Here is a 470,404-nt window from a genome sequence, read left to right as displayed (position 1 = left end):
TTACATTCTTCTGTAAATTTACACTTTTCCTGTAAATTTACACATTTTCTCTAAATTAACACTTTTTCTCTAAATTTAGGTTTTTCTGTAAATTTACACTTTTCCTGTAAACTTGCAGTTTTTCTGTAAATTTACACTTTTCCTGTAAATTTACACATTTTCTCTAAATTAACACTTTTTTCACTAAATTTAGATGTTTCTGTAAATTTACACTTTTCCTGTAAACTTGCAGTTTTTCTGTAAACTTACACTTTTTTGTAAACTTACAGTTTTTCTGTATAATTTACATTTTCTGTAAATTTAGGGCTTTTTGTAAACTTACACTTTTTTTGTAAACTTACAGTTTTTCTGTATAATTTACATTCTTCTGTAAATTTACACTTTTCCTGTAAATTTACACATTTTCCCTAAATTAACACTTTTTCTCTAAATTTAGGTTTTTCTGTAAATTTACACTTTTCCTGTAAACTTGCAGTTTTTCTGTAAATTTACACTTTTCCTGTAAATTTACACATTTTCTCTAAATTAACACTTTTTCACTAAATTTAGATTTTTCTGTAAATTTACACTTTTCCTGTAAATTTACACATTTTCTCCAAATTAACACTTTTTCTCTAAATTTAGGTTTTTCTGTAAATTTACACTTTTCTTGTAAACTCGCAGTTTTTCTGTAAATTTACACTTTTCTGGTTTTTTATGAAAAACCTAATGAAAACTTAATTAGAGTTTCCCGAACGTAAATCCCAAGAAAATAAAAAATCAGAATTTTTAAAAAACATGGTTCAAGAATAATAAATTTTCTAAGAATAATAATATTATTATATAAATAATAATATTATATGTATTTAATAAATTAATAATTTTGGATTCTATTTTATTAAGATTCTTTGATATTTTTTTGGTTCAATTAAGAATATGTATAATTCAAAAGTCGTTAATCGCTATTGTCTTTGTAATTGGCACAATTAAACATTTTTATTTTTATTTTTTTTGTTTTTTTATTTATCATATTATCAATAAGGGAACACTTATTTATATCCATTGTTGATGGCGATTTCTGTAATAATATTAATCTTTTTTTGAAAATTCTCTGGGCTCAGTGGAGATATTAATAATCTTTGAAAAAAGATGACATTTTAATTTGCCTGTCACCGCATAAAGCCTAATTTAAAAATATTTAAACGTCATTCAAACGTCACAAAACTATTAATTTTGGCCACAATATAAAAAAGTAATTTTAACGCCTAGGCACAAAAGTAAAGCACTTTTACGCCTAAGCACAAAAGTACGAAAATATATTATTAAATTGACGTAAAATGTCAAATATATACAGGTACATACAAGGCATGACTTAATTTTTTTTATATTATTTGGAACGTTTGAAACTGTTTAAAAATTATTTGTGGCGTTTGACAAAAAAATAGCATATATACGGGGTAAAAATGACTTTTTGTGCCTCGGCTGTATGTCAAACTTACACACAAAAAGTGTCATTTTTACTCGTAATAAAAGAATATACTATTGTATAATGTCAAATCATGTTACAATAATGAATGCTTTTGTGACGTTTGAAAAAAATATATTTATTTACCTTATTTCTAATTCATATCTCCACCTTAGAACAGTTACTTACAAAACCAACCGAAACAATATCAGAACTAAAACCAACCGTCCCGATATTCCAACTTAATCCAGATCCAACCGCGGTAAAACTGGAGAAATAAACTTATCAGACTGTCCAGAACGGCGTCCCGGTGTTCATCCAGAGCTCCGGGCGTCCGATAGTCTGGCGCCATTTCTGGAAACGATTCCTGGAAAACGCGCTTGCGATATCGATATGGCTATTATTCCGGACCGTTTGTTTAAATAATAAAAGAATGAATAGTGTTTTATGATGTTGTTTTGCATTTATAGTATGACAAAAGCACGCAAGGTTAAATGTCTCTGAATGCAAAGAAACTGTGCATTTTTATATATTTTTTTTCATAGCAACTGTTAAAATTGTCTTATATCTATTGGTAATGAATGAATATCTGTTGGTAATTTACTTGTTTCGTTTTGAGCCATTTCTGGCTCCGATTCAATCAGCAATCGACACGAAAGAAAATTAATAATATTGACTCAAAACTGACAACTAAGGAGACAGCTTTATTTCTTTGTCAAATTACATTGAAACCAACACCAACCCAGAACAATATTTTTTCTATTCGTAATAAATTGTTTGAAATAATAATTTCTGAATATTTTTTAAAACGTAACTCGCTATGGAAAAAAATATTGATTTATACACGACGATAAAATTGCATTATCGTCTTCCGAAATGAATGAAAAACACTCGTGATTTCATGCATTACATTTTTTTTAAATTTAATCATGTATCCATGTACAGACATGCGCTATGGTGCTACAAAAATTTTCTACTTATTCTGGAAACTTCTTGGCTTGTAATAATTGATTATTTAAATTTTGTAAAACTCAAATTTTATTATTAAAATATTTATTTATACTCATGCAACTGACCTTATCAGTTGTAGTATTCAATTTTATTTATAAAAAATGTAAATAGATATAATCTTCGAGAGGAATGTGCTAAGTGGTGTGATGTAGTATCCTATCAACATATTTTTGTAATGAATAATGAAGGTATTCAATGTTCAATAAGGATGTAGAAATATTTATAAACCATTTTAAGAAAAAAATGTCTGATAATCTATACTAATATATAAAATCCTTAAGTGACTGACATACTGATTAATCACGATCCTGCTCCAACCACTCAACGTAAGAACCTCAATTTTGGCATACAGATTGATTCTAGGGTGTAGAGGTTCGATAAGAAGGGATTTTTCGAAATTCCAGTTCCAAGAGGGTGAAACCGCCCCTAAAATATTACAATATTTTTATTTAAAAAACGGTGAAGTTTCCGAAAAAACGCTTAAACACGTATATTTTATTTTGTTTTTTTAGATATTTTAAGATTTATTAAAAATTTATACAGGGTGTTTCGAAAAATCTGGTCATTGATCAACGATCCTGCTTAAAGATCCTGATCAACGATCCTGCTTAAAGCGCTTGACGTAAAAAGCTGATTTTTGGAAAACAGATTGTCTTTAGGGTGTAGAGGTTCGATAAAAAAGGATTTTTCGAAACATCTAGAAATAATAAGAAAAAACAGCAAATTGGTCGAATTTATCCTTAATTATCATTTACTCTGATAAATGCTTAAATAAACTTTTCAAATTTCAATGAATATTGAAATTTATTTGTGCAGTGTTGCAAAAAATGCTGTTAAATGACGTGTAGATGTCGCTGTTGCGACCTAATACATATAGACATATTTTTTATATTTTCACAATTAGTTGGTATCTGATACACATATTTCTATTGTCCAGGTTCAGCGCTGGATTTTTTATATACTATAACTCTGGTTCTGGACATGGAAGTCACACCAAATTTTAAAGGGTTAACGTAAGATCTACCCGAAAACATTTTTATATCATTATTTTTTATACATGGTTATAAAAGCATAATTTAAATTATTTTCAAAATTTTCAGATGTCAAATAAAATGAAATATCAAAGTTGGTATTTTAAACGGAATACCCTGTATATTATTACATTTTTAGTTTCTAAGATTAAAATAAAGGCAAATTCACAAACCTGATTGCATTTTTAAAAAGAAAAGCTTCCGGATATCAGCCAAAGAAAACAAAAGTATTTACAAAACTGGAAATAGAACGCTTTATGAAAGAAGCCGATGACAATGAATTCCTGTTAGCTAAAGTTATCAATCGTTGGAGTATTTGGAGCATGTAGGAGGGAAGAAATCACGTTTTTGGCCGTAGATGCCATTAAAGATTGTCAGTCATTTATTAGTGTGAAGATTCCGAATACAAAAACTCATTTTCCAAGAGTGTTGACGATTACTGAGGGACCAATAGATTCTATCAATTTTTTACATGTATTTCGTAAGTACGCAAAACCTTGACCACTCAATGTGACGCATCAGCGATTTTTCTTGACGTATCGAAAAAATCAATGTTGCCAGTTGGAATCAATACAATTGGGGGTTTGCCAAAAAAGATAGCGGAATTTCTTGGACTCTCCAACGCCATTGAATACATTGGTAATTTTCTCCGGCGCAGTTCTGCAACTAATAATACTTATAATTAATTCAACATAATCTTTTAATCTAAATTCTTAGTAGTTAATCCACTAAAAAAACTTTAATTTTATATATTTATCCTAAAGGAGCTAATCCCTATTGAGTTTCTTTGACAAGCAGCTTTATTCATTCAATCTCCCCTTCTCTATAATACCTATCAGCCCAATCTATCTACTTATCCGTCAAGTTTTTAGGGAAAATCCCCCCAAAGAAAAACGACTTTTCTTTTCCCTGGGCTTTCCAGCGTTCCTTAATTAACCAGGAGTAGCTTGGAGGACCTTATTGAGGGGATGCTGTGGTCAGTCACCTTGGACGGATTGACCTATATACAGGGTGTTTTTCAAGAACCTCCATAATTCCTATAACTTTTTCATTTTTTCAGATAAAAAAAATGAGAGTTGGTATATGATGTAGGTATTCAGTTAATTTTGATCACTTTCTTTTTTACCTGAAATGACTACGATTTTTGATTTTTAAATGAATAGGTCCAAAGAATTAATTCTTTCACAAAGCCAAGGTCTCTAAGCTTTGAAATGTTTACATATTCTGAATCTATATAAAATTTCCTACAAATGCTGAAATTTTCATAATTTTATGACTATGTTTACTATGTTTCTAGGGCATTTGAAAATGTAAAAAAATAGTCAAAAATGGGTATTTTTTGAGTTTTCCCATATACAGGGTGGTCCGAACTGTATTCCGGAAACTTCGGCAGCATATTCGGCAGATAAAAATAAGTAAAAAAGTTCGTATAAATATATGTCCCCTCAGTTTCAGAAGTTTCATTTTTATTTCGATTTTTTTCCAAATAATTTCTGAAGTAACGTCAATATTTGGATGAAAATTGGTGTCTGGGAGTATTTTGATAGGAATAATTTGATTTTGATGTCAATATGGCTTCTATTTGTAGGGGGCGCCACGTACATTTGTTTTAACTGTTTTGAAGAATAATAACTTTTCGTCATAAATTTTTCTGCGAAAAAATTATGATTAAACAGTTTCTGCTCAAAAGCATTTCAAATTTATGATTTCAGTCCAATAACTATTTAGTCAACATGTTTAATTTATGTCAATGATGACAGGTATCGATAATTTCGATTTCAAATATCTCGAGAATCATTATTCGTAGCGATTTTCAACAAGAGACCTTTTTTACATAAAAGAAGTCGTAAATGTATATATTTTTACTCAGTAGTTTTTTACAGGTATGGACGAAAAGTATTTCCCTTCAAACCAGTTAAAAATATGTAGATGGCGCCCTCTACAAGTAGGAGTCAAACTTAGTACTTTCTCTCGAAAGTTAAAAGTTTATATTAAAAAGCAAGAAAATAATCCACGATTTAAATTTGGTGAGCATCATTGGCGAGCATCACGAACAACTTTATCAGTCTGTTATACCAAACAAAGATAGAGTACAAAAACACATCACAAACGTAAACGTAGGATTAGAAAATATGCCAGAAATATCAACCACAGAAATTAAATACGCACTTTAACAAATAAAAAATGGCAAAAGCCCAGGAGAAGATCGTAATACACCTGAAATGCTGAAGATTGGCGGAAAACCATTAGTGGATGCCGTGGAAGTATTGTTAAATAAATGTCTGATGGAGGGTAGAATCCCGGACGCATGGAAAAACGCAGAAGTTGTGCTATTATACAAAAAAGGAGATTTTACAAATATAGAGAATTATAGACCAATAAGCCTTCTCTCGCATCTATACAAGCTCTTCACTAGGATTATCAACAACCGACTGTCTACGAAACTAGATTCCTATCAGCCAATAGAACAGGCAGGCTTTCGAAAAGGTTTTAGTACCATCGATCATCTACAAACAATTAAAACAGTCATTGAAAAAACAACAGAATACAATATACCTCTACATTTGGCCTTTGTAGACTACCAAAAAGCCTTTGACAGCATCGAAACCTGGTCATTTCTAGCTGCAATGGAGGACGCGAGAATTGATTCCAGATATTATTCCATTATTAAAAATATCTATGATAGTGCAACCTTCCAAGTTAAATTAGATGATGACCTCAAAACAGAAAAAATACTACTCGGCAAGGGCGTGAGACAAGGAGATACCATCTCTCCCAAGTTATTTACACTGGCACTGGAAAATGTCTTCAAGAAATTAGAATGGGAAAATAGAGGTCTAAACATCGATGGGGTACACCTTAGCCATCTGAGGTTCGCAGACGATATTGTCTTGCTGAGCACCGACATTCAAGAACTAAACACCATGCTAAATGAGCTAAATGACCAATCCCAGAAAATTGGCCTTAAAATGAACTTGAAGAAGACCAAGATAATGAGCAACAATATCCATAACATTACCGTTGACAACGTTATTATTGAAAACGTAGACCATTATATATATTTAGGTCATAAAATCAAGCTGGGCAAGGAAAACCAAAATACGGAGATCAAACGCAGGATCCATTTGGCATGGGTAGCATTTGGAAATATGAGCAATATTTTCAAGGATAAAAAGGTGCCCATGAACCTAAAGAAAAAGGCTTACGACAGCTGCATTCTACCTGTGCTTACGTATGGCTTAGAGACTATGGCAATTACCCGAAAAACAGCAGAACAACTACGAGTAGCACAAAGAGCCATGGAAAGAATCATGTTGGGAGTCACCATTAGGGAAAAAATACGGAATACCCACCTACGTCAAAAACAAAATTAACAGATGTCGTTAAAAGAGTGGCAAGTCTGAAGTGGCAATGGATAGGACATGTGGCAAGACAGGATCCAGACCGATGGCCCCAAAAAATAATCCTATGGAGACCTAGGGGAACAACAAAAAGTGTGGGCCGACCAAAAAAGAGATGGGTCGATGACGTCAGGGCAGTGGCGGGAAGACAATGGATAAGATTGGCTAGAGATCGCGAAGCATGGAAAAACCTAGAAGAGGCCTATATCCAACACTGGATGGAACCAGGCTGAGAAAGAAGGAGAAGAGCATCATTGGAAAATTATCGGGAGACTTAAACACAACACACGTAAGAGTCAAACAAATTTCTCATGCCAATAAACTCGCAGACACCAATTTTCATCCAAATATTGACTCAGCTTTTTTTTTACTTTTCCATCGAAAATGGCATTTTGAATTAGAAATAATATCTCATATGTCAACTTTTTATACAAAAAAAATTCTAAATTTCAATCTAGATTGCCATGGCTATGTTCATAAGTGTCATTCGAAGTACCAAGTATGTGGTGCCAAATTAAAATATGCTTTTTCCAGAAAATGGGAGTGAGCCACACTTGTTTGAGAAAAATTTGTTTTGATCTTGATCTATTTCGAAAATTCTGCCAGTTTGCTTTGTATTATTGGAAATGATTATACGGCTGGAATGCCGTGCGTGTTCTTATTGTCACGTCAAAATAGAATCACCCATGGGGCGATGCCTGCTTGAATACACGGACCCAATCTGTGATGCGATAACACTTAGTTAAATATTCAAGCGACGCAGACCATATTACACTATACCGCCGTAGTCACGAAGTAGATATGGTTATGCGGGTTCGATTGTTGTTGTCGCTAGTTATCTAGTCCGAATTAAGGATGCTTCACATTATCAGTCATACAACGACTATTCAACGACCGACAAAAACACGACAAACCATTCTTTTTATAAAAAATAAAAGTAATTTCTAGGATGAAAACTAAGAAAAAATATGGAGCTTCTCGAGGCATTCTTTGGTCAATATCGAATTGATGGTTAAGGGATATCCTGTATATTATACTACAGGACACTCAGATAAGGTTGCACATTAGGTTGTTCGTTATTTTAAGTTGTTAGTTACATACGGATAAAGAAAATATATCAAACAGACCGATAAACAGACAGACAGACACGCAGACATGCCACAAGACAACAATATTCGAAATGGCTTGCAAGGCAAAAGTGTAAGTTTTGTCATCCGGGTATTTTTTTCTCACATTATATTGATGAGCTAATAATATGTTGAGTATATACGTGAACTATAATTTAATTAACTAAAATTTTGAAGACTGACTACCTAGAAATTCAATTAAGCAAAAACTGTTAAATTCTATATATTTTTGGTTAATTCATATATCTTTGAAGGTTTTGTGTGAAGGCGTTATATTTTTTAGACAATAAACTAAAAATTTAGAGGGTGTCGTGAGAGAAATGATCAATTTGGTAAATAACGGACACCCTATTGCACATCAACAAAGTCCACAAAAGCATAAAAAATGTAGTAATATAAAATAAAAATATTCTCAGCTCATATTTGTTTGGGTGAATTTTAAAATACCACAGAGTTGTAATCAAACGGTTACATAACTGGCACACCCCTCGAGAGGGTTGTTTAGGCTCGCCGAAGCAATTCACCCCCTCGTAACCTCATGTAAATATTCAAAATTTCCGCGCTTTTCCATATTTTCGGCTCGTCGTCAGTCAGATTGTTTTCACTTTTAGAAAACGATAGAAAATGTTATTCAAAAATATGCAAATTACTGTTGTTCTTCCTTTTCATGGGGCCATGAAAGTTACGAAGTGAAGAAAAGATAGAAATATGTATCTCTCTCAGGGGGGTGTATAAAAAATGGGGAAACAGGGAAAGTTATTTTTAAAAAACAAAATGTCACATGGTAGAATGTTATTTTTTCGAAGAACTCGCAGTTTTTTTTATGTTTTTTTATACAGGGTGATCCAAATTATATTCCGGAAACTTCGGCAGCTTATTCTGCAGATAAAAATAAATAAAAAAAGTATAAATGTATGTCCTAAAATGCTTAGTTTCGAGGTCTAAATTAAATCAAAATGCATTTCCTTGAGAGATTTCCTTTTCCGAAAACTTGAAGACATAGGTAAAAAATGGTATACTACAATTTGATAGACAATTAAATTGTGCATCTGATTCACGTAAAATATACACGGTATTTCATTTAAATTAATCAAGTTATTGACGTTTGAAGCTGGTAATTATTTAATATAAATTTTTGGACACTCTGTATAAGGTGGTATAATTTTTATTATTGCAACACAATATCTAATCAATAAATAACCTTCAGTAAATATTTTGTATTAAAAACTTTGACACCCTTGGAGAAATGAAGATTTAAATTTTTTACTGCAATTTCAAAAAACTGAAAATATTTCAAAAACGGTAAGGTTTAAGTGTGATAAACCTTAATCAAAATTACCTTTATTTCAATTGCATAATCTAAAAATAGAATAATATATAGGGTGTTCCATTTAAAAAAATACAATTATAATATTTTTTTACTTATTTGGAACAGTCTGTACGTGGTAAAAATATTTTTAAATTGTAGCTCTAATAGTCCTTCAACGAACCAAAAACTTACAATTTTTAAAATTCTAATCGTTTAGCTACAATACTCCGTGTCGTATGTGGTGAACAACCCTGTATAAAAATCTACGATCTACGTTATTATTCCCTTAAAATTATTTAATTAGTCAGTTTCAAGTCTACCTTCCCATAAAAAACAATATAATACACCTAATATACAGTACATACTCAACTTTTGTTCATTTAATACAGATCTCTTGTTCATTCAGTTACGCTGTTCGAGTCCAGGGGGAAATTTTGTACGAGCTATATGTATTTTAATATGTGCACTGGCACATATATACCGTACCAGCGCAAATAGAGAAACATAAAATATTCAGAGCAATAAAGAGCATAGCTTTTCAATAATAATGCATTAATATTAATGCGTATTCTAGCTTCACACGTTCAGAACAATCTCCAACGCATTAAACACGGCTATCAAGAATGATTGAAATTGTTTGCTGTTCTGATTTAGCTCGTTTTGTAGGCAATCAATTTCAAGAAATTCGAGTTATATTGATCGGCTATTATCACTATAGCGTCAAAATATACAGAAAATTAAATAACGTCAGATTATACAGGGTGGTCCGAACTGTATTCCGGAAACTTCGGCAACATATTCTGCAGATAAAAATCAGTAAAAAGTTGCTGCAAAAAGAGCAGAAGTCAGTTTACTTCCAGACAAAAGTAGGGGGCGATATAAAAAAGCATTGAAAGTATACGAAAAATGGTGAGCCGAAAGAAATGCTAAGAATATTGCTTCGGACACAATCTTGATGACATATTTTAGCGACATGACAAGGCAGGAAAAGCCATCTACTCTTTGGACTACGTACAGCATGACACGGACAATGCTAGAATTAAGGGAAAAGACTGACGTATCAAAATATCACAAACTCGTCGCTTTTTAAAACGCCAGAATGTAGGTTTTAAGCCAAAAGAAGTCTAGCATTTCTACCTTCAACAAATAAATATATTAATATCTTCAATTATTATTGTTAATCTTCTTGGTTATTTTTGTTGATGTTAGATAAGTATTTAATAAAGATATTACAAGAATATTTTGCTTAATTAAATGAGGCGAGAAATAAGAAAAACCGAGTGAGGGAAATGGAATAGGGAAGAAATGTAGAAAATTTGACACTTTCAAATTTTTTAAAAGTCGGTAATGTCAGTATTACATATGTGGTTGTAGGTAAAATTATTTTCAAATTCCTTCCAAAAACACACTAAATGCAAGTAACTTGATTTTGACTTGACTTGTGTAAACGCATCCTTAGGACCATCCAGGACTTTGAATAAGAAGACTAAGGAAGGAGCATATCAAAATCTTAGGTCCACCGCGATGGGACTCAAATATGGCCGACTTAAATTCCGGTTTATCAGTGCCGTTCTAATTTTATTTGAAAAATGTAAAACTATGATGTAGAGTAGACGTGGGGTAGACTCAATAATTTTTTTATTTTACGTTGTGAATAAATGTTGGTAGTTATTAAAATTGTTATAAAACATATTATTATAATAAAAATAGATAAGTTTTAATAATTATTTATTAACACAAACATCCGATACGCTACTGAAGGAAGTAAGTCAAATTGACGTATCTAAATTCTTTGACATCTAATCTTTGACAAGTAGTAAATAAAAGCAAAATGCAAGAAAAAATATATAATTAATTAATTTAAGTGAATTTCATAAATGATCGGTTTACTACACGTATGTCAGTAGTAGAATAAATAATAAATAACATAAAATAAGCTCGGTAAAGACTGACAAATCCACAAAATTTCAAATCAAATTCAAATGTGTCAAATAAATCATCAAACAGAACCACAAATTAACTATAACAGATGCGAAAGAACACCGAATTCCGTGTTCAGGTTTCTGTGACCTTCAGAAAAAGTTCATAGACAATCCGCATCAATGTATAGTTTGGGTTATTATTTGTTTGGGTGAAAATAATCTGCACCAATATGTTATCGAGGCATATAATCTCACAGTAATTTAATAGATTGCTCGTCATATTATATCAGTTCGTAGGATATTAGGAAAAAAGATATTTATAGTATAAAAAATTAATTTATTTAACAAAATTTAATTAAAGATGTGACAAAATAGTTACTTTTCTATTGGTTCTATCGGACTTTTTTCGACTATATAAATCTATACTTGTAAACTTTAATGCATAAAATATTTTCAATCTAATAAATAATTTAATGATGTAAAAAGAGGAAATTTCTCACATGGTTTGTCAAATTCTATAGTTTTCATTATATCAAACAGCCTCTGAATGTTTTCTTCAGTGCAAAACTCATCAAAATTTAATATAAATAATTTTTCCAGCCTGTAAATAAAATAAACAAATTTTTCCACTTTCATGATCAAAGGCTTTTAAATGGGTAACTAATTTCGAGTTGTCCAGAGATTCGGATTCTTTTGCAAATTTTTGAAGACCCTTTTTAATGATGTAGTCAAACATAATTAAAGGCATTTTGAGTTGAAAACATTTCTCAGAGGCTGTTTGATATAATGAAAACTATAGAATTTGACCACCCATGTGAGAAATTGCCTCTTATTTACATCATTAAATGATTTATTAGATTGAAAATATTTGATGTATTAAAGTTTACAAATAAAGATTTATATAGTCGAAAAAAATCCGATAGAACCAATAGAAAGGTAACTATTTTGTCACATTGTTAATTAAATTTTGTTAAATAAATTAATTTTTTATACTATAAATATCTTATTTTTCCTTATAAATAAACACATTTGCATCCCATTTTAAATAAGATATACAAATTACCAAAACTTAGAAATAACAGTTCAAAAGTTCAACAAAAATCCTACACGCGTTTTTAAAAAGAAACATATAACCACGCACTATGTCACTCCAGCAAGCGAATACGACACAGCATGGGTTTCCGGACTAAACGACTGGTGTATTTACACCACTCAATAGGCGTGTCGGGTTTGCCGAACGGTTTCCTATGCAGTCGCTTTCTTTCGCATCTGTTACAGGTAATTTGTGACAGAACTGTCAACGATCCCCACCCTAGAGTCCTTTTTCCGCCCACCATGCATGAATACATGGATAGCATTATGCTCCTTTCTTAGTCTTCTTATTCAAAGATCCAGGTTAATTTTGATTTATTACTTTTATATATAGATATTATTTATTTTATTACTTTGACTTGTTTTTGTCACTCTGCGCCAGAAGCAAATACACAAACAAAAAGCGCGGTTATATAGACAGCCGTATAGAAAAGTTCAACATTTAAACGGCTATGCTAGAGAGAAAACTAAATATTTGCGTTATATTTGTATAATACTCTCTAAACGAAACGCAAAGTTTCAAATTTTCACCCGTTCTCAGTTTTCAGAGCGCACATACGTGTTATACGTTTACACCATTTAAATCTCGGTAATTGATAGTTCAAACTTTTGTTATGTTTTGTTTGTATATCCGGGCAGATACAGATTTTGTTCAGGCATTATTATACTTTTAATTTAACCCGCTTTTAGGAATTTGAAGTTTAATGAGAGTGATTTTATCTCTACATAAGTTTTTAAAAAAGTTTTTAAAAAACTTATGTAGAGAAAAAAAAATTATTCTACCATATTATGGTATACCCGGTATACCCGGAACTATTTCGAAGCCCGTTATCAACTCGGTGTTGCATATACAGAAGAATCGGACGTGGCTCGGTGTCTACTTCACGGAACGTGTCCGGCTCACGACACGGTTCGGTGTACTGTGAATCATCCTTAAGTCGTTTTTTTTAAACTATAATGGGTGAGTCTTAAATAAGTGCAAATATTTTAACCTATTTCCTGTGTCTGTAGGTCATATCAAAACACTTCAATTTTCATCAGTTCAGTTATTCATAAAAGCCAAACTCTGACGTCACTCAATCTATATGACAAATTACAGCGCCGACAGTGCTCACTCAAAACAACACAGTATGCAGTTTAAAAATGACCAGAGCGCACATAAAGGCAACAAACATTCAGCAGTCAGCATTCATTATGGCCCAATTAATCAAAACTCGGCCTAATATGTAAAGTTAGTAATTTGCGATGGAATCAGCATCAGCAAATAGGCCTGGCAAAGCGACATGGCCGTGATTTAAACAGAAATTAACGAATAATTTTAATATTGTTATATACCATGCGTCCCGGAACTCAGGACCAAGAAAAATCAAAAAGATTTTCCTTGAAATTAAAAAAGAATTAATTTCGGGAAACGATAATGCAATTTTATCGTCCTGTATAAAACAATATTTTTTTCCATAGCGAGTTACGTTTTCAAAAATATTCAGAAATTATTATTTCAAGGAATTTATTACGAGTAGAAAAAATATTGTACTGGGTTGGCGTTGGTTTCTATGTAATGTGACAAATAAATAAAGCTGTCTCTTTAGTTGTCAGTTTTGAGTCAATATTTTTTAATTCTCTTTCGTGTCGATTGGTGATTGAGTTGGAGCCAAAAATGGCTCAAAACGAGATAAGTAAATTACCAACAGATATTCAGGCTGAGACGACAAAAGCCATATCCAAACTACTTCCATTTAAATCCCGAATAACTTATGAAAAAAAATACAAAAATTTTCAATAATGGAAGCAATTAAAAAACGTGCGAGAAAAAATAAAGTTTTTACCCTATCCTCGCTGTTAAAATATCATTTAATCTACCTTTGCGGTTAAAGTACTATTTTATCTATTATTTTTGATAGATATAAGGCAATTTTAACAGTCGCTATGGAAAAAAGATATTTTTGTGTTGTAGTTGTTCTGAAAATTAACCGTTTTATTTTATGTGGTTTTCGTCACATCAGTACCTACAATAAATTAAAATTACGATACTTAGTAAGAAAATCGCCTAATTGGTAGTGATGGGTTGTTATTTAACTATCTGTTATTTTATAACAACTATTTAGAAATAACATTTACTACTTAATAACGTTACTACTTTTAAAAAATAACAGATATAAAATAACGATACGCAGACATCGACCGTTCGTAAAACGAAGTCGGCGCTCTGAACCGCCACGAAATTCGATGCTGTTCGAAGCAATTCCAAAAAACAACTAGTATGGATTATGGATAGAAAACGTGTTATTTCGACAACCATCGATACAGGCGGCGAGATACAACGGACAACGGAGTGGGGAATGCGCTACGGCGCGGCGCGGCGAACGTAGTTGCATCGGTCGATGGTCGTGTGGGGCTTGCAACAGCTTAAAAATGATAGGATATAAAAGAAGCAGCTTTTTTGAAAGAGTTGCGGGTATAACGCCTGGCGGTCGAGATAACAGGAGTGGGAAAGGGACGCTGCTGCATCGGTCGATTGTCGATGGAGGCTCGCAACGGGTTGGAGAAGCAGTCATTTTAGATACGTTGTTTTTTAACCTGTTACGAGCATAACAGAGCGGCGGTCGAGATAATCGGAGTTGAAAAGTAACGCTGCTGCATCGGTCGATTGTCGATGGAGGTTCGAAACAGGTTGGAGAATAACGCATCAGTTGTTTTAGATACATTGTTTTTCAACCTGTTACGAGCATAACGGAGGAGTACTGTATGTTTACTCGAAAAATTTTCAGAATAATATTTTAAGATTTTTTAAAAATGTATACAAGGTATTTTGAAAAATCTGGTCATTGATTAATCACGATCCTGCTTAAAGCCCTTGACGTAAAAAGCTGATTTTTGGAAAACGGATTGACTTTACGGTGTAAAGGTTCGATAAGAAGGGATTTTTCGAAACTCGAATTCTAAGGGGGTGAAACTATCCCTCAAATATTAAAATATTTTTTATTTAAAAACCGGTGAGTTTTTCGGAAAAAACTCTTAAGCACGTATATTTTATTTTGTTGTTTTACATATTTTAAGATTTTTTTTTTAAGACCATTGAGTAATCACGATTCTGCTTAAAGTGCTTAACATTTAAAGCTGATTTTTGGTAAACGGATTGACTGTGGGGTGTAGAGGTTCGATAAGGAGGGGTTTCTCGAATCTCAAATTCCAAGAGAGTGAAAACGCCCCTCAAATATTACAATATTTGTTATTTAAAAAACGGTTAGTCTTTCGGGAAAACGCTTGGACAAGCATAAGTTATTTGGTTTTTTACATATTTTGGAATTTTTTAAAAAATCATACAGGGTGTTCCAAAAAGTTGGGTAATTTCTTAACCACGATTCTGCTTAAACTGCTTGACGTAAAAAGCTTATTTTTGGCAAACGAATTTTTCGAAAGTCAAATTCCAACGAGATGAAACTACCCCTCAAATATTACCAAGTTATATAATAATATCGCCATATTGTTTTTTCTCATGCTGACATAAATATGAGAAAATTTTATCCAGTTTGTATGTTAATGGAAATTCTTGTTTTGCTTTCATCACCAATACAAATGATTAATTCGACGCGACCGAAGTCGCCCAATAAACTTATAATTTCTTTCAGTGTAGAACAATTTCTTTTTTCTTATTCTTTAACTTGATCATATTAAATGGGTTAAGAGATGAATAAAAGAAAGAATAAAAGACTAAAAAAAAGAGTGAATAGCAGCTAAAACGTAGAAGATAGAATATTAAAAAAGTTTTTCCGTTTTAGAAAGAAATCAGCTCGATTTTTGCCAAATACGAGTGAGTGATATAACTATAGCAACGTTCTTCTTTGCTATTATTGCTTTTGGTAGAAATACCCGGAAACTTTCATCCAATATGCATTGGCGCGCGTCCACAAAGAAAATTTCAGCTTTGATACTGAAGATGAACGATAGAAATCGCTAGAGATCGTTAAAAAGAATCATTCGGATGTTTTATTTTGTGTTCAATGGTAAACAATATATTGTTTGAGATAGATAACAACATACAGGTTTTATATACAGTATGTCCCCGGATTGTCTTTACAGGAGGAATATTTTTTAATAACATTTTTAACATTTTTAGTAAAAATGCATTCTTCATAATTATTTTTGCTTGTTCTAAAATGGTTAATTCCATTTATACTTTTCCAAATTTCCATACCGTTTTAGAGAAAATTAAAGAGAAAACTTATCGACGCTTAAATTTATTTAAGAAGAGAAAATTTTTTGAACCTAACCAACAATTCGTATTTATAGTGGTTAACAGTAATTTTTGTTTAATTATACGAATATTCTCGTTGATTATTGGTTTGAAATAAATATGACAATATCCTCTAATGAAAATTCGAGTTGCTTGTCTCTAACAATTCTAATTCTGAGCTGGTAAATGAGCTAGATGCTTTACCTAGACCGTTTTTCAGAAATTACAAACCAATCGATGAAAATTTACTTGAAAATTTACTTCCTAGAATACAACTAGAGAATATTGGTACACGGGTACAGTATCAACTTTATAATACCGATTTTGTTAGCTTTAAATGGTAATATAATTTCGATTTCATTCTTTGATAGATGGTTATTATTAATTTTGATTAAAATCATATATTTTGCTGATGTTAAAGTATCACATTTGCGATATCTATTATCACCCTTTCCATAGCATTGAACTAAATAAAGTTTGTGCTTCTTTGATATTTTAAAACAGCACAAAATATGACGTTAATTAAAATTCTGTCAATAACAATCAATCAAACAATGAAAACATAATTATATTACCATAGAAACGCCTTGTGATTTTTAAGACTTTCAAATAGTAAAAAATTTAACCATATTTTCATGTTTTTTTTTTGATTTTCTCTAAAACGGTATGGATATTTAGAAAGGTCTAAACGAGATTAACCATTTTAAAACAAGCAAAAATTTTTTATAAAGAATAAATTTTTCTAAAAAAAAATTTAATAATAAAAACATTTTTTTTCTGGATGCTGGCTCACCATGAACCAGTGCCGGACTTAGACATCCAGGGCCCCTAGGCACTTGACATTTGGCCCCCCCCCCATGTCATAACCAATTTGGAGCTTATATATAAAAGTTGCGCGCCACTCATTGCATGGGGCCCCCAGGCTGGCAGGGCCCCTAGGCCCGGGCCTTGCAGGCCTAGGCGGAAATCCGGCCCTGCCATGAACATTACATGTTTGTTTTACATGTTACTCATAAAAAATACAAAATTGTACGTGTAATATAAATCTAAATTATAAAAACCCTCACAACACTACAACAAAGCATTCTAAAAAAATAAACACATAAAAGGCAATGACACGTATTTCAAATTTTTACCCCTATAATATCTGCCACATGTTACAGCATGTTATTACATACGGCGTATCTCTCTACGTGTTTTATTTTGTCACGTTTTGACAGATGAAATTGTCCATTTCGTCTTTAATTATTTCCTTTATTGTTTTACTTACTTTTTCGTTTTTTTTTCTGTTTTGTAAAAAATTAAATAAATATATGACTATTTCGTGAATAAAGCATTTTTAAATTAAATTGGAATAAATGTTGAAAAAAAATAGCAAAATAGAATACCAGAAGATTATAATAAATAATAAAATAGAAAATTTAAAAATTATTATTGGTATTAAATGTAAATTATTAAAAACGTTTTAATTCAATTATTTAAAAAAATAAGAATTAAATATAAAAATCGTTTAAGAAAAATTAAATATAATATATATTTTTTTAAATTCTATCAGAAAAAACAGTTATATATAATATACAGGGTTCGGCGATAGTAAAATATCTTAACTTCTACTAGGTGGCTCAAAAAAGTATGAGCGGATCGGGATGATTTTTTTTTGAATGGAACACCCTGTATATTATTGCTTTCCTGGCTTTCATTCTAATCATCCTACATACTCTTAAGATATTATTAAATATGCTGTGGTAGTTTCAGAAAGATTAATAAACAAATAAATAAAAAATCAGTCTTGTTTAAAAAATCATTAAAAAATACAAGAAATGTCCTGAAATCAAAACAATACTAGGTATTTACTGTAGTTGGTATGTACTTATTTTGATATTAATTTCGTAATCTTGCAGCGTACAGGGTGTTCAAAATTTTACGCCAAACATTTCCAAAATATAAAATAATTTTTCTTTGTTTTTTAAATGGAACACCCTGTATATTATTACTTTGCTGGATGGAGAAATTCACAAATATTCAACGGTAAAATACCAGATAAATATCATTAGGTGGCTTTAATAAAAAAATTACTGTTGAAGCTCCCATATGTAATAAAAATATTACGAATATCCGCAAAACCGTTAAAAATTTTAAAATACTCTAAATACAAAAAAGTTCATATTTTAATTCTTTATCTAAAAAAGAAAAAACATACAGGGTGTTCCACTTAAAAAATCGAAGAAAGGCTATTTTATATTTTAGAAAATTAGGCCTAGAATTTTGAACACCCTGTATGGTTTAAGATTACGATATTTATAACGATTTTTTAAGTACAGGCCAACGATAGTAAATACCTAGTTTATTTTCGATTTCAGGACATTTCTGGTATTTTTATATATTTTTTAAAAAGCTCGAAAAATATATATTTTTTATTTATTTATTAATATCTCTGAAACTATCAAAATATATTTAATAATATTTTGAACCACCCTGTAGCAATTAAAATATTTCCTGTAATACATCCTAATGCATACTTAGGTTTATTAAAGGAGCTACAGATGCCCGACACACTATTGCCGAACCCTGTATTTATTAAAATTGACCCCATAACGTAAAAAAAATATTCCGTATCATGCATTTTTTTCTGGACACACTGTATATTAAAAAAAAATTCTTTAGATATAATAAGGACAAGAGAATTCCATTTTTTTTTCATATTTTAAAACATAATAATGACAGCACTCTATCACCATCAAAACGGTTTACTTTTCCTTGATGAAGTCATTTTTTATTTGTCGCATTTTCGGCTGAGTAATGACAGTCTGTCAAGTCTTAAAATGACATGAGAATATAGGGCAATTTGTAACTGGTATATTTCTTAGATTAGGGAAAAAGTCAATTTTGGTTCTACTCGATTTGTCAAAAAGCAATTTAATGGTGTCGTTTCTTCAATTTTGAGGCTTGAATTATATGCAGTATCCTCCCAGAAATCATAATAACTCTTAGAAAATGACTTTTTATCATAAATAAGTACAGTACATTCCTAACAGACTAAAAACTGCAAATGCACTATCCTTAAAACGCATTTCCACATTTTTATTTTTAAATTTAATAAAAAAATAATACTCTTCAAAAGTTAAATAATACATCTTTTACCTTTTATTTGCAAAAATAAATAATTTTTATTTTTGGAAAGTTTATAACAAGGCAAATAAATTAAAAAAGTAATAATATAGAAGATGTCCCATTTAAAAAAATCATAAGTTGAGTTATTTTTTTTTGAAAATGGCAGTTCTCAGCGAAAAACTAGTTACGCCACTGTATTCTACGTAAATAACTCTACAGGACTCATACTCGTTCTTTTCGATAAGTTATAATATAAGCGAGATATAAAGGGGATCGAAAAATGCAGCATTTTAAAATTCGCCCTGTATTTCAGGAACTAAAATGGCCGGGATAAATCTATGTGTAGCATTTTTAGTTTCATAAAAAAAAGAAGAATCTTTGTATCCCTACTAATAAACAAAAAAAAAACATAAAACACACAAATATGGGACACCCTGTACTTTTTATACAGCAAATATATCAAAATATTTATTCAAAATTAAAAATTCCTACCTTTTCAGAAGAAAAAATGTGCCATAACCATCACCAATCTGCTTAAACCAACTCAAATCATTCTTCTTTTAACCATATCTTGCCTTAATAGTCACTAAAACAGTTGTCACAATATTAAAATTTTAAAAACCCTTTTTTAAAGTGCTTATTTATGTTCTGATAAACAATTTTTATATAAAAATCATTTTTTATTTAATATTTTGTAAGTTTCTTATCAGTAAATCACCCTGTATACAAAAATAACTTCAAACTTCCACACTCCAAGCAAAAATAAACAACGTATTCCTTTATTTATTTAAACCTGATCCAACTGATCTAAACCTGATCTTATTACTCTACTAACTCACTTGACAAAAACAGTTAAAAGTAAAAAATACACCCTGTGTATGTATTTGATTGAGTAATTACATTAATAAAAGCATTCTGTGAAGTGAGTACATAAAAATATATTATTTTAACACGAGTTTATTATACAAAAACTGATTTTAGGGAGTCTTAAATATGCGGCGTTATACTAACAGGCAAGCACAAAATAGCGAGAAAAAATTGTTAAAATGCATGAAAATTTAACTAAAAACAATCAATTCCGTTACCTTTTGTATTATTCCGCAACATTTCGCTGAGTTTTTCACTTAATTTCACTAAAAACACTATAAATATTCTCCGGAATTCACTAAACTGCTTAAAAATATTATTGACAATAAACAAATGCCTGCAAATGATCGGCGCGGTCGCCCTAGCAACCCGGCCACAGCACACCAAGATGCAACTTACGCAACGCCAAGACGCGAATTTTGGCGATGGAAATTGAACACTTGATACAGCGGGGCAGTTGATTTTTGTGATAACGACTCGATGTCTTGATGATTTTTATTGATTTGGTTGATTGTACGATGGTTTAAAGCATAGTGAGGTGGATTGTGTTTAACAAATTATTAGATATAAATAAAATATAGAGTCGTTTTATTGTAAAATATCTAAAAAACCTAAATAAAACATTAATTTTGTTAAAAATAAGTAATGATTTTGAAATAAAAAATGTTTTTGGTTGGTTTTAAGTGTTCTATAAGAATACAGGGGTGTTAAAAAGGTATAAATATGCAATTGGTAAAATAAATTCATAGATATAAAATGTTGTAGAGTGATTTAGCGATAATAATATTAAAAAAAAATTATAAAATGTTAATATTGTCAAAATATAGGCCATAGTTTTGAAGTAAAATGCATTTCTGGGAATTTTTGAGAGTTTTTATGTATACAGGGATGAATGTAAGTTACAAATATGCAGTTCTTGAGAACAAATTCATAGATATAGAATGTTATAGACTGATTTTAGGTGTGATATTGAAGAAAAATATAGTTTTAAATATTCTTAATGTTTTTAATGTATACAGGGATGCGTGAAAGTTACAAATATGCAGTTCTAGACAAAACATTCATAGATATAGAATGCCATAGACTGTTTTTAGGTGTGATATTGAAGAAAAATATAGTTTTAGATATGCTTAATGTTTTTAATGTATACAGGGATGCATGAAATGTACAAATATGTAGTTCTAGAAAAAAAATCATAGATATAGAATGTTATAGACTGTTTTTAGATGTAATATTGAAGAAAATTATAGTTTTAGATATTTTTAATGTTTTTAATGCATACAGAGATACAAAAAAACTTAAAAATGAGCAGTTATGGTGAATAAATTCAAGAATACAGGGGCATATAAAATGTTATAAAGTAATTTTGCTATAATAATATTCAAAAAAATTAATAAATCATTAATATTGTTCAATATAGGCCATAGTTTCGAAGTAAAATTCATTTCTGGGAGTTTTTATGTATACAGGGATGCATGGAACTTACAATTATGCAGTTCTAGACAATAAATTTATAGATATACACTGTTATAGACAGATTTTAGGTTAAATATATGAAGAAAAATATAATTTTAGTTATTTTTAATGTTTTTAATGTATACAGGGATACAAAAAACTTAGAAATGTGCATTTCTTTTAGACCCTGTATATCAAGCAACGTTTCCAATTTACTGACACTTAAATAAACCATCTCGGAATCGTTAATTAATCTTATTTATCGTAAGTTCAAGCAAGTTAAGCCGGGCTGTAAATGAAAACTTATTATGCTGATGCTGTGCCCCGAGGATGAGTGAAAGAGACAGCCGACTCGTGTGATATTATCAATTAAAAGGAACAGGGTTTTGGGGTTAAGTATGGAGAGGGTGCAGGGAAATGTAGGTCAGGAAGATTGTTAATCAATTTCAGCACCGTATAGTCTGAAATCTGTATAAGAAAAATGTTCAGGAAAAAGAAAGTTTGTGTCAAAGTTGAAAACTGAAAATGACTTTAAATAACGATTTTTTTATAGTAGAATTATCTAAAACAATAAAAATTATAATCAGAGATGTCCATAATGCTTTATTGTTCTGCTAACAACACTATTAAAATGTTTTTATTATATTAAGAATTCGAAAATTTAAACAGTCTTTTTTTTTAATTTTTTCCACAACCCAATATTTTACTTCTTTAGTTAAGGGTCCACTACTGGTAGACACAGGCCCATTCACTTCAAAGTACTCCACCAATTATACCGTATAATCGAAAAAAAACGGCGTTAAAGAAGGCTGGGGACTGAGAATCGTCGATAATTTTGACTAGGTCAGTCTCTAGACGCCGTTTATTAAAAATTGACATAAAACTTGTCAAGAATAACACTAATTAAGGAAATAAAGAAGAGTACGGGCCAGACAGGGTTTAGCAGTGGATATAGTACTGTGGCTTTAGGACTGCCTTCAGGCAGTCTGCACTCTCATAGGGAAAAGCACCGAATACAACTTCCCTATATATGTCGCCTTTGTGGATTATGAGAAGACTTTCGACTCTATAGAGCTACACGCCATCCTCGATGCCCTACAAAATGCCAGAATAGACTACAGATACTCGGGCATAATATCATCTATTTACAAATCAGCTACAATGACTATCAAACTGGATGACATAAATATCACAAATAAAATTAAAATGGAAAGAGGAGTCCGACGGGGAGATACTATTTCCCCAAACTTTTACACTGGCCCTGGAGGACGTATTTAAGAAGCTGAACTGGGACAAGAAGTGTATTAGGGTAGATGGTGGGATGCTTAACCACTTGCGCTTCGCTGATGATCGTTGTCCTGGCCTCATCGCTGGAAGAACTTCAAACAATGCTCGAACAACTTCACCACACATCTGCGCAAGTAGGTTTAAAAATGAATTTGTCTAAAACTAAAACCCTAAATGAAAATGAAGAGCAAGTTATTGTTAATGGACAAAGGATTGAGAACGTTAAAGAGTATATATATCTAGGTCATGCCATAAAACTCAGCAAGGAAAATCAAACAACCGAAATTTCTAGAAGGATCAAACTCGGATGGACAGCTTTTGGTAAACTTAACTTTATATTCAAAAGCAAAATCCCAAATAGCCTAAAAAGAGACGTTTACAACAAATGCGTCTTGCCTGTCATGACCTATGGTTTGGAGACTATGACGATGACGGCACGAAGTGTGAACAGGTTGCGAGTGAGCCATAGAGCTATGGAAAGAGCCATGATGGGTATCAGTCTTCGCGACCACGTTAGAAATGAAGACATTCGCCGACAGACGAGGATAACGGACATCGTAGAGAGGATAGCTAACTCTAAATAGTCTTGGGCAGGACACTTGGCCAGACAGTCCGAGGAAAGATGGGCAAAAAGACTTCTTTGCTGGAGGCCACGCCTAGCAAAACGCCCAGTCGGCCGACCTCCTAAAAGATTGACTGATGATATCCAAACCGTAGCCGGTAAGAACTGGATGAGGAGACCACAGAATCGAAACGAGTGGAAGAAACTGAGAGAGGCCTACAAGTATGGGGCTTGACCTCGCCAAAATTATTTCCGATCGTTATTCCTCAGCCGCCTTTGACGCCGTTTTTTTTTCGACTGTACTTTTTTGTAGGAAAAACTTTATAATTTCTCGTGGTATTATGTACACATTATCACGGGATTTAATTATCGCAGAGCACTTTACTGTTTAGAACTTTATTATCTATAAGATCTGCGCTTAGAACTTAACTAATACGAAGACAAAACAACCCTCAAAGTGCTGTTAACTGCAAAGTGGAACTTCATAGTAATGATCACCACTGTATAGTCACGTAGAAGTAGTAGTGTTATTACTGGGAGATGAATGTAGTTATTGAAATCAAGTTTTCAAGTAAATCAATAAACTTCTAATATATTAAGAATCCTTGATTATACAGAGTGTCACGTAAGCATGACCTACTATTTAAATGGTATATATTTTTAACATTTCTAAACATTTTCCGGGAAATTTTAGGGTAACTATTTAGTACCGGAGATTTATACTTGTGAAGTCCTTTGACAGTGTTAACAATATTAATATAATATAATATTTAATAACTTTCTTAAATTATACAGGGTGTCCCAGAAATAAGTGCAAATAGTTTAAGGGGTGGTAGATCTCGATAAAAGAAACATATTTTCTCTCTGTCGTTTTTCAAATAAGTCCAAGATAACGGAGTTATTTTACTTAGAAAATTTCCAAAAAAATGATTTTTTGCTAAAATTTTGAGTTTTAAATGGTTCTTTTCTGGATTTTCTGTCTTGTAATTTTAATCTTATACCTATGTTGCCAAATTATCAAGAAATTATGGTTTTTAACTAAAAACTAAAAAAAATCCAAAAAATTTCGAATTTTCAATTTTCAGGCGTGTTTTTGGGGTTGAACTATACTACTAGTTAAAATACTTGCACTTATTTCTGGGACACCCTGTATTTAAAAAATATTTAATATAAACTATGTCTCTTTAGTTGTCAGTTTTGAGTCAATATTTTTTAATTCTCTTTCGTGTCGATTGCTGATTGAATTGGAGCGTATATGATCGTATATTTTCATTTTATTGATTATATGGAAAGCACTGTTCATTAAAATGTTGTTTCCTATGTTATAGGGCTTGTTTCTCTCTACAATTTCCTGTCTCACAATGTACCGTTTGTGTCCAGGAAGGGTTCATAATTTCATAGATGTCGATTTTCGAAAGAAATCAGTACATGAATATTATTTCGTATATTTTTCATTTTATTGATTTTATGGAAAGCACTGTTCATTAAAATGTTGTATCCTATGTTATAGGGCTTGTTTCTCTCTACAATTTCCTGTCTCACAATGTACCGTTTGTGTCCAGGAAGGGTTCATAGTTTCATAGTTTTCGATTTTCGAAAGAAATCAGTACATGTATATTAATTCGTATATTTTTCATTTTATTGATTTTATGGAAAGCACTGTTCATTAAAATGTTGTATCCTATGTTATAGGGCTTGTTTCTCTCTACAATTTCCTGTCTCACAATGTACCGTTTATGTCCGGGAAGGGTTCATAGTTTCATAGTTGTCGATTTTCGAAAGAAATCAGTACATGTATATTATTTCGTATATTTTTCATTTTATTGATTTTATTGAAAGCATTGTTCATTTAAAATGTTGTATCCTATGTTATAGGGCTTGTTTCTCTCTATAATTTCGTGTCTCACAATGTACCGTTTGTGTCCGGGAAGGGTTCATAGTTTCATAGTTGTCGATTTTCGAAAGAAATCAGTACATGTATATTATTTCGTATATTTTTCATTTTATTGATTTTATGGAAAGCACTGTTCATTAAAATGTTGTATCCTATGTTATAGGGCTTGTTTCTCTCTACAATTTCCTGTCTCACAATGTACCGTTTATGTCCGGGAAGGGTTGATAGTTTCATAGTTGTCGATTTTCGAAAGAAATCATTACATGTATATTATTTCGTATATTTTTCATTTTATTGATTTTATTGAAAGCATTGTTCATTTAAAATGTTGTATCCTATGTTATAGGGCTTGTTTCTCTCTATAATTTCGTGTCTCACAATGTACCGTTTGTGTCCGGGAAGGGTTCATAGTTTCATAGTTGTCGATTTTCGAAAGAAATCAGTACATGTATATTATTTCATATATTTTTCATTTTATTGATTTTATGAAAAGCACTGTTCAATAAAATGTTGTATCCTATGTTATAGGGCTTGTTTCTCTCTACAATTTCCTGTCTCACAATGTACCGTTTATGTCCGGGAAGGGTTCATAGTTTCATAGTTGTCGATTTTCGAAAGAAATCAGTACATGTATATTATTTCGTATATTTTTCATTTTATTGATTTTATTGAAAGCATTGTTCATTTAAAATGTTGTATCCTATGTTATAGGGCTTGTTTCTCTCTACAATTTCCTGTCTCACAATGTACCGTTTGTGTCCAGGAAGGGTTCATAGTTTCATAGATGTCGATTTTCGAAAGAAATCAGTACATGTATATTATTTCGTATATTTTTCATTTTATTGATTTTATGGAAAGCACTGTTCATTGAAATGTTGTATCCTATGTTATAGGGCTTGTTTCTCTCTACAATTTCCTGTCTCACAATGTACCGTTTGTGTCCAGGAAGGGTTCATAGTTTCATAGTTTTCGATTTTCGAAAGAAATCAGTACATGTATATTAATTCGTATATTTTTCATTTTATTGATTTTATGGAAAGCACTGTTCATTAAAATGTTGTATCCTATGTTATAGGGCTTGTTTCTCTCTACAATTTCCTGTCTCACAATGTACCGTTTATGTCCGGGAAGGGTTCATAGTTTCATAGTTGTCGATTTTCGAAAGAAATCAGTACATGTATATTATTTCGTATATTTTTCATTTTATTGATTTTATTGAAAGCATTGTTCATTTAAAATGTTGTATCCTATGTTATAGGGCTTGTTTCTCTCTATAATTTCGTGTCTCACAATGTACCGTTTGTGTCCGGGAAGGGTTCATAGTTTCATAGTTGTCGATTTTCGAAAGAAATCAGTACATGTATATTATTTCGTATATTTTTCATTTTATTGATTTTATGGAAAGCACTGTTCATTAAAATGTTGTATCCTATGTTATAGGGCTTGTTTCTCTCTACAATTTCCTGTCTCACAATGTACCGTTTATGTCCGGGAAGGGTTCATAGTTTCATAGTTGTCGATTTTCGAAAGAAATCATTACATGTATATTATTTCGTATATTTTTCATTTTATTGATTTTATTGAAAGCATTGTTCATTTAAAATGTTGTATCCTATGTTATAGGGCTTGTTTCTCTCTATAATTTCGTGTCTCACAATGTACCGTTTGTGTCCGGGAAGGGTTCATAGTTTCATAGTTGTCGATTTTCGAAAGAAATCAGTACATGTATATTATTTCATATATTTTTCATTTTATTGATTTTATGAAAAGCACTGTTCAATAAAATGTTGTATCCTATGTTATAGGGCTTGTTTCTCTCTACAATTTCCTGTCTCACAATGTACCGTTTATGTCCGGGAAGGGTTCATAGTTTCATAGTTGTCGATTTTCGAAAGAAATCAGTACATGTATATTATTTCGTATATTTTTCATTTTATTGATTTTATTGAAAGCATTGTTCATTTAAAATGTTGTATCCTATGTTATAGGGCTTGTTTCTCTCTACAATTTCCTGTCTCACAATGTACCGTTTGTGTCCAGGAAGGGTTCATAGTTTCATAGATGTCGATTTTCGAAAGAAATCAGTACATGAATATTATTTCGTATATTTTTCATTTTATTGATTTCATGGAAAGCACTGTTCATTAAAATGTTGTATCCTATGTTATAGGGCTTGTTTCTCTCTACAATTTCCTGTCTCACAATGTACCGTTTGTGTCCAGGAAGGGTTCATAATTTCATAGATGTCGATTTTCGAAAGAAATCAGTACATGAATATTATTTCGTATATTTTTCATTTTATTGATTTCATGGAAAGCACTGTTCATTAAAATGTTGTATCCTATGTTATAGGGCTTGTTTCTCTCTACAATTTCCTGTCTCACAATGTACCGTTTGTGTCCAGGAAGGGTTCATAGTTTCATAGATGTCGATTTTCGAAAGAAATCAGTACATGTATATTATTTCGTATATTTTTCATTTTATTGATTTTATGGAAAGCACTGTTCATTAAAATGTTGTATCCTATGTTATAGGGCTTGTTTCTCTTTAGAATTTCCTGTCTCACAATGTACCGTTTGTGTCCAGGAAGGGTTCATAGTTTCATAGATGTCGATTTTCGAAAGAAATCAGTACATGTATATTATTTCGTATATTTTCGCTCGGTATAGTGATGGCTCAAAACGAAATAAGTAAATTACCAACAGATATTCAGGCTGAGTCGACAAATTCCATATCCAAACTACTTCCACTTAAATCCCGAATAACTTATGAAAAGGAATACAAAAAATTTCAAAAATGGAAGCAATTAAAAAGCGTGCGAGAAGTAATAATGTTTTTAACATATCCTCGCTGTTAAAGTATCATTTAATCTACCCTTGTGGTTAAAGTACAATTTTATCTACTATTTTTGATAGATATTAGGCAATTTTAACAGTTGCTATGGAAAAAAATAATTTTATATACATAAAAAAACATTTTTATAGCCAAATAAATTATATTTTGAGAAAATTTATCACATTTATACAACACAAAATTGAGGTAAGTCGATGCTTATTGAAAAATTACAATTTTTTGAAGACTCTGGTGGCTTGAGGAACGCCAGATTTCGAAGAAGAGTATGTCTAAAAATAAAAAAATATTATTAGAAAAACAAAAAAGTATCATGAGGTAACTTCAAATGTGTATTAGATAGTTTAATAAAAAAATGCCAAAAAATCACTTGGTATAAATTATAACATTATTTTTCATCATGTTTGAATTTATCTGAATTTTAGAAAAAAAACACCTTTATAGTAAAATATATTATATTTTGAGAATATCCAACATGTTTATAAAGCACAAAATTAAGAAAAAAAGCTGGATATAAAAAAAATTACAACTTTTTGAAAACTCTGATAAATTGGGGGACGCCAGGTTTGGAAGAAGAATAAGTCTAGAAAATGAAATACAAATTATTAATAATACAAAACTAGTTGTTACAATTTCGTGCCGAGTAATCCTCGAGGATCCCCAAAAATCCTCGACACATACCGAGGATTTGAATACTCGAGCGACCGAGTTTAATTTTTTCTACTCGACTGATTCCAGTACTAAATAAAATACTTACAACTGTCAGTTCTGAACCTGCCAGGGCATATACTCTTTTGAAAGTACCATTTTCGTCAGTCGATTCCACAGTGAGCTGGTCACCAGCTAGGGCTGCCTTGGTCTAAAAGAAAATAATAAATTAATTCAAATAAAAGATACTATATAAAAAAGTATACAATAAATTTTTATATAAATATTTTATTTTGTTTTTATTATATAAGCGAACGCAGGTAATAATCTAACAGGAGACATACCAACACCAGGAGGCATTGGCCTTAGTCCCTTCTTATTCAATCTTTTAATGGACATCATCATAGAAAAGGTGGAAAGGTGGAATATCGGTTATCAAATGGGACACAACAGAGTTAGCATTGTGTGTTACGCTGATGATGCAGCCATTATCTTTATCATTATACGGGGTTGTTCACCACATACGACACGGAGTATTGTAGCTAAATGATTAAATTTTTACAAATTGTAAGTTTTGGGTTCGTTGAAGGACTATTAGAGCTACAATTTAAAAATAATTTTAGAAGATACAGAGTGTCCCAAATAAATAAAAAATATCAAAGTTGTATTTTTTTAAACGGAACAACCTGTATATTATTACATTTTTAGTTTCTACGATTAAAATAAAGGTAAATTTGATAAAGGTTTATTACACTTAAACCTTACCGTTTTTGAAATATTTTTAATTTTGTGAAATTGCAGTCAAAATTTTAAGGCTTCATTTCTCCAAGGGTATCAAAGTTTTTAATACTAAATATTTACTGAAGTTTATTTATTGATCAGTTATTGCGTTGCAATAATAAAAATTATACTACCTTATACAGAGTGTCTAAAAATTTATTTTAAATAATTACTAGCTTTAAACGACAATAACTTGTTTAATTTAAATGGAATATCCTGTATATTTTATGAGAATCAGATGTACAATTTAATTGTCTATCAAAATGTATTATTCCACTTTTTACCTATCCCTTCAAGTTTTCGTAGAAAATGCATTTTCTTATAATTTAGACCTCATTTATCAATATACCCATGGAATATTGACATTTTAGATTGCTTTTAAAACAACAAATGTACAAAATGTACAGGCTAGTAATATTATCGTTTTTAGTAAAACGATGATATTACTAGTCCATTTGTATGCAAAAAGAGAACTATTTAAATCTTTATAAAAGAGTATACCATTAATTAAATATACCACCAGTATTTCCGCCCAAATACTAATTAATTACATACTTAATTGTGTTCGTTAATAAATTATTCTAAATAAATGTGGATTTGAATCAGATATCAATATAATAATAAGTTATGAAAATGAAAGTCTCTGTTGTTATAAATAAGCATTTGTCAAAAAATGAAACATCATTTTTAAGGCATTAGTTTTTTTACCATACTGTCTAATACACATAAATAATTCAGTTTTTAATAGACATACAATTTGATAGACAATTAAATTCTGCATCTGATTCTTATAAAATATACAGGGTGTTCCATTTAAATTAAACAAGTTATTGCCGTTTAAAGCTAATAATTATTTAAAATAAATATTTAGACACTCTGTATAAGGCAGTAAAATTTTTATTATTGCAACACAATAACTGATCAATAAATAAACTTCAGTAAATATTTAGCATTAAAAACTTTGATACCCTCGGAGAAATGAAGCCTTAAAATTTATACTGCAATTTCACAAAATTGAAAATATTTCAAAAACGGTAAGGTTTATGTGTAATAAACCTTAATCAAATTTACCTTTATTTTAATCGTAGAAACTAGAAATGTAATAATATACAGGGTGTTCCGTTTAAAAAAATACAACTTTGATATTTTTTATTTATTTGGGACACTCTGTAACTTGTAAAAATATTTTAAAATTGTAGCTCTAATAGTCCTTCAACGAACCCAAAATTTACAATTTGTAAAAATCTAATCGTTTAGCTACAATATTCCTTGTCGTATGTGGTGAACAACCCTGTATAATAAATATTTATATTTATTATATATTTATTATATATAATAAATATAAATATTAATTATTAACTAAATGCTTAACTTTCTCTAAAGAGCCGGTAAGATGCAAACTGGTAGTAGAAAACAAAATTATTGAGCAAGAATCACAATTCAGATACCTAGAAATAGATATGTCGCACTACCATGATCCAGAGAAAGATCTGAGAAGCCAGATAAACAGAGCAACGGCCATGTCAGGATGTCCGAGACAAATAGTGTGGACAAACCCCTTCATGTGAACAGACAGCAAAATTAAAATTTATAAAACCTGCATCAAACCAATAATGACATATGGCATAAAAATCTTAGAGGAAACAAACAAGACCAAAAGCATGTTAAGAGTCGCTGAAATGAAGAACCGAAAAACCATAATGGGGAAGACTAGAAGAGACAGAATTAGAAACAGAAATATCAGATAACGATGTGGAATACAGGACGTAGTGAGATGGGGTAGGCAAAGAAAAAGATAATGGTTCGCACACGTAAAACACATGGAAGAAAAGCCCTTGAAGGGAAACCCATGAGTAAGAGACAGCCGGGAAGACCTCCAAAAAGATGGAAAGACAGTTGGCAGTCCATCTCGCAAGAACTCCTACAGAAGCAACCTTAAAATTAACAGATAGAAAGATCTCAAATAAGTAAAAGAAAAAGAAGAAGGCTTTCCAAGTTCAGAAAAATAGAGAAAGAAAAAAACTTGAGTATTATACGTTATTTTATCGTTTTTTTTTGACCTGTACTGTCATCATATTGTCAGAATTACTTACTTTTACAGGTTTGCCTCCTAATCCCTGAACATCAACTTCTTTGTTCAAGGTGTAGGTAGGTTTGAATTCCTCACCTCTGTCAACTGTAACCTGGTCGCCATTTATAGAAATTGACAGACTTTTGTTTGGGGTTTTGGGTGGGCCGCGTGGTTGCTGACCTTCTGGCCTTCCAGCAGCTGCAAATTCATAAAAAAATAATGTATTTATTACTTTTAGAAAAAAAAATTTAGAATGATAAGTGAGTAAAATTACATACGAGACGTCAAGTGTTATTTTACAAAAAAAAACGTGTCTATTGAGTGGAATGATTGTTTTGTATGTCGTTTTTGTAGAAATAAAAATTAATATTTAATTTTTAATGTGGATAAACACAAAAATAATTCAAATAAGGCTGGTTTTGTTGCAGTATGATGCATATTGCGGGTTTTGCTACAGCAAGATATTTGCATCCTAACTTGATTGTTTAGATATTTTGCTATTTTATTAAAAATAGGTAAGGATATGAAATGGTTAAGAGGTCAGTAGAGTAATATTATACTTAAAAATGTAAATAAAATGCAAATATAAGTAGTGAATTTTATATATATATATTTTATATTGTTATCAAAGTCATCATAAAAATCTATTAATACACTTGTAGTTTTGTGTGAAAAACACTTGTACCTCAATTATAATCATCTCATTTTATTATCGACATACCTCAAATTCTTTTCAATCGCTTATCTGAATAATATGCAAAATTAAATAAAAACAATCTCGGATTTTATAGAATAGACTAGCGTGTACCCGCGACTTCGTTCGCGTCGAATTAATCATTTGTAATGGTAATGATAAAGCAAAGCAAGAATTTCCATTAACATACCAACTGGATACGTCAAGCAGTTTAAGCAGAATCGTGGTTAAGAAATTACCCAACTTTTTGGAACACCCTGTATGATTTTTTAAAAAATTTCAAAATATGTAAAAAAAACAAATAAATTATGCTTGTCCAAGCGTTTTCCCGAAAGACTGACCGTATTTTAAATAACAAATATTGTAATATTTGAGGGGCGTTTTCGCCCTCTTGGAATTTGAGATTCGAGAAACCCCTCCTTATCGAACTTCTATACCCCACAGTCAATCCGTTTACCAAAAATCAGCTTTAAACGTCAAGCAGTTTAAGCAGAATCGTGATTACTCAATGGTCATATTTTATGAAACACCCTGTATAAATTTATAAAAAATTTTAAAATATGTAAAACAACAAAATAAAATAAACATGTTTAAGAGTTTTTCCGAAAAACTCACCGGTTTTTAAATAAAAAATATTTTAATATTTGAGGGTCAGTTTCACCCCCTTAGAATTCGAGTTTCGAAAAATCCCTTCTTATCGAACCTCTACACCCTAAAGTCAATCTGTTTTCCAAAAATCAGCCTTTTACGTCAAGCGCTTTAAGCAGGATCGCGATTAATCAATGACCAGATTTTTCGAAACACCCTGTATACATTTTTAAAAATTCTTAAAATATGTAAAAAAACAAAATAAAATATACGTGTTTAAGCGTTTTTTTTTCGGAAACTTGAACGTTTATTAAATAAAAAATATTGTAATATTTGAGGGGTGGTTTCACCCTCTTGGAGCTGGAATTTCGAAAAATCCCTTCTTATCGAACCTCTACACCCTAGAATGTAATAATATTAGTATAGATTGAAAAAAAAATAAGATTTTAACTCCCTGTAGCTGCGAATCAAGGCAGAATTGGATTCTATGCTGATATAAAAAATATATTTTATTTTTACGTGAGGAATCTCCCCACGAGAGATGGCACATGCTTTCTGAAACACCCTGTATAGTAGTTCAAAAATGTATTACTGTCTTATTAACCGAAACTATGGAAAAGTAGAAAATACAATAACTTACAAAGTGCCTTGAAGAATGCTTCGAAGCCTTCTGATTTCACTTCTTCGTATTTGCCTTCCAGACCCATTTTAGCTGATACCGATCCCTGTGATTTCTCTCGTTTTTAAACTACTCACTCTCGAGCTCTTATCAGTATTACTCAGATTAAATACTTTTATTAACAAATACACAATGATGTGGCACTATAAACAATTGAAATCGTTTAATGTTTAAGTTTAATGCAAACAGTAATGTTAATTGTTAGACAATTACAGGTTGCTAACTGTGGAAATTGTGTAAAAATATCTCTTTTTTTCGTGAAGTACGATGTCTTATACAGGGTGGCTTTTTTGTATTTAAACGGAAATAATAAGCTATATTTTATTTAAAATTTATTTTTCACAAAACTCACATACAATCAAATTTTTAAAAAAAGTCTTGTTGAGGGAACTATAATCTATTTCACCTTTATATAGACTATCTGAGCTGTCGGGACTCCTTTCTTTGAGCTAGTGAGAGTCTGTAGAACAAAAAAATCAGCATCAAAAATATGGTAATAAAAAATAAAACAGAAACAATAGAGAATGACAACAAATATAATAAATTTTCAAATAAAATAGAAATAATGGAAAAATAAGACTTACAACAGTCAACTCGGATCCAGATAATTTATATGACCGTTGTATTAGTCCATGTTCGTTCTTGTCCAATACGATCAGGACATTTCCAGAAAGCTTGGCAATAGCCTAGTAAAATGAAATAATATTAAATATACTATATAAACGAAAAAAAAAACTACTTTGTTTCATTTGCTTAGATTAAAAAAAATAAGTGTGTATAATTATATACACACTTATTTTTTGGTGTCCGTTATTTACAAAGTTGTAGCATTAGCTGAAGAAGTACGTTTCTTGGATTGGAGGGTAAAAATTAACTATTACATAACATTATTATCATCAAGAGATTATATTATAACCGAATTATAACGAGAAAACGTTCCTGGCTGGGTCCTTTCGAATTGGATAGCATGTGTCCATCAGCAGTTTACCATTAGCTGAAGAAGTACGTTTTTTGGATTGGAGGGTAAAGATTAATTATTAAAAGACATTATTATCATCAAAAGAATATATTAAAACCGAATTACAACGAGAAAACTTGCCTGGACTGGGTCCTTTCGAACTGGATGGCATGTGTCCATCAGCAGTTTACCATTAGCTGAAGAAGTACGTTTCTTGGATTGGAGGGTAGAAATTAATTAACGAAATAACATTATTATCAACAAAAGAATATACTAAAACCGAATTATAACGAGAAAACTTGCTTGGACTTGGTCCTTTCGAACTGGATGGCATTTGTCCATCAGCAGTTCATCATTGGCTGAAGAAGTACGTTTCTTGGATTGGGGGGTGAAGATTAATTATTAAATGACATTATTGTCAACAAAAGAATATATTAAAACCGAATTATAACGAGAAAACTTGCCTGGACTGGGTCCTTTCGAACTGGATGGCATGTGTCCATCAGCAGTTTACCATTAGCTGAAGGAGTACGTTTTTTGGATTGGGGGGTAAAGATTAATTATTAAATGACATTATTATCATCAAAAGAATATATTAAAACCGAATTATAACGAGAAAACTTTCCTGGACTGGGTCCTTTCGAACTGGATGGCATGTGTCCATCAGCAGTTTACCATTAGCTGAAGAAGTACGTTTCTTAGATTGGAGGGTAAAAATTAATTATTAAATAACAGTGTTATCATCAAGAGAATATATTAAAACCGAATTATAACGAGAAAACTTTCCTTAACTGGGTCTTTTTGAACTGGATGGCATGTGTCCATCAGCAGTTTACCATTAGCTGAAGAAGTACGTTTCTTGGATTGGAGGGTAAAGATTAATTATTAAATGATATTATTATCATAAAAAGAATATATTAAAACCGAATTATAACGAGAAACCTTGCCTGGACTGGGTCCTTTCGAACTGGATGGCATGTGTCCATCAGCAGTTTACCATTAGCTGAAGAAGTACGTTTCTTGGATTGGAGGGTAAAAATTAATTATTAAATAACATTATTATCATCAAGAGAATATATTAAAACCGAATTATAACGGGAAAACTTGCCTGGACTGGGTCCTTTCGAACTGGATGGTATGTGTCCATCAGCAGTTTACCATTAGCTGAAGAAGTACGTTTTTTGGATTGGAGGGTCAAGATTAATTATTAAATGACATTATTATCATCAAAAGAATATACTAAAACCGAATTATAACGAGAAAACTTTCCTGGACTGTGTCCTTCCGAACTGGATGGCATGTGTCCATCAGCAGTTCACAATTAGCTGAAGAAGTACGCTTCTTGGATTGGGGGGTAAAGATTAATTATTAAATGACATTATTATCATCAAAAGAATATATTAAAACCGAATTATAACGAGAAAACCTTCCTGGACTGGGTCCTTTCGAACTGGATGGCATGTGTCCATCAGCAGTTTACCATTAGCTGAAGGAGTACGTTTTTTGGATTGGGGGGTAAAGATTAATTATTAAATGATATTATTATCATCAAAAGAATATATTAAAACCGAATTATAACGAGAAACCTTGCCTGGACTGGGTCCTTTCGAACTGGATGGCATGTGTCCATCAGCAGTTTACCATTAGCTGAAGGAGTACGTTTTTTGGATTGGGGGGTAAAGATTAATTATTAAATGACATTATTATCATCAAAAGAATATATTAAAACCGAATTATAACGAGAAAACTTTCCTGGACTGGGTCCTTTCGAACTGCATGGCATGTGTCCATCAGCAGTTTACCATTAGCTGAAGAAGTACGTTTCTTGGATTGGAGGGTAAAGATTAATTATTAACTGATATTATTATCATCAAAAGAATATATTAAAACCGAATTATAACGAGAAACCTTGCCTGGACTGGTTCCTTTCGAACTGGATGGCATGTGTCCATCAGCAGTTTACCATTAGCTGAAGGAGTACGTTTTTTGGATTGGGGGGTAAAGATTAATTATTAAATGACATTATTATCATCAAAAGAATATATTAAAACCGAATTATAACGAGAAACCTTGCCTGGACTGGGTCCTTTCGAACTGGATGGCATGTGTCCATCAGCAGTTTACCATTAGCTGAAGGAGTACGTTTTTTGGATTGGGGGGTAAAGATTAATTATTAAATGACATTATTATCATCAAAAGAATATATTAAAACCGAATTATAACGAGAAAACTTTCCTGGACTGGATCCTTTCGAACTTGATGGCATGTGTCCATTAGCAGTTTACCATTAGCTGAAGAAGTAGGTTTCTTGGATTGGTGGGTAAAAATTAATTATTAAATAACATTATTATCATCAAAAGAATATATTAAAACCGAATTATAACGGGAAAACTTGCCTGGACTGGGTCCTTTCGAACTGGATGGCATGTGTCCATCAGCAGTTTACCATTAGCTGAAGAAGTACGTTTCTTAGATTGGAGGGTGAAAATTAATTATTAAATAACAGTATTATCATCAAGAGAATATATTAAAACCGAATTATAACGAGAAAACTTTCCTGGACTGGGTCCTTTCGAAATGTATGGCACGTGTCCATCAGCAGTTTACCATTAGCTGAAGACGTACGTTTCTTGGATTGGAGGGTAAAAAATAATTATTAAATAACATTATTATAATCAAGAGAATATATTAAAACCGAATTATAACGAAAAAACTTTCCTTGACTGGGTCTTTTCGAACTGGATGGCATGTGTCCATCAGCAGTTTACCATTAGCTGAAGAAGTACGTTTTTTGGATTGGAGGGTCAAGATTAATTATTAAATGACATTATTATCATCAAAAGAATATACTAAAACCGAATTATAACGAGAAAACTTTCCTGGACTGTGTCCTTCCGAACTGGATGGCATGTGTCCATCAGCAGTTTACCAGAAGCTGAAGAAGTACGTTTCTTGGATTGAGGAGTAAAAATTCATTATTAAATAACATTATTATCATCAAAAGAATATATTAAAACCGAATTATAACGAGACAACTTGCCTGGACTGGGTCCTTTCGAACTGGATGGTATGTGTCCATCAGCAGTTTACCATTAGCTGAAGAAGTACGTTTTTTGGATTGGATGGTCAAGATTAATTATTAAATGACATTATTATCATCAAAATAATATACTAAAACCGAATTATAACGAGAAAACTTTCCTGGACTGTGTCCTTCCGAACTGGATGGCATGTGTCCATCAGCAGTTCACAATTAGCTGAAGAAGTACGCTTCTTGGATTGGGGGGTAAAGATTAATTATTAAATGACATTATTATCATCAAAAGAATATATTAAAACCGAATTATAACGAGAAAACTTGCCTTGACTGTGTCCTTCCGAACTGGATGGCATGTGTCCATCAGCTGTTTACCATTAGCTGAAGAAGTACGTTTCTTGGATTGGAGGGTAAAAATTAATTATTAAATAACACCGAGTTGTTAACTTTAACCGTGGATAACTTTTAAAGGAGTAGGTTTATCGAAAAATTGTAAGAGGCCTTTTTTGTAGAACGTTCAATTCTGTATAAGCACATGTAATTGTTATGGTTGCGAGAGAACAATATCGGGAGAAAAAAAATATATTTGCAAAAAGTGGCAAATTTCAATATAATTTAAATGGAAAATGAAGCGTCTTTGGGGCAAGGTTTATTGTGAATATTAAGGTTTTACAGTGGTCTGTTATATTTTTTTTAGACAATAAACTAAAAATTTAGAGGGCGTCGTGAGAGAAATGATCAACTTTGTAAATAACGGACACCCTGTATAATTATACTAACGTTTTTAGCACTTCCACTGCCACAACCTTCAGCGTTGTTCCCCAAAGTATAAGTGGCTTTGGTTTTGGCAGCGCCGCAATCCAGAGTAACCTGGTCCCCGTTGATAGCAATTTCTAGTTTCTTTGACTGTTGAACCTTTTTTTCCGGGGTTTTATTAGCTAAACACAATTAAAGAAAGATCAAAACTAAAAAATTATTTAATAGTATAACAGTTGTTAGACAATATAAAAAATATAAATATGTTAAAATATAAAATAAACCCTTTTTATCCTCTTGTTGCACAGACTATACAGGGTGTCAAAAAAATAGTGCATCTAACATCAGCAAAATTTTTCGGAATTTTTTTTTAGTTTTTAGTTAAAAAACATAATTTCTTGATAATATGGCAACATACATAGGTTGTATATTAAATGTACAAGAAAGAAAATCCAGAAAAGATCCAGTGGTTCTCAAAATTTGAGCAAAAAATCATTTTTTTTGGAAATTTTCAAAGTAAAATAACTCCGTTATTATGGACTTATTTGAAAAACGATAAAGAGAAAATATATTTTTCTTTTATCGAGATCTACCACCTTTTAAAATACTTGCACTTATTTCTGGCACACCCTGTATAGTAATGTAATGACTGATGCGATGAGATGAGCTGGAGAAGAATAATAACTTAGCGAATACAACATTAATTGTGTGTCATAATATATGTTTATATAAATCTAAGTATAATGTTGCAGTTTTTTATTTTTATGTGTTATTTTTTGAGTGCATAAAAGTTGTAACTACTTAATATATCTAAAACACTTACTCAAGGCTTTATAAAACTCATCTACTCCTTCACTTTTAACCAACTCGTATGTACCAGCAAGCGCCATATTATATAGCTTTCTATAAGTGTATTTAACTTTCTAATCTGAAAACTGATCACTTTGACTGTCTCCAAATCGTTTGGGTTTTCTTTTATGCCCTAGGTAGCCAAATATTTAAAAATAAATCACTAAACATTGAACTGTTTGGCCACAATCAATACCTCAGTCTGTTGATGATTCAATATCGATACAATGTAACGTCATTTTTAAAGCTAAAGCTCCGTCTATACGCATAACATTTTACCTGTCAGTCTTGCGTGTCAATATATACAAGGTGAGTCTTAATTAAGTGCAAATATTTTAGGGGTAGTATATTTCGACTCAAGAAACACGTCTAAATTCTTTTTTCCTCAAAATATGGAATTTTTTAAAAAAAAATTTTGGAAATTTTTTTAATTTTCAAAAAATTTAAGCGAAAAATCAGAACAGAGGTGAGAGGTTCTCACTCCCCCACCCTCCTCTTTTTCGAGGAGTGTTTTCGCTTTTTTTCGCTTGACTGACAGGTAAAACCTTATGTGTAGAGCAAGCTTTAATAATCCAAAAAAATTATATTTAGATTCTTAAAACCTTTTCTATTCATCTCGGCTTTTAATCTTAAGTCTTGCAAAATTATGCAACAATGGGAATACTAGGTAAACTTAAAAAGAATTTAGTATATTTTGTGAATGAAATTTAAGTTGATAAAAGTTTTAATTAAATAATTTAATGAATATTATCGTTTGTTTGTAAGTAACTTTGTAAGTAGGATGTACGTGTCTGATGTAAGCAAAACATCTGTTTTCGTATGCATATATGTTTTTTTAAGGCTTGAGTCAACTTGATCAACAACGAAATATTTTCGAGAATATACGAGTTGGTATAAGATGAATTCGTCATTGTTGTATCAGTTTAGTAATATAACAAAAAATACAAAATTCTTTAAGCAAAAATTTCCGTTAAATTTAATAACGGTTTTCTTGCAGTTCATTTTATTTTATATATTCATAAATATACGTAAAAATTAGGTTTTGATTAAATATATGATGAGCCTAATAATCTGGCAGCCGTATCCGTTGATTAGACTGTATTCCGTTGCAAAACCAGGCGAACCAGACCAGAAAATATCGGTTTGATACGGAACGGTTTGGTAAAATACTGGAAACGTCAAATGTTGACGTTTTCTAAATATCAATACCAAAGAATATACCTAGCTAGAAAAAGAATGGACTCTGCCATACTGAAAAATGGTCCTACAGAAGTGGCGCCATCTATTGAGTAGGGCTTGTTTTAAATGTCAAATTTGTCATAATACTACTACAATACTATTGCATTTAATTTTTTTGAAAAAACGCGCAATGTTTGTAAAATTGTAAGAGAACGCCCCCTAGCGTCTACGTTCAAAAGCTTGTTATTATTGTTTATATGATACAATATAGAGTAAGAAACGCTCTTTTAAACGAGCCCTCGCTCGTTGGATTCCGATCATCCAGTCCAGAGTTATTATATTTAAATAAAAACAGATCTAACCTTCCCTCACCACTTCATTTTGGTAGGGAAAAATGGCTCTAACAGAAAATATTCAAAATTTACTGAAGATTATGAAGCTATTACTTATAGTACACCTTATCTAGGCAAAATTGTGTAAAAACTCCATTTTCATATTTTTTTGTTGCAGTTACGCCCCTAGCGGTCATTCTACAAACATTCTACTTTCCGAGATACAGCTGAGAGCTATTCTTAGTGGGACACCCTGTACAAGGCAAATATACTCAAGGTGGTTTGCCATTGCCTTCCTTGAGGTGGCGGCTTCTTGGTCGCTCTATGTAGATAAATAAACATTTTTATTTAAATAAATAAAGCGACCGTACTGGCTGGGGATCGAACCCAGTACCTTCCGCCCCGCAGATCGACACACTACCGGTGGAGCTACGGACGGCCACATTAAAAAATTTAAAGTTAGGCACCAATAATTAAACCACACGCCGTCTCTGATTATCACTCTTCTTAATGCTAATGATGCTTGTTTAAACCCATTATCTGATAAACCCAACCAAATAAGACGATTTTTCTTCTAGTATTCGTCCGTTTTCGCTTGTTTGCTTCACAGTTCTAACAGAATTAACTCTCCCGGGCCCGTTGCGCCTTAATAACTTACCAAATAACTGTTTGTCTTTCCGTTTAAGGCCGTACGAATATCCAGTTTTGTTCCATTTGCCAGATTAAATTACTTCGGTTTGCCGAGTTCCGGAGTTTAGCGCACGTTCATTACAGTTTTCTGTAATTTCAGCCACCTGAAACCCGGTTAAATCACCTTCGGAACAATTTATCCACGCAAACCAAGAAAAACGCCTGTTGGAATTACGAAAATTTACGTATTTGCTCTTGTTTTAAGCCCTGTCTGCATACCTTTTCAGTTTTGCTTTAAAGGTAAAACGGAAGACAGTCTAAAGAAGTGAGAGCAGTTTTCTTTTAAATAGCATCCGTGATTGCAAATTTTAACTGCGTTAACTCCTCTTATAAAAAGCAGACGATATCGCGAAATTTGTCGATTGGTTAATCAGCATTCAAGATCGCAAAATTCGCAGGTTTAAAAGTTGAGTTAGTAGAGAAGACCTATAAATAAGGTAATGTTAGTAATGGGACCAAAGATCAAATAACACTTGAAATATATAATGTGTACAATAATTGAAAGTAGTTTTTATGAATTTGTTTGATATATTTCTTTTTTACTTTACAAGATACACAAAGAATAATAAAAAATACAGTTACTCACTAAAAGCACTTAAGGTTTGTAATAGATGTGGTTAGAATATCAAACACCAAACCAAACCAAAAATTATGTTTTATTTTACTGGTATTCCTCACATTTGAAAGGAAAGTAATTTCATAAATAAGCAGAAGGACATTGTATAGTACACTCTATATTAATAATTCTTTTTTATCCTATACTTATTAGTTGACACATTACTTACTAGGTATAAAATTTAGTACTGATTCCAAACCTATAGTTGTGGTTTTGACATATTCTGATGTGTTTCTGTCAATTTAAAATAAGTTAATATTTAAACAAACATTTCTGGCTTTCCTGACAGGAGTGTGAACACAAATTTTATAAAGGTATAATGTGGATAATGTTTTGATTATTACAGTTTGCATGGATGTTTTTGTATGTTGTTATTTTTAATAAAGTATATTTAATAAGTGTTTGAATATTTCTTTTTCCCTCAGAGGATTTTGTTCTAATCTTTATATATAAATTTTCATAAATTATATATACAAAATTTATTACCTTATAACTTTTTGCTAAAGACTTTGTAGTTGATACAGTTTAACAGTATATAAAAGAACTATTTAAATAAGATGTTTGAAAATATATAGCTGTTTTTGCAATTCAATTTGTCATTAACTGTACTAAAATCAAAACAAATTAAGAGAAATGAGGTGATCTATAAACTATAACATGAAACGCATCATCTCCTATTTCCAAGTCTTCTATTAATTTCATTTATTAAACAACTATAATTATTCAATAATCTTGATAATTCTAGGAACTCTCAGATATCGTCAAAACATGAAAACAAAATTCACTTCCTATAATTCTTACGTCCCTTTAACTGAAATATAAGAAACAGGGGAGTTAATATTCTCACTGAGAAAGTTTATAAAATACCTTTAAGTAAAATATTAACTTTATTCTTATTAAATAATTTCAATAATCTATCTTTTTATTTATGACAACCACCTAATAACCTAACTTTAACGTCAACTTGACAATCGTGAAAAATGTTATTGTTAACCACAGACTAAATCAATTTCTGAATTCCCTAACGCCAACTTATTTTTCATTAAAAAAATTTACCAATTTTCGTAATTAGGTCGGCCATATTGAGGAACTTTTAAAAGAATTGTACTATATCATTGCGATTAAAGTACTATTTCACCTACTATTTTTGATAGATATAAGGTAATTTTAACAGTTGCTAGTTGCTATGAGAAAAAATGAATTAATTCGATTTAACTAAATAATTTTGAATTCAAAAAAACTTTTAAAGGCGATTTATTTGGAATTTGTCCTCTGTTGAACGTTCCTCCCCTAAATATTTGCTTGTCGGCGATGATTGCTGTTTTATCGTCAAATATTTGGACTCTCCAAAGTGTTTGACGAACGCCTTCCAAGAGGTGTATGTGTCTTTGTGTGTGTATCTTTGCCCGCCTTAATCGCTACAAACATCTCGCCACACAGCTAAAATTACTTTAGATGGCGCTGGCGTAGGAGGAAGACTCTGTTGTACGCGCTTGCCGAATATTTTCCTTTAATTTGAATTTTCCTTAAACAAGCAATTTTCGAAGACGAGGGAAGAAAACAGAGAATGGATAGATCTTAACAAGGGAAATTTTTTCAATGTTTTTGAAACACCGGAAAAGCAGTAGTGGTGCCTCAAAACATCTGAATCGCAAAGCATTTTCCGATACACGTCATCATTTTGAAATTGACACTAAAGCCTATAAACCTGCACTGTTCGGTTTTTATATGATTCAAAATAAAAACCGTACCGTGACTTTGAATTTTGAGACCAAAAACTGAAACAATAATTTGTCAAAAAAATCATATTACAGCTATATGTTTTATTTTGCATAAAAATGTTAACTAATAAGTTAGAATAATTATAACTCTTCCCTAACTAAGTGGTTTTATCGCTAAATTTAACTAAAGCTAAGTACAACACAAATCTTAAATACGTGGACTATTATAACAATAAATACATCGTAAAAGACTATTTTGGTAGCATTCTGAACTAGAATTCAAGTTCAGAAAATCACATTTTAAAAAATAATTTATAGGAAAAATGTTAATTCAGTTAATATTAATTTTTGTATACTGCTTAGATTTATCTGGTCTTCTATCATATATTTTGGAAATTAGAGAATTACCTGAAGATTTTCATCTAAAAATTGGCATTGATAGTGGTGGTGGATCACTTAAAGTTTGTCTGAATGTGCTCCCTGAAAATGATCCCGAATATTTCAAGAAATATAAAAGTGCTGGAATTAATAAACAATTCATAATTGGCTTAGGACCAAAGTTGTCTGAATCTTATGCTAACATTAAAAGCCTCTTTGAGACGTTAGATCTGCAGTCCATATGTGGAATTTGTTTCTATACTTTTGCCGCTGACTTTAAGCTTATTATGATTCTCCTTGGTCTTCAGTCAAATTCATCCACTCACACTTACCCATGGTGTGATGTAAATGTAAAGGAAATGGAAATTAAAGGATCATTCAGAACTATTAAAAGTATTACAGAAAATACAAATTTATGGCAACAATCTAAAGGAAATATAACAAAAGCCAAAGATTTTAGTAAGCGTTTTTGTTTGAAATATTTTTTTTTGTATTTTTTAAACTGTTGTTAAGGGCAATTATTTTTTAGAAAACTGTATAAACATACCTTTAATCATTGGCGACGAAGAAACACCTGTCTTAAAGTATATTCCCCCTCCTGAGCTTCACCTTTTGTTAGGTGTGGTTCAAAAACTATTTGATTGTCTTGAATTGGAGAATACCAATGTTGCAACAGAATGGATAAAAAAAAGCGGGATTGAAACTAGATCATTATGGAAAATGTAACGGAAATAACGCCAGATAACTTTTAAAGAAAGTGGATATTTTGAAGACGATATCGCCCGGTAAAGAATCATATTCAAAGTTTTTAGAAGCAAAAACCTAAAAATCTTTTTTTTGGAATAAATATATTGCAGTGTTTTCTGCATTTAATCAAGTAGTTTCGAGTTGTTTTGGTCAAGCACTAAACAAACATTTTGAACATGACATCGAACAATTTAGATTGGAAATACTCAACTTAGGTATTAAGATAACTCCAAAGATTCATGCAATTCTGCATCATGTGCCAGAGTTTATAAAAGCAAATCATAGAGCTCTAGGATTTTACTCAGAACAAGCATCCATCGAGCAGGTTCATTTTTCCTTTAAATTATTTTCTAAAAAGTTTAACTTGAATCCTCGTTCAGAATGCTACAAAAATAGTCTTTTACGATGTATTTGTTGTTATAATAGTCCACGTATTTAAGATTTGTGTTGTACCTAGCTTCAGATAAATTTAGCGATAAAACCACTTAGTTAGGGAAGAAATATAATTATTCTAACTTATTAGTTAACATTTTTAGGCAAAATAAAACATAGCTGTAATATGATTTTTTTGACAAATTTTTTATTTGTCAGTTTTTGGTCTCAAAATTCAAAGTCACGGTACGTCACTGGATCACAGGGATTTATTTAATACTTACACCGTTTTCATACTATAAATTATTATTTCCTTAGATGGAACACAGCTCCAACATTTTTATTATTTATAAGATTTTTTTTATAAACGTGGGACTAAGAACATCATCATTTAGTACAATGAGAGTACTCATCATTTGTGTCAAATAAACCTAGTTTGTATAAATTACCTACAATAAAAGAGAAGTTTTGCATTTTTGTCCTCTAGAGCCATATGTCCGAAGCACTGTGCGATGGCTGTATAGTCTTTAAAAAATTCCGCTGAGCGCAAGACGAATTAAAATTCAGCTGTTTTTGTTTTAGTTAATAGAAAAACAACCACTTTTCTTTTTTAATAGCACTCAATCCCCTGCGCCTGCTGCCCTGCGTGGGTAATTAACAACTCAACCTCTCTGATTGATGGTACAATTTTCGTTAAAAGCATATTCTCGTAAGATCTCATCGGAATGGAAAAACAAATAAGATTAATTATGCACCCTGTATTGTTTTTGTTGCTGTGCGGAGGGTTGTGTGAATATATAGGTGAAAAAATAAAGAAAACATCGATGGTGAGCTTTATACAGGGTGGTCCGAACTATATTCCGGAAACTTCGGCAGCATATTCTACAGATAAAAATATGTAAAAAAGTTTGTATAAATGTATGTCCTGAAGTGCTTAGTTTCGGAGATACTGGGCGTAGAGATTTCATTTTTATTTTGATTTTTTCCGAATAAATTGGTTCCGATTAATTTTTTGGTGTCTGGGAGTTTTTTTACATGAGAAATTTGATTTTGATGTCAATGTAACTCCTACTTGTAGAGGACGTACCTACATTTTTTTAACTGGTTTAAAGAGTGGATAATAACTTTTCGTCCGTACCTATATAAAACTACTAAGAAAAATTTATCATTAGTTTAAAAAAATAGAAAGTTCCCAAATTTCTCATCTGTACTCAACATGTTTATTTTTAGTCAATGATGACAGGTATTGATAATTTCAATTCGAAACATCTTGAGAACCGTTGCTCCTAGCTATTTTTACCAAGAGACATTTTTTACGTAGAAAATTACGGAAATGTATATTTTATCACTCAGCAGTTTTATAGAGGTAGGGACGAAAATAATGGTAAAGAAAAAATATGTTTCTTTTATCGAGATCTACCAGCTCTGAAAATATTTGCACTTACTTAAGACTCACCCTGTATAAGTGACACAGAGAATAGAACACTCTCTAAAAGGCATTTTTTTATATTTTATCGTAAAATATACCTTTACTTGATTTCTACTATTAGCTGAACAAAAAAACACGAACATCTACTACCCTTAATGTTACGTAGGGATTTTTACCAAGGGACATTTTTTACGTAAAAAGTCACGGAAATGTATTTTTTTCACTCAGTACTTTTATACAGGTACGGACGAAAAGTTATTACTCTTCAAAACAGTTAAAACAAATATAGGTGGCGCCCCCTACAAATAGGAGTGATATTGATATCAAAATCAAATTTCTCATGTCAAAAAACTACCAGACATCAATTTTCATCTAAATATTGACGTTACTTCAGAAATTATTTGGAAAAATTTGAAATAAAAATAAAAATTCTACACCCTGTATCTCTACAACTAAGAATTTTAGGACATACATTCATACGAACTTTTTTACTTATTTTTATCAATAAAACATGCCGCCGAAGTTTCCGGAATACAGTTAGGACCACCCTGTATATTAAAAACACCAATAAGGGATGCTTTCGGTGTGCAAAACATATCGTAACGAATTTTTGTACAAATTCTAGTCTAATATTAACCTAGGGTTAAGGCTAACTAAAAAAAAGACATTTAGGAGAGAGAGAAAAAATATCGTGGCGACTGATTGATCGATTTTCTTAGGTTTTCTGCAGTTTCCACGAAAAAAGATGCTCGAGCATCTCTATTTATCTCAAGTGCCAATTTCGTCTGCTAGCAAACTCGAGAGTTCCTAATTGCTTTAGCCTGTTTTAAGGGATGAAAGACGTTTCCTTAACGTGCTCTTAAATTGTTTACAGAATTTAGAATAAAGTTTGATTGAAAGTTACTATACTCTGTTTTTTTTCTCAGGTAAGATTTCGACAGACGATGACAGAAAAAAAGCAGATGACGTCCCATACCAATCTATTTATTTTACTAAAAAAAGTTTCTAATAATTTTTAAGTTAACTATGGATGGGTTTAAATATAAATTCGTCATGCGTCGTCACTTGTTGTTTTTAACCAGTTTTATTGGTTTATTGGCCGTGCCTTCACCGTCGCACGGCCCCGGCCCGTCCCGGTGTACCATGAATCAGCCTTTAACCTTATTGAAAAAAAAATACTTTAAGGTACTAGTATGATATCTTACATACAGGGTGGCCCATCGAAAACGTTGCGCAAGGCATCACGGCCAGGGTATTTATTTTTTCAAAAAATCCAAAAACACGTCAATTTTGTTTGTGAGGGGGTCAACTTTTGCCCCAAAAATAATTGCAAAATATTCAACCCTCTAAGCGGGGTGTCATCCCCAACTTTTTCAAATGGAAAGGGGGTCAAGTGGCGCCGCAATGAAAAGAGCTTTCTATTCTCTATATTTCCCCGCTTCGTTTTTGAAAATCGGTCGAGTCATTGAGAAAATATGAAGGATTGAAATTTGAAAAGTTTATTTAAGCATTTATCAGAGTAAATGATAATTAAGGATAAATTCGACCAATTTGCTGTTTTTTCTTATTATTTCTAGATGTTTCGAAAAATCCTTTTTTATCGAACCTCTACACCCTAAAGACAATCTGTTTTCCAAAAATCAGATTTTTACGTCAAGCGCTTTAAGCAGGATCGTGATTAATCAATGACCAGATTTTTCGAAACACACTGTATAAATTTTTAAAAAATCTTAAAATATGTAAAAAAACAAAATAAAATATACGTGTTTAAGCGTTTTTTCGGAAACTTGACCGTTTTTTAAATAAAAAATATTGTAATATTTGAGGGTTTTACCAGTTTCACCCTTTTGGAACTGGAATTTCGAAAAATCCCTTCTTATCAAACCTCTACACCCTAGAATCAATCTGTATGCCAAAATTGAGCTTCTTACGTTGAGTGATTGGAGCAGGATCGTGATTAATCAGTATGTCAGTCACTTAAGGATTTTATATATTCATATATCAGACATTTTTTTTCTTAAAATGGTTTATAAATATTTCTACATCCTTATTGAACATTGAATACCTTTATTATTCATTACAAAAATATGTTGATAGGATACTACATCACACCACTTAGCACATTCCTCTCGAAGATTATATCTACTATTTACATTTTTTATAAATAAAATTGAATACTACAACTGATACGATCAATTGCATGAGTATAAATAAATATTTTAATAATAAAATTTGAGTTTTACAAAACCTAAATAATCAATTATTACAAGACAAGAAGTTTCCAGAATAAGTAGAAAATTTTTGTAGCACCGATTTAACCTGCTTTTGCCATACCATAAATGCAAAACAACATCATAAAATACTATATAACCCTTCAATCTTTTATTATTTAAACAAACGGTCTGGAATAATAGCCATATCGATATCGCAAGCGCGTTTTCCAGGAATCGTTTCCAGAAATGGCGCCAGACTATCGGACGCCCGGAGCTCTGGATGAACACCGGGACGCCGTTCTGGACAGTCTGATAAGTTTATTTCTCCAGTTTTACCGCGGTTGGATCTGGATTAAGTTGGAATATCGGGACGGTTGGTTTTAGTTCTGATATTGTTTCGGTTGGTTTTGTAAGTAACTGTTCTAAGGTGGAGATATGAATTAGAAATAAGGTAAAAAAATATATTTTTGCAAACGTCACAAAAGTATTCATTATTGTAACATGATTTGACATTATACAATAGTATATTGTTTTATTAGAAGTAAAAATGACACTTCTTGTTGCGAGGGTGTAAGTTTGTCATATAGTTGAGGCACAAAAAGCATTTTTACCTCGAATAGAACATGCAATTTATTTTTCTAAACGCCACAAATAATTATTACACAATTTCAAACGTTCCAAATAATATAAAAAGATTTAAAAGTTTTACCTTGTATATACCTGTATATATATTTGACATTTTATGTCAATTTAATAATATATTTTCGTACTTTTGTGCTTATTTTTATGCCTAGACGTTAAAATGACTTTTTTATATTGTCAATCACGTCGCAAGAATTAACACTTTTGTGACGTTTGAATGACGTTTAAATATTTTTACATTAGGCTTTATGCAGTAATAGGCAAATTAAAATGTCTCCTTTTTTCCATAGTTTAATTCAAAGATTATTAATATCTCCACTGAGCCCATAGAATTTTCAAAAAAAGATTAATATTATTACAGAAATCGCCATCAACAATGGATATAAGTGTTCCCTTATTTATTTAATGATTATGATTTGATTTTGTGATTATATGATAAATAAAAAACAAAAGAAAATTTTTAAATATGTCAATTACAAAGACAATAGCAGTTAACGACTTTTGAATTATACATATTTTTAATTGAACCAAAAAAATATGAAAAAATCTTAATAAAATAGAATCCAAAATTATATTAATTTATTAAGTACATATAATATTATTATTTAGATATCGTTGGATGTACAAAATTCTCAAAAAACATGTACGTAACTCAGAAAATCTGTAAATTTACAGAAAAACCTAAGTTTAGAGAAAAAGTGTTAATTTAGAGAAAATGTGTAAATTTACAGGAAAAGTGTAAATTTACAGAAAAACTGCAAGTTTACAGGAAAAGTGTAAATTTACAGAAAAACCTAAATTTAGAGAAAAAGTGTTAATTTAGAGAAAATGTGTAAATTTACAGGAAAAGTGTAAATTTACAGAAGAATGTAAGTAAATTTACAGGAAAAGTGTAAATTTACAGAAGAATGTAAATTATACAGAAAAACTGTAAGTTTCCAAAAAAAGTGTAATTTTACAAAAAGCCCTAAATTTACAAAAGGATTGTAAATTTATAGAAAAATGTAAATTATACAGAAAAACTGTAAGTTTACAAAAAAGTGTAAGTTTACAGAAAAACTGCAAGTTTACAGGAAAAGTGTAAATTTACAGAAAAATCTAAATTTAGTGAAAAAAGTGTTAATTTAGAGAAAATGTGTAAATTTACAGGAAAAGTGTAAATTTACAGAAAAACTGCAAGTTTACAGGAAAAGTGTAAATTTACAGAAAAACCTAAATTTAGAGAAAAAGTGTTAATTTAGAGAAAATGTGTAAATTTACAGGAAAAGTGTAAATTTACAGAAGAATGTAAATTATACAGAAAAACTGTAAGTTTACAAAAAAAGTGTAAGTTTACAGAAAAGCCGTAAATTTACAAAAGAATTGTAAATTTACAGAAAAATGTAAATTATACAGAAAAACTGTAAGTTTACAAAAAAGTGTAAGTTTACAGAAAAGCTGTATATTTACAGAAAGACTGTAAATTTACATACAAAGTGTAAATTTACAGAAAAAGTGTAAATTATACAGAAAAACTATAAGTTTACAGAAAATCCGTAAACTTACAAAAAAAAAGTGTAAATTTACAGAAAATGTGTAAATTTACAGAAAAAAATGTAAATTTACAGAAAAAATGTAAATTTACAAAAAAAAATTAAATTTACAAGAAAAGTGTAAATTTATGAAAATAATGTAAATTTTTCTTAAAAAATTCAACGTTGTTATAGCAGCTCTACCTTTTTTCATATTTTGAAACATCTAAAAGCGTATTTTATTATAATACTAATATTTAATGGTACTCTATGCAAATTTTTGATTGTTGTGCGATGCAAAATGTGATGCGAATGAACTGAAACGCCATTGTTTTCCCGAAAACAATTATTATTATGGTTAAACGTCTCCCTGCACGTCGTTTACGCACGAGTTCCATTCGGAACCGTTCAATTATACTGAAACAACAAAATCCCTATTTGTTATTGTTTGTCTCTCTGTCTATTCGTCCCTTTCTATCCTGTGGAAGCGTATAGGTATCCCGGATCCATACAAACATAGAGTCGACCGTTTTGTTTGTGCTGCCTTTAATGTTTGCCTGTGAGTTTTTACAATTGCTTCCCCTTCGAGGATGTGTTTTGTATATAAATTATTTTGAATAATTTTTCTATTTTTTTTTTTTGAAAGCTTCAATATGAAAGATTTCAACAAAAATGAGGTAGATACGGTTTTATATGAATTAGTTCTCCATCTAGATATATATATAAATTCTTGTTCCTCAATAAAACTGGAAACAAAATATCAAAAGGATTAAGACAAGTATATTGCCTGTCACCAACTTTATTCAAAATATACGCCAACCAAGTTTTAAAGCAGTGGAAAAGCAAATGGAGAGGCATCGACGTACCAAAAAGTGAAGATTCTTGCTTATACACTTGACAATTCGCTGACGACCACTTAAAGAGGAATACCAAGTTTGGGAACTGGAGATGAATATCACAAAAACTAAATATCTCTGCTTTGGATCGGATCAAGCAGCAATAAAACTGGATAACGAATACATACAAATATGTAACGAATACAAATACCTAGGCGTTACTTTCGATAAATCCGGTAAAGTGGACAACGAAATAAGCTCGAGAATAGTCAAGTTTTGGAAGTGTTCACTCCCTTTCTAAAGAGATTGTTTGCTTTTTCGTTTCTTGGTGAAGTCCTCCAGAGTAGAAGGATTTTATTTTCTTTGCCTAGTTTATTATTTTATTTATTGGTTCGAGCTATTACTTCTTGGTTAAATTAAACTATACTGCCCTGAGTTAAAGCTATTTTCTACCGCACTTTTTACTTGATTTTGCCATTTTTTTATTGGGCGTAATAGTACTCCTCCGCAAAATTAATACTAAACAATTTTTCGAAAATTGCAATTGCTTAAAAAGCCATAACTTGGTTTAATGGTGCAAACTGAACTGTAAATTGGGCAATAATGTTATCTAAGAACCTTAATTAACTTAAAGTTTTGGAGTACTCGCGCCGTCCCATAATCGTCTTTGCCGCTGTTTAAGTTTGTGTTAACGCCCAGCTCTAATTATTACTTGGCCTCTAATGACCATCATCAAACCCTAAGCGAGACCATTACATTTTTTCTTTTGTCCCTCTACTGTCTATACTATCTGCCAATTTTTGACTATACAGGGTGGTCCTTAGAATAAGTAGGAGGGGGGGTTAATCTCTGCGACCTTAGATATCTATTGTGTCCCCCTTTCTTGAGTTATAACTCATCATACAGTCCCAGGACTTCCTACGGAGACCCGTGTCCTTCACAGTCGAGGAGCTACGACCCAGGCCGGGTAGACGAAACGGTAGCTTGTGTCGCCTGTTGGGTTTAGAGGTAGGAGGTAGGCTCCCGACCCTTGGAGGAGGTGGTAACTTGTATGCCACTTGCGGAGGATGGTCTCACGCAAGTGTCAGCCACCTCTCCTGTAGTTCTCTTTGGGTTTGACCCCTTGGAACTTTCATTGTTACTGTTCCCAGTGTTGCTAGAGGGTTTCCCCACAGCTTCACCGGTGATGTTTTTATTACTATTATTACCAGATCTCATAGTGTTCCCATGAGTCGCTAGGGCCGGTCGGTCCACTTCTACAGAGCCCCGCATGTAGAAGTAAGGGGTAAAATACAATGGGGTGCCCCCCGATGCCCCAAGGTTGAGGCTGTCCGTAGCCCCGCCCGGTATCGTTATATGTCTTGGTGCAATTCCCTGGCTACGACACTACAGTAAGGGACAAGATGATGAGTGAGATACAGTCAGGGACAAGATGATGAGTGAGATGCTTCTTAGACCAAGCCAAGCCAACCAACGACAAGGTCTTGCATCTCCTAGGGGAAGCAGGGTGGTCCTAACTGTACTCTGGAAACTTCGGCATCATATTCTGCACCTAAAAATAAGTAAAAAAGTTTATGATTTCAGTCTAATAACTATTTAGTCAATATGTTTAATTTATGTCGATGATGACAGGTATTGATAATTTCGATTCCAAATATCTCGAGAACCATTACTCGTAGCGATTTTCACCAAGAGACCTTTTTTACGTAAAACACATCGTAAACGTATATTTTTTTACTCAACAGCTTTATACAAGTATGGACGAAAAGTTATTACTCTTCAAACCAGTTAAAAATATGTAGGTGGTGCCCTCTACAAGTAGGAGTCATATGGACATCAAAATCAAATTTCTCATGTCAAAAAGCTCCTAGACACCAATTTTCATCCAAATATTGACGTTACTTCAGAAATTATTTGGAAAAAATCAAAATAAAAATGAAACTTCTACACCCTGTATCTTTTTTTACTTATTTTTAGCTGCAGAATATGCTGCCGATATTTCCGGAATACAGTTCGGTTTACCCTGTATATGTATAGCCTAAACGTCAAATTTAGTAATTACCACAGTCATTGAGACATAAAAAGGAGACATGTGGTTATTTATTACAAAAATTAACTTGTTAAGATGTCATATAATATTATAACAATAATTTATTTGACATTTTGGGGTATTTTTTTCCACTTTACACAGTCTAGTCTCTTTCTCCGCAGGATTTGAGAGTTAAAATGGCACCGAAAGTTCCCAAGTCGCCCTCGGGGAAGCTTTAAAGCCCTTGTTCGACATCTAACAGGTGTTAGAGCAGTTCGGAGCTCTTCCACTGGAGCCGGCTTTTAAGAATTGAGTGTAGAAACCTGTAACAGCTCGCGGGTTCAAACTTTGAAGCTATCGTCTGAATTAAACTATACTTAAAAGTAATTAAATGAATCAATTTTAACTACTTCACAGAAACATTAATTCCTGTTGTATTTATAAACTATTAGTTTGATAAAAAAAATACATTTTGAGGAGTGTACTTGTTAACCCTAGATCATATATACTTACGTGGATAAGTAAATCACTATGGAAACTGTCGCAAACATATCAACGACTTCCATTTATCTTTTTTCTTTGTTGCAAACGTGGTGCTTCTATTCTATCTATCCTTGTGGAGGACCTATCGTTCGCGCGCCAAATTTGAACATTAATTTTAAAAATTTAATTTGTATAATACATATATTTGAACAATAAATTGAATGTTTAGTGTCACAAAAATTAAATTATATAAAAAATACATTTAGCCGCTCCGTACGAATATCAATATTCTTAGGAAATCTAACCAGAAAGTATGCATGTGGTTTAATATAAATAAAAGAACAACTGAATACTTTACTTGCCTATAAAAGAATAATTCGGAGACCTTTATATTAGAACTTCCACATATCAAACACTTTCTAGTCATTTTTACTAGTGTTTAGAATGTCCAACGAAAAAAAAATAACAATGTATAATTTGTACTTTTTTTTAAATAGACCCTACATCGTCTCTCCATGCTCCTGATCAGGTTGTCGAACTCTTCTTGAGGTACAGCCTGCCACGCTGCATTCGCGGCCCGAACCAGATCCCTACGAGTTTCACGAGGCATAGCCATTCTCAAAATTCTTCTTTGGACCGCGTCCCATACGTGTTCGATGGGGTTGAGGTCAGGAGATTGTGCCGGCCAGGGTAAGATGTTTAATTGATGAGCATTGATGAACTCACTTACCACTCTGGCTGTATGAGGCTGTGCATTGTCATGCATGAGCATGAAGTTTCTCCCAAAATAATTGGCATATGGTAACACGACAGGCTCAAGAATTAAATCACGATATGTGATTCCTGTTAGAAACCTTTCAAGAAAAACGAGATCGATTTTTCGGCCTAACTGGACTCCTCCCCAGACCATAACTGTTCCACCTTGATAAGGGTGCATTTCCTGAACATGATCCAACCGAATAAGATTTCCCGGTTCTCTCCATACCCTAAGCCTTCTCGAATCCGGATGAATTCCAAAGCGTGACTCATCCATGAAAAGAACATTGGCCCATTGTTCATTTGACCACTGAACATGATCTTGAGCCCACAAATATCGTACCTCTCGATTTCCTCTCGTTCAGGTTTGAGCTCTGCTTCTTAAGTGGGCGTCTGCTTCTTAAGTTGACCTCTCTTAATCTATTGCGAAGAGTGTCAGGACTAACGGTTACATTATGTGTTTCCTGGAGAATTAAACTAAGCTCTGGTGCTGTAAGAGTTGGTCGGCGTCGAGCATTTAATTGTAAAAAATGATCTTGCTGAGGGGTAGTAATGCGATGTCGCCCTGTGTGCCTTTCAGCAACATCTCCACTTTCACGGTAGCGTGCACTTAATCGCGATATTACACCTTGAGTTGTATTTAATGCTCTGGCTACGTTGATTTGGCGCATTCCAGCTTCGAGCATACCCATGGTCCTTAGCATTTCGTCTCTGTTAAGATGTCTACGCTCCATAATGTCGTTTAATACTAAACAGACCTTATTTATGAATTCCACATATCAAACACTATCTAGTCAAAAACATAGCCAGTACATGCTAAATTCGAACAATTGATGCTAGATGCTTTTTATACATTTGGCAAAAAATGCACAAACACTTCTGCAAATATTCCAAATTTAGAAATAACTAGTGTGACTACTTCGTTTCAATCGAAGTAGAAAGAATCGGCCTACAAATATGTGGTTGTTTATTCAAAACATTGATTTTTCCGGTGTGTTTATATTTAAAACTCTTAATTACTAGAGTTAATAACAGTTATATATTTCCTTCTTTTCAGAAATCTACATGAACTCTTAAAGCAAGACAACTTTTAAATGTTTCTTTCAACACAAGTTTAAAGGAAAAACCAGAAATAACTTCAGAGATACTCTAATCAAATCGTAGTCATGTCATCACTGGATCTAGTGTCAAGTTTCAATACGTCACCTTCAAGTCACACCTTGTTTCAACTAAATATTATTACCATGTCAGTAATAATGTTACCCTGTGGTATAGTTGCTCTCAACCGATATTTACCAGGTAAGAAAGCAATATGTTTTATACATACTAAGCAATTCTAGCGTCCCCACTGGACAATTTTACCCTTAAGAGTCCATATTTTATTAGTCCGAAAAAGTAGCAAAATAATAAGCGTTCGGCATTTAATGTTTTATGTAAAACTGGCCAGGTATTTTTTCACAAATGAAGGAAAAAATTAAAGATAAAGGATTATATTATATCCGTATTGTAGCACATTTTTAGATAACTTCTTTATTTTTAAGATTTTGATGGACAAACATCAACAAAATATTCCTTAAGTTTGGACTAAATTTTCTCGAAAATAAAAACATAATTTAAAATTTCGTTACAGTACGAAAATAGATTGAAGTTTTGTGATTACAGTGATGTATAATTTATATGGTTTTGTAACAAATTACTCGCTATTTTATGGCAAATGCTGAAGTTCTGCAAACCTTAATCAAGCCTTAATCAAAGCACGTGTGTTTGGAATTTTAAAATGGCCGGTTTTTTTGTCTACACCTTTGATACATTTTAACTGTACAGATAAAACGTTGAATTAGTATTAGTGTTTTAATAAATATTAAACAAAGAAAATTAATTTAAATAAAACTAACACTACTCAGCACTATAAAAGAAGATATAAATACTTAAAATCAAATAACAGGCTTTTACTGGGGGCCTTGGGAATAAAAAAGAAGATTAAACCTAAGAATTTCAAAGAAGAATTATTCAACTTCTGTTGTTTCAGGTTGCTAAGTTTCCCAGTTTTGTTGATTTTAATCTTAATCTATTCTTTATTCACTTCCTGCTTTGTTTTTATTGTATTTCGTGTCTTTTCCTTCTAACAATTCAGCAATAATACATTATAATCAAGAAGATTTTTTTTTATAATAAAACAAGCTTTTGTATAATGCCACTTTAGAAATTCTTATAGGAAAATACAATATATACCGTATGATCGAAAAAAAGAGGTTGCAGTTGGATTGGAAATAATTTTTACATACAAAAAGACTACGATCTTTATTTTAAAGCCATGTTTGACGCTGCTTTTTTATAGTTCGGTATTATAATCAATAGAAAGTCTGGAGATCGTACAGATCTCAAAAAACTAATGTACGTAATCGACTATCGATGAGCTACATTTAAAAAATTAATTATTGATAAAAAATTGTGTTTCTTCGTATATCGGAGAATGACTGGAAAGCCAATGAACAGATTTTGATGCTGTTTTCACTGCCTGAAAGCTTGTTTTATATGGCAGTTGACCAAATATACAGGGTGGTCCGAACTGTATTCGTGAAACTTCGTCAAAGTGTCAAAGTTTCATTATTATTTCGGTTTTTTCCAAATAATGTTTGAACTATTGTCGATATTTGGATGAAAATTTGTGTCTGGGTGTTTTTTGACATGGGAAATTTAATTTCTATGTCAATATGTGTCCTACTCATAGAGAGCGCCACCTACATGTTTTTTAATTATTTTGAAGAGTGATAACTTATCGGGTACGGACCCTTGACTGAAATGATAAATTTAGGAACATTTTATTTTTTAAAATTAATCATAAATTTTACTTTCTGTTGAACTTTAAGCACAAAAACGTTTCAAATTTATGATTTCAGTCTAATAACTATTTAGTCAACGTGTTTATTTTTCGTCAATAATGACGTGTATTGACTATTTCCATTCTAAATATCTCGAGAAACATTACTCGTAGCGATTTTTACCAAGAGACCTTTTTTACTTAAAAAACGTCGTAATTGTATATTTTTTTACTTAGTAGTTTTATACAGGTACGGACGAAAAGTTATTACTCTTCAAACCTGTTAAACAAATTGTAGATGGCGCCCTCTACAAGTAGGAGTCATATTGACATCAAAATCAAACTTGTCATGTCAAAAAACTTCCAGAAACTAATTTTCAGCGAAATATCGACGTAAGTTCATAAATTATTTAGAAACAATCGAAATAATATGCTGCCAAAGTTTCCAGAATACAATTTGGACCAACCTGTATAGCGAGTAAAAAATAGAGGCAAAATTTGTATAGGAATTCATTATTTTCTTGATCGAATTTACTTAAATCTTGGTATTACTTGATACGTTTTGACTGAGCGGGTAAGACTGACAGGTAAACCGTCACGTATAGACGCGGCTTTAATGACAGTTGCAGGGGATGACCTAGATTGAGATCACGAGTAGCATAAATAATAAATTCAAGTTCGCATAAAGCTGATTTATAGAACTGCTGTAATAAAAGGGGTTAAATGCCAGTTTTATGTCTTTCCCGGTTAAAAATCGAGTTAATGAATGAGCATGGAGTGTTTCTTGTAGTCTAACTGTGGCATTTTTGATATAATAGCTTCCGGGTTTGGTATTCAAGCGTCGTTTGCTTCTTTTGCAGTAATAAAAGTCAGTCACTTTGTTTTATTGACATATCATGCTGGTTAAAATTATTCTGGTGAATTATTACTCGTCGTACAGTCTCAGGGCTTTGATAAAAAGCCAGTATGTGAGACGGTTTTACAGAGGTTAGTTTTCCACCTCCGATACCAGTGTAGTGTACCAGGTGTTCTGATGTTTTCCCATTGGCCAAATTTGTTGACCTTCTCTAGGCATTCTTGAGTTGATCTTCTACTGAGTTGATCTGACTTCATAGAGGACACAAACAGTAATTATGTCTTTGTAGAGGTTTCATTTCTTGAAAAGAATAAAATGCCATTTTAACAGGACGTCAACGGTTTTTTATATCTATCTATCAATGCCTAAAATGCAAAAGCAACTTTAGTCAGCATAGGTAAACAAGTTCAAATTGTTAACTGGCACTAAAAAACATAAACGAGTTTTTTTAAACTAAATCGGTCCAAAATAAAACACAAAATATACGTAATAATAAATAAACATATACATATACATACGCCTAATTATAAATTCTTTTAAGTATCCATTGCTTCTTTGACTTGGTAGGTATTTTAAGTTTTTCTATTTCTGTGATTTTAAATTTAAGAGAAAATTCGATAACTTTCCACTTGATAAAACTTACGGAAAGTATCTTTTACCTGCAGTTTTCCATATCGAGGAAACTCAGTTAAAAAAGGAAATATACACTGAAAAAACACAATACTTAAATTACGTAAATACGTAATACGTAATAGTTATTTTTTATACAAGACGGTAAAATGGTATTTTATCGTATGAATTAATTTCGGGAGACGATAATGCAATTTTATCGTCGTGTATAAAACAATATTCTTTTCCATAGCGAGTTACGTTTTAAAAAATATTGAGAAATTATTATTTCAAGGAATTTATTACAAGTAGAAAAAATATTGTGCTGGGTTAGCGTTGGTTTCTATGTAATTTGACAAATAAATTAAGCTACAGGACACTGTCTTCTTTAGTTGTCAGTTTTGAGTCAATATTTTTTAATTCTCTTTCGTGTCGATTGCTGATTGAATTGGAACCAGAAATGGCTCAAAACGAAATAAGTAAATTAACAACAGATATTCAGGCTGAGGCGACAAACGCCATATCCAAACTACTTCTATTTAAATCCTGAATAACTTATGAAAAGAAATACAAAAATTTTCAAAAATGGAAGCAATTAAAAAACGTGCGAGAAGAAATAAAGCTTTTAACCTATCCTCGCTGTTAAAGTATCATTTAATCTACTAAAGTACTATTTTATCTACTATTTTTGATAGATATAAGGCAATTTTAACAGTTGCTATGGAAAAAAAATAATTTTTGTAACTTCAAAATTAAAGACTTTAATAAAAAAAGATTAAAACCTTTAACCGCTTGTATTGACCCTACGTTACGCCGCTGAACGATAGCTACCTCAAAAATCAAAGTAAATCTTTATTTTTCGAATTTTTTTTCAGTGTAGCATATAAATAAAAGAAAATGCAACCTATAAAAGATGAATATTAAGATCGGGCCATAGAAAATCGAGGAAATCGACTCAGAGCAAAGCCTTATCCGCTATTTTCTTCATGAATAAATTAAATTACGTTTTCCCGAAGCAATACAGAAAACTTTCTGTTAATCCGGAGTAAAATGAAAGCGCATGTTGGAGATCAAAGAGCCTGAAACACATACGAGGAATTAAATCTACTTGCAGAGTAAGGAACACTGTTCAAAATTTGTATTTTAGATAGAGGGAACGTTAAACTTTATTGCTGAAAATGTAATTTTTAAACATTTTTTTTTTTGAAAAAATTATGGATGGAAACATCCTAAAACAAGAAATTTCTCATTCTTGATTTAAGTAAGAACAGTATCATGGAAAAATCTGGGACCTCAGACCACAGATGGTGCACTGGTTGTACACTGGAGCAATGCTCAGCCTCAGCAACGTGGTATACAGACGGGTCAAAGACCGCTGAAGGAACAGGAGCTGGAGTATTTGAAGAAAAACCTCATTTCTGAGATGCTGATAAAGGAAATCAATATTATGAAGCAACTAGTTCAAGTTAAAGCTTCAAAGTAATGTTGGTTTATTAAAATCAAAATAAATCATCTAAAAATATCGATTGGAAAAACTTGTGCGGTATTTCCTCCAAACGATAAGAGTTTTCCAGGAACATTTCCAAAGTTATCGAATGCCTCTGATGGAGTGTACTTTATAAGAAAACTTTGAATTCCTTGTCGAAAGTTTATATTAGTTCTTTCTTTATTAATATATAGTACAACAGTAGCAATGTCATGATTGAGGTTGAAGAACAATTATTTATTAATAGAGAAAAAAAAGGTTTATTGAAGTGGAGTTTTAATTAAGTTTTTCAAGAAAGAGGAAATTAAAAAAGGTGCCAGGTTATGTCAACATGACTGGGACTTGATAGAATGATACTGAGAAACTTTTAATCAATTTACAAGGTTTTTTCAGACGTTCAGAATTTATTTTTGTGTTCTTGATAAATTTTTAATTCTGGTCTTTCACATTTTCAAGAAAATACACCCTCTAACTAAATTAAGATTTAATTTAACTCAGTATCTTAATAGAGGAGGTGTATTGTTAAAATAGGGGAATTATGCAATATGACTATCTAATAATAAAATTCTCGTGTCACGAAACGGCTTGACCGATTTTGATGAAATTTTATATGTATATTCAGTAGGTCTGAGAATAGGTTGTTATCTATTTTTTGTGGCATTAAAAATACATACAACCCTAAATTTTCACCCTCTACCATCAACACCTATTTTTTCATAGCGATATAAGTAATTTAATAATTTTCAACTCCGGTCGATTAATGATCAATTATCACAGCGCTCTATGTCTCTTCCACTCATATATCATCATTTATCATCTCACTTTTTCTAGTAAAATTATCCTAGGAATAATCCTAGGAATAATCCTAGGAATAATCCTAGAATAATCCTAGGAATAATCCTAGGAATAATTCTAGGAATAATCCTAGAAATAATCCTAGAAATAACCCTAGGAATAAATCTAGAAATAGTCCTAGGAATAATCCTAGAAGTAATGTATATGGCAAAACAACGTTTGCCAAGTCAGCTAGTTAATCTATAAAATCGATTAATATTTAAATTCGATTTTTGACGGTGTTATTTCGCTGTTCCACTGCAACTTTTTCAGATCTTATGTAGTCGTATTTTAATCTCTAGGTTACATTTTCTATTCTCCAGTCCTATTGTTTTCAAAAACTCTAGTAACTTGGATACTGAAGCCTCTATATAATTATTTATCAATATTCTATCATTACTTAGGACCAAACTAAAAAATATATCGCGATGTAAAAATCATAGTATACTATTTAAAAAGGCGTAGATATTGGTAGAAACAAGGAAAAGAACTTAAAAAAAATATTATGTACAAATAAATATAAAAAAAAACTGTAATAACTCAGAGATTCCCAATTTTGCTAAGAATGTGTATACAAATTAGCATGATCAACCAGAAGTTTAATTACCAATTAGCATTAGAGAAACAAAATCCGCATACTTTTGACCAAATCGCTTTTTTTTAATAATTTTTTGAAAAATAAGAAAAATTAACAAAACAAGAAAAAAAACAAACAATTGCATAATATTTACAAGACCTAAATACAAAACACATATCACATTCGAATTCTTTCCTTTTTGTAATAAAATCGGACCTTTGAGGTCTAGATTTTCCACGGAAATCGCATAATAAACCTAAAGAACGGTGTTCCACGAGGTGGAAATATAATAAAATTTCACACATGCGAGCGCGTGTGTGTGCAGGAGATTCGGGTTCAATGACAGATAGGAAAAATACCGAAGGAAAACGCGAATTAAACAGCATTTTTCTTGTTTTTTTTTAATTTCCCAATAAAGTGAGCTTATACAGTGTGTTAAAAAACTTACTACTTTAATCCTTATAGATACAGTAATTTCAACAAATGATATAAAAAGCTAGTTTTTTACGTAAAACAGGTGCTCTTCGTTTAGTTCGAAAAGATGAACGGTTTTCAGGATTACAATGCATCGATTTTAGTTTTAGTGAAAAGATTGTAAAAAACTGTAAAGAAATTATAAATAAATTAATCTCCTGATTTCGGCATTTAAAATTTACACATACATTTTTATTCTTCTCTATCTATCTAGCATTAATGAACGTATTAAAGAAAATCACCCATTTCATTCTGTAAAATGAAATGAGTGCCAATGTCATAGATCTTGTCATCACTGAAACACATAAAATTATTCGATATGAAAAACAAAAATTGGACACCTTAAACAACAATGTGAATACGTAAAAAAAGACAAAAAACCAATCTTATTATATGTTTTTAGAGTCATTACTACTCTGATTCCTCTATTGTAAGTAGTGAGAACATGGATTCTACTGGCAGCACCTCTGGTTAGAAACACTGCATTATTTAAGTAATAAACACATTATTTTCAGATGTACACGATTCTTCTTTTATAATTATTTTTAATGTAATAATCTAAATAACTTTGAAAACATAAAAAATGTTTTCTTAAAAAGTATTTTATTTTAATAAAAGTATTTAGGAAATACGTATTTTATATCTAGTATTTCAAATACCTTTTTCAAAAGTATGCTTAGAAGTATCTTGTAGCTTGTATTTCAGATACATTTTATGAGGTATCCTGTACAGGGTGGGTCAAATTCGACGCTTTTAAATGGAAACACCCTTTTCTATAGGAGATAGACGAAAACTAATATCGGTGTCTGGAGCTCAATTTTTGTCAAAAACATGATGGTGAAAAACCGCATGTCGATATCTGGTACCGTTTCGGAGTTACGGGGTGTTTTCAAAAATATGCATTTTTAACAAATCGTTGTAACTTTTTGCTATGGAAAATTTTGTATTTTTATGAAAACATTTCCAAAGCACCTTTTTACGTAGAATTTAATGGTTTAAGTATAATTTTTTTAAAATTAATAATTTAAGATTTATCAACAGAAAACTTGATTTTTTATATGGGACACCCTGTATATTTTTAATTTATTGAAAAGAATTTAAAATTACCTTTCCAAAAATATAACACACTTGATATTTTGCTCGTCGAGATATAGAGTATATAAAATTTCGCCCGCTTTAAATAAGTAAGCTTTGAACAGCACCGGCTGTAATGCAAAAAAATTTTAGCTGTGAGCATCAATTAAAACGAAAATAATATTCGCTATGAGAGATGCAGAATTTTATAACAATTTAAAATATATTTAACCAACATCAACACATTTAAACTATCTAATAACAATAAAAATAAATAGCAAACCAAGACATGAGATTTTTACAGGTGTTCAACATATCAACCGTCTTCTGTTATGGACAGACGGGGCAGTTTTTGAACATTTCTCGCGGAATTCATTAACTCAGTGGGGGTGAAAAATACCCTCTCATAACTGCAAAGTATTTCTAATTCTTGTCTAGATTATACGGAACAATAAGGAACCTTTATTCTTCCGCAAATATATACATAGGATTAGATCCATGGGCACTAAGTCAGGCGGCTTCGACGGCCAACGGCTGGAATCTTGGTTAGCTATTCAATTATTCTTGAAATTGGCTGCAAAAATTTGCTGATAACTTCAGCGTTCGGAGGCGGTGCGTCGTCTTGCTGGAAAATATGTTTTTCGGGTTCCATTAAGGGCATTTCATCAATAAGGGGTCCAAAGCCTACTAGTTAAAAGTGGCGAACTTTTAAAAATTCTGTATTTCGTATTAAGATTAAAGGTAATTTTAAATTAAGGTAATTTTAAATTCTTTTCAATAAATTAAAAATATAGAGGGTGTCCCAAATAAAAAATCTATTTTTCTGTTGATAACTCTTAAATTATTAATTTTAAAAAAATTATACTTAAACCATTAAATTCTACGTAAAAAGGTGCTTTGGAAATGTTTTCATAGAAATACAAAATTTTCCATAGCAAAAAAGTTACAGCGATTTGTTAAAAATGCACATTTTTGAAAAACACCCCGTAACTCCGAAACGGTAACAGATATCGATATCCGGTTTTCACCATCATGTTTTTGACAAAAATTGAGCTCAGACACCGATATTAGTTTTCGTCTATCTCCTATAGAAAAGGGTGTTTCCATTTAAAAGCCTCGAATTTGACCCACCTTGTACATCTCTGAAAATAAATGATTATATATGAATATACATTCGTATAAAAACAAATTTTCTTGCTTTAACTTAAAATAAATTTATTATAAAATAAAATAACGTTACCTCAGCTTTCTCGATACATCATAAATTTATTAAGAGAAGTAATATTTTCATTTTCTGTTTTGCGAAAGGGAAAAAACAACTTTTGCCTTTTAGACGGTTTTTAGTATTCATCCCCTGCTATTTCCCATCCCGGTTTCACGGTGTATACGTCACGCATAGATATATTCCCCCCGTCGGTATCCAGAAATGTCTCGATTATGACAGAACGGTTCCCACAGGAATACGGAATCTTATTATTTATTTCAAATGAAAAACAATTTTTTTACCAGGTATATAACGGGTGATAACTTTTTTATATTATTTTTATTAATTTTTATGATTTTGCGTCAGTAGATAGCCCCTTTAAAATTCTCTATATTTTTATAAAGTGCTCTGAATTAACCTACATATACTCACAAAATTTAATTTCAATACAAACAGTCGTTCTCCTTGGAGCCTCCGCGGCGTATGAGAGGCGCCACCCTGTACAGGGTGTCCCACTAACAATAGCTCTCGGCAGTTTGAACGTAGACGCTAGGGGGCGCTTTCTTACAATTTAACAAACAGCGCGATTTTTCCAAAAAATTAAATACGATAGTATATGTAATTTTAGCTGATAGTAAAGAGTATTAAATGCTTAAAAAGTCAGCGAAAACCGCATCTTGATATCTTCTTTCAAACCGAAGATATTAGCAAAATTTTAATAAATACCAAAAAATAAGCCGTTAATTACCTTATTTTTACAACACGGTATCAGTAGTCCTCTTGATTATGTCCATTCTAACAAAAAAATAACATAGAAACAGTTAGTTAATTTTAAAATCGACGAAAATACCATAATACCAGATGTATTAATATCTAATAATTAAGATATTAATAACTGTGAACAAGAATCGATAATTCAGTGAAGTCAAGTAGGGTTTGGAAAAAAGATGCTTTTGACGTAATTGTATAAACGTCAAATTGTTATTAGATCAACATTTTGATAGTCTTTTATCTTTTGATTGCTTTTTCAAAATGTTAACAACTTCAGCTACTTCAAATAATAAAGGCATTTTGAAAAAACAATTAAAAGATAAAAAAAACTTAAACCCTTTGACACAAAAACAACCTCCACTAATAATATAATAAAAACAATTCCCGCAATAATAAACTAGATAGCTATTTTATTAAGGCCATTAAATCGTGACGCTTAAGATATCCCATCGCTATAGTCATTTACTTTGCTGATATCAACATAAAGCAATTCTCCGTAATCGAGGTTAATCATCAGAGTTAATGACCGTAAAATCGCCCAATAGAAAACGAAATTACCGCTCAATGTACAGGCGAATTGTCAAACTATAGAGAAATAATAAATCTATGGCTCCATCTCTCTTAGACGTACCGACGTTGGCGCTTAACTCATCAGAGTTCGCCCTGATATTGCGGAGTTTCATGCTAATTTGACAAGACAATAAGGAGGAATCGATACCGGAGATTTTGAACGGAACCTTAAGATTTTCTGGTTAAAAGATGTCCAGAATTTAAATATACGTCGCCGTACCTGTAGACACACAACAAAAAAGATATTTATTGAAAATTCGATCAAAAGGTAGTAATTAATGCTGTTAACAGATGCTTTTCGTAGGCAACTCTTACTTTTGTGTGGAACTGAATCGCATAGGGATCTTATTAAGTCGGAGTGAGATAAATGCTGACGGTGTGTTGTTGCGTCGTTGCCACATTTCTCCGATACGCCTTTCCCTATCAATTAACGTAAAATCACGATTACATAATCGGATTATTTTTAAAGGACTCTATTTTTTTCGAAAAAATAACTAGATAAAATCATTAGATATGTTTCTGAGCATCTCAAACTGAATTGTAAGGATATCGTTAGGGTGTCCCTTTTTTATAACGAGATAAGGTCAGTAATCGCGATAATTTAAAAATTGAACTTTTTAACACATAACAGGCGATAACTCAAGAACCACTTTAGATATTGAAACTTTTTTTATTATGAATTTCAGATCATTTACAAGATGTTTAAATAAGACAAATTCGATAAGCTTGTTTTTTTTTCATTCGCGTAACTTTTTTATTAAAGATTTTCACATACTGTCTGCGAAGAAAATATAGCAGAAATATTAAGAAAGTTTTTGAAAAACGTTTGGCAACGTTTTTACTGTTCTCTCTTTGTTCAGTACATTACAAACGCATTATACTCTCCTTACATACGGAAATCTCTACCTAAAAACTAATCTTTTCGAGCCCTTAAGAGACCTAACAATCTAGCTAGAAAAGGAACGAACAGTCCACTAACTAAACCAGAAACGTTCTATTTAATACAATACAATTATAATCATAAATTAAAGAATTATACCTATAATGATCTATAAAAGCATATTATAAACTGACCATCATGTGCAGTAAAATTATGTTCATAATTTAATGTAAAATGTAATACCAAGCTTTTTCGACCCATATATTCTTTGAAATACAATATAATTATAATCAGAAATTAGAAAAATATACTCAGAAGTATAAATGAAGAAAATTGTTACAAACGGACAATCATATCTAGTAAAATTATGTACACAATTTAGTCTAAAATATTCCAAGCTTTTTGGACTCATACATTCTATGTCACAGAATATAACTATGATCACAAATTAGAGGATTATACTCAGAAGGGTATATGAAGAAAATTATAACAAACTGGCAATCATATCCAGTAAAGTTATGAACATAAATTAGTGTAAAATGTAACCTAACCTAACCATAAACATTGATACGACTAATATTGGATATGGAGAACTAACCTTTGTAATACCGTCTCAAATACTGGCTTTTGTCAAAGTCCTGAGTCTGTAAGATGAGTTATAACACAAAAGGTCGCGGTGATTAACTCCTCCCAAACAATCTTAAATCTGCAATAGAGCTTACTCTATCTCTCTGGCTCGATTCCGCTTAATTTTGAGGAGAATTAGCAACAGCTAACGTTGTATAAGCGCGATATTTTGCAGCTTATTCGGGTTGGTAAAGTGAGAAAGGGGTGGTTTATATAACTAAACGACCACTAAGGGATGCATTTGCGTCTAGCGCCTTAATTTGAAAGGATGGATTCAATGAAAGTTGAATTAAAAGCCTTGTGAAAAGGGTATTTTCTGTTTAGATGAGACTTTTTACTTAAAAAAATAATGTGTAACATGAATGTATAATTTTTTAACAGGTTAAAAAGCAAAGTATAAAACAGTCAATGTTAATGACAATGTATTCTCTATCTATTTTCAATCCTTTGTTGGTCGAGTCTAGTTAACAGAAGATTTCTTCTAGCGTTGCTGTAGTCTTCTTGTCATACTTCTTTCCCGTTCTTTTATATATAATTATACTTATTTTGACGTGTTTGTATATTATATTGGCGAGAGGTTTTCTATTATTGTCTTAGTATGTATCGAAGTCTATAAAATAAAGTATTCATCGTAGTTTATAAAGGCTACCGCTAGGAGACGTTCGTACGTTGTATAAGTAAAATAGTTATTTATGGTACTAGTGTGTTATCTTACATATAAGTCAGGCTGGGAAATTTTTAGGGTTAATTTTCTCAAGTGACTTATATGATATAATACGCGAGTGCCATACAAAATTGTATCCAACAGCAGAACTGTTTCATGTCCACTCTCTAAAGAATAATTGATTTAAAAGGATCTACCAGTTCTACTTTTATTGTTGCGAACTAATAAATTATTAGGGTGCCTTTAAAAAATAGTGAATTATCAACCAGCAAGTTAGATTTTAAAGAAAAATGATTCAGGAAGATCTTCCGCAAGAAATTATTAACCAGGCAGAGGCGGCTACAGCAAAATACTGTCAGAAAAGTCTCGTGGCGTATATGATAGGGAATTAATAACACACTAGTGTGTTATAACTTCAAAAAGTCACGCGCGTGTGTTATTATTTATGTTTTATCTACAACCGTTTAGTTATAACGTTTTTACATCACTATTTTTTTAGTATTTCCGTTAAGTTATGAGATTCATATCACAACTAGTGGTATTATGAATCTATAACACAATTAGTTTTTATAATAGTGAAAAACAACTACGAACATCTAAATATATTAATTTTTGATACAAATTCCTACTACTATATTATAAATATTAATAACACCTTTTTTACACTTCTTCAAAATAATTCCTGCTGTTGATGATGATGACGATGATATTAGTGAAGGTCTAACTGAATTAACTGAAATTGACACCCGCTTCGACGAAATAGGACCTCTGAACCCTACCGACATCTAGGAGGTAACTAAGAAAAGTCCTTCTTCCAGTGCTCTTTTTTACCTAGAAACAATAAAATAAAGGAGAAAGCTGGGATCCTTTGGTGGTGGTGGTCACATACTCGTTAATAAGATCGCTGACATTAGATCAGTATTTCTATTTATTTATTGTTAAAAAAGCCGTACAGGAAGTATTGTTGATTTTACCACTCATTTGAAAATTAAAATCTAATATTCTCTTCAATTTATGCTGAAACTGAACTTCAGTTGACTGCTCTTCTGGAGGGTCATTATTCTCATACCATTTCTCTGCTGTATGGGCTTAGTAGCACTTACTATTACTTTTCAAAATTGAAGAGGACGTTCCTTCGATACATGATTGCGAGGATATGGATGACGAACCTAAACTCGTATTTCCACTTCATTTTTCGGACACTGACTTGCTCGATGACTTTCTTCTAAATACTTTTTCTTTTTTCTATAAAAAGTTCTAGAGTATTTATATACTTTTTTCCTATACATCTTCTTTTCGCTTTACACAGTAAGTACAACAGAAAAAAAACAATTGCTCTGTGACAGTACAATACAGAATTTTTTGAGGTTAGATGTAGATAGTTCCGCTTCCACAAGAAAAATCGATATCGTCGCGCTCGTCGCCGTAATCCAACGTAGCGATTGGTTATAATTTTGAAGTTGCTTTGAGTCGTTTAATGAAACGTTGTATTACGTTGTAGTTAGCACGTACTTGCACTCGTAATTTAAAAGTACGTTGCACAACGTTGTACTACGTTTGTTATTCTGTAGTACAATAAACATGCCTTCTGGCGACGTAATGAAAACGGTATAAAACCCATCCTCTAACAACGTTGTGCCCTACAACGTTTACCAACGTTGTTAAGGGTCAAAATATACAGCTGTTTAAGTGCAACGTCGCGTCGTAGCGACGTTTTGGCTACGTAATTTGAGGTTTGGGTATGCATAGAGTAGTCAAAACTATTCGGAAGTTGGAATTTTGTTACTTGGCAACTATTATATGCATGTATACATGTGAGTAATGTATGTGTAAGTAGTGGGGCTGTTGGATAAATAAATAAAAACAACGGAAGTCCAAAATTCTTTTATTTTTGATTCAATGTAGTTAAAGAAATATCGCAAATTATCTTCTCTGACAACATCTCTGCTATTCTCCCCAGTTTACGTTAGTAAATCAAGCGTCTCGGTACTATCTTAGACCCCACACAGATTCCGGCATATGCCAGTTATTACTTAAACATCTCGACTGGAAATTGCGGCAGCAGTGCAGCGGCTGGATCTGCGGTCCAGAACCGTATTTACTTTATCAAGTGGATTGCAGTCCGCCCTAAACATATTCCGCCGCCGATCAGACAATGTAAATTTCGGGGCCTAAGTAATTCAGGGCTGCGCCCCCTTGTTTAGTTTGCATAAAGGGCAAACTGGCTAATAGCGAGATTCCTAATTCTTGGTTGGAGGTGCATTAAAGCGGAACGATGGCCTGATATACATTTGAATAAATTAATAATACCCCAAGCAGGGAAATAAATTCTCTAAGATTTGTGTAACTCCGGCAGCATATTCTTCTGATAAAAATAAGTAAAAAAGTTCGTATAAATGTATGTCCTAAAATGCTTACTTTCAGAGATACCGGGTGTAGAAGTTTCATTTTTATTTCGATTTTTTCTCAATAATTTCTGAAGTAACGTCAATATTTGGATGAAAATTGGTGTCTAGGAATTTTTTGACATAAGAAATTTGATTTTGTTGTCAATATGACTCCTACTAGTAGAGGGCGCCACCTACATGTGTTTTAGCTGATTTGAAGCGTAATAACTTTTTGTCCGTACCTGTATAAATATAAAATTTTTGAAAAATCGAGATTTTTTAGTTTTTAGTTAAAAAACATAATTTTTTTATATAATATGACAACATATGTATTAGTATTGTATTATTTGTTGTATAGTATACAACATAGTTATTATGTAATGTGTATTAGATTAAATTTACAAGAAAGAAAATCCAGAAAAGATCCAGTGGTTCTCAAAATTTTAGCAAAAAATCGTTTTTTTTTGGAAATTTTCAAAGTAAAATAACTCCGTTATTTTGGACTTATTTGAAAAACGATAAAGAGAGAATATGTTTCTTTTATCGAGATCTATCACCTCTTAAAATATTTACACTTATTTCTGGGACACCCTGTATATTAGTAGTTTTTTAAAATATCGCTTGTATAGAGTCACTGTAAAACATTGTAGCTACTCTTGCCATCTATTAGTCAGATTCTTAACTACAGCGCAATTTTGAACAGAATTTCAAGACTTATTGATCCATACAGAGAAATCTTAGAAAATAACCGAAAGCTCACACGTTGTATAAAAGAATTCTTCTACATATTCTGTGAAAGATGAAGTTTATATGTTTCGTGATAGATGGCACTTTTAACTAACTTTTTTGTGTTCAAATCAATAAATAAATTTACCAATTTTAAAGGGTGAGTCTAAGTGGAAATACTTTTAGGGGTTGTATATTTCGACGCCAGATTATGATTTTTTTTTCGGGAAAAATAAAAAACGGTAAAGATAAAATATGTCTATTTTATCGAGATCTACCAGCATCGAAAATAATTACACTTATCTAATACCAACCCTGTATATTCGAAAAAAAAAAACGAAAGAAAAAAATTTGGGGTAAAAATAATACACTCACCAGAATATATATAATGAAAAAATTTATTTTTATAAAATATTATATAGCATAAAATGTTGTAATAAATATCTACATTATAAAGTTGTCATAGAGGAAACTAAAAAATAAAACACTACAAACTAGTAAAAAATCATTCATATTAACAAAGCAAGTCAAATAATTTGATATTAACGCTTTTTTAGGTTCAACCAGTAATTTTATGAATAAACCTTTCTTACTATAATAACTGGAAGATCGAAAAAAAGCACCTCGGTGGTATTTGAAATGATATATCATTTGTTATTTATCAAAAGTTCACATAAAAAAATTGTAAAAAATATAATTCAATTTAAAAAAAAGTTAAAAAGTTCTTTTCCGGAACTTATTAAGTTTATACATTTAAATAGTAATGTTTATAGTCATTTCAAAGGCTACTATGACGTCGTTTTTTTTCGATCTTATAGTATTATTAAGTAATGATGATTCAGAAAGAAATACAGCAGTGTATAAAAAAATATAGATTAAATTAGATTTTGTGGAAGTTTTAAAGAGTATTTAGTCACAAGCTAAATAGAAATCCCCAAAAAAATCAAAAAAATCCAGAAAATAATCTAATTTATATTAAAAATCACTGAAATGAAGAGCTTGGTAATAAAATAATCAAAATACAACACTACTTGGTCCTAAAATACACTTAATACAACATTATTTTATACTCTTTAATTCTAATACCACAGGCAAATTTGATATAATATAATATATCTTACTTTTATCTCTCAGCAAATATCTTAAAATTAACTCACATTATTACCAAAACTTTGGTCTAGCGTATGTAATGTACAAATATTCCTTATTTCATTTTATTTCTTGCTTTAATATTATCGAAAAACATACAGACTAAAAATTATATTAAAACACAACAGAACAAAATCTTAATTATTATAATATGTCATGGATATGTTATTATTCTTGTTTAATATGACAGATAATATAATGTAAACGATAGCAACAATATTCCTGGGTTCAGATTGTCTATATTTCAGAAATCAGGAATAACATCCCTAATAATAAGTTTAAAAAAAATTAAACGAATTTAGAACAAAGTAATAAAACATTTTTATAGATATAAAATACAATTAAACAAAAAATGTAACGTATATATCATTTCTTTTATTAAAAATTTAATATTTCATAATGTCAACAATGTGATGTAGAGAATTTCAAAAATGTAAACTTTAAAAAAACATTAAACCATTCTAATCATGATATAGTAGGTAATGACCAACTCAAATTAGTGTTTTAATTGATCATGGGTTAACTAAATTATAAAAAAAAGATCACTAAAAATTATAACTTCTTTTAAACATAGAGGTAATCAAAATTTAACAAAGATATATAATATTTAATTAAATTTATAGTAATAATAGCACAACTCACAGTTTTTTTCCGTGAATTTTTCCAAAATGATTGATTACAAACATATAACAAGGTTGTTCACCTCAAAATTGATACAAAAAAACTGTCTGTCTCGATCTAAATCTCCTATATAATAAAATGTTTTATATATACAACAAAACGCTAAAAATAACTATATATACGTTCCTGTTATTTCTGTTAGTATGTGTATGTGTGTGAAAATTTAAAATTGACTTTTTGTTGCGCATCCCTGAGTAGCGGAAGATTTTTGTTTTTTTTTTGAGATAAAAAAATATGAACACTGATTTTGAATATTTATAAATAATACTTCCAAATTAATTTAATAGGACTGTATACAGAACTTTTGATAGTCCCTATATAATGTTTATACATTTTTTTATACAGGGTGAGTCATAAATAAGTGCAAATATTTTCAGGGCTGGTAGATCCCGATAAAAGAAACATATTTTCTCTTTACCGTTTTTTAAATAAGTCCAAAATAACCGAGATATTCAGAAATTGGAAAATTTCCAAAAAAAAGTTGATTTATTTTTTAAAAAATTTTGAGAGCCACCGTAATTTTCTGTATTTGCATCCCTTTTAGTGCTTTAACCAGGGTTCGGAAGTAGTTAATTAAGACGTAATATACCTGATTAACTACGTGTAGTTTCTCTTCAAAACTACGTCTTTTCCCGTTCATTAACTACATGAAAACTACGTTAATAAACTATGTATTGATATTATGAATAATTTTGCTTTCTATGAGGGGTCTAAATAATATGATATGGGAATATTATATTTAAAGCCATATTTCTTCTGTTTTCTTAAATACATTGCGTTTTCTAGAGTTTCAATTTATTATAACTTCACCTCAAACCTTTGATATTTGAAAGTTACATACATAGGTTACATAAACTACACCCTCTCCATAAACTACATTAACTACATGTAATGTAGTTTATGTAGTTTTTAAAAGTAACATGTAGTTTTCCGAACCCTGGCTTTAACCATAGTAATATCAGAGATCAAGATATAGATAATAATATAGAGGAAAATTAAAAAGAAAAAGCATAACTTCAAGATGTTTTTGCGAAAAAAACACACAGGCGTGTTCCTGGAATCGAAATATACCACCCTTAAAAATATTAGCATTTATTTAAGACTCGCCCTGTATATTTAAAGCAGTCCAGTTTATTTTCTGGTAAAACCCTAGTAAGGAACATAAATGAAAAACTATAATTTTTAAGAAAAAAATTTTTGTGTCTTTCAATTCAAAGAAGGTGGATATAAATATAAATCATTTAGAATTGAGAAGTATACCAAAATGGACCACACTATACAGGATGTCTGTTAAATAAGTGCAGGATCTGGACTAAAGAAACAAATTATCTATTTAGAATTTTAGAAAGTTAGTTAGGCTGTTTATAATTTATTTTAACTTAGGAAAATTTAAATAAATAATGATTACACACACATTTTGAGAACCGCCGGTAACGATCGGTAATCAGGCGACTCTAATTTATTTAACAACCTGTGTTGCCACATGTACAAGAAAGTATGCACTTGATTGAAAATACTTAGAAATATGGTGAACGTATCAGAAGCTTCAATAATCGTTAAGATTTGTTATTTTAGTTGTAAAATTGTTGTTGTAAATACTAAAAATCAAGTACTGTGCGTTTTTCTAGAATTATGAATAATGCACATTAATAGGGTTTGAAATTAATTTTCATATTTTTTGTCTAGAAAATTAAAATTACCCTGAACTTAAAAACATGTACACATATAGAGAATGTGGGCACCGTAAGATGTGGCAACATTGCAAGGGGGTAGAATCTGCGGTACTAAAAAGTTTTTGAATTTTTTTTTAAAAAAGTCACAAAAAAATTGTAAAATAATTGTACTTATTTAAAAGGCATCCGTTATATAAAGTATTATTTATAAAATTCACCCGAGTAGAACATCGAATAAACAAAATCAAGGTTCATGTTGTACCACAGAAGGAAATAAATATTCCTCGGTTAATAACATTAAACATAAACAATCATCCTCGGTCTATTTTGGTCCACAACTACCTTCTACGGGCATTTTGTGCAACACCTCGTCCAATAGTTGAAGCGCTCTGTGCAAATGCACTTCGATCCAACATGGGGTCTCTTTAATCTTTTTTCTTGGATAATCCCTACCCCAACCCTTGACGAAGCTCAAACGCAATATACACAGACGTCTCAAATCGTCAACCTGTCAGAAAAAAGGACCAAATTAAAATTAAATTAAAATACACAAAACATAGAAAAAATTAGAAAATTAATCGCAAAATATTTTCCGATGCACGTCTATAAACCTGACTAAATGAAAATTTGGCAAAAATGTTTAAATTTATTGTCTAAAATTTAAGATACCGAGCTGCTCTTCATTTTACTTTATAGAGCAAATGATTGTAACAGATATTTTATTTAGATTAAAGCTGCAAAAATTAGTTTAAACCGAATTTTATTATCGCTATGTTGGTCAAATTGCGCCGTGTTCAGCAACGTTGTCATTTATTATTTGACAATTATCCTAATATCAGTCATCATATAGTATAATATTGTGTTATTGCTGAATCTTTGTCAGTAATTCTCGTTTTTTTTGCCTATTTTCATAGTATTTTTTTAAAAATCGTACTTTTAAGCACAAACAGTTCTTTCAAGAACTAAATTTTCGAGTTTTTGTATGCATTTCTTCAAATTGTTTGTTGAAAATATGCCGAAGCTTTTAAACAGTCGAAGCAAAGTGCTTGTAGCATCCCTGATGAACTATTTTGAAGTAGAACGTGACAATAAAGGTTCTTGACTGCAGTCAGAGAAGTAAGTTTGATTGATAAGCGCATTACAACAATTTCAAAGTTATTTCTATGTTAGTTTTTATTAAATTCTGTGATTATTAGTATGTGTATTAATAGCATCCTCTTACTTGTTATTACCACTTATGGCATTGTACGTCAATAAATAAATAAATAACCCATAATAACTCTTAGAATAATCCTCATAATGCTCATAATCAATGCTCATAACTCATTCATAATCACGTTTTGGCCAATATAAAAGGTAAAATAAGCTATAAAACAAATAAATCAATTAATTACTAAAATATTAGTTGTTAAATTAAAAATAAAACGTAAAAATCTATAAAAAACGATATCATCATCATCATCATGTAGCCACCGTTGTCCACTGCTGAACGTAGGCCTCCTCCATATTTCTCCATGTCTCTCGATTTTGGGCCGTCATCATCCAATTTCCAGCAATCCCCTTTACATCATCGGTCCAGCGTGTCGGTGGTTTGCCTCTGCTACGTTTATCTGCTCGAGGTCGTCATTCTAACAATCTTCTAGTCCACCTGTCTTTAGATGTTCTGGCCACGACATGACCTGCCCATCTCCATTTCACTCGAGTTACGTGTTTCACTATGTCTTTAATTTTGGTTTTTGTCTGATAGTGTTATTAGGAATTTTGTCTCTTTTAGTTATTCCAAGCATGGCTCTCTCCATGGCTCTCTGGGCTACTCTTAAATTTTCTGCTGACTTTTTCGTTAATGTTAGAGTTTCCGCTCCATATGTAATTACCGGCAAGACGCATTGTTCATAAACTTTCCTCTTCAAGCATATGGGTATAATCACTTTTAAAGGTCTCCCGCAGTTTGCCAAAAGCAGCCCAACCCAAACCTATTCTGCGCTGTATCTCGTGTGTTTGGTTGTTCTTTCCGATTTTTGTATTTCGTGCCCGAGATATTTGTATATATGTGTTTCTTTTATGTCGGCGTCACCTATTCTGATGTTCTGTGTCAGCACTAAGTTTGTCATTATTTGCGTTTTACTCGTATTTATCCGGAGACCGACTTTTAATGAGGCCTGCTCTAATTCTTCGAGCATCTGCTTTGAATCTCCGATGATATCTGAGACAAGGACGATGTCATCTGCGAATCTGAGATGTGTCAATCTTTCACCATCGATATTTATGGCCCTATTCTCACAAGAGAGTGATTTCATTGCGTATTCAAGGACAGCTGTAAAAAGTTTAGGCGAAATGGTATCCCCTTGTCGAACTCCTCTGCCTACCTCAATTTTATCTGTTGTTTAGTGAAGTTTTACAGTTGTGGTGGCATTACTATATATGAATTCTATAAGCCTTGTATACCTATTATCTACTCTTCCCTGCTCCAATGCTGCTATTATTGATGTTAATTCTACTGTGTCAAATGCTTTCTGGAAATCAACGAACACCAATGCTAGGGGCTTGTTTAATTACTTGAAGATGATCGTTTGTTCCATAACCTTTCCTAAAGCCTGCCTGTTCTCTTGGCTGATAGAAATCTAGTTTACGTTCGAGACGTTTAGCAATGATTTTGGTAAACAGCGACACATAAAAAACGATATATCATTTATCAATTTTAAATTAAGAATCATTTTAAAAATTCATCACAATCTGGCAGCGCTGTCGCCATCGCTTGTCATTCAAAGTTGATCACGTGCATCGGAAATTGTTTTGTGACTACCGTATGTTATATTCTGCAGTTAAAAGTGACGTTTGGAAAAAAAAATTTCGAACTTTTTTAACATTTAATTTTAATAATACTTACTCCTATCCCCGCCGCTGCTGAGAGGCTCATAGCCGGCGCGATACCCCCCACCGAGTGGGGTCCGGGGATATGGCCAGCAACGGCGGCTGCCTGAGCTGCCGCGGCCGCCTGCGCTGTTGCCGCTTGTGCCGTCATTTGCTGGTGGCATTGGTGTAGGTCGAACACCTAAAAATGGCATCGTCGATGTATTAGACCGGTTTAGCAGCGTTGGAAGGAATAATAACGTAGAGCTAAGAAATTTGTGGTTTTGTAGGGAAGAGGAAGGGTATTATTATTCAGTAAATAATTTCTCTAAAGTAAATTGGTATATACAGGTTGGTCCGAGCTGTATGATGGAAACTTCGACAACGTATTCTACAGATAAAAATAAGTAAAAAAGTTCGTATAAATGTATGTCCTAAAATGTTGAGTTTCGGAGATACAGGGTGTAGAAGTTTTATTTTTATTTCGAATTTTTCCTAGTAATTTATGAAGCAACATGTTTAATTTATGTCAATGATGACAGGTATTGATAATTTCGATTCCAAATATTTCGAGAACCATTACTCGTACCAATTTTTATCAAGAGACCTTTTTTAAAAAACGTAAAAACCGTCGTAAATGTATATTTTTCTACTCAGTAGTTTTATACAGGTACGAACGAAAAAGTATTACTCTTCATACCAGTTAAAAATATGTAGATGGCGCCCTCTACAAGTAGGAGTCATATTAACATCAAAATCAAATTTCTCAAAATGACTATATATGCACAAAAAATATTCAAAAAAGTCAAAAATAATCTATATTTTCCAACTCTATTCAAATTTTTCAAAAAGTCTTATAAAAAAGCAACAAACAGTGAACAAACAGTAAAACCTATTTTCCCCAAAACTTACTTTTTCGAGTTACTGCGTTTTTCGTTAGGACGGCAGTATAGGAACTTTTTTATTTATTTTTAAACGCAGAATATGCTGCCGAATGTGGTATACAGGGTGTTCCGATATTTTTAAACGAAACTTTGCCCTCGGTAATTATCACCGTTAAAATCCCCTTTATACATAAACAACTAAACATTTTCTTTACTCTTTATCTTTACTATACCGTATAATCGAAAAAAAAACAGCGTCCTGTTGGCTTGGAAATAATAATTATAAAATCCAGCGATCTTTATTTCATAGCCATTTCTGACGCCGTTTTTATTTTCTCGATCATATTTGTACTTCGATGATTTCGAGCGCAACGAAAGGACTGCTGAACCTCCCTATTTCTATTGGGACATGGACAGCAGCAATCGGTCGGTAACCTTGGCAATGAAAAACATATTTCTGAGACCCGCGGAGGGGAAACGGGGAGGGAGGGGGTATATACGTCGAGGCCGTTGAATTTTGCCCGTTTTAAAATCGATGAGAATATTATATTACATGCAGAGAATTACTTAAGTGTGTGATAGGCTGATTGCAGCCAGTTTTAACGGTATTTTTGAACCATACAGCTCTATATCCGTTGGTTTGTTGATTATTTTGATCGTTTTCAGGGAATTGATACCACCATTTTATGATGTATATGATTGTAAATCTATTTATTGATTATATACATTGAATTTTAAACTTATATCATAGTTTGAACGGTACTTTATCACACCAGTTGTGTCTTAGTCTGTTTTGTTGCTTATTTTCAACGTTTCAGCTAATATATTTAATCAATTTTTGATATATATAAATAGAATTTTGTTTTATAAGAACATATACATTGAATTTAAACTTATATTGCAAATTTAATTAAATTTTTGAACCCCTTGTGGTGTACCAGTTTGTTTTATTTACAATTTTGTATGTTTGAACGAATGTATATCAACATTTTATGATGTATATGGATGAAATTTTATTTAATGATCATTATATACATTGAATTTAAACTTATTTTTTAGTTTAGATTGTATTTTAGAACATTTGTTGTGTCTTGGTTTATTTTGTTGAATATTTTGAATGTTTGAACAAATGTATATCGTTATTTTATGAAGTATATTAATAAAATTTCTTATAGTAAGATTATATACATTGAATTTAAACTTTATCATCAGTTTTAATTAAATTTCTGGACCATTGTTGGGCATCAGTATGTTATGATGAATATTTTGAATATTTGAACGAATGTATATCGCCATTTTATGATGTATATGAATGAAATTTCGCCTAACAAACCTATGTACATTCAATTTAAATTTATATTGCAGTTTTAGTTCAATTTTTGGACACTTGATGGGTCTCGCTGAGCTTTTTTTAATTTTAAAAGTTTGAACGAATATATAACGCAATTTTAGGACATATATGAACGAAATCCCTTTTAGTAAGATTATATATCTTGAATTAAAACTTAGATCCCAGTTTAAAGGGTGTTTTTGAACCCTAGCTGAGAGACTGGAGTTTGTTTTAATGATTATTTTGAAGGCTTGAGAGAATATACTTTGCAGTTTTATATTATCCATAAAAGATTTTTTTTGTAATAAGAATAAAAACTTACTTTGATGTTTGCTCCAGGGAATATCTTGTGAACAGCCTCGCCTGGTTGCCTACCGTTCTCCCTATCTAGGTAATAACTTTGCACAAACACTGAATGATCACTTAAACACCTCAACCAAACGTCGCCTTCACCTTTAAGTGTCAATTCCACACCCCGTCCAATGTGAAGCCTTGATTTCTCACTTTGTTCCGTCCTGTGAACATTACTGAGTGCTCCTAGAAACGTAAAATATATGTTAGAATTTTTAAAAAGTTTTGTTTTCGGTAAATTTACCCAAACAAAATCTGTTTCCTTTACTAGGATCGACATATCCATCAATTGAAACGGTAGGAATCTTCGAGAGTACTTTGAAAGTCTCCCCGACCTGAGTATCCAGCTCAAAATAAGCTATTGAGCACCAATACTCCGGAGCAGGTTGATTAGACAAAAGTCCAGTATTGGTATTTTCATTTTGAATTGACATGTTTTGTCTCTGCTCCCAATTATTGACTGGAAAAACATTATTTTTAATGGGTCCAGAGTTGTTCAGGTTCTGGACTTGAGAATTCTGCAGAGGTTGAAGTTGATTTGGAGGTGTGCGAGATATTTCCAGTAAGTTTTGAGACGGTTGATCCTGTTTTCCGTTGTAGTAATGCAGATTTTGTTGCTCGGAAGCCGTAATGTTGATAGGCTGTAAAGAAGAAGAGAATATAGACTTCAAGAGACAGTTCAGGGTAGCTGTATATCTCACCTGAGTCATTTGAGGTGGAATATTCACAGGCTGAGTTGTGGGCATGTGATGTAAGGCGACCCCTCCCCAATTTGTGATGTCATTTGCTTGCTCCTGAGGTAGATGAGGTTCTTCCTTTGGTATTTGCATGGTAGGCATGTGAATCCCGAACATGCTCTGCTGGGGAGGCGGTTGGTTGATGAGCTGATGCGGAGGATGCGGAGATGGATGGGAGTGATGGTGTTGAATCGTTTGACCAATACCTGTTTTTTGGAGATATGAATCCGCCACATAGGTATATAGACATTTTTTATCATTATATTAAAATAAAAATTACACTACTTATTATTATAGGCCTCCTCAGACACATGATAGTTGTCTGCTTGTTGGTCCCATTCAATCTTACCTATATCTCCTTCCACTTCCATGATTCCATTTGTCCTTGCTGGGCCTGAATGTAAGGTTAGAGACGAAAGGTCCAATCCTGGCGAGACCACCCTTTCGTAGTGGTAAGGGTTGACACAGACCAGGTCGCATTTCAAGTCGAAAGCGTAAGTGCACAGCTTGAGATGCTTCAGTTCGTTTTTGTGAAGGTCCGGCCATCTCCAAATGCGCGCGTAGATCACGTGGGGGAATCCCTTTCTAGCAGCCACCTGTTAGGAGATGATTCAAGTTTACACCAACAAAAAATGAGTGAAAGAGACGCATGTAAAGTCAGAACCGATGCCTGATGTCTATTAAGGTCTAGAAACGGTCTTGTTCCAGCCACTAGAAAAAGAAGAAAGTGTTCAAAGGATGGGGAGACAGTCCCTTTCACTACCGTAAAAGTAGCAAAATAACCGTTCGGCATTTAACGTTTTATGTAAAACTGGTATTTTTACAGAAATGAAGAAGGAAATTAAAGATAAAGGATTATACTATATCCGTATTGCAGCACATTTTTAGACAACTTCTTCAACACGGAAATAGATTGAAGTTTCGTGATTACAGTGATATATAAATTATATGGTTTTGTAACAAAATTGCTCGCTATTTTATGGCAAATGCTGAAGCTCTGCAAACCTTAATCAAGCCTTAATCAAAGCACGTGTGTTTGGAATTTTGGGTGTGGCTTAACACGACAGGATCGGGCTAAACCTTAGGCAAATTTCTGAAATATAATATATATTTCCTTCGGTCTTTTAAGCATATTCTGCCAGAACAATCTAAACTCACTCAGAGAACTCTAAGGCCAGGAAGCAACTGAAGTAAAGGTTCTAAGGGTCTACAAGGATAATTATTATCAACACTGTATTATTGAGGGGGGAAACCATTTTGAAAGGTGAGGATTATATTATATTATATTATATTATCAGTAACTATCTACTGGGAACAAAAAGTTTTTCTTTAGATTTACTACAGAGCAAGAAAAAGAATTAAAGATGTAAATTCTGATGTTGGTCAGGGTCTATAAGGATAATTATAATCAACACGGTATTATTGAGGAATGGCGTGAGGCATAGGAATAGTTATTAATTGGCGTGGCACTGGAATAGCGGTGAAGTGGTATGGAAGTGAAGTAATGCGCACTGGAGCGACGTTGGTGTCACTGCTTCATCTCACCAGTAATTTTATTAATATCGAAAATGTCATCAGCCTCAGAGGATGAACTAAGCACTTAAAACAAGGAGGAAAAGAAAAATTTGAAGAAAAAATATTGTTATTGCGTTCACATCATTGTTAACTACTTAGAACGTTTGAGAATTTTGGTCTAAGACTATATACATTGACTTTAAACTTATGCTTTAATTTTAATTGCATGTAGAACCCTTGTTAGGTCTGGCTTTGTTTTGTTGGCTATTTTAACCGTTTGAACGGATGTATATTTCATATCAATTAAACTCTTAGTTACGTAATCGAGGACGCGATTTTTAAATGCATTGCTGCCAACCAGACCCTACAAACGTCGATAAAGTATCCTCTGAATCGACACACACCAGAACAAAAGAAAAATACACGTAATGTCATGAAGATAAACGTCCCCGAATGCTTTACTCCAAGAAAGACACAGTATTTTACTTCCTGGACCGATTCAAACCAACACAACTTGTCGTACGACACATCCGGACGTCCGCGCTCCACTTTAAACACCAAAAAACCTCCTTGTACCTGCAAACGTCCATCCAGAGTCCTCTGAATCGTCACACACTTGCTGGGCTGGGCTCCTCCAGTGGTTATGGCCACTATCAACGAATCCAGTTCATCCCGTTTTTCCTTCAACTTCTTCACTAGGGATTCGATGGCTCTACGCGAGAAACCTTCGCTTTCGCCACCTTGCCGGTGACACATGAGCGTGTGGACGATGTTTTGACAGGCGTCAGCCGATGAGGGCACGTTCCCGCCACCCACGGTCACGTTGGCCATGGAAACAGTGAGGTTAGGTTCGAATGCGAGTGTTTTTCGCGCGCGGCTACATCGAAATGAATGATTTGAGCGAAAGAGAAACACGAAACGCGGGTATACCGGTCGCAGGAGATCTCGGAACTATTCCCAGTGAATTCTGGTGCGGCTAGGCATCGCTCGCAGTCCTTTTCGTGCGTCTAATTTAGATTTTGTCGACGTGAGCGGCGTTGCCACGTTTACCAACGCGTTTTCCCGCCAAAATTTCATTAGAGTTCATCATTTCTGGCTTCCTGGAAACCTTTTTACATATTTTATTCTCGCATTTGCTTGTGTTTGTTGACTATTGACTACGTATTCATATCGGGGAGGTTAAGATACACCGAGGGGTGTCTCACTATTGGAATTACATGTACATTTTCTTGGCAGTCGCTGGCAGTCTTATGACGGTCGCTGGCAGTCTTATGGCAGTCCCCTATAATAATTACATGGCAGTCATAGGCAGTCTTCTTCATAGTCATTGGCAGTCGCTTAGCAGTGAAAGGATATTTTGGCAGTACGTGTACATTTTTTATCTGAGTGAGACACCCCTCGAGATACACATTTTAAAATTATTATAAAGTATACAGGGTGCTTTAAAAACGTGTGGCGAGTATATACGTTTTTTTTTTAAATGCAACACCCTGTTTTTAATTTTATTTTTAGATTAGTTGTCCAACTTCAGAAACAATGGCATCAATGACAATTTTTTACCACACTGAAATCTAACATTTGTTGAAACAAATTGAAATATTACAAAAACTATTAATTTTAGGTATATAATATTATACACAAAAAAATTATAGAATTTAAAAAAAAACGTATGTTATATCAGCCACACTTTTTTGAAGCACACTGTATACTCTATAATAATTTTAAAATATGTATCTTAACCTTCTCTATAACTTTTATATTTAACATTTTTTTGTAAATCTCAAAACAAATGAGATAATGGACTTTACTCTGTCGTTGACTCACCCTGTACAGTCCATAGCTACTATTCCTATATGGCTACATTACTACCAATCTACAGGGTGGTCCGAACTGTATTCCGGAAACTTCGGCAGCATATTCTGCAGATAAAAATAAATAAAAAAGTTCGTATAAATGTATGTTAATGCTTAGTTTCGGAGATACAGGGTGTAGAAGTTTCATTTTTATTTCGATTTTTTCCAAATAATTTATGAAATAGCATCAATATTTGGATGAAAATCTGGAAGTTTTTTGACATGAGAAGTTTGATTTTGATGACAATATGACTCCTATTTGCAGAGGGCGCCAAGTATACATAGTTTTTAACAGATTTGAAGAGTAATAACTTTTCGAGCGTACCTGTATAAAACTACTGAGTAAAAAAATAAACATTTACGACGTTTTTTCTGTAAAAAGTATCTCTTCGTAAGAGATACTTTTTAGGTAAATTGTTACAGGCAAAACCGGCAAGTAAATCTTTCTGTGTAGAAGTGACTTTACCTATATTTCATCCTTTCTGAATGAAATCAGTAACTCTACTGAAATTTTATGAGATCCGGCAACGGTGGCGACAGATCGCAATTTAAATGCTAGAAAAGGACGGATCGAGTGAACGATAAGGACGAAGAAATATGTTGAAAGAGTGGGGGTTGAGGGGAAACGAAACAGGAGGAAGTTTTGGCGCCGTTGAGTGTTGTGTTGTGCTGAAACAGTGGCGGCGTAAGAAAAATATTTTTACAAATTGTATAATAATATTGTTTTATCCAACGGCCACTACTTATACAGACATTACTCACATGTATACAGGGTTGTTCACCACATACGACACGGAGTATTGTAGCAAAACGATGAGATTTTTACAAATTGTAAGCTTTGGGTTCGATGAAGGACTATTAGAGGTACAATTTAAAAATAATTTTACAAGATACAGAGTGTCCCAAATAAGTAAAAAATATCAAAGTTGTATTTTTTTAAATGGAACACCCTGTATATTATTACATTTTTAGTTTCTACGATTATAATAAAGGTAACTTTGATTAAGATTTATTATACTTAAACCTTACCGTTTTTGAAATATTTTCAATTTTGTGAAATTGCAGTAAAAATTTTAAGGCTTCATTTCTCCATGGGTATCAAAGTTTTTAATACTAAATATTTACTGAAGTTTATTTACTGATCAGTTATTGTGTTGCAATAATAAAAATAATACTATCTACGTTATACAGAGTGTCTAAAAATTTATTTTAAATAGTTATTAGTTCAAACGGCAATAACTTGTTTAATTTCAATGGAAATGACCCTGTATATTTTGAGAATCAGATGCACAATTTAATTGTCTATCAAATTATATTATACCATTTTTTACCTATCTGTTTAAGTTTCCGTAGAAAAAACATTTTCTTGTAATTTAGAACTTATTTATCAATATACCCATGCACTATTGACATATTAGATTATTTTTAAAGATGTACCAAATTTTTAAAGAGTACAGATACTGATATTGTCGATATAATTCGTTTATTTCATTAAAAAATAAAAAAAACTGTTTAAATATTTGTTAAAGAGGACCAATTAATATGATTCTAGTATTCAAAATACATTAACTGACTGTTTGCGTTGATTAATAATAATTGCTCCAAATACTAAAATACTGAATTTTGTATGGGCATTAGACAGTGTGATAAAAAGTAACACCTTAAAAATGATATTTCATTTTTTAATAAATGCTTATTTATAACAACAAAGACTTTAATTTGATAACTTATTATTATATTGATTTCTGACTCAAAAATCCACATTTATTTATAATAATTTATTAACGAACACAATTAAGTATGTCATTAATTAGTATCTGGGCGGAAATAATGGTGTTATATTTAATTAATGGTATACTCTTTTATAAAGATTTAAATAGTTTTTTTGCATACAAATGGGCTAGTAATATTATCGTTTTGCTAAAAACGATAATATTACTAGTCTGTACATTTTGTACATTTGCTGCTTTAAAAACAATCTAAAATGTCAATATTCCATGGATATATTTATAAATGAGGTCTAAATTATAAGAAACTGCATTTTCTACGAAAACTTGAAGGGATAGGTAAAAAATGGTATAATACAATGATAGACAATTTAATTGTGCATCTGATTCGCCTAAAATATACAGGGCATTCCATTTAAATTAAAGTTATTGCCGTTTGAAGCTAATAATTATTTAAAATAAATTTTTAGACACTCTGTATAAGGTAGTATTATTTTTATTATTGCAACACAATAACTGATCAGTAAATAAACTTCAGTAAATATTTAGTATTAAAAACTTTCATACCCTTGGAGAAATGAAGTCTTAAAATTTTTACTGCAATTTCACAAAATTGAAAATATTTCAAAAACGGAAAGGTTTAAGTATAATAAACCTTAATCAAATTTACCTTTATTTTAATCGTAGAAACTAAAAATGTAATAATATACAGGGCGTTCCATTTAAAAAAATACAACTTTGATATTTTTTATTTATTTGAGACACTCTGTATCTTGTAAAAATATTTTTAAATTGTAGCTCTAATAGTCCTTCAACGAACCCCAAACTTACAATTTGTAAAAATCTCATCGTTTAGCTACAATACTCCGTGTCGTATGTGGTGAACAACCCTGTATATGCATATAAAATAAACAATAACACACGCGTGAGTTTTTGAAGTTATAACAAACTAGTGTGTTATAACTTGAAATCTCTCTTCAAATCAAATTTTTCTTTAAAATCTGACTTGCTGGTTGATAATTCACTATTTATATTGTTATTATATTAACGGGATTTATCTAAATGACGAATAATCTTTCAAAAACATAAATAGAATATTATTGTATTATTTAGACCATTAAATTAGTATTTTTTACAGGCAACTCTAAACCAGTTTTAAGTTGAAGCTGTCAGAAAACATTATATTACTCTATTTAAATATATTTATTTCAGCAGAATTTCTGAAACTTAAAAATCTACGTTCCTACGCTACTGTACATTTATTGAAATCAGTCTATTGTTGTTATATTTCTTTAACATTGAGGAAGGTCAGTAATTGAATAGACAATAGCTCTTGGTTTGTACAAATTATATTTCAAATTTGAATTCTACATTATAATATGTATCTTTTTTCTTGTAATTAAAGCAAAATAGATAGAAGTATAATTATATGAGTTTTTATGTTTTGCAAAATACACAATAAGTATCTAGGTATTTCTTTAGAATATTTGTATATTTTTGGATAGTTGTAAATAAAGTTATAGGTACATATAAATCTAAAGTACCTATCTACAGAATAAAAGAATTAATATAGGTACTGTTAAATAAATTATAAAAATGTATAAATATTTAAGAAGGACCTTTCTTTGAACTAAAACTAATAAAATGGTATTATAAAGGGCTGTAAGGATTTATTTAATCCTATATTAATTCAACATTATAGGTATGCCATAAATTTTAATAGAATTCCTGATCCTTTATAAACTTTACAGAGAACGGTTTTTATGATTCTTTCAAACAATTCGTTTGTCTAAAATATATTATTTTACGACACCTTAGGTATAATTTGACACATTTTATGAAGGGTCAAACAAGTATTTTAAACCATAAGGGTCATTCAAGGGATATTATTATTATTAGGAAAGCCCGTTTAGCCCAGAATAAATAAACAAAATCATTGATAAATTTTATTTATTTTATTGCTATTTAACAATATATTTTAGTAAAATATAACGTTTGTTATATTTTACTAATTAATTTAAAATTAAATTTTTTAAATAATTCTTAAATATTTATTTAATTTTTCTGCGAAAGTAATCTTTAAACGAATTATTATAAACTATTATTCTTTTTTATAACTAAAATAATATAATAGATATTTTATTATAAACTAAATACCGTATGATCGAAAAAAAACGGCGTCCAGTTGGCTTGGAAATGACGATCGATGACATTTCCCATATAATTTTACATATAAAATGACAGCGATCTTCATTTCATAGCCATCGTTGACGCCGTTTTTATTCGATCATACGGTATATTGGCGATATATTTCGGTTAACTTGTTTACTATTTAATAAATTATTAATAGGTATAAAATTATGAAAAATAATCAAAAATTCTTTTTTTTGTAATTTAAAATTAAATATTTTTTTTACAATTAGTTTACTAAATTAAAAACTACCATTTTGTAATTTAAAAGCATTATTTAATAATAATATTATTGATTAATAAGTTTCTAGTGAGATTTCTATTTATTCTTATTAAATAAAATCATTAGAGGAAATAATATAATCATTACTGACCCTTGCGACATCTGTTGTTGAGGGACATTACTTCGACAAACTTATATGAGAAAGAAAACTACTTCATATACTTTATATAGATTTCTATTAAAGTATATATAGATTTTCCCTCTATCTAAACGGTTTTAGTTTAGCCCCGGGCTCATAGATGGCCTACTAACTTTAATTTTAAATTTGAATCAAAAACACAACAAAAAAATATTAAAATATGGTATTAAATAAATAAAACGATCAATATTCACATTCTGTGGTATTTTTTGGTAAGTTTTATTATTACAGGCATATATTAATATAAAAAAAAACAAAGTTACACCGATTTTATACTTATACGGGGTGTCTCTGTATTTCGTGGACATAGAACTATAGGTAGTATATATTTTTTAAATCAAAATAAGTTGAATGAACACAATTTACCTCTTTTCAAAGTGCTTTGTTTGTCTATTAGAAAACATCAAATTAAAAAAAAATAAACAAAAAAATAATAAAAACAAAAAAAAATAATAAGTTTAATTATTTGCTTTTTCCCTAGATGAGCCTGGACAGTTTGACTTGAACAAAAACCGACCATCCACCCATCTGAGAAGGGGTCAGAAAATTCCCAAAGTGAAAAAAGAAAACTTACCCAGAGAAAATAACACACATTTAGTCAGCATGGTCGGTGTCACAGCAATACTGAGATGCGATGTCCGACTCAGTGATGTCACGGTACTATGTTCTATATTTTGTTTTAGTTTTATGAGAAAAAATTTTCTTTTTTTTTAGGTAACCTGGATAAAACACACTACCTATGGTAATGAAAGTAACATGGAGGTGTTAAGTGTTAACACCAGCACAATAGTCGAGGACAAGAGGTTTTTGGTTACTAATGACATTGAAAGAAAGGTGAATTTAAAAAATTTGAAGGTATAATGTTAGATTCATCTAAAAAAGCGTGGTCGTGGATTTTAACGTGTAAAACAGTGATGTAGACAGCTTAATGAAAGATCAAATGAATTAAAAAGAGATAAAAGTTGGGTTGATACATTTCTTCTATGCGGTATTGCCGGATTTTGCATCAAAATTTCAAACTGCACAGGTAGGAGTTTACGAAAAATGTTGAAACCTTATTTTTCACATTTTACTACAGAGAGCTGTAGTAGATTATTATATTTAGTTTAAATATATTATCTTCATTTCAGTAGTACACATGAAAGTTTTTAAAACAGTTTACGAACCGGCAACACTGTATTCGCTTTTTATTTTGTCTCTCTGTCTGTTAACCGGTCGTTTATATTTATCTCACTCGCATGCATTAAAATACACACCACGGAGATGGAGTGCCCAGGACAGTATATCATATATATAGATTTTCTTGATATTTTTACAAAAAAATTAGATTTTTTTGATGTTTTTTTTAGATGTGGAAGCTTCATATTAGGTACAGCCAGCGTAAAGATGTAGGTAGGTATGAGTGCCAAGTAGGATATCAGCCAACATTCAGTATATACGTCGATTTAGATTTGTTTGGTAAGTTATGCTACTATTTAGCTACATTCTCTTCTGTCTTAACTAATTTTACTTGATACGTTTTGACTGAACAGCTAAAACTGACTTGAAAAACGTTATGTGTAGACGGTGCTTTATCTCTTCTGTTTTGTATAAGGTATGGGACAGTGTATATACCGTATGATCGAAAAAAAACGGCGTCAAAAACGCCTGGGGAAGGACAAAGGATGATAATTTTGGCGAGGACAATCTCTAGATGTCATTTACTAAAAATTGATTGGGATAGAACGTTTAGAGTTTCCAATTAGTCATCAAGGCGCCGAATATATTCATGTGTGGTTGGGGCCAAGTAGGTGAATGACGTGCAATGCTTGACCTCGCCAAAATTATCATCATTTATCATTCCGCAGCATTTATTGACGCCTTTTTTTTCGAACCTAAGGTATTATTTAAAATTGTAACTAAACAATAATGATTCATAAAGAAACTAAGTACAGATAAATTAAAAAAAAACAAAAAGAATTAAAAATAAAAACATAAATAGAGCCGCTAGACAGGACAATTTTTGAAATGGCCTTTTTCATTTCAAAATTTCTGATATGATTGATCCCCAATGCTATTAATAATTGTGAAGCAATACAGCGGTTTGTTACAGAAACAATCATTTTTAGCGTTCATATATAGCTGGATATCTATCTGTTTTCTCTCTATTTCGAAACAGACGTTTTGCTGCAGATATTGCGGTCCTTGTAATCATGATGTAATCGATTTATGTCAAACGGAGGAACGACACGAAATCCTTCGAACTATAATAGTTTGGACGGTTTTTTTTTCTTTTTTGTGGTTAATATTTTATATGAATTTATACAGGATGTTTCTCAAAATTGGCTCACCGCCCAATAACTTTTTTATTTTTTCAGATAAAGAAACTTGATTTGGTAGTGACACTATATGACATAAATTAGAATTGATTGACGTATTCAATTGTTTTCGGTCACTTCCTGTTTCACCGGAAATTACTACTACTTTTGATTTTTACATGACACCTTCAGTATTTTTTTACTTTATTCGATAGAAAATAACACTCTGAATAGAATTACATATTATAAGTCAACTTTTGACATTTTCGCATATGGTTTATTTGAAATTGTATTGAAATTGTCGTAGATTAACGGTATTAACCACTTTAGAACAAGCGAATTTTTTTATTAAGAATGCGTTTTTCACAAAATATTCGTAATAAAACAGTTTTTTTTCTATTTTAAATATGATACGGGGACATACTGTATATTACTTACCAAAAGTTATCTTTTTTTTAGAAGCCAGAGCTGTTATACTGGGCCCCAGCATCAGGGAAGTGGACAGGGGATTCCCCATACGACTGAGTTGCATTCTAAACATGACAGAGCATTACAAAATGTATCGCATTCCACCAACATACATGTTTTGGTAAGAAAAATAGTAGATATTACTTAGTTACACTTAGTTATTACACCATGGGGCCCGGGCCCCATGGGCCCCCCCTCTGTATCCGCCACTGGGGGTAATGCACACAACTTTTACAATTCATACAATTTAGTATATTGAAGGCAATCAAAAGAACTACAAGAAGTTAAAATAATGGTAAAAGATAAGTGTAAAATAAAATCTAACCCCTTCAATGGGTAATGTATGATTTAAATTATGATCTACCATTAAGTGATCTAGGATTTAAATAAACGCCTTTATTGTAAAAAAATTTTACAATTTGTAGACAAAGGTAAAGTAAACAAACAAAAGAGAATACAAAACAAGTATACAAATTTTATTGTCAGTCTTATTGTTTAAAATAAACATTAATAAATGTTTACAATGTCAAAGAATAAAAAAATTAAATTAATACTCAAAAATATTTAGAAAGTTTATAGAAAATATGGTAATGGCAAATATTAGACCAGTGTTTACAAGATCAAATTCGATTATCAAAATATAAGTCATTTAAAAGTAATTTAAAGTAAATAGGATTTCAATGCTTTGCGAAATGAAGAAAATGATGTTTTCGATTTGATTTCAAATGGCACGTGATTGTGCATTTTTTTCGAGTTGTATAATATTGAGCTTTTAACTAACTCTGAGCGTGGGGTAGGTAGATAAAGATCTTGCTCCGCGTTCCTGAGTGGATAAGTGTGAGATAGATGGCCTTTCTTGAGAAGCTGATACATGCTTACGTATTAGGCAAACGGATTCAAATATAAATAAGGAAGGTAGAGTTATTATTTTTAATTTTTTTAATAAGTCCTGGCAATGAGTTCTGCTGTTTAGTCTCAGTGAATATCGAGCAGCTCTCTTCTGGAGCTTGAAAATACGGTCAAATTGAGTCGCACAACACGTACCCCAGAATGGAAGGGCATACCTGAGGTGCGATTCAAAAAATGCATAATAAACAGTTCTAGCCACTGACAAAAACAGATCTTAATGCAAAACAGGCAGAGCTCAATTTTTTCGACAAAGCCTCGATATGCATGTCCCATTTTAGAGAATTGTCTACAACAAGCCCTAAGAATTTTACAGACTGATTTTACAGATAATTATTTCAGAATCTCACGCTTACATTTACAATTTTTTCAAAAGGAACATTAAAAAAAGCTACTTGAGCTATCTGTATAACTAACACTTTATTTTTTTGAATAAAATAAATATGAAAAAAAATTATGGAGGATTAAAAAAAATAAAAATTAAAAAAAAATCACTTTTTTAGGTACCACGGTAGCAGAATGATTAACTACGACCCCAAAGATGGCGCTGTTGTCAGAGAGGGCCGTTTAGGGACAGAGTTAATCTTCCAAAGGGCCTTACCAGCTCATGCTGGTAATTATTCATGTGTGCCCTCCAATGCCAGGCAGGCCAGTGTACAGGTTATTGTGCATTACCCAGGTAAATAGGGCAACTAAAACTAAGTGCCTTTTTTAAATCAATTGAGCAGGATGAATAAAAAATTAGCTTTATTTTGATGTCTCTCTAATCTAGGCCAAGAATAGAATTTTTTAATTTGTTGGTGTATTTGGGATATAGATTTTAATAATGTATCTCAAAGAATAAATAAGTCTCTAAATAATATGTTCCTTCTCTTTCTGCTACTCTATGAGAGTATGGATATTATGAAAAAAATGCATTAACTCTGTGTCTCTCCGCGATGATTATGACCTATTTTTGTCTTCATTTGGACCATTTAACGGTTTAGAGATCTCTCTCTAAGAAGTTTTTTTTTTTTGGATATGTGGCCAGAGTATCTTAAATAAGATTGGTTTATAGATGTTGAGACGGTCTAGATTCGATAGTAAGTTATTCTGTAAGAACTGTGATTTCGTAATCTTCAACATCCAGGTCTCTGAGGTATAAGTAGCAAAAAAAAATTAGGGCCCTTAGTAGTCTTTAGTTCATTGCTAAGTAAAACAGCTGAATCATTCGTTGATTTATTGATTTTAGTTATGAAATTGCGTGCTATACACACGTTTTTTTATATCTGCTTCAAATTAATGATTTCAAGATCAAATGGAGATATACAGGGTGGTCCGAACTGTATTCCGGAAACTTCGTTTCGTATAAATGCATGTCCTAAAATGCTTAGTTTCGGAGATACAGGGTGTAGTAAGTTTCATTTTTATTACGATTTTTTCTAAATAATTTATGAAGTAACGTCAATATTCGGATGAAAATTTGTGTCAGGGACTTTTTTGACAAAAGAAATTTGATTTTGATGTCAATATGACTCCTACTTGTAGAGGACGCCACCTACATATTTTTTTACTGGTTTGAAGAGTAATAACTTTTCGTCCGCACCTGTATAAAACTGCTGAGTAAAAAAATATACCTTTACTACGTTTTTTACGTAAAAAAGGTCTCTTGGTAAAAATCGCTACGAGTAAAGGTTCTCGAGATATTTGGAATCGAAATTATCAATACCTATTTTCATTGACATAAATTAAAGGTAGGTTGACATCAAAATCAAATTTCAAAGTTTTTTTACGTATTTTTCGTATATAAAATATTCTGCCGAAGTTTGCGGAATACAGTTCGGACCACCCTGTATATTTCAGTCATCGCTAATAGCATTTTTCTTTTACAGACATTTTCCATCGAAAATTTTGATATTTTTACTCTGTATGACCATAAATTCAATACGAAATTAATAAAATACCAATTTTAACCTACAAAACTATCGAAATAATGAGATTTTCTCAAATTTTCTCTGTTCTTATTTTTAGGAGAACAATTACCTTCGGCCTCTCCACTCAATCAATCGTCTCCCAGTCGCTTCAGGCCCTTTTTAGGGCTGTTGTTGCTCTCCCTGATGACGGTGGCTGTAGAAACAAGCTCTGTTTACCGATAAGAGCAAACGTGAGGAGTGTAACCAATGAGGAGGGCGGGGAATGAAGAGAATGAATGGAATTGTGGGGCAACTCAGAGAAGTGGAAAGGTTAAAATACATGACTTTTGGTGAAATCGAAGATATATTAATGGTTTAAAAGTGTTTTTGTGAAATTTTCGAGCTTTTTAGTACTTAAAAATCTAAAATTTGTTATACCGGGTGGTTGCAAATTTCGAACAGTGAAAAATTATCATGATTTTTTTATCAAGCTCTATACAGGGTTTTTCACCACATACGACACGGAGTATTGTAGCTAGACGATTAGATTTTTGCAAATTGTAAGTTTTGGGTTCGTTGAAGGACTATTAGAGCTCCAATTTAAAAATATTTTTACAAGATACAGAGTGTCCCAAATAAATAAAAAATATCAAAGTTGTATTTTTTTAAATGGAACACCCTGTATATTATTACATTTTTAGTTTCTACGATTAAAATAAAGGTAAATTTGATTAAGGTTTATCACACTTAAACTTTACCGTTTTTGAAATATTTTCAATTGTGTGAAATTGCAGTAAAAATTTTAAGACTTCGTTTCTCCAAGGGTATCGAAGTTTTTAATACTAAATATTTACTGAAGTTTATTTATTGATCAGTTATTGTGTTGCAATGATAAAAATAATACTACCTCATACAGAGTGTCTAAAAATTTATTTTAAATAATTACTAGCTTTAAACGGCAATAACTTGTTTAATTTAAATGGAACACCCTGTATATTTTAGGAGTATCGGATGCAGAATTTAATTGTCTATCAAATGGTATTATAGCATTTTTTACTTATATCTTCAATTTTTTGTAGAAAATGCATTTTCTTATAATTTAGACCTCATTTATCAATATACCCATGGAATATTGATATTTTAGATTATTTTTAAAGATGTAACAAATTTTTAAAGAGTACAGATACTAATATTGTGGATAAAGTTGGTTTATTTCATTAAAAAATAAAAAAAAATGTTTAAATATTTTTTGTTAAAGAGGGCCAATTAATATGATCCCAGTATTCAAACTACATTAATTGGCTGTTTACGTTGATTAGTAATAATTGCTCCAAATACTAAAAAACTGAATTTTGTGTGTGTATTAGACAGTGTGGTATTTATAAGAACAGAGACGTTCATTTTCATAACTTATTATTATATTGATTTCTGAGCCAAATCCACATTTATTTAGAATACTTTATTAATTAGAACAATTTAAAAGTATGTAATTAACTAATTTTTGGTCAGAAATAATGGTGGTAAATTTAATTGGTATACTCTTTTACAAAGATTTAAATAGTTTTTTTGTATACCAATGATCTTGCAATATTTACCACCTGTACATTTGGTACATATATGTTGCTTTAAAAAAATCTGAAATGTCAATATATTCCATGGGTATAGTGATAAATGAGGTCTAAATTATAAGAAAGTGCATTTTCTACGAAAACTTGAAGAGATAGGTAAAAAATGGTATAATAAAATTTGATAGACAATTAAATTGTGCATATAATTCACGTAAAACATACAGGGTGTTCCATTTAAATTAAACAAGTTATTGCCGTTTAAAGCTAGTAATTATTTAATATAAATTTTTGGACACTCTGTATAAGATAGTGAAATTTTTATTATTGCAACACAATATCTGATCAATAAATAATCTCCAGTAAATATTTAGTACTAAAAACTTTGATAACCTTGGAGAAATGAGGCCTTAAAGTTTTTACTTCAATTTCATAAAATTGAAAATATTTCAAAAACGGTAAGGTTTAAGTGTGATAAACCCTAATCAAATTTATCTTTATTTTAATCGTAGAATCTAAAAATAGAATAATATACAGGGAGTTCCATTTAAAAAAATGCAACTATAATATTTTTTACTTATTTGGGACACTCTGTATCTTGTAAAAGTATTTTTAAATTGTAGCTCTAATAGTCCTTCAACGAACCCAAAACTTACGATTTGTAGAAATCTAATCGTTTAGCTACAATACTGTAGCGAACAACGCTGTATACAGCTTGCAAAAAAAATCATGAAAATAGGGCTAAAAATAACAAAAATATAACACTTGACCAAAAATTTCTGCGTTTTTTTTTGCATCTAAGTCTATATATATTTCTTGAAGAAAATTCTTTAGTTATAAAATATTACAGAATATTCAAATTACATTCAGAAATATAATGTATATATCTTAAAATTATCAATAATAGTCATAAATCTCTTTAAATTTTGTGTAACTGTGCATTTATTCGTCTATATTTCCCGGAATTGGTACCTAAATATTAATTCCCGGAATTTCAAAGGTAGATTATTAAGAAAATGTTGAGTTAAGCTGCTTATTCAAAGTATTTCGCGGAAAATCTGCCTCTCGTCTTCAGGTAACTGCAAATTATTAACCTATACCTACTAAATTCATCGTGTTATAATATTTATAATGAATTTCAACTATGCATTAGTGTACTAAAAGGATATAACCAAAAAGAAGCTATAAATTCCTGGGTACCTAGTTTGATAAAATTTCTGAAAATACTTTGAACGTGTTTTAGTTGTTCTGAAATATACCTCAAATATTTCATAGAAAATGTTGTTAATCTTTAAGTCTTTTCATTTCATTTAATATCGTATTACTTATTATACAGAGTGAGTCTTAAATAAGTGCAAATATTTTAGGGGTAGTATAATTTGACACTGGAAACAGGATTATGACGATTAAAACAGCGATTAGCGATTAAGACATTATCATAAATCATTTTTTTTAATGGAAACCCACTTTTTTTTATTTCACTAGTGAAAAGGCTTTTCAATTCGTTACTTTTTGACTATAATACATGTTCCTATACCTAAAATAATTTTTTTTTAAGTTATTTAAGATTTGGTTACCCATTTAAAATAAGAAAGTTGCTGTCAACTTCCGGTAGTTCCGGAAGTGCCGCCATATTGAAAATATTTTTAATCGGTAGATCTCGTTGCATAAACAATGATGTGCAGAAAATCTCCTATCTAGATATTGTGGTGCTCTAGAAACTTCTAATGCACGCTTAGCCTGGCGGACACCCTGTAAGCCACCCTTAAAATATTTGCACTTATTTTAAGACTCACTCTGTATAGTAGGGGATTAATATAAATAAAACTACGACTAATATCAATATGTACATTTAATTTTAATTAATTAATTTATTTATACACGAATATAATTATTTATAATAAAATAACAGATTCTTTTGTAACATTCAAGAAACCAACTTCAGCTCATTTGAACAAAAAACCTTTCAATATCCATCTTTTATACTAAATAAAAACAATTTTTAAATTAGTACAAATTCATTTGAATATTGAAAAGTTCTTGCATTTTTTATAATAATAATTTAATATGGATAATCTATACCATTCTCACTTTCTTTGATGATGATACTATGACAGAGGTGATCTATGACGTATTTTAATGACATATAGTATATGAATATTAGTTTGAAACAAATATTTTTATATTTTTTTTGTTTTAATTAGTAGGTAGGGTCTATAACTATGATAAAACTTTTAATTTTTGCTTTGATTTTGTGAAAATTTTATTAAAAAGATATGAAAACCAAGTAAATGATGCAAAATATCCATTTATTAAAAATAAAACACTTAAAATTAAAACATCTAAAATAGTGTTTTATTAAAGTATGTAAAGTTCTATTTTTCCAAAAAATATCTATGCTAAGAATAATATTTTCTGTTTAATTTGTATAAACAAATATTACAATTATTATTACAAAGTTTCTTAGTTGGATACACTGATAATAAAAGCAGTTATACTAGATTCCAATTCAAAATTTCTCCAAGTTTCTGGAAGTTTATAATAAGAAAATGTACCTACGTTAAAACTATAGAATTTACAAACTTTACTAGCTATGATAATTAATTACATTTTCAGTTAACTATTTGTCTGATTGTGAGCAAAAATTAAAAGTTTTTTAATATTATTTTAAGGCTAACTCTGTAGTTTTTACATTGTCATACAAAAGTTTATTAAGAATTAATTTCAATAGTATTAATTATATATCTTACAGGTTATAATCTATTTTGATTTGTATCGATATAAAGAAAAATACAAATAAAAATGTGTAAATACTTTTATAAAGGAATTTAAATACATCATAATATATTGACATTATTTGTGTAAATTTGAAGAAAACTTAATATTAACTGTTTTCAAGTTTATTTATTTTATATACAAATTTATGTCTATACTACACAACATTTGTATTTTACAAAATATATAATTTCATAAATTAACTATGTGTTTTATTTTAGTTCTTCGTATTAATACAAAAAGAGGAGTATGTAATTGTGTTATTAAGAAAAAGAGAATACTAAAAAAATTGAGGACAGTGATGTGTATTATTGCAAATTTATATTTTTTAATTTTGATATATTAAAATTAACTTAAAATTAATTTTGGTTTCTCGTACACTCTTTTTATATTTGTAAACTTTTTTGGCATTTTCAATAACACTATCTCTCTATTAACTGTTTATATTTTGATTTGTTTATTAAGATATAACACAGACAGAGTATGGAGCTATAATATATTACATGTCTTGTGTCTCTCCAACAAAAAGTGTTGCATAACTCACCGTTATCTGAAATACTCCTAAATCCTCAAAAGAAAACATGTAAAAGAAACAAAACTAAATTTTTCAGTTTTTTAAGTATATTCAAAGATGCTAAATGGATTTATTATAAACAAAAATTGAGTTTTAATCAAGAGAGAGCATATTCTTATAGATTTATTTAATTTAAATTGAAAAAACTATAGGAAATTGTATTTTACCTCTTAAAACTCGCATATTTTATACAATTCTTCAATTAGCACATCGTTAACTAAATAATCGTCACCCACTTCTTCCAGTAAGGTAGTGTATAACTCACCGTTTTCTAAAATACTCCTAAATCCTCAAAGAAAAAAACAAAAAGAACAAAACTAAATTTTTCAACCTTTTTAGGAGAGTCTAAAGAGACACTAAATTCATTTAATATAAACAGAAATTAAAAGAGCGTTTTTTGATGGTTTCATTTAACATAAATCGGTAAAAATTCAAGAAAATTTTCTTCAATTCCTACATTTTGTACAAATCTTCACAAAACTCATCGCCACTGGAGTCTACATCGTCCACCTCCTCCAGTAAGGTGTTGCATAACTCACCGTTTTCTAAAATACTCCTAGATCCTCAAAGAAAAAACAAAAAAAGACAAAACTAAATTTTTCAACCTTTTTAGGAGACTCTAAAGAGACACTAAATTCATTTAATATAAACAGAAATTAAAAGAGCGTTTTTTGATGGTTTTATTTAACATAAATCGGTAAAAATTCAAGAAAATTTTCTTCAATTCCAACATTTTGTACAAATCTTCACAAAACTCATCGCCACTGGAGTCTACATTGTCCACCTCCTCCAGTAAGGTGTTGCATAACTCACAGTTTTCTAAAATACTCCTAAATCCTCAAAGAAAAAAACAAAAAGAACAAAACTAAATTTTTCAACCTTTTAAGGACTCTAAAGAGACACTAAATTCATTTAATATAAACAGAAATTAAAAGAGCGTTTTTTGATGGTTTCATTTAACATAAATGGGTAAAAATTCAAGAAAATTTTCTTCAATTCCTACGTTTTGTACAAATCTTCACAAAACTCATCACCACTGGAGTCTACATCGTCCACCTCCTCCAGTAAGGTGTTGCATAACTCACCGTTTTCTAAAATACTCCTAGATCCTCAAAGAAAAAACAAAAAAAGACAAAACTAAATTTTTCAACCTTTTTAGGAGACTCTAAAGGGACACTAAATTCATTTAATATAAACAGAAATTAAAAGAGCATTTTTTGATGGTTTCATTTAACATAAATGGGTAAAAATTCAAGAAAATTTTCTTCAATTCCTACATTTTGTACAAATCTTCACAAAACTTATTGCCACTGGAGTCTACATCGTCCACCTCCTTCAGTAAGGTGTTGCATAACTCACCGTTTTCTAAAACACTCCTAAATCCTCAAAGAAAAAACAAAAAAAAAGAACAAATTTAAATTTTCCAACCTTTTCAGGAGACTTTAAAAAGACACTAAATTCATTTACTTAACATAACTTAAAAGAGCATTTCTTGTTAGTTTTATTTAAATTAAATCGGTAAAAATTCAAGAAAATTTACTTCAACTCCCACATTTTGTACAAATCTTCACAAAACTCATCGCCACTGGCATCTACATCGTCCACGTCCTCCAGAAAGGTGTTGCATAACTCACCGTTATCTAAAACAGTGCTAAATCCTCCCGGCCCCCTGTTCTGCTAAAACTAGCACACCACCACGGCCAGGGAGAAAACGACGAGCAGCCAGGAGGACGGGCTGCATCGGAGCCACGATAATCCCCTGCCGCCGTGTTGCATAGCTGCGGGATTTTCACCTGCAAAATAACGAACAAGATGAGCAAAACGAGATTTGGGGCCAGCTAGCGTGTGCTGGTAAGTGAAATAAATGGAAAAAGGGTACGGGAGGAAAAACTAGTGCTAAGGATTTAAAGGTATTATTTAGTTTGGGATTTGGTGGCTTTCCCGCGATTATTTTAAATCTAACTTTGTTTTGGCACGTATTTGGGATTACGAGTATGGAACACAATAATAGAAATAATAATAATCCCATCAAAAATATAGAATGTAAAATTCCAAGTCTCGCAACACAATTCTTTTACTTTTAAAAGTTCTAAGATCTTTTTTTATGAATTTTTTAGTAAGGAGTATATAATTAATATCAACTTTAATTCGTAAATTCAGTTTTTTATCAACTTTAGTATTTGGCATATTATACAGGGTTAATCGAGGGGTTGTTTTTTATCCTAACTTTAAAACCAAGAATCAAGAAGTAATGATAATTTAAAAAGTTGCAAATTGATCGTTATCAGTTCATTTCGCTCTTAAAAAATAACCAAAGCATGTATTGACATGAATCATAAAACAAAATACCCAGGAGAAATGGTTCTGACCGTAAATTTATATTTTAGGAAAAGTTAAAGACGAAATTATTGCACCCCCCAGGTTGTGACATAGGTTTTTCCAAACTTGTACACTTTACATAAAACCCAGTAGTTAAATAATCAAACAAAATTGTTAGAATGACATAGTTTGAATTTATAAAATATAAATATAAAATTAGCGCTAAAAATCGTTTCTTTTTAACAACATCAACTTCAATATAGCTTAGAATAATTAAGGATTCCTCTAATAAGTAAAAACTATCAAAATCATCAATAGTCAGATATTTCGCGCTGTCATACAAATTCACATTTATCTTTCACACTCTCAAGAACAAAGCCGAAGATTCTCCATCAACCTCTTCCCCGGTCTGTTCCACTACTAATTTCATGCTTGATGGTCCCTTCCCGATTTTATAGATGGCGTCTCCAGCGTCTTATGAAGAGAAATCGCCTCCACACGCGTGCTTGTCTAATATAGAGCAAGTAAACTGAACGGCATCGTTGCCACGTCGTTAATTTTATGAAATTATCTGGTGTTATTTCCGTAAAATATGCTAGAGAACGTCTCTGAATATATGTTAGCTCTGCGTATGCGATAGCTCTGCTGTAAAAAGTTGCCACATTTCTTTATTTACTTCCTGACATTGTCATTCGTTTTGAAATTTTAGTTTTGTATTACGAGTTTTTGGTTTAAATAGATAGTGTTATACACTTTATTAAAATATTTTGAACGGGAAAGCGGTAGTAACGGCCCTTTATGTCCCTTAAGTGCTGTCAATGAGGGGAGTTTTGTTAATTTAAATAATAACTGATTATATATTTTTATAATTAATCTATTCTTGTTTCCTGAAATATTTTGAATAAAAGAAAATATGTGAAATTGAGCAACGCTGTGCCGGTCAAGCTTAATCACGTGACTAAAAGTTTGTTCGGTATGAACTGTATAGTATACAGTAAATATATAGATTAACGCCGCTCGTTGTAGGAACTTTGTTTGCTATAGTCTGTGAAACGAATAACTTTGAATTTGACAGTTCCCACGGGCTTTTCTAGTGTTAATTTTATTAGGTTAGCAACTTGCGGCCATGCTGACGCGATGCCGTCTCTAATAGAACAGCCTCGGAGCGAGATTTATGACGTCACGCTAGTTAGATACTACGGATTAATAAATATGTTGTAGAATACATGGAAAACATCATTATTCCTCGTATTTTTGGTTTGTATTTTAAAAATGATATAGTTTACATGAAATATACATAATATGCAGTTAATAAATACAATATATACCTATTTATAGTAATAAATACATTGTCAAATAAACTATGAACCATACAAATGCAACAAATGTTTTACGATATACAAATAATGAATAGATAATGGGTAAAATGTAAAATATATTTTAAATTTCGGGGTTTGAAAATCGATTTAATTTAACAAAAAAACATTCAATATCTACTAATAGTGATGTATTGTTATTTGCATTCACAAAATTTATCCCAAGAAAATAAAAAATCTTAGAATAATTTTATATATATTTTAATCATATAAAATGACAGCGATCTTTATTTCATGGCTATCGCTGACGCCTTTTTTTCTATGATATTGTATTATTTGCAAATATAATGTTTTGAACATTGATACTTGCAAAATATACATATAAATTTTGTGAATGCAAATAATAATAGATCACTATTAGTAGATATTGAATGTTTTTTTGTTAGATTAGATCGACAACTCCAAAATTTAAAATATATTTTACATTTTACACATTATCTTATGTACCTATTCATTATTTGTATATTATAAAACATTTGCTGCATTTGTATGGTTTATAGTTTATTTGCCAAAGTTTTTATTACTATAAATAGGTATTTAATATATATACAATTTATAAATATATTGTATTTATTAACTGTATATTATGTATATTTCATGTAAACTATATCATTTTTAAAATGCAAACCAAAAATACGAGGAATAATTATGTTTTCCATGTATTCTACAACATATTTATTAATCCGTAGTATCTAACTAGCGTGACGTCATAAATCTCGCTCCGAGGCTGTTCTATTAGAGACGGCATTGGTTTGATATTTAGAAATGTCAAAAGCTGATGACATTTTACTTTTGGCAATTATGACATTTTGTGTTGATTTTTGCAAGAAGAGGAAGAACTGTCACTTGTTTTATTATTTTCCTTTTCTATTTCACGAAAGTAAAAAGAGTTACCTATCTGATTCGTTCAGGCACTCGATTTAAAAAATATCAGTAACTTTTTTGACAGAGGGATTTTATATTTGTCATGTTGGTAAAAAATTCAAGTTAAGTTATTCATTTTATAGACTATACCAGGTTACTATTGCATTACATGACCTGTTCATAAATTGACGGTTGTTGTCAATCAAGTTCAGTTTTTTGTCAAAAAAACGCCTTAATTCCCGTCAATAATGTTATTCTTGTAAATGGAGTTAAGTTATGTTAAAAGCTTATGTTAATTCAGTAAGGAATAAATAGAATTAATAAAAGTATACTTAAAAAAAATGTTTTTTCTTCTCGTTAAAAACAAACAGAGGCAGATAATTTTTCCCTGTACCCATCCATTACCCACTGTGACCAGCGATCACTCCAAAACTAGTCCAGTCTAATTAAACTAAATCGGTCCCATTTATTCCCGTCGCATTCCAGAATCCGGTCTGGAACGTTCGTACGGGGCGGTTTTTGCGGGACATTGATTAACTATCCCCTGGGATAGGCATTCGCTACACTTTTCCCAAGAAGAAAAGGCATTTTAAAATAAATACCTTTCCTAAGAATTTTTGTCTTAAAAATGTTTAAAATCCAACTATAATGACTCTTAATTTCAACAACAGAAAAATTTTATCCTGCACAGAAAAAACAATTTACAAAGTATTTTCAACAATAGTCTTATTATTGAGAGTATACCCATTTCATACAAACATCGTACAGTTAACAGAAATATTATAATCATTTTAGTTTTCGATTTAGAACATAACATGTTCAGCAAATAAAAGCATTCATTAATGGTAAACTGATCCCTCCAAATAAATATAATGTAACTAATCGTTAAAGCTAATATTAGATATTTTGCAGGGCCATTTTAATAATATTATTGTTGCAAGTAGAGTTGCTTTTTTTCTATCAAAGCGTTGCTTACATTACAACGATTAAACATATTATGGTTTAGCACATTTTACCTTACAACAAATTATTTAACTGTCATGTAAAATATAACGCAGGTTTGCACCGAACGCAGTAAATTTTGTTTTGGTTTGGTTTGAACCAACGCTTGTTTTGTTTTATTGTTTATACGACTATACTACTTCTGGTGCTTCTTGGATGGAGTGGGAGAATACACTTGTTTGCTGGTATTGTGTAGTGGCAGGACGCCTTCTAAAAATATATTTTACTTATTATTTCGAGACAACGTAGAATACTGTGAAATATGTTAAAAGTTGTAACAGATTCTCATCACGTACAGATTACTAAACAGTCCCAACGACACTAATAACTTCTGCGACACGATTCGAGCAGAATTACAGACGCGATATGATCGAAACTCGTACAGCGGAATTACGCTTAAAGCACAAGTGAAAAGGTCTACCGCTTTACCCAAAACCAAGCGGTAATTTACAGAAATGTTTTCCAGAGACTTACTCCTCACTCCTAGCCTCTCTTTTCTTATGCTCCTCACGAAACCTCACTTTGCATGCATCCTGCAACTCTCCGTTCTCGGTAAATACGACCAGGCTTCGCTATCTTAGAGTTGCACATTTGCCAACAACGTTGTGGCATATTTATGTCGCCAGGTGCTTTATGTTTTTTAAGCGCGCCACAGCCAGAGGGGTTGTTGGGGAGGAGGGAGGTGATATGGGAGGGGAGAAGATGGGGTTTAAATGGCGGATTCTCGTCTAGTCTAGTTTTCGTAAGGAGGCAAAAAGTTAGTAAGCGATCTTCATGCTTGCATGGAATATTAATTTTCTGACACAGCATCGGAGTTGAGCGTTGTATCATATTTTTTAGTGTATGTTATCGGTGACAGGTTTTTAATAAGGGTTTTTTACTAAACGGTATGTCTGATCTAAATAAGCCTTTAAATAAAAAGAATTAAGGAAGGAGTATCATACCGTTTAATTTTTTATTGTAAAAAAAGCCTTTTGATTCTGTGACACATTATAAAATAGTTCGGAGTACCCAAGAAATTTATTACAATGTGTAAAAGCCTCCATATCAACAACAATAAGTCAAAAGTAACACATCACGGATCACTTCGATTCCTTCCTAACAAATACAACAGGAGTTTGGTTTGGTTTTCGCAGGGATGTGTCTTAGCGCCTCTCCTATTCAACTGTTGAAAATTTAGACTTTACAAAATCCAGCAGAAAAGCTTGGGCATTATTACAAAAACTGGGTGGAGATAAGCAAAGAACAAGAGTGGACACTCCTGTGACTCCAAACGAAATCGCCTCTAATATTGTTAATACCTCAAGAGCACGAAGGGACCGTGCACACACAGCCTTTTACCTTCGAAGAAGTATTAACTGCATTACAACATATTAAGGCTGGCAAAGCTCCGGGATGTGACGGCATCCATTCGGAATTCCTTCTGAATTGTGGTGAATTTACAAAGGGATGGTGGATGCACTTTTTCACCGACATAATTAAAACAGGCACTATTCCACAGTCACTAAAAAGCGCTAAAATCATTGCCATCTTAAAGCCTGGTAAGCCTAACGACAAGCCACAAAGTTATCGCCCAATCGCACTGCTGAGCACAATCTACAAGCTTCTGGAGAGACTAATCTGCAACAGAGTAAGCCCAAAGATAATAGAGAGTATACCGATTGAACAGGCTGGCTTTCGTCCTGGACGTAGCTGCGTGGATCAGATTCTGTCCCTAACAACTTACATCGAAGCAGGATTTCAACGCCAAGAAAAAACGTAAGTTGCTTTTATTGACTTGACCGCGGCGTACGATACAGTTTGGAGACAGGGACTGATCTGTAAGCTAGCTAAAGAAATCCCCTGCCGAAGGACCGTCAGCCTGGTCGACGATATGCTCCGAAATAGACTCTTTCAGGTAAAACTGGGAGAGAAAGAAAGTAAAAAGATGAAACTTAATAACTGATTGCCACAAGGTTCTGTCTTAGCTCCATTGCTGTTTAATTTATATATCGCTGATATGCCTGCTACTTCAGCTAGAAAATTTGGGTATGCGGACGATTGGGCGATAGCTACAAGACATAAAAACCTCGAGAAGATAGAGGCTATTCTTGCGGAAGACCTGTATTCCCTGGGAAACTACTTCCGCCAGTGGAGGTTGCAACCGAGCGCGGTAAAGACGGAAGTTAGTTGTTTCCATCTTAATAATAAATTAGCAAACCAAGAACTTAAAATAAGGTTTGAAGGTAACTGGCTGTCCCACAACAACACCCCAAAATATTTGGGCATTACACTAGATAGGACCTTGTCCTTTAAGAAGCACCTCACACAAACTGCAACTAAGCTCAACACTCGGAATAATATCCTCCATAAATTATGCGGCACCACGTGGGGGTCATCCGCGAGTACCTTGCGCTCCTCTGCGCTGGGTTTGGTTTACTCTACTGCTGAGTACTGTGCCCCGGTGTGGCTCAATAGTTCTCACACAGGAAAGGTGGACGTCCAATTGAACAACACAATGCGTATTATATCAGGAACAATAAAATCAACTCCCACCCAATGGCTTCCTATTCTAAGTAATATTCCTCCACCACATATACGCAGGCAGTATGTACTTTTTAGAGAATACACTAAAATTACTAACATGCCGCAACTGTCGATACATTTGGATGTCCATGACCTGGATAGGAACAGACTTCGTTCAAGACGTCCAACATTAACAACCGCAAGCAGCTTACACAGGGACGGTTTTAAATTAACGGAGTCATGGATTAGGGAATGGGAATCAGAGTTACCAGACCACGCCGGGAATATGCCGGCTATAACTCAGAACCCACCAGGCTTTGACATGCCAGGTAAAACATGGTCTGCGTTAAACCGGATAAGGACAAATCATGGGAAATGTGCCGATTCTATGTTTAAATGGGGAAAGTCAGCTTCCCCAGAATGCGACTGCAACACCGGCAGACAAACTATCCGGCACATAGTAGAAGCATGCCCGTTAAGATCCTATTCCGGTTCCTTTGATGATTTCCTGGAAGCTACAGACAGTGCAGTCGAATACATCCGTAATTTAGATGTTTGTTTATAATAATTGTTATATGTATATTCGTTTGTACATTTTAGACTCTTGTCAGACTATTATTATTGTTTGCACACATACTTGTTTCCTGCTCTTTACTTCTAGAGTGATTGTAATTCCATGTTTTGTTGTGATGCTTAGCCATACGATAGATAGATCCTATTCAACATATTCGTGGCAGCGCTCTCTATTATAGTGGACAACGAACTGCAGGAAAGAGGATTAGGCATTGGTTCTGTTCAACATAAAAAGACATACAAAATTCATCACAGAACTTCAATGCGCTGATGACTGCGCTCTAGTTGCAAAAACGTTACAGTATTTACAAGAAATGCTGAACATATAATATACCTGGGCATATGAGGCTGAACATTTGATAAAACTAAAATCATGTGCAGTCCCCCGGAGGATCACAACAATGCTGTAAAAATCGGAGAAGAACTATTGGAATATGTAACGGAATTCAATTACCTCGGCAGTTTGATCTCGGAAAAGGCCAATATCGAAATTTAGCACAGGATTCTCGAATTTTTAAATGTCGTGAAAGATTATTGGAAATCCTGGGAAATTAATAATATCAAAAATCTAAATATCTTCTTTCTAAAAGCGCAATAAATCCCCTCTTTCGCCAGCAGATACAAATGATGACAGATAAACAGGACATCGGTCGGTAATCCGCTCAAAGCGACGAAAAAATATTAGCAAAGACGAAACTAAAACCACAGATCTCGACAGTGAAACAGTGAAATCGATTGAGAAAGACCAAGAAATAAGAGAAGAACGTAGAGATGGGTATTTTTCTTGATATTTTATATGTTTTATTTTATTTTATTGCCATAGGAACAGGTATAGATATAGGAAATTTACAAGAATATAGCTGATTATTAGCAACCTAGAAATTTTCTGATTATACCGGCTGCGTCTCAAAAGTGGCTCACGCCTATAACTTTTTTTTATTTTTTAAGATAAAAACGAGATTTGGTGTATTAGTACATGACATAAATTAGGATTGATTGACATATTCAGTTGTCTTTGGTCACTGTTTCACCGGAAATGATTACAACTTTTGATTTTTAAATGGCACCCTCGGTATATTTTTATCTTATTCGATAGGAAATGACACTCTGGATAGAATGACGTATCATATGTCAACATTTGACATTTTCTAGAATGCCATGGCTGTGTTAAAAACACTAATTTTTAATCAAGGACCCCTGGAAAAGATTTCTATCATATTTTTAGACGTATTGAATAAAATTGGAATTTAAGTCGCCCAGTTTTGGTGTCCCCATCGCGCTTGACCTAAGTTTTTTGATATGCTCCTTCCTTAGTTTATTCAAAAATAAAATACGACCTTTACTGGTCCAATGTGCGTAATTGTTAGCATTTCCTAATTATTGTCAAAGTTTACAGAATAAAATATTCTGTAAACTTTGTTATTGTTTACATTCTGGATTTCAGACTTTCACTGTAACATATTATACATCTCTAATCTAAATTGTAAATTAATTTTTTCTTAACGGATACCACGTCAGAAAGTTTTATTCCGAATTTATTTTGATCATATACAGTGCACAACAATAAGATGAATTTTTTTGCACGATCTTTTTAACACCCTGTAGGGTGCAGCAGCTGTAGTAGCTATTGCTAAATTAAATCACATTGTAGCCTCATCTTTTGTGAGCATTTTGTTTTTTTAATCACGACATTATCTCTGTTTGTATTGGAGATACGTTGCTTCAAAAAGGAACGTCTCGAAAAAATGCTTCGCAGGCAAAACCGCGATTCGTCGAATTCGAAATTGAAATTGGGACTAGTATTTAGTGGCCTTTTTTTTTGCCTGTGAGTATATATTATTTGTCGAAATCTTGACCCATCTCTATACCAAAAGGAATAAGAAATAGGTGGAAATAAGTAGAGAAACAGAGCTCCAACTCTACAGCTATTTATATCTGACGCCTCAGCCGTAGAACGATTAGTCTTTTATGACGCCGTGGGTCGCATTTCATCCCCCCATCCCCCCAAATCCACCCCGTTAAAGAATCTTCTAGCGTTTCAGTTTGAAATATTGGACCGGTGTAAAAATACGAAACACTTAGGGGTGGTTTCGCTTTTTTTATTGGGCGGTAGTTTATTTTTGTAATTTCCCAGTGGTTTATCTAGCCAGGAGAATAAAAAAGAGTTAAATGAAGGGTTTGTTGTAAACGAAATATGTAACTCATCTAGTCTGGAACTCTTTGAGAATACAGAAATTAAAATATACAGGCTGTCATCATAGTATAGCGCTCTAGTTGCAAAAGCGTTACAGCAATTACAAGAAACGTTGAACACGTACAGGGTGTCCCACGCTGAGCGTGCATTGGAAATTTCAAGAGAACTACAATATCTAGATCGGAGATTTTTTGCACATCATTGTTTTAGAACGAGATCTATCGATTAAAAATATTTTCAGTATGGCGGCACTTCCGGAAATACCGGAAGTTAACAGCAACTTTCTTATTTTAAATGGGGCCCCCATTTTTTATTACATATTTAAATTGTCTGTAAAATTCTATGAATATTGATGTTAAACACTCTATACCTAACCTAAATTTTTGGACAAAAAAAACTACCTGTCAAAAAAAATTGTATAGCTTAAAACATATAGTATAGCCTAGTTAAAATCAAGAAAAATATACGCTTTAAAACTAAATCATATTTACCTTAAAAACGATTTATTTTAGGTATAGGAACATGTACAGGGTGAGTCAACGATAGAGTAAAGTCCATTATCTCATTTGTTTCGAGGTTTACAAAAAAATTTAAATATAAAAATTATAGGGAAGGTTAAGATACACATTTTAAAATTATTATAGAGTATACAAGGTGCTTCAAAAAAGTATGGCCGATATAACATATGTTTTTTTTAAATGCAACACCCTATTTTTTATTTTATTTTTAGATACTGCGTAAAATTCTATAACTTTTTTGTATATAATGTTATATACCTAAAATTAATAGTTTTTGTAATATTTCAATTTGTTTAAACAAATGTTAAAATGTAGTGTGTTAAAAAAATTGTCAGTGGTGCCATTGTTTCTGAACTCGGAATACCAAAATTGGGTAGGAGAGTTTTATAGAGATGAAAAAAAAGATATATATATAAAGATATTTTAGTTAAATGATACAGGGTGTTCAAAATATATTGATGAATTTCAACTACTTAAAAAATATAATTAATATATAATAGCGAATAGCCACAGATTAAGGTAATACTACATTAATTAATTGTTGAAGACTACTGATATAGAAATTTTCTTCGACATACAGTAAAGTTTTTTTCTTGTAGTAATTCTGGTTTATAATTATGTTAGGTTTATATATATATATACTACTTAGCAAAGTACTCTATAATATATAGTACTAAACCATAAAATATATTTTTCTTGGCTTCTTCGTGTATATCAGTCACATTGACTAATTCATTTCAGGAAAATCTGTAACTATTATCTCTACAATTTATACTTATTACAACAAATTAATCTAAAATTCAAATTTTGTTCTTAATTTACTTAACAGACAAGAAATTTTGATAATTATTACTTTTTGTCATGGTAACTATGATGTTGTAGCGTAATTGTATTAAAAATATGGGTAAAAATCGAAAAAATTGGAATAAATCGCAAACTATAAAAAATAGGAATATGATATACTTAATAAAATTTGCAGAGTTTTGTAAAATCTATCAGAAAAAGTGATAATATATAGGGTGTACCATTTAAAAAATTTGGAATTTCTTCATTTTAAGCAGTTGAAATTTATAAATATATTTTGAACACCCTGTAGCATCTAACTAAAATATCTTCACATAGATCTTTTTTTTATATCTCTATAAGATTCTCCTATAAAATTTTAGATCTCCAACTTCAGAAACAATGCCATTACTGACAATTTTTTATCAGACTGCAATCAAAATTTGTTTAAACAAATTTAAATATTACAAAAACTATTAATTCTAGGTATATAACATTATATATAAAACAGATATGGAATTTTACGCAGAATCTAAAAATAAAATAAAAAATAGGCTGTTTCATTTAAAAAAACATATGTTATATTCGCCACACTTTTTTAAAGCACCCTGTATACTCTATAATAAGTTTAAAATGTGTATCTTAACCGTCCCTATAACTTTTATATTTAACATTTTTTTGTAAACCTCAAAACAAATGAGATAATGGACTTTACTCTATCGTTGACTCACTCTGTGCGATTAAAAAGTAACGAATTGAAAAGCCTTTTCACTAGTGAAATATAAAGTGGGTTTCCATTTGAAAAAAAAAATGATTTATGCAAAGAGCATTCTGGAAATTAAAAGACGTGGTTTTCTACAATAATGATTTGAGCACAAAAACGAAACTTGCAGTGTACCGAGCAATACACCATCATACCTGAGTACCTGATAATATTTTGATGAGCTTTTATTTGTATGCTCTTCTATTGTTTTCTCTTGCGCATTGTATAATGACTAAGGTTCTTGTCTAGAATACCAGACCACTCTGTAAGGACTAAAGGAAAACGATTCAGTGTAACCATTGAGGGTAAAAATTGCCGTACAAAAAGCAAGTTCAGCCTGGGACACCCTATACATTAAATGGATTGATAAAAGCAATATATTTAAGCATGCTTATTAATAAACCCTGTTCAATACAACGCTGCCAAGCTTCATTACCCACAATGCTTCCGATGTATCGTTTTATACCATTGATTAATGTTTTATTCTAACACGAATACACTACTTTGCCTGGTACAGCTTTTGTGTTCCGCTCCTGATAAAGCCATTGTTTATTTTCACTTGTATTCGTGTGTCTATATAACATTATTTTACGATGGGCTATAAGATTTTGATATACGGTTTGTTTAAAGTATATAAAGAAGAAATACTGATTTTGTAGAGGTTGTAAAATTTACTAGATTTAATATAAAGAAAATATTATGAACTGTCTAATTAGTTCTATTAAAATTTTTTAAAATTTACTAACCTGTACTTTGTCTCTCTCAATACAGTAATTATGGTTTTTAAATAAATGTGTATCATAGTTTTTGGGGTATTGAATATTTAAAAAAATTAAAACATCCATTCTTGTTGTCGCTGTACAAACTATAAATCTTATGTGTCTTTTAGTGTATGTTTCTATTAATTTAAATTTTGATGATCTGTGTCCATTTTTATTCCAATAATTGTTATTTACTCGAAATTTAATAAATCATTGACTCTAAGTTAGAAAAAATGCAATAATTTTTTGTTTCAATGTACCCAAACATGCTTAGGACTGACTAAAAAAACTAGAAAAAAAGTTTGAAACATTTCTTTGCTCGTAGAAACTCAAATTTGTACAAATTTTTCCGAAACTCATAAAATAAACTGGAATTATGCGAATTATTAATCAAAAACTGTAAAATTATTGTGCATTGAAGTTTGACGATGAATATCTTTTAAACGGTTAATTTAATCGATTTATTATAAGAAACCATTTTTGTAGAACAGTAAATTTCCTGCAAAATGGTGGGTTGCGCGTGTCATAATGATTTTTGTTAACGAGTTATAAAATTTATAAAAAAAATAAATCTGCCTTAAAATAGTCAAATTCAACCTTTAATAACTTTCGAACGGTGATGTTTAGAAAAAAATTGTAAGGGTCCTTTTTTGTAGAGAATTAAATTTCCTACGAAAAAGTGAGACGATATATTTTTTCCAAATAGTAGATACCAAGATATTAATTTTTCTTTCTAATAATAAGGAAAAGATAGAAAACTGAAAGGCCTAAGACCTTTCTATTAAAACTAAGAGCTCATGCTTGGAGATAATTTTTACTTACGCAATGATTACCCCCCCCCCCCTCACCTACGTCATAAGGAGAATGATACCAAAAAATTTGTCTTAAATTTTTCATTAATAAATTAACATTTCTACAATTAGTATACACATTATCTTTAAAGACAACCCATCCATTTTGATCACTTAACTCCTTTAAGAAAACTCTATTTTTACAATTAATTTGCACTCATTTTAAGTTTCTGCGCGAGTTTCATCTGGGCAATTTAAAGAAAACATAAAGCTTGACGCTCATAAACTTCAAACTGCTTTTAGGAAAATTAACTGTGACGTTCGCACGTTCTTAAAAAGCTTGTCCCGTCAACAAAGAGTACGGTCGAAATTTTATGTTTAATTTAAATTTAAATCTTACTGTTTATGTCTAGTTATTATTGTAGATAAAAAAACTAAATAAACCAAAAAAAAAGAAATAGTCCAAAACGCAGAGATGGACACAAAAATGAAAAACACTCTCTCCTCATTCGGCGTCCATTAGGAGCGAAAATGTAATTTAAACATGGCTGTATTCGGACGGGTTTCCTAAAAAATAGAACAAGTGCCGGCGTCGTTTTAGATCCAGAGCCGCTAGAGGGCGATAGCGTATCTCTGGCCGTGGAAATGGAGCGCTGGCAGAGCGCTCCAGCCCAAATGGAGCTCTGCTAAATGACAGAGATGATTAATTTTTCCAACAGGCTGAAATATACGCTTCGCACTTTTAACGAAATTAAGTTATCTTGTAAATGACACTTTCATTTAAAAATAACACACATAATTCATACTATTGTAATCGCAAAACATTTTCCGATGCTCTTGTTTAAATTTGTTGTCTAATTTAAGATACCAGGCAGCTCTTCATTTTACTTTATAGAGCTAATGATTGTAACAGATATTTTATTTAGATTAAAGCTGAAAAAATTAGTTTAAACTGAATTTTATTATCGCTATGTTGGTCACATTGCGCCGTTTTCAGCAAGGTTGTCGTTTATTATTTGACAATTATCCTAATATCAGTCATTATTTTGTATAATATCGTGTTGTTGAATCTTTGTGAGTAATTCTCGTTTTGTGCCTATTTTCATAATCATTTTTTTAAAAATTGTACTTTTAAGCACAAACAGATCTTTTAAGAACAATATTTTTGAATTTTTGTATTGAGTTTCTTGAAATTGTATGTTGAAAATACGCCGAAGCATATAAACAGTCGAAGCAAAGAGCTTGTAGCTTCGCTGATAAACTATTTTGAACGAGAATAATACAGGTTCTTTATAACCCATGACTGCAGTCAGAGAAATAAGTTTGATTGATAAGCACATTACACAACTTTCAAAGTTATTTGTACGTTAGTTTATATTAAATCCTGTAATTATTAGTCTGTGCATTAATAGCACCCTCTTACTTACGTATATTATTAGTATATTTTTATATTCTTTTAGTAAATGGATTCACTAAAAAATTCCATAAACGTCTAACTATAACTCTATAAGTATATCTTTTTAAACAAAATGTGTCTCATAGCTTTTCAAGTTATGTATATTTTACATCAAATAATTTAAGCATTAATTATTTTGTTCTCATATAATAATCCTAATCATAATACAACCCAAAAATCCTTCAACTTAAGTCGATATTACGCCCACTACATCCATCAAAACTTTCCAAAATTCATATTAATTAATGAGGTTGCTTTGAGTAAGATAATCAGTAAACCGATGTGTGTGCGAACTCTCTGATCGGAGCTACTAACAGCCGTATGAAGTGCATAATAAACTCCCCAAACTCCATTAAGGGATGATCTAAAATGCAAAACTCAGTTATAAAATTTATGCGTCTAATGGACAAGAAGGTTTTTGGTCGTTTTTTTGGTATTTAATCGTTGTTACTGACCATAACTTTTACAGACCCTATCAAAAACTTTTTTAGAATTAACATATTCTAAACAAAAAAAATTGTGGTCAAGTGCGAGTCCGTAACATTCATTATCTATACAACATTGGACACTGTATTATTATAAACTTTTTTTCCGATTTAGCTGAAATTTTGAATGCGCGTATAAATAATTAAAAAAATGAAGAAACACGTTACTAAAAATTGTATTAATCAATAATAAATATGTAAAAAGTAAAAATAAATATGTAAAAATTAAAAAGAAACGATTAAAAAAAAGTCGACTTGACTAGGATTCGAACCTGCCTTACTACGGATCCAACGTCATAGCAGCTTCGATAGTTGCAATTCATTCGAATAATTCGATAGTTAGTAAGAAAACATTCGTTGAAAACTATTCGAATAAAAATTATGGAATAGATCCGTCATCTGCCTTGAAATATTGTATTCTAGTAATTCGGCAGCAAAAACCATTCATTTATAAAATTCATTCATTTATGAAATTCATTCATTCGTCAGGATCGATTATAATAAAATATTAACTGAATTTTAGTTGTCGCCCGGCGACGTAGGTTTCTTTCCGAGAAACTCGACAGCGGTCGGTGGCAATGCTATGAAAGAAGCCGGCATCTTTGATTTTTTCAGATATAGATAAGGACACATTATTTTTTTTTATTGAGGTGCTAGTATTTACACAGAAAATACATTATGAAAGGCGCTGTTGCCATATTTTGGTATTAGTTGATATTAGCAAAGAATATTATTGTTTGGCTTTAGTTAATTAGGGATAGTATGTTTATATATTCTGCATTTTTTTATTAATATTCTGTTGTTACACTGCAATAATACTTGTTATTTTGGATGTAGGAAAATTATTTTTAATGTTTTTTAGCAAAGACTGGTTTAATAAATAATAATAACAGTAATAATTTGTTATACCTATTAACAACAAAATTTAAAATCATTTAATATATATATTTTCTTTTAAGTAGTAGCAAAATATAAACAACAAATTAGATGTCAAATTTATTTATATTAGATCCTATTTAAAAATAATATAGTCTCTAAATTTTTTGGCAACGTTGGTTTATTAAATAATAATAATTACAGAACTAATTTGTTATATTAACAACAAATTTTAAAATCATGAAATATAAACATTTATTAATTTTCTAAGCATGCAGTGTAATGGAAGGAAAATATAAATAATAAATTAGAAATCAAAATTATTTATATTAGGTGCTTTATATTACTATTTAAAAATTATATTTACTTTTACTGGCATTTACTTTAAAAAATAAATGAAATATTTTTTCTTCGCAAAAAACTACATGTAAGAGAATTAGCATAAACAAAATACAAACATCGTTAACTTTTTTTTTAAATTGGCACGTGTAAAACTTTCGTTTTAATTTTCTCACCCCATAGTTTGAGTTCGATAACCATTTACTTAAATATGATTATACAACCACATTACTTAAATATGATTATTAAGTTCAACTAATTCATATTATTAAAACATCTAAAATACAAATATGTATTTTTTAAATTAATTGTAAGTTCATCTCATCTCTCTTAAAAATTGCAACTTCTCAAAATTTCCCATTAAAAAATAGACCATATACCATATAAAATTAAATAATTGAAAGATCGGACTACGGAAAACCACAGAAATTTTCGGAAAAATTTTGACCACCTGCACATGCACACAATCGTCAATAAATAAAATTAAAAAATAACTACTATTTTAGTATTTTAACTATTTTAATAAACGCAAAAATAGCACAGTATTTATACGGCGAAGTTATAAAAATTTGGAAGAACTAATAATGCACTGACGCATACAAAAATCAAACGAATACTAAATTTCATTTATCAAAAGCATTCGATAGTCGTGACTCAACGATAACCATTTAGTCGCACGGCGAGGTTGTCACATATGCTTTAGTATACAAATGAATGAATGATTTTATTCGAATAAAACCATTCGATAGTTGAAATCATTCATTCATTAACCATTCGATAGTCTAATTCATTCGATAGTTCCCATCGCTACTAGCTATAACGGTTCGTAAGATAGACCCTTGTGACAGATGGACGGACGCCGGACGGACGGATAGCGAAGTCTTAGTAATAGCGTTCCCGTTTTTATCCTTTGGGTACGGAACCCTAAAAAGACTCAAAAATTGGTCTCTAAAAAAAAGTTTTTGTAACTAGCCAACTATTTTATTTTATTAAAAATAGTTGGCTGATAAAATGTTGGCTGTAGGACTCGAACCTGCAACCTTTAGATTGGTAGACGAGAGCTGTACCTCTACGCCACCGGGCACCATATTACTTATATTACAAAAAAATATATAAATAAAATAACCTATAAAAATATAGAAATTATTCAAAATTGTATTATTTTTTTTGTGACTCCACAAAAAGTCTCATCTTCGATTTTTATATTTTTTTCTTTATGTTTTACTAGCATTTTCCGAAGGCTTTAATAAAATATTATAGCTCTCCTGAATAATTATTACGCTCCGGGTGTTGCCTACCAGTTATCGGCACATTATAGATGCAAGAGTGCTCTTTTAATAACATTTCCCGGAGCCATTTTGTCAAGCGGAGCGCCTAGGAACTATTAAGCGAAAAATGAAAAGAAGAACGCTGAATTTTCCGCAAATTTCCGGCCATTAAAACCATAATTGAAAAGTCAGCTATAAAACGATAAGGTATTACATTGTATAAACAGGTCTTTTTACTGTAATCGCAAAAATGTCCGAGATATTTTTATAATCAGCGAGTAAGTCAGTCAATAATGGGTATTCCTAGTAATGACTCTGGAACAAGATAGACTATAAAAGACTATACGTCATCATTTACCACCCTTGAATTTTAATTAATTGCCTCTAAATAAAGGACTTTTAAGAAGCGTTCAAGGATAATGTAAACTATGTCTTTAAGCTCAAGAAATAATTAGCAATAATACGTTTAAGACAGCATATGTTTAAGAGTTATTTCAAGTCTTTTATATAGTTATGTGCTTCATCGTTAAGCTCAGTAGTTTATTTGTCATAAACAAATTTAAGATTAAATTAGAATTTTAAACAGACTTATGCTGTGTTTCTTAGTGCTCTTTTGAATTTGTGAAACTGTGAATCTGTGTTGGAAAATTAGTACAATTTATTTTAGAAAATGTTCATGATAAGAGAATTTTTTTCCATTTTGAAAATGTCTATTTTTTATGAAAATAGAGTGGTTGAATTATTTTTTCAATTTCTTTAAGGTCTGAGGTGCGATTCTGTAATCTCCTGATTTTATCTAGTCTGTTTTTTTATGGAGATATGTTAAAGACAGTGTTTACAAAACTCGATCAACTATTGTCGACAACATGAGAGAAATTATTGTAGCTGCTTTTCGAGGTAGAACTGCATATATGGATTTTAAAATAAAAACATCCTTTTGAAATGACAATCGTTTTATGCAGTTAACAGGAAAGAAAGCATTTTGAGCATTTGATTTAATATAACTAATTTTTGTCATATAATTATAGGTTTATATCTAGTTTTAATTCTGTAATAATTAAAATATGTTTTAATCTTTTTATTACCGTTGAGTATTTTACTCTACAATCTTTAATTTTTGTTAAATTAACAAAAGGCCACACACAGCCACCCTAGATTTTTTCAAATAATAAAGATCAACTGACGTAAAATCAAAAAAATTAAAATATCTAGGAAAATCTTTATCTGAGGGGTAGACAATCTTAATAATGTTTTGAAAACATATAAATTCCCCATTGAACACCGGAAAAATATACTGGATGTTCAATTTAAAATAAAGGAGTAACTTGCTTTGAAAAGTGACTAATGTTCCATATTAATTTTGTCTCACCCTGTATAACTTTTCCAGTCAAATTGTTGTAAATAAATATCAGGCTATACAAGGTCAACTAAAAGCTAGGTAGCTATTATTGAAATTTAGAATTTTCTCTTCATTTTCACAAAATGTGAAATATATCAAAATCCTTAGATTTTTGGTATATGCTTCTTTAACAAAACTCATCTTTATTTTTTTCCTAGAATCCGAAAATCAATTAATATATAGAGTATTCCATTAAAAAAAGACAACTTTGATGTGTAACTTTTTTTGGGGACGCCCTATATAATTCTATATATTTTTATAAAATGCTTTCAGATAACCTACATATGCTACCAAAATTTTATTTCGATATAAACTACCGTCCTCCTTGGAGCTTCCGCGGCAGTATAATTAACATAGTACTAGGCATTTAGTCATCCATCCTAATCAAAACAGGATCTTTAATTAAATCTATCCACGTCATTAATGTCGGTACTAAAGAGATCTTGAATGTGAATGCAACCCTACATACTTTTGTCTTCCTAATATCCCCGCGCTTATGGCAGCACTAAAAACGCTTTTACTACCTAACACAAACGAAATTCGCTCTTAAAGTTTATTGGCCCTTTTTGATAAGTAAAATCGTTAAGTTTTAGGACCCTAATTAGGAGAATATTATACATTTAGGGGCCTAATTATATATTTAGGACCTCACACAGCCCTTGCAAATTAGTTTTACTTTAAGCATCTGACAGTATAAAACGTATTTATTTATAATCTGTTATTTAGAAGGTCCGCACTTTCATCTACAGATTAGATTAGAGTAGTGTATACAGGGTGTCCCAGGCTGAGCGTGCATTAGAAGTTTCTAGGGAACCACGATATCTAGATCGGAGATTTTTTGCACATCATTGTTTCACAACGAGATCTATCGATTAAAAATATTTTCAATATGTCGGCGCTTCCGGAAATACCGGAAGTTGACAGCAACTTTCTTATTTTAAACGGGTGCCTCCAATTTTTATTATACGAAATAATATACATGTTCTGATTTCTTTCGAAAATCTACATCTATGAAACTATTAACTCTTCCGGGACACAAACGGTACATTGTGAGACAGGAAATTGTAGAGAGAAACAAGCCCTATAACATAGGATACAACATTTTAATGAACAGTGCTTTCCATAAAATCAATAAAATGAAAAATACACGAAATAATATACATGTTCTGATTTCTTTCGAAAATCGACAACTATGAATCTATGAACCCTTCCTGGACACAAACGGTACATTGTGAGACAGGAAATTGTAGAGAGAAACAAGCCCTACAACATAGGATACAACATTTTAATGAACAGTGCTTTCCATAAAATCAATAAAATGAAAAATACACGAAATAATATACATGTTCTGATTTCTTTCGAAAATCGACAACTATGAAAATATGAACCCTTCCTGGACACAAACGGTACATTTTGAGACAGGAAATTGTAGAGAGAAACAAGCCCTATAACATAGAATACAACATTTTAATGAACAGTGCTTTCTTAAACTAAATCTTAAATAACTTAAAAACGATTTATTTTAGGTATAAGAATAAACAGTACAAAAAATAATACAGTTACAAAAGTATAGTTAAAAATACATAATACATAAGTAGATGGAGAAGGGGATTTCTGCATCAGGAGGATCAGAGGATCAGGCGCACTGCGCATGCGCAAATCAGGTAAGAACAGTTAAAATAGGCTAACAAACAAGAATAAACAGGTTTGAACCGCTTTGAACCGCTTTTGAACAGCTTTGAACGGCTTTTTAGTGTAAAACAACAGACCTGTTCAGTTTTTGTTCAAACCCGTTCAAAGCTGTTCAAAAGCGGTTCAAAGCGGTTCAAACCTGTTTATTCTTGTTAGTTAGCCTATTTTAACTGTTCTTACCTGATTTGCGCATGCGCAGTGCGCCTGATCCTCTGATCCTCCTGATGCAGAAACCCCCTTCTACCTCTACTTACATAATACATAATAATACATAACACAGTTACAAAAGTACAGTTAAATAGTACAGTTAAAAAATAACGAATTGAAAATTCTTTTTACTAGTGAAATAAAAAAGTGGGTTTCCATTTGAAAAAAATGATTTATGATAATTTTTTTATCGCTCAATTCCATGACAGCTGCGACCATTATTATATGACATTCGAACAATTTAATTTTAGAAATAGATAGCCATATGTTTTCTCTTTATGGCACAGTGGATGTGGTGATCACTAAATTTGACGTTTAGGCTATACACATATTTTTGACAGGCAGTTTTTTTCGTTCAAAAATTTTAAATATTTTTTTTCTCAAAAACGGTTAATGTTAGATATTGAGTGTTAATATCAAAATTCGTAAAATTTTACAAAGAATTTAAGTACACAATAAAAAATGGGGGCACCCATTTAAAATAAGAAAGTTTTTGTCGACTTCCGGTATTTCCGGAAGTGCCGCTATATTAAAAATATTTTTAATCGATAGATCTCGTTGTGGAACTACGATGTGCAAAAAATTTCCTAGCCAGATGTTGTAGTTCTCTATAAATTTCTAATGCATGCTCAGCCTGGGACACCCTGTATACACAGTACCTGTTATAGTATATTTGCCGTTTTATTATGCCAAGTCCAGACCAAGGCGACAAAAAACAGGATTTTGAGACAAAAACAAGACAAATTTGCGACAAAAAGTGAGGAATTATGTCAAGACAAACAATAATTGTCCACACCAAAAAGACAAAAGTACAACAAAGTCAAAAGTTTAGTTGTTTAGGCAAAAGAGTTTTATTAAACATGTGTGATTTGTCGTAAAATATACGAACAAAACAAAGACACTTTGATCTTTACCGACTCGAGACGGGACATTGAAAAGTCTCCGAATTTTGAAACTGAAAAACAAAAACGAGAAAAAAATGTCGCAGAAATATATTGGATTTGTCGCAATTTTCTCGTAAATAATGAATGTTACTGTCTTGTCGTTGTTTTGTCTGCTTGGTCTAGGCATTAGAAATACAGAAAACAATACAGTTATGACCTTTTTTGAGTTTTTTTATTGCTATAGAGACAGACGATGCCCAGTTGATGATATTCGTAGTCTTTTATTAACTAGTTCGTACTCTACTGGCGTATATACATTGAGAGAAATATGAGTGAGTACCTGATGAGTTTAAGGTAGTACTCACCGTTTAATATGTGCACGTACGTGCTGGCAGATTGTGCGTTACTGGGTACGCAGGAGTAGTTCCCCGAGTGCCGCGTGGCGGCGTTGGTTATCGTCAAGGTACTGCTTTTGTCCAGGAGTTCTGTGGTCACATTGATCCCCCGATCGACATCGTAATTTATCATTCTATTGTTGTGGTACCTGAAAAAAGAAAGTTAAAAATTAAATAAAATCCAATAAATATTTTCTTGTTGATTTATTTAGAACGTACCAAAACACGTAGGCAGGTGGTTCGGTACTCTGTAGTACCGTACATTGCAGCCTGAGACCGCTGCCTGGTTTCAGGTACTTCTCTGGAGGACCTTGTATGTCAGCTCTGGCCTCTGAAATATAAACAAAATAGTTGAATTCGAATTTTTAGCGACAGTATTTGTTCTAGCTCTTTATCTAACAAAAAATACTTAAAAAAAAATCAAAGAAAAATTGTTTTATATTTTAGGAAGTTTGGCATGGAATTTTGAACATCCTGTATCGTTTAAGATTACAATATTTATAGCAAAGTAAGTATAGACCATCTAAGGTTATATAAAAATATTATATTTTTTATTTATTTATCTATATCTCATAAATAACTAAAACAAATTTAATAATATCTTCTCTCTGTAAAGTTATTAAGAAGCAAACACAATGGCATTGAGAAAATTGCACTTTTCTGAGCCACCCTGTAAAAGAAATATTTTCCTGATATGGTCCCAAGTACATATATTAGATATCAATAACTAAACTTTTAGTTACGCAATCGAGGGCGCGATTTTTAAATTCATTGTATATTTATTAATTTTGCTGGTTTCAGTCGCTCAAAAAAACATGACAAAATCCATATACCTACCCTTTTTTATGTATATTTTCCTTAAGAAAAAACTGAAAAAAATATGATAGGAAACGAAGAATTAAGTTGAGCCAACGGTAAATATAAAAATTGGAAATCCTCCAGACGCGCAACCTCGCAAATCCCTGAGGAGCAAACAACTGTGCCAAACGAAACGTCGGAGGAAAAAAAGGGCCGGGATAAGATAAATCGACAAGGTTTATATTTGAATCGGTATTTTGTTTCTTATTTTTTTTATTAGAGGTATGTTTATGGATAAATCTTTGTATATTTTTGAAAAATCTTTACTTTTTATTTCTTTGAGTGCTTGTAGGCTGTACTGATGTGGAAAAAGTATATATTCGATACTCTATTGTATCCCCATTGCTTGAGTTATAACTCATACATCATTAATCTCCCTGTTGTGGGGTGGTCAAGGTATTTTCCATCCTCCTCTGACAACAACTACTCATCTTCTGAGAATCTGATTCACTTTTACAACAGAGCTACCACCTGAAATATACAACATGCTTAAACAATCATCAAAATCGGCCCACTCGAACAAAACATATCAAACTTTAAAATGAAAATTTTAAGGCGCTCCTTTTCGTCTCAATTGTCAGTGCAATCTCAATTCAGAACAAAACTAAACACAATACTTATTCTATATAAATTAAAAACTTTTCTCAACTCAACTATACAAAAACGCTTCGTACACAAATATACACGCAATATCTCTCTCGAAAACTCCACTGAACTTTCCAAATTATTTTCGGTGTCCCATAATTTCGACAAAATGGAACGAATTTATTTTAATTAGGATCAAACTGGCAGCGTCACCCCCTCACCGCGACAACTTCAAACAACAACCCTTTTGCGACCTCTTCGGAGCAGACGACATTTCGACGGTTTTTCGCCGCTCGTCATGATCGTAACACGAGTGTGGAATATGAAAATGAGACGCTGGGTTGGTGACAGCCGGTGATTTTCCGGAATTCAGTTAGATTTTGCTGCTCGAGAGTTTTTCGCAGTCACGAGGGAGTATATTTACATATTTATTACGATATCAGATGTGTAGGGATAAAGAGGGAGTAGCTCTGAGACCAAAAGACATAACTAATTATAATTTTAGTCAGTTTAAAACGTTTTTCTACGTTGTCCGATACCCAATTTCCAGCCTGGTCTATTCGTACAATCCTCTGTCGACAGGTTTTTTTCACTCATCGCTTTGTGGACGCTTTTTTACCATTTCAGTTTCGGTCTTCCCTGTTTTCTTCTGTCCTTTGGTTGCCAATTGATTTTTTTCTTGGGCCATCTTGTATTCATCATTCAGCTGCTTTCTCTCTACATCCTGTGTTATCGTGCCATCTATACCCATTTGCACATTGTTATTGGTAGATATGCCAATGCGACAATGATTAGAATGGTCACTAATGGAATTAGTACTGGGAGAATTGTCAGATCATGGGCTTGGAACACCCTCAAAAAGGAAATACCACTCCTGCAACTCCCAGTGGACGATATGCCAAGAACGTACAACTTTGACAAACATGTCAATGTAGTATGGAGCAATAAGAAGGATTGGAAGAGCGAAACGCTTGCCCAGCAGTTAAAAGACCATACCATAACTTGGTATACTGATGCTTCCAAAACCAATACGGGAACAGGGATCGGAGTGTTTGGGCCGAGAGCTAATTACTCCGAACCAATGGGTACTTACCCTAGTATCCTACAGGCAGAAATCTACGCTATCGAGAGATGCGTACAACTTATCTTAGATAGGAACTATCGGAAACAAGAAATAGCCATCTTATCTGATAGTCAAGCAGCGTTAAAGGCGATCAACTCAGTCTCAATCAATTCGAAATTGGTCAAAGAATACATAGAGAAGCTGAATAAATTAGGCAAAGAAAACAAAGTCCTCCTACACTGGGTGCCTGCTCACCAAGGGATAAAAGGCAATGAAAAAGCAAATAATCTAGGTAGAAAAGGAGCGAACACTCCACTAACTGGACCAGAACCGTTCTGCTTTCCAAGTGGTAACCAACTCAAGGAGGAACTCAAGAACTTGGAAGATTCCATCCGCAACCTGGAATGGAAATCTTGCAATGGTCTAGGACACTCGAAGAAGTTTCTGAGGGCTTATGATCAATAAAAATCACAGATCTTCCTAGGTCTGAGTAAGAACAATCTTCGGATTGTCACGGGGTTTTAACAGGACACTGTCTTCTCAATGAACACCTCAGTAGATTGAAACTAAGAAGAAACGGCGAATGCAGATTCTGTGGGGAAGATGGGGAAACACCAGTACACCTCATCACTGAGTGCGCCGAGACGACAACCATTTGTGCCATGAATTTTGGTACGACTGATACTGGAGATGGAGAACTACCCTCTATAAAACCGTCCCAGATACTGGCTTTTATCAAAGCCCTGGGACTGTATGATGAGTTATGATTCAAGAAAGGGGGACACAATGGATCTGTAAGGTCGAAGTGATTAACCCCCCTCCCACTCATTCTAAATTCTAAAAAAAATACCCATTTGTTGTTTTATGGTATTATTTCTTATTCGTTGTTGTCTGGAAATTCCCATTGATCTTCGAATAGCCTCTATCCTCTTCATGTATTTCTAAGTTATTCTCCATTTGTTATTGATTTGCTCCATAAGATTCCATTTAGACATCCGATTATTTTTTTCGCGTTGATAATCCTTTTCTCTATTTCTCTGCCATAAGTTCCAGTGTTATCAAATGTATTTCCCAGGTATTCATACTCTTGACGCATAATTTCTTGACCGTTGTCCAAGTTCAAATTTCCTCCTTGTGCGCCTATACATAGATATTTTGTTTTGTCTATGTTAACTGTCAAGCCCCACAACATAACTATAAACAAATAAATTTTACGAAAATATGAATATTTATTGTTAAATGTTATAGACTGGACCAATAAGGAATTAAAAATAGATGGAGAATATCTTAAAAAATATTTTAAATATTTACTACAAACAGAAATTAACGAACTACGCCAGCAATAAAGTAGATCTCAAAATGAATTTAACAAAAACTAAAGTAATGTACAACAAACTAGTAGACAGAAAAGACAACTGGAAATAGTAGAAGAATACATATATTTGAGACCAGAAAATCAACCGAAGAATTAAGCTAGTATGGAGTACTTATGGAAGAAACTCAATCATATTTAAATCTAGAATACTTTTGGATACAGGAACAAAAAAAAATTAAAAACAAAGTCTATCTAAAAAATACGAGCCATTAATTATAGTAAAACATGAGGAAACATCCCAGGCAATAGCTAGTTACTAAATAAAGAGAAAAGAACTTTTTAACATTATTAGATTTTTCTATAAAACCGACAGTATAAAATCAAATTTACCAAAAAAAATTGTTAAAAAACTTTGCATTAAATAAACCTTCTAAATAAGTTTATCTTTTATTGTGTTCTGTTTAAATTCCTAAACCAGCTAATGAAACATTGTTCTTGGTGTTGAATAAGCTAGAGAAAAAGTTAAAAATCACAGAGCTTTTATTCACCAAAAGTTTTTCTTTAAGTAGGTCAATTAAATAGTTAGAATAAAAGGAGCTTTTCAGATTTTATAAATCGTAGAATGGCGGATAGAATTAGCGAAAATAAAAACTTCTTTATTACGAAGTTGAGGTTTCGAATAGCTTTAATTAATACCGAAATCAGGAAATAATTGATCTTCGATAAGTATGCCTTTTTGTTCGGAGAGATTTTTTAAAGTAAGTCAATAAACATCGTTAAAAATCTATAGGAATTATTTTTTTATTGCGACACAAAACATCCAGCGGCTCACTGGTACATAGATGGAGCGCGCTTTTTCGAAAGCCGTTAGATGGCGTTAACGTCTAGTTCTCGCTATAGACAAGTAGGTCGAGGTAGACTACCAAAGTCGTCATAATGATGGAGGATAAAGAATGATTCACGGTAAACCGTGACGGGCCGGGGTCGTGCGACAGTGAAGGCACGGCCAAACATTGTCAAATGTTATTTCTACTTATATGCTAAGCCGAGCACGGTCCGAGCTTCGCATGAACAATTGAATACATCAGTCAATTTTTTTCATTCGCAAAAACAATTGAATACATCAGTCAATTCGGATTTATGTCATATACATAACAAACAATTTTTTTTTATCTGAAAAAATTAAAAAAATATATGAATGAGCACTTTTAAAAACACCCGGTAAGCGAAGGACCGCTTTTCTAAATTTTCTATTAGATTCTACTCACCAACGACATTCAGCTGAATGAAAATACTGGTCGGAGGATGAGATGACACTTGACATTCGTACACGCCACCGTCCCTTTGTTGCACGAATTTTATTTGGAGCGTCCAGTCCTGGAACAAAAAAAAACAAGGGATAGAATCAAATAAAATTGGAAAACTCAAAGTTACCAGACATAGATTCTGTTACCAGACGAAGAATTCTATATATTTTTTTGGTGTCTAGAGTTAGAAGTTCACATTTTATATTATTATATTTAAAAAAAAATGTAATATGTATCTGTTTATATACGATATTTCCAAAACTATAAGCTTATAGAAATAGTCCTAATTTTGGCCCCGCTAGCAAAGCCGGTGATTAAAAAACTATGCTCGCTACCGTAGTTGAACTCACCTAAAAAGTTTTTCTAGCTGGAATAATAAATTATAATGCAAGTTAGACCTTCTAAAATTAAGGATTAAAGAAAAATAAGAAGAATAATATATATATATATATATATATATATATATATATATATATATATATATATATATATATATATATATATATATATATATATATATATATATATATATATATATAAAGCCAAGGTCCTACAGCTTCTGCCGCATCCCGCATTTCGACCTCCATATTGCTCGATTTTGCCATTCTTCCTGGTTAATAGCTCTGTCTCTCATATACTGGTCTACTCCATCTAACCACGTAGTTGTAGGTCTTCCTCTTTTCCTTCTGCTTTGGGGACGATACTCCATTGCCCTTTTTGGCCATCTTTCCCCTCCCATTCTTTTTACGTGCCCATACCATAGTAGCTGTCTCGATTCGATGTTGTCGGTGCTGGTATATATTCGCCTTGTTCTTTGCCTGATCTCCTCATTTCTAATGTGTGCCATCCTTGATATGCGACATACTCTTCTGAGAAAGTCCATCTCCACTGACTCGACCATCCTTCTTTCTTTTGCTGTAAATTGACAGCATTCGGCACCGTATGTTAAAATTGGCTCTACGATTGCTTTGTAAATCCTTATCTTTGTTTGGATGGATGTTTTATTTGACCACAGGAGATGGTTTAAAAGACGGATTACTTTCTTACCTTGTTGAACTCTACTATGTATATCTTTCTTGGAGTTCCCTTCTTCAGATATAATACTTCCTAAATATTTATATTCGCTACACCTTTTAATTTCATGTATGTGTTGTTCAGGATCTTCAGTTTGTTCTTCTCCTACTTTCAGGTATTCGGTTTTTGTGAGGTTGATATTGAGTCCCCATCTGTCGTATTCTTCCTCAAGTTTCCTGAACATATAGTCGGCATCCTCCTCACAACCTGCAACAATAACTTGGTCGTCTGCAAAGAACAAGGTCGATAGACAGTGGTTGTCAATCTCTATTCCCATAGCTCTACTCTTCCTTCTCCAGTTTTTCAATGCCTCCTGGATATATATTTTAAATAAGGTAGGTGATAAACTGCACCCCTGTCTAAGTCCTTTAGATGTCAGGAAGGATTCCGATAGGAACTTCCCCTGTCTAATCATACTTTTTGGATTTTTGTACATATTCCAGATTGCATTGATATATGTTTTACTCACATTTGCTTCAACCAAGATATCAAATAATTTCTTCAAAGGCACCGTGTCATAGGCTTTCTCTAAATCTATAAATACCAGATGCGTGTCCAAATTTCGAGCTCTCCTTGTTTCAATTATTTGTTGTAACACAAATATGTTGTCTATACAAGAACGCCCAGCGCGGAAACCACCTTGTTCTTCTATTTCTTCAAAGCTCTCTTCTACTCTCTTTTTTAATATCCTGCCATACAACCTTCCCATTGAGCTTGTGAAACTAATGCCTCTGTAGTTGCTACATCTTTTTTTGTCTCCTTTCTAAAAGATAGAGCTGATGTACGCCAGGTTCCAGTCTTCAGGAATGTTTTCGTTTATTTATGTTTCAATGAAAATGTTTCCCGGCCCCGCAGAAGAATAATAAAAACACATAAGAGTTGAAGAAAAGTGACTTAAAAATGATATTTTTTTAACCGACACGCTTTAGGTCTATCTATCGAAACCCAGTTATACTCCAGTTCGAACTCTCCATCCCCCACTCCACTTTACCCTTTATTATCTCTCCAAGACCGAAGTCTCCTCTCCATCTTTCTCAGATTTCCATAATTAAACAGTTATGGAGGGGTATAAATCAGGAATTGCGGTCATTGTAACCCTCCCACTCTTATCTCTCCGGCTCTCCTTGTGGAAGAACACGACTAGTAAGGGGGAGAAACTTCACACTGCCCGTGAGCCACTGTCCTGCGAAGAGCGTAGAGGAGGATCATCCTGACTTATGACGTCGGTGCGGACAGCTACGGCCCTTCAAGGTCTAATTAATGACCAGGGGTGGAGGCAGAGTAGGAGTAAAAGAATTTTGAATAATTCATTAAATGTCGCTAGATTTCTGATTTTACATTTTTTTAGTACTACTAGCTGATACAGTATATGTACAGGGTGTGCCACTAAGAATAGCTCTCGGCTGTATCTCGGAAAGTATTAGTCGTAGGGCTTGCGGAAAAAAATATTTATAACTAAAGAGAGTATGAGAAATTGCTGGAAATTATTTTCAAGTTTGTATAGCGGCCGCTAGAGGGCGCAACTGCTGTTAAAAATAAGAAAAAGGAGTTTTTATACAATTTTGCCTAGATAACAGATACTATAAATAATAGATTCATAATCTTCAGTAAATTTTGCATATTTTTTGTTAGAACCATTTTCCCCTACCTGCCAAAATAAAGTGGTGGGGGAAGGTTAGATCTGTTTCTATTTAAACGTTAATAACTCCGGACTGGATGAACGGAATCTAACAAACGGGGGCTCGTTTAAAAGAGCGTTTCTTACTCTATATTATAGCGTATAAACAAAAATAATAAGCTTTTGCATGTAGACGCTAGGGGGCGTTGTCTTAAAATTTAACAAACAGTGCGCGTTTTTTCAAAAAAATTAAACGCGATAGTATATATAATTTTAGCTGATATTAAAGAGTAATAAAAGCTTAAAAAGTCAGCGAAAACCGCATCTTGATATCCTCTTTCAAACCGAAGATATTAGCAAAATTAAAATAAATACGAAAAAATAGGCCCTTAATTACCTTATTTTTTTAACACGGTTACAGTAGCCCTCTTGATTATGACCATTCTAATAAAAAATAAGATAGAAACGATTGCTTTATTCTAAAATCGAGAATATACCAGAATACGATAATACCAGATGTAACAATATCTAATAGTTAAGATATCAATGACAGTGAATAAGAAACGACGCCTCAGTGAAGTCATGGTAGGCTTTGGAAAAAGATGCTTTTGACGTAATAGTATAAACGTCAAAGAGTTATTAAATCAACATTTTGATAGTCTTAGGAGTGTTTTTTTTTCTTTTGAAGAAAGACATTTTTAGAAAAGCAATCAAAAGATAAAAAAAGCTGCTGAGACTATAACTAAATCGTTGATATAATAATATTTTGAGTTTAAACTATCTCTTTTTTTTTCGTTTCTTAGTCACTTTCATTGATATCTTCATTATTAGATATTAATACACCTAGTATTATGGTATTCCGGTACATTGTCGATTTTTTGAATGAAATAATCTTTTCTATCTTATTTTTTATTAGAATGGTTATAATAAAGAGGGCTAGGGATACCGTGTTAGAAAGATAAGGTAATTAAGGGCTTATTTTTTCGTATTTATTGTAATTTTGCTAATAACTTTGGTTTTCGCTGGATTTCTAAACTTTTATTACTCTTTAGTATAAGCTAAAATTACATATACTATCGCATTTAACTTTTTCGAACAAACGCGTAATGTTTGTTAAATTGTAAGACAGCGCCCCCTAGCGTCTACGGTCAAAAGCTTATTTTTCTTGTTTATACGGTATAATATAGAGTAAGAAACGGTCTTTTAAACGAGCCCTGACTTGTTGAATTCCGATCAACCAGTCCGGAGTTATTAACATTTAAAAAACAGATTTAACCTTCCCCCACTACTTTAATTTAGCAGATAGGGGAAAATGGCTCTAACAAAAAATATGCAAAAATTACTGAAGATTATGAATCTATTATTTTTTAGGCAAAATTGTGTAAAAAATCCTTTCTCTTATTTTTAATAGCAGTTGCGCCTTCTAGCGGCCGCTCTACAAACTTGAAAATAATTTCCAGCAATTTCTCATGCTCTCTTCAGTTATAAATATTTTTTTCCGCAAGCTCTACGAATAATACTTTCCGAGATACAGCCGAGAGCTATTTTTAGTGGGACACCCTGCACTTATTTTGGAACCGCTGTTTTCTCAACAACATTATTAAATAAAACAAGAAATTAATGCAAAAGTAACAATGGCCATCGTGGAACCTCTATCAACAAATCGTCAATTTATCCAATGCAAGTCTATCGATTTTCGCGAAGTCTTTATGCAGAATTGCGCTTTGCTCGTTCATTCCCGGTTAAAAATGGAACAAATAGACGAGATATAGGGAGCGAAGCAATGAAATCCTATCAGCGCAAACGAAAATGAGATCCATTGTAACCAATATGGCTATTTATTCCGGCGCAACGAATCGTTTACAGATTTCTGCCAGGATTGACGATAGCATTCCATCTTTTTTATCTCTATCTTCGGCCTTTTTACTATCAAATAACGCGTTTATTTAAAGAGATAGGTAAACACAAAGAGATTCCCCGTCTAAAATAACGTATACATTAAAAAGAATTAAATAGAATAACATTGTAACCGAACCACATAACACTATGTCGCAGAGATTAGATTTTATGAGGTGATTCTTTCTATTTTATGTATTTGGTTTTCTTCTGAGACGGGAAACACAGAATGACGTGTGGAGTTCCTCTAGGTTCGATCCTCGGACCCACCCTCTGGAATATATTTTACGATCAGATACTTAGAACCGATACAGGCCTTGGCAACACGATCTTAGCTGACGCGGACGATCTAGCCCTCTTAATAACTGCATCCACCTACACGATCCTCGAAGAAAAGATTCAGACGGCTGAGCTAGCGATTAGTTCATTCGACCATACTCTACGCATCGCCGATCTGGGACAGATCCATGCACTTCAAGCATTACGAAAACATTCTAGAAAGGATAAATAGGAAGTTGGCACTCAGGGTTGCATCGGCATACTGCACATGTCCAACAGTGGCGGTTCTGTCTCTTGCTAAGATACCTCCAGTCAGTCTACTGATCCAGGAAAGAAATCAAATATATAAAAATGGAACTTCCTTCCGGAAAGAGGCCAGGAACATGGTACTAGAGCAATGGCAGACAGATGGGAAGCATATAGCGGATGGACAAAGACTTTCATACCCAATATTAAAGATTGGATAAAATGCGACCAAGCAAACACGGACTACTACATCACGCAAGGCTGACTCTCCTAAATGCTGGTATTGCGAGGTGTCAGACTCGGCTAACCACACACTATTTGAGTGTCACGCGCACGAAGATTTACGGGAAAACGCAGAAACAGTGTGTGGTACGAAGATTACTAGAGTAAACGTCGGAAACCTTCTAACATCATCGAATGAAAATATCGAAGCGATTTGCGGCATGTTAAGGAACATTATGAAGAAAAAGGCGAAGGACGAAAAAAACAAGGTCTGGGTACAGACAAGACCAACATAGAAGTATGATAAGTCTCTAATCTTGATGAAATACCTTGGGCGGTACCGAGATTGGCGAGCTTAGAGCACAGATGGGTTTTTAGTGGGTAGTCCCTCTCGCATGAGGGAGATCCCCACACTCCGGCCCTAAAGGCGTTTCCCATCTATAAAAAAAGCTCATGCCTTCCTTGATTCTTCATAACGTGGCCTAGATATTGCAGCTTACGGCATTTGACGAGGTTGACGAACCCTAGTGTCGTTTTCATTCGTCTCAGAACCTCGATGTTTAAAAAGTTCGCACCAGGGTTTAAATGCTTTGAGTTTTGATATATTGTTGTTTGAGATCCGTTTGTGAAACAGTACGTAGTGTCCAGATATTTCTAGATGGAAAAATAAATAATCCAAAAAATCCAAAGAAAAAAAAATTGAATAAAACCAACAGATAAAAAGTATAAGCTCAGTCTGTCTGGCCTTTGACTACAACCAAGCTGACAACAAGCAGCTTTAGGAAAACTAATATCTCGACAATGGGACATTGATGAAAGACCGACGAACTACAATAAACAACAGATGGTTGCAAAGAAAAGCTGAGCTAAATCCGGTTGTTGTGGAAGAAGAAATAAATCAAAAAGTAAAATCCCGAGTTGATACGAGGCGATATGTTGGGAGAAAAATTTTAATTTTGTGGAAAAAGAACGAAAAGTTTCCAGAAAAAGATATTTTTAAATTCGTCTAATCTTTGAGACTATACAGGGTGGTCAAAATTGTAATTGCGAGACATTTGCAATATATTTTGCAAATTTATTTATTTACTCGTGTCCAACTCAGTATATATAAAAAAATGAAGAAACACAAAAATATATATAAAATATACAAAACGGCTAAATTAATAAAAAAGGCACGTCATACATTTAAAAAAAAACATAGTTAAACAATCAACATAAATAGAAACAATACTTGTACAGAATTAGACAAACTACTTGGCCTGTACTTGGCACACTCCAGAGCGTTGGTATTTCCCTCCGCGAGATCACTCTGATTACATATGTTTGGGAGATTTGGGCATACGAGAAGATACCTCATATTTTGTTCCTCTCCGCATTCACAGGATACAGATCCGTCAAGGTAGCCCCACTGGTTCATGTTTGTCTTGCATCTGCCAACCTGAGTACGCAAACGGTTCAGACTTCTCCACACCGGCCATGCCTGTTCCGCACCAGGTGGTAGGCTCTCTTTTGGCCTTAGCACAAATTCATTTGGAGTTGTTGAAGTTGCTGACCACAACTCCAGTCTCTTTGCGTATGTCGTGCAATCAAGTGGCTGGACGGCAGAAAGAAAGCTTTTTCGGGATTTCAACCTGGGTCCAGCGGCGTGTTATCCGAAGAGCGGGTGCCGGGTATCGGAAAGAGCTTGCTGTTTCTCTTTCATGCTGGAAACTTGTCTCCTTATGTGGGGTGGAGCTATCCCGCTGTGGAGGTGTAGCTGTTGGGCCTATGTGGGTTTTAGGCATCCGGTGATTAGACGGCACGATTGGTCCAGCAACGGATCTATCTTTTTGGCATGGCAGGAGCGTTCCCAAACTGGTGCGGCATATTCGGCAACAGAATAGCAGAGTGCAAGAGTAGTAGTTCTTAGTGTGTGTGGATTAGCCCCCCCAGGTGGAGCTTGCCAGCTTTCCCAACAGGTTGTTCCTTGTAGAGATCTTGGCCCTAGTCTTCTCGACATGATGTTTAAATGACAGGGTCCGGTCTAATGTGACACCTAAATAAGTTGGCCGTGGGCAAAATCTGAGTTGCTGGTCGTTCCAATTGGCATTTATAGCTCTGTTAGCTTCCCTGTTATTTAGATGGAACAAGCTAGTGACGGTCTTCGAGGCGTTTGTTTTAAGGCTATTATCTCTGTAATACTGGGTTAGCGCGGTCAGGTGTAATGTTAAATTATCTTCAATTTTACAGAAATCCTTATCTTGGCTAACTATTGCTAAATCATCTGCGTAAATGAAGCTTCTGATGTGTTGACTCAGCGGCTGGTCATTTGTATAGATATTGAAAAGAGTTGGAGCCAAAACACTCCCCTGTGGTAAGCCATTCTTTTGAATCCTCCAGCGGCTTCGATCACCACCCAATTCGACAAAAAAACGTCTGCTAGAAAGCGGGGTGCGGATGACTTGTACAAGTTGGTAGTCCTTTGTTATTTGATAAATCTTATATATCAGACGGTTGTGATTTACTGTGTCCTTTTACCACATTTTGCAAATAAAAGCAAGTAAAAAAGTTCATACAAATTGGCCTCGTACAATGCTTCGATTCGGAAAAATGCATCCATTACTTTTGAAATTTTCAAATTTAAATAACCTATTATTAATAAATTTTAAAAATGGTTAATTGAAAATGTGTATCTTGTGACGACTTTTCTGTCGTTACCCAAATAGAATGAAAAAAAAATCCGTTGCTCAGGGTTAGAGGAAAGCTGGGTTCGTAGGTAAGGCTTCTGACTCATAGTGACTTTCTAATGTTGTTAAAAAAATAAAAAAAATGATAACATATAGGCTGCAGAGATTTTAATATTGATGTTAAGAATTCAAATAGGTATGGTCAAAGACAGTGAAAAGGGCGCCACTTACTTTGTTTATGAGAGTGGTAAAGTAAGAAACCAAAAAGAAAAATACGATATCACAACATAGCTAAAATAAAGTAATCAACAGCATTAAGGGTCTATTATGTTTATCAGGAATAAAAGTCAGAAATAACTATCCTACATTAAACATTTATTGAAAACGAACACAAGTATCATCAATTAGTCACAGTGATCCCAATAAAACCGCAAGTTATTTTAAATATATTCGAATTTAGTTACTGTATTCTTTGAACTAAGTAAGCTACTTAATATAAAAACAGGTGAAATTTATGTATGTCTCAATACGATGATGTTTCGAAACATGTCGTGTACAAAAACCTTTAAAATGAATATGTATTAATAATTTTCATATAAAATATCATAGCTAAGTAAGAGTGTACTGTACGAATCAAATTATAACTTATAACGTTAAATAAGAAATAACTTTGACTACAATATGTGGGATAAATAGTGATAATTTACCAGGTTATTAAATCTGTTGTCTCAAAAATTATAAAATAAAAGTGTACCTTGTGTATCAAACTTAAGACTTATCTGTATATAGTTTCTTATGATGTAAACAGGTAGTTAGGTATTCTCCAGACTAACAGAAGTGGATGCCGATGACTATGGCAGGAGAAGTCTTCGATATCAGCCAAAGGAACGATTGTAATGTCAGGAACATTTTCTTAAGGTCTGTATAGGTCCATACAAAATGAAAGTGGGTGAAACATACAATAATTACTGCATTACAACTGCATACCATGTGGTAATTACTGAGTACCAGGTGGTAGTTACTGAGTACCATGTGGTAGTTACTGAGTACCATGTAGTAGTTACTCTATAAATAAAAAATAGTTCTCAGGACAGATACTCAATAAAAATAAACAACTTACGGTCTGAAAATCAGCTTTACATAAATATATTCAAACCATATGCCGATCCAAACCAGTAATTAAATACTCAAGTAAACGAAATAACAAACGGAAATAACTGAAATAGAATTTAGTTAGATAGGGCTATATAAAATGGCGGATAAACTTACGGTGATCATTCCAAGAAGAAACCAAACAAATACGATCTATACTCTGAATACTTTACAAGATTTTCAAATCTCCAAATCGGACACCCATGCAATGGAAATCGAAAAGTGGATTCAGAGTGCTTTTCACTGGAAAATTTGTCGGACGCCAAAACACGCGTCTTCCTCAGATCCAAATTCCCAGAAAAAAGACCTTCTTCTCAGTTTCAGAAACGAAAACAAAAAACCCTTTTCAGACAAGTGAAATGCAATTAAAGAAGTTTGGCATATAGCGAATAGATGGCGCTAATAAACAAGACAAATGAACTGTAATAAATGAAGTTTGACATCTAGCGAATAGATGCGCTAATAAAAATTAAATATCGAAACAAGTGAGCTGTAACAAATGGAGTTTGGCATCTTTGGCATCTAGCAAATAGATGGCGCCAATACTAAGAAATTTAAATAAAAATAGATTTTTAAATTCAATTTTATTAAAGAAAATAAAAAAATGCTACAATCTTCTGTCCAAACCTAGCACCTCATAAAATGACACCCTGTACGACATTAAATTTTATTACAAAAAGATATCTATCTTAAGTAAAGTATAGCGCCATCTATACCATAATCTCGTTATCTTAAACAGCGTCACTCTACGAATAGAGACATTGTCGTCTCTCACTGTGTCACCATATTTAATAACCTCGAAATTTATTCCACTCACACAATTCACCATCCAGCGAAAAGTTCGATAATGCTCCCGTCTCTCCTGGTTTATTGCCGTCCTCTGGCGACCCCGCCTTCCCCTAGAACGTCCCCCCGCCCCCTCCAGAAGCTATAAATCAAATTATCGTTGGGATATTGTCAAATTTTCTGTCTTAGGATAAGATCGCGCTGTGTTTGGAAGTAGTTCTTAGCGAGATTAGGAGGGCTATCATGGGATTTTTATGAAGGGAATCTGCATATTTTGAAGTTAGAGCGTTAGAAGTTTTTGTTAAGAAGTTTAGAGAAAAAGAAGAAATATACAGGGTCTGGCAAAAGTGCGTCGGGCATCTGTAGCTCCTAGAATAAAAAAACTTGAGAATTTTGTTTAAGTGTAAACCTAAAGTATGTACGAGGATGTATTTGAAGAAAATATTTTAACTTCTATAGGGTGGCTCAAAAATGTGTGAGCGGATCGGGATAATTTTTTTTTTAAATGGAACACATCTTGCATGAGAATGAAGTTTCTCCCATAATCATTGGCATATGGTAACACGACAGGCTCAAGAATTAAATGATTCCTGTTAGAAACCTTTCAAGAAAAACGAGATCGGTTTTTCGGCCTAACTGGACTCCTTCCCAGACCATAACTGTTCCACCTTGATAAGGGTGCACTTCCTGAACATGATCCAACCGAATAAGATTTCCTGGTTCTCTCCATACCCTAAGCCTTCTCGAATCCGGATGAATTCCAAAGCGTGACTCATCCGTGAAGAGAACATTGGCCCATTGTTCATTCGACCACTGAACATGATCTTGAGCCCACAAATAGCGTACCTCTCGATTTCCTCTCGTTAAGGGTTGAGCTCTCCAGGGGCGTCTGCTTCTTAAGTTGACCTCTCTTAATCTATTGCGAACAGTGTCAGGACTAACGGTTACATTATGTGTTTCCTGGAGAATTAAACTAAGCTCTGGTGCTGTAAGAGTCGGTCGGCGTCGAGCATTTAATTGTAAAAAATGACCTTGCTGAGGGGTAGTAATGCGATGTCGCCCTGTGTGCCTTTCAGTAACAACACCACTTTCACGGTAGCGTGCACTTAATCGCGATATTACACTTTGCGTTGTATTTAATGCTTTTTCTACGTCGATTTGGCGCATTCCAGCTTCGAGCATACCCATGGCCCTTAGCATTGTGTCTCTGTTAAGATGTTTACGCTCCATAATGTCGTTTAATACTAAACAGAGTTATTTGAATGAATTCTGGCCAGTTATCATAAAAACATAGCCAGTACATGTTAAATTCGAACAATTGATGCTAGGTGCTTTTTATACATTTGACAAAAAATGCACAAACACTTCTGCAAATATCCCAAATTTAGAAATAACTAGTGTGACTACTTCGTTTCAATCGAAGTAGAAAGAATCGGCCTACAAATATGTGGTTGTTTATTCAAAACATTTATTTTTAACTTTAATAAAATGATCTCCCTAGATTTTTCCGGTGTGTGTATTTACTCATATCTTAAGATTATGTAAAGTGATCTGAAAGGAAGCCAAAAATGCAATAATATACTGGGTAAACACACTTAGATCCATTTTATCACATACTAAACCAATGAATACAGACCAACAAACAAAAAATGTAATATACCAGATACCCTGTGAATGCGATAAATTTTAGATTGGTAAAACATCTAGACCCTTAAATGTCAGAATTAAAGAACATAAAGATTCTTTAAGAAAGGGAGATTTTCACAAATCTAAGATCAGAGAAGTGTTCTCGAATAGTTGAATTTAAAAATTTTAAATAGTTTTTTTCTTTATTCTGTGTATTTTTTTTGCTTCCGACGACGGAAAGAGATAACATTCCGAAACGTTAAGCATTTTTTTTCTTTATTAGGCAAATTTGTATTACTATAAACATAACTTTTGACAAGCAGCGTCCGTTTAGGTTTAACGCAGAAGTGTTTCCAAGGAATAATTATTTTATTTTGTAGATTTCCTTGCTGTGCAGTGGCGAAATACCCATAAAGGATTTTTTTGGACAGATGAATCCTATTCAAAAGATACAAATTTTTAAAATAAAACTTTCGTAATGATATAAATGGTACAATAAAAAGTACGGAACTGATACGGAACGGAAGATTACGTATAGCGTGAATACAATAAAAAACGGATACGAAATGGATACAACCTTAAAGCAGACGCCTCAGACAGAGTTTATTTTGCTGTTCCAACTGAGATCGCATGAACTATACATTCACTAGTTATATGTCAAAAAATAATGACATATTTTCGCATTGAGGGTATTTGAGCGGTTCCTAAACCTTAGATAAGAACCAGTGAAATATAGAGGGCGTTTTTGAACCGATGGGATGTTTGAATTTCGCGCTGAATATTTATAGGAAAGCGATATTTTTACGGCCCTTTTGGGTATCCGGTGACACTCTGACCGTGTAATCGCGATTTATTCGAAACGTCCGATGTGGCCAGCAGCGTAATTTATCGATTTCGGCCTTTTATTTGCCTGTACCAAAAGGCCAAAGGGCAATTAGTTTTATGATTTATTGTAATAGATATTTTTGAAAAAAAAGTGTGATTGGTGCGATTCGAGCCTCCTGAGTCTCAACATTTCTAAAACTAAAGCTTTGTCGTATAAAAACTCGCTGCAGCCTTTTGTACTTAACAACACCACCATTGACGTCGTAAAATCTGTAAAATTCTTAGGGCTTGTTGTAGACAATTCTCTGAAATGGGACATGCATATCGACGCTTTGTCAAAAAAATTGAGTTTTGCCTGTTTTGCATTAAAATCTGTATCTAAGGAGCTTAACTTGTCAGTGGCTAGAACCGTTTATTATGCACTTTTTGAGTCGCACCTCAGGTATGCCCTTCCATTCTGGGGTACGTGTTGTGCGACACAATTTGACCGCATTTTCCAGCTTCAGAAGAGACTAGTGTTTATTATTATTAATATTTTTAGTGCAGAATAGTAGATGGAGAATATATATAAGCATGTAAGATTTGTTGATGACATGGTCCTAATTGCCAATTATCCTGAAGAACTACAAGACCAAATCAAAGAACTAAATATAACCAGCAATAAAGTAGATCTGAAAATGAATTTAGAAAAAAAAGTACTGTACAACGATCTAGTAGACATTCAAAACAAAAAGAATCAACAGAAGAATTAAGTTGGCATGATGACACCATAATTGGAAATGGTTCAATAAGCTAGAAATGAAGATGACGGTAATGATTAATACACACACCGGGAAAATCTAGGGATATCATTTTATTAAAGTTAAAAATAAATATTTTGAATAAACAACCACATATTTGTAGGCCTATTCTTTCTACTTCGATTGAAACGAAGTAGTCACACTAGTTATTTCTAAATTTGGGATATTTGCAGAAGTGTTTGTGCATTTTTTGTCAAATGTATAAAAAGCACCTAGCATTACTTGTTCGAATTTAACATGTACTGGCTATGTTTTTATGATAATTGACCAGAATTCATTCAAATAACTCTGTTTAGTATTAAACGACATTAAGGAGCGTAGACATCTTAACAGAGACGAAATGCTAAGGGCCATAAGTATGCTCGAAGCTGGAATGCGCCAAATCGACGTAGCTAGAGCATTAGATACAACGCAAAGTGTAATATCGCGATTAAGTGCACGCTACCGTGAAAGTGGTGATGTTGCTGAAAGGCACACAGGGCGACATCGCATTACTACCCCTCAGCAAGATCATTTTTTACAATTAAATGCTCGACGTCGACCGACTCTTACAGCACCAGAGCTTAGTTTAATTCTCCAGAAAACACATAATCTAACCGTTAGTCCTGACACTGTTCGCAATAGATTAAGATAGGTTAACTTAAGAAGCAGACGCCCCTGGAGAGCTCAACCCTTAACGAGAGGAAATCGAGAGGTACGATATTTGTTGGCTCAAGATCATGTTCAGTGGTCTAATGAACAATGGACCAGTGTTCTCTTCACGGATGAGTCACGCTTTGGAATTCATCCGGATTCGAGAAGGCTTAGGGTATGGAGAGAACCAGGAAATCTTATTCGGTTGGATCATGTTCAGGAAGTGCGCCCTTATCAAGGTGGAACAGTTATGGTCTGGGGAGGAGTCCAGTTACGCCGAAAAACCGATCTGGTTTTTCTTGAAAGGTTTCTAACAGGAATCACATATCGTGATTTAATTCTTGAGCCTGTCGTGTTACCATATGCCAATGACTTTGGGAGAAACTTCATTCTCATGCATGACAATGCACGGCCTCACACAGCCAGAGTGGTAAGTGAGTTTATCAATGCTCATCAATTAAACATCTTACCCTGGCCGGCACAATCTCCTGACCTCAACCCCATCGAGCACGTATGGGACGCGGTCCAAAGAAGAATTTTGAGAATGGGTGTGCCTCGTGAAACTCGTAGGGATCTGGTTCCGGCCGTGAATGCAGCGTGGCAGGCTGCACCTCAAGAAGAGATCGACAACCTGATCAGGAGCATGGAGAGACGATGTAGGGCTGTAATGAACAGTAGAGGAGGCCATACCCTTCATTAAGTAAAAATGGTTTTATCTTTTTTTTTAATTCACAGTTTAGAATAAAAAAAATGTGTGTATTTTTTTGAGTTCAATAAAAATCAAGGTAAATTTGAAAAGTTCGATAAATTTCGCATTTTTATTTCCAATTATCATATCAGAAATGCAAATAATAAAATTACTGACGATGGCTGGATAAAATTGTAATATCCCTAGACTTTTCCGGTGTGTGTATTTTCAGCAATTTGGCTAATAAGAAAATAATCAATTTTTTCTAACAAAAAATTCATATGGTTTTAAATGAATAACATTAATTATTACGTAGTAAATTTATAACTACTTACATCTGAGCGTTGTAAATGAACGGCTTGAAATCTGTCATCGCTGCTGTACGTAGCCAGGCCCACTGTCAGCAAATGGGGACCGCCATTTTGCATTTTCCGAATCCAGGACACCTGAAAATAAGACTGATTTAAAAATATTACATAAATATTATATAACAACAGAAAAAATTAAATCATAAAAATAGTTTTTTATAATTTTCTAATTCACATGTTTCCTTTAAATATTTAACCCACAATAGACCCTGTATATTCACAGGTATAACACAAATTATAAACATTATTTTGGCTTAAGAAAGATTTTCCGCTTGAAAACAACCTCAAAAACTAAAATTGAAACAATTAAAAATCTAATTTATATTAGTAATTGTTTTTCATTTAAAAAAATATCAAAACTTCCTGCGTTTTTATTTTCTGTTAACAAACGTCTTTGTTTTTGTTATTTCTGTATAATTTTAATTTCTCTCAAAGGGTATTCTTTTTACTTCTTTTTATATTTCTTTTAATTAAAAATAACAATTCCCAGGGTATTTCTGAAAAATAATTTTATCAACACGGGCCATTCGTTGTCTTGTTCTATTTTTAACTACTGTTTGAACTGGTATTACACGCGTACTCCCTTTGTATTTTTTGCTATTAATAATTCATCACGAACTCTTGATAAATAACAAGCTTTGATAGAAGTTAAATATTTTTCTATTTCTTTCACTCATTTTTTACTCTAATAAAATTAATAAAAGTCAGAGAATATGTCTCTTTTTAAAGCCAGAAAGAGACAAAACAGTGTTTCTTAAGGTTTGTACCATTACAGGAGTTTGTACCCTTCTAGAAAATGTCAATATTCCATGGGTATATTGATAAATGAGGTCTAAATTACAAACAAATTCATTTTCTACGAAAACTTGAAGAGATATCTTCAAGTTTTTCTCAGTTCATCAAGCTTTTCTTGGTTTTAACTTTTTTGGTGTTTGCACGTTTCACTTCAAAAACATATAGTGATCGACCTCGACAAAACTATCATCAACTGCCATTTAAACGCCTACTATAACATCTTTTTTTTTAGTTTATCCGGTAGTTATTTATAAAATTCGAAATTTGTTTTCTAAACTATTTTTATTTAAGGACATAGCCGGTGCATTTCAGATAAAAAATTAATTAATATTTTTTCCTCGGGGGAAAGCTTAATTATTTTTTTTCTATTAAGAATTTCACGAGGCAAACTTGCAGAAGCGATTAAAACTTTACAACGTTTAGTTGCGGCGAGCGATAGTCTTGTTGCCTCGTTCCAGGCTTTAGAACGTTCCAGAATCTCTTTTTGGATCACGTCTTGGCCACGTGATAATGACCTGTTTACCGAGAGCCCTCTAGAGGAAAAGGGGGTTAGTTATTTGAGGGGATAAACTAATTACTTTAATGCACTCTCTATTACACAACCTCTTTTCGCATAAAAACATACGCTTTTTTTGTGTTCTGCAATTGTCCATGTTCTGTTTGACTAATAAATAATAATAATATAATGACTTAAATTTTTTTTGAATTGTATGATTTGTATTGTATATTTTTCAATAGTGTTATATAGGTAGGGACGGAAAGTTATTAGTCCTCAAAGTAATTAGAAATATGTAGGTGGCGCCCTCTACAAGTAGGAGTTATATTGACATTAAAATCAAATTTCTCATGTCAAAAAACTCACAGATACCAATTTTCATCCATATATTGACGTTACTTCAGAAATTATTTGGACAAACTCGAAATAAAAATGAAACATTTTAGGGCATACATTTATACGAACTTTTGTATCTATTTTTATCTGCAGAATACAGTGCCGAAGTTTCCGGAATACAATTCGGACCACCCTGTATAGCAGTTCATTTATATACTCACAAAGAATAACAAAATACATTCAAATGAATAATTCAACAAAACAATAACGCCAACAAAGTTAATTAACTAATTAGTGCCTTGATAAACATAGGAAGGAAGTATTAATAACATAGTTAATGAGAAATTTTCAACATTAACGATAATAAACTATATAAATTGCCAATTATTAAGCCTGTAGTTTAAGTATGCACTTCAAAATGTAATAAAAGTGACAAATAAAACTGGTCAATGGTGCGATTAATAGTGTCAAAAAGTGTTCGTGGAGTCAGTATCTATCAGATAATTATTTTTTTTTAATTGAGTATCACATCAGAATATAAAATAATATATATTTTATGTAATTACCAAGAGCATTATTACAGGAAAAATAAATGTTTCTCAAAATACAACTCGTGTAAGCTTAAACATATGTTTTCATATATCGTTGTTTTAATTTTGTGTTAAATTTTTTCTCTCTCTGAAAATTCTGTTATATTATGCCGGGTCCAGACAATGAGACAATGTTGCGAGTAATTTCTGAGTTTGTGACAATGATAAGAAAGAGATAACAAGTGAGCAACATAAAACAAACATTATTATAATTTTTAGAAACCACGTATATCTCTATAACCTATATCTCTTTAAATTTTTGTAATTTTGTTCTTGGTTGTGTGCCCTTTAGATAAGTACAAAAGACACAACGTAAATCCTATATTTTATTTAAACCAAAAATTTACCTGTTTATTCTGGTGAATAATCCAGGGTAATTGTATATTAATTAACACAGTTGATAAATAAACAAAACTAATCATTTTAAATTAAAAAAAGAAAAACAAATTATTACTGTTTAATACTTTACCAAGTAATTGCCTAATTACTTTATTTTTATTCTCTTGAAAAAACTCTTATTGACTTTTTTAATTATAAATATAATCGTCAAAGTTATTCCAATTAATTATAAATTCCGTACTTAAAACTTTCCTAAATAAACTTCACTCAATATCGTTAAAAACTTAAGTTAAAAAGGGTCGAAGAACATAAAAACCAAAAGTTTTTTTTGTAAATACTAATACACAACTTAAATTCAAACTGAAGGAAATTTTTCTAAAGAAAAATTCTTTATTTTTTCTTAATCGTTCCTGATTAACGACAGCTAATAAAGTTTAGGTTCCACTCTAGGAAAATCTGGTTTAGTATTACGAAATTCAATTTTCTTAAAGCGTTTTCTGCTAAGGTTATTATTGGGAAAGCTAATTTTCTAATAGGAAATCACGTGACAAGGCAGAACATTTTATTGGGAACAATGAAACAGGCGGAAATTTTAATATAATACTCATTGTATATATACACACACCGGAAAAATCTAGGGATATCATTTTATTAAAGTTAAAAATAAATGTTTTGAATAAACAACCACATATTTGTAGGCCGATTCTTTCTACTTCGATTGAAACGAAGTAGTCACACTAATTATTTCTAAATTTGGGATATTTGCAGAAGTGTTTGTGCATTTTTTGTCAAATGTATAAAAAGCACCTAGCATCAATTGTTCGAATTTAACCTGTACTGGGTATGTTTTTATGGTAACTGGCCAGAATTCATTCAAATAACTCTGTTTAGTATTAAACGACATTATGGAGCGTAGACATCTTAACAGAGACGAAATGCTAAGGGCCATGGATATGCTCGAAGCTGGAATGCGGCAAATCGACGTAGCTAGAGCATTAGATACAACGCAAAGTGTAATATCGCGATTAAGTGCACGCTACCGTGAAAGTGGTGATGTTGCTGAAAGGCACGCAGGGCGACATCGCATTACTACCCCTCAGCAAGATCATTTTTTACAATTAAATGCTCGACGCCGACCGACTCTTACAGCACCAGAGCTTAGTTTAATTCTCCAGGAAACACATAATGTAACCGTTAGTCCTGACACAGCTCGCAATAGATTAAGAGAGGTCAACTTAAGAAGCAGACGCCCCTGGAGAGCTCAACCCTTAACGAGAGGAAATCGAGAGGTACGATATTTGTGGGCTCATGATCATGTTCAGTGGTCGAATGAACAATGGGCCAATGTTCTTTTCACGGCTGAGTGACGCTTTGGAATTCATCCGGATTCGAGAAGGCTTAGGCTATGGAGAGAACCTGGAAATCTTATTCGGTTGGATCATGTTCGGGAAGTGCACCCTTATCAAGATGGAACAGTTATGGTCTGGGGAGGAGTCCAGTTAGGGCGAAAAACCGATCTCGTTTTTCTTGAAAGGTTTCTAACAGGAATCACATATCGTGATTTAATTCTTGAGCCTGTCGTGTTACCATATGCCAATGATTTTGGGAAAAACTTCTCATGCATGACAATACACGGCCTCATACAGCCAGAGTGGTGAGTTTATCAATGCTCATCGATTAAACATCTTACCCTGGCCGGCACAATCTCCTGACTTCAACCCCGTCGAGCACGTATGGGACGCGGTCCAAAGAAGAATTTTGAGAATGGGTATGCCTCGTAAAACTCGTAGGGATCTGGTTCGGGCCGTGAATACAGCGTGGCAGGCTGTACCTCAAGAAGAGATCGACAACCTGATCAGGAGCATGGAGAGACGATGTAGGGCTGTAATGAACAGTAGAGGAGGCCATACCCTTTATTAAGCAAAAATGGTTTTATCTTTTTTTTTAATTCACAGATCAGAATAAAAAAAATGTGTGTATTTTTTTTAGTTCAATAAAAATCCAGGTAAATTTGAAAAATTCGGTAAATTTCGTATTTTTATTTCCAATACGTCCTGTAAACTACCGTATGATCGAATAAGAACGGCGTCAACGATGGCTATGAAATGAAGATCGCTGTCATTTTATATGTAAAATTATATGGGAAATGTCATCGATCGTCATTTCCAAGCCAACTGGACGCCGTTTTTTTTCGATCATACGGTATTTGTTTATTTTAATTTTATTATATCAGAAATGCAAATAATAAAATTACTGACGATGGCTGGATAAAATTGTAATATCCCTAGACTTTTCCGGTGTGTGTATATTAATTTATATTAATTCTAATATTTACAACAATGAAAACACTAGAAGAACATATACAGGGTGGTCTGAACTGTATTCCGGACACTTCGGCAGCATATTCTGCACATAAAAATAAGTAAAAAAGTTTGTATAAATGTATGTCCTAAAGTGCTTAGTTTCGGAGATACAGGGTGTAGAAGTTTATGAAGTAACGTCAATATTTGGATGAAAATTGGTGTTTGGGAGTTTTTTGCCATGAGAAATTTGATTTTTTGGAAAAAATCGAAATAAAAATAAAACTTCTACACCCTGTATCTCCGAAACTAAGTATTTTAGGACATAGTATATTTATACAAACTTTTGTACTTATTTTTATCTGCAGAATACGCTGCCGAAGTTTTCGGAATACAGTTGGTTTATATTGAAGTTTTTTTTTCGGTTAAGCACCACAAAAAAATTTAATAACGCTACGCCACTGCTGTATACAAAGCTTGTATACTAGAGCTTTCTAAAGTAGCTTAACTAAACAGAACACTTTAAACCTTATAGAAAAAACAGGGAAATAAATAAATTTAAACCCGCGCCGTGATAAATTTATTTCACTCTTCGCGAAGAACTTCATCTTAAAATTTATTACGGCAACACTGTAAACACCTTCGGTTATATAAATATAAGTTTAAATCCTGCCGTATATCTCTTTCCTGCGCGCATAACAGGATAAAACATCGTTTTCCATATATCCTGCCGTCTTTTTATCGAGAAATATATGTATATAAAGCAGCAGTAGCCTGGCTATGGCGGAAAGCTGTAATTATTTCCATTTAAATTAATATGGTAATGCTGCCGAGAGCTTTAAGCTCACGGAAATGGAGAAATTGTTTATAATAAAGATTTGACGGGAAATAGTGCCTTGTCCTGGCAGGATTTTAGCGTAAACGAGTGATGTACTAGGTAGGTTTAATTCATGTTTTAAAGGTTTTCCTGCAGGAAGTCGCATTTGAATGAAATTGTCATCAGATTCCATTACAGTTAATACAAGAGAAGATTGGAAGTATACAGGCTGCAGATAAAAATAGGTAAAAAAGTTCGTATAAATGTATGTCCTAAAATGCTTAGTTTGTAACGTTTTTAGTTCGTTACATCATTTTTTTTATATATAATATATGATGTCTGGCCTATCATCACCGGATTCCCTCTCGTTCAGGCCGGATAGTTTATTTGACGCGTAATTTTTACGTTCTCTAGTCGCCAACCCTGTTATCGTTCGACACAACCCTGTTACTATTCTGTGGAGGCGCGCGCTGTCAACATCGCTTCTGTCAACTCTCCGTGCTTAACCTCACTTTGTTTTGACGCTCTGTTGTATCCCAGCTTTTAGAAATAGTGATTATTTAAATCTTGCTGTATAATTTGAATCAGCTGCTATTTCGAGGCTACAGGTAAAGATAGTTATTACCTTTTATCGATTCGATATTATTATTGAATATTTTTAGGGTAGAGTTACGGATGTCCCAACTTGTATTTGTATTTTGCTGGCACGTTGGCGTCCCTTTTCTTTTGTCCTCCAGAATGTCACATGGAAGAAAGGACATGTTGTTTATTATTTATTGAGCCCTCGGAAGTATTTCGAGGTAGGTTTATTTTGTTTATTAGACCTTGTTTGGTTTTAAACAAGAGTTTCATATTTTTAGGGTCCAAGGTATGGACTGCGTCCAAGGTACGGACTGTGTCCAAGGTACGGACTGTGTCCAGGGTACGGACTGTGTCCAAGGTACGGACTATTTCCAAGTTACGGACTGTGTCCAAGGTACGGACTGCGTCCAAGGTACGGACTGCGTCCAAGGTACGGGTAGTGCCTTATGTACAGACATTATCTTATGTACAGATGTCCTGTGGACGAGTGTCCCCAGTAAGAACGATTTTTTTACATCTAAGTGCCACAGCGTGGATGCAGCTTGAGTCCCATGCTGCTTCACTCCCATTTCTAAGCCTAGTCAGTAGCTACGGCTGTAAGGATTCATGGTGTCCTCAATCTGGCCCCTTTTGTTGTTTTGACCAACAGGATCGCCGACAGACAGTACAGAGATGCGAGACCACCTCACGCTGCTACTGTTTGAAGCAAGATTACATAAAGAACAGCTAAGTGTAGATTTACGTTCTAGTTTTTATGTTTTAGATTTTCTAGATTTTCAGTCTTAAACAGTAACGTACATTTTAAATAATATCGTACGGACTATATTTAGTGGTTAGATTATTAAGAACATTTATGTCGATTCAGTAGTTACAATGTGATTTAGATTTTAGGTTTCATTATATTACGCCTTGTAATAGTATTACTTTCTATAGATATTATTATTGCGCTATATTAACAGATGAATAACGAGACATAGATTCTAGAATCTACAGGTTGCAACATATCAGATTTAACACCGCATAAAATTTAACAATTTAAATAAAGTAATGCTACTTTTTTATATTTTCTATAACGTTACACGCATTGTATTTTTTCATAGTCTTTGGATAGAACATATTTAATACAAAAAATTTACATACATAGTTTACAGTCAACAAATACCCACTATAATAATTATTAAAATTGTATGCTATTTACCATCAGAATTCATAATGAATAAATATAGTCATTAGTTTTAAGTAATATACAACTGTGTTTTCTTTTCATCTGTATATGTTTTTTGTTTATTGTTCTTAATTAGTTTTCTTTCCAGTGAAATACCTTATCCACGACTGCTCTCCGATGAAAAGCTGCCGTTCGCAGTGGTAGTTGTTTAAAAAACGCTACAAGTTTCGGAGCTACAGGGTGTAGAAATTTCATTTTTATTTCGATTTTTTCCAAATAATTTCTGAAGTAACGTCAATATTTAGATGAAAATTGGTGTCTGGGAGTTTTTTGACGTGATAAATTTGATTTTGATGTCAATATGACTACTGGTAGAGGGCGCCATCTACATATGTTTAAACTGTTTTGAAGCGTAATAACTTTTTGTCGGTACCTGTATAAAACTACCGAGGGAAAAAATATACATATTGTCCAACGTTGTAACTACGTTGTCCGAATCACCTAAAGATCACTTAAGCAAAAAAGGTTACAAGACAACGTTTATTCGACGTCGCAGAAGCTTCTACTTTGCTGTAGTACTAGTCCAACGTCGGCACAACGTTATAAAAACGTTTAAATTTATTTTAATACCCAAGGTAGGGAGCTAACTATTTTTTGTAACTAATCCAACGTTGTGTTTAGTAAACATGTGGTCGCAAGTCGTGAAAATGCTACTTGGGGAACAAGTGACGTATATGATTTTTTTAATTCTGTTTGTTAATTATGTTATTAAGAATTATTGATACAGAAAAACAAATAATCACAGGCCAATAATAAGAATGTACGATTTTTTAAATAAAAGAAATTTTACAAAAAAAAACTTAGCAATTCAACGATAAAGTAATTATTAGAATACGTATGTATAAGTTTGGAATTCGACTATTCAAACTGAGACGATAATAGTTATCAGCAACTAGAACACTAGTTAAAAGACTTTAAAAAAAATAAAGAAAAAAATGTAAAAAAAATCTATGCTCACCGTTCCATCTCCTATGTTATTGATGATGCATGGAATCAATGCTGTCGATCCAGTTTGTGAGGTTATGACAGTATTATTTTCAGTTGCGAAATGCACTGGGGGGCTCTCCAATGGGGGAAACGATGCTCCCAACTCATTGAAGCTGTCTCCTGATTCTGATACGTCCAAAACTATAGCTGGTTCTGCAAAGAAAGAAAGAAATATAAAAAATGTTGCTTTAACCTTCCCAGATTCTCAGATTTTCAAGCTTTAATACATTTTTATTGCAATATATCTGAAGAAAATATTTAAATGACAATTTGCTTAAGATTAAGAGTCTATTACGCTGTACTTTCAGGTCGCTCTCACAGATCGGATAAAGCGGGTATGTGGCCGAAGGAAATACACATAGATTTAGTAAGAACACATATCACATTAAACATTTTATCCCGATCAAACAATGGGAGGTTGACTACGTACTGTAAAAACCAACTGAGATAGAGAAGGCGACATTGCCACATCTCAAATTTGCGCCTATCTACTCAGTTTGATTTGCAGAAAAGGTGACTTTAAAACCTTCACCGAATATCAATAAATCTCAATTTCTTAATAAAATTAATAGTTTGTTTTTAAAGAAGCAAGGGTAATAATATGTTATTAACCAGAGGATATATGCGTTACTATTAAAGGACATATTTACTGTTTAATGTGCTGAAACGTCTAGAACTATTGGCAACGTCGCTGCTAGTTTTCCAGAATGAAATGAGCCGTCCGTCCCACCGCCCCTCGCGACGACCATTGGTTTCGTTATAGCGTACTACGTTTAGCTTGCGGTGCGTTTGAAGTCGGAATCAAGACGAAAGTGAACTTTTCAGTGTTTTTCGGTGGTTTTTGTTTTTGTTTAACGTACTTTTGAATCTGCGAATTCAGTATGGTACGACAGAGATTTACCAACGTGTTTACCTTTTTTTTAGACTGGAACGAACTGTAAATAATTCTTAGGCTATTAGTTTTATACATACTTATATACAGAGTGACCCAGGCTTCCAAAAAAGCTTTTTACCTATTACTACTAGCCGCTCTCGCCATCTAGCACTCGCCATAGTAGTACCTTTTGTACTCAAATGCTATTTTCTGCTTTTCGTTTGTCGGATTGAGGGTTACAGCAAAGTCGGCGTGACGATGGAGATAAATCTCCGAAACCGGTCATCGAATGGCTGTTCCCCTTCAGTCTGATGAACTTAATGCAGAGAATAAGCATATATGTAGGGGTTAGGCCTTAATAAATTTTTGCTTCTTGTATTTTGTTTATTTATACAAACCGTACCAAGCCTTGAGCTCCATCTACGGTAACGTAGATGAAGCAAACGTAATATTCATTATTATGCGACAGAAATCCCATACTGTAGCACACAGATTTGATACTTTTAATGATAAATGCCTTCTATTGAGAGACTAAAAGGTAATTGCCTCGTATCAGACCCATCATAATACAAGAAGAAGACCGAAAGAGTCAAATCTTGTCTTATATTTTCAAAAAAACAATTTTCTCATTAAATATTGATTTTAGGTATAGGAAGTTATTAATAATACAATATTAAACAACTATTACACAGTACTTCACAGGAAGCTATTGATTGCGAACTAACTAAATCGTTACTAATTACTAATTTTGAAGTTCTTTTAAGATCAAAAAAAGGTAAAACTAAAACCTAAACTATCATTTCAGATTAAACGGGAAGTTCTAAATAATGTTGCCTATTCTAAACAAGAAAAATCTATTTATAAGTTTTATAACATTTCTAATTAAATTTGGACGAAAAGAATATTTCTGTTTGCTGTAGGTAATTTTCTCAGGGAAAATACGAAAATAAAATGACTTTTAAGTCAAAAAAGTCAAAAGGACAAGTTATTCCAAAAGGACTGTCCTTTTCAAAAGGACAGGTGGCAACTCTAGGTATTTCTGGAATGGAAATTTAATGGCAAATCTACAACTTTAGTTTGAAAATATGTTCCGGCCACCTATCTTTACCAAAATGTCTAAAATGTGCTTTACCATTGCCTCCATATTCTGAAAAAAAAATTGAAAGAAAAGTCACCAACCACAAACCTAATATAGAACTGTTTCGGAAGCCCGAGTCACCCTGTAAATCTTCAAAAGTAACTGAAAGTTTATATAGAAGTAACTGAAAGTTTAAATTGAAAATCGACGTTGGAGCGATTTTCGAAAACCACCTACTAACGTTTCAACATAGGTATATGTGGGATATTAATTATATTATTATATTAGACCTTATAACAAAACTCATCTGACGAAAAAGTGTTAATGTAGTATATTAATATGGAGTAAAAATTTTACTAATTAATTTACTTTTACTTTACTAATTAAATTTGTTCCAAAAAACGATACGTCACTGGCCATCAGAACAATCCAAATGCGCCTAGTTGCCGGGGTCGGAAATTTTAGACTTCTCTATCTCTTCTGTCCTTGATTGACACATTGGAATGTTTGATACACTACCAACGAGTATTTATGAATGAGATGTTCGATCTATTCCTATAATGTCTTTGGAAATACATATTATTTTCAGAAATCTGCCTAAGGTTGAGCCCGATCGTGTCGTGTAAAACCACACCCAAAATTCCAAACACACGTGCTTTGATCAAGGCTTGATTAAGGTTTGCAGAGCTTCAGCATTTGCCAATAAGCATCGAGCAATTTGTTACAAAAACATATAAATTATATATCACTGTGATCACAAAATTTCAATCTATTTCCGTATTGTAACGGAATTTTAAATTATGTCTTTATTTTCGAGAAAATTTAGTCCACAAAATAACCTTCGAAAAGGCGACGTAAATTTTCTGCCGTGTCGAGAACTAAAAATCAAATTTGCCAAGTAATCTGTTAAATTTTAGGATGGATTTATGGCAAAGCCTGAAAAATTCCGGCACCACGCCATCTATGAAATTTTTAAAGCAGCCACTTCGCCCTCAAGTTGTGTGTAAGCTTAAAAAGATAAAAAGCCCTTGCTTCTAATGTTATGAATGATTTATAAGGCAAAATTCACGGCTGGAGGTTTAAAACTTACGCCAAAACGTGTAATTTTTGTTTAAAACTGTTTTTTTCAAACAGTGTGATCAGTTTGATGTCGTGTAGCACTTTAGCCTCAAATATTTTTTTTTGTATTTTTAGTATAATCACTGTATTCGAGTTAAAAAGATGCAAAAACAGTTATATAGGGTCATAAAAGGGTCATTTAGGGTTTTCTCATCTATCATGGCGTTAGGAACATAAAAATACTGTTTTTTTGGAATTATACGATTAAGAAAACCTGCAAATCCTGTATACTCTGTATAGAAAGATTGTCTGTTTCAGGTTAACTCCAGTTTTAAGATTGAGAAAAGTATGTGATTTATTTAGCTAAACGTTGCTTTCTTTTTTTAGAATCTCTGTGACCTTTGAAGGAATCTAATAAAGACAGATCAATTCCAGTACATTACAAAAACCATTCACTAGACAAAATTCACCGGGATACCCTTGTATCTATCATTTTTTATTTTGGAGGACATTTAATAAGATTGTATTTACCTACATACTACCAAAAGATTAATTCCGGAATAAAGTTATTTTACTGATAAATTTGATATTTATTTCATTTAAATTGTTGGTACTGATCCTATTCGATTAAAATCGACTCAAGCTTTAAACAAAGTAACATAACAAATCATTAAGCATTGCACTTCAAAATATTAAGAGAAATGCTTGAAATAACAGGAATATATTTGAAAAACCAAAGGAAAACTCTAATAAACAAAGCATTTTTATTTTAAATCTGATATACCACTAACAATGACAATGATCATGTATGTTTTATATGTACGACTATACTAAGGGCTAGCAAAGGTTAGTCTTGGGTCGAGATTTCCGTATGTAAGAAGAGTACAATGGCGTTTATAATGTACTGAACAAAGAGAGGACAGTAAACACGTTGCCAAACGTATGAAATAAACCAAGAATCTGTGCATATTGCTAAGAGACGTGGAAGGGGATATAACAGATTTGTCGCAGTTGACCGGTCGACCCAATCAATACCTCTGTGTACTCTGTCAGTACCATAGACAAACAGAAAAATTAAAAGACTGCCAGAAGACATACGACGCGCAGGCAAATGTTCCTGTAGCGCATCGACGCAAGTGCCGAAATACGTCCATCTAGCTATCTGTGTTTCGACACTAGTCCGTTAGTCTTAGCATATTCAGAAAGAACACGCTAACCTCCAGCGTTGCCATTTTGTGAGGAATTCCCCAAACGTTGGAGAATCCGGAGCCGATTGGGAATTTTGTGGGGATTAGCAATATAGGCGGCGAAAATAAGGGGAGTTTCAACATTTTATTGCTGATTGAAAATGGCGTAAAATTTTTAGCTTTAAAAACGGAGCGGGACGATATATCTTTCCCAACTTAAAAATTGTAATCTGCTTTTTACTTGTGCTTCCCTTTGCAAATGCTTCAGTTGAAAGAAAATTTAGTGACCTCAAATTATTTAATGATTACTAAGGAAGGGATTAAAAAACAAGGAGGTAATTTACACTTTAATCCCTCTAACATATATAATAAATATTGTATTTTTATTAAAATTATTTTTTTTGTTAAAATAAACATATGGGGAATTTTTGGTGAATCGGGACATTTTTCTCCCCAAATTGGCGAATTTAATTTAGATTTTTGGGTAGTTTAGAAAATTGACGTCGCTAACCTCATTCTTTTGTTTGTTGTTTGTTGTTTGTTCAAAAACCGGCACACGGCGTAGTACAAGGCTTGATCATTTTTTAAGAAATTTTTGATTGTTAATTTTATTTTTGTGCAAACTAAACAGTTGTTTTTTTATTAAAAAATAGCAGACAAAGGTAAGAAAGGTAATGTCCATGCAGAAGTTTTTATTTCACAGGCTATTAAAATTAAGAGTGCCCTTAACCAAAAATAGTGAAATAAATGGAGATAGTCAAATTTTATATTAGCGTGTAAGACTTTGAATAAAAAGGTGTAAAAGTATTATAAATGCTGTATTTATATCCTTTAATATCATGATAATATAAAATTTGAGTAGGTATCTCCATTTATTTCACTGTTTTTGGTTAAGGGCACTCTTAGTTTTAATTGTCTTAAAAATAATAAGTATAATAATAATTTAAATCTCCCGCTCTTTCATAGTTCGTTCCTGTAGCCAACTAGAGGGCGCCAAAAGCGCAATCTCACAACATTTTACCACGCGATTAACCACTCTCTAAACTATTAACTTTCTCTATGGTCAGTACTTAAAATTCTAGGTAAAGGTGTACGTCATGCGTTCAGCTTCACGATTTAATTGCGTCTCGTGATACTTAATTTGTTTATTTATTAATGAAACGCTTGCATTTTTGGTAAAAATAAGTGGAATTGAGTGGGTGTTCGATAGTGGTCGCGCTATTAGAACTCTGAATTCAAAAATCGATATCTCGAAACCTATTAGAAATAATAGTTTGTAGTTTTTTCAAGAACTTTGTTAATATTTCTGCTGTATTTTCTTTGTAAACAGTATGTGAAAATCTTTATCAATAAAAAAATTACACGATTGCTGAAAATTGCTATGCTCTAAAAGTAAATGGATGGATTGTTTACAATTTTTGAATGGAAAAAAACAACCTTATCGAATTTTTCTTATGTAAACATATTGTAAAATATCCGATCTTGAAAATAAAAAAAAGTTTCAATATCTAAAGTGGTTCTTGAGTTATAGCCTGTTATGTATTAAAAAGTTGAGTTTTTATTAAAAACTTTTTAAATTATCGCGATTACTGACGTTTTCTCGTTATAAAAAAATGACACCCTAACGATATCCTTATAATTCCATTTCAGATGCTCAGAAACATGTCTAATGATTTTATCTAGTTATCTCTTGAAAAAAAAGTCTTTTAAAAATAAGCGGTTTGCGATCGTGATTTTACTGTACTTGATAGGGAAAGGCGTATCGGCAACGCCGCAACAGCACACCGTCGCGCGTCGCGTCGGTCGGTCGCATTTCTCTCACTCCGACTCAATAAGATCCCTATGCGATTTACTTCCACACATGTAAATGCCGACCCAAAAGTAACAGTTGCCAGCACGGTATGCATAAAATCAATAGATGTCTTATTAATTCAATTATGACCATTAATGAGGCCAAAATATGTTTGATTTTATTTGATCCATTAGCATTTTTTTATTTTACAACGTTTTTTCTCTTAGTGCAATCTCACTTATGAATCGACCTGAAAAATTCAGAATATATGTGTTTAGTATACCAAAACTCTCTCCAACTTTTATGATGTATATGATGTATAGCTGTGGAAAAAAAGCCTGGAGAAGTATTTCATCATACTTTTTACCTAATACGCAAGATTTTGCAGTTTATAGCGTCATTTCTCTAAGTAAGTACACTCCGCAGCAGATACACAGTCCTCGAGCTCCCGCCCCTCGAAAATAACATTTACGTAAATTTTTACGTCGAAAAAAGGATGTTTTTATGAATTACCCTTTCCGACTCATGTAAAATTTGTTTACGCAAGCAAAACGACGCGATTTTTTCCATTTTTACCCTTATTTTTGGAGGTTTTCTTCAAAATGCTCTATTTTTTTTGAATATACTAGACGTAAATACTATACAGGGTGTCCGAACTGTATTCCGGAAATTTCGGCAGGATATTCTGCAGATAAAAATAAATAAAAAAAGGATAAATGTACATATGTCCGAAAATACTTAGTTTCGGAGATAAAGGGTGTAAAAATTTCATTTTTATTTCGATTTTTTCCAAATAATTTATGAAGTAACGTCAATATTTGGATGAAAATTGGTGTCTAGTAGTTTTTAGATATGAAATATTTGATTTTGATGTCAATTTGACTCCTATTTTAGGGGGCGCCACCTACACGTGTTTTAACTGTTTTGAAGAGTAATAACTTTTCGTCCGTACCTGTATAAAACTACTCAGTAAAAAAATATACATTTTCGTGACTTTTTAAAGTCTCTTGGTAGAAATCGCTACGAGCAACCGTTCTCAAGATATTTAGAATGGAAAACGTCAATACATGACATTATTGACAAAAAAATAAACACGTTGATTAGATAGTTATTTGACTGAAATAATAAAGTTGGGAATTTTTTATTTTTTTTAAATTAATCATAATTTTTTCTGTGAAAAAATTAAACAAATAATCAAAAACAGTTTTTTTTATCAATATCTATGTTCAAATGTCATAAAATTCTTTAAATATTTATCCTCTGATATCGATCAATGAGAACGACTACAAAAAAATAGTTTTTTACTTCATATATATAGAACCTATTGTATACTAAATTTAGATACAACCCTGAGGGGCATGTTTTCGAGCCTAACTTCGGCTAAATTCGTCTCATTGTGGGAGGATTTAGATCTTAATACGGTAATAACGATACAAAGGATTTATTTTGTAACAGAGATAGCGGTACAAGAGAACAAATGAGGGAATTAGACTCCATTTCAAGTCAATCACAATAACTTTTACCCATTGTCTTTCAATTAATATATTCTAAACGATACACGTGTAGGAAATTTCAGAGAGAGATACCCGATAACTAAGTTCATTATAGTGATTTTTATTATCAAAATATTGTAATGATTTTCTATTTTAGCAAACCTTTGTGTGTGTGTGTCGAGTTCCAACATTAAGTCAAATAATATTACTTGAATTTTCATCAAAAACATGATAGTGAAAACCGCACATCAATATCTGTTACCATTTCGGAGTTTTTCAAAAATGGGCATTTTTAACAAATCTCAACAAAAATAATTTTTTATTTGGGACACCCTCTATATTTTTAATTAACCGAAAAGAATTTACAATTACCTTTCCAAAAATATAGCACACTTTTATTAGATATTTTGTTATAATCCCCTTCGAAATACAAGATTTTTAAAAGTTCGCCACTTTTAACTAGTAGGCTTTGGACCCCTTATTGATGATATGCCCTTAATGGAACTAGAAAACATATTTTTCCAGCAAGACGACGCACCGCCTCCGAACGCTGAAGTTATCAGCAAATTTTTGCAGCCAATTTCAAGAATAATTGGATAGCTAACCAAGATCCCAGCCGTTGGCCGTCGAGGCCGCCTAACTTAGTGCCTATGGATCTAATCCTATGGATATATTTGCGGAAGAATAAAGGTTCCTTATTCTACCGTATAATTTAGACAAGAATTAAAAATACTTAGCAGTTATGAGAGGGTATTTTTCACCCCCACTGAGTTAATGAATTCCGGGAGAAATATTCAAAAACTGCCCCGTCTCTCCATAACAGAAGACGGTGGATATATCGAACACCTGTAGCAAAATCTCATGCCTTGGTTTGCTATTTATTTTTATTGTTATTAGATATAGTTTAAATGTGTTGATGTTGGTTAAATATATTTTAAATTGTTATAAAATTCTGCATCTCTCATAGCAAATATTATTTTCGTTTTAATCGATGCTCACAGCTAGATTTTTTTTGCATTACAGCCGGTGCCGTTCAAAGCCTACTTATTTAAAGGGGGCAAATTTTTATAATAATAAATCAAAATATCAAGTGTGTTATATTTTTGGAAAGGTAAGTTTAAATTATTTTCAATAAATTAAAAATATAGAGGGTATCCCATATAAAAAATCAAATTTTCTGTTGATAATTCTTAAATTATTAATTTTAAAAAAAATATATTTAAACCATTAAATTCTACGTAAAAAGGTGCTTTGGAAATGTTTTCATAAAAATTTTCCATAGCAAAAAAGTTACAGCGATTTGTTAAAAACGCATATTTTTGAAAAACACCCCGTAACTCCGAAAAAAAATGAGCTCCAGACACCAATATTAGTTTTGGTCTATCTCCTATAGAAAAGGGTGTTTCCATTTAAAAGCGTCGAATTTGACCCACCCTGTACAGGGTGTCCCACTTTCCTGTGTTTTACTCGGTATCTCGCTTATGTGTAGATATACAAAGATGCGGTGAAAACCGCGCTAGTTTTCGTGTTGTTTTTTGATTGTAGGTACTAAACATGACAAAACAATAAAATTTTGATTATTTTGAAAAATATAACATGAATAAAAGTTTTATATTAGCCAGCGAAGATTCTGATGCAGCGGCAGAGCTCTATTTGGACAGGTAGGTTGTCAAGTACAGGTGTTCCTTGTAATTAAAACATTTGTAATTTATGGTACTCCAGATATCCCGCAGATAAGCGCATATTTCGGAAAATACAGAGCAACATAATTCAAGATGGATGTTTTATCAAACCCAGATCAAAAAGATGTAAAAATAGTTTTAAAAAATATTCAGAAATTATTATTTCAAAGAATTTATTACGAGTGGAAAACATATTGTGCTGGGTTGGCGTTGGTTTCTATGTAATTTGACAAATAAATAAAGCAGTCTCTTTAGTTGTCAGTTTTGAGTCAATATTTTTTAGTTCTCTTTCGTGTCGATTGCTGATTGAACTGGAGCCAGAAATGGCTCAAAACGAAATAAGTAAATTACCAACAGATATTCAGGCTGGCCTCAAACCAATCCAAACTACTTCCATTTAAATCCCGAATAACTTATGAAAAGAAATACAAAAATTTTCAAAAATGGAAGCAATTAGAAAACGTGCGAGAAGAAATACAGTTTTTAACCTATCCTCGCTCTTAAAGTATCATTTAATCTCCCTTTGCGGTTAAAGTACTATTTTATCTACTATTTTTCATAGATATAAGGCAATTTTAACAGTTGCTATGGAAAAAAGAAAATGGAGCATCTGCGGTAAATGTTTTAGCATCAGTTGAAGCCACACCAGAGGCATCTTGTGAATTGCGGAAGATGTGATTGTATCTAAAACCAAAGTTCGAAAATTTTTCAAAAAATTTAAATTCAAACCTTAGTTTCGGCGATAGAAAAGACTGAGATAGACTCGTTATATAGAGAGCTTCATTGGCCTCTTACTTGAAACATCCATTCGAGAAGCAAAGTAATCAATGGGGCCACAAAACGTGTATGTGGCCAGCCAAGTCGTTCGGTATTCAGAGATGCCATCAGTGCCGAATTTCAAATGATTTAGCCCGAGGGACTAGACAAGAAACAGCCCGTTACCCTCAAGTCGATTCCGGGTGAAACCACTTGCATAAAGGTCGAGAAAGAATTTAGAATTTCGAGAAATAAAATAGGAAATCTTTTGTGTAGATTTCTTTGGTTTCTATCGAGCTTTTTTAGAGGAATTTTTATTGATGGGACGCGTCGTCTAATTTTTTACGAAAAACATCGAGATAATATCGTTTCCCCTCTCACTGATACCCCGTAGCTACAGAACGGACAGACGTATCTCTTTTTAAATTAAGGGAGAGGCAACGGCCCAGCTACGTCAAAACACCGGTTCCCATTAGAACACCGAAGTTAAGCGACGTAAGCCGATACTAGTTGATAGACGGGTGACCGGGTCGAAACTCTCTGCATCGTGCTGTTGTCCAAGGTAAAAATGTAAAATCTATTGACACACACTGCTCATTCACGCCGGTTCGAGGCCGGATGAGATCGGATATCTCGTGAGTAAAAGTCGATATAGACACTTATTGCCAAGTCGGTAGGCCATTGACCATGATATGGCCGAGGACCGCGGTTCGGATTCCGCGTAAACAAAGTAGGCCCCGTCCAGATTAGCCCTGGCAGCAAAAAGGAGACGTTAACTTGAAATCTTTACTTTAAATTAGGGGAGCTGAACAAAATTAGTCACAGATAATAAAGTTCTCCTAGCTCGGTTTGCCAGGGATAGAAGGTTTTGAAAAAGCTAAAACGATCTAGCTAAAAAAGGATTTATAAAACACCCTGTATAAATTTATAAAAAATCTTAAAATATGTAAAACAACAAAATAAAATATACGTGTTTAAGAGTTTTTCCGAAAATCTCACCGGTTTTTAAATGAAAAATATTTTAATATTTGAGGGATAGTTTCACCCCCTTAGAATTCGAGTTTCGAAAAATCCCTCCTTATCGAACCTCTACACCCTAAAGTCAATCTGTTTTCCAAAAATCAGCTTTTTACGTCAAGCGCTTTAAGCAAGATCGTGATTAATCAATGACCAAAATTTTTCGAAACACCCTGTTACATTTTTAAAAAATCTTAAAATATGTAAAAAACAAAATAAAATATACGTGTTTAAGCGTTTTTTCGGAAACTTGACCGTTTGTTAAATAAAAAATATTGTAATATTTGAGGGGTGGTTTCACCCTCTTGGAACTGGAATTTCGAAAAATCCCTTCTTGTCGAACCTCTACACCCTAGAATCGACCTGTATGCCAAAATTGAGCTTCTTACGTTGAGTGGTTTGAGCAGGATCGTGATTAATCAGTATGTCAGTCACTTAAGGATTTTATATATTAGTATAGATAAAAAAAGAATATTTTTTGGGCATATTTGTATGATAATTCGTCTTTCCCAGATTATACATCCCTAAAATACTGAATTTTACGCCACCACTGGCATTGGTGAGCGTTATTTTCCAACAGCTGCCAATTACAAGGATAAATCTAGCTATAAAATGAGACAAAAAATAAGTGTAGACTAAAAGCATGGCAAAAAATTCGAATTTTCAATCCTAATTGCCTGTTAGTCAATAATAATAATATTTCCCAAATTAATTGCAATACTAAAATAGAACGACATTTCAAACACAAATGTCAAATAATACGTCGTTTTGCGAGAGTTTTCATTAAATCACTTTAATTTACACACTCACATCGATGCGATCGCGTGATTTATTTTTAATTTGATTCTGCCAACAACCGGATTTATTATATATGCCTACGGAAACATTATAATGTTTAGTGTAATTTAATTTTGGGGATTTTAATTTCTATATGGTAATAAACAGGTACAGGTTTCATTCAGAACTATTAGTTTCAGCTATCAATTGCTATCATTGATTCAACTGTCAGTTTTTGTTTAAATATGTATTAAATACTATTAAGGTTGCCTACCCCTCAAACAAAGATTTTCCTAGATATTTTCATTTACATGATTTGATCTGAGTAGATCTTTATTATTTGATAACATTTAGGTGGCTGTAATATGTCTGACGTTATTTCTACGTAGTTGTTTAATTAGTCCAACTTTAATAACTAGTTATCATTTTGTGTCAGTTAAAACACACAAAACAAAAAAAATATCAGAAATTTGCCGAAAATGCCAACGTATCCTACATCAGAAAGAATTGATATGATTCTATTAGTTGGTGAATGCACTGTGCATTCTCCAATTAATAGAATACTTAAATTCTCCTGATTTTATCTAGTCTGGATTTTTAAACGGCATATCGCCGGGTAGAGCCCATATAAACCTGCAAATGGCGATAAAAAAGGAAAATTGTTTAGATTTTGGGCTGTTTTTTCCATTTTTTTCCGTTTTATCTGATTTATAGCGGCACGGCGCACGGTAGAAAGACCCAATATAAAATGTTGGACATTGACTTAAAAATAAAATTTTAAATTAAATAATTTTGGTAGAAGATTTGAATTACTTAAAGTCCAGACCGTTATATTTTATCCAACTCAAAAAAATATTTTTAATTATATGTCTGTTTGAAAAGTTTCAAATGAAGATATTACACTGACTTAATTATGGTATTCATTTCTTGTGAAACAACCTAGTTTTATAAAAACTGGCAAAGACATTAATAATTTTTTTTAACTATACATATTAGTGCAAACGATTGTTTTCACTTTAAAATAAAAGATATATATAGTCACAAAAGTTTGGGAGAACAATTGTATATAAGAGACACATAAACATTTTTTTGCTGCTAAATACTATATTTAGTAGCAAAAAAATGTGTATGTAGAAAAATAAAAAAATGGCCAAAGTTGGCCAAGACTTTATATATATCACAAGGTAGATTAAGCCTTTCTAATAACGAAACTAATTTAACATCTTGCCCCAGCTTGCCCCCCTCTAAAAATTTCCATTTAATATATTACTAATACATGCTATACTAAAATCAAAAACCTTTTCAATTCCAATAAATTAATTTAAAATTTTTAGAGTCAAATTATCTTTATTTTTTTATAAATTTATTAATATTTAATTATTAATTGGATAAATACAAAATGACGCTAAAATCAAAAACAGATACAGGGTGCTACAAATATATGGAAAACTTATAAACTATTGGAAAAAGAAAGAGGGTTAAAGTGCGTGTTGAGGTTTTTGTTTGTAATAAAAATATTCTAGTGCGTTGATTTACTGTTATATTCTTTGCTTATAATAAAGTTATTGTACAGGGTATCCCACTAAGAATAGCTCTCGGCTATATCTCGGAAAGTATTAGCCGTGAGGCTTGCGGAAAAAATATTCATAACTAAAGAGACCATGAGAAAATGCTGGAAATTATTTTCAAATTTGTAGAATGGCCGCTAGAGGGCGCAACTGCTATAAAAAATAAGAAAATGGAGTTTTTACACAACTTTGCCTAGATAAGGGGTACTATAAATAATAGCTTCATAATCTTCAGTAAATTCTGAATATTTTTTGTTAGAACCATTTTCCCCTATCTGCCAAAATAAAGTGGTGGGGAAAGGTTAGATCTGTTTTTATTTAAATATTAATAATTCCGGACTGGATGGACGGAATCCAACTAACTGGAGCTCGTTTAAAATACCGTTTCTTACTCTATATTATACCATATAAACAATAACTGTAAGCTTTTGAACGTAGATGCTAGGGGGCGCTGTCTTACAAATTAACAAACATTGTGCGTTTTTTCAAAAAAAAATGCGATGGTATATGTCATTTTAGCTGATAATAAAGAGTAATGAAAGCTTAAAAAGTCAGTGAAAACCGCATCTTGATATCTTCTTTCAAATCGAAGATATTAGCAAAGTTATATTAAATAGGAAAATATATGTAAGCCCTTAATTACCATATTTTTATAACACGGTTTTTATAACACATCAGTAGTCTTAGATTTCAGTGGTAAAATCTAAAGCTATTTCTTTTTAAAAAGATCAAAACTAAAACATTCCACGACAGTTTGGCAAAGTTTATCAGCATTTAAAACTTGTAAGATTTTTCCAAAACATACTATATTTTTAGGTCACCCTGTAGATGGTTTGTAATGAGCCAACCACTTTCTTGCATTAAAATTTAAAATTGTTCTGTTTATACATTATTACGGTATATAAAAATCATTTTTTCGTCTTTTGGATTAAAAGTGTTGAGAAGAAAACCTCATGTCCAACAGCTCCCATAAGCTCGTTCCACTGTGCGGCGCTGCTGCTAATAGTTGTTTTTACGTGATTGTGTTGGAAATTGTGAGGGAAATTAACCCGCATAGTCGCAAATCGATCCGGTGTACGTGCGTAACAGGGAAATTGCATCTCTGCGGTTCGAAAATGTCCAGTTTTTTGACATTTTCCAGGAAATAACAAGGGACAGACCGGCAAAAACAAAGCATTCCATAAATTTTAGAAATATTTAAAGCCATACAGGGTGCAGGCATATTCTGCAGATAAAAATAAGTAAAAAAGTTCGTATAAATATATGTCCTAAATTGCTTAGTTTCGGAGATACAGGGTGTAGAAGTTTCATTTTTATTTCGATTTTTTCCAAATAATTTCTGAAGTAACGTCAATATTTGGATGAAAATTGTTGTCTGGGAGTTTTTTGACATTAGCAATTTGGTTTTGATGTCTATATGATTTCTGCTTGTAGAGGGCGCCACCTACATATTTTTTAATTGTTTTGAAGAGTAATAACTTTTCGTCCGTACCTGTATAAAACTAATAAATAAGAAAATATACATTTACTTTTGGTAAAAATCGCTACGAGTAAAAATTATCAATACCTGTCATCACTGACATAAATTAAACATGTTGACTAAATAGTTATTAAACTGAAATCATAAATTTGAAATGTTTTTGTGCCAAAAGTTCAACAGAAACTGTTTTATCATCATTTTTTTGCAGAAAAATTTATGATTAATTTAAAAAAAAAAAATCCCAAATTTATTAATTCAGTGAAATAACTATCTACACATCGTGTTTATTTTTCGTCAATAATGACATGTATTGACTATTTCCATTCTAAATATCTTGAGAACGGTTGCTCGTAGCAATTTTTACAAAGAGATATTCTTTACGTAAAAAGTCACAGAGATGTATATTTTTTCGCTCGGTAGTTTTATACAGGTACGGACAAAAAGTTATTACGTTTCAAAACAGTCAAAACACACGTAGGTGGCGCCCTCTACTAGTAGGAATCATATTGACATCAAAATCAAATTTCTCATGTCAAAAAATACCGAGACACCAATTTTCATGCAAATATTGACGTTACCTACTTCATAAATTATTTGGAAAAAATCGAAATAAAAATTAAACTTCTACACCCTGTATCTTCGAAACTAAGCATTTTAGGACATACAATTATACGAACGTTTTTACTTATTTTTAACTGCAGAATAAGTTTCCGGAATACAGTTCGGACCACGCTGTATATGAGGGGTTCAGAAGTGAACTGGACTTTACCATCTTTTGACGGGAGATGCACTAATATCTCACCGACACTTTACGACATCGTCTGTTGATATTGAAATAGTTTTGCTTGCCGTATCGGTGAGAACCAGCCCCTGGACAGTCCACCTGATGAAGGATAGGTCCAGAAACCGGTTGTGGGAGTGGAGCTTGGTTCCCCCCTTTACGACAAGCAAAACAATTTTCTTTTTACTTTTTATTTTTTTTTCTTTACTTTCGATTTTTCGAAATTAGAATAAATACACAGCTAAAGGCAAGCAAATAGTTCTATTTTCTTCTTAAATAAATTTAAGCGTTAACATTATTAGGCATTTGCAGAAAAGTGTGTATTTTTGACGGTGTTTCACAAAATTTACAGGCTATTGAAGAAACTGAAAATGTACAGATTACAGAAATAAATTGAAAATAATATTTATATTAAAAAAGCATTATCAGTCACTTTTTTTCAATTTAATAGCTGTTAGTATGAAGTTTTACTTCGAATATGCGCACATAGTGCACACATTATTTTTTTAAGATGTACTTTTAACTAGGATATTTACTTAAACAAAATATTCTGAAATGAACTCACCCAAAGTTTGTTTCGAAGAATAACCATCTGAATTGAATGAGAAGCCTGTACAAATATTTTTGTTTACATACTTCATTAATTTATTTACTTAGATTACATATATACACCACTTAGTTTGTATGGTACAGAAATGTTTTGCCTGTATGCTTAACGACTAAATGTATTAATGCTACAGTCTAAAACTGGGGAAATTATATTTATTTACGTACATTTTCGTTATTTACACACGAGCTGGCAACAATTACCGCATCAATTAAAAATTCTCGGGTCCGAAATTTTATATTAATGGCATTTTCGTCGTAGTCAGCATTCTATAAATCTATATTAATATTTACTTAGGGATTTCTGTAAAAATAAATGGGTGATTCCATTAGAACTGATGTTTTTTAGCTCTCTGTCACACTCTTTGTTCTCACCAGTTGTACATTAATAAATTATTAACAAAAATTTTATGTTAAAAGTATAGGTAGTTCATCAATGAAGTGTAATGAATTGCCATACATTACTAACATGTACAGATGCATGAGCAATACATTTATTTTTATTAGATTGCATTAAAAAGCCTCTTTTATTTTTCTTTTAGAGGCTATTGCTTCTTTCATTATAATTTTGGCGTTATTAAATTTTATTCTGTACCCTGTGTTCCATGAATGCCGACAAATCTTAGATTTGTGAAAATCTCACTTTCTTAAATAATCTTATGTTTTTTAGTTCGAACATTTAAGGGTCTAGTTGTTTCACCAATATAAAATTTATCACATTCACATGGTATTTTGTATATTACATTTTTTGTTTGTTGCCAAGTGTTCACTGGTTTAGTGTGTGTTAAAATGGATCTAAGTGTACGTATTTTGTGTTTTGAACGATGGTCGTATGTTATATTGTTTTCCTATCCTTATTTTTTTCGAATCCTCAGCCCGGCCCTGTTCAATTTAGTTATGGATGATATAATAAAAGATACAAGTGCAGCTGTTACAAGAGTATATGCCGGTCATAGAAATCTACAACCAATTTGGATAAAAGAATGTGCATTTTTTGCAGATGTCTTAGAAATTTTAGTTGACAGCGAAAAAGGACTGAAAAGAAATTTAGAAATCTGGCCGAAAGCTCTTGGAGAGAGAAATCTAAAAATCAATGAGATATATCATAACAAAAGTTATGATACAGAGATAAATGACAACAATTTGGAACAAGTCGATTCATGCAAATATTTGGGAGTGAACATCAGCAACACAACGACGGAAATCATCGAAAGAATTAGCAACACGCCCGCTTGTATCAAGCAATTAAGGACAGTTTCTTAAATAAAAAAGAAATCTCGAGAGCAGTGAAGATGAATGTACACAAAACAGTATTCATACCGACGTTGATTTTTGCCTGTAAAAGTTGGGTATTAACTAAAAGATTGAACGAAGTGTTGTTGGGGTAACAAGGAAAGATAGACTAAGGAACAGCTTTATAAGAGAGGAACTAAAAGTAGATTCGATCCTGAATAAAATTAAGCAATGTCAGCTTAGATGGTTTGGACATTTGATTAGAATGAACAACGAGATACCAGTAGAAGGCGCGTGGGAAGCTAAAATGCAGGGAAGACCAACTAAAACATGGTCAATGACACAATAGAGAAGATAGTGCAGGATAGAGGACTAACATTAACAGAAGCCAAAAGTTTAGAAAGAGACAAAAATAAATAGAAACAATTTGTGTATAATGTAGTAATTATTGAATTTATTTAATTTAGTATACCTTACACCTTCCGGTAGAAATGTTTTTGATTATATATATTTTTTCCGAAACGCCTAAATGACATGATCATAAAATCAAAATCTTTAAAAAATATTCCTAAAAAATCTATATAATTTAAAAAGATACTATATACCAGGTGTTGCATCGTCGAGCGGGATATAGGAAATCCCATTTAAATTTTAATGGGGTCAATTATTGGCTTCCCTAATTATTTTAGAGCACTAAAACCCACATTCAAAAGAATAACTTTAGATATTTTTGATTGGCCCGTTTACGAGTTATCGCCGATTTCTTTTTAAATATTTCTCCTTTCTTATGGCCCTGTATTTACTTATGAGCACCAGTCAAGGTAAAAGATAACTGTCAAACAAAGTTGTCATTTCAGAAATTTATCTATTTAGTGCTTTATTATTATTATTAAAAACTCATACCTACATCGAAAATATTAGCCATGAATTATACTACCGAAGAATAAGTATTGATGATTAAATGGTATTATCAAGGAAATAGTTATCCAAAGGTGTCGGATTCATGTTTGCTGCTCTGTATCCGAATAGACCGATACCTGGAAAATCTACAATCGCAAGGAATATCCAGAGATTTGAGACCAAAGGTACCCTTATAAATAACTGCAGATGTGAAGCAAGGCAGGAACAAAGAGAAGATGCAAGAAATGATACCGACTTGGAAGTTTTATTCTGCGTGGAAGAGAACGATGGAAAGATCAGCACAAGGAAACTTGAGGATGAAATGGGAATATATCACACTACAGCGTTTCGAATTTTTAAACGACATAAATACTATTCCTTTAAATATGAAAAGCACCAGGAGCAGTCGTTTTATTTTGATATGATGGAAAGAGCAAATAAATACATCTTTAAGATTTCCGATGTAGGAATAAGTTTTCAATAATAATAATAATAAAGCACTAAATAGGTAAATTTTTAAAATGACAACTTCATTTGACAGTTATTTCTTACCTTGACTGGTGCTCATAAGTAAATACAGGGCCATAAGAAAGGAGAAATATTTAAAAAGAAATCGGCGATAACTCGTAAACGAGCTAATCAAAAATATCTAAAGTTATTTTTTTGAATGTGGGTTTTAGTGCTCTTCAATAAACCCAAATAGAATTATTCTCTAAAATAATTAGGGAAGCCAATAATTGACCCCATTAAAATTTACATGGGATTTCCTATGTCCCGTCCGACGATGCAACACCCGGTATACAATTATATAATTATTAAAATAGAATATAAAGTTAAAAGTTCTGATGGAAAATTTGACAGTTCGAATAGAATTACCCACGTATGCATACTAAACCGTGCGTATCATATAGCGTCAAATTGCGAAATATTCATTATCCATCAGCACAGAAATGGCTTCCCGTTTATAAATAAATAATGGACTTTGCCATAGTTACATATTTGTGCCCATCCGAGCAGAAGCAGCTCCGATGTAACGCGAGCAATACTTTTATATAAAATAAATTTATATAAAATACGTACGTATCATTTTTTACAAATTCCCTTTCATGTTTGAAATCGTCTGTGATAAAGAAGCGTGCAGTATGAACATGTTTCCATTTTTAATTTTATTTTGGTTGAATAAAAATTGTATTTTTTTTTAATTTGAATAATTTATTTTAAGTTTTTATGATTTTTTTTAATGGAAAGAAGCCTTTATTAATTATTTAAAAAAACATATATAATATAAATCAACAAAATAACTCGTATATACAGGGTGGTCCGAACTGTATTCCGGAAACTTCGGCAGCATATTCTGCAGATAAAAATAAGTAAAAAAGTTCGTAAAGTGTATGTCCTAAAATGTTTAGTTTCGGAGAGACGGGGTATAGTTTCATTTTAATTTCGATTTTTTCCAAATAATTTATGAAGTAACGTCAATATTTGGATGAAAATTGGTATCTGGGAGTTTTTTGGCATGAGAAATTTCATTTTGATGTCAATATTACTTCTACTTGTAGAGGGCTCCACCTATATATTATTTTTTAACTAGTTTCAAGAGTAACAACTTTTCGTCCGTACCTGTATAAAACTACTGAGTAAAAAATATACATTTACGACATTTTTTATGTAAAAAGGGTCTCTTGGTAAAAATTGCTACGGGTTACGGTTCTCGAGATATTTGGAATCGAAATTATTAATACCTGTCATCATTGACATAAAATAAACATGATGAAACATGACTAGACTGAAATCATAAATTTTAAATGATTTTGTGCCAAAAGTTCAACAGAAACTGTTTTATCATCGTCATTTCGCAGAAAAACTTATGATTAATTTTAAAAAATAAAAATTCTACTCAACATCTTTACTCAATATTAGTAGGTACTACTAATAGACATCGGCTACATGTAGACATCTGCTATTGAAATGATAAATATGTTTTATACAGAACGGTCTGCTAGAAAATGCATACGTGCTCTATACTAAAGTGTGATGTCCAAAAACAATTAAAATAATATTTTTAATATGTGTTATTGTGTTTTTGTTCAGTTTTTATCAATTTTAAATTCTGTAGGAATCTACATTCAAGAGATTTGAAAAAGACATATACTGTCGAAACGTTGTCATAAAAATAAAATAATGAACAAAATCTAGTAATATCTTTGCAACACTAACGACCATCTTTATTTTTTGTCAATATTGACATGTATTGACTATTTCCATTCTAAATATCTTGAAAACGGTTACTCGTAGCCATTTTTACCAAGAGACATTTTTTACGGAAAAAGTTACGGAAATGTATATTTTTTCACACGGTAATTTTATACAGGTGCGGACGAAAAGTTATTACTCTTCAAAACAGTAAAAACACAAGTAGGTGGCGTCCCCTACAAATAGGAGGCATATTAACCTCAAAATCATATTTCTCATGTCAAAAAGCTCCCAGACACAAATTTTCATCCAAATATTGACGTTACTTCGAATTATTTGAAAAAAATGGAAATAAAAGAAAACTTCTACACCCTGTATCTCCGAAACTAAACATTTTAGGACATATATTTATACGAACTTTTTTTACTTAATTTTATCTGCAGAATATGCTGTCGAAGTTTCCGGAATACAGTTCGGATCACCCTGTATAATATTGTTCAATTTTTTAGTACTTAGAAAATACTTTTATTTATAATATATCCAAATTCATGCTCTTTTTGGTTACAAAAGTTACTGAATAAAAAAAAAAATAAAAGCGTTTGTCAACGTTATAGTTATTAACGTAATAAGGCCGATAAACAACAAATAACGGCCGGGCTGAAGTTTGTGATCCGAGGCGATAGCCGAGGATCATAAGCAGCCAAGGCCGTTATTTGTTATCGGCCGTGTTGCGTTCTAGATTTTTCGTCATACTGCAGATTTTTTAGAGCAATAAACACTACTATTTAATAACACATTTTATTGAACAATAACACAAGTAAGGATAAAAAATACATAATGTCTTATACTAAAATTCATTTTTCATGATAATGAACATGGAAATTAAAAGTGCACTTGTTGTTCTTAGAAATCTGTAATCCTTCCCAGGGATTTACAGATTTTATAGAAGAAGATGATGCTACTGAAGAATGGCAAATATTTGTATCCACTAAAGACACATTATTTTTGGAGCTATCATGAAAAAGTTGATTTGTTATTTTCATTCTTTTGGAAACTGATTTTTCTATGTAAGTTTCTGCCACTGTTGAAGACTCCCATCCTCCTAGCTCCTTTAGCGATAGTAAATCACCACCATTTTCGGCGAGCATGGTTGCTGATGATCTACGAAATGAATGCCCTGTATAACGTTCTGGATTCTCCAAGTTCAAAAATTTTGCAATTTTCTGCGGTACGCTCCCGATGGTATGTATACCGACGATTTGCTTAACACACTTGCCTTTCTTGTAACCAATGAAAAATTTTGGATTGTCAAAGTTACGAGGACGCAGGTTGATGTATTTTTTGTATAAACCATAGGCATCAAACGGAAGGCCCGTTTTTGGAATAAGAAATTTCCTATCTTTCTTATTTTTAGTATTTCTTAATGAGACAAGAATATTTTTTCTCCAAATCTTCGAAATCATCAACTGTGAGTGACCAAAGCTCGCTGCGCCTACAAGCTCCAAGAATACCAAGCACCAATACAATTTTTTCGAGTAACCAGGTGTAATCATCGGCATCCAGTAGAAAATTATTTATGTCATTCTCCGACAGAACTTTGGCTTTTTTGGTGAATAACCTTCGTTTTGCGCCTCAGAAACATGAACAGTTTACCAAATCTATGAACAAATATAATTTAGATGAGTATGATTAAATATCGAAGAATATAATGGCTTTTTACCTTGATATGTCGATGTTTTCATATACTCTCAACGCAAGCTTCAGCATGGATATCTTTGTCCACAGTGATGTAGGAGAATACATTTCAGACATTCTTTTAGCATAAGCCAGCAATACCGCTTCATTTACGCTGTTTATACTTCTATCCTGCCGCCACTTCAAAAAATTGTCATATTCCTGCTGATATCTCTCTCTGGTTATAGTCGGAAGTATAATTTTGAGTAGCCGCAGCCGCTTCCTCCTGTATTTCCAACGGAATTTCTCGCGACATCTCGCTATGGTCTATTTTCCCAATTTTTGAAAAGTCCAACTGACAATAAATAGTCATTGTTGCAGGTGACAGACGTTACGATTACCTTAGAAACTTAACGGCCGCCGGCCGTTATGATAACGTCCGGCGGACGTTATATGCATCTTTTCCATTCTGATTTTGCTTATGTTATAATAATATAACAATATAGTATGACGAAAAAACAATTATATTCTCGTGTTCCAGTTAAATTTACAAAAAAAAAATAGAGCAGCAATTTAACAAAAAGCATAGTGATATCAAAGCTTTTCAGTCCTACAAATAAAAAATTAACTGATCAAAAGGACCGAAATATAAAAATATCGGGGCTATTGTTACCGCAGCGATTCAAGTGCATCTATACCATATTTTTGTTTTAAATCAAGCGAAAATATAGTATATATTTGCATTTTTTTGAACAGGTAAACAGAAAATTGATTATAAACGTTTTTTATCGACGCATATAATAATTTTATCTCTCTAAAAAATTCATTGGGTTAATTAAAAAGATGGGTAAATATTAATTTGACGTTTATAATAGAGCTTTTAGGGAAATTAGGTTATTGTGTGCCAAAAAGCTTTATCGAATAAATCGGTTTTCATTTTTCATTTAACGCATTACAGGCATTAAATTAAACTGCTCTCAGCTATATAATATATTACGTATTTTTATTTTGTTTATTTAATATTAGAAGGGGTTTAAAATAATCCTTTATTTGTATAATTAATTATATATACAAACTAGCCTGTACCAGCGACTTCGTTCGCGTCGAATTAATCATTTGTAATGGTGATGATAAAGCAAAGCAAGAATTTCCATTAACATACAAACTAGATAAAATTTTCTCACATTTATGTCAGCATAAGAAAAAACAATATGCCGATATTATTATATAATTTGGTAATATTTGACGGGTAGTTTCATCTCGTTGGAATTTGACTTTCGAATAATCAGTTTGTCAAAAATAACCTTTTTACGTCAAGCAGTTTAAGCAGAATCGTGGTTATAAAATTACCCAAATTTTTGGAACACCCTGTATGATTTTTTTATTTTTATACAGTTTTTTTATTTTTTAATTAAATAAGCAAACTAGGTATATCGACAATATTAGTAACTGTACCCTTTGAAAATTTGTTATATCTTTAAAAATAAGCTAAAATGTCAATATTCCATGGGTATAGTGATAAATGAGGTCTAAATTATAAAAAAATGCATTTTCTACGAAAACTTGAAGAGATGGGTAAAAAATGGTATAATAAAATTTGATAGACAATTACATTGTGCATCTGATTCACGTAAAATATATAGGGTGTTCCATTTAAATTAAACAAGTTATTGCCGTTTAAAGCTAGTAATTATTTAATATAAATTTTTGGACACTCTGTATAAGGTAGTAAAATTTTTATTATTGCAACACAATATCTGATCAATAAATAATCTTCAGTAAATATTTGGTATTAAAAACTTTGATACCCTGGGAGAAATAAAGCCTTAAAATTTTTACTGCAATTTCATAAAATTGAAAATATTTCAAAAACGGTAAGGTTTAAGTGTGATAAACCTTAATCAAATTTACCTTTATTTCAATCGTAGAATCCAAAAATAGAATAATATACAGCGTGTTCCATTTAAAAAAAAATAACTATAATATTTTTTACTTATTTGGGACACTCTGTATCTTGTAAAAATATTTTTAAATTGTAGCTCTAATTGACCTTCAACGAACCCAAAACTTACAATTTGTGAAAATCTAATCGTTTAGCTACAATATTCCGTATCGTATGTGGTGAACTACCCTGTATATTCTTCTCCTATTTTTATTGTTATATTATTTACTAGAATAAATATTATTAAATGAATATCAGAATTCTATATTATAGTCAGCAAAATTATAAAAAAAATTAACTTAACATACTCTCTACCACATTCCGCTTTTCTATGAGCATTTTGAACGGAAAACTGGAAAATTACAGTGCTCTTTCACTCGCAGAATATAATTTTAAGCAGTGCAAGCTTTCGCAGCCATTATACTTGATAAATTGCAGAAAACTTTATCCATATTAAAGACAGATACAGTGCTACTACCAGTTTGGTTTTGATTGGTTTGATTCGTTTTAAAGTTATCTTTTTTTCTACGCTATTCTCGTTTAATATTGGCTAGAAAATGTGGGGCTTAGGTGAATTATTAATGACATTGAAAAAGATTAGAGATAGAAGTAGTATAAAATTAATATAGAGAAAGAAACGATAGCGACTCTAAAAGAAAAATAAAAGAGTTTTTTTAATACAATCTAATAAAAATAAATGAATTGCTCATGCATCTGTATATGTTAGTAATGTATGGCAATCGCTTCTTTGATTTTAAAAAACATAACATAAGTTAAATTAAAAACAAATTAAAAATAATAACACAAAAAGCTTGAAGCAATTATTAATTTTGAAATTTAACTTGATATAATGTCATTTTAACAGAACGTCAACGGTTTTTGTAGACGTAAATGTTTTAAAAAACTAAAGTGCTCTCTTCTTCTTCTTCTTCTTTTAGAAGGCGTATCGCCTGTTTAGTTCCGGTTTCCTCCTCGTCTAAGCAACTCTTGCGAGGTTGACTGCCAACTGTCTTGCCAACGTTTAGGTGGTCGTCCAGTAGGTCTTCTGCCATGGGGTACGTTGTTACGAATTATTATGGCCATTCTGTCGGGGCCCATTCTATTGACATGCTGGTTCCATTCTCTTCTTCTCTGCCTTATCCATCTGACAACGTCGTTTGTTTGGCACTTTTCTCTTATGTCTACATTTCTCTGTCTGTCCCTCAATGTGTATCCAGTTATCATTCTTAAGGTCTTCATTTCAGTAGTTCGTAGGATTCTCTTTGTTACTGATGTTTCAGCTCTGGTTTCCGCACCATATGTCATCACTGGTCGTATGCAGGTTTTGTATATTCTTGACTTACATTCTGTACTCAAATGTTTGTTTTTCCATATGGGATATTTAAGATGTCCTGATATTGCGGCAGCTTTATTGGCTTGTTTCCTTACTTCTTCTTCCAGGAATCCTGAGCTTGTAATTTTGCATCCGAGGTATTCGAATGACATTATCTGATCAATAGTTTTGTTTTTTATTACCAATTTGCACCGTAGAGGCTCCTTTGTAATGGTCATGCATTTGGTCTTATTTGTGGAAATTTGCATGTTAAGTTTTTCTGCCTGTCTGTTAAAAGCTTGTAGCATTCTTTGGAGGTCGTCCTCTGACTCTGCAATAAGTACTGCGTCATCGGCATAGCATAATATGTTTACTTTATGCATTCCCATTCGATATCCTAATCCAGTATTCTTGACGGTTTTTATTACTTGATCCATGATTGTGTTGAATAACAGAGAGCTGAGGCTGTCGCCTTGGCGAATACCAGTTGTAGTTCGAAGATGCTGCGTTAAGGTAAAATTTTTTCTTATTTGGGTTGTTGTGTTTGTGTTTAAGTCCTTGATAAGTTCTGTGAGTACTTTTGAGACATTACTGCTTTCCAAGATGGTGATGATGTCTTTTAGTTGGACTCTATCAAAGGCCTTTGTTAAATCTATAAAACATGGATAGGCTGGAGAGTTATATTCTAAGAATTTTTCAACTAGTTGCCTGAGTATGAATAGTGCATCGGTAGTTGATCGGTTTCTTCGGAATCCTTGTTGTTCCTCGCTTATTGGCACTATTGAGGAGATTTTGTCCGCAATAATCTTAGTCAGAAGTTTTAGCGAGGTGCTCAGTAATGTTATTCCTCTATAGTTTGCTGGGTCTGTTTTATCTCCCTTTTAAAAATGGATATTGTTATACTTTGTTTCCATTCTTCTGGTATTTTCTTATGTTGTAATATAATGTTAAACAGTTTTGTGTATTCCTCTATGATAGCCGTGCCTGCGTTTTTTATTAGCTCGTTTGGTATTTTATCTTGATTAGGAGATTTTCTATTTTTAGGTTTCCTTATTGTCTCTTCTACTTGCTTGTAAGTGATTTGCGCATGATCTTCTGTATTATCTCTTTGGCTTGTCTCTTGTGCTTCCATTGGTTCATCTGTTTCTGCGTATAAGTCTCTGAAATATTTTTCCCACGTATCTTCTGCAATTGTTCTTAGTTGTATTGTTTCATTTGTTTCTCGTTTCAAACCCCTCATCATCTTCCAAATACGTTTTTGTGCTCCGTACATATCCGCCTCCATTTCGCTACTAAATCGCTGCTAAAGTGCTCTCGAATAGTTTATTCCTTGTTCTTTGTATTTTTTGCTTCCGACGACGGAAAGAGATGAACTCTCCGAAACGTTAAGCATTTTTTTGTCCGTTAGGCAAATTTGTTTATCAGTAAGCCACTGCTGACAATTAGTCTCTGTTAGATTACCTCAGCAGTGTTTACAAAAAACAACTATTTTATTTTGTATACTTTCTTCCAGTGGCGAAATACCCACATTTTTGCAATTCCAAGCATTTCTACTTTTTTCATTTTTTCTTTAACCCAAAATGCTTATCTATGACTGACTCTATTATGAATTCAGTTGAACGTACTCTACTACCAGCAGGTATAATCATCTTTTTCTCTGTTATTTTGATAATTTTCTCTTGTACACTGATAAGAAGCAAATTGACAAAGCAAAACGACAGTTTCATTAAGCGAAACCTTAACGACGTTTCTATTCTCGGCGGTATCGCAGTCATCAGGCTGTACTAAATAGAGAGCATGGTTCGGGCATCTAGGTAAATAGGATCCGCTTCAATTCCCTTGAAGGTAGTTCAGTTACTGAACTAATCTACATTTTTATTTATGCTCTTAAAAAATAGTTATATAATATAAAAATATTTTTTTTTTGAGTTAGTTTATTTTCTTTTTCTCCTTATACAGGGTGTTTCAAAACAAATGCGAAAAACTTCAGGCGGCGATTCCTTGTTCAAAATAAAGGATAGTTTGCTTCATAAACGTTGGGTCAAAAGTCAACCATTAGGGAGATATCGCGGTACAAAGATGGCGGAAAAATAATGTTTTTATTTTTTATCTTGAACACGAAAAGATATAGACTAATGAAATTTTATGGGAGCATTGCTGTTATGAAAACACACTTTCTGGTAATTTTTTCACTTTTTTAAAATGAGTAGAAGGGGTTGAAATAAACTACCCCTATCATTCTTGTTAACGAAATTTAAAGAAAAATCTTATCAAACACATGCAAAAAAAATTAATTTGGATAGTTTGGTTTGTTTAGAAACTTTTTTATCTCTTGTGTTTCTTTGATAAAACTCGCCGATTTGAAATTAAAAAATAAAATGTAAAGCATTACATGTCAGGATAAAAAACATTTTTAGATAAGGAATCTAGTGATAATAACGATAATAATAAGAATCTAGATAATAACGTAAACCAAAACATCCCCTAAAAAGTGACAGCGACCGACTAGATTTTATCCTAAAAAAATTAGAGCAGCCCACTAGATTCTCTATCTAAAAATGTTTTTTGTCCTGACGTGTAATGCTTAACATTTTATTTTTTAATTTCAAATCGGTGAGTTTTATCAAAAAAACGTAAGAGATAAAAAAGTTTCTAAACAAACTAAACTATCCGAATTAATTTTTATTAATTTTTTTGCATGTGTTTGATAAGCTTTTTTTTAAATTTCGTTAACAAAAATGATAGGGGTAGTTTATTTCAACCCCTTGCACTCATTTTAAAAAAGTGAAAAAATTACCAGAAAGTGTGTTTTCATAACAGTAATGCTTCCATAAAATTTCATTAGTCTATCGTTTTTCGTTTTCAAGGTAAAAAATGAAAACATTATTTTTCCGCCATCTTTGTACCGCGATATCTCCCTAATGGTTGACTTTTGACCCAACGTTTATAAAGCAAACTACCCTTTATTTTGAACAAGGAATCACCCCCTGAAGTTTTTCGCATTTGTTTTGAAACACCCTGTATAAGAGGGCTGCCACATCAATTAAAACGTATTTTTAGTCAATTTAAAATTATAATATATAAAAAAATTTAGAAAAATAAATACAAGGTGAGTTTCCTACGATGTTCTCTATGGGTACCTCGGAAACTACTGAAGATAGACAGTCGGTTAAATGGGAAAAGAATTACAGTTTTGTAGGGTCATAAATATGCGCCTTTCAGATATTCAGAAACTCACCCTGTATATAAAAAAAAACTAAAAATAAAAATCATAAAAAATATAAACAAATGATTTATCGAATCAAGCGGTTCTTCATTGGAATCAAATCGATTTAAAAGTAATTCGGCCACGTATTAGCTAAAAACCGGAATAAACAAAGAATTACCAATTCAAATACTGCCGAATAATTCGCATCGAACAGCAGAAACGGCATTGTTTGTCCCGACAGCGAACTTTATGGCCGAAACCCTATTCAAAGGGCCTGGTTTTTGCACGAATACGTATATTACCAAACAAAATAATACCTCTCGTGTGTTTTATACCTTTCGCTCGTATCTATTTCTTTAGTACAGGTCTTTTACTCGCGTAAATTAGGTTTTAGGACTTTATAACCAGCTGCTTTAACAGAGAGTTAAACTAAGACAAGAGAATATGTTAAATAAATATACAGGATGTTCCAAATTTCGTGGTCTGATCGTTGTCAAGTCAAATGATGGCAAAACAATTTTATAAAAATATTTGGAAAACCTCTAAATATTGTATGTACATTATTTTTATATTTTAAGGCTTCTTTTAAAGAGATATTTGAAAGGTAATAACACTTCATCATTGTCCCTTTTTTTTTCCTTTTTATAATAAGGAGCTATTAAATACCAAACCTTACGTTTTGTCTGCGTGATGGCATGGTTTTTTAAATCAAAGGTTTTTTGATATTTGCGTGTTTGTGCTATCCTTACCATTTTTTTTTCTAGCTAGCTCGTCTATCAGTCATAAATCGCTCGTAAAGAGATAACAAAAAAAAAACAATTCGAAACATTTGAAAAGTCGAAAAATTTATCGTTCTATGCTATTTTTATTTTAATATAAAATTTGACAAATTTAATTGAGAAAATTTCTCTCTTAAAACCGAAATTTAAATTACTTTGTCAAAGTAAAATATCTTACAGGCGGCATTAACGTAAAGATACTCGTTTAAGCTTTGCCTTGCTTTGATAACTTATTAAGGTTTTGATTGGTTTATGTTTCATACGGTAATTACCGTAGACGGTTTAAAGCCAAAGATCAACATTTAATTGAAATAGAATTTTACCCTCTACAGGGTGTGTCTTAAATAAGTACAAATATTTTAATTGGCTGTATAATATTTAAATAAATCTTTTAAACATTTTTTATTTTTCCTGTAGATTTTTTGAAATTTATATCGGACATTGTTTAAATTCTAAAGAGAAATAAAAAAAACGTTTTAGAATAAAGTTAAACAACACAGTTTATATAAAACTAACAAACATGTTGTTTTCGTTTAACTTTTTTGCCTTGGGTAACGATTTACAGAGTTGGTTAAAGTGTTTCAATAATTATGATTTTCAAACATCCTCCACACTTAAATACTTTTGTTTTGTTTTTCTCTACTCCCATCTGGCATATGTCTCTAATTAAATCATAAAAATAATATTTTTACTATAATTATCCCCAATTTAGGTTAAAACGCGACTTGACGCCATATTATTATAGTTTTGTATTTCTTTGAATTAGAATTTTAAACAACGTTGCAGTTTACAACCAAACTAGTGTAGACTAGGGTTGGCACGAGGTTGTGCCGACGTTGCGCCCCGACGTTTGGTCGCGTAACACAACGTTGTCCCGACGTCCAAATGCTTCTTGGGCATCTTAACCGGGATTTTGTAACCATGACTTCAATACTGTCGCAGTTAGCGTTTTCAAGGACCGATACGTTTGAAACATGATGGAACCATCAGATTCTTAAGAGTTGTCTAAGGTGTCTCTGTTGCAACTTGTTTAATGCCTTCATTTGTCGGCGGTACGGCACCCAGGTTTCGCTTTCATGACATATCTAAATATGTGAGGGAGGCTACGCCATAATTGAAAATGGTTGAATAAGCTGAAAAAATGATGATGATGATGATAATAATAAACACAGTAACTTAAAAAACGTAAAAATATATCTAGCTCTTTGAATTCAAACATTTGAAACTAAACTAACATATCTTAAAATCACCCTGTATACGTCTGTTTAATCAAATCAAGCTCCAACTCCACTTTTGATATATTACACCTCTGTACAGTGTATACCCCGTCTGGCGTGGTTTTTGTATTTTAAATAGAATTACCACCAGCTATCGCGTTAGCAGACATGTTTTTTCTTGTCGTTCTCCATAATATCTTTGCGTGACACTGGATAATTAAACAAATTAAATTGGGTTTAATGTTGTTTTTGTGTTTAGACAACCTAAACTAGGGCGGTAGTTAAGAACACGAGAGTTTGATTAGAAATTAAAGAAGATTTTTTTTAGATACAGCGTTTTTTGTTAATGTTTAATTTAATACAATAAAAATATGTTAACTTTACACAAAACCCTTACTTAAGGTTGTTTCTCACTATACCTTCCGTTTCCGTTCCATATCCGTTCCGTATTTTTTATTGTATTGATGCTATACGTAAGCTTCCGTTCCGTATCAGTTCCAAGCTTTTTATTGTACAATTTATATCATTACAAAAGTTTTATTTTAAAAATTTGTATCTTTTGAAAAAGGTAATAGATTTAATTATGAGGTGAAAGAATATATAAATATCAGGAAAATGTTAACAGATCTGGTACAAATGTAAGAACTTGACAACGCTGTTACCGATACGCTTTAGCCCACGGCCACACAGAAAGTGTTTTTAGCGTTTTGCGTTTTTTGCGTCTCAAGCGCTTTTTGCGATTTTACCGTTTTAAGTGCTTTTTTCGGTTTGTGTCCAAAGACGCAAAAGACGCGGCAGGTCTGCAGTTTCTATCAATATGTCAATTAGTAACGTCGCAAGCTCGTGGATTCCCGGCCCGTCCAACAATCAATCCTGTGAGAAAGAGATAGGCGAGATCGGCGCCGTTAGCGTTAAAGAGACGAAGATAAAAGATGCTGGGATTGAATTGTGGACGGGCCGGGGCATATATTCGGAGACAAACACAATCTACTGCTAGTACCAGTGGTATGTGTAAAAATAATAATTATTAGTTGCCATTTATTTTACGAATTTTAGTTTATGTATGTTGTAGTGTTGTGGTTAGTACTTGTTATAATTATAATATTATATAATAAATAATTATAATAGAATAGTAAATAGCTCTAATTGCTAATGCAATTTTAGGACATGATTTATGAAACATTTTGGAGTGAAACGCCGTGGTCTTTACGCGCGCTGGGAGTAAAAATTCAAGGCCGTGACATACGAGCTGGTGAGACGCTCCTGACACACGACCTCGTTGTAACGAAACGTGTTAACGGCTAGAGATACGTAGTGACGCGACGTGTATTTGTGAGCAGTCCACGTGTTTATCAAAAATACTGATATTTTAATACAAATTTTGTAAAAATGAATCAAATTATTACGCGTAAAAAACTATTTGTTACACGTAAAAAACTAATTTTTACGCGTCGAAAACTTATTGTTTCTTTAAAAAAACTTTTTTACCCGAAAGAAAATATTTTTTACGTGTAAAAAACTATTTGTTACACGTAAAAAATTACTTTTTTACACATGATATAATATTATATGTAAACGGAAGGGAAACCGAAGGTAGCTGACACGGAAGATATAGTGAGAATCAACCTTTATTAATACAAATTAAGGTGTGATTTATATATGACTCGTTGACGAAGACACCCGAAAACTCACTCTTAAGTTATTTAATAAAGAACTATCTAACTAGCCCCTGTAAATCCGTTTTACTTTTTAATTTTATCCTAATAACCTTTTAGGTTTACTATTCTGCGAGAATCTCCACATGATAAAGCTGCACAAATAAAATAAACCCTGCCATTAAGATAAAGACAATGAAACTACACTGTTTATATATTTATTTCCATTTTCTTTAATAGAATTAGTTCCAAAGCGATCCATGGAGCTATAAAACGGAATAAAGTGTCTCTTTCTTTGTCGCGACGTGTTTTTATAACTCTTTCGTCCTCCAAAATTACAATTTTATCATAGTATTATCACCAAGGATCAAGAAATGTGTAAGTTTTTTGTTTTTGTAAGGCTGCCGTTAAGTATAATTTTTATAAATGAATTTTATTTTAGAAATGTGGATTATTTTTAAAAGTAACGGTGTTTTATACCGTACGATCGAAAAAAAAAGGAGTCCAGTTGCCTTGGAAATGAATATCGATGACATTCCCCATATAATTTTACTTAGAAAATGACAGCGATCTTCATAGCCATCGCTGACGCCGTTTTTTTGATCATACGGTATTAAAAAATGACAGATAAAAAAGTGATATACTGTGTAGTTTAACATGTAGGATATGCAATTTTTACAATAAATAATTAACTAGAAAAAAGACTGACAAAAATAATAAAAGAATTAATTTCTACGAGAACAAAAAGTTTGAGAAACATTCTTTGTGTTTTTCTTCCTTCTCCAAGAAAGAAAAAAACTGAAAGGTGAGTGTTTCCAGTTGTAATTAAGAGAAATAAACACCAAATATTTTATTTCATATAGATATGTGTTTAACCTGCGTGCTTAAAGAATAAACGCAGAAGAGATTTCATTAAATTGGTGTTTTTTTTGTTAGAAAAAAAAAGAAATTGAAAAAAATGTGATAAGTGTTTATTTTCTAACGACTTTTTGGTTAATGTGGGTTGTATGTTTATTAATCATATTTTTTTATCCTTCTCAAGTTCTCTTCAACATCCTTTTTCCATCTGGTCCTCGGCCTCCCCCTCCTTCTCTTTCCACCTATTTCACGTTTCATTATCATACTCTTCCTTCAATCAATCTTTCAATGTGTCCCAGCCATCTCAATCTTTCGGTTCTTGCTACTCCCTTTATATTCGGTGCCCGATATAGTTGTTCTAATTCTTCATTTGTTCTTCTGGTCCATATGTTGTCTATCTTCTTTCCTCAGTATTTCTCTTTCCCAAATCTCTAGCCTCGAACTTTCCGTTGCATTGAAAACGTCCACGTTTCACATGCATCCAGCACTATTGGTCGTATCATTGTTTGGTGCATTTTCTCCTTATGTTCTTACTCTTAATAATTTTTTGTAGTGTGCTAACACGTCTATTTCCTGCCCCTATTGTTGCTGAGTTACATTCGGTTTCCTTAGAAATACGGTTCCTAGATATGTGAATATATCTACTTTCTCAAACTTGTATCGTTTCCCTCTCTCAGAGTCTATTATTAGACATCTTCCCTTCTCAAAATCCCCACCTGACCACTCCATAAACTTAGTTTTCTTCTCATTAGCATCTCTAAGCCTACTTTTTGATTATCTAGTCTTTTGGTCACCGATATCAGCTATTTCCAATCTCCTGCTAAGATAACTAAATCATCTGCAGAGGCTAACCAGTGGTGTCTTTTTGTATACAGACTTCCCGTAGGAGATGCAAAACCTTGTCGTTGGTGGGGAAGCTCCTGGTCAGGTGCTGGGGGGAATCCCCCATAGCACTTGGCTTGGTCTAAGAAGCATCTCACTCATCGTCTTGTACCTGACTGTAGTGTCGTGGCCAGGGAATTGCACCAAGACATATAACGATACCGGGCGGGGCTACGGACAGCCTCAACCTTGGGGCACCGGGGGGGTTCACCGCATTGTATTTTACCCCTTACTTCTACATGCGGAGCTCTGTAGAAGTGGACCGACTGTCCCTAGCGACTCATAGGAACACTATGAGATCTGGTAATAATAGTAATAAAAACATCACCGGTGAAGCTGTGGGGAAACCCCCTAGCGACATTGAGAACAGTAACAATGAAAGTTCCAAGGGGCCAAACCCAAAGAGAACTACAGGAGACACTTGCGTGAGACCATCCTCCGCAAGTGGCATACAAGCTACCACCTCCTCCAAGGGTCGGGAGCCTACCTCCTACCTCTAAACCCAACAGGCGATACAAGCTACCGTTTCGTCTACCCGGCCTGGGTCGTAGCTCCTCGACTGTGAGGGACACGGGTCTCCGTAGGAAGTCCTGGGACTGTATGATGAGTTATAACTCAAGAAAGGGAGACACGATAGATCTCTAAGGTCGCAGAGATTAACCCCCCTCCCACTTATTCTAAATTCTTTTGTATAGAGAAGGCCCTCTCTGTTGATTCCCGCATCTTTTATTATTTTTTCTAGTACTACACTCAACAGTATTAATCTAATACTGTATCTTATTATCAAATCTACTCGTTTAAATTTGTATAGTGAATTCATGAATTTACGCTGTACGTATTCATAAATTTATTCATTTAATTACTTCGCCATGTTTCCACCCTTTTCCACAGAGCGAGAAAACTACGAAAGAATAATGCAATAAAAAGAGAGCACGAGAAAAAAAAACCGGCGAGAGACGGAATGTTAGAACATCAATCATATTTAAAATTGAGTTCCGCTTAACTTTTACCCTAGCAATAATTCAGAGTTAATTTAATGCTAAAGTTGGATCGTGTTATGAACGAGTAAGGGTGGTCTGGGGGTGAAAGGGGTAGGTTAGGAAGTAAGGGGGATGGAAAGGAAAAATCATGAACTTATTTGCTTCGGTAGTTTCAGTGATAAATTGCCTGCGAGCGGCGACGTTGCCGTCAGGGAGCTCTCATGACATTCTACGAGGTGTACGGGATAAATGAAACTTCACCTCGATGATATACTGCAAATAGTGCAGGGAGAAGACTAAAAAACATAAATTACATTTCAAATTTTGCAGCAGAAAGAACTAAAGAGGATTAAGAGATTTTTTTATGTAAATTATTCATAACCTGGCAAGGTATGAACCACGTTTTGTTAAAAAAATTATTTTATGATTTTTTGATGCACCAGGTCTTGTAAAATTGTTTCTATTAATTTTCTTCGGGGCATTTTGATTCTAGTTTATTTATCTGATGTTAATTCCCAAGAACCATCATCATCATCATCATCATGTAGCCATCGTTGTTCACTGCTGAACGTAGACCTCCTCCATATTTCTCCATGTCTCTCGATTTTGGGCCGTCATCATCCAATTTCCAGCAATCCTCTTTACATCATCGGTCCAGCGTGTTGGTGGTCTGCCTCTGCTACGTTTATCTGCTCGAGGTCGCCATTCTAACAATCTTCTAGTCCACCTTGTCTTTAGATGTTCTTTATTGACATGACCTGCCCATCTCCATTTCATTCGAGTTACGTGTTCCACTATGTCTTTAATTTTGGTTTTTTGTCTGATAGTGTTATTAGGAATTTTGTCTCTTTTAGTTATTCCAAGCATGGCTGTCTCCATGGCTCTCTGGGCTACTCTTAAATTTTCTGCTGACTTTTTCGTTAATGTTAAAGTTTCCGCTCCATATGTATTTACCGGCAAGACGCATTGTTCATAAACTTTCCTCTTCAAGCATATGGGTATATCACTTTTAAAGGTCTCCCGCAGTTTGCCAAAAGCAGCCCAACCCAAACCTATTCTGCGCTGTATCTCGTGTGTTTGGTTGTTCTTTCCGATTTGTATGTCGTGCCCGAGATATTTGTATATATGTGTTTCTTTTATGTCGACGTCACCTATTCTAATGTTCTGTGTCAGCACTAAGTTTGTCATTATTTGCGTTTTACTCGTATTTATCCGGAGACCGACTTTTAATGAGGCCTGCACTAATTCTTCGAGCATCTGCTTTGAATCTCCGATGTTATCTGAGACAAGGACGATGTCATCTGCGAATCTGAGATGTGTCAACCTTTCACCATCGATATCTATGCCCCTATTCTCCCAAGAGAGTGATATCATTGCGTATTCAAGGACAGCTATAAAAAGTTTAGGCGAAATAGTATCCCCTTGTCGAACTCCTTTGCCTACCTCAATTTTATCTGTTGTTTCGTGAAGTTTTACAGTTGTGGTGGCATTACTATATATGTATTCTATAAGCCTTGTATACCTATAATCTACTCTTCCCTGCTCCAATGCTGCTATTATTGATGTTAATTCTACTGTGTCAAATGCTTTCTGGAAATCAACGAACACCAATCCCAAGAAGCACTTGTCGTTTTTTGCTAAAAGTGGTTTTTATTGAGTTTTATCTCTAATTTTCTTTATAGTATAGGAAGCTGATGCGCCAGACCTTTTAAAATTGTATCTATTACTTTTCTTTAGGACATTGTTACTCTAATTTGTTTATCTGATGTTAATTCTCAAGAAACACGTGTCGTTTTTTCGTAAAAGTGGTTTTTATTGAGTTTTATCTCTAATTTTCTTTATAGTATACGAATCTGATACACCAGGTCTTGTAAAATTGTTTCTATTACTTTTTTTTGAGGCATTTTCTAATATTAATTATCAAGAAACACATATCGTTTTTTGCTAAAAGTGGTTTTTATTGAGTTTTATCTCTAATTTTCTTCCATATATACCAATCAATTTTCAAATAATCAAGAATATTACTTCAAAACACTGTACTTTCACCATATTCGCTACAATTATCTATCGGTTCTGGTATTTCAATCCAATTAAACTTTGCAAGTTCATCATCAACCGGCGCATCTTGCAACTCTCCCCAATTGCATCTCCTCCAACTGCTGCTAATAAAACTTGGGGAGCAGCTCCTCCCCAACTCCAGCCTCTAAATATGCCCCGCACCGTTCACAATTTATTCAGTTAATTAATTAGGAAGCAAGACGTTGCTTGTGTGCATGTGAGTAAGTGTTTAGATACAGAGAGAGAGAGAGATAGAGTTTAGGAAACTCGCCGTATTTATTGCGATTTTCTTTACGGATTTCTTTCTGAAGTAATGTGAAGTTAGTTTGGGCAAGTTTCTGTGGTAATGAGATGGTACAAAAAGGGTAAAAAGGAGAATTTAGAAAAGTTGGGAGAGTTTAAAGTGTTTGGATGGAGAACATGTTTTGAAATTTAATTAGAAGTAATGGGTGTAATGTATTTATCTTAATTAGGGTTTCTTTTCTTATACAGGGTGGTCCGAACTGTATTCCGGAAACTTCGGCATATTCTGCAGATAAAAATGAGTAAAAAAGTTCGTATAAATGTATGTCCTAAAATGCTTAGTTTCGGAGATACAGAGCGTAAAAGTTTCAATGTTATTTCGATTTTTTCCAAATAATTCCTGAAGTAACGTGAATAGTTGGATGAAAATTGGTGTCTGGGAGTTTTTTGACATGAGAAATTTGATTTTGTTATCAATATGACTCTTACTTGTAGAGGGCGCCACCTACATATTTTTTAACTGGTTTGAAGAGTAGTAACTTTTCGCCCGTACCTGTATAAAACTACTGAGTAAATATATATACATTTGCGACGTTTTTTGCGTAAAAAAGGTCTCTTGGTAAAAATCGCTACGAATAATCTCGAGATATTTAAACAAAAACTAACTTCACCGGTTTTCTTCTGAAATACAGTTTCCGGAATACAGTTTGGACCACCCTGTATAATTTTTTTCTGAAACATCTAGATCCTTAAATGATCGAATTAGAGATTTGTCAACATTCATGGGACACAGGACGCAGAATAGATTTTAACAATGCAAAAATTACAATGAAAGAACTGATAGCCTGTAAAAGAAATATAAAAAAGGCTTTTTTAATACAATCTAATAAAAATAAATGTATTGCTCATGCATCTGTAGATCTTAGTAATGTATGACAATCGCTACTTTGATTTTAAAGAACATAACATAAATAACATGTCATCGTGTAAATGCGGTATTAGCAATATAGTCTTATAATATATTTGGGCTAATAAATGGTATTATTCCTTAAAATAATGTAACTATATAAATTTTAATAAAAAACCTTTTTCTGTTTACCACTCTAAGGTTACATGTCTAACAAACATTATTCTTTCTCACTGCTTATCTCTTCTTATATATATAGGACTGTGTATATGTACGCGTACTTTTATGCATATACTGAACCCACAGCAGACACGACGAGACCAATTCAGTAAACGACATTTTCAGGGAGAAAAATTCGCAGACATTTTTTCCAGGCCCCAGCTTACATCCGTTTTGCCCTTGAGGCAAACTCTAATGCCATTTTCTTCTCCTCTTGATGTTTATTCACGACTTTGCCTCTAGTTCGAGGTCTAATATGTCAAACCAGGGGCGTGGAATCTTGAAAAGGAGGCATCCATTTTCATTATATTTTATTTATATTTATAGATTGTGTTATTTTATATACAGGGTGTTCCTTAATGACATGCTAGTATTTAAGGGCGTGATTCTTGGACCTATTCTAAAAGAAAAATTTGATATGTGTTCTAAACATCTTAATTTCTGAAATACAGGGTGGAAATTTTTTTTAAAAAAAACTTTTTTCATAATAACTTTTGATAAATTTTATTATATACATCTTTACAAAACTTAATACTGGTATTTCCCCATTTTCTTCACAGATTCTGCACTGTTATGGTATGATCTTTTAATTACTGAGTAACACACTTGGGCTAACGATCAGTCAACACCTGACTAAAGACAAGTCAGTCAAACTAACTATTGGAAAAGTTCTTTCATAGAATAACATAAAAAAATAGTTATAAACCTAAAATAAACCTCTAAAAAAATTTAATATCTAACAAACAAGCTCATATATTATTTCTACATTTTTCTCCCTAACAAAAGTCATAATTTTCCAGATAAAACACGCTATAAAAAAGGATTTAATACTTTTTGATCGTTAGATAAAAAGTTTTTCTCCTTCTTTAACGGTTTCATCAACAAATTTTCGACTCTCTTTCATTTTTTCCGTTCTGCTGTGCCCAAAAACCCTAAAAACAAATTTATTGGCTCGGACACAGCCGCCATTTAGCATCTATCATTTTTTTAGAGGTTTTTGACAGCGATGAGCTATCCAGAAAAAAAATGGAAGATTAATATCGGTGTTCTTTTTGTATTAATTTAATAGCTTTAAAAGCTGTATTAGATTACAGCCATTTTGGAATATTTTTTAGCGTATAAAGGTTTTCGCATAATTTTTTTAACAAAAAAAGGGTGAATCGTACCGTGATAAATTATGTATGTATATGACACTATAATTTATAAAATTATTCAGCGTAATATTATACTAATTTCATTTATAATATAATTTACATACCATAAATGTTGTTTAATAAATATATTTTTGTCGGTGATCAATAATAATTTTTAAGTTAATTCGATAATATACAGGGTGGCCCGAACTGTATTCCGGAAACTTCAGCAGCATATTTTGCTGATAAAAATAAGTAAAAAAGTTCGTATAAATGTATGTCTTAAAATGCTTAGTTTCGGAGATACAGGGTGTAGAAGATTTATTTTAATTTAAATTTTTTGCAAATAATTTCTAAAGTAACGTCAATATTTGGATGAAAATTTGATTTTGATGTCAATATGACTCCTGTTTGTAGGGGACGCCATCTACATAATTTTTAACTATTTTGAAGAGTAATAACTTTTTGTCCGTACCTGTATAAAACTACGGAGTGAATAAATTGACAACAAATGTAATTAAAGTTCATAGTTTATTTAAGTATTATTAAAACTATTTTTCTTTTTTATCAGTCTAAATATAAGACAATGAATTACTTTGCGTGCAGACTTTATATCAATGAACTCTGAAATGAAAACTGAGAAAAACAGAGACAGACGAATATAAATAGCGAGAAACAGAGAGAGATAGAGCTGAAACGAGAGAGAGAACGAATATAAAAACGGCATCCAACCGATGTGAAAATACGGCTGGAATTTACACAGGAATTTACAATAACTTGGTGGTCGAGAATTTATGGCGCTTCATTAGATGACGCTTCTAACAAAAAAATCCCTATATTATAAATTATAGTCGTGTTTATAAGTTTGAAAAATGTATATTAAAAGGACAAAAATAAAATGGTTTATACATAATATTTTATGTATATTTATTAAGATTATTTAGGTGTCTATACTCTTACAGTTGAGGGTTGGAACCTTTGGTGTTACATAGCAAAATAAAAACACTAAATCACCACAATACACCAAAACACTTTTACTTTTACACTGGACGCGCGTTTCGCTAACCCTGTTAGCATCATCAGCAGATGATTATAAACTAAAGTACGATCAACAAGTTGAGCGTTTATATACTCGCTCAGTGGGCACCGAGTGGGCGTGGCAAAATCTAGCCAACCGAATCAGAGCCCACTGAGCGTAACAGTTAGATTTCCGCCACTAGAGTAGTAGGAACAAAGAACTTGAAGGAATTGGACCGTTGTCTCTGTTCATACTATCTTTACATTTATTAATTCTGATGCTTTCATATGCATCTAATTGCCTGTAATTTAAGACTTGTTTAATTAATTTTAAATTACTAAGATCTATGCAATGTTCTTTATCAACAATATGTTCGGCAACGCAAGATTTATCCGGTCTACCATATCTTATCTCAGCTAAATGTTCTTTAAATCTAGTTAATATTGATCTTCTATAGTTTGCCGAACATATTTCTGATTACAATCTTTACAAGAAATTTCATAAATTTCTCTGTTAAAACAACGCAATCCTTGTATTTCACTGACGCTAATGGTTTTATTAAAACTTTATTTCTTTCGTAAATAAAAATAGCAACTTAAACCAGTGCAAATTAATAAGAAAGAAAATCTAAAATAAAGTTTTTAACTGCTTTGCCATAAAAGAAGGAAATTTATTATGATTTTTTCACTCTTTCTAACGAGTTACTTAAGTTTAAGCCGATTTACGTCAGGTAATAAAATGGCCGCAAGATGGTGCTTGTCCCATTTTAAAATTTTATGGTTAAAACGAACAATGAGAAGGCTCTACCGCAAATAGACGTTTTCGAAGTTTTGTATGTTCTTGAGATTTACCCCATGACGATGATAGGCGTAGAAAGGTATCAAACTAATCCGTTTACAAAAATTTTGTAATATATATTTTATTAAAAAACGGTATAAAGCTTATAAAAGTGATATAAAGCTTTGAAAAAAGAGATTTTCCAATATATTTTTAATTCGGATTTTTCAAGGTAGAGGGTTTACAGTATCTGTATAAAAATATCTTTAACAAAAAGGTCTCTGTAAGTATTCAATATCTGTATTAATACGTGAAGTAGACTTAAAGAATTTTTTATTTATATTATTTTCATAAACAAAATGAAAGAAGCAAAAAATTAAGGCCTTGAAAATCCTACATATGTGCTTATTCTCTGCATTAAGTTCATCAGACCAAAGGAAACAGCCATTCGACGACTGATTTCGGAGATTTATCTCCATTGTCAGGCCGAGTTTGCTGTAACCCTCGACCTGACAAACAAAAAGCAGAGAATAGCATTTGAGTACAAAACGTACTACTACGGCGAGTGCTAGACGCTCTACGCCATCTAGCGGCAACTGTGACAATCACAGATCGTACCGCCAAAAATAAAACCAGCGGCCTACTGGACAAACAAACTTACTTTATCTGCGTTGCCGCAGATGGAGCTGAGGCTTGGTAGGGTTTATAGAAATAAACAAGATGAAAGAAGCAAAAAATTAAGGCCTGGAAAACCCTACATATATGCTTATTCTTTTTTATATTATTTTCCTTTGTCGATTTTTTATCCAAAGGAGTAGAAAATATTTCTGTTTGTAACAATATGGATAAAGCTTTTAGTAAAAACAATATCGGGTGTGTCTTAAAAGTGGCTCACCTCTATAACTTTTTTATTTTTTTTTGATAAAAAACGAGATTTGGTATGACAGTATATGCCATAAATTAGGATTGATTGACGTATTCAATTGTTTTTGGTCACTTCCTGTTTCACCGGAAAAGACTACAACTTTTGATTTTTAAATGGCACCCTCGGTATATTTTTACTTTATTCGATAGAAAATAACACTCTGAATAGAATGACATATCATATGTCGACTGTCATTTTCGCATATGGTTTATTTGAACTTATAAAATGCGGTTCACAACAAAAATATGACTCGAAATATACTCGAAAATTGAGATATGATTAAAAATACGATTTGAGCATCTTTTAACCAGCCAGAACAAGACACTAAAAACATTAGACCATCAAATCTATTTTTCCAAGGTTCCTTGATTAAAAATTCGTGTTTTTAACACAGCCATGGCACTCTAGATGAAATTTAAAATACAATTTTTCATTAAGCGAGAATGTTATTGTTCAAATGTCAAATGTTCTATCGAAAAAAGTATAAAAATACCGAAAGTGCCCTTTAAAAATCAAAAGTTGTAGTCATTTCCGGTGAAACAAGAAGCGACCAAAAACAATTGAAGACGTCAATCAATCCTAATTTATGTAATGTACTAACATACCGAATCTCGTTTTTTTCTGAAAAATCTCGGTCTGAAAAAATAAAAAAGTTACAGGGGTGATCCACTTTTGAGACACACCCGGTATATCAAATATAACCATTCGGTTACACTAAGGGCACCGATGACTTCCGTTATGCTTTTCCCTGTATCATATTCAAGATCTTTGTGTAGCCTCCGATTTAAAAAAATGACAAAGAAACGTAATTACAAAAATATATCGAATACATAAACACCCTTTATAGTAAACTACCTTGTATATTCTCGATCGATTTGATTCTTGTTCTGTATTCCGTACGTGTTCTACGTCCCGCATCTCTGTGTGTATGTGTGCGTTATCGAAAATTCCCTCCTGATTTATTTTCTCCATTCCGTAGCATTTTATTAAATAAGAATCTACCTTTCACGGCGGGAGACTTTCCAAAAAAGAACGCTTGCTGTTTTGTCAAGACACAACGAGACATGAAACGAAAATGTAGGATATATAAATAAAAAACTCTAATAAAGATGTGTGACATAATTATATTGTGACAGTTTGATATAGACAGAAATACAAATATTTTTTTTAGGAAAAGTTGTTTTAGGGATATACAGACCGGGCCACCGTAGTAATAACATAGGTAGAACCGGACGAATTAGCGTATACCCGTCAGCCGGATAAAAAGCGGGCGAAAAAATGCGATAAAATAAAAATAGGTAGATATGTGATAAGAATGTTTTAGAATTTGTATTTATTCGTGTTTTAATAGCCAAAACGAATACATAGATTCTCGCGACAGTTCTCGTGGAAAATTTATTTTTTAAGTAAATTAATGGATGTTTACGATGGACGTTTAGGTAGGTTACGTTTAGGTAGGTTAAAATGGAATACTTTAACACCCATTTTAGTAATCAAATTAAATGTGTTTCACAAAGCACAAAACATTCGTAGCACAAAACCAAAATATCTGTTCAATACAATTTAACACACCACAATTACGAGACGATAATGCAATTTTATCGTCGTGTATAAAACAATATTTTTTTTCATAGCTAGTACGTTTTAAAAATTATTCAGAAATTATTATTTAAAGGAATTTATTACGAGTAGAAAAAATGTTGTGTTCCTATAGAAAAAAAAACAATACAGTTTAACGCTTTGTGGCATTCAATAAAAAACTAAATTTATATATTTTAAGTTTTGAATACAATTATTATCAAAAGATTTAAACTGATCTCAAAATTCTATGCCCCACCCTAAAAGAATATGAAGTTTTTTCATACCCAAAACTGGGATAAAACAAAGAAAACCGAGGAAGAATAAAGGAGGCAGCAAGTAATTTCAAACATGTGTGTTTTTATTGCAGTTTGTTTGCTTTTACTGTCGATAGAGAATAACATTTTTCATCAAAAACTTTTCCGTATATAATAAGACGTTTTATATTGTCGCGTTATCTTATTAAAAACTGGAAAAGTTGTTTTATTTCTTTTCCTTTCGAAATCTAGGGAAAACTTATCAAATAAAAGGATTTTTCTGGTTCTTCAATCAATCATTTTTCTTGCATCTGAACATTATTAAAATGAACTACGAATATTAATATTGTAGTACTAGCGTGTACCCGCGACTTCGTTCGCGTCGAATTAATCATTTGTAATGGTGATGATAAAGCAAAGCAAGAATTTCCATTAACGTACAAACTGGAAAGAAAATCACATTTATGTCAGCAGTAGATACCCCACAGTCAATCCGTTTGCCAAAAATCAGCTTTAAACGTCAAGTAAATTTTATGAAACACCATGTATAAATTTAAAAACAAATCTTAAAATATGTAAAACAACAAAATAAAATATACGTGTTTAAGAGTTTTTCCGTTTAAATAAAAAATATTCTAATATTTGAGGGGTGGTTTCACCCCCTTAGAACTCGAGTTTCGAAAAATCCCTTCTTATCGAACCTTTACACCCTAAAGTCAATCCGTTTGTCAAAAATCAGCTTTTTACGTCAAGTGCTTTAAGCAGGATCGTGATTAATCAATGACCAGATTTTTCGAAACACCCTGTATACATTTTTAAGAAATCTTAAAATGTGCAAAAAAAACAAAATAAAATATACGTGTTTAAGCGTCTTTTCGGAAACTTGACCGTTTTTTAAATAAAAAATATTGTAATATTTGAGAGGTTGTTTCACCCCCTTGGAACTGGAATTTCGAAAAATCCCATCTACACTCTAGAATCAACCTGTTTGCCAAAATTGAGCTTTTTGCATTGAGTAGTTTGAACAGGATCGTGATTAACCAGTGAGTCAGTAACTTAAGGATTTTATATATAATTTTAAATAATGACATTCATTCACAATTATAAAAGATATGAAGCACGTTTTCTTTTAAATTAAAAACTGTTACTTTAGTATTATACTTGGCAACAATCAAGTCGATTAAAAACAACCCTTAACCCCAAACTTAAAGGTTAGATAAATATTGTTACCATATTTTCTTCCTCCTTCTTGTAAACGTTCCTAACAAGCCCTAAATTTACAAGCCAAATTCAGCTGGAAAGGCTTAAAACAGTTAAACTTAGCCGAGATTAATGCAGAGACGACTAATTGTGGCTAGGCAGAGAGACTGTGCAGCATCAAAATTTGTGGTAATAATATGCAATTGTTCTCTCTATCTCCGTCTTTATTCTTGGCGCTTTTGTGTAATATTTACGTTTGGCAAACTGCCTTTTGCTGCGCTAAGGACCGTACGAGATAATTCCAGGGATATTCCAGCTAGAAAACAAAGAAGTTTTAGTTTAGGGTTGCATGAATATTTTATTCCATTATCCAATTAATGCCGGGATTCAATTTTAGGAGTTTTCGAATTAAGGCTGCTTTTATACAGGGTGAGTGTTAAATAAAGTGCAGATATTTTCAGGGCTGGTAGATCTGGATAAAAGAAACACATTTTCTCTTTACCGTTTTTCAAATAAGTCCAAAATAACAAAGATATTTTTAGTTATTTTGCTTAACCACTAGATCTTTTCTGGATTTTCTTTTTTGTAAATTTATCTACTATTCCTTTAATTTAATCTACTACCTATGTTGCCATATTATCAAGATATTATATTTTTTTCCATATCAACTATTAAAATTGCCTTATATCTGTCAAAAACGAAAGGCGATTGTTCTAATTTCTATTTAGAAATTACGTTTTATATGGCTGTTTCTTTCTCTCCTGTTATATTAGAATGAGATAGTGGGTCCAATAGACGCAATACGTAGATCAACATAAATAGAACGAAATTTTGCGTTCCGAGTTGCGCTACGGGAACGTTGTCCCTCTCTTTGCCATTTAATTTGCCAGTCTCTTTTTATTTGTTTGTCTATGACTGCTCCTAAAAATATTTGCATCTATTTAAGACACCCTGTATAACAAACACTTTCATTGGCATACTTGATTAGATTTAATAATTTATCAGTTAAAACTATGCCGAGATACTGTAGTTATTTTGTTATTGGAAGTTGTAAATTAACTGTACCCACAAAATCCAATCTGGAATTGTAAACACACAAACTATGCGTCTCATTTTGATTTATGTTCAGCAACATTACCAATCAAATCGCAGCCTCATTGTTCAATTAAAAATGCGACATGGACTAGTAATTTTATTTATTTTTGTCCACATTAATCTGTACTGTCCACATGAATATTGTATTTATCCCTTTAGAGAAAATATGAATATAATTATAAATATTTATGACGCTTGATTTTTTTTTCAAATGTCACAAAAGTAATTTTTGAGACGTAATTGACAATATAAAAAAATCATTTTAACGCCATAAACTGACATAATTCAACGAGCGTAACCATAGTTTCTCGATATACTATAATTAAATACAAGGTATGACTTAAATATTTTTATATTTGGAACGTTTGAAATTGTTTAAAAAGTTATTTGTGGCGTTTGAAAAAAATCGCATGTTCTATTCGGAGTAAAAATGACTTTTTGTGCCTCGGCTGTATATCAAACGTACATCCTCGCCAGGAAAAGTGTAATTTTTACTCCTAATAAAGCAATATACTATTAATCGGTATCATCAAATACCATTTAATACACTAAAACATAAAAAATACAGTGTCTAGATAAGAAAAAAGTTATTTGCTATTGTTTTAGCCAAAGAACAAACGAATTCTAAGTATCTTTCTATGATCATGTAATAGACCAGACAACGACTGTTTTAACAACTTCCAAAACTTGTTTCCAGCCATTTAGCATAATCTTAGAGTAGTCTGGAAATGCCAAAAAGCACGTTTCTAGTGTTATTGTTACGGTCCTACTCAGAGAACAACTTCGGATGACATTAGTTTACAGTAATATTCTTTAAGTAAATATCAAGCAATGTGCTTTAGTTTGTTCTTTGGAACTTATATGGATCTTAGAGCAACTAAAACAAAAGTTTTTCTAAAGTAAAAAATGCTTCGGAAAGAGCTATAAATTCATATATATATGATTATGATTTTTGAAGTGAGACTGAAGAATGTAAAAAACTATTTCATCATTATTCATTGTATATTTTAAAACAATGTTATGTTTTTATGTTAAAAGTAAAATCTGGACGACTGGAATGTATGAATTTTAAATACGCGTTTTAGGTGTTTTCACCAGGAGGATATAAAGATGCAGGTGCTGTTCTGCATTTTCTCCCAACTCCACGTTTTGAAAGTTTAATATTTTCGCTTTTTAGTTGATGGCACGAAATTGCTCCGTCTCCTGCATATTGCACTTTTGCTTTTACTACTTTGTGTATAATGCAGGCATTTGATGTATGAAAAAACTTTTATTTTAATTAAAGTTTATAATTTTAAAATACCGTTTAAATCTTCCATTTGTATTATGGGAATTTATACTAATATCATGGGGATAGATACACTAACTTAATAATTAAGCAACTAGAAAATTACACACTGAAATACTACAATAATGATGTTTATAAACCTTTTGTGAAGGATTGTACAAGCAATATGGGTAATATTGCACATCGCCTTGCTACCTTTAAACCCTTCCCGTACCATTTCTTGATTTTTGGGAAAGTCAAATGTTAAAACAATTAGCAGAACATATAGTCATACATAGTCCGAAAAAATGTGTTTATTCTTTTAAACTTTGATGCCCTCTAACGGACAAATGAAGCACTTTTGTACAGAGATAAATTGTGTCCAATGAACTTATTTTCATTGAAAAAATACGCAGTAGTTTCATGTCCACGGAATAATAGTATATACTCGGTATAGTAATAAAAGCACTAAAATATTTTTTCAAGTCTCTTGGAAACGGCCAAGAAAATTTTTAACAATTTATTAGCAAAATGTGGAATATTTATTTGACTTTTAATAAGTCAAATCAAATCTTAGTAATCAAAAAATATACAGGGTCCGGCAATAGTGTGTCGGGCATCTGTAGCTCCTAGAATAAAAAACTTGAGAATTTTGTTTAAGTGCGAACCTAAAGTATGTGCCAGGATGTATTTCAAGAAAATATTTTATCTTCTATAGGGTGGCTCAAAAAAGTGTGAGTGGACCTTGAAGATTTTTTTTAAATGGAATACCCTGTATATTATTGCATTTTTCGCTTCCTTTCAGATCACTTTACATAGCCCTAAGATATGAATAAATGTATTTTGATAGTTTCAGAGATATTAAAAAATAAATAAAAAATATGTATTTTTCAGCCCTTCTTAAAAAAATTATTAAAAATACAAGAACTGTCCTGAAATAAAAACTATATTAGGTATTTACTTTAGATGGTCTGTATTTACTTTGCTATAAATATGAAAATCGTAAATTATACAGAATGCTCAAAATTCTGCGCCAAACTTTCTAAAATATAAAATAATTTTTCCTCGTTTTTTTAAATGGAACACCCTGTATATTATTTTTTCAGTAGACGGAGAATTAAAAAATGAACATTTTTTGTATTTAGAGTATTTCAACATTTTTAACGGTTTCGCAGATATTTGCGGTTTTATATTTCATATGGCATTTTCCACAGTAAATTTTTATCAAAGCCACCCAATGATTTTTCTCTCGTATTTTACCATTGAAAGCGCCATATGAAATAATACTGCGCGTATCTGCGAAACCGTTCAAAATTTTAAAATACTCTAAATACAAAAAATGTTCATTTTTAACTCTCCATCTAATAAAAAAATAATATACAGGGTGTTCCATTTAAAATAACAAAGAAAAATTATTTTATATTTTAGAAAGTTTGGCGTAGAATATTGAACATCCTGTATGATATACGATTACCATATTTATAACAAACTAAGAACAGACTATCTAAAGTAAATACCTAATATAGTTTTGATTTCAGAACAGTTCTTGTATTTTTAATAATTTTTTTAAGAAGGGCTGAAAAATACATATTTTTTATTTATTTTTTAATATCTCTGAAACTATCGAAATATATTTATTCATATGTTAGGGTTTTGTAAAGTGATCTGAAAGGAAGCCAAAAATGCAATTATATACAGGGTGTTCCATTTAAAAAAATCATCCAGGTCCACTCACACTTTTTTGAGCCACCCTATAGAAGTTAAAATATTTTCCTGAAATACATCCTGGTACATACTTTAGGTTTGAACTTAAACAAAATTCTCAAGTGTTTTATTCTAGGAGCTACAGATGCCTGACGCACTATTGCCGGACCCTGTATATAAAAGCTCTTCAAAACATTTAAAATATTTATTATTATATTCCAATTTCGATTATAATTTGACATTTCCTTTTATTTTTATTAAACATTTGACAAAACTCTTCCGGACTAGATAAATCCATAGGCAAATACACAAAAATGATTATTTGCTTATTGAAATTAAACAACGAAAGCCGAGACATCTACAGTGTAATTGTAAAAAACACTGGATAAAATATTTTCACGTTTTCTGGAAAAACATCCTTAGTTTCAATTAATTCAGGAGTTTTTCCAATTTATTTAAAGAAAACACAGTTCTCACAACAATTTCTGTATTTTTATTTATCAGTCTAAATATTATTTTTTATTTCTCACAAACTCACCGCATGTTTTTTTATTATTCTTTGTACACACACAGACACGATGCTCGTACATTACAGAATCTAGGACATTTCCTAGCTTCCCCCGGCCTTGTTCCTATCGTAACTTTCGGCCAGAACGGTGCGGGATTCCCGAAAGTTGCCAAGTTGCCGTTTTGAGTTGCCGCCCCAGGGCAAATAAATGTTTTCAACTTTACCTCTCTGCCACCGAGCTCACTTAGCACGGAGGTGAAAAGTGAGGGAACGGAGGAAAGGAGGTGGCTGGAGGAGGAAAGAGGGAAATTTTTGTTTAAAAGGGACGTAGGAAGGTAGATAAGGGAAGTCTTAATTGGTAGATCAAATAGTTGTAAAACGTTTTATGAGTTTGTCCAACCTGTTTAAATATTTTGCCCTTTCAGCGTCAAATAATACACACGCTTCATGTTATCTTACTTAGTAATGTTAACACCATTGATATAAAAGAAAAGGTGAAAAATAACAATTGAGAATTTCCTTTAAGGATATCTCTCAGAAATACGTATTGAAAATTCGAGGATCAAATACAGTGTGTTTAAAAAAACATGATGCCATCTCTCGTAGGGAGATTCCTCACGTAAAAATAATATTTATTTTTCATATCAACATAGTCCGATTCTGCTTTGTTTCGTAGCCACAGGGTGTTAGAGTTTTAATAATCTTTCGATTTATTATAATTTAAGTACTTTTAGCGTTTCGAATGAAATTTTGAGGGTAAAAGTTACTATAAGTGCTATATATTTTAATATTAAAAAAGTATCGATGGATTCATCAAAAAATATTAAGATTTTAACACCCTGTAGCTACGAAACAAAGCAGAATCGGATCTATTGTGATATAAAAATAAATCATATTTTTACGTGAGGAATCTCCCCTTTAGAGATGTTTCTTGAAACACCCTGTACATTTATTAATATATAAATATTTTCACTGTAAAATATACCTATCTAAAAAGAAACTCGCGTCTGACTTTTGAGAAACTTCTTGTCCCGTTCCACTTCTCCATGATCCTCTGGGTTATTCATATCCCTCCTTCTCCTAATATGCCACGAATGTGCCGAAAGTTTCGAGGAAACTTTCCACTCTGGATAATTCCCGAATCGCGATAAAAGCTGAGGCATTCGTTCCAGAACGAGATTCGGGCTGGCAAAGGGGTTTCCAGGGATAATCCTGGATATCCCGCGGTCTGCGAGCTGTGTTAATAGGAAAAACACGGTAAAAGGGCGAGATTTTGGAGATTTTCCACTTTGGATGATGTCTTTGGGAGTCAAAGGCGTTTTGGGGATCTTAATTTGAATCGGAAAAGTTTTTGCGTATGTTTATGTTTAATTAAAGCTTCGTTTTTTTGAAGTATGGAAGCAGGATACAACATTAATTTGTTTAGGTAAGTAATTTTGTAATTTGTAATGGGGTAATTATATTCAAAGTCTTGTGAGATTTATTAGAACGTTGGGGAATTTCCCATTCCAAGTTACGGATGGAGTCTTCCACGTTACGGAGTATTTAGTTCTCGACCCAAGTAAATAAATAAAATAAATAAATAAATGCTTTTATTGTCAAAAATTTTTACAATTTGTAGACAAAGGTAAAGTAAACAAACAAACAAAAGAGAATATAAAAAAACAACTATACAAATTACATTGTCAGTCTTATTGTTTAAAATAAACATTTATAAATGTTTACAATGTCAAAGAATAAAAAAATAAAAATAAGATTCAAAAATATTTAGTAAGTTTATAGTAAATATAGTAACAGCAAACAATAGACCAGTGTTTACAAGATCAAAAATTCGATTATCAAAATATAACTCATTTACGGCGTAGAAAGCCTTGTCTGGTAAATAAGATTTCAATGCTTTGCGAAATGAAGAAAATGATGTTATAGATTTGATTTCAAATGGCAGGTGATTGTGCATTTTTTTTGAGCTGTATAATATTGAACATTTAACTAACTCTGAGCGTGGGGTAGGTAGAAAAAGATCATGCTCCGCGTTCCTGAGTGGATAAGTGTGAGATGGCCTTTCTTGAGAAGATGATGATACATGTTTACGTATTAGGCAAACGGATTCAGATATATATAAGGAAGGAAGAGTTAATATTTTTAATTTTTTAAAAAGTCCTGGCAATGAGTTCTGCTGTTTAGTCCCAGTGAATATCGAACAGCTCTCTTCTGGAGCTTGAAAATGCGGTCAAATTGAGTCGCACAACACGTACCCCAGAATGGAAGAGCATATCTGAGGTGCCACTCAAAAAGTGCATAACAAACAGTTCTAGCCACTGACAAGTTAAGCTCCTTAGAAACAGGTCTTAGTGCAAAACAGGTAGAGCTTAATGACAAAGCGTCGATATGCATGTCCCATTTTAGAGAATTGTCTACAACATGCCCTAAGAATTTTACAGATTTTACGACATCAATGGTTGTGTTGTTAAGTACAAGCAGTACTGCAGTACATGTACTCTTATCCTTGTAAAAAATGGTATTTTTAACCTGCTGAACAAATGTTTCTCTCTTCCATTTTTTTTGATGCTCAATACTACAGTGAGGTGTTTCGAAAAGTAATCTTACAGCTGACAATAGTAGTAAAAATACAGCTGACAATTGATTTGATTTTTGAAGTAATTTTTGGTCGTGACACCCTTGTGACAACACACTGGGTAACGATCTGTGCCATACGCGGCTAAGAAAACCACTATAATAAACTTGTACCAACCTTGATTTCATGCATATTTTTAACGGTAGGTTCGTAGCTTCTGAATAACAGTTTAGGTAAAGCATCTAGCTCATTTACCAGCTCAGAATTAGAATTTAGAGTTAGTATTTCAAACCAACAATTAACGAGAATATTCGTATAATTTAATAAAATTACTCTAAATCACTGTAAATAATGAATTGTTTGTAACTGAGCTGTAATTTCTGTATTAGTAATCCGGTAAATGATGGAGATAAACTATTGTGATTGATTAAAATTTTATTTTATGATGAAACTTTCGTTAACAACATTCTCACAATTCGAATAATGAATTGAATAGTGACAAGACAAGTGACATCTGTCTAAAAAAGACAGCAATTTAGAGTGACAATTTTGATTATGCAAAAGAAATACATGTTCCATGAGTTTACTGGTTGCCTAAAGATTAACATTAATTTAAAAATAAATCCCCAACATGAACAATGATTAAGCATTCATAAAAAATAGATATCCTTCAAATTTTTCAATTTAATGGAAGTTTCACTTCAAATATATATAGTATATATATATAATATACAGGGTGAGTCAACGATAGAGTAAAGTCCATTATCTCATTTGTTTCGAGGTTTACAAAAAAATTGTAAATACAAAAGTTGTAGGGAAGGTTAAGATACACATTTTGAAATTATTATAGGGTATACAAGGTGCTTCAAAAAAGTGTGGCGGATATAATATATCTTTTTTTAATTGCAGCACCCTATTTTTTATTTTATTTTTAGATTCTGCGTAAAATTCCATAACTTTTGTATATATAATATTATATACCTAAAATTAATAGTTTTTGTAATATTTCAATTTGTTTAAACAAATATATGTTAAATTGCAGTGTGGTAAAAAATTGTCAGTTGTGCTATTGTTTCTGAAGTTGGAGTTCCAAAATTTGGTAGGAGATATCCCCCTATATATTATCTTTTTTTCTGATAGATTTTATAAAACTTTTCAACTTTTATTAAGTGTGTCATATGCCTATTTTTAATAGTTTGCGATTTATTCCATTTTTTTCTATTTTTACCCATATTTTTAATACAATGACCCTATAAAATCATAGTTACCATGACAAAACAAACTATTTATTACTTATCTTTAACAAGTAGCTTAATAATTAGTTGCAATTGCTGGTATTAGTTAAAATTAATTAACTTTACTCAAATAAACTAAAATCGCAGTCGTAAATTTTTTGGTGTATTTCTATATTATGAAAGAGGATACCTGGATTTTCCGTTGCGCGTCGGGGCGAATAGCCACAGATTAAGGTAATACTAGATTACCTAATTGTTGAGGGCTACTGATATAGGAATTTTCTTCGACATACAGTAAAGTTTTTTTCTCGTAGTAATTCTAGTTTATAATTCATTTGGTAAAGCCAATATTACTACTGCCGCGAAACCGTCCCATTACACACTGAAGATGTTTTCTAGATAATCTAACATCTATTCTTATACTACTAGCCAAAGTACTCTATAATATATAGTACTGAACCAAAAAATATATTTTTCTTGGCTTGTTCGTGTATATCAGTCACATTGACTAATTCATTTCATGACAATCTGTAACAATTATCTCCACAATTTATACTTATTACAACAAATTAAACTAAAATTCAAATTTTGTTCTTAACTTGTTTAACAGACAAGAAATTTTGATAATTATTACTTTTTGTCATGGTAACTATGATGTTATAGCGGAATTGTATTAAAAATATGGGTAAAAATAGAAAAAATTGGAATAAATCGCAGATCAGAAAAAATTATAATATATAGGGTGTACCATTTAAAAAATTTGAAATTTCTTAATTTTAAGTAGTTGAAATTCATAAATATATTTTGAACACCCTGTAGCATCTAATTAAAATATCTTTACATAGGTCTTTTTCTATATCTCTATAAAATTCTCCTACCAAATTTTAGTTCTCCAACTTTAGAAACCATGTCGTCACCGACAGTTTTTTATCACACTGCAATCTAACATTTGTTTAAACAAATTTAAATATTACAAAAACTATTAATTTTAGGTATATAACGTTATATATAAAAAAGTTATGGAATTTTACGCAGAATCTAAAAATAAAATAAAAAGTAAGGTGGTCTATTTAAAAAAATAGTCGCCACACTTTTTTGAAGCACCCTGTAATGGACTTTACTCTATCGTTGACTCACCCTGTACATATAATATACATAGCGCACACACATGTTTTTTAATGTACTAATACTAATTGAAAATGGTATTAAAACGCAAATAGTTGGATAAAAGCGACCAGTGTTTGTGTGTACGTGCCCGATGTGCGTGTCTATGTGTTTGGACGCGTATATAGAGCAAACGCTAGAGATAGAGGATTTAAATGTTAAATGAAGTGTTAATTGTAGAGCAACTGGTGACCGTTTTCACATTCGAGCACGCCATCGGGCATTTTGTTTGCTCTAAAGCAAAGATAAACACGGTGGCCGAGATAAAATTGGTAGGGCCTTGATCGCTGCACTGGCCCTTGTTTCATGCGTAATTTAACAATGGGAATTGCTTTAACCGCAACCGGGTTTTGTACAATAGGCATATTTTGAAAATAAAACTAGTATTCGATAGTTAACTTGAGCAAAAAAATATATAGTTGTGTTTGATAAAGCATTTTATCCACGCAAAAATGTTTATCAGAGTATGTCTAATATAATAGATTTTTATGATACAAGTGAGTTAAAAGCATCATTAAGATACGCATGTGAAGGTTGCATAACCACATTTGCATTAATAAGAGTTGTGCAACCACACAAGTATCTTAACGGAGTTAACTCGCGTGTATTGTACAATATTTTATCTACGTCTATCTATAAAAACACTTTGTTGTTATTTAAATATATACCTATCCTAAAAATCAATTACCTTAATACCTTTGTTCAAATAACACCATGCATGGCAATGTCATTATGACAGTAAATAATCATGGTACAAAGAATACAAGGTATGATCGATAGCGGCTCCAATTTCCAAAATGAGGAATAAATAAAAAATAAAGAAAGTTGACAGGAGATCTGCATTTTTTGGGGTTATGGTTAAGAATTGTTTATTTTTAGGCTTTTTAGTTCGTTTAATTTAATAATTACTAAAACCAGCAGTTCCAAAAAAATATATTTAAAAATAATAATTATCTATTAACATGGATTTGGATTTTGGACCATAATAGGTAAGAATACTAAATTGATTTCTATATTCGGTACCTATAAAATTGTTTATTAGGTTTTTAGTTTGCGATGTTTATGGTAAATAATTTTCATGTTCATTGCCTCTGATTTCACATGAGGACAGAGATGAGGATATATATGGAAAAGTAACCACAAGAGGAATTGTTACATCATTTAAAAAATGTTGGGAATTTTATTGGTTCCCATCGAAAAGTAGAAAATGCCAATGCAGATGAATGTATTGTAATTGTGATAGAAGTAATTCCAAGGGTGAAGTTTATTATAATTAGTGGAAGTAATTCCAAGGGTGAAGTTTATTATAATTAGTGAGCTGTGCTTTTTTTATATGTAGATGTTTCAGGTTTTGAGAATAAATCGGTTGAACGAAACCCAAAATTTAGAGGAAGTATACAAAATATTTTTTTCTCTTTGGTAGTCATCTAAATAAGGAGTGCGGTAATGAAAATACGTGAGTTAAGAGCTTCTTAACTCACTGACTATACAGTTTTGACGGTTTTCCTATCATCGCGCATCGATTGAAAACAAATATTAGAAATTCAAGAAAATCCACGCGAAAAAATTGCTTATTCAGAGGCTGATAATAGAGACGATACTGTGAGAGTCGTTGAAATAAATGATGGAATGGCAGATGACAAACGACTTTCCTAAAAAGACAAGAAAAAATACGAAACTGAAACCGAAAATGGGTGAAACCTGAGAAGGGTGGAAAGCGAAGATGATTTATTATGATATTTTTCTCGTCGGTTTGATGGAAATGGGCTTGTCAAAAATTAAAATTAAAACAGAGACCGGTTAGGACGCCTACAAAGAGTAGTGATAAAGTGATTCTTTTGAAAGGTGGCAAAATGTATCGATCTTATCTATATATACAGAGTGGTCCGAATTGTATTCCGGAAACTTTGGCAGCATATTCTGCAGATAAAAATAAGTAAAAATGTTCGTATAAATGTATGTACTAAAATGCTGAGTTTCGGAGATACAGGGTAAAGAATTTTCATTTTTATTTAGATTTTTTCCAAATAATTTCTGGAGTAACGTCAATATTTGGCAGTTTATTACAGTATTGACAGTTTTTTGACATGAGAAACTTCATTTTGATGTCAATATGACTCCTATTTGTAGGGGGCGCCAGTTTCATGTGTTTTAACTGTTAATTCTTGTTAAAAGTAGATGAAAATAAAATGCTCTATAAAAGATTCTAAAAAAGAAAAACACAGTTCTTTATAATTGCATGGTTCTTTATAGTTATCTCAGCCAATTAAAAGCTCACTTAAAAACCTGAACTTTCCCTGGATACTCCCACAAAGCCGTTTACAGATGCTATTTTACAGTCTAGCAATCTGTACCGCTAGATGGCCTAATATCTGTTCGGCCGTAAACAAGGAAATTAACTACAATTTGGTTAAATGCCGCCTCCAATTTGTGCCAAGTCCCCCAACATTACACCGGCAGCCTCTTTCAGGCTGCCCAAGGCAATTTATCGTGGAGATTACATCTCTAAGGCTACAGGCACGAGATTTAAGTAGGGTATTTTCTATATTTTCCACTTGAGGAGAAGTTGCGAAAGTTTGCATCTGTTTAGCACAGTTTTGGCACAATTCAATAAATTAATATGTTTTCCCATGAAATACGATTATTTATACTAAAACCTATCTAAATTATCATAATTAAGCAGTAACAAAATTATATATCAATAAATTTTTGAAGTCGATGGCATGTGTCCATCAGGAGCTTACCAATAGCTGAAGAAGTGTGATACTGGTATTGAGGGCATAAATTTCTTATGGAATATGGTTAATTATACTAAAAACTATTTAAATTTTCATAATTAAACTGTAACAAAATTATATATCAATAAATCTTCGAAGTCGATGGCATGTGTCCATTAGGAGCTTACCAATAGCTGAAGAAGTGTGATACTGGGATTGAGGGCATAAATTTCTTATGGAATATGGTTAATTATACTAAAAACTATTTAAATTATCATAATTAAACTGTAACAAAATTATATATCAATAAATTTTTGAAGTCGATAGCATGTGTCCATCAGGAGCTTACCAATAGCTGAAGAAGTGTGATACTGGTATTGAGGGCATAAATTTCTTATGGAATATAGTTAATTACACTAAAAACTATTTAAATTATCATAATTAAACTGTAACAAAATTATATATCAATTAATTTTCGAAGTCGATGGCATGTGTCCATCAGGAGCTTACCAAGAGCTGAAGAAGTGTCATACTGGTATTGAGGGCATACATTTCTTATAGAATATGGTTAATTATACTAAAAACTATTTAAATTATCATAATTCAACTGTAACAAAATTATATATCAATTAATTTTCGAAGTCGATGGCATGTGTCCATCAGGAGCTTACCAATAGCTGAAGAAGTGTGATACTGGTATTGAGGGCATAAATTTCTTATGGAATATGGTTAATTATACTAAAAACTATTTAAATTATCATAATTAAACTGTAACAAAATTATATAGCAATTAATTTTCGAAGTCGATGGCATGTGTCCATCAGGAGCTTACCAATAGCTGAAGAAGTGTGATACTGGTATTGAGGGCATAAATTTCTTATGGAATATGGTTAATGATATTAAAAACTATTTAAATTATCATAATTAAACTGTAACAAAATTATATATCAATTAATTTTCGAAGTCGATGGCATGTGTCCATCAGGAGCTTACCAATAGCTGAAGAAGTGTAATACTGGTATTGAGGGCATAAATTTCTTATAGAATATGGTTAATTACATTAAAAACTATTTAAATTATCATAATTAAACTGTAACAAAATTATATATCAATTAATTTTCGAAGTTGATGGCATGTGTCCATCACGAGCTTACCAATAGCTGAAGAAGTGTAATACTGGCATTGAGGGTATAAATTTCTTATGGAGTATGGTTAATTATACTAAAAACTATTTAAATTATCATAATTAAACTGTAACAAAATTATATATCAATAAATTTTTGAAGTCGATGGCATGTGTCCATCAGGAGCTTACCAATAGCTGAAGAAGTGTGATACTGGTATTGAAGGCATAAATTTCTTATGGAATATGGTTAATTATACTAAAAACTATTTAAATTATCATAATTAAACTGTAACAAAATTATATATCAATTAATTTTCGAAGTCGATGGCATGTGTCCATCAGGAGCTTACCAATAGCTGAAGAAGTGTGATACTGGTATTGAGGGCATAAATTTCTTATGGAATATGGTTAATTATACTAAAAACTATTTAAATTATCATAATTAAACTGTAACAAAATTATATATCAATAAATTTTCGAAGTCGATGGCATGTGTCCATCAGGAGCTTACCAATAGCTGAAGAAGTGTGATACTGGTATTGAGGGCATAAATTTCTTATGGAATATGGTTAATTATACTAAAAACTATTTAAATTATCATAATTAAACTGTAACAAAGTTATATATAAATTAATTTTCGAACTCGATGGCATGTGTCCATCAGGAGCTTACCAATAGCTGAAGAAGTGTGATACTGGTATTGAGGGCATAAATTTCTTATGGAATATGGTTAATTATACTAAAAACTATTTAAATTATCATAATTAAACTGTAACAAAATTATATATCAATTAATTTTTGAAGTCGATGGCATGTGTCCATCAGGAGCTTACCAATAGCTGAAGAAGTGTGATACTGGAATTGAGGGCATAAATTTCTTATGGAATATGGTTAATTATATTAAAAACTATTTAAATTATCATAATTAAACTGTAACAAAATTATATATCAATAAATTTCGAAGTCGATGGCATGTGTCCATCAGGAGCTTACCAATAGCTGAAGAAGTGTGATACTGGTATTGAGGGCATAAATTTCTTATGGAATATGGTTAATTATACTAAAAACTATTTAAATTATCATAATTAAACTGTAACAAAATTATATATCAATTAATTTTCGAAGTCGATGGCATGTGTCCATCAGGAGCTTACCAATAGCTGAAGAAGTGTGATACTGGTATTGAGGGCATAAATTTCTTATGGAATATGGTTAATTATATTAAAAACTATTTAAATTATCATAATTAAACTGTAACAAAATTATATATCAATTAATTTTCGAAGTCGATGGCATGTGTCCATCAGGAGCTTACCAATAGCTGAAGAAGTGTGATACTGGTATTGAGGGCATAAATTTCTTATGGAATATGGTTAATTATACTAAAAACTATTTAAATTATCATAATTAAACTGTAACAAAATTATATATCAATTAATTTTCGAAGTCGATGGCATGTGTCCATCAGGAGCTTACCAATAGCTGAAGAAGTGTGATACTGGTATTGAGGGCATAAATTTCTTATGGAATATGGTTAATTAAATTAAAAACTATTTAAATTATCATAATTAAACTGTAACAAAATTATATATTAATTAATTTTCGAAGTCGATGGCATGTGTCCATCAGGAGCTTACCAATAGCTGAAGAAGTGTGATACTGGTATTGAGGGCATAAATTTCTTATGGAATATGGTTAATTATATTAAAAACTATTTAAATTATCATAATTAAACTGTAACAAAATTATATATCAAAAATTTTCGAAGTCGATGGCATGTGTCCATCAGGAGCTTTCCAATAGCTGAAGAAGTGTGATACTGGGATTGAGGGCATAACTTTTTTATGGAATATGGTTAATTATACTAAAAACTATTTAAATTTTCATAATTAAACTGTAACAAAATTATATATCAATAAATTTTCGAAGTCGATGGCATGTGTCCATCAGGAGCTTACCAATAGCTGAAGAAGTGTGATACTGGGATTGAGGGCATAAATTTCTTATGGAATATGGTTAATTATACTAAAAACTATTTAAATTATCATAATTAAACTGTAACAAAATTATATATCAATTAATTTTCGAAGTCGATGGCATGTGTCCATCAGGAGCTTACCAATAGCTGAAGAAGTGTGATACTGGTATTGAGGGCATAAATTTCTTATGGAATATCGTTAATTATATTAAAAACTATTTAAATTATCATAATTAAACTGTAACAAAATTATATATCAATTAATTTTCGAAGTCGATGGCATGTGTCCATCAGGAGCTTACCAATAGCTGAAGAAGTGTGATACTGGTATTGAGGGCATAAATTTCTTATGGAATATGGTTAATTATACTAAAAACTATTTAAATTATCATAATTAAACTGTAACAAAATTATATATCAATAAATTTTCGAAGTCGATGGCATGTGTCCATCAGGAGCTTACCAATAGCTGAAGAAGTGTGATACTGAGGTGGAGAGGATAATTTTCTTATGAAATACAATTATATATACTAAAAACTATTTAAATTATCATAATTAAACTGTAACAAAATTATATATCAATTAATTTTCGAAGTCGATGGCATGTGTCCATCAGGAGCTTACCAATAGCTGAAGAAGTGAGAAACTGGGATTGAGGGCATAAATTTCTTATGGCATATGGTTAATTATACTAAAAACTATTTAAATTATCATAATTAAACTGCAACAAAATTATATATCAATTAATTTTCGAAGTCGATGGCATGTGTCCATCAGGAGCTTACCAATAGCTGAAGAAGTGTGATACTGGTATTGAGAGCATAAATTTCTTATGGAATATGGTTAATTATACTAAAAACAATTTAAATTATAATAATTAAACTGTAACAAAATTATATATCAATAAATTTTCGAAGTCGATGGCATGTGTCCATCAGGAGCTTACCAATAGCTGAAGAAGTGTGATACTGGTATTGAGGGCATAATTTCTTATTGAATATGGTTACTCATACTAAAAACTCTTTAAATTATCATAATTAAACTGTAACAAAATTATATATCAATTAATTTTTGAAGTCGATGGCATGTGTCCATCAGGAGCTTACCAATAGCTGAAGAAGTGTGATACTGGTATTGAGGGCATAAATTTCTTATGAAATATGGTTAATTATACTAAAAACTATTTAAATTATCATAATTAAACTGTAACAAAATTATATATCAATTAATTTTCGAAGTCGATGGCATGTATCTATCAGGAGCTTACCAATAGCTGAAGAAGTGTGATACTGGTATTGAGGACATAAATTTCTTATGGAATATGGTTAATTATACTAAAAACTATTTAAATTATCAAAATTAAACTGTAACAAAATTATATAGCAATTAATTTTCGAAGTCGATGGCATGTGTCCATCAGGAGCTTACCAATAGCTGAAGAAGTGTGATACTGGGATTGAGGGCATAAATTTCTTATGGAATATGGTTAATTATACGAAGAACTATTTAAATTATCATAATTAAACTGTAACAAAATTATATATCGATAAATTTTCGAAGTCGATGGCATGTATCCATCAGGAGCTTACCAATAGCTGAAGAAGTGTGATACTGAGGTGGAGAAGATAATTTTCTTATGAAATACAATTATTTATACTAAAAACTATTTAAATTATCATAATTAAACTATAACAAAATTATTTATCAATAAGTAACTTAAATTTACTAGTAGCTAATAGGCATTAAAAAACTCATTACAACAGTATCACAGTTTCGACAGAATAACATCGAAAAAATTATTTGCAAAAAGAAGCAAATTCCTATGTAATTTAAATGGGAAATTAATCGTCTTTGGGGCATTAAGATTAAGGGTTTACAATGGTCTGTTTGAATATTAAGATTAAGGGTTTACAATGGTCTGTTATTTTTTATACAATAAACTAAAAATTTAGAGGGCGTCGTGAGAAAAATGATCAACTTTGTAAATAACGGACACCCTAATAAACAGTTTGCCGTAAAAATCATAAAAATAGGGCTAAAAATAAAAAAATAAAACACTTAAAACTTAACGATACATTTTTCCGATAAGTTTTTTTTTATCTGAGAGTATGAATTCATATAAATATCAGAACAGTTTCGGTAAACAGTATTTTTTCGAATATCTTACAGTTTCTAGCAACTTAGAATCCAATCCTTTATTGAAATAGTGTGACTAAAATCCCCACCACATAACATAATCCCTCCAAATTGAATTAATTAAAATTCAACGGATATATTAAATTCAAGTTGGGGGTATGGCCTATTCCAGGCCCTGTCCCTATTTCAATAGACAAAAGGGACTAAATTAACCTCAGAACATTTTAAATCGCCGCAGAACCGTGTTTCGGCAGTATCGGTTTTGGATTTCGTTAAGCTTCCGCTTTTAATTGGCTTACAGAATTAATCGCTTTTACACCTATACAATGTTATTTCAGTTCGGTGTAGGCCTAAATAAAGTTATTTAGTTAAATACTGTTTTAAATCGTGTCTATACTGTGTGTTTTAACCCTAAAACTTAAAAAAAATCTTATTTTTTCAGATAAAAATACAAGATTTGGTATGTTAGAATGTACAGATCTAGTGCCCCCCTTTCTTGAGATATGACTCATCACACAGTCTCAGGGCTTTGAGAAGCCAGTATCTGATAGTCGTACCAAAGTTTATGGCACGAATTGTTGTAACTTAACTCAGTAAAGAGGTGTTCTGGTGTTTATCTAGGTAGTTTGATTTTGGAAAAAGATAAATATTGAGTCTGAAATTAAGCACAGAGAATTTCAGCACCTAAAGAGCATTCTGGAAATTAAAAGACAGGGTTTTCTACAATCTTGACTGGAGCTCAAAAACGAAACTTGCAGTGTACCGAGCAATAATAATTTCCACCATGTTATCCGTTAATCCGTCTCTAAATATTCACAAAATCACGGCCTAAATCTGAACCCAAATAAGTCAGCTATTATATACTTTGGACCAGCCAAGAATTGGGCAGCTCAGAGTTCGAACGTGTCAATAAATGGTGTAAGAATCCATATTATTGACGAGTACAAAAATTCAAGTATCAAAAGTTCTCCAAAAAGCATATATTAATCTCCGCAACATCTATAAAAGGAAAGATGTTCTGAACTTTGGATTAAAAAAAAATATGAGAAACACTTGTCTTAAGTCATTTGAATTGAATGAACCTTGTTTGGATGTTTCAACCAAATTCATATTGCAAAAAGTTCAGAACTCTTGCATTCGTTTTATTTAGAACCTCAAACGTAGTGATCACGTGAGCCACAAACTTCATGATCTAAAGTGGCTAAATATATCGGATCGGCAAAAACTTCATTTTGCTTTCCTGGAGTGGGTCCTTTGGAACTGGATGGCATGTGACCATCAGCAGTTTACCAGAAGCTGAAGAATTATGTTTCTTGGATTGAGGAGTAAAAATTCATTATTAAATAACATTATTATCATCAAAAGAATATATTAAAACCGAATTATAACGAGAAAACTTTCCTGGACTGGGTCCTTCCGAACTGGATGGCATGTGTCCATCAGCAGTTTACCAGAAACTGAAGAGGTACGTTTCTTGGATTGAGGAGTAAAAATTCATTATTAAATAACATTATTATCACCAAAAGAATATATTAAAACCGAATTATAACGAGAAAACTTTTCTGGACATCCTTTTGAACTGGATGGCATGTGTCCATCAGCAGTTTACCATTAGCTGAAGAAGTATGATTGTTCGGTTGTGGGGTATAAATTCATTATTAAATAACATTATTATCATCAAAAGAATATATTAAAACCTAATTATAACGAGAAAACTTTCCTGGACTGGGTCCTTTCGAACTGGATGGCATGTGTCCATCAGCAGTTTACCATTAGCTGAAGAAGTATGACTCTTCGGTTGTGGGTTATAAATTCATTATTAAATAACATTATTATCATCAAAATAATATATTAAAACCGAATTATAACGAGAAATCTTTTCTGGACTGGGTTTTTTTGAACTGGATGGCATGTGTCCATCAGCAGTTTACCATTAGCTGAAGAAGTATGATTCAGCTAATTTTTTTCCTGCATAAATTAATTAAATCTGAGAGCCCTTCATATTTGTTTGAAAAACTAACACGTAGGGACAATATTCATCCACGCAAAACTCGTTTTAATACGCACTATCAAATACCCAAAATTAATAAAGCCATGACCCAGAGCTGCTTCTCATATGCATCAATTAAACTGCTTAACCAATATCCCATTTTCAGTAAAAAAAACTCAGTTAACAACGACAGTCAAAAAGTAAAGAAGCAACAAAGTAATGAGATTTTTGAATCTCCGGAGTGCGGAAGAGAGATAACATCACGTATGAGGCTTTTCAGTCACAGAAAAGCTCATGAAAGAAAACGCCATCTTCTGATGCGTGCCAAATACTCGTCAGCGAATAATGGCAGTAAGTAAATAGGTACATGACACTTTATTACTTGACGTTATTTTGTCAGAATCCACTTCGAAAAATCTTAAACAGTCTGAAATCTAATATTACTAATTTTTCGATATCCCTTATCGGCGAGTTATGTCAACAAATCACCGTGTTTCTCTCCTGTACCCTCATTAATCTATGCCTGGCAATAGTCTAATAATAAATTGATTAATTAATCTTACTCTACCCTCCTTGCAACACCCACTTCCCTCCTTGTTAAATTCACGCTCTATCGAACAACAACGTCCCCAAGTGAATTTGGGAAATTTCTCAACTTTTGACACGCATAGCTTTACATTGTTTCACTTAATTTACACCTCGGAAGCATTTCAATTTTCGAAGAAAACGTTTAAATGAGTTAGTGATAACAGTTATTTTTTATACAAGACGATAAAATGGTATTTTATCGTCAACCGAAAAGATTATTTTTCGAAAGAATTTCGGGAGACGATAATGCAATTTTATCGTCGTGTATAAAACAAGATTTTTTTCCATAGCGAGTTACGTATTAAAAAATACTTAGAAATTATTATTTCAAGGAATTTATTACGAGTAGAAGAAATATTGTGCTGGGTTGCCGTTGGTTTCTACATAATTTGACAAATAAATAAAGCTGTCTCTTTAGTTGTCAGTTTTGAGTCAATATTTTTTAATTTTCTTTCGTGTCGATTGCTGATTGAATTGGAGCCAGAAATGGCTCAAAACGAAATAAGTAAATTACCAACAGATATTCAGGCTGAGGCGACAAACGCCATATTCAAACTACTTCCATTTAAATCCCGAATAATTAAAATTTTCAAAAATGGAAGCAATTAAAAAACGTGCTAGAAGAAATAAAGTTTTTAACCTATCCTGTATACATATGAGTAATGTCTGTATAAGTACTGTATAAGTAATGGATAAAATAATTTTTCTTCGTTTTTTTTAATACCAAACCAACTGCATTTTGTTCTTGTATTAGACGGAGAATTAAAAAATTGACATTTTTTTGTATTTTACCGTAGACTGTATATTCAATAAATCACACAGTATATAGGTAAGAATATACAAAGAGGCAACATCTGCCTTATCCGAAATCGTATCGTATTTCCTTTCTCTATAGTTTCCAGTCTTCTGCATATCCTAAACAAACTATATCTTCAAACTAAACTTGTATATCGGTCGTATCACTCCCGCAAGATATGACTCCCTAAACCCTATCTCGTATCTGGCTCTTTCTTGTCTAGAGATATATCCTTTAGGCATAGAAATCGGTCCCAGAGGAGCTGCGCTCACTCTATTTCCAGAGCCAGCGACAGAAACACAGAGACATAGAGGCTTTTGTGGAGATTTATTGTTCCTTATTAATTTGATATTAATATAGGGTTACGGAAATAATGTGCGTGCTGTATTGATCGAGTGAAAACGACATTATGTGATTATAGGATGTGTGGAAATAATGTTTTAGTTTAAATTTTAGGGTTATGTTTGTATGTGAGGTTCCTGAAAGTGACAGTGACAAATGTTTGTCAATTATTATCACAGACAAACCATGATAATAGATAATAGACAATGTATTTGTCTTATAGGCTACAAATACAGTTCAATAAACAACAAATAGTAAATAGGATTCAGTCCAGGAAAGTTTTCTCGTTATAATTTGATTTTAGTATATTCTTTTGAAGATAATAATGTTATTTAATAATGAATTTAAACCCCACAACCGAAGAATCATACTTCTTCAGCTATTGGTAAACTGCTGATGGACACATGCCATCCAGTTCGAAACGACCCAGTCCAGAAAAGCTTTCTCGTTATAATTCGGTTTTAATATATTCTTTTGATGATAATAATGTTATTTAATAATGAATTTATACCCCACAACCGAAAAATCATACTTCTTCAGCTAATGGTAAACTGCTGATGGACACACGTCATCCAGTTCAAAAGGACCCAATTCAGGATAGTTTTCTCGTTATAATTTGGATTTAATATATTCTTTTAAAGATAATAATGTTATTTATTAATGAATTTATACCCCACAACCGAAGAATCATACTTCTTCAGCTAATGGTAAACTGCCGATGGACACATGCCATCCAGTTCCAAGGGACCCAGTCCAGAAAAGTTTTCTCGTTATAATTGGGTTTTAATATATTCTTTTGATGATAATAATGTTATTTAATAATGAATTTATACCCCACAACCGATGAATCATACTTCTTCAGCTAATGGTAAACTGCTGATGGATACATGCCATCCAGTTCAACAGGACCCAGTCCAGAAAAGCTTTCTCGTTATAATTCGGTTTTAATATATTCTTTTGATGATAATAATGTTATTTAATAATGAATTTATACCCCACAACCGAAGAATCATACTTCTTCAGCTAATGGTGAACTGCTGATGGACACACGTCATCCAGTTCAAAAGGACCCAGTTCAGGATAGTTTTCTCGTTATAATTTGGGTTTAATATATTCTTTTAAAGATAATAATGTTATTTAATAATGAATTTATACCCCACAACGGAAGAATCATACTTCTTCAGCTAATGGTAAACTGCCGATGGACACATGCCATCCAGTTCCAAGGGACCCAGTCCATGAAAGTTTTCTCATTATAATTCGGTTTTAATATATTCTTTTGATGATAATAATGTTAATTAATAATGAATTTATACCCCACAACCGAAGAATCATACTTCTTCAGCTAATGGTAAACTGCTAATGGACACATGCCATCCAGTTCAAAAGGACCCTGTCCAGGAAAGTTTTCTCGTTATAATTCGGTTTTAATATATTCTTTTGATGATAATAATGTTATTTAATAATGAATTTATACCCCACAACCGAAGAATCATACTTCTTCAGCTAATGGTAAACTGCTGATGGACACATGTCGTCCAGTTCAAAAAGGAATTGAAGAAAAGTGTGTTGTTTAATACAATTACATGATTTATTTACAAGAAAACTCTTTTCTATTCTTAAAATAAATCTGAAGAATAAAAAAAGAACAGGAAATATAGTTTCTTTCACGAGTAGTCAGCTCCATACGTTCACCATTGGATTTCCAAATATTTACCGTAAAATTTTCGACGATTTCCTTGAGGAAAGACGGGCCAATAGACAAATTTTCTTATTTTCCCTCGACTTTTCGACAAGGACGTAAATTTCCACCTTGGGATAATGTAAACGAACACGCTTTAAAGCAGGTGATCTTAAAGAAATATTGACCGGAAAATTTTACAGCAGAATAAATCAGAATATGGTGCCGATAACGAGCAATGTTTACCGTCAATTTAATTTAACTGGCGATGTATACAGGGTGAGTCTAAAATAAGTGCGAATATTTTTAGGGGTACTATATTTTGACCCCAGAAACATGATTATGAACATTTTTTGCGAAAAAACTTCTGGAAATCTTTTTAGCTTTTAGTTAAAAAATATAATTTGTTGATAATATGCCAACATAGGTAGTAGATTAAATTTACAAGAAAGAAAACCCAAAAAAGTTCCAGTGGTTCTGAAAATTTAAGCAAAAAATCATTTTTTTTTATTTTCACAGTAAAATAACTCGATTATTTAGAACTTGTTTGAAAATATAAACACAAAAATTATACTTTCACATATAAAATCAGGAATCTAACACAAAATCTAAAAGTATTTTCTTTATTCCTCTTTAAAACACGCCTATCTCTAGTAAAACCTGGAAAATAACGCCGGAATCTCACTGAATAGGAGCTTCAATGAGATTCTGTCAGCCATCGACAAAGAGAACGTATTAAAACAGCCTTTTTACTCGATTTTGCGCGAAACAAGGCATCGAAAAGCGATATTTATCGTTTCAAAGAGTCATTTGCATGTTAGTGGGTTTCCCTTAGACCGTTTTGTGTGGAAATTTATTCTAATAAAGTCGGAAAACCTGGGAAAGCTTCGGGTAAGACGGTAGTGTAGTTTACAGACTGTTAAACACAAATATTGTCAAACACAAATTCAATAAAAAATAAAAGTATTTACTATTTAATATGTTTTAGAAATGTTATGTTTATATGTTATAAACAGACAAATAATTTGTAACAGGGTGTCCTAATATTCCGTTAAAATAGAACTGCTACGTATTTTTGTTTATAAAGCTCAGTTAGTTAATGACAATTATTGAAAAGACAGTGATTAATTAGACTTATGTTTATTGCCAACTCTACATTACTGTTGGCAAAGAAAATAAAGTGCTATAATATTACGTATAATACTTTTTTTGAAGTATTTACAAACGTGTTGGAAAAATCCTATTGAAACAGTAAAATAGATTTTTATTAAATTGAAGAATTTGAAGGATATGTTTGAAAAAGTGACAGATAATGCTGTTTTAATATAAATATTATTTTCAATTTAGTTCTGTACATTTTCTGTTTCCTCAATGGCCTGCAATTTTTGTGAAATACCACCCAAAATACACACTTTTATGCAAATGCCTATTAATGTTAATGCTTAAATCTATTTAAGAAGAAAAAATTTTGAACCTAACCCACAATTCGTATTTATAGTGATTTACAGTAATTTTGTTAAATTATACGAATATTCTCGTTGATTATTGGTTTCAAATAAATCTGACGATGTCAATAATAATATAATTCTAATTCTGAGTTACCAAATGAGATAGATGCTTTACCTAGACGGTTATTCAGAAGCTAGAAATCTATCGATGAAAATATGCATGAAATTTTACTTCCTAGTTCACGGTCTTGAATTTTTACTCCCATGGCGCGTAAAGAAGTTTCACTTCAAAAATAATTAAGAAAATCTTCCCTAAGACAAATTGTTTAACAAGGGTAGAAAACCGAAAACAGTGCTCTATTTTCAAGAAGAATTCCGAAGGGTCTTTTTAATAAACGACTTGACTTAGCCAGCGGACTTAATGTACGAACTCTTGGCCACTTTGTAGCCTTAGAGCGGTTAAGGCATCGTTTAATTTTCCCCTTAAGTTAAATCCAGAGAACATCCAAGTAAGAGACGGAAATTTCTTTGATTTACTGTTTACCTGCAGGCTGGAGAAGATATTTTTTTGGACTAAAATTTTGTAGGGATGTAAAAAAAATTTAAATTTTATTTTTGTTTTTTAAAGTTCTTAAAGAAATTTTTTTTTGTTCAGAGCCTTGAAATTAGTGGTTTCAATTAGTTTAGAAGTTTGTACCTCTAATTTCAATGTAAGCATTCAGAAAGTTAAAATTAGTGGTAGTAATTTTCAATTAGTAGGAAAAGTTAACAAACTCTTAACTTTTTCTAATAATTATACTTCAAAATTAGCGAATAATGTCATTTTGGCCTTCCATTATCATCCGTCAAGGAAAATTGTGATTAGAAAACAAAAGTTTATTGTTTTATAATTCTATAGGATAATCTATTAATTTTAAATTGTATTTTTTTAGATATTGTAAATAATCATCAATTTTCAATTATAATATTTTTTTATATAATACTAGCATATACTAGCAAATTCGTTCGCGTCGAATTAATCATTTGTAATGGTGATGATAAAGCAAAGCAAGAATTTCCATTAACATACAAACTAAGATAAAATTTTCTCACATTTATGTCAGCATGAGAAAAAACAATATGGCGATATTATTATATAACTTGGTAATATTTGAGGGGTAGTTTCATCTCGTTGGAATTTGCATTTCGGAAAATCCGTTTGCCAAAAATAAGCTTTTTACGTCAAGCAGTTTAAGCAGAATCGTGGTTAAGAAATTACCCAACTTTTTGGAATACCTTGTATGATTTTTTCAAAAATTTCAAAATATGTAAAAAAAACAAATAAATTATGCTTGTCCAAGCGTTTTCCCGAAAGACTAACCGTTTTTTAAATAACAAATATTGTAATATTTGAGGGGCGTTTTCGCCCTCTTGGAATTTAAAATTCGAGAAACCCCTCCTTATCCAACCTCTACACCCCACAGTCAATCCGTTTGCCAAAAATCAGCTTTAAACGTCAAGCAGTTTAAGCAGAATCGTGATTATTCAATGGTCATATTTTATGAAACACCCTGTATAAATTTATAAAAAATCTTAAAATATGTAAAACAACAAAATAAAATATACGTGTTTAATTTTTCCGAAATACTCACCGGTTTTTAATTAAAAAATATTTTAATATTTGAGGGATAGTTTCACCCCCTTAGAATTCGAGTTTCGAAAATTCCCTTCTTATCGAACCTCTCCACCCTAAAGTCAATCTGTTTTCCAAAAATCAGCTTTTTACCTCAAGCGCTTTAAGCAGGATCGTGATTAATCAATGAGCAGATTTTTCGAAACACCCTGTATACATTTTTAAAAAATCTTAAAATATGTAAAAAACAAAATAAAATATACGTGTTTAAGCGTTTTTTCGAAAACTTGACCGTTTTTTAATTAAAAAATATTGTAATATCTCTTTGAACTGGAATTTCGAAAAATCCTTTCTTATCGAACCTCTACACCCTAGAATCAACTTGTATGCCAAAATTGAGCTTCTTCCGTTGAGTGGTTTGAGCAGGATCGTGATTAATCAGTATCTCAGTCATTTAAGGATTTTATATATTAGTATAGATTAAAACTGCTTTTAAATTTTAAAGAAAAAATATGTTTAAAAATACAAAAAAACAATATTTCAATTGATTGTGTGTAATAAAAATGAAATTAATAGCATTACAGTTGAGCGGAGAATATTGATTCGTTATTATAATCCAGCAAATATGATTGCTGCATTGTCAGGCAGATCTAGATCAGACATTATTAGTTGTTTGGCGGAATTACAATTTCAAAATTGCAAATTAATGTAAATTACATTTAAATAAGCGTTCGCTGGTCGATTATTCAATAATAATTTGTTATAATTTTGACTAGGATTTTGTGACAGCCGAACTATCACACCGCGCACAATATAAGCGTCTATAACGAATATAATTAAAGGAATTATGTAGATTAATATAATATATTTCATACATTTCGAGTTTAAGTTTATCGCCGTGTATAAAACAATATTTTTCCATAGCCAGTTACGTTTTAAAAATTATTCAAAAATTATTATTTCAAGGAATATTTATTGAGTAGAAAAAATATTGTACTGGGCTGGCGTTGGTTTCTATGTAATTTGACAAATAAATAAAGCTCTCTCTTTAGTTGTCAGTTTTGAGTCAATATTTTTTAATTCTCTTTCGTGTCGATTGCTGATTGAACTGGAGCCAGAAATGGCTCAAAACGAAATAAGTAAATTACCAACAGATATTCAGGCTGGGGCTACAAATGCCATATTCAAACTACTTCCATTTAAATCCCGAATAACTTATGAAAAGCAATACAAAAATTTTCAAAAATGGAAGCAATTAAAAAACGTGCCACAAGAAATAAAGTTTTTAACCTATCCTCGCTGTTAAAGTACTATTTTATCTACTATTTTTGATAGATATAAGGCAAATTTAACAGTTGCTATGGAAAAAAAGATTATTTGTAACGTTTAAAAACAAAAAGCTTGTTCTATTCGGAGTAAAAATGACTTTTTGTGGCTCGCCCGTTATGTTGTATGTCAAACTTACAGTCTCGCTACAAAAATTATCATGTTTACTCCTAATAAAACAATATACTATTTTTATAAGTCATAAAAATATTTTAATTATGATTTAACAAAAATTAAAAAATGCGCAATACAGAGTGTCCCACTATTCCGCGGACATAGAACTGTTAAACTATAGCATAAATTCAGAGAAATTAGTGAGTGACAGAATTTATACCGTGCTGGCAACTGTTACTTTTGGGTTGGCATTTACATGTGTGGAAGTAAATCGCATAGGGATCTTATTAAGTCGGAGTGAGAGAAAAATAAAGTAAAATCACGATGGCAAACCGCTTATTTTTAAAAGACTTTTTTTTCAAGAGATAACTAGATAAAATCATTAGACATGTTTCTGAGCATTTGGAATTATAAGGATATCGTTAGGGTGTCATTTTTTTTTATAATGAGAAAACGTCAGTAATCGCGATAATTTAAAAACTTAACTTTTTAACACATAACAGGCCATAACTCAAGAACCACTTTAGATATTGAAACTTTATTTAATTTTCAAGACTTTTAGAGCATAGCAATTTTCAGCAATCGTGTAATTTTTTTATTGATAAAGATTTTCACATACTGTCTACAAAGAAAATAAAAATAAATAGTTATTGAAAAAACTACAATCTATTATTTCTAATAGATTTCGAGATATCGGTTTTTGAATTCAGAGTTCTAATAGCGCGACCACTATCGAACACCCACTCAATTCCACTTATTTTTATCAAAAATGCAAGTGTTTCTAGCTTACACTTAAGAAATTCAAGCTATAGGGAAAATTACAACGATTCGTTAATAAATGAACAAATTAAGTATCACGAGACGTAATTAAATCGTGAAGCTGAACAGTTCTGTGAAATAAACCGTGAAACCGATGAACAGTTTCTCGGTTTATTTCGTACGTTTGGCAACGTGTTTACTGTCCTCTCTTTGTTCAGTACATTATAAACGCATAGTACTCTTCTTACATACGGAAATCTCGACCCAAGACTAACCTTTGCCAGTTAGTATATTATTAGTAGTATTTAAGGTAAAATAAACTAGAAAAATTTTGAAATGCATTTTTATACTATATCAATTCTTGTTTAGATTCAGTTTTGGTTAAAATAGCTAAGACGTGCTTATTTTTTGACGATGGCGACAGCTTAAAATCCTTTTTATCCCAAAAGGGATTTCAAAGTTTTCTGGCTTTCTTGTTTAGTTAGTTCCTGACATTACTGGGAAATGAGGTTTTCAGATTTGATAGTTTTCATTTTGATTTTATCGAATGTTACTATTATAGAGAAAATACTTACGTTTCTCAAACTCAAACTAAACTACCCGTCAAATTAAATACCACATTTTTTACTAATTTTCAACGAGTTGTAACTTTGAAAAAAATGGACCAATTTTGTTGATTTTTTTAGCATATTAAAGATCGTTTTTCGTAGATTGATCTGATTTTTCTAAATTTTGTATGAGATTTAGTTTTCTATGATATACAGGGTGTGAAAGAAAAGAATGTAATTTTTGTAATTTTTGTGTTGCTGCCATTTTGCTAAAAAACGAAATTTAACTAGAATTATAAGTTCTGGGTATAGCTAAGACTAATATCTCGGGACGTATTTGGAATTTTTACGATAACTCATCGAGAATAAAAGATAATCAATTTTTAATCTAACTTGTATTTTTTCTACCTTTCTTAAGAGATATGCTAACAAAACTGAAATTAATTTTAAAATTGGATATTCGTTACAATGTGAAATTAAAAAAAAATGATTTAACTAACGCAGTTTAATACAGGATCTCTTAAAAATACGACCAGCAAAAAAAGAAAATTATTTTTTTAATATTCTCAACTTAACAGCCCATAAGGTTAATATAAAAGCTCGATACGTATTTGATATTTTCGTAAAAACTCTTATTGTGTCTAAAAATCTGTAGTTTAGCTGCAACTTATTAATTTTTTTTTAATTTCACATTGTAACAGTAACGAATATCCTACAATTTTAAAATTAATTTCAGTTTTGTTAGCATATCTCTTAAGAAAGGTAGAAAAAATACAAGTTAGAGTAAAAATTGATTATCTTTTATTCCAGATGAGTTATCGTAAAAAATCCAAATACGTTCCGAGATATTAGTTTTAGCTATACCCAGAACTTATAATTCTAGTCAAATTTTGTTTTTTAGCAAAATGGCAGCAACACAAAAATTTCAAAAATTACATTTTTTTTTCACACCCTGTATATCATAGAAAACTAAATCTCATACAAAATTTAGAAAAATCAAATCAATCTACGAAAAACGATCTTTAATATGCTAAAAAATCAACAAAATTGGTCCATTTTTTTCAAAGTTACAACTCGTTGAAAATGAGTAAAAAAATCGCTGCTGGCAGTTTATATAATATTTATATCTAACCAACAACAATTTCACCCTTTACCACACATAACAATCATTCAAAATTATAGAATCTAACAACCTTCGGGTCCCTTTTGAGTATGTTTAATGAATTTTATCCTTAATCATACTCCGAAAATGTAATTTAAATATATCCCCAGATTTATTCCGCCTTTGCTGCTGTGGGATTACCAGGTTAACCTCGCAATCATTACGGTATTTCGGGAGGTCTTCAAAGAGTTCCCACAGGAGTATCTCATTAACACCTTCGAGTCCCGCGTCGGCAATCTCAGATTCGATTTTCCAGCAACTATCTTCGCCCCAGCCCCTCGTTTCGGAGGTTTTTCCCAATGGAATCCCCAGTGAATGCAGGCCCAAGCTTAGTAATAGCGGTAAATTGATTAAAAAGTGTGGTTTTATTGATTATTATGTGATAGAGTTAGATTGTAGTAGTAGAAAAGTTGTTACTTGGTAGGATATTATTTCGGTAAGATTTTGAACAGTTTTTTTTAATCTATACTAATATACACTGCTGGCAAAGGAACATCAGCAATAGGAGGTTTTCAATGCGATAAAAAAAGATGGTAAGGCTGCAAAATACACTGCAGTACAACAGAGACCGATAAAGTGTCTTTTCCCTACCATTGTATAGGGGAAGTGGTACGACGAGAGAGCCTCTGCGTGAAGGGGCGCCGGGCGGGTCTTTAAGACGCTTGTATGGGGGCTGCCGCCTACTAATAGAATAGAATTAAAAAAATAGAAGCAGGACGCACAGTGTTGCCATTCTATTAAATCGAAATTATGTTGGCTTATCCCAAATCCCAAATCTTCTAATCCCATTATCTTGCCTGCTTAATGAAATGTTAAATAAAGTACGAAACAATTTTAAGAATGTTTTCTCTAGGCACATAACTTCTTTCTAAAACGAAAAGTAACATGCAAAACTTTGAAATCATTTCTAAAATAGCAAATGCAATTCTTTGAAATGGCAATACTGTAAGATCTTCCTAGCAGTCGCCCCGACACCGTCGGTCGGCGGCGGCGGTGATAAAGGAATTAGGCCGAAAAAACTTTATAAGGAGTAGCCTCACAGGGTTTCCGGGTTTGTTAGATTATAATTCCATACGAGAACAAAATTCTCGGTAGATCTTCAACAAAAATCAAAAGTACAGAAACAAAATAAAATATAATATTTAAGTCTAAAATTAGCATTCCTATGTGTCGTAATAATAGATCACTCAAATAAAATACAAGTATAATAAATATAACAAGAATTAGAAATAGCTAGGTATATTATTTGATATTAAAAAATAATATTGAATTAAATAATATATTAATATATTAATAGAAACATATAAAACTATAACAAGTAGGGATAGCAGTTACAAATTAGTGTAGCAGTCACTTTTTACCTTTGTACAAATTTTGATCAGTGATATCTAAAATTAATTTCATTTCAATGGGAAAGCGGTAGCAACTCTCAACTCTTTTTTCATATTAATATATTTTTTTGACAGGAAAATCACTAAAATATTTGACCGAATTTAGGTTGTTTCTTAACTTAAATTTTATTTTTTGTTTACATTTTTTTGGTGGAAAATATGGGTTCAACTTTAGTAGATGAATGAAACAAAATCTTTTCAAAAGATATCAACTTCTTCGGGCATGTCGCCAATACCGCGCCTAATAAGGAGTAATAAGGATTTTTAGGAATATCTCTGCAACTAGACAGAACGATCACCTGTATATGTGTCATTACTAAATAAAATTTATTGAAACAATGATAAAGTCAGATTATACAGATTCCAACGCGGCAGTCGCTTAATTTCTAGTCAAATTTTCAGTCAGCTTTTTAAAAGTGCTTCTATTGTAAAAACTAAAGACGCAGTTGAACATATCGTTAGATTTTTCTTTAAATCGGTAGATCGGTAGCTTACAGACCAAACCGGTAGACCTGGCAACTCTGTGATGAACTGACGGTAGTCGGAATAGCGAGGTGCGGGAAGGGAAATAAAATAATGGCGATAAATAAAAGGCAGGGAGATGGGTATCATGAGTGGATGGGGGTGACGGAATTTCCAAAAATTGTTATCTTATTGGAGTTTTTCTAAGTAGACAGTCGTAGTGGAAGTGGAAACGGGGAAGTTGTTGTCCATCTCTGTTTAAGCATAGATTTTTTATAGGCGTTCCATTCCAATGCATGTAATTCCTATGCCTAGAGATCAATTGCCGGGCCTGTATAAAATCCTTAAGTGACTGATACACTGATTAATCACGATCCTGTTCAAACCACTCAAAGAATCTCAATTTTGACGTACAGCTTGATTATAGGGTGTAGAAGTTCGATAAGAAGGGATTTTGCGAAATTCCATTTCTAAGAGGGTAAAACCACCCCTCAAATATTACAATATTTTTTATTTAAAAAACGGTTAAGTTTCCGAAAAAACGCTTAAACACGTATATTTTATTTTGTTTTTTACATATTTTAAGATTTTTAAAAATGTATACAGGGTGTTTTGAAAAATCTGGTCATTGATTAATCACGATCCTGTTTAAAGCGCTTGACGTAAAAAGCTAATTTTTGGAAAACAGATTGACTTTAGGGTGTAGAGGTTCGATAAGAAGGGATCTTTCGAAACTCGAATTCTAAGAGGGTGAAACAACTCCTCAAATATTATAATAATAATTATTATAATTTATTTTTAATTGTGTTTAAAAAAAATAATCTTCTCTGTAACTTTTTCCTCGCTCTAAATAAAAGTACCATGTAATCTTTCTTCGCAGCACGTATCTGATCGAATCGTGAAGCCCGTTTCCCCTCCGACTTGTGCGAAGCCATATTTCAGCCATCCGACTGGAAACTCGATATATAATTCATACTAGACTTGGTCTGTAACGCTCCGGCCTGAGATAAAGTGTGGCAGACAACTTTGCGAAAGCCTCACGACGATTTGAACTTGCCCAATAGATTATTTTCGACGGTAAAAATTCACCAAGTCGAATTTGCCCGACGTAAACATGACTTTTATCAGGTATATCTTGTTTTGCTATCAATAAAACATTCGAGAATTTTTTGCTGCGAGCTATAAATAGGTTTTGTCGCTAGAGATATAGAGTAAGTGAGATAGAGGTATACAATGTAGAGATAATACCAAGTAAACTTTTAGTAACGCGCTTGACCTCAAACTTCAAAAGAGAGCAGTTCGATATTGATTCGGACTGAACAGTAGAACCCACTGCCAGAATTTCTTTAAAAATTTCAAAATACTGACTCTTTTTCCTTTATTCATTTTTGAATACGTTTGCTTAATCCGTAAGCACATACCCAAGTAACAAAATTCCGACTTCCGACTAGTTTTGACTACGCGCAACGTTGTAATTGGTATTTTTCCCTACCCTATGCTTACCCAAACCTCAAATTACGTAACCAAAACGTCGCTACGACGTTGCACTTAAACAGTTGTATATTTTGACTCTTAACAACGTTGGTAAACGTTGTAGGGTACAACGTTGTTACAAGTTGGGTTTTATATCGTTGTCATTACGTCGCCAGAAGGCATGTTTATCGTACTACAGAATAACAAACGTAGTACAACGTTGTGCAACGTACTTTTAAATTACGAGTGTAAGTACATGCTAACTACAACGTAATACAACGTTTTATTAAACGACCCAAAGCAACTTCAAAATTATAACCAATTACTACGTTGGATTACGGCGACGAGTGCGACGATATCGATTTTTGTTGTGGAAGCGGAACTATCTACACCTAACCTCAAAAAATTCTGTACTGTACTGTCACAGAACAATTGGTTACGTTTTTCTGTGGTACTTCGTACTTACTGTGTAAAGCAAAAAGACGATGTATAGGAAAAAAGTATATAAATACTCTACAAATTTTTATAGAAAAAGGAAAAAGTATTTAGAAGAAAGTCAGCGAGCAAGTCAGTGTCCGAAAAGTAAAGTGGAAATAACGAGTTTAGGTTCGTCATCCACATCCTCGCAATCATGTATCGAAGGAACGTCCACTTCAATTTTGAAAACTAATAGTTCTACTAGTGGTAGCTTATCATCAATGGATACTATAGAAATAAATAACAGTACACCTAAAGCCCATACAACAGAAGAATACTATGAGAATAATGATCCTCCAGAAGATCAATCAACTGATGTTCAGTTTCAGCATAAATTGAAGAAAATATTAGATTTTAATTTTCAAATTAGTGGTAAAATCAGCAAAACTTTCTGTACGGCTTTTTTAACAATAAATAAATAGAAATACTGATCTAATGTCAGCGATCTTATTATTATCGTCTTTTTTTGTGTTCTGCAATGTCCGTGTATGTTCTATTTGTAATTTTAATGACCTAATTTTTTTTGAATTGTATGATTTGTATTGTATGATATTTTTTATTATTTGTATATTTTTTGTGCTTGTTTTTTATATGCTTTATCGATGAAGCTATTTTGGATTTTTATACAAAAAAGCGTTAGTTTTTATTATTTATTATCATTTGTTGATATTAATAATTTTTTGATTTTTATTTTATAAATGTCAATTATATAGTTTAGTTAATTGACGCACCTCTGTTAATATCTCTTTGACACCAATTTGAATGCCAAATACATCACATATTTGATGCATATTACACAAGTCTACAACGCATACTCTTAATTGAAATACTATATGTTTACCAGTTGTAATTTTCAGTAATGTAATGATGGATTCACTTACTGTTCTTTGATACTGGAGAAAATGTAATACACATACCTGACTAATATGGAAAATTTGATTATTCCACCATCACCAATATCAATTATAGGACATAAATGGCAGGAAAGAGGCCCTAAATCATAGGGCTCCCTCTAAAATGTCCTCACAGTTGATGAATTTTAGTGTTTCAGAGCGAAATTCAAATTATTTTGACCAACCTCCATTTTGCGTCTCTTACACAACGAAAATCGTGACTAGGAAAATAGATTTTATTAGTCGCGATGTTGTATATAAATTTCTATAACGATTAAATATAAATGCCTGTGTAACAACTATTATTATACGGAAATTTTTCGAATAAAATAAACAGCATAATTTCTGTATGAATATACAGATATTTTCTATTGATTTTATGCAATTTTACCGGAATATATTTAAGAAAAAATTGTGGGTACTGTGGGATTTTATATCTAGTAACTTTGTTTAACTGTCTAAAAATAGAATATTTTGCCTCCGTATTTTTATAGCATAATTGACACAATATTGCTGGATGTGATTGACATTTCTTTATATTTACAGATTTTTGAAGTTTTGATTTCATAAACAGTAACTTTTATATAAAATAATTGTAAATAGACGGAATATAACTCAAAATTGAATGTATATTATGTATGTCGATATTTCTTTGACACCAAACGAAATGTAAAATGAATTACATATTTCATACATGCTATATTTCATATAAGGAAACCTTATTCTATTATTTCTAATATTGCTAACTGTTACAGTCGTAATTTTAAATAATCTAGCGATAGATCTAGTTAATATTCTTTGATATCAGACAAAATACGAACATAGACCTGACTAATATCGAAAATTTGATTATTCCACCATCACCAATGTCAATTATCGTACGTAAATGGCAGGAAAGAGGCCCTAAATCATAGGGCTCTCTCTAAAATAGTCCCGCAGTTGATTAATTTTAACGTTTCGTAGCGAAATTCAAATTATTTCGACCAACCTCTATTTTGCATCTCTTCCAAAACGAAAATCGTGGCTAAGAAAATAGATTTTATTAATCATAATGTTCTATATAGATTTCCATAACGATTAAATATAAATGCCTGTGTAACAACTATTATTATACGGAAATTTTTCGAATAAAATAAACAGCATAATTTCTGTATGAATATACAGATATTTTCTATTGATTTTATGCAATTTTCACGGAATATATTTAAGAAAAAATTGTGGGTACTGTGGGATTTTGTATCTAGTAACTTTGTTGACGTGTCTAAATATAGAATATTTTGTCTCCGTATTCTTTTAGCACATTTAACACAATATTGCTGGATGTGACTGACATTTCTTTATATTTACAGATTTTGGAAGTTTTGATTTCATAAACAGTAACTTTTATATAAAATATTTGTAAATATAAGAAATATAACTCAGAATTGAATGTATATTATGAATGTCGATATTTCTTTGACACCAAACGAAATGTAAAATAAATTACATATTTCATGCATGCTATATTTTCACAAAGGAAACCTTATTTTATTATCTCTAATATTGCTAACTGTTACAGTTGTAATTTTAAATAATCTAGCGATAGATCTAGTTGATATTCTTCGATATCAGACAAAATACGAACACAGACCTGACTAATATCGAAAATTTGATTATTTCACCATCACCAACGTCTATTATCGTAGGTAAATGGCAGGAAAGAGACCCTAAATCATAGGGCTCCCTCTAAAATGGTCTCGCAGTTGACGGATTTCAATGTTTCGCACTGAAATTCAAATTATTTCGACCAACCTTCATTTTGCGTCTCTTCCACAACGAAAATCGTGACTAGGAAAATAGATTTTATTAAACGGAATATTCTACAGAAATTTGAATAACAATTAAATAGAAATGGCCGTGTAACAACTATTATTATGCAGCAATTTTCGAATATAAACCAATAGCATAATTTTAGATAAATGTATATTCATCAGTTTTCGATTGCTTGTATTGGACTGATATAGTAGCTTTTTACATAGTGTTCCAATAATCCCTGAACATAGAATTAATACTTTATTTTAAATCAAACTAAATTAATTAATCATAATTTATCTCTATACAGAAGTTCTTGGAGTGTTCGCAATTTTTGCGGAGTAGCAAATTTTGAAAAATTAAAATATAATTAAAAACACCCAGGACAAGACACAAAAAACATTAGACGATCGAATCTATTTACCTAAGGTTCCTTGATTAAGAATTAGTGTTTTTAACACAGCCATGGCACTCTAGATTAAAATTTTAAATATGATTTTTCAGGCTTAAATGTCAAAAGTTGACATGTCTTTCTTTTCGAGTCTTATTTTCTATCGAATAAAGTAAAAAAATACTGAGAGTGCCATTTAAAAATCAAAAATTGTAGTCATTTCCGGTGAAACAGGAAGTGACCGTATTATAAAGTACCAAATCCAGCTTTTTATCTGAAAAAATATAGAACCACCTTTCAGAAACAGCCGGTATAATCGTTTATTAATCTATGTTGATAAATTAATGATTTATTTTATATGAAAGGCATTTTATCAAAACTCTTCTCATATTTTTTCTATAAAAAACATTTCTTATTAAAACTCATAAATAATTTTTCTGATATAAGAACTAAAAAAAAATAACAAAAAAGATAGAAAAATAAAGATAGTGATCCGTCAAATTATAACTGATGTTTTCGAGTTCCCGTTCAAGCAGTGCAGTATAAATCTGTCAGTCAAACAAATTTTTCTCCCTGGGATCAGCGTAAATAATTATTCTCCTATCGATAAATCATATTCGGCAGAAGTTCCTTTCGCATTAAATTCACCGAAGAAGAAATATCCACCATTTAAATTTATTTCTCCAGCGTTTGTGATATTACTGTATGCCTTAATAGCCTCTCTACAAATTATTGAATAAAAAGATTTAATTTTTTTTATATTAAAATTAATACAGGTATGGAAACGCTCGATTATTAGGTAAAATATAGGAGGTACCACAAAAAGTTAAATACAAAAGTTATAGGATTTTTAAGTATCTATTAGCGAGTAATAAATTTAAGTATACAGGGTCGGTGATAATGTCGTGGCACATAAAAATTATATTTTTTTAAATAGAACCCCTTGTATATTACTGCATATTTCAATTCTTCCTTCAATCCCAAGCAAAAATCGAAATAAAGACAATATACCTCAAACCAACCGTTTCCGAGTTATTGACTTTTGAAAATATCAATTAAACAATTTGATTTAATTCATTTCGATATGTCCAGTTTCATTTAACGATGCCATTCTGCCGAAACTGTAATACTTAATAATATTTGACATTAGTTCTCAAGTTAGCATATTTTATAGATGTATAAAATGAGATTATATCAAGTCTGGAAATTACAAAATTTTCGTTTAACATTTTAATCCTTCAATTTATGTACATTGATTATTACGATTATTGCTTAAAATTGAAGGAAGAGTTGAAATATGAAATAATATACAGGGGGTTTTATTAAAAAAATAAAGATTGATGTGCCGCCACTTTATGATCAACCCTGTATACTTAAATTTACTACTATGTACCTCCATACATAACACCGACCCTGTATACATGGATACATAATTTACTATAAATATATTATTAAAAAAACTATCGATATTTTTATCATATCGATATATAGGCACATTTCTATCTTGAGATAGGTAGAATAAATAGAGGAAATAAGACAGAAAAGACGTATTTGTCTTTTTCGTGAGAAGTTTTTGGTTTGGTTTGGGTCCAAGACGCACGATATCCCATAAATACCTTGTTAATTTATATATTTATTTTTTGTTTCTTTTTTTCACCGCGGTTTTTCTTAGTTTAGGTGGATATTAGTAGATGGGGCGGAGGTAATCCTGAGAGGGTTTTTGTTTTTATTTATTAAATTCTCGCACCGAAGCCAAGATAAATAATGTATTTATTTTATCTCCGAGAGGAAGAAGAATTATTTGAAGGTTTTTAATTAATTTATCTTTGACAAATAGATATAAATTCAGAAAAATAATTCTCAGAACTTTACTATAATAAATATTCTTTCTTTCTTTAATTTATTATTGTTTCAATTATAGACAAAATAATAGATACATAGTACCGAATCTGTGGTTAATTCATGTTTCAAGTTTAATGAGAGTGTTTATACGCCGAAACACCGGTTCCCAATAGATCACCGAAGTTAAACGACGTTAGGCGATGCGAGTGGATGGACGGGTGACCGTGTGGAAATTCTGTCGTGCTGTTGTTCCATCCAGATTAATCTTAATTAAATTTATATACATATAAATCTCCTAGAATCAATTATTTCTAATTACAAAGTTTTAAAAAATGAAGTTTACAATAGTTATAATTCATAAAATAATGATTTTAGATCAATTCATCAATAAAATTTCTTAAATTTTATTGGAAACTCTTTTTTTGTAGTCGTTTTTTCGATGGAAATATATTTTTCTTTTCAAAAAAAGGAGGGAGGCTCCTACTGGAAGCACAATAAAGGACATGAAAAAACTCCCGATTTTCCTGAATATTTTCCTTAGAAGTCTAGCTTCCAAATCGAATGTGTCCACATAAAGAGACTTGTACCTTTTAGAAACGATGTCTCCCTAGAGGATCGATATTTTATTGTGTGCGTAAATTTGTTCTAACCTTATATACACAGGGTATACTTTACTCTAGTCCGGAAAGTATTTAATTTTAATCGATTTATTTGAGCCTATTACGATTTACTTAATGATATGTCATCTTTTGTTTAAATAATGTTAAATATTAATTAATATTAAAATAGTTTGTCATAATTTGATAGGTTGTGATTGTCTTTTAGTTTTTATAATTATTTTATGTTCAATTTTATAAGTGATTTATTTCCAAAGTATGTTTATGTCCTCAGAGCCGTGTTTTTGGAATCGAAATAATATACTATAGTAGTAAAAATACTCTAACTTGAAAAAAGATACCCTGTATAGTCCAGTTTTGTAGTTTAATAAAGTATACTTTGAAGGAAAAATATTTTCGAGATACAATAATTTTATTTATCGAAATTGTCATTTTTTTCTGTCATATAAAATATTTGTACGAGCTAAATCGACTTGAACCTCGATAACCTTAGTATCGATATTTTGACATATTGGTATCGAATTTTTTTTAAACACCAACATCCTTACCACAAGAAACATTACTTCTCCCTTCAGACCATAAGGGTCCACGGAAAGAGATAAATGAGGTTTATCTCTCGAATGCAGTAGGTCGTAAATTCACCCCTAGATGTCGCTTCGTCTCCAAAATAAATTATCATTTGGATTAAGCGGCATCTAATATCGGTTTTTGATAAATGAATTAATATTTTTTTTGGTTTATTTTCGGAGCTCTGTGATTACGAATGCAAATCAGATGGATTATTGAATTTTAAAAGAAAAATTTAATTAAAAATAAGAAAAAGTAACAGTTTCAATCGTTAACTATAAAACGTATGGTTTAAAATTACGATTTATAGCAAAGTAAGTACAAACAAGTTATAGTAAATACCTAGTATAGTTTTGATTTCAGGACATTACCTCTAGAAACTTACCAGAACCAAGAACACGCTGTATATTAAAAAAAACATTTTGGATATTTTCTCACATGTTTACGCCACTCTTTTGTTGTTTACCAACAAACTGTTCCAGTTTTTCCTCTTTGGGAAACCCTTTAATAAATTTCCATTAGTTGTTGAATAGAAAAGTATTTTCCGCTTTTTTGAGCTTTGTAGTGTAAAAGAAAATATGTTTATGTGTGGATATACAGAAATAAAAACACTTCAAAGTGGCTGAGGGTTTCCAAAAGTGCCTGCTTTCAACAGATTAGCATGCTGTAGCAATGAAATGAATATAAAATAAAATCGAAAAAAATATTTAGTTGGGTATTTTTTTAATTACACATATCTTTAAACCACTTATATTATATTATTTATCTTAAATTATATATATTTTTAAAAGTTCAATATTATACAACTCGAAAAAAATGCACAATCACCTGCCATTTGAAATCAAATCCATAACATCATTTTTTTCATTTCGCAAAGCATCGAAATCTTATTTACTAGACAAGACTTTCTACGCCGTAAATGACTTATATTTTGATAATCGAATTTGATCTTGTAAACACTGGTCTAATATTTGCTATTACTATATTTACTATAAACTTACTAAATATTTTTGAATATTATTTTTATTTTTTGACATTGTAAACATTTATAAATGTTTATTTTAAACAATAAGACTGACAATGTAATTTGTATAATTGTTTTGTATTCTATTTTGTTTGTTTACTTTACCTTTGTCTATAAATTGTAAAAAATTTTGACAATAAAGGCATTTATAAGAATCATAAAAAAGTCCCCTTAAAATATCAGGGGATCTAATATCTCGACCGAACAATTTTATTGACGATCCCTCCTCTGAAAAGAACCGACAATTAGAAGCAATAATTTCTCGTAAACTTTGCGATGCACTAATTAAGAGCGTATGTAATGCAACACTAATTAATATCGTATCAGAACGTTAACAATGAAGTGCAGTAATGCTCGCAGAGATGAAATTAACAAGCGTAGTCGAAAACTATCAAATACTTGATCAAATTTGCTTAAAATAGCTTAGCGAAAATCATTCCAGCGCATAGCTAAAGCAAGATATAATTATGCTGTAAGGAGATGTTATATTATACTACAAGTTCATACCAAATAAACGTTTAGTCACGTGATTAAGCTTGACCTTGGTAAGTGTGCAAGTAAAGAACTTATTGGTCATCTTAAGGTTCTTTTCGATGTCATATGGGCAAGCGGAGATGTACCTCAGGACTTTTGCAACGCGAATATAATGAATATATTTAAGAACAAAGGAAGTGCATCAGACTGCGGAAATTACCGGGGAATTTCACTATTGGCTATCGGAGGAAAAATTCTTGCAAAAATTATGTCAAATCGCCTTCATCCACATATAGAAAGAATCTTTCCAGAATCGCAAACGGGTTTTCGCACCAACCGTGGCACCGTCGATTCCATATTTTCCATCCGCCAACTACAGGAAAAAGGAAAAGAGCAGCAGTCTAAACTTTATGTTGCATTCATCGATCTAACAAAAGCCTTCGACTCTGTGAACAGAGATGCACTTTGGGCAATTATGAAAAAGTTCGGAGTACCCAACAAATTTCTTACAGTGTGTAAAAGCCTCCATAACAACAACCAGTCAAGAGCGATCCCTTGGCTTCTGACTCACAGTGACTTTCTAATGTTGTTAAAAAATAAAAAAAGTGATAATATATAGGCTGCAGAGATTTTAATATTGATGTTAAGAATTCAAATAGGTATGGTTAAAGACAGTGAAAAGGGCGCCACTTACTTTGTTTATGAGAATGGTAAAGTAAGAAACCAAAAAGAAAAATACGATATCACAACATAGCTAAAATAAAGTAATCAACAGCATTAAGGGTCTATTATGTTTATCAGGAATAAAAGTCAGAAATATATAACTATCCTACATTAAACATTTATTGAAAACGAACACAAGTATCATCAATTAGTCACAGTGATCCCAATAAAACCGCAAGTTATTTTAAATAGATTCGAATTTAGTAACTGTATTCTTTGAACTAAGTAAGCTACTTAATATAAAAACAGGTGAAATTTATGTACGTCTCAATACGATGATGTTTCGAAACATGTCGTGTACAAAAACCTTTAAAATGAATACGTGTTAATAATTTTCATTTAAAATATCATAGCTAAGTAAGAGTGTACTGTACGAATCAAATTATAACTTATAACGTTAAATAAAAAATAATTTTGACTACAATATGTGGGATAAATAGTGATAATTTACCAGGTTATTAAATCTGTTGTCTCAAAAATTATAAAATAAAAGCGTACCTTGCGTATCAAACTTAAGAGAGAGAGACTTATCTGTATATAGTTTCTTATGATGTAAACAGGTAGGTAGGTATTCTCCAGACTAACAGAAGTGGATGCAGATGACTATGGCAGGAGAAGTCTTCGATATCAGCCAAAAGAACGATTGTAATGTCAGGAACACTGTCTTAAGGTCTGCATAGGTCCATACAAAATGAAAGTGGATGAAACATACAATAATTACTGCATTATTACTGCATACCATGTGGTAATTACTGAGTACCATGTGGTAGTTACTCTATAAATAAAAAATAGTTCTCAGGACAGATACTCAATAAAAAAAAACAACTTACGGTCTGAAAATCAGCTTTACATAAATATATTCAAACCATATGCCGATCCAAACCAGTAATTAAATACTCAAATAAACGAAATAAAAAACGGAAATAACTGAAATAGAATTTAGTTAGATAAGGCTATATAAAATGGCGGATAAACTTACGGTGATCATTCCAAGAAGAAACCAAACAAATACGATCTATACTCTGGATTGCATACTTTACAAGGTTTTCAAATTTCCAAATCGGATACCCATGCAATGGAAATCGAAAAGTGGATTCAGAGTGCTTTTCACTGGAAAATTTGTCGGACGCCGAAACACGCGTCTTCTTCAGATCCAAATTTTCAGAAAAAAAGACCTTCTTCTCAGTTTCAGAACCGAAGCCAAAAAAAACCTTTTCACCACAGACAAAATGAGAGAGTAAAAAGTGATATCATATGATCGAAATCATTAGAACAGCAAATCGCAATCCACAGCGAAGTGAGATTCGGACAAGTGAAATGCAATTAAGGAAGTTTGGCATATAGCGAATAGATGGCGCTAATAAACAAGACAAGTGAACTGTAATAAATGAAGTTTGACATCTAGCGAATAGATGCGCTAATAAAAATTAAATATCGAGACAAGTGAGCTGTAACAAATGGAGTTTGGCATCTTTGGCATCTACCAAATAGATGGCGCCAATACTAAGAAATTTAAATAAAAATAGATTTTTAAATTCAATTTTATTAAAGGAAATAAAAAATGCTACAACTTTCATTCATAAATAAACTGATAATATACGACCAATAAGCGAAAAATAGTGAATATATATTTCCTTTTTATTCTAGTTTAGGTTATTTTTCTATTTTATTTCTGTTTGGCAATTGACTGTTTCATATTTTCCCCTTTTAGGAAACCCTTTACTAAATTTCCTTCCAGTTATAAAAGGACAAAAGGGCGAGTAGGAACGCATTTTTCCTTTTTGGGGCTTTGTAGTCAAAAAGGAAATACGTATGTGTGTATATACATAAATAAAAACACTTCAAAGTAACTGAGAACTCGCAAAAAAGTTGTTGCTTTCAGTCCATTGGCCTACTGTGATGTACTAATCTACGAAACGTTGCTGTTATTTTTGTTTTGTATCAAAAAGGTTTTTTTAAGAATGATCAAAAATGTTTGGAACTATATGTTTGAAGGGTATAAGAATGATTCTTAAATTATAAAAATGTACGGCGCTTTCCATAAAATCAATAAAATGAAAAATATAGGAAATAATATACATGTACTGATTTCTTTCGAAAATCGACAAATATGAAACTATGAACCCTTCCCGGACACAAACTGTACTTTGTGAAACAGGAAACTGTAGAGAGAAACAAACCCTATAACATAGGATACAACATTTTAATGAACAATTCAAGAAATATCTAAAAACCCGCAATTTTATTTTGTAATTCCATACGAACAACTTCAAAATGTTTGAAAACCTTTTTAACAATCCCCAATTCGCTTAAAAACAAATTAAAATCCTCGACGGTCTTTTTACTAAGCTGTAACATAACGAAAAATGCTTAATCGCGATATTTTTTGAATAAAAATTCAAATAATTCCTAATCAAGTACCAGAAATACGTAGCATTTGATGTTTAATGCTTATTCTAACTATAAATTCAATAAACGGTCTGCCTATTGTGTATTTGCGATGTCAATTGATTCTGTTTATCGACAAATTACTATTGCTTAACTGTGTTGCTGTAAATTGAGTCTAGTTTATGTCTAGGAACGACAAAGCTAATACATATAGATACTAAATGACAACAGGTATATTGATAAGGAAAGGTCTTAGGTTAACTGACACTTTACTGTAAAACAATATAGTAATTTTCCTCCAAAAAATTCTATATGGGTATTTCGCCACTGCAAGAAAATCTACAAAATAAAATAGTTACTTTTTTGTAAATACTGCTGCGTTAATCCAACGGAGACTAATTTTATTGTCAGCAATTAGGTTGACTGATAAACAAATTTGCCTACTTAACGTTTCGAAAAGTTTATCTCTTTCCGTCGTCGGAAGCAAAAAAAATACAAAGAATAAAGAAAAAAACTATAAAATATTTAAATACAACTATTCGAGAACACGTTCGGCTAAAATGCCATTATATCAATAGTAGATTATTTTCTTTTATCTATTGTTATACTTCAAAATTAACAATTACTACCTGATAACAATTAATAATAATACTGATTTACCTTAATAAGGTAACATCAAAAAGCTTCAAACTTTCTGTATGCTTATTTTTAATTTGTTTTTAATTTTTACGTATGTTATGTTTATAAAAATCAAAGAAGCGATTGCCATACATTACTAACCTCTCCAGATGTATAGGTATAAACATTTTTTAATATAGTAATTTTTTTCTTTTTATTTATTTCTTTATTATGTTGTTATAACAAAATAAATATTAAAGATAAGTTACCAAATATGGAATAACCATTTAGTTTTTGTGTTACATAAGAAAAGGTATTGTAAATAAAATTAAAAAAAGTTTCTTTTTACTTGATTTAATTAAACTGATAAACAAAACTTTTCATTAACTTTTTTCAATATACGGCAAATGTCAAAGAAACTCTAAATTACAAAAGAATAATCCCTGTTTCTTTATTCAAACTCAAAGTACTCCTTAAGTAGCATCAGTTTAATCTGAGTAAAACTATAATATAGTTTAGTCCAATCTATTTTATTATCTAAAAGAAATAAAAAGAAAAAAGTACCAATAGTCAGTTAGTTGATCCAAACAAAAGACCCGAGAAACATTTGAGTCTCGAGCTTCGGATATTCATGGCTAACTCGGATCCTAAACTAGGGATGTACGATTCGAATCGATTTTAATCGAAGATCGATCTTTTTACCCAAAAAATTTTGTATTGCCTTTCGTGGTCGAAATTGGTCTGTTTTAACAGAGATAACCTATTTCCTGACTAGATAGAGTAAAACCGACATAGATGTCATGGGCTCGATTTCTGAGACACATTTAACGTCGTAAACCGGCTGTTGATATTTTCACTGCCAACTGTGATACGGGGTCTTTTTGATTTTTTTGCCATTTGGAAAATTGCCCATAACTTTTGTATTTTGCGGAATAATAAAATTCTGTAAAAACGTTCTTAAGGCACTTTTTTAAGCACAATCCAGTGCCGTAGCCAGTTTTTTTCTATACATGCTCTTTTTGTCAGAAATAATAAAAAATTCAATTTTTGCTAGCGTTTTGCTAAAATGCTGGCGTTTAACCCTTTCCAACGATATAAAGTTATGTGTATTTATTTCTAAGAATGAGAGAAATATTAGACTTTTTTTCTTTGTATCGAAGCGGGCCTTGATTTTGTGTTGACCTAGTGGCCTAATTATTTTTTATTACAATTTAATATTCTATATTATTATTTATCTGCATAATTTAAAACTTTTGAAAAGATAAATCAACATTTTATATTAGTATTACCAATTACAATTAAAACACTAGGGTTATCACTGATCTGTTAAATTGAGAATTTAGAGAGAATTGGGTTGGAACAAGGGGCCCATGTCTTGGCCTCCTAGGTCCTCTGATTTTACTCCTTTCGACTTTTTTATGGGGGAATTAAAAGATCTTATATATCAGGGGAAAACCATTGGTACAAGAGAAGAATTGCAAGCTTTGGGACTTATTTATCCAGTTTGCCTAATAAATCGTTATAACTCTGTGCGCAAAAGATGTTTATTGTGTATTCAACAAGGAGGTGCTCAATTTGAACATCTTTAATTTTTTTAGAAAACTATATTCGTCACTCAAAAAATACGTTTTTTTAGTTTTGATCTTTGTTTATTGTATCGATTTCAGTTGCAATTACTAATACTAAAAATTACTATTACTACTAATAATAGAATGTTAATTTATCTTTTCAAAAGTCTTTAATTATGCAGATAAATAATAATATACACACACCGGAAAAATCTAGGGATATCATTTTATTAAAGTTAAAAATAAATTTTTTGAATAAACAACCACATATTTGTAGGCCGATTCTTTCTATACTTCGATGAAACGAAGTAGTCACACTAGTTATTTCTAAATTTGGGATATTTGCAGAAGTGTTTGTGCATTTTTTCTCAAATGTATAAAAAGCACCTAGCATCAATTGTTCGAATTTAACTTGTACTGGCTATGTTTTTATGATAACTGGCCAGAATTCATTCAAATAACTCTGTTTAGTATTAAACGACATTATGGAGCGAAGACATCTTAACAGAGACGAAATGCTAAGGGCCATGGGTATGCTCGAAGGTCGAATGCGCGAAATCGACGTAGCTAGAGCATTAAATACAACGCAAAGTGTAATATCGCGATTAAGTGCACGCTACCGTGAAAGTGGTGATGTTGCTGAAAGGCACACAGGGCGACATCGCATTACTACCCCTCAGCAAGATCATTTTTTACAATTAAATGCTCGACACTTACAGCACTCGAGCTTATTTTAATTCTCCAGGGAACACATAATGTAACCGTTAGTCCTGACACTATTCGCAATAGATTAAGAGAGGGCAACTTAAGAAGCAGACGCCCCTGGAGAGCTCAACCCTTAACGAGAGGAAATCGAGAGGTACGACATTTGTGGGCTCAAGATCATGTTCAGTGGTCGAATGAACAATGGGCCAATGTTTTCTTCACGGATGAGTCACGCTTTGGAATTCATCCGGATTCGAGAAGGCTTAGGGTATGGAGAGAACCGGGAAATCTTATTCGGTTGGATCATGTTCAGGAAGTGCACCCTTATCAAGGTGGAACAGTTATGGTCTGGGGAGGAATCCAGTTAGGCCGAAAAACCGATCTTGTTTTTCTTGAAAGATTTCTAACAAGAATCACATATCGTGATTTAATTCTTGAGCCTGTCGTGTTACCATATGCCAATGATTTTGGGAGAAACTTCATTCTCATGCATGACAATGCACGGCCTCATGCAGCCAGAGTGGTAAGTGAGTTTATCAATGCTCATCAATTAAACATCTTACCCTGGCCGGCACAATCTCCTGACCTAAACCCCATCGAGCACGTATGGGACGCGGTCCAAAGAAGAAGTTTGAGAATGGGTATGCCTCGTGAAACTCGTAGGGATCTGGTTCGGGCCGTGAATGCAGCGTGGCAGGCTGTACCTCAAGAAGAGATCGACAACCTGATCAGGAGCATGGAGAGACGATGTAGGGCTGTCATGAACAGTAGAGGAGGCCATACCCTTTATTAAGTAAAAATGGTTTTATCTTTTCTTTTTAATTCACAGTTTAGAATTTAAAAAAATGTGTGTATTTTTTTGAGTTCAATAAAAATCAAGGTAAATTTGAAAAATTCGGCAAATTTCGTATTTTTATTTCATATCAGAAATGCAAATAATAAAATTACTGACAATGGCTGGATAAAATTGTAATATCCCTAGACTTTTCCGGTGTGTGTATGTCAAAAATCTTGCATTTTAGTCATATACTTCTCTAATGAAACTCACCTTTATTTTTCTCTTAGAATCCGAAAATCAATTAATATATGGGGTGTTCCATTAGAAAAAACACAACTTTAATGTGTAATTTTTTTAGGGACACTCTGTGTGAAAAATCAAATAGTGCTAAACAGGGTACTACAGTTTAGCACTATTTTATTGTGTTCTCTTTGCAAAGCCAAAGATATTGTTGCTTTGGAATCCGTTCACACTAAACCCACTCTTTTATAATCATCCGACATGGAAAATCAAGAAAACTCCTTAACTAGGAGCCCTGTCATAAAGCCGGAAAATACGATTTTCCTCGTTAAATTTTAATTTCGCCGATTTGGAAAAGCTTTTCCTCCATTTTCTCCAAACACCTTTTTAATTAAAGCAGTGTTTTATCGCGTACGGCACACACACGTGCACGGGCGAGTGTTTGCGCACGTATTTTCCTCTCTCAATCCTCACTTTTTCCGGCCTTTAGAGGATTAAAAAGTTCTAAATTAAAGCCCGAATGTATGAGAGGCTCTGAGCATGGAATTCATGAATATTTAGGCGCCGAATTTAAATATTTTCCTGTACTCTATTATGAGGATCTTTCAAGGAAATAATTGTGTTAAGTATATTCCTGAAAGGATTTGACAACAAAAGGTCAGAGGTTGTACCGGACTTCCTCCCTTTTTATGTTCTGGATTATACTATTATGACATTTCAGTTGTACTTACTGACTGCCATTACTCGCTGACGAGTATTTGACACGCATCAGTAGATGGTTACGCAAGGCGTTTTTTTTTCATGAGCTTTTCTGTGACTGAAAAGCCCGATACGTGATGTTATCTCTCTTCCGCATTCCGGAAAAACTCATTGCTTTGTGAGCCTCCGCGTCGTATAGTAGGAGCCACCCTGTATATTCTGATATATCAGATTTAAATATTAATAGACTCCATCATCAAAAACACTTTCAATAAGATGAGATTTCTTTAAGATAACCCTCACTCCAAAGATAATGTTTAGGTATAATTAGATGCAAAAACAACCCTAGCTAATTATGAATATGGAAAATAATAAAAAACAAAGATAACATCAAAAATGAAACAGAAAAGAGAGGCGTCATGGTAACTTCTGAAAGGATTCGTAATTAAATTATTACTTTTCGAGATAAAGCAGCAAAAACAGGATAAAGGCTTTCGCAGAATAAGTAACTCTTTGAAGTTTTGATTAATATTAATTTAAAGACAGCACAAACTTTCTGTTATTTTTCTTAAATTAATCTTTTGTGTCTAGTTTAGACGAATCTTTAAGAAGTGTTATTTATGTATTTAATTAAATATTTTTCTATCGTTATTCTCTATTTTGTCTTTAATTTTTTTTACTTAAGAACATAACAAAAAGATTTTTATTTTGGTTGCTCTCATAGACATTCATAATGGAAACACTAATTTAATATAAATATTATTTTCAATTTATTTCTGTAATCTGTCAAGTTTTCTGAAATACCACCCAAAATACATACTTTAATACAAATGCCTAATAATGTTAAAGCTTAAATTTATTTAAGAAGATAAAAATTTTTGAACCTAACCAATAATTCGTATTTATAGTGGTTTACAGCAATTTTGTAAAATTATACGAATATTCTCGTTGATTATTGGTTTGAAATAAATATGAAAATGTCCTTCAATGAAAATGCGAGTTGGTTAACTCTCATAATTCTAATTCTGAGCTAGAAAATGAGCTATATGCTTTCCCTAGACCGTTATTCAGAAGATACAAACCTATCTATCAAAATATGCATGAAACTTTACTTCCTAGCACACAACCGGAGGATATTGGTACCCAGGAACAATATCAAGTTTATTTTAATGCTTTTCTTAGCTTTAAATCAAATTTTTTTTGGTGTTTAACGTATTTTTCTTATCCCGTGCAAATGTTCTGTTTTCCAGACATGGGCACGTACCTACGTATGCTCCAAGTTTGTTTTTTATTGGAAATTCTATAGAAAAGCCTCTTTTAAGTTTCTGTCTCATTAAATCGCGATTTTCCAACAGGGAAAATCCGCTTTTCTAAAGGGAAAATTTTTGGTCTCGGAAAAACTGAATGTCTCTATGTATTTTCCGTTTCTTTTTACATGAATTCTAGCAAGACAGTATAAATATTTTTAGTATAAGTCAGTGTACTGTCACCGCACAGACATCTTCAGCAAAATCTTCGCTATATGTTGGGCTCGATGTATTAAAGTATTCCCGTTTGAAATATTTGTCGAATCTCGTATATTTCGAAGCCACGAGGTATTGTTAATGCCCAGCAGGAATACAGCACAGATTACAAAAAAAACTCTTGACAGGACAAATGACAGTTAAGTCCTACCTGAACAAGCTCAACTTGTATCAGAGAAGTTGTTGATGCTAGAACATGAGAAACTATACTCCCATCCCATCAAGGACCTACAAAAGCTGGTTGGATGGGCACAGGGGTATGAGACATAGAAAGTGAAAAACACGGTAGGCCTTACATGTCGAAATGTTTCCTTAATATCCAGGAGAAAAAAAATAAAGAAAATTGGAGGGAAACTTTGGATTTAAAGAAATCACTTGGGAAAAATTTTCAAAATTCAGTCGTCATAAGTTTCATTTTGAAATCAATTACGAAAAATTCGAGAGCTGTTTTAAATATAATTCGGTTTCCGTTTGCAGCGGGCGGCAAACACCAAATCTGGATTCTGAAAAGTTTTGACTAAAGTTATTGAAACTTCTTGATGGAAAATGCATTACTATATCTCCAGCGGCGTATCAATAATTTTTACAAGGATTTATTTCGAATAAGGTATGTGATGTTGATATGACCGAAGTTTTAATTTTTTTTTGAAATGTGTACTTTTTCTATTTTCTTTTTTTTTTTCATTTTTGTTATCTGTTACCTTACTCGTCTTCCTTCTCTTATTTCTCTTCTTTAACTAGAACGTAATGTTAAAACTGTCTGCGTTACTATCCCAAGTAGCATTTGGACGTTATGTAACGTCAGGTATACGTCGCGTTCAATAAACCCGACGTCGGGTACGAACGTCGGTTCGACCGCCTGACGACCCTTATTTGCACCTAAATGGGGAATACAGATTCGGGTCGCCTCGAGCAGCTCCACGAAATAAACAAGATTTGATTCGCTCAGTTTTACAGGCCTAGTTTCGGGTGGACCTGAACGTTTAGTTAAGTGTTTGGAGTTAAATGGAGGTTGTATAAGTAAATAAAATTAATAATTTGTTATAATTTTTTTTAAATCAAGTCTTAAAAAATATATATCGATAATTGTAATTTTGCTTTCTAAACTTTCCTTGTAGTACTTTCCAAAGGGTCTTCAAACATAATACTTCGCAAGACACAGTTTCCAAAGTGATTTTCCGAACGCAATATCGAATTAAACTAACTTAAAATAAAAGCCTCGGAAAATGAGGTGTTTGAACGTCTGCTAGGGAAAACAGAAAACTTTAAACCTCTCTCCGACGTGGTGGAAAATTAACGAGGAAAATTTATATTTTCCCGAGGATTTTTCGCCGGGAAATTAAAGCCCGTTGACGTTGCCACGTCAAAATTCCGTCACCCGCTGCAGGAAAAACTTATGCAAAAAGCACCTCGATAATTAAGATAAATATTGTTACGGAAAATTACCTGGAAAGCTTGTTTTTTTGATCGGGAAATTTTATTAAAATTTAATCGCCGTAATGCATTCTAAAAATGGTTTTGGCTCAAAGTCGTATATTTATATCAAAATGATCATTTTGATATAAATATTTGACTTTATATCAAAGCTTTATATTATATGATCATGAGTGACAAAAATCCATCTAAATTAATTTAATCATTGCCTGGAAACTTATATGGTGAAAGTTTGATAAAATAATTTAGTACATACTAAAAACACGGCATGTCGCTAGTGGTAGGAAAAATAATTTTAGAGGTTACTAGTTTATTTGGTTGCCTGTGATATGCATATACAGGGTGTTTCCTAATTAATCTAAAAAATAAAAAATCGTTAGAAAAGAGATTAAGGCGGGCTCTTAATAAGTATATTTATTTTTTTCTCGACAACCGTTTGATGAACAAGAAAAACTCAAAAGATCAATTTTCTTGAAAAAGGATGGCCAGTCAAGAAAAAAGTATATATTTTCTTTAAAAAGGCAGTGGTGTACCATTTATGTTAAGCAAAAAAATCGATTTTTTTTTAATTTTTTACACCCTGTAGATCAGAAAGGAATTACTTTAGACCTAATTGTTATATAAAAATTGTTTTAAGAACATATGAAGAATCACACCACAATTTTTTTAGACTAATTCGAAAACACCCTGTATATTGTCAACTTGGCAATGATTGCTGATAAATAAAAAAAACACCTTTTCAGTGAAAAAAGCCTGATTTACGCAGGAAAAATTTTGATTTTTATTGAATTTGGGACTGCGTCTGCAAATACTGGTTTGTTTTTTAATTTTCTATCTATCTAAATTTTAAATATCATAGTCAGAATTAGTTTTATTATAGACACATCTGTCACTGTCAAGGATCTTGTCGGTTGGACAGACTATACTTATATTTTCGTCCTTAAAAATTTGTGAAATAAACCAAAATTTAAAATGCAAATGTTCGTTATTTTCTTTTTTTTTATTTTCTCCAATCCTCTTCATTCGTGTCTCTTAAAATGTTGTTTCTTCAATGCAGCACTGATTTTTCCTCGGATTATATTTTCTCTCTTCTTTCAAGCGAGCAGCGCCATAACAAGATTTGCATCGCAGGAATTTCTTTAATTTATTATTCAACAGGGCTTTTCTTTCCGATGTTGGCAAACACTCTTGTTACTTTTACTTTAATAAGTAAGATGATACGTAGCCAAAGAGAACAACAACGGCAAACATCTTTGACACGGTTTTGTTTCGCTTAGAATATTTTATCTTCTAAATAAATCTCTTGTATTGCCGTAATAAAAGATTTTTGTACAGAATATATCAGACGTCTTGAAAAATACGTCAGAGATTTCATTGGAATTAAATTTAAAAAATGTTTCTTTAGATTATTTTGAAAGGTTGTACCATATCAAATAACTAGCGTGTCCCAGCGACTTCGTTCGCGTCGAATTAATCATTTGTAATGGTGATGATAAAGCAAAGCAAGAATTTCCATTAACACACAAACTGGATAAAATTTTCTCACATTTATGTCAGCATGAGAAAAAACAATATGGCGATATTATTATATAACTTGGTAATATATGAGAGGTAGTTTCATCTCGTTGGAATTTGGCTTTCGAAAAATCCGTTTGCCAAAAATAAGCTTTTTACGTCAAGCAGTTTAAGCAGAATCGTGGTTAAGAAATTACCCAACTTTTTGGAACACCCTGTATGATTTTTTAAAAAATTTCAAAATATGTAAAAAAAACAAATAAATTATGCTTGTCCAAGCGTTTTCCCGAAAGACTAACCGTTTTTTAAATAACAAATATTGTAATGTTTGAGGGGCGTTTTCACCCTCTTGGAATTTGAGATTCGAGAAACCCCTCCTTATCAAACCTCTACACCCCACAGTCAATCCGTTTGTCAAAAATCAGCTTTAAACCTCAAGCAGTTTAAGCTTTATTACTTATTGAAACTGTTAACATTAAATAAAACATTATCAATAATAATCATGCGATCGCCACCTATCCGTAAAACAAACAAGCAAAAAAACAAAATAACATACAGAACATCAGGTTAACATGATGACAGATCATGATCGATGACAGATAAAGAATTCTTACGGAAAGTTACACTTTACGATATAATTTTTAAACTGTTAAAGGCAAACCCCATTTAAACACAAAACTTTTTAATACTACTGTATCTAAAAGACATTTTTTTAAATTACTAAATTCTTAGCCACGCTTCTGTTTTCCTTGGCTGTTGTGCGTCACGTCACAGATTAACAGGCCCACGTTTGCACCACAAGGCGATGCTGCAGACCACTAGGTAGACCGGTCGTAGAAATTTATGTTATACAACTTGTAGTCAATCTACACAAATATTATCAAAAACTTTTTTTCTTTTAAAATGTGTTCAGATTTTGTAAAAAGTATAAGTCAAAATCGCAAAACTTAAATTTGATATGAGCTTCTTAGTTTTTATAAGGGAATCCTTTGAAGGATAATTAAGGAATATATATTTTGTTATCATGTCACTAAATAAACCCTTGTATAAAATTTTATACTGTCTGGTTTATAATGTTATAGTATTGCATTTTCGTACAGCAAACTTTCATTCCCTATTCTACTCCCTAAGGGTATAAATTTCATAAATTCGCTTTACCTTTGTGCCAATTTTTATGTGTATAATCCAGAGGTCACCAAGTTTTATATAAATTTTTACTAACTTTATCCATTTGGTTGATGAATTTCAAAAATTTCTTCTAATTCTTTTTGTAGGATTTCATTCTTCTAGACCTTCTAGTAAGGAATTTTTATACAACAAACTGTTCCGACATAATTTTACTCTCTAAGAGGATGAATTTCCTAAAATCGCTTTGTGTAGCTAATTCACTAATGTCGTTTAAACGAACCTTTGTGCTAATATTTATGTATCTAAAGCTGGCGGTATGAACTCTCTATCTCCAGTAGTTTCCGAGATACCCATAGAGAACATCGTAGGAAACTCACCCTGTATATAGGGTGTAAAATTAATAAGTGTTATGAGTAAAACACGATCCAAATTCCAAAATTTATTGAAAGAAAAGTGGTATCGAGCCCACATTTTTAGTATGATAATTTAGCTCTGAACTTAATTCAGATATCTACTACTAATTTATATTTAATAAAACTAGATCGATGGAGATAATGGATATATGCATAATTAATGAGATACGTAATCGGGGGAGCTTACATCATTGATATCAGCCCGATAAATTATACGCTGCGATTTGAATAGAACATAATTTATACGGCAATTTGACTTTAATGAAATAATGTGTTCGGTGCTCGCAATTCTATAAGACTGTATGCACTGAAAAGGATTAAATTTAATTCATAATCTATTTGAAAATTTATTGAGAAGCCTAAAAAGTAAAGTATATTAAGTAAAAGTATATTTTTTGCTGTCTACTGGCCTGAAAGAGTCTAAGTGTGAAAGAGTAGTCCGGAGAACTAACCTGTGTAAAACCGTCTCAGATACTGGCTTCTGCCAAAGCCCTTAGACTGTACGACGAGTTATAACTCAAGAAAAAAGGACACAATAGATCTATAAGGCTACAATTTAAATATTTCTTCTTCTTTTATTTATTTGAGATCTACTCGATCTGTTAGTTTTAAGGTTGTCTCTGTAGGAGTTCTTGGAAGATGGACTACCAACTGTCTTTCCATCTTTTTGGAGGTTTTCCCGGATGTCTTTTATCCAAGGGTTTTCCTTCAAGAACTATGTGTGGTAGCTTGTTTGCTTTCATGCGTTTTACGTGTGCGAACCATTCTCTTTTTCTTTGCCTACCCCATCTCACTACGTCCTGTATTCCTCATTGTTGTCTGATATTTGTGTTTCTAATTCTGTCTCTTCTAGTCTTCCCATTTAGTAGTAATACTCTATAATTATTATTCCACCAACTTTTTTTTTTTTAGAATGAGTGGGAGGGGGGTTAATCACTTAGACCTTACAGATCCATTGTGTCCAAGCCAGTATCTGGGACGGTTTTATAGAGGGTAGTTCTCCATCTCCAATATCAGTCGTACCAAAATTCATGGCACGAATGGTTGTCGTCTCGGCGCACTCAGTGATGAGGTGTACTGGTGTTTCCCCATCTTCCCCACAGAATCTGCATTCGCCGTTTCTTCTTAGTTTCAATCTACTGAGGTGTTCATTGAGCAGACAGTGTCCTGTTAAAAACCCCGTGACAATCCGAAGATTGTTCTTACTCAGACCCAGGAAGATCTGTGATTTTTCTTGATCATAAGCCCTCAGAAACTTCTTCGAGTGTCTTAGACCATTGCAAGATTTCCATTCCAGGTTGCGGATGGAATCTTCCAAGTTCTTGAGTTCCGCCTTGAGTTGGTTACCACTTGGAAAGCAGAACGGTTCTGGTCCAGTTAGTGGAGTGTTAGCTCCTTTCCTAGCTAGATTATTTGCTTTTTCATTGCCTTCTATCCCTTGGTGAGCAGGCACCCAGAGTAGGAGGACTTTGTTTTCTTTGCCTAATTTATTCAGCTTCTCTATGCATTCTTTGACCAATTTCGAATTGATCGATACTGAGTTGATCGCTTTTAACGCTGCTTGACTATCAGACAAGATGGCTGTTTCTTGTTTCCGATAGTTGCTATCTAAGATAAGTTGTACGCATCTTTCGATAGCGTAGATTTCTGCCTGTAGGATACTAGGGTAAGTGCCCATTGGTTCGGAGTATTTAGCTCTCGGTCCAAACACTCCGATCCCTGTTCCCGTATTGGTTTTGGAAGCATCAGTATACCAAGTTATGGTATGGTCTTTTAACTGCTGGGCAAGCGTTTCGCTCTTCCAATCCTTCTTATTGCTCAATACTACATTGACATGTTTGTCAAAGTTGTACGTTCTTGGCATATCGTCCACTGGGAGTTGCAAGAGTGGTATTTCCTTTTTGAGGGTGTTCCAAGCCCCTAATCTGACAATTCTCCCAGTACTAATTCCGTTAGTGACCATTCTAATCATTGTCGCATTGGCATTACACCAACACAAACTGTAATACCTTCCTTAAAATACTATGTAGTTTTTTAAAGTTAAACTGTTTTATTTCCTAGTTATTTTAAAAAGAAAAAAAAGTTAAAAAACAACACAGAGGAAAAACGAAATTACCTTGTCACATTCATTTTACATTCAGTTTAATTTTCCTCTCTAACTGGAAAATTTTCACCACAGCCCACTCTGTGTTTTCTGTCTTGTTCGTAGCCAACTAGAGAACCAGTTACTCTACCAGACAAAGTTTAATTAGTTTAGAGTTACTGGCGACGGCAACTAGATCATTACCTGAATCCATTTATACACACGTGTAGCATTGTTTATATTACGAGTGCTTTCCTAGATTACCAAAACTAAAAGTGTGTTTTTACGACGTAAAAATGACGTGACATTAAATCTGCTTTTACACAGTTATCACAGGAAAGAATATTTCATGTTAAAGTACGGGGGGGGGCCGAAATTGTTTTGTGGCTTTTTTGGCCATTTTTAAATTAAATTAATAATAACCGAGTTATCTAACTTTGAAAATTTTGAAAAACTATGGACAACGTTTTGGGATCTAACCCAATGCAATCTGCTGGACATTCAGCAATTATGCAAAATTTCTAACTTATTTTTTTTTGGAATAAATGTCTTCTAAAGTCTTCAAATTTGTTAAAAATAGTCATAACTTTATTAGAGATAACTTACTGAATAGTGGGGTGTTTTTCAAGAATATTTATTTTATTTGAATTTCCGTATTAAATTTACTATTACAATTAGACTGCATAATTTCATACTTATTCCAAAATTTAATGAACTTTTTATCATACCTTTATTCTATGAATTTTGTTCAGTTTTTTAATACTAACATGTATTCAATAACTATTTTCAAAGTCTTATTATTGTATAGAGTATCATAAAAAATTAAATTTTAATCTTGTTGCTGTGGGTTGCCCAATAATTTCATTCTTCTTTTTTAATCTATACTAATATATAAAATCCTTAAGTGACTGACATACTGATTAATCACGATCCTGCTCAAACCACTCAACGTAAGAAGCTCAATTTTGGCATACAGGTTGATTCTAGGGTGTAGAGATTCGATAAGAAGGGATTTTTCGAAATTCCAGTTCCAAGAGGGTGAAACCACCCCTCAACTATTACAATATTTTTTATTTAAAAACGGTCAAGTTTCGAAAAAACGCTTAAACGCGTATATTTTATTTTGTTTTTACATATTTTAAGATTTTTTAAAAATGTATACAGGGTGTTTCGAAAATCTGGTCAGTGGTTAATCACGATCCTGCTTAAAGCGCTTGACGTAAAAGCTGATTTTTGGAAAACAGATTGACTTTAGGGTGTAGAGGTTCGATAAGAAAGGATTTTTCGAAACTCGAATTCTAAGGGGGTGAAACTATCCCTCAAATATTAAAATATTTTTTATTTAAAAACCGGTGAGTTTTTGGGAAAAACTCTTAAACAGGTATATTTTATTTTGTTGTTTTACATATTTTAAGATTTTTTATAAATTTATACAGGGTGTTTCATAAAATATGACCATTGAGTAATCGCCATTCTGCTTAAACTGCTTGACGTTTAAAGCTTATTTTTGGCAAACGGATTTTTCGAAAGTCAAATTCCAACGAGATGAAACTACCCCTCAAATATTACCAAGTTATATAATAATATCGCCATATTGTTTTTTCTCATGCTGACATAAACGTGAGAAAATTTTATCCAGTTTGTATGTTAATGGAAATTCTTGCTTTGCTTTATCATCACCATTACAAATGATTAATTCGACGCGAACGAAGTCGCTGGTACACGCTAGTATTATATATAAGCCCCCATCTTGAATTGAAAATGGAAAAATCAAATTTGGGACTAAAATTAAATACCTAGAGGCCATTTCACGTATTTTTTTTGTAGAAATTTAAAAATGTGAACTTATAACTTATAAACATAGAGTTAGAAATGACTTATAAACATGCAGAATGTGGATAACGTGGGAGGTGGCAACATTGCAATCTCTCGAAGCGTTGTAAACAAATTTGCGGAAACTGAACAAGTGGCACTCAAAAGTTCTTCAATATTCTCCGGAAAATATAAATAAAACCTCATAGGCGTGTTTCGGAGTTAAATTCTGGGACAGCCTGTATATTTTACCTTAATTATTGAAAAATAATGAACAATACGTCTCATTTTTTTACTTTTAGTTTGGAACAACAACGCAAAAACCTTCAGGTATCTACCCCTCCAAATATTCTGACGGCATTTTAAACAAAAATAGAGTTATGGAACTCCAGTCAAAGTCAATATAACCTCAAAAATTTCACCTTTATCAACCCTTATCACGGCAACGTGTCTCTACAATACTAATCTTAATTCATCAACTCGGCTTGATCAGTTTAACTAAAATATTTACGATTTAAATCGACTCAACACCCGTAATACAATTACCAAGATCGTGTTTCGAACAAAGTTACGTGTATGGTATTTGATTAATCTTTCCATGAGGCATAAATTATATAGGCGCAAACTTTGTTCGACGATCCCTTGTCAAAAGCTTCTAAATATATTTAGACACCTTAAAACACCTCATTTTATTTTCTTAGGTTGTTCTGACGTGTTTTTAGGCTAATTTCTGTCTGGGTGATCGATATTTGTGTAATTTGAGAGAGTTTAGAGGGTCCGGGACATGTAAGGTGGGTGTTAATTTCAAGGTAATTGGTAGAATTTAATTAGTAAGGCATATAACATAGTGACAGTTCATAGTATAGGTAATAATCCGGGAGTTAGTGATATTTTATTGATGAATACAAAATAGTTATTTATGTAACAAGTTGCGAAATGAATGTGCAACGAATTTCATACAAGATTTTTTGTGAAAGCGGATAATTTGAAATTTTCATGCTGTTATTATTTATTTTTAAACATTTTTTAAAATGTTCTGGTAATCGGTTTCTAAGGCATTGTTTATGCATTGTTTAATGACAAAGTTCTGTCAGGTTCAAACATCGCCATGTTTTCTACAAAGTTTTGTGAAAAAATGAGTGAAAATGACGAGTCTTTGGATAATCAACAAGCTGCTGAAACTGCGCTATCCACCAATATTGGCTAAAATGAAAAGCACACATTTTACCTAAATATTTTAGCTAAACTAAAATAAATGTAAATAAACGTGGATGAAATCTCATTTGGTTTATTTCCTTGTGTTCATAACAGGGTTTGCGACGAAGAAGCTACAGAGAGTTCGCTTAAGTTGCCGCTTAAACGTAAACTTGAGCGGATATCTCTTTATACCGGAGTTAGCGTATAGGCTATAAAAAATTCACACAGAAGATAAAAAAAGACTGGAAACTAACCCCGATAAAATGATATCCAGCCCTGGAAAGAAACGGCTACGTGAGCTCGACGACTTTGATTTCCAAGTGGTCAGGAATTTGATAAATAGATTTTATCTCGAATTCAAAGTCGTCCCCACAATTAGAAAGCTTTTGCAAAAATTGCGGGAAGAATCGAATTTTCCTTTGGCAGGGACACGCTTAGGGGGTTATTAAAATCAAATGGATTTTTTTGGCGTAAATGTTAAAATAACAGATAAATATTAATGGAGCGGCCCATTATATTGCGGAGAGAGATATAAATATATACGCGAAATTCGAAAATAGCCAAGTATTAAATTCCATACCTATTGTAAATGGAAATTAAGGAAAGATTTTACCAAAACAAGAGTTTCTAACAAGATCGAACCCGAACCTCCGAAAGCATATGGAACACGTTACCGAATTTTGTGAGAACTATATAGTTTTTCGATACTCGTCCTAAGAAAAACTAGTTCATCCTAAAATCGGGTTTGCCCGGTAACATACATGAATATAATCATAGATAAAAGAAAATAATCTTCTATTAATATAATAGAGTGTGCTAGAAATGCTAAAAATTTTAATTTCCATTTCCAATAGGTATGGAATATTGAAATATCACCAGAATAACCCCGAATATGGTTAATACTTTTTAAATTAGATTAGCCAAACATCATCTACCAAATTATTTGCTTTTCGTAATAAGAAAATACAATAAAACTGTGTAATTTCCCAATATAGGTAGATATTGAACAGCGACATCGCCAATTGAAAACGAGAAACGATAATAAAAATTGTTAAAACATAATTGAATCATTCCAAACGCATACATACCTAGTTTACCACCAATGTATAAGAAATAATGCATATTAAAATGGAGTCCCCTTAACCTCAAACCAATGTCATCAAATAATGTAGGATTATTGCTAAAATTACATTGAAATTTTGGGATCAAATCCGTCATCTCCCATGCCTGAAGAAGGTCTTCCATTTTAACATATCACAAGCACAAACGATAACAAAAAAACTTAATATAAAGTACCCGGCGCGTCTCGTGTCGCAGAGGAGAAACAGAAACCAAATGAAGATAGGAATCAGGAATGCACTGTTGCGTTGTTGCTGTTGGGGATGGTCACTTAATATAAGAATAGTAACTCTTGGAAATGGGGTGTTATTCTCGCGCCGAGAATAATATACTTATTTAAAGTCTTAATAGACCGATTTCAAGTAAAAGTTTTAAAAATGTTAAGAATACTACTTATTATTATATAAAAGCATTTATACTTCATTTAATAATAGTTTCTTCGTTGCTAAAGGATTTATTCACTTGATAGTAATATAAGTTTTTCTTAAATATAAGTCATTTTATTCTTTTTTGTAGATTCAAAATTACTTAAAGTGACTATAACTATATTTAAAAAGCAAGTGTAAAAGTAAAATAGTTCCAAATATTTGTTGTACTCATGGAAAGAATGCTATCATTAAAGAAAGTGTAAAATTTTAAGTGTATGATTGTTCTTGAATATAGAAATGATTTTTTTTCCGTGCATGCCTATTTTATGAATGAAATTGGGCGTGTCTTGTTTACAATTGCGTTCCCCTGCCGATACTCCATAGCTACAGATCCGTTGGTCACACTATATAATAAATAAATATGTATTATTATAAACCAAACCAAACAAGTGTCACTTTTAGATACTAGTGCCTAAAAAAATGTCATTTCGAATCTCAAATAAATATCAAAAACTGTCAATTTCGAAAAAGTTTTTTTTTCTGTTTATGTGCTTTTCATTACTATTTCAAAATATAAACAAAACAACGTCTGACTTAAAAGAAAATACGCAAAAACTTTTATAAACAATTTGTCCAATTTATCGTAGATTTTATATTTCCACAATATATAACAAAAAAAACAACACAATACCACAAAGAGGTAAAATTTTGCCGAAAAGTAATTTTCTATAAAACAGTGAATATCCTATGAGTATTTTTCATCCTGAAACCGTATATGAATATTTGGGAAATAGTCCGGATTTCCAGCGTTTCATATTTGCAAAACATTAAACAAATATTGACGGTAATAAAACAATGCAAAATAACAAACTCCGGTCAAATATTTGATCTAAATGATTAAATCAATATTGGACCGTTTGTTTTGAATAGTTTGTTTGTATTGCATTTTTTACTAAATACTTCGTTAAGAAATAAACTTTGAACTTTAACATTAAAAAAATAATTTTCCAAAATGTTAAACACCCAAAAATGCTATTATTAAATTGTCATTACTGTACAACTAAAAAATAAACATTAACAACATTTATAAGCATTCATACTTTTCTTTGAAAAAATAATGACAAAACAATTTTACAGATTTTTCTTCCAAAAAATAATGATAAAACAGTTTCTGTTGAACTTTTGGTACATTATGCTTTCAGTCTAATAACTATTTTGTTTAATTTATATCAATGATGACAGGTATTGATAATTTAGATTCCAAATATCTCGAGAACCATTATTCGTAGCGATTTTTACCAAGATACCTTTATTACGTAGAAAACGTTGTAAATGTATATTTTTTACTCAGTAGTTTTTTTACAGGTACAGATGAAAAGTTATTAGTCTTCAAACCAGTTAAAAGACATGTAGGTGGCACCCTCTACAAGTAAGAGTCATATTGACATCAAAATCAAATTTCCCATGTCAAAAAACTCCCAGACACCAATTTTCATCCAAATATTGATGTTACTTCAGAAATAATTTGAAAAAAAAAATAAAAATGAAACTTCTACACCCTGTATATGTACAGAATATGCTGCCGTAGTTTTCGGAATACAATTTGGACCACCCTGTATACTTTGAATTGTTGGTGAGCAAAAAACTTATTTTGATTCTTGACATGTCTAGATGAAATTAATTATTGAACCTAATACAGCCATTTTCAATAACGACAGATGTTTTTAGCATATTTCTTCTGTTTGTATTATAAAACGTTTTTTAATGGGGTATTTTTGTTGGAATTTTTTTTTGTTATGGTTTATTTGTCTTTAATTTGTTTTGAAGTCGGACTGGTAATGACTTGTTGGCCCCGTTCTATTTTCAAATGGAATTTAATTAATTATACTGAATAAATATCAAGAATTTCTCATTAAATTGTATAACTAAACAGAAACATTATGAAATTAAGTTAATAAAATAATTCTGCAAAGACAGGTACGCAAGATATAGAAACCAGTTATAAAGAGTAATGTAATATAAAAAGAACAGTTTCTATATATAATTTTAATTAGTTGACAACAGTCATTTTTATTCACAAGGTTATTATTGAATTACTAATATCTCTATTAAAAAAATAGGGGTTGATGATAGAAAAGTGAAAATTTATGGTTGAATGTATTTTTAATGCCACATCATAAAAAATTGCCCAAAAAATAAAAAAATTGGGGTGGACCACCTTTATCACTTATCACGTTGCAAAAAAAATAACTTCAAAAAAGTTATTCAGTAAACAACCCCTACCCTTGCAATAACTATCCTTTCCGCTTTTCCAAATAATATTTCAGTATCACCATTTGATTTGGGGTCAAAATTTATGGCCGAATATTTTTTTTCGAAATTTTATCTCGTTCTTAAAGCCTACAATTTTAAAACAACCGTTTTTAAATTCACCCTTTCAGTGCCCCTAACTCCTTCTTCTTCTTCTTCGGGTTCCATCTCCTAATGGAGGTTGGAAATCATCATGGCAATTCTAACTTTGTTAACGGCTGCTCTGAATAACTGGTTTGAAGTCATTCCAAACCATTCTCTCAAATTCTTGAGCCATGATGTTCTTCTTCTTCCTCGGCTCCTTCTGCCCTTTATCTTTCCTTCTATTATGTTCTGCAGCAGGGCATATTTAGGTCCTCTCATTATCTGTCCAAAGTACTCAGGTTTTTTCTTTTTAAGGGTGTTAATCACCTCTTCGTCCTTTCGAATTCTGCATCGCAGTTCTACATTTGTTACCTTGTCAGTCCATGCAATCCTCAGCATACGCCGATGACACCATCTTTCGAGTGCCTCAAGCTTCTCCATTTCGGCTTTTTTAAGTGTCCAAGCCTCTGAACCATAGAGTAGAGTTGCAAATATGTAACCCCTTAGCATTCTTGATCTAAGCTTTAAGTTGATGTCTTCATTGCAGAGATATTTTTTGAGTTTTACAACAACTATTGGCCAGACTGCGCTGGCGTCTGGCAGAGCTATTTAACCAGTGCTGCCTGCAAAGTAAACTACCCCGAGAATGGCGAGTGGCTCACATAGTGTCCATCTTTAAAAAGGGAAATCGTAACGACCCCACTTGTTATAGAGGCCTAAGCATTAACAGTTCGGTCAGCAGACTTTTTGGAAAGGTGCTACAGGGTAGGCTCAGGGACAGTATTGGTGACAAAATCTCGGAAGACCAAAGCGGATTCACACCGGGGAAATCTTGCACAGATAACCTTTTTGTCCTGCAGCAGGTGATGGAAAAAAGATAGCCGTAGATCAAGAAGTCCATCTAGCATTTATTGATTTGGAGAAAGCGTACGACTCTATTCCCCGCAGCAAGATATGGGAAGTATTGAATATCTTAGAAGTAGATAGACCTTTGCTTAAGATAATAAAAGAGCTGTATAAAGAAAATGAATCGTACGTTAAGATAGTTATATATATAATAGGACACAGGCTATCTAATCCAATTAACACCACAAAAGGGTTGCGACAAGGATGCAGCTTATCTCCTCTGATCTTCAACGCTTACGTCGAAGTAGCCCTTAGGGAATGGAAGACGAAATGTCAAGGTATGGGAATACCCATTGGGGACAACACACTATTTACCCTGAGCTTTGCAGACGATCAGGTCGTGATTGCGCAGGACTCATACGATCTAGAGTTCATGACTAAGAGGCTTTATCAAGAATACAACAAATGGGGACTTCAGGTTAGTCTAAAGAAGACCGAATACTTAGCTGTCAATTCCAACGCTTGTTTTGAAGTCTTCATTAATGATAACGTCCAGATTCAACAAGTAGACAAATTTAAATACCTGGGTGCTACTATCAACAACGAGGGTTTGGGCAAAGAAGAAATACAAACCCGAATTCAGAAGAGCAAACAAGTTATTGGATGTCTTAACAGCCTCTGGTGGGACCGAAGGTATATCTAGGATGGAAAAAAAGACAAACATCAAGGTCAGGCGTATCATGAATGCATCGGAAGAGACAGTACTGGATCGAATCGAAAAATCCAGCTTAAAATGGTTTGGACATGTTCTGCGTATGCCGGAGAACAGGTGGCCAAAAAGAGTTTTTCAATGGGCTCCCCAGGGCAGAAGAAAGAAAGGTAGACCTAGAAAATCCTGGAACGGAACGGTTACGGAAGCAATGGAAGCTCGTAACCTAGAAGCTGATGACGCTCTAAATCGAGATGTGTGGCGTAGGGTAACGGGAAGGCAGCAATAGGCTGTAGTTGGAAATGAGTATTAAATGCTTAAACCAAATCCCGTTGATATATATACAACAACTATTGAGTTTACACAACCTAACTTCCTTAATGTGCATTTTCCGCTCTATACTTATAGGAACTTTTTTTACTGTTTTTAGGAGTACTATCACTCCCCGATTTTTTTACACCATTTCATCTTTCATACAAATTTTACTGTGATACTATTAAAATGAATGTTTTTTTTTATTCAAAAAGATCTTAATAATTGCTTAATATAAAGTTATTTTAAACACTATTTAAATATTCCAAACTCAAATTATATTATTTTAAAACGGATAAAAATTTAAATGTGTTAATACTAGAAAACCTCGCTATTTTCCATAAAAAACCTTAATAATTAAGCTTAACATAAAGTTATTTTAAAACCTATTTCGATTTATTTAAATAGGGATATTCGACACCGTAATAATTTTATTTTAAAACGTTTTAAAATTAATGTTCGAGTCTCTCCGAGATTGCCAACTGCTTGAGGCAATTTCCTTCAGTATTTCACAAAGGAAACAGCAGACGGATTTGAGGCAAATGAAAGCTTGAGAACGGCAACTGGAGATAGGAGGTCAAAACGCCGCGTCGTCGGGACTGTTTTCAGACGTTGTAAATCGTAATTTTGCATAACTGACTTTACAGTACATCCCTGTGTGTAATTCTGTTCAGGAATGTCTTATAGAAAACCATCTTTTTTGCCGATGTTGATTCACATACGCTTTATAATTTCCATGGTACATAGATAGTTCTATTTCTTACTGATTTTAGTATACAGGGTTGTTCACCACATACGACACGGAGTATTGTAGTTAAATGATTACATTTTTGCAAATTGTAAGTTTTGGTTTCGTTGAAGGGCTATTAGAGCTACAATTTAAAAATATTTTTACAAATAATAACTTGTTTAATTTAAATGGAACTCCCTGTATGTTTTATGAGAATCAGATGCACAATTTAATTGTCTATCAAATTGTATTATACAATTTTTTACCTTTCTCTTCAAGTTTTCGTAAAAAATGCATTTTCTTATAATTTAGACCTTATTTATCAATATACCCATGGAATATTGATATTTTAGATTATTTTTAAAGATGTAAGAAATTTTTAAAAAGTACAGATACTAATATTGTCAATATAGTTGGTTTATTTTATTAAAAATAAAAAACTGTTAAAATATTTGTTAAAGAGGACCAATTAATATGATTTCACTATTCAAACTGCATGAATTGACTGTTTGCGTTGATTAACAATAATTGCTCCAAATTCTAAACAACTGAATTTTATATGTGTATTAGAAAGTGTGGTAAAAAGTAACACCTTAACGATGTTATTTCAATTTTGATGTATAATTAAAAATGTCCCAGTTGGCCATATTAATGTATGAGCTGCGTATAGACACTTATTATCCTGTATTATGAATTAACGATCTTTGTAATTGGACGTCTATGATCCAGATCAAACAGATATGAAGTTAAAGTTCACTTTGATACCGTTTTCGATCGGCACGAACTACAGTTGAATTATCGAGTAATTGGTGTTTGTTAGCATCCAGTACGGGCACAGTAAAAGCATTCTACTGTTTCCATAGCTTTGCAGCAAAATTTGTTGCCGACACATCAAACAACGCGAGCATATCTAAATATAATTTACTTTATATTTTGTGAAACGTAAAAGAAAACGTGTTTCATATATTGACTGGTTATGGAAATAATAAAAATGGAAGTGTCATATGAAAAGTGTTATTTCAACTTGCTAATGTTAAATTGCATTCTGTTTTGTTTGTTTTTTGTTTACTTTGTTTGTTTACTTTACCTTTGTCTATAAATTGTAAAATTTTTTGACAATAAAGGCATTTATTTATTTATTTATTATTGGGGGTTCCAAAATAAGGGGATCCAATATCTCCAGTACTGTTTAGTGTAGTATTAGAAAAAGTTATAAAATATGCGGGAATCAACAGAGAGGGCCTGTATACAAAAAGACACCAATGCTTAGCCTTTACCGATGATTTAGTTATCTTAGCAACAGATCGGAAAGAGTTGATATCGGTGACCAAAAGACTAGAAAATCAAGCGCAAAAAGTAGGCTCAGTGTTTAATGAGAAGAAAACGAAATTTATGGAATATTCAGATAGGGATTTTGAGAAGGGAAGATGGACAAATAGATTCTGAGAGAGAAGAGGACTTGAAAAGGATAAGAGTGAACGGGTGGAGAATGAATGGATGGGCGGATGGATGGGTGGATGGATGGGTGGATGGATGGGTGGATGGATGGGTGGATGGATGGGTGGATGGATGGGTGGATGGATGGGTGGATGGATGGGTGGATGGATGGGTGGATGGATGGGTGGATGGATGGGTGGATGGATGGGTGGATGGGTGGCTGGATGGATGCGTGGATGGATGGGTGGGTGGATGGGTGGTTGGATGGGTGGATGGATGGGTGGATGGATGGATGGGTGGATGGATGGGCGGATGGATGGGTGGATGGATAGGTGAATGGATGGATGGGTGGATGGATGGATGGGTGGATGGATGGGTGGATGGATGGGTAGATGGATGGGTGGTTGTTCGTTGGATCGTTGTTCGACAAATATGTATTCGTCATTGTTTCTTAGCTTTAATCTTCTGAACTGTTCATTGAGGAGACAGTGTCCTGTTAAAAGTCCGTGACAATCCAAAGATTGTCCTTACTTTAATCAAGGAGAAACTTTGATTTTTCTCTTTGATCATGTGAGATTGATAATGATGATAATTATTAAACAATCTCAAAATTATTTTATGCAGAAAAAAATTCGAAAATCATTATTTTTCCTCTCCACAACAATAAATACGATAATTATGAACGATTCAACGTTAAAACAACGAATAATTTAAACAATAAACTCATCCGGAATAATCGAGGGTAATATTTTCCAATCATTATTCGAAACACAAACAAGTTTTGACGTGTTCGTATCCAAACAATTTCGAAATTATAGTTTTAATTATTCTAACTGACGAAATTAAAGCGCTCGCTCGTTTAACTGGATTTGAGGCAATATAATCGCAGCCCAAAATTAACTTTATGTTTCGAATTCTGTTCAGATTTATTTCTACGTCACTATTGTCTAATAAATGTAAAACTGGCCATTATGTGACCACATCTTTTCAAACGATTGAGTCATAGATAAAAGAAATCAATTTAGGCTGTATTCCGTTGCAAAACCAGGCGAACCAGACCGGTAAGCTACGGTAAAAAACGGCTGTCATTTTGGGCGATTGTTAAAATAAATTATCATTTTAAATTTCTTTCAAATTGTCACACCTAATCACTTTTTTCATTAATCTCCACCTAATTTTTCGTGTAAGGTATAGTTTTCCAATTTCACCCTAAAAACTTTATGATCATCGTTTAGAATTGTTCACGGGCGTTCCAAAAAGGTGCCACAAGTGGGGTGTTGCCATTTAAGATTTTCAAGTTAGTAGGGGTGCCTCCTAAGGTGTAGGTCGGGGTGGTTCAAAAAATACGTCATATGTATTCCCCCTCGATATTACAGAAACTGTATTTTTTATTTTTTTTTATTAAGTCTTTTTTGGTTTAAAAATTATAGCCATTGTAAGTTTTCAGTGGCCTACCCTGTATAACTTTAAAACACATTAAAATTTTAAGGTGCCCATTTTTTATGCCGGTGAGTGTATATCAGTTTTTTATGAGAAAAACTCTATAAATCTTCTATATATGCTAAATATATAAAAATTCGTCGTAAAACAACTACAAAATTGAATCGACAGAGTTTTTAGTAGGATCGATAAAACGATAAAGTTTCTAAATTTTATGGAATACGCTGTTATAATAAACAATGTAACAGATACGGTACGTATATATTCCGTATTCCGTATATCTATCAAGTACATTTAAAAATTTATTAGTCCAGTTTATCGCTAGAGATGCAAGAGTCTTTAACATTTTATATTTGTACTTAATACACATTGATTTTTCCATTAGTGTAGCTTTTGATATAATATCTAGATAATTTTGTGCTATTTTTCACTCTACAATAATCTGTAGAATCAATGTTCACTAACACTACAATAACTACATTATTTAGTAGTACATCAAATTCAAATAAAAAAATGATATTTAAGATTATATTACAAAAGACCTATTTTTTAAAAGTTTTAATATTCAGTAGCTTTAACACTATGCATTTTTTCACCCATATTAAATATGGCAACCTTTCAAAAATGTTTAAAAAAAAACAACGTTTTATTGTACAAAAAGCCAAAACAGCTTCATCGACAAGCACAAAAACAAATATAAACAAATATACAAATAATAAAAGAAATGTCATACAATACAAATCAATTCAAAAAAAAAATTACGTCATAAAATTACAAATAAAACATATTTATATGGACATTGCAGAACACAGGCGTATCTAGAAAATTTTACAAAAGGAAAACTGTAAATGGATAAAATCATGTTATAATAACATAAAATCAAGAGTTATAAAATATTAAATACTAGACCTTTAACCAGTGTGTGAGATGATCAAAATATTAAAATTAAAATTCTAAATTGTTCATGATTAAACATCAACAAAAAGTCGTTTACCGCATATAGGGCTTCTCCAGTAAGTATGATTTCAGAGCTTTGCGAAATGCGGGAAAGAATGAAAGTGACTTGATATTCGAAGGCAAATGATTGTACATTTTCTTGGCATTGTACAGTATTGAGCCCTTAACTAGTTCTGAGCTCGGGGTTGGCAGATAAATATCGTGCTCCGCATTCCTAAGTGGATAGTTGTGAGAAGGCCTTTCCGGAATAGAGAATATGTGCTTGCGGATTAAGCAAACGGATTCAAAAATGAATAAGGAAGGAAGAGTCAGTATTTTGAAATTTTTAAAGAAATTCTGGCAGTGAGTTCTACTGTTTAGTCCCAATAAGTATCGAACTGCTCTCTTTTGAAGTTTGAAAATACGATCAAATTTTGTCGCGCAGCAAGTACCCCAGAATGGAAGGGCATAACGAAGATGCGACTCAAAAAGGGCATAATAGACCATTCTAGAGGTTGATGAGTTAAGTTCCTTAGAGACTGATCTTAGCGCAAAACAGGCAGAGCTTAGTTTCTTTGATAAGGCTTCGATGTGCAAGTCCCATTTTAACGAGTTGTCCACAACAAGTCCTAAGAATCTCACAGAGTCCACGACGTCAATAGTGGTGTTATTAAGTACAAAAGGTTGTATAGTACTTTTATATGACAAAACTTTAGTTTTTGAAAGGTTGAGGCATAGGAGATAAGAATCGCACCAGGATTTAATGGTGCGTAAGTCTCTGGATATAGTATCATATAGTGCCGTAACATCTGGGCCGCTCCAAGTGAAACTAGTATCGTCCGCAAAGAGGCAGATTTTACCGCTAATGTCTAGATTTGCAATGTCGTTGATAAACACTAGAAATAAAATAGGGCCAAGTACTGAACCCTGAGGGACACCACATTCTATAGGCTTACAAGAAGACATGGACGTATCAATCCTCACAAGCTGCCCTCTGTTGCCAAGATACGACTTAAGCCATTCGAGCGGCACTCCCCTGAATCCATCGTATTGCAATTTGTAATATTGTTATTGCAATTTGTAATATTGTTATTGTCATTAACTGACTAAAGTTTTAAATAAGTACTAAGTGACTCCTCATCACAAAATATCTAAAAAAGTTCCTATAAAATTTATACGTTATATATTTTAAGTTATATATTTTGACGGGCTTAAAATTTGTAATAATATTTTGTATTTACATCCAAAAGCAATGGAGGTAGGCAGTAAAAGTAAATAAATTTCATTAACTAAATAGAATATCTTTTTAGGCCCATTTAAACTTATAATATGAACAGAGATACAGAGATAATGGTACAGTCCTTCCAGTTCTCTGTTCCTATTGTTCTCGTCTCTATAGAGTGGTTTTGACTCGCTTGGCTATTTTTTCATGCTTCGCCAGTACCAACAGAGCGCCTATATAAACACTCAATTTGAAGGTATTAGTTTAGTTTTAATCATCTGCTGATTAAGCTAACATGGTTAGCGAAACTCGCCTAGTAGTGTTAAAAAAGTAAAGTGTTTTGGTGTATTGTGGTGAATTAGGAATAACAAATAATATAAATTTTATTAAAAATATCTATCCCTTCCTCTTTATTAACATTTGGAAAATATATACCAATTTTATAACTGCTGAAAACTGGCTGGCAATTTAAAACAAAACATAATGGATGAGCATGAGTCAAGATTAATGACCATAATAAAACAGGGAAATATTTGCATCATTTAACAGCAATATAAACGAGGCTTAACTAGTATTTTTGGTTTTTTTTTGGAACAAGTGACCTAATTTTCGGTACAGATTGACTAAATGCAAAAATTTTACAGTTTAAAAATGTTTTTTTTTTATAATTAATAATTGTTCAACAATTTTTTCATAACAGTTTTTACAAGTGAGTAAACAAATTGCTCGTTACATAATCAAAAAATTAACTAGACATATACTATGAAAGGATAAAATATATTTTGCAATATTAATAGTATACTTTTTTTTTAATCGACTAGTGATTCAATGTTTTATAAACATCTTTTAAAATTATAATTATGTACCTTTAAAAACATTTGTTATAGCCCTAATAGCCCTAATTATGGCCCCACTAGCAAAGCCAGTGCGTAAAACTATACTCGCTACCGTAGTTGAACTCATCTTAAAAGTTTTTCAGCTGGAATAATAAATTATATAACTGTATGTCCTTCTTTTGTACAAAAGTTTACAATAACTCCTAAAATTACAAAAAAAAATCCTGCACATTTTCGGTGATTCTTTCATCTTCACTACCACTCACCAATAATACTAATTTCCCATTCAGATCAGCCGTTCAAAAACAATTATTCTGCTCCATTTAACGCTAAAAAAAGCAGAGCGAGAAAAATGCAAAGTTGTAAAAAGGAGAAAAATGGAAGGAAACCTTTAAATGGAAACCTCTTCCTTTTATTATTCAACTACAGGCCAAAGATTTTTTCCCCAATGTCTGTCTCTATCCCTGTCTTTTTCTTCTTTTAAATAACGCTGGATCCAAACCAGAAAGAAAAAAGAATCTAAGAGTAAAAAAAGAATAAAAAAAGAGGCTCTTGATTTTAGTTAAGGAGAATTTTATCGAATTCCAGTTATTCTCAGTCTTTGAACTCTTGTGTTTAATATAACTATTTTTATGAAGGCTTGACATCGTTCAAATTTTATGGATGAATGATTATGATTGTAACCAATTAACCAATTCTCGCGACTCTTTGATCGAACGATCGTATTGTGATCCGATTCAATTCTCACGATTCTTTTTCACGGCTCATCGTTCAAATCTTATGGATTCGTGCTGGCCACGATTCAATTGAACGAACTGCAATGAATCAATTCTCACGACTTTTTGAACGAACGAGTCGTAGAAACGAACGATCACATTGTGATTCGAATCAGTTCTCACCACTCTTTTTTACAACTCGTTTGTTTAAATCTTATGGATCCGTACTGGTCACGATTCAATTGAACGAGCCAGTGAATCAATTCTCACGATTCTTTGATCGAACGATCGCATTGTGATCTGATTCAATTCTCACGATTCTTTTTTACGGTTCAACGTTCAAATCTTATGGATCCGTGCTGGCCACGATTCAATTGAACGAACTGCAATGAATCAATTCTCACGACTTTTTGAACGAACGAGTCGTAGAAACGAACGATCGCATTGTGATTCGAATCAGTTCTCACCACTCTTTTTTACAACTCGTTCGTTTAAATCTTATGGATCCGTACTGGTTACGATTCAACTGAACGAGCCAGTGAATCAATTCTCACGATTCTTTGATCGAACGATCGCATTGTGAACTGATTCAATTCTCACGATTCTTTTTTAAGGTTCAACGTTCAAATCTTATGGATCCGTGCTGGCCACGATTCAATTGAACGAACTGCAATGAATCAATTCTCACGAATTTTTGAACAAACGAGTCGTAGAAACGAACGATCGCATTGTGATTCGAATCAGTTCTCACCACTCTTTTTTACAACTCGTTCGTTTAAATCTTATGGATCCGTACTGGTCACGATTCAATTGAACGAGCCAGTGAATCAATTCTCACGATTCTTTGATCGAACGATCGCATTGTGATCTGATTCAATTCTCACGATTCTTTTTCACGACTCATCGTTCAAATCTTATGGATTCGTGCTGGCCACGATTCAATTGAACGAACTGCAATGAATCAATTCTCACGACTTTTTGAACGAACGAGTCGTAGAAACGAACGATCGCATTGTGATTCGAATCAGTTCTCACCACTCTTTTTTACAACTCGTTCGTTTAAATCTTATGGATCCGTACTGGTCACGATTCAATTGAACGAGCCAGTGAATCAATTCTCACGATTCTTTGATCGAACGATCGCATTGTGGTCTGATTCAATTCTCACGATTCTTCTTTACGGTTCAACGTTCAAATCTTATGGATCCGTGCTGGCCACGATTCAATTGAACGAACTGCAATGAATCAATTCTCATGACTTTTTGAACGAACGAGTCGCAAAAACGAACGATCGCATTGTGATTCGAATCAGTTCTTACCACTCTTTTTTACAACTCGTTCGTTTAAATCTTATGGATCCGTGCTGGCCACGATTCAATTGAACGAACTGCAATGAATCAATTCTCACGACTTTTTGAACGAACGAGTCGTAGAAACGAACGATCGCATTGTGATTCGAATCAGTTCTCACCACTCTTTTTTACAACTCGTTCGTTTAAATCTTATGGATCCGTGCTGGCCACGATTCAATTGAACGAACTGCAATGAATCAATTCTCACGACTTTTTGAACGAACGAGTCGTAGAAACGAACGATCGCATTGTGATTCGAATCAGTTCTCACCACTCTTTTTTACAACTCGTTCGTTTAAATCTTATGGATCCGTACTGGTCACGATTCAATTGAACGAGCCAGTGAATCAATTCTCACGATTCTTTGATCGAACGATCGCATTGTGGTCTGATTCAATTTTCACGATTCTTTTTTACGGTTCAACGTTCAAATCTTATGGATCCGTGCTGGCCACGATTCAATTGAACGAACTGCAATGAATCAATTCTCATGACTTTTTGAACGAATGAGTCGTAGAAACGAACGATCGCATTGTGGTTCGAATCAGTTCTCACCACTCTTTTTTACAACTCGTTCGTTTAAATCTTATGGATCCGTACTGGTCACGATTCAATTGAACGAGCCAGTGAATCAATTCTCACGATTCTTTGATCGAACGATCGCATTGTGGTCTGATTCAATTCTCACAATTCTTTTTTACGGTTCAACGTTCAAATCTTATGAATCCGTGCTGGCCACGATTCAATTGAACGAATCGTATTCTAAGCAGTCACAACGACTCATTCAATCTTTGCCCACCTCTAATACTAATATACTAAATCTCGTTTTTTTTTCATCTAAAGAAATAAAAAAACTAAGTTTTCCGGTAGAAATACATGTATATTGCTTAGGCATCTGCAAATATGAGTAATGTGCAAAATACAAAGTTTTTTTCAAGGTATAATCTGATTGCTTCAATATTTGTTATGAAAAATACTTCCGCAATATCCGAAAAACTTACAAATGTCTTACTTTAACTAGTTCCGGAAATAAAAAGGCACATTATTATCTACTTTATAAGTGTATTTCTTGGCCATTCTTCTCCAAATTAAACTGAGCCGTATTTCTGTGCGACTGTGCTCCAGGAACTTCTTAACTTTAAAGCGGCCTTTTAACAAAATTACAGTCGGAAGACGAAAGGACCGAAGAATAAAAGAGTGGAGGAAAGTGACAAAGTAACCAGTAAACGTAAAATTTACAGCTCTTTTTCCTTTTAATAGACTGCACACAGCGTTTGCTAAAGTTAGCTTTTAGGTAGTTTAGAGATCTACACTGGAAAAAATACATATCTATTCATATATATCAGCATGAATAGCTCACTACAAATTATAATTTAACCATTCTTCTTACTGTGCCATGCTCTAGTCAAACTGATCGCAATGAGGAAGATGCATATATTTTATTTTTCGCCAGAAACTGTTCAATTTATTAGAATAAATATGTGTAAATGCAAGAAAAAACTTTTTTTTTTGAAAGCAGTACCACAATTTTATAAAACGGGCCATTAAAATACTATGGATAACGCAAACGACGCCTCGCGAATTGAAACGATATTCTATTGGTCTGACGTCACCCGCCGTTCTCGTCGACGCGCGATGGCCAGCAGTAGCCAGACATGTTCCGTTTATGTACGTATTTAGGTGGCGTACTAAGACATTTTTGTTGCTTTTAGCGTTGATTGAAGGAGCTTTTTATGCTTTTTTGTGCAGTTATTATTTGTATGTGTTCTGAGAATTTTTTAAGTAATGACAGATTCCGGGTTTGTAAAAGCACAATCAGATAACTTGCCAAAAGTCGATGCTTTTATGTTGGCTGCTTTTATAAATACAAATTCCCAATTTATTGGTGCTGAATTACGAGGAAAAAAACAGAGAGGTATGTAACATTTATTCTTTGTAGTACTGAGGCATATTTAAGTATAAGTAGGTACCTACTGTTACGAACTTTTATATAGTTATAAATTAATGTTATAAACTTATTTTTCAGATCAGGTAGAGAGACGTATGGAGATAATGCTGTAGGGTTATGTAGAAGTGAAAAGAGACAAAAATATTTGTTTAGTACGTGGAAAAATAACTCCAGAGCATGGGAAAAAGAAAAATTTTTATATATATTGACACCCCCTTACCCTTGTTATTTTTAAAGATTGCTTTTTTACGAAATTATAGGAAATAAACTGTTTATCAGTAATGAAAATATTATACAAAGTGTCCCATAAGCAAACGCCAAAATTAAGTTACTTTTTTAAGTGAAACACCCTATATATTTTTGGATCCTTCGGAAATTTCTAGATATTCTAGATATATTTCATGTATAATATCCTATACCTATCTTTAAATGTTTACGAAATATTGACAGTTGAAAAGCGAAAAATACCTACAATTTTCTGCACCACCTTTTTTGAGACACCCTGTATAACTAGAATTAATTTTAAAAGAGAGTATATGAAAAACCATGCAACTTTTTTATTTAATGTTTTCTTCTAAAACTTGCAGTTAAGGCTGTATGTGGGTGTCAAAATATAATGAATAACCTTGTACATTCAAATTTCATATACGTATGTAAGACAATATACATAAATATATGAACTTACATCAAAATGATCTTCACAACAATAAATCGTAAAAATAGAGGATAATTTAACGTTTTTCTTTTCATCTCTTCTCATGGCCTTGGACCATTTTTTTCTGTTTTTGCTCATCCATTACTATTTATAAATATAACTAATTACTAATTATGTATTAATTAACACAAATAACTAAAATTTTGACTCGGATTCAACAGCGTTTAAAAGCAAACTGTGTAAAATAAACACGCGTCTGGCTCCACTCAACCAGAAGAACGGCGGGTGACGTCACAGCGGCAAGGCGCGGTAGAGAGCGTTTGCCCGGCCATTTAAATTAACAATAGTTACTTATTTTATATTAGAGGCATTTCTTAACCGATATCAACGATTTTTTTTTTGTTCAATTTGGAATTATATGAACTATTTTTTAAAACCATTATTTAAAAACATGCATTTTCCTCATTCATACAAAAGCTCTTTGATAATAAAAGGTAATATTTTTGGCATTCAGTATACTTACAGTCCGAGTGTCAAAGGAAAATAATTATCTGGATATTTATTACAACGCTTGTCCCTTCCAGACCTCCTGGCAGCTTGTGGAAACTAATGATTTTTCCCGATTTTAATAAAAAAGAAATCACGAAAACTGGAAAACTTTCTGTTGGAAAAACCCCCGAAATAAAATTCTTAAATTTTCTGGTCTTTTCTTTATTTTTTTCCCGAATTTTTGGATAAGATCCTTATTCGAAAAGCAGACGTAATAATTGATGAAGCTAATTTATAAGGTTTACGAAAAAAATACTGTGGGCTTTCTCCAGGAAGCATTTGAAGCCTTTTAAAAATTGTTTTTTAATGCTGGTTGATGATATGGAAGCAACGGAGTATGTGGATTGAATATACAAGGAGGAAAAATAAAGTACATGTTACAGTGAAAGTCGGAAATTTAGTTAAGAGTCCATTTCACTGTATTTTGGAAATACCATTTTACAATTTGAATTTTCTTACGAACTTCGTAAACATCCATTATTTTACTTAAAAAATAAATTTTTTCACGAGAACATTTCGTGTAAAATATTCGTTTTGGCTACAAAAAACACGAATAAATACAAATTCTGAAACATTCTTATCACATATCTACCTATTTTTATTTTATCGCATTTTTCGCCTACTTTTTATCCAGTGGAGGTTCTGCCTATGTTACTACTACAGTGGTCCGGTCTGTATATATCAAAATTACCAAAAAATCCTGCATGTTGGCTGATTCTTTTTAAGTTTTCGTAAATAGCATTTATGGATTTTATTAAATTTTCACAATAGCAATCCAAAACCTCTTTACCCTTCTTTTAAACTACAAGAAATAAAATGCAACGTATACCAGTTCTTCTCGTTGAACTTAAATTAATTTCAAACCTGCTTAGGTATTAATTGTTTTGCCCCGAGGCAATGCATTGCCGAGCCTTTCGACCTTTTCAGGATTGCATACTACGTGCACGTACACAGATACGCCCACGAGCTGTGCAGACGGCTTTCGCCCAAATTAAACTGCTTTTTACTAGTTTAGAAAACTAGGTAACTGGGCAAACTCCTAAATAATTAACCTCAACTCATTAGTGGACCATCTAAATTAAATTAAGTTCCTTTGTATTGTGGAGTTTGTTTTCTATATAATGTTACACCGTGTCTACGTATCTCTGATTTATATACGGATCTATATACAGGGTGGCCCATCGAAAACGTTCCGCAAGGCATAACGGCCAGGATATTTTTTTTTTCAAAAAATCCAAAAACGCGTCAATTTTGTTTGTGAGGGGACAACTTTTGCGCCAAAAATGATCGCAAAATCTTCAACCCTCTAAGCGGGGGTGTCATCCCCCAACTTTTTTCAAATGGGAAGGGGGGCAAGTGGCGCCGCAATGAAAAGAGCTTTTTATTCTCTATATTTCCCCGCTTCGTTTTTGACAATCGGTGGAGTCATTGAGAAAATATGAAAGATTGAAATTTGAAAAGTTTATTTAAATATTTATCAGAGTAAAGGATAAGGATAAATTTGCTGTTTTTTCTTATTATTTCTAGATGTTTGCGCATTTTTTCACTTGCCACAAGGCTGAACGATCAGGTGCGCTAGTTGCTAGATAGCTGTTCTGTGACTTGTGCGTTGAAGTTCTTCTCAATATCGTTCAACTGACTCACAATAGAATTTCCAAAAATACCAGCACACACATTCAATTTCTGAGGGTTTTGTGTGTGCACCTCGTGAAAAACCCTGGAATTGTCCTCAGCCCAGTACCGACAGTTGTACCGATTAACTACACCGTTCAAAAAGAAAGGACACTCATCCGAAAAACACACATTAAATGGAAAATTATTATCATTCGCCACTCGTTCACTCATAGTTTCACAAAATTGCAAGCGACGATCAAGATCGTCTTCGTTGAGTTCTTGTACCAACTGAATTTTGTACGGGTGGAACTTGCGTGTTTTTTTAATATCCTTTGGACACTTGTACGATTCACGCCGGCCTCATTGGTTAATATTCTTGTACTCAGCGTACTATCCATGGCAACTTGGCCCAATACGAATACCTCCATAGCTTCATTTACTACAGGATTTTCCCTCTGCCTCTTTTATTCATAACGGAACCAGTTTCGCGAAATTTTACTACTGACTCGCGAACAATTTTGCCATAAAGGTGTTTGTCAGGATGGCGTCCATTGAATATCTGTGGCAATCACATTCATTATTTTTAAAATAAAGTTCGATTATTTCCACTTTTTCTGGAAGTGAGTACACCATAATTGTTAAAAAGTTTAACGATATTGAGAAGAACTGCAACGCACAAGTCACAGAACAGCTATCTCTTTGAATAAGAAGACTAAGGAAGGAGCATATCAAAAATCTTAGGTACACCGGGGTGGGCCTCAAATATGGCCGACTTAAATTCCGGTTTATCAGTGTCGTTCTAATTTTATTTAAAAAATGTAAAACTATGATGTAGGGTAGACGTGGGGTAGACTCAATAATTTGTTGTTTTATTTTACGTTGTGAATAAATGTTGGTAGTTATTAAAATTGTTATAAAAATATATAATTCTAATAAAAATAGATAAGTTATAATAAGTATTTATTAACACAAACATCCGATACGCTACTGAAGCAGGTAAGTCAAATTAACGTATCTAAATTCTTTGACATCTAATCTTTGACAAGTAATAAATAAAAGCTAAAATGCAAGAAAAATATATAATTTAGTTAATTTAAGAGTGAATTTCATAAATGATCGGTTTACTACACGTATGTATATTATATAGTCACTTACTAGCGAAAAGTTGTTCCATTATTTCACTCAATTTTTGCCGAGATCTACCGCACGCTACACAACCAACTATTTTAGAGTCTTTTTCGATAAATCGCGATAGTGTCACTGTTAATTTAAGTTCTGCCACAATTTCCATCTAGATTTACTACCTTTATACAACTATCAGTAGTAGAATAAATAATAAATAACATAAAATAAGCTCCGTAAAGACTGACAAATCCACAAAATTTCAAATCAAATTCAAATGTGTCAAATGAATCGTCAAACAGAACTGTCAAAGATCCCCACCCTAGGGAGCTTTTATGGTGGCTTTTCCGCCCACCATGCATGAATACATGGATAGCATTATGCTCCTTCCTTAGTCTTCTTATTCAAAGAGCTATCTAGTCAAACCAAACCAAACTAATCGTTCAAACTTGTGGCAAGTGAAAAAATGCGTAAACATCTAGAAATAATAAGAAAAAACAGCAAATTGGTCCAAGGAATTTATCCTTATCATTTAGTCTGATAAATGTTTAAATAAACTTTTCAAATTTCAATCCTTCATATTTTCTCAATGACTCGACCGATTTTCAAAAACGAAGTGGGAAAGTATAGAGAATAGAAAGCCCTTTTCACTGCGGTACCACTTGACCCCCCTTCCCATTTGAAAAGAGTTGGGGGATGACACCCCCGCTTAGAGGGGGTGTCATCCCCACCATGTACGCCTTGCGGAACGTTTTCGATGGGCCACCCTGTACGGTGTATATACGTATCTCTGCTTTTTAGAGAGACTCAATATCCCGAAAGCTGTTTACAGGAACACTAGAAGAAATCTTCCGTCCACTTGACTGGACCAACAAAGGATTAAAAACAGATGGAGAATATCCTAACCATCTAAGATTTGCTGGTGACATAGTCCTAAACCAATAGTCCTGAAGAACTACAAACACTAAAATAATATAAACAATAATAAAACATTAAATCACCACAATACACCAAAACACTTTTACTTTTACACTGGAGCATCATCAGCAGATGATTACAAACTGAAATTTTTTCTCTGCTCTTACTTTCTCGTCTTATAGGAAGGAATCTACCCTCTCAAAAAATAAGGAGGAAAAGCATTACTATAAAACTACCACACATTTCACCTTTTACCATGCCTTTTCTTATTGCCTTACCCTAGATAAAGTAAATAGAGCTTGACGATTCCTTCCGGCATCGTATCACCCTCCCTGTTTACAGTTTCTTATCCTTCATTCTATTATTTTTTCTTCGCGTCATCTTGAGAACCCAGATAATTTTTCTTTTTCTTTTCCTCTTTAGTTCCTACTTTATAGCCAATTCGCAGTCGCTGTGTCGTTTTAGCCTGATGACGGGCTGTTCCGTTTTATGACTATTAAAAAACGAGACTTCGTTTACGTAATAGCTCCTATACACTTAGAGCGTCAGCACAGAGGTCGTCTGGCTTTCGAAGCGGAAGCGTCTCGTAGTCCGAGCGAATCTTTACCTCCACTCTACAGTTGTACAAATATAGGAAGAGACTTGGGGATAGCACCGGTCGCGTGTTATTTTATATTTCTCACGTCTCTAGCTATGCTTGTTAAGTTGTACCTTTATACGTAAATAATAACAGCGTTGATTGAAGAAATAAGAAGATGCGCAACCTTGTCCGAGATATAGCTGGCGTCAGAGCCCTGCGCCGCTGCGCGCTGATCGTTTACAGCGCAGCGGATAAAGAATATTGTACCGTAGTTAATAAATAAATAAATGCCTTTATTGTTAAACATTTTTACAATTTGTAGACAAAGGTAAAGTAAACAAATAAAAGAGAATACAAAACAAGTATACAAATTACATTGTCAGTCTTATTGTTTTAAATAAACATTTATAAATGTTTACAATGTCAAAGAATAAAAAAATAAAAATAGGATTCAAAAATATTTAGTAAGTTTATAGTAGCAAATATCAGACCAGTGTTTACAAGATCAAATTCGATTATCAAAATATAAGTAATTTACGGCGTAGAAAGCCGTGTCTATAGTAAATAAGAGTTCAATGCTTTGCGAAATGAAGAAAATGATGTTATGGATTTGATTTCAAATGGCAGGTGATTTCGTATTTTTTTCGAGTTGTATAATATTGAACTTTTAACTAACTCTGAGCGTGGGGTAGGTAGATAAAGATCTTGCTCCACATTCCTGAGGGGATAAGTGTGAGATAGCCTTTCTTGAGAAGCTGATACGTATTGCATGCTTACGTATTAGGCAAACGGATTCAAATATAAATAAGGATGGAAGAATTAATATTTTGATTTTTTTAAAAAAGTCCTGGCAATGAGTTCTGCTGTTTAATCCCAGTGAATATCGAACAGCTCTATTCTGGAGCTTAAAAATGCGGTCAAATTGAGTCGCACAACACGTACCCCAGAATGGAAAGGCATACCTGAGGTGCGACTCAAAAAGTGCATAATAATCAGTTCTAGCCACCGAAAAGTTAAGCTCCTTAGAAACAGATCTTCATGCAAAACAGGCAGAGCTTAATTTTTTCGACAAAGCGCCGATTTGCATGTCCTATTTTAGAGAATTGTCTACAACAAGTCCTAAGAATTTTACAGATTTTACGACGTCAATGGTAGTGTTGTTAAGTACAAAAGGCTGGCAGCGAGATTTTATACGACAAAGCTTTAATTTTAGAAATGTTGAGACTCAGGAGGTTCAAATCGCACCAAGATTTAATGGTGATTAAGTCATTTGATATAATCCTATAAAGTGCCGTGACGTCCTTGTTGCTCCAAGTGAAGCTAGTGTCGTCCGCAAAAAGACATATTTTACCACTGATGTTTATGTTAGCAATCTCGTTAATAAAAAGAAGAAACAAAATAGGGCCTAGTACTGAGCCTTGTGGTACTCCACATTCTATTGGCTTGCTAGAAGACTACTTCAAATATGCTCACATAGTGCACACACAATTCTTTTTTTAATTCGTTTATTCCAACTTAACTTTTCTTCCTTGTCTTCCAATTGATTCAACAAATTGGTTTTAATACCGGCAAAAAGTAAAACAGACCTAAGGAAAATTACTGGTTTTTCTTTTAACCGGTTAAAAATGCTGACCATTCGATTCTAACCCGTACGAACACCGTGGCCAAATTGCTGCGAGGTTTTTCGTTTGATTTTGCAGCGCCGGGAAAATCCCATTTACCCAATTAAAAAGCCGGAAAGCACTCCGGTAGAAATCCGGGAAAAACCCGGAAGGGCGGCTATGCAAAGAGGGAAAAATGTGGAAATCTTGCAGAGAAATGAATAAGAAAATTTCATAGAGTTGGAATTTTCTATTTTAAATTAAGAAAAGGTAAAAAAAAATGTGTTAATTACTTATTAAGAACTTGTAAGAAAAATAATTAGGAATAGAAAAAATAATCTTCTTAGAAAATGTATAATTTTGACTCTTGTTCTGACAGGGTTTTTCACGCAACTGAATTATTAAAAAAATCTAATTTATACTGGGTGTTTTTCAAAAGTGGCTCACATTTGTATGTTTTTTTTTTATTTTTCTAATGAAATGACTACAACGTTTGATTTTTAAATGAGACTCTCGGTGTTTTTTTTACTCTATTCGATAGACAATGACACTTTGAATAGAATGACATATCGTATGTCAACTTTTGACATTTTCGCATATAGTTTCTTTAAAATTGTAACATGCATGGTTCATAACGACAATTTGACTCGAAATACCAAGTGTGTGGTACCATATTTTTCGTAAAAAATGCTTTTTTCAAATATGCTAATGATCTACCCTCGTTCTGTTTGAAAAAATTGAGTTATAATTAAAAATACGATTTGGGCATCTTTTAACAGGCCAGGACAAGACACGGAAAATATTAGACGATCAAATCTATTTTTCCAAAGGCATCTTGATTAAAAATGTGTTTTTAACAGAGTCATAGGCACAGATACTCTAGATTAAAATTTGAAATACGATTTTTTTAAGCAAAAATGTCAAAAGTTGTACGAAATCTCGTTTTTTTTTATCTGATAAAATAAAAATCTTATAGGAGTGAGAACCACTATTGAGAAACACCCGGTATATCATTTCTTGCATTTCCGTTTTTATTTGCAGACTAAATTCTCTAAAAAATGATAGTATTCGTTTTTTCACAGGCCTACCTGTTATTATACCTTCGAGTTTCGATGTTAAAAAATAAAAAAATCCTATTTAAAGTGTTTCTACAACCACTTGTTTTTTTTTATTAAATTATTTTTTTTAGTTGTATTGTAGTCATGTAACAACAACGTTTTTCAAACAGGGTCCATTAGACTATATTTCTACTAGGTACATTATTTTAAAAAAAAATTAAGAGTAAAAGTAACTTTAACATTCATAAAAATAGAAGTATTTACTGTTGTAGATTCTCAGTAACAATAAAAGAGAGGAATCTATATTGTAAACATTGAAATAACTGGAAGCTAAACTTTCTACCTGTTTATATTTAGAGCCAGTGTCTGACGACCTTTTCGAAAGTCGATAAGAGCCATCAGTAGAAGTCGATATCAGTAGAAAAAAGAGACAGAATATCTCTTTTTGTTGGTCGCACATACACAATGCTTTTTGTTCGGCCTATTTGTTCTGCTCGTTCGTGCGCGCTCGGTTCGTTCGGGCTAAAATGTCCAAGTCTGGACGCACCTTTAGAAACAATACTGTTTTTGTGCTTTATTGATAAAATGCTGAAAATCTCACGAGTTACATGTCTCACTCTACACATATTAAATTACATAGACGTAGGATGTAGAATATTCTGTTATGAAACGACTGATGGAAATAGCAGGCAGATTTGAAAAACATGGAAATAACGACGTTCTCGTATAGTCGGGGTTGGAGATTTTACTTACTCCATTTACCACACCACTATTTATTAACGAAAAATTCAAGAATATTTTAAATGCATTATTTAATATTAGAACATTTAATAAACTCATGAATAGCAACTTCGCTTTTTAGTTAACTCGGATATTTTAACATTTCCGAAACTTAATTCTTTCTGAAACAATATTTTCTAATTGGTAAAACGTAAAAAATCGTTAGATCTGACAACTCTGTTGAAACTGGTCGTTCATCTGGCCGCAGCTATAACCGCAATACATCCGGCCAGCCGACGGCCAGGTCGTTGCGAAAGTGAAAAAAAAACCTGCCTTACAGTATAAATATGTTTTTAATTAATTTGCCTACTTCGTTATTTCCACTGTAAAATCTCTGACGAATTTATACTTCAACAAGCAAAACAACAGTATTTATATTTGTTTGTACTGTTTCCAACTAGCTAGGCATTCCCAACTTCTTAACTGGACCCTTTAACGGTCTTTTCTGCTTAAAACAAAACTTTATCTCTCTGCCCTCCCCCTCACCCTTTGACTTTTTCACCCCCTCGTAACTTTAAAGTTAATTAAGCAACTCTTTCACCGGTACGGAAGCACTCCCGCTTTTACCAACACTCTAATTAGCCGGTGCTGGGACGGTAGACGCATAAACTCTGTTTTGTTCTTCGGTAAAAATGCAGAGTACGACGGGAATGAAACATGGAATTTTAATGGAATGGAAGAGGGATGGAGATAATGAAAAAGAAAATTTCGAAAAAGTGGGTTAAAATTAATGGAGTTTAAGAAGGTTAAGGTAAAAAGATTTATTTTGGGGGTATTTTTTAGGTTTTTTGTTTTTTTCAGTGGGTTTTTATAACATTGTGTTATAGTTCGGTTTGTATTAAAAACGTGTAAAAACAGTTGCTATAAAGAATTACTGTAGAATAGAAACATTAAAGACGGAGACACAGTTTTAAAAGTCTTTTTTATCTGTTTCAGTTGATTCCTCTATACCGGGTGCGTCTCGAAAGTGGTTCATCCCTATAACTTTTTTATTTTTTCAGATAAATAAACGAGATTTGGTATGTTAGTATACGACATAAATTAGGATTGATTGACGTATTCAATTGTTTTTGGTCACTTCCAGTTTTCCCTCGGTATTTTTTTGCTTTATTCGATAGAAAATGACAGTCTAAATAGAACGACATGTCATATGTCAACTTTTGACGTTTTTACAAACGGTTTATTTGAAATAATTGTAACATGCGGTTCATAACGACAATTTGACTCGAAATACCAGATGTGTGGTACCAAATTAATCATAAAAAATGTCTTTTTCAAATATGGTAATGAGCCACCCTTGTTTCATTTAAAACAAATGAGATATGATTAAAAATACGATTTGGGCATCTTTTAACCGGCCAGAACAAGACACGAAAAACATTAGAGGATCAAATCTCTTAAAAATTAGTGAAATTTAAATACGATTTTGTTAAGCGAGAATGTCAAAATTTGACATATGATATGTCATTCTATTCGGAGTGTCATTTTCTACAGAATAAAGTAAAAAATACGGAGGGTGCCATTTAAAAATCAAAATTTGTAGTCATTTCCGGTGAAACAGGAAGTGCCACGTGATTAAGCTTCAATATAAGCTGTCAAATATAGACAGCGTTACATCACCCCAAACGACAAATTCGTCAGGAGATGTACAATAAATTAGAAGACCTAACCCAGCTTGTAATTGTATATATCTGGAATACATTCTATCTCTACAAGGGGAGATAAACAATATCGCGGCGCTGGTGATTTACGGCCGTTTGTTAAACTAATCTAATCGAGAGAGGGGAAGTGCTTTGCCACTGCGACATCCTGCATCTTACTAAGTAGAGGAACGTAGAAAAGTATCGATATAAAATATATCGATACTCTAATTATCGATACTTTTTACTAATCGGAAAGAAACAAGTTTTTATAGATTTTCCTAAAATTGCCGAGTAGGGATGTCGAAAAATATCGATATTTTCAGTATCGATACTCTAATTATCGATACTTTTAAACCTTCTCTAATTTTAATAAAAAATAGTCTTTTGCCATTTTCCTCACAGAATCGGCATTCGCTGTGGTTTCTTAGCTTCAATCTACTGAAGTCTTCATTGCAGAGACAGTGTTCTATTAAAATTTCGTCCTATCTAGTGCCTATTTTCAATGTGCATCAATTAGTAAAATTTCACAAAGAAAATACATACTTGTGTGTTGGTGTTTTAAATACTTTCAAAAGTAATTGTTTTTTTTTTGTTAGGAAACTCTTCTAAGAAATATATCGATAATTTTTTTGTCGATATAATGACTCATTTCTACTTTTAACGGCATCAGTGGCAATAAGGAAAGTTAAGACGATTAGAGAAGGCAAAGTCTAAATTATTTGCCGAATTACGCGAGCAAAAGTAAGTTCCTGTTTGTAGGAAGACGAAAGTTATGTAGTTAAACTTATGTATTCTGTTTTACTCTGAGCGCTATTTATTATGTAAACTTAAGTTTCCCTTAAATGATTTAGAGATAAAAGTGTTAGTTTCATGGTTTCCTCTATTTAACTGATAGTCTCAGAGCTAGCAACGTTTTCGAGAAAGTATTTAAAGAAATATGATATATCTTTTACTATGCTCTCTGGAACTGCCGATACACGATGCACACCTCTGTAACTTTCTTATATTTTTAAATACTTTATATGACGTAAATTAGAATTGTTTGACGTATTGAATTGTTTTCGTGCATTTTAAGTTTATTTGATACTGTGAATAAGAAGACTAAGGAAGGAGCATATCAAAAATCTTAGGTACACCGCGATGGGCCTCAAATATGGCCGACTTAAATTCCGGTTTATCAGTGCCGTTCTAATTTTATTTAAAAAATGTAAAACTATGATGTAGGGTAGACGTGGGGTAGACTCAATAATATGTTGTTTTATTTTACGTTGTGAATAAATGTTGGTAGTTATTAAAATTGTTATAAAAATATATAATTCTAATAAAAATAGATAAGTTATAATAAGTATTTATTAACACAAACATCTGATGCGCTACTGAAGCAGGTAAGTCAAATTAACGTATCAAAATTCTTTGATATCTGATCTTTGACAAGTAGTAAATAAAAGCTAAAATGCAAGAAAATATATAATTTAGTTAATTTAAGTGAATTTCATAAATGATCGGTTTACTACACGTTTTATATTATATAGTCACTTACTAGTGAAAAGTTGTTCCATTATTTCACTCAATTTTTGCCGAGATCTACCGCACGCTACACAACCAACTATTTTAGAGTCTTTTTCGATAAATCGCGATAATGTCACTGTTAATTTAAGTTCTGCCACAATTTCCATCTAGATTTACTACCTTTATACAACTATCAGTAGTAGAATAAATAATAAATAACATAAAATAAGCTCCGTAAACACTGACAAATCCACAAAATTTCAAATCAAATTCAAATGTATCGTCAAACAGTCAAAAGTCAAGGATCCCCACCCTAGAGAGCTTTTTCCGCCCACCATGCATGAATACATGGATAGCATTATGCTCCTTCCTTAGTCTTCTTATTTGATATGAACTATAGTTGCATTACATTAATATCTGAACAACAAAAAAAATGTGATACACAAAATACTGTGTGGCACAAAAATTAACGGAATATTGCGACATCCTGTATATGATACCCAGTGCCGAACAAAAAAACATTTATAGATATTCTTGTCACGTAAATAATATATACGTCATTGATATATTTTCTCTCGAGCAAATGACTTTCTGAGATATCCAAAGAAAAATATATGTATATTTTTGAAGGAATTTTAAAACTCGGGGAAACTCACACACTCGTATGCTATATATTTCATTTCTCCCCGACTCTGATTTATCGATACATTTTTTCCGTATATTTTTCCTGTTTTTTTTTCTATAAATCAAATATCGAACCCGCATGTTTTTCTTTCCTTTTAGAGGAGATTTAAGAAAAGGAAAAAAGTTTTTGAACAAATAGAAAAATTAAATACAAACAGGTTAAATAAATAGAAAGTTTGGAGAAGTTGTTCAGATTTTTTTCTGAAAAAAAACCATATTTTCTCTTTACCGTTTTTCAAATAACTCCAAAATAACTGAGTTATTTTACTTTAAAAATTTCCAAAAAAAATATTTTTTGCTTAAATTTTGAGAACCACTACAGCTTTTCGGGTTTTTCTGTCTTGTAAATTTAATCTACTACCTATCTATGTTGTCATATTATCATGAAATTATGGTTTGTAACTAAAAACTAAAAAAAATCCAAAAGGTTTTTCAAAAAATTCCAAATCTTCAAAAAAAAAATCGCGAAAAAACTCATAATCGTGTTTCTGGGGTGAAATATACCTACTACCGCTAAGAATAATTGCACTTATTTAAGACTCGCTCGACAAAAAATCGAATAAAAATAAAAATTTTATACTGCTAGATGTTATAGTAATGCATTTTCGTACAGCAAACTTTCATTCCCTATTCTACTCCCTAAGATTATAAATTTCATAAAATCGCTTTATCCAAATAATTAACTCATGTCTTTTAAATGATCCTTTGTGCCAAATATTGTGTTGTATAATCCAGAGGTCACCAAGTTTTATATAAATTTTTACTAACTTTACCCATTTAGTTGATGAATTTCAAAAATCTCTTCTAATTCTTTTTGTTGGATTTCATTCTTCTAGACCACATAGTAAGGAATTTTCATACAACAAATTGTTCCGACATAATTTTACTCTCTAAGAGGATGAATTTCCTAAAATCGCTTTGTGTAGCTAATTCACTAATATCGTTTAAACGAACCTTTGTTCTAATATTTATGTATCTAAAGCTGGCTGTATGAACTGATCCCTAAAATATCTAAAAACTTGATATATAGTCTAACTGACCAACCACTGACAATGACAAATAATTTATTTCTGGAGGTATTGTGTGTAGGTGTTTTTCCGGTATGTTTTAATATTTAGTCGATTTACACAAAGAAACAGTCATTTCAACAATTTAAAAATACTTCATAACAAATCTAGACATATATATCTTTCATTTAAAAAAAGAATCATCAAGATTGGTAAAGCAGTTTCTGCGGGATGGATGTAACAAAAAAACACTTTGAGCTTTTATGTATGTATGGATTTTGATGCAAATATTATTCCTAATCTTAATTTGGAAACCGCGTTTCGCTAGCTACTGTAATTTTGGAGTTACGATTTTTTAAAAATTTTAACCCCTTCCCATACGCCCTTACCAACCCCCCATCCCCACCAAAAACTAATGGCCAGATTCTCGGGTGCCACAGTATTTTTGTGCCAAATTTGGTTAAAATCGGTTCAGCAGTTTTTGAGTTATCGTGTTACAGACGGACAGACGGACAGACGGACAGACAGACAGACAGACAGACAGACACTATATTTTGAATTTTATGAAATTTTGAAAATATTTTGTATTTAGGTCATTTATGACCCAAGTAACTTATTTTGAGTGAAATTAAAAAAAAAAAATTTGCGATCCTAATAGCATACCATACCTATTGGTATGGTCCGCTAATAAATAATTGAATTAGTAATTTATTAATAAAGCTTAATAATTTCTATAAAATGGTGTTGCTTTGAAATTATAACACACTAGTTGTAGTGAGACCTACTTTATTGCTGACTGTATATTGTTCGTCTGATTAATTTTTCTACATAATAATATAATACTGTACTTCATTTAAAACACGAAAAATTCCAAACTTTTCTTGGCTTACCTACGCCATTTCCATTTTCTATTTTTAGAAAAACAACTGGAATTTACTATGGAAATTCGAAAACAACCCGAGAGACACGATATATCATTTTGCCGAATTATTGCATACGATTTGCCAGAACCTGTAAGAACAGCTCGCAAAGCCATAAAACCGAGATCGCGTTGTACAAGAGCGCATTTCAGAAAATATGAGGTTTTGTTTTAAGCCAAGCCATGTTTTATTACGTTCTATGCTAAATGTAGCCCCTGTGTATGAGTGAACTTTGATATATATTAGCTTCAATTCAAGTTTTAAAGTATTTGAGAAATACTTAGACTAAAAGAGAAATTAAAATATTAAAAATAGTAAATATATTTAGATTGACAAAAAGAGAATCTTAGAAAAAAAATAGTCACGCGGCCACTCCAAAAAATACACTTTTTTTAAATTTTAATTTTAGTTTGTCTTTTTTCTGTTTTTTTTTCTTTTTATTTTTTCTGTTTATTTTTGTTTTTTTTCTGTTTTTTTTATTATTTTTTTACTCGTTAGTCTGAGGCTGTCAATTAAATAAAAAAAAATCTCAAAAATAAGAATTAAATTTGTGAGTTATTGAGGAACTATACCACTGGTTCTTATACTAACTTACAACTTTTTCCTTACGTATTCCCAACTAACTACTAACTTCTACACGTCGTGTTTTGGCAAACTTTTACCTGCGCAGTTTATTAAATAACTAATAATTAGAAAACTACGTGGGAAACTTTGGAAACCTCGCTAACTCCAAAAACTAAAAAGATTAGTCATCTGCGCGAAGGGTATATTACCAGCCTTTAATGAAGTTTAGGTTACATCCCTGTTCCTTGATAGAAGATTTCGTTAACACGAGAAATCGATATTTACTTAGAGAATAGTATAAAGTATCGATACAAGTTCGAAAGTATGTTATATTCATGGGATGTTATGTTTTTATTTATTTTTTTCATAGCAACTGTTAAAATTGCCTTATATCTATCAAAAATAGTAGATAAAATAGTACTTTAAGCGCACGGGTAAATTAAATAATACTTTAACAGCAAGGATAGGTTAAAAACTTTATTTCTTCTCGCCAGTTTTTTTAATTATTGCTTCCATTTTTGAAAATTTTTGTATTCCTTTTCATAAGTTATTCGGAATTTAAATGGACGTAGTTTGGATATGGCGTTTGTCGCCTCAGCCTGAATATCTGTTGGCAATTTACTTATTTCGTTTTGAGCCATTTCTGGCTCCAATTCAATCAGCAATCGACACGAAAGAGAATTAAAAAATATTGACTCAAAACTGACAACTAAAGAGACAGATTTATTTATGCACGCATAGCAGAAAATTAATATATTTAAAATTTGAGTGACAAGTGATTACTTCAAAATATTGTGAAAAAAAACTGAGTCTACAATTTTTTTAGCGCCATCTACAAGTAGGAGTCATATTGATAACAAAATCAAATTTCTCATGTCAAAAAAACTCCCAGAAACTCATTCTCATTCAAATATTGACGTTTCTTCGAAAATTATTTGAAAAAAAATCGAAATAAAAATTAAACTTCTACACTCTGTATTTCCGAAAAGAAGCATTTTAGGACATACACTTATACAAACCTTTTTACTTATTTTTATCTGCAGAATATGCTGCCAAAGTTTCCGGAATACAGTTCGTACCACCCTGTATAATGCTTTAGATACCAGTATTTGGAAAAATTCTTCACATATAAAATATCGAGTATCAAACATGAAAGTATCGATACTTCGGAAAATCGCACTCATCCCTACCGTACATCCTAACATAAGAATTTCCTTATTGAAAAAATTCGCTTGTGAAAAAAAACTAAGTCTACGTCTTAGAGGGTTGAAGATTTTGCAATCATTTTTGAGGCAAAAGTTGTCCCCCTCACAAGCAAAATTGACGTGTTTTTCGATTTTTTGAAAAAAAATATCCTGACCGTTATGTCTTGCGGAACGTTTTCGATGGGCCACCCTGTATTATCTTGAAACAACGTCTTTTGGAAGAGGGGTCTTGCAACTTATTTTTTGCCTCAACCAGAAAGGTCATTTAAAAAATAAAATGACCGATTTTCTACAAAATTAATGTAAATAAATAACATTCCAGATCAATAAATCTTTCTTTCTTGTCGAATTTCCTATACTTTTCGAAAAGCTCTCTTATCCCTCCTCAAGCTTGGCATGGAAAATAAATCTTAGCCGTTAACAAATTACTGGAAAACCTCATTTTTCTTCCATCAAACGTTGATTTATTTTCCATTATGGTCATTGGAAATTAAAAAAATCTATTTTTATTCGAATGTAACTCCCGTTTCACCCTCTTTTATATATTTTCACTTAATTTCCCACTTAATTTTCCTGGGGGAGCTTTTCGTAACATCATTTTCCCACAGATTTTCGTTATTTTCCTTTCTTATTTCCTTATTTTGGAGTTGCGAGCGCAGGTTTCTAATTTGCGGAAATATAATAATAACAGCTATAATTTCTTTTATACATTTCCATTCGTGTTGGAAAATACAGGGGAAATTTATTTTATTTTCCTTTCATTAAATTTTATTTAAGGAATAATTTTATTATTTAATCATTATTATAATGTGATTCTGTGGTATTTGTTTTTAACATATTTAGAAAATATAAATTCATGTTGATTGCATTAAAATAATATTGAAATCGTGGCTTTGTCATAATATTTAAGTGTTGTAGTTTTTTGTTTTTTTGTTAGTTCAGTTATTGCGACTATAAAAACTCAGGTACGAGGTTTGTGTTAATGTAACGCTGTTTCGGTTAGTAAAAAATAAGTGAAAAAGAATTCGAACTAGGCGTCTATATACCTTGAAAATATCGATATTTTTCTTAAAAAAAAATTGCGATACCTCCCTACATCTCTACATTCCCACACACAAAATTAAATTTATGGTTTATATAAAATAACTTTAGAAAGAGCCAACAAAAGTTTTGAATTTGTGGTTGATTGATTGCAAGATGTATGGACAAAAGCAGACGTATGTCCGTTCTTAATTTAGTAAACTTGACGTTTTTGGGCAAACCAAGAGGGATGAAAACCTTTTGTTAGGGTTTTGGGATTTCTATTTACATAGTAAATTAACATATTCTTTCAGGAAAGAGCATTTGTTCGAAAATTATTTTTAGATTTTTTGTATAAAAAAATATAAGCTTGTTTATTATACAATAACAACCACAAAGAACATACGAAATATATTCAATTCAGCAATACAGGGTGGTAAATAATAGGGTAGATTGTTATATGAACTAACTGTCAAATAAAGTGAGTGTTTTTTTTCTGTCAATATTGTGGGACGTACTGATGAATTTTTATTGCTTATATTTCGACTCCAGTGTTAATAAAAAATTACAACAATTATTAGGTAATCCAAAGGATAAAACACCTCTACTGGAAAGGTCGCGTATTTATGAAACTTCTTGTAAAGATTGTAATCAGAAATATGTTGGGCAAACTAGAAGATCAATATTAACTAGATTTATTGATAAGATATGGTAGACTGGATAAATCTTGCGTTGCCGAACATATTGTTGATAAAGAACATTGTATAGATCTTAATAACTTAAAATTACTTAAACAAGTCTCAAATTACAGGCAATTAGATGCATATGAAACCATCAGAATTAATAAATGTAAAGATAGTATGAACAGAGACAACGGTCCAATTCCTTCAAGTTCTTTGTTCCTACTACTCTAGTGGCGGAAATCGAACTGTTACGCTCGGTGGGTTCTGACTCGGTTGGCTAGATCTTGCCACACCCATTCTGTGCCCACTGAGCGAGTATAAAAACGCTCCAATTGTAGATTGTATTTTAGTTTATAATCATCTGCTGATGATGCTAACATGGTTAGCGAAACGCGCGTCCAGTGTAAAAGTAAAAGTGTTTTGGTGTATTGTGGTGATTTAGTGTTTTATTTTGCTGTGTAATCCAAAGGTTCCAACCCTCAACTGTAATCCAGTGTATTCTATAGACTTTAATATCCAAATAATATGTATGTTCGGAAATACAGGATGTAGAAGTTTTATTTTTATTTCGATTTTTTCCGAATAATTTCTGAAGTAACGTCAATATTTGGATGAAAATTAGTTTCTGGGAGTTTTTTGACATTAAAAATTTGATTTTGATGTCAATATAGGTCCTATTTGTAGAGGGCGCCACCTACATATTACGTTTTTTACGTAAAAAAAGTCTCTTGGCAAAAATAGCTACTAGTAATGGTTCTCGAGATATTTGGAATCGAAATTATCAATACCTGTCATCATTGACATAAATTAAACATACTGACATCAAAATAAAATTTCTCATGTCAAAAAACTCCCAGACACCAATTGCCATCCAAATATTGACGTTGCTTCATAAATTAATGCGAAAAATCGAAATAAAAATGAAACTTCTACACCCTGTATTTCCGAAACTATGCATTTTCGGACATACATACATTTATACGAACTTTTTGAAGCAGAATGGACTGCCGAAGTTCCCGGAATACTTTTAGGTCGGACATCCCTGTATATTTTTTTTTTTCCTTTTTTTTATTCTTGTAGTTAGTTACTGACAGTGATTTTATTTGAAATAACTCTATTTAAACCTATCTGGAATCAAACTGATCCAGATATAGCCAGAGGAAAACTAAATTACACGAGAAAAAACGGGAAAAAATTAAAGTAAGACGACCCGAGGAAAATCGGATGGAAAAAATCGGAAAATCCTTGAATCGTCTTTTCGATTCGGCATTTAGAAGACCGTAAGTTGTTTATCCAGGTAATTTTCTGGAAAATACTCACATAAACACAAGAGTTTCGGGGTTTTCATCAAAGGAAACGATAGAGAAGTTCAGAGAATGGAGTTTTTTATCAGATTTAAGAAATACATCGGAAATTGACTATGACTGGTTAATTTGATATGGCATTTAACCGATTCTTATTTATACAGGGTGTTTCAAATTCGGCTTTCTCTCAAAAACGGTAAGAGTTACAGGGTGGATTAAATTGAAGCAAGCATCTACGTTGAACACAGTATTAACACTGTTAACAGAAACAATGATCCTATTCCTTTTTATTGCCTTTTAATAATTTTTGTAGTTTTTTTCCATAGCAACTGTTAAAATTGCCTTATATCTATCAAAAATACTAGATAAAATAGTACTTTAACCGCAAAGGTAGATTAAATGATATTTTAACAGCGAGGATAGGTTAAAAACTTTATTTCTTCTCGCACGTTTTTTAATTGCTTCCATTTTTGAAAATATTTGTATTCTTTTTCATAAGTTATTCGGGATTTAAATGGACGTAGTTTGGATATGGCGTTTGTCGCCTCAGCCTGAATATCTGTTGGTAATTTACTTATTTCGTTTTGAGCCATTTCTGGCTCAAGCTCAGAATTAAAAAATATTGACTCAAAACTGACAACTAAAGAGACATCTTTATTTATTTGTCAAATTACATAGAAACCAACGCCAACCCAGCACAATATTTTTTCTATAAGAAATTCCTTGAAATAATAATTTCTGAATATTTTTTAAAACGTAACTCGCTATGGAAAAAATATTGTTTTATACACGACGATAAAATTGCATTATCGTCTTCCAAAATTAAATCGGTCGGTCGACGATAAAATACCATTTTATCGTCTTGTATAAAAAATTACTATTATTATTATCGCCATATTTATGTCCTTCAAAATAGCTCCCCGGTTAGTTCTAACAAAGTAAAACATAATATTAAAGTCAAGCTATATTCGGTACTGTTAAATTTACACGCTATAAAAAGACATTTTAAAGAGATTCGCCTTTTTTATAGTTCTAGTTTAGAGACGGACATGAATATGAAGCTGCTCATAAAGTATTCAGAAAGTTTTTAAAATAATATCAGATTTATAAGAGGCTTGTACGCTGGAATGGGAGAATTTTATTCCAGAAAAATGAGAAATATTTTTAAATTTATTAAAGTCGGTGTGTTTATTGGTCATAAAACATCTCGAAAGCACAGACTTTACAGTAATGATTTTTTAATATTAAAAAAGATGTTATTAAAAATGAAGAAGAAAGTAATGAATATTAAAAAAGCGTCAGTGATCTGACTGATTCAGTGTTACTGAACGAAGAATGGACGTTATTTTGGACGACAACACAGTTTCAGTGATGAAGTTATTAGTATACAGGGTGATACACGGCGATGGAGAACCGGTGATAGGATTTTTTTGAATCCTTGGATTTACCTACAGGCATGGTATAGGTTAGTATAATAGAAAAATCGATACTAATGTATAAAATCCTTAAGTGACTGACTCACTGATTATTCACGATCCTGCTCAAACCACTCAATGTAAGAAGCTCAATTTTGGCATACAGGTTGATTCTAGGGTGTAAAGGTTTGATAAGAAGGGATTTTTCGAAATTCCAGTTCCAAGGGGGTGAAACCACCCCTCAAATATTACAATATTTTTTTTATTTAAAAAACGGTCAAGTTTCCGAAAAAACACAACACGTATATTTTATTTTGTTTTTTTATATATTTTAAGATTTTTTAAAAATGTATACAGGGTGTTTCGAAAAATATGACCATCGAGTAATCACGATTTTGCTTAAACTGCTTGACGTTTAAAGCTGATTTTTGGCAAACGGATTGGCTGTGGGGTGTAGAGGTTCGATAAGGAGGGGTTTCTCGATTGTTTTTACAAATTTAAAAAAAAATACCACCGGTTCTCCATAAACGTCTAACGTGCGGTGACCCTGAATCACCCTGTATATAAACCTATAATAGTTACCCTATAACTAAACCCATAATAGTCACGAAACGACACCATCAAATATTTGTTCTAAGTACTTTATCAAGAGTTTAATGGCTTATGTCCCTGCTCTGGCCTGTGCAAACGCCATTTTTCTTTTGTATGGCACCGCCATCCGTTATTTATGCAACCATCAATCACCGCGGGCACCGAATTACAACGGCGAAACTCCAACAAAACTCTTGTTTGCAACAAAATATTAATTAAACTTTGGTTCGGGAGATAAAAACCATTTTTGTGTGTCCTGGATGTTCGCTTGTCGGTTTTTGTAAAAAATATTAGCTTTAAATATATAACAAATTGCCATCTTTAGATATATTAGTTGTTACAAATACTAAAAATTGTCTGGAATTTGATGTCTACCGGGTATTTCTCAAAAGTGGCTCACACCTATAACTTTTTTTATTTTTTCAAATAAATAAACTAGATTTAGTACGTTAGTATAAGAAATAAATCAGGATTGAATGGCGTATTCAATTTTTTTTTGGTCACTTCCTGTTTCACCGGAAATGACAACAATTTTTGATTTTTATACGGAACCTTTTCTTTTGTTTTATGGGTAAATAATTCAAAAATGCAAATTAAGTGTGTCTAGTAGGCCGCCTTTATAATTTGACAATCTTAATATCGGACGTGGAAATAACTCAAATGAGTAATTTAAATGTGTCTAGTAGGCTGCCCTCATAATGACTTTGTTTGCAGAAGCGGCTGTAAAGTAAAAAAGCGGCTAAAAAAAATACACTTTAGGGACGTTAATAGATCCGTAAAACTTCATTTTATGTGACATTCGCTTAAAAATATATCAGTATTTAATAAATTATAAATAATGTTGTTTTTACTCTCTCTAAAGCATTCTGAAGCTTCTTCGGCCCACAAAGAAACCGCAATAGTTAATTAGTCTCTCTGTTTACCCTCAGCACACTAAAGGATGATAGATAATAAAGGATTTGGAATAATCTAGAACCCAAAATCTATCTATAACTCGGGGTTTATGCCAAGCTTAACCATGCTTCATAGTTTGCGATCGAGTGTTCTCGATGTAACTAGTTTCAGTATGAAAGACCACAGCGTACGTATTATAGAGAAAGATACATAGTTTTATTCAAATTTATTAAAACGAAGTAAATATATAATTAGAATTCATAATTAGTATGTATATGATGATCACTTCTTTAAAATCAATAAAAGATGAATGTTATATGTATTGACTGAGTTAAGGCGCTTTAAAAATTCAACTTTTAAAAAGAAAAAAAACTATAGGACTTACCTTGTGATACAACACATTGCCCAGCCAAGTTGATGAACAGCACCATGAAAAATATGGGCCATTTTTCAATGCCCATATCTGCGACTGCTTCCACTAGCTACCCTTTGTTTGAATACGTCACTGCATCCATTAATTCGGAATAAACTGATTTATTCCTCTGTGGCATGTCCATAGAGCAAAATATCCGATTAGTAGTCCTCTGGATTCAAATACGCTTGTTATAGTTTTTGAAAAAGTCAATCTTGTAGTGACTAGTAGAAAGAGGAGGGAATTGTTCAGTTAGAGGCATCTGAAAGATAGAGAAAAAAAAAGCATTATTAACCCAGATAAATAACAAATAGTTTTTTTTAATAAATAGACTAAAGGTACATAAAAAAGGAATAAACTTCAAAAAAATATTTATTTACGCAAAATAATTTTCATCCGCTTGTGAAAATATCCAACAAGGACACACTTGTTACGCTTGTCACGAACCCAGCCCTAATAAAAATCCGGAAATTTCCAGATTATATGGTGCAAGGCAAATTTATATGCGTGTATATTATATGGCCATATCCTGTAGCAATTTAAACGTATATAAAATGTATTTAGTTTGATGGACGGCATCCTGCGGGGTCCTTATCTGGATAAAAATGGCGAGAAACCAGGATATATACCCAAATCGATAGGCCATAAAATTCTATAAACTGCTGTTCGGATTTCTTAGTCTCTTACAAGTTTTGATAAGGACACATTTGCAAATTCCATTTATATACACTATGTTCTTTTATTAAAATAGAATAATCTCTCATAGATATGGTTCGATATCTGACTTAGTGCACATGGACACACGACAAAAAAACCAGAATCCATCAAATGCCAATGGGCAAGAACAGTTAACCTAATAGGACTGCTCATTCAGCCAAAAGTGTCCGCCAGGTGCATGCGAAAACTCCTCGCTTTGTGACGTCATTGTAGTCCTTGTCAATGTTATTAGTCCTTATCCGGCAACCAATAATACATACACGTGCATTATTGGTTGCCGGATGCAAAACGTTCATTATTTAGTTTATTTATTTAAACACCTTATATGTATGCCGTATAGAAAATTAACTGTATAAATCGTATTAAATACTCGGATAATGCATTTTTAAGAACAGCTGTTCCCAGCATCACCTTTTGCGGACATTCTTTTTAGAGTACTTCCATATTTTGCTTTAAAATAATTAACAAACAATATCGTAGGCACTTAGTAAGCACTGTGTCACAATCCACAACACAAAATGAACGTATTTATACACTCTATAGCTCTAAAAATTTTAACAACACCTTTTTCACATTTAAAATGGACAAAATAATTAACTCAAAATTTCGCAGCTGTTATTTTTATAAGTTTACCATAGGCAACTAATAATACACACTATCATGACAAGGACTACAATGACGTCACAACTGTCAGCTGAAGCGCGGGAAGAGGCGAACGTACGTCTTATGAGGATGAGCAATCCTATTAGTTTACCGTGATCTGTGGTTTACCGTTCTTGACTTGGACCTGCATAGCCAAGAATAGACAACAATGGACCCAACTACAAAGAAAGTATGCAAGGGAAGCTACAGCATAATTGGAAATGGTTGAATAAGCTGAAAATGATGATGATGATGATACCAGGCAGAGAAGACTGGATAAATGGTCCTAGACTGGATAATAATCCATTTAAGCTGGTGCTCAAGAACGTCAGAAGACATAGGAGCTGGAACAGTAGGTTTTAATGAAACAAGGAATAGTTTGATCCAAATAAAATACGAATCTACCATTTCCAGAGGCAAAAAACTTACACATTTTTCAAGGAATAAAGGTATAGGCATTATTTACCCAGTATATAATTAAAATAAATATGATTGATATATTATACAGAGTAAAATGAAGTGACGGGGATGAATATTAACTTGAAATCAATTACCTGAAGCGAAATCTCTCGTCAAACATGCATAGAAGACAAGTTATTTCAAAACTTTTGGAGATAAGGGGTAGAATCTTGACGAACTGAGATCATATTCACCCCCAAATCGCTCATTTTGTGCTTTATCTTGTTCATATCGGTTTGAAACTCGTTAGTTCCACCTCTTTGCTAGATTATGTTAAATAGATTTAAGCCCCGCTGTAATATCCAGTTTAAAAGAACAACTATAGAGGTTACAAGAAATAGATAGGGCCAAGTAGTGTAAAAATGAGACACTGAAATAATACTAATGAAAACAAGTGCGACGTTGCCAAGTCTCGTTTAATAAAAAAAAATCAGTAGATTTAGGGAATTTACATATACTCCATGTTATAGGATTTACATAGGGTGCGGTGCTATGGACGGTAAAATTTCACTAAATTTTGGGAAAAAATAGGCGTTGGCCTTAGTCTAAGGTGTCGCAATGACTACTTCCATGCAATGGTTTTTATCACAAATATTTTTTATTTATTTAAAAATGGTCGCTGAATAATTATCAAAAAAAAATCTTAAACTAGGTAATTCAACAAAAAAATAAAGCATCTTTTTTCCTTTGGAAATAAACCCAATTTCAAAATGCTAAAATATACTTTTCAACGCTTAACGTCACGTTCCGCTCAACCTGGAGATTACAAACCGCAGCTCTGTATTCCTCTCCAGTTTTTCCAGTCCCATTTTCCAGTTTTCCACGTCTCTTTTATTCAGCCAGTCGGAAAACGCAATATTGAATTTTCCAGGGTTTTTTCGGGCAGCTGGAAAACCCTAGTTTTGAGGATGAAAGCTGTACGAGCAGTTGCAGGAAATTGCAGAATTCAAATAAGTCCTAATTTGTGGGGTTTCAGTGTTTCTTTTTATAAGTGTTAGTGTTTATTATAAACAACAAAATACAAAACACGCTAGGCGCTGCACAATTACGAGAACAAGCAGGCTTTAGAAGCGACTTTAGCACGACTGGTCACTTACTGCCATTACTCGCTGACGAGTATTTGACACGCATCAGAAGATGATTACCCAAAGCGTTCATGAGCTTTTCTTTTTTCTGTGTCTCTCTTCCGCACTCCGGACATTCAAAGATCTCATTACTTTGTTGCCTCTTTATTTTTTGGTTGTCGTTGTTATTTTTTTAAACATTTGAGCTTTTAAGCTTCATTAAGAACCTCGCAATTAGTGGAATAAATTAGTGGTTTCAGTTAGCGTAAAAGTTTGTTCCTTTAATTGCAATGTAAGCATTCAGAACGTCAAAATTAGTAGTAGACATATTCAGTTAGTAGAAAAAGTTATCAAACTTTTAACTTTTCCACTTCACGGGAGTGTCACTTGTATGGGAAAACAGGCAACAGTCAAATTTAAACGTGCCAGGACCAACGACAAAGAAAGCAACATCTGCCAGGCATTGGCTTTCTTTGTCACTCACATTGCTTAAATCATGATACCGCGGCCATTTTGTCAACAAAGAAGCTGGCCGGGCTGTCCTGGCAAGTGATTTAAAACAATTTTGCTTTTTTACAATATTAAATTACCATTTGGATGTATTTAATGCGATTATTCAGTTAACTGGTAAGTCAGAAATTACACACAAATACTTTATTCGTAAATACAACTAAGATGTAAACGTATTTTTGTATTTTTAGATTTCAACTCTTGCAAAGACCCGCCGATAGAACTTGCCTGGCAGCGTACCTGTTTAACTAAACGTATTATTTCCTGATAATAATATCAAAACACGTAAGTACCTCTATAATTTATGATGAAAAGTGATTTTGATTATGTTTTATATTATTTAAATACTTTCTAACCTCAAATAATAGTAAGATCCTTGTTTATATCGCACAGCCCGTTCAAAACTGTATTGTCTTCAAAAAATGTTTACAAAACAAACAATTATTACAAAAACAATGTCCTTTTAATCTGATTTATACTTCAGAAGGATGCCAGTAAAATTTTATTAAATCAACATTATATTATTTGGCCATTAATATGCAAAAAGGAGCATATTGCCTTAACTTAAATTTTCTTTTACTTCTCCTGACAATGTTCTCTATATTCTCTATTTTGAGTTAGTAAACTTTTGAACGGGATGTGCGATATATAAAATACATAATATATCCAAGGGTATGATCTGATAAGTATTTTTGATGCATTTTTTGGTTGTTTATGCACGTTGGCTTGGTTTATGTTTTATTCAGCTTATATTTATTTGGTATAACAGTAGTTTTATCCTAGTGAATTATGCATGTTGAGGCTAGATAGTGTTTCATTAGATCATTAAAGGAATTTAAATTAGCATATACTTTTTGTCATATTAGTGTGTTATCATGATACAGGTAGTTGTATCATAGTGCCTTATGCATGTTATTTACCTATTATATACTTATGTAATGTATTATCAGTAATAGATGATAACATACTACTAAAATGTCTTTTAATAGTATGTTTATCTTTCCAATTCACTAGTTATTTGCAAAATGTATTTTGAACTAATTTAAGTCATTAATTGATCATCTTTCTTTTCAGGTTCCGATATTCTTTTTCATTGTTAAAAAAATTATATATTTCAATATTATTGTAATATAAATCGCAGCTCTAAAAAATAAATGATATTGTTTACTAATGTGTAATTTATTTACTATGAATTTTCTCTGAAAATAATAAATATTTAATAATATCATTGATTTGCTGTGTAAAGTTAATAGACATTATAATACAAGTAATAAAAATATGTTTATTAACTTTAAACAGTAAGGCAGTGATACTTATAAAAATATTTTTTTTTTAAATTTCCCCTTTTTTAAGCCCCGCCCCTCCAATTCCCCTCAATTTAGCTAGTACTGCCAGGCGACACCAGGTGGCGTCTGTTTCCATTTTTTAACATGAAGTTAGCATTTCTTTAATGTACCTATTCTCTGTTTTCCACTAATTATACTTCAAAATTTGCGAGAATGTCATTTTGGCCTTTGATTATCTCATATATTGTTAAACGGGAAGTAAGTAGTAAGTATAAACGGGATTAACCATTTTAGAACAAGCAAAAAACGTTATGAAGAATGCATTTTTCAAAAAATGTCAATAATAAAAACGTTTTTCCTCGTGTAAAGCCAATCCGGGGGACATACTGTATAAAATTACATAATTAATAATCATAAAAGCCGCAAGCAGTACGTATACATAACGGTCTAATCTAAAATTAAGTAAGTTTCCAAAGAAAAACTTTTAATGCAGTTTGCCAATTTCTTAAGCGAGTTCCGCAGAGTAAAAAAATCAGGTCGACGGACGACCAGTTTCATAGAAAAACTTTGCCAGACCGAAAATTTTTAATAAGATTCCAAACTTCGCTCTGAATTGCAGGTGATGCTGTAAAGTGAGCGATATAGGAGTTGTGTAATACAAATGAGTCCAGGTAGTATCTGATTATTTTGAAGATGCCGTGCTTGCTTCAGAAAAGAAAAACTTTGTTGTTGCATTTTTCTTTAAATTTCTTGTTAAGAAAGTCTGTGCTAGGAAAAATCGATTATTCTGTATTAATTTTAATGGGTTAGCTGATAGTATCCCAAATAACACAACACAATCCTATAGATATCTTGAGGATATCCACCAAGGATATATTTTTCACGCGTGTGTTATTATTTATCTTATATGCATGATTCATGTGAGTAATGTCTGTTGGATAAAAATCATTTTCACTCAATATAAAAATAAATTACAACCTTGTTAGGCTTTACTGGCAGTAAAAAAAACGTCATTAACAAAATAAAGAAGGAATGCGGGCAAGTAATAACGTCTAAGGCTTAACCTCGCCAAAATTATCTTTGATAGTCATTTCCCAGCCGTCTATAACGCCGTTTTTTTCTTCAATCGAATTATACTATTCTGAAATGACTCAAAAAACAAAATTTGCCTGTAATTTCACAGACATATACGCCTCTAAATTTAGGTTGAACCCATTCCATCCCGAAACTATCCCGAAAATCACGAATAATGTCCTCCGGGACATTTCTCATGGTCATCCCATGCACACGTGCGTCCATTAGAACGAAAATTGAAAATTATACGAGCATAAAGAAAATGCGAGGAAAATCGTGTAAGCGGTGATAAATGCGCGCTTTTAGTGAGTTGGTGCATTTCCGGACTGGGTGGACGTTTGATAGTGATAAGAACAAGAAAAAGCACCCTAAATAAGGACGAAAAAGGGTAATGCATAGTAGAATTTAGGATGCTGTATAAATTATTCGGGTTTTAACATGTTGAATTGGATCCATTGTCAGAAAAATTAGTGAATTATACGCGCATTTACATATTCGAGTCAAAAAAAATCGCCTATTTTTTTTCGCACTATACTTTGAAAAAAAGGTTGGTTTACAAACCATGACGTTTACAAAAAAATTGTAAGAGTCCTTTTTTGTAGAGAATTAAATTTCCTACAATCATATGAGACGAAATATTTTTTTCCAAATAATAGATACCGAGATATAAATTTTTCTTTCTAATAATAAGGAAAAAATAGAAAACTGAAAGGCTGAGAACCTTCCTATTAAAATTAAGAGCTCATACTTTGAGAGGATTTTTTTGAGGTGTCTACCAACCTTTTTTTCAGAGCATAAAGTGAAAAAAAAATAGCCAAAAAAGGTATACCGGGTGTTGCATCGTCGGACGGGACATAGGAAATTCCATGTAAATTTTAATGGGGTCAATTATTGGCTTCCCTAATTATTTTAGAGAATAATTCTATTTAGGTTTATTGAAGAGCACTAAAACCCACATTCAAAAGAATAACTTTAGATATTTTTGATTAGCTCGTTTACGAGTTATCGCCGATTTCTTTTTAAATGTTTCTCCTTTCTTATGGCCCTGTATTTACTTATGAGCACCAGTCAAGGTAAAAGATAACTGTCAAATGAAGTTGTCATTTCAGAAATTTACCTATTTAGTGCTTTATTATTATTGAAAACTCATTCCTACATCGGAAATCTTAAAGATGTATTTATAAATACAAATTAATATGAATTAAAGTACAATAAAGTAATCAATTACAAGGTTAATTATAGTATTATTACAATATTCAATAACTTCTTAATTTAGGTACTATTAAATTGTTAGAACTGTAGGATTTAAGATGTTCACATATTCCTCCATCGACTGCTAGACAATAACCCAGGCGATCATAAAATTCTCTTCTTATATTCGCTAGTTGATAAACTGAAATTCTATTGCATTCGGCAGAAATAGCATTTTTAACTCGTCTAGATTTGGGTATTTTTATCCTTGTATATCCTGTTTTTTAAATGGCCCCAGAGAAAGAAATTATTTGGCGAAATATCAGAGAGGAGACAATTTACTGTATGATTTAGGCAAATAACGTTTCCGTTAAAACTATTGTCTAAACATTCCCGAACAGCCAAGGTACTATGTGTCGGGCAGCCATCCATTTGGTACCAAACTTCCTGATTTTCCCTAGCGGCATCATGTAAAGTAGGTAAAATATGATTTTTGAGCAGTTCCAAATAATATTCTGCATTTAAATTTCGAGTAAGAAATAATGGCCCGATAATATTGTGTCCAAATATCCCTGATATATCCCTGATTTCGACAAACCTGTGTTGGTTTTCTTTGTTCCAATATCGATAATTTTGAACATTGGGTTCATTATTTAAGGTAAACGTGCACTCGTCAGTGAAACATATGTTTTTTAAAAATTCCCTATCCGTGTTTGCTCTTTCCATCATATCAAAACAAAACGCCTGCCGCCGTATTTCGTCCCCATCTCGTAGCTCTTGGTGCTTTTCATATTTGAAGGAAAAGTATTTATGTCGTTTCAAATTCGAAACGCTGTAGTGTGATCTATTCCTATTTCATCCTCAAGTTTCCTTGTGCTGATATTTCCATCGTTCTCTTCCACGCACAATAAAACTTCCAAGTCGGTATCATTTCTTGCATCTTCTCTTTGATCCTGCCTTGCTTCACATCTGCAGTTATTTATTAGGGTACCTTTGGTCTCAAATCTCTGGATATTCCTTGCGATTGTAGATTTTCCAGGTATCGGTCTATTCGGATACAGAGCAGCAAACATGTCCGACACCTTTTGATAACTATTTCCTTGATAATACCATTTAATTATCAATACTTTTTCTTGGGTAATGTAATTCATGGGTAATATTTTTTATGTAGGTATGAGTTTTTAATAATAATAATAAAACACTAAATAGATAAATTTCTGAATTGACAACTTCATTTGACAGTTATCTTTTACCTTGACTGGTGCTCATAAGTAAATACAGAGCCATAAAAAAGGAGTAATATTTAAAAAGAAATCGGCGATAACTCGTAAACGGACTAATCAAAAATATCTAAAATTATTCTTTTGAATGTGGGTTTTAGTGCTCTTCAATAAACATAAATAGAATTATTATCTAAAATAATTAGGGAAGTCAATAATTGACCCCATTATAATTTACGTGGGATTTTCTATGTCCCGCTCGACGATGCAACACCCGGTATGTAAATTATTTAATAAAAAAATATCATATAACGTGAACATTCTGAACTCTATCTCTAATACCGTATAACAAAATAATTCTAATAAATTTAAAACCAAAAAGCTGTATCAAAGTAAAATCGATTTTAAACTCGGAGACACTAATGATATATACCTGCAACCCCCCATAATCCACCCAACCTGAGTTCCACTTTTAATTTTTTTTTTACGTTTAATTTAAAGCTATATCTCCTCTCTAGGTTTTCGTTCTCGTCTCCCAAGACATCATTTATACGTTGCCTGCAAGGACCAGCCCATTCAGATCACGTTTAAGCGGGCCAGAAATTCCACCAGAGCATATTTTCCACTCTTATCCCTATCTAACCTCTTCGTTACACTCTTGGGATTAACAAGAGTGAGGAGAGTGAGGGAAGATAGTTAAGATATCGTGTGTGGAGTTAAAGGTAAACTGACCGTGAAATACGTGATGTGAGTACGGACTGAAACGGCATAAATGTGTATACAGGGTGTTATAGTATTATTTATGCACCAAGGGAAATATAAGTGTGTTAATTAGTGAGGGTAAAGTTTTTATCCCTTCCCCTACAGACACGGTACATTGTGAGACAGGAAATTATAGAGAGAAACAAGCCCTATAACATAGGATACAACATTTTAATGGACAGTGCTTTCCATAAAATCAATAAAATTAAAAATATACGAAATAATGTACATGTACTAATTTCTTTCGAAAATCGACAACTATGAAACTATGCACCCTTCCCGGACACAAACGGTACATTGTGAGACAGGAACAAGCCCTATACCATAGGATACAACATTTTAATGAACAGTGCTTTCCATAAAATCAATATAATGAAAAATATACGAAATAATATACATGTACTGATTTCTTTCGAAAATCGAAAACTATGAAACTATGAACCCTTCCCCTCCACAAACGGTACATTGTGAGACAGTAAGTTGTAGAGAGAAGCAAGCCCTATAACATAGGATACAACATTTAAATGAACAGTGAAATCAATAAAATGAATAAAATGAAAAATATACGAAATAATATACATGTACTGATTTCTTTCGAAAATCGAAAACTATGAAACTATGAACCCTTCCCGGACACAAACGGTACGTTGTGAGACAGGAAATTGGTGAGAGAAACAAGCCCTATAACATAGGATACAACATTTTAATGAAAGTGCTTTTCATAAAATCAATATAATGAAAAATATACGAAATAATATACATGTACTGATTTCTTTCGAAAATCGAAAACTATGAAACTATGAACCCTTCCCGGACACAAACGGTACATTGTGAGACAGGAAATTGTAGAGAGAAACAAGCCCTATAACAAAGGATACAACATTTTAATGAACAGTGCTTTCCATAAAATCAGGATATATCTCGGCTTACCTTTCAGTGAATACCAAAGCCATTTTTATATATTTTTAATTTTCCTCTGGACTAAGGGATATGTTAGCTATCTCCTTCGCCATATATTATAATAAAAAGACAATATCCTTAGTTTAAATAAATTGAATATATACAGTGAGACAGAGTTGTATGTTGTAGATCTTTCTATTTAGTTCAGTTACATTTTAGATTGTAGTAAATCACAGAGAAAGAGAATGAGACGTGTAGCTTCCTCCTAAACGAAAACTGCACTATTTTCCAGAAAATAAGACGTCCTTTTTTTCCGACCTAAATACGATGAGTATATCTTTGCCAACTGGATTGACCTTTTTTGAACGAACTATGCTCTGTTACTTTTGTCCCAGAAACGTTACAGAAATTTGATTAAAATAGAAAAAGAAAGATCCGAATAATTGTAAAAAGCAATTTTCGATATTACGTAACTTTTTTCGTTAGTAGTTCGAGGTAAAACTCGTAATTTTCTATATACAGGGTGGTCCGAACCATTTATTTGGAAAAAATTGAAATAAAAATGAAACTTCTACACCCTGTATCTCCGAAACCAAGCATTTTAGGACATACATTTATACGAACGTTTTACTACTCATTTTTATCTGCAGAATATGCTGCCGAAGTTTCCGGAATACAGTTCGGACCGCCCTGTATAGAGCCACTCTTAAATCAATGCAAAACTACAAAAAAATAATAATATAGGCTCAAAATATTGAGCAAAATTTCTAGAGGTCAGATGGTAATGAATTTTTATACAAACTTTCATTCCTCATTTCACTTTGCAATATAAATGAAGTTTCAACGCCCGGTATCCCCGAAACGAAGCATTTCAATCTGCAGAATATGCTGCCGGAGTTACAATGCAGACCACCCTGTATATTGTTTAAATTTCCTTAAGGATTGAATGAAAATGAGGAATTTTTGTCGTATTTTTATAAAAATGTTTCTAACAAAATTTAAGGTTTTGAAAATTGCATGACCTGGTAAATAATGAAAAACCCTATTTTCAGAAAAGACAGGGAAATAAGTTTTGGTCCCCAGGGTGATATGAATCGTCTGTTACTGTATTAAATATGTAAACTTACATTATAGGAAGAGTAATATATCATATTCTCTGTAAGAAAATGAAAAGTCAAAGCGTCTAAGATGGTTACAAGGAAGTAAAGTATAATAGAGTAGATGTGAATTTGAAATCTTATAGGACCTTAACAAGAAAAATATTTACGTTTTGAACAACTTAATATACAGAGTGGGTCTTGAACAAGTGCAAATATATTTAGGAGTGCTATATTTAGCTCCTAGATTTTTTTGTGAAAAAAAAAATGTCAAAATTTTGAATTTTTCGAAAAAATAGTGGATTTTAGTTCAGTTTTTATTAAAAAAATCTTCATAATATGACAACATAGATAGGGTAGATTAAATTTAGAGAAACGAGAACCCAGAAAAAATCCAGTGGTTCTTAATTTTTTTTTGTTTTCAAAGTAAAATAACAAGGATATATCGAGATCTACCAGCACTGGAGAAAATTTGCACTTATTTAAGACCCACCCTGTATATTTTAATACATGCACTATCTCTAAATACATTTTTTTAACGCGGAATTTAGAATATATATAAAATACTACCAATATGTATAATTAAAAATACAAAAGGCTTTTTAAATTACATTTTAATTGATTATCTATTATTTTTTTGTAGTAGATTTACCTCGTTTAATTTTCAAACTCATCAACCTCCTGTGTATAAAACACAAATTTTAATTAAAGGATTTTTTTATGGTTATGGAAATCCACTATTCGCTGATATCGAGCACACTCTATTTTATCCCGGTAAAACATATCAATTCCATTTAACAGATTTTGCTTTTTGTTGCACTATTTTGCGCAAAAAAGCGATACACCTATTTCAAATATCATTTATTTTAATTAAAAAAATAGATTGTGCCATTAAAACGTATTAAAACGTTTCAGATATCCATATTACTTTGAATTACCACTTATTTACGTTATATTTATTTAAATTTGCCACAAATAGGAGCTTATTTTGTGTAATTCCCACATTTTTTTAATATTAATGTGTGTATATTTGGTTGCCTGAAGCAATAAAATACATGGGGAAGGGGATTTCCATGAAGTCGTCTTATTTCTGTGGGTCGAGCTACGCAATACGTCCCGGAATGATATCGGCTCAGCCGAAGTCATGTAAAGAGGGGAAAGTGATACAGGACCGTACTTTATTTTTATAAATTTATTCAAAAATCAAGAAAATCGTGATTGTGGTAGATTATAAAAAATATAGATTATATTATTTATCTGTTAATTGTTTTTCATATTTTTTTATGTATTATTTATTACTAGACATTATTTTTAGAACTTATTATTTTCATAAAGTTAAAAATAATAAAAAAAATTCTTAATTTTTTGAACTAAATAATTTATATTTTACAGTAAAATAAAATTAACCATAATAACATTTTTTTGAAATGTTATTTTTATAATAATTGTAATTACCAACAGAAACATCTAATAAATGATAGACAGCAATTGTGACTCAATACACTCTCTCATTAGATAAACTATATCAATAAATTTTGTCTAGTCAGTGACAAAAGTATTGTCACAACAGGACAGCCAAATATTAGTAGAAAATACAGTTTAAGAACTTCTTAATAATTTTATTTAAAATAAAAAATTATACACTAAATAACAAATTAATTAAAAACTTGCTATAATAATAATATACTCTAAAAGATTAAATAAACTTATTATTCTACTAAACACAAAAAAAATATTACTGATTTCGAAATCGAAAACAATTAAAAATTTGCAAGTACCAAATGCAAAATGGTGTACAAAAAGTTCATTTACCTAACTTTTGCATAACTTGTCATTCTCTAATGTATATTATTCTATAATAATCTACCAATCGTGTATTTCAACCACATAATATTAATATTTTTTATTTGTCAAGCCAGTTAAAGCCAATTTATTTTTTAATTTAATATAAATTTTTAAAAAAATATTTTTTCAAAGCTGATTACGGTCCTGTTCCTACCTTACGCGTTTCGTAAACGTCCCTCCTGTCAAACAAGAAAGCCGAGGGCATCGCCTAGCTTGAACTTTATCAGTGCGTGTCGTCAGCCATTTGCGTTTAGAAGGTTTTTTAATCGTTCCGCAAAAAATCGTCGATTTCTTTACGATAAAACGCCAGAATGGCGTTCACGGGGGACTCAAAAGCCCCTTTGAGGACCGTAAAACGTGTACAATTCGGAATTCTAAGCCCCGATGAAATCGTAAGTAAAATACAATACTTTTAAAACAACAAAGTTTTTAACTGTTGCAGTGTCCATCTTGAAAAGTTTTCAACTAACTTTTTTAAGGCTCAGAACAACAACAAAAGTATAAATAAATTATTTTTAATGAGAGAAAGTGAAATAAAGTGGTTTAAAGTAATTTAAAAGCGTTTTTATGTTGGTTTTTAAGTTTGAATTAAACCTAACCTTAATATTTAATCAAAACAGCTGTGTTGGTGTCTCCCTTTCCCTCTTTGTACACTGTATAGTTTGTACTTGTTTTTACTCAGTGAGATGTGCAAGAGTGGTTTTTAAGGAGTTCTGTTGTGCTCATAGTGAGCATATTTATGTATTTAAACGTTGAAAGCTCTTGTAAATGCTTAAATTATTGTTTGTTTTTATTTAGTACATACTAGAGTACAGATAATTTCAAGATAGAACATGAATATTTACAAAAAATCGTGTTTTTTTGGTAGTTCTCTCCATTTACTAATTTTACATGATTTGTCTTTTCTAGCGAAGAATGTCTGTCACAGAGGGTGGCATTCGCTACCCAGAAACGATGGAGGCGGGACGTCCCAAATTGGGGGGTCTCATGGACCCCCGGCAGGGGGTAATAGATCGTCAATCCAGGTGTCAGACTTGTGCCGGCAATATGACAGATTGCCCGGGTCATTTTGGGCACATAGAACTGTCAAAGCCGGTGTTTCATATTGGATACATTACGAAAATCATTAAGATCTTGAGATGTGTCTGTTTCTATTGCAGTAAATTGCTTGTCAGTCCTGTAAGTATGGTTTTTCTTTGTTTTTTATTTATTATTAATATTTAATTGCCAGTAGGTTACATGTTTGTTTAAGTTACTTGAAGAATATAGGTAATATAAATAAAAAAGTCGTTTATTTTTAAAAAAAAGAAGACTATTTGCAGCAATTATGTAGGTACTGTTTTGATTGGTCTTAAAAATTAATAAAAAATATTCAAAGTATTTGTTTGTTTATTATTTACAAAATAATCTAGTAAATTTCAAGTCTGTGTCTTGGTTTACCAGTAAAAAAAATGATTTTGTGTAACTTCAAAATTGACCATTTTTTTTCAAAACTTTTATATAAATATATGAGAAATAATAAATAATACCTAAGTACACTTAAATATTTATAACAAAGAATGTGTTATTTGAAACTGAACCAAAAGAACTTTGTAGATAGACAAATAGAATGTTTATATTTTTTTATTCTGTAGGTACTTTAATTTCTTCTATCCAGAGTGTTTATTTTTATATTTTACATTTTTTGATACTACTCCAGAGAAATAAGGAGACATAGAGGCGCTTTATAACATTAAATAACATTACTGTCTAGTCTGTTGCAAAATCAGGATATTAAAATAAGATAAAGTAACATTTTCTAGTTATATTATTAATAAAAATAATAATATGTTATTGGTATTACTAAGCCATGCTTAGTAATACTGATAACTTACTATTATAGTCAATAAAAAAATACTTTTAAAAATAAAAAATTAAAAAAATTGCTTAGCCTTTGGCACTTCTAAGTTTTCTTATTTTTCTGGTATTGTGACTGTCTTGATTGAACCAGAAATCAGATGTCAGCTCTAAATATTCAAAATAACAATGCTCAAAAGTCAATAACAGTATCTTTTGCCCCAAAATGACGTCACATTATCTTTTTTTTTATGTTTTCCTCAAAAATATACACTGTACGTCATCTCTAGTTATATTATGCACTAATATACTGGGTGGCCCATGAATGCATGGAAGTCCAATATCGTCGTTGTTGACGAATATATGAAAAAATGTTTTGCATAAATGTTGCATGTATACAGGGTGTCCCAAAAAAAAGTAATGATAAAGTTGTAAGTTTTTTTCAAATTGCAACCCTTATTTTTCTGTACAAAATTAGCTTCACTATGAAGTTCTGCATATAGTATACTATTTTTGTTTAAACACTATGCAGCGTTGCCATGCTATTTCTTATTTTTCATAATCTAGAGTGAATTTGAACTTAGCTACATATGTTTTCCTAACTTTTTAGTGTGGTTGCAACATTTATTATGTTATATCTCATTTATTTTATAAGCAACACCCTTATATTATTTTTCTTTGAGACATTTTTTGTATTTAAAGTGTTCCTAAATTTTTAACGTTTTCTCAGATGTTTGCTTAGTGCTCTTTGAACGGTATTTTTATCAAAGCCACCTCATGGTTTTTTGTTCACTTGGAATATATTCAGTATTTTCTTGCCCCAATGTGACGTCACCTTATCCTATGTTGGCTTCAAGAACTTCGACTAAAACTCGGGTGTCTAGTGATATTATACTCTACCATTTTTTTTTTAAATCTATTTCAGTGCAATCCAAAAATTCGCGAGATTGTAATGAAAAGTAAAGGCCAACCTAGACGTAGACTGGCCTTTGTCTACGACCTGTGCAAGGGCAAGAACATCTGCGAGGGGGGTGACGAAATGGACATAAAAAAGGACGAACAGAACGACCCGAATAAAAAACAGAGCCACGGTGGCTGCGGTCGGTACCAACCGAGCATCAGACGTAGCGGTTTGGATTTGACAGCCGAATGGAAACATATTAACGAAGATTCGCAGGAAAAAAAGATACCTTTGACTGCAGAAAGGGTTTGGGAGATTTTCAAGCATATTACTGGTGAGTTTATGGTTGCAAAAAAAAATTGAACCAGTAGCCTATGACTTTAAACGTCCAGCGATGTAAAACTACATCTGTGGCCATGTCATATTGCCATTAGATATTACTAAAATACGAGATATATTTTTATAAATACACTTAATTCAAATAATTAGTTTTTTGACAGAAGGAAATAAATTTTCTGATTGTTTGACACTTAATGTCAAATGAAGCTAAATATACTTTAAAACTAAATCTTAATTAACATAAAAACGATTTATTTTAGGTATAGGAACATGTATAATCGAAAAGTAACGAATTGAAAAACCTTTTCATTGGTGAAATAAAAAAAGAGGGTTTCCATTTGAAAAAAAAAATGATTTATGATAATTTTTTAATCTCTCAATTCTATGACAGCTACGGCCAATATAATATGACGTTCATACAATTTAATTTTTGAAATATATAGCCACGTGTCTTCTCTTTATGTCCCAGTGGCTGTGGTAATCATCAAATTTGACGTTTAGACTATATACGAATTTTTTTGACAGGCAGTTTTTTTTCTGCCAAAAATTTTAAATATTTTTTTTTCTCAAAAACAGTTAACGTTAGGTATAGGGTGTTTGATATCAGGATTCATAAAATTTTACAGAGAATTTAAGTATGTAATAAAAAATGGGGGTACCCATTTAAAATAAGAAAGTTTCTGTCAACTTCCGGTATTTCCGGAAGTGCCGCCATATTGAAAATATTTTTAATTGATAGACTTCATTGTGAAACAATAATGTACTAAAAAAATCTCCGATCTAGATATTGTAGTTCTTTAGAATCTTCTAATGCGCGCTCAGCCTGGTTCGGCCTTTATATTGAAATATAGGCAATAAGTTTTTTTCACAAAAAAAATACTTGAAATAAAATCATATCTAGAAACAGGGAGGTTTTTTTTTCGTTCTGGATCATAATTAGCACAGCATGGAGAAAAAAGGTAGGTAGAAAAAAATACACGAAAAGCTACAGAACAAGCTAACACAAAAAAAAACAGTTTTTAACTAGTTTTTTATTCTGTAGTTCACCACATCGAAATTTAGTTCAGAAACTCTAATTAAAAATGTCGGGAATTTGCGGGAAATACTCTAAACTGGGAAAAATAAAAATTTCCCCAGCGCGGGTGTGCCTTAAACGAGATTTTTTTTAGTTTCGAAAAAAAATGTCTAGAAAATTATGAGAATAAAAAAAATAATATGTATTTACAGAGAAAATTTCACTGGATTACCTCATACTTCCTTTATTTTTTGTTATTTTTAGTAATTCAATGACTTAAATTTGTTTAAATTGCTGTAAAATGTACCGTATGATCGAAAAAAACCGCGTCAAGACACAGAAATCTATTCCGAATTTTCTTTTCGAATACCGCCAAAATTATCAGCGATTGTCATTCCCAGCCGTCTTTGATACGGTTTTTTTCGATCGTATTGTACTATTTGTCCAAATTTGTCACTGTATCGATATTTTTTTGCCTATACCGGGTGCGTCTCGAAAGTGTCTCTCTTTTTTATTTTTTCAGATAAAAAAACGAGATTTGGTATGTTAGTATATGACAAAAATTAGGATTGATTGGCAACTTCAATTGTTTTTGGTCACTTCCTGATTTTTAAATGGCACCCTCGGTATATTTCTACTTTATTCGATAGAAAATGACACTTTGTATAGATTAACTATCATATGTGAACTTTTGACATTTTCTCTTAAAAAATCGTATTTCAAATATCAATCTAGAGTGTCATGGCTGTGTTATGAAGACTAATTTTTAATCAAGGAGCCTTAGAAAAATAATTTTGATCGCCTAATGTTTTTCTTGTCTTGTCCTGGCCGGTTAAAAGATGCCCAAATCGTATTTTTAATCATATCTCAATTTTTTCAAATGGAACAAGGGTGGCTCGTTAGCATATTTGGAAAAAGCATTTTTTTACGAATAATTTGATACCACACACTTGGTATTTCGAGTCAAATTATAATTATAAACCGCATGTTACAATTTCAAATAAACCACAAACATGCGAAAATGTCAAAAGTTGACATATGATATGTCATTCTATTTCAAGTGACACTTTCTAAGGAATAAAGTAAAAAAATACCGAGGGTTATAGTCATTTCCGGTGAAACAGGAAGTGATCAAAAACAATAAAATTGAATACGTCTAATCAATCCTAATTTATGTTGTATGTATTACTAACATACAAAATCTCGTTTTTTTTTTATCAGAAAAAAAAATAAAAAGTTATAGGGATGAGGCACTTTTGAGACGCATCCGGTATTTTGATTCATTCTAACTATCGATATTACCGGAGGTCTAGCACATCCCTACTCCTAACCATATTTGCCTGGAATCTAAAATAGAAGAATCTATCGAAAAATTCCGAAATTCTCGCTATCCGGGCCAACTAAATAATCTTCTTTATAACCCAAACGGTTCGTTCTAATGGAATTTACGATAGTCTGGCCCTTAAAGCGTTCGCCCAATAAACTTTTATACCTTATTGGCCCTTTCCAGGGCCACAGATCGGAAACATTTGGCTTCGGATCCATAAAAATATGTATCTATTGTTATTGGGTCTCTTTGTCTCGCGTTTGTCAGTTCAAACCCTTATTAAATCTTATCAGTTCTTGTAGTAAGTTGAACCGTTGTTTAGTTTATCACTAGATCGTATACCGGGTATTGCATTATACCACTCAAGTTATTTCTACTTATTTCACTTTGTAGCGAGTAGCTGCTGCCTTTAAAAATTATATACTAAATATATTGTTTGTCGCTTTTAAATTAAGATTCGTCTCATAAATCCGTCACAATCTGGCAGCGCTGTCGCCATCGCTTGTCGCTCAAAGTTGATGACGTGCATCGGAAAATGTTTTAAAATTTCTATAGGGAATATACAGTAATTTACGAAATGCCGTAATGGCGTCACCAATCTCTTTAATCTGGTTGTCAAGTGATTGAGAGAGTTCGACAATATATGACGTAACGTTGAACGATAGCTGAACATTCTATATCTTAATCTTTTCTCTATAATTTTTATTTTTTTTGTAAACCTCGAAACAAATGAGATAACTGACTTTACTCTATCGTTGACTCACCCTGTACAAGTGAAATAGAAGCTTGCAAAGCTATTTTTTTTATCTAGTAGGTATATTAAATTTAAATATATTTAAAACATTCCTTTTGTCTTTGTTTGCCATCATTTCATTCCTCCCACAACATAAAATTGCATTCTAGCAATTCCAATTTACTATCTGCATACACATACCTACGTATTCTACGTACACAAGCGCATATCCAGTTTGTTATAAAGCATACGCCACCCGACCTTTCCAAAATTCGTTTCAATCCAGAGTTATTCCCTATATTTCCACATATACGTCGATATGTGGATGCAAAGATGGGTCACAAAAGACGGTCCCCTGTGGATATTTTTGTGTATCGCTCAGCGCAATCCGGATTTACTATTTTTCTCGGTTTTTTTTCCAAGATTATTTGTGGAAAAACGTCAAGTTATAATAGCAACTGATTTTTTTATTGCTTTAGGGAAATTATTTCTCAGCTGTCATACTTTTATACCCGGTGCGTCTCAACAGTGGCTCACCCCTATACCACAGAATATACTAACGAAAAAGAAGCCCAAGTTCCTTGTAATAAATCGGTTCCATTTCCGTAACGCCATCTCTCGACAAAGCTGACATTTACTGGTTAGCCAAAAGGGTGCGGGGCCGGGGGGAATTGTAAAATACACTTTTTTATTTTAATTATTTTTATTCGCTATTTGCAATTTTATTTTTAAAACATATTATGTGAAACAATCACATAATATGTCTTAAAAATAAAATTACAAACGGAAACAAAAGGAATTAAATAATCTGAAAGTCTACAAAGTTTATTGATAAAAAGTTGGGCTATGCAAATTGATATATTAAGTATAACCTCTTTGGTATAACATTGTTAAACAAACATTAACAAATCATAACATATCAGATCATAGAACTAAAAAAAGTACTATTACATAAAAACAGGCGATACAATACTTCAAAATTAATTTTAACATAATATCAAAACCGAAAAATCAAACTGCAAACACAACCACACTTATCACAACAGAAATTAACACACACTTCCGCGGCAAATGTCCAAGAAAGACTGATCATTCTGATTGGTCCTGGTCCGGTCGTAGCTCACGTCGTATTGTCGGTAAGCAAAATCCCTGTACAAAAATTTTGACGATCAGCGCCATCACCCGTCATAATTGGGAAATTTTTGCTGGAACCATTTTTAATATTTCACTTACATGGCCCTGCCCTATACTAACTAACTTTTTATTTTTACAGTTAAAATAACGAGATTTGGTATGTTAGTATACCGTGCTGGCAACTGTTACTTTTGGGTCGGCATTTACATGTGTGGAAGTAAATCGCATAGGGATCTTATTAAGTCGGAGTGAGAGAAATGCGACCAACTGACGCGACTCGCGATGGTGTGCTGTTGCGGCGTTGCCGATACGCCTTTCCCAATCAAGTAAAGTAAAATCACGATGGCAAATCGCTTATTTTTAAAAGACTTTTTTGCAAGAGATAACTAGATAAAATCATTAGACATGTTTCTGAGCATCTGAAATGGAATTATAAGGATATCGTTAGGGTGTCATTTTTTTTATAACGAGAAAACGTCAGTAATCGCGATAATTTAGAAACTCAACTTTTTAACACATAACAGGCCATAACTCAAGAACCACTTTAGATATTGAAACTTTTTTTTTATTTTCAAGATCGGATATTTTACAATATGTTTACATAAGAAAAATTCGATAAGGTTGTTTTTTCCATTCAAAAATTGGAAACAATCATATAACATCTATTTACTACTGTCTACAAAGAAAATACAGCAGAAATATTAAGAAAGTTCTTGAAAAAACTACAATCTACTATTGCTAATAGATTTCGAGATATCGATTTTTGAATTCAGAGTTCTAATAGCTCGACCACTATCGAACACCCACTCAATTCCACTTATTTTTACCAAAAATCCAAGTGTTTCTAGCTTGCACTTAAAAAATTCAAGCTATAGGGTAAATTACAACGACTAGTTAATAAATAAACAAATTAAGTATCACGAGACGTAATTAAATCGTGAAGCTGAACGCATGACGTACACCTTTTCCTAGAACTTTAAGTACTGACAGAGGTATTGATTGGGTCGACCGGTCAACTGTGACAAATCTGCTATATCCCTTCCACGTCTCTTAGCGATGTGCACAGTTTCTCGGTTTATTTCAGACGTTTGGCAACGTGTTTACTGTCCTCTCTTTGTTCGGTACATTAAAAACCTATTGTACTTTTCTTACATACGGAAATCTCGACCCAAGACTAACCTTTGCCAGCTCTTAGTGTAATTCAAATCAAAATACAGTAAAATTAAACCATCGCAAAACATTTATAAACAAAAATGATCAAGTTATGCTGACTGAATATAAGTTTTCAGTAGTTTTATTTGAATGTCTCGTTTTTTTACCTAATAAACTGCTTTGTATTTTTATCGTTGTATCTCTCTTGGTCGTCTTATTTCTACTACTTCGAAGTACAGAAAAAACGCATTTACTTTGGCTAAGTAGAGATATATTTTAAGCCTTGTCCCGCTAAGAATCTTTTGGACCGGAAATACAGACTCGACATGCTTCAGCCATAATTCAGACTGGCTCCGCTACAAACCCATTTCACCCGTTTATTTTATAAAGTATATACAGGGTGGACCATATTTTTTTTTTTGAGAAGAATTTTAATAATTTTCTGCTGTTGCTTTAAGCTGTCATTCTTGAAATATTGCCCAAATATATGTTTTTTAAACGGAACACCTTGTATATTATTGTTTATTTTATTTATCTTATTATGAGCTTTTGAAAAATATAATATACTCTACAGGGTGGTCCGAACTGTATTCCGGAAACTTCAGCAGCATATTCTGCAGATAAAAATAAGTAGAAAAGTTCGTATAAATGTATGTCCGAAAATGCTTCGTTTCCGAGATACAGGGTGTAGAAGTTTCATTTTGATTTTGATTTTTTCCAAACAATTTCTGAAGTAACTTCACTATTTGGATGGTGTCTGGAATACCGTTCGGATCACCCTGTATTTAAAGAATGACAGTTCCGTCGCTGAATTCCCCGTGAAAAACTATGAGACTCAGTTTTTACCTTTTCAATAAGTTATAAGATAACCGAGATACGAAAAATGTAACAAATTCTAATTCGCTTTGTATATCGGAAACCGATGAGAACTAGGACAAAACTTCATGCAGCATCTTTAATTTTATAAAAAAGTTGCACAGTGATGTGAAAATCGCATCTTTGTATCCCTACTCCCAAACGAGAATCGTCATAAAACTGGGTCACTTCTACATATGTTTCAAATTGGTCCACTCTGTATAACAATCGTTCCTATTCCATTTTCTCTATTCCAGACGAGGAATGTTTCGTCCTTGGAATGGATCCAAAGTACGCCCGTCCCGATTGGATGATCGCCACGGTGTTGCCGGTGCCTCCATTGCCAGTCAGACCGGCCGTAGTGATGAACGGCTCGGCCAAAAATCAGGATGACATCACTCACAAACTTGCCGACGTCATCAAGGTGAATGCCGAGTTGGAAAAGAACGAAACTTCGGGCGCTGCTACGCATATTTTGACAGAAAACGTCAAAATGTTGCAGTTCCACGTGGCAACGTTGGTGGATAACGACATGCCCGGGTTGCCTAGGTTAGTTTCGATTTTTTAAGGTTATTTAGTGTTTTTATATCTTTATCTAGAACTAAATCTAATTTTTTTTGAAGCGGATAACTAGATTGAGACGATTTAATATCTGGAGGTATCGAACTTTTATTACAGAGCGATGCAAAAGTCTGGAAAACCCCTAAAATCGATCAAGGCTCGCCTCAAGGGCAAGGAAGGTCGTATCCGAGGTAACTTGATGGGCAAGCGTGTGGATTTCTCTGCGCGTACTGTCATCACGCCGGATCCCAATCTGCGCATCGATCAAGTAGGCGTGCCCAGGAGTATTGCGCAGAACATGACCTTCCCGGAAATAGTAACACCTTTCAATTTTGAAAAGTACGAATTTTGTTATTTTATTGTATTATTTTTTAATTTATTTTGTGTTTCTTTTTTTAAATAATTTAGAATGTTAGAACTGGTCAGGAGGGGGCATTCACAGTATCCTGGAGCTAAATATATTATTAGGGATAATGGTGAAAGGATTGATTTGAGATATCATCCAAAATCTTCGGATTTGCATCTACAGTGTGGTTATAAGTAAGTTTTTAAAGTGGAGAGTCTATGGAGAATAGAGGTAAGGAGAATCATCTTATATGGGACATGTGCAATATCGTCGTTGTTGACAAAGAAATGAAAAAGATAGGAAAAGTATACGGGATGTCCCATAAATAAGTAATGATAAAGTTGTAAGTTTTTTAAATTGCAACTCCAATTTTTCTGTACAGAATTAGGCTCAGCATAAAAATCTGCGTATAGTACACTATTTTTATCTGAAGCTCTATGCGATGTTGTCATGTTATTTCTTATTTACTTAAACTTTTGTTCAAAACAGTATATCCAAAGTCTGGTAAGACCTTATTATTATTTAGCTATATTTTTATAAACACCAAGTATAATAAAACAGATCCAAGAAGGAAAAGTCTCATTATCTTATACAGGGTATGTTTTGTGGTGTGGGCAACATTGCTGTATATATTTTTCTTTTAAATGCAGAATGAAAATACGATTTTTTTGTGTTTAAGTGTTTCTAAATTTTTAACGGTCTCGCAGATATTCGTCGTGTTATATTACATACAATTTTTTTATTTATTGATTTTTCCTTTTGATGGTCATTTTTCACCAAGATAACTTCCTTATCTCTACCCTTCACAGTAAAAACAAAAAAGGTTATTTTTTAAATATACTATGTTTTTTCTTTAAATTTTTTAACAGGGTAGAACGACATATTCGTGACGGCGACTTGGTCATCTTCAACCGTCAACCGACCCTTCACAAGATGAGTATGATGGGTCACAGGGTCAAAGTCCTGCCCTGGTCAACCTTCCGCATGAACCTCTCTTGTACCTCACCATACAACGCGGATTTCGACGGAGACGAGATGAACCTCCACGTAGCTCAAAGCATGGAAACCAGAGCTGAGCTAGAGAACCTCCACATCACCCCCAGACAAATTATAACGCCTCAATGTAACAAACCTGTTATGGGTATCGTACAGGACACCCTCTGCGCTGTGAGGAAGATGACCAAAAGAGATGTCTTCATCGAGAAGGAACAGATGATGAATTTGCTGATGTTTTTGCCAATTTGGGATGGAAGAGTACCTAGACCCGCGATTTTGAAGCCTAAACCTCTTTGGACAGGAAAACAGTTGTTTTCTTTGATTATTCCTGGGAACGTGAATATGATCAGGACACATTCAACACATCCAGACGACGAGGATGATGGTCCATACAAATGGATATCGCCGGGAGACACCAAAGTTATGGTTGAAAACGGAGAACTGATTATGGGAATTTTATGCAAAAAATCACTTGGAGCTTCAGCTGGATCACTTTTACACATCTGTTTCCTTGAATTAGGTCACGAAGTTTGCGGAAGATTCTACGGAAACATCCAGACAACAATAAACAACTGGCTGTTACTAGAAGGTCACAGTATCGGTATTGGAGACACAATTGCCGATCCCATGACATACTTAGAAATCCAGAAAGCCATCAAGAAAGCCAAGGAAGACGTAATAGAGGTTATCCAGAAAGCACACAACATGGAACTTGAACCCACTCCCGGTAACACTCTCAGACAGACCTTTGAGAACCAAGTAAACAGGATTTTGAACGATGCTCGTGACAAAACCGGAGGTTCTGCCAAGAAATCTCTGACTGAATACAACAACTTAAAAGCTATGGTCGTATCAGGTTCCAAAGGTTCAAACATCAATATTTCCCAGGTTATCGCCTGTGTAGGGCAACAGAACGTTGAGGGTAAACGTATTCCCTTCGGGTTCAGAAAACGAAGCTTGCCCCACTTCATTAAAGATGATTATGGTCCTGAATCCAAGGGATTCGTAGAGAATTCATATCTAGCCGGTTTAACGCCTTCAGAGTTTTATTTCCACGCCATGGGAGGTAGAGAAGGTCTTATCGATACAGCCGTAAAAACTGCAGAGACTGGGTACATTCAGCGTCGTCTGATCAAAGCCATGGAGTCGGTAATGGTGAACTACGACGGCACAGTAAGGAACTCAGTGGGTCAGCTTATCCAGTTGCGTTACGGCGAAGACGGGCTATGTGGAGAAATGGTTGAGTTCCAGTCACTTCCAACCATTAAACTCAGCACAAAAGCTTTTGAAAAGAAGTTCCGGTTTGATCCAAGCAACGAACGTTATCTTAGAAGAGTTTTTAACGAAGATATTATCAAGGAAATCATGAGTTCTGGAGAGGTTATTGCTGAACTCGAAAAAGAATGGGAGCAACTCCAGAAAGACCGCGAAGCTTTAAGGCAAATCTTCCCCAGCGGAGATTCAAGCGTTGTACTTCCGTGTAACTTACAAAGAATGATCTGGAATGTACAGAAAATTTTCCATATCAACAAAAAGTCCACGACAGATTTGTCACCTCTGAGAGTAATCCAAGGTGTCAGGGAATTACTAGGAAAATGTGTTATAGTGGTGGGGGAAGACAGACTTTCAATCCAGGCCAACGAAAACGCCACTTTACTTTTCCAGTGTTTAGTACGATCAACTCTATGTGCTAAACTGGTTTCAGAACAATACAGACTAACCACTGAAGCGTTTGAGTGGTTGCTTGGTGAAATCGAGACGAGATTCCAACAAGCTCAGGTTAATCCAGGTGAAATGGTCGGTGCTTTAGCAGCACAGTCCTTGGGAGAACCCGCCACTCAGATGACACTGAACACCTTCCATTTTGCCGGTGTGTCATCAAAGAACGTAACCCTTGGTGTACCGAGACTGAAGGAAATTATTAACGTTTCTAAGAAGCCTAAAGCTCCATCTCTGACTGTATTTTTAACCGGTGCAGCTGCTAGGGATGCTGAGAAAGCCAAGAATGTTTTATGTCGATTGGAACACACTACTTTAAGGAAAGTTACAGCAAACACCGCGATTTATTACGATCCAGATCCACAAAATACTGTCATACATGAAGATCAAGATTTCGTGAATGTTTATTATGAAATGCCTGACTTTGATCCAACAAGGATATCTCCCTGGTTGTTGCGTATTGAACTGGACAGAAAAAGAATGGTAGATAAGAAACTCTCCATGGAACAGATCGCTGAAAAAATTAACGCAGGCTTCGGTGACGACTTAAATTGTATTTTTAATGATGACAACGCTGACAAGCTAGTGCTTCGAATCCGTATCATGAACGGCGACGATGGTAAATTTGGCGAAAGCGAAGAAGATGTTGACAAAATGGACGACGATATGTTTTTGCGATGTATTGAGGCTAACATGCTCAGCGATATGACCTTGCAAGGGATTGAGGCTATCTCGAAAGTGTACATGCACTTGCCTCAAACCGATTCAAAGAAAAGAATCATTATAACCGATACTGGCGAGTTTAAGGCTATTGCCGAATGGTTACTTGAAACTGACGGTACTAGTATGATGAAAGTACTGTCTGAAAGGGATGTTGATGCTGTGAGAACCGCTTCAAACGATATATGCGAAATATTCTCGGTAATATTTTTCGAAAAAATCCCACTTCTGATGTTAACAATTAAATTTTTCGTTACAGGTGTTGGGTATAGAAGCTGTAAGAAAATCGGTAGAGAAAGAAATGAACGCTGTGCTCCAGTTCTACGGTCTATACGTAAACTACCGCCATCTGGCCTTGCTTTGTGACGTAATGACCGCTAAAGGCCATCTTATGGCCATCACGCGTCACGGGATCAACAGACAAGACACCGGTGCCCTCATGAGATGTTCCTTCGAGGAAACTGTGGATGTATTGATGGATGCTGCGGCTCACGCTGAAGTAGACCCGATGAGAGGTTTGATTTTCGTTTTTTTTGTATACATACTATATAAATTATGTTTTCTGTTTTTTTTTTTCTGGTTAGGTGTGTCGGAAAACATTATTATGGGTCAGTTACCACGAATGGGAACGGGTTCCTTTGATCTTTTACTTGATGCAGAGAAATGTAAGATGGGAATGCCCATTCCGCAAGCTCAAGGTGCCGAAGTGGGTTCTGGAATATTCTTCGGGTCTGCTGCAACTCCCAGCATGAGTCCTGGTGGTGCTATGACGCCTTGGAACCAGGGAGCTACTCCGTTCGTTGGAAATGCCAGTGCCTGGTCGCCTCACAGTAAGTTTTTAGGTGTTTTTAAAGGTTTTTTTAGTATTAATGAATTTTATTTTGTTTCAGATTTAATGGGAAGTGGTATGACTCCTGGAGGACCTTCATTTTCGCCTTCGGCGGCTTCAGATGCTTCAGGAATGTCTCCAGGGTACGGTGCATGGTCTCCCACTCCTCACTCTCCGGCAATGTCCAGTTTCGGCCAGTCGCCAAGCTACTCGCCTTCGAGTCCGGCATTCCATCCTTCCTCTCCTATGACGCCAACTTCTCCGGTGTATTCTCCCACTTCTCCTGGACTGGTTCCTAGTCCAGGTTACGGGCCTAGTAGTCCGGGATATTCCCCAACAAGTCCTCATTATTCGCCTACTTCTCCCAGTTATTCGCCGGCCAGTCCGAGATATTCTCCCACTTCTCCGAGTTACAGTCCGACCTCTCCCAGTTATTCGCCTACTTCTCCGTCGTATAGTCCGACTTCTCCGAGTTATTCTCCCACTTCGCCTTCTTACAGTCCGACTTCTCCGAGTTATTCGCCTACTTCGCCTTCGTACAGTCCGACATCTCCGAGTTATTCGCCTACTTCGCCTTCGTACAGTCCGACTTCTCCGAGTTATTCACCAACTTCTCCGTCGTACAGTCCGACTTCTCCGAGTTATTCACCAACTTCTCCGTCATATAGTCCGACTTCTCCGAGTTATTCGCCTACTTCTCCTTCATACAGTCCGACTTCTCCGAGTTATTCTCCAACCTCGGCAAATTATTCGCCGTCTTCTCCGAGTTATGCGCCTTCAAGTCCAAGATACACGCCGGCTTCTCCCAGTTATTCACCTACTTCTCCGAGATATTCGCCTTCGTCTCCGCAATATTCTCCGACTTCTCCGAGTTATTCACCGACCAGTCCGGCGTATTCGCCCGCTTCTCCGAAATATTCTCCGGCTTCTCCCAGTTATTCTCCATCTTCTCCTCAATATTCCCCAGCTTCTCCGACTTATTCGCCTACCAGTCCTAGTTATTCTCCGAGCAGTCCTCAGCATACACCTGGGAGTTCAAAATATTCTCCATCTTCTCCCAATTATTCGCCTACTTCTCCTCAATATTCGCCTCAAAGCACCAAGTATAGTCCTACTTCTCCTACTTATACGCCGACAAGTCCGAGTTACTCACCAGGATCACCAAGTTAAAGTGTCTTTATTATTATATTATCTTTATTTTTATGTGAGATTTAGTGGGTCTTGTAATAGTTATATACAAGAAAAAAAAATATTTTGCTTCATATATAAATAATGACATAAAAAAAGTTTTGTGATCGTTTTAAAACTTAGTAGATTTATTAGTAATTTAACATTAAGCTAGTTAGTTTTATAATTCATATTCTTAAATGTATGGATTGGATTAAATAGAACTATAAATATATTTTCTAGTTTTAGAATGTTGTTTTATTTTTGAGTCCCTGATTTGCTTTAGGTTGCTGTTTGGTATTTTTATTCAGTGGTTTTTAAATTTACTATTTTAAATTTTAATCTAGAGTGCCATGACTGTTTTAAAAGCACTAATTTTTAATCAAATAGTCTTGGAAAAATAGATTTGATCGTTTAATGTTTTTTGTGTCTTGGTCAAATCGTATTTTTAATCATATCTCAATTTTTTCAAATGGAACAAGAGTGGTTCATTGGCATATTTGGAAAAAGCATTTTTTTACTAATAATTTGGAACCACACACTTGATATTTCGAGCCAAATTGTCGTTACGAACCGCATGTTAAAATTTGAAAAAACCCTATGCGAAAATGTCAAAAGTTGACATATGATATGTCATTCTATTCAGTGTGTCATTTTCTATCGAATAAAACAAAAAAATACCGAGGGTGTCATTAAAAAATCAAAAGTAGTAATTTCCGGCGAAACAGAGTGGCGAAAAACAGTTGAATACCGTCAATCAATCCTAATTAACGTCATATTCTATCATACCAAATCTCGTTTTTTTATCTGAAAAAATTAAAAAGTTATAGGGGTCAGCCACTTTTGAGACGCACCCGGTATACAGTATTTTATATAATAATTTTGAACTGTTCATCTAATAATACTGTTTCTAAAATGGAGAATAAAAATATGCCTACAAAAATACATTTCAATATAACGATATACCACTCTTCCGATTGTTGTGTTTATATCGATATTTATCAATAATCGATACTTATGGAAATGCCTATTGTTACATCGATATATATGTAGGTGCTGCTATATCGATAATTTAAAGTCACCCATTGTTGTTCGATAACTATCGATATATCGAAAAAAGTTCCATCCCTAGTTACAACCCTGCAAAAATTATACTCTTTGGTTTTTAATATACAAAGGATCTATTTTACTGGTATTAGTGTATTTTAGGGGGTTCAATATTTAAAAAATAATAAAATTATGTATATTTTTAACTTCCTGTAAAGAAGTTAAATTTATTTAAGTTATAACACCTCTAAAATTGTTTTTTAAAGGGAGACTAAATAAATTATACCCTGTAAGTGGTAGATTATGGAAAGATAGATAGATAGACTTCCTTTTGATGAAAAAAATCCTAAAAAAGAAGAGTAGGCATTATGGAATTAAGGGCTGAACCGGAGACAAAAAACTGCGATACTTTTTTTCGTGAAAATGGCAAGATAAAAAGTGAAAATGAAATAAAAATAGATTCAGCCTTTTAAAAGAAAAGTCTGCGGAGAATAAATAAAAAATTTACGATTATTCGATTGGAATTTAAAAAAGAATCATTTTTGTCTCGACAAAAATACTAGAATTGGGTATTACACAGTATTTATATACAGGGTATTTCATATGGATAGGATGTAGATGCAGATTAGTGGAGTGTTCGTTCCTTTTCTAGCTACTACTTACTCTTTCTCTTTTACTTTTTTACTTTTACTCTACATACTCTTTTCTACTACCCAAACCTGGGTAGGAGAACTTTATTTATTTCTTTGTCTAATTTGTTCAACTTATCTAGATATTCTTTGATCAACTTCGAATTCATGGTTACTGGGTTGATCGCTTTTAATACTACTTTACTCTCGTATAAGATGGCTATTTCTTGTTTCCCGATAGTTCCTCTATCTGAGATAATATAGCAGTTTTATTTTTTTTATCTGAGACGTCGAACTTTTTATCTACTGCATTTCCTATTCGAAAAAAGCGTAAATAAATAAAAATACAGAATACACACACGCATCCAGCCCCTAACTTACAAATTTTAATAAAAATATGCAAAAATCTCGAAATTTGTACATTTATATTCAACCCGAAGACCCATTCTCTGATATCTTGTGTGACTCGAAAATTCTGAAGACACCGAAAAAAAAGTATGTGGAAATGAATAAGTTAAGGGATATCAAAGGAAAGTTTACCCAAAAAATCTGGGTAGGGGAAGGTTTTGCTGTGGAATGTCGCGAAGGTAAAACGCTGATAGAGGATGGTGGAGTAAAGAGGGACATCAGAGGTATTTTCTTTTTGTTTGATGAATATGAAAACGCTGAAAAAGGTTATATTTTTTGTTCAGTGTGTTTTAAGATATAACAATAAAAAAATCAGTATTAAAAATTCTTATACAAGTAGGTACTTCTTGTGATTTATATTTATTTTTATATATTTTTTTCTTTTATGTTCGAAGAGAAGTGTTTTTTCTTGGTAATATTTTTATTTTTTGCCTGTTTTTATTATGGCTCTCCACACAAAATAAAAGACATGAATCTTCTTTATTATTCTTGAACGGTGTAAAACAAGAATAAGCAACTTATTTTGAAATGAACTATAAATCATAAAAGAATTCAGTTAGTATAACAGTTTCACTATAATAAAAATAAATTAAAACAACATTGTAAAAATGCATTTTATTTAATTGTAACAAGTTTTTAACTTAGTAGAGTTTACTAATAATAACTTTTTCTATTAATAAAAAGAGAAAAATACGCACTAAATATGGATTTAAAGTATTACAAACATATTTTCAGCTTATAAAACTACTTCGAAAATTCGTACAACAAGGATTTTTAAACCAAATAAACATTAAAACACACTCTTATTATAAAGGTTTCGACCCTGTGCGCATTGTAATTTACTCCTCTACAACATAACACTATAATAAAATGGTTTTACAACTCCACAATACTATTCAGAAGAAATTAATTATGCTGTCCCAACAACTCCAGCTTAACATTCAACGATACGCCCTTAACTTTTCTTTTGCCCTTATGTCCATTCAACACAAACATACAGGAACTATACCCTTTTTTGTTTTCACCCTCTGCCCTTAGCGCTGCGGAAAAACCGCAAGGTCTGGATAAATTCTGGAAAGAGATCAACACACTGCTGTGCTTTAATTGCCTCAGCCTCGAAAGGACTAATCTAATAATCCAGTGGCGTTCCAGCTAACAAGAGAGTTCTGCAAATTTCGAGTTATAGCACTTTTATATTACACACAACCAAACTTATATAGGTTTACTCTTTATTTCTGGCTAAATTTCTTGCATGAATAAAAATTGGTATACAACTTTAAGATAAGGCTTTTTGTTCTAAATAAACATGATAATTAAGAATAAACGACTGCTGCGATTTATTTTCTTTTGAATTTTGTGTTCAGTGGTAAAATCACGATTGTCCGGTAATTTTCATTCGATCCAAAAAAAATAAAATAAATTCTTTATGTTGGATTAACAGATGTACAGAGGGGAAGAAATATTGCTCTCAGCGAACAAGGAATGCTCCAAAGAAACGTAGTAGAGATAGTAGGCGTTACCCAGGGTGTTGTATTGAAAACATATGCAAGGTACTTGGAATTAGGAACACAACACAAGGATAGGCCCAGACAAAGTCGTCAGAGAGTCACAACTGAACAACAAGACCGCCTTGTGTACCAAATTGCTAGAATAAATCTCTATGTTTCTCATCCAGAGCTACAACGACAACTTGTGGCAGCTACAAGAGTGAACGTTTCAGTTGAAACCATAAGAAAAAGGCTTCGTGCTCGAGGGTTTTACAGTAGGAGAGAGTTACGGATCCCACAGTTTTCTCGGCAAAATAAAATTGACCGGCTAAATTGATGCCTACAACATAAAATCTGGACAAATGAGAATTGGCAAAATGTTCTTTTTTCGGATGAGATCAGAATTGGCCTAAGATCAGATAACCATCGAATTCGGGTTCTCAGAGCTCCAGGAAGACGAGCGACACCTCAGGCTGCCAAATCTGTATCAAGATATACAGGTGGAACTGTAATGTTCTGGGGAGGTATTATACTGGGAGCAAAAACTCTATTTTTACCACTTCAACAAACTTTAACGGGTCGGAGATATGTTGATTTGATGCTAGAACCAATTATTACTCTTTAGAGATCTGCAATTGGAGATAATTTTAACTTCTTGTACGATAGTGCACCTCCCCATATCAGCAGAGTGACTAGAGAATGCCTTGAAACGGAAGGTGTCATAGTTTTGGACTGGCTTGCATGTTCAGCAGATCTAAACACTATTGAACGCTTGTGGGACTACCTCAAAAGAAGGGTTAAGAAGGGTTAGAGCTAGAAGGGTAAGGACTGAGTGTTATTCATCAACACAAAATTGGGGACACCCTGTAGAACTCTCTGTATTTTTAAACAGTGCTCTGAATTAACCTTTATATGCTCACAAAATTCCATTTCAATAGAAACTGTCGTTCTCCTTGGAGCCTCCGAGGCGTATCAGAGGCGCCACCCTAACTACGCCACTGGAAAATACAGCTAATAAAGAGTAAATAAACCCCGTTTTGATATTGCCAAGAATGGGGGCGGAATAATTATAAATTTGCGAAGCATCACTCCGAGGAGAATGTCGATACCGACACGGAATTTTCGCAGCAAAGTTTTCCATTCTGGCGAAAAATAAGGAAATAAGTTTCCCAGACGTTCTGTGCTCGAGCCGAGCCCTTTTTCCAATAAGGGCTCTCCCGGATTAGTCGAGTGCACACTGGGTTTTGGGACGGCTAAATGGGAAATAAAAGAAAATCATTGGAATAAAAGAAAAATACGATTTTTTGGAATATTTTCTGGAAAAGGTATATCTACCAGTTCTTTTATGCGTTTAAAGAATAATTGGTTTAAAAAAAGAGGTTCTCTTTTATTTTTAGAGGGTTTGAATTCGATTGTGTTTTTTTTTAAACGTTTTTGTTTAATTGAATAAGTTATTCTATTTTTGACATATTGAATCTGAAAAATATTGTTTAATGCCGTTTAACCATCGAAACTTTTTCAAAAGTTGCGAAAATCACAAATCTTTGTAATCAAAATGTGACATCGAATTTGACAATGACAATAGCTATTTATGTAACAAGTTGCGAAACGAATGAGATTTTTTGTGAATGCGGAGAATTTGAGATTTTCATGCTATTATTATTATTTATTTTTAAACAATTTTTAAAATGTTCTGGTAATCGGTTTCTAATGCATTGTTTAATGACAAAGTTCTGTCAGATTCAAACGTCGCCGCATTTCCTACAAAATTTTGTGAAAAAAATGAGTGATAATGACGAGTCTTTGGATATTCAACAAGCTGCTGAAACTGCGCTATCCACGTTAGTGCCCGAAAAGTCGAAAAACTTATACGAGACCACCTACAACAACTTTGAAACCTTGGTCAAAGAAAAACACGTTGAGAATTTCACACAAAAGGTATTGCTAGCCTATTTCCTAAAGTTATCCACTACCTAGTTCTATCTAGTTCATCAATTATAATACGTTAAGTACACTAAAACTAAAAAAAATATATTATGTCCACTAAAACTGTCCTGTAATGCACTCAAATGCACTTAATACACGAAAAGTCTTAGAAAAAACAAAAAAAAAACTTACGAGGATTTCCTGGTTGGTAGGATTTCCATTCTACTGAATCTAAATTAAAAAAAAAGGAAAAAAAACAGAGAAAATAAAAGAATAATAATAAAATCAAGAGAGTGACGATTTAAAAATCTTATTTTTATGTAAAACAGGACCGGCCCAGACCTATATTCCACTCGGGTGACGCAAAATTAATGGATCCTTTTGTTTTTCCTTTATTAAAATATAAGTCGCATTAAAAAAGATAAATTTACAAGCGATGTTTGTCGTGGAAATTTCTGAACTTAAACGGGCCGTTCTCATTTTTCATCTCTAACCAGGCTACGACGGGGATTTTTTTCTCGTTTTTCTTAAACAACCTTCACCCCCTCCAAGGCTCGGTGGCTGGTCTGAAACGTCATTTTTATTAATTTTTTCGCTCCGGGTGATTTTCCCCCGTAAAACGAGATTGTTTTAATAGGACGGAAAAATGAAAAATGATAATTTTATCGAAGATTTCGTGTAATCAAAGAAAATGACGTCATGGTAGGTGTAGAAATAATTGTAAGAGAAAAGTTACGTCAAGTTTAATCCTGTATTTAATATATATATATATATATATATATACATTCAGTTTACAACATTCTACCATAGTAGAAGGAAAAGAGTAGTTGCACTCTCCCAAATATTTTCTGCCAGTTTTTACAATCTGTCGAATATCAGTAGCTTGCAGAGCGTTTCATAGCCAGAAATAGGGTAGGAATCTCGGAATTCAAGATAACCGGCTGTAAACTCGTATAAACCTTTATTTTAACATGCTAAAACATGTCTCAAAACTTACATATGATAGCGTGTGCGCGACTTGTAGATAACTGAGGTCAAAGGTCAAAAAATCGATTTTTTGTGCATTTTTTGCAAATATCTTGTTCCCTTTCACATTTACGCTATTCGTATTTATTATAAATATTGTAGAGAATAAAATTCTCTACAACTTTTGTTTCAAAATTTTTTTTGTACCTCAAACCGTTTTTGAGATAGAGGGCGGTGAGTGCGCAGTCTTTCAATATGTACGGTATCATTCAAGTTCAACCTGTAGTCTCGGTCAAAAACACGCCGTATAAAGTCCGTTAATTATTGAAAAATATATAATTATAAATAATTTACATTTTTTCATAAAAGATCATATTGATTATAATATTTTTTTTTCATAAATTAAGTAGATATATCTTCATTTATAATAACACTTACCTCTTTGTACAATTAGAAAATTATTAACTTTAATTATTACATTTTAATTAATTATAGTTAGATTTATACTAATTACATTTAAAGTAAATAAAAACACTAGAAATACATTTTTAATTTATATGTCTATTAAAAAATACGATTTCATACATTTCTCTCATGGTTGGAATTAAAAAAATTGAATAAAAATAAAAAGAACTCCATGTTCTTATTTTTAGTTTTCTTCTTCTTCTTAATCATCGCCGTCTGGTCGTTGTGGAATTTCAAATTCTTCTTCATTTTCATCTTCAACGACATTTGCCTCCAAGTCTTCTAGGATTTCGGGATCAAATGTACCATCTTCATTTACACCACTCTGATAGACAAGCTTGCCCATTACAATAGCCACAAGCTAAAGAGCACGGCAACCCTGATTTCCTGCATCCACATCGCGAACCACAACCATTCTTGCAGTTGCAGAATATTTTGTTCAGAAAATTTTCTGGACCTGGAGGTAGAATAGTAGTGGTAGAGGTTCCAGGAATCCATTACGCATTATCCAACCCCAGTGCTGGGGTTCTAAATCATGCCCTAACCAAGTCTGAACTTGGTAGTAAACATGATTGAAATGTTGGTGAGCTGCTGCACTTGTTGGTGGAAGATTTGATAATTGCACAGGTTTATTCAGTTTGGTTGATTCGATGAATTGTGTATAACGAAGATGATCGATGCTGTTCTCAGATTTTGGAGCATTATAGATTGCTAACAAAGTTTGCACTCCATTTTCAAATAACCTTTGAACCGGACAGTTTTCGTCTTCAAATGCTACAGCAAGTTGATCCAAATCCGGAAGTTTTTCAAGTGTTTTTTTTTCCTTTTTACTTTAATTATTACATTTTAATTAATTATAGTTAGATTTATACTAATTACATTTAAAGTAAATAAAAAGACTAGAAATACATTTTTAATTTATATGTCTATTAAAAAATACGATTTCATACATTTCTCTCATGGTTGAAATTAAAAAAATTGAATAAAAATAAAAAGAACTCCATGTTCTTATTTTTAGTTTTCTTCTTTTTCTTAATCATCGCCGTCTGGTCGTTGTGGAGTTTCAAATTCTTCTTCATTTTCATCTTCAACGAACGATATTTGCCTCCAAGTCTTCTAGGATTTCGGGATCAAATGTACCATCTTCATTTACATCACTCTGATAGACAAGCTTGCCCATTACAATGACCACAAGCTAAAGAGCACGGCAACCCTGATTTCCTGCATCCACATCGCGAACCACAACCATTCTTGCAGTTGCAGAATATTTTGTTCAGAAAATTTTCTGGACCTGGAGGTAGAATAGTAGTGGTAGAGGTTCCAGGAATCCATTACGCATTATCCAACCCCAGTTCTGGGGTTCTAAATCATGCCCTAACCAAGTCCGAACTTGGTAGTAAACATGATTGAAATGTTGGTGAGCTGCTGCACTTGTTGGTGGAAGATTTGATAATTGCACAGGTTTATTCAGTTTGGTTGATTCGATGAATTGTGTATAACGAAGACGATCGATGCTGTTCTCAGATTTTGGAGCATTATAGATTGCTAACAAAGTTTGCACTCCATTTTCAAATAACCTTTGAACCGGACAGTTTTCGTCTTCGAATGCTACAGCAAGTTGATCCAAATCCGGAAGTTTTTCAAGTGTTTTTTTTTCCCTTTTTTGAAGTTTTCAGTTTTTACATTTCCTTTTCCAACTTTTTTTAAGAAAATCTTAAAAAAAATCTTCGTCTTCTCGATGAGATAGAGTATGCCCGATGAGATAGAGTGCGTTAATAATTCTCTAATCGTACAAAGAGGTAAGTGTTATAATTAAACGAAGATATATCTACTTAATTTAATGAAAAAAATTATTATATTCAATATGATCTTTTATGAAAATATGTAAATTATTTATAATTATATATTTTTCAATAATTAACGGACTTTATGGCGCGTTTTTGACCGAGACTACAGGTTGAACTTGAATGATACCGTACATAATGAAAGACTGCGCGCTCACCGCCCTCTATCTCAAAAACGGTTTGAGATAAAAAAAATGTTTGAAACAAAAGTTGTAGAGAATTTTATCCTCTACAATATTTATAATAAATAAAAATAGCGTAAATGTGAAAGGGAACGAGATATTTGCAAAAAATGCGTTATAGTTTATAGTTTTTAGTTAAAAAAAATCATAATTTCTTGATAATATGGTAACTAGGGTTCAGAACCGGAAATTCCCGGTTCTTTTGAGATATCAAAGATTCGAAATTATCAATTCCCGGTTCTTTCGGTACCTTCGGGACTCGGTAACAATAATTAAAACATTATTCTTTCATTACGTGAGAAAGTAGTGATGCTATTTCTCATTGTTCTTGCTTCTTTTCTCTTTTGAAATTTCTGTAATGTTTATTAGCAATGATTGAAGTTTAAATATGTTATTTTATTATTTAGTGTTGTTCAATGTATTAGTTATTCAATGAAAATCACCTAACCAATATGTTACTACAAAACAGACATATTAATGTTAAAATTCAACTTGTTTTAAATTTCAAAACAAAGTTTCACGTTAAGATCAAGAAAAGACCACTTGGTTAGTATGCTGCCAGCGAATATTTATAAAAATATGCGGAATTTTCTTCTTTATAGATACCTACACGTGTCCTACCCAATATCCTTGAGTATTCTGTCCTATGAGCCGATGCAATCCGACAGTACATTAAAATGCATGTCGTAAGGCGTATCAAGATGCTTGTTAGTCTGTCATGTGGTAATTTAGTTGGCAACTGTGTATATTACGACTTTGGTGGCATGTGAGGAATAACTAAACAAATATGTGATCTGCCGGTCATGGAGATGTAAAGACTATACAGGGTGACTGAAATTAAAAAATATAAACGATTTTTATTCAATTCCTCCAAAGGAGTTTTCCGTTTTACTGGGAAAACTCCACACATTAGATCGGAAGCATTTAATTTCCTCCCTATCAAAACACAATAAAAACTTTAAATGTGTCTGTTTTTACTGCCCTCGATCCCAGTTTGACTGTTTTTCCGGCCTGATTTTGGGAGAAAAGGGAAATCTAGATTTTTCCTACCGTACCGGGTCAATTGTTTGATTTTCCAGTTTTTCTTTGGTGCTGTTTTTCCGACGGTTTGAAATCTTTTTTCATGGTTTGAAGCACCTAAGGCGAAAAAGTAAAACTTTTCGGTATTTTATTTATTTTCCGGATGTTTCAAATACGTATTGGTATTTTAAGTCCTGAATAAATACTATATGATCGAGAAAAAACGGCGTCAGCGATGGCTATGAAATGAAGATCGTTGTCATTTATTTTAACGATAAAATAGTGAATTATTAACCAGCAAGACAGATTTTAAAGACAAATGATTCAGAAAGATCTTCCGCAAGTGCTTGGGCCTACCACATCCTGAGCAATACACTGACCATTATTTGAGAAGATCATCCGCTACATTACTGGCAAATGCAGGAATGAACATGACAACGTTAAAAAGACACGGAGGATGGCGATCTGCAACGGTTGCGGAAGGATATATCGAAGAGTCCATCAACAATAAAATAGAGATTGCGAAAAAGTGTGTTCCAGAACGAGCCGTTGTAATGACAGAGCCTATTTCATGCAGTGGAGGGACAGCATCGGGAGGCATACAAGGCTTTACAATTTCTGAATCTACAAAAAGAAAATTTTCATTTAATGATAATGTTAATTTAAATAAATAATTGAATTAGTAATTTTTGAATAAAGCTTAATAATTTCTATAAAATGGTGTGGCTTGGAACTTATAACAAACAACTTGTTATAACTTCAAAAACTCACGCGTGTGTTATTATTAAGGTAGTGGTTGTTCGATAAAAATATTATATTATTAAATCAATCATGGTTCTTCTCGAAAAATAAAACAATAAAAACGTAGAAGCAGCAGACCCATAGACAAGATTAAACGTTTCCAATAAGACCCCTTTTTCATTCTCAGGAAAAAAAGGTTCTCCAAATAACCACTTCATTACGAGGACTAATAAAATTCACTTCGTTGTTGGAAAAATCGGATAAATCGAGGTTGATTTTCGATAAAAAAACGGTTTGGGATGTTGCTTACGTTGACAGAATGCGGTTTACCCAAGTTTTTAGTGTCAGATAACGACTAAAACCTTGAGTTTACTGAGTATTTTTCTCGGAATCTAAGATCGATTAAAACCAAAATAAAGAAAGAAAAAATTCTAAGTTTCCAGCTTTTTTGGGTTCCGTAATTCAAAAGGAAGAAACGGAACTTATAGGATCAATTTGTGGTCTGTCCGTTTGTCTATCAAGACTCTTTATCTCGGGAACGGAGGAATCAAAATTTTAAGGGTAATTTCCATTGACCTAAACGTATGGAATTTCAGCAAGTATAACCTTCTTTACCAAAAATTCTAAACAGTTAAAAAAATAATTATATTAAGAAGACTTAAATCTGGAAAACTGGCTAATTAGTAGATTTTACTGTGTAATTGACAGGGAATAACAAGAATTTACTTGTTTTAGAGGAAGACCTTAGCCAGAAATTTTATTTTCGATTTAAGATAAATTAGTAGATCAAAAGAAAACGGTTATATTCTGAAATAAATGACGGATTAAGGTTACGTAGAGTTCTTAATTATCTTTATTATAATCTCGATTCTCTGCCAAGTTGTCGAACAGCTTTAACAGATATTTTGTTACGCTGTTCCTAATCCTGCGGAAAATCATTTTTGAAATTCAAATTTTACCAAGAACTGGCTTTAATAATTCTCAATTTGAGTTCACCTTCTATGTCTTTACATAATTTTGAATATTTAAAAAAGTACGCGAAAAACGAACACCATGAAATTTTGATGCAATCTATATTTTTTCATTAAATAAATTAAATAAATAAATGACTTTATTGTCAAAAAATTTTACAATTTGTAGACAAAGGAAAAGTAAATAAACAAAGTAAACAAACAAAGTAAGCAAACAAACAAACAAAAGAGAATACAAAACATTATGCAAATTACATTGTCAGGTCAACTCTGAGCGTGGGGTAGGTAGATAAAGATCTTGCTCCGCGTTCCTGAGTGGATAAGTGTGAGATGGCCTATTTGGATGGAGTTTTAGGCAAACGGATTCAAATATAAATAAGAATGGAAGAGTTAATATTTTGAATTTTTTAAAAAGTCCTAGCAATGAGTTCTGCTGTTTAGTCCCATTGAATATCGAACAGCTCTCTTCTGGAGCTGGAAAATGCGGTCAAATTGAGTCGCACAACACGTACCCCAGAATGGAAGGGCATATCTGATGTGCGACTCAAAAGTACATAATAAACAGTTCTAGCCACTGACAAGTTAAGCTCCTTAGAAATAGATCTTAATGCAAAACAGGCAGAGCTTACCGAATCGAATCGAGATTTAATGGTGATTAAGTCATTTGATATAATCCTATGAAGTGCCGTGACGTTCTTGTTGCTCCAAGTGAAGCTAGTGTCGTCCGCATAAAGACATATTTCATCACTGATGTTTATGTTAGCATTAAAATTGTGCCTTATTTGCTTTTTGGTCCTACCCAACATAGCTAGTAAGTTGTGGTCTCGAACCAGTCCTTCCTGACATAAGATTTGCTTCATTTAATCTTCTTCTTACAGTGCAATTCATTATAAATTTGAAAAGCTGACAAACGGCGGTTTCTTAACGATAAAAAAAAAATTATAAAAATTGTTGCAATAAAAATAGAAATCCAAAATTCTAAATTTAAAAAATTCAATCCATTACACGGAATCCAGCATCTTCCGCACATGTCACGAAAATCAAGACCGGAATCTTTGATCTGCATCGAAGGCACAGAGTAGCGGTAATATGGCGGAATGTTATGCAGAAATCTAATATCCGGCTGAAGGGAACAGTATACACGGCCAAATATAATACGTTTACTACGAGTAATAACCGATCTCTTTGTGTATATCTACTTGCCGTGCCCTTTGGCTTTGTTTAACAAACACACTGCTTGTTTAGAAGGGCACGTTTAGGGCGAACTGTCATGTATACGTACGTAGTTGGGGTAAATAAAGGGACTAAGGGTGGATGTAAAGATAAGAAGTATTAAAAATATTATCAAAGATTGAACCAGAAGGTTTTGTTCTCAAATTTAAGCCAATGTTTAAAACTTTAATTTTTGATAGTAATAACAAATATTAGACCAGTGTTTTCAAGATCAAATTCGATTATCAAAATATAAGTCATTTACGGCGTAGAAAGCCTTGTCTAGTAAATAAGATTTCAATGCTTTGCGAAATGAAGAAAATGACGTTATGGATTTGACTTCAAATGGCAGGTGATTGTGCATTTTTTTCGAGTTGTATAATATTGAACTTTTAACTAACTCTGAGCGTGGGGTAGGTAGATAAAGATCTTGCTCCGCGTTACTGAGTGGATAAGTGTGAGATGGCCTTTCTTGAGAAGCTGATACATGCTTACGTATTTGGCAAACGGATTCAAATATAAATAAGGAAGGAAGAGTTTAATTTTTTAAAAAAAAAAATTAAACTCTTCCTTCCTTATTTATATTCTCTTCTGGAGTTTGAAAATTTGGTCAAATTGAGTCGCACAACACGTATCCCAGAATGGAAGGGCATACTTGAGGTGCGACTCAAAAAGTGCATAATAAGCAGTTCTAGCTACTGACAAGTTAACCTCCTTAGAAACAGATCTTCAATTACGTCTCGTTATATTTCGTATATTATAAAAATTATACAGATCATTCTGTAAATAGTTCTGACTGACAACAAAACCCATTAGCGAGCAAAGGAGATGTCAATGTTAGTCGGGAACTATTGTGAACTAAAGACCTAGAAGGAATGGAGGAACTAGAACTAAAGAACTAGTTCCTCCCAAAGAACTAGAATTCCCAGGGGTCCCAGAAAAATACAACTAGAAAGCAATATTGAAATATTTGCATCTATTCAGTAAAGTTCGTTTTAAAATTACAAAAAATAATATGAAATAAATTAAGAGATGAAAATGCTTCTATTATTAGAGAAAATAGAGCTTCTAACAAAGGTAAAAGGTAAAATTGTCAGTTTTGTGTAAGGTAATCGGCCGTTTCGGCAATTTATACGCGAATTAATGCGCCATTACAATATCTGCCGGGCCCGAAAAGCGGCCACGCGGAAATTTTGTTTAAGTGTGAAATTCCGATTTTGTTCAAGCCATTGGCTATATACAAAACCGATAGATAGCTGATGATGTAGCGGCAAGAGCCAAGCCAGCACAAAGTTAAATGGCTTTTCAAAAATCACGTTCGTCTTTCGGATAATGTGTTTTTTTTTTAATTTTTGGTATATTATTGGAGTTTTAATATACACGAGGTTATTTTAAAATAGAGATATTTGTTTTTTATTTTTTTCAAAAACATTTTTTCTGCTTTTTTTGGAAAAGTAAAATAACTCGAACTTTACCATAAAAGATTGGATGAAAAACTGATAAGTATAACTCAGAACAACAGCATTGAAGAAATATACGCAAATATTATAAGCAGTGTTCACAGTGCAGCGGAAGAAGCTCTTGGATTAAGAGCCCAGGTTCAAAGTAACAACATGGAATGAAGAAATAGATTGCTTAATTAAGGAAAAGAAAAACGTGTACAAAAAATGGTTGAGTAGTAAACAACAACAAGATAGAGACACATATCTAGAAGTTAAAAGAACGACAAGACAAAAAATAAGAACTGCAAAACGAGAAATATGGGATAAGAAGTGTCAAGAAATAAATACCTATTTGGGAGGAAGGAAGTGTGCCGAGTCATGGAAGTTCATAAACAAAGTCAAAACCTCAGAAAAACAAACGGCCAAGCTACAATTAATACCAATGAACAAATGGAAGGAATACTATGAAGAACTCCTGAAACAGAAAATAGGCAGGAATACGCCACAATATCACCCACAGAAATAAATATTTCCGGAGAAGTTATTAACATCGACATACCGCAAATGAAAAAGGCAGTGGCAGCACTGAAAAATAACAGAGCCCCGGGACCGGAGAATATTCCAGGTGAATTGTTGAAATGTGGAACAGAAAGACTATTTAAAGCCTTAACCTGGTGTATAAATAGATTCTTAAACGGCGCCCCAATACCAAAAGAGTGGGAAATCGCCTATATATCCTCAATCCACAAAAAGGGAAATAAACAAGTGTGCCCAACTATAGGGGTATATCGGTAACGGGTACCCTAAGTCGATTAATAAAGATCTACGACAAGGATGCTGTGTTTCTCCCACATTATTTAAAATATATGTAGCAAAAGCCTTGAAACAATGGAAGAGAAAATGTAATGGAATGGGCATTAATCTGGGAGATACCTGTCTATATACCCTGCAGTTTGCAGATGATCAAGTTATTATGGCCAACGATAAAGATGATTTAGAGTACATGACAAGAAAACTACAAGAGGAATATCAACTATGGGGTTTGGAAGCTGGAGATCTATCAGCCCCGAAAATATTTGCACTTTTTTAAGACTCACCCTGTAGATAGGAAAATCTCGTAGCTGCTTTCATTTCTACTACAGAAGTATACGCATTATTTTATTTTTTGATACAAAAGTATACAAGTTTTGTCATAATCGATTTGTACACGATTCACTTTTTCTTTTCTGCTCACTCTATTAAAACTTGCGTTACACTCAATCAAACATTGTTTTAACTTACTTTACGAACTTTTGCGAAAGAATGAGATTTTCCGAAATCTGAAAATAGTCCTTTCCTCGATAAATAACAGTAAATAACTTTTTGATAAGTGTTATTTATTTAACTTGGTTTAATTGGATCGAAGTTGGTGAAATCCCTCAAGAGAGTCAAACGAAGAAAATTGAATCGTGTTGTAAAGGAAATAAAAATGGGGAAAATTCTTAAGAAAACTACTTTTTGTTGATGTCTTGACCTATATACAATGGGGAAATATTAGAAAAGTTAAATCGGGGGGACACGTTTGATAATGCAGTTTAAAAACGTTGTTTATAGTAGGGGTGGGAATTCTAGTTCCTTGGAAGGAACTAATTCCTTAGTTCTAGTTCCTCCAGAGGAATAGTTCCTTGAACTAGGTCTTTAATTCACATTAGTTCCCGACTAACATTGACATCCCCGTTGCATGCTAATGGGTTTCTTTGTCAGTCAGAACTATTCACAGTATGATATGTATAATTTTTATAATGTACGGGGGGGGGGGGAGAAATATAACGAGACGTGTATATATAGGTAAGTTTTATTGCAGATAAAAAAAATTAAAAAAGAAACTCAAACCAGAGTTTAAAAAACTATATCACAAATCAATTGGAACAAATAATACGAAAATTTTACGAAAAACTGCATTTCCCTTACTTCAAGCTTTCTGTTTTTGTCTAAAGATTCAGAATATCTGCTTAGTTTTATAAGATATTTCTTAATTTTAGGGACCAAATCAAACTGACCATGAAAAGTATAGAGACGATTTGTATGATATTATTTTAAGTCTAGAGATTGGCCCATTCTCCAGCCATCTTTGACACCGTTTTTTTTGTCTATCATACGGTAGTTACTAAGGACCACCAGGGCTAAGAGAAAAGCATTTAAATAGATCTAAATATAATTTTTCTGTTACCTTTTTGGAACAAACTCATTATCATGTAAATTTTGCTGGCACCAGAGTGTGATTTTCTTTTCTATTTTTACGAAAAAAACACGACCCCACATGTGTGAGCGTGTGCGTGAGTCTGCTGCCAGGTGAGAATAACTTTTTTATTGTCCAAAATAAAATTAATGGGCCGTAAAAATGGAATAAATTACTTTAACTTGTAAATATGTGAACGAACTGATGTAAAAGCTATAAAAAGAAGACCATTATACTCTCTTTATAGTAAATTTTCGTATATTACTTTTATATCATTTGGTTTTATTCCGATTTTGTGTTATTTCCAAATCATCGTGTGCTTATTTTATAGAATAATTATTTCAGATCAAACATAAACTTTATTTTATTAGAGTCAGTGATGCGCATATATCAGTATTGTCTGTACCAATAATATTACTCCCTTTATCATTGGAACAACGCCTATAGAGGAGCTAAATAATTATACTTACTTGGGTAGACTACACTCTCAACCAACGGAGGTACAGAGCAATATATTATAAACAGAATAAACATGGCCAAAATAACGTTTAGAATGCTCAACAATATTTGGAGATCTATACAGTACCCTCAACAGTCCCTTCTCTTTCATTGTTCCTTACTCAATATACAGGGTGGTCCGTACTGTATTCCGGAAACTTCGGCAGCATATTCTGCAGATAACAAAAATCTTCAAAACGGTTAAAACACATGTAGGTGGCGCCCCCTACAAATAGGAGTCATATTTACATCAAAATCAAATTTCTCATGTCAAAAAACTCCCAGACGCCAATTTTCATCTAAATATTGACGTTACTTCAGAAATTATTTGGAAAAAATCGAAATAAAAATGAAATTTCTACACCCTGTATCTCTAAAACTAAGCATTTTAGGACATACATTTATACGAAGTTCTTTACTTATTTTTATTTGCAGAATATGCTGCCGAAGTTTCTGGAATACAGTTTGGACCATCCTGTATATCGATATTCATCAATAATTTCATACAAAACAAAATATTTAATTTTTTCGGATTTTTGACTATCTATTATTGATATTCAAACATGAATATTATAAGAAAAATATATTTTAAAACATGTAGTATATAAATGTCGGAGGAAAAAATAAAAAAATAGATGTTTTTTTGCCTAAAGCAGTTTTAACCTTAATTTATTTACATTAATTATTTTGTTTTGTGTAAAATTATTGATAAATATCGTTATACATTGAGTAAAGACCCGCCGCCTATAGGCGCGCTGTCACTATTCTCACTTCCATCAGCTGCTGACTGACGGGGTTCTATTTTGGACGAGTTTGACTGTTTTTATTAATAAATATATTGATTTCACTATATTGATCACAGATTCACTTTGCGAGTGACATTTGTTTTAACAGCGCGTTTGAGGTAGCGATGACGCTTTGTGTCCCCATACTGCTCTGTCTGACCGTTATATTTTTGTATTACATTGCATCAAAATAAAAACACTAAATCACCACAATACACCAAAACACTTTTACTTTTACACTGGACGCGCGTTTCGCTAACCATGTTGAGTTTATAACTTTTGAGTTTATAATCATCTGCTGATGATGCTAACATGGTTAGCGAAACGCGCGTCCAGTGTAAAAGTAAAAGTGTTTTGGTGTATTGTGGTGATTTAGTGTTTTTATTTTGCTGTGTAACACCAAAGGTTCCAACCCTCAACTGTAATTACATTGCATACGAATGTTATATATCTACAAATTTTCAGCCTTCAGAAAACAGTTTGGGGGTGTTTTAATTTTATTAAAATAAAATCTTTGGGCGCTTCGCAGCGCCAGGTGTCCCAGAACTGGAATTGCTGATTGTACCTTTGCTTTTTAAACACAGCTCTTGGACTATAAGAAGACACCGCGACGTGCGACGGGTTAATAAATACTTGTTTTTTAAACTAGAAAAAAAACGTTAAATATAAAACATAGTACCGAAGAAATCAATTTTAAACTCGACCTAATTTAGTAGAACTATTTAAGAAGTTTTTAGCCGTTCGTTGTTCAAAGTTATTTATTAAAACTTTTTCGAGTAAAAAAAAGAAGAAAAAAGGTGTAAAACGGTGTCAGTCGAGTTAGAATTTCGTAAAACTTTGCAATTTCGTAAAATTCTAGGATAGACTAGCCCAGTTTCTCGTCCTAATACGTCTAATGTATTCCTTTTGTTAAATTGAGTTTGTCCAAAGGACTGAGACTTTTTGTCAAGGTTCCGAAGAAGTGTTGTACAAAAACTATTTTGTACGTATTTTAAGAGAGAGAGAGAGAGGAATGTGAAGTACCTAATTTAATTTAATAAAATAAAGTTTAAATTGGTAATTGCGTTTAAAATATTTCGGTTTTATTTGTTTTTATGGTAAAAAGTAAAACTCTTTTATAGTCCGAGAAAATAAACCTTTGAATACGATTTTTTTGGTAAAAACTTAAATTTTTTATATAAGTTACTTTGAAAGATCTAAAAACGAATTGAGAAGGATTTTTTTAAATTCCTCCCCGAGAAGGGGTGAAATAAATAAACAAAATTATTTTTTCGAAATTTTGGAGAAACGGTAAGACCTAGAAAAAAGAAGTTCGAATAAAAGTTGTGGAGCGTCAAATTTTACATAGAAATGATCTCTATACTTTTTTTGCTCAGATCAAAATTAATCGAGATGGGGTGGCTACAAGCTAGGGGATGATAGTAGGAATTTAAAAAAAATATAAATTGCTGAAAAATTCACATATTTAACATTTTTATTCAATTTGTTTGGGTAATTATAAATTTCAATTAAGATTTTTTTAAATTCACCCCGAGAAGGGGTAAAAAATATAAATAAAGTGTTTTTTTCTAAATTTCAGAGATCGTCGTAAAGTAAAATATACAACTCACGTCACAAATTTTCAGAGAAAATTACTACAACTAACTCAATCGAAGGAGAATGCTTGACTATAGCCGTCACAGATGTTGACTAAATGATACTGAGATATAGCTTTATTATTAAGAATAAATAATCTGTAAAAAATTTAATATTCCAATATTTATCCTGGAAAAAAATCTTATAAAACATCTCAATATAATATAAATTCATGGAAAAAAAGTTTAATATTGCTGGATAAATATTTTTTATTAAAATTCCTCAACGATGCCAAACCCTAAATTTTTTAACGATCCAATAGCAAACCCATATTAGTCTAGTCTACGTCTAGATGGTTGAAATAAATTTGAAATATTCTTATTTTAAGTTTTGTATAATAAATTCAAGTCTATGACGGTTTGATTTTTAAATAAATATACTTTATGAAAGAATGAAATTTAACTTTTTTTAGGGGTTTTCTCCTTTAGAAAACTGGATCACCCTGTATAATACGGACTGGTGATATATGGTTCACATCAAATAAACTTTTAGTGACGTGATTAAGCTTGACCGGCACAGCGTTGCCTACTTTTATATATTTTCTTTTAATCGAAATATTTTAGGAAACAAAAATAAATTAATTTTAAATATATAAACAGTTATTATTTACATCAACAAAACTCACCTCCTTAACAACACTTAAGGGACATAAAGGGCCATTACTGTACCGTTCAAAATATTCTAATAAAGTTTTGATACGAGTTTTTTACGGCTATTAATCTGTCTTGTACACTTCGCACTAAAAGAGGTTTTAAAAAGAACAATGTTCGACTGCAATGTCTGCTAGTAAACACTTTTAAGCTTAAAGTATGGCAACACTATTTATTTAAACCAAAAACTCGTGATATACAAAACTAAAGTGTCAAAACCGAATGACAATGTCAGGAAATAAATAAATAAATGTGGCAACTTGACATTTTTTACAGCAGGGCTACCACCTGAATCCCTATGGTTGGGAACAATGTCTATGGTTGGTAACAATGAATTTAAAAATCGCGCCCTCGATTACGTAACTAAAAGTTAAATTGGTATCGAATATACTAATAATAATAATAAATTAATTACTTACATAAAAGACTCAATATCCTGTGTTCCAATCGCCGGAATACTTGTATACATGTGTCAGTCACTTGAAATTGCCACTGTATATCACTAATACTGTGTGCTACGTTCAATATAATTAATTAATTAACTCCCACTGACATTTTCCTAATTAAATAAAAAAGACTCTAGGTATTTTAATACGTATATTTAAAACTCAATTTTAGTTTATTCGATTGCTTCGAAAATGATTTTAATTTTAGTTTTGAACGCGTTACTTAATCACATTTATACTAGCTATAAATGTACTTTACTGCTGTAACTCGAGTTATATTTTATTATATTTGTTTTTCGCTTTTCTCTGTTATAGGTAACTCCTAAATGAAGTTTATATAATTATATTATACCTACGTCATAAATTTACAGGATTATTTTATGTGAATTTTGTCTGGCATAAATTTGGGCAGACATTAATAAATTTACCTGGAAGTACTATATATTTTATATAAAATAATAAAACGAAATATGGCGTTTGGAAATTTTAAAATATGGATTTTAAATTTTGTCTGTGCTGGGAGTTTTGGGTCGTGTATTTTAAAGCTAAAAAGACTTAAATTCATTAAAATTGGTATTTAATGAATCATAAAAAACGCTTTTAAATGGAAATGTGAAAATGTTAAATGGGGCTATTAAAACAATCTTTTTTCCTTCGCAGAGTGTCATGTTTTTTTAATTTTAATTGAAGGCTCTCCTTTTTTCTGGTAAAAATAATTATTCGTTATGATTAAAGGGCGGATTCTCAACTGTCAATCTCACTGAAACAGTCTGACTGATTTAGTTTCACTGAAAGACAGATTTTGCTAGTTGGTCTAAAAATATTTTGTTGAATATGTAACGAAATTCAGTTACGTAGGCAGTTTGATTTCGGAAAAGGCCAATATCGACTCTGAAATAGGGAATGCAATCCCGCAAATGCGGGATCCCTCTGTGATTTCGCGGGATTTACCGTGCGGGATCTGCGGGATCGACACCAGGGGATTACCCTTACGGCTTGACCATTAAAAATAAGTGAAACAAACAGGTTAGTTGTTAGATTTCGTTCTGGTGTGCGTAAGTGAAGAAAAGCGTTTAACTGGTACTTGTGGACAATTTCGTCAAATGAACTGCCGGACATAATTATCGGGACAAGCAAAATTTTAGGGTAAATTTAAAGTTGAATATCTCTTGAACTAAAAAAGATTTTGGGATGCGGTTTGAACCAGGTTTTAGATGCATCTATTGTAATTAAGATACTATGTGGTTTTCGAAAATATATTTAGCGAATTCTCGTATACAGGGTGTTTTATAAGAGTGTGAAAATTTGGTCAAGAATTTTTTTTACCGCAAATTTACAAATTTTTACCAAGTACGACTAATCTGTATTGAAATAAGAAAAAAATCAATTTGATCTTTTTTTTTGTTTTAAGGAAAATACGATGTTTTTTCGAAAAATATGCATTTTTAGTTATACGATAGTCCTAAATGGTACAAAAAGCTTTGTACATTCTGCATATGCCAAAAAATTATTAATATAGAATGTATCTAAAAGCAGATAACTAACACAAGTTGAAAAAAATCTTCAACATCAGAATAGTATTTTGATTTATAAAATAAGTAGATAAATTATAATAAAATTTAAGTTTATTTAATATTAAATATATTTTTTGAACACCCTGTATACATCGGTCCAAATTTCTGTACAGCTAAAAGATACACGGTATATCAGTATATTGTGGGCCGATGCAAAATGTACAATGCCTTTTGTACCATTTAGAACCAAATGTATTATTTAGGACTATAAATGCATATTTTTCGAAAAAAAACTAGTATTTATCTTAAAACAAACAATTAAAAAAAGACCAAATTGTTTTTTCTAATTTCAATATAGATTAGTCGTACATAGTTAAAATTTCGATTTTTCAAAAATTGTAAATTTTCGGTAAAAAAAATTCTTGACCATATTTGTGCACTATTATAAAACACCCTGTATACGAGAATTCGCTAAATATATTTTCGAAAACCACATGGCATCTTAATCACAATAGATGCGTCTAAAACCTGGTCCAAACCGCATCCCAAAATCAAAGAGAGAAAAGAAGAGCATTTATTGTTTACAATCCCGCAATTTTGGGGATCCGCGGGATTGATTGCTTTAATCCCGCGGGTTTGCGGGATTGAGATCTGGGTGCGGGATTGCATTCCCTAGTTGTAATTTTTCGTCTGACCCTGTTATAAAACAACCGAGTAAAAAAATATACATTTACGACGTTTTTTACGTAAAAAAGTATCTTTATAAAAATCGCTACGAGTAATGGTTCTCGATATATTTTGATTCGAAGTTACCAATACTTGTCATCATTGACCTAAATTAATTACATATTGACTGTTATTAGACTGACATCATAAATTTGAAATGTTTTCCTGTCAATAAAAATTCAACAGAAACAGTTTTATCGTAATTTTTTCGAAGAAAAATTTATGATTGATTTAAAAAATAAAAAGTTCCCAAATTTATCAATTCATTTTAATAACTAACTCAACGTGTTTATTTTTTCTCAATAATGACTAAAAATTATCATAGATTCTCATATCAAAAAACAGACACCAATTTTCATCCAAATATTGACGTTCCTTCAGAAATTATTTAGAAACAATCGAAATAAAAATGAAATTTCTACACCCTGTAATTCGGAAACTGAGCATTTTAGGACATACATTTATACGAACTTTTTTTACTTCTTTATATCTGCAGTTTCCGGAATACAGTTCGGACCACCCGGTATATTACAAAATTCTACAGCAAAATGCTTTCAAAATTCTTTTTTTTAAACAAACCTTCAGAAACAAGAGGCAATATAATGGTTTAAAGAATATTATTTCTTATACATACAGAATTGTTGTAATTGTTGTAACATAAAATCTAACGTAAATACCAACGAGACTCTAGTTAAAACCGTCAAAATTTAAACAATAAACCGGCAATTTTTTAGATAATGATAATGATTGTAACAATATCTCTCGCAATATTTATATTTCTATCTCTCTAAAAGGATCTATTTAGGAAAAAGTCAGTGAGAATATAAAAAAGCACACCTTATAATCACATTAAATCCTCATATAATACAATCGTCATTTCTTATACACACACAACATTGTTTTAATTGTTACATCTCATTTAACGCAAAGAATTTTACGTACAATAGCCCAAAATTTAAAACAACAAAAAAAAATTGGTCCTTCGAGCCAAATAAAAAAATTTTCCCAAGAATTTTTGGTCCTTCAAGGCGCCGGTAATTTTCGCGGCGAGACTCGCACCGCGGCGGAGAGGAAGGGTAAAGGGAGAGGCGTCGCGACGCCGAAACGTTGACGTCGTCGGTAGCGTCGGCCGGATACTGGAAGGGCTCGGCCTCCGACTGGGGCGATTTTAGCGCCAGGCGTCTTGCGCGGGAGGTTGCCGAACTAAAACTGCGTTTTCCGACGTAGAAAAAAAGATTGCGAGAGAACCGTTTTGGTTTTATTGGGGATCGGTGATCGAGTGTGATGGTTCTTGACCTAGCGCCACGTTTAGTTATTGTTGAGCTCAGAACTAGTTAAAGGCATGTACAATCATCTGCCTTTGAATATCAAGTCGCTCTCAATCTTTCCCGCATTTTGCAAAGCTCTGAAATTATACTTACTGGAGAGAGCCCTATATGCGGTAAACGACTTTTTTGTTGATGTTTAATCATGAACAATTTTGAATTTTAAAATTTCGATCATCTCACACACTGGTCAAAAGTTCGAGTATTTAGTATTTTATAACTCTTAAAATTATAAATATTTACAATTTTCCTATTGTAAAATTTTATTGATACGCCTTTTTTTGTGTTCTGCATTGTTCTGTACATTCTATTTGTAATTATAATGACTTAATTTTTTTTGAATTGTATGATTTGTATTGAATTGTTTTTATTATTTGTATATTTTTTGTGCTTTTGTTTGTTTTGTAAATGCTTTGTCGACGAAGCTATTTTGACTTTTTGCACAATAAATCGCTATTTATTGTTATTTATTATAGGTATCTTTAAATCTTAATTTTTCTCGTTGAATGAGTCTCTTTAACTAGTCGGAATAATTTCACAAAAGACATTAATTTATAATTGACTAGTTAAAGTGTCATACCACAAAGAAAATGTCCATTACGCAGTTAAAATACTGTACCAATTTTGTTAAGCTTTATTTCTAATATTATTACTATCGTCTATAATATCCCCATCGCAATTATAGTCCTTTCTTGAAGCGGAGAACAGTCTATTCGAGGATATGGAAGCTAGAAATATATGTTTAAACTCTACACTGAAAGAACAAGATGGTTTATCCGAGAAGACATCAACAAGAGACCACAGAATAATTAAATTTTAAAATAATCTAAAATTTTACTGTGGGCACCTCGAGGCAGAAATAAAAGAGGAAGGCCGCGACGAAGCTGGAGGGAGGGTGTGGATCAAGAACTAGAAAATAGAGAAATACCTGATGATCTCTGGCTAAATAGAGAAGAGTGGAGGTTAGGTGTCGGAAAACGTCGTAGAACGTTCTGAACCGACTTATATATAATTTCAACAGTCCAAAGGATTGAAAGTAAAAGAATCGTAACTGATGAAGAGTTCAAGAGAAAATGAATAAATCCGAACAAAAACGGAATGCGCTCAATCAATAATATAGAAACGTACTTAAAATGTTCTAAACAATATGAACTGATCTCAGACACATCCTAAAACTCATATTTGACAAATGGTGATGACGTAATGGTGAACGATGGCTCAAAAGTCTTTATATATTGCTTATCTACTTGGTTCTATAATTTCTTTCCGTGTATACGCTGCTATCATATCGACGGAGACTGGCGGACCATTGCCCTAAACGAGATTTTCCATAATAAAAATTAATTTATCTTTTTGTTTGGCGCCGCGCGCCGTTGTCCGAGAGTTTTGATTATAACTTCTACGCAGACATTTGCGGAAAACTTATTACGAAAGTTCTGATATTTTCATCTGTCCCACTAGCCATTAAGTTAGCGGACCCGCAAAAATATTAAATTTTCATTTTAATGCCGACTCGCAAAACGGTTCTCGTTTAAGAATAGTAATAATTTTTAAGGGTACTTACAGCTATTCGAATTGGCTATGAAGAAATAGCTATCGTAGACAAAGAAATTATGAAATATTTATTATTTATATCAATAAACGACAGATTACTAGTATATTTACCTCATAAAGGTCAGTGATAGTATATTAGCCAATAAAAGTTTAGAATATATATAGGAAAATGGGGTCAAAGTATCTTAGGGTGTATTCCGTTGCTTACTTTGGTTATGTTTTTATGTTCCGTTTCTATCGGTTTCCTGAAGGTTTTCTTATTACGGATAGGCCGGTTTTTCTGGTTTTGTTTGCCAATCAATGTCATTTATGTGCCAGAAATCAAGCAAATATTGGAAGTTCCAGTGAAATTCTTATTTAATTTCTAAAATTTGTAATAATATGTTGTATTTACATCCAAAAGCAATAAAGGTAGGCAGTAAAGGTAAATACATTTCATTAACTAAATAGAATGACTTTTTAGGACCATTTAAACTTATCAATGCGCCATTGTCTCTTAAAGTCAGGAACATTTAAAGAAAACATGAAAAACAACACAACAAGTAATCGTGAATGTTTTGTAAGCTATAAAAATATAAATATTGAATAGATTTCTTTATTTATTATTGATCTGTTTTAATATTGGACCTGCAAATCTTCACTTGAGCTGTCTAACGAGTTTAACAGTTTATTAATAAAGTACTTTTCAATATTAAACTCCATTGAAAAGAAGGAGCAAACGTAAAAGCAGAGAATAGGTACATTAAAAATGCATAAAAGATAAATGTTACAATAAAGGTATTGAAATTTAGAAAACGTTTCCAGTACTTTACCAAACCGTTCCGTATCAAACCGATGTTTTTCAGGAACCGCTCGTTACAATAGTTTACCGGTCTGGTTCGCCTGGTTTTGCAACGGAACACAGCCTTAAATAGATAAGATACTTTGACCACATAATCACGAAAAGGGAAACATCCTAGAGGGGGACCTCCAAACGGTTTAGTGGACTAAATGAAGAAAATTATAGGTCTGCATGAGACTAGTACTGCTATTTAAGTCGAAACGATATGGAGAAATCTAGTAAATGCGATTGCTTTATGATGTCACCATACTTTCATTGAATAGTATGAAGGAGGAGGATATAGAAAAAAGATAAATATGTCTAATTTAATTATTTTCTTATTAAAACATATTATTTTCCTGCTTGTTAATATTGATATAATCAATTTATGCTCTAAAATCCTACCGACTGCGCCAATTTTAGAAGTTTTGTCACATTTAGGCAAAGTTTTTTCACATTTAGGGAACTGTAACATTTTCTGTCAGTAAAAACAAAAAAATTTCTCAGAAATTGGCCGAAAATGCAAACTTATTCTACATCAGAGAGAATTGATACGATTCTAATAGCATATTTAAATGCTCCTGATTTTATCTAGTCTGTTTTTTTATGGGGATATATTAAAAACAGTGTTTATAAAACTCGACCAACTAGATTATCGACAAAATGAGACAAATTATTTTATTTTTATAGCTTACATAAACTTACTTTATAGTTTACAAAACATTCACGATTACTTGTTGTCTTGTTGTTCATGTTTTCTTTAAATGTTCCTGACTTTAAGAAACAATGGCTGCATGATAAGTTTAAATGTTCCTAAAAAGTCATTCTATTTAATTAATGAAATTTATTTACCTTTACTGCCTACCTCCATTGCTTGTGGTTGTAAATACAAATTATCATAAATTTTAGAAATTAAATGAGAGTTTCATTCGAACTTCCAATATTTGCTTGATTTCTGTCACCTAAATGACATTGATTGACATTGTCTGGTGACAGTTATAACCGAATTTTTCATGAATCGTGTTCCGTAATAAGAAAACTTTCAGGAAACCGACAGAAACGGAACATGAAACCATAACCAAGGTAAGCAACGGAATACACCCTTTACAAAACGCTGAAAATTTCTTTTTAAACAAACTATCAAAAACAGGAAGCAATATAATGGTCAACAAACATAATTACTCAAAACTTTCGGGGCAGTTTATTAAAACATCGATAAGACAAGTAAATTTGACGTATTTAGAACTATTTTAATTACTTTAAGGTCTTCCCGGAGAACACTTCCTGCTCGTTTTTGTTAATTAAGAAAGGAAAATTGGGACAGCAGCGGGAAAACTAGTCGCGAAAATTTTCCGCCGGCAAATAAAATTAAAAATTTCAACGTTTCGTCGATTGATTATTATCAGTAGCAGTTAATTTTCGCTGATTGGACGCAAGACGATTGAATTGGAAAATTAATAACGATTTTCATTTCGCCGAAGTGATTTGAATATTCCTTCGGGATAAAATTATCTTTTAATTAATACCGAAGAGAAAATGGCGAAAAAAAATCGAAAAAAATTATTTCGGGTTTAATGAAACGTTTGGAGAATTTGTGGGGGTTTACCCTTTATTATTTCGAAGACTTAATTATACATAATATTATAATATCTATTAAAATGTTGATTATAAAAAATTACAATTTGTTATACCGGGTGGTCCAAACTGTATTCCGGAAACTTCGACAGCATATTTTTATTTCGAGAGAGAGAGAGATTTTTTCCTAATAATTTACGAAGTAACGTCAAATTTTGGATGAAAATGATGTTATTCTCTAGCGTTTGAGTAAATTCCGAAACCACAGATTGGCTTTTCCTACTATAAACCTCTTCTTCTCTTGTAGAGAAACATACCTTTTCTTGAAACCACAAGAAACTACGCTCTGTATAATGCATGGTAGAATAAAGAAAATTACTTATAAAATAGCTTTATTGGACTTTTATTACTGTTATTTTTAGTAGTTTAGTACAACGATGTGATTGGTATAATATATCTAGAATAGTTTTCAAGTAAAAATATAATAAAAAATTGTCTCTCGTTTTTACCCTTTGGGTACGGAACCCTAAAAGGAAAATAACCATCATATACACAAAAATTATGAATCTTGTACGGTAAAACAAGATTACAAATATTCTCTCCAGTTTTCTATCGCGTTTTAACAAGTTTCTGTCTAGATTTAGCCGGTTAAATGCTATTTTTCCTCTCAGACGTTCCTGTTAACTTTACACCCTACAATCACCGGACGGTGTAAAGTTATAATACCGTAAATTACACTTAGGCTAAGCCGGCCTGAGCTATGCTTGGCACCAGGGCGGAAAATGGCGCGATATAAATGCATTAAATGAAGGAGAGTTAGGCCGCGTCTCGTCACAGACGGCGCTGAACTTGCTCTATCCAGCCGGAGACTTGTTAGAAAATGTATTTTTTAAACGTACGCTGAAACTTGTTAATAAGACACACCTAAAAATATTCAATTATATTTTAGTTATGAATTCATTTCACTAGTCTGAAAAAGTAGCAAAATAAGCGCTCGGCATTTAACGTTTTATGTTATAAATGAATAAAGAAGTTAAAGATTTTTTACTAAATTTTCTCGAAAATAAAGACATAATTTAAAATTCCGTTACATTACGTAAATAGATTGAAGTTTTGTGATTACAGTGGTATATAATTTATATAATAAGCTAGTTTATTTCCAGAGAAGAGTAGGGGACGATATGAAATAGCATTGAAATTATACGAAAAATGGTGTGCCGAAAGAAATGTTAAGAATATTGCTTCGGAGACAGTCTTGATGGCATATTTTAGCGACATGGCAAGACAGAAAAAGCCACCTAATCTTTGGGCTACGTACAATATGATACTGACAATGCTAGAATTAACGGAAAAGACTGACATATCAAAATATCACAAACTCGTCGCTTTTTTTAAAACGCCAGAATGTAGGTTTTAAGCCAAAGAAGTCTAGCATTTTTACCTTCAACAAAGAAATGTATTCAAATCTTCAATTATTATTGTTAATCTTCTTGATTATTTTTGTTGATGTTAGATAAGTATTTAATGGTGGTCGTAAATAAACATTTTTTCTAGCTTTTCTAAAATGTATAACTTCATTCACTCTATCTAATGAATTTACCTTACTAAATTCAAATAATACACTCTAGTAAATTTATATTCTTCATTTGTTTATATTTACTTTGTATAATACGAATTTCAGTAATGCCTCTCTATTTGTGTTTGTTTAACTAATCGATTAACAACATAACCTAAATAGTTCTTAGTTCAAAACTGAAACAATATCGCTGCGAACGAGTCTAGAATAAACACGAGTTATTGTTCAACTCCAAACTAAATTATTTGTTGTAAGTTTATTATGAGAGATTCGGCGACTTTGGAACTCGTTTACCTGAAAAGCTGCAAAGTGTAGAAAGCAGGAGAAATTTACCTTAAATATCAGCAAGCGATAAGGTATAAATTGGAATTGGAGCCAAGGGTTTAAAACAGGAGTAATTTAAAGTTATAGTAGACTATACAGGGTGTCTCAGATTTTAATTGGGAAAATTTAATAGACGATAGAACTTGCAAAAATAAAACAAAAAGTTCATATCAACTTGTAAAATTTAAAGCTTCCTTTCCGAGATACAGGGTACCATTAGAGTACTAATTATAATATTAATTACCAATTAGAATTTATTTTTTTTCGCAAGAAGTAAGTAAGATAGAAAAAAAGTCAGGAGACAAAAAAATAATATTTTTAATTACTAAATCCAAAAATAATATTAAACTTAAAAAAAACAGTGGCGTGCCTATTTTTTCTTTAAAATAATTTAACAGTGATGCCCCACCGCCGTCCCTGGCCATTAAACTTAAATCTAATTACATCAAATAGTTCTTAGTTCAAAACTGAAACAATATCGCTGCGAACGAGTCTAGATTATAAACGGGTCAAGTTATATCAAAATCGATTAAATAGTTTTTCAAATATCTAATTTTTTTTTCTTTTTTAAGTAACTTTAACACCCTGTATCTCGAAGAGGAAGCTTTAAATTTTACAAGTTGATATGAACTTTTTGTTTTATTTTTGCAAGTTCTACCGTCTATTAAATTTTCCCCTTTAAAATCTGTGACACCCTGTATATACATGCCAGAGTCCTCAAAAGCTTTGTATTACATTTCAAATAATACATTCTGTCTTTACATCATCATCATAATAAAATATGAAGATTGGGATTTTAAGGTTGGCGCAGTCTGTTGGATTATAAAAATAAATTGCGATTATATATATATGTACAAATCAGTTCATAACGTTCTTCGCCATCTTCTGATTTCCAGTCTCCATTGGTCTCTGTCTGTCCAGAGGTTTTAGTCTATTCCTCTTGTTCTGATGTCGCCGTTTATTCCTTCTCTCCAACTCCGTCTAGGTCTCCCTCTCTTTCTTTCACCTTGTGGTAACCAATTGAGTACTTTCTTTGGTATTCTGCGCTTTTCCATTCTTTGTGCGTGCCCATACCTTCTGAGTTGTTTAATTTTGATGTCTTTTGTTATTCTGTGTTTAACTCTCATGATGTTTGAATTTTCTCATTTTTTACTCTATCCAGTTTTGATTTTCCAGCCGTGAGCCTCCAAAAGTTCATTTCTGTAGCTTCGAGTAACATAAAGTTTTTTTCTTTCAAAGGCCATACTTGGCGATTTTCAGCAATAAATTTCAATTTTCTATAATTAATATAATTTTATTAGAAAAGATTTATAAGAAGACCATTGGTTTGTATTACCAAAATAAAAATAAAAAACCATAGATATCACAAAACTATTCCAAGAAGATGCTAAACTAAATTGTCGGTGTCGCTTTTTTTGATCTAAATTAACAAAGGGTATAATTTTATAGCAGAACTTTCTCGGTTGTAGAGGAATATAAATGTGTTTAAACTTTTACAGCTCACATCAAAGTAATAAAGTAGTTTCTAGACTTTCCAAATTACATTTAAATAAATATATAAAACTTCTTTTTTACGAGTAACTTTAGGAATAAATTTCTTTTTCGGCAATCAATCTAGTTTTTATATGTTATTTATATCACTGGTTTGCTACAAATAAAATCACTTTTTAATTCTCTATCTAATAAAAAAATATTATACAGGATGTTCCATATAAAAACAAGAAGAAAAGTTATTTTATATTTTAGAAAATTTGATGTAGAATTTTGAACACCCTGTATGATTTAAGATTACGATATATATGGCAAAGTAAGTACAGACTATTTATATAGTAAATAGTTAATATATAGTTTTCATTTCACGACAGTTCTTGTATTTTTAATACTTTTTTTAAGAAAGTCTGAAAAATATGTATTTTTTATTTATTTAATTATATCTCTGAAACTATCGAAATATATTTACTAATATCTTAGGACTATGTAAAGTTATCTGAAAGGATTCTAAAAATGCAATAATATACAGGGAGTTCTTCTCTCTATACAGTTTTCTCAAGTGACTTATATGTTATTTACTGTGTGTTAACAGCAAAGGTTCCAACAGCAACAGAATAATTTCAAGGTAGCAAAATAAATAAAAACAGACATTAAAATAATTAAAACACGAAAATTTCTCTCATTTTGAGCACAATAACATTCGTAATCTTAAGCTAACGACAATTTTTCGAATTTTTCCCTTTTTATAACGCACTCTTCATCTCTGTTGTTCTTTCCGGAACAAAACGAATAAGAAAAAAGGCCGCCGACAGTGAAAAAATCCCGGCAATTTGCTTAATTCAATTACGACCAAACTCCCACCGGTTTTATGGTCCTTGACGTCCCTTGTTCCCTCTCTTTTCTAACCTCGTTCGAGTGGGAGCCAGGGGGGATGCCCCCCGTCGCATTTTTTCACGCATTTCTCTAACTATTAAATTCCCCCGAGTAACCATTATTCTAACCCGTCCCTGACCTTTTTCTACGTCTCTGGCGTTTTGGGGGCGTTATTTTCGCATATTTTTGAACATCCTGACGGCCACGAAAAACGGACACTTTAAAACATTCATGCCTTTTAAGTTAAAATGTTTGTTTAGGAATCTATTACGCTGTACTGTTCGGATCGCTCGAACATCGCTTTATTTTCGAGAAAATTTAGCCCAAACATACGGAATATTTTGTTGATGTTTGACTATCAAAATTTTAAAAATTAAGAAGTTGTCTAAAAATGTGCTACAATACAGATATAGTATAATCCTTTATCTTTAATTTCTTTTTTCATTTGTGTAAAAATACCTAGCCAGTTTTACTTAAAACGTTAAATGCCGAACGCTTATTTTGCCTCTTTTTGGGACTAGTGAAATAGAGTTTTAATAACTGCTGAAAGTTATTGAAAATTTATTATTAAATTAGACACATAACTAATAAAAATACGAACTTTTAAGACGTATTTCCACATCTTTAAAGTATTTAACGTTTCTCGAAAAGAAGGTTGAATGAAGCGGGCGTTCTTTCACGTACTCCGAACTATTAAATTCCCGAAAATTATCCACGTTTAACTGGTTTACGACGTTTCAACGGCTTCTAGACGGCCCCATTTTCCAGATTCCTCCGCACATTTTAAACGTCTTTATGTCCAAAATTACCGCACCGTCGCAAAATTAAAGTTATTTTGTCGTTAGAAAAATTTTCACGTCAACAGGCCATCGTCTACTTCATTTTAATGATATTTACACTGTCTGGTTACTTTTTTAGTGTTTAGTTTTTTTTAAATGTAATATATTTTTTATATGGGTCATAATTTATCTAGATATGATTAACAGTTTCTTTTTGTTAAGTTATTTTTTTATTGTAACGATTCTCAAACGGTTTTGTCTTTTTCCTATGATTTTGTCACGCTTGGTCAAGAATAACCGAGCGCCTAACTAAAACCTAAATTTATATATAACAGTTTATATTTAATAATCTGCTAATGATGCTAAATTAGTTAGCGAAACGCGCCTCAAGCGTTCAGTGTTAAAGTGTTTTAAGTGTATTATTAGTAAATGTGATTTTATTTAGCTATTACCACCGACTAGTGCTATTACCATTTAAATTGAAAATAGAGATATTTAGTAAAAGTACATAGTTGTATTTATTATACATTTTAAATAACTTTTCATCTATAGATTAGTTAATTCTTTTAAATAATAGTATATTGTTTTATTAGGAGTAAAAATGACACTTTTTGAGACGAGGCTATACGTTTGACATACAGACGAGGCACAAAAAGTAATTTTTACTCCGAATAGAACATGCTATTTTTTTCAAAGGACACGAATAATTTTTAAACAATTTCAAACGTTTCAAATCATATAAAAAGATTTAAAAGTAATACCTTATAAGTAATTATATATTGAAAAACTATGGTTACACTCTTTGATTTTGACACTTTATGTCAGTTTAATAATATATTTTCGTACTTTTGTGCTTTACTTTTAAGCCTAGGTGTTAAAATTACTTTTTTGTATTGTCAATCACGTCGCAAAAGTTATTAATTTTGTGACTTTTGGAAAAAACATTTTTTATGTAATCATAATTAGTTATAGTTTTATAAATAGAAAAAAACTGGTTATTTGCTTTTTAGAGCTAGAAAAGTCCAATGTATCTTAAAAAATAGAAAAAAGCCCATTCTTTTTATTTTTACCGTTATTCTAGAGACTGTAATTAAAAAAGTTAACTAGAACATAAATTTAAATTCACCACACCCTAACTGTGCACCTACCTTTTTCCATCTATTAGAAAATTGTTTAAAAACAGACACCAACGAGGAAATACAGAGGATTCATAAAGAAAAGGTATATTCCTAAAACAAATATTTTTTTGGTTTGTACAAAAGATTTATCAACTAACTTAGTCCACCTATCATTTACTACATTACAACTCCCTAATGGGGGTCAGGACTGAAGAGAGAGAAGTCACTGGATATAGTATCAAATGGACTTTTAACAGGGTTTTTCTTAAATAAATGCCACTATTTTAATTGGTTAAAATAGTGGCATTTGCAAAAAAATATGAGAAATCTTTAAATATAGTCCCTGTTCAAGAAGAAGAAGAGTGAATATAAGGTCGGGAGAGATTATGTAGAAAATCTTTAGATTATATTCAGTCTGGCGAGCTCGAATGGGCATTTAATCCGCCATGCCAGGCTCCACTATCCAGATGCTGTTTTTACTGCACGTCAGTCGTTTTATATCCCTCCGAGGCATAAATCTCGACTGCGGCATTCGAAGCAAGCGGTGCGTGTGCCAGACTGACATATGCCCGACAATTTTTCACCTTTTCCCCATGGCTCGTACGTTAAAATACGTTTTCTCAGATGTAAATAACCCCCTTTTCAGTAACCTTAGCGAGAAAATGTACCCTTTTTTGAAGGAGAATAAGGAAAAAATATAGTAAATTCTTTCGCCACCGTAGAAAGAGAGTATGTGAGGGACGCTACACCATGATTGGAAATGGTTGAATAAGCTAAAAATGACAATATCACAAAAAAGTATAACAATCTCACAAAATTTAGATTTGTTAATAGGAAAGTCTGTTTCTAACGAATTTAGGCTATCACGATGTCTTTTCTTTCCACTTCTAATTCTTCATTTATATTTTTATTCGATGCATTAAACTGGCAAACTTTCCGACAAATTTTAATATTTCATTATCATTCCAGGATCGACTTATGTTTTCAATCTTCGACATTTAAATCAAAACGTTGCCTAACGCTACCTACCTTTTCCCGCACTCTCTCTGTCTGTTCTGTACGTTAGTGTGTGAGTGTTGAGCCTTATAAATATTCAGGATCTCACTCTGGCGTCCCTGGAACTGTAACTAACACGTAGGAAAATCCTTCAGGATTTTAAACGGGCAGCAGCCAACGGGAAACGATTAATTCCTGCTGCAGGAATAGATATCCTGCCCAACAGAAGTTTTAATGTTCCGTGAATCGGTTGGGAAAAGTCGTTTTATTTGCGAATGCGGGAAGGACAATTTGCATTTGACAATTGTTCGATGTAGGATGCAAAAAATTATTTATTAGTACCTAAAAAACTCATTAATGCAATATTTAACATTAAATTTAAAAATAAAATAACACTTAATACTAAATTACTACAAGCAGCAGTAAAAAGGCTTACAAAATCCGTAAGTATCTATAACAAATTTATGAAAAGACCGAGGCAAAACGTGGCTTTAATTAAAAGTTAGCCGCTTTGTTATTCCAGCCCCTTATTATTCGTTTAATGTTTTAAATAATTATCTTTAAGTTATTTTGTTTTCTTTTCGCTTTAGCTGGTTATCCTGGGTTTTCATTTCACTCATCTGCAAAAGAAGAAGTAACTTTAGATAACATTGTTAATTGTTCCTGCCTTTGATAGCCTCCCCAATATAAAATTTTGGTACATTTATAATCTTTTTAGTGGTATTTTTTCAATAAATATCAAATTCCAGATAATTATTATTATTTCTATTAACTAATACATCTAAAAAGTGTAATCTCTCCTTGTTCTGAATTTCATATGTAAATTTAATGAAAGGAAAACAATTATCAAAAAATAAAACTCAAATTTCTATATATTTTAATGTTTATAGGTAAGCTGCAATTATTGGCTAAAATACTAACTTTTTAACTAAGTCATCGAGATTCAGGACGTCCACTCGGACATAAGCTAACCGCATGACCTTACCCTATCTTTCACCGAAACTCAGTTTTTCATCCAGCACAGAATCACGACTCTGACTTATATTGTTTACGTGAGCTGTAAAATCGTTTTGTAAATATTCAGAATAGCTCTAAAGCTCGCACGTGATCAGATTCACAAAAATTAGCCAATTATGATAAAATTTTACGACACCAGATATAAAAATGTGTTATTTTTGTTTGAAAGTTTGCTAGACAATGATGTATAATGAAATAAAATGTTTTCGTGTACTACGTTGTTTTTAGTTTTGAAATTTACACAATGTTTCGGTCATATTTTTTATCATTGACGAAGGCTCTAAATCTTAATACTTACTTACTGCCATTACTCGCTGACGAGTATTTGACACGCATCAGACGATGGTTACGCAAGGCTTTTTCCTGATTATAATTGCTGGGTACACTGCCAGTTTCGTTTTTGTACTCAAGTCATGATTGTAGAAAACCCTCTCTTTTAATTTCCAGAATGCTCTTGAGGCGCTGCTAATCATGTGCTGAATTTTAGAGTCGATATTGGCCTTTTCCGAAATCAAACTGCCGAGGTAATTAAATTCCGCTACATATTCCAATAGTTTGTCTCCGATTTTTACAGCATTGTTATTATCTTCCGGGAGAGTGCACATGATTTTGGTTTTGTCGATGTTTAGCTTAAGGCCCAAAGCCTCGTATGCACAGGTATATGTGCTCAACATTTCTTGTAATTGTTGTAACACAAAAACGAAACTGCTACACAACGAAAAAGAAGGCTCGAAAAGGCGAAAGAAAAGTATAGAACGAAACGTGCAAAAGAAAGTGAAAATGAAACCTATAGTCGACTACAGAAACGAAGAGAACGGTTAGCAACAGAAACACCTGAGCAACATGATGCCAGGTTAATAGCACAACGTGAGAGACAAAGGCAGCTGGTAGAGTCAGAAACACCTGAGCGTCATGAGTCCAGGCTAGCATCACAACGTGACACACAGAGAGAGTTGTTAGCGGCAGAAACACCTGAGCGTCATGAGTCTAGGCTGGCATCACAACGAGAGAGACAAAGAGAACTGTTAGCGTCAGAAACAGCTGAGCGTCATGAGTCTAGGCTAGCATCAGAACGCGACAGACAGAGAGAGTTGTTAGCGTCAGAAACACCTGAGCGTCAGATTGTAATAAATTATCAGGTAAAAAACCATGTAATAATGATGCACTAAATGAATTAAATAGAATAAGGAATATTCGGTAGGCATTTCCGTTAAATACTAAAAACTAGAAAATAAAAAATCGGTAAAAAACGTTTAAGTTAAAACGGTTTTATCTTATGTGCGCTGAAAACTAGAAAATAATAATAACAATTAGGTATTTTAAACTTCTAGTTCAGAAATATTTTAGTACTAGGCAGAATAGCTTTTAGGCATATTAGACTAAAATAAAAACGTGGGGCCCATTAACTATTGCTGTAATACTTTCTTCTATACTAAGTGTGGATTGCATCGACTTACTATAATCGTAACTGGAGATTTTGACAATCAATAACCAGCCGTGGCGGCTTCACCAGCGAACGCCGAGCTCATGATCTACCAAAGTATAAAGATATACTTTGCCATAGGTAGGATTTCAGAGGGGCCCCACGTTTTTATTTTAGTCTAATATGCCTAAAAGCTATTCTGCCTAGTACTAAAATATTTCTGAACTAGAAGTTCAAAATACCTAATTGTTATTATTATTTTCAGTGCACGTAAGATAAAACCGTTTAACTTAAAAGTTTTTTTACCGATTTTTTATTTTAAGTTTTTTTTTGAAAATGTTTTATCAAAGCCACAAACAAGAGAAAGAATACATTTTCCCGATACTTTGTAAGTTTAGCGAGACTTACAGTGAAGAGAGCATTCCAGTTTTTTAAAGAGCATTTTTAATCAAAAATCAAATGATAAATTAAACCCTTCGATGACTTGAAATCAACAACAACACATTTTCAATCTCTTGATATCGTTTCTCGAAAATGAAACGAATCTCGCGACGGGACTGGGAAGAAAAAAAATGGCGGAGAGTTAAATAAATATGGCTGAAAGTGTATTAGGAAATAACAACTAAATGTAGCATGTCGAAAACCATTTACTTCGACAGTCGCTATACACAAGCTCAGATCAGGAGTCATTTGTTAGTCCAGAGAGAAAAATGAATTAGTAAAAGCAAATCAATTACTGATGGATAAAGCGGAGAGAAGATAGAGTGAAGGAAATTCGAGAATTATTACGTTTTAGTAATGGTAAATTGCAAATATTCAAATGGATTGTTATTTCAAAAGGAATACAAGATTGAATTTCAGAAATAAATATTATTTTTTATGATATATCTAACGTGTAACAGCGACTTCGTTCGCGTCGAATTAATCATTTGAAATGGTGATGATGAAGCAAAGCAAGAATTGCCACATTTACGTCAGCATGAGAAAAAACAATATGGCGATATTATTATATATCTTGGTAATATTAGAGGGGTAGTTTCACCTCGTTGGAATTTGACTTTCGAAAAATCCGTTTGCCAAAAATAAGCTTTTTACGTCAAGCAGTTTAAGCAGAATCGTGGTTAAGAAATTATCTTTTGTCATATCCACTCTATTCTTTTACGATCTTTCTTGGTTATTTCCAGCATATTTCATCCCATTGAGCGTTGTGCGACCTACAGTTTCCTGAAATGATATTTCATTTTTTGACGAATGCTTATTTATAACAACAGAGACGTTCATTTTGAAACTTATTATTATATTGATTTCTGATTCAAATCCACATTTATTTAGAATAATTTATTAACGAACACAATTAAGTATATAATTAATTAGTATTTGGGCGGAAATACTGGTGGTATATTTAATTAATGGTATACTCTTTTAGAAAGATTTAAATAGTTTTCTTTTTGCATACGAATGGGCTAGTAATATTATCGTTTTACTAAAAACGATAATATTACTAGCCTGTACATTTTGTACATTTGTTGTTTTAAAAACGATCTATATATGATAAATGAGGTCTAATTTATAAGAAAATGCATTTTCTACGAAAACTTGAAGGGATAGGTAAAAAGTGGTATAATACAATTTGATAGACAATTAAATTGTGCATCTGATTCTTATAAAATATACAGGATATTCCATTTAAATTAAACAAGTTATTGGCGTTTAAAGCTAGTAATTATTTAAAATAAAATTTTAGACACTCTGTACAAGGTAGTATAGTTTTTATTATTGCAACACAATAACTGATCAATAAATAAACTTCGGTAAATATTTAGTATTAAAAACTTTGATACCCTCGGAGAAATGAAGCTTTAAAATTTATACTGCAATTTCACAAAATTGAAAATATTTCAAAAACGGTAAGGTTTAAGTGTAATAAACCTTAATCAAATTTACCTTTATTTTAATCGTAGAAACTAAAAACGCAATAATATACAGGGCGTTCGTTCCATTTAAAAAAATACAACTTTGATATTTTATATTTATTTGGGACACTCTGTATCTTGTAAAAATAGTTTTAAAATGTAGCTCTAATAGTCCTTCAACGAACCCAAAACTTACAATTTGTAAAAATCTAATCGTTTAGCTACAATACTCCGTGTCGTATTTGGTGAATAACCCTGTATATTCCGTATATTCAAGTACCTTTTAATAGAGAAAATCTCGGAAAATTGTATGAAAAAATGTTTGCAAATCGTCTTTATGTAGCTCTCGCGTTCTTGTTTGTTGAAAGAAAAAGCTCATTAGAGATAACAAGGCAATTATTATTGAAATTCGATAAGAATGTTATGTTAAGATAAAAGTAAAACTGAAAACCTTTAATAATATCGATATAATGACATGAATAATATGAATAACATACCGTTTGGTATGTTATAGTGTCCAGTTTTATTTTATATAATTACTTAAAATCTCTATTGTATTTCCTGGTTGTTACCTATAAAAGTTAGAGGGAATTACTGCATCTTAATAATAATAATAAATAACGCTTTATTGTACAAAAATCCAAAAATAGTTTCATCGACAAAGCATTTACAAAAACAAATAAAAGCACAAAAAATATACAAATAATAAAAAATATCATACAATTCAAAAAAAACTACGTTATTAAAATTATTACATTGATACATAAAATCCAAAACGCTAAATAATACACTGCAAAATGCAAAAACAAACAACTGTCAAGATGGATTGTGGGAAATAATTTGCGCGGGCGTTTTAAATTCTGATTGACAAAAACAAATAAAAGCACAAAAAATATACAAATAATAAAAAATATCATACAATTAAAAAAAAATTACGTTATTAAAATTATTACATTAATACATAAAATCCAAAACGCTAAATAATACACTGCAAAATGCAAAAACAAACAACTGTCAAGATGGATTGTGGGAAATAATTTGCGCGGGCGTTTTAAATTCTGTGTATTACTGGGAGTGGCCAAGCTCATGAATATCCAGATTATCCAGAAGATATCAACAGGATCTTGTATGGTTTATTGCATTTTATGTAACATAAAAAGTAGTAAATTATTTATTTTTTCCTAAATATCTAGACGATATTGTTAGGATATTTTATTATCTTGAGCATAATTGGATATCTCTGTACAGCTGGATGTACATAAGATATACGACAGAGATATCAATAGGTTATTCTATTCTAAGACATCTACCGGATTTCAGGATGTCTAGAGGATATCCTATAGATGTTTTTTATAGGATGATCTTGTAGTGGGATATTTTCCGACATTCTATGAATATCCTGCTGATATTGTGTGTTATATGGGTAAATACAAATTAAGGTAACCAAGAGGATAAAAGCTTATATTAATTCAGTAAGAAATAAAAGTTTTTTAGTCCCTTCGGTATCCACGCCATAGGTTGTTGCACTAAATATCTCCGAAAACTTTGTAATGAGATTGAAATCAGTTATGTACTCATAAAAAAACAGCCTTACAAAAAAGAGACAAATATAGATAAGTGTAGGTTTTTTAAAGCAAACATTCTGTTTTTGATAGAGCCCAGGCCCCAGAACGAAGGAAAAGAGAAAAAATGGATAGAGAATTTATGTAAGAATGCGATTTCTATTCAAATTGGATAACATTTTGCTGTAATCTCGATCAATAAGGCAAAGACGGAGCCTTTCGGAGGAATGAGGGTATCAGAAGGAGTGGGGGGGGGTATATGTGACTGTTTTAAAAATGGCCGCCTGCGATTTATTAGATTCCGTTTTGGAATTCGAAATAGTTATGTAAATAATGTGACAAGTGGAGAAATCGGGTATGGGAAGCAGCGTAATGCGGTTCGTGAACGGGGTTTTCCTGTTTTACATTTCCCGAGCTTATTGTAAAATTTTTGTTTATTTTCGCGATTTTTTTTTTAGAAAAATAGTATATTGTTTTATTAGGAGTAAAAATAACACTTTTGGTGGCGAGGCTGTATGGTTTGACTTCTGACAAGCTAGCCACAAAAATTCATTTCAACTCCGAATAGAACATGTTATGTTTTTTAAAACGGCACAAATAATTTTTTAAAGAATTTCAAACTTTCCCAAATAATATAAAAAGACTAGAGCGTGTACCCGCGACTTCGTTCGCATCGAATTAATCATTTGTAATGGTGATGATAAAGCAAAGCAAGAATTTCCATTAACATACAAACTGGATAAAATTTTCTCACATTTATGTCAGCATGAGAAAAAACAATATGGCGATATTATTATATAACTTGGTAATATTTGAGGGGTAGTTTTATCTCGTTGGAATTTGACTTGCGAAAAATCCGTTTCCCAAAAATAAGCTTTTTACGTCAATTTTTGGAACACCCTGTAAAGTTTTTTTAAAAATTTCAAAATATGTTAAAAGAAAAAATAAGTTATGCGTGTCCAAGCGTTTTCCCGAAAGACTAACCGTTTTTTAAATAACAAATATTGTAATATTTGAGGGGCGTTTTCACCCTCTTGGAATTTGAGATTCGAGAAACCCCTCCTTATCGAACCTCTACGCCCCACAGTCAATCCGTTTGCCAAAAATCAGTTTTAAACGTCAAGCAGTTTAAGCAGAATCGTGATTACTCAGTGGTCATATTTTATGAAACACGCTGTATAAATTTTTAAAAAATCTTAAAATATGTAAAACAACAAAATAAAAACTCACCGGTTTTTAAATAAAAAATATTCTAATATTTGAGGGGTGGTTTCACCCCCTTAGAATTCGAGTTTCGAAAAATCCCTTCTTATCGAACCTCTATCCCCTAAAGTCAATCCGATTTCCAAAAATCGGTTTTTTACGTCAAGCGCTTTAAACAGGATCGTGATTAATCAATGACCAAACACCCTGTATACATTTTCAAAAAATCTTAAAATACATATTATGTAAAAAACAAAATAAAATATACGTGTTCAGGCGTTTTTTTTTCGGAAACTTGGCCATTTTTTAAATAAAAAATATTGTAATATTTGAGAGGTGTTTTTTTTTTCGAAGAAACGAATATTTTTTCATTTTTTTTTAGTTAAAAAAACATAATTTCTTGATAATAAGGCAACTTAAGTAGTAGATTAAATTTACAAGAAAGAAAACCCATAAAATGTCTGGGGGTTCTCAAAATTTAAGCAAAAAATAATTTTCTTGGAAAATTTCAAGTAAAATTACTCGATTATTTTGGACTTATTTGAAAAACGGTAAGAGAAAATAATATATGTTTCTTTTATGGAGATCTACCAGCCCAGAAAATATGTATACTTATTTAAGACCCACCCTGTATATCAGAAATAATCCTAAAAAGAAAACAAAAAAGTGTTACATCCGAATATATTAAAAAAAATCCACTTTCTCTCAATATTAAGATTTTCATTATAATAAATATACATTATTTAAGTAAAAATCGTCAATTACATCTGTCTGTTCTAAGATCGTAGTAACAAAAATAAAACCCTTTCGTCTAGTTGTCAATCGGCCCACAGCACTCTACTAAATAACAACAACTTCGCTAGTTGTGAACAAAAACCCGGGCGAAAAACGTGCGTAAAAATATTTCGATGTTTCATCTCGCTATTTTTTCGGAAATATTTGTGCTCCAGTGATTGTTTTTGTACTAAAATCTTGCCAGGTGTCTGTTACATCTTTTAAACGGGTAAGTTTTTCGAAATCTTTATTTATTTACGTTATTTTTGTCATTGTTTGGTCATATTTTTATGGTTAGGGCATGACATTTGCGTCGCCGGCCGGCCAGAGACAATAGAATTTCCATGGCTATCGCGATGATATTTTTCAGCGCGCTTCGATGCTGCCGGAGACGGAATGCCGCTTGCATTGCGTTTTGAGCGAAACCGTTCGGATTTTTTTCGATCGGCGCGAGAAGTTTTCGAGATATCTTCAAAAATACTCTAACTCTAGATATTTTGCGTAACCTTATCGTCGATTTAGTTTATATTTTGCATTGTAGAGGTCATATTAATTGTGAGGGATTATGATTATACAGAAAATTACGGTATATAGGTTGTAGGATGTTTTCTTTTAGATTTTATACGGTAAACTAACTGAGACTAATCTATAAGGATGCGTGACATGAGCTGTCAATTACGTAAGATGGCGGAGTTTTAAACCTAATTATTTAAAAATGTATTTTCGATATGATTTTTTATTAAAAAAAGAAGTGAAAGATTTTTTTTGTTAGTCTTGTTATATGGATGACAGGATAGATGTGACAGTTTTTGTCATTTGTTCCCTACATTCTTATTTATATTTTGATATAAGTATTTTCTATACAGGGTGAGTCTTAAATAAGTGAAAATATTTTTTTTGCAAAAGAAAATGAAAATCTGAAATTTTTTGAATTTTTTTTTTTGGATATTTCCACTTATTTAAGACTCATTTTGTATATTTCAATACCTCTATACAGGGTGGTCCAAACTGTATTCCGGAAACTTCGGCAGCATATTCTGTAGATAAGAATAAATAAAAACGTTTGTTTAAATGTTTGTACTAAAATGCTTAGTTTCGGAGATACAGGGTGTAGAAGTTTCATTTTTATTTCGATGTTTTCCAAATAATTTCTGAAGTAACGTCAATATTTGGATGAAACTTGGTGTGTGGGAGTTTTTTGACATGATAAATTTGATTTTGCTGTCAATGTGACTCCTATTTGTAGGGGGCGATACCTACATGCTTAATTGTTTTGAAGAGTGATAAATTTTTATTTTTTTTAAATGAATCATAAATTTTTCTTCGTAAAAATGATAATAAAACAGTTTTTTTGTCATTTGTTCCATACATTCTTATTTATATTTTGATATAACTATTTTCTATACAGGGTGAGTCTTAAATAAGTGAAAATATTTTTTTTTGCAAAAAAAATGAAAATCTGATATTTTTTGAATTTTTTTTTTGGATATTTCCACTTATTTAAGACTCATTTTGTATATTTCAATACCTCTATACAGGGTGGTCCAAACTGTATTCCGGAAACTTCGGCAGCATATTCTGTAGATAAGAATAAATAAAAACGTTTGTTTAAATGTTTGTCCTAAAATGCTTAGTTTCGGAGATACAGGGTGTAGAAGTTTCATTTTTATTTCAATTTTTTCCAAATAATTTCTGAAGTAACGTCAATATTTGGATGAAACTTGGTGTCTGGGAGTTTTCTGACATGATAAATTTGATTTTGCTGTCAATGTGACTCCTATTTGTAGGGGGCGATACCTACACGTTTAACTGTTTTGAAGAGTATTAAATTTTTATTTTTTTTAAATGAATCATAAATTTTTCTTCGAAAAAATGATAATAAAACAGTTTTTTTGTCATTTGTTCCCTACATTCTTATTTATATTTTGATATAACTATTTTCTATACAGGGTGAGTCTTAAATAAGTGAAAATATTTTTTTTGCAAAAAAAATGAAAATCTGAAATTTTTTGAATTTTTTTTTTTTTGGATATTTCCACTTATTTAAGACTCATTTTGTATATTTCAATACCTTTATACAGGGTGGTCCAAACTGTATTCCGGAAACTTCGGCAGCATATTCTGCAGATAAAAATAAGTAAAAACCTTTGTTAAAATGTTTGTCCTAAAATGCTTAGTTTCGGAGATACAGGGTGTAGAAGTTTCATTTTTATTTCGATGTTTTCCAAATAATTTCTGAAGTAATGTCAATATTTGGATGAAACTTGGTGTCTGGGAGTTTTCTGACATGATAAATTTGATTTTGATGTCAATGTGACTCCTATTTGTAGGGGGCGATACCTACATGTTTAATTGCTTTGAAGAGTAATAAATTTTTATTTTTTTTAAATGAATCATAAATTTTTCTTCGAAAAAATGATAATAAAACAGTTTTTTGTCATTTGTTCCCTACATTCTTATTTATATTTTGATATAACTATTTTCTATACAGGGTGAGTCTTAAATAAGTGAAAATATTTTTTTTGCAAAAAAAATGAAAATCTGAAATTTTTGAATTTTTTTTTTGGATATTTCCACTTATTTAAGACTCATTTTGTATATTTCAATACCTTTATACAGGGTGGTCCAAACTGTATTCCGGAAACTTCGGCAGCATATTCTGCAGATAAAAATAAGTAAAAACCTTTGTTAAAATGTTTGTCCTAAAATGCTTAGTTTCGGAGATACAGGGTGTAGAAGTTTCATTTTTATTTCGATGTTTTCCAAATAATTTCTGAAGTAATGTCAATATTTGGATGAAACTTGGTGTCTGGGAGTTTTCTGACATGATAAATTTGATTTTGATGTCAATGTGACTCCTATTTGTAGGGGGCGATACCTACATGCTTAATTGTTTTGAAATGTAATAAATTTTTATTTTTTTTAAATGAATCATAAATTTTTCTTCGAAAAAATGATAATAAAACAGTTTTTTGTCATTTGTTCCCTACATTCTTATTTATATTTTGATATAAGTATTTTCTATACAGGGTGAGTCTTAAATAAGTGAAAATATTTTTTTTGCAAAAAAAATGAAAATCTGAAATTTTTTGAATTTTTTTTTTTGGATATTTCCACTTATTTAAGACTCATTTTGTATATTTCAATACCTTTATACAGGGTGGTCCAAACTGTATTCCGGAAACTTCGGCAGCATATTCTGCAGATAAAAATAAGTAAAAACGTTTGTTTAAATGTTTGTCCTAAAATGCTTAGTTTCGGAGATACAGGGTGTAGAAGTTTTATTTTTATTTCGATTTTTTCCAAATAATTTCTGAAGTAACGTCAATATTTGGATGAAAATTGGTGTGTGGGAGTTTTTTGACATGATAAATTTGATTTTGCTGTCAATGTGACTCCTATTTGTAGGGGGCGATACCTACATGCTTAATTGTTTTGAAGAGTAATAAATTTTTATTTTTTTTAAATGAATCATAAATTTTTCTTCGAAAAAATGATTATAAAACAGTTTCTGTTGAACCTTTCAAATTTATGATTTCAGTCTAATAACTAAAAATAACTAAGTGAACATGTTTAATTTATGTCAATGATGGCATGTATTGATAACTTCGATTCCAAATATCTGGAGAACCATTACTCGTAGAAAATTTTGCCAAGAGACCTCTTTTACGTAAAAAACGTCGTAAACGTATATTTTTTACACAGTAATTTTATACAGGTACGCAAGAAAAGTTATTACTCTTTCCAGTTTAAAAATATGTAGGTAGCGTAAAATTTAAGAATAAACAAATTTCAAGTTGCCTAAAGAATGTTTTTTGGATTTATTTTTTTTTGCAAATGTTATGGGTTGCGCAGTTGCGAAAATCCCCCAACCCCCCAGCCAGACTTAGGATTCTGGGTTCACCAGTTAATAAACTATACATTTTTAGTTATTCTAGCTTGCCTAAAATATGTTCTCTAAATATGTCGTCAGCTTTTAGGCTATTAGGACATACATTTATACGAACTTTTTTACTTATTTTTATCTGCAGAGTATGCTGCCGAAGTTTCCGGGATACAGTTCGGACCACCCTGTAGATTTGAATATATTCTTTTCCCAGTATTTTCACTTATAATATCACAAGAGCTTAAATTATTTTCGGAAATTTTTTTTGAGGGCACGAATATTTTGAAAATTATCCCGAGTCGAAGACGAGGGATAATTTTCCTAAAATATTCGTGCTCGAAAGAAAATTTCCAGGAATAATTTAAGCTTGCGTGGTATTCGGTAAGAAAATTTCACACCTAAATTTGAAAAAAAAATATTAATCCAACATGACATTTTAAAATAATTTCAATTTGTTAATAATATTAACAAATATTATTATATTTTTAATTAGTTACATCAAATGCTAAAACTCAAATGGGTAATATTTCAATATATAGACATTGTAGTTCATTCACATTATGATTGTAGATCTTATGTTTACCTTTTCAACTGTCAAAAAATTTCCAGTAAAGTTTCGTGGCGCCTCGAAAAAATTTCCGGAAATTTTTTCAGTTGCCATGGTAACTAGTCAACATTAAAGCATGTTATTGGTTGAAAAGTAGAGGTGTGAAATTTTCTGTTGAATTTCTATTCTATAATGTCTAGGGTGTCGCTGATTTGCAGTGACCATCGTACTTTATCGCCATCCTAGCTTCTAAGACCGTAAAAAACGACGATATTCCGGATGGCGTCTCAGCGATGGTCTCTGGACCGACATTATTTTGGTCGTAAGTCAAAAATTCACCTATAAAAATATAATTCCGCATTATACAACCCGTTCTACGTGATTTTGGAGCGAATCCTCCAAGCGATATCCACTTTTATGGAACATACGTGTGGTTTGGTAAGATGAAGGTTACAATAGAGGGTTGTTAAGGGGCTTGTTTAATTTTTTCTCGATTTTATTTTAAGCGGATTTATTTTTTTTTTCGATCATAGTTTTTTATGTTAGATTTTCATGTAAAATAAGGAGGTGTACACTTTACAGATTAAATCCCTATATTGACTTAACCTGTTTTTTGTCTTTAAATCCACTTTATTTATTTAGCATACCGTCTAACAGGTATAACTACCCATTTATTAGACATACAAGGTGGTCCGAATTGTATTCCGGAAACTTACCTAAATGTATATCCTAAAATGCTTAGTTTCGGAGATACAGGATGTAGAAATTTCATTTTTATTTCGATTTTTGCCAAATAATTTCTGAAGTAACGTCAATATTTGGATGAAAATTGGTATCTGGGAGTTTTTTGGCATGAGAAATTTGATGTCAATATGACTTCTACTGGTAGAGGGCGCCATCTACATGTGTTTTAACGGTTTTGAAGCGTAATAACTGCGGAAATAAACTCTATCCATTTTCTGAGGAAATTTAATAGACTTTAGAATAGCTGAAATCAGTTATATAAAAAATAAATATATTTTTGCTTTTTAGAAGCGTTTACAAACTCAGGAAAATAAAAAATTTCCTGCGGAAATGCTTGATTTTTCCAATGCCTTTTTTCCATTTTTGTAAGCATAAATACATAAAAAATTATCTTTTTATCACTTTTGAACCAAAAAAAAATTATTTAAAAGTGTCTAAAATGCTAGCCAATCTAATAATATTTTTACAAAATCACAGTTATTTTTAAAATGTAAAAACCACAGCCTAACACCCTCCACAAAGAAAAAATCAATCAAAGCAAAATCACAGTTGATTATTAAAATATAAAAAAAGTGCACAAAATGACATTGACACATTTCCGCAGGAATTTTTTTGTATTTCTTTGCTCGTAAAGGCTCGCATAAAACAAATATAAGTTCATTTTTCATGTAACTGATTTCGGCATTCAAAGCATTTTTTTATGTAAAATAAAAATAAAAAATTTCCGCACTTTCTTGTGTTTTTATGTTTAGAAAAATGTCTAAAACACACCCCGAAGACTAGTTTTGATGTAACAGATTTCGGCTATACTAAAGTCCGAAAAATGAAAATGAGGCATTTCCGCAGGAAAATTTTTGTATATTTGTACTCCTAACGCCTTCTAGAACGCATATATAAAGTCATTTTTTATATAACAGATTTCAGCTAAACGAAAGTTGAGCCCGATTTTTACCAAGATACCTTTTTTACATAAAAAGCGTCGTAAATGTATATTTTTTACTCAATAGTTTTATACAGGTACGGACGAAAAGTTATTACTAAAAGTTTACTAAAAGTTTTCTAAAAATATACAGGGAAATTTAAAAGATAATGAACGATTTTCAACATCTTTTTTTGCGAAAAAAACCCTCATAAACGTGTTCCTGATCTGATGAATAAACCACATCTGAAAATATTTGCACTTATTTAATGAAAATAATCGTATCAGGATCATATATATGCTTATAACAAAAGGCATTTGCTGAGCCATAACAAAATATTAACAGATTATTTTATATACCTACCTACATGAATAACCTTTTTGGAAATAAATTAATTTTAAATGCCCTGAGCCTGTATCCAACAAGCTTTTCACCGTGAAACGAGTTAAAATAACAAATGAATTGTTAAACAGCAATTATATTACCTATTTTAACATGCCGGGGAGGGGTTTAGGGGGAATTTCCAACCAATAGAAACATAGCTACGTCGGTCAAATATAAATAAATAATAGCTTTTATCCCCACAGGAACTATGCATAAATTAGGACACAATATAACGGAAATTTAACTAATTAGATTGACAAAGGTTTAGAAATCTACATGACGGAGAGCCTGCTTTAGATGATAAACTATATTTTTTAGTAAAATTGTCTTTTAATAATACCCAACAGGAAATCAAGATATTTATTTAAATTAATTTGATCTTAAAAGCTTGGATTCAGGATGCTTTGTACCATTGAGTATGAAATTGTCAATAAGAAATTGCTGTTAATGTTAATAAGATACAAAGAATATTAGGCAAATTTGAAGTTCAATAATAACTAGTCTTATAGAATATATGGGTGCGTCTCAAAAGTGGCTCGCCCCTATAACTTTTTTATTTTTTCAGTTAAAAAAATTAGATTTGTTATGTTAGTATATGACATAAATTAGGATTGATTGACGTATTCAATTGGTTTGGGTCACTTCCTGTTTCACCGGAAATGCCTACAACTGCTGATTTTTAAATGGCACCCCCTAAATGGCAGAAGAGAGCAGTTCGATATTTATTAGAACAGTAGAACTCAGTGCCAGAATTTCTTTAAACCTTTCAAAATACTGAGCCTTTCTTCTTTATTCATTTTTGAATCCGTTTGCTTAATCCGCAAACACATATCTGCTGTTCCCGAAAGGCCACCTCACAACTATCCACTTAGGAATGCGGAGCACGATCTTTATCTGCCAACCCCCAGCTCAGAACTAGTTAAAGGCTCAATACTGTACAGGGTGGTCGAAATTGGTCTGTTTTAACAGAGAAAACCTATTTCCTGGCGTAAACGGCCTGTTGATGTTTTCACTGCCAACTGAGATACAGGGTCTTTTTTTTACCATTTAGAAAATTGCCCATAACTTTTGTATTTCGCGGAATAATTTTTTTATCAGAAATAATGAAAAATATAATTTTTTAAATGGAAATTATAGTTGGCTATGAACTTAAAAAATGCTGGCGTTTAACCCTTTCCTTACGATATAAAGTTATATTTATTTGTTGCTAAGAATGCACTGGATTGTGGTTAAAAAAGTGCCTTAAGAACGTTTTTACAGAATTTTAATATTCCGCGAAATAAAAATGTTATGGGCAATTTTCCAAATGGTAAAAAATTCAAAAAGACCCCGTATCTCCGTTGGCAGTGAAAATATCAACAGGCGGTTTACACCATTAAACGTTTCTCAGGAATCGAGCCCATGACATCTATGTCGGTTTTGCTCCATCTAGTCGGGAAATAGGTTTTCTCTATTAAAACAGACCAATTTCGACCACCCTGTACAATGCCAAAAAAATGTACAATCATCTGTCCTTGGATATCAAGTCGCTTTCATTCTTTCCCGCATTTCGCAAAGTTCTGAAATCATACTTACTGGAGAGAGCTCTATATACGGTAAACGACTTTTTTGCTGATGTTTAATCTTGAACAAAAATTTTACAATTTAAAAATTGTAAAATTTTTGTTGATACGTTTTTTTTGTATTCTGCAATGTGTGTATGTATGTTCTATTTGTGATTTTAATGACGTTTTTTTTTAATTATATGATTTGTATTGTGTGATATTTTTTATTATTTGTATATTTTTTGTACTTTTATTTGATTTTTAAATGCTTTGTTGATGAAGCTATTTTGGCGTTTTGTACAATAAAGCTTTATTTATATATAACATTTTAAATTTGAGGAAAACATTTTCCGTTGCGTTTTTCTTGCGTTAAAAAAAGGAGTTAAAAGAATTTAATTTAAATTGTACGAATCTATAGTTGTTCTTTCCGAAAACAAACCTATTGTCTATTGCTACTGCTATTGGCAGGTTATTTCCAGCCGATGCGGGCCGAGTTGACAGTTTAATTTTGGCAAACAAAATTTATTCCTAGGTGTTAGTTTGAGCAACGGCAGTCTTTCATTAGAACGTGCCTTCATATTCGCCGGGCAATCATAATAAAGTTCGCAGCTTTATTACCATGAAGGACGGTTTTGGTCAGCCTTTGACCATGGTTCAATTACTGACCGTATAGATTTTATTCCTTGCATTTGAATTATTTGAAACAAAAAAATATATTTAGAAATTTTTAATTTTTTGTTTTTCATTGAAATTAAAAAAGAAACTTTTGTAAACAACTATTTATGGAATCTTATATTAAGAGTCCATTTCACTAATCCGGAAAAGTACCAAAATAAGCGTTCGGCATTTAACGTTTTATGTAAAACTGGCCTTATACCGGGTGTTGCATCGTCGGACGGGACATAGGAAATCCCATGTAAATTTTAATGGTGTTATTTATTGGCTTCCCTAATTATTTTAGAGAATACTTCTATTTAGGTTTATTGAAGAGCACTAAAACCCACATTCAAAAGAATAACTTTAGATATTTTTATGTACTATTTAAAGATGCATACTATTATCTAATAAAAATGGCAGGATTCCTCAAATCTAGTCCAGAATTTCTACACAAACGTCATTAACCTCTAAATCAGATAAGAAAGAAATCAAATTTAAATATATTTCGTTCTCATCCCATTTCAAATTTGATATTTTTGCATGGAAATAGAACAACTCTACTCATAAATAGTATCTTAGCACGGTTCCATTTTTGCGGGCGCTGAAAATTGTATGTATATGTATCTAGAAAATCGTCTTTCGCTGTGTCGCAGCGGGCGGAGGAACAAAATCCAGATTAGAGATGACAAGAGTAATGTTTTGAGTCAGAAAATGTAGGTGCAGGTGTTTTATAACTTTAGGGTTAGTTTATTTTCATGTGTCGACAGCGGTAATACGTAGAAAGATGTGGAAAAACGTAGAAGTGAAGAAATTTAAGTCTAAAATCCAGTGATGGGATTTTTTTTTCTCAAAATTTATTTGAGAGTTATTCTCTTGGGCAAGAATTTTTGCATTTTTTATACTTTTGATATACCGGGTGTTGCATCGTTGGACGGGACATAGGAAAGCCCATGTAAATTTTAATGGGGTCATTTATTGGCTTCCCTAATTATTTTAGAGAATAATTCTATTTAAGTTTATTGAAGAGCATTTAAATCCACATTAAAAAGAATAAGTTTAGATATTTTAAAAAAATATTTTATTAATCTTAACTATTTAAGAAAGATTAAATACAACAACAGAACAGTAACAAACTAATAACAACAAAGTAACAGAAAGAACTAAAAATTTAATAGATATCTCTACGTAATTTCCGTGTTGACATTTATCGAAAATTAGCCTCCGGAGTCGTTCTAACACGATTACTCTTCTACATACAATTCGGTGCCAACAGCTGACCGAAAATATGACCGCGCTAACAACTGTTAAATAGAATGTACAAACCGACGATCGGGTTCCGGAGGGGCGTTATTCCAATATCCAGGGCCAAGCTTGTCGATTCGCAAATTTACCGATACGATAATTTTGCTGGCAATACAATAATGTATTTTGCGGCTTTTCGGACGAGGCTCTAATCGAGAATAACTTTTCCTCAAATAACATTTATTTAAAAAGATAATTTTGCTTGATAAACTACTAGTTTTAGGTAGATTGTATCTAGATGTAGATTATATGGGAGGCGGAGTTGGATAAGCCACTATATTATGCTTAAAAGTCTATTACGCTGAACTGTTCGGGTCGCTCGATCCTATCGTGTTAAGCCACACCCAAAATTCCAAACACACGTGCTTCGATTAAATCTTCATTAAGGTTTGCATAGCTTCAGCATTTGCCATAAAATGGCGAGCAATTTGTTACAAAACCATATAAATTATACAGGGTTGTTCACCACATACGACACGGAGTATTGTAGTTAAACGATTAGATTTTTGCAAATTGCAAGTTTTGGGTTCGTTGAAGGACTATTAGAGCTACAATTTAAAAATATTTTTACTAGATACAGAGTGTCCCAAATAAGTAAAAAATATCAAAGTTGTATTTTTTTAAATGTAACACCCTGTATATTATTACATTTTTAGTTTCTACGATTAAAATAAAGGTAAATTTGATTAAGGTTTACCGCATTTTAATGTTATAGTTTTTGAAATATTTAGGTTTTTGTCAAAATACAGTAATAATTTTAATGCTTTATTTCTCTAGGCGTATTTAAGTTTTTAAAACCAAATATTTTACTGAAGTATTTCTATTTACTAAATTTTGTGTTGCAATAATAAAAATTATACTACCTTATACAGAGTGTCTAAAATTTTAATTTAAATAATTACTAGCTTTAAACGGCAATAACTTGTTTAATTTAAATGGAACACCCTGTATATTTTAGGAGAATCAGATGCACAATTTAATTGTCCATCAAATTGTATTATACCATTATTTACCTATCTCTTCAAGTTCTCGTAGAAAATGCATTTTCTTATAATTTAGACCTCATTTATCAATATACCCATGGAATACTGACATTTTAGATTTTTTTTAAAGATGTAACAAATTTTTAAAGGGTACAGATACTAATATTGTCGATATAGTTCGTTTATGTCATTAAAAAATAAAAAAAATTGTTTAAATATTTGTAAAAGAGGACCAATTAATATGATTCGAGTATATACTACATTAATTGACTGTTTGCGTGGATTAATAATAATTGCTCCAAATACTAAGAAACTGAATTTTGTATGTGCATTAGATAGTGCGGTAAAAAGTAACACCTTAAAAATGTTATTTCATTTTTTGACGAATGCTTATTTTATAACAACAGAAACGTTCATTTTCATAACTTATTATTATATTGATTTCTGATTCCAAATCCACATTTATTTAGAATAATTTATTAACTAACACAATTAAATATGTAATTAATTAATATTTGGGCGGAAATAATGGTGTTATATTTAATTAATGGTATACTTTTTTATAAAGATTTAAATAGTTTTATTTTTGTATACAAATAGGCTGGTAATATTATCGCTTTTAGCATCTGCACATTTTGTTGTGTTTGTACATTTGTTGCTTTAAAAACAATCTAAAATGTCAATATTCCATGGGTATATTGATAAATGAGGTCTAAATTATAAGAAAATGCATTTTCTACGAGAACTTGAAGAGATAGTTAAAAAATGGTATAATACAATTTGATGGACAATTAAATTGTGCATCTGATTCTCCTAAAATATACAGGGTGTTCCATTTAAATTAAACAAGTTATTGCCGTTTAAAGCTAGATATTATTTAAAATAAATTTATAGACACTCTGTATGAGGTAGTATTATTTCTATTATTGCAACACAATAACTGATCAATAATTAAACGTCAGTAAATATTTAGTATTAAAAACTTTGATACCCTTGGAGAAATGAACCCTTAAAATTTTTACTGCAATTTCACAAAATTGAAAATATTTCAAAAACGGTAAGGTTTAAGTGTGATAAACCTTAATCAAATTTACCTTTATTTTAATCGCAAAAACTAAAAATGTAATAATATACAGGGTGTTCCATTTAAAAAAATACAACTTTGATATTTTTTACTTATTTGGGACACTCTGTATCTTGTAAAAATATTTTTTTTTTAAATTGTAGCTCTAATAGTCCTTCAACGAACCCAAAACTTACAATTTGTAAAAATTTAATCGTTTAGCTATAATACTATGTGGTGAACAACCCTGTATATCACTGTAATCACAAAACTTCAATCTATTTCCGTATTGTAACGGAAATTTAAATTATGTCTTTATTTTCGATGTTTGTTTGACCATCAAAATCTTAAAAATAAAAAATGTGCTACAATACGGATATAGTATAATTCTTTAACTTTAATTTCCTTCTTCATTTATGTAAAAATACCTAGCCAGTTTTACATAAAATAACATAATCTCTGAATGTTCTTTATTTATCGATACTCTCCATGCTATACTTTGAAGCTTTCAACAATTTAAGTGCTCTCCACACATATACATCATAATCCATATATAATCTATTCAACTCAGAAAGCATTCAGCGTTCTTCTTCTCTATCCCGCCCTAAATTTTGCATCGCGTCAGCCCCCTGACGGTCAGTTATTACAACTGTGTACTTCCGCCGGAGCGGCTATGCACTCACTTCCGGTTCAGACGCCCGGAAGTTGCGGCCTCGGTGATTTTTACACTCCGCCAGCCACCACTTTTGCTCTTAGAGCTGCCGTCGCTGCTTTTCCGGTGTTTTCTCTATGTGTGCAGGTGACACGTGTAAAAGAAGGGAAATTCGTATGAAAAAAAGAAAATATTTATAATATACTGTAGGTTTTTCAAGTTATAGGACTTATAAAACTTAGGACAAGGCATATAAAGGTTGATTCTCACTATACTTTCCATTTCCATTCCATATCCGTTCCGTATTTTTTATTGTATTGACGCTACACGTAAGCTTCCGTTCCGTATCAGTTCCATACTTTTTACTGTACGATCTATATCATTACGAAAGTTTTATTTTAAAAATATGTATCTCTTGAAAAAGGTAATAGATTTAATTAAGAGATAAAAGAATAAATAAATATTAGCGAAATTTTAACAAACCTGGTACAAATGTAAGAACTTGGCAACGCTGTTTCCGATACGCTTCAGTCCGTCCGCCAAAAAAATGTATGGAAGGAAAGGATATGGAACGGAAGGGAAACGGAACGGATAGTGTGCATTAGTAGAGGGGGCTGGCCTATTCATCATCCTCCGCTGCCGCAGGAAGTGACGTCATCAGCGACGTTATCAGAATAAACAGGTTTGAACAAGAAACAACGGCTTTAAAATTAAAATAAACGGGTTTAAACAAAAAACGAACATGTCTGTTGTTTTAAGCGAAAAAGCGATTCAAAGCTGTTCAAAAGCGGTTCAAAGCGGTTCAAACCTGTTTATTCTTGTTTATTAGCCTATTTTACATGTTCTTAGCTGATAACGTCGCTGATGACGTCACTTCCTGCGGCGGCGGAGGATGGTAAATCGGCCATCCCCCTCTACTTGCATTGTCCTCTATTCATTTACATGATATATTTTATGTAAACGGAAGGAAAACGGAAGAGATACCACGCCCTTTCTAATTTGAAGTTCAATAAAACACAAGTTTACTTAATCCGAATGAGTTACATAGAGGCCACTAGCTTTTTAATTTTAACAGCCGGGTGGTCCGGGTTCAAAGATCTTAATAAAAGGGCGCCACGAGATTATACTCTATGAACTCGGCAATAAAGATGTAACTATTAAGTAGACTTCAACACTAACCTCGAACTGTTGAGTGTAACTACCATGAACTTCAAATCTTACTATAACTATTTGTACTTAAGTGACTCTAATTTAACTATGAGACTAGACTGTAAATAATACTACTAAAAATATTTAAGCAATATATTGAAATATTAAAAAGTTAAATAGGATATATAAAAAGTTATTATATAAAGAAGAGAAATGAATGAAATGTAATTGTGAAGGTAAATGAAAATAGATGTAAAGTGAAATGAAATTTAAATCAATAAAACTAAAAGTACGACGTCATAATCCCCCTTACTTAAACTAAGTACAAAATCCTGGGTAGATTAGAAATATCAAACTAAATCTAAACAGTCTTACTCTAAGTCTTGAAATTACTCGGAAGTTCCTCCGGCTGAGCTACGGTGTATAGCTATGGGTGGCTACGACGGTGTACAGCAGCTCGATGTGATGTCACTGGAGCCCACGGATGTCAGCAGAGGTACAGATGCATTGCAGGTGTTTCAAATGATGAACATAAAAACCCTAAATAACATTGATTGTCTTAGAAAAGAGCCTCAATTATAGAACAAGGACTAGCACAACGTGTAGGAGTTAATAAAGGTAATAAAGAAGGACTTATCAAATCTGAACTTTACCTCAACGAGGGTTTATGATGTCCAACGGGTACCTCTACACGGGCAACAGGATGGAATTCTGGACTGTTCTGTGCTACGGTCTGGGTCGGTCTTCTTGCTCTACAATTACGAACAACCAAATAAGATTTAAGAAAGATAACACCCAACTAATCCTTCTACACCACGTGGGCGTGGAAAAGTCGAAAACCAGACAACAATATGAACAAAAATCAGTTGAGCATTGACTTAGAATAGGCAGAAGAATTATAGCATACCTTGGAACTATTCGGGGACTTCTTGGGCACGTGGAATCGGAATATCGGTCGAAAAATTTGCCTATTTAATCCCTTACGGAAATTGGTCGGTGGTCCATGTAAACTCAACAAAATCCAACCACGTCTCTGACCAAATGTGTTTCGGAAGCCTTAATCCTTCTTTACGAAAACCTGCTATTCACCAACAGGGAATGCTTCACAAAACGGCAGCCAGTTCTTCACGACGACACTGTTCAGCCGGGGAGTACACAAGAAGTGATGCAAGGATTCGATTTCCTTCACAAAATCAGATTTCAACCGGAAATCTCCCTCCAGGATATAGATAGAGAACTATAATATCTTGACTAGTCCAACTCACAAAAAGGCATAAATAAAAAATGATGTTCTAGAATATTTTCTCCTCAGCCATATTCCATATCCGGTTAATGAACGAACTAAACTCACAAATTCCCACTATTAAATGAACGAATTGCACACTGCAATCCACATCAAAAATAACCAATTTAACTACGAAATTTTATCTAATAATTATAAAATTTCAATAACCAAAACAAAGGATAAATAGATCCAAAAACATCTGATTTGATCTGACAGTGACAAGTGACAAGTGATGACCAAAGATAGAGAGAGGTCATCAAAAATTCTAATGCTGGGCGGCCGTTTCCAGTGACAATATTGTTGAGCTTATGGAGTGTAGAGGTAGTTGAGCTGTAGCTTGTATAATATCGCGGTGTATATTCGGTTGCATAATGGTAAAATACTAAATAAAATAACATTTAATAATAAAATTATAGTAAACATGATGCAAAAATTATAGCTATTTGCGATATTTTATGAGCTAGCACACAGAGGTCGTTGCGAGGAAATTTGACTGTTACTTATTGTGAGAATCAACCTTAAAGAAGAAGACATTAATGTCGATTTTTGCCTTTTTTAAAATTTAAATATATTCATCCCTTAACTCTCTCTCATTAAGGACGTTAAAAATCGCAAGGACATAAAGAAAATCTGCTTTTTCATCGCCAGGTCTTATCTGGCGTAATGAAATATTCGTCTGGCGCGTCACGCCTGCACTTTTCACGGCGCGGCGGCAGATTTTCCCAATTTTTCTGGAACTTTTCATTAAGCGGCCGCCTTCGCCTTCTCACTTATAGTCCCGGTTATCTCGGACGCGACGTTTCTTAATTAGAAGGGCTTAGGAGATACCTGCGGGGAATAGGCGCCCGTCTTCAGGGATTCATACGATTTACTTTTCTTTCTTTAATCTAGGATTTTCTTCCGGCAGGGCAGCAAATAAGGCAAAAAGTTTTTCTATTCTGATATAGTGTGTTTTACAAATGGTGTTATTCTAATGATGTATTCGAGTTATTTCTGAATTTTTGTTCTTCTAAATTATATTGAAGGTTATGAAATACTGAATATTTACCGAAGGCCAGCACGTGTACACAAGCAGGACGATCAAGCCAAGCTTATCCTCTTCTTTGGCCCAGCACTGTGCTGGATGAAGAACCTGGATAATAATATATCTTTTTTTCCATAGCAGTTGTTAAAATTGCCTTATATCTATCAAAAATAGTAGATAAAATAGTACTTTAACCGCAAAAGTAGATTAAATTGATCTTGATCTTTCTTCTCGCATGTTTTTTAATAGCTTCCATTTTTGAAAATTTTTGAAATTCGGGATTTAAATGGAAGTATTTTGGATATGGCGTTTGTCGCCTCGCTCAGCCTGAATATCTGTTGGTAACACTACTTTACAAATTTCAAAATTTTTAAATTATCTGGGGCCTTACTATGTAATTATTATTTCTTACTATTAACTTAATAAAAATATATAAATAAAAGTTCTCCATCACACCACAGTTTCTAGATAATATGGCAGGTCAAAGATCACAATTTTTCTGGAAACTAACGTACCTACTTCTTATCTTCACTAATGTTTTGACTGGAAAGGCAAAGTTTTTTTGGTCTGAACAGTAATCTGCTAGCATAGTAGGTTCCCATCTTCCCTGGTAACGTCTCTCAATTGTGGCAAAATCTTGATGAAAACATTCTCCTTGTTCATCGCTAACTGAGCCCATATTTTCGGGGAAAAAACTCCATGGGTATAGTGATAAATGAGGTCTAAATTATAAGAAAATGCATTTTCTACGAAAAGTTGCAGAGATAGGTAAAAAATGGTATAATAAAATTTGATAGACAATTAAATTGTGCATATGATTCACGTAAAATATACAGGGTGTTCTATTTAACTTAAACACGTTATTGCCGTTTAAAGCTAGTAATTATTTAATATAAATTTTTGGACACTCTGTATAAGGTAGTAAAATTTTTATTATTGCAACACAATATCTGATCAATAAATAATCTTCAGTAAATATTTAGTATTAAAAACTTTGATACCCTTGGAGAAATGAAGCATTAAAATTTTACCTTTATTTTAATCGTAGAATCCAAAAATAGAATAATATACAGGGTGTTCTATTTAAAAAAATACAACTATGATATTTTTTACTTATTTGGGACACTCTGTATCTTGTAAAAATATTTTTAAATTGTAGCTCTAATAATCCTTCAACAAACCCAAAACTTACAATTTGTAAAAATCTAATCGTTTAGCTACAATACTCCGTGTCGTATGTGGTGAACAACCCTGTAGAGTGTTTAATATTAAAATTCATAAAATTTTACAGAGAATTTAAGTATTCAAAATATTATTTTATGTTATTTAAAATAAAAAAGTTGCTGTCAACTTCCGGCATTTCCGGAAGTGGCGCCCTATTAAAAATATTTTTAATCGATAGATCTCTCTCTCTCTAGAAACTTCTAATGCATGCTCGGCCCGAGACAGCCTGTATATTAATAAAACATTTATAGAAATAAGGTATTTTTTGTCAAAGTATAAAAAAAATATTCCAAATATTATAACAGTGCACTGCAAATTTTATTACTATTTTATTTAAGCATACGTAGGTGTGTGTCAAAAAAATACTTTTCTCTATTGGTTTGATGAACTTATTTAATTCGCACATATAAAAAGAACGGGATAGGGCCAGATCACGGGCAGAATATAAAACACAGAGACATTTTTATACGTCCTCTCTCTATCCCAAGGGATATAGAGTCAATGTTTGACGGACCGGAGGAAATAAAATATCACAGGCCGGAAAAAAGGCCATAGAATAGATAGATATATCTTGTTTTATTCGGTTTATAATGGGAAAAGGTCAAAACGATACTAAATAGGTTTATTTCACTCTTTCTTTCGTTTTTTTCTTTTCTGTTTCTTTTATTTGTTGAAAGTTTTCAATAGTTTGTATTTTTTTTTATTTGATAATAATTTCTTTACGGGTTTGTTATGTTTAGAACATTTTGTTTAAAACCACGGGTTTTAAACGTATTTAAGCGTCACTACCTTATTTAAATTTGCTTAAATATTTATTTAAAACTGTTTAAAACATGTTTAAATCTCTATTTTGGTGTTTCTTGCCTTCCTAGTTAATCGGCTTTTCATTGCCTTAGTTGCCTCTGTGGTCCGGTACACAAAAAATATACTCTAAGTAAAATCTTATAGTATCTCTACTCTCGGAATATGCAAATAAATACAATATGATCGAAAAAAAACCGCATCAGTGATTGTTGTCATTTCCAAGCCAACTAGACGCCGCCGCCGTTTTAGACTAAGTCCTTGGATTAAGGCCATGAATGTAAATAATGACATTGACAATAATGATAATGTTACATTAGGGTGTTCGTTATTTACGAAGTTGATTATTTTTCCCACGATGCCCTTTAAATTTTTAGTTTATTGTCTAAAAAAATAACAGACCATTGTAAACCCTGAATATTCACAATAAACCTTGCTCCAAAGACGATTAATTTCCCATTTAAGTTACATGGGAATTTGCCACTTTTTGCAAATATATTTTTTTTCTCTCGATCTTGTTTTTTTGTAATCATAGCAATCACATCTTCTTATACAGAATTGAACGCTCTACAAAAAAGGTCTCTTAGAATTTTTCGATAAACCTACTCCATCAAAAGTTATTCACGGTTAAAGTTAACCACTCGGTAAATTCCTAAATTCTTCAACTTTTTTGACAAAATTATGACTATTTTTGAAATTATTTCTGTTTATTTTTTGTATAAGAATGTGTAATTGTTATGGCTGCGAAAGAACAAGAACGAGATAAAAAAATTATTTGCAAAAATTTGCAAATGAATCGTCTTTGGGGCAAGGTTTATTGTGAATATTAAGCGTTTACAATGGTCTGTTAACTTTTTTAGACAATAAACTAAAAATTTAGAGGACGTCGTGAGAGAAATGATCAACTTTGTAAATAACGGACACCCTATGTTACATGTTTACATTAAAAAATAACATTTTATATTTCTCTGTACGTCTAGGGTTCCCTTTATTTTAATTTCGACATAAGGAGAATAAAACAAGCGAAACGCCGAACATAACTCTAACAGACACACAACAGACAAAAGGCAATTGTTCCCCAAAGACCGAAATAAAATTTATCCTTAGCTCTCTAAAACTGGCTGCGCTATTTTATTGTTTTCGTGTTGGAACTGTGCTAACGAGAAATTTACTCTGGCCAAATAATTTGGGCGGATGAGCGAAAACAGTGGGGAGCTATTAGGCCAAGTCAAACGCATAGTTTCGGTGAAAATTCAAGACGAAAATTAGCAAGATTCGCTCGAAAGTTTTCCGTTAAACAAGGAGATGTCTGGGAGAAAGATACAGCTGATTTGCATTTATGAGTTTTATTTTGCTGCGGTGTTAGTTCGTTATATTAAGTTGATTTTTGTTGAGGATGTATCGATTTGCCTTTCAAATATGAATCATTCAAATCTAGTCAAATATAAATAAAAGTATTGCTCAAGCATCTGAAATCACCACTGAAAAGATGGATTGCGTTTCTGTTTTTAATGTTACTTTAGAATTTTTTGCTCTATATTGTGTTTTTGGTATAAAAGTTTACTTATAGAAACTAACTTCATAAATAATTTACAATTTAAGAAATTTTGGTTAAGATAGACTAATAAAAATTTGTCATAATTCTATGGTACATGATACACAATTTTTAATACACTATTTTTTTACGTCAAGCAGTTTAAGCAGAATCGTGGTTAAGAAATTACCCAACTTTTTGGAACACCCTGTATGATTTTTTTAAAAATTTCAAAATATGTAAAAAAACCAAATAAATTATGCTTGTCCAAGCGTTTTCCCGAAAGACCAACCGTTTTTAAAATAACAAATATTGTCATATTTGAGGGGCGTTTTTACCCTCTTGGAATTTGAGATTCGAGAAACCCCTCCTTATCGAACCTCTACACCCCAAAGTCAATCCGTTTGCCAAAAATCAGCTTTAAACGTCAAGCAGTTTAAGCAGAATCGTGATTACTCAATGGTCATATTTTATGAAACACCCTATATAAATTTATAAAAAATCTTAAAATATATAAAACAACAAAATAAAATGTACGTGTTTAAGAGTTTTTCCGAAAAACTCACCGGTTTTTAAATATAAAATATTTTAATATTTGAGGGATAGTTTCACCCCCTTAGAATTCGAGTTTCGAACAATCACTTCTTATCGAACCTCTACACCCTAAAGTCAAACTGTTTTCCAAAAATCAGCTTTTTACGTCAAGCGCTTTAAGCAGGATCGTGATTAATCAATGATCAGATTTTTCGAAACACCCTGTATACATTTTTAAAAAATCTTAAAATATGTAAAAAAACAAAATAAAATATACGTGTTTAAGCGTTTTTCGGAAACTTGACCGTTTTTTAAATAAAAAATATTGTAATATTTGAGGGGTGGTTTCACCCTCTTGGAACTGGAATTTCGAAAAATCCCTTCTTATCGAACCTCTACACCCTAGAATCAACCTGTATGCCAAAATTGAGCTTCTTACGTTGAGTGGTTTGAGCAGGATCGTGATTAATCGGTATGTCAGTCACTTAAGGATTTTATATATTAGTATAGATTTACAATTTAATAAATTTTGGTTAAGATAGACTAATAAAAATTTGTCATAATTCTATGGTATATGATACACAATTTTTAATATACTATTTTTTGTTTTCTGTTGTTCTGTTAATGTATTTAATTAATTATTTCAGCCAGGCTAGCGTCAACGGTTTGTAAAAAACTGTTTTTTCTTTAACTTCAAATTTTTAATTAAATGTATAGAGAAAGCCTAGAGAACGCTATAAGTCTGGGAATTCAAACTTCCTGAAACAATTATTATTCCAGAAGTATTCCTATATATCTGTCTCTCCTAATTCCCCGTCGGGATCCAACCTGATGGACAGGAAACTAATAATAATGCGTCTCCTGCCAATTCCTACAACATCCAATGCGGTGTTTCCACGTCTGACATTATCAGACCGGAGGAGAAACTACCTACATCAACGGTTAGTACGACAGCTAATTGTCAATAACAATCTTGACGTATCGCCTTCGATATTAAAAGGAATAGATAAACTGACTAAAAGATTTTTATGTTTTTTTTTTCAATCTTATGGTACGCTAGGGCCTTTCTATCAATAAGCTTCGTTCAGAACCTCGCAATTAGTGGTTTCAATTACAATTTATACTTTTTAGGCTGTATTCCGTTGCAAAACCAGGCGAACCAGACCGGTAAACTGCGGTAAAGGGCGGTTTCTAAAAAACATCGGTTTGATACGGAACAGTTTGGTAAAATACTATACTGGAAACGTCAAATGTTGACTATTCTAAATTTCAATACCTTTATTATAAAAGTTCTTTTATGCATTTTTAATGTACCTATTCTCTGCTTTTACGTTTGTTTCTTCTTTTCAATGGAGTTTAATATTGAAAAGTACTCTATTAATAAACTGTTAAACTCGTTAGACAGCTCAAGTAAAGATTTGCAGGTCCAATATTAAAACAGATCAATAATAAATAAACAAATCAAATCTATATTTATATTTTTATAGCTTACAAGACATTCACGATTACTTGTTGTGTTGTTTTTCATGTTTTCTTTAAATGTTCCTGACTTTAAGAAACAATGGCTGCATCATAAGTTTAAATGGTCCTAAAAAGTAATTCTATTTAGTTAATGAAATTTATTTACTTTTACTGCCTACCTCCATTGCTTTTGGATGTATAAATACAAAATATTATTACAAATTTTAGAAATTAAATAAGAATTTCACTCGAACTTCCAATATTTGCTTGATTTCTGTCACATTCCTAGCAACAGCTTGCAGTAATCAGTTGTATCCACAGAGAAAGTCTAATATTTAAAATTTAAAAAAAAAGTTAAAAGTTTGGTAACTTTTTCCACTAATTGAAAATTCCTGCCACTAATTTTGACGTTCTAAATATTTACATTCAAATTAGACGAACAAACGTCTACACTCATTGAAACCACTAATTTATTCCCCTAATTGGGAGGTTCTGAATGAAGCTTTAGTCATAGAGAGATGACTACAAATTAAAAATAAAATTAAAATTAATTATTTTGTTACAATGTTATTAACTATCGGAATTAATAATGAAAAAACTCAAAAAATTCTTATTAAATTGAAGAGATATGATCGATGGAATTCCAACTAAGGTTAATCCAAAGGCTTTCCACTGATAAAGACCAATTTTAATACTGACTCTGGAATAGGCAAACTCGCTGCTCTATGAAAAATAAGTCCTATTAAAGAAAATTCTTTCGGCCTCTTCAATGCCGGGAACTCAATAACGTCGCTAGAGATAGAGATTTTTTTTCTTTATTTTTTCTTCTTCGAAAATATGGGAATTTTTGGATATTAGCAATAAGCCGTCTGCTCCAGGTAGATATGATTCATAGAGAAAAATTTTATATAGAAGAAATTTGATTTTCTCCGTTTTTTTTTCTTGTTTGTAATATAAAAGAATTCTTAGATATTAGGAATTATTATATTTGTGTATGAGAGAAGTAAATAGTTATTTTTTATACAAGACGATAAAATACAATTTTATCGTCGTGTATAAAACAATATTTTTTTCCATAGCGAAATACGTTTTAAAAAATATTCAAAAATTATTATTTCAAGGAATTTATTACGAGTAGAAAAAATATTGTGCTGGGTTGGCGTTGGTTTCTATGTAATTTGACTAGTAAATAAAGCTGTCTCTTTAGTTGTCAGTTTTGAGTCAATATTTTTTAATTCTCTTTCGTGTCGATTTCTGATTGAATTGGAGCCAGATATGGCTCAAAACAAAATAAGTAAATTACCAACAGATATTCAGGCTGAGGCGACAAACGCCATATCCAAACTACTTCCATTTAAATCCCGAATAACTTATGAAAAGGAATACAAACATTTTCAAAAATGGAAGCAATTAAAAAACGTGCGAGAAGAGCCCATTGATTCCTCATCAAAAAATATAAAAAAAAGTAAGAGTTACGGATGTTAAAATTCTTAAAAAATCGGTCTTTTGTAATTGTTTTATTTTTTTTAAATAGACACATGTTTATAGAAATATTTTTAATAAATTGTACTGAAGCTGTGGTTGGTTCCTTGTGAAACATCGTTGAAATATTAGTATTTTAATAAAGCACGCTTTTAGATGTTTCAAAAAACTTTTAATAAGAGTAACTTTAACTCAACATATATGTTTTGGCTTGTTAGGCCTTTTTCAAGAGTTTTTTTAAGAACTAATCGTCTAACTACACTGTAACTATATATATATTTACTATGGGGGTGGGTTCAGACATGTTTCGATAAAAAAATCGCCCCTATTGTTTGATTTAAAATTGAAAATAAGGACACAAAAATGAAATTTTCACACTTACTTAATATCACTTCCATCTAAAGCAACTTAAACGAGTTTAACAGTCGCCTCCCCATTCCAGAATCGTCATTCCGTCGCCTAGTTTCAGGAAACGTGGAGATTTCTCTCCAGGAATTGTTTAACAGGAGGCGGCCGGTGTCCAGGCCTGGAAGCCAATTTGCAAGTCAACCATCTAAAATGGAAATGTCTCTCTCTCGAAGAAGTTGCAGTAATGCAATTCCACCGGTCAAAATTGCAACTGGACTTCCTTAATAGTTTGAGACCCGTGTTCGATTTTATACAGATGTACGGATTGTCTCGAAAATTAACTATTGTCCTGTTACTTATAGTCCTGAACATTACTCTATTAAAAAGAAGTATAAAAAACTCAAAGTCTCTGTCTCAACGTTTATTTTAAACTAGCGTGTACCCGCGACTTCGTTCGGGTCGAATTAATCATTTGTAATGGTGATGATAAAGGAAAGCAAGAATTTTCATTAAGATACAAACTGGATAAAATTTTCTCACATTTATTTCAGCATGAGAAAAAACAATATGGCGATATTATTATATAACTTGGTAATATTTGAGAGGTAGTTTCATCTCGTTGGAATTTGACTTTCGAAAAATCCGTTTATTTGCCAAAAATAAGCTTTTTACGTCAAGCAGTTTAAGCAGAATCGTGGTTAATCAATTACCCAACTTTTTGGAACACTCTGTATGATTTTTTAAAAAATTTTACAATATGTAAAAAACAAAATAACTTATGCGTGTCCAAGCGTTTTCCCGAAGGACTAACCGTTTTTTAAATAACAAATATTGTAATATTTGAGGGGCGTTTTCACCATCTTGGAATTTGAGATTCGAGAAACCCCTGCTTATCGAACCTCTACACCCCACAGTCAATCCGTTTGCCAAAAATCAGCTTTAAATGTCAATCAGTTTAAGCAGAATCGTGATTACTCAATGGTCATATTTTATGAAACACCCTGTATAAATTTATAAAAAAATCTTAAAATATGTAAAACAACAAAATAAAATGTACGTGTTTAAGAGTTTCTCCGAAAAACTCACCGGTTTTTAAATAAAAAATATTTTATTATTTGAGGGATAGTTTCACCCCCTTAGAATCCGAGTTTCAAAAAATCCCTTCTTATCGAACCTCTACACCCTAAAGTCAATCTGTTTTCCAAAAATCAGCTTTTTACGTCAAGCGCTTTAAGCAGGATCGTGATTAATCAATGACCAGATTTTTCGAAACACCCTGTATACATTTTTAAAAAAATCTTAAAATATGTAAAAAAATAAAATAAAATATACTTGTTTAAGAGTTTTTCCGGAAACTTGACCGTTTTTTAAATAAAAAATATTGTAATATTTGAGGGGTGGTTTCACCCTCTTGGAACTGGAATTTCGAAAAATCCTTTCTTATCGAATCCCTACACCCTAGAATCAACCTGTATGCCAAAATTGAGCTTCTTACGTTGAGTGGTTTGAGCAGGATCGTGATTAATCAGTATGTCAGTCACTTAAGGATTTTATATATTAGTATAGATTTATTTTTGTTTCATAAAATATTTTGATTAAAAGAAAAAAATTATTTTAGGAGAAAAATTAAAAAAGTTATTATTTATAGTTTAAAAAAGCTTTTAAACAAAATGGGAGAGTCAGTAATAACTCAGGAATTTAAGTCTCAGCCATCAGCTAGATGGCGTCAAATCTTGAATTACCTACTTCTCATTCGTAGTCTTATTTCTCCATGGCAAACACCTACTTTTCAGTCTTTTTCCATTTCCTGTTTCCTTTTTTGGACAAAGTATTCGAGTGAAATATCTTCACAAATTGTTTTACGCGCCTGCTGCAAAGTTTAAAATTAGTTTTTCCAACTTTTCCGATGTGCACTGAATTAAGTTCTGGCAGTTATGTGTGGAGCGCCATAGTTTTTCTCAGTTTTTTGTCGCATTTCCGGCGAGATTTTCCCCCGAAAGGGTGAATTTTGAAAATACTGTCAGAAATAATGTATTGATGACAGTGTGTAATATAAATAACGGAACCCCAAATATAGAAAAAAAAGTATGCCTTACAAACGAGTAGAAAATAGATTTTTTTCAAACGTCACAAAAGTGCTAATTTTTGCGATGTGATTGACAATATAAAATAGTTATTTTGGAATCTAGTGCGCGAAGTGCTACTTTGGTGACCGATAGTTGAATTTTTTAACGAGGCGTAGCCGAGTTGAAAAATTAGTAGAGATCACCAAAGTATACACACCGGAAAAATTTAGGGATATCATTTTATTAAAGTTAAAAATAAATGTTTTGAATAAACAACCACATATTTGTAGGCCGATTCTTTCTACTTCGATTGAAACGAAGTAGTCACACTAGTTATTTTTAAATTTGGGATATTTGCAAAAGTGTTTGTGCATTTTTTGTCAAATGTATAAAAAGCACCTAGCATCAATTGTTCGAATTTAACCTGTACTGGCTATGTTTTTATGATAACTGGTCAGAATTTATTCAAATAACTCTGTTTAGTATTAAACGACATTATGGAGCGTAGACATCTTAACAGAGACGAAATGCTAAGGGCCATGGGTATGCTCGAAGCTGGAATGCGCCAAATCGACGTAGCTAGAGCATTAAATACAACGCAAAGTGTAATATCGCGATTAAGTGCACGCTACCGTGAAATTGGTGATGTTGCTGAAAGGCACACAGGGCGACATCGCATTACTACCCCTCAGCAAGATCGTTTTTTACAATTAAATGCTCGACGCCGACCGACTCTTACAGCACCAGAGCTTAGTTTAATTCTCCAGGAAACACATAATGTAACCGTTAGTCCTGACACTGTTCGCAAAAGATTAAGAGAGGTCAACTTAAGAAGCAGACGCCCCTGGAGAGCTCAACCCTTAACGAGAGGAAATCGAGAGGTACGATATTTGTGGGCTCAAGATCATGTTCAGTGGTCGAATGAACAATGGGCCAATGTTTCTAACAGGAATCACATATCGTGATTTAATTCTTGGGTAGTGTTACCTTATGCCAATGATTTTGGGAGAAACTTCACGGCCTCATACAGCCAGAGTAGTAAGTGAGTTTATCAATGCTCATCAATTAAACATCTTACCCTGGTTGCGAATCTCCTGACCTCAACCCCATCGAGCACGTATGGGACGCGGTCCAAAGAAGAATTTTGAGAATGGGTATGCCTCGTGAAACTCGTAGGGATCTGGTTCGGGCCGTGAATGCAGCGTGGCAGGCTGTACCTCAAGAAGAGATCGACAACCTGATCAGGAGCATGGAGAGACGATGTAGGGCTGTAATGAACAGCAGAGGAGGCCATACCCTTTATTAAGTAAAAATGGATTTTTATTCACAGTTTAGAATAAAAAAAAATGTGTGTATTTTTTTGAGTTCAATAAAAATCAAGGTAAATTTGAAAAATTCGGTAAATTTCGCATTTTTATTTCCAATACGTCCTGTAAACTATTTGTTTATTTCAATTTTATTATATCAGAAATGCAAATAATAAAATTACTGACGATGGCTGGATAAAATTATAATATCCCTAGCCTTTTCCGGTGTGTGTAGTTCGCACACGAGTTGCAAACAACATTTTTTCTACAAGCATTAAAATCGGGATATCCCTAAAAATTATTATTATTATATTCCTTTTATTACTGAACATCGTCATCGATTTCCTTTTAGGTCGTTTTAATACTTGGTATTTCTGGTGCTTGGCGCCGTGAGAAACTTACTAAAATGATGGTCGATAACATAGAAGATAAAGATTCAATTTTGATTGTTAAAGTACGCGATACAAAAACAAACATAGACCGAGTCTTTACAGTGTCAAATTTGAATTATATTGAGATTTACCGAAAATACGCAGCTCTTCGTACAAGAAATGCTACCAATCGCAGATTGTTTTGAAAATATCAAAATAAAAGATGCGTTAACCAAGTGGTCGGCATAAATTCTATTGGTAAGATGCCTAGTATGATAGCAAAACACTTGAAGCTGCCAGATTATGAGGCCTACACTGGGCATTGTTTCCGGAGAAATTCAGCCACACTCCTTGCTAATTCAGGGGGTGATATATTTAGTTTGAAGCGCTACAGAGGATGGAAATCTTCGACAGTGGCCGAGGAATACGTCGACGATTCTATCAACAATAAAATTCAAATACCAAATAAAAGTTTAGAGTATCAAATACCGGGATCAAGTACCTCTACATACATCAAAATTGGATAGTGTCTCAAGTCCCAAAACCCCCATATCTCAAGCAAAATCAGAACTATCTAGTTCGGATTAAATATTGGTTCGTGTACTGTATGTTACCCTTCTGTATTTTAACAGTTTTACGAGCTCTCATTTTTATATGGGACACTTCGTGGTGTCTGTTGATTTATATAATCTAAACTGGGACTTATAAAAATAAAATAAGCACTAGCATTATCTGGTTTTACACCAACAAACACCAGCAGCGCCAATTTTTTCACTTGATTACTCCTATTTCGCCGCAAGACCCAGATATGCTTTATGGACATTTTATGACATCTGCTACACATACTGGCGTTTTACGAGCGACTGCCAGTTGTAATATGATTTTTATTCTTCCAACTGTGTAGACTCTTTAATTTTACAACTGCAAGGTGTAAAACTAACCGCCATCCTCGTAAAACTCTCGCATCATCAGATAAAATGAGTTCTGCTCGTTTTGTCTTTTTGGAAGAAAAAAATTATATATGTATTTTGGTTAATTTTAAGAAGATTCTTAAAATTTGATATTTTCACACATTTTAAAAGCATAGCAAATGAAAAAACGGAACCCTTATAAAGTTTAATATATTTTGTTCTAGCGGGCCGATTTTGTAGTATCTCTTTTAAAATTCTTTGATATATTAACGTACTCCACAGGGTGTTTCTAACTTTTATCAAAATATGTTCTTGAGAGTCTATTACGATGTACTGTTCGGGTCGCTCTCAGGGGTCGGGTATAGCGGGTGTATGGCTGAAGGATATATACAGGGTGTTTCAAAACAAATGCGAAAAACTTTAGGGGGTGATTCCTTGTTCAAAATAAAGGCTAGTTTGCTTTATAAACGTTGGGTCAAAAGTCAACCATTAGGGAGATATCGCGGTACAAAGATTGCGGAAAAATAATGTTTTTATTTTTTATCTTGAAAACGAAAAGAGATAGACTAATGAAATTTTATGGAAGCATTACTGTTATGAAAACACACTTTCAGATAATTTTTTTACTTTTTAAAAATGAGTGGAAGGGGTTGAAATAAACTACCACTCTCATTCTTGTTAACGAAATTTAAAGAAAAATCTTATCAAACACATGCAAGTGCTCTAATTTGGATAGTTTAGTTTGTTTAGAAACTTTTTTACCTCTTGTGTTTTTTTGATAAAACTCACCGATTGGAAATTAAAAAATAAAATGTAAAGCATTACATGTCAGGACAAAAAACATTTTTAGATTAAGAATCTAGTGGTAATAACGATAATAATAATCATCTAGATAATAACGTATATATTGCAGTAGAGTAATGTCAAATAACATAATATTAGGAACATCCTAAAAAGTAAAAGCGGCCGACTAGATTTTTTCCTAAAAAAATTACAGCAGCCCACTAGATTCTTTATCAGAAAATGTTTTTTGTCCTGACATGTAATGCTTTACATTTTATTTTTTAATTTCAAATCGGTGAGTTTGATCAAAAAATACAAGAGATAAAAAGTTTCTAAACAAACTAAACTATCCAAATTAATTTTTTTGCATGTATTTGATAAGATTTTTCTTTAAATTTCGTTAACAAGAATGATAGGGGTAGTTTATTTCAACCCCTTCCACTCATTTTAAAAAAGTGAAAAAATTAACAGAAAGTGTGTTTTCATAAAAGTAATGCTTCCATAAAATTTCATTAGTCTATCTTTTTTCGTTTTCAAGATAAAAAATAAGAACATTATTTTTCCGCTATCTTTGTACCGCGATATCTCCCTAATGGTTGACTTTTGACCCAACGTTTATGAAGCAAACTACCCTTTATTTTGAACAAGGAACCACCTCCTGAAGTTTTTCGCATTTGTTTTGAAACACTCTGTATATCACTGTAATCACAAAACTTCAATCTACTTCCGTATTGTAACGGAATTTAAAATTATGTCTTTATTTTCGAGAAAATTTAGTCCAAACACAAGGAATATTTTGTTGATGTTTGACCATCAAAATCTTAAAGATAAAGAAGTTGTCTAGACATGTGCTACAATACGGATATAGTGTAATCCTTTATCTTTAATTTCCTTCTTCATTTGTATAAAAATACCTAGCCAGTTTTACATAGAACGTTAAATGCCGAACGCTTTGCTGTCCAGGGTTATTCCCAGATAACAAAACATCCCGTACAAACCAGTAAAAATTATTAATAATAGGGTTACTTACAATGTAGTATAAGCTATAAAGAAAATATAAAAAGGAATATATCGCCATTAAAACTTCCAAAAATGCCTCGAGGAGAGTAACAGCACAACAATAGCTCTGCAATAAATATCAAATATCCCGCGCGTAAGAAATTTCATCTCTCCTCGGGCAACAGAGCACAGAGTCAGCGTCATCTAATGAGTTAAGCAAGTCGGTTAGAGCCTGAGGTCAGGCGGATAGAGCGCACAGTAGGGATGGGCATATTTTAAATTATCGATAATGAATATCTATATTATTTTCTATAATCTATACTACTATATAAAATCCTTAAGTGACTAACAAACTGATTAATCACGATCCTGCTCAAACAACTCAGCGTAAGAAGCTCAATTTTGGCATACAGGTTGATTCTAGGGTGTAGAGGTTCGATAAGAAGGGATTTTTTGAAATTCCAGTTCCAAGAGGGTGAAACCACCCCTCAAATATTACAATATTTTTTATTTAAAAAACGGTCAAGTTTCCGGAAAACTCTTAAACACGTATATTTTATTTTATTTTTTTTACATATTTTAGGATTCTTTAAAAATGTATACAGGGTGTTTCATAAAATATAACCATTGAGTAATCACGATTCTGCTTAAACTGCTTGACGTTTAAAGCTGATTTGGTGTAGAGGTTCGATAAGGTGTGGTTTCTCGATTGGTTTTTGTCATGCTGACATAAATGTGAGAAAATTTTATCCAGTTTGTATGTTAATAGATGTTATACTTGATGAATATCAGGTTATAGATCAAGAAAAACCTTTACAAGAACTAAAGCTGGCATTAACGGAGGAATATAGCTCTTGTAATAGTTGTGGTGAAATAGGACGACGACGAACAGCTCTTTTAAGTTCATCGCAGAAATGTTCGATTAGATTGAGGTCCGGACTACAAGGAGGCCATTCCAATCTTCGTAGTCCAACCTCATCCAGATGTTAACTCCTTGTACTCCTAACTCGTTACCCCGCGAGGGGCCTGGCATTATCATGCACCAGTATAAACTGATTTCCAATGAAAGGAGCAAATGGAACCACAACTTCTTGGAGGACATCCTCAATATAACGGTGGGCATTGAGAGCTCCATTTTCAACAAATTGTAGATTGTGTAGCGTTTTTTTATAAACATTACCACTGCGAACGGCAGCTTTTCATCGGAGAGCAGTCGTGGGTAAGGTATTTCACTAGAGAGAAAACTAATCAATAACAATAAACAAAAAAATACAGATATTGGGCGCCAGGCATGTACAGAGAAAGAAAACACAGTTGTATATTACTTAAAACTAATGACTAGATTTATTCAAGATGTACTGTGATAGTAAATAGCATTGTACAATTTAATAATTATTATAGTGGTTAAATACTATTACACGGTGTAATGTAATGAAATCTAAGATCTAAATCATATTTTAAATATTAAATCGACATGAATGTTCTTAACAATCTAACCACTAAACATAGTCTGTACGATATTACTTAAGATGTACGTTAGTGTTTAAGACTGAAAATGTTTTAGATGTTAAATGTAAAACTAGAACTTAAATCTACACTTAGCTGTTCTTTATGTAATCTTGCTTCAAACAGTAACAGCATGAGGTGGGCTTGCATCTCTGTACTCGGCCATCTAATATAACAAAAGGGGGCCAGAGTGAGGACACCATGAATTGATACAGCCGTAACTACTGACTAGACTGAGAAATGGGAACGAAGCAGCATGGGGCGTACGCTGTATCCATACTGTAGCAATATGGGGACACTACATGTACCTTGGAACACTAATAGGACCTTGGATAATGGCCGTACCTTGTAAATAGTCCGTACCTTGGACCCTAAAAATATGAAACTCTTGTTTAAAACCAAACAAGGTCTAATAAACAAAATAAACCTACCTCGAATTACTTCCGAAGGCTCAATAATAAACAAAGAAACTGTCCTTTCTTCCATGTAACATTCTGCAGGACAAAAGAAAAGGGACGCCAACGTGCCAACAAAATACAAATACAAGTTAAGTTGGGACATCCAAAACTCTACCCTAAAAATATGCAGTAATAATATCGAATCTAAAAGGATAATATCTCATCTTTACCTGTTGGTTTGAAATAGCAGCTGATTCAGATTATACAGCAAGATTTAAATAATCACCATTTCTAAAAGCCGGGATGGTTAGGTTAGGCTACAGAGCGCTACAGAGCGCTAAAAGCAAAAGTCAGTCGACAGCACAGAGAGTTGACAGAAGCGATGTTGACAGCGCCTCCACAGAGCGATAACAGGGTTGTGTCAAGCGACAACAGGGTTGTGGACTAGAGAACGTAAAAATTCGTCAAATAAATTATCCGGCCGGAACGATAGGGAATCCGGTGATGATACGCCCAGACATCATATATTATATATAAAAAAGACATGTAACGAACTAAAAACGTTACAATTGTAAAAATATCAGTACTTTATTTAAAAATCTGTAGCTCAGAAAAGCATAGATATAATAGGATAATTCAAAAAAATGTTAGGAATACTTCTAAGATTACAGGCAAGTGTTTTTTATCCCATTTTTTTTTTGAATTTATTGCTAAGAACCAAGATTTTTTATTTACCCCGGTATAAACCCACCTAACCGAAATATATAAGCCATTAAAATAATAAAAAATAATGCCAACAAATTTATCAACAAACTAATACTATAATCACAAAAATCGAATTTCAAATTCAAAAGTTATGAAACATTAAACTTAGTCTAGATTTTAGGGTGGCGGAATTTTATGCCGGGAGTTTATATTGTAAGTCGTGTAAAGTTTGAACTTTGCGGAATGTCTGATATGTTATCCAACGACCTGTTTCAACTAGCGCAGTTATAATTAAACAAGCTGGTGCCGAAGCAGCCGCACAATCGTCTAAAATCCGAATTCACTCTGCACTCCTCACACTTCCAGGTTCGTAACGATGCCAATTACCCTCAAAAACACCTCATTAGCGCACCGAATTGCACATAAACACACAGCGGTATACGTTCGGAGTAACAACTCAAAGATGCTATTTCTGGATGCTGTAAGCTACATCCAACTATTCCAGAAGTATCTTACACAAACAGGTTGTTAGTGTTTTCAATCTGAGACAGAAAACTAAAGATTTTTGGTTATTTTTCTGTCGCTAGGTGTTCGAGAATTGAATTTCTATAAAACTCGCTTACAAAAAGATTTTTGATCGTATTTAGATAAAAAAAACCTGGACATGAAAGCGACTTTTTAATTTAGACAATATAATCCTAATTCTTGTTGAAAATTTTTAATAATATTTTGAGATATTTAATCAAAAGAAGAAGAGCGTATATTTTGGATAAAATATTTTACTAAAATCATAATTAGACATATTTTTAGGGATAAAAAATCTGGATGAAGAAGTATACCGGGTGCGTTTCCAAAAGTGGCTCACCCCTATAACTTTTTTATTTCTTTTTTAGATAAATAAACGAGATTTGGTACGTTAGTATAAATATGATATAAATTTTAGTGATAAAAGAGGTCTAAATTATAAAAAAAGCATTTTCTACGAAAACTTGAAGAGATAGGTAAAAAAATGGTATAATACAATTTGATTGACAATTAAATTGTGCATCTGATTCACTTCACGTCAAATATACAGGGTGTTCCATTTAAATTAAACAAGTTATTGCCGTTCAAAGCTAGTAATTATTTAATATAAATTTATTGCAACACAATATATCTGGTCAATAAATAATCTTCAGTAAGTATTTAGTATTTAAAACTTTGATAAAAACCTTGGAGAAATGAAGTCTCAAAATGTTTACTGCAATTCCATAAAATTGAAAATATTTCAAAAACGGTAAGGTTTAAGTGTGATAAACCTTAATCAAATTTACCTTTATTTCAATTGTAGAATCTGAAAATAGGATAATATACCGGGTGTTCCATTTAAAAAATACAACTATAATATTTTTATTTATTTGGGACACTCTGTATCTTGTAAAAATATTTTTAAATTGTAGGTCTAATAGTTCTTCAACGAACCCAAAACTCACAATTTGTAGAAATCTAATCGTTTAGCTACAATAGGTACCGTAAAATGGGGGGAATAGAAACATAGTGGTGAATAGAAACAAAATTTCTGAAAAAAATCAAATCACGATTAAAAATATTCAAAGTAAAAAGAGTCGACATATCTAATTTTTCTATCATTGGTAATACACAATAAAATGTAAAAACTATATTTTTATCTGTGGCAGCACTGTTTCTGTCTATCTGCTGATCAATAAATGTGAGATCGATTTATCACTATTTTGTATGGCGCTAAAACTTTATAAATAAAATATTTATTTTTAAAGTAATACATGAGCTGGTACATGTAAGTTGTTATATTATATGTATTGTTAATTATTGTTAAACCTACTTAAATAGGTAATAATTTACTGTTTCTAATCACCTTGTTGGAAATAGAATAGATAAAAGCCTTAACATCAATGTGTGTTTCTATTCTCCCGAATAGCAGGTGAATAGAACCACAAATGTTATTTTTATTTAATATTTATATGCATATTTTTCTAAAATCAAATTATATGTATACGCAAAGAACAAACAAAGACCCATGTTTTAAAATATTGGGGAAAATAATACCACATTTTTATCAACCGGTATATCGCTAATAGCCTACCAAACTGTTTCTATTCACCCCATTTTACGGTACTTGTCCTTTTATGCTTAGGCGTTAAAATGAATTTTTTATATTGTCAATCACGTCGCACAAATTAATACTTTCGAGGCGTTTGAAAAAAAAAATTATTTTACTGTTTGTAATAAGGCAAAATGTCAATCTACAAAAAAACTGCCGAATTACCGTTCAATTATTATCAAAAACTAATTAGTATAATCAGCTTCGCGTTTTATAACGCCGAAACTCATAACTCTGTAAAATAAATCCGCCGTAATTTTTTCCTTCCATTATTTACAGACCAATAATTTTGAATCGTGCCATTTTTCACCGTAAAATTTTCATGCCATCAACTTTTACACCCTTCAAACGTACGGTGCGCCAGTCTTCTCCTTTGTAATAGGATGCCGTTTTATATTATATATCGGGTCGGCCATTTTATATTATATCAGGTAGCTGTATAATAAACGCCAAGACGGAGAGATAGATATTTTCAGTCAGCTCGAAATTCTCGTGTAAAAATCGCTCGAGATGCTAGAATTTTTTGCTGATGTATGTTTCTGTGAGAATTTAGTGTTATGTAGTTTGATAGGTGATGTTTATGGGCTATTTTCCAGTTTATACCTTTATCGGCACTAAAAACGAACACTTTAAAATTTTCATGGATTTTATTGTTCAATATACAGTGTACACACTGTTTTTTTTTATCTAAAGTTGATTAGAAACAGCCAAAGTACACAATTAAAAGTCAAGTCATAACCAAACCAAACCAAACAACGAAATGCGTCTCGTAATCTGCTTAATTATGAATATTTGACTCCGAACGACATTAAACAAGTGTTCCCGCCAAATATTTCGCTCAACTCTATCGGAAATCAGTGCAAAACAGTGTGGAAATCAAATTAGAGCCTCTAATAATAACTCTCCGGAATATATTGCTCAATAATCTCGACGTGGATACCGAAGCGTTTAATTAAGAGCCACGTCTTAATTTCTGTACACGCTCTATCTCTATATCTCTATCCTCGTTCTGTACAGTGCTCTATATTGCTCTCTTTCTCTCTCTGGCCCGTGGGGAGGAATTATTGCAAGTCGGAAAATTAAAAATTTTATTTATTGCTCTCGTTTAAAATTTGTTTTGGGTTAGAAGAGAAAATCGAGGTAAATAGGAAGTTTTTAAGGAAAGAAATATGATACAGAGGGTGCATTTATTTATTTTTAATAAAAATTTAAGAAAATAAAGGTAAATTTCTTCTATAATCTTAAACAATCCATCGTACGTTATAATAAAAATCGCAGCCCTCAAAAATCTTCCTGAAAGAACTATTCCTCCTCAGTATTATTTTTATTCCTTCTCAATCCCCGTTATAGTAGTACAAGAGGCAGGGGGAATCGAGGAACAGGGCGGAGAGGATAGTTCGATTGTTCCCTCGAGTCGATCCGGAAAAAGAATTTGATTTCTTAGAGTCCCTCCAAGGACACGCCACCTTTGTTTGGCCGTCGAACTAACAGGAGGTTGAGGAGGGGAGGAGCGCTCTTTATAGAGACGTCCAAGTGCATTTGATCTCCATTGTGAGCCAAGTTCCAGATGAGAGATGATAAATCGGAAGGTTTTGAACCGAAATACTCGTTTTCAATTCGTTCCTTTTTACTTTGGGATTTTGCAGAAGGTCTGATGTTTTAGTTTATGTAGTTTTCTTATTTTATAAGATAAAAAGCTGTTGCTCGCGATATAGCTTCCAATTTAATTTCCCTACGTGTTACAGTAATTAAAATACAGGGTTGTGCGGTTTATATCGAAATGAAATTTTGGCAGTATATATAGGTTAACTGAAAGCATTTTATAAAAAATATATAGAATTATACAGGGTATCCCCAAAAAAATTACGCATCAAAGTTGTGTTTTTTCTAATGGAACACCCTATATATTAATTGATTTTCGGATTCTAGGAAAAAAATAAAGGTGAGTTTTATTAATGAATCATATACCTAAAATCTAAGGATTTTGACATATTTCACATTTTGTGAAAATGAAGAGGAAATTTTAAATTTCGATAACAGCTACTTAAATTTTAGTTAACCTTGTATAGCCTGATATTTAATTACAGTAACGATTGTATGTTAAATCAAATTGAAATTTGACACGAAAAGCTATACAGGATGAGACAAAATTAATATGGAACATTAGTCACATTTAAAAGCAAGTTACTCCTTTATTTTAAATGGAACACCCAGTATATTATTTCGGTGTTCAATGGGTTTTGAAGTTATAACATATTGTGAGTCATGTAAATATTATGAGTAATGTCTATACATACAATTTCCTGTCTCACCATGTACCGTTTGTGTCCGGGAAGGGTTCATAGTTTCATAGTTGTCGATTTTCGAAAGAAATCAGTACATGTATATTATTTCGTATATTTTTCATTTTATTGATTATATGGAAAGCACTGTTCATTAAAATGTTGTATCCTATGTTATAGGGCTTGTTTCTTTCTACAATTTCCTGTCTCACAATGTACCGTTTGTGTCCAGGAAAGATTCATAGTTTCATAGATGTCGATTTTCGAAAGAAATCAGTACATGTATATTATTTCGTATATTTTTCATTTTATTGATTTTATGGAAAGCACTGTTCATTAAAATGTTGTATCCTATGTTATAGGGCTTGTTTCTCTCTACAATTTCCTGTCTCACAATGTACCGTTTGTGTCCGGGAAGGGATCATAATTTCATAGTTGTCGATTTTCGAAAGAAATCAGTACATGTATATTATTTCGTATATTTTTTATTTTATTGATTTTATGGAAAGCACTGTTCATTAAAATGTTGTATCCTATGTTATAGGGCTTGTTTCTCTCTACAATTTTCTGTCTCACAATGTACCGTTTGTGTCCGGGAAGGGATCATAATTTCATAGTTGTCGATTTTTGAAAGAAATCACTACATGTATGTTATTTCGTATATTTTTCATTTTATTAATTTTATGGAAAGCACTGTTCATTAAAATGATGATAATGATGATTATACCGTAAAATCAAAAAGTTAAAGTAGATTTCAATTTTTCCATGTTTATTTCATATACCTATTTGTGGTTGATTTTATTTATTCGTTTCTTCTTTAGTGTTCTTTTCAACTCTATGTCATTAATAACGAGCAAAAAACACCCTTAAATATAATTTAACAGGACAAAGTCGACCTTAATACCCCCATTAGGAGTATTTAGGAGATGTTCAAAAGAGGATAGAAACGAGAGAAAAATTCAAATATTTTTTTACGAGAATTGCCTTTGCAGCTTTTAGGAATTTTCTGGAATTTTACATAAAGTAAGTAGCTTTTTCACGATATAAAATTGTAAAAGGTGGTAGCTTAAAAAATATGGACGAATAAAAAAGGCGCATAATTCGAGAAAAAAAAAACATAACACGCCCGGCTTTTCAATACTACATAATTTTGTTTCATTTTTATGTATGTATTATACCGTAAAATCAAAAAGTTTAAGTAGGTTTTAACTTTCCCATGTTTCGTCGTGTACAGTACCGCTGCTGGATCTGTGCCTATGAAAGGAATGCGGACAAAAAACATTTAAATAAACAGCAATATATTTTATACGTCGACTTGACGAGTACGTCACTGCAAATCGCTCCGCCCACTCATTTTATTGGCTACTTGCAAATTTGTCGAATTTTTATTGATGGGACGCGTCGTCTAATTTTTTACGAAAAAATGGAAGCAATTAAAAAACGTGCGAGAAGAAATAAAGTTTTTAACCTATCCTCGCCTTGTTAAAGTATCATTTAATCTACCCTTGCTTATTTTATCTACTATTTTTGATAGATATAAGGCAATTTTAACAGTTGCCATGGAAAAAAAGTTTAAATGAAAAAGTTTAAATAAAAAACTTAACAGAAAACGTATTAATTTAAATAATGGATGTGGAAAACTATACTTTCAAGTCACATTTTTCTTTTTAATGTTTTATATATAAATCTGCCTTAAAAACAAGTAAACAAAAAACAATATCAAGTTGTTTGTCAGCGGTTACAGGTTCAGGGAAGTTCAATAGTTCGATCCAATTCGCTAAGTACATAAATCATAACTGTATCCCTTTCGATAGAAGCATAATAAAGACATTTTATCGTCAAGATAATATTAAAAAAGAAATACTTTGTCTTGTTCAATTCAATTTCTTTGGTAAAATGTGCTGAATCAGCACAAAGGAAATATATCCTTAATAAATTTTCGTTAAGTAAAAAGAAGTCTCTTTTTTCTTTTCTTGTTATATTTATACAGGGGGAGTCTTAAATAAGTGCAAACATTTTTAGGGATAGTATATTTCGACTATAGAAATTCACGAATTTTTTTTTTTTTGAAAATTTGGGATTTTTTCAAAATTTTTTGTATTTTTTTTTAAATTTTTAGTAACATAGGTAGCAGATTAAATTTACAAGAAAGAAAACCCCGAATAGATCCGGTGGTTCTCAACATTAAAAATCATTTTTTTTTAATTTTCAAAGTAAAATATCTTGGTTATTTTGGACTTTTTATTTTTAAAACGGTAAAGAGAAAATATGTTTTTTTTTATCGAGATCTACCAGCCCTGAAAATATTTACACTTATTTAAGATTCACCCTGTATAATAAATAACTAGTAAATACAGGGTGGTCCGAACTGTATTCCGGAAACTTCGACAGCATATTCTGCAGATAAAAATAAGAAAAGAACTTCGTATAAATTTTTGTTCTAAAATGGTTAGTTTCGGAGATACAGGGTGTAGAAATTTCATATTTATTTCGATTTTTTTCAAATAATTTCTGAAGTAACGTTAATATATGGATGAAAATTGGTGTCTGGGTTTTTTTTTGACATGAGAAATTTGATTTTGATGTCAATATGACTACTATTTGTAGGAGACGGCACCTACATGTTTTTAAACTGTTTGAATAGTAATAACTTTTCGTTTTGTCCGTGATTTTTTACGTAATGTCCGTGATTTTTTACGTAAAAAATGTCTCTTAGTAAAAATCGCTACGAGCAACCGTTCTCAAGATATTTAGAATGGAAAGAGTCAATACATGTCATTATTGACAGAAAATAAACATGTTGGTAGATAGTTATTTGACTGAAATGATAAATTTGGGAATTTTTTATTTTTTTAAATTAGTCATAAATTTTCCTTCGAAAAAATGATGTTAAAACAGTTTCTGTTGATCTTTGAACTTCAAAATTATGATTTCAATCCAATAATAACTAATAACTACCGTATGATCGAAAAAATAATAATAATGTATAATAAATTGTCTTTATTTGCTAAATGAGCGAAGTCTCACTCCACTTAACCCATATATAAATTAAAAAATTAATTACAATAAATGATAAATAGAAATAACAATACAATATGTATAATATAATCAAATTAATCCATTTTACAAAATTAATTTTTAAATCAATTTATATAATATTACGGTGAAGTAACCATCAGGGAGTGTTAGAACTGTCAGAATACAATAAGGTTTTAAGGGAAAATTTGAAAGCTTTTTCATTATTACGTAACAAAACAACATAGACATAAATTTTCACGCATTTGACGGGATAATATACTTTTATTGCTATACAAGAATTTTAAGTTTATGTAAGATTGTTTGACTAGATTCTGCACGTGATTTGTAACTCTTAATTTCTCATCAAACAACACACCAAGGTTGGCGTCCAGTTGGCTGGGAAATGACGATCGATGACATTTCCCATATAGATTTACATATGAAATGACAGCCATTTTCTTTTCATAGCCATCGTTGACGCCGTTTTTTCTCGATCATACGGTATTTAATCAACATGTTTAATTTATGTCAATGATGACAGGTATTGACATGACAGGTATTGATAATTTCGATTTCAAATATCTCGAGAACCATTACTCGTAGCGATTTTTACCAAGAGACCTTTTTTATTCATACGAAATTTTTTATTTATTTTTATTTGCATAATATGCTTCCGAAGTTTCCGGAATGCAGTTCGGACCACCCTGTATATTAGAAGGCACAAAAATTTCTAATTAAAAAATCTCGGGAAACGATTTCTAAACAAGATATTTTTGTAAGAGGGTAAAATATGTTTTCTCTTCTTTTGAATACTCTACTGTACAGAGTTAAAAAAAATCAACTGAAATATTTGAATTGTTCAAAAATGTCCTGGCAGAAACATTAATGAATGGTAATTGTTTCTCGCCTTTCCAAATATAGTTTCCGCCATTTTCCAAAGTTTAACTTAGCGCTTTCACAGTCCTCACTTCATACATTTTAACGCTGGACGTAGCTAGGAGTCCAATTAGCTTAACCAACAAAAGGGACTGTGTTGATTGAGCAATATGGCACTACGGAAAATTAAAGACCAAAATTTTGTTAAAAGAAATATGGGTGGAAAAATTTCTAAAGGCTATATTTTTAATGATTTAATTACAGATGTATAGTTTTCAGATTTTTTTCTATACTTGTAGCATAAGACAGATTTTAGTTTTATATTTTTTCCGTAATATTAGAAAGAAAAATTCATATCTCGGTATCTACTATTTGAAAAAATATTTCGACTCACATGTTTGTAGGAAATTCAATTCTCTACAAAAAATGTCTCTTACAATTTTTTCGTAAACCTCACCGTTTGCAAGTTATTAAAGGTTGAATCTTGATTATTTTAAGGCATATTCCTTTTTTCTTAAGAATTTTATAACTCTTTAACAAAAAATCATTGTGAAACTCGCAACTCACGGTTTTGTAGGAAATTCACTGCTCTACAAAAATGGTTTCTTATGATTAGTCGATTAAATTAACCGTTTAAAAGATATTCATCGTTAAACTTCAATGCACAATAATTTTAAAAGTTTTTGGTTAATAATTCGAACAATTCCAATCCAATTATATTTTTTTCTTCTAGATCAATACTTTTTATAATAAATTCATCACAAAAACGTTATTTACTCGAAATTTAATGAATTATTATCTCTTAAGTTAAGTTTAAAACATTTCTTCGTTCATAGAAACTCAAATTTGTACAAATTTTTCCAAAACTCATAAAATAGATTGGAATTATTCGTTTCCAAATAGTCGATACATAGATATGAATTTTTCTTTCTAAATAAAAAGGAAAAAATAGAAAACTAAAAAGCGGAGACTCTTCCTATTAAAATTAAGAGCTCATACTTGTAGAGAATTGAGATTTTTTGATGAAAAAAGACAGTTTAGATTTTTTAACCCATAATAACCTAATGCATTTATTAAATTTATCTTCAATTTTATACTATCAAACATTAACAACCTTCTTTAAAGCATATATTAGAATTTCTTTTACCCCTTCTGGAACTTTAATCCCTTCATATCCCTTTCTATTTAAAGCCTCGTTATTTCTTCTCATTTGTTTGTTTAAATATTCAAAACATTTCTTAAAACTTTTAAAGGGATCCCCTAACCCTAACCCTACTATACAATTATTAAATTTTAAACATAAATATCTTCGAAATCAAAAGGAAGGTTCACCCTTTCTCGCTTAGAGGTCCTTTTAGGTTAAATTTTAATTTGGAAGGGCCTGAAATAATTCATAATATTCAAATTTCCTGGAAGGTGATGACCTTTTGAAGTCATCATCAGTGGTCATTTCTATGTTGATAAATAAATGTGACAAAATTAATTTGAAACAGCTTCATTATTTTTTTTTGTTATACAAGTTTTATATATAATAATTTTAAAATTATTTTTTTTTGATGATTTATTTTAAACAACATTGTTTATTAAAATAAATCAGCTGTACTTAAATGATAGGAATAATTTTTGAAGGAGTAGGTTTATCGAAAAATTGTAAGAGACTTTTTTCGTAGAGCGTTCAATTCTGTACAAAAATATGTAATGGGCTCTTTCAGTATATTTTGGAATTAGCATAATTGAATAAAGCAATTAATTCTAGAATTTTCGGCTATCTCACTTTCGAAAAATTTGAAGTCGTTCTTAAGAAAATAAATAAAAACAAAAAAGCCCAGAATAAAAATACGCACTTATTTTTAATACGTCACACCCTTTAATACGTCACACCACCACCTCCACACAAGGCGATTCAACCTTTTCCGTATTTTAAAACCTGTTTTATTTCCAAATTAAACATTTTTCACACAAATGTCTGGTTACATTACGTAATATTTCACTATTTTTTTAATATACAGGGAGTCTAAAGTTCTCTACATAAGTATGGAATTTTTTGTATTATTACTTTTATGAAAACATCAGTTAGTTACTTTTTAAAAATAGGTCTGCTTTCTAAGAAAATAGATAGTGTTAAAATATTCAAACTTGAGGTAGCATATATAGGGTGTTCAAAATCATCGGAAAAAGAAATAACCAGAAATATATGACAGAAAATAGCAATATAAACTAAATATTTTCAATTGCAAACACTTACTTACCATAGTTTAGAATTTACTGCACGTTTGATAAATATATAATATTATGGACAGTATAGGAAGTTACTTGTCTTAGTAAAAGCCTTGGTAAATGCTCTTGGTGTAAACTACACTGACTTGGGTCAAAAAATATGGAATATTTTTCCTGTTTTGCAGCATTACATAAATGGGAATAAATTTAAACTATAATACGTGAGGATAACTAAAAAATATAATATGTGTTACAAGATTTTATATAGAAAAAAAACTAAATACCTTTTTATAACGTCATTCCTGTTTTTTGTATAGTTCTTCAATAAAATATTGGATATTCTGAACAAGATGGATTTAATAATAAATTCTGACGTATGTGAGGGGCATTGTGACCTAAAAAAAAAGACATCCAGGCCATATATTTTCAAATGTGAATGTTGTCAATATCTTGTGAAGTAAGTGTAAGCAGTAGCTATAACTACATCCTCACTAGGGTAACAGAGACTTTGGCCTTTTTGAGGCATATTTAATGCACTTTTTACCCGAGAACTACTAGTAGTAGTGAAATTATCTCTTTTAATAGCTGTCAACCATTTTTTACGAAGCTCGTCATTTTTGGGGAATATAAAAGCAGAAACCTTGAAACCCCCTCTATAATTCTCGTGACAATTTAGCAGAGCATGTAAAAGGTATGCTACAATAAAATGTTAATACCTACCCTTTAATACCTATCTTTTGATTATTGTAAGTAACCATTATAAAGTACTATGCAGACTGGCGGTGAAGACTTTTTACTCATTTACGTGTAATATCTTGATAAATACTTCTAGTTCTTACCTTAAAATAATTAATAATAGAGGAGTACGACAAGCACAAAAGTTTGAAGTTTACACTGTTATTTTATCACAATTTTCTGATCACACCATGCACTGAACACTAAGAACTAAGCAAACGTGTTGCAGAAGCACAACAAACTAGAGATAATTAATTATTTCTGGTATGCAATCGGAACGAGAAACCACTACCGGCTTTTTAGTTTAAAGGTAAACAATTTAATAATGCGCTGCCTTCGCCGCCATATTTGCCTTGCCCCTATCATTTTGATTGGCCTTGAGTTGAGGTGGTGCTGGTCAAATCAAATCGCAATGTTGCCAGTTGTTGGCTGGCGCACGAGCACGGTTCTGCAATATGATTGGGCGTATTTTTCATACGTCATCAATTGGCGCTCTAAAATTATTTTAAATTAAAGCAGTTTTGAGGGCCTATAAAAAAATTATTCAATGTCATGGAACTATTTTTTTTTTGGATAAATATACTGAAAATAGTCTTCTGTTTTAGATTTTGTCCTTGAATTGGGCTTTTTATTTTTTATGTTTTTAACAAGAGCCCATTGTTATGGCTGCGAGAGAACAAGATCGAGAGAAAAAAAAAATATTTGCAAAAAGTGGCAAATTCCCATGTAATTTAAATGGGAAATAAATCGTCTTTGGGGCAAGGTTTATTGTGACTATTAAGGGTTTACAATGGTCTATTATTTTTTTAGTCAATAAACTAAAAATTTAGAGGGCCTCATGAGAGAAACGGTCAACTTTGTAAATAACGGACAAATAAAATATTGTTTTGGTTTTTCAAGCAATTTAAATCCTATCTCCAGCAAAATCTACCACTTGTGAACGTATGTATTCAATGAGAAACGTTTCGAATTATTTTATCGTCTCCCCTTCATGAATTATTACTGAGACACCGCTGTTTGCCATCGGGAATCCTGTGCTTTATGGACGGATCAAGCGTCTGTCATTTTCCGTTTGGTCTTTTACACCTAAACGCTAAGCAAGTCTTCTTGCCATGAGCTGTTTATCCATTTTTCCGTCATTTTATCGGTTTTCGAAAGTAGATAGTCGGTGATTTTTTATCCTTGGGGAACCAGGACTGTTTTTAGAAGGATCAAGCAACGTTTTAGGCAGAGGCGGCGCGTAGTTCAGTACTTTAGGGGTGGCAGAAATTTAATAAAAAAATTTCATGCCACCACGGCTCAAGAAAGACTCATTTTAAACTATGAAATCGTCAATATAGGCCTGCCAATTAACAAAAAATCTCAAGTCTCATTCAAAACCTCAAAATTACATTTATAGTCTGTGAAACGAATAACTTTGAATTTGACAGTTCCCGTGGTCTTTTCTAGTGTTAATTTTATTAGGTTAGCAACTTGCGGCCATGCTGAAGCAACGCCGTCTCTAATAGAACAGCCTCGGAGCGAGATTTATGACGTCACACTAGTTAGATATTACGGATTAATAAATATGTTGTAGAATACATGGAAAACATAATTATTCCTCGTGTTTTTGGTTTGTATTTTAAAAATGATATAGTTTACATGAAATATACATAATTTACAGTTAATAAATACAATATATATATACCATATGAATCATACAAATGCAACAAATACACACAAAAATCACAACCTACCAAAATAATAATAATATTATTAAATAATTAATAATAAATACATCACTAGTAGGTATTGAATGTTTTTTGTTAATTTGGATCGATTTTCAAACCTCAAAATTTAAAATATATTTTACATTTTACCCATTATCTTATGTACCTATTTATTATTTGTATATTGTAAAACATTTGCGGCATTTGTATGGTTCATAGTTCATTTGCCAAAGTATATATATATACCTATTTATATATATATATATATATATATATATATATATATATATATATATATATATATATATATATATATATATATATATATATATATATATATATATATATATATATATATATATATATATATATATATATATAAATAGGTATATATATTATGTATATTTCATGTAAACTATATCATTAATTAATTCATTAAAATACAAACCAAAAATACGAGGAATAATTATGTTTTCCATGTAGTGTACAACATATTTATTAATCCGTAGTATCTAACTAGCGTGACGTCATAAATCTCGCTCCGGGGCTCTTCTATTAGCGATGGAATTGGTCTGATATTTAGAAATGTCAAAAGCTGATGACATTTTACTTTTGACAATTATGACATTTCGTGTTGATTTTTGGAAGAAGAGGAAGAACTGTCACTTGTTCTATTATCTTCCTTTTCTATTTTACGAAAGTAAAAAGAGTTACCTATCTGATTCGTTCAGGTACTCAATTTAAAGAATATCAGTAAATTTTTTGGTAGAGGGATTTTATATCTACCATGTTGGTAAAAAATAACGGTTAAAATTCAAAGTTATTCATTTTATAGACTATATTTACAGTTATTTACAGTTATTACGATCAATCAGAGTGTCTAAATAACACAATTAAAATTAATAGAATATCCTAGCAACAGCTTGCAGTTGTCAGTTTTGTCTACGCTAATTGAAACCACCAATTTATTCCTCTAATTTCGAAAATTTAAAATAAGAGAAAAAAACAAAATAATAAAATTAATTTAACAAACAACAGAAAAGAATACAAATTAATACTCAAATTATGGGGTTGTATCATCGACAGAAATAAAGAAAACAGAGACAATATTTTTCGTTTTTCTTAACTTATTTTAGCGTACGATTTACTCAGTCTGTTTCTTCGGTATATTTATGTGATTTCTTCTGTATATTCGTGTGTGATTTACTTTACTATCGGTATGTTAAATTTACAACTATGGATGTCTTTATGGATAGAATGGTCCATCAATAAATTCAACCGTTCGTAATATTTTCCATTATACTGAAAGGTCCGGACAATAGACAGATAGCCTAAGTTTTGTGTTCAAGATACATTGCTTGTGTTTATGATGGAGTAATCTCTGTTATGAAATCTATTAAAAGAAAATATATAAAAGTAGGCAACTCTGTGCCGGTCAAGCTTAATCACGTGATTAAAAGTTTATTTGACATGAACTGTACGAGTTTATATTTTATCTAGATTAAAAGTTTTTCCCAAAGGTCAGTTTTTAAATTATAATAAATTGTGTGAATTACAAAAAGACCTTTTAATATTATCCATTATTAGGTATCTAAATATGCGAAAGGATATGTTTTCGTCTGACTTTTCCACGTTTAATACCACGTTCTATTTTTTTGTGACTTGACAGCTGGACGTGACGCAATCGAAAATAACGGTCGTTGGAGACTGACAGTCTGATTGCAGCACAACGCACAGACAAAAATAAAAAAGGGAGAAAGAATTATCGCCATTTGAGCAGAACCGATTCAGGAGAGCCACACATAATTTACTCTAAACGAGAACAGACATAGAGCGTTTAGAATTTACGGTACTTTCCCAATTGCTATCTATAATTCGTTTCAGAATCTACAGAAAGAAAGACATAAAAAGTAGTATACAGGGTGGCCCATCGAAAACGTTCCGCAAGGCAGAACGGCCAGGGTAATTTTCTTTTTCAAGTCAATTTTGTTTGTGAGGGGGACAATTTTTGCCCCAAAAAAGTTCAATCAGCAATCGACACGAAAGGGAATTAAAAAATATTGACTCAAAACTGACAACTAGAATTTTTAGAATTTAGAATGAGTGGGAGGGGGGTTAATCACTTCGACCTTACAGATCCATTGTGTCCCCCTTTCTTGAATCATAACTCATCATACAGTCCCAGGGCTTTGACAAAAGCCAGTATCTGGGACGGTTTTATAGAGGGTAGTTCTCCATCTCCAATATCAGTCGTACCAAAATTCATGGCACGAATGGTTGTCGTCTCGGCGCACTCAGTGATGAGGTGTACTGGTGTTTCACCATCTTCCCCACAGAATCTGCATTCGCCGTTTCTTCTTAGTTTCAATCTACTGAGGTGTTCATTGAGGAGACAGTGTCCTGTTAAAAACCCCGTGACAATCCGAAGATTGTTCTTACTCAGACCCAGGAAGATCTGTGATTTTTCTTGATCATAAGCCCTCAGAAACTTCTTCGAGTGTCCTAGACCATTGCAAGATTTCCATTCCAGGTTGCGGATGGAATCTTCCAAGTTCTTGAGTTCCGCCTTGAGTTGGTTACCACTTGGAAAGCAGAACGGTTCTTGTCCAGTGGAGTGTTCGCTCTTTTCTTAGCTAGATTATTTACTTTTTCATTGCCTTCTATCCCTTGGTGAGCAGGCACCCAGTTAGGAGGACTTTGTTTTCTTTGCCTAATTTATTCAGCTTCTCTATGCATTCTTTGACCAATTTCGAATGGATTGATACTGAGTTGATCGCTTTTAACGCTGCTTGACTATCAGACAAGGTGGCTATTTCTTGTTTCCGATAGTTCCTATCTAAGATAAGTTGTATGCATCTTTCGATAGCGTAGATTTCTGCCTGTAGGATACTAGGGTAAGTGCCGATTGGTTCGGAGTATTTAGCTCTCGGCCCAAACACTCCGATCCCTGTTCCCGTATTGGTTTTGGAAGCATCAGTATACCAAGTTATGGTATGGTCTTTTAACTGCTGGGCAAGCGTTTCGCTCTTCCAATCCTTTTTATTGCTCAATACTACATGGAGATGTTTCTCAAAGTTGTACGTTCTTAGCATATCGTCCACTGGGAGTTGCAGGAGTGGTATTTCCTTTATGAGGGTGTTCCAAGCCCCTGATCTGACAATTCTCCCAGTACTAATTCCGTTAGTGACCATTCTAATCAATGTCGCATTGGCATATCTACCAATGACAATGTGCAGTGGTGTTAGATCTAGAATGACCTCCATTGCTGCTGTTGGACAGGTTCTCATGGCTCCTGTGATGCAAACGCATGTTAGTCTCTGGACTTTGCATAGGTTTAGCCTTGCCGTCCGTTGCTCTAGTTTTGTGTACCAGGCAACTGCTCCATAAGTAATCATGGGTCTTACTATCATGGTATACATCCAGCGCAAAATGTTAGGGGAGCAGCCCCATCTATTTCCGGCCAGTCTTCTGCATATCATGAGAGCCTTTATGGCTTTGCTAGTAGTGTTCTTAATATGCCTGTTCCACAGGAGTTTACTGTCCAGGGTTATTCCCAGGTATTTAACTTCCTGTGTTGGCAGTATTTCCTTTCCATCTAGTTGGATTCTTTTCAAGTTTTTCAGACTTCGCCTTCTGGTGAATGGCACTATCGCGGTTTTGTCTGAGTTGATACTCAGCCCGACAGTCCTACACCATCTCTCAGTGATACGGAGTCCTCTTTGGATAATATCACACAAGGTGCCTTCATGTTTCCCCCGAGCGATCATGACTATGTCATCTGCATACTCAATGCAGTGTATTCCCGCTAGAGTTAATTCATCTAGTAGTTCATCCACCACCAAGCTCCACAGCAACTGACAACTAAAGATATAGCTTTATTTATTTGTCAAATTAAAAGGGGGCAACGCTGTACCGGTCAAACTAAATCACGTGACTAACAGTTTATTTGATATGAACTATTAATTTTTTGCAGCTCACAACACTAAAAGAAAACAATAAAATCGAAAAAGAAAAGCTCTTAATCAGTACTATTTTCTTTTTAGGACTATCAATCAGAGACACAGAGAGAATTCGTTAGAGTAGTGAAACTTAAATTCATCCCCTGAAACTTTTTCGTTTAAAACTGGAAGTTTTACCCTCTCTTCGGTTGTCTGTTTTTTACGCTTTCAGCGCCAGCTACCAGTCCATATCGATACTACCCTATCTAATGACTTTATTTTCTTATTGACGATTTCGGGAAAAAAGATTAACGAGTTTTGGCCCACCCAGATTAACCGGATTTTCTGCTGTTTAGGGATGTTCGTCTTAAGAAAAAATATCGATATCGATATTTTTTTATCGATATCGATATTTCTTAATACTGGGACAACGTGAAATGAGACGATCATATTATGAAAGAATATCGCGAGTATCTGAGGAACCGTTAAAAATTCTGAAATACTGTAAATACAAAAAATGTTCATTAACATACAGAAAGTTTGGCGTAGGATTGTGAACACCCTGTATAATTTAAGATTACGATATTTATAGCAAAGTAAGTATAAACTATCTGAAGTAAATATCTAGTTATTTTTTATACAAGACGATAAAATGGTATTTTGTCAAAAAATATTCAGAAATTATTATTTCAAGGAATTTATTACGAGTGGAAAAAATATTGTGCTGGGGTTGGCGTTGGTTTCTATGTAATTTGACAAATAAGTTAAGCTGTCTCTTTAGTTGTCAGTTTTGAGTCAATAATTTTTACTTCTCTTTCGTGTCGATTGCTGACTGAATTGGAGCCAGAAATGGCTCAAAACGAAATAAGTAAATTACCAAGAGATATTCAGGCTGAGGCGACAAACGCCATATTCAAACTACTTCCATTTAAATCCCGAATAACTTATGAAAAGGAATACAAAAATTTTCAAAAATGGAAGCAATTAAAAAACGTGCGAGAAGAAATAAAGATTTAACCTATCCTCGCTGTTAAAGTATCATTTTATCTAATATTTCTGATAAATAAAAAACAGATAAAATTTTATTGAACTAAAATTAAACCATTACATATCGATTATTTGATAATTCGATATTTTCCAACATCCCTACTGCCGTCTTTATTTTTTCTGTCTCTAGAAAAGCGGAGACAGATTTTCTCCGGCCCCGGAACCGGTGAAATATTAAAGCGGAGACCAAGTTTCGAGGCTTTGCATAAAAATGTCGTTACGAATCAGCTATTAATTTATCAAGGCGATGAGTTGTGTTTGGTCGTTGCGTCCTTGCCCGATGCAAAGGTTAAACGGCCGTTCTGAATTCTAAATACACAACAAACATTAGTCCTAATCCTACGAAGAAGAAGGATGAGAATCTGCTGTCCTCAGTAGATTGGCTAGATGGCTAGTTTTAGTAAAGACTTTTTAAATGTAATTAAAAAATTGGTCAAGTACGAGTCGGACTCGCGCGCGAAGTGTTCCGTACCATTCATTATCTATACAACCTTAGACAATACATTATTATAAACTTTTTTTCCGATTTAGCTGAAATTTTGAATGCGCGTATAAGTAATTTAAAAAAAATGAAGAAACACATTACTAAAAATTGTAGTAATCTATAACAAATATGTAAAAATTAAAAATAAAAAAAAAACGATTAAAAAAAGTCGCCTTGACTAGGATTCGAACCTGCCTTACTACGGCTCTAACACAAATTACCTATAACAGATGCGAAAGAAAGCGACTGCATCGGAAACCGCTCGGCAAACCCGACACGCCTATTGAGTGGTGTAAATACACCAGTCGTTTAGTCCGGAAACCTATGCTGTGTCGTATTCGCTTGCTGGAATGACATAGTGCGTGGTTATATGTTTCTTTTTAAAAACTGTTATTACTAAGTTTTGGTAATTTGTATATCTTATTTAAAATGGGATGCAAATGTGTTTATTTATAAGGAGAAAAAAGATATTTATAGTATAAAAAATTAATTAATTTAACAAAATTTAATTAAAAATGTGACAAAATAGTTACCAAAAGATTTATATAGTCGAAAAAAGTCCGATAGAACCAATAGAAAGGTTCTATCGGACTTTTTTCGACTATATAAATCTTTATTTGTAAACTTTAATACATCAAATATTTTGAATCTAATAAATCATTTAATGATGTAAACAAGAGAAAATTTCTCACATGGGTGGTCAAATTTTATAGTTTTCATTATATCAAACAGCCTCTGAGAAATGTTTTCAACTCAAAATGCCTTTAATTATGCTTGACTACATCATTAAAAAGGGTCTTCAAATACATCAATGTAATATTTGTCTAAAATTTGCAAAAGAATCCGAATCTCTGGATAACTCGAAATTATTTACCCATTTAAAAGCCTTCGATCATGAAAGTGGAAAAATTTGTTCATTTTTTTTTGACGGGCTGGAAAAATTATTTATATTAAATTTTGATGAGTTTTGCACTGAATAAAACATTCAGAGGCTGTTTGATATAATGAAAACTATAGAATTTGACCACCCATGTGAGAAATTTCCTCTTATTTACATCATTAAATTATTTATTAGATTGAAAATATTTTATGCATTAAAGTTAGTACAAAAAATAAAGATTTATACAGTCGAAAAAAGTCCGATAGAACCAATAGAAATGTAACTATTTTGTCACGTCTTTAATTAAATTTTGTTAAATAAATTATTTTTTAAACTATAAATATCTTTTTTTTTCCTAATCTCCTACGAGCTGATATAATATGACGAGCAATCTATTAAATTACTGTGAGATTATACAGAAAAGTCCACAGACTTCGAGACATAGGAAAATCAAGTCCAGTTAGCGTGTGTCCAAATTTTGACAAGTTTTCAAAAATTACAGTTTTGTTTAGACTGACATTTAATTTCGCCTGACTTCTCGGTGAATGATTTTATGGGAGTACATACAATCTAAAATTTACGGCCATGAAGAAATTAAAAACTTGGAGCAGTTAAGACAGAAAATATTTAATGCCTTTGACACTGTCACCCCTGATATGTTATCCAATGTGTGGAGGGGATTTTATGATCATTTGGGTTATTGTTTAATGCAAGAGGGAGGCACTTTTGAACAATTTTTGTAATTTTTTAAATTTCATTATCCTGTTTTTTTACCGTTTACCCATTACCTACCTTGACGGACATGGGAAAACGGAGGTCCTTTTCAGGACCGCAAATATTCTGATTGAGAAAATTGGTAACTTTTTTTTGGATTAAAAAACAAAAGTTGTTAATATAATATCAATTTAAAAGGGTTTTAGTAGTTTTAATACACACTATGATATAAAATTTATTATTATTATAATGTACATATTAATACTATTGTTCATTCGAAATGGCATTAAGGCCCAATTGAAACAATGATTTAAATTTTTCTTAAAGATAAGTAGAGCTTAGAATGAGCTGTATTTATATTTACTTTAATATTCACCTTAAATGAGGGAATTTGACTGATACAATTTTTGAATTTGAATTGTTTTTAATGACACTAACAATTTTAGTTCAATTTTTAATATAATTTATTTAATATTAATAGAAATCCAAGAGATTTGAATTACAGGTGCCCTTATTTTCTATGAAAATCACACATCTTTTTTCATAGTCGCTGCAGTTGCTATAGCTATAAAAAAATAATTTTTTAAGGTGTGAAAATTGCGACACACGCTAAATGGGACTTGATTTTTCGTATGTCTCGAAGTCTGTGGACCTTTTTGTATGCCTCGATAACATATTGGTGCAGATTATTTTCACCCAAACAAATAATAACCCAAACTATACATTGATGCGGATTGTCTATGAACTCTTTCTGAAGGTCACAGAAACCTGAACGCGTAATTCGGTGTTCTTTCGCATCTGTTGTAGTTAATTTGTGGCTCTAACGTCATAGCAGCGTAAAGTCCTAACGCTTTAACCACGCGGCCATCGAGGACTGGAAAAATTCTTACTTAAAAGATAATGTTTAGTGAAAGTACTTTTTTATTTATAAACATTTATTTAATTTTGTTTTTAGGATTTGTTCTTATAGCGGCAACATAGATACATTATCTGTAAAAATTTCAACTGTCTAGCTATAACCGTTCATAAGATAGACCTTCGTCTATCGGACGGACAGCGAAGTCTTAGTAATAGGGTTTCCGTTTTTACCCTTTGGATATGGAGCCCTAAAACGATTATTGGCAAAATGGCAATACTACTATTACAGAAACAATTAAGTATAATAATAAAAATAATAATAAAACATACATTCCACTTAAAGACGTCCTAAAATATCTTTTAAAATCCTGACATGTCCTATTTCCGTCTCATAATGACCGAACTTTTAACCGAAAAACTTTTATATCTTGCTTCATTCTTTCCTCTAATATGTATTATTTGAAATATATATAAACAGAAACACATAGACACACAAACACGTATAAATATAAAGACTGGCATTAACGAAAACGAAGCTGCGTTAGCCCGGGCCGTTACTGTAGCTTTTTATAAACATAAAAGAGGAAAATTGCTCAAGTTTTTACAGTATTTATGGGCAATGTTTGGATCTTTCCCCGAAAATGCCGAGTTCCTTTTACCGAAAAGCAAGAAATGATACTTATTTCTGTGTTTTTTTTTCGTTTTTGTTGGTCTTCTACGTTAAGTTCTAATATCATAAAGGTTAGAATGGTAGGTTTAAATCTTACCAGAATGTGGTACAGTTATTGTTTCATTTTGGAAAAACTCTAGAAAAAAATCCTGAGAATTTATTTTGAAGCATCAAAAAACGATGTTGCTATATCCCCGTCCACGTCTCTTAGCAATGTGCATAGTTTCTCGGTTTATTTCACACGTTTGACAACGTTTACAATGTACTGTACTATTCTTACATAGGAAAATATTGACCCAAGACTAACCTTTGCCAGTCCTTAGTATACCTCCAATAATATTGTATTTCTGTTTGTATTCCTTTTCATAAGTTATTCGGGATTTAAAAGGAAGAAGTTTGGATATGGCGTTTGGCGTCTCAGCCTGAATATCTGTTGGTAATTTATAGTAGTGGGAACTATCGAATGAATACTATCGAAACATTCGATAGTTGCAATTCGTTCGAATAATTCGATAGCTAGTAAGAAAACATTCGTCGAAAGCTATTCGAATAAAAATTATCGAATAGATGCGTCATCTGCCTTGAAATATTGTATTCTAGTAATTCGGCAGCAAAACCATTCATTTATAAAATTCATTTATTCGTCAGGATCCATTTTAATAAAATATAAACTGGATTTTAGTTGTCGTCCCGGCGACGTAGGTTTCTTTCCTAGAAACCCGACAGCGGTCGGTGGCAATGCTATGAAAAGAAGCCGGCATCTTTGATTTTTGCGGAGTCAAATAAAGATAAGGCCATTATTTTTTTTTTTATTGAGGTGCTAGTATTTACACAGAAAATACATTATAAAGGGCACTGTTGCCATATATTCGTATTAGTTGGTATTAGCAAAGAATATTATTTTTTAGCATTAGTTAGTTAGTTTTTTTATTAATATTCTGTTGTTACACTGCAATAATACTTTTTATTTTGGATGTAGGAAAATGATTTTTAATGTTTTTAAGCAAAGACTGGTTTAATAAATAATAATAACAGTAATAATTTGTCATACCTATTAACAACAAAATTTAAAATCATTTAATAATATAAACATTTTTTTTAAGTAGTAGCAAAATATAAACAACAAATAGAAGTCAAAAGTATTTATATTAGATCCTATTTAAAAATAATATAGTATCTAAATGGCAACGTTGGTTTATTAAATAATAATAATTACAGAACTAATTTGTTATATTAACAACAAATTTTAAAGTCATGAAATATAAACATTTATTAATTTTCTAAGCATGCAATGTAATGGAAGGAAAATATAAATAAAAAATTAGAAATCAAAATTATTTATATTACTTTTTATTACTTTATATTACTATTTAAAAATAATATTTGCTTTTACTGGCATTTACTTTAAAAAATAAATGAAATATTTCTTCGCAAAAAACTACATTTTTTTTAAATTGGCACGTGTAAAATTTTCAATTTAATTTTCTCAATTTTTTTTTCGAAAATTTTCCCCAAAATTTGAGTTCGATAACCATTTACGTAATTACATTACTTAAATATGATTATTAAGTTCAACTAATTCATATTATTAAAACATCTAAAATACAAATATGTATTTTTAAAATTAATTGTAAGTTGATCTCATACTTCTCAAAATTTCCCATTAAAAAAATGCAATCTAACCTAACCATAATATACCATATAAAATTAAATAATTGAAAGATCGGGCTACGGAAAATCACACAAATTTTCGGAAAAATTTTGACCAATTCGCACACAATCGTCAATTAAAAAAAACTACTATTTTAGTATTTTAAATATTTTAATAAACGCAAAAATTGCATAGTATTTACAAGGCGAAGTTATAAAAATTTGGAAGAACTAATAATGCACTGACGCACACAAAAATCAAACGAATACTAAATTTCATTTATCAAAAGCATTCGATAGTCGTGGCTCGTGGCGCAACGATAACCATTTAGTCGCACGGCGAGGTTGTCACATATGCTTTAGTATACAAATGAATGAATGATTTTATTCGAATAAAATCATTCGATAGTTGAAATCATTCATTCAGTAACCATTCGATAGTCTAATTCATTCGATAGTTCCCATCGCTACTAATTTACTTATTTCGTTTTGAGCAATTTCTTGCTCCAATTCAATCAGCAATCGACACGAGATAGAATTAAAAAATATTGACTCAAAACTGACAACTAAAGAGACAACTTTATTTATTTGTCAAATTACATAGAAACGAACGCCAACCCAGCACATTTTTTTCTGCTCGTAATAAATTCCTTGAAATAATAATTTCTGAATATTTTTTAAAACGTAACTCGCTATGGAAAAAATATTGTTTTATACACGACGATAAAATTGCATTATCGACTTCCGAAATTATTTTTTTTTCGGGAGACGAAAAAAAATTTAAAATACTATTTTATCGTCTTGTATAAAAAATAACTATTTGTCTATTTGTCACAAACAAAGCAGCATTTAAAAAATATACACAGAAGAATAGTAAAGCAAAAAGATTTAAAAAAATGTTTCAGTTGGTTAATCGATGAACAAGTACGGAAAAAAAGAGAGAAGAAAATGTAATTTTGGTCCCATCAAGCAGTGGTAGTCTTTGGCGTGACGATGAAAAATGCAAAAGCAATAAAAATACCATCGATTTTGCCATTCGTCCGGTTTGTAAAAAGTGACGCGCAAAAATTTCACGGAAAATTTAGCTAGGAACTCGTGCATTTTTTTGCCAGTTTTTAAACGGTTCTTTGATTTTTCAGAGCAGAAAAAATCATTTTTTCAATCGTTTATTTCGTAATCAGATTTGATTAGATTTTATGAGGGCTATTAGTTTATTCTACTGGTATCTATTTGTTTTCCAAAATCTTTTTCAAAAACTCAAGAATGAATTGTTTTGTTGGAATAATATTAAAATGTATTGAAAATTAATAATAATAGAATAGAATATATTTTTTTATTATTTACTAGCGTGTACCCGCCACTTCGTTCGCGTCGAATTAATCATTTGTAATGGTGATGATAAAGCAAAGCAAGAATTTCCATTAACATACAAACTGGAGCAGAATCGTGGTTAATCAATTACCCAACTTTTTGGAACACCCTGTATGATCTTTTAAACAAAATAAATTATGCGTGTCCAAGCGTTTTCCCGAAAGACCAACCGTTTTTTAAATAACAAATATTGTAATATTTGAGGGGCGTTTTCACCCTCTTGGAATTTGAGATTCTAGAAACCCCTTCTTATCGAACCTCTACACCCCATAGTCAATCCGTTTACCAAATATCAGCTTTAAACGTCAAGCAGAATCGTGATTACTCAGTGGTCATATTTTATGAAACACCCTGTATAAATTTTTAAAAAACCTTAAAATATGTAAAACAACAAAATAAAATATACGTGTTTAAGAGTTTTTTCGAAAAACTCACCGGTTTTTAAATAAAAAATATTCTAATATTTGAGGGGTGGTTTCACCCCCTTAGAATTCGAGTTTCGAAAAATCCCTTCTTATCGAACCTCTACACCCTAAAGTCAATCCGTTTTCCAAAAATCAGCTTTTTACGTCAAGCGCTTTAAGCAGGATCGTGATTAATTAATGACCAGATGTTTGAAAACACCCTGTATACATTTTTAAAAAATCTTAAAATATGTAAAAAAAACAGAATACGTGTTTAAGCGTTTTTTCGGAGGGGTGGTTTCACCCCCTTGAAACTGGAATTTCGAAAAATCCCTTCTTATCGAACCTTCTACACCCTAGATTCAACAAAAATTTTTCAAACAAAAAAAATTAGGTAATATTATAAATAATTTGAAACTTATGATATAATAATCGGACCTAAAAGGAGTAAGTCTTCAAGCTTTTTTGGCTTTTTTCCAAAAATATTTTAACAAAACAGATCGAAACATGCATAAATAAGGCCATCACGCAAAACACTTACTTTCCGTTCCAGAGAATAAACGTGCGCCATTTATAACTGAGAAAAATGATTTGGGGAAAGTCGAAAAAGAAGCGAAATAAAATAAAAGCCGAGCTAAAACAAAAATAGAACAAGAGGAGAAATATTTGGAAATTAAACATTTATCAAACCAAAAAATTCATATTTGGAAAGTATAAATGTGCTTATTTATAATTCTAACATGAAATCTATGTACAAAAAAGCGATTGATTATACCGTATGATCGAAAAAAAAAACGACCTCCAATTGGCTCGTTAATAAAGATCGATAACATTCACCATATAATCGATACTAATATATAAAATCCTTAAGTGACTGACTCACTGATTAATCATGATCCTGCTCAAACCACTCAACGTAAGAAGCTCAATTTTGGCATACAGGTTGATTCTAAGGTGTAGAGGTTCGATAAGAAGGGATTTTTCGAAATTCCAGTTCCAATTACAATTTTTTATTGAAAAAACGGTCAAGTTTCCGAAAAAAACGCTTAAACACGTATATTTTATTTTGTTTTTTTACATATATCAAGATTTCTTTAAAAATGTATACAGGGTGTTTCGAAAAACCTGGTCATTGATTAATCACGATCCTGCTTAAAGCGCTTGACGTAAAAAGCTGATTTTTGGAAAACGGATTGACTTTAGGGTGTAGAGCTGTGATTTATTTAAATGTCAATAACTTCGGACTGGATGATCAGAATCCAACAAACTAGGGCTTGTTTAAAAGAGCGTTCCATGCTCTATATTACACCATAAAAATAATGTTAATAAGCTTTTGCACGTAGACGCTAGAGGGCGCTGTCTTACAATATAACAAACATTGCGCGTTTTTTCAAAAAAATTAATAAACAATTATTATTAATTAACAACAATGGGCCCAGCAACTAAGACAGTATCTAAATATGTGAAGGAGGCTACACCATAATCGGAAATGGTTGAATAAGCTGCAAATGATGATGATGATGACTTCGAAATCAAAGTTTTAGTTCAAATAAGATTTGCTTACTCCTTTCAAACCACAATAAAACCGGATAAAACTAAATCTTCTTCTTCGCCGGGATAAAATTTAACATTTTCGTTTACTTTTCATCTTACTGTTACACTCAAAAACACCAGAAGCATGGCGGTGTTTACTCGGGAATTAAAGGGCCCGTGTTAGCGCCGAGCCGCTTGGAAATTACACAAACCGGTCCGGGTTAGATAAATCTTAAAATTCTAGTCTCGAGACCGCTTCCTTCTTGTCTTGTCCGTCCTCTTTTGACTCCCGAACGTGACCTTATGACTAATGAAGGACTTAACCGCCTCCACTGGAGCTATATATCTTAGATAACTGCTTCTTCCCCGACGCTGCTGTACTTCTTACGCATTTTAGTTTGCCGCTTCTTTAAATTAAAGAAGAATTACAACGGAATATTACAATAAGGCAAAAACTATTCTAGACATGAAATGATATAACTATATGATCAAGCGTGAACTAATCGAAATCCCAAAAGTACAGGGTGGTCAAAATTGGTCTGTTTTAACAGAAAAAACCTATTTCCTGACTAGATAGAGCAATACCGACATAGATATCATGGGCTCGATTTCTGAGAAACGTTTAATGGCCTAAACCGCATGTTCATATTTTCATTGCCAACCGAGATACGAGAATAAGAAAATTCTGTAAAAACGTTCTTAAGGCACTTTTTTAAGCACAACCCAGTGGCGTAGTCAGTTTTTTTCTACACTTGCGCACACTAACTCTGTGCGCAAAAGATGTTTATTGTGTATTCAACAAGGGGGTGCTCAGTTTGAACATCTTTGATGATTTTTTTTTAGAAAACTATATTCGTCACTCAAAAAATACTTTTTTTTTAGTTTTATTCTTTGTTTATTGTATCGATTTCAATTATCATCAACATTACCTTTTCAAAAGTCTTTAATTATGCAGATAAATAATAATATGGAATATCAAATTGTGATAAAAAATAATTAGGCAAATAGGTCAACACAAAATCAAGGCCCGTTTCGATATAAAGATCAAAAACCTAATATTTCTCTCATTCTTAGAAATAGATGTCCATAACTTTATCATTGGCAAGGGTAAAACGCCAGCATTTTTTTAAGTTCATAGCCAACTATGATTTCCATTTAAAAAATTATATTTTTTATTATTTCTGACAAAAAGAGCAAGCATAGAAAAAAACTGACTACGCGACTGGATTGTGCCTAAAAATGTGCCTTAATAACGTTTTTACAGAATTGTATTATTCCGCAAAATAAAAAAGTTATGGGCAATTTTCAAAATGGTAAAAAATTCAAAAAGACCCCGTATCTCAGTTGGCAGTGAAAATATCAACAATTATTAAACGTTTCTCAGAAATCGAGCCCATGACATCTATGTCGGTTTTGTTCTATCTAGTCAGGAAATAGGTTTTCTCTGTTAAAACAGACCAATTTCGACGCCCCAGTACAAGGATTTGAATAGGATTTTTTTTTATAAAACTTCTTTCTAAAATTCATAATAATCTCAACATGAATAACATTATCCTGACACATTGATTTTTCCGATTTAAACACTTGCATAAAATCATACTTCTTAAACAAGAAATACTATAAAATACACTCACCGACAAAAAAAAAGGCCACTAAAAACTAGTCCCAATTTCAAAGTTGGATTTCTCGCGAACCACTCATTAGATTTTGATGATTTTTCTTTTAAATTCTAAATCAATTCCTTCTTAACGGATGCTACGTCAGAAATTTTTAGTCCGAATTTATTTTGAGCATATACAGGGCCCAACAATAAGACGAAGTTTTTTGCCCGAACAGCGGCTGTAGTAGCTATTGCTCAAATCACATTGTAGCCTCATCGTTTCTGAGCCTTTTGTTTTTTTAATCACGACATTATCTCTGTTTGTATTGGAGATACGCTGCTTTAAAACATACGCATCAAAAAAAACTTTGTTCTGGGTATGGGACTCAAAACGTTGACTTCGGCCATCCTCAATTAAAGCCACCCCATATAGCACGTCCAAATGAAATTACATTTCTACAAGGGAGACACATGAGAAACAACATTATGTTAAAGTGAACTAAGTGTTCATCTAGTTCTAACATATACATATGAGATACACGCAGGTTTATATTGATAGAATTGTGTGATACAGTGTTTACTAGTTGTATACCGTATGCACTCAAGATTCTAAAGAGTTTTTTGTAACGTAACAAATAATTATTAAAATGATGAAATCTGACGCCGGTATATGCGACACCAATGTATAAGTCATATGTATGTGTATTACACATACAATGTATAAATCATATATATGTGTGTATGTATGTGTGATACTTCGTATCATAGTTGTGCCTATAGTACATACCTTGTATAAATGTGACGTATACACATAATATAAATATATATATATAGACACTTTGTAATAGTGTACTGTTGTGTCTACATTCTAGCATGAAATGAAGGTGTGCGCATGCGCGGATAGCCTCAGCGTAGATACACCGACCAAGTGTATCTTATGTGTCCTCTTTCCTTTCTCCTTTCTAGGAGTGGTATGTGTTAGCAGCCATTATTGTTTTATCATTCGGAAGCTCTATATAAATATTCTGTTTGTGTGTAGTTTAAAAGAGATTTTAAGGTAAGTACAAGTTTTTAATTACCTTGTTACACCTTCCTAAGAGTATTATTAATATTATAGCAGCGACTCTTCCCTTACTCGTTACCCAATTTACCAAATTTTGACTCCAATGAATGAAAACTCTAAATATTCTCGTATAATGATAAAGAGGTTAGCTGAGTGAGCTCTGCAATGCATTTTTTTTTAATTTGGAAATAATAAAAATCTAAATGGACCAGAGAAAGAAAGATTTAAACACTTCAAAGAACTTCTTATACTGATATTCGGTAAGTTATTGATGGATCAATATACAGATATGTTTAATATTCAATAATCAGTTTCATATAAAATTTAAGGGTGAGATTGTTAATCTGGAAATAAAATACAACAAAGTCCAACAGAGTGCTCGATGAATGAGTATGCTAATAAACCAACTTGGAGGAAAAAGAGCAGAAAAAAATGACTAAACGAGGTCCACCAAATTGTGGCGATATACTAGTGTTAGTATGTTGTTATACTAGGTACTTATATTTTTAATACATTTTGATACAAATTCTTTACTTTTACAGTGTTTTCTTACTTCTGGTTTCTGCAGTGTAAATAATTATTATTATTGTGTTATTTGCGCTATTGCGTTCCATGATATAAAGAAATATAAGAATTTTATTTTCTAACCACTTAATCCATTTTATGGAAGAAAAATGGTACATTTAATACAAAACAAAAATGGAACAATTTTAAGGCTACTTCTCTTGAACTTACGATCGAGATACTTTTGGAAAATACAAAGTTTTGCCTTCCTAATTTTCGTTCTAAAAAGATATAATTGGTATCATTGAATAAATATTTCTTAAAAAGAATGAAAAGTTAGGCATCAAAACTTGTATTATTTCCTAAATTCGTTCATAAGAAGTAGTTTTATCTAGCACAAGATAATAATAGATACGAAGCAAAATACATACGTATACACGCGGTAGTCACAACTGCAATGTGTAAACATAGTTTAAACGTAATACACAAGCACTGTGTATCCTACGGCACACTGTGTATCCCTTACTTTATGTGTATACGTAAATGCTATACTGTGGCTACATTGTGAGGCGGACGTTTAACCTTTGTGCATACTTGTTGAACTACAATGTGTAAACGTAGCATATTTACATCGGGGGAATTGTGTCACCCTGTGTCTACATCTAATAATGTAAACACATCGTAAATGTGATTTGATGTGCTGTATGGGACAATACGAGCAAACATCTGTCACAGATAATGGCATTTTTTAATTAACTATTAACATTTTACAATTAATATGTTTTTTACAAATCACAACTACTTACAAAAAAAATTGATCTACATAAGTTTTTATAATAACAAATTAAATTCTGAATCGGTATATTATTTCCCATTAAAGTTTTTATATTTCAAGCTGAATTTTCACTATAAACGTCTGCTGTTGTAATGCGGCTGTTGAAAGGCTGCATGGGAAATATCTAGACGCAGAGAAAAGGCTTTTCATCGACCTGTCAGTCGGAAAATATTTGTTGTATAAGCTTTATGCGCTAGACAAGCGAGGCAAGAAGGTAAGACACGGAATACGTAGTTGATAAATTTACAAAAAGACGAAATTGCGATAATTTTGTTGAATTTTCGAGTTGGTTGGTTTAAAATCCGTTTATATATTATTTTAATTAGTAATTTATGTTATAGAACTGAAATATACTATAAACTGGTATAATTACGTTTCTATAGTAGTGTACTTTTGAATTTTTGACATAATATTACAATACACGAGACGCATTTCTTTGTAAGAAGTTTAAAAATTATACAGGTTGGTCCGAACTGTATTCCGGAAACTTCGGCAGTCTATTCTGCTGACAAAAATAAGTAAAAAAGTTCGTATAAATGTATTAGTTTCGGAGATATAGGGTGTAGAAGTTTCATTTTTATTTCGATTTTGTTCGAATAATTTCTAAAGTAACATCAATATTTGGATGAAAATTGGTGTCTGGAAGTTTTTTGACATGAGAAATTTGATTTTGATGTCAATATGACTCTCAATTCTACATCCTGTATCTCCGAAACTAAGCATTTTAGGATATACATTTATACGAATCGTATATAAAACAATATTTTTTCCATAGCGAGTTACGTTTTAAAAAATATTCAGAAAATATTATTTCAAGGAATTTATTACCAGTAGTTGGTTTCTATGTAATTTGACAAATAAGTAAAGCTGTCTCTTTAGTTGTCAGTTTTGAGTTAATAATTTTTAATTCCCTTTCGTGTCGATTGTTGATTGAATTGGAGTCAGAAATGGCTCAAGACGAAATAAGTAAATTACCAAAAGATATTCAGGCTGAGGCGACAAACGCCATATCCAAACTACTTCCATTTAAATCCTGAATAACTTATGCAAAAGAATACCAAATTTTTTGAAAAATGGAAGCAATTAAAAAAAAATAAAGTTTTTAACCTATATTTGCTGTTAAAGTATCATTTAATCTACCCTGGCGGGTAAAGTACTATTTTATCTACTATTTTTGATATATATAACGCAATTTTAACAGTTGCTATGGCAAAAAGAATACTCAACAAAAATCATTATTTTTTTTCTCTATTTGTGCAAACAAACCCTAATTTCCCGCAGAACGTCAGTGAGATATAACTTCCGTTTAATCAGTCCCTTAAAGCCCTGTTTTGAGCTCGATCTTAACGGCATCTTCCGGCAGTGAACCTCAAAAGGGACAGTCGACATCCTGGAACACGAAACTCTTGTTGGGCTGGACCGATAGTCCGTTTAAACGTCTTAGAGATTATCTATCTAAGAGAAAGTGCATTGATATAGAACGTCTGAGAATGATGTTTAAAGGGATTAATATAGCATTTGCTCAAACTGAATAACAAGGTAGTTTTTTTGTTTAAATATATCAACTAAGATTAATTAGATACCCAAGTAGCATTTTTAGACACAAAATCGAAACAAAACCTCTGCTGAGAAACATTGCGAAACAATTTCGTCATTTTTGATTGTTATTATTAATATTTTACCTCCATTTTTTTTATCCTGTCGCTATTATCTAATGTCACTTAACTTTAGTAATCTATTGAAAACCGGCGATTTGATGTAGCTGGGCTGTTGTCCCATATTTTGTAAGAAAATTAGAGTAGAGATAATATACAAAAACTGATAGTAACCTTTTTTGAGTCGCTAGATCGCCCTGTATAACATATTTCAGTTCGTATTTATTTTAACTCGACTCAAACAGTCTTTTAGTAGTCCGCGCCCGTCGCAGTACATAAAAGTCTTGACCGACCAAATAGACGGTTTAATTTATTTATTTTGTTTGTGTCTAGAAATGGCATCGGCCATTCATTCGCGTCACGCGTTCCCCTGCAAATCTACTTGCCGGCATCCTAGAAACCGTCAACTCGATGTCACGGCGATGAAAGATTTATATAAACTCTCGAGTTTCAACGTCTCAGAACGTATATCATTCGTTCTTAAACAGAAAGTTTATTAAGTGTAGATACGAGTATTTATTTTTCTATATTTCTTATGGAAGAATATAAAATATTTAAGAAAACGTCTCTCATATCTAATAGAATTATGCATTTTTTTATTTTCTTGGATATTACCCGAGGAGCAATTTTAGACACATTTTAGATAATGTTTCTAGTAATTGTGTCTAGTTCTTGGCCCAAAATGGAAAGGGTATGCAACAATTTCGAAATCTATACAGGCGAAAAAATGCGATCAAATAAAAATAGGTAGATATGTCATAAGAATATTTCAGAATTTGTATTTATTCGTGTTTTAATAGCCAAAACGAATACATAGATTCTCGCGACAGTTCTCTTGTAAAATTTATTTTTTAAGTAAAATAATGGATGTTTACGAAGTTCGTGAGAAAATTCAAATTGTAAAATGGTATTTTGAAAATAGGTCTTATCGGGATATACAAACAGTTTTTCCACAAACTTTTGTAAACAGGCCAATTCCATCTTTACCTACTGTATCAAGAGTTATTAATAATTTTGAAACACATGCGGGTGCGTGTTCCCACAAAAACACAAAGAGCCTAATCTGTTGATTAATGAAGAACAGGAGTTAAAGCAAGTGTTCATTTGTGCTACCGCGGACCAAAATCCCACTTTTTCAAGTAATCAAATGGCTGAGGTGGTTGTCCTGCCCACAATGCCCGTATTGTTCGAGAATATTTGAACAATACTTTTCCCAACCGTTTAATTAGTGGATATGGAACTATTTTGTGGCCCGCTAGATCACCAGATCTTTCTCCCAATGATTTCTTTTTGTGGGGTTATGTAAAATTCAAAGTGTATGGTCATAATAGGGCTAATAATCTGGATGAGCTTCAAGTAAAAACACGAGAGGCTTTCCAAACTATTAGCCCTAATATGTCAGCCAATGTCAGACGGGGATTTTACGACTGCCTAGGCTTCTGTCTAGCACAAGAAGGTGGTCTTTTTGAACACTTGTTTACCAAATTACGAGACATAAGTTTACTACAGTATAACGGATATACATTTAGTGGATTAACATTACATTAGCATAAGGCACATTTTAATCATTGTTTACTTTTATTATTTGAAGTTTTACCTAATCCGGTCATGTCCAGTTGGTACCCTTTTGCCTCGCTGACTGATACCGTTTTATCCTACAAAAATACGTACAGTAACGTCTCCCCTCTCTTATTCCTCCGTGATATAAACTAATGCTGTCACACTGAAATAACGCTTATAGAAGACCGCTAGGAATAAGCATATAGATGAAGTAAAAGAGGAAATTTCCCGATTCGGCAGTAATCCTGGCCCCGCAGAAACCATTCCGAGCAACTTATTCCGAAATTTCCAGGCAGATCACGCGTCTTTGAGATATCGGATGACGGGCTATGCAGCCGTCAAATGTCACACATTCGAATATTTGCCAGGCAGTTCCGTGCCTTTAGCTTTGCGTTCTCATCATTTTTCCCTTACGATAATACTTCTCGTCGATTTTTCCTTGCATATCAAACGTTAGATGAAAGGTTAGAATGTTGCATTTTCTACAAAGTAGTCGAGATATTATAGATAACTATAGTCTGATTTTATTATGATTAATATTATTTATTTTTTTTATAAACATTACAGCATCGAATGCAAATACTCGTAAAACAAATTAGCATAATCGATGAAAAATGCTTAGAGGTGTTAAATTTTTAAAACGTTTAAATATAACTATCAACAGAATAAAACCGTCTATTACACTACATTTTCTATGTTCTGTCGTTTCTTCCTTAAATCTGTGCATGACTTTGTCCGTCAATCTCATCAGCTTTAGATACCTATTAAACTTACAAAAAAATACTCTGTTAGTAACTCCACTACAGCTTTGACTGACTTTCCGTTTTTGTTTATGCAAATAAACTTAAAAACTAAAGCGTCAAAACGAATGACAATGTCAGGAAATAAATAAATAAATATGAAGAGGAAGATTAAACGGCTCAGCCCTCAACAACGCGTAACCGTATACACCAATGTGCACCAGTGCAGACACGCACACTCACACACTCACACAATCACACCTACACTAGTGTACACTGATGTAACTGCCTTCAGACTTCATCAGTACGGTAAGGAATCAGGAAGCGATGAAATCGATCCCAAAACACAAAAAAAACAGGAAGCAAACGAGGCACCGTGTGCAAACCCAGGAGATGAAAAAAAAATGAAGAAAAAGCGAAAATAAATGATGGAAAATCAAAGGAGCAAACGGGAGCCTAAAGCCCCAATTTGCAGCCAAGAACCAGAGTCGCCCAGGATTGCGGGCTTCGTTCAGAACAGCCGCTGAGGTAGCCAACAGCAACCCGCCGCAATACCCTTAGCCGTGGTACCAATATGAACAAGAAAGAAATAGTGAGGGAAATGTATAAAAAAGAAGAAAAAGATTAAACGGCTCAGCCGTCAACAACTCGTAACCGTATACACCAATTTGCACACGGTTTTTTTTGCAAAGGGTTTGCACACGGTGCCTCGTTGCATCGTTTGCTTCCTGGTTTTCTGTGTTTTGGGATCGATTTCATAGCTTTCTGATTCCTTACCGTACTGATGTAGCCTGAAGGCAGTTACATCAGTGTACACTAGTGTAGGTGTGGTTGTGTGAGTGTGTGAGTGTTCGTGTCTGCACTGGTGTACATTGGTGTATACGGTTACGAGTTGTTGAGGGCTGAGCCGTTTAATCTTTTTCTCCTTTTTTATACATTTCCCTCACTATTTCTTTCTTGTTCATAAATAAATATGGCCACTTGACAAAATTTAAATTCTCAGTTTAATTGATATCAAATATATGAACTTTTCATTCTAGAGAATTGGTGGTCATTCACTATTTGCCATTCTTGCGACTATTTAAATCTAAAACCACACTGTAGAAGAACCGTGAACATTCTGTTAAAATTATATTATTTAACAAATTTAGTAATTCGGAATGATTAAATTTGATTCTAAACTTTAATTTAAGCTGTTATTCAATTATTTTTTTAGCTTACGCAAGACAAATACCTACTGCTATTTAATACATTTAGCAAAATGTGAATCATATCCCACCAAGTTATGCAACAAGAAGATAAACACCAAAATGATATGGGGAAACTTTCGAAATAAACACTTGGGGTCGTTTAGTAAATAGTTCTTTGCCCGTCTGTCGAATCTGCGAAGTTTTCTGGCCAAGAAGGATTGCCAATCTCGGTTGCGTCCAACATTGCCACTATTAAGCTACTTTAGACCATTTAAAATGACATAGACACAATCCTTTGAACACATGCTGTGATAAAAAACAAATTTATATAAAATTAAATCATATAACGATAAATTCTTTTTTAAAAATGATTTAAAATATTACTTTAAAAAATAGTTCTGATGAATGGGCAACGCATAGAATCAGTAACCAGGGAATTATTAAAATATGTTTTGACATTGAAAAGTCAAAACATATTTTAATAAAAAAATTTAATTAATGTCACTTTTTATGCTTTTTGTATACTGTTTGACCCGTGATAATAAAGCGTTCATTTGAGTTTGCGGCGATATTTTAGGTTATCCACGAAGTTTATAAAATCTAAGGCAAAAACTAATACTTTTTTCCATAGCAATTGTTAAAATTACCTTATATCTATAAAAAATAGTAGATAAAATAGTACTTTAACAGCAATCTCCTGAAATTAATTCACTCGCGATTTCATTGCTTCTGAATTAATTTTTTCGGTCGACGATTCAATACCATTTTATCGTCTTGTATAAAAAATAACTATTTGTGACGTTTGAAAAACAAACACCTTTTAAATAAAGTTCTCAATGTAGAGACCCGAAAAACGAGTCTAGTCAGTCGTTCTACGGTCTAAATCCGCGACAAAATTGCAGCGCAAAAGTTCGTTGCACGTGTGAAACGCTGTTCATTCGTCCTCCTCCAGAGAAAAGTTTCGTTTTAAAGCGCGCCCCCCGTTTTCAGGGCCCACACTCGTCGTAAATTACGAATTTATCACCGACTTACGGTACGACTTACAGAGAATTCGGTTTTTCTCTTTCGAACTTTCTTCGTTTTGACTAATATTTATCGGGCATAACACTCGGTTCCCTGAAAATCGAATAATTTCTAGTTTAAGAAAATCTATTTTATATACAGGATGTTCCTTAATGTCATGCTAATATTTAAGGCGGTTTAGTGTAACCACACAGGGTCTTCAACCTTGGAGAGATAATATTTTGGCCAATTTTATAACAAACAATTTAAATAAAATAAAGGAACCTACGTTGTGTTAAAAATATTTTTTTTATTGCGATTACCTGGAATGCGCCCGAAAGAAGCAATATTTTGGGAAATTTGAGGTGAATAGGTTATGTAAATGAAACGTTAAATTTGTAAATGGCCCTACTTATTTTATTAAATGAAATGAAAGGAGTGCCGTACTCTGCCTGGAATTCACAAGTAAAAGAGCACAGCAGAGAAAACCCTGATCACTATTCCAGAGAATCTAACTATGCTGTTCTGAACGCTAATAAAAGAGAAATTGGAATTTTTGATTGAAAAGATGAATTTTTGAAATAAAATTATTTTCGCGGCAATGTCTCCTTGAAGAAAGTGCGATATTTTCTTCCAAATTAAACTATAGCAATTCACAATGTACATATTTCTCTCCAAGGTCCTATTTTCGAAACTACATTTTGCATAAATATCGATCAAGAATATATATACGTCCGCATCTCGATAGCTTATGGAATGTTTACCAATATAAAACAGATCGCAGAGCTATTTGCATACATATAGTTAAAAGTTTTAATGCACTCGAGCAAAACTAAACATAAAGTCCATTATGCCTTGGAAACTGAACAACGAATAACATTTTTATAAGGTGTTTACAGTCAAAGAATGGAAAAAATCTATCACAAAAAGAATATTAAATTGCGTTAACCTAGTTGTATGGTTTAATTTTACTAAGGCTGTATTCCGTTGCAAAACCAAAATGGTTTTTAGTAAAAAAATTTGGTAAAATACTGGAAACGTCAAATGTTGACGGATGTAAATACAAAATATTATAACAAATTTTAGAAATTAAATGAGAATTTCACTCGAACTTCCAATATTTGCTTGATTTCTGTCACATAAATGACACTGATTGACAAACAAAACCAGTAAAACCAGCCTTCTCGCGCTGGTTAGTTTGGTGACAGTTATAACCGAATTTTTAATGAACCGTGTTCCGTAATGAGAAAACTTTCAGGAAACCGATAGAAACGGAACATAAAACCATAACCAAGGTAAGCAACGGAATACACCCTAAAACATAATATTTTGTAGTTTTTTTGACTACTATACTACTAAAGCACTAAATGAATAAATTTCTGAAATGACAACTTCATTCTACAGTTATCTTTTACCTTGACTGGTGCTCATAAGTAAATACGGGGCCATAAGAGAGGAGAAATATTTAAAAAGAAATCGACGATAACTCGTAAACGGGCTGATCAAAAATATCTCAAGTTATTCTTTTGAATGTGGGTTTTAGTGCTCTTCAATAAACCTAAATAGAATTATTCTCTGAAATAATTAGGGAAGCCAATAATTGACCCCATTAAAATGGGATTTCCTATGTCCCGCTCGACGATGCAACACCCGGTATACACGTACGACATTTCAGTTGGGGAACAATGGTTAACCTCAAAAGTCACTATGGCAAAGCTATTACATCAGTTCGATGTTGTTTCATTAATTATAGGAGAGTGCAGTTCAATGGCTGTTGCAATAATTATGCGACTGAGAGTAATAACATATGCCGTCGATTCTACGGGCGTGTGACATCATTAACGACACGTTTCTTTCAATTTAATGTCGTACATTATCAGGAAATTGTTTTTTTTTTCGTAAAATATAATGCATCAATTTCATAAATTAATCATTTACAAAGAATACAATTGTTTCATTAATAATTAATTTCTGCAGGTATTTTACAAAGAAATATATTTGTTTTTAGGGTTTTCAGTGAAATTAAAATATACACTTTTTGGTGCCACAGGTTTATTCTCGTAACATCTTTGGGCGAAGCCTGGCAATGTTGCCACCTACTACGAGACTTATATTCTTCATATTTGTGTGTTTATCTCTACTAACTACTACTAACCAACAATTTATTTTGTGTAGTCTATGGTCTGTTTTTGTTTAAATGTTTTGCTCATTCTTTATGTTGAGGATTTATTTTTAAATTAATGTTAATCCTTAGACAACCATTATTTCTTTTGCATAATCAAATATGTCACTCTAAATTTTACATAACAAAATTGTCACTCTAAATCGCTGTCTTTTTTAGACAGATGTCACTTGTCTTGTCATTATTCAATTCATTAGTCGAATTCTGAGAATGTTGTTAACAAAAGTTTCATCTTAAAATAAAATTTTAATCAATCACAATTGTTAATCTCCATCATTTACCGGATTAATAATACAGAAATTACAGTTCAATTACAAACAATTCATTATTTATAGTGATTTACAGTATAAATATTATTAAATTATACAAATATTCTCGTTCATTCATGGTTTGAAATGGTTTGAAATAAATATGAGGGTGTCCTCCAATGACAATGCGAGTTACTAACTCTAAATTCTAGTTTTGAGCTGGCGAATGAGCTAGATACTTTACCTAAACCGTTAAGCGTTGCCACAGGCTTATTTTTCATCGGGGTAGATTATCACAAAATAGCGGGGTAAAATTATTTTACAAAGGGGTAGATCTAATCCGAATGGGGTAGCTATAGCAACACTCGCAGCCGTCATGGTCATTCAAGGCCCTATAAAGAAGATTCGTTTGAAAAACTTGTGTGATTATTTTCTATTAGTTTAGTCGAAAAAAAAATTGTCCAAATTTTATAATACTAGGCTAAAGTAGGCACATTGCACGTCTCAAAACGTTTTAATATAGACGCATAATATACGAAAATACGAAAAAAGACGCATTCTAAGCACTCGATGAAGAGAAATGGCACATCTCTTGGCATTGCTGAATGTCTCCGCGATCCATTCCCGACTCTCCAGACTTTTCCTCGGTTTCTTATTGTTTTACAGTGAGGGGAATCCAGAAGGAAGGCGCTTTTCGCTATTAGAAAAATAGATATAAGAGCAAAACGACTGGGGCCGGGCACGGTAAAAGAAGCAGAGGAAAAGACGGATATAAATAGGAAATTCGCTGGGCGAATTTTCCGATAAACAGAATCCCATTACGTACGTGTTTGCACTTTATTAAACTTAGTTCGTCGCGTTAGAGATAGGAGGGAATAGAACGAAACAAGGGGAATAGGGAGGAGTAACGTGAACGTAAGGAATACATATTCATTTTTTGCTTTATATTACAACCGGTTTTATTCATAACTATTTTGTATTTTTGCTGTTTATGAACGAGAGTCTATTATACCCTTAGATGTTATAAACTTCATGGATAAGTAAATTCGCTTCATTTTTGTTGAAGACACGTCAGCGATATTCGACTCTTATTTAATTTTGTCTTGAAGAATGCATTTTTCTGAAAATGTCAATATTAAAAAAGTTTATCCTCTTGTAAAGACAATCCGGGGACATACTGTATAAAACATGAAAAAATTGTTCATACTAATACCATATTAACAACAAATAAATATTATATTACATTCTTTAAAGTCGCCAACATATTATTGCGATGGTATTTCGAAAATTTAATTTAATTTGTTATCATAACATATATTACAAACAATATTAATTCAAAATATTTGTTCAAAATACGCTTTGTAAACAAATATTTTATTTATATAGGATTGGGGAGCCACGTCGCAAATATGCTTTTGTAACAATAGTTTTTTGACGATAATAGAACCAAAAACAATATACAATTTTTATTAAATAAATATATTTGTTAGGGATATTTTTTATATTTCGGCAAAATTATAAAATATGCTTCTTTAAATGCAACTAATTATCATTTCTTTTTCATTTATTCTTTTTTTTTTAATAATAAAAAAACTGGATTGTAGAAACAAATCACAGCTATATATAACAGCTCCTGAATTCATATGGTCTTTCAGAATAATGTTAAAATCACCAGAAGTAAAAAACTGTATTATGATTTAATATTTTATAATTAAGTAGTTAAGCAGTAGAGGTTGTGAGCACGTGAATGTATGTGGTCTTTTACATTTAAAAATATTGATGAACTTTGTACTTGTATCAAAGTACTTGTATCAAAAAAAATACCGGTAAAATCACAAGACTGTAAAAAGAAATGTATACTCAGTGTATCAAGTGTAGTTTTTTGTAAAAGTAAATTATTTCATTTTTTGGTAATTCGTAATTATTATGCTAAAATTCTGCAATTAGTCCATAATTTTTCATAAAATATTAAATGGCATAAAGGCAATGATGTAAAGGTTCAAACAAAAAAATATAAAACACAGGACAAGAGGCTGTTTTGAACCCTTGTCTGAAAGGTCTGATAAATGTATAATATTGACAGGTTTATTGTCAGTCACCCCTTTTGTGTCGTTAAATTCTACAAAAAAGTCTGGAATTAATAAAAAGCCATTAGGAGATCTGGGGAAAGCTTGTTGACGTCACTTTCATAATGATTTCAATTTGCTTTGGCATGACGCGTGTATACGCACACATATTGATGACTCGGAGTGACAAAAAAAGTCATACTTTGTAAAAAATACACAAAATAATCGGTTTGGGACTTAAAAAAATTGTCTGTTGAACTGCTCTGTTTTAACCACAGTGGATTTCGGTAATGTGAGGTTTCAACCCTTTTAGACAGGTGTGTGATTTATTTTAGACCCAGGATCCGCTAACAAATCGATGTTATCTATTAGGTAGAAAATAGAGAAGGTTTTAGGTTCGAAATAAGACAACATTTATTTATCAAAGCGGTGTCAGAGAAAACCGGTAACTATTTATTAGCAAACCACCATACTAAAGGCAAAAATCGTATTGTCAGCTGTTAAAAGACATTTATTTATGTACCATAACAGATATGAATAAAAATATACTGGAATAAACCCGTTAGCTTTAGTTTAATATTCTAAAAAAGAATGTTTTACTGAAAGTGTCATAAAAAATGAAGAATAATGTAGTAAATATCTAGTTTTAGACTAAATCACTTAATCACCACAATACACCAAAACACTTTTACTTTTACACTGGACATGCGTTTCGCTAACCATGTTGGCATCATCAGCAGATGATTATAAACTAAAGTACAATCTACAAGTTGAGCGTTTATATACTCGCTCAGTGGGCACCGAGTGGGCGTGGCAAAATCTAGCCAACCGAGTCAAAGCCCATTGAGCGTAACAGTTAGATTTCCGCCACTAGAGTAGTAGGTACAAAGAACTTGAAGGAATTGGACCGTTGTCTCTGTTCATACTATCTTTACATTTATTAATTCTTATGTATCTAATTGCCTGTAATTTGAGACATGTTTAGTTAATTTTAAATTATTAAGATCTATACAATGTTCTTTATCAACAATATGTTCGGCAACGCAAGATTTATCCGGTCTACCATATCTTATCTGAGCTAAATGTTCTTTAAATCTAGTTAATATTGATCTTCTAGCTTGTCCAACATATTTCTGATTACAATCTTTACAAGAAATTTCATAAATACCCGACCTTTCCAGTGGAGGTGTTTTATCCTTTGGATTACCTAATAATTGTTGTAATTTATTATTAGCACTATACACAAGTTTATAATTGACATTCTTAAAAATTCCTTTTAGACCACGGGATAACTCTCTATCAAACTGTATGGAAAAATATTTAGACGTATCTTTCTCCACTTGAAAAGTCGAATTTTCAGAAATCATTAACCTATACCTACGTTTTCTAATTAATTTATCAACTAGTAAAGGAGAATATCCATTACACTCAGCTACATTCCTAATGTAATCTCTTCCTATTTCATATCTTTTGTTGGAAAGTGGGAAACTAAGTAATCTATGAACTAAGAAATTTAAACTAGCCATTTTATGTTCAACACTATGATGTGATTCATTAGGAATATATCTGCGTGTGGTGGTATTTTTCCTATAGATATCAAATTCCAGGCAATTATTAGTATTTCTAATAACTAATACATCTAGAAATGGTAATCTGTCGTTGTTCTCAATTTCATGCGTAAATTTAATGGAAGGAAAACGATTATTTAACTTAGAAATAAAATTATCTATAGTGTCTGAATGTGTGTCAAAAACAGCAAAAATATCATCCACATACCTAAACCATACTCTTGGAAAATACCCAAACTGATTCTTAGCCTCCACTTCAAACCTGCTCATGAATAAATTAGCCAAAAATGGAGACAATGGATTACCCATTGCTGTACCTTCCCGCTGTTCAAAAAAGTTGTTATTAAATTGAAAACAATTTTGTTTCATACATAACGATGTAAGCTCAATATATTTAATCACAGTTTTGTTGTCGAGACCATTTGCGTTCAGTAATTCCTTTAAGTAGCCTAAAGTATGTGGAATTGGAACACTGGGGAACAACGAAGATACATCAAAGGAGACCAAAATTTCACCTTTATGCAATGTTATATCTTTAATTTTGTTAATGAATTCAATATTATTTTTAACTGAGAAAGAAGGTCCATGATGTGTAACACCAAAGGTTCCAACCCTCAACTGTAATCTAAATCACTTACAGATGGTTAAGCAAGACGTTCACTTTCATGAGCTTTTCTGTGACTTTTCTGTGACTCTCTTCCGCACTCCAGACACTCAAAAATCTCATGACTTTTTTGCCTCTTTACTTTTTGGTTGTGACTGAGATTACAATTCTTCTCCATTGCGTTTTATTGTGCGCTGCTTCCTCCACTGATTCTGTATGCTTATTCCCTTTAAGCTTTTGTGGAAAATATCCTTGATCCTTTGGAGTTGTCCACCCGGTTTCCTCTTAGCGTCTACAAGCTCACCGTAAAGAAGAGATTTTGGTAGGTGGTTTTCTTGTGTCCTGCATACGTGATCTTATAGTTACAGAATTTTTTCCTAAAAGTCCTGAAGTCCTAATCTTCCCCTAGGAGATGCAAGACCTTGTCGTTGGTGGGGAAGCTCCTGGTCAGGTGCTGGGGGGAATCCCCTCTAGCACTTGGCTTGGTCTAAGAAGCATCTCACTCATCGTCTTGTCCCTGACTGTAGTGTCGTGGCCAGGGAATTGCACCAAGACATATAACGATACCGGGCGGGACTACGGACAGCCTCAAACTTGGGGCACCGGGGGCACCCCATTGTATTTACCCCTTACTTCTACATGCGGGGCTCTGTAGAAGTGGACAGACTGTCCCTAGCGACTCATAGGAACACTATGAGATCTGGTAATAATAGTAAAAAAAACATCACCGGTGAAGCTGTGGGGAAACCCCCTAGCGACACTGGGAACAGTAACAATGAAAGTTCCAAGGGGCTAAACCCAAAGAGAACTACAGGAGAGGTGGCTGACACTTGCGTGAGACCATTCTCCGCAAGTGGCATACAAGCTACCACCTCCTCCAAGGGTCGGGAGCCTACCTCCTACCTCTAAACCCAACAGGCGACACAAGCTACCGTTTCGTCTACCCGGCCTGGGTCGTAGCTCCTCGACTGTGAGGGACACGGGTCTCCGTAGAAAGTCCTGGGACTGTATGATGAGTTATAACTCAAGAAAGGGGGACACAATAGATCTCTAAGGTCGCAGAGATTAACCCCCCTCCCACTTATTCTAATTGTAAAAAATTCTAAAGTCCTAAAAATCAAAATCAAACCAAAATTATCATCAATTGCCATTTACAGCTGTCTCCGATACTTTTTTTTTCGATCATATGTTATTATATTATCATCAATTTTAAAATGCTATGTTTTTTTCTTCTCATATGTGTTTTAAAAACTTTTTAAATACTTTAAATCATAGTAATATTTATTTAGATTAAAAAATGTTGAATTTATGACAAAAAAGGGACGTTTTAAAAATTCATTTTAATTTTGCCCTGTTTTTAAATTTGTTTTTAATTAAAAAGACGCAACGCAAACCGAGGCTGCCTCTTATTTTCTAAGGAAAATCTCCGGAGGAATGTTTGACCCTGGAAAAATAACGTAAAGGGCTGGAGATGGAAGGAAAACTCGGGAAAAAACCTAAGAAAATTTTCTTACGCTTTTTCATATAAAAATTTACATATAGGAAGACTTTTTCTAGAGGGCGTTCATTGTCAAAACGAGGCCCTCGTATCCCTTATCTTTTGTCTGATTCTCATCATCCTTAATAAGTATTTTCCGTTATATTTTAGAATGTCAAAACGGAAAAGAGAAGACTGGAAAAGCGTAATATTCTTTAAAGAAGAAATTCTTATTAGAATTTAACAATCTATACTAATATATAAAATCCTTAAGTGACTGACATACTGATTAATCACGATCCTGCTCAAACCACTCAACGTAAGAAGCTCAATTTTGGCATACAGGTTGATTCTAGGTGAATTTTTCGAAATTCCTGTTCCAAGAGGGTGAAACCACCCCTCAAATATTACAATATTTTTTATTTAAGAAACGGTCAAATTTCCGAAAAAACGCTTAAACACGTATACTTTATTTTGTTTTTTTACATATTTTAAGATTTTTTAAAAATGTATACAGGGTGTTTTGAACAATCTGGTCATTGATTAATCACGATCCTGCTTAAAGCGCTTGACGTAAAAAGCTGATTTTTGGAAAACAGATTGACTTTAGGGTTCTAAGGGGGTGAAACTATCCCTCAAATATTAAAATATTTTTTATTAAACACGTATATTTTAATTTGTTGTTTTACATATTTTAAGATTTTTTATAAATTTATACAGGGTGTTTCATAAAATATGACCATTGAGTAATCACGATCCTGCTTAAACTGCTTGACGTTTAAAGCTGATTTTTGGCAAAGGGATTGATTGTGGGGTGTAGAGGTCCGATAAGGAAGGGTTTCTCGAATCTCAATTTCCAAGAGGGTGAAAACGCCCCTCAAATATTACAATATTTGTTATTTAAAAAACGGTTAGTCTTTCGGGAAAACGCTTGGACAAGTATAATTTATTTGGATTTTTTACATATTTTTAAATTTTTTAAAAAATCATACAGGGTGTTCCAACAAGTTGGGTAATTTCTTAACCACGATTCTGCTTAAACTGCTTGACGTAAAAAGCTTATTTTTGGCAAACGGATTTTTCGAAAGTCAAATTCCAACGAGATGAAACTACCCCTCAAATATTACCAAGGTATATAATAATATCGGCATATTGTTTTTTCTCATGCTGACATAAATGTGAGAAAATTTTATCCAGTTTGTATGTTAATGGAAATTCTTGCTTTGCTTTATCATCGCCATTACAAATGATTAATTCGACGCGAACGAAGTCGCTGGTACACGCTAGTACATAATATAAGAATAAAGAAAAAAGAAAACAATAGAATTTTAAAATTGATAATAGTATAATCACATACCTTAGAAAAAAGGCGTCAAAGACGACTCTAAATGACAATCGATGATAATTTTAGTGAGATCTAGCTCTAAACCTCATTTAATTGAGTAAGAAATGAGATTTTAATGGTGAAGGTAGTTTAAAATTAGAGAAAAAAATATTTTTAAACTTAATATTTCTCTCGTTTTTAGAAATAAATACACATAACTTTATATCGTTGGAAAGGGTTAAACGCCAGCAATTTTTTCAAGTTTATAGCCAACTATAATTTCTATTTAAAAAATTATATTTTTCATTATTTGTGACAAAAAGAGCAAGCATGGAAAAAAAACTGACTACGCCACTGGATTGTGCTTAAAAAAGTGCCTTAAGAACGTTTTTACATAATTTTATTATTCCGCAAAATAAAAAAGTTATGAGCAATTTTCAAAATGGTAAAAAATTCAAAAATACCCCGTATCTCAGTTGGCAGTGAAAATATCAACAGGCGGTTTACGCTATTAAACGTGTCTCGGAATCAGGAAATAGTTTTTTTTTCTCTGTTAAAACAGACCAATTGCGACCACCCTGTACATAAATCATAAACACTATGTTATTGGTCTGTTGACTAGGACCAAAAGCAAAGGCATGGTTTTATTGTAAAAGTTACAGAAAAATGTTAGTATCTTCTTCAAAAGCGAATATCTCCAAAAAAAATAAAGCTAATTGAGATGAACCCAAAAACAAACTATCGACAAAAGATGCACCTAGATGGTAAAATGAATTTTAAATTCCTTGCTTTGTTAAAGTACTTCACAGGGTGTTTCAAACTTTCACCATAATTTCGACATTTTGTTTTCCCTCCTCTAATTGACAGATGGCAACTTTTATTTTTAATTTAGAAAGAGATACTAAAAAGTCAATTAATTTAACTACAAATTGCTTAAAAACTTCAACAATTTTATTTTTTTGACCCGATTTAAAATTTCTTATTTTTTATACGTTTCACGAACCGTGTTATTAATTTTTCCATAAAATATTATTTTAGACATTTTATTTAAACCTGAAATAGATATTAAATTCAGCCAGTTTACGAGTTTGGTAATGTTCAATAACGTGGGCATCTGCTTCTGTCATTTTAATAACGAAAAAAAAAATTATCCGCGTTTGTTTGTAAGAGGGAGATTTTTAATGTACCTATAAAATTGTTCGGTTTAGAAACGACATTTCAGGATTATTAGAATTTTATTATTGTAGTAATAATATTACGAATTTTATATCTTGTCAGGGTAATATAAGCAGTGGCGGGGCTTAAATAAGTGCAAAAATTCACGAAAAGTGCGAAAATATATTATTAAACTGAGATAAAGTGTCAAATTCGATCACTTATCGATGAAACGCCACTGTCTACTTGTAAAAAATTAAAATTATCATGATTTTAAAGGAGGATATATTTTATAATTGACCCGGTATACACACTTTAGGTTTCGCTAACTTTCTCAAAGCGAGAAAACTGCGAAGATGGGAACAGAGAAAAGGAAGAAATAGGGGTTGTGGAGGGGGCGAGATCGAGGACGAGGGGGATGGAAAAACATAAATAAAAAGGCGTCAACTGCCGGCAGCACTTGCGGGTAATATATAACGCCAATAAGGAGCATCCTTTACCGCACACCAATTTGTCACTTCATAAATTTTATTTAAATTGAGCTCTCTAGACCATATTGACGTCTCCAAAGAGAGGCAGGGCGAATGCATAAAGATAGGATAGAGAATGTAACGCGTTTCAAGGCTTAAAGCTCTATTTTTGTACACATTTTGAAATTAATATCTGTAATACTAATATACAGGGTGGTCCGAACTGTACTCCGGAAACCACGGCAGCATATTCTGCAGATAAAAATAAGTAAAAAAGTTCGTATAAATGTATGTCCTAAAATGCTTAGTTTCGGAGATACAGGGTGTAGAAGTTTCATTTTTATTTCGATTTTTTTCAAATAATTTTTGAAGTAACGTCAATATTTGGATGAAAATTGGTGTCTAGGAGTTTTTTGACACGAGTAGTTTGATTTTGACGTTAATATGACTCCTATTTGTAGGGGGCACCACCTACATGTATTTTAACTGTTTTGAAGAGTAATAACTTTTCGTCCGTACCTGTATAAAACTACTGAGTTAAAAAATGTACATTTCCGTGATTTTTTACGTAAAAAATGTCTCTTGGTAAAAATCGCTACGAGCAACCGTTCTCAAGATATTTAAAATGGAAATAGTTGACAAAAAATAAACATGTTGAGTAGATAGTTATTTGACTGAAATGATAAATTTGGAAACTTTTTATTTTTTTAAATTAATCATAATTTTTTCTTAGAAAAAATGATAAAACAGTTTCATCATTTGGTGGTCCAAGTGAAATACTTAATATCAATGATGACAGGGTTTGATTATTTCGATTCCAAATATCTCGAGAACCATTACTCGTTGCGATTTTTACCAAGAGACCTTATTTAAGTAAAAAACGTCGTAAATGTATATTTTTTTACTCAGTAGTTTTATACAGGTACGGACGAAAAGTTATTACTTTTGAAATCAGTTAAATATAATATGTAGGTGGCGTCCTCTGCAAGCAGGAGTCATATGGACATCAAAATCAAATTTCTCATGCCTAAAAACTTCCAAACTCCAATTTTCATCCATGGATCGAAATAAAAATTAAACTTAATTAAACTTAACACCCTGTATCTCCAAATATAAGCATTTTAGGACATACTTTTTTACTTATTTTTATCTACAGAATATACCGCCGAAGTACAATTTGGATCAACCTGTATAGAAGTAATAAGTATACTATCTAACCTTCAATAAAATTTATAATGAAAAATTAAAGCAATAATTATTGTTTTAATCATCTGAAATTTCATTGATCGTTATGTCGAAGACAACTTGACGTCGTTTTTCTTCGATCATACTATTATTATATTATTATTATATATACTATTCTTCGTTCATAATTTGTTAGTTTATGATTCTCACGTTGTATAAAAACAAAAAAAAACTGTGACAACTTTGCTTAAAGCATCGCACACGCTTGATTTAATAAATATTGATATTCTTTTTATCAAATAATTTTTTTGTACTTCTAATCTAATATTTCGAACCCTTTGCTTCACATGTATCCCAACTGCGTTTACATGTGGCAATCCATTACACATTCCCTTGTAATGCTACCCCACTACAATTCGTTTATGCACATGTACCTACACGTACACAACATTAACGACATCGTGTACTTTGTTATCATATCTATTCGATGCGGTTTACGTCTGTCGTAACAGGATGCCACTGTCAAATATGTTACCAAAGTGACTGTTGGTAATCCTGACGGAAATCTATTCATTTGTACTTTCCTTACGCAAAAATATTCAAGTGGTTTCAACGTCTCTATAACTACAACCCCTCAGAGGACAATATTCCGCAACCCCAGTTTGGAAAACTTGTTGGAAAATCAAGGGAGAGAAAAAAATGTTTGAAAAGTTTTTTTTCGTTCCAAAGTTTTGCTCGTGAAAACCCTGTCAACAAGGAAGGAATTAAGTATTTAAGTCCAATTTATTTCTTTCCTAATCTTGACGTAATTTTTGTTTTCTCAATGTTTGTGGAATATTATTAGCCACATTAACCTTAGAATACAAATATTAAGGAAGGAGTATAATGCTATCCATGTATTTATGCATAGAGACGTTTATTTCGTAGAGTTTATTTCATGAACTCCCATTTTAACAGTTCTGTTTTTTGTGCTTTTCTATTTTTGTAACAAGAACTTTTTTTAATTTAAACTAAACTATTTATATAAACAATTATGTTTTTGGTAGAGTAGGCAGTAAAACAATTTTTACTCCTCCAAAATCGTGATATAACATAAAATAACATCGTTACGCGTGTCCTACCCTAACCTCAGAATAAAAATCTTTGCGAAACAATACAGCAAAGTGAAAATGCCTTTTTTTATTTAGTATACGAGTCCCCGTACGCTTGTCAAAAATAATAATTCCGATAGAATATAAATCGTTTTCTTCTATTTTCTGTCTCAACAAAAACGCTGCGAAAAATAAAAAGAGGGGAAATAATTGTCGTTTTTACTCGCCGGAATTCACTTGGTTCGTGCCGTTTCACACCATATTTCCCCTAATTTTTCAAAATAAGACCAGGGTTGGGTATAAATACACCCAAACTTTATTTTACTACATTTATAAAGTTTTAATAATTTTTTATTTTTCTTCAAATCATGATTTATATTTGAGACTCCAGTAATACTATCTATGATAGTGTCCAGTAACACTATCATACAGTCTCGGGGCTTCGACAACGACTTGGATGAAAACTTTGCTTGGCCTGTGCCTTGTCTGTTTCTCCAGTGGACCGTCTGCTGATCCAGAGTTTGAATTCTGACTGTGATAGGAGATACGGTAATCGCAAAACATTTTCCGATGCACGTCATCAATCTTATCGAAATTGACACTAAAGCCTATAAACCTGACTAAATAAAATTTTGGCAAAAATGTTTAAATTTCTTGTATAATTTAAGATACCCAGCAGCTCTTCATTTTACTTTATAGAGCAAATGATTGTAACAGATATTTTAGTTAGATTAAAGCTGCAAAAATTAGTTTAAAGCAAGTTTTATTATCGCCATGTTGGTCACATTGAGCCGCGATCAGCAACGTTGCCGTTTTGTTCTTTTAAGAACAAAGAGTTCTTTTAAAATTAAATTTTTGAGTTTTTTTATTGCATTTTATGAAATTGTGTGTTGAATATATGCCGAAGCATTTAAACAATCGAAGCAAAGAGCTTGACAATAAGGTTGGGTCCTTTATTACCCTTGACTGCAGTCAGAGAAGTAAGTTTGATTGGTAAGCACATTATACTATTTTCAAAGTTATTTCTACGTATTTCGATTGATAGTGAGTAAATATTTAAATATAATTAAATATTTCTACTGTGAGTGGATTGTCTTATCTAAATTTCTTATCTCTTATGTATATTTCAAAATGGACTATATGTTTTAACAAAAGATATTTTAAAATCTCTTGTAAATTGTGATACATGAAATATATATCTGAATTTGAATTAAAATCTGTTAATACTGTATACCCAACCCTTGATAAAACTGGTCCACGGCCAACTCAGACAGACAGAGACCCAGCTAGAGGCAGAGGGCGAAAAGAAACAAAAAGCGGTCTTTTATAAGGCTTATATTTTATGTGACGTTTATATAACTAGCTTGGGCGCAGATAAAATAGGACGGAATACATTTTTTGCGAGGTTTATTAAAGAGTGATTGATGATCGCAAGTAGGGGGAGGCGCAGCTAGGGGAAGGGAGTGGTAAACGGGGAAGCTAAAGAGCTTTAATCGTTTCTAACTTTTTTTTCGAGGATTAAAAAATATATTTAGTTAAATACAGAGCATAAAAATGTCAATTAAAAATAATGAAAAAAAGGCTCTTCTTTAATTCACATTACAATTTAACTAAAATCAAAATAATATCTATTTTATACGTTCTATTTTGGTTTTACACACATATATCATCCCTTTTCGACATCAGCACCATGTTCTAAGAAAATTAGGTCGAGCTTATGCCTTCCTTGTTCCCTGTTTTCTCCCAGAGACACCTTTAGCCGAAAACGGGACTCGAGCCTATGGAAATCAGCGCCACAGTCGGCGAGATCCGGAATTAGCATATTTTCTGTCATAAAGCACACTTGGGGTGCCCCCTAACCGCTGTATAGAGTGGAGGGGAAACGATGTGTGAAGGAATATAAACTAGAAACCCCCCAGCCTGTCATAATGTGACATATTTTTCATAAAATAGTGCCTATTATTCATTTATTTACGTACAGTATTTTTCAGTGTGTTAAGTAATAGCTGACTCGTTATCCGATTTCTCTATCTCTAGTTTGCGTATAAATTAGTAGTGGGAACTATCGAATGAATACTATCGAAACATTCGATAGTTGCAATTCATTCGAATAATTCGATAGCTAGTAAGAAAACATTCGTCGAAAACTATTCGAATAAAAATATCGAATAGATGCGTCATCTGCCTTGAAATATATTAATTCGGCAGCAAAAACCATTCATTTATAAAATTCATTCATTTGTAAAATTCATTTATTCCTCAGGATCGATTATAATAAAATATAAACTGGATTTTACTTGTCGCCCGGCGACGTAGGTTTCTTTCCTAGAAACCCGACAGCGGTCGGTGGCAATGGTATGAAAAAAGCCGGCATCTTTGATTTTGAGTCAGATAAAGATAAGGACACATTATTTTTTTTATTGAGGTGCTAGTATTTACACAGAAAATACATTATGAACGGCGCTGTTGCCGTATATTCGTATTAGTTGGTATTAGCGAAGAATATTATTCTTTGGTATTATAGTTAGTTAGGGATAGTATGACTATATATTTTGCATTTTTTTTTATTAATATTCTGTTGTTACACTGCAATAATACTTTTTATTTTGGATGTAGGAAAATGATTTTTAATGTTTTTAAGCAAAACAGGTTTAATAAATAATAATAACAGTAATAATTTGATATACCTATTAACACCAAAATTTAAAATCATTTAATATAAACATTTTTTTAAGTAGTAGCAAAATATAAACAACAAATTAGAAGTCAAAATTATTTATATTAGATCCTATTTAAAAATAATATAGTCTTTAATTTTTTTGTGGCAACGTTGGTTTATTAAATAATAATAATTACAGAACTAATTTGTTATATTAACAACAAATTTTAAAATCATGAAATATAAACATTTATTAATTTTCTAAGCATGCAGTGTAATAGAAGAAAAATATAAATAAAAAATTAGGAATCAAAATTATATAATATGTATATTACTTTTTATTACTTTGTATTAGTATTTAAAAATAATATTTGCTTTTACTGGCATTTACTTTAAAAAATAAATGAAATATTTCTTCGCAAAAATCTACATGTAAGAGAATTAACATAAACAAAATACAAATATCGTTAACTTTTTTTAAATTGGCACGTGTAAAACTTTAATCAATCAATTTAATTTTCTCATCCCAAAATTTGAGTTTGATAACAATTTACTTAACCACATTACCAATTACTTACATATGATTATTAAGTTCAACTAATTCATATTACTAAAACATCTAAAATACAAATACATATGTATTTTTAAAATTAATTGTAAGTTCACCTCATCTCTCTTAAAAATTGTTACTTCTCAAAATTTCCCATTAAAAAAATAGACCATATACCGTATAAAATTAAGTAATTGAAAGATCGGAAAATCACACAAATTTTCAGAAAAATTTTGACCACCTGCACACGTACATAATCATCAATTTAAAAAAAAACACTACTATTTTAGTATTTTAAATATTTTAATAAACGCAAAAACAGCACAGTATTTAGAAGGCAAGTTATAAAAATTTGGAAGGACTAATAATGCACTGACGCAGACAAAAATCAAACGAATACTAAATTTCATTTATAAAAAGCATTCGATAGTCGTGGCTTAACGATAATCATTTAGTCGCACGGCGAGGTTGTCACATATGCTTTAGTATACAAATGAATGAATGATTTTATTCGAATGAAATCATTCGATAGTTGAAATCATTCATTCAGTAACCATTCGATAGTCTAATTCATTCGATAGTTCCCATCGCTAGTATAAATATTTAAAAAATCAATAATGATTTATGTATACAGAGTGTCTTAAAACTGAATGTTTTAAATTTGAAGAAATATGTTTATTTTTACATAGACTGGTCATATCAAGATTCAATACCACTAGCTTTTTCCCCCGACTACGTTCGCGTTACACCTCGAATCGTTCATGCCTTGATTTAAATGATTGTTTACCTATAGATAGAGCTAGTGAGCCTTACAAAAATCCACTATTTAAACTATGATTTTAACAGTTTTAGAGCTTTTCGTATTTCATATGAAAGTTTGCAATTGTCGATTTTCTGGGTATTATACAGGGCGAGTCTTGAATAAGTGCAAATATTTTCAGGGCTGGTAGATCTCGATAAAAAAAATTAAAAATTTCCAAAAAAATATTTTCTGCTTAAATTTTGAGAACCACTGGATCTTTTTGGGTTTTTCTGTCTGATATATTTTATCTACTACCTATGTTGCCGTATTATCAAGAAATTATGGATTTTAACTAAAAACTAAAAAAAAATCTGTATGGATTAGATTGTGTTATAGATCTATTGTGCCCTCTTTTTTGAGTCATAACTTATCATACAGTCTCAGGGCTTTGACAAAAGCCAGTATCTGAGACGGTTTTCCAGATATTAGTTGTTCATCTCCGAAATCAGTCATACCAAAGCGTATGGCGAATAGATGTAATGTAATACCATTAAGTAATTCTGGAACAAAACCCGAAAAATGCTACCAGGCGCAAGAAATAAAAAAAAAATTACAGCAAAATACAGACAATTTTCTAGAGAACAATGGGATAGCGCGGCGTTTTCTCCTTATTGTCTGGAACGACGACGGTCCAAATCCAGATCGATAGCCATTTTCCAGGAAAACAATTTATTATAACAAGTTTCTGATAACGCGCTCGTTTAAGCCTCAATGAAAATATCGCATCGGACTAGCAGCCGGTAATCCGATATACAGTGTGGGGCAAATTAATTGGATTTATCTTCCAGGAGACGGGTGAGGGGTTGGAAATTGACGTTTCCTACGTCAGAGAGCCCCACACAGATTTATTTATCAGTTTTCGAAAATAATTCTAATTAATTTTTATATTAACTAATATATAAGTCGAATTACTGAGGATTTGGATCAGGATGTAGAGGTTAAAGCCAGGATTCGTTAGGTTTAAAGACGATATGTGTTAGGTAATAGCTTTGAGACTACCGTTCGAGACGCATTGATAATATTTTTGTTTACAAAGTTTTAGTTATTAAAGGTAAAGTAAGTGTTTCCTCGTTATTTAACAAGTGTTAACTAAAGCATAATATATTTTATTCTACTGTTCTCTCCAAAAAGCCACTGATAATGATGTGGCCAGTGATGTAACCACCGGTATTCAAACGTGTTGCAAGTCCTACAAATTCAAATTGTACAATTATTTGTGTACTTGTAAAATACAAACTACAACCAAAGAGTACGGATTTACTACACCTACATATAGTTTAATTTTGTCGTTATTATAATCATTCAACATTACTAACTGGCTTATAAAACTTTATTTTTGTTCATTTCTTGATGCCCAGTATCTTAATTTGGTCCCAAATGGACCCAAATTCTTTGATTTTTGGTAAGAACTTATGTAAATTTTGTTCAGAGTACGAGCAGATAAGAGATACTTGAAAAGAGACGTTCAAAACCTAGATCTAGATCAAGAATATTAATACTTATTTTTTATACAAGACTATAAAATGGTATTTTATCGGCAACAGATAAGATTAATTCAACCCTCGTGAATTAATTTCGGGAGACAATAATGCAAGTTTATCGTCGTGTATTAAACAATATTTTTTTTCACAGCGAGTTACGTTTTACAAAATATTCAGAAATTATTATTTCAAGGAATTTATTACGAGTAGAAAAAATATTGTCCTGGGTTGGCGTTGGTTTCTATGTAATTCGACGAATAAATAAAGCTGTCTCTTTAGTTGTCAGTTTTGAGTCAATATTTTTTAATTCTCTTTCGTGTCGCTTGCTGATTGAATTGGAACCAGAAATGGCTCAAAACGAAGTAAGTAAATTACCCACAGATATTCAGGCTGAGGCGACAAACGCCATATCCAAACTACTTACATTTATATCCCGAATAACTTATGAAAAGGAATACAAAAATGTTCAAAAATGGAAGCAATTAAAAAACGTGCGAGAAGAAATAAAGTTTTTAACCTATCCTCGCTGTTAAAGTATCATTTAATCTACCCTTGCTTATTTTATCTACTATTTTTGATAGATATAAGGCCATTTTACCAGTTGCTATGGAAAAAATAATATTAAACCGTACACTTTGGTTATCCCCATATGTTACTTTGTTTGCTTTAAGATGATTTGCTTTGTTTGTTTGCTTTAAAATGCTTTGAGATGATTGGAAATGTACGAAATATATTTTTTTAATATTTTTAGAAAATACTATTATCTCTCAGATGTGGTTTCAAAGGTGTGAAAACATTTCAAAAAATAACATTTTTCTTTTGTAGATGTTCTTCCAGTGGCAAAAAAACTCGGAATTTTTTCAAGAAAAAAATAAAATTTCAGATTTTTGCCATAAATTATTCTCCGAAGTATCTATAGGACATTTATTTCGAATAACCATTTAGTTTAAACAAAACCATCAATTTATTTTCCGTCTTCCTTAATAGAATCACACGAATTTCCTAAAATATAACAAAGACAAATAAATCTGACGGCAAAAGGGTGTTAAGAAACGACATTCGCAAAATGTCAGAAGGCAAAATGATTTGTTTTATTTAATATTCGCCCCTAAATCCTATATTATACGAAATATTCCATGTATTTGGCTTGGCAGGGATAATTTCTCATATGTTATGTCACACGGTTGGGACAGAAAGACATATAGGCATTTAGCTTGAAGGTGATTTATATTAATTTTGCCACTTTTGATTTTCATAATATTTATTTCTTTGTTATTTAAAAAAAAATTCAGAATCACCTAAATTAGATACACTATTTTTTTTTGACACCTTGTATATTAGATTTTGCTATTTCTAAATTTTTCCAACTTTCCATGTATACGATGGGTAATTGAATTATTTTTCATCAAATAATTCTAAACTTTTGGCGTTAAAATGTTTAATTCCCTTTTTATTCATCAATATCAATAAAATTTCGTTGTTGTATAATTTTGATTCAATTGCTATATGTAAAATAAAAAAAAAATGTGTTTTAAATTTTAAAACACACACAGTCCCAAACAAATGAAATAACTCTGGCATTTAAAACATCGCTTGCATCGTGTTGTAGAAGGATATTAAATTTTTGTGGTGCTTTCCAATGTTTAACCTTCAATTTAACTGGACATTTTTGCCCGTTGGCGTCGTTTTTTTTGTGTGTGATTATGACCAATAAAGAAGTCACTAATTATATTTGCTGAAAAATAAATTAAATTAATAATTCTTTTTTTAAATTCATTGACCCTCTTGGAACTGGTATTTCGAAAAATCCCTTCTTATCGAACCTGTATCCCTAGAATCAACCTGTATGCCAAAATTGAGCTTCTTACGTTGAGTGGTTTGAGCAGGATCGCGTGATTAATCAGTATGTCAGTCACTTAAGGATTTTATATATTAGTATAGATAATAATAACTCTATAATATTTTTTAGTTAATTAAAATATAATACAAAAAAACTTTTCTTGTACATAGTATAAAATGATACATTATTAAACTAGCAACAAAAACATCTCTATTAAAACATTTATACAAAAGCCATCCTTGTCGCTCAGGACAAAGACAAAATAGATTGTTTTAATTAAATTTCGCGCTGCAGTCAGGCCCTTTGACAGCCTTTTTTCAGTCGCGCTTTTTTCGCAATTAAAGCTCGACTGTAATATTGACGATAAAACGTACTTTTGTTAAACAATAATGATATTTCTACGTGCCATGTCGCCATGGGACCGGTGCCTATTAAGAGATCCAGATTCATCATGAGCCAACAGAATAATGGCATTTTTCATTTTCGAAAAAAATTCCCTCGGCTGAACAACGCGGATTTTTTAAACAAAAATCATGCGATAATAGCATTTGTTTCGGGTAGTGATGTTTTATAAGCTTTTAAAAAAATGTTTTAAATTCAAAAACTCACACGTAAAAGTAGCTACGGGTCTTGTGCAGAACAGGTCCCCACGAATTCGAGGTTTTTTTAATTTTTAATTAAAAAAAAATTGTTGGATGAACCACTTTTTCTACGAAAAAAAATAATCGAAAATTCGAAATTTTCACTTACTTTTTTCGCTTACGCGTGTTTTGATTACTCTATTGAACTAACCTAACCAATGCATTAACACCCCCAAATAACCAGGCTAACCAATGCATTAACACCCTCCAAATAACCAGGCTAACCAATGCATTACCACCCTCCAAATAACCAGGCTAACCTAATTGTGCCTAATGACAAAACTTCATTGATTACGCGTCGAAAAATAGTATATGTTTAAAAAACTTACATTTTCGTAGAACCTGAAAAATCCGCAAATTTTATTTCAGAAATTGCTTTAAAATAATCCACACTAACGAATAAGCTACTAGACAGCGTTCAATTTTTGTTGAACTAAAGTGATAACTTACCGATTTAAGTAAACCTAACCTAAACTAACCCTCCACAACCTCAACTTTATTTCAGAAGAAAATCATATAAAATAATTTTATTGACAACGTCGCAAATTCAATGCGAAGGCCATAGATGACATACCGATGATCGATTAACTGTCAATCAAAAAAGTCATAAAATCGCTGGCTTGAGATGATGTAAATAAATATATTTTCTTAATTTTTATGCTTACAAAGAAGATTCGTTACATTTTTGTGCTTAAATTAGGTCATTCCGCGTCTATATAAGATAATAAAGTGCTAATATGTAATGTTTTTACTGGATCCGTGTAGAAAATTTTACATATTTACTGTCTGTCGCCTGTACCTAAAATACGTTTTTTGCCGTTTTTTAAAGATAAAACACATTCATCCAACAATTTTTTTGCTTAAAAATGTTCAATTTAAGATAATCTTGCAAAAAAATCCCATCAAAACTGTCAATTTCGAAACGCTTTCACAAAAATAATTGTAAAAAACGTATTACAAAGCTCCGTCGCTAACTTTTAAGAAATAAGTTGCAATCTGGCATTTTTAACTCATCCAATACTTTCTTACACATTAAACGGTTCTTTATAAGACCGTTTTGAACGAGCCATTTGGTTAAAAGTGATCCACTTATGGATCCAGACACGAGGCAAGCATAAACATGACACGACGAGGCCCTTGGCAAGTGTCCAAGAACAAACATCGTACAAGATCCTCGATCTTTATATATTTTTTATATTTTTTTCCGCACGCCAATTTCTACATGCCCTCTAAGTGCATAAAAGCCACCACCAACGAGTGCACTAAAGGAGTATGCGTTTTTCTTTCTCTATAGCTCTCATCACGTGCACTTTATTTTCATATATTTGTTCAGAGGAAGCTAATAAACCTTGAAATTTTCTCTCGGTTCTTCTTTTTAAATTAAATTCTTTTTATTGGTTTATATATTTAATAATAAAAAATAATATAAAAATCGTAATAAGTTATTTAATTTTTACTTGGTTCTTTAATAAATATTCGTATCAAGTTAAGTGTCAAAACGAATGACAATGTCAGCAAATATGTAAATGAATGTGGCAACTTGACGTCTTTTACAGCAGAGCTACCACCTGAATCCATAGCGGGAAATTTAAATTCCAGTTAGTCAGTTCGGCGCCGAATATATCCGTGGCTGGCAACAATGAATTTAATAATAATCGCGCCCTTAATTACGTGCCAAAAATGCAATTATATACAGGGTGTTCCGTTTAAAAAAAATCATACCGATCCACTGACGCTTTTTTGATGCCCAACGCACTATTACCGCATCCTGTATAATCGATATTTTTTGCCTATGTTCGAGAATTTAATATTGTACGAATTACATAATTCTAAATTTATGTGTTTTATTATCGATATATCTTTGTTTGGATATTTTGTTAACATAATTAATTTTTTTGTATATACCTGCGATCTGACTTTATTATTAAACTATATTTTAATATAATTTATAATATTCTCTAAATAGCTACGTTAATATTAACGGCAAGTGTAAATACTATATTGTTATAATTATGGATAATTGTAATAATATATTAATGAATATTTTTTTACACTGTTAGATTGCTAGAAAATAATTATTTTGTGATTTATAATTATTATTCAGGGTGGCCCGAACTCTATTCCGAAAACTTATGCAGATAAAAATAAGTAAAAAGGTTCTTATAAATGTATATCCTAAAATACTTAGTTTCGGAGATACAGGGTGTAGAAGTTTCATTTTTATTTCGATTTTTTCCAAATCATTTCTGAAGTAAGGTCAATATTTGGATGAAAATTGGTGTCTGGGAGTTTTTTGACATGAGAAATTTGATTTTGATGTCAATATGACTGCTATTTGTAGGGGGCGCCACCTACGCGTGTTTTAACTGTTTTGAAGAGTAATAACTTTTTGTCCGTACCTGTATAAAACTATTGAACAAAAGAATATACATTTACGTGATTTTTGACGTACAAAAAATGTCTCTTGGTGAAAATGGTTACAAGCAACCGTCCTCAAGACTATATTTAGAATGGAAATAGTCAATACATGTCATTATTGATAAAAAAATAAATATGTTGTGTAGATAGTTATTTGACTGAAATGATTTAGATTTTTTTAAATTAATCATAATTTTTTCTTCGAAAAAAATGAGGATAAAACAGTTTCTGTTGAACTTTTGACATAAAAACATTTCAAATTTATGATTTCAATCTAATTAAGTATTTAGTCAACATGTTTAATTTATATTGTTATCTCTTTTACAAAATTCCTTTTGAAATAAATTCAATTTAAATATTTAAACTTCTGACGACTTTATTACTAAAACGTCAATATAATATTATCACCTGTAAACAAACAATTTACTGTTATAGAGATCGATTGTTATATATCTCTAACAGATCGGCCAACCTGACACTCGATCGCCCCGATCGATAACAAATAACAATAGATTTATAATAAAATTAGAAACATAATAATGACATAATAAACATAATAATGACATAAGAAACATAACAATGACATAAAGAGCATAAGAAATTCATAATAATACAATAAGCTAGCAATAGGATCATAATACATAATTAACATAATGATGATACATAATTAACATAACGATGATACATAATTAGCATAATGACGATACATAATTACCATAATGATGATACATAATTAACATAACGATGATACATAATTAACATAATGATGATACATAATTACCATAATGATGATACATAATTAACATAACGATGATAGATAATTAGCATAATGATGATACATAATTAACATAATGATGATACATAATTAACATAACAATGATACATAATTAACATAATGATGATACATAATTACCATAATGATGATACATAATTAACATAACGATGATACATAATTAGCATAATGATGATACATAATTAACATCATGATGATACATAATTACCATAATGATGGTACATAATAAATGATAAACCATCTGAATTGTCTCCAAGAATTTAAGTATTCTCTTCTATAATCATACCAATGGTATGCTGCTCAACTTAAATGAGAACGTGCAGTTTCCAACATAAATGCTGGAGGTCAGTTATGGAGTTGTGCGGCACTTTCTATACTTTCTATCCAAAATTTACTTTTCTTCAAATCAATACCGTCGAAAAATGGAATGGATTTCGAAAAATCAGGCATAATATTATAATTTGGAACATCCCGTTGTTGATTTTGACGGTCGTTCATCATTTGCAGTATAATGGCATTTTGTTGGATTATAGCCTGCATCGTATCCAATACAGTATTTAAATTCACAGGCTCACCCTGTCGTGTCTGTGTATTATTACTAATAGGCAGCTCTACTTGACTTCGGTAAAATTTTTCAAAATTTGATTCCAGTACAGGATTTGGGCTAATTTCACTATCCTGTTCACTCATACTTCTCATAAAAGAACGTCGGACGATTATCCCACTTCTGAATTTGTTATCTCTTTTACAAAATTCCTTTTGAAATAATAATAAATAATAAATAATTCAATTTAAATATTTAAACTTCTGACGACTTTATTACTAAAACGTCAATATAATCATAGAATATAATATTATCACCTATAAACAAACAATCTACTGTTATAGAGATCGATTGTTATATATCTCTAACAATATCAATGATAGGTATTGATATGTTCGATTCCAAATATCTCGAGAACCACTACTCGTATTGATTTTTTATTAAGAATAAAATTAAGAATGAAATTTCTACACCCTGTATCTTCGAAACTAAGCATTTTAGGACATACATTTATACAAACTTTTTTATTTTTTTTTATCTGCAGAATATGCTGCCGAAGTTTCCGGAATGCGGTTTTCTAAAAATGAAATTCAAACTAATTTGATTGGTTATTTAAAAACTTGACTCTGATGCTACATATTTACACAATTTTGACTTAATTATCTGTTAACCAATGATAAATTATTTATTTAAATCAAATTATATGCTGTTTCCGTGTCACAGAACTCGCGCAGTTTCATATTTAATTATCTGTGTATAAAACGAGTGAAAATTCATTTAGGCCCGATAATTTATGTGAATTTTACATGCCGTATTAATTTTCCCCCGCATTTACATTAATTATATTTCCCGTGTGATGCGAATACCAAAAATATAACATTAATTAAATTATAACTGATATACAGGGTGACCCCTAAACAGTAACGAGCACGTAGTTCTACACTTTGGGGCTGCACGACTTTAGACGTGCAGCCCCAAAGTTACTAGGTTCATTTTAACCCATAAATTCCATAGGTTAGTTTTTTTGGCTCACCCTACTAGACAGTATTACAAATGTTTAAATCAAGTTTAAAACAAGTAACTAATGATGTTTTAAACACGTTTAAAATGCTTAACAATAGGAATCTTCTGTGTGACACTGTATAAAATGGAGATAGCAAGCAAGCGTCTGTGGTGAAGTTATAAAAGACGAAAAATAAAATATCGAGTTTGGGTTGGTCCGGGCAGCTGTAAATCGGGCTTTAGCTGGTTTTCTAGGACGATTATTTGATGAGGGTCGAGCCCCACTGACACCGAAGAGATTTATTTTTTTAATATACACTCCGGTCTGGTATAATATAAAAAAAAGTATAAATCCATATATAGATAAAAAATTGCCAGGGAAAAAAATGTTTTCGTATCAGAAAACAATCAACAGTTTGCTGATTATTTTTGTTAAATATTTGAAAGAGAATGTGAAAGCTAGGAGATTGACTGATAAAAGAATGTAAAACCCAATGCAGTTTCATAATATGTCTTTTCATGATACGCAAGTCTTCCACTGTATATCGCCGGATTGTCTTTACAAAAGGAAAAAAAAATATTATTGACATTTAGAACAAGTATTTTTTTTATGAAGCCTGCGTTTTTCTTTAAATGTCAATAATAAAAATGTTTTCCTCTATATATTATTCTTTTCAGAAATCTGCCTAAGGCTAAAACCATAGTGACGCGACGAGAAGAGCGGCGAGCAAGCAGCGCGATATCGCGTCGATCGAGCCTCGAGGTGCTAAAACATAGTAGAGCGGCGAGGAATAGCGAGGTACTTGCAATTTTATTAATTTCATTTGCTTATTTTTTATTTACAATGTTAACAGCAGCTAAAATTCTGGACAGTAGTGTCGCAAACATTTGGTTTATCCGAAACCAACAAACGAAAAGATGTTGTACAACATGAAATTTTCAAAACCCGGAGAGATAACTTATCTAAAATATACCGGTTATGGTGATTACTATCTTTTAGTCCAATCAAAACTCTCTTACAAACACTAAATCTATTAATTTTTGGAAATCCATCGTTTTCTACAGCGCGACAAAGCGACGAAAACAAAACAATTTGAATGGATCTCGCCGCTCGATCTAACCGCTCGAGCAGATCGCTTTACTATGTTCACGCGACTTTGTGATAAAATTGTATTGTATATTATAAATTCTAAAGAAGACCGAATTAAAATTAGTCGAAACGTCAATCATTAAACAAAATGTAAACACAAGTTTCGTTTTATTCACTACTGACTTAAAACCAAGATTTTAAAAACTTAAAATATAATAAAAAAGTCATTATCGAAAAGGAACGGCATCAGCGATGACCATGAAATGAAGGTCGGTGCCATTTTATATGTAAATTTATATAGGAAATGTCATCAATCGTCATTTCCCATCCAACTGGACCGTTTTTTTTCTATCATACGGTAGATATATGTACAAATATTTTATTCAAACATAAATATTATTTTCTATAATATTATTTTGCTACTTTTTCGGACTAGTGAATTGCACTCTTAATGCAATATTCTTCTTTTCTTATATTATGTCGATTTTTTATATTCTTGTGACCTCTTTTCCAATGCCACAGATCGGATCTCTTAATTGGTATTCAGCGGGTGACAACTGGAAGACGCATTCGAACTAATATATCATTTTTCCTATAAGAAAAAGGAACCAAAAAAATAGGACACGTCCAAAAAGATCATTTCTCTTTCCCTTCCTGTCGCTCTAAGGGTATATTTTTCTCTTTTTTAAGTCGGTATATGAGAAAAATTACGCTGCCCTCATACGAAATGGATCTTATAATTATATTTTTTAAGGATTCCTAGTTTTAGTCGTAGTACACAATTACTATCATTTTTAATCTTAATTTTCTTATTTTTACATTTTTTGAAAATAATTTTAGGTTTCTCACAACAAGAAAAAAATCCCCAAAATAGAAAAATTATTTTTTGTAAACACCACAGCTCTCGAGATTTTCAAAAAAAAAACTGTTTTTTTCAATTTTAATTATCACGTTTTTTGTTTTTTATTCAATTTTCATTGGTAGTATATTATATTATTTTCCCATCCTATTTTTTTTCTGAAATACCTTATAAGCATAGAATTGTAAGTTGTATACATTGTGTATTTTCTTTAATGCTTGAATACAAGCATTAAAGAAAATACACAATGCAGAATACTGCGCCTATGGTATGTGGTTTATATTTTGTATCAGAAACATGAAATAAATTGAAAATAAAATTATCAAAATAATAGATTTAATATATTATTGTTCCTTCCGTATATCACTAAACTTATAACTTTATTAAATTTCTTTAGACAAGGGGTCCAATTTTACCTTGATATTTTTTATGATTTTCATTCCATGGGTACAGAAAAAGGGCTAGAAAAAATCACATATCGTAACTTGCGAATAATACTTTATATTTTCTTTGGGGAAAATCAAATATTTTTCCCCATTTTGTTTTATCAACGATCTTCTAAATCTTTTTGAATTGTGGAGACATATAGTAAAAAAAAGAGATAGTTGTGTGTATAAGGTTAATAAAAATAATGAATAGGTGACATTAAATGAGTCAAGGGAATTTGAAATTCTGAAAAAAATAAAATCTTGTTTGGAAAATTGTAAAATTCATGTTCTGCTTTTTTTCGTTGTTTCAAAAACAAAACTATAAATCATAACTTTCGATTTACATAAAAAGCAAGACATCGGGCACATGTAAAACGCATAATTTACTCTGTTATCTTTGATATGTGAACGAGAAACTTTAAGATATTGTCTTATATTAGAGTTAGAGCCTGATTTATGGCTAGAAAAAAGTCTTTGGCGACAAAAGGCTCTAATTTTATCTGTCTTAGGCGCCTTAACAATAAATTTATCCCAAGTCTTATCGATATGTCGAACGCACTAATTTGTCGAACTTTGTGATATGGCTAGATTGTCGAAAATAATGTTTTAATCTGATGGAGATTGTGGATAAAATTTGCTGGTATAAGAAAGAAAAAATAATGCTATTTATTGTATATATATTTGTCTTAAAATTAAAAAAAAACATATTATTTAGTTTATTAGTTATTTTTTTATACAAGACGATAAAATGGTATTTTATCATCGAGCGAAAAATTTCGGGAAACGATAATGCAATTTTATCGTCGTGTATAAAACAATATTTTTTCCATAGCGAGTTACGTTTTAAAAAATATTCAGAAATTATTATTTCAAGGAATTTTTTGCGAGTAGAAAAATATTGTGCTGGGTTGGCGTTGGTTTCTATGTAATTAGAAAAATAAATAAAGCTGTCTCTTTAGTTGTCAGTTTTGAGTCAATATTTTTTAATTCTCTTTCGTGTCGGTTGCTGATTGAATTGGAGCCAGAAATGACTCGAAACGAAATAAGTAAATTACCAACAGATATTCAGGCTGAGGCGACAAACGCCATATCCAAACTACTTCCATTTAAATCCCGAATAACTTATGAACAGGAATAGAAAATATTTCAAAAATGGAAGCAATTAAAAACGTTTTTAACGTATCCTCGCTGTTAAAGTATCGTTTAATCTACCCTTTCGGTTTAAGTACTATTTTATCTCCTATTTTTGAAAGATATAAGGCAATTTTAACAGTTGCTGTGGAAAAAAACATTTTTTTTATGAAATTCCAATTTTTAAGTTAATCTAACGAATTTAATAAAATCTGGCAACGTCGAACATCGAATATGAGTAATCTGCGTATCGACACATCGACAATAAATCAAATCGCATCAAAATTTCGAACTAAAGTTTTATATTTCTTTTTCGTGTTCTGCTCTCGATGGGCACAAACCATTGGGCTTATAGACACACGCTTCGTTCGACTATGAAAATCACATCAAAACATGTCATGGCCTGCTGTGATTGATGGATGTGAATAAATCAACCGGCAACAGAGTGAGAGACATTCTGTCAACTATGTAATATCTTCTATCTAAAAAAAGAATACCAAAACAAGAAGATATACAGAGTTGTTCACCACATACGACACGGAGTATTGTAGCTAAACGATTAGATTTTTACAAATTTTAAGTTTTGGGTTCGTTGAAGGACTATTAGAGCTACAATTTAGAAATAATTTTACAAGATACAGAGTGTCCCAAATAAGTAAAAAATACTATAGTTGTATTTTTTTAAATGGAACACCCTGTATATTATTCTATTTTTAGATTCTACGATTGAAATAAAGGTAAATTTTATTAAGGTTTACCACGCTTAAACCTTACCGTTTTTGAAATATTTTCAATTTTGTGAAATTGCAGTAAAAATTTTAAGGCTTCATTTCTCCAAGGGTATCAAAGTTTTTAATACTAAATATTTACTGAAGTTTATTTATTGATCAGTTATTGTGTTGCAATAATAAAAATGATACTACCTTATACAGAGTGTCTAAAATTTTATTTTAAATAATTACTAGCGTTAAACGGCAATAACTTGTTTAATTTAAATGGAACGCCCTGTATATTTTCGGAAAATCAGATGCATAATTTAATTGTCTATCAAACTGTATTATACCACTTTTTACCTATCCCTTCAAGTTTTCGTAGAAAATGCATTTTCTTATAATTTAGACCTCATTTATCAATATACCCATAGAATATTGACATTTTAGATTCTTTTTAAAGCAACAAATTTACAAAATATACAGGCTAGTAATATTATCGTTTTTAACAAAATGATAATATTACTAGCCCATTATATATAAAAGAAAACTATTTAAATCTTCATAAAAGAGTATACCATTAATTAAATATACCACCATTATTTCCGCCCAAATACTAATTAATTACATACTTAATTATATTCGTGAATAAATTATTCTAAATAAATGTGGATTTGAATCAGAAATCAATATAATAATAAGTTATAAAAATGAATGTCTCTGTTGTTACAAATAAGCATTTGTCAAAAAATGAAATATCATTTTGAAGGTGTTACTTTTTACCACACTGTCTAATACACATAAAAAAATTCAGTTTTTTAGTTTTTGGAGCAATTATTATTAATCAACGCAAACAATCAATTCATGTAGTTTGAATACTGGAATCATATTAATTGGTCCTCTTTAACAAATATTTAAACAGTTTTTTTTTATTTTAATGAAATAAACAAACTGTATCGACAATATTAGTATCTGTACTCTTTAAAAATTTGGTACATCTTTGAAAATAATCTAAAATGTCAGTATTCCATGGGTATATTGATAAATAGGGTCTAAATTATAAGAAAATGCATTTTCTACGAAAACTTGAAGGGATAGGTAAAAAGTGGTATAATACAGTTTGATAGACAATTAAATTATGCATCTGATTTTCCGAAAATATACAGGGCGTTCCGTTTAAATTAAAGAAGTTATTGCCGTTTGAAGCTAATAATTATTTAAAATAAATTTTTAGACACTCTGTATAAGGTAGTATTATTTTTATTATTGCAACACAATAACTGATCAATAAATAAACTTCATTAAATATTTAGTATTAAAAACATTGATACCCTTGGAGAAATGAAGCTTTAAAATTTTTACTGCAATTTCACAAAATTGAAAATATTTCAAAAACGGTAAGGTTTAAGTATAATAAACCTTAATCAAATTTACCTTTATTTTAATGGTAGAAACTAAAAATGTAATAATATACAGGGTGTTCTATTTAAAAAAATACAACTTTGATATTTTTTATTTATTTGGGACACTCTGTATCATGTAAAAATATTTTTAAATTGTAGCTCTAATAGTCCTTCAACGAACCCCAAACTTACAATTTGTAAAAATCTCATCGTTTAGCTACAATACTCCGTGTCGTATGTGGTGAACAACCCTGTATAATTTAATATGATTTTATAAGAATAAAAAAGAAAATAAGAGTTATATACTATACGGTGTTCAAAAGAAATTAATAAATTTCGACTATTCTAACTTAGAAAATCTTTATCGTTGACTCACCCTGTACATTGCAAGACTCACTTATAGTTGCAGGAAGGTTACCAGTAGCAGGAAGGAACTGGTTATGCAAATTGGTGCCGACTTGTATTGTCCTACGTAGAAAATTTGCATTTCATCCTAGTTTCCTGATGATAAACATGCATTTCGAAACATTTAAACTTATAATTTATAATTTATACACTCTACTTACTCAAACAATTTAATAAAAACTATCTTTAAAAGTGGTATAATGTGCTTATCAATCAAACTTACTTTTCTGACTGCAGTCAAGAGTAATAAAAGACCTTTATTGTCACGTTCTCGTTCAAAATAGTTTAAAAAAAACGGGGAAGCTACAAGTTCTTTGCTTCGACTGTTTAAATCAGGGTTTAAATGCTTCGGCATATTTTGAACACACAAACTCGAAAATTTAATTTTTAAAAGAATTGTTTGTGCTTAAAAGTGCAATTTTTAAGAAAAGACTATAAAAATAGGCAAAAAACGAGAATTACTCACAACGATTCAACAACAACACGATATTATACAAAATAATGACTGACACTAGGATAATTGCCAAATAATAAAGGACAACATTGCTGAACACGGCGCAATGTGACCAACATAGCGATAATAAAATTCGATTTAAACTAATTTTTACAGCTTTAATCTAAATAAAATATCTGTTACAATCATTTGCTCTATAAAGTAAAATATAGAGCTGCTCGGTATCTTAAATTATACAACAAATTTAAACATTTTTGCCAAAATTTCATTTAGTCAGGTTTATAGAATTTAGTGTCAAATAGTGTCTCCGGTAATATATATACTAATATAAATATTATATATTATTTCTCCTGCATTTTCCCACTATATTTCCGTTTTTAATAATACAAATTTCCCTGCTGAATGCTTCTAAACAAGCTTAATGCTTCGACCTCGGGCTTCCGGAAGCACATAACAGCTTGTTAGTCTAGCTAGCGGACTGAAATCAACTCAACTAGTTAATCTCATTAGAGCCAACTCTAAATCTTCACAGATAGAATCAGCTACGAGCTGAGCATAATCAGAATTAGGATCGAAAATCGTTTGTTAGATACCAAACGTGTATCATTGTTTATGTAGTTGGGCGCTGTGTCACGGAGGTATGCGTAATCAATGCTTATGACGCTG

The 470,404-nt window shown here is 32.1% G+C and overlaps 6 protein-coding genes across 10 annotated transcripts; 2 read left to right on the top strand and 4 right to left on the bottom strand.

The window, feature by feature from the left end:
* Nucleotides 1-28,722: 28,722 nt before the first annotated feature.
* On the bottom strand, nt 28,723-34,158 carry LOC115885354 (fatty acid-binding protein, liver-like). 2 transcript variants are annotated; one of them, XM_030904244.1, is made up of 4 exons: nt 34,019-34,158; nt 32,119-32,294; nt 29,355-29,456; nt 28,723-28,869 (listed from the first exon to the last, which is right to left on the bottom strand). In XM_030904244.1, exons 1-4 carry the CDS (start codon nt 34,083-34,085, stop codon nt 28,810-28,812), a joined length of 405 nt encoding a protein of 134 aa, XP_030760104.1. In that variant the 5' UTR covers nt 34,086-34,158; the 3' UTR covers nt 28,723-28,809. The 2 variants fall into 2 exon arrangements, with proteins under 2 accessions (XP_030760104.1, XP_030760105.1); XM_030904245.1 differs by lacking the exon at nt 28,723-28,869 and adding an exon at nt 29,035-29,180.
* A 218-nt stretch (nt 34,159-34,376) lies between these two features.
* LOC115885401 lies at nt 34,377-39,873 on the bottom strand. The gene is made up of 4 exons (XM_030904302.1): nt 39,632-39,873; nt 38,833-38,990; nt 34,642-34,743; nt 34,377-34,517 (listed from the first exon to the last, which is right to left on the bottom strand). The coding sequence occupies exons 1-4, from the start codon at nt 39,696-39,698 to the stop codon at nt 34,455-34,457; spliced, it is 390 nt and encodes a 129-aa protein (XP_030760162.1). The 5' UTR covers nt 39,699-39,873; the 3' UTR covers nt 34,377-34,454.
* A 9,784-nt stretch (nt 39,874-49,657) lies between these two features.
* LOC115885333 (lachesin-like) lies at nt 49,658-95,607 on the top strand. 2 transcript variants are annotated; one of them, XM_030904211.1, is made up of 8 exons: nt 49,658-49,785; nt 56,649-56,890; nt 89,995-90,170; nt 90,228-90,347; nt 90,863-90,971; nt 92,270-92,399; nt 93,688-93,863; nt 95,195-95,607. In XM_030904211.1, the coding sequence occupies exons 2-8, from the start codon at nt 56,758-56,760 to the stop codon at nt 95,317-95,319; spliced, it is 969 nt and encodes a 322-aa protein (XP_030760071.1). In that variant the 5' UTR covers nt 49,658-49,785; nt 56,649-56,757; the 3' UTR covers nt 95,320-95,607. The 2 variants fall into 2 exon arrangements, with proteins under 2 accessions (XP_030760071.1, XP_030760072.1); XM_030904212.1 differs by lacking the exons at nt 49,658-49,785; nt 56,649-56,890 and adding an exon at nt 85,667-85,859.
* On the bottom strand, nt 74,848-84,325 carry LOC115885332 (mothers against decapentaplegic homolog 4-like). Its single transcript, XM_030904209.1, has 7 exons — nt 83,898-84,325; nt 82,156-82,402; nt 81,771-82,012; nt 81,314-81,710; nt 81,041-81,255; nt 78,542-78,706; nt 74,848-76,162 (listed from the first exon to the last, which is right to left on the bottom strand). Exons 1-7 carry the CDS (start codon nt 84,150-84,152, stop codon nt 75,977-75,979), a joined length of 1,707 nt encoding a protein of 568 aa, XP_030760069.1. The 5' UTR covers nt 84,153-84,325; the 3' UTR covers nt 74,848-75,976.
* A 3,419-nt stretch (nt 95,608-99,026) lies between the features above and the next one.
* On the bottom strand, nt 99,027-348,725 carry LOC115885361 (lachesin-like). 3 transcript variants are annotated; one of them, XM_030904255.1, is made up of 9 exons: nt 348,449-348,725; nt 345,345-345,484; nt 296,376-296,664; nt 151,886-152,067; nt 143,415-143,537; nt 128,530-128,638; nt 123,660-123,771; nt 123,411-123,589; nt 99,027-101,783 (listed from the first exon to the last, which is right to left on the bottom strand). In XM_030904255.1, the coding sequence occupies exons 3-9, from the start codon at nt 296,449-296,451 to the stop codon at nt 101,674-101,676; spliced, it is 891 nt and encodes a 296-aa protein (XP_030760115.1). In that variant the 5' UTR covers nt 296,452-296,664; nt 345,345-345,484; nt 348,449-348,725; the 3' UTR covers nt 99,027-101,673. The 3 variants fall into 3 exon arrangements, with proteins under 3 accessions (XP_030760115.1, XP_030760114.1, XP_030760117.1); XM_030904254.1 differs by having other exon boundaries at nt 345,345-345,440; XM_030904257.1 differs by having other exon boundaries at nt 143,415-143,525; nt 345,345-345,440.
* LOC115885360 (DNA-directed RNA polymerase II subunit RPB1-like) lies at nt 309,388-325,047 on the top strand. Its single transcript, XM_030904253.1, has 10 exons — nt 309,388-309,561; nt 310,079-310,348; nt 311,931-312,240; nt 318,719-319,010; nt 319,140-319,361; nt 319,431-319,562; nt 320,238-323,004; nt 323,063-323,318; nt 323,388-323,633; nt 323,694-325,047. The coding sequence occupies exons 1-10, from the start codon at nt 309,481-309,483 to the stop codon at nt 324,800-324,802; spliced, it is 5,685 nt and encodes a 1,894-aa protein (XP_030760113.1). The 5' UTR covers nt 309,388-309,480; the 3' UTR covers nt 324,803-325,047.
* Nucleotides 348,726-470,404: the final 121,679 nt, after the last annotated feature.

This window comes from Sitophilus oryzae, unplaced genomic scaffold, assembly GCF_002938485.1.
Source record: "Sitophilus oryzae breed Bouriz unplaced genomic scaffold, Soryzae_2.0 scaffold_381_pilon_pilon, whole genome shotgun sequence".
Classification (NCBI taxonomy): Eukaryota; Metazoa; Arthropoda; class Insecta; order Coleoptera; family Curculionidae; genus Sitophilus; species Sitophilus oryzae.
The sequence above is the reverse complement of the archived record's forward strand: the minus strand, read 5'-3'. Positions and strand labels throughout refer to the sequence as shown.

What these genes read in the sequence shown, in the direction of transcription:
- LOC115885354 (XM_030904244.1), bottom strand. Translation starts at nt 34,085, where the DNA reads ATGGGTCTGGAAGGCAAATACGAAGAAGTGAAATCAGAAGGCTTCGAA. An exon ending in AGCATTCTTCAAGGCACTTT is followed by an intron (nt 32,295 to 34,018) that starts GTAAGTTATTGT and finishes ATGAATTTGCAG; the next exon opens with CTGCTGGAAGGCCAGAAGGT. An exon ending in CAGGTTCAGAACTGACAGTT is followed by an intron (nt 28,870 to 29,354) that starts GTAAGTATTTTA and finishes TTTTATTTTTAG; the next exon opens with ACATACTCTTCTTCGAAATC.
- LOC115885401 (XM_030904302.1), bottom strand. Translation starts at nt 39,698, where the DNA reads ATGGCGCTTGCTGGTACATACGAGTTGGTTAAAAGTGAAGGAGTAGAT. An exon ending in GCAGTGGAAGTGCTAAAAAC is followed by an intron (nt 34,744 to 38,832) that starts GTTAGTATAATT and finishes TCATTTTACTAG; the next exon opens with GCTATTGCCAAGCTTTCTGG. An exon ending in CTGGATCCGAGTTGACTGTT is followed by an intron (nt 34,518 to 34,641) that starts GTAAGTCTTATT and finishes TTTGTTCTACAG; the next exon opens with ACTCTCACTAGCTCAAAGAA.
- LOC115885333 (XM_030904211.1), top strand. Translation starts at nt 56,758, where the DNA reads ATGTCATCACTGGATCTAGTGTCAAGTTTCAATACGTCACCTTCAAGT. An exon ending in TCTCAACCGATATTTACCAG is followed by an intron (nt 56,891 to 89,994) that starts GTAAGAAAGCAA and finishes CTTTTTCCCTAG; the next exon opens with ATGAGCCTGGACAGTTTGAC. An exon ending in GGTTATTGTGCATTACCCAG is followed by an intron (nt 93,864 to 95,194) that starts GTAAATAGGGCA and finishes TCTTATTTTTAG; the next exon opens with GAGAACAATTACCTTCGGCC.
- LOC115885332 (XM_030904209.1), bottom strand. Translation starts at nt 84,152, where the DNA reads ATGGCCAACGTGACCGTGGGTGGCGGGAACGTGCCCTCATCGGCTGAC. An exon ending in TTCCACCTCAAATGACTCAG is followed by an intron (nt 81,711 to 81,770) that starts GTGAGATATACA and finishes TCTTCTTTACAG; the next exon opens with CCTATCAACATTACGGCTTC. An exon ending in AGGAAACAGATTTTGTTTGG is followed by an intron (nt 81,256 to 81,313) that starts GTAAATTTACCG and finishes TTACGTTTCTAG; the next exon opens with GAGCACTCAGTAATGTTCAC.
- LOC115885361 (XM_030904255.1), bottom strand. Translation starts at nt 296,451, where the DNA reads ATGGGCATTGAAAAATGGCCCATATTTTTCATGGTGCTGTTCATCAAC. An exon ending in ATAACATAGGAGATGGAACG is followed by an intron (nt 143,538 to 151,885) that starts GTGAGCATAGAT and finishes TTTTTAAATCAG; the next exon opens with TCTTATTTTCAGGTGTCCTG. An exon ending in GTACGTGCACATATTAAACG is followed by an intron (nt 101,784 to 123,410) that starts GTGAGTACTACC and finishes GTTATTTTGCAG; the next exon opens with GTGAAAATCCCGCAGCTATG.
- LOC115885360 (XM_030904253.1), top strand. Translation starts at nt 309,481, where the DNA reads ATGGCGTTCACGGGGGACTCAAAAGCCCCTTTGAGGACCGTAAAACGT. An exon ending in CATCTACAGTGTGGTTATAA is followed by an intron (nt 319,563 to 320,237) that starts GTAAGTTTTTAA and finishes ATTTTTTAACAG; the next exon opens with GGTAGAACGACATATTCGTG. An exon ending in ATATATGCGAAATATTCTCG is followed by an intron (nt 323,005 to 323,062) that starts GTAATATTTTTC and finishes TTTTCGTTACAG; the next exon opens with GTGTTGGGTATAGAAGCTGT.